General features: G+C 36.5%; 1 protein-coding gene and 1 long non-coding RNA gene across 2 annotated transcripts; both read right to left on the bottom strand.

Annotated features, from left to right (window-relative positions):
* Positions 1-134,956: 134,956 nt before the first annotated feature.
* On the bottom strand, positions 134,957-137,440 carry LOC139039514 (N-acetyllactosaminide beta-1,3-N-acetylglucosaminyltransferase 2-like). The gene has a single exon (XM_070480608.1). It carries the CDS (start codon positions 137,398-137,400, stop codon positions 136,258-136,260), a length of 1,143 nt encoding a protein of 380 aa, XP_070336709.1. The 5' UTR covers positions 137,401-137,440; the 3' UTR covers positions 134,957-136,257.
* Positions 137,441-192,144: 54,704 nt separating this feature from the next.
* Positions 192,145-424,335, bottom strand: LOC139039434 (uncharacterized). Its single transcript, XR_011492698.1, has 4 exons — positions 424,137-424,335; positions 318,215-318,395; positions 229,396-229,613; positions 192,145-192,211 (listed from the first exon to the last, which is right to left on the bottom strand). It is a non-coding gene; the product is annotated as an uncharacterized lncRNA (long non-coding RNA).
* Positions 424,336-576,716: the final 152,381 nt, after the last annotated feature.

The raw sequence follows: 576,716 nt of genomic DNA on the forward strand, positions 1-576,716 counted from the left end.
GCAGCACCCGCAGGTTCAGTGGCTAGGGACCAGGACGGGGAACAGTGGTGACGAGAGCCAGGCATTCACACACCCTGCTGTTGAAGCCAGCTGCATGTCCCTGTTTAGGGGCAGGGCTGGTTGCAGATGCTCACATACGCAATGATGGGGGTCAGGCAGGCAGCAAAAGGCTCGAGTTAACTCTGGGCATACTGGCAGCTGTGCTGTGGGGAGTCTCGGCTGTTGGTTACACTGTCGTGGCTACTGGGTCATCACAAATGCACGGCAGTGGGGTCCAATAATGAGGATGTTGCTGGAGGATGAGGGTGGAATGATGTAGAAGTATAGCCAGAGGGACTAAGCACAGGTGAGTGCAGTGGAACAGGCCAATGACAGAAGGTCGGACTTGATCTCGGCTCACAAGGAGCTGTGGGATCTCTGGCTGGCAGTGAGCTCTCTCATGGCTACACAGGAGGCATGTCCAAGGCCAGGGAAGCGTGTCGGGCTAGTGGCATTCAAGTGCACAGCTGGGGAGGCTAGATTCAAGCATGTACTCAGCACCGGGGGATCAATCATTCAGTTCAGTTCAGTCACTCAGTTGTGTCTGACTCCTCGACCCCATGGACTGAAGCACACCAGGCTTCCCTGTCCTTCACCATCTCCTGGACTTTGCTTGAACTCAAGTCCACTGAGTCGGTGATGCCATCCAACCATCTCATCCTCTGTTGCCCCCTTCTCCCCCTGCCCTCAACCTTTCCCAGAATCAGGGTCTTTCCCGTGAGTCGGCTCTTCGCATCAGGTGGCCAAAGTATTGGAGCTTCAGCTTCAGCATCAGTCCTTCCAGTGAATATTCAGGGTTGATTTCCTCTAGGATTGATTGTGGTCAGCCATGCAGTCAGGTTTGGCATCTGGGGGTGTTCAGCAGCAGAGGCCTAGGCTGACTACAGGAGAGTGCAGAGTTTCTAGTGGATGGTGGGAAGACTCAGGAGGCGGACATCAGCTCAGGCAAATACCTGTGCGGCAAAAGCTCAGAAAATATGCAGGTTCAACTGTTCTCACCTTTGATTTGTTTATTGGTGAAAGCTGTTTATCTGCTTCTGCTGTGTGGCCAACATTGCTTCCTTTTTACCAGCCATTTCTGCTTTGCCTATTTGGCTGAGATGAAACAGAAGCAGGATTTTCTTATGAGGCCTCCAAAGAGTGAGAAGCTGGTTGCCCATCCTGCCCTTCATTTCCCAGCAAGGGGAGCTCTTTCTAGCTGGGAAATTCCCTCTTGGCACTGAGCAATGCCAGCTTGAGGGCTGGAATAATTCAGATAAAATGGAATCGTCTCGCTTCTCATGCAGTTAGTCTCAGGTTTCTTGTTCCACTGGGATGCTGAAGTTTCCTAAGTGTACCGCAGCACAGTCCTACAGCTGTTTTCATTTGTGGATAGTTGTCTGTTGATCTCTTGGGGGGACAGAGACTGGGGTGTCTTACACTGTCATTTCAGTGATGTCCCTCTCCTGTCATTATCTACTTTTAATTTTCATTCTAGTGCCTGTACTGTTACTAGGGAGAGTCAACAAAACTTTGAAAAAGAAATGAGCTATTATAATTGGTGTCTCTTTATCTGTAATACTTTCAAATTTCTTTTCTGTCTTTCTCTTTTTCTCTTCCCCTTCCTCTTTTTCTCCCTCTCTTCATTCTTTTTTTCCTTTCTTCCAGTTCAGTGAGAGCAGAGATCCTGTCTGCCTTCTTCACTGCTCTACTTCAGGCAATCAGCACATAACTAGGTATGTAACAATGTTTGTTAATATAAAAGGTGAATATTGTATGATTTTCTGTATCTTCCATGAGTGCATATCTTTCAAATCTCTACTAACGCTCAAATTCTTAACTCTGTGAGGATTTCTAAATTCATTTCCCTATGTCATCTTTTAGGAATAATATGGTTCAAGATTTAATGTTTATGTCTACAGTGTATCCTTAACATTTATATGGAGGGAGTAGTTAAGGTTCTTTTTTCTCATTTAATATATATATATATATATATATATATATATATATATTTTGTAATAGAGAAATACTTTCCTTTACTCACTGAATTAACTTGTCACCTTAGTTGGAAATCAGTTAAACATGTATGTGTGAGTCTGCATTTGACCACTCATCTATAGACTTATTCTGTTTCTAGACTCATATCACACTGTCTTGATTGCTGTAACTTTATAGTATGTCTTGAAATCAGGTAGTTTAAGTTCTCTTACATTGCTTTTCTTTATCAAGGCTACTTTGGCAACTTTACATTTCTGTATTCCTGTGTAAAGTTTAATGTCAGCTGGTCAATTTCTATAATATATTCTCCTGTGATTTTGACTAGAACTATACTGAATCTAGCATAGATCAATTTGGGGAAAATGGATGTCTTGATAACTTTCAGGGACTTCTCTGGTGGTCCACTGTTTAAGGCTTTGCCTTCCAGTGCAGGAGGTGTAGGTTTGATCTCTGGTCAGGGAGTTAAGCTCCTACATGCCTCCTGGCCAAAAAACCAAAACATAAAACTGAAGTAGTATTGTAACAAATTCAACAAAGGCTTAAAATTTTTTTTTAATCTTCCAGCACATAAACATGGTTGATTTTTAAGTCTTGTTTAATTTCTCTTATCAAGATTTTATAGTAATTTTCATTAGATTCATTCCTAGATATTTGATAACTTTATAAATGATTTTGCTTCTATTTCATTTATACTAGTCTCAGGTAATACATGGAAAAACAATTGAATTTTTGTGTGTTGACCTAATTATTTCTAGCACATTTTTTATAGTTTGAATAGAATTTTCTTTTACATAGTGTCATCTGCAAATAGGTACCATTTCACTTTTTCTTTTTAATCTGTCTTTCATTTAACTATCTTCTATAACGATGCTAAATAGAATTAAGTAACTGATATCCTTGAGTTGATTTTGATCTTTGGGAAAGTGTCTAATATTTCAACATTAAGTGTGCATTAGTTGTTGGAGTTTTGTTGCAACATTTATCAGACTGTAGCGATCCTCTTATATTTGCTGAGAATATTTTCTTTAAAATCATGTACAATGAATTTGTCACATCCTCTTTATGTATCTGTTAAAGGGAGCATATAGGTTTTTTTCCTCTACTCTGTTAATGCCATGAATTATTCTGATTGTTTTTTGAAAATTAAACTATCCTGACCAGTGAGAGGGATGGTGCTAGGAGTGGGAGCGCAGTGAGATTACTCCTTGGCAGCAGACTGATTTTTCACTTGCTCTATTGTAAGTCAAATTTCTAAGATCCTGATGTAAGTCAAATTTCTAGATCTACTCTGAATTCTGTAATCCACCAGAGTCTTTCCCAACCAATTTTGGTTGAGGCTATTCATAATTAGTTTCTTTGCAACCCAAACCCTCTCACCATAGCATGAGGAATGATGCCTTTATCTAACAAAATCATGTACTTATTACACTCCCAAAGATGACTGAGTAAGCAGCTTGTCCCAAAAACATGGGTGTTTTGTTTCTGTTCTAACATTATTCTTAAATTCACACTTTATTTTTGCCTGACAAAGGAGGTACAAATAAGGACTGTATTAGCTAATGGAGAGCTGCTATGTAGCTCTTTATTTTACAAAGAAGTATACAAGTATATCTTTTGTCCAAATTAAAAAAAAAATGGTTGTAGTGGAATTAATTGTCATAGATTTTGAGGGAGGTGGGAGTGAGGTATTTTTCCACTGAAAGAAAATGAAAAATGATGTTGCATTACAACTCTTAGGAATGTGAAAGACCTCAATGAAATTTTACATTGATAGAATGCCTCAGGTGTCAACTTGCAAGGTAAAGTGTAGGGTCAGAAATTGATCCTTAGGGAAGCCAATCTTTAAAGTTTCATAAAGGTCAAAGCATTTCACCTCAAGGTTGTTTCTTAATGGCTATTCTGGATCATTGTATAGTCAATTTGATTGAGTGTGCCATTTGAGACACCTTAAAAAAAAAAAAAAAAAAAACCCTGCCAAAAAGCAGTCAATATGTTGGTTACCCATAAGGACAGTCTAGGAAAAACAAAATGTCCTTTTTTACATTCATAAAAAATTTTGCTTTGTAGTGGAAATTAATTGGGATCTGTAGTCATTATCTAAAAATATTTTAAATATTAACACAGTTAACACATACATATGTAGACATAAGCACATACACACGCAAAATTTGCTTTTTGTCTCTTTAGTGCCTATTTTTGCACATCTACCTTTTTGCCTTAATAACTTGATATTAATAAAAATGGACAGGTTAAGCATATTATTGTCTAACAGCCCATGAAATATTAGGTTTAAGGCAATAATAATAACACAACCTCAAGGTATAATGGGAAAGACTACAGATCTCTTCAAGAAAATTAGAGATACCAAGGGAACATTTCATGCAAAGATAAGCACAATAAAGGACAAAAATGGTATGGACCTAATAGAAGCAGAAGATATTAAGAAGAGGTGGCAAGAATACACAATAGAGCTATACAAGACAGAACTTAATGACCCAGATAACCACGATGGTGTGATCACTCATCTAGAGCCACACATCCTGGAATGTGAAATCAAGTGGACCTTAGGAAGCATCACTAAGAACAAAGCTAGTGGAGGTGATGGAATTCCAGTTGAGCTATTTCAAATCCTGAAAGATGATGGTGTGAAAGCGCTGCACTCAGTATGCCAGCTAATTTGGAAAGCTCAGCAGTGGCCACAGGACTGGAAAAGGTCAGTTTTCATTCCAGTCCCTAAGAAAAGCAATGACAAAGAATGTTCAGACTACTGCACAATTGCACTCATCTCACACACTAGTAAAGTAATGCTCAAAATTCTCTAAGCCAGACTTCAAAAGTATGTGAGCTGTCAACTTCCAGATGTTCAAGATGGATTTAAAGAAGGCAGAGGATCCAGAGACCAAATTGCCAACATCAGCTGGATCATCGTAAAAGTAAGAGAGTTCCAGAAAAACATCTACTTTTGCTTTACTGACTATGCCAAAGCCTTTGACTGTGGATCACAACAAATGGGAAAATTCTGAAAGAGATGGAAATAACAGACCACCTGACCTGTCTCCTGAGAAATCTGTGTGCAGGTCAAGAAGCAAGTTACAACTGGGCTTGGAACAACAGATTGGTTCCAAATTGGGAAAGAAGTATGTCAAGGCTGTATATTGTCACCCTGCTTATTTAACTTACATGCAAAGTACATCATGCAAAATTCCGGACTAGATGAAGCAGAAGCTGGAATCAAGATTGCTGGAAGCAATATCAATAACCTCAGATATGCAGATGACATCACCCTTATGGCAGAAAGCGAAGAAGAACTAAAGAGCTTCTTGATGAAAGGGAAAGAGTAGAGTGAAAAGTTGGCCTAAAAACTCAATATTCAGGAAACTAAGATCATGGCATCTGGTCCCATCGCTTCATGGCAAATACATGGGGAAATAATGCAAACAGTGACAGACTTTATTTTCTTGGGCTCCAAAATCACTGAAGACAGTGACTGTAGCCATGAAATTAAAAGACACTTGCTCCTTGGAAGAAATGCTATGACCGACCTAGACAACATGTTAAAAAGCAGAGACATTACTTTACCAACAAAGGCCCATCTAGTCAAAGCTATGGTTTTTCCTGTAGTCCTGTATGGATGTGAGAGTTGTACTGTAAAGAAAGCTGAGCCCCGAAGAACTGATGCTTTTGAACTGTGATGTTGGAGAAGATTCTTCAGAGTCCCTTGGAAAGCAAGGAGACCCAGCTAGTCCATCCTAAAGGAAATCAGTCCTGAATATTCATTGGAATGACTGATGTTGAAGCTAAAACTCCAATACTTTGGCCACCTGATGCAAAGAGCTGACTCATTTGAAAAAACCCTGATGCTGGGAAAGATTGAAGGTGGGATGAAAAGGGGACAACAGAGGATGAGATGGTTGAATGGCATCACCGACATGATGGGCATGAGTTTGAGTAGGCTCCGGGAGTTGGTGATGAACAGGGAAGTCTGGAGTGCTGCAGTCCATGGGGTCACAAAGAGTCAGACATGACTGAATGACTGAACTGTACTGAACTTGGCTTCCTGGTTTCAGGATGACCTAAAATCAGCGAGTATCCCCTAATTCCTATAAGCTGAAAGACAACACAGTTGCCCCAGTAGCAAACATGCTGATCTGAATGCCAATTAATGGTTGCCTTTTTACTTCAACTTTTATTCCTTACTATTGAAGAAAGTAAATTATATGCTTTCCTATAGCTAACTATTTAGTAAGTATACAAACCTAAACAAATGGGCTGATCTCTCTGAAACTCAGATTCAGTTTAGCTGGTCACTCTGTAAGGGTGGGTTATTTCTATACCATCTAGGAAAGCTGTGAAATTCAATTGGATAACCTCTAAGTAGAGCAGTTAGCATAGTGTCTATCATATAGTGGTGTGAAATGACTGAGTAATAATGGTAAGCCTACTGCAGTCAACAATCCTCTGAACACAGTGAAAAGATTTGTAAGTAAGTCAACACATAGGATTGTATTGTTGAATCAGACACACCAATCAAAGCTCTTACCTAGGTAGAAGAGAAAAGTGCCATTTTTCTTTTGTTTTCCTTTTTTTTTTTTTAATGACCCTGCAGCATGAGGGATCCTAGTTGCCTTACTGAAGATCGAACCCATGCCCCCTGCACGGGAAGCATGGAGTCTTAACCACTGTACCGCCAGGGAGGTCCTGAGAGCCCCATTTTTCAATCAGCTCAGAAAAATCAGGTTTTCCTCCAGTGTTGAAGAACACTGTTTTTATTTCAAAAGCACCAAGTGAAGTGGTTGACTTACATTTAAGGGTCACAGAGTATAAAAAAAAATAGGCACCAAAGATTAAAATCACATTCATAGGAGCTGGCTGTCCACAACAAGACTGACATAAGGACCCTGAGACCCAGTGGAAAGAAAAATGGATCCATATCTCTTATCTGATATTCATTCCAGGCCATGGCTTAGGCAAGGAAATGGCAGGCAGACTTCCTTCCTATTCTTTCACACACTTGTCCCCACTGTCCACCTTTCTTCCTCTTTTCTTTTTCTTTTTTGTTTGGAGGAGGACTAAGTATGCAGAATCAAATGTACGGCACACATGTTAAATACAGGTTTTCTTGTAAGGAGGGAAATCTTTGCCAAAAGAAACAGAAATCCAAAATGAAAATAACTTAAATGAAACATCCTGAGGGTAGATGGAGCTAAAATTAGGGAAAAAAGTAATTGAAATCACCAAGTCTTAGAATTGTCTTTCCATATTTTCCTCTGCTATCTTCAGTGTATTTTCTCCAGCATATTCGGTATATGGCATGAGTGTATCCATACTCTTGAAATGGCATCCTAAATATCATGTCTTCCTGCATCAAAGTTCAGAGACAAGAATGGAAAAAGCATTTTTCAGTGTCTAAGCATGAAGGACCCTAACTTGGAAGCCCTTTAGAAGGTCACCTGGTTTTCTATGCTTCAGTCACTGGGAAAGGAACTGAAAAATTGGCTTAACAAATCAGTATTTATTCAAATCACACTGGAAAGATGTAAATCCAGGAAAATTTAGGATTATACAGCATTTTGTTGTTAAGTTGCTAAGTCATATCCAACTCTTGCAGACCCCATGGACTGTAACACACCAGGCTCCTCTGTCCATGGGATTTCCCAGGCAAGTATACTGGAGCAGCTTGCCATTTGCTTCTCAGGGGTTCTTCCTGATCCAGAAAAAAAACCCACTTCTCCTGCACTGGCAGGCAGATTCTTTACTACTGAGACACCAGTTTATAGCATAAACCTGCATTAGACAGCATAAGTGAAGTTGCTCAGTCGTGTCCAACTCTTTGTGACCCCATGGACTGTAGCCTACCAGACTCCTCCATCCATGGCATTTTCCAGGCAAGAGTACTGGAGTGGGTTGCCATTTCCTTCTCCAGGGGATCTTCCTGACCCAGGGATTGAACCTAGGTCTCCCGCATTACAGGTAGATGCTTTACCATCTGAGCCACCAGGGAAGTTCCCAGAAGGTGTTATAAACACTTGAGGATTAGTATCTGGTTATATTTTCTAGAGCTACACTCATCCACCCATAGAAAGCTACTCTTTGTCAACAAATATAATGAAATTTCTCAATAATTTATCATTAAGTTATAGTTTTCCATGTAGACAGTTCAAGCCACAGTGATTTATGAATTAATATTAATTAATTGGTATAATATATACCTTAATATAAGGTATTTTAATATTCATTTACTAACATGTTAGTGATCTATTTCTAAAATATATCTGCAAATACATAGTTTTCTAAGTTACTATTAAACATTTTTTGAATATTAGGAAACAACGTTATTTTAAACTGTCAGAAACACAAAAATGCATTTCTCTCATTTCTGAATCACTTTCTGTTCTGTTTAGCGAGTATATTCTTCAGATCAAAGTTTCTGTTCTATTACCAATGTTAGAAAAAAAGAATGTGCTTTTTAACTAGGGTATAGTTTCTTAAAATTGAGAAAAAAAGTAATAGAATTAAAAAAGTCCTGGACATTGCATAATAATTTAGTTAAAAAATATAGTTTATTCATTTAAAAAGAACAGTGTATTTTCTTTTGTTATATAATGCATATGCATACACAAACACATAGAGTAGATCACTTTAAAAATAGATCAATCAAAAAGGTTTAATAAAAGTGGGTGCATTAGAGTTTTAGTCCTTAGTGACTGAGATGGATTTCTAATAGTTGTGTATAGGAATTAGCATATTCAAAGTAGAAAGGGCTGCATTAATAAAAATGCATGGAAATGGGAAACAACTTCTAGTGCAATTAGCTAGAAAGACAAATTTGATTATGTGAATAATGAATATGAGTAGTAAAAATTTGTTAGCCAGTAGTAAAAATTCATGGTAAGTCATAGATATCAGGCTGTGGATTTATTCTCTGGTGCACTTTTCTCTGTGTGTGTGTTAGCTGCTCAGTCGTGTCTGACTTCTTGGATCCCATGGATTGTAGCCCACCAGGTTTCTCTGTCCATGGAATTCTCCAGGCAGTATACTGGAGTGGGTTGCTATTCCCTTCTCTAGGGGATCTTCCTGACCCAGGGACTGAACCTGGTCTCCCGCATTGCAGGCAGATTCTTTACTGCTGAGCCACCAGGGAAGCCCTGTCAGTCACTCAGTTCAGTCGCTCAGTCATCTCCGACTCTTTGCGACCCCATGGACTGCAGGACGTCAGGCATGCCTGTCACCAACTCCCGGAGTTTGCTCAAACTCATGTCCACTGAGTCAGTGATGCCATCCAACCATCTCATCCTCTGTCGTCCCCTTCTCCTCCTGCCTTTAATCTTTCCCAGCATCAGGGTCTTTTCAAATGAGTGAGCTCTTCGCATCAGGTGGCCAAAGTATAGGGGTTTCAGCTTCAGCATCAGACCTCCCAATGAATATTCAGGACTCATTTCCTTTAGGATGGACTGGTTAGATCTTCCTGTCCAAGGGACTCTCAAGAGTCTTCTCCAACACCACAGTTCAAAAGCATCAATTCTTTAGTGCTCAACTTTCTTTGTAGTTCAACTCTCACATCCATATGTGATTTCTGGAAAAACCATAGCCTTGACTAGATAGACCTTTGTTTGGCAACATTATGTCTCTGCTTTTTAATATGCTGTCTAGGTTGGTCATAGCTTTCCTTCCAAGGAGTAAGCATCTTTTAATTTCATAGCTGCAGTCACCATCTTCAGTGATTTTGGAGCCCCCAAAATAAAGTCTGCCACTGTTTCCCCATCTATTTGCCATGAAGTGATGGGACCAGATACCATGATCTTTGTTTTCTGAAATGTTGAGCTTTAAGCCAACTTCTTCACTTTCCTCTTTCACTTTCATCAAGAGGCTTTTTAGTTCCTCTTCACTTTCTGCCACAAGGGTGGTGTCATGTGCATTTCTGAGATTATTGATATTTCTCCTGGCAATCTTGATTCCAGCTTGTGCTTCATCCAGCCCAGTGTTTCTCGTGATGTACTCTGCATATAAGTTAAATAAGCAGGGTGACAATATATAGCCTTGACATACTGCTTTTCTTGGTCTTAAGGAAATGTAAGTCTAAAAGTAACATTACAATAGAAAGGTGGAGACATTTTATATCCAATTAGGATCAGAGGCAGCAGTTACAAGAAATAAAGTATGCCATAAATTAGATAGATAATAAACTTCAGCTCTGATATTTACCAACTTTAAAACCACACACGTGTGTCCTGTGACTGATTTATTTCCCTTAGTGTAATGTCCTCCAGGTCCATCCATGTTGTCATAAGTTATGAACCTTTTTATGGTTGAATAATATTCCATTGTATATACATAAACACCACATTTTCTTTATCCATTTATTGGATATTTCCACAGTAGCTGCACCAGTGGTATCAATTACATGAGGAATCTAAACTAGACAAATTCATAAAAACAGAGTGGAGTGGTGATTTCCAGGAGTGGGAGGAAGGAGGAAATGGGAAAATAATAGTCAAAATGTGTAAAGTTTCAGTTATATAAGATGAATAAGTTCTAGAGATCTACTGTACATCGGGGCTTCCCATGTGGCTCCATGGTAAAGAATCCGCCTGCCAGTGAAGGAGGTGCAGGAGGCGTAGGTTTGATCCCTGGGTCAGGATGTTCCCCTGGAGGACAAACTGGCAACCGACTCCAGTATTCTTGCCTGAGAAATCCCGTGGACAGAGGAGCCTGGAGGGCTGAAGTCCAAGGGCAGCAAAGAGTTGGACACGGTTTAGTAACTGAGCCACGTTCTGCACATCATAGTGCCTATAGCTATAGTAATCTACTGTAAACTGAAAAGTTTGAAAGATGGTAGGTCTAATGTTGTGTTCTTATAAAAAATTAGTAATAAATAAGGTGGGAGAATACTTTTGGAAGTGATTGATATGTTTATGACATAGATTATGGTGATGATTTCACAGGTTTATACTTAATCTTCAAACTCACTGAGTTGTGTACATTAAATCTGTAATGCTTTCTGTATGTAAGTCATACGTTAATAACATTAGTTATTAATGTTTATAAAACAAACCAATTATTTAGCCTCTTTGTATGTATGTGTGTTGTATTTTTACACCTAAGTCAAAAGCAATTAGCTAATCCTGTTGAGTTTTTCTACATAAACAATTTTATAATCTGTTGTATATCAAAAATTTCTATCCCTACTGATTTCATTCAGCAGCTTACAATAATTCAGTCTCTAGCTTTCTTTCCAGCCATACATTCCAGCATTTATCTAGCTCCACACACACTGTTTTTATTTGTGGCTACTTAAATTGTCTTTTTACATTTTACAAGCCCTTTGTTTTGAATGACGTTCTTATCTACCTTGCTAACGTTTCCTTTGTCTTTCAAATTTTAACCAAAACTATTTTTTTTTCTATGAATCTCTTCTACTACTCTCTCCAACCTTCGACAAAATTAGATGTCTTGTTCTTTCACTGTTTATGGTATCGGGTGTGCTCCTGTATTGAAGTTCTTCTCATAAGGTATCTAACATTTTATTTCACTGTCTCTTATACTCTTTAATGGAACTTTATGTTTACATAGTTTGACACATAGTAGAATTTCAGTAGATGTTTATTGGATAAAAAGATATTGATTGTTCCAAACACTGAGTTGGGATTATATAATATGGTCCCAACACAAAATAATTTAAAATCATCTTGACATTTGTGTAGCATCAACAGAATTGGATTTGAGTCTTATTTGAGAGCTACAGTGAACCCAGCTTTGAAATTCTGATAATTGATTTTTATGAAAGATTTGAATAAATCAGAAATCATGACCAAAGTACTTAAAGGGCTAACAGCTAGATTCTTATGAGGAAAGATATAATAATTTTTTATAGATCAGTTTAGAGATGAGAAGAATGTTAACCCACTGTGATTATTTGAAGTGTTTTATAAAGGAAATGATTAGTTTTCTTTTCCTTCTCGAGAAGAGACAGAATAATAAAAAGCTTAAATTACAGGAAGAGTTTGCATCGGCATTCAGAAGAGACCATTATTTTTGTTTGGTAGGAAGTTCATTTGTGCCTAACTTCAAAATAAGATGAAAAACCTGGAATTAAGGTAGTTGTCTAGAGAGCTTCAAGGCCTTTCCTGACTCTAAAAATCAGCATAGTACAGAAGATAAGAATTAAAGGATATGTTAATACATGCTGTTTTTTTCCCCTTTTAGTCAATTGTAAGCAGATTATTTTGTACACAAGACTGGAAGCAATAAACAGTGGGAATAGTATGACCATATTGAAGGTACTGTTCTAAATTTAATACTTATCTCATTGATGTTAAACCCAAAGGCTGTTAGCACAGAAGAATATTTAAAAACCAACACTTTTAGAAATCAGAATATAAACCCAGTATAAACCCAATTGTAACATGATGCTTTTAAATTTAATTTCTTTATTGTTTGAGTAAGTGTTACATGCACTGAAAAATAATTGAATGCAGAAATGACAGCAATGAAATTATGTTTTTTCCCACTAATATTTAGTTATCTTTTTCAACCATATACCTGTTGAGTCAAGTACAGCCTCTTTAGGGGAACATATAGGGTTCTTTATATTCCTGTGTCTGGCCAATCTCCCAACTCATACAATTGTAATCGGCATATCTGTTTTCTTTCATAGTATATATACCCACAAACACACAGGCACACAAATATTTTCTGCACCTTGCCTTTTGACATGATAAAATATCTGATATAATTATATATTATTACATATTGGTATGACTCATTTTCTTAAAAAAAAACTTAAGAATAAACACACAGACCAATGGAAGCAAATAAAGTGCACAGAAATAAACCCTTGCATATATGGTCAACTAATACAGACTCTATTTCCACATTTTCTTAAGACTCAATATTCAAAAAACTAATATCATGGCATCCAGTTCTATCACTTCATGGCAAATAGGTGGGGAAATGTGAAAACAGGGTCTGATTTCATTTTATGGGGCTCCAAACTCAATGCAACCACAAAATTAAGGGCACTTGCTCCTTGAAAGAATTGCTGTGACAAACCTAGACAGCATATTAAAAAGCAGAGACATCACTTTGCTGACAAAGGTCTGCCTAGTTAAATTTATGGTTTTTCCGGTAGTCATGTATGGATGTGAGAATTGGACCATAAAGAAGGCTGAGCACAGAAGAACTGATGCTTTTGAACTGTGGTGCTGGAGAAGACTCTTGAGAGTCCCTTGGACTACAAGAAGATCACACTAGTCAATCCTAAAGGAAATCAGTCCTGAATATTCATTGGAAGGATGGATGCTGAAGCTGAAGCTCCAATCCTTTGGCCACCTGATGCAAAGAGCTGACTCATTGGAAAAGACCCCGATGCTGGGAAAAATTGTGGGCAATAGGAGAAGGGGCTGACAGAAGATGAGATGGTTGGATGGCATCACTGACTCAATAGACATGAGTCTAAGAAAACTCAGGGAGATAGTTAAAGAATCTGCCTGCCAATGCAGGAAATGCAAGAGAAGTGAGTTTGATCCCTGGGTTGAGAAGATCCCCTGTAGGAGGGCATAGCAACCCAACTCTAGTATTCTTGCCTGGGGAATCCCATGGACACAGAGTCTAGTGGGCTACAGTCCATAGTATCGCAAAGAGTCAGACACAACTGAGTGACTGAACTGAACTGAGGAGAACAGGGAACCCTTGTACGCTGTTGGTGATAATTAATATAAATTGGTATACCATTGTGGAAAGCAGATGAAAGTGCCTCACAAAATTAAGAATAGCACTACCATATAACCCATCAATCTCACATCGAAAGGAATGGATACATTCCTTTGGATATCCAAAGGATATGAAAACATATCCAAAGGAAATGAAAACAGGATCTCAAAAAAAAAATCTGTACCTCTATGTTCCTTGCAGCATTATTCACAGTCGTTAAGATACATAAACAAACTGTCAATAGATGAATGGACAAATATGTGAGATACATGTATAGAATGGAATATTAATCAATCATAAGAAAGAAATTCTGCCATTTGCAGCAATATGGATCACTCTTGAGGGCATTTTGTTAAATGAAGTGAGTCTAATGAGGAAGATTAACACTATATGATATTATTTATGTGTGGAATCTAAAAAAACCAGAGTCATAGAAATAAAGAGTAAAATGGTGGCTGCTAGGAGACGGGAGGGTGGGGAATTAGAGAGCTGTTGGTTAATGGATATAACTTGCACTAAGAAGATGAATGACTTCTGGAGGTCTAATGTGCAGAATCATGATTATAGTCAGTGTCACTGTCTTATATACTTCAAAGTTGCTAACAGACTAGATTTTAAATGTTTTCACAACGAGAAAAGTAATTATATGGTGTGGTGGCGGTGTTAGCTAATGCTCTAGTGGTATTGTATTGTGATATATAAATGTGTTAAATCAACACAATGTACACTTTAAACTCATAAAACATATGTGCATTCTCAGTTGTGTCTGACTCTTTGCAACCCCATGGCCTGTAGCCTGCCAGGTTCCTCTGTCCATTGGATGGCCCAGGCAAGACTACTGGAGTGGGTTTCCATTTCCTTCTCCAGGGGATCCTTCTGACCCAGGGATTGAACCTGTGTCTCTTGCATTGGAAGGCAGATTCTTTACAATGTTATGTCAATTATCATACATGTAATAAAATTTAAAAAAAAGACTCTATGTTATTCCATTTTATACTTGTTCAAAAATTTATACAACCAGTCATTTCTTAGCTAAGATTTTCCCAGACATTAATACAAATGAAAGGAGACTTTCTATTTATATTAGTATAATCTGGTGAACAAATGGACTTATTAATAAAGTTCATTTGCTTAAGACATGTTGCCAATTCTGAATATTTGTTGTCCAGGAAGGGACACAAGGAGACCATAGAGAGCTCTCAATCAGCGATTGTGTTAGGGCACATACCAGATTATCCTTGAATAATGGATCTCTCTAAGCTGAGTTTAGCCTAAATTCTCCCCTGTGCTATGAAATATTCAGAACCTTCCCAGTGTGGGATCTTCAAGAGAGGCTTAACAAGTAAAGGTATAATAGGATGCTGGGAGGATGCACACTCAGCACCTGTTGGATAGATGGAAGTAGCAGTGGGAGGAGAGAGAAAGTGACCAGAGTTTAGTGTCCTGTCCATCCCCTTCCCCGTGTTAGGATCAGAGAGGGCCAGAAGAAAAGCACTTTCATAAATGGCATCACCTTCCAGGGGTGTCCTTGTGGGTCCATGATTGTGGTCCATTGTCCCTGTCTAGAGCATTAAAGGAGGTTCTCCAACATTGTTAGGTACACCATTCATTCTCTTGGCTCCAAGATCTCTGTTCGTTTAACTTTGTTCATTCTATATTTTGCTTTACTTGTTCTGCAAACTCCACTATAACTGTGTTTGATGAAATTTAACCATTGACTGCAGTTTTAAGAGTCGCAGTCAGTAGTGGCATTGCTAATGACATAAAGTGGGAGGAGGCAGCTAGCTGAGGAGAGGAAGATTGACAGGTGTTTTCCTATGACCTGGTTTCTTGAGATATGTTACTAGAGATGTGTCTGTTGGACTAGGGCTTCTCTCTTCTCCTTCCTGGATCTCTTCTCTAAAACCAATCTTTTATACTCAGTCATATGGCCTCATCAATTATCAACCCACCTCTTCTGCTGTGGGAAGGATATATTTAGCCGGAAAGTCAGTGGAGGTGAGGATACCCGTTGTTTATAAATACCTACCAGCTTTGACCTCAGTAGCAGAGACTGTGAATAAATAATTTCTCAAAACCTAGAATTCCAGAGAAAACACATGGGGAGCATACAGGAGTCTCATGAAGAGAGACAGTTGATATGAACTCTCATGCCTGTATCATGAGGGGTAGTAGCCAGTTTTGTACACAGACAGTCAGGGTACTGGACAATCAGCTCAGTCTGCTGATGGAGAGAGGGTATTTATCCTCGATGTCAGTGTCCCAGGCATAGCACACGTAATGCTCATGGAGAACTTGCCAAAGAACAAAGAATGAATTTTAACTGTAATAAAGGCTCATTTTTCAAGCCGAAAACATTTATGAATGGGCAATGGTTCCTCCCAGAATGTTTAGAATTTACTCATTAGGGAAAGAAATGAAAAGTAATGTATACAGAAGGGAGAGAGACTCATAATAGGTACATCAAAAGTCAGAGAATGACCCCAGAGGACCTCCCTGATGGCCTAGTGGTGAGGATTCTGGGCATTCACTGTCATGGCCCAGGTTCAATCCCTAATCAGGGAAGATCCCAACAAGCTGCAAGTTGTGCCAGAAAAAAAAAAAAAAAAACAAACCAGAGAATGAGCCCAGTGACTATGAAGGAAAGTGAGGCTCTGCCTCACTTTTTAGGCCAATGATTTAGACTTTGGAGATTTAGTAAAGCCAAAAACATCTAGAGTGTAGATGCCACCAGAGAGAGAAACTGGTAACTCTTTTAGCTTGACTGATGATCTAAGAAGTCATTAAGAGAATAATATATTGGATGATGATGTATGTAAAATCTTAGTGTTTGGGGGTGGAGCTAAGTAAGAGGATGCAGTCAAAGGACCTGTATCTCTCTGGCCAGCAGTTTGGACAGGGCCTTGGTTTTTCTGGGGATGAGAAGAAAGAGTATTACCAAAATGAGCAAGACCTGGGTCAGGAGCTCCAAGTCAGTGCAAGAGACACACAAGCGTTCCATTTCCCAGGGCAGACTCGAATCTGTAGGAATACAGATGTCAGATCTGGAATGAAAGGAAGCAGAGCAGAAGTCAGGAAGCACAGCGTGAGATGGATGGAGACAAATGGCTCAGAATAGAGGTCCTTCCTGAGGTCCATAAGGATGATGGAGGTTTCCATACACATTTCACAGACTTGGATTCTGGAATGATCAAACAGACTTTCTCAAATCTCTAAAGTATATAAATTGAGGAATTTGAAGAATATGGAGACTTTAAGTTTCAATATAATTAATATTGATATATGGCTTATAAAATTTTCCTGGTGGCTCAGATAGTAAAGTATCTGCCTGCACTATAGGAGACCTGGGCTTGATCCTTGGGTCAGTAAGATGCCCTGGAGAAGGGAATGCCTAGCCATTCTAGTATTCTTGCCTGGAGAATTCCATGGACAGAGGAACTTGGGGGTCTACAGTCCATGGGGTCACAAAGAGTTGGCCATGACTGAGTGACTAACACACACATACAGTGTGTTCTGCACAATGGGATATTTGACAGGTCTATTATTTGGCTATATTCCAGGTAACTTTTTATGTGAGGTTGCAGGGAGCTGAGAATACTGAGTTTGAATGGATGCTTAAAGTTGAATTTTAAGGTCTGATGGAAGGAAAACAAGTTTGTGAGCTTTTATGAATATGACAAAAATCAGAGACTTGAGAAATATTTAATACAGACTGGAGAGACAATTTTAAGAGGACTCTAAAGATAGGAAGGAATACTTTTGAAAAATCCTAGTTTAGGGGCTGTCTGAAGCTGGCAATGCCATTGAAGATAGTTTAGAGTCCAAGGGAACATGTGTAAGAACTGTGGGATATAATGAATAACAACCCATGAAAAATTTCTATGGTCCAGTCTGAGTTAAGGCTTAGCACATCTGGGTGAATCATGATAGGACGAAGATTTTAAATCACTGAAGGAGGTACCTGTGAAGGAAAATAAAGCTACTAAAAAATAGATCGGAGAATCAACGTGGGATATGCAACATGGACTGTTTTAAGGGAATCCATTTTCAAATTCTGCACTTTCATCACACAATTTTTATAAAACTCTCTTAGAACTTGCTTGCATTCACACTAGCCCTTTTAGCACTTTTAAACTATAAGCGCACACCCCCCACCCACCTCACTTATCTCAAATCATGTAATATTGCCTTGCCTGGGGTGTCAAGTTCTCTTGGTGACAATGAGCTAATGTGAGCAGCAACACAGATTTAGAGGACGTTTCCCTTACCAAGCCACTCTAAACCGTACAGCTTATGGGTTGCGCCTGCTTTTATACTTTTTCTTTAAAGGTGAAGCTTGTATCTTACTGGAATATACTGAATTCTTAACAATAGAAGTTGGAGGGCTGTTGATCCTTGCTCTTTTAAACCAGTAATTCCTAATGGAGAGAAAGGGTGGTTTTATTCCCCTGGGAACTTTTGGCAGTGTCTGGGAATATTTTTTGTTGCCATAAATGTGGATGCGGATGCTGCTGCTGCTGCAAAGTCGCTTCAGTCGTGTCTGACTCTTCGCGACCCCATGGACCACAGCCCACCAGGCTCCTCCGTCCATGGGACTTTCCAGGCAAGAACACTGGAGTGGGTGCTATTGCCTTCTCTGGATGTGGATGCTACTGGAATCTAGTAGGTAGAGGTTAGGGATGCTGCTAAATGTGTTACTGAGGCATGGGCCCCACTTCTACCCCCCAACCCCTACAAACGTCAGCAGTGCAGAATCTGAGTCTTTGTTTCAAATGTAAGTAGAATATGTTTTGTAATACCATTTTTCAAAGTGGAATAGATAAAGTTCTTTAAATAGTAAATTTATTGTTATTCTGGTAATAATCATCTCTCATTATATGTTATAAAATAGTTAATATATTCCACTTTGTATTTCAAGAACAAACTTATTTAGACACGATAAAAAACATTTATCAACTTAAAGATGTGAGGAGAATGAAGTTGTCGGTCTCTCTGCCGGGAATCATACTTTTCCTTAGGTAACCTTATGGTTTTCTCTCTCCTCTGCATCAGCAATTTCTTCAGATGTTTCCTTTTAAATAAGATCTTCACTCAACCTTAGTAGTTAAAATCATAACACTCCTGCATCCATATACTCCCAGCCCCCTTCTGTTTTAATGTTCCATATCATTGGCTGTCATCTAATAGAATGCATATTTTACTTGAGATAAGATAATAAAGTCTCCTCTTACTCCTTGAAATATCAGTTCCTTTAGGATGGGGTTATCCTTCTGATTTGTTAAAGGCTGTTTTCTCTACAACTAAAGAATACTTGGCAGAGCATAGTCACTTAACATTTGTGAAATAAAAATTTACATTGTAGTGGGGAGAGAACTTTGAAAGGTTCTAGAAAACCATGAGAGAGTAGGACACACAATGATAGCAAATGGACACAGGAAGGAAGTGGGCAAAGTTCACGAACGTTCTTCTTCAGGATACCCAGGGAATATAGCTGAAGTTGATAACCAGTTGTTGCCCTTCAGAGAAATTAGAACTGCCTAGGCCTGAATAGTGAGAAACTAATAATCTAGCACAGATGAACATGCCTAGTTCAGTTCAGTCACTCAATCATGTCTGACTCTTTGTGACCCCAAGGACTGCAGCATTCCAGGCTTCCCTGTCCATCACCAACACCCAGCATTCCTAACAGAAAGGCAAAACTCTGAAATGAAGAGAAATATTGAAGATAATATTGGGGAGAGCTTTGGTGAGAATTATTGAGCGGATAAAGTATCTGCCTGCAATGCAGGAGACAACAGGAGATATGGGTTAAATCCCTGAGTCAGGAATACTCCCTGGAGTAGGAAATGGTAACCCACTCCAGTATTCTTGCCTGAGAAATTCCATGGACAGAGGAGCCTGGCAGGCTACAGTCCAAAGTGTTGCAAAGAGTCAGACATGACTGAGTGGATAAGCACACATTAAGCTTTTTATTTTGGCCAGTAGATCAGCAGCTTGAATTAATTCTTAAAATACACACATTCCAGCATGTATCATGGACTATCTGTTATATTAAAAAGGAAATACATATCTTTGCTTGACATGTTTGCGATTAATGGCTCAGAACATACACTAACAAGCTTATCGATAACCAGGCTTCTATTGCAAAAGTGACAGCACTGGCAAGTATTCCAGGATTGACTGACAAGGGGAAGGGTTGCAGGACATGCTGGGTGATGAGGACAGGCCATCAGTAATGAAGTAAGAGCTTTCTAAAATTGGAAGCATTTACCACTTGTGAAGGCCCAGTTGGAATAATCTGCACAGTCTGTTTTCTAGGGGGAAGAAAACCTATTTGTGTACAATGTCCCACTGTGAAATTTTCACATGACCAAGCTGGTTAAGAGAGAATTCTTTGTGATGGAGCCAGTGATGTGACTGGAGAAACTGTTAAGGTCGTTCTTTCTGGGAGATTCTCAATGTTTGATTGATTGTTTGATGGAGCCATTCATTCAACCAACAGACATTAATTGGTAGCCTGCTCTGTGCCTATCAGTAGTATGTCATGCTTAAGAACCCTGGTTTTCAAATCAGACAAGGCTGGCTCCAAATCACAACTCTTAGGTTTAACAAGTCTGACTTGTTTGTTTTTGAAAAACAGTTAATTCCTGCATCTCAGATTCATCATCTAAGAAAGGGAGTGAATCATAGCTTTCACGTATCATGTTAGGATGCTTGGGGACAGATTTATGTCAGTTGAGAAAGGTTTCTGGCACACAGGGAGCTTGGAAAATGGAATGATACTTTTTGTTGCAACTTCATTAAGACAATAGAAATTCTTGGGTGAGCACCAAGGATTACCCTGTGAGTGATGCATAGGTAGGGCTCAAATATTTCCAAGAACTCAATTGCCTCCAGTAAGAATTAAGCTTAAATCTTCAAGTTGAATGTGAAATATTAAGAACCCTGCAAGGTACAGAGAACACATATTCAATACAAGAGAGTAAGTCATGTAGCAGTTACGTAAACATGTGGAAGAAAAGGGGGTTGTTTTAAAAGTCTGTGCAATAAAAGGAATCTTCACTGGATAAGCTTTGTAGCCACCTTGAGCTGAAGCACTTCTCTTGACAGTCACCTGCAAGGAAGAGAGAGGAAGAGATCATTCATTCAAAGTCACTTATTAGCTCATTCCCAGTGAGACTTTTAACAATAAAGCAAGAAATGTATTTCTCTTGCGCCAGATGGCCAATCCCATTCTAGGGCTGTGTATTCTCTGTGGTTCTCTACCGGTCTGTGTTTCTTACTCTTGGTCTTCCTTACTGTTTTTCTCTCCATCACTACTGATTTGGTGGCCTGTTTTATAGTTGGATGAGTTTTTGAAACATTAAATGAATCAAGGAGAAATATTTGGGGGAAAAAAGGATAACTTCTAGATGGAATTCAAGGTATTAGAGGTTAGATTGTCCCTCACACCGAAAACAAAACAAACAAAAACAAAAAAGCATAGTCACAGAGTCCTGCAATCTTGCCGTAGAATGTCTTTAAGGAAATTAATTGAGAGAAATGTCTTTAACTAGCATTTAGATTTCTAACATACCTGTAAGTAATTCCCTTTAGAGAAGTTTCAGAGGAGACATTACCCATCTCAGCTTGATTTGAATATGGTTAGTCTTCCAATCTTCTGTTATGGAGACTTACAGGCCACAGAACTGAGGGAATAGCTTACCTAGGGGCTAACTTTGCTGCACAGGTTTAAAGCAACTTCTATGAAGACAACAAAGAAGAAGGCTGAGATCAACTGTAATAAAATCTATTCTTTAACATGAAATATGTAACAAGTCAGTGACATCTAGGGTGGCTTTTCTGGTAGCTCAGATGGTAAAGAATCTGCCTGCAATAGGGGAGACCCGGGTTCTATCCCTGGGTTGGGAAGATCCCCTGGAGAAGGGAATGGCTACCTATTCCAGTATTTCTGCCTGGAGAATTCCATGATCAGTGGAGCCTGGCAGCCTACAGTCCATGGGGTCACAAAGAGTTGGACACGACTGAGCGACTAACACACTAGGGTGACTTTGAACAGACAAATCAAAAGTCAAAGGTCATAAACCTCATGTTTGTGAATATTCTTGTGTGTGCTCAGTCGTGTCTGACTCTTTGCAACCCTATGGACTGTAGCCTGCCAGGCTCCTCTGTCCATGAGAGTTCCCAAGCAGGAATACTGGAGTGGGTTGCCATTTCCTACTCTAGGGAATATTTCCAGTCCAGGGATCGAACCTGAGCCTTATTGTATGTCATAGAAGATTCTTGATGTCAGAAATTACTTTAGCAAAATTTTTTAAATGTAGCAAATAACAATATTGACTCTAAGGCTATGAAGTTATTCTCTTTCTGTCTCTTTCTACCTGTGTTGATTTCTCTTAAATTTTTGCTTATTCTCTGAAAGTTGCTATTTGTGTGTTTGGAGTGATTTTTAATTCACTTGTCTAGGGCTACTTCCTGGAATTTCTCTACTGGTGAGAGAGAATGTAGCCAAGAGCTAATAGTCATATTTTTAGACTATCCATGTTTGAATGTATGAATATGGATAAGGATGATATTAGAAATTCACTAACCCTAGGACTAACATGTCTATAGATAACTTTTTCCCTCCCATTGTTTTTTTTTTTTTCTTTTTCCTCATGATCTTATGCTCTTTTCCTCTTTATTTTAGCTGCCCATGTGTTTTGCTATATAATGTGGGTTTGTTCAAAAAGGCTAATGCCTTAAATAGGAATAAAGGCAAGTATGGGGTGGCTAGGGAGTTCACAGAATGTCATTTCCAACTTATCTGAGGGCTTACTAGTAATTGAATAATAGTTTCTCTTCAACATAAGACTCTGAGGAACACTGAGGATCATAAAATCTTCAAAGTCAAACCTTGATTTGATCAATACAAGGATGTATTGAACAATGTAGTTTACCCATAAGAAGAACTATTGGTATCTTGGAGAAGAGAGTAGTGTTAAGTAGAGGATCACTGCCAATGCGTGCCAATAATGCTGAATATGATGAGCTGTGCGACATGCCAGAAACAAGCGCAAGGAGCATGATAAAGGATTCAGCTTATATATCCTAACAGTAAAATGCATCTGAATTATTCATGGCAGTATGGAAAAAGCAAAGAATGAGATAGAAAAAAATAGAAGAGAAATATACAGTCAAGTTAAAGTTAGTTAATTCTCAGTTTGGAAATAGTCAACATCCCAGTTGGAATTATTTAAAATATTTTCTCTGTAAAAAAAATCCAAGGAGTGGTATTAGATGATTCAATTAAATGTTCAGAGCAGGACCATTGGCAAGGCAGGAGAAAAAGCCTGGGATATGGAAAAGCCCACAGTGTCCATGGCATTTAGCGTTTGTTCATTAGACTGACAAGAGTTTCATAAACTGAGAATTAACTAACTTTAACTTGACTGTATATTTCTCTTCTATTTTTTTCTATCTCATTCTTTGCTTTTTCCATACTGCCATGAATAATTCAGATGCATTTTACTGTTAGGATATATAAGCTGAATCTGAGTGTGGATGCCACTGGTAAGATTTGACCAGAAAAAGTTTTCACGGAATAAGGGTGAGAGCAGAGAGTTGGTGTCTGTGGGGTGGTTAGGAAGGCCAGTCGTGGCCTTAGTGACTAGAGTGCCATCTTCAACGAACAGCGGGTTGCATGAGTACACTTACCATCCAAATACTCTCACACTAGGACTTTTTATGAAGTCATTTTGCATTTTTCAGGCTGGTATCTTTGTCCTGTGCACAGAACACTTTGACCGTAGAGAAGGAGCAATTCTCTGAAAAACGACATTCCAGAAAGAATATACAAAAAAAAAAATTATCAAAATTGAATTGAAAGAGTATCTGTTAAATTTTAGAGTTTCTAAGAACACCTGAATTGAAATTGAGGGCCTTATTAACTCAAAGGAACACAGGGAAATGGAGATATGCCTGAGACCAATAAGAATATGTAAAATGATATTTTACGTTAATGATTATAAAATTATGAGAAATTCTTTTCAGAGCTTGAAACATTGTCATTAAATCTGTTTATAGTTCAGTTCAGTCGCTCAGTTGTATCCAACTTTTTGCAACCCCGTGGACTGCAGCACACCAGGCCTTCCTATCCGTCACCACCTCCTGAAGTTTACTCAAAGCCATGTCCATCGAGTCGGTGATGCCATTCAACCATCTCATCCTCTGTCATCCCCTTCTCCCGCCTTCAGTCTTTCCCAGCATCTTGATGTAATTCAAATGAGTCAGTTCTTCACATCAGGTGGCCAAAGTATTGGAGCTTCAGCATCAGTCCTTCCAGCGAATATTCAGGACTTATTTCCTTTAGGATGGACTGGTTGGATCTCCTTACAGTCCAAGGGACTCTCAAGAGTCTTCTCCAACACCACAGTTCAAAAGCATCACTTCTTCAGTGCTCAGTTTTCTTTATAGTCCAACTCTCACATCCATACATGACTACTGGAAAAACCTTAGCTTTGACTAGATGGACCTTTGTTGGCAAAGTAATGTCTCTGCTTTTTAATATGCTGTCTAGGTTGGTCATAACTTTCCTTCCAAGGAGCAAGCGTCTTTTAATTTCATGGCTGCAGTCACCAACTGCAGTGATTTTGGAGCCCCAGAAAATAACGTCTGTCACTGTTTCCACTGTTTCCCCATCTATTTGCCATGAAGTGATGGGACTGGATGCCATGATCTTCGTTTTCTGAATGTTGAGCTTTAAGCTAACTTTTTCACTCTCCTCTTTCACTTTCATCAAGAGGCATTTTAGTTCTTCTTCCCTTTCTGCCATAAGGGTGGTGTCATCTGCATCTCTGAGGTTATTGCTATTTCTCCCGGCAATCTTGATTCCGGCTTGTGCTTCTTCCAGCCCAGCGTTTCTCATGATGTACTCTGCTGTATTAATTGTGTGGCAGGTATTTTTTAGCATCAGAAAGCCTTGGTGGTGAAATCAACAAGGAAGCTAAAATCGATGGAATGACTATGGAAGAGTGAGAAATGCTTAAACTAAATTTTGAAAGGATGTAGATAGTGAACTTATGCTTTAGGTTAGGTTGTTAAAGGACTCACAATACTCTCATTTTCTTGGTAAAAGCATGAAAAAAATGGGAAAAAAGGAAGGCTTTTCTTTGGGGCTAATTAAGAACAGTGACTCCAAGGAAGCCTTGATAAACTGCATTCTGGAGAGAAACAAAACCCTTCATAGGACAGCAGAGAGTTGCAGTGGTATCTTTAGAAATGAGCAGAGGAAGAAAGGGCTTACCGCAGAAGGAGAGTATTGAGAGGGGCGAGAGAGTGTTAACTGAGTATGAATGACTTATGATTTTGAAGGATGGTATAAAGCTCCTGAAAAACTCCAAATGCAAAAGTAAATCACTAGATTTACTTTTTAAGTAATTTTAAGGGCCTCTTCACTTCTGACTCTTGTACAGGGAGCAGTAGTAGAGAAGAAACTAGAGCATTGAAAGAAATAATCTATTGTTGAGATTCTCATAGTACTTGGAGTCTGGGGCTGTGCCTGAGTGAAATCTAAGCATAGTCTAAAATTTTATGATATGTCTACCCCATTCCCTCCCTGTTCAAATAATGACAAGATAGCAAAATGCACAGTCACAGGAAATTCTGACTTGGGCTAATCATGGCTGAATTCAGCCTAATTAAACCTGGTCCAAATGTCACACAACTTGATGGAAGGAAGAACCTCAATGGGACATGAGTTTTCCTGTAGTAAAGAATATAACAAAATATTATTATATTTATGTCTCCAGAAATTTACAAACATTTCTAGGATAATCTTAAAAATGTAGATAAGTAAAAAACTGTGACCCCTCAAATTAACAGAAAATGTAATTATTAAGCTACCCAGATTTAATATGTTATTGAACCTTACATACAAGGATATTCAGAACAAACATTTTAACTATGTTAAACATTTCAGGGAAATATTTAAGTAAAAATGAGTAATGTAGAGAAATTAAAACTAAAATATAATTAAGTACAGATTCTATAATGTGATGAAATCTGTTATACATTGGCTGGGTCTAATAATAATTTGGAGACTGAATAAAAAGAATCTTTGAACTTGAGGGCAGATCAATAGAAGTTAGCAAAACTGCAGTAAGAGAGAAATATTTGAAAAATATTCAGTATAGTATCAATGGCTTATGTGATAATAATAAGCAGTCTAGCATACATGCAATAGAAGTATCATAAACAGAGGTGTGAGAGAAAATAAAGCAGCATTTTAAAAAGTATTTTCTTCCTCAGTTTTGAGAAAAATCATGAGCCCACTGTTTCAAGAACTTGACATACACTAATCAGGCTAAATACCCATTATGACCAAAATGTTGAGAACCAAGAGTAAAGAGAAAATATTAAACAACAGCAAAGTAAAAGATGCATTAGATACAGGCGAAGAAGAATAAGAAATACAAATAGTTTATCTTCAGAAACAAGGCAAGACATGAAACAGTGGAAGGGCATCTCAAAATGGTGAAAGAACAAAAACAGTCAACTTAAAACTCTACTGAGTGAAAATGTATTTCAAAAATGAAAGCAATACAGATTACTTTATTTATTTATTTATTTTTACAGATTACTTTAAATAATGAAATCTAAGAATTTGTATCTGGGAGACTTGGAGTATATGAAATGCTAAAATAATTTCTTTAGGCTAAAGCAAAAATTAAACTAGGATCTAATAGTGGGAATGGGAAGAGTCGGTAGGTTGTAAAATTTGTATAAATATAAAGATTTATTTTTAAAAATTCTTTTAAAGGAAAATTAGATGTTAAAAGCCAAAGTAACATATTGTCAAGTTTATAAAACATGTAGAAGAATATGGCAGTAGCATAAAGGACAGCATAGAGATCAATAGCAATATATGGTTATAAGGTTTTATTACATTTATGTAAAGTGGTATAATATTAGTTCTGAATAGACTGTCATAAGTTTGAAAGAAATCTTTTAATTTTTATAGTGACCACTGAATATTTACAGATACAGCTCAAAAGGCAATAAAGGAGACAAAATAAATTTTTTTTCCATTTATTTTTATTAGTTGGAGGCTAATTACTTTACAATATTGTAGTGGTTTTTTGTCATTTTTGTTATTTTAAAACTCTCAGAGCAAAAAAGGCAGGCAAGTAGAGGAAGAGGACCAAAGCACAGCTAATTTAAAAAGAAATCACTTAGGAAGATGGCTGACTTAGATCTCACGCTACTAATAATGTCAATAAACAAAAATGATCTAATCAACTTCTATATTAAAAGGCAGAGATTGTCAGACTAGATACATAGCAAGATGCTACTATGAAATGTATAAACCATGATAATACTACTCATGGTAACTTTGCTGTATTAATATCAGATACAGCAGATTTCAGGTAGCATTCCAGTGTTAGAGAAAAAGACATTCAATAATGATAAAAAGGGTCATTTTATTAAGACAAGGGAATCCTGCTAATAAGAACCTGTGGCATAGGGAACTCTACTCAGTACTCTATAATGGCTATATGGAGAAAAAAATCTATGTAAAAAAGATATATATCCACTTTATATATATCCATATATATATATATATATATATATATGTAAAACTGATTCACTTTGCTGTATACCTGAGGCTAACACGTTGTAAATCAGCTATATTCTAATAAAAATTTAAAAGTAAAAAAGAAGACATAGGAGTCCTAAATATGTATACACCTTATAACAGAAATTCTAAGTACATAACATTTAACAGGTACAAAAGAAGAAATCCATACAACTGCAATAATATTTGGAGGTTTTGCCATTCCTTCCCAATAATTGAAAGAATAAACAAAAATGGTGATAAGAGTATGCGAGGTTTGAATAACACTTTCAATCAACAGGCTCTATTAGACATTTGGGGACTTTATTTATTTTTAATTTATTTTTATTAATTGGAGGCTAATTACTTTACAATATTGTAGTGGTTTTTGCCATACATTGACATGAATCAGCCATGGATTTACATGTGTTCCCCATCCTGATTCTTTGAGGACATTAAACCCAAGGAAGTCAGAATACACAATTCTTCTCAAAGGCATCTTGTATGTTCATTAAGGTAGATGATATGCTGGGCCATAAAATGTCTCAAAATGGCAAAGGATTGAGATCACAGATTCCTGATGATGATGAAATTATTTTAAAAATTAATAACATTCAGGCATTCTGAAAATTCACCAAAAGTTTGGAAAGGAGATAATATATTTGAAATAACAACTATGCTAATGAAATGGTGAGGGAATTTAGAAGGTATTTCAAATGAATGATACATTGTAAAACCATGACATTTGTGGGATGCTGCTAAGGATTCCTTACAGAGAAATGCATGACTTAAAATCTGTGCATTAGAAAAGAAGACAGATTTCACAATCAGTGATGTGTTTCCATCCAAATAATCTAAATAATAAAGAACAAATTTAAAATGTGGAGTGAGGTTGTCACATTAGTAGACAGTTGAGGGAGGTGCCTCCAGTTTTAATTAAATGTGCACAAGCTGAGTAGAGAAGACTTGAGTTGACACTCATCCAACGTGATACCTCTCTTTCTCATCCCTACCCCATCAACTCTTCACACATAGACACATACATTTTTCTCTCTGGGAAAGCCTGATGGGTAAGAGAGCTGGAACATCTTCAATCTGGGTGTGCTTTAACATCATGACATACAGAAAACCTGCCGTATTCAAGCATTTAATCAGTTGCAGTGACTCTGCTATGTGAGACCCACAAATATTAAATATAGTAACCTGGCATAAAACGCAGAAGAGGTAGTGCCTTCTCAACAGGATGCAAAATCGTTATGAATCATGTATAAATGGGTGCGATTTCAGTAACAATAATCTGAGGAGTCTACTACAAAGCCAGAGATCCTGAGGAGGGGCAACAGGAACAATTGTTCTTGAGAGCTACAATACTAATTATTTACTGTTCTCTAGGTTAATCTCTTTATTATTTTCTAAGTATGTTGATTTTGAAACTAGTGAGTTTCCGTGTTGTAGTTCCCTACTTAGACTTTCCATTGCCTAGGAGTCTTGAGGAGTATTCTGAGAAAATACTCCCTGTGTTAGGGTTATGGGAAGGGAGCTGGTATGTGGGGGAGTTAATTGAGTGATGCTTCATGTGCAGGGGCTTCTCCAGGGTGGACAGGTGGCCCCTCCACTATCCTCTTGAGATGTTTACTTCAATCTCATTGTTTCCTGCATTTGACTGTTATACTCGTCTTTCAGTCTTACGCTCTTGTGAATAGGAAGTCTTAACATTAAGAGGTATTTTATTAAGAACTCTTCTTCTAGACAGGGGAAAAACAAACATATTCAACTTTTGGAGAGACAAATTTCTGAGCTTTCAAACTTCAGATTTTCTAAGCAAATATTCATAACAATTTTGAGCTCTATACATTTGAGGGACATCATGGAAAGAAGACAAGTGCCTGCTAAGTATGGAAACCAGGAAATCCATCCACAGTTCATTGTACAGATAGCCAGATCATTTGTTAGAAAGAGGAATGCAGCCTGGCCCTGTTCTCGAGCCATCTGTCTTGGACTTGGCAGATGGCGTTTACTTATAAGCCAGAGAAAGGAGATCACAGAAAGGAATCTATATGTGACTGTTTTTTCCTTTCTTCTTCATTGTTGTTTAGTGATGAAGTTGTGTCTGGCTGTTTGGAGCCCTGTGGACTGTAGCCTGCCAGGCTCCTCTGTCCATGGGATTCTCCAGGCAAGAATACTGGAGTGGGTTGCCATTTCCTTCTTCGGGGGATCTTCCAAACCCAGAGATCAAACCCATGTCTCCTGCGTTGGCAGGCAGGTTCTTTGCCACTGAGCCACCAGGGAAGTGGTGACTCCCTGGAGACTCTTGGTGACTTCATAATGTCACGTTATTTTGAATGATGAGCGTAAGCTTTTCCATTGTGCTATGAAATATTAACAGACTTCCAGTAATGGATCTTCATAATAGACATCCTTTAAGAGCAAACCTACCTAGTAAGGAATGGCAAGATGTTATAGAAAGATCTGAGATGTGTGAAAGCATTATAGAGGAGGGGGTAGGAGTTGTCCATAGGACTATATTTTCTGGTGGTAAACAGAAGGTGATGCAACTGAGCTGTTTCACACCCCCACATATTTTATCCTGCAGGAAAATGGAAGCATACATTTCAGAAATTAGATAGCATTTTTTTTTTCTGTTTAGAACAAGAGCTACTCTCAGTATTTACATCTGTTGTGCATTCTTTCTCTTTTCTTCTTTTACAGTTCGTGTATTTGTGATGACTTTCCTTGTTCAGTTAATAGCAATTATGAGTACCATTGTAGTAACTCAAATTGAATGTGTAATTACAATAAAAAGTAGTTTTGGAGGTGTTATTCTTGGGATTTATCAGCCATGTCAGGGTTTGACATGGAGTTGTTATTCAGTCGTTCAGTCATGTCTGACTCTGTGACCCCATGGACTGCATGCAGCACACCAGGCTTCCCTGTCCTTCACCATCTCCCAGAGCTTGCTCAGACTCATGTCCCTTGAGTTGGTGATGCCATCCAACCACTCCATACTCTGTTATCCCCTTCTCCTCCTGCCCTCAATCTTTCCCAGCATCAGGGCCTTTTCTAAAGTTGGCTCTTTGTATCTGGTGGCCAGAGTATTGGAGCTTCAACTTCAGCATCAGTCCTTCCAATGAATATTCAGGACTGATACCATTTAGGATTGACTAGTTTGATCTCCCTGGAGAAGGCAATGGCACCCCGCTCCAGTCCTCTTGCCTGGAAAATCCCATGGATGGAGGAGTCTCGTGGGCTGCAGTCCATGGGGTCGCTAAGAGTCAGACACGACTGAGCGACTTCACTTTCACTTTTCACTTTCATGCATTGGAGAAGGGAATGGCAACCCACTCTAGTATTCTTGCCTGGAGAATGCCAGGGATGGGAGAGCCTGGTGGGCTGCCATCTATGGGGTCACACAGGGTCAGAAATGACTGAAGCAACTTAGCAGCAGCAGCAGTTTGATCTCCTTGCAGTCCAAGGGACTCTCAAGAATCTTCGCCAGCACCACAGTTCAAAAGCATCAGTTCTTTGGCTCTCAGCGTTCTTTATGGTCCAACTCTTAAATCCATATATGGCTACTAGAAAAAACATGGTTTCAACTATATAGACCTTTGCTGGCAAAGTGATGTCTCTGCTTTTTAATACACTGTCTAGGTTTGTCATAGCTTTTCTTCTGAGGAGCAAGCATCTTTTAATTTCATGGCTGCATTTACCATCTGCAGTGATTTTGGAGCCTAAGAAAATAAAGCCTGTCACTGTTTCCATTGTTTCACCTTCTATTTGCCATGAAGTGATGGGACTGGATGCCATGATCTTAGTTTTCTGAATGTTGAGCTTTAAGCCAACTTTTTCACTCTCCTTTTCACTTTCATCAGGAGGCTCTTAGTTCCTCTTCCCTTTCTGCCATAAGGGTGGTGTCATCTGCAAATCTGAGGTTATTGATATTTCTCCCAGCAGTCTTGATTCCAGCTTGTGCTTCATCCAGCCTAGCATTTCTCTGATGTACTCTGCATGTAAGTTAAATAAGCAGGGTGGCAATACACAGCCTTGATGTACTCCTTTCCCAATTTGGAACCAGTCTGTTGTTCCATGTCTGGTTCTAACTGTTGCTTCTTGACCTGCAGACAGATTTCTCAGGAGACAGGTCAGGTGGTATGGTATTTCCATCTCTTGAAGAATTTTCCACCGTTTGTTGTGATCCACATATAGTCAAAGGCTTTAATGTAGTCAGTGAAGCAGAAGTAGATGTTTTTCTGGAGTTTTCTTGCTTTTTCTATGATCCAAAGGGTGTTGGCAATTTGATATGTGGTTCCTTTGTCTTTTCTACATCTAGCTTGAACATGTGGAATTTCTCAGTTCATGTACGGTTGAAGCCTCGCTTGGAGGATTTTGAGCATTACTTGGCTAGAGTATGAAGTGAGCGGGAGAACGAAAAGAAAAGGCATGGGGAATAGATTACAAATATTCTGTGGCTTGGGTGAGCAGACATGACCCTGTACCGCAAAGGAAGTCTCCTCTTTGTCTCTGACCTGCTCTATTTCTCCATTGGGTAGATGGCCGTGTTTGTTATCTATACCAATAAGTGGTGCTGTGTGTTGTGGGCACTAGTGGTTTTGAGTTTTGAAGACAAGGACATTCATTTAGGGAGCAAGGTTTCAAGTGAAATCCTCAAGGTCTGGGTATGATGAATGTACACATGCATTTTACTATACTTTAGAGTTTCTTAGCTAACATAAGAACAAAGGATATATATTTAAGGTTAGGTGAAATTTTAAAATCTTCTCAATAAAGGAAAGAAAAATTTAGGGAAGTGGCTTTTAGGAGTAAGTCTATATATAAATATAAATGGATAATTAGGTAAAGAATAAACATAGGACACTCTGAAAAGTTATACTTCTTAACCTTTTTTAAAAACCTCTGGGCCTTAATTTTGCAATCCCTAAAATGGAATGACTGTTACTGCTTGGATAAAGTCAGTTTGCAGATTGAATGAGATGATGTTTGTAAACTGACTGCTTAGAGTACCTAGCACTCAACATGGGCTCAATAGATGTAGCTTGGGTCATTTTTTAAAAATAACATTCCATAAAGAGAAGAGAGATTGTAGGGGGATGGGGAGGAATTCTTCATGAGTAATTGAAAAATGAAGCTCATAAAATTTCCAAGAATATAGTCATCTGCATTTGAAAATCAAGTGCTTTTGTCAAAAATAAAATATTTGTGTTTCTTCTTATATCAGGCTGGTTATTTACTGCTCTGGCTTGTCAATTTTATTCATCAATGGCAATGTCTGTTAGTGTCTCTATATGTCCTTTATTTTTTTCTTACCTCTTTCTCTCTCTCCCTCTCCTACTCTCTCCCTTTTTCTCTGATTACTCTTTTCTGTTTTAAAAATACAAGTTTATTAAAAAAAATAAGCTTATGTTTTGGGATCATCCCAGCGGACAACTTGTTTTTTAATGATGAAAATTAAGTTACAGAAGGCAATAAGTTAAGGAGATTGAATAGTCTCCAGAATGCTTAGGGAGAGAAATAGACATACTGGTGACTAAGGAATACTGCAGCTCAGATACCAACTCCTAGTCCTTTTCATGGAATGTACTTGAAAGAAACAAGGGTAATCTGGAATGAGTTGTGTCTCGGGTAAGTAGATGAGACAACCAGCATGGTCTTGCAGGGCATGTTGGAGAATGAATAAAAAGAACACAACCAGTGGTAAAAAATACTTTCTTACTTGGAAATTTCCAGGGGTAGACTGTGGCTTAGTGGGAATTTTAGAATCTCCTCTAAACAAGATTCCAAATACAGCCTGTCAAGATTTCATTAGAAAGAAAGAAGGTTATCAGTCATGGATTAAGTCTAGTAGCTGAAAATTATCCTAAGATTTCTATTGAGTTATAATTTTGGATTAAGGGACTCACATTTCTATTTTACATAAAACTGTGAGCATCACTATTGAACCTATAGCTATAAAGTCTCCTTTTTCATTTTGAGTTATGAATATGAATATTGATATCTTTTTGCTTGTGGAAATTTCAGGCCACTAGTGTTAATATCTGCATTGAATTTTTATGGGGTGCTTATAAGTTCAACTAAAGAAAGCTCCATGAAGTGGGAAGGATGCCAGAGATGCAGTGATTGATGCGTAGCAAGAATGATGCTCCTTTACAGTACTGGAAAGTCTTTTGCCCCAGTTCCTCCTCAAGATTTCTGACTGGCCTATAATATTTAATAGACAAGTTAGGAATCCAGCTCTGATAGAGTAAAAGTGGATTTCTAGATTCCTGAATTCTAATAGTTCTAAATAATCATACAAAAGGGGAACAAATAATCACTTGAGGGAAACCAAAAATATGGAGAACACATTTGAGACCATATGGAATATAAAGGAAATAAGTAATCCTTGGAACCATAAATAGTTGATCTTGATAAGCAGTGAGGTGTAGCTAAGCCTACTGTTTCATCTGTGGTGTGAGAGTTCATCTCTTGAAACAAATATTCCAAACAGCACAGACACAGCAATCCTTCAGAAAATGTTGCTATTGAGAAACAGGACTTAACTCAAAAAACATCTTCTCCACAAAGAAAATAATCCCAAAGCAGTAAGTGGGGCACCCAAAATAACTGGGAATACAAAGTCACTACTTAAGGCACTGAAACTGATGTTTTAACTCATATCCTATGAGTGTCATAAGACAAATGGGTTTAAATTTGAAACTATTTTGTCATTAAATTTTAATGAAATGAAAGGCAAAAAAGATAAACAGAAGGTGATGAACTAATAATCTCTCAAAACTCATTCAAAAAACAGAGAAAGCAATATGTTCATATAGGCAAATATATAAGTTTTCTCCATCTATTTACTGGCTTTAATAGCAGGGTGGCATACTGAGAAAATATAGCTTTAAAGAGAATTCCAATCAACTGCAAGTCAGTTCAGTTCAGTCGCTCAGTCATGTCCGACTTTTTGAGAAACCATGAACTGCAGCATCCCAGGCCTCCCTGTCCATCACCAATTCCTGGAGTTTAATCAAACTCATGTGCATTGTGTCGGTTATGCCATCCAACCATCTCATCCTCTGTTGTCCCCTTCTCCTCCTGCCTTCAATCTTTCCCAGCATCAAGGTCTTTTCAAATGAGTCAGTTCTTTGCATTAGGTGGCCAAAGTATTGGAGCTTCAGCATCAGTCCTTCCAATGGATATTCAGGACTGATTTCCTTTAGGATGGACTAGTTGGATCTCCTTGAAGTCCAAGGGACTCTCAAGAGTCTTCTCCAACACCACAGTTCAAAAGCATCAATTCTTCGGCGCTCAGCTTTCTTAATAGTCCAACTCTCACATCCATACAGGACTACTGGTAAAACCATAGCTTTGATTAGATGGAACTGTGTTGGCAAAGTAATGTCTCTTTTTTTTAATATGCTGTCTAGGTTGGTCATAACTTTTCTTCCAAGGAGTAAGTGTCTTTTAATTTCATGGCTGCAGTTACCATCTGCAGTGATTTTGGAGCCCCCCCCCAAAAAAAAAGTCTGTCACTGTTTCCACAGTTTCCCCATTTTTTGCCATGAGGTGATGGGACCACAGGACATAATCTTAGTTTTTGAATGTTGAGCTTTAAGCTAACTTTTTCACTCTCCTCTTTCACTTTCATAAAAAGGCTCTTTTGTTCTTTTCCACTTTCTGCCATAAGGGTAGTGTCATCTGCATATCTGAGGTTATTGCTATTTCTCCCGGCAATCTTGATTCCAGCTTGTGCTTCATCTAGCCTGGAATTTTGCATGACGTACTTTGCATATGAGTTACATAAGCGGGGTGACAAGATACAGCCTTGACGTACTTCTTTCCCGATTTGGAAGCAGTCTGTTGTTTCATGTCCAGTTCTAACTGTCGCTACCTGACCTGCATACAGATTTCTCAAGAGGCAGATCAGGTGGTCTGGTATTCCCATCTCTTTAAGAATTTTCCACTGTTTGTGGTGATCCACACAGTCAAAGGCTTTGGCATATTCAATAAGGCAGAAATAGATTTTTTCTGGAACTCTTGCTTTTTCGATGATGCAGCAGATGTTGGCAATTTGATCCCTGGTTCCTCTGCTTTTTCTAAGACCAGCTTGAACCTCTGGAAGTTCACAGGACACGTAATGTTGAAGCCTGGCTTGGAGAATTATGAGCATTACTTTACTAGCGTGTGAGATGAGTGCAATTGTGCAGTGGTTTGAGTATTCTTTGGCATTGTCTTTTTGGGGATTGGAATGAAAACTGACCTTTTCCAGTCCTGTGGCCACTACTGAATTTTCCATATTTGCTGGCATATTGAGTGTAGCACTTTCACAGCATCATCTTTCAGGATCTGAAATAGCTCAACTGGAATTCTATCACCTCCCCTAGCTTTGTTTCTAGCGATGCTTCCTAGGCCCACTTAACTTCACATTCCAGGATGTCTGGCTCTAGGTGAGTGATCACACCATTGTGGTTATCTGGGTCGTGAAGATCTTTTTTGTATAATTCTTCTGTGTATTCTTGCCACCTCTTCTTAATATCTTCTTCTTCTGTTAGGTCCATACAATTTCTGTCCTTTATTGAGCCCATCTTTGCATGAAATGTTCCCTTGGTATCTCTAATTTTCTTGAAGAGATCTCTAATCTTTCCCATTCTATTGTTTTCCTCTATTTCTTTGCACTGATCACTGACAAAGGCTTTCTTATCTGTCCTTGCTATTCTTTGGAACTCTGCATTCAAATGGGTATATCTTTCCTTTTCTCCTTTGCCTTTGGCTTCTCTTCAATTACAGCTATTTGTAAGGCTTCCTCAGGCAACCATTTGGCCTTTTTGCATTTCTTTTTCTTGGGGGTGGTTTTGATCCCTGCCTCCTGTAGAATGTCATGAACTTCTGTCCCTACTTCTTCAGGCACTCTGTCTATCAGATCTAATCTCTTGAATCTATTTTTTTACTTTCACTGTATAATCATAAGGGATGTGATTTAGGTCATACCTGTATGGTCTAGTGGTTTTCCCTACTTTCTTCTATTTAAGTATGAATTTGGCAATAAGGAGTTCATGATCTGAGCTACAGTCAGCACCCAGTCTTGTTTTTGCTGACTGTATAGAGCTTCTGTATCTTTGGCTGCAAAGAATATAATCAATCTGATTTCAGTGTTGACGATTTTATCCATGTGTAGAGTCTCCTCTTGTGTTGTTGGAAGAGGGTGTTTGCTATTACAGTGCGTTCTCTTGGCAAAACTCTATTAGCCTTTGCTCTGCTTCTTTCTGTACTCCAAGGCCAAATTTCCCTGTTATTCCAGGTATTTCTTGACCCCTACTTTTGCATTCCAGTTCCCTATAATGAAAAGGACATCTTTTTTGGGTGTTCGGTCTAGGAGGTCTTGCAGGTCTTCTTAGAACCGTTCAACTTTAGCTTCTTCAGCATTACTGGTCAGGGCATAGACTTGGATTACTGTGATATTGAATAATTTGCCTTGGAAACGAGCAGAGATCATTCTGTCATTTTTGAGATTTCATGCAAGTACTGCATTTCGAACTCTTTTGTTGACTGTGATGGCTACTTCATTTCTTCTAAGGGATTCTTGCCCACTGTAGTAGATATAATGGTCATCTGAGTTAGAGTCACTCTGTAAGTAGAATTAAAAGCCAGAGATAATAGGGCTAAAGGTCAACACTATAAAAAGGAGGTGTAGTTTCAGAGAGGGTTAAACCTGGGCTCTGCAGGGGAGAAATTTATCATCACAGAGTATTTCATGAAATGTCCCTTTGCCCTGGAATTGATTTAGGGTACCTTAAACTGATACAAAGAAGTTTCAAACACTCCTCATATTTTAAAGAATTTCCAGGATAATTGGAGTCTGACATCTTTGTAAGGCTTAGTTAGTCATAGTCCAGTAAGTTCTCCTAGTCAACTATCCATTCTTTTCCTCTATTCCATTTACATAGAAACACTACAGAAAAGGTGGCTATTTGAAAGAACTTTGTTGAAGTCCTATATGACGGCCTAGAAGGGAGTGATAGAGCTTGTGCTACCCTTTCCTGTTGAAGAATAGGTGTATGACCCTCATCCACAATCTCAGGGATGTGGTTCAGAGAGGATAATTTGTAGAGAGAAGAGGATCCTGGCATTTCGTTTCCCTTGTGGAAGTGTTCTTATGAAGTGGTTTGCTGATGTGACATCTGTGCCTTTTTTAACAATTTTTTTCCATCACCTAAATTATTTATTTATCTTTGTAATTTTAAACTTTAAACAATTTATTTTGTCTTGGGGGTATAGCTGATCAACAACACTGTGGTAGTTTCTGGTAAATAGCAAAGTGACTCAGCCAACCATATACATGCATCCATTCTCCCCCAAACTTCCCTCCCATCCAGGTGTTGGACATCTGTGCCTTTTTGAATAGAGCAATAAGATAATTGTGGACAGGTGGGAGAAAAATCCTGGGAGGAGAGATGACAGCCATGTAGCAGTCAGCTCCCACCCCTTGTGGTGTAGCAAGAATGTGTGGATTTTTGTGGGTCTGCTGAACATTTGGAAGGGGGTAAGCTTGAGCTGCTCTGTAGGGGCCACACTTAAGAAGGTTATCCTCTGCGTGAATGATTCTACAACAGAGGCTCAAGCTGGGACAGAGAGCAGAAAGAAACTGAAATCAGATATCTCTTATCAGCATGGGCAGGAATTGGGGATATCTCTAACAAAGTCTCTCAAGGAACCCACAAGTACCTAATTCACATTTGCAATGAAGAGAACATTGAGCTATGGTAAATGCCGAGTGGAAGAAAGGCCAACAGCCAAAGGAGCTCCAAATGCAGTCTGAGAACAGAGACACAGTACCTCTCAGACTTCCTTTCCAGAAGTCTGGGAGAAGAGAGAAACATTAAATACTGTTATCAGACCAAAGGGTAAAACAAATCCAAAGAACTTGTACTTAAAAGTGACTGGAATTGGGGAGCCGTCCAAAATGTAGTTGAGTTATTAGCAATACTCCAAGAAATAGATTGGACTTCCTTGGTGGTGTGATGGTAAAGAATCTGCCTGCCTGCAGGAGACTTGGCTTTGATCCTTGGGTCAGGAAGATTCCCCAGAGAAGGAAATGGCAACCCACTCCAGAATATTCCAGTATACTTACCTGGAGAATCACATGGACAGAGGACTCTGGTCCATGAGGTCACAAATAGTTGGATACAAGTTGGCAACTAAACAACAACAAAGATGTAGATATCAAAGTGATTAAACAAGCAAGGATATAAAAAAAATGTTGGAGTATAGTTTATTTATAATCTTGTGTTAGTTTCAGGTATATAGAAAGGTGAGTCAGTTATATCAACCTCCTTTTGTTAAGATTCTTTTCTTATGCACATCATTACAGAGTATTGAGCAGAGTTCCCTGTGCTACACAGTAGGTCCTTATTAGTTATCTGTTTTATGTATAGTAATGTGTATATTTCATCCCACACTCCTGATTGATGCCTTGCCACAAGCAAGGATTTTTATTATGGAAATCAACTGTGAGAGAAAATGGGGAAGAAGCCTGGGCAATCTCGGAGAGCAAGGTGTCAGATGACAAGGTGGCCCTGACTCTGAGTGAAGGGGAAGGTACGGTGGGTGGAAATGTTATAATCAGCTGTGTGGTCTCTGAAAGATTCAGTAGGGTACTTGGGAACTTGTTAGCCAGAGTTGCCTATCAGAGGAATTCCATGTCTTCCAGGAATAGACTCGTTATGTATCCCTGCAGTCCCTGTCATTTGCTGGCAGCATCCCATGAGAAGCATGACCTAGGAATAAAGATAATAAGTTTCAGAGCACATCACCTGGGTTTTCCCTGCTGTTGGAGGTCTACCAAAAAATACTGCCAAGGCCACTTTGGTAGTTTAGAGAAAGGAGAATTTGACTGAGCATGGGTAAAGGAAGTGCTGGGAAAAAAACATGAAGCTTGAACTCCACAAGTTGCAGAATAAAGTGATTATATAAGCTGATGAGTAGCTTGGGAGAAAAACAGAGGCAAATAATTCAGGATTCAGAACATGACTCAGGCAGTTTTGTACTGGCCATCTCGACCAGTGGTAGCTAGAACTTGGACACAGGGAGAAGAGAGAAAATCGGAGCCTTTAAAATGAGATGAAATGCTAGAATCATCAGTGTAAACTAGTTCTCAAAGAAATAATCGTCTTGCTATGGTTTTCTTCATGTACGTATTTACCTTGCCTCAAGTATTATTTTATCTTGCTTTATTTTTTCTGAGGTTACTAATTCTGTAAAAGAGATACTGTTAATCAAATGCATTTGGGATTAAAAACTCTCAAAACTGCTGATTCAAAAAATAAACTTCTATTGTGGACATTACCATGATTTTCAAAAGCAGATAAAATGTGAAAGTGAGCTTGATATATCTCTCACTATCTTCAGCATTTTTTTGTCATCAATGTCCTTTTCCTCTTTCACTCCCCATAGATTATTTTGAGGCTCAACCAAGTCATCATATATAACTTTACTATGGTTAAGCTCTAGTTGCTCTTCTAAAATAATAGGGCTTCTTTAGATCTCTAACTACATGAAAGTTGAGGATTTATGATTTGTTTCATGGTGACTCAGAGCTTACAAAGATAGTACAGATTGTTGGCACTGCTGAAATTTGATTTACTTTTGAATGACTAATTGATTTCAAGGACTTGCATTAATTGGGTGCTTTGTGGGAGGGAATTTTAAATATAGATTAAAAGCTTAAAAGTTAAATGGCTCAGACGGTAAAGAATCTGCCTGCAATGCAGGAGATCTGGGTTCAGTTCCTGGGTCAGGAAGATCCCCTGGAGAAAGAAATGGTAACCCACTCCATAATTCTTGCCTGGAGAATCCCATGGACAGAGGAGACTGGCAGGCTCTAGTCCTTGAGGTCTCAAAATAGCCAGACACAACTATGTGACATCCTAATCTGCCATCTGCTATGCGATTAGTCCAAATTCCATCTATAACACTTTCTACCTAAATATATAAAGCTCTCCACTGACTCCTTATATCTTTATCTGTGTAATAAAATTAATATCATTTACCAATTAAGTTGGTTACAGACATTAAATATACTATGTAAGCAGTGTGTTTTGAATAATAAGTGGCACAATACGTGGTAGCTAATGCTGCTATTTGTACTGCAGTGCAGTGAGGTAACAGCGTGAGACACGGGGAGAGAGGAGGAACTCTTCATGAGAAATTGATTAGGTTGAAATGAGATTTTCCCAGAAAAAAGGAGTGATGCCAGAATTACAGTCTAGCAGACTGGGTGGCAATAATCTTTCTGTGGTGCTCAGAGCTCTCTGCATTTACCTTCCCAAACCTCTTTCCCAAGCAATATTTTCTACTTACTTATAGCTGGTGCCCATCAGCTATCCAGTCTAAGATATTTATGATTTAGCAGGTTATCTCAAGTGTCACAGAGAACATGTTCAGCTATCAAACCCAAGCTGGTTCTTTTGCAGAAATTGACAAGCTGATTCTAAAATTCATTATGGAAATGCAAGTAATATAGAATAGCTAAAACAGTCTTAAAAAAGAACAAAATTGGAGGATTCACACATTCAGACATACTGCAGTTCAATGAAATACTATTTACTGTCCAGAAATAATCCTTTACATTTTGGGCCAATTTACTGTGAACAACAGTGCCAGGATAATTTGATTGGAGAGGAATAATCTTTTTGACAAATGGACCTGGCAAAGACATGCAGTGCAAAAGAATGAATTTGGAATTCATGCCAATACACAGAAATTACTTCAAAGTAAATAAAAATACCTAAATATGAGTTTAAAATATTAAACTCTTAGAAGAAAATATATATGTGAATCTTCATCATCTTGGGCTAGGCATGGTACCTAATGCACAAACAGCCAAAGAAAAAATAGACACCTTGACATTATCAAAATTTACAACTTTTGTACCCTTCAAGGAGGGATACCATCAAGAAAGTGGAAAGATGTCTGTTCTCTATGTCTGCATTCCTGCCCTGAAACTAGGTTCATCTGTATCATTTTTCTAGATTCTAAATACCTGTGTTAATACATGATCTTTGTTTTTCTGACTTACTTCACTCTGTATGACAGACGTTAAGTCTATTTACATCTCTTCAAATGACCCAATTGCATTCCTTTTTGTGGCTGAGTAATATTCCATTGTGCATATGTACCACTTCTTCTTTATCCACTCATCTATCGATGGACACACAGGTTGTTTCCTGGTCCTGGTTATTGTAAATAGTGCTTCAGTGAACACTGGGTACATGTGTCCTTTTGAATTATGGTTTTCTCAGTGTATATGCCCAGTAACGGGATTGCTGCATCATATGGTAGTTCTATTTTTAGTTTTTTAAGAAACCTCCAGATTGATCTCCATAGTAGCCATCTCAATTTACATTCTCACTAACAGTGCCAGAGGGTTCCCTTTTCTCCACACCCTCTCCAGCATCTATTGTTTGTAGGGTTTTTTTTTTTTTTTTTGGAAATAGCCATTCTCACTGGTGTGAGGTGATTCCTCATTGTAGTTTTGATTTTTTTTTTTTGAGACAGAAAGACTTTATTATAAAAAGAAAACTAACAGCCAAACTGATTTAAGCTAAAGAACATTCTGTATTTTAACAATATAGATGATAAAAACTCACTCTCACTTAGCATCAAAATGGAATGCATTTTTAGAATATAAGGGCCCCAAGAGCAGGAAGCGTGATGTCCCAAGGGGATTACAGTCAAGGTGAGAGAATCAGAGGTTGAATGCGAGGATGGTCCTCTTCCATCTCCAGAACCATGCGGCCTGCTCCCTGCTCCTTTCTGAGTATTTGCTACATTCACCTTTCTTTGTAGGTTGTAATTTTGATTTTTAATTCTCTAATAATTAGAGAACAGACATGTGGACATGGTGGGGAAAGGGGAAGGTGGGGAAATTAGGAGAGTAGCATGTGTGTGTGTATGTACAACTATATGTTAAATAAGTAGCTAGTGGGAATCTGCAGTTTAGCCCAGGAAGCTCAACTCGGAGCTCTGTGATGACCTAGATGGGTGGGCTGGAAGGGAGGTGGGAGGGAGGTCCAAGGGGATATATGTGTACATACAGCTCATTCACTTCATGGCACAGCAGAAACGAACACAACATTTTGAAGCAAGTACACGCCATTGAAAAAAGAAAGTGGGAAGACAACTTACTGAATGAGAGAAAATATTTGCAAGTCATGTATCTGGTAATGGGTTTATATCTGTAACAAGAAGAACCCTTGTAACTCCATAATAAAATAAAATAACCCAACTAAAAATAGGCAATTCATTTCAATAGCTATTTCTCCAAAGAAGAAATAAAAATGGTCAATAAGCACAGCAAAAGATACTCAACACCATTAATCATTAGGAATGAAAATCAAAACCTCAAGGAGATGCTGCTTTCACTAAGATGGCTACAGTGAAAAAGACAATTGGTGTTTGTGAGGATGTGAAGAAATTGGAACCTTCCTGCATTGTTGGTGGGAATGTAAAATGGTGTAGAGGCTTTGGAAAACAGGTTGGCAGTTCCTCAAAGTGTTAAATATAATGTTACCATATGGCCTAGCAATTCTCTTTCTGGATATATTCCTTGGAGAATTGAAAATGTATGTTCACATAAAAGTTTGTAAGTGAATGTTCATAACCTCATTATTCATAAGGAGAGACAACATAAATGCCCACCAGCTGAAGAATGGAGTTTAAAGTGTAGAATTCCCTACAATGGAACATTACTCAGCCATACATAAAAAGGAAAGATGTGCAGGTACATGTGACAGCGCAGGTTACTTATGAAAATATTATGCTAAGTGAATAAATTTAGTCATAAAAGACCTCAACTGTGTGATTACATTTAAATAGGAGGTCCAGAATACGCAGTTTAGAGAGACAACCAGTAGATTACTGTTTGCCTTGTGCTTAAGGTGGTGTGAGGTTTGGGAAAGAACTGCTGGTGGGTATAGAGTTTCTTTTTGGGATGATGAGAATGTTGTAAAATTAGATTGCAATTATGCTTTCACAGATCTGGGAATGTGCTAAGCATCATTGAGTTGTTATCTTTAAATGCGTGAATTTTTGGCATGTGAATTGTATCTTAATAAGTCTGTTTAAAAGCATAATATTCAAAGGATTCCATAGAAATCTGAATGAAGACATTAAACTCTAGTATTTCTAAGAGATATGGAATACGAGAAAGACAGAGATCTAAGGGACTTGGGAAATATATAGTAGGTTGATTGAGTTTATGATTTGAGATTCCTTTAATAGGGCTGTCTTAATAGAACATAAATTATCCCTGTTTATGGCTGGTTAGACTCCAGAGATCAAAAAGCACAAGTTAGCTTGGTCTCTGGAGGAATTTACTGAGCAGACAAAACTCTGTTAGCCTGGGCAGTGAGAAGTACCAGGTTGTTTGGAAATCAATTTGATGAGAAAAAGAATTTAACATTCTTCAGAAAGCCCCTTCTCCTTCTCTGACTAAGAAGGAGAAGGGGGCGACAGAGGATGAGGTAACTGGATGGCATCTCTGATTCAGTGGACTTGAACTTGGGCAAATTCCAGGAGATGGTGAGAGACAGGGAGGCTTGGCGTGCTGCCGTCCATGGGGTTGCAGAGTCAGACAGGACTTGGCGACTGAACAACAACAGAAATCCTCTAGCGGGTGAGATCAATTAACTTTTTCTTTAGATAGCTAGATATTAAATGCTTTAGGTTTGTAGACAATATGATCATTGTCAAAACTATCCAGCTGCCTTTTTATATTGAGAAAGCAGATATGGAACATACCTAAGTGGATGAGAGTGGATGTGTTCCATTGAGATTTTATTGGTGAAAGGGTGATGACTGGATTGGGCCTACACACCATAGCTTGCCATTTCTGCTCTAGGGGAAAACTGCTGTTACAGAGGAGATATGGAAGGACAATTGTTTATATCCAATTCCCAGATCTTCTAGGGTGCATAGAAAGAGATGGAAACTTGGATCTTATGGCTAATGTGACAACACATGTGACTCATTATGAAGACATCTAGATCTATGGGGAACTTGGAATTCCCAGGCCAGCCCAACACAGGAGTACAGGGGGGGAAGCAGCTCAGCCTGTTGCTCCACGTACACTCTGATGAAAGGTGCAGTAGTTGCATAAAAGGTGTGTGAGCTAAGTTGCTTCTGTTTTGTCCTACTCTTTGCGACTCCATGGACTGTAGCCTGCCAGGCTTCTCTGTCCATGGAACTCTCCAGGCAAGAATACTGGAGTGGGTAGCCATGCCCTCCTCCATGGGATCTTTCCAGCTCAGGCATGAAAGGTAGTTAATGTATTTATTGTTTTAATGATAATGCTTCAATAGAAGGAAAATATCAGGCCCTGGTAAAAATTAGAGAATTTCCTTAAGATGGACTTGTCTCTTAGCTGACCATAGATATCCCAGTATAACATATGGTTTTATGGAAAGTTAAGCCTAAAGTCTTATGTGGCTTTTGAAACTGTAAAAATCTTATCCTGCAGGATCTTTGCATGTTTTCTGGCAGCAAATGCAAATAATCAAGTAATAGACACATAGAAGACACTGAAATTGTCAGCCAGATAAAAATCTTATGGGAATTTAAAGCAAGAATGGTGTCAACAGAGCTTAGGTTTATTCTCAAGTGTTTCTCTGAAGGGCCTGTGGCAGAAAGAATATTTTGGAATCAGGGATTCTAGAGGACTGTTATTAGAACTGTATACTAGTGGAGATTCATTCTAATGACTCCAGGGAATTAATTCTGCTTTGTCATCTCTCCCTTCCTCCTCGTTCCATTTTCCCCACTGTTTCTCATTTATTCATGATGCTGGTGTGGCAGTTTGATTTGCAAAGTTCCGTACTCAAGGGAACCTATGTCATCAGCGCTCAGTCATGAAAATCTGTCTGTGAGTAGAGGGAGGGCAGGATGAAGGTGTCTGGGGCCACATTTGGGATACCTGATGACCTTGGTGATAGATATCTCTGCCTGTTGATGGGAGACCCTCTTGGTTCCCAGCCCAGACCTGCCTTTAACATCACTAATTTTCATTTAGATAATTAGGTCCCATTACTAACTATCTGAGTCTTAACATTTTTATTGTGTGAGAAATGAGAAGTATAAAACTGAGGTGACACATTTAAAGTGGGTGACTAGCTTTGGAATCAAGCTACTGAGGATAAAAATGTGAATCTGTCCTTTATTACACAGGGACTTTAAGTGAGAAGGGATTGGAGAACGGCTGATGTTGATCCTTCAGTTCCCAACATATACAAATATGCTGCTGACTGCAACATCCTCCGTCCCCCCCTTTATCCCTTTTGCTTTTAATTTTTTTTCAGGATGGCTTGTATCTCTGGGCTGCTAAATTTTTCCCTCCGCCTGTACTTTTTTTGTCTCACATCTGTCCATGACTCTTTTTTTATTTCTTTATCTTCTTTGGTGTTGACCTATAAGCTCCTGGTGGTCTTGAGTGGCCTTTCTAGAATGCCCCAATCAACCTCACAGGGGCTAGTCTTGGTTCGGGAGAGAAGTGGTTTCAGTATTTTGATTTGGGAGGGTGCTCGTAGGATGTTCATAAGCAGTGATACTTATACAATGCCCAGACACATCAGCCATGAGATTTACCACCTCCTATGAGCTGATAAGCTTCCCAGGTTGCTCAGTGGTAAAGAATCCACCTGCCAATGCCACCGGAGACATGGGTTTGATCCCCGGGTTGGGAAGGTCCCCTGGAGAAGGAAATGGCCACCCTCTCCAGTATTCTTCCCTTTAGAATTCCATAGACAGAGGAGCCTGGACAGGCTGCAGTCCATGGGTGTCAAAGAAGTTAGACATGGGTAAACGACTGAACACATACAAATATCAATCCAATGAGAAGTACCTGTGGCTTTGATTAAAAGAAGATTAAACCTCACTAGGCAATCAGTGACATCGTTTCTTTGTTCTGTTAGTGCTTCTGTTGATATGTGTAGTAACAGTCTTCACGTTCAAGGTGAATCAAGAAAGCATGATGACTGGCTTTGCTGGAGAGAACTGCATAGGAAGTAGGTGTGAGAAAAGAAGGGGAGCTTAAGTGAGCAGAGTTTGAGTAATCTTCCGAGTCTTGGGAGGACAGAGACTAGTCTCTAATCCTCCTTGGACACTCTCCCTGTTTTCCTCCTATAATTACTCCAAGATGCTTCCAAGTAATAACTCCAGTCTTAACACTTCATTTCTATTCCCATGAGTCCTTGAACCTGAAAACTTATAGAATTGAGAAAATTCCAGGAATTCTCACTGTGAGTAGGAAATGTGTTGGGGTGAAAATCCTCAAACTCTGGGAAAAGAAAAATTGGAGGAAGATAACTTGTAGACTTGAGAAAGGCTAAAAGTTTCTAGGGTTATAAAGGAAACTGACTGAAAGTTCTAAATTATCCCAGAATTGGAAAGAGCAAAATATAGTTTTGCTTCCTCAGAAATGCTTCCTGTGACCAACCTTTATTAGTAAGTCCCACTCTTCCTTCTGCCTTTGTTACTTTCTATTTCCATTAGCTAATGGTTTCCTTGTAGCACTTACCATAATCAGAAGTCATTTTGTTCATTTTTGTTTTTATTTATCATGTATTTCTGCTTCCAGTTTTAAAGCTCCATGGTGAAAAAAGCTGTCTAGTTTAGATAAACAAACTTGGCAAGTGACATAATATCTCTAAGCTATAGTTTCCTAAAGGATGAAATAGGGATTATAAGACATACCTCAAAGATTTCTTGTAAAAATTAAATGAGATAGTACTGTTGACTCTTGAACAATAAGGGTTTGAACTTTGTGGGTTCACCTAAAAATGGATTAAAAAAAATACTACTCCAATACTGTATTTCATGGGAGGTTGATTGGATCTGCTGATGCAGAACCACAGATAGAGACAGACTCTAAAGTTACATCTGGATTTTCCACTGCATGGGCAGTTGCCATACCTAACCCCTTGTGTCCTTCAAGGGTCAACTATACATGAAAAGCAGTTATCAAAGTGACTGAAATTCAAGAAGCATTTAATGAAAGGAAGATGTTATTTCTTCTGTCATTGTCATCATCCCAGAGCCTGTTCTTTTTCTAACACTATGCTGGCAGATATAAAGAAAACACAGCAACTTGTAGGAGAGAGAGAGGCTGGAGAGGGAGAGAGGAAGAAAGAAAGAGAGAGGAAAATGCTGTCAGTTATTTTTTGATCCGTAATAAAATAATCACTGCAAAACTTAGGCCAGTAAGTCCCATACATACAAATGAGTTCCATTGAGAAAGCAAGTTCGGAAGTCCAATTTGCTTATAAGTCCAACTAAGTTAGTCCAGCACCCAGCTAACACAATTGGCTATATAGTACTATGCTGTAAGAGGTTTATAATAATCTTCACATAATAATTATATTATAATACATAACAAACAAAGACATTTTTAGTCTAACTGTAAAGTAGTTTGAAAAGCACAGTACAACAGCTGTCATTAATGGGCTGGCATCGAGTGAACAGGCGAGAAGAGTTACGGACTGGAGGAGGGAGAAGGTAGGAGGTCATAGAGCTACAGGATTGTCAGCATAGAAAACAGAGATATTGAAGGGATGAGGAAGCTGTGGTACATATACACCATGGAATATTACTCAGCCATTAAAAAGAATTCATTTGAATCAGTTCTAATGAGATGGGTGAAACTGGAGCCCATTATACAGAGTGAAGTAAGCCAGAAAGATAAAGACCATTACAGTATACTAACACACATATATGGAATTTAGAAAGATGGTAACGATAACCCTATATGCAAAAAAAGAAAAAGAGACTCAGATGGATAGAACAGACTTGTGGACTCTGTGGGAGAAGGCGAGGGTGGGATGTTTCAAGAGAACAGCATCGAAACATGTATATCTAGGGTGAAACAGATCACCAGCCCAGGTTGGATGCATGAGACAAGTGCTCGGGCCTGGTGCACTGGGAAGACCCAGAGGGATGGGGTGGAGAGGGAGGTGGGAGGGGGGACCTGGATGGGGAATACATGTAAATCCATGGCTAATTCATTGCCATGTATGACAAAAACCACTGCAATGTTGTAAAGTAATTAGCCTCCAACTAATAAAAATAAATGGAAAAAAAATAAAAAATAAAGATACTTTCACGTAAAAAAAAAAAAATAAAGAGCAACAAGACAACTCAATTAAAAAATGAGCAAAAGTTTCTAATAGACATTTCCCCAAAGAAGATACACAATGGCTAAGAAGCACATGAAAAGATGTTCATCATTAGTCATTAAGAAAATGTAAATTCAAACCACAGAGAGATATTAATGTTTACCTATCAGAATGACAATACTCAAAATAATAAATGTTTGTGAGGATGTGAAACAAGGGTAAAAAAAAAAAAAAAAGCAGAGATATTGCTTAGTCACTAAGTTGAGCCTGTGATTTTCCTCTTCCCTCCTCTCTTTTTGTGGACCACTTGTGGTTTGTTATTTCTCACTCTTTCTAGGTGTATCTTCTTCTATTCTTTTAAAGGGGACTTTTTAGATGGCCCTCCATGTATTCTACTTCCTTGGTGAAACATGTCACAAGAGCATTCATCAGGAAGGCTACTTCATCACTTTGGAGTGAAGGCAGGAGCAGTGTCTTAGAGGCAGCAATTTACTGTAGAGGAATAGAGAGGAACACTTTTGTTCCGTAAACTGGGCAATGTGAAATTATCACTGCTAGTCTTTGGTTGACTGGTTTCCATCTACAGTCATGAGATAGAGCATTGTTAGTGTTTACTGAAATAAGGTATTTTTGGACATAAAGCAAAAACTGGATTGGTAGTTTAACTCAGGCTGCAGATAACTGAAATCTATTAAAAATAACAGAGACACATGAGCAAACTTAGTTGAATGAAATTAAGGCTAAATATATACTTAGCTCATATGTCATATATTATTTTATTTTTTTACTACATAACTAATAATGTGCTGGGTACAAAATGGAAGAGAAAGAGTGATGGTACACATGAGAGAAATCTAGAGGAAAGAAGATTGACTGGAAAAATTAATAATGTAAACATTGAGATCATTTACAATCATGGAAATATAAACCAACTAAATATTCAATAATATGCATATGTACTAAATTACTTCAGTTGTGTCTAACTCTGTGCAACCCTATGGACTGTAGCCTGCCAGGCTCCTCTGTCCATGGAACTCTCCAGGCAAGAATACTGGAGTGGGTTGCCTTGCCCTCCTCCAGGGGATCCCCTAACCTGGGGATCAAAACTGCATCTCTTATGTCTCCTGCATGGCAGGTGAGTTTGTTACCACTAGCGTCATCCCGGAATTCAATAATAAGAAGAAGAATGTTAAAATAAAAGATGTCACACACTTGTATCTGCAACCTTAAAATAACATTAAATGATGTGGAAAATGATCACATTGTTCATTGGAAGATACAAATAAGAGTGTGCAGTATAATTCACATTATACAAAGATATATACCCTGATGAAGATTGTAAAGAAATATTTTTAAGTGTATTAAAATGTTGAGTAGGTATCACTGGTTGGCAGAATACCAGGATATTTTAATGTTCATCTTTCCTCTTTTCCATATATTTCAAAATTCAAAAACATATTCTTTTCTCATTAGTATTTAAGTAAAAGCTACTAGTTATAAATGTGACAATGGTCCTATCTCATTGTAGCACTCTGAAAGAACCATGCTCTGAAATCTCCTTAAAAACAAAACTAGGAATAATGGGAATATTGGGAGAGTGCTTTTTACCCACTCAATTGGCTTACAGATTGAAGGCAAAAGGAGAAGGGGGCAGCAGAGGATGAGATGGTTAGATAGCATCACCGACTCAATGGACATGAATTTGAGCCAATTCCAGGAGATAATGGAGGACAGAAGAGCCTGGCGTGCTACAGTCCATGGGGTCACAGATTCAGACATGATTAGCAACTGAACAACAACATTGCAAAGTTATTTTTAAAAACTGGTGCTCAAATGTTCAAAAATGGGAATGCTTTAGTGATTGATGAATTGTCATTGGACAGGTTTGTGATTATAGTTCCTATAAATAATGCAAGCCTTCAGTTAAGAATTAGGTTAACATAACCTTCCAGCCTTGAGATATCTTGATTTTAAGTAGCTGGCAAGTCTAGTTCTTCCTAGTGTTTGTAATCCAACTGAAAACTTGAAATAAACTTTAAAGTGTATGTAGAGTTTCCAAGTTATTTTTCATTGTATATTTTAAAATGGGATATATTTATGGACTTTTTAAATGTCTCAGAAGATCACTAATAAATCCCAATAAGACCATTGCTGTTGAAGCATTTCCAAGTTAGGTGAGGTTGGGGAATACTGCACATGTCAAAAAAGGAGATGTATTATTTGATTGTCTACATCATTTCCTACTACAGCCAGAATAATCTGAAAATATGCTTTGGACCAGACACATATTTTAAATAATTCAGCAAAACTTGGAATAGGATATAGAAAAGAAGTATTTATTTTCTTGGTTGTTTGTTAATATTTTTAAGGGGTGTTTTTCTACCAGAATAAACTGTAATGCTAATTTGAATTGTAAAGCAGTACTACAGCTTACTACAGCTTGCAAAGAGTCAGATATGACTGAACACACACACAATACAACTTCATTTTAGAACAATAATTTTTATTTTTTGTAATTGTAAAAGTAATTTTTTTAAAGCTTAATGGATGCTGGTACTAAGTCTAGGCATCAATTTAATGCCTAGAGATTAATCAATTTTCTTAATATCCCTAAGAAAATTAAAAGGCTCTGTTCATATTTACTTATGATAAGATTGTTCCTATAAGAAATCCTAAGCATTTTTCAAAAATCAAATTCCTAGAATTAATAAGTGAACTTAGCTAGGCTAAAAAATCCCTGGTTAGTATACGAAAACAAAACAGACAAAACTAAAAAAAAAAACAAAAAAAAACAGACAAAACTAATGAACAAACAAAAATACTTATATATTTTCTTAGCCTACAGAATTTGTTTTATCATTTCTTAGTGCAGTTTACCAAGATAAATGCTTTTACTTTTTGCCTATCTAAAAAGTATTTATTTCACCTTTATAACTTAATACATTTTTACAGTTTTTAGAATACAGTACAATTTATACAAACAAAATTTACCCTATTTATGTATAGTTCTGAGAGTTTTGGCAAGTGCTGACAGTTCTGTAACCGTTACCACGTTCAAGATACAGAACAATTTCTTCACCCCCCAAAATTACCCTGTGCCCTACTGTAATCACCTGTCCTGCCACCCACAGTCGCTGGTAACCACTGATTTATTTTCTATTCTATTGCCTTGCCTTTTAAAAAAATGTCATATAAATTGAATCATGCAGTGTGTGGCTTTTTAAGTCTGGCTTCTCTCACTTAGCATAATGCATTTCAGATATTCATATTGCTATTAATACTCTGTTCCCCTTTATTGCAGAGAAATGCTGTTGTATGCCTGTATCACTGTTTATCCATTACCCAGTTGAGGGGCATACTGGTCGTTTCCAATTTTTATGGGTCTTATTTGTACCCTCAGGGAAACGGGGGTTTGTTTATGTGATTTGATTCTTATTTCCATCCAGGAACTTAAGCCTTTTGTTCTCTGGAGAGAGACAAGAGAGGCAGGCTCAGGTGAAGTTTTGTGCCTCTCCAGCTGTAGTGGAGAGTCCCCTCCAGAATCCTGTACCATAAGGGGGCTTTCTCAGATCTCCCTGTCCTGGCCCTGACCTTTCTCTTGAGCATTGGGTTAGGTCTGTGAAGAAGATCCTGCAAATAATTGAGAATATCCCTTGTGTCTGGTTTTTAGGGTTTACATTTTCTAATCAGCTCACATTCAACCTTTAGCAATTTGGTTAATATTTACTTGAATTTTTAGATGTTTGTATGTCATCTGCCCCAGAGGAGCAACCACTTAGGTCTTGTCTCTTCATAGCTGTACTTGTCATCCTTGGATTTTGGGTGAATGGTTGTCCTGTAATCATAAATCTAATGACTTCAGGAAAAGCTGTGACATTTTAGATTATATAGTGAGTTGAGTGTTGTGGTTGTTGTTATAGATGTGGGAATAATGCTCTTTCCTGCTTTCTAACATCCTAAACAGAAGTCAGAAAGCACCTAACCTTTATATTTAAAAGATGTTTTAACCAAGTAAACATTTTCTTTCAACCATTATTTGGTTATCTTTGGCTTCCATTCTTTTTCAAGAAAAGTAAGATGTTCTTCTTATGATTGTTCACCTACACGTAATGTTTCTTTTTTAAAAATATATATATTTTAATGAAGTATAATTGACTTAACAATATTTCAGGTGCACAGCAGGTGGTTCAGTTATATAAGTACACATAAATTATTTTTGAAATTATTTTCCATCATAGGTTACTACAAGATATTGACTATGGTTCCCTGTGCTACATAATAAACCTTTATTCCTTTGTTGCTTGTTTCTATTTTTTAATTAGAAATCTAGCATTCTATTCATACTAAGTCAAACAAGTGGAATCAAAATGTCATAATTTTTAATTAGGCAAAAATTTGTAAGTTTTCTAAAATATACATATAATGCATATTTATATATGTATACAAACGCTTTTCTACTACACTTGATAAAGGCTTGAGAAAGAACAGTTAAAAAAAAAAGAAGAGATGGAGAAATTGGAGAATGTAAACTAAATGAAATGGGAGCACTGAATTTGAAATAGAAAAGGTGAAAAAAAACTAGATAAAATTAAGAGATTATCATATAGTCCAGTTGTTTTTAAATGTGACTGCTCATTAGAAACTTATCTGGAGCTTTGGAGAAAAAAAGCAATACCTGAGCATTTGTATTTTTCAAAAAATTTCAAGATAATTCTAATGTACATCTGGATTTTAAACAGTGAAAGGATTAATTTCCAAAATATACAAGCAGCTCATACAACTCAATACCAGGAAAACAAACAACCCAATCAAAAAGTGGGAAAAGACCTAAACAGACATTTTTCCGAAGAAGACATACAGATGGCTAACAAACACATGAAAAGATGCTCAACATTGCTCATTATTAGAGAAATGCAAATCAAAACTACAATGAGATATCGCCTCACACTGGTCAGAATGACCATCATCAAAGTCTACAAACAATAAATGCTGGAGAGTGTGTGGAGAAAAGGAAACACTCTTGCACTGTTGATGGGAATGTAAATTGATGCAGCCACTATGGAAGACAGTATGGAGATTTCTTTAAAAACTAGGAATAAAAGCATTCTATGACCCAGCAATCCCACTCCTAGGCATATATCCTGAGGAAACCAAATTGAAAAAGACATATGTACCCCTTTGTTCATGGCAGCACTATTACAATAGCTAGAACATGGAAGCAACCTAGATGTTCATCGACAGATGAATGGATAAAGAAGTTGTGGTACGTACACACGATGGAATATTACTCAGCCATAAAAAGGAACACAGTTCTAATGAATCAGTTCTAATGAGGTGGATGAACCTAGAGACTATTATACAGAGTGAAGTTAAGTCAGAAAGAGAAATATCATATACTAACACATATATACAGAATCTAGAAAAATGGTATTGAATAATTTATTTATAGGGCAACAGTGGAGAAACAGCCATAGAGAATAGATTTATGGACATGTGGAGAGGGGAGGAGAGGGTGAGGTGTATGGAGAGAATAATGTGGAAACTTAGATTAACATTACCATATGTAAAGTAGATAGCCAACTGGAATTTGCTGTTGGTATCAGGAAACTCAAACAGGGACTCTGTATCAACCTAGAGGGGTGGGGTGGGGAGGGAGATGAGACTGAGGTTCAAAAAGGAGGTGCTATATGTATACTTATGGCTGACTGATGTTGAGGTTTGCCAGAAAACAACAAAATTCTGTAAAGCAATTTTCCTTTAATTAAAAAATAAATTAGAAAAAAGTGATTACAGGCTTTTATATTAGATCCTAAGTTTTGATGATAGAGAATTCTATTATTTTTCTGTTGACCAACCATGATATAATGGTATTAAATGAGTAATAATTATATAATCACAATAGTAAAAGATGTTTATCAGTTTTCACAATCACTTGGCAGACAAAAAATAAAAGGTAATTACAACTGCAAGCCTAATGGGACATGATTAACTATATAAAATCATCGCATATAGTTTGGGGAAGAGTCAAGCAGAGTGATGCGGTAAGTGGAAGTGCATACATGCACATGTTTTCATCCACCCAGATGCTGCAGGAAGGGCGACCCCTTCCAGGACCCAAAAGCGGTCTCAAAAGCGGAGACACAGGCACTGACAAAGCAAGAGGTTTCATTGGGATGGGACGGCCAGGCAGAGAGCAGGAGGGTAAGGGAACCCAGGAGAACTGCTCTGCGTGCAGCCTCAGGTTTTATGGTGATGGGGTTGGCTTCTGGGTTGTCCTTGGCCAATCATTCTGACTCAGAGTCCTTCCTGGTGGCACATGCATTGCCCAGCCACGATGGAGGATTCTGGGAGATGGTCGGACACGTGGTGTCTCACTTTGACCTTTTCTGAACCCTTATGATTTGTGGTGGCTTATTAGTTCCGTGTTCCTTACTAGAACCTACTGTCATAAAATAACTCATGCAAATAGTTACTATGGTGCCTGGCCAGGGTGGGCAGTTTCAGGCAGTGTGCTTCCCCTAACACAGCCCGTCTATGTCTTGTGGTTGGTGCATTTAATTCATTTACAGTTAAGGTAATTACTGATCTGTATGATCCTATTACCAATTTCTTAATTGTTTTGGGTTTACTTTCTGTTGGTCTTTTCCTTCTGTGTTTCCTGCCTAGAGAAGTTCCTTTAGCATTTCTTGTAAAGCTGGTTTGGTGGTGCTGAATTCTCTTAACTATTGCTTGTCTGGAAAGCTTTTGATTGCTCCATCAAATCTGAAGGAGAGTCTTGCTGGATGGAGTATTCTTGGTTGTAGGATATTCCCTTTAATCACTGGCCATCTACCAGGCCATTCCCTTCTGGCTTGGAAAGTTTCTGTTGAGAAATCAGCTGATAAACTGATGGGAGTTACCCTATATGTTGTTTTTCATTTTTTTCGTTGTTGCTTTTAATATTTTAACTCTGTCTTTAATTTTTGTCAGCTTGATTACTATGTGTCTTGCTGTGTTCCTCCTTGGGTTTATCCTTCCTGGGACTCTCTCTGCTTTCTGTACTTGATTGACTATTTCCTTTTCCGTGTTTGGGAAGTTTTCAGCTATTATCTCTGAAAATGTTTTGTCAGGTTCTTTCTCTCTCTCTTCTCCTTCTGGGACCCCTATAATGTGAATGTTAGTGAATTTAATGTTGTCCCAGTGATCTCTTAAGCTATCTTCATTTATTTTCATTCTTTTTTCTATATTCTGTCCTGTTGCAGTGATTTCCACCATTCTGTCCTCCAGGTCATTTATCCATGCTTCTGCCTCAGTTATTCTGCTATTGATTCCTTCTGGAGTATTATTCATCTCTGTTAGTTTGTTCTTTAGTTCTTCTAGGTCTTTGGTGAACATTTCTTGCATCTTCTCAATCTTTGCCTCCATTCTTTTCCCTAGATCCTGTATCATCTTTACTATCATTATTCTGAATTTTTTTTTTTTTTTTGGAAGGTTGCCTATCTCCACTTCATTTAGTTGTTTTTCTGGGATTTTATCTTGTCCCTTCATCTGAGACAAAACTTTCTGCTTTTTACTGGTGATTAACATTCTGTAATGTGTTTTTTGTTTTAGCCACTGTGAGACTGTGCTTCTTACTTCTTTTTCTGCCTTCTGATGGATGAGGCTGAGAGGCTTGTCTTAGCTTCTTCATGGGAGGGACTGGTGATGAGAAAAACTGGGTCTTGCTCTGGTGGGCAGGGCCTTGCTCAGTAAAGTTTTAATCCAATTATCTGCTGATTGATGGGGTTGCACTCCCTCCCTGGTAGTTGTTTGGCCTGAGCAGACCCAACCCTGGGGTCTGCAGGCTCTAGGGTTAATGCAAACTGCAAGGGGGTTTACACCAAGGGGGACCTCCCAGTGCCCTCTTCCCTGTGGCAAGCCCCTGCCAACCCACACCTCTACAGGAGGCCCCCCAACACTAACAGGTCATTTTGGTTTAGTCTCCTTTGGCATCACTGCTCCTCTCCTCTGGGTCTTCGTGCACACAACATTTTTTGTGTGTGTTCTCCAAGACTGGAGTCTCTGTTTCCCTCAGTCTTCCAGAAAGCCTATTATAAAATCCCACTGGCCCTCAAGGCCAGATTCCCTGGGGATCCCCAGTCCCTTTGTTAGATCTCCAGGCTGGGAAGCCTGACATGGGGTTCAGAACTTTCACAATAGTGCAAGAACATCTTTGGTATTATTGTTCTCCAGTCTGTGGGTCACCCACCCATTGAGTATGGGATTTGATTGTGATTGCACCCCTCCTACCATCTTGCTATGGCTTCTTCTTTGTCTTTGGACATGGGGTATCGTCTTTGGTGGGTTCCAGCATCCTCCTGTCAATGGTTGTTCAACAGCTGGTTGCAAGTTTTGGTGCTCTCACAGGAGATGAGCGCATGTCCTTCTACTCTGCCATCTTGAACCGGAAGCCCTATATTTAGTGATTCTTATTTCACTAGTTGCCTCTGGGACTTTCTCTTTAATCTTGGGTTTTAGCACTTTGACTAACATGTACCTCGGTATGTTTTTCTTTTTCTTAAATCTGTTTGGATTTCTCTGAACTTCTGGGATATGTGAGTTTCTGTGGCTCTTTAATTTTTTTTTTCTAATTATGGCCAGTACCAGTTCAAATATACTTCTTACCCATCTTTTCCTCTTCATTAGCAATTCAATTGCATGCATATTAGATTGTTTCATTTTGTCCTATATAAAATATTTTTTTCACTATAACAGTGTCGATTTTTTTCACTATTTTTGCTCTCTGTGCTTTAGTTTGGTGAATTTTTATTGCACTGCATTCTGTTTACCTGATCCTTCCCTCAGTTGAGTCTGTTCTTCTAACTCTTCTATTTGAATTATTTATCTCATATTTTTTATTTCTGTTATTTTGGGGGAGCTCTTTTTTATAGGTCAGTTGAAAATCCATTGAAATTCTCCACCTGTTCATCATGTTAATCATATGTAACATCATAACCATGCAAAGTCCCTATTTGATCATTTTAAAGTTCTCATTGAATAATCCTAATACATGTGCCACATCTGAATTTTGCCTGAAGACTATTTCATCTTTGGCAGTGTATGGTGTTTACCTGATGTTTTCTGCACTTTATAATTTTTAATGAATGTCAGACTTTTTTTTTCAACAAAACTCTAGAGACTAAAGTAAATAGTATTTTTATGCCAAGAAATGTGAAATTCTCTTCCAGCTTTCAGGCGTTATTGTAGGGGGTTGAGTCAATCTGATTTGTCATTTGGTGCGTCGTTGCTTTATGTGGCTTTGTTCCATTACAAGATTCAGTTATTTCTTAAGTGCTGTTGTGGTCCTGCCTTGGATTTTGTCGTGCCCTGCACTTCTACTCCACAAAGGGGTTTCCTTCTGTGCTTCTGACTTCTTTCCCAGTGGTAGACTGCTGCTGTTATCACTGTATATTCACCAGGCTCATGTAGGAAGGATTCCTTACTTCTCCTGCCTTGATAAGAGCCAGGTTCTATGTCCCTGATCCTTGGGAGTTGGATTCTCTCAGCATCCCTGCTTTTCTTCCGTCAATCCAGGGTCTGGAATGCAGGCAGGTTTTCTGCTCCTCCCTCAAGTGGCCCTAGCAAGAGTGATTCACTTTGTGCAGAGTCCTGAGCACAAGTGTTCCCTGCTCCTTCAGAGTGATGGCAGAATCTCACCGCTTATCGACAAAGAGCGCAGGATGGGTGGTGGATCTCCTATCCCTCCATCAGCAGTGGATAACTTTTGCTTGCTGTCAGTGAAGGGTCTGAGGCAGATGGATTTCCTGTTACACAGCCATCAATAAACATCTCCCTTGTTCCTGAGAAATGTCCAGGACACAGCCAGTTTGTGTGTCTGTCTTCCAGCAGGAACAAGCTGTGCTTTGTGGTCTTCATGGTCTAAAGTGGAGAAGCTACCTCACCCTTAAGTTTAGGCAAGTCGTGTGCCTGGACCACACAGGGACTGTGACTGAAGGGTGCTTCCCTTCTCAAATATGTCTTACCAATATTGAGTAGAGGCTCAGGGAGAAATGGGATGAGTGGTGCAGACGCTTTTTGTATCTGGGGCTCCCTGGGATTGTAAACTGTCATAGTAGACCATGCAGAGAGATAAGAGACTCCTTTCTCCAGTCTGGATCCCGGGGGAGTTCTTGAGGGTAGAAATCTCTGATTATTCATCCCTCCACCCCATCATCTCCTCATAACTCTTCTTCCCCACCTAAATCTGATGAACTTTGGAACTAATAGATGGTGTATGCATACTGAGTCGCTTAGTCATGTCCAGCTCTTTGGGACCTGACCTCAGGGACTGTGGCCCACAAGGTTCCTCTCTCTATGGAATTTTCCAGGCATTGGCAGGTGGATTTTTTTTTTTTTCCACCAATGAGCCACCTAATAACTGAATAGTAGCTCATGTTTGGCCTTAAAGAATTCATTTTAATTTCACCTGTTTTCTTCTTACCTATCTTTATGGCGATGACATTTTTATCTACTCTTTTATAAAAAGTGAGTTTATATTTTCGTCACTCTTAGGAGAGGATTTCAACTCTTTGGATTTTAGTTTGCTGGGTTACTTTGTAACCTCAACTCTTTGGTAGCCAAAAAATGTTATGACTTTTTTGTCCTCATCATTAAGGTAGAATTGATACATTTCTGAAATTTTATACATCTGAGGAAGAAGTGGAAGTTTAGTTGCATTTCTAAGAAGTTGTAAATAACCGATGGAAAACGAAAATAGAAAACACTATCAATAGTTGTTTTACAACATGATCTATGGGTAGATATATTTAATAATAGCCTGGAGAATCCCATGGACAGAGGAGCCTAGTGGGCTACAGTCCATGGGGTTGCAAAGAATTGAACACAACTGCGTGACTAACATTTTACTTTTCAAGAACTTTACAGTGAAAACAATAAAATATTGCTGAGATAAATTTTAAAATATAGTAAATGGATGGATATATCATCATTATTTTTGGAAAGCTCAATATTTGTAAAATTTCCACTCTCAAAGTGATCTAAATGCAATCCCAATTGAAAACCCAAATACTTTGTTTGTGGTGAGAATTGGAAATATGATTCAAAAATTTATGCAGAATTGCAAAATCTGAAAATCACTAAGGCTTTCTAGAAGAACAAAAGTTGAGGGATTTATAGTACTTGATTTCAAGACTTATTTTAAATCTCTAGTAATCAAGTGATTGTAATGTTGGTGAAAGGATAATCAAACAGAATAGAGTCCATAAAAAGACTAACTTTATTTATTTATCAAATCTCAAGTTCAAGTCACTTTCTCACTAAAATCTGCCTCCTGAAACTCTTAACAGATTCCTCTACTAGACTCTCACTGTTCTTTTTGTCTAATTCATAGTACTTATCAGAGCAATATTAAGTAATTATTTCTGTAATCATTTGTTTTTTGTTAGTGTTCCCCATGAGACCATATATTAATAGTGGGAAGTATGTCTCTTTTTCTCATGGGTATGTTAAGAGTTTTGGTGCATGTTAGGTGTATAATAAACGCAAATGAACGAGAGATTTCGGTGTTACATGCAGGGTGATAGGCAATTTGATATTACACTGGCTTAGAGCAGATGGCCGTGTGCAGACTTTCTCTAAAGTGGACAAAGAGGACGCATCCAGGGCAGCGCTGTTTGCTGCCTTGATGCTGATGGCTGGCTTTCTTCGTTGCTTCTCCTTTTGGTCTCCTCTGGTCTTTAGCTGTTTTCTCTAGATTGCTGGATCAGTTGGTGTTCTTCACTTCAAGCAATCAGAAACAAATGTGCTTCTTTGTTAGTGATAATGTTTAGTAAATTGTCTTTCATTTTAGAGTGAACTCTTTAGAATAAACCATTGAATTCCTCAACTTTTCATAAGATTGCAATCCAACTGTTTTTTTTCTTTTTTCACTTTGTATTGTGAAATCATTTGAGAATTAAGAAGTTGCATATGTTGTACAGTCAATTTCCCTGAACTTTTACCCCAGTTCTCTAAATATTTTCACAATTTATATTACCCCCGCCCCTTCTCTGTTTCTCTGTAAATGTATAGACACACACATGTACCCATTATGAGACCGTATGGGTATGTATTATATGTATATATTTTCTTACAAAGTTTGAAGTAAATTTACAGATACAGGAATTTGAAGTAAATTTACATTTGCTTACACATAGGAATAAATACAGTAAATTTGAAGTAAATTTACATCTAAATACTTCAGGATTAATTGTCTAAAATTTACTTATACAAGTAAGATTATCCAAATTGGGGAATGAATAATTATTAAAACTTCAGACTTTATGTAAAGGTCTCCTGTGGTTCCACTAATCATCCTTTTTTGCAAATAACTTTTTTATTCTTTTCCAGGGTCCCACCCACAGTCACATGATAAATTTATTTCTTTAATTTCTTTGTTTTCCATGACTTTAACATTACGGATGAATTCTGGCTGTTTGTTTTTCTAGACTATTCCTTAATTTGTGTTTGTCTAATTTTCATTACAATAGAACCTACGTGTGCAGTTTTAGTAGGATTCATCATAGAAGGCACTTAACATCAGCCTTTCCCATTGTTTGCGATACTGTTTTGATCGCTTGATTATAGCGTTGTTGGCCAGTCTTCTCTGCTTTATTTCCTATGGTAATCCTTAAGTGTCTTACGAAGATTTTTAAAATATTTTATTTTTCATCATATTTCTGCCTAGTAACTTTATGGCAATTCTTGTCTGAAATAATTAATAAGATGATGCCAAGTGGTAATTTTATAATTTCATCATTTCTTCTGCATGTATTACTTTGGTATCTACTATAAGGAAGTGGTTTTCCTTCTCCACATTTATAGCTATTTGGACTCATGGATTCTTATTTTGTTCTATGGCCTATAAAATATTCTTCTCATTATTTCTTTAGTTGCTCAAATACCTCCTTGATTTTGAAAGTTTTATCTCCCCATTTTCAGTAGACATATGTCTGATCAAGACATCTAGAGTATTTAGCTTTTAGTTCTTTTTTAGCATGAGGTCATCAATCTAGACTAGCATAATGTTCCCTGGATAGTAAGACAATCAAGACCTCTGTAGTTTACAATATGGCACAAAGATAGAGAGCTCACATATCTTAGAAGCAACGATGGTAAATATCTTGTAATTTCGGCTAAGTTAAACAAAACAGCTTCTGGTGTTTTCCATTTATTGGAATACAGAAAAAAAATCCCCGTCATTAGCTACATACCGTATGCTGTCAGTGTCAGATAAGATGGTAGGTAAAAGGAAATGATAAGTAGCATTACAGTACTTTTTTATGTACCTTTCAAGTCTTTGGTGGTGGCATTAATTTCTTAAATTTTCTCTCAGTTATGGTTTAACTTTAATGTGCTAGGGAAGAGTTAGGAAAGAAGAGAGTCAAATATTTCTTTGTGATCGTTCTATCATAATAAACCACTATTCCAAGTACCAGAAACCAATGGGGTGATATCTCAGCTGCTAATGATTACTATGTTAGTATTTATTGAAAAAAATCAATACATGGTGGGTATTTTGAATGTTCCACAGAAGGCAGGGTGAGGTGGATTCATGTCAGGGTTTTGTTGTTCACCTGATCTACTTACATTCCACTACGCTCTGGGAATATATAGGTGCCCAGGTTATAATGTTAACTTTAACAAGCATTCAATAACCTAATGTTTAAGTACCTTAACAGATGGCTGCAGATATCTTTGGTAAATATTGGAATAAAACTGCACAGACTATGGACACTATATGTCCTTATGTATACCAAACTTCTGTTTTGTTCAAGGGGCTATGTTTATTTATATGAGAATTGACTCATGTCTGGGAATTGGAATAAACCCTCATAGCTCAGTCGGTAAAGAATCTGCCTGCAGAGTAGGAGGCCTGGGTTTGATTCCTGGGTTGGGAAGATCCCCTGGAGAAGGAAATGGCAATCCAGTCCAGTATTCTTGCCTGGAAAATCCCATGGACAGAGGAGCCTGGCGGGCTACAGTCCACGGGATTGCAAGAATCGGACACGACTTAGCAACTAAACCCCCACCACCATCAAATGGGATACATATATAGTTAGTCCTGGAGATTGCTTGAACAAGTAATACTGAATAAAGAGGTCATTTCTCATGACTCAAATCACCACCCCAGTTAATGTAGTGTCCCTGCACCCTGTTGTGTTAACCAAGCCTGCCTTATTCTTATTTCTGTATTTTAACAAACATTTCTTGTTTATGCCTGCCACTTACACACTTATCCTGATACTTCATCTGCAGTATCTCCTCTTGGCAACCTGCCTTGCCCTAAAGTGAACAGTCTCAGAAGTACTTTTCAGTACTTCAGTACCTTCAGTACAGAGAGGATTCTCTCTCCCTTTTGCATTTCAGAGACTTGTGAAGGGCAAACAGTCTCAGCTGTCTTGTGGTCTTTAGTCAGAGCCAAGTTTGAATTTCCATCTCTTTAAATGTTTAAAGTATTTATAAATGAATTTTGACACCTCCGTTTCAAAAGGAAGACCCACCAGCAAATCTAGTTTTTAAAAAATTACTATATAAGTGAAAAATTAAAACTGACCTTAGCTGCTCAAGGTAGCACATGTTTTTTGCTAATTATATTTTTGTTATTTTACTTTTTTAAAAAAAATATTTATTTTAATTGGAGGATAATTGCTTTACAATATTATGATGGTTTTTGCCTTATGTCAACAGGAGCCAGCCATAGGGATACATGAGTCACCCTATCCCCAACTCCCCTCCTACCTCCCTCTCCACCCTGCCTCAGCGAAGGTAACACATTATATCTAGTGTATGTGAATACGTACTGATATATTGACTATTGACATATTCATCCTGATGTAAAATTGTTTTCCTTCTTCAAAAAAATTTCTCAGGATCCATAGCCACACATCACAGATTTATGCTTATCATGTTGATATAGTTTTCAAATTTGTGTTTTGTTTTTTTAAAAAATAAGCCTCTCTTCCCAGGCTTTACTTATAATTTACCTGTGGTACAAGGTAGAATTTCTTTAATTTTAATGCTGCTCCTTGGGAGTGAGTATGAAAGAACTGGCTTTATTTTAAAAGGTAGGAACTTCCATGTCCTGGCTATTATAAATATATTATCTATAGTGAAACAGATCACCAGCCCAGGTTGGATGCATGAGACAAGTGCTCGGGCCTGGTGCACTGGGAAGACCCAGAGGGATCGGGTGGAGAGGGAGGTGGGAGGGGGGATCAGGATGGGGATTACATGTAACTCCATGGCTGATTCATGTCAATGTATGACAAAACCCACTACAATATTGTAAAGTAATTAGCCTCCAACTAATAAAAATAAATGAAAAAATAAATAAATAAATAAAAGGTAGGAACTTCATTTGAATGTTCTATGAACCATTAAAGAGAGGGAAACAAATTTAACAGACAGGGACAGAAGAGGCCACATCACAGGGCAGGGGAGACTCAAGGAGGGCAGAGGTTTTGGGGTAACCATGAGTTCTGAAATTCCCCATTTACCTGTATTCCACTTTGTAGCATCCACACTTGTAAGATCGATGCAGCGACTTTCACATAGGGACTTGGAGAGTCAGTGAATTAAACTACCATTGCAATTTGGAAACCTATAGGAAATAATCTTGAGCTAATTATTAGCTACCTTATTACTGCTACTGCTAAAAATACAGATTTTCAAAACTGTTTATTGTCCCTTGTTTCAAGACATGAAATAAATTTTTTTAGGGATTTGACCTTGTCACTCTTTTCCTTTAAATTACTTAGTGCTCTTGGAGAAGCTGCCCTTTGCTGCATTTCTCGAATTACTTTTTGCCCATCATGTGGTTCTATCATAAGACCAGCAAAGATCCCCCAAACTTACTTTCCCTCAGCTCTTTAATCATGGATATCATAGGGAATAATTTAATTTGCTATTACACATGAGTGTCATGGGCAACCAGCTGTCCATCCATTAATGATAATTGGGTTTTCATTGCCCTCAGCAGTGAAAGCAGATAATCAAACACACATTTCCTCCATTTTAATCCAGCTCTCTTCTCTACAGTATTCCAAAGGGTGAAACAGACAAGTTCACAACTGAAATCAGGCCAGAGGAAATTGGGATATCTGGATAATAAGGCTTGAAAAGTGAGCAGAAACCAAAAGTAGATCAAGAAAATAAGCGTCTAGAGTACCACCAACAGCACTATAATGCAAACTAAAATTATTGACGATTTGAACAACACGTCTACCAAGTGTGATGTAAGCAGCACATGTAGAACCTTGCACACAGCTGTGAGAAACACCCATTCATCACAAAGGTGTGCAGCATTTTCTGAGCTGGACCTGCCTCTCCTTTCCACGCAGTCCTTTCTCAGTAAATACACAAAATGGGAATAGCAAATGTCAAAAAAGTCCTTGTACTCCATGGGGATACATATTAGACTTGTAATTATGTAAGTATCAATAGTGTATACTTAGATATAATTGTACTCTGTCACTGTGTATTAGGGTACTTACCTGTGTTTCTTAGGAAAAATGAGGGCATGAGCACTGATCCACTGGTTAGTGAGTTGAAATGATCAGTCTCCAAGATAAATAAATCATGAAAGAAGCAAGTTAAATGTTGTCTCTCTCAAGCTAAGATTTAATTGGAATAAGAATTTTCAAACATGTAATTTTATATAATTTATATAGATCAGTCATTATTGGTAACCTTACTCCTACCCAAATAATTACTACAAAATCAAAGTGATCAGAATATTATATATATACATATATAAAGTTTTGCAGTTTGGATCAAGTTTCATATTTGTCAAACTATGTATTTTCTATATAAAATATTTTGATGTGTCACAATCATAATTATACTCTATGGCATTTCATATTATCACAGGATACAAATTTAAATTTTATGAGGAAGGCCTTTATTCTTTTTTTTTTTTTTTTTTGACATTTCCTCATTTTTTCAAGCATGGCCAATTACCTTGCAATTTTCTTATCCAGAGAATAATTACATTCTACTTAATTTTTTGAACATGAACTAATGTTTAATGAGTAGCCAGTGGCCACATGGCAATGTAATAAGCATTCTTCTTGATAAATGCCTATTTATTCCCGGATTGCAATGTCTTTTTAAGATGCTGAGAATCTTAGCAGTTTCACAATATGCAAAACATAATAGCCCCCTTATGAAGAATTAACACTCCTGAAAATATCCCAGAAACCAAAGAAAAGGAAACATCATGTCTCTGAATATTAATGACTTCCATAGTTATAATTTCTTACAAGAGAAATCTTTATTTCAGATGTTGAATGGCATTCAGAATAGTTCCAATATATTAAGAAGAAAAACCCATCATACATGGAGAAACTGCACCTAATATTGATAAAATTAGGAAGTACTTAAAGGAACTGAATTCTACTTACTTTGTAGCTCAGTTGGTAAAAAATCTGCTTGCAATGTGGGAGACCCCAGTTCAATTCCTGGGGAGGGAAGATCCTGTGGAGATGGGATAGGTGACCCACTCCAGTATTCTTGGGCTTCCCTGGCGGTTCAGCTGGTAACTAATCTGTAATACAGGAGACCTGGATTCAATCCCTGGGTTGGGAAGATCCCCTAGGGAAGGGAAAGGCTACCCACTCCAGTATTCTGGCCTGGAGAATTCCATGGACTGTATAGTCCATGGTGTCATGAAGAGTTGACACGACTGAGTGACTTTTACTACTATGAAACCAATACTGAGGCTTTCTAGAGGAAGTGGTACCAATTGTATAAGTAAATCCATAGACAACAACCAGAAATATAAGTCTTAGCCTAAAACATGTATCTTAAAAGTATTTCTATGATAAAAGGCAGACAAATGCATTAGAGTAAGGGCTTCAAGTTTCTTCCTTATATTGGTGGATAGGTGGAAATGGGTAGGTAGGTATTCAGGCCAGGGACTCCCAGTGAATCTAGGAATTCTCCATACAGTCTGAAGGGCAAGGGCTATGGCCTTATCTAAAGGATTGATACTGGGATAATAAAATATATTGCCTAGCCTTTGTTTATCTAAAAATATGTATTTGAAAATATATGTTAGGCAGTAATGGACCAAAAACTTCCAGAATCTCCCTGTTAGCAGGGAGAGCAGGAGAATATAATCTGCTCCATAACTAGGCAGGACAGCTGAGGGGTGATCGTTAAGAACATCTGGGGTATAGTTGGCTCAGGCAAAGAATCAAAAAAACTTTTAAGATGGCACAGTTGATCCGCTACAATTCTGTTGGCATATCGAGTTGGTGAAGAGACAAGTACTGAGTGGATCCATTTGTTAGGCATCCTGACTGGTTTATATTTATTGAAAGAAATGTACAAGCTTTTAGCATTGGGTGGGAAAAACCTTGTGAAAACCACATGTGTTCCAACAGTGAGTGTGCTATCTGTAAGGCAAGAAGAGATATTTGCCAAGAAAAAATAACCATATTGTGAAAGCTCTCAGTCCTTGGCATCATCGCTTGCCACTGTGAGGAGCAGCATGAGGCACTTTTTTTTTTAACATGATAGGAGTTGTAGCACTGGTCTCTAGAAGGATGGGAACTTCTGTGGTCGCTGATACAGGCTATAAAGAACTACTTTTGAATACTAGGCGAAGTGTGCTAAAAATGCTTAATCTGCTAAAAACAACTTGAGTCAGGTTCATAAAGAGTAGTAGCATATTGAAAAGCAGAGACATTACTTTGTCAACAAAGTCCATCTAGTCAAGGCTATGGTTTTTCCACTGGTCATGTATGGATGTGAGAGTTGGACTATAAAGAAAGCTGAGCGCTGAAGAATTGATGCTTTTGAGAGAAGACTCTTGAGAGTCCCTTGGACTGCAAGGAGATCCAACCAGTCCATCCTAAAGGAAATAAGTCCTGAATATTTATTGGAAGGACTGATGCTGAAGCTGAAACTCCAATACTTTGGCCACCTGATGCGAAGAGCTGACTCATTTGAAAAGACCCTGATGCTGGGAATGATTGAGGACAGGGGGAGAACGGGATGACAGAGGATGAGACGGCTGGATGGCATCACCGACTCAATGGACATGGGTTTGGGTGGACTCCAGGAGCTGGTGATGGACAGGGAGGCCTGGCGTGCTGCGGTTCATGGGGTCGCAAAGAGTCGGACACGACTGAGTGACTGAACTGAACTGAGTCATTAGACATCAGGTAACAGCAAGGGTGTATTTTGTACCTTTCATTAAAAAATGCATTGATTTTTTAATATCTGGCTAATTTAGATATATGCCCTTCTACTTGGAACCAAATACTTACTATTCTCTACTGTGAAATGGATGTGGTTCCATTGTCATAAACCTATGTGTGGGTCTACAAGGACACAATGTGTCCATTTGCCTTAGCTGTATCTGTGATAAAAATAGCTATGATCAACAAGTACTCTTTGTTAGGTAGGCATTTTTTTCTCAGCACTTTATATAATTTACCTCACCTTAGCCTTTTTCAATAACCTTATAAAGAAAGGACAATTATGATCTCCGTTAACACAGATGAAGAATTTAAAGCTCAGGGTGATTATCTTACCCAAATAATCAGTGACGGAGCTGGAACTGTAACCCAGGTCTGGCTCACTACAGATCCTTGCTCTTATTTAGACTATACTGATACCAAGGCAGTTTTATATACTAGTTTTAAGTTATATATTTAAGGGGCTAGAAAAATGTACATTGAGACATTGACCAATTATTTAGGGACAGTTAGGTCAAAGGGCCTGACTTCCTCGGCTCTCCCCGACTCTGGGGATCCCAGAGCCTTTTGTATAAAGTGAAAGTGAAAGTCATTCAGTCATGTCCAACTCTTTGCGACCCCATGGACTGTACAGTCCGTGTAATTCTCCAGGCCAGAATACTGGAGTGGGTAGCTTTTGTATAAAAATAGGTAAAATAGGGAACAAAAAGAAAAAACCTTCTAAACTTTCCCCTAAGATCAAAGCTTGTTGAGTGGATCTTCATGGAAACTAAAGTTAAAGGTATAGCAGTTGGCGGAATTTTGATAAAAGTATATGAATTGGTATATTTAAATGGGCTTTATATAAGATGGCTATAGCTCTCATTTAATTATGAAAGTGAAAGTTGCTTAGTTGTGCCCAACTCTTTGTGACCCCATGGACTATACAGTCCATGGAATTCTTCAGGCCAGAATACTGGAGTGGGTAGCTTTTCCCTTCTCTAGGGAATCTTCCCAACCCAGGAATTGAACCCAGGTCTCCTACATTGCAGGCGGTTTCTTTACCAGCTGAGCCACCAGGAAGCCCTTATTTAATTATATTGTGGGATAAATAGGGCTCCCCTAGTGACTCAGATGGTAAGGAATCTGCCTGCAATGGAGGAGACCCAGGTTTGACCCCTGGGCTGGGAAGATCCCGTGGAGTAGAAAATGGCAACCTGCTCCAGTATTCTTGCCTGGAAAATCCATGGACAAAAGAGCCTGGCAGGCGACAGTCCATGGGGTCACAAAGAATTGTACATGACTGAGCATGCATGCTTCCAAGGCAGTTGGTATCTGACTTTGTTGATGGAGAGAAAGAGGTTCTGTAGAGAAAGGTGCATTGATTTACTTGTGTATATGTTGGTAATTTTTTTTTTTTTTTTTTTTTTGCCTGTGATGAGAACAAGATTTATTGTCTTGGTAACTTTCAAATATAACATTAGAGCAGTGTTAACTCTGGTCATCATGTACATTTCATCTCTAATACTTATAACTAGAAGTTTGTACCTTCTGACCACCATCATCCGATTCCCTCCCCTTCCCTCCATTCCTTTGGTAACCACAACTAGGATTATTTGTTCTATGAGTTTGTTTCTTTTTTAAGATTTTCCATGTGTAAGTGATATCATAGAGTATTTGTCTTTATCTGTTTGGCTTATTTTGCTTAGCATAATGGCCCCAAGGTTTATCCATGTTGTAGCAAAAGGAAATGTTTCCTTCTTTTTTTATGGCTGAATAGTATTCTATTACAAAAAATTGACAAAGAGTAATTTTTCAGGTGGCTTTTTGCCATCTACATACACTCCAGTGTACTTTCTTTTCATGTCTTTGCCCATTTTCTAACTGGCTTATTTCTGTTTTTCTACAGTTGAGCTTTGAAAATCCTTTAAAAATTCTACATACCAAGATGTCTAGTATATTGATTTTGTGTCCTGAAAAGTTGCTGATCTTGTTTGTGTGTACTCATTTCTTAGAATTCTCTATGTCCAAGATCATGTAATTTATCATTAGAGATAATTTTGCTCCTTTATTACCAGTCTAGATGCCTTTTAATTTTCTTGCCAATTTCTTTGACTAGAACCTCCAGGAGAACATTGCAAAGAAGCTGCAATAGCAGACATCTTTGTCTTGCTCTTACTTTTAGGAAAAAGTATTCAGTCTTTTACCACTAAGTATGATGATAGATGTGAGTTTTCATAGATATCTTTTATAAAATTGAAAAAGTTTCTATTCCTTGTTTGTTATATTTTATTTTGAAATCATAAGGTGGTGTTGAATTATCTCAGATGCCTTTTAAAAATCTATTGATATGGTTATGGCTTCTGTTCTTTATTTTATTGCTATTGTGTATTATGTTTATTGAATTTTGGCTGTTCAACCAACCAACCCTTGCATTCCTTGAATAAATCTTTCTTTACCATGTTACATAATTCTTCTTGTATAACTGTATTTCTCCTTTGAATTGCTAGCATTTTGTTACTAGAACTGTCTAGTGACCTTCTAAGGATCAAAACATTTAGTGACTCACTAAGGATCAAACTAAGTCCAGGGACATTTATTTATTGATATCAGTTCAGTTCAGTTGCTCAGTCGTGTCCGACTCTGCGACCCCATGAATCGCAGCACGCCAGGCTTCACTGTCCATCACCAACTCCTGGAGTTTACCCAAACTCATGTCCATCAAGTCAGTGATGCCATCCAGCCATCTCATCTGTCGTTCCCTTCTCCTCCTGCCCCAATCCCTCCCAGCATCAGGGTCTTTTCCAATGAATCAACTCTTCGCATGAGGTGGCCAAAGTACTGGAGTTTCAGCTTCAGCATCAGTCCTTCCAATGAACACCCAGGACTGATCTCCTTCAGGATGGACTGGTTGGATCTCCTTGCAGTCCAAGGGACTCTCAAGAGTCTTCTCCAGCACCACAGTTCAAAAGCATCAATTTTTCGGCGCTCAGCTTTCTTCACAGTCCAACTCTCACATCCATACATGACCACTGGAAAAACCATAGCCTTGACCAGACGGACCTTTGTTGGCAAAGTAATGTCTTTGCTTTTTAATATGCTGTCTAAGTTGGTCATAACTTTCCTTCCAAGGAGTAAGCGTCTTTTAATTTCATGGCTGCAATCGCCATCTGCAGTGATTTTGGAGCCCCCAAAATTAAAGTCTGACACTGTTTCCACTGTCTCCCTATAGCATCTGCTATTATTTTACGTCCTTTTCTAACATTTTTCTTTTTTCTCATGAAACACATGAAAAGCCATCAGTTTTTCATATCCTTCCTCTGGCTTCACCCTGTCCTGGTCTCTCTCTCTCCACATCAATTATAGATAGAACTTATTTTTGTATCTCCTCCTCTAAGATGTGTTCTTCTCAAAGTTAGGGATTTAATTTTCTCACTTGTGATAGTGCCTGATACTTTGAAGACTTCCAAGTTCTTTCTCCTCTCCCTCTTCTTTCTTTTAATTTTCCCTGTGCTCTCCATTTCTCTTCCTTCTCATCCTTTTATTTCCCCTCCTCCTGCCCTTCCTTTCTCTTTTTTTGACTTAATGAGTATATTATAAAAAAAACAACTAATGATTATATCAAAATAGAACACTTCACAAAAAAGGGAAGAATATACTTTCCCATTTAAACTCTGTCTCTAAACTATTAAAATGATCTATTTTTGGAAGACATATCAATTTCACATTTAGAAATTTATGGGTAAAGCAAAGCTAAATGATTCCCTACAAATTCTGATAGAATGCACTATGTTGTTGATGTGAAGTGATAATAATTGCTGGCATTTCTCAATCGTATTTAAGGAAGAGTCACTTGGGAAATACTGCATCAGTTACCTGAGGACTGAGTTTCTCTTTTTGGTGGAGAAAACCAGTTTCCTATTCATTCAGACATGACATATTGGTGCAGAAGTGTAACTCAATATCCTATGTTTTTTAAATATTATCTTTCTGGCCAATTTATTAAGTTTTTGCTCACCTATTATAAAGTTTAGACCATTACTATTTTAGATAAGTATAAATATTTGATGTTTATAGATGATGTCTTATCTGAAACTAGTTCCTCAGCATGGTTTCTTGTTACAAAAAAAAAGAATATGAAACATTTCAAAGCATCAGCATAACAGAAATTCAAAAATAAAAGTCAATTTCAGAGTGAAATCTTAGAGAGAAACTATATATTTATCCCTTCTGTGGTTATGTAGCAAATTTAGCTGGCTAAATATGGGCTTCCCAGGTGGCTCAGTGGTAAAGAATTCTGCTTGCTGATGCAGGAGACACGGGAGACATGGATTCGATCCCTAGGTTGGGAAGATCCCCTGCAGGAGTAAATGACAACCCACTCCAGTATTCTTGCCTGAGAAATCCCATAGACAGAGGCGCCTGGTAGGCTACAGTCCATGGGGTGGCAAAGAGTCAGACCCGACTGAGCGACTGAGCATGCACACAATAGGGAAATATCTAGTGATATGAAACGTATGAAAGTGAAAGTGTTAGTCGCTCAGTCGTGTCTGACTCTTTGCGACTGCATGGATTGTTGCCTTCCAGGCCCCTCTGTCCATGGGATTCTCCAGGCAAGAAAAATCCTACAATGAAGGTAATATTTCTTAAGAAATGTTTTTATTGTTTATGCTTTGATACTACAATAGGAACATTCATTTGATTATTAAATCTGACTTGAAAAAATGTACTTCTAGTTAAAGAATAAAGAATAAAAGATTGACTAAAGATTGCCTTTGTTTTTCCAGAGAAACAGTTGCAATAACTATAAATGTAAGATTTAACACATAGTTTGTGGAAGCAATATAAATTTCATAATGAATCAAATTGAGTTGATAACATAAAATATGAATTATTTGAATACATAAATATTAACCTTTACTCTGTCCATACTAGTTAAGGAAGGTGTTTTTTTGATAAGTTAATTAGTCTGATCAACTGAAAGTTACATGTGAGAAATTTCATCCTTGTAGCCAGTCACTAACATCTTTGCTTTCAACTCTTTACTATATTTTGAATCTTCCTTTTGACTTCACTTCTGCTGACAACCACTTAATTTATGTCCTGTTACTTGAGAAGTCAGTTCTTAGGACGACTTTTTAATTTGACCATCTCCTTTAAATTTCCTTTGACTAATGTTTTTTCATGTCCCTTCTTAAAATTCATTAAGAGCCCTACTATTCATAGTATAAGGTAAAATCCCATTGTAACGGCAAGCATGAACCCGCATGATCTATTCTTGCCCTTGACCTCTTTCAAATTTGGAAATTAGTTTATGTCAAAACTTGTTCCTAAAAGTACCCAATTGCTTTGAACCTCATGTATCCCCAGAATGTCCTCTACTGCTGTTTATATTTGGTTATTTGTAAGCCTCTCTGTGTTTTAACTTTAAAAGTCAGTTATAACAATTTTCTTATTCATAGTGAACAAGTGCCTACTTTGGACTTCAGTCATTCCCTCTGTGTACTGTGACTAAATTTACCTGTAGGGACCTAGCTCATCATATGGAGATTGTCTCTGTCTTATTCTCTCCTAACCAACTTGACTGTAAGACAGTTTTATTCATTTTCACATTTTCATTGCTGGCAAATGCCTAAAATATATTTATTAGGTACTCATTAATTAAGTAGACTATGCTAGCTTTTCCCTAAATCATTTTCTACTTCTTCCTGGGCTAGGTTAACTTTCCCAGTTTTTCAATTTTTCTTAGGTAGGGTCATGTGACAGTGTTCCACTCAATGGAAGGTGAAATGACATTGTCTGCTTCCAGGCCTTTGTACCTTTATTTTCCAAACCAACCATCTTAGAGAACGACAAAGCCATAAGACGAAGGGAAGCTAAGTTCACGGGTATTTCCTTGGTCACTTGCTGGTCATGAATGCTCAGAATTTATCTCTGCAAGAAGTAAACTATTTTGTTAAGCCATGAGACTTGGAAATGTATTTGTTCTCTTAGATACCTTGCATTAAATATGATTTTTACTATAATTGAACATATTTTAACATTTTGAATATGTTTTACCGTATTTGGTTTATCCATTAAATTAGCATATAATATTAGATAAAAGTAAAAAATTAATAATAGAGTGTTCTATGCCAAATATTTTATAGTAATTGTCTGTAATTTATTATTCTATTTTTATAAATGGAAAAGTGAGATTTGGGAAGATAAACAATTGTTCCAGGATATACAACCAGTTGTGAACCCTCCAGTCAATCAATCAACTGAAAGTTCATAATCATGCACCACAGCATTCTGAAATAATTCTAGACTGCTGTGATGATTCAGAAAAACCTTTGAAATCAAGTCTATTGATGTGAGCACTGCTCATCACTTTAGGAGTGAGTCATTATGCATCTATGTTTAGTATACAGATTTTCCAATCAATTATCTTTGATAATAGGGTCTTAATATTAGTTTATGAATCTACCACTGGATCAACTATATATGCCAATATTTTAAATGTTTTGATTTTTCTGACTGTCAAATTTGAATGATAGAGCTTTTATGCACATTACTTACAAATTAAAATATGGGAGGAAGGATAATAAATACCGTATACAATTAACATTTTCAGGAAACATATTTTGGCTGGGTTCTGGTATGAGACAGAAATAATTTAACCATTATTAAAGAATTTGGTTGCTACTTTTTGATTCATAATGACAGCTATAGCTGCCTTGTTTTAATTGGCTGTTGTTCTTTAGTCGCTAAGTAGTATCTGACTTTATTGTGATCCCATGGACTTTAGTCCCCCAGGTTCCTCTGTCCATGGGACTTTCCAGGCAAGAATACTGGAGTGGGTTGCCATTTCCTTTCCAGGGAATCTGCCCAACCCAGGGATCAAACTAAGATCTCCTGCATTCACAGGCAGATTCTTTACTACTGAGCCACCTGGGAAGCACCCTTGTTTTAATTAGCTAATATCTGTCACTGATTTTGTTTGCCTTAGATAAATAGGGTTTCTGTAATGATGTAATCCAAAACACTCATACAGATGGAACATTTCTTTTGTATGGGGTTAAACAATACATTGTTAAAGCTTCATTATCAATGATGCTATAACATTATAAAAAGCATTTTTATAAATTAAACATCAGTCAGTTCATTTCACTTGCTCAGTCGTGTCCAACTCTTTGCGACCATAAGAACTGCAGCATGCCAGGCCTCCCTGTCCATCACCAACTCCCAGAGTTTACCCAAACTCATGTCCATTGAGTCGGTGATGCCATCTAACCATCTCATCCTCTGTTATCCCCTTCTCCTCCTGCCTTTGATCTTTCCCAGCATCAGGGTCTTTTCAAATGAGGCAGCTCTTCTCATCAGGTGGCCAAAGTATTGGAGTTTCAGCTTCAGCATCAGTCCTTCCAATGTACACCCAGGACTGATCTCCTTTAGGATGGACTGGTTGGATCTCCTTGCAGTCCAAGGGACTCTCAAGAGTCTTCTCCAACACCACAGTTCAAAAGAATCCATTCTTCTGCGCTCAGCTTTCTTTATTTAGTCCAACTCTCACATCCATACATGACTACTGGAAAAACCATAGCCTTGACTAGATGGACGTTTGTTGACAAAGTAATGTCTCTGCTTTTTAATATGCTGTCTAGGTTGGTCATAACTTTGCTTCCAAGGAGTAAGCGTCTTTTAATTTCATGGCTGTAATCACCATCTGTGGTGATTTTGGAGACCCCCAAAATAAAGTCAGCCACTGTTTCCCCATCTATTTGCCATGAAATGATGGGACTGGATGCCATGACCTTAGTTTTCTGAATGTTGAGTTTTAAACCAACTTTTTCACTCTCCTCTTTCAGTTTCATCAAGAGGCTCTTTAGTTCTCTTCTTTCTGCCATAAGGGTGGTGTCATCTGCATATCTGAGATTATTGATATTTCTCCCTGCGATCTTGATTCCAGCTTGTGCTTCTTCCAACCCAGCATTTCTCATGATGTACTCTGCATATAAGTTAAATAAGCAGGGTGACAATATACAGCCTTGACAGATTCCTTTTCTTATTTGGAAGCAGTCTGTTGTTCCATGTCCAGTTCTAACTGTTGCTTCTTGACCTGCATACAGGTTTCTCAAGAGGCAGGTCAGGTGGTCTGGTATTCTCATCTCTTTCAGAATTTTCCACAGTTCATTGTGATCCACATAGTCAAAGGCTTTGGCACAGTCAATAAAGCAGAAGTAGATGTTTTTCTGGAACTCTCTTGCTTTTTTGATGATCCAGCAGATGTTGGCAATTTGATCTCTGGTTCCTCTGTCTTTTCAAAACTAGCTTGAACATCTGGCAGTGCACAGTTCACGTATCGCTGAAGCCTGGCTTGGAAAATTTTGAGCATTACTTTAGTAGCGTGTGAGATGAGTACAATTGTGCAGTAGTTTGAGCATTCTTTGGCACTGCCTTTCTTTGGGACTGGAATGAAAACTGACCTTTACTAGTCCTATGATCTCAATTTGTTAAAATAAATTATGCTATTTGATGTTTTTCATAATTTATTATTTTAATTTTGCATCTTGTTCTGAAACTGTAGGGTAACTCTGCTGCACTGTTCCATTGGAAAAGTCCTCTCATATGTATTAATTCTTACCACATCATCTTTTGCCTTTTACCTAAAGGCTGACTATTGCTTTTATGTTATTTTTATAGCATTCATAATATTCATTCTGAGAATATATTCAATTTCTACTCTGACTTTTTCAAGTCTTTGGCTCAAGTACCCACTTACCTAAATGAACCATAGTGTGCCCAGATCCTGATCTGGGAGGGAAAGGGTATCACTGTTGTCCCCAGGCTCTTATATTACCCCCTTCATACCACAATTGTAGCATCTGCATGGTATTTCAGTTATGTTTTTATTATTTAAATAATTGCCTATTTTGTCTCACAAAATAATTGAGATAGTTTTTAGCAGATTCAAAGAAGAGATCCTAAAGTTAAAAATCACTGACATGAAGGAAAAAAACACTGGTATGGAGAAAAATTCACCATGATGATAGTTTTGATGGTCAAGTTTCTGATTGAGCTCATAGTTTTCTCTTGGACAAAGCAAAGAGAAAAATGTAATCACTGAGACAGTATTTTTGTAGCACTTGGTTGTAAAATAAATTTCTCATGTGATATTGTTCAAACTGATAGTATTAGCAGAGTGCCAATAATAGTTTAGAAGCAATTATTTTGAAAAACTATAGTCATTATTTTTGTCTACTTCTTTCTTACAGATTCTGTTCTTAACCCCAAATCATCATCACATCATCAGAGTGTAATTTAACAAACAAGTACACATAGATGTGTATTTAGTTCCAGACCATTTTTTTTTAAGAGAGTTGAAGTATCCACATTAGTGTTATGTTAAAATTCTGCCTTTTGCATTACTGAGAGACAGACTGTATATTAAACTTCGTTATATCCAGTTACAGAAAACAAGTTACAGATACATAGTAAAGGTTGAATGAATGAGTGAAATAGTTTACTCATCTTTGATCAGTACACATAGTAACTAACATTCTTATTTTATACTTTGTGAACATGAAATAAAAATTACAAGCTAGATGTGGAAATAGGTCACTTTTGATTTGCATATATTATTGTGATCTTGTACACATAGACCCGGAGCCTGGTGGGCTGCCGTCTATGGGGTTGCACAGAGTCAGACATGACTGAAGTGACTTAGCAGCAGCAGCATACGCATAGACACACATACACACACACATATATTGAGCTTTACTTTTACTCTCTCCAATAATTGATGCAGTTGGTTAAATTATATGACATTTTCCCTTCTCTTCTGTTAATTCAGTTCTTTTGAAGCGGCATAGTCTATTTGTATGTATTCAGTTCAGTGTGTCCCAGAATAACAGTCTGTCCCCACCTACTTCTATCTTTCTTTAGGTATTCAGTTCTCATTGTTACATTTTGTTTAATTCACTCCATCTTGCAGGTTTTCTCATTTAAATTCTCAGACTTGAGACACTGAAATTTGAAATCTCAACCTTAACCAAAATTTTCCTTTGTTCAGCTCCAATGGAGTTGAGCTTTGGTGAGATGAGGTTAAATATGGGGGTGACTACAACTTTATCTGCTCTTGTACACTTTTCATAGATAAAAAACACACTATGCTATGCTTTTTTAAACCACACAGCTAATGACAGAATATGCAGTGTGCAGTGCTGTTAAAGTTCCAATGCATAATTGGAATCCTAAACACTTTATAACACTTCTAGCCCAAAAGTGTGGAATTAAAAATTTCACTATACCTATTTAAATTCTAGGAGATGTTAGAGAATAATGGAATAAAATAAGGAGTTAAATATTCCTAACTACTTCAATCAGTTAATTATGAAATGAATTATTGAGTTAATGTGGACTTGCATGCAGAACAATTTTCAATTAGTTTTTCCCAGTGATTCCAAAAAATAAATTGAAAAGGGCAGATTTTAATGTTAGCATTTTTACTAATATATTCTATTTTTCAAGCATTGGCTTAATCTAATTGTAGGTAGGGAGGCTTTTCAATCTAAAATATTTCTCAGTCAAAAATACATGTTATATAAAAGTTTTCTTCCTCTGCTCTACTGGTATCCATTGCATTCCCGAACTTCATCATGGTAATGCATTCATTTGCTTCATTTTCTTTTTTTTTGTTTTAAAATTCATTAGCAAAATACTGGAGCACTGAGAGCTTTTATGCATGATGTTTATGTGCTAAAGCTGTATGACCTTTTCAAAATTCTCCAGCTCATTTTGCTGAAAATTCTTTGTCATACAACTGAAATACAGTGGTTTTGACAGAATCAAGTAGCTTCAGGTTTTGAGTTATACAACTATGATTTTTATTAAGGCAGGAGAGAAATTCAAAGAAAATTTTCTAAATTATAAAAATGAAAGTTATTCAAAATAAGGCATAGAAAGAATTCAGGATATAAAAATAAACTAAAACTTACAAATAGAATTCTTGATCTTCATTCTAGACCTTGAGTCTTTGTTATTTCATTCATTCACTCAACCATAAATGTTTTTTCAGGTAGACTCAAGACAAAGATATCTGGGAATGAAATGTGAATTTCACCCACTATAGATTTTCAGAAAGCTATAATCAAATGAATAAAATGAACACATACATTTCTGCTACATTAGATAATGATAGAAAGATTCAGATTTTAGAAAATGAAGAGAGTCCTTCCAACTGGGGAAACACAAAAGCCTTCTAGGGAAGATGGTCCATGAGGTAGGCCTGAAAAGACCAGGAGAATTTGAATAAATGTGGATTATAAGAAGGCATTTTAGACAGAGGGATTTGCTAGAAGTTAAATACAGCTGGAGAGTCACAGTGTTTGTTTTGCTTTACTTTATTTTTCTAAAATTAAAATAAACTATTGTAGTTACCTGCTTCCCAGTGGTAAAGAATCCCCGTGCCAATGCAGGAGATGCAAGAGACACAGAGTCGACCCCTGGGTTAGGAGTATCCCCTGGAGGAGGAAATGGCAATCCTGTCCAGTATTCTTGCCTGGAAGATTCCATGGACAGAGGAACTTGGTGGGCTACTATCCATGGGGTTGCAAAGAGTCGGACTTGGCTGAGCACACACACAATGAATAATTTTGTGACAGATATAAAATCCTTGAATGTATTTTCACACTTTCAAGTGCACCTGGGATATTTCCAAAAATGAACCATAAGCTGAAGCATAATGGAAATCTGAAGCAGTTTCAAAGGTTGGAATCATATTAGTATACCTCTGACTACAGAGCAAAAAACAGGCTGGAAACTAAATTCCAAATACATAAGTAGAAAATGCTTACACGTTTAAAAGTTAGAAAGCAAACTGTTAAGTAACTCCTGGATCAATAAGAGATCACAGTGTAAATTTTAAACTATTTTGGACGGAGTACTAAAATGCCACATATCAAAGCTTGTGAAATAAAGCTAAACTTATGCTTAGAAGAAATGATATACGTTTATGTATTTAAAGAATGACCTGCAAGTTAATAATACAGACATTCAGCCCCAGAAGTTATTTTCCACAAAGGCAAAAATTAAAACTCAAAAGAGTAGAAGGAAGTAAATCATAAAGACTTAACTATAAAAGTTGATAAAATACTGGCAAAATATGCAACATAGAGGATTACTGAGGTAGAAACTTTGCTTTGAAAATACTAATAAAATTGATAAGCCTCTGAGAAAATTTTTATGAAGGAAAAAAGTGCTATCACTGCAGAACCTGAAGGCATTAAAAATCAGAAGTGAATATTATAAAATATACCAGTAAATTCAACATTCAGAATAAATAGGCCCAATTGGCTGTATTTTTAAATATCAGCAATAGTTACAACTTCTTTTTTACAAATACAATTTTAGAAAACCTTAAAACATTTTTAGAAAAGGACTAAACCTAAAAAATAGTGTTTAAGAATCTGTGCAATACAACAAAGGAAACTATAAGCAAGGTGAAAAGACAGCCCTCAGATTGGGAGAAAATAATAGCAAATGAAGCAACAGACAAAGGATTAATCTCAAAAATATACAAGCAACTCCTGCAGCTCAATTCCAGAAAAATAAATGACCCAATAAAAAAAATGGGCCAAAGAACTAAACAGACATTTCTCCAAAGAAGACATACATATGGCTAACAAACACATGAAAAGATGCTTAACATCACTCATCATCAGAGAAATGCAAATCAAAGCCACAACGAGTTACCATTACACGCCAGTCAGGATGGCTGCTATCCAAAAGTCTCCAAGCATTAAATGCTGGAGAGGGTGTGGAGAAAAGGGAACCCTCTTACACTGTTGGTGGGAATGCAAACTAGTACAGCCACTATGGAAAACAGTGTGGAGATTTCTTAAAAGTCTGGAAATAGAACTGCCATATGACCCAGCAATCCCACTCCTGGGCATACACACCAAGGAAACCAGATCTGAAAGAGACATGTACACCCCAATGTTCATCGCAGCACTGTTTATAATAGCCAGGACATGGAAGCAACCTAGATGCCCATCAGCAGACGACTGGATAAGGAAGCTGTGGTACACATACACCATGGAATATTACTCAGCCATTAAAAAAAATTCATTTGAATCAGTTCTAATGAGATGGATGAAACTGGAGCCTATTATACAGACTGAAGTAAGCCAGAAAGATAAAGACCATTACAGTATACTAACACATATATATGGAATTTAGAAAGATGGTAATGATAACCCTATATGCAAAACAGAAAAAGAGACACAGATGTACAGAACAGACTTTTGGACTCTGTGGGAGAAGGCGAGGGTGGGATGTTTCGAGAGAACAGCATCGAAACATGTATATTATCTAGGGTGAAACAGATCATCAGCCCAGGTTGGATGCATGAGACAAGTGCTCAGGGCTGGTGCACTGGGAAGACCCAGAGGGATCAGGTGGAGAGGGAGGTGGGAGGGGGGATTGGGATGGGGAACACATGTAAATCCATGGCTGATTCATGTCAATGTATGACAAAAACCACTACAATAAAAAAAAATAAAGCACATTTCTCATCAATTCCAAAAAAAAAAAAAGAATCTGTGCCATACAAAACACTGTTTGGGAAAGTTTAGAATAACTTAAATAAACTGAAGGGGTAAACCATATTCATGGATTAAAAGATGCAGTATTGTGATAAGATCAATTGGCCTCAAATTGCTTTACAGACTCTAAGCAGTTTCAATGAAAATACTAACAGTTTGTTTCTGGTGAAATCTGAAAATCTGGACAAGAATATCCAAACACTGTTAAAAAAGAAAAACATGGAAATTTCTATACTATCAAACACCATCATGTATTTTAAAGATAAAATAATTAAGAAAATATAATATTGGCATAATGATCAACAAAGAGAACGCCTCAAAAGGGACAGACTCTTGAGAACATTCATCACATATATACAGGTACTTGATTTATGACAAAGATGATACTTCAGAAAATGGATCAATGATATTTTCAGTTGGATACTGAATCAGTTGGATGTCCATATGATAATAGTAGAAAATTGAATCCTTCATTACAATATACATAAAATTCTACAAAATTTGATTACTACTTGTACATAAGACAGAAAAAATGTCTACATGTCTACATGATTTCTGTCCGTTATTGTGCCCATCTTTGCATGAAATGTTCCCTTGGTATCTCTACTTTTCTTGAAGAGATCTCTAGTTTTTCCCATTGTGTTATTTTTCCCATTACACAAACTGGAGTAATGGGTAAATTTGGCCTTGTAGTAGAGAATGAAGCAGGGGACAGGCTAATAGAGTTTTGCCGCGAGAATGCACTGGTCATAGCAGACATCCTCGTCCAAAAACACAAGAGAAGACTATACACATGGACATCACCAGATAGTCAATACCAAAATCAGTTTGACTATATTCTTTGCAGTCAAAGAGGGAGAAGCTCTATACAGTCAACAAAAACAGACCAGGAGCTGAATGTGGCTCAGATCATAAACTCTCTATTGCCAAATTCAGACTTAAATTGAAGAAAGTAGAGAAAACCACTAGACCATTCAGGTATGACCTAAATCATATCCATTGCAACTATACAGTGGAAGTGAGAAATAGATTCAAGGAATTAGATCGGTAGACAGAAGGCCTGAAGAAGTATGGACACAGTTTTGTGACATTGTACAGGAGGCAGGGATCAAGAACATCCCCAAGAAAAAGAAATGACAAAAGGCAAAATGATTGTCTGAGGAGGCCTTACAAACAGCTGTGCAAAGAAGAGAAGTGAAAGGCAAAGGAGAAAAGGAAAGATATACCCATTTGAATGCAGAGTTCTGAAGAAAAGCAAAGAGAGATAAGAAAGCCTTCCTCAGTGATCAATGCAAAAAGATAGAGGGGGGAAAAAAGAATGGGGAAGACTAGAGATCTCTTCAAGAAAATTAGAGATACCAAGAGAACATTTCATGCAGATATGGGCCCAATAAAGGACAGAAATCATATGGACATATCAGAAGCAGAATATATTAAGAAGCAGTGGCAAGAATACACAGAACTGTACAAAAAAGATCTTCATGACCCAGATAACCACAATGGTATGATCACTCACCTAGAGCCAGACATCCAGGAATGCGAAGTCAGGTGGCCTCAGGAAGCATCACTATGAACAAAGCTAGTGGAGGTGATGGAATTTCAGTTGAGCTATTTCAAATCATAAAAGATGATGGTGTGAAAGTGCTGCATTCAATATGCCAGTAAATTTGGAAAACTCAGCAGTGGCCACAGGACTGTAAAAGGTCAGTTTTCATTTCAGTCTCAAAGAAAGGCAATGCCATAGAACGCTCAAACTACCACACAATTGCGCTCATCTCACCTGCTAGTAATGCTCAAAATTCTCCAAGCCAGGCTTCAACAGTATGTGAACTGTGAACTTCCAGATGTTCAAGCTGGGTTTAGAAAAGGCAGAGGAACCAGAGATCAAATTGCCAGCATCTACTGGATTATCGAAAAAGCAGGAGAGTTACAGAAAAACATCTACTTCTGTTTTATTGATTATGCTAAATCCTTGACTGTGTGGATCACAGCAAACTTTTGAAAATTCTTCAAGAAATGGGAATACCAGACCACTTGATCTGCCTCTTGAGAAACCTGTATGCAGGTCAAGAAGCAACAGTTAGAAATGAACATGGAACAACAGTCTGGTTCCAAATAGGGAAAGGAGTACATCAAGGCTGTATATTGTCACCCTTCTTTTTTAACTTATATGCAGAGTACATCCTGAGAAATGCTGGACTGGATGAAACATAAGCTGGAATCAAGATTGCCAGGAGAAATATCAATAACCTCAGATATGCAGATGACACCACCGTTATGGCAGAAAGTGAAGAATTAAAGAGTCTTTTGATGAAATTGAAAGAGGAGAGTGAAAAAATTGGCCTCAAGCTCAACATTCAGTAAACTAAGATCATGGCATCTGGTCCCATCAACTTCATGGCAAATAGATGGGGAAACAGTGAAACAGTGACAGACTTTATTTTCTTGGGGCTCCAAAATCACTGCAGATGGTGACTGCAGCCATGAAATCAAAAGACACTTACTCCTTGTAAGAAAATTTATGACCAACCTAGGCAGAATATTAAAAAGCAGAGACATTACTTGCCAACAAAGGTCCATCTAGGCAAAGCTATGGTTTTCCCAGTAGTCATGTATGGATGTGAGAGTTGGACTATAAAGAAAGCTGAGTGCTGAAGAATTGATGCTTTTGAACTGTGGTGTTGGAGAAGACTCTTGGGAGTCCCTTTCACGTCAAGGAGATCCAGCCAGTCCATCCTAAAGGAAATCAGTCCTGAATATTCATTTTAAGGCCTGATGCTGAAGCTGAAACTCCAATACTTTGTCCACCTGACTCATTTTAAAAGACCCTGATGGTGGGAATGATTTAAGGTGGGAGGAGATGGTTGGATGGCATCATCGACTCAATGGGCATGAGTTTGAGTAAACTCTAGGAGCTGGTGATGGATAGGGTGCCCTGGCATGCTGCAGTCTATGGAATCGCAAAGAATAGGACACGACTGAGGCACTGAACTGAACTGAATACTTGTGTACTCAATGTGACCGAATTTGGGTAACATAAGACGACCATCCACTTAGTTTCCTAAACAAAGAATAATTTGTTTCCTTGGTGCTTCTCTTCAGTCTTTGATATTTAATTTCTCATCCAGGCCTGTTGCTGCTGATTTCTGTTTAATACACCGACGTTTTCACCTTATGTCAGACTCTCATCGTTTCTCACTCTGATTTTGCAGTACTGTGCTTATGGTGTTTCATAGACTAAGCCTAGTGCGTTCTCCTTATCAATGAATGAGCTTTCTACCACACAAATCTGATCATGTTATTTACTACCCTTTCATTTTAAAGTATCTCCTATCACATTCAGAATTTTAAAAAGAAAATTATCTTGGCATAAAAAAAGACTCTTCCCTCTATCTGCAGCCTCCTATCCAACCACGTTAGTGCTTACTTCCTTCCAATAACAATTCCTAGCATGAAATAGCACACATTTTTTTAAAACTCAAAAGGTGTTTTAATGAGGTGTAGTTTAAACACCATAAATTTTCACTAGTGTTGGCTGTCCAAATTTGATAATTTTAGTGATATTGTACCATCATTACCACAATCCAGTTTTTTAATATCTCCATCACTCAAAAAAATTCTCTTGAGCACATTTGTAATTATTTTTTAATCCTATGTCAGCCTCAAGCAATCATGATATACTTCCAGTCTTTATAAATAATACAGTATAAATAATCTGCCTTTTCTGGATATTTCCTATAAGTGGAATCATACAATATGTAACATTTTGTATCTAGCATAATATTTTTCATACTCATACATATTATAGCATATATTACTCAGTGTTTTATACTTTTCATTGTTGGAAGTTGTCCTATTTTATATTATACATTTGGTTTATGCATTCACCAGCTGATAGACATTTGGATTGTTTCCAGATTTGGGCTATCATGGATGCTGCTGCTAAGAATATTTACATAGAAGCCTTTTGTGCACAGATGTTTTCACTTCTCTTGGATAGCATCCTCGGAATGGAATTGCTGGATCATATGGTAGCTTTATGTTTAAATTTTAAAGAAACTGACAAAATATTTTCCAAGTAACTATACATTCTTACATTCTCACCCCCGTCCCTGCAATGTATGAAGTTCTCTGAATGCTTCCTATTCTTGCCAGTGCTTGGTATTGACTGTCTTTTGATTATAAACATTCTATTGGGTATTATTGCATTGTGGTTCAGTTACTGTTTCCCTATTTAAAAATAATATAGAGCACCTTTTTTTTTTTTTGCACTTGTCAACTATTTCTATGTCTTCTTTGGTGAAATGACTGTTCTCATGTCCATTTTCTCTTTTGAGTTTCTCATATTATTGTGCTTTAAATATTTTGGCATATTATTTGCAAGTATGGCCTCCTAGCTTGTGGACTGCTGTTTCATTTTTTAAATACTAAGTTTCCAATTTTAAAGTAACAAATCCTTTTGGAGTTTTATATAAGAATATAAGAATTCTTTGCCTAACTCTATCTACATAATGAAGAGTTTCATGTATTTTTTTTTTATTGTTGTTGTTCAGAGGTTTTATTATTTTAGTTCTTACATTTGTGTTTATGTTTTAATTTTTGTGTATATGAGTAAAGAATGTGAGTTCTTTTTTTGGTTTGTTTGTTTTTTATCTTGTTCAGTTGTCTCAGTAGTAGTGAAATGACTCTCAATTACCTATTTAATGTCTTGGTATTTTTGTTGAAAGCCAATTGACTGAAATATCAGTTCTCTTCCATTTATCTTTATCCCTATCCTGATCACTGCCATATTGTCTTGATCACTCTACCTTTAAAGTAAGTTATAAAATCACACATTTTTAAGTCCTCTAATTTTGTCCTCTTTTTCAGAGTTGGAGAAACTTTATTGGTCGTATTTTGCTGGTGGTTATGTTCAGTCATATAACCATTAGGGCAAATAGTTTGGCATAAAATGTAGCAATTTTTAAACATTTATCCCAGAGAAGTGAAGATTTACCATCAGGCAGAAGCTTATACACACATTTTCAAAGCAATTTTATTTGTAATAGCCTTAAACTGGAATATATGTACCCATCCTTCAGTGCTGAATGGTTAAACCAACTGTTGTGTGCCCCCTATGGGATACTACAGCAGTGCAAGAGTATGAACTGTTATGCATCCAACAACTTGGATGAACATCAAGGAAATAGAGTGAAAAGTGCCAATCTCAAAAGAGCATCTACTGTATGATGCTACTTGTATAACCTTTGTGAAATAACATGAGAATAGAGATGGATATTGATTAATAATTGCCAAGTGATGGAGGCAGGGGAGTTGCATGGTTGTAAAAGGATGACATGAAGAATTTTGGTGATGGTATAGTTGTGTATCTTAGTGGTGGTTGTAGTTATGCAGAGTCACATGTGATAAAATTGCATGGAGGCGCGCACACACACACACACACACACACACACAGATGAGTGTGTATACACACACACACACACACACACACATATATATATATACAGCTGGCAAAATAAATGACCTCTGTTGCTTTGGCTTGTACCAATAACAACTTTCTGGTTTAGATATTGTACTGTAATTCTGAAAGATGTTAATATTGAGAGACCCTGGGAAAATGATTCAGAGAACTATCTCGTGCATTTATTTACAATAGCCTATGAATCTATAATAATTTAAAAATAAGAAGTTGGAAAAAGAACAAAATATAAAATACATATGAAAAAAGAACAGAATTCAGGGTTTCTTAAGAATGTACTTCAGTTCTGAAAAATAATGTTAAAAAAAGTAATAAGTGCTACTAACAACTTTTAAAAAGTAAAGAACATTGTAGAAAACAAAGGAAATAAATGCTGAAAAGATATAGGAAGTCTGATGAATTTTCACATAGAGATAGTTGTAGTTAATATCCTGGTATACATAGTTTTCTTTTTGTGAATGTAATAAATATTGTTTTGCAATATGCTTTTAAAAATAAATTACATTGTGAGAATTTTATCATATAATTAAGTATTATTCCACAATGTCATTAAAAATGTTTATACAAAAGGGAAATACGTGGAAACTGTAACTTGTAGTTACTGAGTTTCCATGTATTTCCCTTTTATATAAAGAAATTATTGGACATTTAATTAGGTTCCTATTTTTACTATGGCAAATGGAGGTGCAATAAACATTTTTTCTCATTTGTTTTTTTTCAGATATACACCTGTATTATTTATATAGAATATATTTCTAGATAGGAATTCTAGGTAAAAATTGGCTACATTTCTAAGATTTTTTTGAAATATCTTGAAAAATTACTCTTGACTAATTATACCAATTTATAGTTCCACTAAGAATAAAAGAATTGTCACACATATTCATAAATTCAGAAACACTGGTGGTCATTATTATTGCTAATATGTATATTTTATTGTAAAATAGTATATTCTATATATTCATTAACTTAGTAGGCAGAATGGATCTCATTACTGTTTCAAAATGTCTTTTTCTCACTTGCCATTTGCATTTTCCTGTACTGGTTTGCCCATTATTTCATTCACTTGATTTCTGTTAGAATACTCAAATTTCTCTAAGCGACTTTTGTTCTAATCAGTTTATAATGATATTCTATACTCAAATTTCAAAGAGATTGACATGACTTTTAACAGATATATCTGTAAAACATACTATGCTTTTTCGCAGTATAGAAGTTTATGAAATTGATCTTTTGCATTTGTCTTTAAGCAGTGTTCAACAAACCAAACACTCTACCATATCTTAACAATTTGGATAGTGCTATGGGCAGCCAATAAAATTCTCTTTCTATTAGAATCAAAATGGTCAATAAGATACTGTCATTTTTCTGTAAAATTTTCAGCTGTCAATATACAGAGATTATTTTAGTATTTATAAAGTAGTTGTTTTATTGCATTTACTTTATGGTCACTAGATATGATACTAACTCTATTCCCCAAGTTCTCTCCCAGGTGTAAAATAATGAAGACCTTAAGTTATTCCATAAAGAAGTGGAAGAAAGGAAAATTCCTTTAGGTTTGTGTGGCTATTTTTCAGAAAGTTAGATATCTAGGGGTTAGTATATAGCCAAATCAGGATTTTTATATTCTGCTTTTGCCAAGTATAAACTTCTTCCAGAAATCTTTTAACATTTCAGTGATGTGGCTTAACCATCTATGAAATATGTATTGTAGAAATACTGGATTAATTGAAGCTTAATGTTTCAAGTCTCTTGAGTTACCAGGGAAGCCCAAAAAAGGAACTAATATTGAAAATTTATGAATTTTAGTTAGATTATTTTATTTCAAATTTATTGAGCATTTTGGATACAGAAACCAAAATTAGATCAAAACCAAAAGTCAATTTTTGGAAACTTGGTTACATTTTCCCTCTACATATAATTGGAGGAAAACATACTAAGCTTTCAAGAAGAGATAAAGGCTAGGTCATTTCTTAGAACAAAGCTTATATCTCTAATACATTTCTAACTTGAAAACAGAATGTTTTATTTATTTTAATTTTTTTAATTGAACTATAATAGCTTTACAGAATTTTCTTGTTTTCTGTCAAACCTCAACCTGAATCAGCCATAGGTATACATATATCCCCTCCCTTTTAAACTTCCCTCCCGTTTCCCTCCCCACCCCACCCATCTAGGTTGATGCATACCTGTTTGAATTTCTTAGCCGTATAGCAAATTACCATTGGCTGTCTGTTTTACATATGGTAATGTAAATTTCATGTTATTCTTTCCTTACATCTCACCCTCTCTTCCCCTCTCCCCATGTCCAAAAGTCTATTCTCCATGTCTGTTTCTCCATTGCTGCCCTGTAAATAAATTCTTCAGTACCATTTTCTAGATTCCGTATATATGTGTTAGAATACGATATTTATCTTTCTCTTTCTGACTCACTTCACTCTGTATAACAGGTTCTAGGTTCATCCACTCCATTAGAACTGACTCAAATGTGTTCCTTTCTATGGCCAAGTAATATTCGCTTGTGTATATGTACCACAACTTCTTTATCCATTCATCTGTTGATGGACATCTAGGTTACTTCCATGTTCTAATAGTACTGCAATGAACAATGGGATACATGTGTCTTTTTCAATTTTGGTTTGTTCAGGGTATATGCCTAGGATTGGGATTGATGGGTCGCATGGTTTTATTCCTAGTTTTTTAAGGAATCTCCATACTGTCTTCCATAGTGACTGTATCAATTTACATTCCCACCAACAGTGCAAGAGCATTTCCTTTTCTCCACACCCTCTCTAGCATTGATTGTTTGTAGACTTTTGATGATGGCCATTCTGACTGATGTGAGGTGATATCTCATTGTAGTTTTGATTTGTATTTTTCTAATAATGAGTGATGCTGATCATCTTTTCATGTGTTTGTTAGCCATCTATAGGTCTTCTTTGGAGAAATGTCTGTTTAGGTATTTTTCCCACTTTTTGATTGGGTTGTTTTCCTGGTATTGAGTTGTATGAGCTTCTTGTATGTTTTGGAACAAATCAAACCTCAGTAAATTTAAGAAAGTTGAAATTGTATCAAGCATCTTCTCAACCACAATGCTATGAGACTAGATATCAATTATAAGAAAAAAACTGTGAGAAACACAGACACATGGAGATTAAACAATACATTACTAAATAACCAACAGGTTACTGAAGAAATCAAAAGGTAAATCAAAAACTTTCTAGAAACAAATGACAATGAAAACACAACTCAAAACCTATGGGATGCAGCTAAAGCAGTTCTAAGAGGGAAGTTTATAGCAACAGAATCCTACCTCAAGAATCAAGAAAAGTATCTAATAGAAAACCTAACTTAAAAACTAACCTAAGTTTAAGTTTAAAAACTTAAAACCTAACCTAGAAAAAAATTTGAAGAAGCACAAAAACACCCTAAAATTAGTAGAAGGAAAGAAATCATAAAAAGCTGAGAAGAAATAAATGAAAAAGAAATGAAAGAAACAATAGTAAAGATTAGTAAAACTAAAAGCTGGTTCTTTGAGAAGATAAAATTGACAAACGTTTGGCCAGACTCATCAAGGAAAAAAGAGAGAAGGATCAAAACAACAAACTAAAAATGAAAAAGGAGAGGTTACAACAGATGATGCAGAAATACAAAGGATTATAAGAGACTATTATGAACAACTATATGGCAATAAAATATATAACCTGGAAGAAATGGACAGATTCTTAGAAAAGTTGAATTTTCCAACACTGAACCAAGAAGAAATAGAAATTATGAACAACCCAATTATAATCACTGAAATGGAAGCTGTGACCAAAAATCTCCCCAAAAACAAAAACCCAGTACCATCTGGCATCACAGAAGAATTGTATCAAGCACTCAGAGAAGAGCTAAGGCCTATCTACCCTTCTAAAACTTTCAAAAAATGGAAGCAACCTAGATGTCCATTGGCAGATAAATGGATAAATAAGCTGTGGTACATATACGTAATGGAATATTACTCAGCTTTTAAAGAGAATGCATTTGAACCAGTACTAATAAGGTGGATGAAACTGGAGCCTATTATACAGAGTGAAGTAAGTCAGAAAGAAAAACACCAATACAGTATAATAATGCATATATATGGAATTTAGAAAGATGGTAACAATGACCCTATATGCAAGACAGCAAAAGAGACACAGATGTAAAGAACAGACTTTTGGACTCTGTGGGAGAAGGCAAGGGTGGATGCCTTGAGAGGATAGCATTGAAACATGTATGTTATCATATGTAAAATAGATCACCAGATCAGGTCTGACACATGAGACAGAGCGCTCAGGGCCAGTGCACTGGGATGACCCTGAGGGATGAGATGGGGAGGGAGGTGGGAGGATTTTTCAGGATGGGGACACATGCACACCCATGGCTGATTCATGTGAATGTATGGCAAAAACCACTACAATATTATAAAGCAATTAGCTTCCAATTAAATACTTTAACTTACAATAAATTAATAAATTCTCTCAGGGGGGAAAAAATGCAGAGGAAGGAAGACTTCCAAACTCATTTTAAGAGACCACCATCACCCTGATACCAAAACCAGACAGAAACAACACACAAAAAGAAAACCACAGGCCAATATCACTGATGAACATAGATGCAAAAATCCTCAGTTCAGTCACTCAGTTGTGTCTGACTCTTTGTGACCCCAAGGAGAGCAGCACACCAGGCTTTCCTGTCCATCACCAACTCCTGGAGCTTGCTCAAACTCAAGTCCATTGAGTTGGTGATGCCATCCAACCATCTCATCCTCTGCCGTCCCCTTCTCCCACCTTCAATCTTCCCCAGCATCAGGGTCTTTTCCAATGAGTCAGCTCTTCGCATCAGGTGGCCAAAGTATTGGAGTTTCAGCTTCAACATTATCCTTCCAATAAACACCCAGGACTGATCTCTTTAGGAAGGACTGGTTAGATCTCCTTGCAGTCCAAGGGACTCTCCAGAGTCTTCTCCAAAACCACAGTTCAAAAGCATCAATCCTTTGGTGCTCAGCCTTCTTCACAGTCCAACTCTCACATCCACACATGACCACTGGAAAAACCATAGCCTTGACTAGATGGACCTTTGTTGGCAAAGCAATGTCTCTGCTTTTTAGTTATCCTGCTGGTTTTCTTTGTCATCATCATGCAAGAAATCACCTTATATACTGACTTTTAGGCTTTGACTTTAGTTTCTTGGGATAGATTTATCAAAAGGTGTTTGTGTGTGAATGTGTGCATGTGTTGGGAGGGAGGAAGGAATGTAGGGGTTCTATGGAGAATGAGTGTGATCTTTTTTTATTGAAGTATCAGAAAAATTCATTAGAGACTTACATGAGGCATCTCCATCACCATTTTACTTTTTGAGCTAAGTTCCCATCAAAACTGTACATGTTTGTTCTTTCACTTTGCTCTCTTTTAAGTCCCTCCAAATGTTTTGTTGTCTCCTAGTTTATGATATTACTCTTGATTGCTGTGCATATACATTGGTCTAATTGGAATACTTGAATATTTTATTAGCTAAGAGACTGATTCTAAAACTAAAGTGCATTCTCCAATCAGAATATCTTGTATCCTTTAGATGAGTGATCTTTTACTTAAAACTATTTTCCACTTTTGACATACTGTGCATCGGTAGGAATCATAATCATTTTCTGTACATTAATAATATTAATTTTGTTGTTGTTCAGTCACTCAGTTGTGTCCGACTCTTTGAGACCCCATGGACTACAGCACACCAGACTTGCCTTGTCTTCCTTCACCATCTCCTGGAGATTGGCCAAACTCATGCTCATTGAGTCGGTGATGCTACCCAACCATCTCATCCTCTTTCATCCCGTTCTCCTCCTACCTTCAATCTTTCCACTAGCTTTGTTTCTAGTGATGCTTCCTAAGGCCCACTTGACTTTACACTCCAGTATGTCTGGCTCTAGGTGAGTGATCACACGATCTTGGTTATCTGGGTCATGAAGAGCTTTTTTGTATAGTTCTGTGTATTCTTGCCACCTCTTCTTAATATCTTCTGCTTCTGTTAGGTCCATACCGTTTCTGTCCTTTATTGTACCCATCTTTGCATGCAGTGTTCCCTTGGTATCATTTTCCTTTAAAGCCATATTGATATTTTAATATTTGATATTTTAATTAATATTTCTCTTTAAATTTGTAAGACTCATGTATGCAGAGTCACTTCAGTCAAGACTGACTCTTTGAGACCCTAATGGACCATAGCCTGCCAGGCTTCTCTGTCCTTGGGATTCTCCAGGCAAGAATACTGGAGTGGGTTGCCATTTCCTTCCCCAGGGTATTTTCCCAACTCAGGGATCCAATTCATGTCTCTTAGGTCTCCTGTATTGGCAGGTGTGTTCTTTACCAGTGGTGCCACCTGGTAAGCCCTTAAATCTCTAAGATATTCCTATATAAATAGTATTTCCTAAATGCACATCTTATTACAACATTCTCTCATGGTGTTCTTCAGTGATCTAGTTCTGTAACAACATCGGAAGTTGATAATGTAGCTAAAATTCTCTCTGATCAGATCACTGTCTGCTTTTGGTCTCTTTTCTCCCCAACTGTCTCAGTTCTAGCTTTGCTAGAGATCCCTCCACCCACTTGTAGTTCTTAGGAAATGACTGTTTTGTTTTGTTTTTTCATTCCAGAGCTTTGTACAGTTTCTCTATCTAAAGACTGTCTCCAATCCAATTTTATCTTCATATGGCTTATGCCATCCAGCTTATAGACTGCCCCAATGGAATGCCATCTTCTAAATGTAGTTTAGTGCATTATATTCTTGTGATAATTCAATGAATTTATAAACACACCAAATTAAGTAATGAATTTATACCCTAGCGCCACATGAGACAGGGAATCAGTCCATTTGGTTCATCATTTTACTCTCATTTTCTTGACAGTGCCTGGCACATAGGAGACCACCAGTAAGTATTTATTGACCTGATTTATGATGTATACTTCAGAAATATAGCAGAGGAAAAGTTTAGAAATACCCAGTGATAATCTAATGCTGGGTGTTGTTTCACCATAAACTATCTTTTACAATATGCTATCTAGCTTCTGTTTGCCCTGTCTTTACAGACAGGTCCTGTTGCCAGCAGCCCATCTTACTTTCCAATTGCACCAGTTATTAAAATCCTAATTCTTTTTCAACCAAAATGTTTTTTCTTTGCAATATTCTTTTTTAAAAGATAATTCATATTAGATTATTAGCACTTGATTATTTAAGTTCTTATGGTCATATATATCCAGGATGATGTGTATGAATGTAATCAAAATTGATAAATTACATATTTAGAGCAATGATCAGTTTGAGATATAACCTGTTATATTTTAATTGGAGTGAGACCTTCTTCCACAGCATCCACTATATAAATTAGTAATAAGGATAGCTTGCCTGGAGAAATAGCAATAACCTCAGATATGCAGACAACACCACCCTTATGGCAGAAAGTGAAGAGAAACTAAAGAGCCTCTTGATAAAAGTGAAAGAGGAGAGTGAAAAAGTTGGCTTAAAACTCAACATTCAGAAAACTAAGATCATGGCATCTGATCCCATCACTTCATGGCACATAGATAGGGAAACAGTGGAAACAGTGTCAGACTTTATTTTGGGGGACTCCAAAATCACTGCAGATGGTGATTGCAGCCATGAAATTAAAAGACTCTTACTCCTTGAAAGGAAAGTTATGACCAAGCTAGACAGCATATTTAAAAGCAGAGACCTTACTTTGCCAACAAAGGTCCATCTAGTCAAGGCTATGGTTTTTCCAGTGGTCATGTATGGATATGAGAGTTGGACTGTAAAGAAAGCTGAGCACCGAAGAATTGATGCTTTAGAACTGTGGTGCTGGAGAAGACTCTTGAGAGTCCCTTGGACTGCAAGGAGATCCAACCAGTCCATCTTAAAGGAGATCAGTCCTGGGTGTTCATTGGAAGGACTGCTGCTGAAGCTGAAACTCCAATACTTTGGCCACCTCATGTGAAGAGTTGACTCATTGCAAATGACCCTGATGCTGGGAGGGATTGGGGCAGGAGGAGAAGGGGACGACAGAGGAAGAGATGGCTGGATGGCATCACCGACTCGATGGGCATGAGTTTGAGTAAACTCCAGGAGTTGGTGATGGACAGGGAGGCCTGGCGTGCTGCGATTCATGGGGTCGCAAAGAGTCCGACACGACTGAGCGACTGAACTGAACTGAACATTTACTGAAAATCTCCCCTCTGTTCTAAGTGTTGTAAATATAGTAACTAATTTATGATAACTCTGCAGGGTACTCTACTATTATTTTACTTTATTTTATAAACAAAATGATTTCCTGTCTGTTAAGCATCTGAGAGTCTTACGTAGTAACTGTCATTATTAATAGTCACAATGAGTATTAGATTAACAGTACTGAAGAAAGTTGAGTTTTTTTGCCAAGGAAGGAATCATTTAGGGCTGAGAGGTGTACCTAGCCAAGGTGTGACTGGGAGCAGTGCTGCTGTGATCAGGGGATTAAATTGCATCTGTAATACAGAGGGGCTTCCATGTGGAGGATGAGGGAAACAGAAGTGAGGGATGGCTGACTAGAGAAAACAAACATCACTTGCTTCATGAGTCTAGAACCATTTCAACTGCCCTGACAGTTTAGTTTTAAGTAGAAAATAAAATTCAAGTCCAATGAGTCAATGATGTGAACTTCAGTAGATCCACAGTCAGCATTCTTCCTGATGCCACAGATCATTCTCATTGTAAGGTGCTATGAGGTTCTCGCAGAGAGAATATTTTGGTTTCTCACTTATCAAAAGAAAACTGGTTTTCCTATTTACTGTGTAAGTTATATAAGGAAGTGTCAACATTAAAAACTCACTGAAAAATTCACCATCTTCCCCAGAACTCATACTGTTTTCAAAACACACAGTTCAATTCAAGGTGCAAATTATAGTGTGTGTTTTGAACTATAACCAAATCATAATGTATTGAGGTTTCCAATAATAGAATAAATGCTATTACTTGTTCACATGATAACAATATTGAAAATAAATTTAATTCTTATTTCTCTGGAGAGGAGATGAAAAATGTTCTTCAATGTAATATTGATGTTAAAATTTTAGTACCTAAATATTGGGAGATGCTTATAGAGATTAGTACACCATTATAAATAATTTAATGCTGGCAAAGTCCCAATATTCATGTTGCTTTCTTTAGCAGGTATTGGATGTTTTGAGAAATAGAGTTTGTGTATTATTTTGTCATGTGGAGCTGTTTTGATTTTTTTCTCAGAAAAACTATGGCCAAGGAACATAGCAACTGAGAACTTTTGAAAGATATTTTTTTGTGAGTGATATCAATTATAAACCTTTCCAGATTATCTTATAATTATTTATATTTTGAGACCAAATTTTGCTTATTTAATAAGCAAAATGAAATATCCAAAATATACTGTAATATGTAGTATAAGTAAAGCCTGCATTTGGTCTTTTTATTCTATCACTCATAAAATATAAGTTTATATAAAATATTATATAGGATTTATGTAAAATATTATATAGGATTTCATAACTTCTAATATACAAATGGGCTCCAAAGGGTTCATGAATACTTAAATTACAAGAAAAATTTTGTGTGAATGTGCTTATAAACATAATTTCTATTATCTTTCTTTTTCTTGAAGAAGGAGTCCTAAAGTTCAACTTAGCCGAGGGCATTCTATAACCAACAATTAAGAATCACTGCTTCTGTCTACAATCACCATTATCTTCTCTCACAGTGTGCTAATAATGAGTTTACACTTATTTGGTACTTAATTTGTACTAAGCTTTGGTTTAAATGCTCTACATATAATAAGTCGTCCCACAGTCTTATAGTATAGGCTCTAATTTTGTTCCCACTTTACACATGAGAGGACTGAGTCACAGAGACTTAAAAATGTGCTCAGGATCAACCAACTAGTAAGTGACAAAGTAAGGAATTGAATCTTTGTCACCACTTTGCAGAACCTGAGCTATAATGCTTAATATTAAGTGAATTTTTATTAAAAATGGACCTGACTAAGTTTTGTGGACCAGGCATTTATGTAATTACCTTATACATCTTATTTCATGTGATCACCACAATAACATTACAGATTAAATGTAGTTTATTGTCTATATTTTATAATAGAGAAAATTGAAGTTTGAATAGTTTAAATAGTATATGAATGGAGTAATTCATATACTCAAGTAATTAATATTCATATATAATTCAAGGGGAGTCTCTGCCCCTTGACATCAAGAGATTGTCCCATTAATGAAAATATCTCATTCTTTCTCTCCCAGAAGGCATTACATGTAAGAGACTTTACATGTAAAAGGTTTGAAAAAAAGTTCTCTTAAGTCTTATGCACCATATAAAAAGTTTATGCAATGAATTTGAAGTGGAGATAAAACTCCAACATTAGCATGTGGAATCAATATGGATAGCAGAAAGGAAATTTTGGATTTATTTGATAATAACTTTCGTTTAGGTACATAAGCAACTATAATTTTCCTCCACATAAACAGATCAGTTTTTGTTTTGCATGCTTTTCTGCAGGCCACCTATGTTCATGGGTCCAAGATTCTTTCAAAATTTTTGATCCTTAGAGCTATTTCTTGAATTTATTGATTTCATTTCATTTTGCACAGAAATGTCAGCTTGGTAGCATTCACTTACTTTTATTTATTTATTTTTTCATTTATTTTTATTAGTTGGAGGCTAATTACTTTACAATATTGTAGTGGTTTTTGCCATACATTGACATGAATCAGCCATGGATTTACATGTGTTCCCCATCCCGATCCCCCCTCCTGCCTTCCTCTCCATCCCATCCCTCTGGGTCTTCCCAGTGCACCAGCCCTGAGCACTTGTCTCATGCATCCAACCTGGACTGGCGATCTGTTTCACACTTGATAATGTACATGTTTCAATGCTATTCTCTCAGATCATCCCACCCTTGCCTTCTCCCACAGAGTCCAAAATTCTTTTCTGTACATCTGTGTCTCTTTTTCTGTCTTGCATATAGGGTTATCATTACCATCTTTTTAAATTCCATATATATGCATTATTATACTGTATTGGTGTCTATCTTTCTGGCTTACTTCACTCTTTATAATGGGCTCCAGCTTCATCCACCTCATTAGAACTGATTCAAATGTATTCTTTTTAATGGCCGAGTAATATTCCATTGTGTATATGTACCATAGCTCTCTTATCCATTCGTCTGCTGATGGGCATCTAGGTTGCTTCCATGTCCTAGCTATTATAAACAGTGCTGCGATGAACATTGGGATGCATGTGTCACTTACTTTTAAAGTTACCTTGGAATACCTGAATAGTTTAGATGTTTGTCAAACTCACAAATCTTAAAATCTGCAGATTGTTAGCTTTATTTGTGCCCATTGTTTGCTTTCTTCTGCTGTCCAGCTCTTTATCTTAAATTAATTCTGACTTTCTCCCAGAGGCCGTATCTGCATAGTGGGCTGGGGGGCATCGTGGGCTGGGGGACTCTCTGTTCTAGGCTTTCAGGTGCTGTTTCTCACGAGAGCCTCACTCATCTGATCCAGTTGTTTCTGTTAGGAGTCCACATCTTCCATTTGTCCATTTTCTCCAATCCTTCTATCTTTCTCCTTTCCAACTTTTTATGCTTTCTCCCCTATATATCTTCAAGCACGATTCATATTTGTTTTCTTCAACTTGTTGCCTTTTTTTACTTTCTGGTTTTATTATCTCTGCTGGCAACCCATGGATGGAAACTGCATTGAACACAATATTCAGTACACATCAGCCACCTACCAAGATCTCTCGCAAACCTGAGAATGGACTATGAAAGGCATCGTAATGTAGTAGAAGGAACACAGGCATTAGAAATAGACCAGGAGGTGTTATTTCCTGGCTGAGCAGTTTTATTCAGTTACTTTGTGCATTATGGTCTCTTGTTACATCTTCTAATAGAAATAATGTCTTTCTCAAAAAGCTATTTTGAGATAGTACATGTGATTTTGTTAACTATAGCTTGCTAGGCAAATGATAAAAGTGACTAAAAGAGAATTCTTAGATCAATGATAGTGGCAAAGGCGAAGATTATGAATATTCCAATTCTATACAGCTGAGGTCCATTGAAAACAATTTAAAAACAACTGTATTGTGGAAGTGTCAATTCTTAGTTCTTGAATTACTTATTCAATAAATTTTGTTGAGTACCTTCTATGTGTTGGACTAAGTATTTACAACTATATTAGGTTCAAAGTTTTATAAGAATAATCCCTATCAGCATTTTGGTCTGCATCCTTATGGTATTTATAATAATCTCTATCTAGATATCTGTAAATGCCATTTTTATGAATATAAACCAAAATATACTTCTTTAAAATTTAAACAAAAATCTGAGCAACCTCAGTCCATTTCTGTCTCTCTTCATGCCTCAGTTTAGCACTAGAACTCACTCACTCATGACACAATGTGCTAAAGGAAATCAACAGACAGGTTAAGCTCATGAAATTTCTGAAGTAGTAGGGGAAATATATATTATCTTTCATTACCATATCTAAAATAGAACTTTCTCTACTACCTTCTCTATCCTCTTAATTTTGATGCCTTTTCATTTATTGCGCTTATTTATTCCCTAACACATATATGTATTGTATGGAATATTCTATGCACAGACCTGTACTGTAATTAACAGGCCTTCTTTGAAAAATAAGAATGACTTTCTCAGCACCCCCAGGTGCAGGGCTGGGAGTAGTAAAAAGTATATCATGGAAAGACATCTTGAAAACAAGATGTTGAAGTACTGATGTGACTGATGGAAAACCATTAGTGACTGCTCCCATAACCAGAGCCTTGAGGGGATTGCTGAGAAAGGGCGTCACTAGCTGAAGGGCTAAACAAAGTCATGAAAGGCCTGAAGGTTTGACCTTGAGGACTCTGCATTGTATATCTTTATCCCAGATCTGAGATTGTAAAGAACAGGTATCTCTAGAGCCTGTACAAGGAGGTAGATGTTAACACTAAAAGGCATGCTAGGATCAGGATCTGGGCTTTTGCCAGCAAATGGCATCAGCCCCCTGACCCCCACTTTATTTCTGAGTCTTCTTTTTCCTTATTCTTCTGCGGCACCACTCCCTCAGGTCGGTTCGTTGTTGGGCTGGGCCTGGCACGTATGTTCATCCTATCCCATTAAAATGTAAGTCCTGTGAGGGTAGATATCCTATCTTGTTCATTACTATCTTGTCTATCTTGTTCATTACTCTGTCCCCAGAATCCATACTTAGTAACTGACACTTAGAAGCTACTCCTTGCCTGCTACAACATAAAAATGGATTTGTGTGATTATTTCATTGTTTGCCAGTCAGGATGTCTCACGTTTTGTGCCTGCCTCTCTCTCTGTTTCAGATTCCATGAGGTCATGGATAGTGTATATTCTGTTTCTCATTGTCCCAGTATGACCTTCAAAATACTTGGTATATTATACATGACCAATAAATATTATGAACAATTATTAAAATAAAGAGGAAATCAGACACAGTCTTTTCATTTCTTTTGAAAAATCTACTACATTAATTTACCTTTCCAGAGTAACTTATATTAGCCTAGTAACCTTATGGCTTTCATCTGATATTTGGCTATATAGTTTTAATGTGCGTATATCTTATTTTCCTGTTTATATTATGCCACTATTATATTCTTTATTAGGGTCAAAGGACTACTACTTATAACAAATATATAATACTAGGCACAATTTTTATTTAATATTAAATAAATTTTATTTTTAATTTGCCTCTCTATTTGACCATGTCCTCCATGGACAATAGATCATTGGCTTATTTTATCTTCCTTGAGACTTTGTATGGCTTTCTTCATGTTATACTTTTACCTGTTTATTTTAGAACATAAGTGTGTATGTTTATGTCTACATTTTTCTTCTAAAAAAGTCTTTATTCTAGCTTATAAGACAAAAAATAACATTTTTAAAAGTAAAGAAAGAAGAGGCAAAGGGAAAAAATGGAAATTGGAGTAAGATCAATATACAAATACATGCTATGAAATACCAAGTATTACCTGCCAGGGTGAGTCATTAATTTGTTTCCAAGTAGAAGTCACCACAAAGAGATTAAAATGTTCTTTCATGGTTTTTACCAACTAATAGGATAGAAATTAATAGTTTTAAGGGGTAATACTAGTGCTCATAATAAGAAGAGGGATTATTTCCTGGTATCCTCAGGAAGAGCATCCAATTTTAATCAATGAATGACTCCCTGGACAACAGTCTTACTGTCGGCAGTTATCCATACCTTGTTCCTGACACCTCAAAGCACAGTTACAAAGGAAATTCCACCAGGGACCAATAAATGGTCCAGACCTATCTCTTTCTGCTGATCTGGCTTAATCTGCGAAATTTTGACTGTATTCCTTTAGGAAACCCTGTGCTTCTGACAGTTAAGTAATAGTTTCCAGATTTACTCCCTTGTCTATACTTGGAGCAATGATACATTCATATAATTGATTTTTCAGGGAAACCATTTCTCTGGGGCAGAGGTATGGCTTCTGCAGACATTCAGTCTGTACTTTGAAATGTACATTTTCATCTCTGGAGGGATCCTTGCAGGAAACCTCAGGATACAGCAAAAAGCTTAAAACTAAAGAAAAAAAATCAATAACCCTAGATTTACAAAGATAGGTGAAATTTGATCAAATGCCCTAGTAGTGGTTGTGTGAGTGAATCTGAATGTGGCCTTAGTCCATTTGGCATGGAGTTCTTATTACTGAGCCATCAGAAAGTATTAATTTCCACTCTTTGAACAAAATTTATGGCTGAGGCAGGAGTCTGCAGAGCATTTTATTTATTGGAATATAATTGCCTTACAGTGTTGTGTTAGTTCCTACCGTACAATGGTGAATCGGCTATATGTATATTTCCTCCCTCTTGGACCTCCCTCCTCCCCCCACCTCATCCCATCAATCTAGGTCATCACAGCACTAAGCTAAACTTCCTGTGTTTTATAATAGGTTTGCACTAGCTATCTATTTTACACATGGGAGTGTCGACTGTAATCTTCTAATTCATCCCACCCTCCCCTTAGGTAGGAGACAAAGCCCAGGAATATGGGACTGAGATTATGAACACTATCGGACATATCCTTTCAGAAAAGTGCAATTTGTCTTGATTGCCTTAGAATTCTTTCTTTAAAGGACAATATTACTCCAGTTTTGATGATTCCCCCTTAAGGAGTGAAATACAGAGTACATATGAATGTTTACATTTCATGAGAATGACAAAAAAAAAAAAAAATTACAGTTTTAAAAAATGACAAAACTACAAGCATCACAAAGTCCAGAAACCTATGTTAAATTAATGAAGCTTTAGAGTTAATATCTTTCTGGAAAACCCCCCGTTCTTCAATATGACAGGACTACAGAGGAACTCAAAGCCACTAACAGAACCCAGATCCATATGGCCATAGAACTCCCTTGACTTTGCCTTACATTGAGTGATGTGATGGTTCTCCTTAGAGGTGTCTCCTGTGAACTGGGGATGAGCAGTGAGAAAGTGATCCCTCCAGACTTGCTTTGTAACAGCTGCCACACTGGCTATCTCAGAAGGCAGTAAATGTGGCATTTTGCAAGCTCAAATGGCATTCATGTGAGGTCTACTCTCACAGATATTCTGGGAGAAGTAGGATTGCATGTTCCAATCATCCCACTCCCCTTCACTGTTTTCCTGCCCAGATCCCTCCCCAGGCATCCTCCTTCCAACACACACCCAACTGCATCCACAATTTTAAGACCATAAACATTCTTAAGTTGAATGGAGCTAGATTAGATTTTCTGTTAATCTAAACATGTGGGGGATTCAAGCATATGGGTCTTATCTATACCCCAAGTCATAAATCTAGACACTGGTGTTGTCAGAGTCACACTGAAAATATGAGTTCACTAAGATCATGTGTATTAGAGCCATCCTCCTGAGGCTTCAAGAAGAGGTGGACAATAAATGTTTTAATTGTTTATTTTCCCCTGGTTCACCAAATGTAATCATACAAAGCATCAATGGAGGAAACAACTCATATTTCCCCCAGTTTTACATATGTGCCTAGACAGAATGTGTTGAGCTGATTGGGAGCCATATTTTCTCTACGTCTTCAATACTTCTTTGTGCCACAAGACCAGCACTGTACACTGCTGCATGCCTAAGGGGGAAGTGAGGACTTAGACAGACTAAAAATCATTTTTCACTTTTGAAAATCAATAAGTCTAGAAGCTTGCTAAGAATTTGTGGAATCCATCTACACTGAATAAATATGATTGTCATTGATTTTATATGAGCTTATTAATAATGATAATACAAACATACAGTTTTGCAGAAAGCTCTGTAATCTAAAATGTGCTTTCATATTTATTCAATGCCTTATTCGTTCATCATAGCTTTTTTTTTTTTTTTATCCATGAGGACAGAAAAGCATCTATTTTTAATTATACACTTTGATGAAATAACATACAAACATTTCCACTTTCAGTTACACAAGGACAGTAGGATCCATTTTTGTTTTCACAGGAGTCCCACTATATTTTCAGTTCTTTGCACATCAGGCTAAATGGCAACTAGCCCTTTATTTAGAGAATCTTCATTTTCAGTTGTTGGCACGGCCATCCTTTCAGCTGCTCTTAGCCTCTAGAGCCTGTACATAATAAATAATACAATCTGCTGGAAGCTTCTAACAGCTTTCAATGTTTCTGCTAATGTGCCTGTGGCATTTTAGACCAGACTTTTAAAACTTCCCTAAAATCTAGGAGTTACAAAACATTTATGGGTTTAAAAGGGCATAAATTTAATGAACTGCTTGATTTTATTTTAGATGAGACGTCCATTTACCATGTCAAGCCCTGAGTTCATATTGCTGGCTGATATCTAGGGTGGCGAATCACCTTTTATGAAGGACCAAACTCGCTATTGTACCTGCATGAAGACTGATCTACTGACTTGTACTATTAGTTTGGGAGCCAGTGTACTAGAGCTGAAAACCTGAAATGGGTCAGCTCTTGTTGAATTCTAGAAAGAGAAAAGCCTTTTGTTGTTTATTCATATCTACAGGGGCTGCCTGCTCACTCTTTCAAATTCTAATCCCTGTGGCAGGTCCCTGATAGGTATTAGGGAAGATGTGAAAGCTTCTGTAGCATTTCAGAGGTGAGATACAGATAAAAAAGAAAATAATAAAGACAAGATGCAGCCTATGTTTTCATCTCAGGTTATTCATGGAGACAGTCCTAATGGGTGGGGTGGGATGTACACTATTAGTGGGGATGAATACTCTTGTAAGATTCCTTTTAAGCCTCCAGAAATAAAGCCAGTTTCGCTCCGAATACTAAAGACCCACTGTTTTGCAAAGGGGATTATTGTATTTGCTATTGGTGTGCCTATGGTGCAAACCTTTCCAGTTCTGAAGTTTTACACATGGATATGTTCAGAAAGCTAGACTTTTGTTCAAAATATTAAAAGCTCTTCCCATGTAGGATATAATTTTTAAAACTAAGTTCAACAATGTAAGAACGGCCTTGTGGATCAGCAGTCTACCTTTCCATACATTATACTTTAGCTATTTCAAACTGAGGATGAACTTGGTCCTTCATAATTTTAAAGTTCCATTAATTCTGCAGTTTGCTATGATTTGAGAAAAGGCTAAAATCATTATTTTTAAGTATGTTGTTAAAGATAATGAACTAACTCAAGAGAACAATTGAACATATAAACGGAAGAGCACCTCAGGTAAGTGAGTTACATTTCACAGTTACAAGAATGGCTGCCGCCGCCACTGATGCTGAGTCGCGTCAGTCGTGTCCGACTCTGTGCGACCCCATAGACGGCAGCCCACCAGGCTCCCCCGTCCCTGGGAATCTCCAGGCAAGAACACTGCAGTGGGCTGCCATTTCCTTCTCCAGTGCATGAAAGGGAAAAGTGAAAGGGAAGTTGCTCAGTGGTGTCCAACTGTTAGCGACCCCATGGACATAGCCCACCAGGCTCCTCCGTCCATGGGATTTTCCAGGCAAGAGGACTGCAGTGGGGTGCCATTGCCTTCTCCGACAAGGATGGCAGCTCAAAGTAATTCTTTTAGTTGGTCTTCGATGAGACCATGCTACCCTGATTCTCCTGGCACTTCTCTATTTTGGTCTCAGTATTTAACATCTATTATGGACCTGAAATGGAGAAGGCAGTGGCAACCCATTCCAGTATTCTTGCCTGGAAAATCCCATAGGCATGGACGGAGGAGCCTGGTGGGCTGCCGTTTATGGGGTCACACAGAGTTGGACACGACTGCCATGACAGCAGCAGCAGCATGGACCTGAAAGGGTTTCCCAGGTGGCACTAGTGGCAAGAAACCCTCCTGCCAGTGCAGGAGACAAGAGTCGCCAGTTCAGTCCCTGTGGCAGGGAGATCCCCCTGAATGAAGGCAGGGCAACCCTATTCCAGTTCTTGCCTGGAGAATCCCAAGGACAGAGGAGGCTGGCGGGCTATTGTCCATAGCGTTTCAAAGAGTGAGACATGACTGAGGCAATTTAGCACACATGGATCTTAAATTGCTATTCTGTTTCCCTGGAAAGCGTGACCCTTCTCACAGGTTTGATAATACATTAATTGATCCAGGAATCTTTATTATCCATAATGGTTTGTCTACCAAGTTCCACCCTACTTATTCAAACTGCCTGTTTGATATTTACTTTCCACTTGCCCACTATATTTATCAAACAAAATATACCTAAAGATGAAGTTTTATTGAAATCTGTCTAATTTATCTAATGACATTTATGTGTAAGAGATTATAATAGATCTAGTCATCAATAATCTTTCCCCTTAGACTGATATGTCACTTGACTTAATATTCATGCTAACTCTTGAATTCATTCAACACTTGCTGAATGTGTATTCTGTATATCAAAGCACTCAGTGATAAATTCCTTGGAATCAATGGTGAACATAATGTTTCATTATAGGATGCTATAAAACAACAAGCTTCTGAGGAAGTTGTCACAAAATTTATTTAAAGTTGAATTTATGAATGTTCAGATGGTTAGAGGAATTTTCCAAGAGACAAAAAAGGAAAAGAGCATAATAAGTAGAAATTGCTAGTTTAAAATTAACATCTGAGATATAAAAAACAAAGAGAAAACTTGGGTTGTCCCAGGTAGAAATATCAATGTTCAAGCAAGAATTAAAAGTTTAAGCATTGTGCCAAGTGTAAGGTAGGAGATTAAACTCGAAAATTCTGAAATTTAGCCAAAAATATTTAAAGGGATAAGTAGGGCCCTTTAGCCCCTAGTGGAGAGCAAAACTAAATTATCTCTGTAGGAACAATCCACAATTTAGACTCAAGATTTCAACATGTTAGAGTCAAGAGACTAGCACAATGAATGAACAAGAAAACAATAAAAAGTAACTAGGAATATTTTACACATAATACAATAGAACTTTTCAAAATAGAGGTTTAGAAACAAGATTTGAAACTTAAAATGAAATGTATATACATCTGGTTTAAACTGAAAAGTTGTAAAACAATGTTGCTCTTGTCCTTATAACAAAGCAAGTCAGATCAACCACATATTTAGAGCTATTATTTTCTATCCATCATAAAAGATACAAAAAACATAAATGAGCTAAATTCCAGAGAATGCAGAGAGGAAAAAGTCATGGATGTTCTCATCTGTGACTGAAACAGAGAGAAAATAAGGTATTTGAAATAGCTTGGGGTAAGAAAAGTCAGGCTAATTTTTAAAAAGGACATAGCAAAATTGTATTACCTTTTAAACTATTTTCTACCAGATACCATAGAATCCTGAAGGTTGTACCATGGTATCAGACACAGGGAAGAAAACTTGAGCGAAACTCTCCAGGGACTATTGACTTTCTACTAAGGAAGTGATAGCAATGAGTTTACCCGTTTCTGGAGGTAAATATAACTCACTTCAGACTCTCTTGGACTTTTATAGAAATGCATGGCACAATATAAAAACCCATGGAAAATCAAGAAATTGTGAAACCTTTGATAAAGGAAATAGTCAATACAAGTAAACACTAAGAGATTTCAGGTATTGGAATTATCAGTCATAGACTGGGAAATTCCATGGACAGAAGAGCTAATGTGATATAGCCCATGTAGTTGCAAAAGAGTCAGAAATGACTTAGTGACTAAACAACAATAAAGACTTTTAAAATACCTATGACAAAATGTTAAGAAATCTAGTGGAATACATAAGCAATGTGGATTAAAAGAGAGAGCATTCTAGAAGGCATGTAGACTAAGAAAAATACTCTAATTATTTGATATAATAGCACAATAGTAATACTAATGGGCTCATTAGAAGACTACAGGTCAGTAGAAAATGATAAAATTGAAGCACAAAAAGAGAAATTAGTTTTAAAAAGAACAGAGCATCAACATTCTTTTGAAGACTCTGAAGTGATTTAACATAATTAAAGTCTCAGGTGAACAGAAAACAAAATTGGACATATAAGATATTTGTTAACATGGTGACAGAGAGATTTCCAACATGGATGAAAGGCATCAACAAAGAGAATAGTAAATAAAAGCAAGTTATATTTTTAGAAATGTAGGTATATTATAGTCAAATAGGTAAAATCACAATAAATAGCAGAATGTAAAAGCAACTAGAGAGCAACAGACAACTTACAGGAGAAAGTGCTAATAGTTTATCAGTAACAAAAAGGTGGGAGAAAAAAATTCTTAAAGAAAAAGCAGGCTGTTCTGCTTCTCAGCTTTTGGACTGTATATCTCAGGAGTCTGTAGCTTCCATAATCATGCTGTTGTTCGTTGCTAATTAACGTCAAACTCTTTGAGACCCCCATCAACTGAAGCGTGCCAGGCTTCCCTGTCCTTAACCGTCTCCCGGAGTTTGCACAAACTCATGTTCGTTGAGTAGGTGATGCCACCGAACTGTGTCATCCCTCTGCCATCTCATCCTCTGTGACCCCCCTCCTCCTTCTGCCCTCAATCTTTCCCAGCACCAGGGTCTTTTCCAATGAATTGGCTCTTCGCATCAGGTTCAATTCAGTTGTCACTCAGTCGTGTCCAACTCTTTGCGACCCCATGGGCTGTAGCACGCCAGGCCTCCCTGTCCATCACTAACTCCTGGAGTCTACCCAAACCCATGTCCATTGAGCTGGTGATGCCATCCAGCCATCTCTGTCGTCCCCTTCTCCTCCTGCCCTCAATCTTTCCCAGCATCAGGGTCTGTTCAAATGAGTCAGCTCTTCACCTGAGGTGGCCAAAGTATTGGAGTTTCAGCTTCAGTGTCAGTTCTTCCAATGAATATTCAGGACTGATTTCCTTTAGGAGGGACTGGTTGGATCTCCTTGCAGTCCAAGGGACTCTCAAGAGTCTTCTCCAACACCACAGTTCTAAAGCATCAATTCTTCGGTGCTCAGCTTTCTTTATAGTCCAACTCTCACATCTATACATGACTACTGGAAAAACCATAGCCTTGACTAGATGGACCTTTGTTGGCAAAGTAAGGTCTCTGCTTTTTAATATGCTATCTAGGTTGGTCATAACTTTCCTTTCAAGGAGTAAGTGTCTTTTGATTTCATGGCTGCAGTCACCATCTGCAGTGATTTTGGAGCTGCAAAAAATGAAGTCAGCCACTGTTTCCACTGTTTCCCCATCTATTTGCCATGAAGTGATGGGACTGGATGCCATGATCTTAGTTTTCTGAATGTTGACCTTTAAGCCAACTTTTTCACTCTCCTCTTTCATGTAGCCAAACGATTGGAGTTTCAGCTTCACCATCAGTCTTTCCAGTGAATATACAGGGTTTATTTCCTTTAGAACTGACTGGTTTGATCTCCTTGCTGTCCAAGAGACTCTCAAGATCTTCTCCAGGGCCACAGCTAGAAAGCATCAATTTTTCAGCTCTCAGCCTTCTTTATGGTCCAACTATTACATAAGTGTATGACTAATGGAAAAGCCATAGCTTTGACTTCATGGATTTTTGTCAGCCAAGTGATGTCTCTGCTTCTTAATATGATGTCTAGATTTGTCATGGGCTTCCCCTGTGGATCAGCTGGTAAAGAATCTGTCTGCAATGCTGGAGACCTGGATTTGATCCGTGGGTTGGAAGATCCCCTGGAGAAGGGAAACACTACCCACTCCAGTATTCTGGCCTAGAATTCCATGGACTGTATAGTCCTTGGGATTGCAGAGTTGGACATGACTGAGTAGCTTTCACTTTCACTTTCAGGTTTGTCATAGCTTTTCTTCCAAAGAGCAGATGTCTTTTAATCCGTGGCTGCAGACACTGTCCACATTGATTTTGGAGCCCAAGAAAATAAAATCTGCACTGTTTCCCCTTTATCCCCATCTATTTGCCATGAAATGATGGGACCAGCTGCCGTGCTCTGCCTTAGTTTTCTGAATATTGAGTTTTAAGCAAGTTTTTTCCACTCTCTTCTTTCACCTTCATCAAAGGGTCTTAGTTCCTCTTCTTTTTCTGCCATTAGAGACATGCGTTTGCATATCTGAGGTTGTTGATATTTCACCCCGCAGTCTTGATTCCAGTTTGTAGTCATGCAGCCCTGCATTTCCCATGATGTGCTCTGCATGTAAGTGAAATAAGCAGGGTGACCACATACAACCTTGAGGCACTCCGTTCCCAATTTTGAACAAGTCCGTTATTCCATGACTGCTTCGAACTTGCTTCTTGACCTGGTTTCTCAGGAGGCAGGTAAGATGGTCTGGTATTCTCACATTTTTAAGAATTTTCCATAGTTTGTTGTGATCCACACCATCAAAAACTTTAGTGAAGGCAATGAAGCAGAGGTAAATGTTTTTCTGGAATTCCCTTGCTTTCTACATGATTCAAAGGATGTTGGTGGTTTGATTTCTGGTTCTTCTGCCTTTTCTAAATGCAGCTTATATATCTGGAAGTTCTCAACTGACATTCTGTTGAAGCCTGGCTCAAAGAATTTTGTGTATTACTTTGATAGCATGTGAAATGAGTGCACTTGTAGAATAGTTTGAGCATTCTTTGGCATTGCCTTCCTTTGGGATTGGAATGAAAACTGATCTTTTCCAGTTCTGTGGCCACTGCTGAGTTTTCCAGCAGTGGCCAATATTTCCAATATTTGCTGGAATATTGAGAGTAGTCTTTTAACAGCATCAACATTTAGGATTTGAAATAGCTCAGCTGGAATTCCATCACCACCACTACCTTTGTTTGTAGTAATGCTTTCTAAGGCCCACTTGACTTCACACTCCAGGAGGTCTGGCTCTAGATGAGTGACAACAACATCATGGTTATCTGGGTTATTAAGACCTTTTTTGTATGTTTTCTTCTTTGTATTCTTGCCAGCTCTTCTTAATCTCTTTTGCTTCTGTTAGGTCCTTGCTGTTTCTGTCCTTTATTGTGCCATCTTTGCATGAAATATTCTCTTTGTATCACCAGTTTTCTTGAAGAGATTGCTAATCTTTCCCATTCTATAGTTTTCTACTATTTCTTTGCATTGTTCTCCTAAGAAGACTTTCTTATCTCTCCTCGCTATTGGTTGGAACTCTGCATTCAGTTGGGTGTAACTTTCCCTTTCTCCTTTGCCTTTGCTTTTCTTCTCTCCTCAGCTATTGGTAAGGCCTCCTCAGACAACCATTTTGCCTTTTTGTATTTCTCTTTCTTTGGGATGGTTTTGGTCACTGCCTCCTATACAGTGTTACAAACCTCCTTCCATAGTTCTTCAAGCATTCTGTCTGATCTAACCCCTTGAATCTATCTATCACCTCCACCATATAATCATAAGTGTTAGTGTAGGTGTTGGCTGCTAAGTCATGTCTGACTCTTTGCAACCCAATGGATTGTAGCCTTCCAGGCTCCTCTGTCCATGGAATTCTCCAGGCAAAAATACTGGAGTGGGTTGCCATGCTTGATTTAGGTCAGCCCTGAATGGTCTCATGTTTTCCCTACTTTCTTCAATTTAGGCGTGAGTTTTGCAACAAGGAGCTCATGATTGGAGCCATGGTCTGCTTCAGGTCTTGTTTTTGCTGACTCTATAGAGCTTCTCCATCTGTGGCTGCAAAGAATATACTCAGTCTGATTTCAGTATTGATTCTCAGGTGATACCGTGTGTAGAATCATCTCTTATGTCGGTGGAAGAGGGTGTTTGCTATGACCATTGTGTTCACTTGGCAAAACTATTAGTCTGCACCTTGCTTCATTTTATACTACAAGGCTAAACTTACCTGTTACTCTAGATATCTCTTGACTTCCTACTTCTGCATTCCAGCCCAGTGATGAAAAGAGCATCTTTGTGTGTGTGTGTGTGTGTGTGTGTGTGTGTGTGTGTGTTAGTTCTCAATAGTCTTGTAGGTCATCACAGAACAATTCAGCTTCAGCTTCTTTGACATTAGTCACTGGGGCATAGACTTGGCCTACTGTGATGTTGAATGTTTTGCCTTGGTAACAGATGGAGATCATCCTGTCATTTTTGACACTGTACCCAAGTACTGCATTTCAGACTCTTTTGTTGACTATGAGGGCTATTCCATTTCTTCCAAGGGATTCTTGCCCACAGTAGTAGATATAATGATTGCCTGGGTAATGATTGCCTGTGTTCTCAATTGTGTCAGCCATGTCTAACTCTTTATAAGTCAATGGACTGTAGCCTGCCAGACTCCTCTGTCCATGGGATTCTTTAGGCAAGAATACTGGTTTGGGTTGCCATGCCCTCCTCCAGGTGATCTTCCCCACCCAGGTATAGAACCTGCTTCTTCTGCATCTCAGGCAGATTCTTTATGATCTGAGCCACAGAGGAGGTACAGATATAATGATTATATTATTTAAATTCATTCTGGTGGGCAGGGCCATGCTCATTAAATCTTTAATTCAATTGTCTGCTGATGGATGTGGCTCTGCTCCCTCCTGTTAGTCACTGGGTTGAGTCCTGGAGTCTACAGGCTAAAGGTGACTTCCAAAGGACTTACACCTACACACACCTCGTAGAACTGTTGACAGTGCTCTTGTCTCTATGGCAGGCCACTGTCAACTCATGCCTCTGCAGGAGACCCTCAAACACTCACAGGCAGGTCTGGCTCAGTTTCTTGTGGGGTCACTGGTCCTTTCCCCTGGGTCCTGGCGTGCACATTTTGTTGTGACCTCCAAAAGTCTCTGTTTCCCCATCCTGTGGAAATTCTGAAATCAAATCCTGCTGTCTTTCAAAGTCAGATTCCCTGGGGATTCCCAATTCCTTTGCTGGATCCCCAGGCTGGGGAGTCTGATATAGGGCCTAGAACCTTCACAAAAGTGTGAGAATTTCTTTGGTATTATTGTTCTCCAGCTTGTGGATTGCTCACCCAGGGGCTATGGGATTTGATTTTATCATGATTGCATTCCTCCTACCATCTTGTTTCAGCTTCTCCTTTGTCCCTGGTTGTGGGGTATCTTTTTTTGTGTGTGGGTTCCATTGTCCTCCTGTTGATGGTTGTTCAGCAGCTAGTTGCAAATCCAGTATTCTCACAGGAAAAGATGAGCGCATATCCTTCTACTCCGCCATCTATACAGTTCCAGAGCAGGAGAAGTGATGGACTACTGAAGTAACATACACAAACAAGGTAAAGATGACACCTGCATCAGCTGATAGGTTCTGTCAAGCACCAAAATTGGTTTCACTGTGAAGCTGAAATAAGGATAGTTTTCCATCTGAGCCCAGTAGGATATACTGGTCTTCCATGTCTATGGAGGGTCCTGAAACCAATCCCCCCCTTGCAGACCCAGGAATGACTGCACTTAGCACTCCTTTATTTTAAACTATATATCTACCCAAAAATGCATGTTAATAGGTGTGTGTTTCTTCCCTGTCACTGGTGGCAGGGCAGGGTGGGATAGTGGCCATCCCTGGTCAACGCTTGATTATCCCTGTCACCACCGCTACCATGACAGTCTCCACCTCCAGTTATTTCCTTATTCAATAGATTAGATAGATAGATAGGTAGATAGATATCCGGACTAGTAGAGATTTTGGTATTGAGAGTGTTTGCAGAGGAATAGAATATTCATGAGCTTTCTGAATTGGTTCTGGGTTTTCTGGAATTGAATCTCTAATCTGATGAAAATACCAATGACTGTTTCTAGAAGTGACAAGAACACTGATAGTTCATGTTGAGATCTGGCAATGGAGATACAGTATATGAGATTCAGGAAATATGTATGAAAATAGATATTAGAGGTATGAGATAATGGTAGAAGGACATAAAGTTGGATTTGGTCAAATTTATTGATATGGCAAAGATTCTGGATTTTATGTCACAGCTTGTGGACTTAGAAAGAGCTTGAATGGGTTGGTTAGTTGGTTGACTGACTGAAACAGGGAACAAAAGGTGGCCATGCAGTGAGCTAATTAGAAATACTGGATCTGCCTTGGTTAATGGAGATTTAGTAGTTCACATGCTTAGTAGAGTGGATTTGCCATATTAGAGGAGCCAGAAGCTGCATCTTTATCCTCTACCGTAAGAAATGAATCTGAGTGTACCCCAGCATTCTTGAGGGACTCTATGATTGTTCTTTTCTGTCAGCTAGACCTTATAGCGGAAACCACAGTCACTAAACTGGAAAACCTAAATGCAATGATAATAATTAATTTTAGGGTGCAGGGGGCCAAGTGGCTGCACTCAACTGCTAAGAGCAGAATTGGCATGGTTACCTTAACAGAGAGCAGAAAGTGAAAGTTGCTCAGTCCATGAAATTCCATGAAAAATTCCATGAAATTCTCCAGGCCAGAATATTGGAGTAGATAACCTATCCCTTCTCCAGAGCATCTTCCCAATCCAGAGATTGAACCCAGGTCTCCCGCACTGCAGGCGAATTCTTTACCAGCTGAGCCGCAAGGGAAGCCCACAGAGAGCAGAGTCAAGCAGCAATTAGAACAGTCTCCATCACACAGACCGAGGATGTTGGCTAGTTAAGCATGGAGTTTCTAGGAGTGAAATAGGTAGGAAGTATCTAAATCTGTTTGAGTGGCCATAATAGGCTACCATAGACTAGGCATTTTAAACAACAAACACTTATTTTTCATACTTCTGGAGGCTAGAAAGTCCAACATCACTGTCTGATGAGATCCCTCTTCTAGTCAGGTATAAAATGTCTAATATTCTTACAAGAAGCACAAGACTATTTTTAGACAATAAAGTATTATTTCAGTTATTAAATTTTGTTAGAAAATTATAGGGATGTGCTAGAGATATTTCACAAATAAGTGGCTGATCTTCAATTTTGCCATCAAATAATTAAATGTGAAATACAAGCCCTTTGTAAAAAGACCTAAAAATGAAAGAATTAAAAATGAAAAAGTGTAAGTACTTTATTTAGCTTTAGATGAACTAGGTGATGCAATAGAAACTGTGGACTTAATACTAATGAGGAAATTAAGCATTAAAGGACTTACAATGAAAAACAGTCATCATTTTACAGTGTAAAGAATTAAATTATCTTTTAATCTTTTACTTCATTTAAAGAATAATTTGAGCTAGATATGACAGGATAAGTTTTATCTTGACAGATGGTTCTCCAGCTGTGTTAGTTCAAAAGTATAAGTAATTATTAAAATGTTAATAAAAAGTATATATATTTTTCTCATGTCTTCATTCCACTGTTTTATGCATAATGAAAATAGTTGTGCTTGGTTTCTGAAGCAGGCTGTTATGATTGTCATGGGTATAGTTGTGAAAATTATTCAGTCTATATGACAGATGCTATGAATCATTAACTGTTTATAAAAATTATAGATGAAATAGGAGACAGTGAATTGAATAATATTTTGTTCTTGTCAATTTACTCTGGTTTAACATAGAAGAGTTTTTTGTTTTGTTCTGTTTGAAGATTTCAGTTCAGTTCAGTTGCTCAGTTGTGTCCAACTCTTTGTGATCCCATGGATTGCAGCACGCCAGGCCTCACTGTCCATCACCAACTCCTGGAGTTTACTCAAACTCATGTCCATTGAGTCGGTGATATCATCCAACATCTAATCCTCTGTCGTCCCCTTCTCCTCTTTCCTTCAATTTTTCCTAGCATCAGGGTCTTTTCCAATGAGTTGGTTCTTTGCATCAGGTGGCCAACATATTGGAGTTTCAGCTTCATCAGTCCTTCTGATGAGTATTCAGGACTGATTTCCTTTAGGATGGACTGGTTGGGGTTGGATCTCCTTGCAGTCCAAGGGACTCTCAAGAGTTTGAAGATTTACTGTACTGTTAATCCCAATTGCAGATTTTCTTGACACCAAAGAATGTCTGCCCAAAATTTGATAATCAAAGACCAAAAATGGCAGTGTGATTTATGTTTTCTCACAGACACCACACTGCATATGAATGAGCTCAATTTGAAGCTAAGGAAAGGAAAAGTTTGTTATCTAAATAGATATGGAATATATATTAGAGTTGAATCCTCAAAATGAGAATAAATTACATCTACATTTTTCTAACATGAATCAACATACTGATGATTTTCATTGCAATTTACAGTGTTATAAACACATGTACATATGGTGCAAAATCTAAAGAAAATTGAAGAATTTTTGGTCATCATAAATTCAATGGAAGCAGTACTCCTCTGAATATGATAATAGTATTGAGTTGACATGAGAATTAACAAATTTACTTGTATAGATATATTAAATTCATGTATTTTTCTTCAAAGTCCAATAAATTCTTATAAAATTAGATAAACTCATTTTGTCTATATGGATGTGAGTGTTAAAGTAAAATACCCTTTTGTATTCAATTATCAGAGAATCTTCACATATGTTTAGAAGAACTTGCTTCTATTCATCTGCATTTCAACTGAAAATTTTATGAAATAGAAATATAGACCATGCATTTCCAATTACATTTCAGCATTCAAATAGAGATATGCTATAAGGGGAAGATTGACACCACATTTCAATGACTTAGAGTGAAAAATATGAAAATCCTATTGATAATTTTATGTGGATTGAAAAGATATTTAAATGACTTGAAAAGATATCTTGTATAATTGAGTCACATAAAATATATTGTTAAAATTAAGTTCACTTCTTTCTTCTGATTTTAATGTGAATACCAGAATGTTAAAAAATATCAGAGTTTTCTATTGAATTCTAATTTTATATCAGATTCTAATTTTCTATCAGAGTTTCACTTAGAGTAATCACTAAAAATATAATTCAGAGAATGTGAGTAAATAAGATAAATTGGACATAAAATTCAGTCATTACACTAGTCAAGTAATACAAAAAAGAAAGAAGAAAGAAAGAACTAATAGAGACTAATAGATGATCAGTCATAGGCTTTCAATAAAAGACTTTCAAAAGCCTGACATTTGGAGGATTTCTGTTTCTGACATAAACACAAAAAGTGACAGGGATTAGATCTATCCTCTCAAGTAGAAGGGAAAAAAAAGAGGGGGGGGAGTGGAACAAAAAGGACAAAATATACACAACAGTTCAGAGGACTCTGGACATCAGAGATGCAAAGACAATGATATCTGGGAGAATGGGAAATGAACAATTTGAGCCCTACTGCTGTCCCAGGTTAGTATCTACTGAGGATTTCCATGGTGTGATACAAGGATATGAAAACCAGAAATTATATAGGTTGAGGACATGAATATTAGAGTCCAGAGAGACCAAGACAGCTAGCGTGTAGAGACATAGTAACAAAGAACAGAGAGCTTCAGAGAGAGAACACTGCAGATCTGCATAGTGTTTCTCTTGAGTGTTACTCAACAGAATACCAATCAGTACTTGTCTGTGAAGAAGCTACTTATGTTTTAAAAAATAACCAGCTAAAAGAATCAAAAGGCACAGTACTGGGAACTCACAGCATGGGATTGTATCCCACTGCCATCAGTCAAACTAGAATACCTCATTGCTCATGAAAAATTGGGAATTGGGTGGCAAACCCACAGTCTTGCATCAGAAGTTGGCAATAATTAGTACTTGACTACACGAGATTTTGGCTTGACCTAACCAACCACATGGAGAAGGAAATGGCAAGCTACTCCAGTGTTCTTGCCTGGAGAATCCCATGGACAGAGGAGCCTGGCAGGCTGCAGTCCTTGGGGTTGCACAGAGTCAGACACGACTGAATTGACTTAGCACAACCAACCATGAAATCTGACAAATCCAAATCAATTCCAAGAAACTTAGCTGCAACACCAGACAAAACTGAAGAATATCTATAGGAATACAAAAATAACTAGAACCCAAGAAAGTAAAATTAACAAGTGGTGGTGGTAGTGCTTTAGTCGCTAAGTCATGTCTGACTCCCTTGCAGACCCCATGGACTGACTGAAGCCTGCCAGGCTCCTCTGTCCATGGGATTCTTCAGGAGAGAATACTGCGGAGTGTTGCTGTTTCCTTCTCCAGGGGAACTTCCCAATCTAGGAGTGGAAATTGGGTCTCCTGCATTGCAGGCAGATTCTTTACCAAGTGAGCTACAAGGGAAGCCCCTAAATTAACAAGTACTGGGATCCATTGAACAAGTTGGGACTCAATGAGAAAGCACTAGGCATGCAAAGAAGCAGGAATATATGGCCATAATTTGGAAAATACCAAATAAATAAAAACTCACCCACCAAGTTTAAAGTATGTCAGAATTATTAAGCAATGATACATGAAGTTATAACTGAATTTCAGAGACACAGAAGATATTATTTTTAAAAAGGAAATTGAAATTCTAGAGGCAAATACCACAATGCCTGAAATTTAAAGTATACTAGATGGGATTAATAACAGTTTAGATAATGTAGAATAGTAAAGGCATAACAATAAAACCTTTCCAAAATGAGACAATATTAAAAAAATCAAACTTGTAACAATTTAAATTGAAGAAGATATTACTGAGGATATATGTTTGTGTGTGTAGAATGGGAGATGCAAAAACCACAGGGGTGGGGAAGGAATATCTGAATTAATATCTGAAATGTTTCAATTAAAATTATAAATCTACAGTTCAAAGATGTCCAGTGAATTTAAAGCAAAGAACTGAGAGACAATCAAGAACCTTAAGTAATGTAAAAGAACATTATAATCAAGTTGCTCAAAAGTAGAGATTAAAAATTGAAAAGAAGGAAGAGAAAAACACATATATACAGAAACAATCTTAGGAATAGTTAAAAAATTTCTTATCAGAAAAGGGCAAGAATGCAATGGAGCAACATCTTATACTTTAAAAAATATAGTTCTGTACCCAGTGAATTCTGTACCTGGTGGAAATAAATTCTGTACTCAGATTTTATTGTAAAGTCAGAATTTTCTCAGACATTCAAAAGCTAAAAGTATTTATCACCAGAAAACCTGTACTACCAAACTATTAAAGAAAGTCTTTCAAGCAGAAGAAAAATGAAACCAGATGGAAAAGTGGATTTATAAAATGAAATAAGAGAAGTGATAGTGGCAACTTTATAGGTAAATATACAAGAGTTCCAGAGAAGGCAATGGCAACCCACTCCAGTACTCTTGCCTGGAAAATCCCATGGACAGAGGAGCCTGGTGGGCTGCAGTCCATGGGGTCGCGAAGAGTTGGACACGACTGAGCGAGTTCACTTTCACTTTTCACTTTCATGCATTGGAGAAGGAAATGGCAACCCACTCCAGTGTTCTTGCTGGAGAATCCCAGGGACGGGGGAGCCTGGTGGGCTGCCGTCTATGGGGTCACACAGAGTCAGACACGACTGAAGTGACTTGGCAGTATACAAGAGTTCTACACATTTAAGTAAATTTTTTAAAGGTAATAGTTTCAACAAAAATAATATAGTGTGTGATTAATAGCATATGTAAACTCAAAATCTTTGACAATACAGGACAAAGTTCAGGAGGAAAGAAATCTAAATGTGATATTTTAGGGTTCTTACAGTCTATGTGGAGTGGCATAATATCACTTGACTGTGACTGTGATAAGCTAAAATTATATATTATAAACAAAATAAAAATGGCAATACATCAAGAGAAGTGATAATGACTGGGTGTATCTCTAATAGATACAGGCCTATTCAGATTGTTTATTTCTTCTTGTGCATGTTTTGGCAGCTTGTATCTTCTAAGGAATTGGTCCGTTTCTCTAGGCTCTCAATTCCTCCAGTATCTAATTGCCACAAGACATGTGAGATGTCGTTTATTAGGGAAGCTCATTAGAAACTAATTGAGCATGGTTTTTACTGGAGGCTAGCCATGTAGGCATCTTCTGCTTAGCATGTACCAGAACTCTAGACTTCTAGAAGGGATGCAAGTACTCAGCACAAGCTATATCATTTGCACAAATCATTTAGGGAGCATTGAGTGCTTTTCCCTGGTGACCCAGCAGGAAGGAATCCACCTGCAATGCAGGAGGTACAACATGAGCCACAGGTTTGATCCTTGGGTTGGGAAGATCCCCTGGAGGAGGAAATGGCTACCCACTTCAGTAGGTATTCTTGCCTGGAAAACCACATGGGCAGAAGAGCCTGGTGGGCTGTAGTCCATAGGGTCACAAAAGAAGTGGATATGACTTAGCAACTAAAAAACAAAAAAGGCACTCTGATTGTTTAGGGAATAGTGGGAATACTCCTGAAATCCCTTCCCAGACAGTAGTCAAGCGTCCATCTTACAAGCATGCCTTACTAAGGATAGCAGTTTCAGGACTGCTATGTTACTTATTGTCTGTACAATGTCCCTTTTGAGTTAATTTTGGTGCATAGTGTGAGGTAGGGTTCTAAATTAATCTTTTTGCATATGGATATCCAACTGTTCCAAAAACATTTGTTGAAAACATGATTCTTCCCTATTGCATTGCCTTGGAACCCTTGACAAACTTAACTGACCATAAATTTAAGTGTTTATTTATGGCTTCCAATTCTGTACCATTAATATATATTTATGCTAATATGAGTATTATATTTTATTCCTGTGTTTGTATAAGTTTTAAAATTGAGTAATGTAATTTTCCAAATTTAATTTTCTTTAACAAGATTGTGTTTACTATTTGGGATACTTTGAAGTTTCATATGAATTTCAGACCAGCTTATTTTTTAAAAATATGCCATTTAGGGTTTTGATAGGGATTATGCTGGATCAATAGACAAATTTATAGAGTTGATGTCTCACCCTAAACATTTCATTTTCCAATCCATGAATGTATTTCTTTATTTAATATTTTACAGTTTCTTTCAGCAATATTTTATAGAATTTAATATTTAACACTTCAGTTCAGTTCAATTCAGTCACTCAGTCGTGTCCGAATCTTTGCAATCCCATGGACTGCAACATGCCAGGCCTCCCTGTCCATCACCAACTCCAGGATTTACTCAAACTCATGTCCATTGAGTCAGTGATGCCATCCAACCATCTCATCCTCTGTCGTCCCCTTCTCCTCCTGCCTCAGTCCTTCCCAGCATCAGGGTCTTTTCCACTGAGTTGGCTCTTCACATCAAGTGGCCAAACTACTGGAGCTTTAGCATCAGTCCTTCCAATAAATATTCAGGGTTTGTTTCTTTTAGGATTGACTGGTTTGATCTTGAGTCTTCTCAGTACCACAATTTAAAAGCATCAATTCTTTCGTGCTCAGCCTTCTGTATGGTCCAACTCTCACATTGTATATGACTGCTGGAAAAAACATAGCTTTGACTAGACGGGCCTTTGTCAGCAAAGTGATGTCTCTGCTTTCTAATAATGCTGTCTAGATTTGTTATAGCTTTTCTTCCAAGGAGCAAGCATCTTTTAATTTTGTGTCTGCAGTCACAATTCACAATGATTTTGGGCCCCCCAAAATAAAATCTGTCACTGTTTCCACTTTTTCTATATCTATTTGCCATGAAGAGATAGGGCCACATGCTATGATCTTTGTTTTTTGAATGTTGAGTTTTAATGCAGCTTTTCTCTCCTCTTTCACTCTCGTCAAGAAACTCTTTAGTTTGTCTTTGATTTCTGCCATTAGAGTAATATCATCTACATATCTGAGGTTGGTGATATTTCTCCCAGCAATCTTGATTCTAGGTTGTGATTCATTCAGCACAGCATTTCACATGATGTACTCTGCATATAAGTTAAATAAATAGGGTGACAATATACAGTCTTGTGTCACTCCTTTCCCAATTGTGAGTCAGTCTATTGTTCTTTGTAAGTTTTTAACTGTTGCTTCTTGACCCACATACAGGTTACTCAGAAGACAGGTAAGGTGGTCTAGTATTCCCAGCTCTTTAAGAATTTTCCAGTTTGTTGTGATCCACACAGTCAAAGGCTTTAGCGTCACAGAAGCAGAAGTAGATGTTTTTCTGAAATTCCTTGCTTAGCTTTTGATCCAACAAATGTTGGCAATTTGATCTATGGTTCCTCTGTCTTTTCTAAACCCAGCTTGTACATCTGGAAATTATTGATTCATGTACTGTTGAAGCCTAGCTTGAAGGAATTTGAGCATAACTTTACTAGCAAGCAAGATGAGCACAATTGTACAGTATTTGAACATTCTTTGGCATTACCCTTCTTTGGGATTGGAATAAAAACTGACTTTTTCCAGTCAGTTGAATTTCCCAAATTTGCTGACATGTAGAGTGCAGCACTTTAACAGCATCATCTTTTAGGATTTGAAATAGCTCAGCTGGAATTCCATTACCTCCACTAAGTTTGTTCATAGTAATGCTTCTTAAGGCCCACTTGAGTTCCCACTCCAGAATGTCTGGATCTAGGTGAGTGACCACACCTTCATGGTTATCTGGATCATTAAGACCTTTTTTTGTATGGTTCTTCCATGTTTTCTTGAACCTCTTCCTATTCTCTTCTGCTTCTGTTAGGTCCATATCATTTCTGTCCCTTACTGTGCCCATCTTTGCATGAAAGTTCCCTTGGTATCTCCAGTTTTCTTGAAGAGATCTCTAGCCTTTCCCATTCTGTCATTCTCCTCTGTTTCTTTGCATTGTTCACTTCAGAAGGCTTTGTTTTCTCCCCTTGGTATTCTTTGGAACTCTGCATTCATTTAGCTGTATCTTTCCCTTCCTCTTTTGCCTTTCACTTCTCTTCTTTCCTCAGCTATGTGTAAGGCCTCCTCAGACAGCCGTTTTGCCTTCTTGCATTTTTTTCCTTTGGGATGCTTTTGGTCACCTCCTCCTGTAAAATGATACAAACCTCTGTCCATAGTTCTTCAGACACTCTCTACCAGATCTAATCCCTTGAATCTATTCATCACCTCCACTGTATAATCATAAAGGATTTGATTTAGGTCATACCTCAATGGTCTCGTGTTTTTCTTTACTTTCTTCAATTAAGCCTGTATTTTGCAATAAGTAGCTCACAATCAGAGCCATAGTCAGCTCCATGTCTTGTTTTTGCTGACTGTATAGAGCTTCTCCATTGCTGCAAAGAGTATAATTAATCTGATTTCGGTATTGACCATCCGGTGATTTTCATGTGTAGTGTCATCTCTTGTGCTTATTCAGGTAATTTACAACTCTGCTTCAGCCTGTAAACTTACTGCTTGTGTTGAAACTAAATTTCAGTTGAAAGGTTATGATCTTTCAGGTCTGAGTATACATTCTACTCTTTGCAAGTTTTTGGCTTTCCAAATTTCCTGGTGTATCCAGGAACTTTTCAGAGCTGTTATTCCACAAAGTAGCTTTCTAATCAGCTTTGCCTCCAAGGTTTTTAGCATGCCTATTGTCTATCCCATCTTTTAGCCTTTGCCCCAGGGGCTTGCACATTTGCCTTTCAATTGTTTTAAGGAAGGAAATCTTTTCCTGATGATAAAACCAATTGTTTTGTTAACAGTCTATCTAAAACAAAATCTCTGCCTTGAAGTCTCAAATGTCCAGTATTTTATTCTTCCATACATCATCTTGAGGAAGTTATTGACAAATAACCTCTTTCTAATGAGAATACTGGATTATTCTTGTATTTCATGGCAAAGAGTTAGGCTACTACTGATTAGAAACAAATACCATTCCTCTATTGAGAGAAAATGACCATGTGCAAGTCTCAGTTGTTGAGTTTGTGTGTGTGTGTGTGTTTTCCATCTCCAAGGTAAATTGGATTAACACTGACATTATCATTTTAGCATAAATACAATTGACCTTCAAGGAGGGTCTACTGATTAGTACCCTGAAGATATAGCTGGAATTTTCTTCAAGGGCTAGTTCAGCCTCACATTTATTGTGTCATGTTATAGACAGAATGGTTTCCCAGGTGGCACTAGTGGTAAAGAACCCGCCGGCCAAAGCAGAAGACATTGGAGACTCAGGTTCGATCCCTGGAGGGGAAATGGCAACCCAGTCTAGTATTCTTGCCTGGAGAATCCCATGGACAGAGAAACCTGAGGAGGTTAAGTCCATGGGGGTGCAAAGAGTTGGACACGACTGAAGCAACTTAGCACACACACTCAGTTGCTTCTCCAGCCTGAAAGAGTCCTCAATGAGGCAAGACAAAGCTAAGCTCCTTGTTCCAATCTTTCAGGGAACCCCTAGACATCCTGCAATGGATGAAGCATCTGGGCTGGATGAAGCACAGCCTGGAATCAAGATTGCTGAGAGAAATATCAATAACCTCAGATACGCAGATGATACCACCCTTGTTTTATGGCAGAAAGCGAAGACCTAAAGAGCCTCTTGAGGAAAGTAAAAGAGGAGAGTGCAAAAGTTGGCTTAAAAAATCAACATTCAGAAAACTAAGTTCATGGCATCTGGTCCCATCACTTCATGGCAAATAGATGGGGAGACAATGGAAACAGTGACAGACTTTATTTTTTTGAGCTCTCAAATCACTGCAGATGGTCACTGCAGCCATGAAATTAAAAGACACTTGCTCCCTGGAAGGAAAGCTATGACCAACCCAGACAGCATATTAAAAAGCAGAAACACTATTACTTTGCCAACAAAGGCCCATCTAGTGAAAGATATGCTTTTTCCAAAAGTCATGTATGGATGTGAAAGTTGGACTATAAAAGAAAGCTGAGCACTGAAGAATTGATGCTTTTGAACTGTGGTGTTGGAGAAAACTCTTGAGAGTCCCTTGGACTGCAAGGAGATCCAACCAGTCAATCCCAAAGGAAATCAATCCTGAATATTCATTGGAAGAACTGATGCTGAAGCTGAAACTCCAATACCTTGGCCACCTGGCATGAACAACTGCCTTATTGGAAAAGACCCTGATGCTGGGAAAGATTGAAGGCAGGTGGTGAAAGGGACAACAGAAGATGAGATGGTTGGATGGCATCACTGACTCTATGGACATGAGGTTGAGCAAGCTCTGGCACCTTGTGATGGACAGGGAAGCCTGGTGTGCTGCAGTCCATGGGGTTGTAGAGTTGGACATGACTGAGCAACTGAACTGAACTAGACATCAAAACAAAATTCCTTTTGCATAAAAAGTACTTTTGCTCCCTCTGGAACCAAGAACACATCTAGAAATCCAGAACACTATCTTCAAGACTGTCACTGCCCCCAGAAGGGGTGTGTAACAAAAGTAAATTAAAACTGCACAAAGCTGTTCAACTGACAGCTTCCTTTCTTCACTATAACTGAAGAGGAAAATTTACAATTTGCAATAACTTCCTGTTCATTCTGCTTCTGTAACTCAACTTGCTCCTTGAAAAGTCTGGATCACATAGGTCATGTAGTCTTGAAAAATGGAGACTTACAACAGTGTTAGGAACTGAAGCTTATCACACTCATGCTTGCCCCACTTTTGCACTTGCCTGGCCCCTGTAATCCTGCTTAACCATGCCTGTCCGTGTAAAGGTCAGGCATTCTCCCCTACCTCCCTGTTTTAACCACTGCTCCTGTGTGCATGAAACCCCTAGTTTAAACCAGCCTATTAACAGTTAGCATCACCCACTATAGTTTGATGTCATACACTGTCTATAAAAACTTTGTAACCCCTTTGTTCGGGGCTCACAGCTTGGAGTGTTAACTTCTCTCGGGCCACCCAGCATGCTCCAACTCTCCTACTGCAGTGCTTGGTTTCTCGACTACCGGTTTCTGCAACAGAACCGTGAAACTAAGCCATTCTTATCTCTTCCCAGAAGATAGCCATATTCTCTTTATAGGTCATCTCTTATGCATATTTGGCTCTGGTCAATGCATTCCCCATTAGAAGATTCTGCAAACTAAAAACTACAAATTAGATTATTTTTTATGCTTAGAACATGTGAGAGTTTCACATAGACACTTAGTCTATAAATTAAAATGAGTCCAATAGATTATAAGACTCTTCATGTTTGTGTTCCTGTATCTTTCAACTTGTTGAAAGAAGGTGGTTACCTTCTTTAGATCTCTACATTCGAAGTGTACTGGTCTCATCTCACTTTCTTGAATCAACCTTACAAACTCCCTATTTTCTCTTCATCTCAGTGGTCTCTTTTTGCTTTTTGTTTCCTTGCCTCTTTTACCTATGAGTTCTCTCTCTGATATTCATCACCTCACTATTCAACTAGTTACTTACTTAGCTTCAGTTCTACTCAATGTTTACTTTAGTAGGAATGACTATTGTTGCACTCTGCATTCTTTATATGTAAAGCATTGTCAGTGGATTGGCAATATCTGCATTTACTGGTAGGCTTGATACAAATGAAATATCTGTACAGAAAGTCAGATATGGGGAAGATAGCTTGGGAGTTTGAAGTTTTGAGGCTGATGAGCAAGAATCAGTGCTTTTTTAACAAGCTCTCTGGACAACTAGTAGATATGATCAAATTTCAGAATTACTGCTCCAGTGTAGTTTTATAACTTTCATAGCTTCTTGTATTTTCTCTTTCGAAATAGTTATCACTTATCTTTCCAGTTTTTTCTACCTCATTATTTTAAAAGCTCCTGAAGAACATGACTATAAACATTTTTTATCACAACATAAATAGGAACTGAAATGTATCTTTTGAAGGAATAAATTAGTTAATTTGATAATTGATTTTAGGACCATGTATTGCAAAGAATGGAATACCTGCTGATGACTTGTGAGGTTTCTCCCTATGATCTGGAATCCAGATCATTATTTCTCACATTGCTAGTGTCCATCGAAATTGCATAGAGGTTTTATTAAAATACAGAAACTAACTCAAGAGATGTAATTGTGAGACCTGAGATTCTGCATTTTTAACAAGGTTCCTGGTTATTGCTACTGCTATAATTTAGAATACAATTTAAAGAGTACAGATAGCATATTCCTTGAGTCTTTTGGTGCATCTAATCTTTGACTAGAAGAACCAAATACACTTTCATTTTTGCTGACCTATCTTTAAGATAACCACTATGTTTCTTCCTGTTATTGGGGTGAAACTTTTTTTAGAAGTATACCTGTGACATATTCCTAAGTATACTATATGGGTCAGGGCTCTTTGGTTTTCTGTGGATGAAAAAATAGATTTAACCGCTGTTTCCTAATAGCCTCGCATGCCTTGAGCTATTCCGCTCTGTTCTTTTTAGTGCAATACACATCTTTTCAAACAATTTGTTGACGTTAAAAAATAGTAAAAGAACTGGCTTGTCAAGAGTGGAGTTGATACTTGTCAATCAAAACAAACCTCTTGGGAAAAACAATCCAGATTCATTTTATTTGACTGTTTCCTGAAAAGCAAGTACCTTTTGAGAAAAGTTTGGGTAATGAAGCAAGGAGAGCTTTAAGCCAGAATTGTCAGGTAAATCTTCAGCAAAGTTATCTTAAATTATATATTTAAATAATACAAAAGGTGAAAGCCACTTTAGGAAAGAATTAAATAATGAAAAGTTCAAAGAGACAGGCCCAGAGACCTTGCTAATAACCATTTTATTAGTTGTGGGTCATTCGCTAAGTCCCTTAATCACTCTAGGCCTCATCATTGAAGTGGAATTGATAATTCCTACTCATCTCGCATTATAGTTTTATGAATCAAATCAGGTAATGCATAATAAAATCCTTTGCAGTAGTGCATGAAAATGTAAACAATTAGAATTAATTCATATTGTCGTCATTCAGTCACTAAGTTGCCTGACTTTTTGTGACCCAATAGACTGCAGCATAATATGCTGCACTCCACTGTCCTCCACTGTCTCCTGGAGTTTGCTCAAATCCATGTTCATTGAGTCAGTGATGCTGTCTAAACATCTCATCCTCTGATGCCCTCTTTTCCTTTGGCCTTCAATCTTTCCCAGAGTCAGGGTCTGTGAGAGTGAGTCAGCTCTTCACATCAGGTGGCCACAGTGTTAGAGCTTTAGTATCAATCCTTCCAATGAATATTCAGGGTTAATTTCATTTAGGGTAGAGTGGTTTGATCTCCTTGCTGTCCAAGGCACTCTCAAGAATCTTCTCTAGCACCACAATTCGAAAACAATAATTCTTCAGCCCTTAGCCTTCTTTATCATCCAGCTTTTACATCTGTACATGATGGCTGGAAAACCCATAGCTTTGACTATTCAGACCTTTGTCAGCAAAGTGATGTCTCAGCTTTTTAATATGCTGTCCAGGTTTGTCATATCTTTCCTTCTGAAGACTAAGTGTCTTAATTTCATGGCTGTGGTCACTGTCCACAGTGATCTGCAGTTTGTAATATGTAGTAAGTGCAGCACTGTCCCCAAGGTCATGTGCATCATCTAGGATCTTTACCATCTCTTTGAGAATAAGTACCTGACTGTCTGTGACTTGTAGAGGCTGTGCTAACATTCTATTAATAGCATGACTTCAAAGGACTAAAAAAACACTTTAAAAATTGAGTATTTTAGAAAATGTGAGCCAAAACGTATCTGATTTTAAACAGCTTTTCTGACCTTAGATTTGGGGAAAGCTTATGAGGATTTCAAGTTAGAACTAAAATTAGACTCTGCATAAGTTTTCTGTTTTAACACAGTGATATTCTAAATTTGTACCTGGAAAGCATCTCTGGTCCTCCCCACCCACCTTAAATTATTAATACATATTAGAGGTGTAGCATTGCCACCAAATAGTTTTGCAAAATGTATAGTTGTATCAAGGCCTCATTTTGTGCCCATGCTATAAGAATCTGGGTAAGAATGGTTTAGTCTGGACACAAACTCATTTGTATGACAAAGTGAGAATCTCCACCCCCACCCCAACCCCACATACACACAAAGGAATGAGGAAAATTAAGTGACGGGAAGTGAACATTTAGAAAAGATGGGTGATTGTGACAATGGCATATGATTCCTATTTCCACCATCATTGAACTCAGAATTGGATATTAGAGTGAGAAGGTGACAATGAAAGGATGAATAAAAGCTAATGAATGCTGCTCTACAATACTCTTGGGGCACCAAGAGCAAGGCACATTGGGATTATTACTAGGGTTATTGGAAAAGGCACTGGCAAATATGGTGCTAAAACTGGCAATGATGGATGCAGCAATTACGGTGTCAGTGGCAAGCATACCAGTTGTGATGCCTCACTAACTTCAATGTTAGGAACTGGCACCAAGGATTAACACTCAGGATCATTGCTACTGAGGTATCAGTGGTACTTTTAGTAGATAGCAACTCTGGTCACATAGCGCCTCCTTTTTGGATGTAGTGTTGACTAGAGACACCCATGAAGCAGCAGCAACATCTGTTATCCAAGACAGTTGGTTAATCCTTGGAACACTCATCAGGCATCCTCTGGTCATTTCTAGGCAATTTTAGGAGAAACACGTGGCAGGACAGATTTTGGTTAGAGATGTTGAGAGAGTGTCAGTGAAATGCTATTTTATTTTTCAGTTGTGATCTGAGAATCATTGGTCACATTTCATATCATTTGGGTAAGCAAAAACATAACAAAAGCAATACTTCATTCTAATGCAAACAACACACATTTAAAACTTACTACAAAAAAAAAAACTTACTACAGTAATATTTATTTTTTCTGGTAACAAGACTAATATGTTGAGGATCTAGTCTATTCTAGCCAATGTGCTTACATCTAATCTTTATAATGAAAGGGCTTCATTCTTTGGTTACTTCAACTCTCTCAAATCAAAAAGCTCCCTTCTTTGCTCACATCACTCTGAATAACAAACTGTAATGCCTTATTTAAACAAGGACATTAATAAAACCTTCCCTCCACTTCCTCCTTCATTTTGATGAAGATGTTCATGTTAAGACCACTGATAACTTCATTCTGTAAGATCCACAGGAGACATTTTGTTTTACCTGAATGACATTCATCAACATCTAACATAACTGCCTGTTTGCTTCTCAGTTTTCCTCCTATCACTTCACCCTACTATGCTTCCCTCTTATTTTTCTGAACACTTGTACTAAGTCTTCATTATCATTCTTCCATTTTTCTCTGACCTCTACATGGTATAGTTGTTTAGGTTTGGGCTTCGATCCCCTTCCTTCTTTCTCTGTATTTTGTCCCTAGGCAAGCTGTCTCCTGTACTTTAATGATGTCAAATAACATTAATATGGATCTTTGTGATTTTTTGTATATGTCAGGAATCTCTCTAATCAGCTCATTTGTATATTCAAGAACCTACTTGAAGTCTTCACTTAAATCTTGCAAACACATAAAACTGAACTTTTAATTTTGTTTCCTCCCATTTTTTCCCTCCTATTCTACATCTACTGTGAATGGTGCCCCCAACTATTCATATCCTTTATGTCTTCCTTCCCTTCTCATACGGACCTCTCAGTCCAACCCATAAACCCTAGATTTTCAGTCCTTATTCTGGCACTGTTTGCTGTAGCCATGTGTTTTTAGTGAGGGCTTCCCAGGTGGCTCACTGGTAAATAATCTGCCTGCCAATGCAGGAGACCTGGGTTTGATTCTTGGGTTGGTAAGATCCCCTGGAGGAGGAAATAACCAACCTACTCCAGTGTTCCCGCCTGGAAAATTCCATGGATAGAGGGGCCTGGTGGGCTACAGCCCATGGGATTGCAAGGAGTTGGACATGACCGAGCACAGCACAACACATGTGTTTTTAGACTCTGGAATTGAAAATAATAAACTGCTCTTGCACATTCCATTCACTCGATCAAAACATATGGACTATATATTTAAAATAAACATAACACCATCCGTCAATTCATTCAACATTAAACTAATGAGAACCTATACAGTTTTTCCATCAAATAATCCACTGCTTTTAAGCAGCTATAGCACTAGATACATATTCATTTGTTGGTTGTATATGTTGTCAGATATTACTTTTGAAACTTGTAAGGGAATTTTAAAAGGAATGTCTCTGTTTCACATAATGGCCCATGGGAAACCTTGTAAATTTAGAAAGAAACAATCACCTGCAAAATAGTAACCATGTTTACTCACTAAACATTTATAGCTGAATTCTCTTTAGAGAAATAAACAAGCTATTCAGCTCCTTCAAATTGATTTTTACCTTTATATACATTATACTTATTTTGGCCACCCCTTTTCTCAAGAGCCACCAAACATAAGAACCTTATAAAGTTATTTGTACCTAAAATAAACTAGAAAGACATTATTACTATTCCTTGCTCTTTTCCCCTAGAGACAATGTGCTTTCTTCACTCTGACTTTTGCTTTAATATTTGTGAAAATTAAAGGATGATGCATCTTAAATAGACAGCTTTGATTTGCATAAAATACAAGTTTGCCCAAGCTCTTGAAAGCACTTCGGAGAGTACTTAAAGGCTGAGAATATTTCCCTGCTCATTATATATGCAACACTCAACTGCATCTGGTGATATATATTTTATTAACAGTGTTTCCAGTCTCCCTGCCCAAATATGTTGATTTACTCATCACACCGACCTTTTCTCTCCCTATTCCTGTTTGGATAGAGTGCCATTTTGTATGGAGGTGGGTGGGGACAGGAGAGAAAAAGGGAAGGAGTTTTGAGTCAAAGCACAGGAAACTGCTCCAAGATGAATAGTATGAGACTTGGTGTGCTTTTTTGAAGAGGCGAGGGAGGAAGGGAGGGGGAAATAGACAAATATAGACAGCCTCTACCACTTGCCAAGAATTTTAATTTGTGTGGATATTTGGACAGTGCTTGGATACTCAAGTAGATTGAGGGGGAAACATCCTTACTTTTGTGAGAACATTAATCCAACTTTTTTTGTTATCATCTTGCTTTTCATCAGTTTACTTCTTTCTTCCTTCTTTTCCGCCTTTCTCTCTGTTTCCTTCCTTCCATCCTTCTTTATTGGCTCACCTTTTTGCTGGCCTAGTATAAACAGTGCATCTTAATTTTCCATTTGAGAAAATAAAAATGTTACCTCATCAGTACAAGGTTTAGCATAGCTCTCAGAAATTGTGATGTGGAAAGTGTGTTCCCCAAGCCAACACAGGTTCTCATTAATGCTTACCTGGACTCTATTGAAAATATTTAACTGGGCTTCTACATTGCAATCTTCCTTTGTTGTATTGATTTTTTGTAATCACCTTATAGTTATTGTACATACACATGTACACACATGTGTATATATATATATATAACACATATATATTTAGATAGAAGATAAACTGAGGCACCTGAAAACTTTGGTCCCATGATACTTATATACTAAATGAATTCCTTTAGATTTCTTTAGAATGCAGATTCTCAAATCCTATCTACAAAATTTGATTTACTTGTTCTTGGAGTGTCTCATGAATCTGCATTTTTAAAAAAAAGATGATTCTGATATTTAAAAGTCTAATCACATTATTCCCTGATAGCTCAGCTGGTAAAGAATCCACCTGCAATGCAGGAGACCTGGTTCGATTCCTGGGTTGGGAAGATCTGCTGGAGAAGGGGTAGGCTACCCGCTCCAGTACTCTTGGACTTCCCTTGTGGCTTAGGTGGTAAAGAATCTGCCTGCAATGTGGGAGACCTGGGTTTGATCCCTGGGTTGGGAAGATCCCCTGGAGAAGGGAAAGGCTACCCACTCCAGCATTCTGGACTGGAGAATTCCATGGACCTTAGTCCATGGGGTTGCAAAGAGTTGGACATGACTGAGCGACTTTCACTTACTTACTTAATTACATTAAACTTCTCAATATACTCATAAATAATACCTACTTCCTTCTCCATGTTTTTAGTAGTTTCTTCTTCTAGAATATTCTGAATTTCTCAAAAAAATCAAGTCAAAAGTCTCCTTTATATCACTGTCTAGACTAAAATAACCCTGTCTCATCAATCCTTCCCAGCACCTCGCCCATGCTCCCAACTGTCTTCTATGATACTGTGTTAAAGTAAGGAAGTCTTGGGACTTCTAAAGTGGCTCAGTGGTAAAAAAAAAATCCACCTTGTAATGTGGTGGATGCGGGTTTAATCCTTGGGTTGAGAAGATCCCCTGGAGAAGGAAATGGCCACCCACTCCAGTATTCTTGCCTGGGAAATCCCATGGAGAGAGGAGCCTGGTGGGCTACAGACCATGGGGTCACAAAGAGTCAGACATGTCTGAGTGACTGAACAATAATAAGTAAGTTTTGTTTCCCTTGACAGTTGTGTTTCTGCAAGCTTTTATTAGTGTTTGCATTTCTTATATTGGTGCAGTGACTGACACATAACTGTGACACAGAAAAACATATTTTAGGAATAAGCATAGAGTTTTCCTTTTCTTTCAGAATATTTGATGTGGAGATATGTATAAAAACACTAGCTATATGTAATTTCCTCATTTGTATTTTCAATTGCAAATTTAATACATATAAAATAAAATTTAAATAAGTTTAATTAAATAAATACAAAGGGTGTCCCTGGCGGTTCAGTGATAAAGAATCCTCCCGCCAATGCAGGAGACTTGGGTTCAATCCCTGGGTGAGGAAGATCCCCTGGAGAAGGGAATGGCAACCCACTCCAGTATTCTGGCCTGGAGAATTCGTTGGACAGAGGAGCCTGGTGAGTCCACGGGGTCACAAAAGAGTCAGACATGACTTAGTGACTAAATGACTGCAACAACAAATAAATACTAAAGGTCTCCACAACCTACCACCCAGAGAAAATGCATTTGCTGACATTTCTTGTAGATCTTTCAATCATCTTATACACAAAATATACTTTTTCTTTCAATAAAAACAGGATGGTTGTGTTTTAAAATTTGCTTTAATTATTTAATCAACAGATTGCATTTCTTAGAGCAGTATTAAGGTTGCAGAAAGGATAGAGAGATGCTCAGCCCTACTCCTCAGGCCACCCCCATCCTTTATCCACCAAGTCTTTCCCTATTACTAACATCTATCATTGGTGTGATACATTTATTAAAATTGATAAACCAATACTGATACATTATTATTAACTAAAGTCCATAGTTACTTTGTTGTTTTTAATTAGAGTACAGTTGCTTTACAATGTTGTGTTAGAGTCTGTTGTACAACATAGTGAATCAGTAAAATTGTACATATATCCCCTCCCTTCTGGACCTCCACCCCCATGCCCCGCCCCTCTGGGTCATCACAGAGCTGCCTCCCTATGCTACACTGGCCATCTGTTTTACACGTGGTAGTGTATACATGTCAATCTCCCATTTTGTCCCACTCTCCCAATCCTCCTCCAGGTCCACAGGTCCTTTCTCTATGTTAGTGTCTATTGCTGCCCTGGAAAAAGGTTCACCTGCATCACTTTTCTAGATTCCATATATATGCATTAAAATATGATATTTGTTTTTATCTTTCTGATTTACTGCATTCTGTATGGAGTTCATTCTCGGTGTTTTACATTTCTATGGGTTTGACAATGTATAATATCATGTATTCACAATTATATTATCATAAAAAATAGTCTAACTGCTTTAAAATTCCCCTGTGCTCCAATCCCTGGGCATCACTGATCCTTTTATTCTCTGTATAGTTTTGCCTGTTTCAGATGTCAGCTAGTTGGAATCATACGGTATGTAACCTTAGCAGATTGACTTCTTTCACTTATCAATATGTATTTAAGGTTTCTCCATTGTCTTTTATGGGTTGATAGCTCATTTCTTTTTATTGCTGAATATTATTACATTACTGGATGAGTCATAGTTTTCATATCCTTTAACTTATTGAGGGACATCTTAATTGCTTCTGTACTCAGTCGCTTAGTCACGTCTGACTCTTTGTGACCCATGGACCATAGCCCACCAGGCTCCTCTGTCCTTGTAATTTTCCAGGCAAGAATACTAGAGCAAATTTCCTTTTCTTCTCCAGGGGATCATCCTGATCCAGGGATCAAACCTGCATCTCTTGAGTCTCTTGAATTGGCAGGGGGATTCTTTACTACTAACACCACCTAGAAAACCCCTTAGTTGTTCTAAGTTTTGGAAGTTATGAATAAAGCTCCTGTAAAGACCCAAGTGCAAGATTTTGCATGTCCATAGTTTTCAGTGTATTTTGGCAAAAGACTAGGACAAAGATTGCTGGATCAAGTGGTTACTCTATGTTTGAGTTTGTAAGAAATTTCCAGTTTCTTCCAAAGTGATTGTACTATTTTGTATTCCCATCAACATGAATGAGAGTTAATCTTACTCCATATCTCACCTGGATGTGGTGGTGTCGGTATTTTGGATTTTAGACATTCTGGAAGATATGTAGTGGTTCTCATTATTGTTTTAAGTTTAAGTCCCTTAATGACATATGATTGCAACCAACCTTTTATATACTTATCTGTATATCTTCTTTGGTATGATGTCACTTTGGATCTTTTGTCCTGCTTTTCTTTTCACTTATTTTGAAATTTCCAAATCAAAAGTTATTTTTTTATTTTTTTTAAAAAGATGTCTATTTTTGACAGTATCTACAAAATAGTCTAACTTAGGAAATTTATGTGTTGATGTGGTCGATTTTCTCCCCTAAATATTCTTATAAATATTTTCTAGTTGAACTAAAGTAATCCCATAAGTTGGGCTAGGTATCATTATAAAGTAGGAATAAATGTCTAAAATTAGTAAGTCTCATTCAAGTAGCAAACATAGACAGGCATTTAGAAGACTTAACTTCTAATGTACAATCATAGAAGATTCCACTCAAGTTGGTTCTTATAATGTAAACTGTGTAGAAAGGAGCTATTAAATAAAAAAGCCTAAGCATGAAATTCTGATAGTCACTTAAATGTATATAATCTCCCTTCAAAAACACATAGGCCCTTATTTAATATAGACATCATTATACATAATTGATTTGATTTAAAATATATACTCTTAAGAGCAAATTATAGTTTTATTACTGATTGTGACAAAATACTACTTTAAAAAATCACTTATGAATCAAATGGATGTAAAAACTAGTTATCATTTTTGCCTAAGGACATTTAAAGTTTCAGGACAAGAGACAGTGTAGTGGGAAGAGTATAATATATATTGTGGGAGAATTTCTTTTTTTTTTTTTTAAATATGGTGACTTTATTTCCATTTCCTTACAGTTCCCACATCTGTAAGAATCTTCATCTCTATAACACAAAAATATCTCAAGAAAGCATGTTACAAGATAGTATATATAAGCAACAGTTTGGCAGAATTCTACTTTCTATTCCCCCAAAAGAGAATAGATTTTAAAATTCAAAAATAATCATTAGTTTTATTTAACATGTTACTTTACTGTTTAAAATACCATGCTCTAGTTAAATAAGTCATCAAGACTGTATACAAATAAAATATTACACAAAATATATTTAAGAAAATGTTTGGTATTTGATCTGAACAATAAATAAAAACACAGGCACTTCTACACTGAAATAGGAAAGCAGTCACTACTTAGGATAATAATTTTGTATAAGTAACATGTTAACCACATGGCAAGAATAGAATCCTGCAGTTTTAAATTGACAAACCAGGTCTACAATTTCAATCTTTTCACTTAAAGTTCAAAAGTTACATATGCTTTCCTGGTCCACAATGAAAAATTATAAATACAATATGGTTGCCAGGGACAATGCAATCTTCAGTTTGAAGATTATGGAATCATACTCATTATTTTCAAATACTAAAAAAGAGAACTATCATGATACCACCCAGGAGACCAAATGCAAGATAGTTAAGGTTTCTCATGATGATCATAAGACCATAACTTAATAAACTGGATAACTGTCACCCAGTGATGCCCACTTTGCAAAACCGATTGATTAGGTTAACACAAGGAAATACTGTTGGGGTGGCAGGGCAATTCTGACAAAAGTCAATTTTTTCTAGATGATTTTAAAACTTCATCTAAATTTCATGAAAACAAATATAATTGAATTTCACTAAAACCACTGAGTCATATAAAACAATGTCTCTGTAGCCAATAGGTTTATGAATACCTAAACTGATAATTTACTCATATAATGGAAAATAGGATTATCATTGTATGAGGGCAAAACAAAAATATGGTCAAATTCTAGAAACATGATTTCAGATGATGAGGGGGACAAGTTAGAAAATAATGACCACTGGCTAATAGGAAGGGTCAGGATCATTCATTTTGCCATATTCTACATAAAAAAATTAGCATCTTCTGCTTTCCCTCTTCAGGAAGTACCACACTGAAGGGTTTAGAGGCCGTCAAATGGGTATGACCTATAAAGGCAATGTTGATGGTTTTACATAGAAATGACCTCTAATGGAAGAGAACACAAATGGGAACTATTTGAGATACATTTCTATGTAAAATGTAGTTTGCACATAAATCAGCATTTTAAATGAGCACTCTGCAACCGAGACCAATATCAATCATCTCTTGAGGTTTTCTACTATGTACCAACATCAAATTTACATAGGAACAAATGTTACCCCTGCTTTTCTCTTCTATATCAAATGTCCTGAAGCCTTTGTGTCTCTCTGGAGCGAGGCCAAGTTTCTGAAGGCACATTCCACTATAAACATCATCGACGGGGTAGAGAAGGACCCGGTCAGTTACATTGCACAGTCTCAGGGCCAGGTGGCCGGAGTAGAGGAATCCACCTCCTCCTGCATAAGGTAGGAAGACGCCAGTGTAAACACCTTCCGGGATGTAGTACCTCCGTTTCTTATCCCGATGAGGTCCAGCATTATGAATCACGTCACCAATAAACAAATCTTTGGCTTTGTTCCCGGATAAGCTATTCAAGTAATTCAGGAGGTGATGGGTGTTCGCAAAAACTTCATCATCGCCCTTGAACACGAACTCGGCATTTGGGCAGGAAGTGCTCACCCACCTGAGAAGGAGTACTTCTTTCAGAGACAAGTTGAAGAATGTATCTCTGTAGTTCCACAAAAGAATGTCTTGGTGCTTCTCACTCTCAAATTTCAGCATATCTGAAAGGTCTGGATGGTTGTCTTCCGCGGGAGTCTGGCCCAGTAAGAAGACTCGCACCACCGTTTGGTTCCCCACATTGGCTTCTTTGCCCCAAGATTCCCGAATCGCTTGCCTTCTATCGAAATGTGAAGTTAGGGACTTAATTGCCAGCAATAAGAAGGGCTTCTTTGCACACTTATCTGGTTGGTCTATAAGCAGTGAATAATTTCGACATCTCAAATACAGCAGAAAATCTTTAAATCTGTCTGGCAAACTGTCAAAACCTGAAACTACTGACATGACCCTCAGGTCAGGTTCACAGTAATTCAGATGGCTTATATTGGAGAATCCGTATGCTTCTCCCGTCTGGTTGGCTAACGTGTTCAAAATGGGATTGAACCTCCTGTTCAGCTTTTCTTGTTCCTTGTTCCAATATGCCCGAGGAGGTTCAGATACCTTCCAGAACCTTTCTTTAGGTATTATTACTTCCCCCTTTCCATCTTTTTCTTGGCTACTGCTTTTGGAGACTTCCACAATCAAATAAATGAAGACATTTACCATCATCAGGATTCCCAGCAACTTTATTCTTCAACGTCCAACACTCATTTCTCATATCTGGGGCGGGGGCGGGAGATCGCGGCTGCACCCACGTCCCGCCCGCTCCGCGCGGCTCCGCCCGGCGTCCACCACCGCTCTCGCCCCATGCGTGGCGCCCGCGATGGGGCAGCCCGGCGGCGGGGCGGCTCCGCCTCGGCTGGGCTTGGCCCCAGCCTCGGCTCAGCTCCCGCCCTTGTCGCCACCTCGGCCGCTGCCAGGCTCCTGTGGTAGAATTTCTGTGTAAGAGATCTAGTGACAAAAAATTTCTGGAGAGGATTTTGACAAACATGTAAAGACTCATATTTTAAAATGCTAATATTTACTCCACACTGCAACCCTGATTCCTTTTTCATACATGGTTATGAATACCCCATTTCCATATTCAGAATTACAGTGCCCTCACCATGAAGACAATTATACTTTATCTACTTCATTAACCCTTGTATGAATGTGCTTCAGCAATATTTATTCTATAGATTTCTGAGAAATTCAAGAGAAAGACTTTGGTGGTATGGGTACAGAATTATATTTAGAACAACAAAGGATAGAGAAGAAATTTAGATAACAGAAACCTACAAAAGATGTGTGGCTTTTGTACAGTTATGTAGCCAAACTGGTTCAGTAAAACAGAGTGAGTGTAGCCAAGTAAATTATGTTCACTCATAGAAACCTCCTGCTATATATATATTTTGTGCATTTTATGCTTTAAGAATATTTTATTTATTTTTTTAAACATGACATCCTAAAGGCACTCAAAAAATTGTGTAACTTGTTTAAAACTGTAGTCATTATAGTCATTTGCTAGACTACTCTAGAAATGCAGTGAATAATTAGAATGAGAGGCATTGGGCATGGTAGTGTATTCTTTTCTGTGATATATGCCAATGGGAAATTAAGGATGTGTCCTGGTTTCTTTCCATATGTATCACATAATCTAATGGTTAAGTACTTCAATAATCAATCACTGTTATCATACATCAAAATAAACAGTTGAAATTCTAGTAGCAATCTCAAAATAGATGTTTACTAATCTTAACTACTATTTCCATTACCCTCCTAACTCTAGCATTCTCCATTTACCAGCTCAGTTAAATATACTTCCAGTCTTCTTGTTGTCAGGCTCTCATACCTGGAGTTATCCTTGATCTTCTCTTTCTCTCACACTCTTCATCCATGTCTCCAGGAAATTATGATTATTTTATTTAGAAGGTATCTTCACAACCTGAATATTCTCTGCTTGTGCTGCTCTCAGCAGATCAGAGATACCATCAACTTTTTTCTAAATTATTGCAATAGCCTCCTGGACTATTTCCTTGTTTTTAAACCTGTCCCTGCTGTTTAACATAACATAGACATTATGTTATGTTATATCTAATGTCTAATCCTTAGCATAGAGCAACCAGGGTGAATATTTTAAGACAACTTAGAAAAAAAAATGACAACTTAGAATATAGCACTCAAATACTTACTAAAATACTATTTTAAATGGCTCTCCATGTCATCCACAATAAAGCTAGAATCCTTATGTAGTCTCAAAGGTAATGGTAAGACCCTCATTACCTCCAGATAGCATCTTCTTTGGCCTACCCTGTATTTACTAAACTCCTTCATGTTTCTCTAACCCAAGTATACCCTTGCCTCAGTGGTATTGCTTCAATATTCTGCCTGCAGTTAATTTTCCCCAAGTACATCCTTGGTTAAGTTTCTAGCTTATTTTTAGCTTTGTTCACATCTCACCTTCTCAGATAGGTTTCCGTTAATGACTCTAATTCATATTGTAACCTGCTCTCTCCACCCTTATTTCACCTCCTCATGTCTGTCATATCTGATCCCTTTCCTATGCTCCATTCTTTTCTGTTTGCTCTACAGTCTTCTTAAGGACTCTCAAGCACAATTCTGTCTCAGTCTCTGTGAGGTCTCTGGGTCCTGGTGAGCACAAGGTATGTTTGAGCTGCAGGGGCAGGAGCTCTGGGTGTAGTAGACCTGGGTATGGCATAAGCCCTCTTGGAGGAGGTCGCCTTTAACCCCACCACAGTAGCAACCAGATCTTACACAGGTCTGGGGAAACAGATTCTTGGAGGGCATAAGCAGAACCTTGTGAGCACCAGAACCCAGGAGAAAGGAGCAGTGACCCCACAAGAGACTGATCCAGACTTGCCTGTGAGTCTCCAGGCATCTCCAGTGGAGGTGTGGGTTGGCAGTGGCCTGCTGCAGGGTCTGGCACTGAATTCAGGGTGTGTACATGGGTCATTTTGAAGGAGGTCACTGTTAACTTCATTACCTCCACCATAGTTTGGCCTCAGGTCAAATAACAGGGAGGGAACACAGCCCTGCCCATGGACAGAATACTGAATTAAAGATTTACTGAGCATGGCCCTGCCCATCAGAACAAGACCCAGTTTCTCCCTCAGTCACTCTCCCCCATCAGGAAGCTTCCATAGGCCTCCTATCCTTCTCCATCAGAGGGAAGACAGAATGAAAACCACAATCACAGAAAACTAACCAATCTGATCACATGGAGCACAGCCTTGTCTAACTCAATATAAATAAGAGCTGTGCAGTGTAGGGCTACCCAAGATGGAAGGTCATGGTGGAAAGTTCTGACAAAATGTGGTCCACTGGAGAAGGGAATGGCAAACCACTTCAGTATTCTTGCCTTGAGAACCCCATGAGCAGTATGAAAAGGCAAAAAGATATGACACTGAAATATGAACTCTTCAGGTCAGTAGGTGCCCAATATGCTACTGGTGATCAGTGGAGAACTAATCCCAGAGAGAATGAAGAGATGAGCTAAAGAAAAACAACACCCAGTGGTAGATGTGACTACTGATGGAATTAAAGTCCGATGCTGTTAAGGACAACATTGCATAGGAACCTGTAATGTTAGGTCCAATTGAAGTGGTCAAACAGGAGATGGCAAAAGTGAACATCGACACTTTAGGAATCAGCGAACTAAAATGGACTGGAATGGGTGAATTTAACTCAGATGACGATTATATCTACTACTGTGGGCAAGATACCTTAGAAGAATTGGAGGAGCCATCATAGTTTAAAAAAAAAAGAAAAGAGTCCAAAATGCAATCTCAAAAATGACAGAGTGATCTCTGTTCATTTCTAAGGCAACCCATCCACTATCACAGTAATCCAAGTCTATGTCCTGACCAGTAATGCTGAAGAAGCTGAAGTTGAATAGTTCTATGAAGACCTACAAGACCTTCTAGAACTAACACCCAAAAAAGACGTCCTTTTCATTATAAGGGACTGGAATGCAAAGTAGGAAGTCAAGAAACACCTGGAGTAACCAGCAAATTTGGCCTTGGAGTACAGAATGAAGCAGGGCAAAGGCTAATAGACTTTTGCCAAGAGAACGCACTGGCCATAGCAAACACCCTCTTCCAACAACACAAGAGAAGACTCTACACATGGACATCACCAGATGGTCAATACTGAAATCAGATTGATTATATGATTTGCAGCCAAAGATGCAGAAGCTCTATAAAGTCATTGAAAACAAGACTGGGAGCTGACTGTGGTTCAGATCATGGACTCATTATTGCCAAATTCAGACTTAAATAGGAGAAAGTAGGGAAAACCACTAGACCATTCAGGTATGACCTAAATCAAATCCCTTATGATTATACAGTGGAAGTAAGAAATAGATTTAAGGGACTAGATCTGATAGATAGAGCTATGGACAGAGGTTTCTGACATTGTACAGGAGGCAGTGATCAAGAACATCCCCAAGAAAAAGAAATACAAAAAGGCAAAATGGTTGTCTGAGTAGGCCTTGCAAATAGCTATGAGAAGAAGAGAAGTGAAAAGCAAAGAAGAAAAGGAAAGATATACCCATTTGAATGCAGACTTCCAAAGAATGGCAAGGAGAGAAAAGAAAGCCTTCCTCAGCGATCAATGCAAAGAATTAGAGGAAAACAATAGAATGAGAAAGACTAGAGATTTCTTTAAGAAAATTAGAGATACCAAGGGAACATTTCATGCAAAGATGGGCTCAATAAAGGACAGAAATTGTATGGACCTAACAAAGGAAGAAGATATTAGGAAGAGGTGGCAAGAATACACAGAACTGTACAAAAAAGATGTTCATGACCCAGATAATCATGACATGATCACTCACCTAGAGCCAGACATCCTGGAATGTGAAATCAAGTGGGCCTTAGGAAGCATCACTATGAACAAAGCTAGTGGATGTGATGGAATTCCAGTTGAGCTATTTCAAATCCTAAAAGATGATGCTGTGAAAGTGCTGCACTCAATATGCCAGCAAATGTGGAAAACTCAGCAGTGGCCACAGAACTGGAAAAAGTCAGTTTTCATTCCAATCCCAAAGAAAGGCAATCCCAAAGAATGCTCAAACTTCCACACAATTGCACTCATCTCACATGCTAGTACAGTAATGCTCAAAATTCTACAAGCCAGGCTTCAACAGTACATGAACCATGAACTTCCAGATATTCAAGCTGGTTTTAGAAAAGGCAGAGGAACAGAGATCAAATTGCAAACATCCCTTGCATCTTTGAAAAAGCAAGAGAGTTCCAGAAATACATCTACTGCTGCTTTAGTGACTGTGCCAAAACCTTTGACTGTGTGGAAAACAATAAACTGTGAAAATTTTTTAAATAGATGGGAATACCAGACCACCTTACCTGCCTCCTGAGAAATCTGTATGCAGGTCAAGAAGCAAAAGAGAACTAGACATGCAACAACAGACTGGTTCCAGATCAGGAAAGGAGTATGTCAAGGCTGCATTTTGTCACCCTGTTTATTTAACTTATATGCAGGGTATGTCATGAGAAACACTGGGCTGGATGAAGCACAAGCTGGAATCAAGATAGCCAGGAGAAATATCAATAACTTCAGATATGCAGATGACACCACCCTTATGGCAGAAAATGAAGAGAAACTAAAAAGCCTCTTGATGAAAATGAAAGAGGACAACGAAAAAGCTGGCTTAAAACTCAACATTCAGAAAACATTCATGGCATCTGGTCCCATCACTTCCTGGCAAATAGATGGGGAAACAATGGAAACAGTGACAAATTTTATTTTCTTGGGCTCCAAAATCACTGCAGATGGTGATTGCAGCCATGAAATTAAAAGACACTTGCTCCTTAGAACAAAAGTTATGAGCAACCTAGACAGCATATTGAAAAGCAGAGACATTACTTTGCCAGCAAAGATCCATCTAGTCAAAGGTATATTTTCTCCAGTAGTCATGTATATGATGTGAGATTTGGACTATAAAGAAAGCTGAGCACTGAAGAATTGATGCTTTTGAACTGTGGTGTTGGAGAAGACTCTTGAGAGTCCCTTGGCCAGCAAGGAGATCCATACCAGTCCATCCTAAAAGAAATCAGTCCTGAATATTCATTAGAAAGACTGATGCTGAAGCTGAAACTCCAATACTTTGTCTGTCTGTTGTGAAGAACTGACTAATTTGAAGAGACCTTGTTGGAGGAAAAGATTGTAGACAGGAGGAGAAGGGGACGACAGAGGATGAAATGGCTGAATGGCATCACCGACTCAATGGATATGAGTGTGAGTAAACTCTGGGAGTTGGTGATGGATAGGGAGGTTTTGCATACTGCAGTCCATGGGATCGCAAAGATTTGGATATGGCAGAACAACTGAACTGACTGAGTCTTCTTAAGGACTAATCAGTTTCTTCTTTAATTTGTCTCTTGTCTCATATGCTATCATAGGCAGCTTAAAGAAGCTGAAATCTCTAACTGGGATCTCTTTAGCCAAAGTAACGAGGTTCATTAATTCCTCCTTATCTCCTAAATAACTCCCTTACAACTGGAGGGAGACCTATCATCACCCACCTTTCTGCCTGGTTAAGGGAAGAACAACTAAAGCAACCATACTAATCCCAGTGAAGTAAAAAAGAGATAGAGAATGTCTAAGGTGGCTGGGACTTGTAGAGCAGAATATTAGCAAGGAGGGAGCTACACAAGAGTTCTAAAAAAATTACAAATAATTACAAAGGAGATATAGCCATAAAGTGAATAAACCTTCTTCTCACCTTCTTCTAGCTCTTATAGAACGGTCTTCCTTCAGAATCAAAATTACTTTGTATTGCATATATCTACCTATGCTTTGCTTACATCTTTTTTTTTTTTTATATTCTATAAGCTTTTTGAAGGCAGGTGGTTCTGCATAAAACCGTGTATTTTTAGCAATGATCAATATTTGTTGAATTTTTTAAAATGTTAAAATAGTAAAGAAAATGTCTAGCTTATCTTCTGTTTTTTTTCTCTAAAATTAAATGGAATTAGTTTGATATTATGAATATATATCCATTTTTAAGTTAACTATAATTTTCAGTAACATAATTGATTGCCATTTTGTCTCTTTAAAAATTCTTCACATATCATAATATATCCTTAAAAGTTATGAACTGGCATTAGGCACGCTCTTCACAGTGCCTGGACACTCTTGGTGCTTAGTCACTCGGCTGTGCACAGCTCTTTGTGACCCTTTGGACTGTAGCCCCCCAGGCTCCACTCTTCGTGGGGTTTTTCAGGCCAGAATACTGGAGTGGGTTGCCATTTTCTTCTCCTGGGGATCTTCCTGACCCAGGAATCAAACCCACATCTCCTGTGTCTCCTGCATTGCAGCTGTATTCTTTATCTGCTGAGCCATCTGGGGAGCCCAGATATTCTTTACACCTAAGTTAAAAACAAAATTTACTTAAGATACTATGTGTGGCTTGTATAAAGAAAAAAAGGCTAGTTGCTGCTTTAAACTTCATAAATGTTTAAGCTTATGGATTTTATCCAATCCTCAATACATGATAGAGAAGAAAATTTTACCAACAAAATGAATTTTTAGTTTTAAACAGAAACTACCCAAATTAGCTAATTTCTAACTGCATTTCCTTTACCACTAACTATAGTATGTGGTGATTATATAGGCAGGCTATAACCCTGACCCATTACCTCCTATTAGTATTCACTAGAAATGGAAAATCATGATTTGAACAAGCCTATAAAATATGATTTATCTTAAAACTCACTAAAGTTTCTTATGAAAATCTTACATCATATTCTAAAACTCTATAGTACTTATGACTTTCTTACTTTTTAAAAATCTAAGATTAATAAACAGGAAGAAAAAAAGAAGAAATATGAAGGAAGTATTTTCCCCGAGGCGAAAATTATAGTCTATTTTTATTAATATTGACTTTCAAAAATATGGATGTGACAGGCTGAATAATGGATCCCCAAGAGCTTGTCATGTCCTAATTCCTGGAACTTGTGAATGTTATTTTATATTGTAAAAGATGGGAGAAGAGAGATAATCTTGATTTATTCAGGTTGACCCTAATTGCAATCACAAATACCTTTATAAAAAGGAGACATGGGGAAATTTGACACAGACAGGGGGAATCAATGTGACCAGGGAAGCTGAGAGTATAGAGGTGTGGCCATAAGCCAAGGAATGCTGGAGGAAGCAGAGAATAAATTCTCCCCTTGGTTTCCAGAGGGAGTATGACTTGGTCAACCTGACTTTGGCCAAGTGAAACTGAATTAGACACCTGGCCTCCCTAAATGTGAGAGAATATATTTATGTTTGTGGTGATTTGTTGCAGAAGCCAGCAGAAGATAATATAGTGTTATTGATAACTATTTAACTATTCTTAAAGCCCAGTCTTTATAGGTTTCCCAGGTGGTACATTTCCCAGATAAAGGATTTACCTGACAATTTAGGAGATACAAGAGACACAGGTTTGATCCCTGGGTCGGAAAGATCCCTTGGAGATGGAAATGGGAACCCACTCCAGTATTTTCATCTGGAAAATTCTATAGACAGAGGATCCTGACAAGCTACAGTCCATGGAGTCGCTAAGAGTTGGACATGAGTGAGTGACTGAGAACAACAGCAGCGTTGAATCTTTAACAGTAGGAAAAAATGAGATTTGCTTAGAATAAGATTGTGGAGCTACTCTGTAACTTTTTCTGTTTAAGAAAATAAAAACAAATATTTGGAGTAAATATTTTTGTTCCCTGTTCTAGCACCTCATTTAATCATTCAGGATTCCCAAGGCATTTCATTCGCACTATTTGAAAACTCAATAGATTTTCCTCCTGAGGAGAATAAATGAATCTGGGCTGTGTTTGCCTCTATTACCCTATCTTCTCTTTCCACAGTCTTTTTACAACTTCTTTTCTTTTGGTTGGGATGCAAAGCTTGAGGAAGGGGAAGAAAAAGGGAACTAAAATTGATCCCATCCAAACTTATATTCTGGTTAAAAATACACAAAAGCTCAAGAATAGCTGCTAGGAAAAGAAGTTTCCCCAAAGAAGAGAAGATTATGGAGGAGTCCTCTCGACATGTCTGTATTTTCTCAGATTTGGGGAAATAGATGTAAACCTGGGACAAATAGAAAAGCACATTCTTGAACTTTGTCCTGCTCGTCCACTCATATGTCAATCCCTACCATCTGAAATCTAGTGATTAGATTTTTCTTAGGCCCTTTCAAGTTGCAAGGAAAGAATGAGTTAGAAAACCAAAGATGAACGCGACTTATTAAGTACATATAAGAAGAAAGGAAATCCAGCTGTCTAAGTGGCTGGACCTGTACTTCAGTAAATATTATTTCCATCTCCACTTAAAGCAGCCAGAATTCAAGAGGACTATGAAGAGCTGTAACTAATGCTGATAAGTCTAACAGGAGAAAAAAATTTCACAGCAATCCATTGGCTTTAAAACAGGTTTGGTATGAAGGAACATTTTCTAGAAATGTTTGATAATCCTACTTTCTTGGATTGTGTCTGCTGTTTCTGGTAGTTCATATTCTAAGCAATTCTATCTTCTTGTTTGCTTGACTTAATTAGTACTCAAGTTGGCAGTAGTTCTGACACTCAAGCAGCAATAGAACTTAATAGACTTTTCCAGTAAACACCACTTTGGGTTTTATAGAATCTATTAGTTTTGGGGGAATCTCTCTTAGGGTCTTCTCCTGTTTGACTTACTCAAACAGCTTCTGCTGTTTCTCCTGCTTGCATTAGTTTCTGATTTGTCTCACATAACATTTCATCAGGTTATCTAATTTAAAAAAAAGTTTGGTGACCACTTTCAGTCAAGCTGGGGCCTTATGTGCTAGATACTTGGCAAGTTCCCATCTGTATTATATGTTAACACAGGTACAGAAAATAAAAGGATGCATTTTCTGTGTAGATATAATAGTGATAGAATTAACTAGAAGTTGATTTACCATTTAAAAAAATAACCATACACTAATAATTCTAAACAGTATTGGTGATAAAACATTCCTCCTTGCTGGGGCACATGGCTGCAACTGCTCCATCTCTCGATATCCCATTTATAAATAGCCTTCATCTTCTCCAAACATTCTTATGAATTACATCTTAGAAGAACTTTTCTATGTGTTTTCCTATTTTTTAAATTTTTTATTTTGTATTTGCGTATAAATGATTAACAATGTTGTGATAGCTTCAAGCGGACAAAAAGGGATTCAGACATACATATACATATATCCATTTTCCCCCCAACTCCCCTCCTATTCAGTCTTCCAGATAATATTGAGCAGAGATCCTTGTGCATACAGTAGGAATATGTTGGAATATTATCTGTTTTAAATATAGCCATGTGTATATGCTGATTGCAAGCTTTCTGACTATTCTGTCCTCCCATCTTGCCCCCTGGCAACCATAAGTTTACTTATTAACTTTATTTTTTTTAATTGAGAAATAATTTACAGGTGGTAAAATGCACAACACTTAAGTATTCAACTTGATGTGTTCAAACAATCAAACCCTTGCAACCACCCATCTTAATAAAAATATAGAACATATCTGTTAACTAGAAATACATCTTTAGTTCACTTCTAGTCAATTCAAAGCCAGCCCCAAACACCTCTTTTCTAATTTTTTCACTGTCAGTTATTTTCATATTCTTTTTTTTTTTTTTTTTTTTAATTTTTATTAGTTGGAGGCTAATTACTTTACATCATTACAGTAGTTTTTGTTATACATTGATATGAATTAGCCATGGATTTACATGTATTCCCCATCCCAGTCCCCCCTCCCACCTCCCTCTCCACCCGATCCCTCTGGGTCTTCCCAGTGCACCAGGCCCGAGCACTTGTCTCATGTACCCAACCTGAGCTGGTTATCCGTTTCACCCTAGATATACATGTTTCAATGCTGTTCTCCTGAAACATCCCACCCTCGCCTTCTCCCAGAGTCCACAAGTCTGCTCCATACATCTGAGTCTCTTTTTCTGTTTTGCATATAGGGTTATCGTTACCATCTTTCTAAAGTCCATATATATGTGTTAGTATACTGTAATGGTCTTTATCTTTCTGGCTTACTTCGCTCTGTATAATGGGCTCCAGTTTCATCTATCTCATTAGAACTGATTCAAATGAATTCTTTTTAATGGCTGAGTAGTATTCCATGGTGTATATGTACCACAGCTTCCTCATCCATTCGTCTGCTGATGGGCATCTGGGTTGCTTCCATGTCCTGGCTATTATAAACAGTGCTGCGATGAACATTGGGGTGCATGTGGCTCTTTCAGATCTGGTTTCCTTGGTGTGTATGCCCAGAAGTGGGATTGCTGGGTCATATGGCAGTTCTATTTCCAGCTTTTTAAGAAATCTCCACACTGTTTTCCATAGTGGCTGTACTAATTTGCATTCCCACCAACAGTGTAAGAGGGTTCCCTTTTCTCCACACCCTCTCCAGCATTTATTGCTTGTAGACTTTTGGATAGCAGCCATCCTGACTGGCGTGTAATGGTACCTCATTGTGGTTTTGATTTGCATTTCTCTGATAATGAGTGATGTTGAGCATCTTTTCATGTGTTTGTTAGCCATCTGTATGTCTTCCTTGGAGAAATGTCTGTTGAGTTCTTTGGCCCATTTTTTGATTGGGTCATTTATTTTTCTGGAGTTGAGCTGGAGGAGTTGTTTGTATATTTTTGAGATTAATCCTTTGTCTGTTGCTTCATTTGCTATTATTTTCTCCCAATCTGAGGGCTGTCTTTTCACCTTGCTTATAGTTTCCTTTGTTGTGCAAAAGCTTTTAAGTTTCATTAGGTCCCATTTGTTTATTTTTGCTTTTATTTCTGAAATTCTGGGATGTGGGTCATAGAGGATCCTGCTGTGATTTATGTCGGAGAGTGTTTTGCCTATGTTCTCCTCTAGGAGTCTTATAGTTTCTGGTCTTACATTTAGATCTTTAATCCATTTTGAGTTTATTTTTGTGTATGGTGTTAGAAAGTGTTCTAGTTTCATTCTTTTACAGGTGGTTGACCAGTTTTCCCAGCACCACTTGTTAAAGAGGTTATCTTTTTTCCATTGTATATCCTTGCCTCCTTTGTCGAAGATAAGGTGACCATAGGTTCGTGGACTTATCTCTGGGCTTTCTATTCTGTTCCATTGATCTATATTTCTGTCTTTGTGCCAGTACCATACTGTCTTGATGACTGTGGCTTTGTAGTAGAGTCTGAAGTCAGGCAGGTTGATTCCTCCAGTTCCATTCTTCTTTCTCAAGGTTACTTTGGCTATTCGAGGTTTTTTGTATTTCCATACAAATTGTGAAATTATTTGTTCTAGTTCTGTGAAAAATACTGTTGGTAGTTTGATAGGGATTGCATTGAATCTATAGATTACTTTGGGTAGTATAGCCATTTTGACAATATTGATTCTTCCAATCCATGAACATGGTATATTTCTCCATCTGCTTGTGTCCTCTTTGATTTCTTTCATCAGTGTTTTATAGTTTTCTATGTATAGGTCTTTTGTTTCTTTAGGTAGATATACTCCTAAGTATTTTATTCTTTTTGTTGCAATGGTGAATGGTATTGTTTCCTTAATTTCTCTTTCTGTTTTCTCATTGTTAGTGTATAGGAATGCAAGAGATTTCTGTGTGTTAATTTTATATCCTGCAACTTGACTGTATTCGTTGATTAGCTCTAGTAATTTTCTGGTAGAGTCTTTAGGGTTTTCTATGTAGAGGATCATGTCATCTGCAAACAGAGAGAGTTTCACTTCTTCTTTTCCTATCTGGATTCCTTTTACTTCTTTTTCTGCCCTGATTGCTGTGGCCAAAACTTCCAAAACTATGTTGAATAGTAGTGGTGAGAGTGGGCACCCTTGTCTTGTTCCTGATTTCAGGGGAAATGCTTTCAATTTTTCACCATTGAGGGTGATGCTTGCTGTGGGTTTGTCATATATAGCTTTTATTATGTTGAGGTATGTTCCTTCTATTCCTGCTTTCTGGAGAGTTTTAATCATAAATGGATGTTGAATTTTGTCAAAGGCTTTTTCTGCATCTATTGAGATAATCATATGGTTTTTATCTTTCAATTTGTTAATGTGGTGTATTACATTGATTGATTTGCGGATATTAAAGAATCCTTGCATTCCTGGGATAAAGCCCACTTGGTCATGATGAATGATTTTTTTAATATGTTGTTGGATTCTGTTTGCTAGAATTTTGTTAAGGATTTTTGCATCTATGTTCATCAGTGATATTGGCCTGTAGCAATAGAAACCCTTCAGGCCAGAAGGGAATGGCAGGACATACTTAAAGTAATGAAAGAGAATAACCTACAACCTAGATTACTCTACCCAGCAAGGATCTCATTCAGATATGAAGGAGAACTCAAAAGCTTTACACACAAGCAAAAGCTGAGAGAATTCACCACCACCAAACCAGCTCTTCAACAAATACTAAAGGATCTTCTCTAGACAGGAAACGCAGAAAGGTGGTATAAAAGTGAACCCCAAACAACAAAATAAATGGCAACGGGACCATACCTATCAATAATTACCTTAAATGTAAATGGGTTGAATGCCCCAACCAAAAGACAAAGGCTGGCTGAATGGATACAAAAGCAAGACCCCTATATATGCTGTCTACAAGAGACCCACCTCAAAGCAAGGGACACATACAGACTAAAAGTGAAGGGCTGGAAAAAAATATTCCACGCAAACGGAGACCAAAAGAAAGCAGGAGTCGCAATACTCATATCAGATAAAATAGACTTTCAAATTAAGTCTGTGAAAAGAGACAAAGATGGACACTACATAATGATCAAAGGATCAATTCAAGAAGAAGATATAACAATTATAAATATATATGCACCCAACATAGGAGCACCGCAATATGTAAGGCAAACGCTAACGAGTATGAAAGAGGAAATTAATAGTAACACAATAATAGTAGGAGACTTTAATACCCCACTCACAACTATGGATAGATCAACTAAACAGAAAATGAACAAGGAAACACAAACTTTAACGGACACAATGGACCAGCTAGACCTAATTGACATCTATAGGACGTTTCACCCCAAAACAATCAACTTCACCTTTTTCTCAAGTGCACACGGAACCTTCTCCAGAATAGATCACATCCTGGGCCATAAATCTAGTCTTGGTAAATTCAAAAAGATTGAAATCATTCCAGTCATCTTTTCTGACCACAGTGCAGTAAGATTAGATCTCAATTACAGGAAAAAAATTATTAAAAATTCAAACATATGGAGGCTAAACAACACGCTTCTGAATAACCAACAAATCATAGAAGAAATCAAAAAAGAAATCAAAATATGCATAGAAATGAATGAAAATGATAACACAACAACCCAAAACCTATGGGACACTGAAAAAGCAGTGCTAAGGGGAAGATTCATAGCATTACAGGCCTACCTCAAGAAACAAGAAAAAAGTCAAATAAATAACCTAACTCTACACCTAAAGCAACTAGAGGAAGAAGAAATGAAGAACCCCAGGGTTAGTAGAAGGAAAGAAATCTTAAAAATTAGGGCAGAAATAAATGCAAAAGAAACTAAAGAGACCATAGCAAAAATTAACAAAGCTAAAAGCTGGTTTTTTGAAAAAATTAACAAAATTGACAAACCATTAGCAAGACTCATTAAGAAACAAAGGGAGAAGAACCAAATTAACAAAATTAGAAATGAAAATGGAGAGATCACAACAGACAACACTGAAATACAAAGGATCATAAGAGACTACTACCAGCAGCTCTATGCCAATAAAATGGACAACTTGGAAGAAATGGACAAGTTCTTAGAGAAGTATAACTTTCCAAAACTGAACCAGGAAGAAATAGAAGATCTTAACAAAATGATCACAAGCAAGGAAATCGAAACTGTAATCAGAAATCTTCCAGCAAACAAAAGCCCAGGACCAGATGGCTTCACAGCTGAATTCTACCAAAAATTTAGAGAAGAGCTAACACCTATCCTACTCAAACTCTTCCAGAAAATTGCAGAAGAAGGTAGACTTCCAAACTCATTCTATGAGGCCACCATCACCCTAATTCCAAAACCAGACAAAGATGCCACAAAAAAAGAAAACTATTTTCATATTCTTGAATGCCATTTCAATGAAATGTGTCCAGCTACATTTTCTTATTGATCTGTGTGTCTGTTTTTGTGCCAGTACCTTATTGCTTTGATGACTGTAGTTTTGTAGTATAAAGTCAGGGAGGGTGATCCCTCCAACTTTGTTCTTTTTTTTTTCCCCTTAAGATTGGTCATTCGGGATCTTTTGTGGTTGCATATAAATTTTAAGATTATTTGTTCTGATTCTGTGAAAAATTCATGGTATTTTTTATAACAGGGACTGCAATAAGTCTATAGATAGTTTTGGGTAGTACAGAGTCTTCCCTGGTGGCTCAGGTAAAGCGTCTGCCTACAATGTGGGAGACTGGGCTTCAGTCCCTGGGTTGGGACGATCTCCTGGAGAAGGAAATGGCACCCCACTCCAGTACTCTTGCCTGGAAAATCCCATGGACGGAGGAGCCTGGTAGACTACAGTTTATGGGGTTGGAAAGAGTCGGACATGACTGAGCAACTTCACTTTCACTTTGGGTAGTATGGACATTTTAACAGTATTCATTCTTCCAACTCATGAGCATGGGATATCTTTCCAATTTTTATCACCTTCAGTTTCCTTCATCAGTGTTTTATTTTTTCTCCTGTATGTTAATGTTGCATCTTGCAACTTTTCTGAATTAATTCATTCTCACAGTTTTGATGGAGACTTTAGGGTTTTCTTTATGTAGTCCTATATTACCTACAAATAGTGACACATTTAATTCTTTCCTTCCAATTGAGATGCCTTTTATTTCTTTTTTCTATTCTTTCTTTAAAAAAATAAAATCTGATTGCTGTGGCTAGGAATTCAAAGAGTGAAAGTGTTAGTCACTCAGTCATGTCTGACTCTTTATGACCCCATGGACTGTAGCCCACCAGGCTCCTCTGTTCATGGGGTTCTCCAAGCAAGAATACTGATGTGGGTTGTCATTTCCTTCTCCAGAGGATTTTCCTGACCCAGGAATTGAACCCCGGGTTCCTGCATTACAGGTAGATTCTTTACCATCTGAGCCACTAGGAATCCAAATAATATAGTAAACAGAAGTGGCAGGAGTGGGCATCCTTGTCTTATACATGATTTGGAAGGAAAAGCTTCAGCCTTTCACCACTGAGTATGATAAATGTTGGTTTGTCATAAATAGCCTTTATCATGTTATGTCCCCTGTATACCCACTTTGATGAAAATTTTTATTATGAATGGATATTAAATTTAATCAAATGCTTTTTATGCATCTATTGAGATGATAAGGTGATTTTTGTCTTTCTTTTTGTTAATGTGGTGTATCACAATGATTATATTGAACCGTCCTTGTGACTCTGCAGTGAATTAAACTTGATCATAGTGTATGATCCTGTTTATGTATTGTTAGATTTAGTTTGCTCATGTTTTGTTGAGGACTTTTGCATTTATGTTCATAAAGGGTATTGATTTGAATCTTTTTGTTTTTCTTTTTTTAGTGGCTTTGTCTGGTTTTTATATCATAGTAGTGGTGGTCTCATAGAAGGAATTAGACAGTGGTTTGTCCTCTTAAATTTTTTGAAATAAATTGAGAAGGATAGGTATAATTTCTTTCATGTTGGGTAGAATTCCCATGTAGCCATCTGGTTCTGAACTTTTGTTTGATGAGAGGATTTTCTTTTCTTTTTACATATTCAGTTCCACTACTAGTGATCAGACTGTTTGGATTTTGTCTTTCTTCCTGATTCAATCTTGCTAAACTGTAGATTTCTAGGAATCTACCCATTTCTTCTAGATTTTCCAGCTTGTTGGTATAGAACTGTTTATAATCTTCTCTTATGGCTTTTTTCATATATCTGTGATATTGGATGTAATTTTCCCATGTCTACTTCTTGTTTATATGAGTTCACTCAGTTTTTGTCATGATAAACCTAAATAAAAGCTTTTCCAAAAACCACCTCTTTGTTTCACAGATCTTTTCTATTGTTTTCTTTCTCTTTGTCTTTTAAAAATTTATGTCCTCACCGATCTTATTTCCTTCCTTTTGCTGAATTTGGGCTCTGCTTCTTCTTCTTTGTATAGAGACACTAGATGGTAGTTTAGGTTATTTATTTGAGATATTTCTTGTTCCCTGAGTTAATACTGTGCCTCTCTAAACTTTCCTCTTAGGACTGCTTTTGTTATGTCCTACAGATTTTTGAGAGTTTTTTTTTTTTTTAATTTTCACTTGTTTTGAAGTATTCTTTTAGATCCTCTTTGATTTCTACTTTGATCTATCGGATTTGGCATGTTGTTTGGTCTCCACACTGTTTTTGCTTTTTCCCATTTTTTCCTCCTATTGATTTCTAGATTCATACTAGAAATCCTGTGGTCAGGAAAAATGGTTGATATAATTTCTTTCCTTTTAAATTTGTTAAAACTTGTTTTGTGGCCCACTTGAAAAGAGTGTATATTCTGCCATTTTTTGAATGGACTGCTCTGTAGGTATTAAGTACAACCAGTCTAATGAGTCATTTAAGATGACTATTTCCTTACTGACTTTCTATCTGAATGATCTGTCCATTGTGTTGGTCCTTTATTGGACCAGAACCTGGTGGTTTGGAGTTGACGATGAGAGAGTGAAAGAAGGAAAGAGGCTAATACTCCCTGGGTTATGCAGCTGGCTTTCGTGCTCCAGGGAATCAGCCAGAAATAGAGAGAGAGAGAGAGAGAGAGAGAGAGAAACAAAGAAAGGCACGGGGACCCAAGCTCTGATGGAGCAAAGGTGTTTTAGTCAACATGGTGTGGGCGTATATACTGTCTTACAAGGAGATAAAGATTAAAATTCAGACTTACAAAACATAAGGCGATCCCTATCAAAGAGAGAGAGTTGTAAACAATCACTTTTTACCATATGGTTCATAAAAAGGAAGAGGGTACTTATCACCATAATGAGAAATTAACAAGGAAATGCCTGGATTCCTCAGCCCCAGGAAAGGCATGCCTCTCCTCTTATTTCCTGAATATTCAGGAATTAGTAAGTACCAGAGGACTCCTGACAGATCTAAAACAGCTCACAGGAAGCCTCCTGTTAAATGCTTCCTGACAATTCCCCCTATTTTATTATATTTGTAAAAAAGGTCCTGACCAAATGAGTTTGGTTAGTACTAACCAACCTTATAGAAAGGCGATGATAAACAACAAATACAATTATCAAGACAATCACCAAAGTTACAGTTCCAGACCCGATGCTGTGGTAATACTTTGAAACCATCTTCATGGGTCTAGCTCGGATAATTTGTTCAGCTAAAGTTTCCAAATTAGTGGAAGAAGGCAGACTTTAGAAAAAGTTTTAAAGATTTTCTTTTGCAGTTACTTTTACAATTACTGAATTGTACATTCAGAGAGTCATTATCATGTAAAGGAAATTTGATTTGTTCGCAGTTGTAGGCACTATGATTAAATTGAACAGGAGTAACACAAAACTGGCAATTAATACAAGTTACAGATTAAATTGTACATTTCTTACGGCTATAACAAAAGGAAGTGGGACACAGGCCTGTATAAAATATGACTGATTATACGAAACAAATAGTTACTATGACCACAACTGGTCCCTGTGAAATGTCCGGTCTAAGTCCCAAGTTCTCTGGTGCTGGCAGCAAGTTTGGCGATGTCCCATTGTTTAGGCCCACTCTGTTTATAGTGGACGATGGAGAAGGAGGAGGGGATGCCATTCCACCCTCAAGCCAGCCAAGGAGTCCTTTGTCATGGTAATGTTTCAATGTAGTGTTAGTAACCTTTTACATATTTTTGTTGTTGTTGTTCTTTCCCTAACTCTTTCCCTAAAGTTTCAGTAGTAAACATGGTTCACAGACAGAGAAAGGGCAGCAGTGTCCGAAAGTCTTCTTTTGGAGGCAGGCTGAAAGCCCAAGGTTGTCGGCCGACGTTTATGCATAATTTTGCTGGGCCCATACACAAAGGAAGGACTTCATAACCTAAAGAAATGTTAATTAGTTTTTCTTTCTCTCCAGGGTGTGAGGGTTCCAGGGAGGGGGCATATGGGTGGAGTCATTGGTTGATACCATAGTTCTTTTCTCCATTTATGACTTGCAAAAAAGGGGGGTTGGGTAAGTAAGCCCAACTGAGCCTGATTAATCAGAGCTCCAATGTGGGGAGGCACAGGCTAGCAAGCCGAGCATTGCCAAGAAAGTGTATTCAGGACTCCGAGGCATTCCCTGTTGAGAGATCAAACCTTCAGCTTTATTAGTAAGGGTTTTTATTTGTCCCCAAGTGGGGAGATCATACGGTTGACGCCACCAAAGGTGGCACTTCCTGGAGATCTTTAGAGCCTCCATGCCCGTATTGGAATTTCTTCCTCTTGGGGTTCTTGTTGTTTCGTCTCCATTTTGAATGTCAGGGGCCCCCTTGGGTTGAATTTTCCGGGGAAAAATTTTGTTGGATCCATTTGGGGAAATACAAGCATATCCCTTTCCCCTTAAGATTAATTTCCCAGATTTCTATTGTTTATTGAAACTGTCTTGGTACCAAATGGGCGGAGGAAGAGAAGTGTCCTTCAATTCCTCTAAATGTCTTTATGCTCTTTTTGCAATATTTCCCTGTGGTAGGTCTAAAAAATTTAAAACAAATAAAGCTGTATTAACAATAGTTATAGGTTTAGAAAATATGTTGGGATCTAGTAAAGTCTGCTTTAGATAAGGAAGACAGTAGTGTACCTGTGTATTCCCCCTCCTTTAATTTTTTTTTATTTGTAACTTTAGTGTGTGATGTATTCGTTCGACTATGTCTTGTGTGTGTGGATGATAAGGAATACCTGTAATATGTTTAATAGAAAAAGATTGTAAAAATTCTTTAAAGTGTCTAGAAATATAGGCAGGGCCATTGTCTGTCTTGATAGAACTAGGAGTTTATAATGGAGGTTTCTATATTTTTTAATACAAAAACTGAATGTATAGAATCAGAGACTATATTAATGGGGTAAGGATGTAGGCAAATAACTTGAATAAGAGCATATAATTAATTTTGTTGAACAGAATGGAATTTAGTGTAAAAGACTTTATATTTTTTAAGAGACCAGAATGAAGCTTTGGCGTTTTTAGTCCCATCTATATAAAAGAAATGCGAGAAATAATAAATTCAGTGATTTTGAAGAAATTCCATAGTTTACCAGAAGGATAATGAAATGAAATTTTTCCAAAATATTTTAGGAAAGCTAATTGGAAATTGGTAGAAGTTTGTAATGTATTCTCAAATTGAGATTTATTTGTAATAAAGTTTTATTAAAGTATAAAGGAGATAGAGAAAGCTTCTGACATAGGCATCAGAAGGGGGCAGAAAGAGTGCCCCCCTGCTAGTCTTTAGCCAGCTGTCATATACGGAACCTGGTGGTCCGGAGTCGACGATGAGAGAGGGAAAGAAGGAAAGAGGCTAATATTCCCTGGGTTACACAGCCAGCGCTCCAGGGAATCAGCCAGAAATAGAGAGAGAGAAAGAAAGAAAGACAGACATGGGGACCCAAGCTCTGATGGAGCAAAGGTGTTGGGAATATATACTGTCTTACAAGGTAGTTATTCTCAGCAAAGATAAAGATTAAAATTTCAGACTTACAAAACATAAGGCGATCCCTATCAAGGAGAGAGAGTTGTAAACAATCACTTTTTACCATATGGTTCATAAAAAGGAAGAGGGTACTTATCACCATCACTGTAATGAGAAACTAATGAAGGAAATGGCTGGATTCCTCAACCCCGGGAAAGGCATGCCTCTCCTCTTAATTCCTGAATATTCAGGAATTAATAAGGACCAGAGGATTCCTGACAGATCCAAAACAGCACACAGGAAGCCTCCTGTTAAATGCTTCCTGACACATTGGTGTATGTGGGGTATAAAGATCACCTACTAATATTATATTATCATCAGTTTCTCCCTTTATGTTTGTTAACATTACTTTATATATTTAGCAGCTCCTATATTGTGTGTATATGTTAACAAATGTTATATCCTCTTCTTGTATTGATCCCTTTATCATTATATAATGCTTGTCTTTATCTTTTGTTGTAAACTTTGTCCTAAATTCTATTTTGTATAAAAGTATTGCTATCCGCACCTTTTTTTATTGTTTTCATCTGCATGAAATATTTTTCTATTTCCTCACTTTCAGTCTTAGTGTATATTTAGCTGTGAAGTGAATTTTTGATAAGCAACATATAGGTGGATCTTGGTTTTTTTTTTTATCCAGTCAGCCACCTCGTATCTTATCTTTAAAATTTATTTTTAATTGGAGGATAATAGTTTTACAATATTGTGTTGGCTTCTTCCATACAGCAATGTGAATCAGCCATAAGGAGACATATGCACCCTCTCTTCTGAAGCTCCCCGCCACCCCCTACTCCATTCTACTCCTCTAGGTTGTCAAAGAGTACCACATTGAGTTCCCTGTGTTATATGGCAATTTCCTATTAGCTATCTGTTTTACATATGGTAATAGATATATTTCAGTCTTTCTCAGTCCATTCTAGCCTCTCCTTCCTCTGTTGTATACCAAGTTTTCTCTATGTCTGTGTCTCTATTCCTGTCCTGAAAATAGGCTCATCAATACCATTTTTCTAGATTCCATAAATATTATTAATATATTTGTTTTTCTCTTTCTGACTTACTTCACTTTGTATAACAGGATCTAGATCCACCCACTTCACTAAACTGACCAAGTGTGTTCTTTTTTGTGGCTGAGTGATATTCTATTATATACATGACATGTACCAAATCTTCTTTATCCATTCATCTGTTGATAGACATCTAGATTGCTTCCATGTCCTACCTATTGTAAATACCTCATATCTTTTGATTGTAGCATTTAGTTCATTGACATATAAAGTAATTATCAAAAGGTATGTACTTATTGACATTTTGTTTAGTATTCTTTTCTGCTTGTTTTCATAGTTCTTATTTTTTAGTTTTTTTTCCCTTATGATTTGATGATTTCCTTTAGTGGTATCTGTTTATTTTTTCTCTCTAGTTTTTATGTATTCATAATAGATTTTTGATCTGCAGTTACAATGGGGTTCTTTTATGTTGATCTGTAACTATACTTGTTTTATATTGGTTGTTATTGTGATTTAAATTCAAATACATTCTTAAATATCTACATTTTCTTACTCAATATTTTTGTTTTTTAATCTCATCTTTTATACCTTTATGTCTAAACAATTAACTGTTTATTGTATTTATAGTTGATTTTACATTTTTTGTCTCAGTCATTAACAACTTATTTAAGTAGTTTATCCACATCCTTTATATATTTGTCTTATCCACTTAGATGATTCTGACTTATAGCCTTTTCTTTTCCACTTAGAATATAATTTTTAATATTTGTTTTAAGGCCATATTAGAATTAGTGAACTCTTAGTTTGTCTGAGAAGCTCATTTTCTCTCCTCCAATTCTAAATGGTAAACTTATTGAGTAGAGTTCCTAGATTGTACATTTTTCCCTTTCATCCTTTAAAATATACTTTCTTCTAATTGGCAGTGTTTTTGCAGAAAAATCAATCAATAGCCTTATGGAGATTGCCTTGTATGTTACTCTTTGTTTTTCTCTTGCTGCATTTTAAAATTATCTCTTTATCTTTAATTTTTTCCCATTTTAATAATGATATGTGTTGATGTGGGGGTCTTTGATTTTAACTCGCCCAGAACGCTCTATACTTTCTATACCTGGATCTGTTTCCTTCTTCATATTCAAAAAATTTTCAGCTATAATTTCATCAATACATGTGTAATGCATTTTTCTCTGTCTCCTCCTTCTGGAACCCTTATAGTGTGATGTTGGTATTTGATGTTATCCTTGTTCTTGTTCAGTTGCTCAGTCGTGTCCCACTATTTGTGACCCTTGGACTGCGGTAAAATTTTTCTAGTATGTTTTTTACTTCAGATTTATATTCTTCAGTTCTGATTGGTACTTTTTATACTTTCTAGTTCCTTATTAAGATTTTCACTGAAAAAAAAAAAAAAAAAGATGTTCACTGGGTTCACTTATTCTTTTCCCTAGTTTAGTTAGTATTCTTATTACTAATGCTTTGAATTGTTTATCTCCTAAATTATTTATATGTTTTATTAGACTTTTTCCCCAAGTTATTTTTTTCTTTCTTGTTCTTTTATTTGAAACAAATTCCTTTGTTTTTTTTTATTTTGCTCTATGAAATTAGGTGAAGTATTTACCTGTCCTAGTTTTGAAGAGGTATCATGATGAGGGGGCATCGTGATACTGTCTGCATGTGCCTGGTGGTATTGGTGGGAGGACTGGATCTGAAGTGAGCACAAGTCACATCTTTCCCCAGGCTGAGTTAGGCATGAGCCAGCGCTCCTCTGCTCAGTGGTCAGCACCCCATGAGTGGAGATGAAGGTGGGTCCCAAGTCGCTGGATCAGAAACCATGAGGTTTGAGTCTGAGCTGGTTCTGTTCACTTTAAATGTGAGCTCCTCTCTGGCACATTTCCCCCAGAGGGAAGCAGTGCTGGAGCAAGAGGGTGCAAAGTGGGCATCGTGCATGTGCCAAGGTGCTGACTGGGACGGTCCCAGGATACCAGTCAGGGTTCTGGGCTGCCCCTGATGGTGCCTCTGTGAGCACCAGTACTGGCTGCCCTCACTGTGTTCAGATGCTGTGCTGGGTCTGGGCCAACCCTGTCCCCCACAGTTGCACACTCTCCTTGGTCATGGCATTCTTCACCCTTGCGTGGAGCTGCACTGGTGAGCGAGAGGGGCCAGAGCGGGTGATCCATTCAATCTGTGGTGGCCATGGGAAACCAGTCAGAGGCCTTGGAGGTGTCAGTCTTCTTCCTCCACCTTTTCTTCAGGAGGAAGCAAGCTTGTGTGAACTCTTTAGGAGCAGGGTCTAGATCTCTTACAGCCTCACTGTCAGTCCCACTGGTTTTCAAACCAGGTAACAGGACTTGTCCTCCTGGTACTGGACTCCCAAAACTAGGAAGCCCAGTGTGTGGTTCAAGCCACTCACCCCCAGGGAGGATTACTGAGTCCATGTATCCCCATTTTCTTCTGCGTCCCCTCCTGGAGGTGCAGGTCCTGACGTGGTTTCTTTATCCTTCCTACTCAACATTCTGTGGCTATTTACTACATCCTCGATTGCATAAGAGTCTTTCTGCCTATTTCTGTGATGATTGTCCTGCATGTGGGTGTGTTTTTAATGTGCTTGTGGGAGGAGGTGAGCTCTGCATCTTCTTACTCTGCCATCTTGATATCTTCTCATTATTCAGATAATTTAGTTCATTAAGTAAATTTTTAATTAGTCCTATTAAAAATGTTTTTAAGATTGATAATTTCAAATATTTTAAATAATGCTAGTTTATTCCTAGTATTTTGCTTTTTGTAACTTTTTCCTATATAAAGAATATTAGAATAAGAAAGTTAAAGTTCTTTATTGACAAACATTAATTGTATAAGAGTCAACAAGTGTAATGTACTGTTTTTAGTTCTACTTCAGCTTTCAGTTTTATTTCTTTCCCATAGCACTTGTAGAGACTGTATATGCTAAATTAAAAATATAAAGAAAAACTCAAATCTAAGATATATTTTATTCTATGTCCACTGCCTTTCTTGTAAAATGAAAAAAAGAAACTACATGTAAGATAATCAATGTATAATCTTTGCTTCATTTATATTAGTTTTTCATTGTTTGCTTTTAATTCTGTCCTTTCATTTGTCTTTTGATTGATTTTTTTACTTTCATCAGTATTATTTATAAAATGCTTCTATCCCAAACTCCAGTATCAAAATTTAAAAAGAACTGTATGGGATAATATCTTTTACAGGTTGATATTTTTGCTATGCATTTGGTTATGTGTGAACCGATCACAAAAAGCTGAAATTTATAGTTTTCACACTCCTTTTAAGTCCTTGTCAGTAAATAAGATTCAAAAATTGTATTTAAATACTTCATGTCTTTAGTAAATTGTTGAGCATTGCTTAAGATTCCCCCCCACCCCCATTTTGTTGTGTTTTTTCAACTGTTCAGTGGTGCCCAACACTTTGTGACTGCATGGACTATAGCACACCAGGCTTCCCTCTCCATCACTGCCTCCCAGAGTTTGTTTAAACTCATGTCCACTGAGTTGATGATGCCATCCAAGCATCTCATCCTCTGTTACCCCTTCTCCTTTTGCTTTCAATCATTCCCGGCATCAGGGTCTTTCCTAGTGAGTCAGTCCCTTGCATCAGGTGGCCAAAGTATTGGAGCTTCATTTTTAGCATCAGTCCTTCCTTCCAATGAACATTCAAGGTTGATTCACTTTAGGATTGACTGGTCTGATCTCCTTGCTGTCCAAGGGACTTTCAAGAGTCTTCTCTAGCACCACAGCTCAAAAGCATCAATTCTTCAGCACTCAGCTTTCTTTATGGTCCAATCCTCACATCTGTACATGATTACTTAAAAACCATAGCTTTGACTAGACAGACTTTTGTCAGTAAAATGATGTCTGTGCATTTTAATACACCTCTAGGTTGGTTATGGCTTTCTTCCAAAGAGCAAACATTTTTAAATTTCATGGCTGCAGTTACCATATGCAGTGATTTTGGAGCCCAGGAAAATAAAGTCTGTCACTGTTTCCACTGTTTCTCCATCTATTTGCCATAAAGTGATGGGGCCAGACGCCATGATCTTAGTTTTTTGAATGTTGAGTTTTAAGCCAGGTTTTTCACTCTCCCCTTTCACCTTCATCAAGAGGCTCTTTAGCTCCTCTTTGCTTTCTGCCATTAGGGTGGTGTCATCTGCCTAGCTGAGGTTAATGATATTTCTCCCAGCAGTCTTGATTCCAGCTTGTGCTTCATCCAGTATGGCATTTCATATGATGTACTCTGCATATACATTAAAATAAGCAGGGTGACAGTATATAGCCTTGGAGTACTCTTTTCCCAGTTTTGAACCAGTCTTGTTCCATGTCCAGTTCTCATTGTTGCTTCTTGACCTGCATACAGGAGATTTCTTAGTAGGCAGGTAAAGTGGTCTGATATTCCCATCCCTTGAAGAATTTCCTGCATTTTGTTGTGATCCACACGGTCAAAGGCTTTTGTGTAGTCAATGAAGCAGAAGTAGACGTTTTTCCGGAATTCCCTTATTTTTTCTATGATCCAATGGATGTTGGTAATTTGATCTCTGGTTCCTCTGCCTTTTCTAAATCCAACTTGTACATATGGAAGTACTCAGTTTATGTACTGTTGAAGACTAGCTTGAAGGACTTATTCATCTTCGGTGGCCAGAGAAAGCCAAGATTGTGACCAGTATTAATTTGGGGGGCTTGTCTGGACCACAGACTCCCTTGTCTGGACCACAGACTCCCTGCAGTAGGGCCACGTTGATCACACATGACCGGCTGACTAGAGTGCAGGACTCGCAAAAACACTGTTGTTGTGAACACTGGGAGAGAGGTTGCTGTTTGCAGCTGATAAGGTCTTTTCCCTTTAGAACAGCTTTTTATTCTCTTGTCTGCGCCAGCCTGAACTTCCACTCTGAGAAATGCAAATATTTGAGGATCAGAAAGAGGGTGTCTGGGATATTGCGACACCCACTAGCATTTTTGGTAAGTCCCCCAAGGTGCATCTTGAGACCTCTTGATGTTTTCCATTTGGGGAACTGATGACATTCCAGTTTTGGGGTTTCTCCTTATGGAAGGGGGGCCCCATTTGTAGCGCCTTGCTTTGGAGAAGCATCACAGGGTTAGTGGAACTTGGAAGTCAATCTTGGGTAGTCTTGTCATTTGGTTTTTGGATTTATGAGCATCTCTTTGCCATTTGCTTTGTTTTTGGTGACTTCCCACTAGCGTGCTTTGGTTTGGTTTGTGCATGCAGACTTCTGACACTAATTGCTTGAACTGGAATGGGACATGCTTCCTCTGAAGTTCCATTTCAGAGTCCCCTAGGGAGAATCCTAAGTGACTGGTCCACCTATAGTTATGATAATAATTTACTTAATTGGAAATTAAAGGTGATCATACACACATAATTTCCACCCCTCCCAGGGCAGTTTTTTTTTTTTTTTTAATTGCCTATATGATTAATGAAGGTGAAAAAAAAAAAAGGAAGCTGGTTTGGTAACTTTAAACAAAGACCTCCTAGGTGAAACTTACATTTCTATGTGTCTTTGAGATGTAAACATTCTGTCTTTTTAGGTTGTTCTATTGTGTGTTCCTTTTAGGCCTATTAAGAGGTATTTTGTATAATTTATTAGTGGTCAAATGATGGTGTTGTGGAATCTGCAGTTACAAAACACACCTCGGAGGACACTCAAGACAGTGGAGTACAGTTTATTAACCAGTGGGTCCAAGCGGAATCAGTCCCCAACAAGGACCCTGATGTTTCCCAAAAGGCCCAGTTTTATACCCTCCACTATGTGACATGTTAGCAGCCTCTTTGTTGTATACGACTGAGTTTTACAACAAATAGGTGCTAGGAGAACAAACAACTAAGGTTGAAGAGGGGGAACAATGATTATACATCAAGGGGGGATGTCTCCATGGTTAATCTAACAGGGGCAGCCTGACCTCAACTACAATCTCCATTTGTCATCTGTAGGGAGGGAAGTCTCCAGGAGACCTGGCTTTCATGAGCAACAGTTTCCTCACTCTTGGGCAAAGTTCATGCCCAGTTCACATCTTGTCTTTACGATGGATGACAGGCTTGAAGATGAAGTCTCTCTTGCTTTTCTCACACTGGCCCCAACAAGGACTCCTTTTAAAATTAGAGAAACTAACAAATTATTAAATCTAGAGCCCTCTCATGTAAACAGCTGTTTTGTTGGTATCTATAAAACCAAAGTCAAATGAACCTGAGGACTAGAAAAACTGGTTTGGGAAGCATCTTTAGGATCTTCCCCTTGATGTCTGTTTTCCTTTTCTGTATTTTAAAATATATTTCCACTACTATTAGTGGTCTCCCAGAAGAAAAAGAAAAACATGTGTCAAGTTTGCCTTATATTGCTAGGATTATTGTTCAGAATTTCCAGAGAAACAAACGGGACGTCTCTTCTCTCTCAGAGAGAAAGGTTTATTATATGGAGTTGGCGTATGTGATCATGGAGATTTACAAAGCCCCAAAGCTGCAGTTGGCAAGCTGCAGACGTGGGAGAGCCAGAGTATTGCTCCAGCTGGGGTGCCTCAAGCTTCCGAGGTGGTGCTGGTGGTAAAGAACCCAGCTGCCGTTGTAGGAGACATAAGACACGTGAGTTGGACCTGGGTCTGGAATATCCCCTGGAGGAGGGCATGGCAACCCCCTCCAGGATTCTTGCCTGCGGAATCCCACGGACAGAGGAGCCTGGCAGGCTACAGCCCATTGGTCGCAGAGTCAGATAGGACTGAAGTGACTTAGCTGGCACTCAAGACCCAGGAGGTTTTGATGTTTCAGTTCAAACCTGAAGGCGGAAAAACAATGATGTCTTTACTCAAAGGCGGTTAGATAGAAGGAACTTCCTCATATTTGCTGGAGTGTCAGTCTTTTGTTTCATACAGGGCTGTAACCAATTGGATGGGGTGCCCTCACATAAATGAAGGGAAATCGTTTTACTTAATTTACCTATTCAAATGTTAACTTCATCCAGAATACCCTTACATATACACCCAGATTAATGTGTGATCAAAGGCCTAATCACCCTGTCCAGTTGAAACATAAAATGAATCATTGCACTAGGTAATAAGAAAGTTGAAGATTTCTCAAGTGTAGAACAGTCTTCAATATACTAATGTACATTGCAAGCTTGCAGAGTATGAATATTTCAAAGTATTTTCATAGTATAGTCCATCTTTTTTTTTAAATTAAAAAGGAACAACAAGATAATGTCTCCAGTAACTGCCACAAAGAGCAGTTTGGAATATACAGCTGACCTGGAACAATGCTAGGAGTCTGGTGCACTGACCCTCAGTCAAAAATCTGTGTATAATTTACAGTTGGCCCTCAGTATCTGCAGTTCTGCATCTGTGGATTTTACCAACACAGATCATGTCATACTGTAGAACATATTTACCTAAAAAATAAATCTATATATAATTGGACCCCCACAGTTTAAACTCACTTTATTCAAGGGTCAACTGTACTTACTTTAATCTCTGAATAATAATCAGATAATGACAAAAAATTCTAGTAGTCACAAATACTCTATTTCTTCCCATTATCAAAATTCCAGAGACTTTACATGTGGAAATTACAAACTTTAATCTCTTTCTTCAACTGCTCTTTGTCATGTTTAGCCAAATATATCAATATATCATCCTAAAGATTCAGGATTATTTATTTATCTAGCAACGAAAATGCAAGTGGCGCTAATACTGGACTAACTTCTGCCCAAATAATGGTTCATATATTTCCAGCTCCTTTTCAGATGGCCTTTTATACACAGTGAATGCTTCTGTATTTTAATGTTTCTTGTTAAACCCAATTATCTGATATTTTATTTACCATCTATGGGCCCCACTGGTTTTCTCTCTCTTCTGTACCAGAAAGTACCAAATGGAAATTCAAAATAATCTAGTAATATTACAGGTACATTTTCTATGAACAAATGGTTCCATTTTTTTCTGATTTCATGAGGGGGCATATTGGAGATGAAATATTAAAGTTTAATATAATTCACTATTTGCTCTATGAAAATTTGTTATCTCCCCCTACGTTCTTAAATAGACAATTGTTACATGAGTTATAACCATTAAATTCTTACTATTTTATTAATTGAGAAAAAAACAATTGTTTTACTCTTTTGGTAGCCTGGTTATATAGGTTTATTGATAGTCATACAAGTGTTCAGTAATTTGATTAGGTCAGTGCATTTAAAACCCTAAATAAACATATTTTGACACTGCAAAATAAATCACAAGCTTTCTTTGGAAGATTTAATGTAATTACCCAGAGTATCTGTGATAATTATCAATATGCTAAACTGACATAAACAAAACAAATAAACTCTTACATCTGAAATTTGAATTGCCAGGCAATTTCCAATTTCCATGTTGATTAAATTACTGAATATCAATATTCTGTGATCAAATGGCTAGTCTTCAGTGAAATATTCTCAGAGTTTAAAATGTTTCTTATGTCTAATTTCATACCTCTTTATCAAACTTAATTGTTTCTAAAAGTGGTCTAGAACTCAAATGTATATTTCTGATTTTCTTTTCATTACTCTTCTAGATACATGCCTCAGCATATTAAAATCGCCTTATAGGTGTTCTCTTCAGAGCCATTATGTTCATTTTAACTGGTGAGTACATTGTGTAGGTTGAGGTATGCAAATGAGAAGTTTGAATGAGACAGTTTATAAGTTCCCTTAGTAAAACCTTGAAAGTGAAATTGCAAGTCACTCAGTAGTGTCTGACTCTTTGTGACCACATGGACTGTACAGTCCATGGAATTCTCCAGGCCAGAAAACTGGAGTGGGTAGCTGTTCCCTTCTCTGGGGGATCTTCCCAACCCAGGGACTGAACCCAGGTCTCCCACATTGCAGGCGGATTCTTTACCAGCTGAGCCACCAGGGAAACCCAAGAATACTGGAGTGGGTAGCCTATGCCTTCTCCAGGGGATCCTCTTGACCCAGGAATCCAGCAGGGGTCTCCTGCACTGCAGGCAGATTCTTTACCAGCTGAATAAAGCCTTGAGGGAGATGAAAGAAAGTACACAAAGAATACTAGAGAGATGGGGAAAGGGTAGAAATCGAGAGAGAGAGAGAGAGAATTTTAGGTGATCACTAGCGTCAGACTTTCCAGTGTGACATAATTGTAGTGACTGTGTTCAGTGTTAATTCTAGTCCCAGGATAATTTCTGAAAGATGTACTTTCATATCTCTTTTGCTTCCACTTCTGTCAGGCTAACCTCTTTTATATTAGTGGGATAATAGGCATACTTTGGAGAGGCTGCAGGTTCAGTTCAGGACCACTGCAATAATGTGAATATCACACGAAAGTGAGACACATGAAATTTTTGGTTTCTTAGTACATATAAAAGTTATGTTATACTATAATTTATTAAGTGTGATAACATTATGTCTAAAATAGTGTACATACCAATTAAAAATACTTTACTGCTAAAAAATGCTAACCATTATCTGAACATTCAGCAAGTTGTAATCTTTCTGCAACAACAACATAAAAAATCACTGATTACAGATCACCATAACAAATAAAATAATAATAAAAAAGCTTGAAATACCATAAGAATTACAAAAATGTGAGGCAGAGACAAGAAGTGAACAAATACTGTTAAAATGGCACTGTTAGACTTGCTTGATGGAGGGTTGCCTGAAACCTTCGATTTGTTAAAAATTGTAGTATCTGCAAAGCACAGTGAAGTGAAGCACAATAAAATGAGGTGTGCTTGTATATATACAAGTTCAAAGCCCAGTATCTTTCCCCAACTCCTGTAGCCAGTAGAACAGTGACAGAACCCAATAATTTGGGCTTCTGTTTAAGAGAGTTTTCTATTACCCCAGAACCTGACTCTCCATTTACTCTTTTCCTTTATGTTTTCCCCACCTTTCTTAGGATATCTTTAAGATATGTGTATTATATCTTCATGGTGAAGAGAGAAGAATAGTTTTGTTAAGTAATGAATTGGGTAAATGAAATCTCTGGGAGATGCACCATTTTATTACTATGAAGACCAGGCTTTGGGGTGTGTTGTGATAACAGTATCTTGAAACAATGTGCTTTCACATAGTCTTGTTTACTAGATAAGTGGTAGTCCCTTTATCTGTAAGGGGTATCATCCGAAATCCCCAGTGGAAGCTTAAAGCTGCTGTTAGTACTGATTCCTATGTGACCACGTCTTTTTATTCAGTATACATATCTGGGCTTCCCTGGTGGCTCAGATGGTAAAGAATCTGCCTGCAATGCAGGAGACCCGGGTTCAATCCCTGGGTGAGGAAGATGGTCTGGAGGAGGGATGGCAATCCACTCCAAGTGTTCCTGCCTGGAGAATTGCATGGACAGAGGAGTGGGCTATATAGTCCATTGGGTCACAAGGAGTCAGACATGACTGAGTGACTAACACTATCTACACTACACTGTGTATATATCTTAGTTTATGAATTAGGCACAGAAAAAGAATATCTAATATCTATCCAGTATTGCTACTCTTGCACTTTGGGGCCATTATTAAGTAAAGTAAGGGTTATTTGAACAGAAGCACTGCAATACCTTGACAATCAATTTGATAACAGAGATAGTTACGCGAAGTGAATAATGAGCGGAATTGGATGGACAAAGCAATGATTCAGGTCCTGAGCAGGATAGAGCAGGACAGCATGAGATTTCACCATGCTACTCAGCACACAATTTAAAACAGAAATTGTTTATTCCTGGACTTTCCCATTTACTATTTTCAGACTGATGTTGATCACAGGTAACTGAAATCACAGAAAGTGAAACCATGGATAAAGGGATACTACTGTAGTTATAAATTGCTAGGGCCAGAAAGGAAAAGAGATTCTATTTCCTTGGCACTTGGAAGGACCACAGTGCAAAAGGCCTTTGTATCTTATTATTGTGCTAATAAAAGAAAAATGCCAGTTCATGTATTCTATCTGCTGTCTTATACTGAGAGCTATAAAACATTTATCTCAGGCTCAGCTTTATATGGATATTTCTTCCCTTAATTTTATTGTACATCAGCAGAAAGAAGACAACTGGTAAATTCCTTGAGTAGCTAAAGATGGAATCTTTCACTTCTCTTACAGATCTGGGGATCACAGGCATCAGAACAATACAAAGTTCTTAGGAAGTACTGTTTTCATGTTTTTAAAAATATTATTCTCATTCAACTTATTTTCTATAATCTTTACAATTGATCAAAACAATATATGACGTGTTTTTCTCTCATTAGAGTATAACATTCAACTATGCCTAAAACAACTTCAATAGCAATAATTAATCATGTATCTTTCTTTTTTATCTATCTGTCTCTCTGTCATCACTCATTTTGCACCATGCACTGCTCTATGATTGAGCACTAGTATTATTTCCTTTAACTGATGAGGAAAGGGAATCACTGACAGGTTAAGTAAATTTTACAGTCAGACAGATAAATTCACTATTATAGGCTAGTCAATTATGTATGAGTTTGCTAAATTTTCCTTCATTTTATCTAACCTACCAGAAAGATAATCATGCATATAATTTATCTTCAGAGACATGATATATGTTTAATTTTGGATACAAACCATTAATTTCACCTGCTTTAATTTTTGACTCACATCTCTATTAAAATACATTATTAGAGTATATTCTATTATAAAGACATTATGTGATTAAATATAATAGAAAAATTTTAAACATAAATGTTCATAAAATTGAATTATGACACATCTATACATAGAGTATTATATAGCCATTAATGCAGTCATTTTCAAGAAATGTTCATATCATATGGCAATAAAGGATATAAAATTGAATGAAATTTTGATATTTAGTTAATATTGAGTAAAATCAGCTTTACATGCAACATGACATTCATTATAAAGGTACATATATGTATATACTGCTACTGCTAAGTCGCTTCAGTCGTGTCCGACTCTGTGTGACCCCATAGATGGCAGCCCACCAGGCTCCCCCGTCCCTGGGATTCTCCAGGCAAGAACACTGGAGTGGGTTGCCATTTCCTTCTCCAATGCATGAAAGTGAAAAGGAAAGTGAAGTCACTCAATTTTGTCCAACTGTTAGCGACCCCATGGACTGCAGCCTACCAGGCTCTTCTGTCCATGGGATTTTCCAGGCAAGAGTACTGGAGTGGGGTGCCATTGCCTTCTCTGACATATATGTATATGCATATAGACAAAAATAATGGAAAGAAATATTCTGAAGAAGCTGTGGGTGGTTATCACTAGAGGGTGGGACCATGGAAAATTGTTGTGTATGTCTTTATACACTATATTTTTCTAATTTTATGCTATGTATATAAACAATAAAATTGGAAACACTTTTTAGTACTTGTCTCAAATGTTCTTTGTAGGTTATTATTTCTGAATAAGTTAAGGTAGTAGTTGCAATAAAGTTTTATAAAAGGTATATTAATCTTACACTTAGGAGACATCTTGTTGATTTCTGTCTCTCATATGAAAATTTGAAGTTGTTTGCAAAATAAATTTAGGATTATTTCTAAACCTACTTAAATAAAATTAACCTATAAAAGTACAATTTTGATCAAAGAAATTATGGAAATTTTATGATATAGAATACTTAAAATATAAAAATTCTATTGGGTATGATTGATTATAAAATTTACATACATTAAAATATTCCTTCTCTTTGGAAAAAAGGAAAGTCATGCAAAAGCATATTACTACATGTGTGTTAGGTATCCTCTAGAGAATAACCTGGAGTTTTTGCTCATTCACTCTTCTTTATTAAACTACCTGAAACTGTTTCTAGAATGAGACCCATGTGGAGAATGAAGCTTCTGAAGAAAGTCACCATACAGAGTTATTCAAGTAATAGGAAGTTTTTAATCATACAGATTTTTACCTCCATGGTTAAATTTCTTCCTAAATATTTTGTTATATTTGATGCTGTTGAGAATTGGATAGCTTTCTATTTCAAATGTTTTATTGTTAGTGGATAGGAACATGATTGATTTGTTGATTTTATATTTTACAACTTTACTGAATTTGTTAATTTATTCTAGCAAGTTATTCATGGAATCATTAGGATTTTCTACAGATAAGGTCATATCATCAGTAAAGACAATCATGAAGTGAAGTCAAGTCGCTCAGTCGGGTCTGACTCTTTGCGACCCTATGGACTGTAGCCTACCAGTCTCCTCCATCTGTGGAATTTTCCAGGCAAGAGTACTGAAGTGGGTTGCAATTTCCTTCTCCAGAGATCTTTTCCACCCAGGGATTGAACCCGGGTCTCCTGCATTGTAGGCAGACACTTAACCATCTGAGCCACGCTTTTTATTTCATTTCCTTGCTTTATCACAGTAGCTGAGACTTCTAGTACTGTGTTAAGTAGGTGCAATAAGAGTAGGCAGCCTTGTCATATTTCAGATCTTAAGGGAGCATGCCCAGCTTGAAATTACTTGGTATTTTGTCAGATGTGTTTTTGTCATCTTTTGATATGATTATATGATTTTTTAAAATTCTGTTAACACATTGACGAGAGACAGATAAATACATCTTCTGTTACCTGAGTGTTATTGACTAGTGATGTTTCAAAATTTACTTACATAATAAATAGCCAGGCACAAGCAATAGTTTGTACAAAAATCCCACAGTCAATAATGTGTTAATATGGTCTATCATATTGCTTGATTTTATATGATGAGCCATCCTTGCATTACAGATATACACCCCACTTGTTTATGGTATGTTGCATTTTTAATATGTTGTTGAATTTGGTATCTAATAGTTTGTTGAGATTTTTTTGCATGTATATCCATCAGGTATCACTGATAATTGGTCTGAAGTTTGAGGTTCCTTATTTGCTTTTGTATGAGGGTAATGTTGGCCTTATGAGTTTGGAAGCATTCTAAGTTTTGCAAGCATTTTAAGAAGGGCTAGCAATAATTCTTAAAGGTTTGATAGAATTCACCAGTGAAGCCATCTTGTCCAGAAGTTTTCTGCACTAGAAGGTTTTTGATTGTTATTTCCTTCCTTCTATTAGTTATGAGTTTAGTTTGTTTATATTTTCCTTGTTGCCTGAGGTATATAGTTGCATTGTTTGAGATTTCTTTTTACTTAAAGTAATTATTTAGCACTGTAAGCTTTTCCCTTGGAACTGTTTTTGCAGCATTCCATAGGTTTTGATATACTGTGCTTCCATTTTTATTTAATATTTTTGATTTCTCCCTTTTGAGCCATTAGTTTTTCAAAACTAGGTTGTTTAATTTTCACATATTTGTAAATTTTCCAGCTTTCTTCCTGTTAATGATTTCTAGGTTTATACCATCATGGTTGGAAATGACTTGGTATGATTTTAGTCTACTCAATTTTTAAACACTTGTTTTGTGACTTATTATATGATCTATTCTAGGGAATGTTCTGTGTGCTCAAGGTATGTGTATTCTGCTGCTGTTAAGTGGAATGTTCTATATTAGTATCAGGTTCATTTGATTCAAAGTATGAATCAAGTTCAATTTTACCTTGTTGATTTCCTGTCTGTTTGCCCTGTTCACTATAGCAAGCAGCGTACCGAATTTTCTACTATTATTTTATTACCTGATTGTTCCTTCAGATCTTTTAGTATTTGTCTAACATTTAGATGCTTCAATACTGGGTGTAAATTTTTCTCATTGCTGTATCTTCTTGATAAATTGACCTCCTTATCAGTATAGGACTTCCCTGGTGGCTTGGATGGTAAAGCATCTGTCTATGATGCTGGAGACCCAGGTTCAATCCCTGGGTTGGGAAGATATCCTGGAGAAGGGAATGGCAACCCACTCCAGTATTCTTGCCACCCCCCCCAAAAAAAAAGGGCCAAATAACCTTTATTTCCTGTTAGCTATTTTAGGCTTAAAGTCCATTTTTTAAAAATGATATAACTACCTCATTTAATTTATTGATTTCCACTTTCCCATATGTGTATTTATTTTATCTCTTTGCTTTGAGCCAACATGTATTCTTAGAAGTAAATCTTGTAGGCAGCATATAGTTTAAGATTTTTTTTAAATCTGTGTAGCCACTCTATATATTTTGATTATAATTCAGTCTATAATTAGATTAATTATAAATTGGCAAGGACTTGCTACTGCCATCTTAACTGTTTTCTGTTTGCAGGTAGTTTACTTGTTCCTTTCATCCTCTCTTGATGTCTTTCTTTCTGAGCTGATGATTTTCTGAAGTGGTATGCTTTGATTGCCTTCTCTTTATCTTGTGTGAATCCACTCCTCTCTTTTATTTCCCTACCCTTTTATATTTCTGGTGTCACAATTTACATATCTTAATATTGTGTATTCCTTAACAGATTATTGTAGCTATCAGTTCAGTTCAGTTGCTCGGTCGTGTCTGACTCTTTGCGACCCCATGAATTGCAGTACACCAGGCCTCCCTGTCCATCACCAACTCCCGGAATTTACTCAAACTCATGTCCATCGAGTCGGTGATGCCATCCAGCCATCTCATCCTCTGTTGTCCCCTTCTCCTCCTGCCCTCAACCCCTCCCAGCATCAGAGTCTTTTCCGATGACTCAACTCTTTGCATGAGGTGGCCAAAGTACTGGAGTTTCAGCTTCAGCATCAGTCCTTCCAAGGAACACCCAGGACTGATCTCCTTTAGGATGGACTGGTTGGATCTCCTTGCAGTCCAAGGGACTCTCAAGAGTCTTCTCCAACACCACAGTTCAAAAGCATCAATTTTTCGGTGCTCAGCTTTCCTCACAGTCCAACTCTCACATCCATACATGACCACTGAAAAAACCATAACCTTGACCAGACAGACCTTTGTTGGCAAAGTAATGTCTCTGCTTTTTAATATGCTATCTAGGTTGGTCATAACTTTTCTTCCAAGGAGTAAGAGTCTTTTAATTTCATGGCTGCAGTCACCATCTGCAGTGATTTTGGAGCCACAAAAAATAAAGTCTGACACTGTCTCCACTGTCTTCTCATCTATTTCCCATGAGGTAATGGGACCAGATGCCATGATCTTAGTTTTCTGAATGTTGAGCTTTAAGCCAACTTTTTCACTCTCCTCTTTCACTTTCATCAAGAGGCTTTTTAGTTACACTTCACTTTCTGCCATAAGGGTGGTGTCATCTGCATATCTGAAGTTATTGGTATTTCTCCTGGCAATCTTGATTCCAGCTTGTGCTTCTTCCAGCCCAGCATTTCTTATCATGTACTCTGCATATAACTTAAATAAGCAGGGTGACAATATACAGCCTTGAAATACTCCTTTTCCTATTTGGAACCAGTCTGTTGGTCCATGTCCAGTTCTAACTGTTGCTTCCTGACCTGCATACAGGTTTCCCAAGAGGCAGGTCAGGTGGTCTGGTATGCCCATCTCTTTCAGAATTTTCCACAGTTTATTGTGATCCACACAGTCAAAGGCTTTGGCATAGTCAATAAAGCAGAAATAGATGTTTTTCTGGAACTCTCTTGATGATCTTTCAATGATCCAGCGGATGCTGGCAATTTGATCTCTGGTTCCTCTGCCTTTTCTAAAACCAGCTTGAACATCTGGAAGTTCTCGATTCACATATTGCTGAAGCCTGGCTTGGAGAATTTTGAGCATTACTTTAGTAGCGTGTGAGATGAGTGCAATTGTGCGGTAGTTTGAGCATTCTTTGGGATTGCCTTTCTTAGGGATTGGAATGAAAACTGACCTTTTCCAGTCCTGTGGCCACTGCTGAGTTTTCCAAATTTGCTGCCATATTAAGTGCAGCACTTTCACAGCATCATCTTTCAGGATTTGAAATAGCTCAACTGGAATTCCATCACATCCACTACTTTTGTTCGTAGTGATGCTTTCTAAGGCCCACTTGACTTCACATTCCAGGATGTCTGGCTCTAGGTGAGTGATCATACCATTGTGATTATCTGGGTTGTGATGATCTTTTTTGTACAGTCCTTCTGATCCAACCAGTCCATCCTAAAGGAGATCAGTCCTGGGTGTTCATTGGACGGACTGATGCTGAAGCTGAAACTCCAATACTTTGGCCACCTCATGCAAAGAGTTGAGTCATTGGAAAAGATCCTGATGCTGGGAGGATTGGGGGCAGGAGCAAAAGGGGACGACAGAGGATGAGATGGCTGGATGGCATCACCGACTCGATGGGCATGAGTTTGAGTAAACTCCAGGAGTTGGTGATGGACAGGGAGGCCTGGCATGCTGCGATTCATGGGGTTGCAAAGAGTCGGACACGACTGAGCGACTGAACTGAACTGAACTGACTCTGTGTATTCTTGCCACCTCTTCTTAATATCTTTTGCTTCTGTTAGGTCCATACCATTTCTGTCCTTTATCGAACCCATCTTTGCATGAAATGTTCCCTTGGTATCTCTAATTTTCTTGAAGAGATCTCTAGTCTTTCCCATTGTGTTGTTTTCCTCTATTTCTTTGCATTGATTGCTGAAGAAGGCTTTCTTATCTCTCCTGGATGTACTTTGGAACTCTGCATTCAAATGGGAATATCTTTCCCTTTCTCCTTTGCTTTTCACTTCTCTTCTTTTCACAGCTATTTGTAAGGCCTTCTCAGACAATCCTTTTGCCTTTTTTTTCTTTTCCATGGGAATGGTCCTGATCCCTGTCTCCTATACAGTGTCATGAACCTCCGTCCATAGTTCATCAGGCACTCTATCAGATCTAGTCCCTTAAATCTATTTCTCACTTCCACTTTATAGTCATAAGGGATTTGATTTAGGTCATACCTGAATGGTCTAGTGGTTTTCCCTACTTTCTTCAGTTTAAATCTGAATTTGGCAATAAGGAATTCATGATCTGAGCCACAGTCAGCTCCCAGTCTTGTTTTTGCTGACTGTATAGAGCTTCTCCATCTTTGGCTGCAAAGAATAGAATCAATCTGATTTCAGTGTTGACTATCTGGTGATGTCCATGTGCAGAGTCTTCTCTTGTGTTGTTGGAAGAGGGTGTTTGCTATGACCAGTGCATTCTCTTTGCAAAAGTCTATTAGCCTTTGCCCTGCTTCATTCTGTACTCCAAGGCCAAATTTGCCTGTTACTCCAGATGTTATCTTGACTTCCTACTTTTGCATTCCACTCCCCTATAATGAGAAGGACATTTTTTGGGGGCGTTAGTTCGGCCATATTTAATACTTTTGCTCTTTAACATTTATGCTAAAGTAGTTAATACAATCCTATAATATAACAGTATTAGTGTATTTTGAATCTGACCATGTGCTTACCTATACTGGTGTGTTATATAGTTTCATGTTTTCACTAATTAGTTTCTATTCACTTCACCTTGAAGACCTCCTTTCAGCTTGTTTTATAAGGGAAGTTTAGTGATAGTGAATTCCTTCAGGTTATGTTTTTAAATAAAGTTTTGTTTACCTTCATTAATGTGGATAACTTTGCTAGATAAAATGTTATTGATTTTTGTTAGGGGATATAGGCTGGGTTCTCCAACATCACCATTTTAATTGAGGTGATATACTATTGATGATCAAGAAATAATTGTTGAGTAAATATCAAGGTTTAAGCATATTTCAATTTATAGAGATTTTTTATTTTATTATAGACTCAAATTGTGATTCTTGAAAATTTGGAACAATGTGAATACACTTACATCAGTGATACCATGAAATATATTTTGGGAAGCTTAGCCTTAGCTCAAGTACCAACAGAGATTTTTTTGGTGATGCTTTTCTTTATAATGTAATCATGTACTTGCTCTCTGAGATCAGAATTATGCCAAATCAGGTGAAATCTAGTGAAGGAAAAATGAAATACTATTGAAGAATATAGAAAATATTGAAAAAAAATTAAAAATTCAAAAAATATAGATAGAAGTACTTTATGTCAATGTAAAGACTATTATATGAACCCAACTATGTAGATTTTATGTTCAATATAATGCTATAATTACATAATGCAACTTCCTAAAAAATAGTAAGAAATAGGTAGTATTTTAAGGTGAATATTAGGAAGAGTAATGTTGAGAAATATGCAGATTAACCAAAAATAGGAATAGTGAGTCAGACTTACATTTAGTTTACTTCTTTACAAAGAAAGCGAAGAATAATGTTAGGGCAGTTATCTCGATAATTTATTTAAAAAAGAAAAAATCTCCCATTGATAAGAATGTAGGTTCAGCTGCTTTATTTTAGAACCAGGTTTATTTTTGATCAGTAGCCTGTGTAATCTGGTTGAACTACAGAGCTGTTCTCTTTTCTAATACACTTCATTATTTATTACAGACAGATTTAAATGATAAATACTAGTGTTTAATTCTGATTTCAGTGTAGTGAAAGAATAAATTAAGTGTATGTACCAATGAGGTCTATAATTGCATTTATTCATCTGACTATGGAAAAATTTTTATTAAATTCAAGATACTTAGCAACATGATTTATTTTTCTGAAACATAAATTACTTCACTGGCTAAATGCTTAATCTGAACTGTGTTGTATGTGGTAGTTATCTCATTGGGGCTACTTGAATTTTCCTTGTGGAGACAATAGAAGTTCAAGTCACAAAATGTAAGAAGGCATAGGAAGAGGAGAGATGGAGAGACTGTAGAAATATAAACTGTAGAAGTGATAAAATAGATGTAAAACTCACCAAGACTGGGCTGGTGCCTAACAGCAGATTGTGGCAGGTCAGTAGTTGTTGGTACTCTTGCAATATGCATAAAAGAATCAGTTGTATCACTACTATATTCTTCTTCATTATTTATGTGGTTGAGAAGATTGCTTACACTCTCTCTTCCTCACTTTTCCTATACTTTATAAATGGCTGTTGATAATTCTCTCACTTCGTTGTCATGTAGAATGAAAACAGATTTTACCAAATGTTTGCTGCCTTTTACTCCTGTAAGAGCTGCAGGATGAAAAAATCTGTGACAGGTTTGAACTCATAAGCTAGTGGTGGCTTTTAATATGATTCATCTGCATGTTTAACTCAGTCACCCTCTATTGAAGCAATTTAGGTTTTTAATATTTGATATTTTAATTAATGTTATTGGAGTATAGTTGATTTACAGTGTTTTGTTAGTTTCTGCTGTACAGAAAAGTGATCAGTTATACATAGATCTACTGTTTTCAAGACTCTATTGCTATATGGGTCATTGCAGAATAGAGTTCCCTGTGCTGTGCGGTAGGTTCTTGTTAGTTATCAGCTCTATATAGAGGAGTGAGTATCTGTCAATCCCTATCTCCCAGTTCACCCCTCAACTCCTCCTTCCCCTATGTTCGTTTTCCTTGTTGTGACTATTTATTTTGTAAATAAGTTCATTTGTAGCATTTTTTTAGGTTCTACATATGAGATGATATTTGTCTTTCTGATTTACTTCACTCAGTATGACAATCTCTAGGTCCATCTGTGTCACTGCAAATAACATTTTCTTCTTTTTATGATTGAATAATATTCCATTGTATATATATATACCACTCATTTTTATTCATTTCTCTATCAATGGACATTTAAGGGGTTTCCATGTTCTGACTATTGTAAATAGTGTGCAATGGACACTGGGGTGCATATATCTTTTCCAATTATGGTTTCCTCTGAATATATTTCTGGTAGTAGGATTGTTCATACAGAGGTCTACAATATTCTACAACCTTGGATAATAGTAAGAATATGTTGATTTACCTTCTTAACTCTTTCCCTTTTAGTGGAGTGATAAATTGAGAGAGATTGATTGAGATTATTAGAGCTCTTCTTCTACATAAACATGTAGCTGTTAGAGAAAAACACAAATGAAATACCTGCCAAACAGCAACAACAAAAACACTGAACAGCAATCTGAATATGTAGGTTAAAAAAGCAATTCTCTAATATTTTATTTTTATCACAGGGCTTGCAAACACTAATTTAAGAGTCTGCAGCTATTTATTTCATGGTCTACATACACCTGTATGATCGATGCACGCTATTCCCTAAAAGTTCTCCTGTAGGTTGCTCATAGGAAGACCTGCTTTATGTTTGACTATGTCTGAAAGCCTTTAGACACCAGCCTCTTTATATACATCCATGATGTGTTCACCACCCATTCCTTATTTTGTCAGGAGCCAAGGGAAAGTATCCCTACTTATATTTTTAGTAAAATACCTCAGAGGCATGTTTGCCACATGGTTCCATTCTATTACCAGTTCTGATAAGCTCTAATTTCATCTTTCATATCACACATCAAGTTATAATACCTTCTTTCAAGACAAGCTGGATAGTTTTTATTTTTCTCTCTTGTACTCTTATTTCAGTTCTGAGATTCTGTTTTGTGCCTTTGGATAAATTATTCTTGCAGATTCAGAAATCTATACTTGGGTTTCAAGCACCTATTTACAAATGATGTTGGGATGTTGTCCTTTCCTGGGAATGATTTTTGGTTGGCCTTTGCTCATTTTCATATTGTGTGTGTTTATACTTGGATTATGGAATGAACACCGGACTGAAACAAGTACACACATTATGATTGGCTATCAATTCTTATAGGAACTAAAACTTAGTTCCCTATTTGTGGTTGAGAATACAGCTGTGTTCATACTTTTTCTTCCTTTCTCTGGACTTATAAACAAAATGGACACAAAAGGCAGCTATCGGTTTGATTTTTGAAATGTGTGGTAAGAGCATAATATCTAGGACAGAGAGATATGAGGCACACCTCCCCTTTTACGTCTTTAGGATCCTTGGCCAGTTGTAACTGACTTTTGTTGTTTTCTGAGTCACTTAAAGTAGACTCCATAACATGTAATGTGTCATAACTACTTTAAAATTATGAGTTCTGGTACCAATAAGCCAACATTATTTTATGTCTGGTGATCCTGGCTAATTGACTGAGATGGAGATTCTTCCTTTGGTTTAATCATGTAACATTTGTCAAGCATTATATAATAGTAAGAAACTGTGGGTGAGTTAAATATTTAACATTTTTGGCATGTGCCCTCCAGGAAGTTTTCTCACTGTGCATCTGATACACACATGTGACAAATTAAATAACAGAATAAAGCAATTATATGCCAAATGTCACAAGGCATTATGTGATTAAGCCTCCAATTAAGGTGCAATTTTGGTTAGGCTTCTTAATTGGTACAAAAGTATATCAACCTCTCGATGTGTTAACTGTCATGACTTTGCCTTTTGTAAGTCCAAGTTTATAAACACTCCAGGCCTTGTCATAGAATGCACATATGACATATTTAGTTTAGAGACATTTCATTTATAGAAAATATATGAAATATGTGTTTATCCATTGTGTTATCTTTTTCTGTGATCTGTACTTTTTCACGACTTAGTGACTAAACCACCTCTACCACACTTTTTCAAGCCAGTCCACTATTATACTTGATCTGCTGAAAGAAGCATGTTTCCTAAACTTCAGGTTAATATTAAAATGTGGCTTTTATCCAAGAGTACTATAAGGGGCAGCTATGTGAATCTCATTACTGCATCAGAATGGCTTTCAGGAATGTTATTCAGGAAACCGTTCATGATATTCTTCAGTTTTTCTTTTATGAAGCCTCAGGAAGGAGAATTGTTTTAGTAAATGGTATCACAAATATCTTTGCTTTCACTAGAAATGCTGAGTTCTCTCTTTCTAACAACGATAAAACCAACCCCATCTTCCTTTATTTGTTGTTGTCAGGAAGTTAAGTGCAAAATTTGAAAGCTATGTTGCTTCAGTAAAGACATTACTTCAAATGTTATCTGAAAAGGAGGGTGGCACAAAGATAAGGAGAGGTAAAAGAAAAAAAGGAAGGAAAAAGATAAAAATGAAAAGGATAGAATTTACTTCACTTATCTCCTTGTAGCAAATTCACATGCAAAATAATTATAAACATCCACTGGGAATAAGTGTTCAAATCCAAAGCAATTTCTACCTAATTAAAATCGGCATCAGTTCAGTTCAGTCACTCAGTCGTGTCCGACTCTGTGACCCCACGGATCGCAGCATGCCAGGCCTCCTTGTCCATCACAAACTCCCGGAGTTTACTCAAACTCATGCCCATCGAGTCAGTGATGCCATCCAGCCATCTCACCCTCTGTCGTCCCCTTCTCCTCCTGCCCCCAATCCCTCCCAGCATCAGGGTCTTTTCCAATGAGTCAACTCTTTGCATGTGGTGGTCAAAGTATTGGAGTTTCAGCTTCAGCATCAGTCCTTCCAATGAACACCCAGGACTGATCTCCTTTAGGATGGACTGGTTGGATCTCCTTGCAGTCCAAGGGACTCTCAAGAGTCTTCTTCAACACCACAGTTCAAAAGCATCAATTTTTCGGCACTCAGCTTTCTTCACAGTCCAACTCTCACATCCATACATGACCACTGGAAAAACCATAGCCTTGACTAGATGGACATTTGTTGGCACAGTAATGTCTCTGCTTTTTAATATGCTGTCTAGGTTGGTCATAACTTTGCTACCAAGGGCTAAGCGTCTTTTAATTTCATGGCTGCAATCACCATCTGCAGTGATTTTGGAGCCCCCCCAAAATAAAGTCTGACACTGTTTCCACTGTCTCCCCATCTATTTCCCGAGGTGATGGGACCAGATGCCATGATCTTAGTTTTCTGAATGTTGAGCTTTAAGCCAACTTTTTCACTCTCCTCTTTCACTTTCATCAAGAGGCTCTTTAGTTCCATCCTCACTTTCTGCCATAAGGGTGGTGTCATCTGCATATCTGAGGTTATTGATATTTCTCCTGGCAATCTTGATTCCAGCTTGTGCTTCTTCCAGCCCAGCGTTTCTCATCATGTTCTCTGCATATAAGTTAAATAAGCAGGGTGACAATATACAGCCTTGATGTACTCTTTTTCCTATTTGGAACCAGTCTGTTGTTCCATGTCCAGTTCTAACTGTTGCTTCCTGACCTGGAAATGTGTAAAGTTGAGCATACAGGTGAATCATTTTAATGACTTTTTCTCAGAATAATCATTATGGCAAATGGTAAATAATCACTGAATTGGTGAAATACAAGATAGTCACTAACTAGTTTCTCTTCTATCTAAGAAATCTCAGTGATTAAATAATATTTCTATACACGAATATTAAAATATGTAAAAATTAAATAATTCTCATTTACAACAGCATCAAAAACAATAAAATACTTATTACTAAGTCTAACCAAGGTGATGAAAGATCTCTACACTGAACCTTGTAAGACACTGATAAAAGAAATTGAAGATGACACAAATAAACGGAAACATATTCATGTTCACAGATGAGAAGAATCAATATCATTAAAATGTCTGTAGTAGCCAAAGCAATCTATTTGTTGTTCAGTCGCTCAGTCATGTCCGACTCTTTGTGACCCCATGGACTGCAACATGCCAGACTTCCCTGTAAAGTCAATAAAACCCCTGTCAAGACTCTAACAGGAATGTTTCCAGAATTTGTTAAAAAAAAAATCTAAAATTTTATGAAGCTGCAGAGGCACCTGGAAAGACCGACTAGCCAAAGTAATCCTAAGAAGAACAGAACTGGAAGCATTATAATTCCTGACTTCAGACTATATTACAAATCTATAGTAATCAAAACAGTATAGTATTAGCATGAAAAACAGACACATAAACTAATGGAAGAGAACAGAGAGCTCAGAAATGAGTCCATGCCATACCAACTAATATTTGACAAGGGGGCCAAGAACACTCAGTAGAGGATAATTTCTTCAATAAATGTTGCTGAGAAAATAGCATATACATATGCTAAGTATTGAAAGTAGAGCCCTGCTTTTACATCCCTCACCAAAATTAACTCCAGATGGATTAAAGAGTTAAACATATTTAAAACATGAAATCATAAAACCCCTAGAAGTAAGCATCGGGAAAAATCACCTTAACACTGGTCTTAACAGTAATCCCCTTGGTATGAGTGACAGCAAAAGCACAAACAGCAAAAGCAACAAATACTTAAATCAAGCTAAATCAAATAAGTTCTACAGAGCAAATAGAACAATTAACAAAAGAAAATGCAGATTATGGAATGGGAAAAAATATTTGCACATCATATATGTGATAAGGGGTTAATATCCAAAGTAAGAACTCAATAGCAAACAACCCACGACAACCTATTAAAAATGGGGAGCTGAACTGAATAGACATGGAAATAGCCAACAGAATTTTCTATATATAAGTTCATATCATCTACAAAGGCAATTTTACTTCTTCTATTCTTTTTATATGTTTTTCTTACTTGATTGCTCTGGCTAGAAGGTAGAGTCATTTGCTAAATAGGAGTCCTATTAGTGGGCACCCTTGTTTTGTCCTGATCTTAGAGGAAAAGCTTTCAGCCTTTCATCACTGAGGGTGTCATATTGGCTTTATTTTGTTGAAGTTGTTTTCCTGTATGTACCTTCTATACTCAATGTGTTGAGCATTTCTTATCATGCAATGATATACTTTTCCAAGTGCTTTTTTGCATCTGAGGTGATCATAAGACATTTTTCATTCTTTTAATGTGGTAAATCACATTTGTTGAGTTGTGTGTGCTCAATCAACCTTGAATCCCAGGGATAAATATAGCTTGATCATGGTGAAGATCCTTTTAATTTGATGTTGAATTCAGGTTGCTAATATTTTGATGAGAAATTTTGTATCTTTATGTGTATGCATCAGGAATATTGTAATTTTCTTATAATATCTTATCAGACATTATTATTAGGGTAATGCAGGCCCTGTAAAATGAGTTTGGGAGTGTTCCCTCTACGATTATTTGAAAGAATTTAAGAATAATTGATATTATTTTCAATTTTAGTAGAATTCACCTGTGAAATCATCTGGTTCTAATTTTTTTCTGTTTTGGGAGCTTTTTGGTTAGCTTATTTAATATATTTAATCAATATAATTCTTTTTACGTTCTTGTCTATTTCTTCACAATTCAGCCTTGGCAGATGATTTGTTTCTGGGAGTTTATCCACTTCTTGTAGGTTATCCAGCTTTTTTTTACATATAATTATTCATGATACTGTCATGATTTTTGTATTTTTGTGGTATTAACTGTAAAGTCTCCATTTCTAATTTTGATTCTTCTCTCCATTTTTCTGAGTTAGTATAATTATATGTCCACTTGGTTTATCTTAAAAAAATAACCCAACTCTTAAGAGTCATTAAATCTTTCCTACTACTGTTCTAGTGTCTATTACATTTATTTCTAATCTGATCTTTTTCATTTCATTTGTTCTGCTAACTTTGGGCTTAGTTTGTTCTTTTCCCAGTTCCCTAAGGTGTAAAGTTAGGTTTTTATATGAGAAATTTCTTGTTTATTAAGGTAGGTATTTATTGTTATACATTCTTTTAATACAGATATGCAGCAGTCAGCAAATTTTGATATGATGTGCTTCCATTTTAATTTGCCTCCAAAAATTTTCCCTGTTTATTTATTTGATTCATTGGTTATTTAGTGACATGTTGATTATTCTCCACATATTTGTGGTTTTTCAAGCTTCCTTCTTGTTATTGATTTCCAGTTTCATACAGTAGTCATCAAAAAGATACTTGGTATGATTTTATCTTCTTAAATCAGTGAAGACTTGTTTTGTAACCTATCATGTGACTTAACCTGGAGAATGTTTCATACACATTTGAGAAGAATGTGCATTCTGCTGTTGCTGGATGGAATGTCTGTATGTATTTATTAAGTCTATCTGATCTAATATATAATTTAAGTCCAACATTTCCATATTGATTTTCTCTCTGGATGATCTATTTAGTTTTGAAAGTGCACTGTTGAAGTCCCCTACTATAATTGTATTGGCTGTGTCTCCTCTCAGGTCTGTTAGTATTTGCTTAATACTTTTAAGTGCCCTGATAATAGGTGCACTTATATTTATGATTTTATATCTTCTTGATGAATTGAACCCCTTATCATTATGTAATGATCATTTCTGTTTCTTGTTACCATTTTTGATTCAAAGTCTGCTTTGTATGCTATAAATATAGGTAGTCATGCTGTCTTTTGATTTCTACTTATATAGACTATCTCTTTCATCCCTTCACTTTGAATCTATTTGTCCTCAGGGGTGAGGTGAGACTTTTGTAGGCAACATAAAGTTAGGTCTTATTGTTTTATCTGTCCACCTACTCTATACCTTTTGGTGAGAAATTTTAACTTATAAACATCTAGAGTAATTATTGATAGGTATGATATTTGACTTCCATCCCCTTTCCTGGTTTACAGATGACAAAACCCTTGGAATTTCCTGTGATAGGAATATGAACATACCTCAATTTATTGTGCTGCTTTTTTTTTTTTTTTAAACAAATTGAAGGTTTTTTTGGAAACCCTATGTCAAACAAGTTTACTCTCACCATTTTTCAACAGTATTTGTTCACTTTTTGTCTCTGTATCACAAATATTCTGGTCACTCTCCCAATACTTAAAATCCTGCACCAGTGAAAATATTATAATTCACTGAACAGTCAGATTTTGGTTAACACTGTTTATCAACAAAGTGTGTTATAATTAAAGTAGGTACATTGGTTTTTAGACATAATGCTATATTGCATACTTAATAGACTACAGTATAGTATAAACTTCACTTTAACATGCACTAAGAAACAAAAAATTTGCGTGGCTGATTTATTGCAATATTTACTTTATTGCAGTGGTCCTTAACTGAACCTGCAGTATCTCTCAGTTATGCTTGTAATGGGAGCATCTTTTGTCATTTTATTTGGTCTTTTCTTTCTGAAATCACTTCAGAACCATAAACGAGAAATGGGTGTCTCGTTATTCATAAGAAACCTGTTCCACCACAACTGGGTTTATGTCAATGAGGTGAGTTCTAGAAAGCACCTAAGGATGTGGACTGATTGCCAGGGCTCAGAGAGTTGGAATTTTCAGCTCCATCCTCTGAATCCTTGTGTAATCTGATGCAGGACACCCAGATAGTGTCCCAAGCAGTGCTTGATGGTATGGGGTTCCACACTCACATTGTAAATGGGTTCAGAACCATATTTAATAAATAAGGCCTTATTAATCCCATCTCACTATTTTCTATTTGATTTGCAGTTCCATTTTTCTTTTCTTCCTTTCTTCTGCCTTACTTTGGAACTAGATAATTTTTTATAGTTATATTCTTTGATTGCTTTCTCTTTAGCTTTGCGTATTTATTGTAGATTTTTGATTTGTGGTTCCAATGAGAGTGACATAAAACATCTTATAGATATAACTGTCTATCATGGTGATAACAATTTAATTCTGAATATAAAATTTTGTCTTTTTACTCTCCCCTTTTGCATTTGTAAAAAAAAGGTATTAAATATTGAAGCTCTAGCCATATTATTTTTTTTAATAATCTTTTTCTTTCATTGCTATTCTAGAGTTAAGTACTTAACATTACTGTGTTGTAGTATTAGGGTATTCTGAATGTTGCTGCAAGCTTACCTCTGCCATCGCCTTACATGTTTTTAATTTGCCCATTAGTGTCTTTTGCTTCAGCTTGAGGAACTCCTGTCAGCCTTTCTTGTAATTCAGGATTAGTGATGGTGCATCTCCTCAGTTTTTGTTCATTATAGAAGGGTTTTATTTCATCTTCAATTCTGATGAACAACTTTTCTGGGTATTCTTTGCTGGCAAATTCTTTATTTTAGCACTTTGAAAATATTATCTCATTCTCTCCTGGTCTAATAGGTATCTCCTGAAAAACCTGCTCAGGGTTTTTTGAAGATTTCCTTACATGAGAACATATTATTTTTATCTTGCTGCTTTAAAAGTTATTTATTATTTTTGGTTTAAATAATCTTCTTGGGAAGAACATTTTGGAGTGAACTTCAAGGTGACCCTATGAGGTTCATGAAATTGTATGTTCAAATTTCTTTCCATATTTGGGAAGTTCTCAGCCATTATTTCTTTAAATAAACTTTCCAATTCTTTCTCCCTCTGGGACTCCAGTAATTCATACATTATTCTTTTTGGTGGTATCTCATTAAGGCTTTCTTCATTACTTTTCTTTCTTTTTGCTCTGTGAATTATATCATTTCAACTGATTTGTCTTTTAGTTCACCAATTCTCTGCTGCTTGTTCAAGTCTGATGCTTAAGCTATTGAATTCTTCAGTTCAGTCATTGCATCCTTCAGATCCAAAATTTCTGTTTAGTTCTTTTCTAATATCTCTTTGTTGAGCTTCCAATTTTGTTCTTAAATTGTTTCCCTAATATCTTTAAATTGTTTTTCTGTGTTCTCACAGCTCTCTTAGCACCTGTCAAGCAATTATTTGTTGGCCGGTTTCTGGATATCCGTTTCTCTGGGGCCACTTTGCAGAGGTTTACTGCATCCCTTCGGTGGAGATATGTTTCCCTCAAACTCTGTGATTCCTATAGCCATCTGTAGGTGTCCATGCGTGTGAAAGCGCAGTCACCTCTTGCAGACATTATGGATGATTTTCTTTTAATGGAAGCCTTTCATTGGTGGTTAGGGAACACAACTGGGTTGTGCCAGGATCATGACTCAAGTGGTACAGGATGCCAAGTGTGGGGCGCACTGTGGCACTGTGTCTGAGGAGGGTTGTGATGGCTCATTTTAGGCCACTGGTCACAGCCTTGATAGGTGCATGCTTCTTGGTGAGTACCAAAGGGGGACTAGAGGGCCTATAAGTGCTGATGGGATCATAACAGAAGTGGTAAGACCAGTAACTAGGGGCCAGGGCAGGCACTGGCAGTGGCTGGAGCCAGTGGTATAAATACAATTAGCTGTGAGGGTAAGCTGCAGGTACCAATGCAATGGCAGTGCTCACATGCAGATAGAATCATGCAACTGGCCCTGGCCCCTACCAATAGGAACAAGGGCTGACTATGCGTTCAGCTGCAAAGAAGACCTGGGTGTTTAGTGTGCTCTCCTATGGATTTATACTCTGTCCCTCTGTAGTCATTTTGCAGTAGGGGTCATGCAGGGCTCTAGCTTAAAGGTCTGACTAAGTTGGCACAGTGTTGCTGGCCATCGACAGAAGGCAGAGTCTGATCCAGACCTATAAGTATCTGTGGGAGCCCAAGATGCCAATGTACTCTTCTGTGACCACACACTCTTTTCCCCGAGTGTACCACAGTGAGGACCAGTTCTGGAAGTTAGGCTGGGAACATCCTGGAGCACTGCTAGAGGGGCTGTCTATAAGTGTACATGGCATTGCCAGCCAGTGACAGAAAGCAGAGATTGATCCCCACACATCAGTAGCAATGGGGTCTCTGTCAGTGTATTCAACCAGGGCTGCATAATATTTTGGCCAAAAAGTTTCCATAACATCTTATGGAAAAACCCATACAGACTTTTTGGATAACGCAATACCTTCCAGGTATGCTGCAGTGGAGGCCAATGATATGCATCAGGCTGGTGGCATGCAGGCGCGGAGCTGGATGGCTAAGCACAGGCACGCTATCAACTGAAAGTGCCTAGGCTGGTGCCTTGCGCTTGTGCAGCTGGAGGCATCTAGGCGGGTGAACGATCCAGGCAGCTTCAGGGAGCTATGATGGCTACCCGTGTGGGTCTGAGCTCCAACCGGGGGTGGGAGCACATGCTCAGGGAGGGTCTGAGGTGTATATTAGAACAGAAATACCTTTGGGGTAGCTGGTGAGATCTGTGCAGCCCGCTGGTGACTTCTTCAGTGGCAGAAGCGGTTGAATGTGTCTTCAGAGCACATCTCTGTGAACTGCCATGGGTCTCACTATGTTCAGTGATAATAGTTTCTGCTTTTCTTCCTTTTTCCTAGGTAGTTACTCAGGCCATTCTAGACTGTTGTTTAGTTGCCAAGTCATGTGTGACTCTTTTGTGACCCCATGGACTGTAGCCCACCAGGCTAAGACATGGATGCAACCTAAGTGTCCCTCAACAGATGAATGGATGAAGATGTAGTATAACTACACAGTGAAACATTACTCAGTCATTACAGAGAATGAAATAATGCCATTTGTAGCAACATGGATGGACCCAGAGATTATCATAAAAAGTAAGGTAAGCCAAAGACAAATATCATATGATATGAATCTAAACATGAATCTAAACATCTAGACATGTGCAGTCTAAAAAAATTATACAAATGAACTTATTTGCAAACAGAATGACAGACATAGAAAGCAAACCTATGGTTACCAAAAGGAAAAGGTTGAGAGGGATAAATTAGGAGTTTAAGATTAACATATGCACACCACTGTATATAGAATAGATAACCAATAAGGACCTACCATATACCACAGGAACTTAATATCTTGTAATAATCTGTAATGGAAGAGAATGTGAAAAAGAATATATTTATATACATATATAATTGAATCACTGTGCTGTACCCCTGAAACCCAAAATTTAAAAACAAAAAACTAAAATTTGTAATAAATAACAGTAGAATTACCCTATGATCTAGAAATCCTACTTTTGTGTGTATGTGTTTATATATCGCCAAAGAGGTAGAAATCATGATCTCTAGAAATATCTATAGTATGTTCATTGCAGCATTACTTACAGGAGACCTGTGACAGGACACAGAAATACTGAGTGTCAGACAGATGAATGAAGAGATTGTGGTACACAAATAGAATGCTATTCAGCCACACTTAAGAAGGCAATATTGCTATTTGTGATAGCACTATGCCCTCAAGGGCTACCTGTGTTAAGTGAAATGAGTTATAGAGAGAAAGATAAATACTACATGATTTCATTAAATGTGGAAACTAAAAAAGTCACTCACTGAAACAGATTAGATTTGTTGTTGGCAGATGTGGTGTTGGGGGTGAAAGAGTTCAGTAAAGATGCCCAAAATTACATTTACAATTTCTAGGAATGTACCTTACATAGATATTACTTCTCTATAGTTAATATTGTATGTGTCTGTAGCTAATATTGTACACTTGAAAGTTGCTAAGAGTAAATCTTAGAAGTTCTCATCACAAGGAAGATTTAAAAATGTAGCTATGTGAGGTGATGGATGTTAACTAATCCTATTGTGGTAATCATTTTGCAATGTATATATACACATATATAAAATGATTATGTGTACATCTTAAACTTAGAGTTATATGTTAAATACTGGGAAGAAAATAAAAAAAATGAAAACTTTTATAGTTTTTCTTAGTAATAAATAACATTTCATTATTTTTAGAATTTAGATCTAAAGAAAGGGAAGAGAACAAATTCTTACTGAGTGACTAATAGTGGTTAATTCCTAGGTACAAATATTTTTGGTTAAAATCTAATGAGGTAGGTAATATATTTAAAAATTTACAGATATAAAATTTTCATCTGATTAAAAATTTATACTCTTTCCTACCTATGTCCTATCTTCTTGTTATTGAACATTTAATGGTATTCTACTTCTTTGTAAAGATTGTTCTTGAAAGAATGAGTCAATGAGTGGAGAGACAAAAATCTTGTCCTTCTAATCACTGATTCATTCATTCTTTCAAGTAAGAATTTTTGGTATCTATTACGTTTTATACCCTGTTCTTCTTTTAGTTGCTTGGAATACAAAATGAACAAGCTTGTTTCATCATGGAGATATTAGTCACAGCAGTTGGTCTAATTCTGACTTGAGTGATTCCATTTTCACATGCTTAAATCTTTCTTCTCAAGAAGGGAGGTGATTAAACATGACAATTTCATTTTCACTTTTTTTCAGCTAGGCTGCTGTTGTGCACACTCTTAGAGATGTTTCTACTTCAGAGAAGATGAACTGATGTAAGCACTTTGTAGGTGTTCAAATATTAAACAATTCATAAGCTACTTCAGGATTTAATACAGAGACTAGGAGCTCCCTTGGGTTCTTAGGACTTTGTTGCTTAAAAAAAGCATTTTGCATACTAAAGCAAAGGTAAAATTCTAAATGCTTTCTACTTCCAGAGTATATCACAGTCGAAATTTATTCATGACTATGTTGCTGATATTTAAGTAAATTCATCAGCCTGTTATATTTAACATTTAGCTGAATCTTTTAGTGCTGTAATAAAAATAGTCCTAGCAAACTATGTAGAAGACATTGTATTCCATGGTTACAAAAAGGCAGCATCAATCATCTCATGAATTCTTGTTGTGGATATCCTCAGAAGTTATATAGGACCTACTGTTATATCTGTAGGTGCATGGTCATAATGCACCAAATTCTGAAAGTTAGAGCTTTAGTACATGGATGTTGCATGAGGCAACACTATTGGATATTCAGTTGACTCTTGAACAACACAGGGAGTCCAGGGTACTGATTCCCTCACAGTTGAAAATCCATGTAGAACTTCTGATTTCCCTGAAATTTAACTTAGTCCTGTTGTTGGCCAGAGGTCTTATAGATCAGTTGATTACACAAATGGTTGAAAAGCACATATTTTATATGTCTTCTATATTATATGGTATATTCTTATAAAGTAGCCTAAAGAATGTTATTAAGAAATTTACAAGGAAGAGAAAATATATTTACTGTACTGTAAGTTTGTTAAGTGTTTAAAAAATGTATCACTTGTTAGTACCTACATAAATATTGCCTTGTGGGTTACAAAACACTACAGATGTTATCTTTATCCATATTACTAACACCAGACATCAAAAATGGAAAAGATGTGAGAAATTCATGTTTATCTACATCTGTAACAATTCATGAATTGATTATAAAGGACCAGTAATATGATTGCTTAATGGAAGCCTAGTTTAATCAATATGATTTCTTCACAGTTACCTAGCTTTTACATTAATGAATGAATCACTGTAAAATTTATATGGAGTACAATAGTACAGTACAGTCATATTCATACTATATAGTATTGCAAACTGTTAATTTTTAAAACACACTGCTTACCTGTCATGATAGGCTGATGGGCAGTTTTTCCAATTGGGAGAGAGAGAGGTGTACAGTATTATAATTCTTTAAAAGCCAAGCTATAAAAGAATAAGAAAATTAGCATATTAATAATTTCATATTAGAAATCATTCACCTTCTACATATTTAAAAACACATTAATCTCTACATAAACATTTTTGCAATATACTTATTGAAAAATATATCTGTCTATAAGTGGACTCATGGAACTCAAACATCAACAGTATCTACTTTGTAGGTCACAAGAAATAAGAAAAACTCCATATTTAAGTTCAGTTGTGATCAATAATGAACCTTTAATAAATAACTCATAAATATTTTTTGTTAAAGTTCTAGGGAAGGAGACAATAATGCAATGGAAGGCTAGGTTTTAGATTTTTAAGAATTCACACATAAAAATCCAGAACTGGGTAGAAAAATTCTGGATAGTAAGTATCCATATAAGCCCCTGGAAACAATTAAGGCATATTAATAATACATGAGTGTTACAGTGGCTGTGTGGAAACTATCAGAGAATACTAAAAAGGACAATTTGAAAGGCCTAAGAAAGGAAGAATACCCAAAATCTGAGTTATTCCTCAGGAATTACAGCAACAAAATACAAGATTTATATGGTAAGGTAAATTAGATTATAATGAGATATTTAAGATAACTATACTCTCCCTTTCCTGGTGGCTCAGATGGTAAAGCGTCTGCCTACAATGCGGGAGACACAGGTTCAATCCCTGGGTTGGGAAGATCCCCTGGAGAAGGCAATGGTACCCCACTCCGGTACTCTTGCCTGGAAAATCCCATGAACAGAGGAGCATAGTAGGCTACAATCCATGGGGAAGCAAAGAGTTGGACACAACTGAGCAACTTCACTTTCGCTCTTTTTTTCTTTCTTTTCTACACTTTATGTAGCAATAAAGTGGACTAACATATTTAGGGTACTCAAAACAAGATTTGAGGAGTTCCTACTAAGCATATCTGATCATCGGCTGAAACCCATATGGTTTTTGCCTGCTGCATTCTTCATTGACTGTTAGAAGCCTAGGTGACACTTAATTGGGCTGGAAAAGCCAAATGTCTGTAAAATCTCAAAACTGACTCATGAGAACATGAACATGGAACATGAACATGAACAGACCATGGAAGGGATCCACGTTGAGGAAAAATTTCTGGGAATGGAATCAAAATAGAATAGGACAGAGACAATAAAGTGAAAATTTTTAGATTAAAATGGAGGAAAAAAATACAGCCTAGAAATCTGAGAAAAAAAAACTGCCATATTTTTAAACAAAGCACACAACAGTATATAGTGCTTTGTGAGGCTATGAAAACCACCTTCAAACATACCTTCTTATAAAAATTTGGGAAACTCAATTCATGTGAAAATACAAAAGTATGAAGGTCAGATACCATATAAATACAAATATAAGAAAATAAAAAATAGACTGAGGAGCAGACTGATAGTCTTTCAGAAAAACATTCATGCCAAAAATGAATGCCTAGAAACCATTAATAATCTAATGTATATTTCAAGATAAGCTAAGTAGGTTAGATATTTATGCAGACATGAAGTTATATCATAAATAAAAATGCAGAAATAAGATGACAGAAGTTAAGCATAAATTTTTTAAAAATCATAAGAATATTGTAAAAGGAGTATGTGAACAAATAAACACAACATAATGCCTCAATAGCAATTGACAATACAAAATGAGGAAATTTTATAAATTAAAAATAAAATATTTGAGAAAAAGTAGCAGTTACTGACAGTAAGCACATGCAAAGAAAATCTAATATACAGATAACTATAGTACCTAAAGGTGAGCATCTCATCAAGGACACGGAACATATAAAAAGTATATTAAAACTATGATTAAAAAACTATAATAAAATGGTTTTGAATGTCCTTTTTGAAAGAGAAAACAGGGCTTCCTTGGTGGTTCAGTGGTTAAGAATTCACTTGCCAGTGCAGGGGACATGGGTTCAATCCTTGGTTCAGGAGGATCTCACATCTAACTAAGTACCACAACTACTGAGCACTCGCTAGAGCCTGCAAGCTGCAACTACTGAGCCCACACACCTAGAGCCTGTGCTCGGAAACAGAAGGAGCCACTGCAGTGAGAAGCCCAAGTATCCCAATGAAAAAGAGCTCCCATTCACCACAACTAGAGACAGCCTGCCCAGCATCAAAGGCCGAGCACAATCAAAAGCAAATAAGCAAAACTTTGCAATTTATAAAATAGAATACAATGCAGAATGGCCAAAACATTTTTATAAAATGATTGAACTTAATAGAAAAAGAAAAAAAAACTTGGGCAACCAAGCAACAAGGTTTATACAACAAAGTGAACCAAGACTGCTACACGGATAACATATTTATGATACTCAAAAAAAAGAAAAAAGAAAATGTGACAAAAAGATTTCCTAATCAGCAAAATTGATCTTCATTCCAATACATTAACTATTAGTAATGTATAGGCATTAATTAGATATTGTTCCCATGAGATTTTTTTCAGTTATCTCATAATGAAAGAGATTTGGGCAATAATAAGAACACTAGCAAAGTAATGCTCAAAATTCTCCAAGCCAGGCTTCAGCAATACGTGAACCGAGAACTTCCAGATATTCAAGTTGGATTTGGAAAAGGCAGAGGAACCAGAGATCAAATTGCCCACATCCGCTGGATCATCAAAAAAGCAAGAGAGTTCCAGAAAAATATCTACTTCTGCTTTATTGACTATGCCGAAGCCTTTGACTGTGTGGATCACAGCAAAATGTGGAAAATTCTTCAAGAGATGGGAATACCAGACCACCTCACCTACCTCTTGAGAAACCTGTATGCAGGTCAGGAAGCAACAGTTAGAACTGGACATGGAACAACAGACTGGTTCCAAATAGGAAAAGGAGTACGTCAAGTCTGCATATTTTCACCCTGCTTATTTAACTTATAAACAGAGTACATCATGTGAATGCTGGGCTGGATGAAGCACAAGCTGGAATCAAGACTGCCGGGAGAAATATCAATAACCTCAGATAGGCAGATGACACCACCCTTTTGGCAGAAAGCAAAGAAGAACTAAAAAGCCTCTTGAAAGTTAAAGAGGAGAGTGAAAAAGTTGGCTTAAAACTCAACATTCAGTAAACTAAGATCATGGCATCTGGTCCCATCACTTCATGGCAAAAAGATGGGGAAACAATGGAAACAGTGACAGGCTTTATTTTTGGGGGCTCCAAAATCACTGCAGATGGTGATTACAGCCATGAAATTAAAAGGCGCTTGCTTCTTGGGAGAAAAGCTATGACCAACTTAGACAGCATATTAAAAAGCAGAGACATTACTTTGCCAACAAAGGTCCATCTGGTCAAGGCTATGGTTTTTCCAGTGGTCATGTATGGATGTGAGAGTTGGACTATAAAGAAAGCTGAGAGCCAAAGAATTGCTTTTGAACTGAGGTTTGGAGAAGAATCTTGAGAGTCCCTTGACTGCAAGGAGATCCAACCAGTCCATCCTAAAGGAAATCAGTCCTGAATATTCATTGGAAGGACTGATGCTGAAGCTGAAACTCCAATACTTTGGCCACCTGATGCAAAAAGAACTGACTCATTGGAAAAGACCCTGATGCTGAGAACGATTGAATGGGGGAGGAAAAGAGGACGTCAAAGGATAAGATGGTTGGATGGCATCACCGATGCAATGGACATGAGTTTGAGTAATCCCTGGGAGTTGGTGATGGACAGGGAAGCCTGGTGTGCTGCAGTCCATGAGGTCACAGAGTAAGACACGACTGAGCAGCTGAACTGAACTGAGAAAGATGTTGTCCTTAGTACTAGTGGTAAGGCTTATATAAATAATTATTTCTAGATCTAAAAATGAAGTCTTAGAAAAAGATTTTATTGTGTGTAATGTCTGTATTATCTGCTATTGTAGACATGGTATAAATATGACAGTTTGGGGAGAATGCAAAGAAATATGCAAAAAAGATATAAACTGTTTTCAGTAACCATCATTAGTATTGACATTATTTGAATCTTATTCCTAAACTGTTCATACATAATATGCTATAAACAAAATGAGTAATAATGGAATATTCTAATTTTACCATCTTCTATATTCTTTAGAACCAAGATCTCTTTGTGGAAGAAAAAGGATATGTACTGATACAATATGAATATAATGTTGAAAAGATGAAGTGAAAACCCTATAATTAGGTATATATTAGAAATGAATTAAGGTGAGATAAGAATGCCTTCTTAAATGAACAATTCAAAGAAATAGAGGAATACATTAGATTGGGAAAGATGAGATCTCTTCAAGTATATTGGAAATATCAAGGGAATATTTCATCAAGAATGGGCATGATAAAGGTCAGAAACTCTATGGACCTAACCGAAGCAGAAGAAATTAAGACGTGGTGGCAAGAATACACAGAACTATACAAAAAAGGTCCTAATGACCCAGATAATCACAATGCTGTGATCACTCCCCTAGAGCCAGACATCCTGGAATATAAAGTCAAGTGGGCCTTAGGAAGCATTACTATGAACAAAGTTAGTGGAGGTGACAGAATTCCAGCTGAACTATTCAATCCTAAAAGATGATGTGATGCTGTGAAAGTGCTGCACTCAATATGTCAGCAAATTTGGAAAACTCAGCAGTGGCCACAGGACTGGATAAAGTCAGTTTTCATTCTAATCCCAAAGATGGGCAATGCCAAAGACTAGTCAAACTATTGTATGATTTCACTCATCACATGATACAGTAAGTTTATATTCAAAATCCTTCAAGCTATGCTTCAGCTTATGTAAACCAAGAATTTCCTGATGTACAAGCTGAGTTTCAAAGAGGTAGAGGAACCAGAGGTCTAATTGCTAACATTCATTAGATCATGGAGAAAACAAGGAAATTCCAGAAAAAACAAATCTACTTCTGCTTAATTGACTATGCTAAAGTCTTTGACTATGTGTATCACAACAAACTGGAAAATTCTTCAAGAGATGGGAATACCAGACCACCTTACCTCCCTCCTGAGAAATCTGTGTACAGGTCAAGAAGCAACAATTAAAACTGGACATGGAACAACAGACTGGTTCTAAACTGGGAAAGGAGTACATCAAAGCTGTATATTGTCACCCTACTTATTTAAATTATATGAAGAGTACATTATGCAAAACATTGGACTGGATGAATCACAAGTTTTAATGAAGACTGCTGGAAAAACATTAACAGCCTCTGATATGCAGATGATACAACTCTAATGGCAGAAAATGAAGAGGAACTAAACAGTTTCTTGATGAAGGTGAAAGAGGAGAGTGAAAAAGCTGGCTTGAAATTCAACATTCAAAAAACTGAGATCATGGCACCCAGTCCCATCACTTCATGGCAAATAGAAGGAGAAAAACCAATACAACGTTGTAAAGTAAAATAAATAAATTAATTAATTTTAAAAAAGTGAAAGCAGTAACAGATTTTACTTTCCTGTGATCCAAAATCACTGAGTAGGTTGCATGCAGCCATGAAATTAAAAGATGCTTGCTCCTTAAGAGGAAAGCTGTGAAAAACCTAGACAGCATATTAAAAAGCAAAGATATCACTTTGCCAACAATGGTGTGTCTAGTCAAAACTATGGGTTTTCTCACAGTTATGTACAGATGTGAGATTTGGATCATAAAGAAGGCTGAGCACCGAAGAACTGATGATTTTGGACTGTGGTACTGGAGAAGACTCCCATTGAGAGTCCCATAGATAGCAAGGAGATCAAATCAGTCAATCTTAAAGGAAATCAACCCTGAATATTCATTGGAAGGACTGTGTTGAGGCCAAAGCTCCAATACATTGGTCACCTGATGCAAGAGTTGACTCACTGGAAAAGACCCTGATGCTGGGAAAGACTGAAGGCAAAAGGAGAAGGGGGTGACAGAGGATAAGATGGTTAGATAGCATAAACAACTCAATAGACATGAATTTGAGGAAACTCTGGGAGAAAGTGAAGGACAGAGGAGCCGGGTGTGCTACAGTCCATGGGTCACAGAGCGCTGGACACAACTTAGTGACTGCACAACAGAACTGAATTAGAATGTATTAACAGCATTATGCATTAGAAATGTATTAGAATGTATTGGTAGTGTATGAACTCCTGAAGTTTTGTTCCTTTTATCTACATGTATACATCTATCTTTTTACAGTCTATTTTTCTCTCTCTAGCCCTCCCTTCCACATACAGGATTCATGTATCATGTTGTCTGATGATTATATATATATGTACACACATACAATGGAATATTAGCCATAAAAACAATGCCATTTCTAGCAATATGGCTGGGCCTGGAGATTATCATACTAATGAAGTCAGAGAAAGACAAATATAGTATTGCTTATATGTGAAATTAAAAAAAAATGTTACGAATGGACAGACTCACTGATTTAGACAATGAATTTATGATTACTGGTGGGGAGGGTGGGAGTGGGATAGATTGGGAGTTTGGGATTGTCATGTATGTACTACTTTATTTAACATAGATAATCAATAAGTACTTAGGTAAAGCACAGGAAACACTGCTCAATATTCTATAATAACCTAAATCAGAAAAAAAAATTTGAAAAAAAAAAAAGATGCATGTATTAACTGAACCACTTTGCTGCACACCTAAAACTCACAACAATGTTAACCAACTATGCTCCAATATAAAATAAACATTTTTCAAACGTCAGTGGACTTTCTCCAATTAAAGAAAGAGTAACTGAATAAAAGAAAAAGGCAAAATCTAACAGTATGCTGCCTATAAGAAACTGAGTTTAACTTTAAAGATACAAAGACTGAAAGTGATAAGATGGAAAATGATCTTTCAAGCAAATGTAACCAAAAAAACCAGGGGTAGCTATATTTATTTCAGACGGAATAGACTTAAAAATGATTTTCAAAAGTGACAGAGAAGGTTTTTATATAATGAAGAAGGGGACTATCCATCAAGAAGTTATAACAATGGTAAATATATGGTCAATATTGAAGCACCTAAATGAATAAAACAGATACTAACAGATGTAACAAGAAAGACATTAACATAACAGTAGTGGGTAATTTAATACTCTGCTCTCAAAAATGGATTGATCATTCAGACAGAGAATATAAAAAAACACACAGATTTGAATAAAACTATAAATCAAATGAACCTATCAAACTTATGCAGAATATTCTACTCAACAGCATTGGGATGGATATACATGCTTTTTAACCCCACATGGAATATTTGCTAGGATAGATCACATGTTAGGCACAAAATGTATCTTTGCAAATTTAAAAAGATTAAAATCTCACCAAGTATCTTCTCTGATCAGAATGGCATGAAAGAAGAAATCAGTAGTAGGGGGAAAACTGAAAAAATCATGAATACATGACTATTAAACACTCTGCTGAACAACAAATAGGCCAGAGAAAAAATTAAGGGGAAACTTTAGAAGTACTTGAGACATGTGTAAATGAAAACACAAGATACCAAAATCTATGAGATGCAGCAAGAACAGTTGTAAGATGTATATTTATAACCACAAACGCAAATATAAAAAAAATAGAAATATTTCAACCAACCTTACTTTAGACTCATGGAATTAGGAAAAAACAAATTATATCAAAGCTGAAAATTATGAGATGCAAAAGTGTTATTCATAAGAGAAGAAAAGAAAATAGAACAGAAAAAACAGAAGAAAAGATTTAAAAAGCTGATTCTTTGAAAAGATAAACAAAATTGATAAATCTTCAGTTGGAACAATAAAGAGAAAAAGGAGAAGACCCAAATCAATAACATTATAAATGAAAGAAGAGATATTACAACCAACATCACAGACATGCAAAGGGTAACAGAGGCTACTATGAACAACTATATACCAACAAACTGGACAACCTAGAAATTCTTAGAAACCTAGAAACTCTTAGAAACTTACAACTTGACAAGACTTAATCAGGATGAAGTAGAAATTCTGAATAGACCAATTGCTAATAAGACCAAATCATGAAACACAAACCTCCAAACACAAAATGCCCAGGAACAGATGGTTCTGCCACCAAACAGGTAAAGAATTAAAGCCAGTCTTTCTCGAACTTTCTAAGGAAATCAAAGAGGAGGTTACACCCTTGAACTCATTTTACATGGGTACCATTACCCTGATACAATGTCAGATAAGACATTACAAGGAAAGAAAACCACAGGTCAAAATTTTTCATAGATATGGCTAGAAAAATTCTCAACAAAATATTAGCATACTGAATTCAGCACATCAAAAGCATCTGTAACATATTAATGTGAGATTCATGCTTGGATTGCAAGAATGATTCAACACAGTCCCATCAATAACTGTGATACACCACATTGAGAGTAGGAAGTATAAAATTTATATGATTTCATTGTATACAGAAAAAAAAAAAACCTTTCAACCAGTAAAATACAGAAGAAACATACCTGAACATAAAGAAAGCCACAGAAAAGAAAGCCCACAGCTAACATAATACTCACCAGTAAAAGTTTGAAGGTCTTCTAAGATCAGAAGCAAAACAAGAATGTCTACTTTTACCAGTCTTACTAAATATAGTACTAGTTAGACTTCAGAATTGGAAGGAAGTAAAATTTTCTCTCTCTGCACATGACATGATTTTATGTACAGAAAAAAAATAAAGATTCCACCACAAAAGTTGCTAGAAGTAGCCAACAAATTTAGTAGTTTCAGCACAAAAAATTGACATACAAAAATGAGTAGCATCCCCATACACTAAAACAAGGTATCTGAATAAGAAGTAAAATGATCTCATTTACAATACCAACAAGAGAATACTTAAAAATACATTAAACCAAGGAGGTAAACACCTCTACATTGAAAGCTATAAGACATTGATAAAAGACATAGAAGAATATACACATAAAATGCAAAGATGTCTTATGTCATGGGTTAGGAGAATTAATATCATCAAAGTGTTTATACTATACATGGTCACCTATTGATAGAGATTATACTGAATCTATTGGAGGTGATGGAATTCCAGGTGAGCTTTTTCAAATCCTAAAAGATGATGCTGGTAAAGTGCTGCACTCAAGGTCAGCAAATTTGGAAAACTCAGCTGTGGCCACAGCACTTGAACAAGTCAGTTTTCATTCCAGTCCCAAAGAAAGGCAATGCCAACAATTGTTCAAATTACTGCACAATTGCACTTATTTCACACGCTGGCAAAGTAATGCTCAAAATTTTCCAGGCTAGGCTTCACCAGTACATGAACCCAGAACTTCCAAATGTTCAAGGTGGATTTAGAAAAGGCAGAGGAGTCAGAGGTCAATTTGCCAACATCTGCTGGATCATAGAAAAATCAAGAGAATTCCAGAAAAACATCTACTTCTGCATCATTGATTATGCCAAAGCCTTTGACTATGTAGATCATAACAAATTAGAAAATTCTTCAAGAGATGGGAATACCAGACTACCTTACCTGCCTCCTGAGAAATCTGTGTACAGGTCAAGAAGCAACAGTTAGAACCAGGCATGGAAAAGTGAACTGGTTCCAAATTGGGAAAGGAGTACATCAAGCTTGTATATTGTCACCCTGCTTATTTGACTTATATGCAGAATATATCATGCAAAATGCTAGGCTAGCCTCTTGATGAGGGTGAAAGAGGAGAGTGAAAAAGTTGGCTTAAAACTGAAAAATTGAAGGCAGGAGAAGTGGATGACAGAGGATGAAATGCTTGGATGACATCACCAACTCAATGCACATGAGTTTGAGCAAGTTCTAGGAGTTGGTGAAGGACAGGAAAGCCTGGTGTGCTGCAGTCCATGGGGTTGCAGTCAGACATGACTGAGTGACTGAACCACAACAAATTCTTTGTGTAGAAAGTAGTCTGCTTTGACATTCATGACAAAGCCAGAAGGCTATTTTTCTCCCTCAAAATGAGTATATTAATTTTTATAAATTAACAGTGAAACTGTTTTGTAACCATGTCAACAACACATCTTGATTTTGTAGGTACATTCGGAGATGTTTCAACTTTATATTAATCAAAATAGATATTTATGTACTTTTGAGTAAGTTTCAAGACCTCCTAAATTTTGTTATGGTGCCTGTTTTTCATCAGTAAATAATCATTCTATTTTGTCCTAGAATCAAAGAATTTTAGCTAAAACAAACATAAATCAGTTCCATACTCAATTTGACGATAGTTTTCTATAGCAAGTTTAACAATTATCTGCTACACATCTCCTATAGTTTGAAGATTTTATAAATACCTGTTTTTGTTTTTATGAAAATATATGTCAATGTCCCATACTCCTAATGTTTCCCTAAAACATTTGCTCAAATTAATTAACATTCTTATCTGATTGATCTGTTTCAGGTGAATAAAAATCCTGCTTGTCACAACACCTCAGTTCTGAAGAATATCATGTATATTTATACTTTTAGCAGTTTTTCAGAAGTTGTATACTGCTTTCTTTTTCTTAATTTCCATAGAACTTCTTTGTAACAGGACAATAAGAGAGGAGGCTGATGTGAAAAGATCTTTGGAGTTTTATATCTTTCACTTACTGGCAGGTGAACCTATTAAATATTGTTTACTATTCACACTATTTTGATTACTGATAACTTCATATAATTTTGACAAACCATTAGTATTTATCCTTCTTAATGGGCTTATTTAAAATCAAAGTAATGGAAAACCCTATGAATGTTAAGAATTTTCATTTTTAATATAAATTATTGAGTCATATCACCAGCCATTTTAAATGTTTGTCATATATCAAATAGATAAAGAGTGACTGTAGTAGTGTGTGTTTTTATCCTGAACTCCTAGTTTATCCCTTTCCCTGATTTCCCCATTGGCAGTCATGTTTGTTTTCTATGTTTGTGAGTCTATTTCTGTTTTGTAAATACACACTACTATATATAAAATGAGTAAACAGCAAGGACTTATAGCACAGGGAACTATACATGATATCATTTAATAACCAATAGTGGAAAAGAATCTATAAAAAATAGATAAGTATGTATCATTTTGTGAATCAAACTGAATCATGTTTCTGTACACTTGAAATTAATACAACATTGTAAATCAACTATATTTGAAAAAAATTTTTAAAAACTAGATAATGAGTGGAAAGAAGGGAAAAAACCCAAGAGAATTTACTCATTATCATGATGCAAGTGTCTTTACTACGGCTTTAACATAACTAAATGTACAACAACAGAATCTTATGCCTTCAACTATCAAGCTAGTTAGTGTTCTTCCATATGTACCATAGTATCTCTAAAGATGCTTGGGAAGAACAAAAACAGCTGAGGTTTGGGAAAGAATGTAAGGGTAACGGTGAAATTAATCTGTGTTTTTAGTTGAAGCAATAAAGTAAAAAAGAAAAAGGGTATGTATAAGCCTACCAGAACTATGTGTTTTTTTCTTTTTTTTGCTTATTTTAAATAAATTCAACAAACACTGACACACACACACACACCTATCCAATTGTTTCTTGACATCAAAATATCATGACAGGAAAGACACTTGAAAAGTATTAAGGCCTAAGAGAAGGAAGATCAAGTTTTGAGGATCTTCAAGGAAAAAACGGAAAAAAAAAACAAAGAAACAGTACAAAAGTTTTAAAAAGAGGTTCAGTTAAGAGTAATCAAGAAAGGTTTGGAATCTAAAAGGTTTCTATTTATCATCAAAGATTTACAGTACTATGTATAAAAATTATTCAAAAGCCAATTGTGCCTTGTTATTTTTGTATCTCTTATATTCCTCTGTAGAAATCAGTAACAAAAAAGACCCTGGTAAAATCCACATGCTCAGTCAGATATGATTACAAAAATCTCAACAGATTAATTGGAAAGAAATTATGTTTTCTACCCAAATATGTAGTCAATAGCAGTGAAAAGGGGCTTTACCATAGACTTGCTTTACTATACACTTCAAAACAATGCACTTAATGACTTTCAGTTAAATATATATATATATATATATATATATATATATAGTGTGCTTTTATATTTAAAATATGTCTCAAGATGAATCATAATATATTACTTATCCCATTCTCCCCTTAATTAGTAAAAAGGATATAAGTTAGAAAATTTCAGGATATGGATATGGGCAGTTATCAAAGAAGCCATGATAAAATCTGGATTAGAAGATCTCACTTTGTTGTCTGTGTAGGGAAACAGTGACATGCTCTGGATGGTTACTTAAATATGTTTCCAAATAGATAGGTGTTCTGCTAGTAAGATTGGACCAATCCCTTGCTTGAATAATTTTATTGTAAGCACTTGTTATCCTGAGAATTTACATGAAATGCAGTATTCTTGACCATTCTAAGTGGTTTTATCCTGTCAATTATAGAGTGTTAAATTACTATGTGTGACTTTTTTGGATGCACACATATACAATACAATTAGGTTTAGGGAAATAATTCTGAAGCCATTCCACATATTAAGATTTCTAGTTTTATACAAAATATCAGTTTTATATGTTCTTAGAGCTGCTTTCTAACCAATGATGTGCAATACTGTGCAATATTCTTTTGCATCTTAAAGTTTATGAAAGCTCATTAAAGTTTTTAGATTGAGTGGAAGAAACCTAGCCAATTATCCTATAAATGAAAGTAACCTATCATATTCTCCCCTCATCATCATAACACAGTGTACCAAGGCATCTTCTGGTAAATTCATAGAAGTGTTACCTTTCCATGCAAATCATTAACGCTCATTGGTTTATAATCAGAGTGAAGAAGGGTGATGAATGCCAACTGAAGTAATGAAAATCAATTTAAAATATGATTTTAAAACTTATCTCAAAAGAATATGCTATTCATTGCTAAATATTCTGTTTTATTGTTAAGTTTAAATAATACAAAAAGCCAGAAAGAAGTTTGTCACCTCAACATACCACCCAGAGAAAATGACTGCTAACAGACATGGTTCCTGTCATTGCAAAAACCTAATTCTATATTTGTTTATTACATGCTATCCATCTAGTAAAGTAATGCTCAAAATTCTCCAAGCCAGACTTCAGGAATAAGTGAACCGTGAACTTCCAGATGTTCAAGCTAGTTTTAGAAAAGGCAGAGGAACCAGAGATCAAATTGCCAACATCCACTGGATCATCAAAAAAAGCAAGAGCGTTCCAGAAAAACATCTATTTCTGCTTTATTGACTATGCAAAGCCTTCAACTGTGTGGATCACAATAAACTGTGGAAAATTCTGAAAGAGATGGGAATACCAGACCACCTGACCTGCCTCTTGAGAAACCTGTGTGCAGGTCAGGAAGCAACAGTTAGAACTGGACATGGAACAACAGACTGGTTCCAAATAGAAAAGAAGTACGTCAAGTCTGCGTATTTTCACCCTGCTTATTTAACTTATAAGCAGAATACATCATGTGAATGCCAGGCTGAATGAAGCACAAGCTGGAATCAAGATTGCCAGGAGAAATATCAATAACCTCAGATATGCAGATGACACCACCCTTATGGAAGAAAGTGAAGAGGAACTAAAAAATCCTCTTGATGAAAGTGAAAGAGGAGAGAGAAAAAGTTGGCTTAAAGCTCAACATTCAGAAAACTAAGATCATGGCATCTGGTCCCATCACTTCATGGCAAATAGATGGGGAAACAGTGGAAACTGTCAGACTTTATTTTTGGGGCTCCAAAATCACTGCGGATGGTGACTGCAGCCATGAAATTAAAAGAAGCTTATTCCTTGGGAGGAAAGTTATGACCAACCTAGACAGCATATTAAAAAGCAGAGACATTGCTTTGCCAACAAAGGTCCATCTAGTCAAGGCTATGGTTTCTCCAGTGGTCATGTATGGATGTGAGTGTTGGGCTATAAAGAAATCTGAGCACCGAAGAATTGATGCTTTTGAACTGAGGTGTTGAAGAAGACTCTTAGAGTCCCTTGGACTGCAAGGAGACCCAACCAGTCCATCCTGAAGGAGATCAGTCCTGGGTGTTCACTGGAAGGACTGATGCTGAAGCTGCAACTCCCATACTTTGGCCACCTCATGTGAAGAACTGACTCATTGGAAAAGACCTTGATGCTGGGAGGGATTGGGGGCAGGAGGAGAAGGGGACAACAGAGGATGAGATGGCTGGATGGCATCACCAACTTGATGGACATGGGTTTGAGTAAACTCCTGGAGTTGGTGATGGAAAGGGAGGCCTGGCATGCTGCAGTCCATGGGGTCCCAAAGAGTCAGACATGACTGAGCGGCTAAAATGAACTGAACTGATCCATCTAGAAATATATATTCATACATATCTTTCACATTAATAAGATCTTCAGTTTTAGCATTATTCCTGGATACTATTACCATGAATGACCTTGAGGCATTGTGCAATGAGGAGGTGAAAGCCAAGAAAGAGTTGTAAACTGCTCATTGTATGTCAAAGAGTGCTCAAATAAATAGAGCTAATTTTAAAAGACTGGGAGATGATTTGGTCCCTGAAACCTAAGACAAATTTTTTTCTGTTCATTAGCTGGTCACTAAGATAAATAAAACAGATACTCCAGAGGTCACAAATGACAAAAATTTAGACTGTAAAATTAGTTCAGGAAAGCCACCAAACAGTAACAATAAACAGTGAAAAAGAGGAAGACAATATGATTACCATAATTTACAAAATATAATGTTCAAAAAGTCCACTTTTCAGCAACAACAGTACTGACAGTCCACTGTTGTATGGTCCACATATGGAAAATAAAGCAATTAAGAGAGACTTTTTCTGAGGGGGCTGAAACATTAGGTTTAATAGTAAAAACTTTAAAATATTTAACTGTCTTCAAAGAATTAATGGAAATCATGTCTAAAGAACTAAAGATTCCAAGAGAATAATGTCCCTTCATATAGAAAATATCAATAAGAATACAGGAATTCTAAAAAGGATGCATATATAAAGTGTGTGTGTGTGTGTGTGTGTGTGTGTATAGATATATATATGTATATATGTGTATATATATATATAGATAGATAGATAGATAGATAGATAGTGAAGTTGCTCAGTCGTGTTTGACTCTGTGTCCCCATGGACTGTAGCCTGCCAGGCTCCTCCATATGTGGTATTTTCCAGGCAAGAATACTGGAGTGGGTTGCCATTTCCTTCTCCCGGAGATCTTCCTGACCCAGACATTGAACCTGGGTCTTCCATACTGCAGGCAGACTCTTTACCATCTGAGCCACCAGGGAAGCCCATATATATATATATATATATATATATATATGCATATGTATGGAAAAGATGCATATATATAAAATAGAGTCACGAAGTACCGTAACTGGAATAAAAAATTCACTCAGAGTGCAACAGAAGATATGAGCGGGCAGAATAAAGATTTAGTGGACTTCAATATAAATTATTTCAAATTATATCTGATCTGAGGAACAGAAAAAGTATGAATGAAAATAAGTGAACACACTCAGACCTGTAGGGCACCATCGAGCACACTAACTAACTTATGAAATGGACAAATTCCTTGAGGCGTGAAAATATCCAAACTGATTCATACCGTAATAATGATATGAATATGTCTATAAAAAGAGACTGAATCATTAATTAAATCAAAGAAAATTAAATCAAAGAAAAGCCCAGGACTGGATGGTGTCACTGGTGAACTCTACAGTCATTTAAAGAAGATTCAGCATCAAACTTTCACTATAAACACAGGAAAAGATGGTCATCATCACTAGTCAGTCAGTTCAGTTCAGTCATTCAGTTATGTCTGATTCTCTGTGACACCACTGGCTGCAGTGCACCAGGATTCCCTGGAGTGATGGACACCATCACCAAATCCTGGAACTTGCTCAAACTCATGTCCGTCGATTCGGTGATGCAATCTAACCATCTCATCTTCTGTTGTCTCCTTCTCCTTCCACCTTCAATCTTTCCCAGCATCAGGGTCTTTCCCAATGAGTCACTTGTTTGCATAAGGTGGCCAAAGTACTGGAGTTTCAGCTTCAGCGTCAGTCCTTCCAATGAATATTCAGGACTGATTTCCTTGAGGATTGACTAGCTTGATCTCCTTGCAGTCCAAGGGACTCTCAAGAGTCTTCTCCAGCATCACAGTTCAAAAGCATCAATTCTCCAGTGCTCAGCTTTCTTTTTGGTCCAACTCTCACATCCACACATGACTACCAGAAAAACCATAGCTTTGACTAGATGGACCTTTGTTGGCAAAGTAATGTCTCTGCTTTTTAATATGCTGTCTAGATTTGTCGTATCTTTTCTTCTAAGAAGCAAGCGTCTTTTAATTTCATGGCTGCAGTCACCATCTGCAGTGACTTTGGAGCCCCAAGAAAATAAAGTCTGTCACTGTTTCAATTGTTTCCCCATCTATTTCCCATGAAGTGATGGGACCAGATGCCATGATCTTAGTTTTTTGAATGTTGAGTTTTAAGCCAACTTTTTCACTCTCCTCTTTCATTTTCATCAAGAGGCTTTTTAGTTCTTTGCTTTCTGCCATAAGGGTGGTGTCATCTGCATATCTGAGGTTATTGATATTTCTCCCACCAATCTTGATTCCAGCTGTGCTTCATCCAGCCTGGCATTTTACATTGATGTATTGTGCATATAAGTTAAATGAGCAGGGTGACAATATACAGCCAATTACAGACAATATACTGCCAATATACAACTCCTTTTCCTATTTGGAACCAGTCTGTTGTTTCATGTCCAGTTCTAACTGTTGCTTGTTGACCTGTATACAGATTTCTCAGGAGGCAGGTCAGGTGGTCTGGTATTCCCATCTATGGAACAATTTTCCACAGTTTGTTGTGATCCACACAGTCAAGGAATTTGGTGTAATCAATAAAGCAGAAGCAGGTGTTTTTCTGGAATTCTCTTAACTCTCTTGCTTTTTCTATGATGCGATGGATGTTGGCAATTTTATCTCTGGTTCCTTTGCCTTTTTTAAATCCAGTTTGAACATCTGGAAGTTCACTGTTCACATACTGTTGAAGCCTGGCTTGGAGAATTTGGAACATTACTTTGCCAGCATGTGAAATGAGTACAGTTGTGCAGTAGTTTGAACATTAGTTGGCATTACCCTTCTTTGGGATTTGAAATTAATCAATAGGAAAATCCAAATCAAATTTGTAAGTAGACATTATTTTACTCTATCCAGGATGAATATAAACATAACAGTTGTTGGTAAGGTTGTAAAGTTAGAACCCTCAAAGATTGCTTGCATGAATGTATTAATAGAATGGTGCAGTGGTGTAGTAAACGATTTGGCATTTCCTCAAAGATAAAAATAGAATTAACATAAGACCCACCAATTCTGCTTCTAGGTTTTTATCCAAGAGAAATGAAATACATGTCCACTCAAATATTTATATGCTGATGTTCATAACAGCATTATTTGTAATAGCTAAAATATATATAGGGAAAAAAATGCCCTTCATGTGATGAACTGATACCATACACTGGAATATTCTTACTATAAAAAGGAGTGAAGTTATGGATACAACATAAATGAATCTATAAAGCATTATACCAAATGAAATAAGCTAGAAATAAAAGGATACATATTGCATGAGTCCATTTGGCTGAAATATTGAGATTATATAAATCCATGGGGATAGAAAATAGATTATTGGTTATTAAAGGGATAGTGGGAAGTGTAGGTTTTCTTTTAGGGGTTATTTAGGTTCTAGGCACAACTCCAATGTGTTATAGGGGTATTCCCTTGCCTCCTAACCATGACCAAGAATTCTTTGATACCAACAAAGTATCCCAAAATTTGAACCAATTCTGACACTATCTGCCTGGAGACAGCATCGGATTCCAGGTTAAGGGGTCAGTGACAAAACCTTCCTTCTTTTCAGATACCAACTGCAAGTTCTAGTTGACCTGTGCTTCTGACCAACAGGTTTTAAGAAACAGGTTCCCATGACTAATTTGTCAGTAAGATTAATTTGTTAGAGAAACTCACAGAACTGAGAAGTAGGTTACTGGAAAAGACAGATGGAATAGATACAAAGGGCAAGGTATGGGAAAAAAGCATGTAGCTTCCACACCCTCTCAAAGTATGCTACTCTCTCTGAATCTCTGTGTTTTCATCAATCCAGAAGGTCTCTGAACCCTGTTATGTTTAAAGGCATGCTTGATTAAATCACTGGTCATTTGGCAGCTGATTCAACCTTTAGCCTTTCTCCTTTCCCTTGAGATGGGTAGAAAGAAAGGTTTGGGGAACTGAAAGTTCCAATTTTGTAACCACATGTTTGACTTCAGAGATAACAGCCTCTTAAGTGCATTCCAAATATAACCTTGCTAAACTAACAAAGATAACTTTATCACTGTCTTCACTTAGAAATCTAGGAGCTCTGTGTCACAGATGAGGACAAAGATCAAATGTACATTTCTTATTATAAATTATGTTATCACAGGGGTCATGAAAATGCTCAGGAGTCAGATAGTGTTGATGAAGATATAGCATGTGAACATACTAAAATGACTGAATTGCACAATTTAATATGGCTAAATGCTGAATTTTTTTGTATATGAATTTAACTTAAAAAGGATAAAATGGATTTTAATAGTGAAAAACACAACAACTAAATGGACAGGCTAAGCAGAAAAAGGGGAAGAACAAAAAAAGTCAATGAATATGCACCTAGAATAGCAGAATTATACAATATGAATAAGAGAGAGAAATTAGAGAAAAATAACAAGAGCTTCAGAGAACAGTGGTACTATAATCTTTATATCTATATCTACATCTATGTCTATCTCAGGTATAGTATATATCAGCTGAATCCCAGAAGAGCAGGCTAAAAAATATTTGAAGAAATAACTGCTGATTTTCCCTTATTTGGCAAAAGACATAAAGCTAAAATTCAAACAGGATAAGTCAAGAGAAATTAGTGGTAAGACATGTCACGGCCCATCTTGTGAAAATTGAAGACAAACAAAATCTCTTGAAAGCAGTTGAAGAGAAACTATTTACTATCAAGATGAAAAAATTAAAATCTGGCCTGATTTCTCAGTAGAAATTATAGATACCAGAACGAGGTCCTCCTGTATAGCATATCAGAAGGAAGAAAACAGCATTTTTATAAGCTCTGAAAGAAAAGAACTATCAACTCAGAATTTTATGCTTAGTAAAATGGCATTTGGGGATGAGTAAAAATCAAGTTATTCTCAGGTGAAGGAAAACATTTTTTTTTTTTAGGTCCACTGACCTACCTTAAAGAATTTCTAAAAGAAGTGCCACAAACACAATGAAAATAATAAAAGATGGGTGACTCTAACATCAGGAAGATAAAATTAGCAATGAAAGTGAAATATATGTATATAGACAATAGAACAGATTTTCATTTTCTTGAGATTTCTAAATCATGTTTCAAGAAAAAACTATACTATCTAACCATATATAGGAAATATTTAAACCTTTTTTTTAATAAATGGAGGGGGCAAGGAGAAAGGTAGATATGTTTTCTATACTTCAGTCAAAATCATAATAGTCAACATTGTATATGTCCTAAATTATTTACATATAACAATACTAGAAGAAGCATTAGAAAGCTATGTAAGTAAATATATTCAAGAATATTGGAGAAAATAAAAATGAAATTCTAAAAAAATTAGTGTGTTAGTTGCTCAGTTGTGTCCAACTGTTTGCGACCTCACAGCCTGTAGCGCACCAGGCTTCTCTGTCCATGGAATTCTGCAGGCAAGTATACTGGAGTGGTTTGCCATTCCCTTCTCCAGTGGGTCTTTCAGACCCAGGGACTGAACCCTGGTCATTTGCATCACAAGGAGATTCTTTACCATTTGAGCTATAGGAAAGTCCTAAAATTTTAAACAAAAATTAATTGACCACAAAAAAGGCAGAAAAGAGAAAACACAGAAACGAAAATAGAGAGATAATACTAAGCAGAAAACAAAGCATAAAACAGAAGAATTAAATCTTAACATAGCAATAACATTAAATGTAAATTGTTTAAATATATTGATTAAAGATAGAGGCCAACGGTGAAAAAAGCACATGACCCAATTATACACTGTATATCAGAAGCTCATTCCAAGGATATCAGTATAAGTAGTTGTGAAAATAAGGGCACAAAAAGTAGTATAAAATCATTAATCAAAAGTAAGCAAGAGTGGCTGTGTTAACATGGGATAACATTTACTTTGTAACAAAGAAAATTGACAAGGATAGGGAGGTCCATTGTACAATGATGAATGGTCAATCTATCAATGAAATCCAGTAATTTAAATGTGTATGCACTGAGCAAAATTTATGAAGCAAAACCAGATAAAATTGAAAGGATAAAGAGATAAACCCAGAATTATATCTGAGACTTCAACACCCCTCTCAGTACTTATCTGAGATAGAGCATGTCCTAATTACAAAACATACCTTAACTAACTTCAGTAAACTGCAATCAGATTGATTCTGTTTTATGACCACAGTGAAATCAAATTAGGGGAAAAAAATAATACAACTACAACAGGAAAGTCTCCAAACACATGAAAAATAAATCACACACTTTAAATAATCTACCAGTCAAAGAACTTGACGGAGGAGACCATAGGGCCTGGACTCCATCCTAGGCCTGTTCAATGCTGGCCACGCTCAGCTGCCTTTTCTGTGAACTCTGAACTCTGTGCTCAGTGCCTATGGAAACGACAAACCAGCAGAAGGATAAGACCCCCTCCGGACAAAGGAACCTTGAGAGTCATATCTAGGTTACTTATCACCTAAGAGAAAACATATACTAATCACCCCTGTCTCTGGACAGGTCATAAATTTTTTTCTATATTTATTAGAGTGTAACCTGGGGCTTATTGATTAATGAGCAGTTGTTTAACTGTTTAAGCACATGACGCATGAGTGATGGGGCTATTGTGATTGTATCTACCTTTCTTTGTTTATGCAAGTTTTAAGGAATTTGGGGAGATGGGTTTGAGCTCGGACACATAAGGTATAAAAGATTTTCGCAGAAGCTGGTCAGGGTCCTTGGCTAAGAGGACCCTCTGCCTTGGTCCCACCGGGGTGATAAACTGCACTTCACTATCTGCATCGTCCTTCTGAGTGAGTTTGTTTCCCAGAACGCGCGGCTGCAACAAACTAGTTGCAAAGTTAAGGACAAAAATACAGAATGGAGTGAAAACAGAAGATATCAAAGTATGCAGAACACAGGAATATCATTTCTAAGAGGGAAATTTATATCACTTAAGACAGAAAAAAAAGGCAATATCTTAAATCAATAATCTAACTTCCTACTTCAAGACATTATAAAAAGAAGAACAAAGCAAGTGCAATGCAGTGATAAGGAAGGAATACAGAAAATAAATCAATGAAATTAAACTTGAAAAAAAGAAAATCAGTGTGTCGAAGCTTTGCTCTTTAGTAAAAATCAACGTAGTTGATAAACCTCTAGAAAGACTGAAAATATGAGTGAAGTAATAAACATCAAATTTAGGAAGGGGCTGGGTATGCAATAACAGATTTTAAGTCATTTCCATTCCTTGAAATTCACAAATCCTCAAAGTTGATTTTTAAAAAAGATATTCTGAATAGACTCATTAACTTTAAAGAAATCAAATTTCTAATTTAAAATCTTCCATATATATATATATACTTCATCTCACACGATTTCACTGGAGAATTCACACATAAGTTTATAGAAGAGTAACTATAAATTTTATAAAATCTTTTCTAGAAAATAAGTTAGTGGGAAACTCTTCCCAGCTCATTTGATAAAACTACTATTATCCTAATTCTATAATCAGACAAAGATAGTGTGAAAAGAATAATAACAGAGTAATATCTCTCAGCAACATAGATGCAAAAATTCTCAAGGCAATATTATCAAATCCAGTAATGTATGAAAATATGTATACATACTGTGAATAACTGATTTTTTCCAGGTATGCAAGGCTTGTTCAATATTTGAAAACTGATCAATGTAATCAACCGTATTAATAGACTATAGAAGAAAAATCGTGTGATCATAATTAACTGACACAAAAATGTCATTTGACAAAACTGACACTAATGTATTATAAAAACCACCAGAAACTAACAATAAAGGAGAATTTCTCAAATTTAATTGGATTATCTACAGTGAACATCATATTTAGTGGTGAAATGCTGAATATTTTCTAAGATTGGAATCATTCTAGGGAATCTATTCTCAACAATACATTCGCCATAATTTTGGAAGTTCCATTTTCTGAATAAGGCAATTAAAAAAAAAGCCTTATATATTACAAAGTAAAAAAAACAAAAAAACTACACATGCAGGTGATATGGTTTTCTCCTTAGAAAATCCCAAGTTATATAAAGGAAATAATCTTCTTAAAAGTAATAAGTAACTTTGGCAAGTTTGCAGGACAATATATCAAAGTGCAAAAAGTTAGTTGCATTTCCAGAGACTAAAAACAGTCTGATAGAAACCAAACTTACATTTGTAGAGTGTATCTACAAAAATAAATTTATATAAATCAAACTTATATCATCTACAGTTCCTTGGACTTCAATTACATGATTATAAATTTATGAAAACATGTATGGCATCTCTACCATGAATACTCCAAAATGTTAATTAAAGAAATCAAAGAAACTCTAAATCAGTGGAGAGAAACACTATCTTCCTGGATTAGAAGATTTAGCAGAGTAACGATCTTAATTATTTCCAAGCTGATCTATTTGTTTAATGCAATGTCTACCAGAATCTTCAACAGTAAGTGAACTGAGAACTTCTAGATGTTCAAGCTGGATTTAGAAAAGGCAGAGGAACCAGGGATCAAATTGCCAACATCTGTTGGATCATAGAAAAATTAAGAAACTTCCAGGAAAACATCTACTTCTGCTTTATTGACTACACCAAAGCTTTTGACTTTGTGGATCACAACAAACTGTGGTACATTCTTCAAGAAATGGGAATACCAGACAACCTGAACTGTTTCCTGAGAAATCTGTATGCAGGTCAAGAAGCAACAATTAGAACTGGACATGGAACAACAGATTGGTTCCAAATTGGGAAAGGAGTACATCAAGGCTATATATTGTCACCCTATTTATTTAACTTATATACAGAGTACATCATGCGAAATGCCAGACTGGATGAATCACAAGCTGGAATCAAGTTACTTGGAGAAATATCAATAAGCTCAGATATGCAGATATCACCACCCTTATGGCATAACGCAAAGATGAACTAAAGAACCTCTTTTTTTTTTAAATTTATTTATTTTAGTTGGAGAATAATTACTTTATAATATTGTAGTGATTTTAACCATACATTGATATGAATCAGCAAAGAGCCTCTTGAAAGTGAAAGAGGAAAGTGAAAAAGCTGGCTTAAAATTCAACATTCAGAAAACTAAGATCATGGCATCTGGTCCCATCACGTCATGGCAAATAGATGGGGAAACAGTGGAAACAGTGACAGATTTTTTATTTTCTTAGGCTCCAAAATCACTGCAGATGGTGACTGCAGCCATGAAATTAAAAGATGCTTGTTCTTGGAAGAAACGCTCTGACAAACTTAGACAGTATATTAAAAAGCAGAGATATTACTTTGCCAACAAAGGCTGTCTAGTCAAGGCTATGGTTTTTCCAGTAGTCATGTATGGATGTGAGAGTTGGACTGTGAAGAAAGCTGAGCACCAAAGAATTGATGCTTTTGAACTGTGGTGTTGGAGAAGACTCTTGAGAGTCCCTTGAACTGCAAGGAGATCCAACCAGTGCATCCTAGATCAGTCCTGGGTGTTCATTGGAAGGACTGATGATGAAGCTGAAACTCCAATACTTTGGCCATCTAATATAAAGAACTGATTCATTGGAAAAAACCATGATGCTAGGAAAGATTGAAGACAGGAGGAGAAGAGGATGACAGAGGATGAGATGCTTGGATGGCATCACTGATTCAACGGATATGAGTTTAAGCAGTCTCCGGTTGTTGGTGATGGAAAGGCAGCCTGGCTTGCTGCAGTCATGGGGTTGTAAAGTGTCGGACATGACCGAGTAACTGAACTGAACTGATCTATTTGTTTAATGCAGTGTCTACTAGAATCTTACTATTTATAACATATTTTTAGATACAGACAAGCTTATTCTAAAACTTGTGTGGAATGTATAGGCCTTAGAATTCTTAAAATAATTTTTGAAAAAGAAAATATAATGAGAGAAATTTCCCTACCCAAAGTCAAGGCCTACTAACAGAGTTGTGGGCTTCCCAGGTGGTGCTAGTGGCAACGATCCTGCCTGCAGGAGGTGTAGGAGGTGCGGGTTCAATGTCTAGGTTGGTCAGATCCCATAGAGGAGGGCATGGCAATCCACTCAAGTTTTTTTGCCTGGAGAATTCCAGGGACAGAGGAGCCTAGTAGTGAGCTACAGTCCATGAATCACAGAGTTGGACATGACTGAAGCGACTTAGCACGCACACACATATACAGAGTTGTAGCTACCAAGACAATGTTACTTCTGGGGGAAAAGATAAAAAGACCAATGGGAAAAACAGAGAAACCAAAAGTTGACCAACATATATTTGTCCAACTGATGTTTTGTATAAAGGTACCAAAGCAATTCAGTAAAGGATGGAGCACCTTCCCAACAAATAATGTTGAAGCAATTATGTGCCTAAAATAGTCTCAACTTAAATTTTATGCTTGTATACATTTTAAATAATTTAACTAAAATGTAGAATGATAAAATGTTTAGATAAAATCTGGAGAAAAATCTTGGGACCTAAGGCCAGGTGAAAAATTCTTAGAATTGAAATTAAAAGCACAATCTATGGTAACCCACTTCAGTATTCTTGCCTGGAAAACGCCATGGACAGAAGAGCCTGGTGGGCTGCCATCTATGGGGTTGCACAGAGTCGGACATGACTGAAGTGATTTAGCAGCAGCAGCAGCTATAAAAGGAAAAGTTGACAAAGCATATCAAAATGAAACAGAGTCAAAAACTTCTGCTGTGTTAAAGACCCTGTGAAGAGACATAGGAATTGCATCTAGAATACATAAGGCTCTCGAAACTTAGTAAAAAAAAAAAAAAAACAGTAAGCAAACAGCAACAAAAAAAAAGGTGAAAAAATCGGTAAAATAAATGAACATTTTCAATGAAGAGACTACATAGATGGAAAATAAGCCCATAAATGTGTTCAGTGTCATTTTCCATAAAGGAAATTCAAGTTAAAACCAAGATGAGTATCAATATCCCCTATTAAAATAACTGAAGTTGAAAAAAAATTGTGGTAACGGCATATGCTGATAAAGATGTGGCAAAAAAAAATTATTTATACAGAAATGTAAAAAAATGGTCCAGCCACTCTAACACAGGTTTCAGTTTCTTAAAAAAATCAGAACATGCACTTCCCATGTGATCTAGCAATTGCACTTTTGGGCATTTATGTATAATAAATGCATCTTATATTCACCCAACATTTTTCAACAAATTTTTATAGCACCTCCATTTGTATGAGCTGCAGGCTGGAATGTTTAATAGATGAATGGTTAAAAAGTGTGGTACATCCTTGAAGCCCCAAAATACTGGAATGGGTGGCCTTCTCAGTGGTTCTCAGGTTCTCACTGAGAACCTTCTCAGTGGTTCTTCCCAACCTAGGAATCAAACTGGGTCTCCTGCGCTGCAGGCAGATTCTTTACCAATTGAGTTATGCAAGAAATCCCTTTAGATACTCTCATGATGCAAGAGACTATTAAACTCATAACACCTTGTATAGATACACTCTAAAAATTAACTTGACTATAGAAAGTCAGTCTTCAAAAGGTTACATGCTCTTTGATTCGGCTTATATAGCATTCTTAAAAGGACAAAGTGATAGAGATGAGAGGGTTGGAGGTGATGGTAGAGATAGGCATCTGTGGATGTGAGACCAACATGTGTGATCCTTGTGAAGAAACTGTTCTGCATTTTGACTTACATGCTGGAAACATACATGTAAATGTAATAAAATAGCATGGCACTAAACACAAATCAATCTTAAGGGAGTTAAGCCTGAATATTCACTGGAAGGACTGGTGCTGAAGCTCCAGTATTGTGGCCATCTGATGCAAACAGATGACTCACTGGACAGGTCTTTCATGCTGGGAAGGATTGAGGGCATAAGTAGAAGAGGGTGTCAGAGGATGGGATGGCTGGATGGCATCGCCGATGCAATCAACGTGAACCTGGGAAAAGTCCAGGAGATAGTGAGGGACAGGGAGGCCTGGCAAGCTGCAGTCCACAGAATTGGAAATAGTCAAACACGAATGGATGAATGAACAACAACAACAACAAACACAAATATGCACAATTAGCACATGCAAGCTGAAATCAAGATTGCCAGGAGAAATGTCAACAACCTCACATATGCAGATGACACCACTCTAATGACAGAGAGCAAAGAGGAACTAAAAAGACTCTTGATGAGGGTAAAAGAAGAGAGTGAAAAATCTGGCTTACAACTCAACATTCAAACAACTAAGATCATGTCATCTGGTCCCATGACTTCATTGCAAATAGAAGGTGAAAAAGTGGAAGCAGTGACAGATTTTATTTTCTTGGGTTCCATAATCACTGCAACAGTGACTGCAGTCACAAAATTGAAAGATACTTACTCCTCAGAAAGAAAGCAATGACCAACCTGGACAATGTTTTAAAAATCAGAGACATCACATTGCTGACAAAGTCCATATAGTCAAATCTATGGTTTTTCCAGAAGTCATGTATGGATGTGAGAGTTGGAAGATAAAGAAGGCTGAGTTCTAAAGAATTGACAATTTTGAACTGTAGTGCTAGAAAGACATTCAGAATTCCTTGAAGAGCAAGAAGATCAAATCATCAGCCCTAAAGGAAATGAATCCTGAATATTCATTGGAAGGACAGATGCTGAAGCTGAAGTTCCAATACTCTGGCCACCTGATGGGAAGAGCCGACTCATTGGAAAAGAGTTTGGGAAAAGATTTCCCTAAGGTTGGGAAAGCTTGAAGGCAAAAGAAGGGGGTGACAGAGGATGAGATGGTTAGATAGCATCACTGACTCAATGAATATGAATTTGAGCAAACTCCAGGAGACAATGGAGGACAGAGGAGTCTGGCATGCTGCAGTCCACGTAGTTGTGAAGATTGGAGATGATTTAGGCACTGAACAACAGAAAACATGTGCAAAACTGGTGGGCTTGAGACTCAATATGCCAATATCCTTATTGTGATTTATAGAATAGGCCTTCTCTGTGTTATTTCTTATAACTCTGTCATTCTACAACTATTCCAAAACAGAGAGCTAAAAAACTTAGTAGAAAACCAACAAACAAAATAAACCCCCAAAACAGTGAAGTAGTCCACTTACTTAGGGATAAAGTTATTGTTTAGGGATAGTAAGAAAATACAAAAAGGGAAATTAGCCCTCTTTTCCTTAGTATTATGAAATTTAGTCTTAAGATACATGCATATACCTACTTAAATGCATGAAAACACATATTAATTGTTTCCATTTATATTAAATACCATTGCGGACTTGAGTGTTACAAGCATTGTTTTGGAAACATCTTTTTTTTTTTTAACAGAAATGAGTATTTATTTAATAAATCAAACTTATTTGCAGAAATTAACCAGTTCACAATTGGGAAAGGAATACATCAAGGCTGCATATTGTCACCCTGCTTACTTAAGTTATATGGAGAGAACATCATATGAAATGCAAGGCTGGAGACGAATGGATGAGGAAGCTGTGGTACATATACACCATGGAATATTACTCAGCCATTAAAAAGAATTCATTTGAATCAGTTCTAATGAGATGGATGAAACTGGAGCCCATTATACAGAGCGAAGTAAGCCAGAAAGATAAAGACCATTACAGTATACTAACACATATATATGGACTTTAGAAAGATGGTAACGATAACCCTATATGCAAAACAGAAAAAGAGACTCAGATGTATAGAACAGACTTGTGGACTCTGGGAGAAGGCGAGGGTGGGATGTTTCAAGAGAACAGCATTGAAACATGTATATTATCTAGGGTGAAACAGATCACCAGCCCAGGTTGGGTACATGAGACAAATGCTCGGGCCTGGTGCACTGGGAAGACCCAGAGGGATCGGGTGGAGAGGGAGGTGGGAGGAGGGACTGGGATGGGGAATACATGTAAATCCATGGCTAATTCATTTCAATGTATAACAAAAACTACTGTAATGATGTAAAGTAATTAGCCTCCAACTAATAAAAATAAAATAAAAAAAAAAAAAGAAATGCAAGGCTGGATGAATCACAAGCTGGAATCAATATTGCTGGGAGAAATATCAATAACCTCATATGGAGAAAATACCACCATTATGGCAGAAAGTAAAGAGGAAATAAAGAGTATCTTGATGAGGGTGAAAGAGGAGAGTGATAAGGCTGGCTTAAAACTCAACATTCAACAAAGATCTTGGCAACCAGTCCCATCACTTCATGGCAAATAGATGGGGAAACAATGGAAACAGTGACAGGCTTTATTTGCTTGGGCTCCAAAATCACTGCAGATGTTGACTGCAGCCATGAAATTAAAAGACGCTTGCTCTTTGGAAGGAAAGCTATACCAAACCTAGACAGCATATTAAAAAGCAGAGACATTACTTTGCCAACAAAGGTCTATCTAGCCAAAGCTATGGTTTTTCTAATAGTCATTTGTGGATGTGAAAGTTGGACGATAATGAAGGCTGAGTGCTGAAGAATTGATGCTTTTGAACTGTGGTGTTGGAGAAGACTCTTGAGAATCTCTTAGACTGCAAGGATATCAAACCAGTCAATCCTAAAGGAAATCTGTACTGAATATCCATTGAAAGGACTGATGTTGAAACTGAAGCTCCAGTAATTTGGCAACCTGATGCGAAGAACTGACTCATTGGAAAAGACCCTGATGCTAGGAAAGATTGAAGACAGGAGGAGAAGGGGACAACAGAGGACAAGATAGTTGGATGACATCACCAACACAATGGACACGACTTTGAGCAAACTCCAGGAGATGGTGAAGGATAGGGAAGCCTGGTGTGCTGCATCACATGGGGTGGCCAAAAGTTAGACATGACTGAGAAACTGAACAACAATTTGCAGGAAATTCTATAGGTGTTCTGTTTGGATTACTATTCCAAAATAACATAATTTTATTATTTCCTAGCATCCTGATTCCTTACCTGATGCAAAATTTCATACCTGATGGAAAAGTAGAAAGTCAAGTGATATCTGGAATAACAGGCAAATTTGGCCTTGGAATACAAAATGAGGCATGGCACACGCTAAAAGAGACTGCCAAGAAAACATACTGGTCATAGCAAACACCCTCTTCCAACAACACAAGAGAATACTCTTCACATGGCCATCAGCAGACGGTCAACACTGAAATCAGACTAACTATATTTGTTGCATCCAAAGACGAAGAAGCTCTATACAGTCAGCAAAAATAAGACCAAGAGCTGATTGTGGCTTAGATCATGACCTCTTTATTGCAAAATTCAGACTTAAATTGAAGAAAGTAGGGAAAACCAGTAGACCATTCAGGTATGACCTAAATCATATCCATTATGATTATACAGTGAAAGTGAAAAATAGATTCAAGGATTTAGATCTGATAGACAGAGTGCCTGAGGAACTGTGGACAGAGGGTCATGACACGGTACAGGAGGCAGTGATAAAGACCTTCCCCAAGAAAATAAAATGCAAAAAGGCAAAATGGTTGTCTGAGGATGCCTTACAAATAGCTGAGAAAAGAAAAGAAGCTAAAGGCAAAGGAGAAAAGGAAAGATATATCCATCTGAATGCAGAGTTCCAAAGAATAGCAAGGAGAGATAAGAAAGCCTTCCTCAGTGATCAATGCAAAGAAATAGAGGAAAACAATAGAGTGGGACGGACTAGAGATCTCTTCAAGAAAATTAGAGATACCAAGGGAAAATTTCATGCAATGATGGGTACAATAAAAGATAGAAATTGTATGGATCTAAAATAAGCAGAAGATATTAAGAAGAGGTGGTAAGAATTCCCAGAATAACTACACCAAAGAGATCTTCACGGCCCAGATAACCACGATGGTATGGCCACTTATCTAGAGCCAGACATCCTGGAATGTGAAGTCAAGTGGGCCTTAGGAAGCATTACTACAAAGCTAGTGGCAGTGATAGAATTCCAGTTGAGCTATTTCAAATCCTAAAAGATGATGCTGTGACAGTGCTGCACTTAAATCTGGAAAACTCAGCAAACCTCGAAATGCCAGCAAATCTGGAAATGCCAGTAAATCTGGAAAACTCAGCAGTGGCCACAGGACTGGAAAAGGTCAGTTTTCATTCCAATCCAAAAGAAAGGCAATGCCAAAGCATGTTCAAACTACTGAACAATTGCGCTCATCTCACACACTAGTAAAGTAATGCTCAACATTTTCCAAGCCAGGCTTCAACAGTATGTGAACCATGAGCTTCCAAATGTTCAAGCTGGATAGAACTGGTCATGAAACAACAGACGGGCTCCAAATTGGGAAAGGAGTACATCATGCTGTATATTGTCACCCTGCTTATTTTACTTATATGCAGAGCACATCATGTGAAATGCCCAGCTGGATGAAGCACAAGCTGGAATCAAGATTGCCAGGAGAAATATCAATAATCTGAGATATGCAGATGACACCATCCTAGGGCAGAAAGGGGAAGAACTAAAGAGCCTCTTGATGACAGTGAAGAGGAGAGTGAAAAAGCTGGCTTAAAACTCAACATTCAGAAAACTAAGATCATGGCATCTGGCCCCATCACTTCATGGCAAATAGATGGGGAAACAGTGGAAACAGTGAAAAGACTTTATTTTTTTGGTCTCTAAAATCACTGCAGACGGTGACTGCAGCCATGAAATTAAAAGACCCTTGCTCCTTGGAAGAAAAGCTTTGACCAACCTAGACAGAATATTAAAAAACAGAGACATTACTTTGCCAACAAATGTCTATCTAGTCCAAGCTGTGGTTTTTTCCAGTAGTCATGTATGGATGTTAGAGTTGGACCATAAAGAAAGCTGAGCACCGAAGAATTGATGCTTTTGAATTGTGGTGATGGAGAAAACTCTTGCAAGTCTTTTGGACTGCAAGGATATCCAACGAGTTAATTCTAAAGGAAATCACTCCTGAGTATTCATTAGAAGGACTGATGCTGAAGCTTAAATTCCAATACTTTGGCTACCTGATGCAAACAATGGACTCATTAGAAAAGTCCCTGATGCTGGAAGAGATTGAAGGCAGGAGGAGAAGGGGATGACAGAGGATGAGATGTTTGGATGGCATCACCAACTCCATGTACATGGGTTTGAGAAAGCTCCAGGAGTTGGTGATGGACAAGGATCCTGGCATGCTGCAGTCCATGGGGTCACACATAGTTGGACACAACTGAGCGACTGAACTGAACCTGAAAGACTTGAAATTTAAAGTTCCATTTAAAATCTTACAATTTGCCATTTTACACTTGAATGAAATAGTTTCTTTTTAAGACATTCTATTTAAGTCATCAACAGGTTTATTGAAATCCCTATCAAGATTCCAGTGGCAATTTTCCAAGAAGTAGAAAAAAAATCCTTCAATTTGTTAAGAACCACAACTGACCCTGGTTAGACAAAGCAATTATTAAGAATATTGAATATAGCTTGAGGTGTTGTAAGTCCTGAAATTTAAACTATATTAGAATGCTATTTTTATCAAAAGAGTGTCGTACTGATATAAAAACAGACATGCAGACAATGGAGCATATTTGAACACTTTGAAATAAATTCCTATATACATGGTCAACTAAAATTTGACAGCTGAGCCAAGGAATACTCATTGGAGAAAAGACAGTCTCTTTAATAACTGATGCTGGAAAAATAAGATATTTACATGTGAAAGAATGACTCTAGACCCTTATCTTTCACCACTTTCAAAAGTTAACTTGAAATGAATTAAAGACTGAAATATTAGACATGAAACTATACAACTTCTGGAAGAAAATTTAGAGAAAACAGTTCTTGACATGGGTCTTGGTAGTAATTTTTTATATGTGACACTCATAGAAAAAGCAACAAAATTAAAACAAACAAATGAGACTACATCAAACTAAAAAGTGTCTGGAAAATGAAACAATCAACAAAATGAAAGGTAGCCTATTGAGTAGGCAAAAATATTTGCAAACCATGTATCTGATAAGGAGTTAATATCCAAATACATAAAGAACCCATACAACCGAATAACAATTAAACAAATTACCATGTTTAAAATTAAGCAAAGAACCTGAATATACATTTTTCCAAAAACACATTCAAATGGCCAATAGTGGATGAAAAAATGCCTAACATCACCAATCATCATCGGAATGCAAATAAAAACTACAATGAGGGGGCTTCCCTAGTGGCTCAGCGGTAAAGAATCTGCCTGCCAATGCAGAAATACAGGTTCTATCGCTGATCTGGGAAGATCCCAACATGCTGCAGGGGAGCTAAGCCCATGTGCCACAACTATTGAGCCTGTGCTCTATAACCTGGGAGTCATAAATACTGAAGCCAAGTGCCATCACTGCCTAAGCCAGCTCGCCCTAGGGCCTGAGCTCTGCAACAAAAGAAGCCCCCGTAATGACAAGCCTGTGAACTGCAAGTAAAGAATAGCCCCCGTCCACCACACCTAGAGAAAAGCCCACTCATCATGAAGATCCAACACAGCCAAAAATAAATACAATTATTAAAATAGAAACCACAATGAGATATCACCTCGTGCCTATTAGAATGGCTATTTTCAAGAAGACAAAAATAACAAATGCTGGTAAGGATACGGAGAAAAAGGAACCTTTATTTACTGTTAGTGTGAATGTTAATTCATAGCCAGCATAGAAAACAGTAGAGAAGTTCCTCAAAAAATTAAAAACATAACTCTCATATGATATAGTAATTCTATTTCTGAGTATTTTTCCAAAGAAAATTTTAAAAAATTGAGAAGATATCTGTACCTTATTTTCTTACAGCATTATTTACAATGGCCACGACAGGGAAACTGCATAAGTTTCCATCATGAGATGGACAGATAAAGTTATTATAGTAATATTCAGTTGACCATTTAACAACAAATGTCTGAAAATGTTGGGTCCACCTATACTCAGATTTTTTTCAATAGTATTCAGTAGTACTACTAGAGTAGCGTATGTTCCAAGTTTGGCTGAACCCACAAATGCAGAGTGCAGATACGAGAGACCGAGGGCAAGGAGGACTGACTATATGTTACAGGTCAACTTCCAACTGTGTGTTTTCACTCTGCGAAGCGTCAGTGTCTCTAACCCCTGAGATGTTTGTCAGTTATAGATATGGTGTAATACTCTTCAGCCATTGAAAAGGACAGGCTGTGACAACATAGGTAGATCTTGAGATCATTATATAAATGAGATAGTTCAGACAGACAAAAACAAATAGTGCATAACCTTAATTTTATATATGGAATCTAAAGAAATATAACTCATAGAAAATAAGAACAGACCTGTCATTTCCAGACTTGAGGAGTGGAGAGGGGGGAAATTGGGTGAAGTTGGTCAAAAACTACAAATTGCTAGTTATAGAATAACTATAAGTACTGAGGATGTAATATACAACATGATGAATGTGGTTAACACTACTGTATGGTATGTTTGAAAGTTGGTAGGAAAATAAGTCCTAAAATCTCTCATCACAGAAAAAAAAATTTTTTTTCTAACTATATGCGGTGATGGATGTTCCCTAAACTTGTTTTAGTAATCATTTTGTAGTATAAGTAAGTCAAGCCATTATGCTGTATACCTTAAACTTATAACAGTGTTGGATGTCAGTTATATTTCAATACAACTGAAAGAAAAAACAAACTATTCAGAGTATGAGGTACTTACCCATCATTAGGTGGCCATATGGTTCGCTTATCTTCTTTTCTCTATATACTGATGAATGTAAAATATATTATGGTATGTCACATTGGTAATCATAAAAACTTGGTTGTCTAACTAAATGCCTGTTTTATCTTGAATACATCTGAGGCCATGACTGCAAAATTTCTTTGCTCTGTGTTTCTACTTTCTACTCAAGTTAGAAACTCTGAAGTATAGTTATTACAATACTTCATCATTTTAATTTTTATTCCAAAGCATGTAAAATTAAGAAATAGTTTTCTCTTGTCCACCCATTTCAGGCAGTAAGAACTCTGGAAGTTTCTTTAGTAGACAAGGTATGAGGCTATACTTCATTGTGTAGCTTATGATAGTCAGTATAGCTTCTTTTAGGGTAACTTATTAGCTTGTTTAGTTGACAAGCACTCTAAATTCTACAACCATAATTTAAATAGATCTGAATTCAACTACTTTGTGTGAAAGAGGAGCTCAACCTCATCTATGTCCTCTTCTAATTATTTTCAATCTGTCAATTTAATTTCAAATCAATGTATATTTCTTGTGTTTTCTACATGTCAGGCATTAGTGAAAAGTGAAAGTGTCAGTCACTCAGTTGTGTCTGACTCTTTGTGACCCCGTGGACTGTAGCCTGCCAGGCTCCTCTTTCCATGGAATTCTCCAGGTGAGAATGCTAGAGTGGGTTGTCATTCCCTTCTCCAGCAGATCTTCCTGGCTCAGGATGGATCCTGGGTCTCCCACATGGCAAGCAGATTCTTTACCCTCTGAGCCACCAGGGAAGTCCTGTCAGGCACTATGCTAGACACAAAAACAAATTCAAAACTCTGCTTCCTAATTTCTAAAATATTTAGAAACTACCCAGGAAAAAAGCATATTGCACAAGTATTTAAAATAAAGTATGGTAAACATTATAAGAGAAAGAAACCTCTTGCTCTTATGTTGATTACTCTTTAGTCTTATGCCAATCCTGGATCCTAAATTCATAGTTTGTACATAATACTAACTATATTGAATCAGTTTGGTAGATAAATTGAAGACAACCCTGTAATAATTGGCATGATATCTTGTGAAATTCTGCTTGAGAAAAACATAGAAAAAAGGAAAACCATGATAACACTTAAAATTTTACCTCAATAATATATCTCTTTTTTGATGCTTCTTTTTCTCATTTTTGCTGAAAATGGAATTCAAGGCCACAGAGAGAGAGAGAGAGTCAATTTCATCTAAAAGGTTAATCATCTCTCTTTCAATCTTCAGTAAAAGAAGAACCTATACTCTTGTTCTTCATTGTATTCTTTAGAATAACTTCTTAGATATTTGGTGGGAGGAACTCCAGGCTCCATTTTTTATTACATATTCATATGTCAATTTCTAACTATGTATTTTTGGATTCTTGGTATTAGGAAGGCAAGTACTGGTGATACAAAGGTCATAATGAAGTAGGAATTTGCTTATATTTATATATTATTTAATCCTAGGTTAGCTTTATTAGCTGTATTGTTTAATCTTCATAACAACCCCGAGTTTTGACATTTCGCATGTTTCTCATTATAAAACTAAGGCTGTATTACTTAAGTTAAAATATAATCTATAAAATAAAATATCAAATAAAATACTAGAGTAAGTCAATAAGAAAAATTTTCCAGCATAAGAAGTCACTTTTTTTTTTTAAACAAACGACAGGCCTGGGATTAAAAACAAAGTTCTGTTTGATGTTGAAATCTTCCTGGTATACTAAATGCATTGACAGCCCTCTGGTCACCTGAAATAAAGATGTATGCTTTGAAATCTAAAGATTCTAAAATATAGCTAATCCATCTTTTCTGGTGAAGTCCTATAATCATTTGGACCTCTGTGTTTGCTTGGATCCAAATGCTTGCTGTAATTTTGTATTAGCTACTTTATGTTCTTCCTTAATACAAGGAAAGCAAAAGAGCAACCCGTGGGGCAGAGTGACTTGTCCAAGGACAGAACCCAGTTGATGTAATCTGATCTAACACATACAACATAATTTAGTAAGAAAAGTGTAATGTGGAAGGAATAGTTTTTCCTTTTTGTTTTTTAAGATGAAGTGATTTTTGGAAATTCTATTAATCCTGGCATCTTCCAAGGCAGGGTTTGAGAGCAGTATATATTTTGGGAGCATTGATCCTTTGCAATTAGGTCAGATATATACAGATATAATTTACTCATTCATTATTTTTTTAGTGTGAAAAACTGTGGTTTTAACACAGTTAAATGTTAACATACTTAATTGTTACATGTTCAGATCACTCAGACCTGAATGTTTACGAATTAGGAAAATAGCCTGATGACATAGTCCAAAATTTCTACCTAACTTTCTTTATGAAACAATTATATTCCAACAACTTCAGAGCTCTGTAACATCTTTGTCTCTGTCAGATAAAAGTCCCAGCAAATCATCCTGAAAACTTAGATATCATGTCACAGTTCATAAGAGTCATTCACTTAACAAATGCTTATTGATCACTTTATATACAATGTGCTGGGGAAGGGTCTGAAGAGGCATTTATACCTCTTGTTTCAATGCTTTATTAGTTTAGTCTTCCTGCTTTGCACAGTTTAATGCCTACACTATAGCACCTTTGACATGATAAATGTACAATTTAATAAATGAAATCTAGATGAATGTACATTTCTTGCTGAGAAAGAGTTAAAACATGAGTGAATTACGGAATTCAGGGCAATGCCTTTTTAATGATTCTCCTTAAACACTAGAGGGCTTCCCAGGTGGCATTAGTGATAAAGAATCCGCCTGCCAATGCCGAGTGATGTAAGCAACGTGGATTCCATCTCTTGGTTGGGAAGATCCCCTGGGGTAGGAAATGGCACCCCACTCTAGTATTCTTGCCTGGAAAATTCCATGGGCAGAGGAGCCTGCTCAGTTACCGTCCATGGGGCCACAAAGATTCAGACACAACTGAATGGCTGAGCACACGTTTTAAACACTAGAAGGGTTATCTGTGATCTTGAAGAAGTGAAGTGAAGTTGCTCAGTCGTGTCCGACTCTTTGCGACCCCTTGGACTGTAGCCGACCAGGCTCCTCTGCCCATGGAATTCTCCAGGCAAGAATACTGGAGTCGGTTGCCATTTCCTTCTCCAGGGGATCTTCCCGACCCTGGGATCGAACCCAGGTCTCCTGCATTGCAGGCAGACGCTTTAACCTCTGAGCCACCAGGGAAGCCCATCTGTGATCTTAGAAGAGTCTAAATCTCCTAAGGCTTCCTGATCCCTTCTGTCTGGGGGAAACTGCCTTCAGTAGTCTTCAGAAAACAAGATAGACCATTTCATATTGACAATTTCAGAATGCCTAAGCATTCAGAGGGATAGCTTCATGTGAATTTTGAAAATTGAAGTGTATCTTACCAGGTGGCCATTGCTCCAGAAGGAATTAGAAGAGGTGTTTTACAGAAGCAGGAACTGATGAATTAGGTTCATCTGAAATCACTTTGGCTGTAAAAGATGCTCCTTTAATAATCAGGATGTTAGCTCTAGTGTCCTGGAGATAATCCAGTTCTGTAATTATTTCTGCCTACCTCCTTTCCTCTCTGAAATTTCAATGGAATTATTTTTCTTTGTCGTTTCTGGAAAGAAAATGAAAAAGCTAATAAGGCCATATCTAATTAAAGCAACACTACTACAATTTAACAGCATTTACTGAACTTTTAAAAATAAAGTTAATTTAAATTCTTTATAAAAGATTTAATTATGTGCTTCAAATAATATATTTACTCATGTAATGGTAATTACAAGCAGACATAGTCCAATAAATATGAAATACATGTGGAAATTTGAAATTTTCTATTTACAGTATCATTTTGAGAAAAAAATCAGCAAACGCTATTTTAACTTCATTTTCTTCAGATAACAATGCTTCATTCTGAATAGTATTAATATGTTTAACTAGCAAGTTATGACTCTGAGTTCTCTGGATTATTTAGATTTACCCATGTCTTTAATAATCTCCTCGATGCTAGTGACAAAGTTACAAAAGTCTATAGGTGAATTAACACATTTTAAGAAGTGTAACATCGTCAATTCATTTTATGTTTCAGTATGTAAAGAATTACAAAGTTTCAAAGACAGCTTTGATATTGCTCTGGCCTATTCTGAGGATCAAAAAAGTTTTAAAAATACTTGCATTTACTAAAGGACAGCAGAAAAAGAGAAGAAAAATTGCTCAGAATTTTTTTTTTTTTTTTTACATTTTGAGTTATCATCAGTTTACAAGGTGTAAACTTATTGTTGTTTACCAATTAAATTTATCATCATATATATTATATAATATTTGTATTAATCCCTTATATGACATCAATGAAAACATAACAAGAATTATATCACAAATCACAATACTTTGTAAAAACAAAGCTTTTCACCATGTTACCAGAAACATAATCTTCTAGAGATGAAAGTGTCATTGTTCTGCTACCATCTTATTCTTACTGAGCTTGCAACTCAGACAAGGTATTTCTTGCTACCAAATTTCTCAATTTCTCAGCCATGTGACAAGTGCATTCTAGAAACCATAACTTGGAGAATAATTTGGGAAGCACTGTCAAAGGACTGCCTGAAGATCATTTGAAGGGGTTGAGGAGGAAAGGCCATAGCTATAGGAGAGTCGCTTTGGATCAGAGACAAGCTTGTCAATGATTGGATTAATGATTACAGATGCTTGAAGGTTGAGGTGAATGTCATTAACCTTCTTCTGCCAATGTTAGTAGTATAGTACAGTATATAGTATGAAGTGGAAGCATTCTTTTTACAATGTGTATTTTCATAGGATGCTTGAAATATTCTCTAAAAATATCAATGATTTTCTATGAAGATTAATAAACACAAAATGAATTCCAGAGTTAAGGCACTGGCCAATGAGAATGAGGCATTCATCTCCAGCACAACTATATTTTAATCAGTGCTATCTCTGGTTGATTTTTTGGTTGCATCCTACATTGGAAATTTTGTTTCTAAAGCTGAAGACTCAACTGCATTATCTTGATCTTGAAACAGGAATTGCAGGTATTTCAGGGATAACTGCTATCCTCACTCACCTTGATAACATCCATTCTTCCACTTGCTCAGGCATTCCTGAATTGTTTCTGAGCTCAAGTGTCTGTGTCTTCAATATGTCTGTTTGTTAACATGCTGATGATTCTACATCCACTGCTTTCAAATATCTAACAAAGAATGCAGAATTTAATATGGGGGCCCTGATATGTAGCTTTATGTATAAAGCTGTCTTTTATTTTTTAGTTGCAGAAATTGAGAGCCTTACTAAAATGATCTGGCCTGATTCACAGAGCTGGAGAGATTCCATCAAGGAACACTGAGCAAATCTGTCAGAATTTTAAGGTAAAATGCGCTTCATTAAGATGATGTGGAAGATAAAGAAATATGCGGCTTATGGCGGAAGATCAAAGCACAATAGAATTCTATTATATATTAACAGTAGGTATATAAATATAGCTAGCTTGCTCCTTGGAATAAAAGCTATGACAAACCTAGACAGCATACTAAAAAGCAGAGACATTACTTTGCCAACAAAAGTCCATTTAGTCAAAACTCTGTTTTATCCAGTAGTCATGAAATGGATGTGGGAATTGGACCATAAAGAATGCTGAGTGCCAAAGAATTGATGCTTTTGAACTGTGGTGCTGGAGAAGACTCTTGGACTGCAAGAACAACCAACCAGTCCATCTAAAGGAAATCAGTCCTGAATATTCATTGGAAGGACTGATACTGAAGCTAAAGCTCCAACACTTTGGCCACCTGATGGGAAGGGTGGGTGGACTCATTGGAAAAGACCCTGATGCTGGGAAAGATAAAAGGCAGGAGAAGAAGGGGACGAAAGAAAGTGAATAGCCAAAATGTTTTCAAAAAGATAAAGTTGGAGGACTAAAGCTAGCTGATGTCAATACTTATTATAATGGGGTGCAATAATCAATGTAGTGAAGAACTGGCATACAGACCAATAAACAGAATCAGTTGAACAAAACTGAATAAAGAATAAAGATTCCAGAATTATTCTTGCATCTATATGGCAGCTGATATTTTACAAAAAAAAAAAAAGGTTAAAAAGTACTTCAGTAGCTGGAACACTTGACAATCATATGCAAAACAAACTAAATAAACCCTTTTGATTCTGATTTCACACCATGCACAAAATTTACTCAAAGTGAATCATGGATCACTTTTAAAACCTTTAACAAGAAAACTTCCTTTAAAATGCATAGAGGAAAGCCTTTCTGACTGTGGGCTATACAAATACATTTTATATTTTAGATATATTACCCAAAATGAAGCCCATAAAAGAACAAATTGATAAATTGGACTTCATTAAAATTAAAAGCATCTGTTCTTTGAAAGGAACTGCAAAAAAATTTAAAAAAAAAAAAAAGCTATAGACTGGTAGAAAACTTACAAATCATATTTCTGATAAAGGACTTACATACCCAGAACTCTCAAAATAACTCAATTTAAAATAAATGGCAAAACATTTCAACAAGTCCGTTACCAAAGAAGACATAAAGTCAGTAAGCATTTGAAAAGATACTCCATATCAATAATCACTAGAAGATGAAAGTTGCAATCACAATGAGATTCCATCTCATATATATCGGGATGGCAAAAATCAAAGAGATTGATTATTCTAAATGTTGGCAAGGATAAGGTAGAACTAAAATTCTCATACACTGATGGCAGGGATGCAAAATACATAGTTATGTAGGGAAGGATTTGGCCATCTCTTTGAAAGTAAACATATACTTTCTGCATGATCTAGACATTCTATGCCTAGGATTTACCCAAGATAAATAGAAATATATGTATATATTAAGACTTTCATGTAAATAATCATAATAGCTTTTATTATAATAGCTGGATATTAGATGCAATTCAAATAAACCAATGAATGAACTAGTAAACAAACTGGTATATCTCCAAAATGTAATATGATTAAAAAATAACAATGAAGAAACTATTAGAACATATCTATAGCAGCATGGATAAATTTAAAACTAAATACTGTAGAATAGATTAAGAGTACAATTTATGATTCTATTTATATAAGATACTAGAATTAGAAAATGCGAATGAATCTATAGAAAGTTTGTAGAAAGTTCATCCATGATTTCTCTGGGGATGGGGGAAAGGAATTGTTCAGAAAGGGGGAGGAGAAAGAGAACATGTGGACATTTTTAAGAATTATAAATATGACTATAAAAATTTTGGTAATGGTTTCTTGAGCATATACACGTCAAAACCTATAAAAGATACTTTAAATGTGTAACTATATCAAAACTGTTGTTTAAAAATGATATATGAGAAAGATTATTCAGACCTAATCACTGAATGCACATTCCTGGCAATATTATTAGTAAAAAATATACACTGGTGAAAAACTAGAGGAAAAGAAACAGCTTTCTATAAAATCCAACACATACATATACATGTGGGCTTCCCGCATAGCTCAATCAGTAAAGCATCTGTGTGCAATCTGGGAGACCTGGGTTTGATTTCTGGATCAGGAAGATATACTGGAGAAGTAACTGGCAAATCACTCCAGTATTCTTGCCTGGAGAATCCCATGGACAGAGAAACCTGGCAGGCTATAGTCCATGAGGTCTCAACAGTCAAACACAACTTAGTGCTATTTTTCTTTTTTTCCTTTCTTTCATACATATATATATAAGGAAGTTAGTAATGCAGAATAATTGAAAAAAAATTTAAATCAAGCTTTAAAGGACAATGTAAATGTAGGGCAAAATGGAGACCAAATGAGCAAGACAGAACCAGTAATAAACATATTTAATTAGCACTATACTTTACTATAAATTTAAAAGGAGCAATTTCATTAACCTCTTATTTGTTTTATTGTAATTTGTCTGGTGAATATTTTAACTACAGACCACACAAGGTCAAGTAATATTGCTTATGGTCTCTAGAGTTCCGGCAGTTTTCATTGCACATTGGAAAACCAATATGTTAATGCTTTGCAGTGTGTGTGGTGTTTAAGGGAACGAAAACATCTGGAGTGTCATAAAATGAGAGATATAACTACAAAAAATTAGTCAGCTGCTATTTTTCATTATTGTAAGACTGAATGACTTTTAAAAGAGCAGGGGATTTGTGTTTATTTGGACATTAACAGTAAAATGTTTTATATATATTACAGAATTACTCTGACCTAACAATTTGCTTTATTAAACAAATATACTATGAAAAACAATACTGGGTAAGAAAGTAAGAATATCCAGGGGCCAGTCTATCAACCCTCATTTCCTTTTGCCAGGAAATATGTTATTGTAATTGGGGCAACTAAGTGGTAAACATAAAAATATTTTACAGGTTATTTTATTATCCTGTATTATGCTATAATATATCATATTAGAATTCTCCCACCTAGAGTATTCTTTTTAAAGCTTTTGTTTCTGGGCATTTATTCCTTTGCCTTCTTTGGCCATTTAAATCCTCTTCTTCAAGACTCAGCATAAGCATGATCTCTTCTAAAATTAGTCTCAAATCTCCAGGCTGATTTTAGTACTCCTTCTATTTATTAAACATGTTATCTCACATTTACCACTTCTATAGAGTTTAGTCAACTACATTACCATTATCTCTTCTATCTCCTCCACTGGGGCAACCTACTTCAGTAACCATGCAACTTTCATTTATAGTCATGTACATGCATAGAAGCTACTAAATACCAGAGCTTCCCAAGTGGTGCTAGTGATAAAACAAAAACAAAACAAAAAAAAACCCACTTGCCAATGCAGGAGACATAAGAGGCACAGGTTCAATCCCTGGTTTGGGAAGATTCTTTGGAGAAGGGCATGGCAACCCACTCCAGTATTCTTGCCTGGAGAATCCCATTGCAGAGGAACCTGGTGGTCTACAGTCCATAGAGTCACAAGGAGTAAGACGTGGCTGAAGTGACTTAGCACAGCACTTAATACCCAACAAATATTTGATTCAAAGGAAAGGATGCAATGCTTTTGTTTCAAACTCTTATTAAAAAGGTATGCTGAAAACCTGAAATTTAAAAGAAATGTATAGCTTGCCAAATAACCAGGGAAGTCAACCATTATTTACATCAAAGAATTATGGAAATTAAAGAGCTCTTTTGTTCAAATCAACAACATATTTCATATAGCCAGAGGAATCAGCAAGCAGAAATAGAAGGGCTAACAAAATAAAGTATATTGATAAAACAAGACAGCCCTGGACCATGCCAGTAGCTAGAGTTTACAGTATAGTGTCTGAAATGGGAACTCACTGGCTGATTCTCTTCCTTCCATACAAAAACAGCTCTACTGTGGTTTGCTTACAGGGTCAGTATACCTAGTGTCAACTAAAACAAAAATGCACAATATGAGAGTTGCAAGTTAAGTTTTATTTGGGGCAATCTGAGGATTGCCGCCCAGGAGACAGCACCTCAGATAGATCTGAGAGACTGTTCCGAAGAGGTAGGGGGAAAGACAGTATATATGTGATTTCGGTGAGGGTGGGGTATATGCACAAGTGCATATTTTTTGTAGACAGTTCCCACTGGTCTCATGAAGCTTCTGCTAGTCATGAGCAACAATCATCACCGTGAAGTATTTTAGTGCTTTCCTAGATATGAAGAGATGTAAGAATTGGGCTCATAAAATCAGCTCCTGAGAATATCTAAAGACCTGTCCTGCCAGTTTCCCGAAGCACAGAGTACCTCATTTTGCTCTCAACCCTGAATATCTTCAGCGGATGCTGGAGGTCACAGCTGCAGTGGCACATGATTTAATCCTTATAGAGTTAGAGAGAAGCAACCACGACAAGGGCCAATTTGTGGTTGACACTAGCAAGACCATCCCTTAAGTCAAAATGAAGAATTTGTGCATGGAGTCCTCTAGAAAGTAGGGTAGGGTTACAAAGAAAAATAAGGTAGTATTTTGGGTCACTTGAGTCTGTTCCAAGTGTTGTATAAAGCTCACAGACTGAAAAACATCTCAGCCACTTATCACAGCCAAGGTTTTTCCGTTTGTAACTGCATTTCTTGCTAGACAAAGAATGATACATTAGTTTCTAATACTGATAATTTATTATGACTAATTATTACCAATCACTATTATTTACATGAATGGACAAAACATTATCGCTAGATATGTGAGGACAAGGAAGAGAGGGTAAACAGAAAATAAGTCACACAAAGAAATCAAAAATATCTAGTTTATATCATCAAAAATTCAAGAAAAGTTCACATTCATAAAACAAAAATAGGCTTCTCTGAATAAAAGAACATTTGTTTTTCCTTTCCATCTGTGTTATCTATGATAGATCTTGAAACTTTTTCTGTGCTTATAACAGTGCTTGGCAATGTATGTACTAAGTTTTTTCTGCCCATCTGCTCTTTTATTGCAATGTACTTTAACGCATTAAGAAATATCAAACTAACTTCTTCAATGGATTAAAAGTGGTAAGATTTAAGCATTTATTATTCAACAAAGGAATCCACTCATTAAATATTTATTAAGCATGAATGTGTGTCAAACACTGTTGCAGTTTCTAAGAATGAATCAGTGGGAGAAAAAAAAGATTACTTATTTTCTTCATGGAACTTACATTTTACTGAGATAAAACTGAAATTATTAGATGTGATAAGTTCAAAGAGGAAAAATAAGGGAGGTAATAGAAAGAGAGAAGATGTGTAGTTTGATTGTGCTCCTGAGGAAGAGTTTTGGACTGAAATCATATTTAGTGTTTACTTGAGAACAAAGAACTTGTGAACGAACCACGAGCAGAAGTAACAGCAGGTGTAAATCCTGTGACAAAGGTCATGTTCTCGTCACTTTCAAATACTAAGTTGAAGTGGTAGTGGGGAGTGAAGTAAGAGCTAAACCATACGGGCCGCTAAGGAACGGTTGTATGAGGCCTCCTAGTTGGTGACTTTGGGAATCCATTTTGATGGGGCAAGGGTGGAGGCAAGGAGAATAGTCATAAAGTCATTGCGATAACAGAGAAGGCAATGGCACCCCACTCCAGTCCTCTTGCCTGGAAAATCCCATGGACGGAGGAGGCTGGTGGGCTGCAGTCCATGGGGCCGCGAAGAGTCAGACACGACTGAGCGACTTCACTTTCACTTTTCACTTTCATGCATTGGAGAAGGAAAGGGCAGCCCACTCCAGTGTTCTTGCCTGGAGAGTCCCAGGGATGGGGGAGCCTGGTGGGCTGCTGTCTGTGGGGTCACACAGAATCAGACATGACTGAAGCGACTTCGCAGCAGCGGCAGCACTGCGATAACCCTTTGATCTCTGACCCTCAGATTCTGGATATATTGTGAAAGGAGAGCTAACAGAATTGAAGTATGGAAAAAAAGTGGGCAAGATTTAATTCTATTTTCCTGTCATTCTCCAAGGAGGCAGGGGAAAGAAAGCAATAAGGATAGCTAACCTTTATTGAACATGCATTGTGTGCTAGCAAACTTCTAAGTGCAGTCTTGTATCATATCATTAAATATTCACAATAATTCTCTGAGATAGATACTATTATTAACTATGGCTTCAGATAAAGAAATATAATCTTAGTGATGACGTATACCGAGTTTTAAGTTAGTATACCTAGTACTGGAGACAGATGATGACATCAAGCTACCTGACTTCCGGTCCAAAATAATAACAGGATGGTGAAGAATCAAGACTTGGAATAAAGTAAAACCCTGTACACTGTTGGTTGGAAAGTAAATTGGTGGAAGCACTAGGGAGAACAGTAGGGAGGTCTCTCAGAGAACTAAAACTAGGACTGCTATATGACTCAGCAGGCCCACTCCTGGATACATACAGGGAAAAAAAGACAAAACCCCACTAATCTGAAAAGATGCATGCATCCCAGAGTTCACTGAAAAATGATTTACAACTGCCAAGATATGGAAGCAATCTAAGTGTCCCTCAACAACAGAGAATGGATAAAGAAGATGAATATAGTAGAGTAGTACTATAAATATATATATACACACATATATATATACAGTATATAAATATATATTTGTAAATCTATATAAATATATAAATATTATGTGTGTGTGTGTGTATATATATATATAATGGAGTAGTACTCAGCCATAAAAAGAAAGCAATTTTGCTATTTTCAGCATCATGGAGGGACTTGGAGGGCATTATGGAATCTAAAAAACAATGAACTAGGGAATATAACAAAAGCAGCAGATTCACAGATGCAGAGAACAAACTATCAGCCACCAGTGAGGAGAGAGGGAGAGGGAGGGGCAGCTTAGGGGCAGCAGGTTAAGAGGTACAAACTATTGATGAAAGTGTTGTGAAGCTGTTTGTTGCTCAGTCATGTCCAACTCTTTTTGACCCCATGGACTGTACCTGCCAGTCTCCTCTGTCCATGGGATTTTTCAGGCAAGAATACTAGAGTGGAGTGCCATTCCCTTCTCCAGGGAGTCTTCCTGACCCAGGGATCAAACCCAGGTCTCACAGTGCAAGCAAATTATTTATCATCTGAGCCACCAGGGAAGCCCACACATTATTGACACTATATATAAAATAAGCTACAAGGATACATTGTAAAAACGTGGGGAATATAGTCAATAATTTCTAATAACTGTACATGGAGTTTAAACTTTAAAAACTATACAATAAACAAATACAATGGATTTTTAAAAAACAACAACAGAAAACAGCCCAACTAGTTTGTCAAAAAAGGCTATCTGCCAGGCACTTTACAAAGGTACTCCTGTTTAATCATCACTATGAGGTAACCATGAGGAAACTGATACTTAGTGAGGATATTAAACTTAGCAAAATATCACAGAGGTTTCAAATATTGATAATTATATTTATAGTTTAAAGTAATAAATTAGAAATATCAAGGGAATATTTCATGCAAAGATGGGCACAATAAAGGACAGAAAAGCTATGGACCTAATAGAAGCAGAGAGGATTAAGAAGAACTGGTAAGAATACACAGAGTAACTGTACAAAAAAGGTCTTAATGACCAAGATAACCATGATGGTGTGATGACTCACCTAATGCCAGAAATCCTGGAGTATGAAGTCAAGTGGGTCTTAGGAAGTATTACTATGTGCAAAGCTAGTGGAGGTAACAGAATTCCAGCTGAGCTATTTGAAATCCTAAAAGATGATGCTGTGAAAGTGCTGCACTCAATATGCCAGCAGATTTGGAAAACTGCAGTGGCCACAGTTTTCCGAAAAGGTCAGATTTCATGCCAATCCCAAAGAAGGGCAATGCCAACGGTTGTTCAAACTCCTGCACAATTGTGCTCATTTCACACGATAACAAGGGAGTGCTCAAAATCCTTCAAGTTAGGCTTCAACAGTACATGAACCCAGAACTTCCATATATACAAGCTGGATTTAGAAAAGGCAGAGGAACCAGAGATCAAATTGCCAACATCTGTTGGATCATAGAAAAAGCAAGTGAATTCCATATAAACAACTACTTCAGAGACTACAGTAAAGCCTTTGACTGTGTGGATCACAACAAACTGGAAAATTCTGAAAGAAATGGGACTACCAGACCACCTTACCTGTCTCCAGAGTAACCTGGATTCAGGTCAAGAAATATCAGTTAGAACTGGACATGGAATAACACACTGATTACAAATTGGGAAAGGAGTACGTCAAGGCTGTATATTGTCACCCTGCTTATTTAACTTATATGCAGTGTACATCAAGGGAAATTCCAGGCTGGATGAAGTACAAGCTGGAATCAAGATTGCCAGGAGGAATATAAGCAACCTCAGATATGCAGATGATACCACCCTTATGTCCGAAAACGAAGAGGAGCTAAAGAGCCTCTTGATGAAGCTGAAGGAGAACAGTGAAAAAGTTGGCTTAAAACTCAAATTCAAAAGACTAAGATAATGGCATCTGGTCCCATCACTGCATGGCAAACAGATGGGCAAACAATGGAAATAGTGACAGACTTTATTTTCTTGCTCTCCAAAATCAATGGGACAGTGACTGCAGCCATGAAATTAAAAGATACTTGCTCCTTGCAAGAAAAGCTCTGACAAAGGCCCATCTAGTCCAAGCTATGGTTTTTCTAGTAGTCATATATGGATGTGAGAGTTGGACCATAAAGAAGGCTGAACACTGAAGAATTGATGCTTTCTAACTGGGGTGCTGGAGAAGGCTCTTGAGAGTCCCTTGGACTACAAGGAGATTAAACCAGTCAATCCTAAAGGAAATCAGGCCTGAATATTCATTGGCAGGACTGATACTGAAGCTGAACCTCCAGTTCTTTGGCTACTTGATGCAAAGAGCCTATTCATTGGAAAATACCTGGATAATGGAAAAGATTGAGGGCAGGAGGAGAAAGGGGAAACAGAGGATGAGATGGTTGGATGGCATTACCAACTCAATGGATATGATTTTCAACAAAATCTGGGAGGGAGATAGTGAGGGACAAGGAAGCCTGGAGTGCTGCTGTTCATGGGGTCACAAACAGTCAGAGATGACCGCAACTGAACAACAACAAATATGATATTAATTGATCTGTTACCAAAAAAAAAGAGGGAGAAGTTATATTCAGATGTTTCAAGAAATGCTAAATTAGTTTGTTCTGTTGACCGCAGTACATGGGTGCTAAGTTGCTTCAGTTGTGTCTGACTCTTTGCAACCCTATGGACTGTAGTCTACCAGAGCCCTCTGTCCATGGGATTCTCCAGCCAAGAATACTGGAGTGGGTTGCCATGCCCTCCTCTAGGGGGTCTTCCTTACCCAGGGATCAAATATGTGTCTATTATGTCTCCTGCATTGGCAGGTGGGTTCTTTACCACTACCACCACCTGGGAAGGTGGGAATTCCTTGGGAATTTTGGCATCATTTGGAAGAGAATTTATAGGATTGTGAAGGGCTTCACAGGGATCCTACTTCAACCACATTATTTTTTCTTGAAAAATATAGAAAATACTCCAAGTTGACAGAGTGGAGAGGGGAAAGAAACTTGCTATAATTCCCACCATCTGCATCCAGGAAAGAACATGACCAAATGTGCCCTATTCACACCCTATATATGTTAAAATATGGGTATATTCACTGACTGATCAATCTTGTTATTCATCAAATGGGTAACTGACTACAAATATTTATCTTCATTATTTGTATGGACTCAAATATTCCTTGAGAACTATCTCAATCCCTGAAAGATGAATAAATTATTGATATAAATTGGGCCACTGATAACTTTAATGGTCATATTGACTCTGTAAGCCACAACACACAAAACATGTTTATAAATTTTTTGGTAGGTATCAGTATCTACATTTCTGAGAAAGGAAGAATTCCACAGGCTGACAAATGAGATCTGAGATAGTTCAGCTGCTAAAACAGACACTGATTTATATCTGAGACTAATTGGTGACAATAATTGTCACCAAATGTACCAGGCTTTGTTACTTATTTACCATGTGACATCAGCCAGGTGAATAATGATAGTACTGACCTTATAGGGTTGTTAGGCAGATGACTGATGATAATGAAGAAGATGAAGAAGAAGTGGAGGAAGAACTACTGTAACTACTACTTAGAATAGACCATGATATATTGCATCTCATATGAGTCCTAGTTATATTTAAAAAATCATTATTTCATGAATATATCATAATAATACTATAGACAAAGGATAAATATTTAAAGTAATTATATTCCAGATATCCTTTTTGAAATCTATAAACCTCTAAAGGGTGAAGCAAATATTAACATGGTACAAACCTCTCACAATTGAGAAAAACATAGTTTATAAAATAACTTTTCTAATAATGGTTTACTGGAAGAAAACACAAGGGGATGCCTTGACTGAAATAGATAACTTGGGATGATAGCTCTACTTGAAACTTGCCCCAACACATAGTCATTAAATATTGAGTTTTTGAAATGGTTGTTGTATAATTTATAAAAACCTCTGCATTTGGAATATTTATACAATTATTGATCTGAATTAGACATTCTTTGAAGCACTAGCCCCTTCTAAGTATGTATACTATTTTAGAAAATTTCTGCTTAAAATAGAATATGGTTTTACAATGGAGGAATGATAATGTTGCTTGTAAGTTACAGTGCTGCTAATCCCTTGAATCTCACAGAAAGAAGCATGAAAGGAGAGAAATGTTACCCTAATTCTGAATCTTACGGCTTGTGGTTTGCTTCTTAAACTAGCAGTGCCTCAGGATTGGAAGAAACACAGGCACTTTCAAAGGATGTAAATCCGGTGGCCCTTTCAGGTATGAGTTAGAAATGAAATCAGCATTTCTGTCATATAATTATGTTATGATGCCTGGCAGCAAGATGAAGGCATGAAAACTGGTTGACTCTGTATCTTGCATGCCTTTATTCCTTATATTTTGAAACAATGGAATGAAACTGCTGTGTTTAGAAACACATAAAATTAATCAATAAACTAGTGGTAAAAATAAATTTGTTTTAATTCACACATACAATTATTTCCTTTTAAATCTGACAAGATAATTTAAAACATAAAAATAAATATATGGTAACAACAGTCTAGTTCAGGAACTGAATTTAAATAAGGCTCTACTTAAAAAATATGTGTCTATTGATTATTTTTTGTTTTTAATATACCATATTCTATTTTGTCTTTTTTTTTTTTTAATTTTTATTAGTTGGAGGCTAATTACTTTACATCATTACAGTAGTTTTTGTTATACATTGATATGAATTAGCCATGGATTTACATGTACTCCCCATCCCAGTCCCCCCTCCCTCTCCACCCGATCCCTCTGGGTCTTCCCAGTGCACCAGGCCCGAGCACTTGTCTCATGTACCCAAATATACCATATTCTAAAATGATTTCATTATTTTCAGAAATTGATTACAATTTTCTCCAGATAGACAGATAAATGGACAGACTTATTTAAAGGTGATGGTCTCTCCTCTTTCCCTGTGTGTTTTTTAAAAGGAATTATAACCTGAATAATACTAAGGTAAATCTAATTCCTTATGTTACACCAGCTTCTCAGTTCAGTTCAGTCACTCAGTCGTGTCCAACTTTGCGACCCCATGGATGGTAGCACGCCAGGCTTCCGTGTCCATCACCAACTCCCCGTGTTTACTCAAACTAATGTCCATTGAGTTGGTGATGCCATCCAACTATCTCATCCTCTGTAATCCCATTCTCCTCTTCCTTCAATCTTTCCAAGCATCAGCGTCTTTTCCAAGAAGTCAATACTTCGCATCAGGTGGCCAAAGTATTGGAGGTTTAGCTTCAGCATCAGTCCTTTCAATGAATATTAAGGACTGATTTCCTTTAGGATTGACAGTTGGATCTCCTTGCAGTCCAAGGGACTCTCAAGAGTCTTCTCCAACACCACAGTTAAAAAGCATCGATTTTTTGGCACACAGGTTTCTTTATAGTCCAACTCTCACATCCATACATGACTACTGGAAAAACCATAGGTTTGACTAGATGGACCTTTGTTGGCAAAGTAATGTCTCTGATTTTTAATATGCTGTCTAGATTGGTCAAAGTTTTTCTTCCAAGAAGCAAGTGCCTTTTAATTTCATGGCTGCAGTCACTATCTGCTGTGATTTTAGAGACCAAAAATATATAAAGTCTGCTACTGTTTCCACCATCTATTTGCCATGAAGTGATGGTACTGGATGCCATGATCTTCATTTTTAGAATGTTGAATTTTTAGTCAGCTTTTTCACTCTCTTTCACTATCATCAAGAGGCTCTTTAGTTCTTTGCTTTCTGCCATAAGGGTGGTGTCATCTGCGTATCTGAGATTACTGATATTTCTCCTGACAATTTTGATTCCAGCGTGTACTTCATCCAGTCCGGTGTTTCACATGATGTACTCTGCATATACGTTAAATAACCAGGGTGACAATATACAGCCTTGACATATTCCTTTCCCAATTTGTAATCAGTGTGTTATTCCATGTCCAGTTCTAACTGATACTTCTTGACCTGCATACAGATTTCTCAGGAGGCAGGTCAGGTGGTCTGATATTCCCATTTCTTGAAGAATTTTCCATAGTTTATTGTGATCCACACAGTCAAAGGATTTAGTGTAGTCAGTAAAGCAAAAGTAGATGTTTTTCTGTAATTCTCTTGCTTTGGCTATGATGCAACAGATGTTGGTAATTTGATCTTTTGTTCCTCTGCCTTTTCTAAATCCAACTTGAACATCTGGAAGTTCATGGTTCATGTACTGTTGAAGCCTGGCTTGGAGGATTGTGAGCATTACTTTGCTAGCATGTGAGATGAGTGCAATTGTTCAGTAGCTTCAACATTCTTCGGCATTGCCTTTCTTTTGGAATGGAATGAAAACTGACCTTTTCCAGTATTATGGCCACTGCTGCATTTTTCCAAATTTGTTGACATATTGAGTGCAGCATTTTCATAGCATCATCTTTAGGATTTGAAATAGCTCAACTGGATTTCCATTACCTCCACTAGCTTTGCTCAAGGAAGTGAAGCTTCCTAAGGCCCACTTGACTTTGCATTCCAGGATGTCTGACTCTAGGTGAGTGATCACATCATTGTGGTTACCTGGGTTATGAAGATCTTTTTTGTATAGTTCTTCCATGTATTCTTGGCACCTCATCTTAATATCTTCTATTTCTGTTAGGTCCATACCATTTCTGTCCTTTATTGTGCCCATCTTTGCATGAAATGATCCCTTGGTACCTGTAATTTTCTTGAAGAGATCTCTAGTCCTTCCCATTCTATTGTTTTCCTCTATTTCTTTGCACTGATCGCTGACGAAGACTTTCTTATCTCTCCTTACTATTCTTTGGAACTCTGCATTTAGATGGATATATCTTTCCTTTCCTCCTTTGCCTTTAACTTCTCTTCTTTTACCAGCTATTTGTAAGGCATCCTCAGACAACTGTTTTTCCCTTTTATATTTATTTTTCTTGGGGATGATCTTGATCACTGTCTCCAGTACAATGTCACGAATCTCCATCTATAGTTCTTCAGGCACTCTATCAGTCTAATCCCCTGTATAGTCATAAGGGATTTGATTTAGGTCATATTTGAATGGTCTAGTGGTTTTCCCTACTCTTATCAATTTCAGTCTGAATTTGGCAATAAGGAGTTCATGATCTGAGCCACAGTCAGCTCCCAGTCTTATTTTTACTGACTGTATAGAGCTTCTCCATATTTGACTGCAAAGAATATAATCAATCTGATTTCAGTATTGACCATCTGTTGATGCCCACATGTAGAGTCTTCTCTAGTGCTGGAAGAGGGTGCTATGACCAGTGCTTTCTCTTGCAAACCAGCTTCTAGTTGGTAACTTTTTAATATGAATCATTACTTTTTAATATGAAACCCTAGGAACCTTACAGCAGTATTTTTCAAACTGTGAACTGACCTGTTGGTGAGTTTTAATGGAGTACTGAGTTATGAGATCAAGTTAGGGGTTAGGCAACAATTTTTTTTTAATAGAATATAATAGGATAGTACAAAACAGTAAAAACTAGAGTTTACAACATATAGTATACATATACATGTATTGACTCATGAACACTTTATTTCCTTTGTGTATATAAGTGTGTTCATGTACATAAAGTTGTTAAAATATTTATACTATGCATAGATATTTAAAGTTTTGATAGCCATTGTGCCTATTTGTGTGTACCTCACCTATGTCACATGCCCTAAAAATAGCCTTAAAAATTCTCTGTTTATGCATATTTTCTGGGGAAAAGTGTTTTGGCATTCATCTGATGTTTATAAATTTTTTTTCTCAAAAAGTTCAAGAGACAAATTTATCCTCAAATTTAATTATTGTCTTTGTAGTTTTAGAACAGGTATAGTTTGAAATATACAAATAATATAACATATTTATATGCCTATTATATAAATAGATGTACTCCCAAATAATTGCTATTTGTTCCCAACTTAATGTTCTAATTAGATTGCCTACAAAATTTATTCATGTTCCTCAAAATTAAAGAACATTTAGATGTATAAAGGTGTGAGTAAAGCATATTATATATTTTATTCTTCTTAAAATAATTTACTTCTTAAAACAACAGCATCTCATGAATTAAATTGATCTAAATATTATATTTATGTGCTAATAATAATAGATATATAACATCATAAGCATATGGACTTCCCTGGTATAGCTCCTGGTACAGCTCAGTCAGTAAAAAATCTATATTCAATTCAGGAGACTGTCTCCAATACAGAAGACTCAGGTTTGATCCGTGGGTCAGGAAGATGCCGTGGAGCAGGAAATGCAACCCACTCCAGTATTCTTGCCTGGAAAATTCCATGTAGCCTGGTGGGCTACAGTCCATGGGTCACGAGAGTTGGACACAGCTTAGCGACTAAACCACCACAAGTATATAATGAGGATGGTGGCCTATGAAAGGATACAGTTAAGAGAAAGAGAGATAAAGGATTATTTCTTAAAGATCTAAAACCGACCTAAGAGAATAAAAGTTCTTTTTTATTGAACAATGATTTTCTTGAAATTATTGTTCATTCTGAACAATAATTTTGTGCCACTCAGGGTGCTTAAGATTATATATCACTATTTTTCATCACAGAGGCAGCACTATGAAGTAGATGGTATTTAAATTTTGCAAATAAGGAAGCTGAGGCTCAGTGTAGTTGAGGCTTCTTTGCCACGAGTCACAAAATTAGTAGGTTGTGCATAGGATAATGAAAGAGGGAGAGAGAATTCTCAATTCTAATTCTCATCCACAGATCACTTAGGAATGTAGAGTACTGGCTTCCCTTTTACCAACATAATCCCATTCTGGGGACTAAACTGGAAGTTGAATTATTGTGGAAAACAATCTGCCCTGTACAAGGAAAATTACATTCTTTAGCTTCATCCTATTTCTTCTAGTACACTGAGGTCTCAAATGAGAAAGGGGTGATTTAGTGGGATTTGTTAAGAGGGGTGATTGAATGGAACTGGAAGGGGTACAAATAAACAAGGAAGCACGTGTTCAATTTTAATGCACATTTTTGGTGACAGCAGTATGTCTTGTCTGAGCAAATACCATCACCAGAGAAACTGATAAGCCACATAGAGTAGCGAAGAACAGATCTAAGAAATCAAAGTCTGGAGTAGTGGATATTGTGACTCATTTCCCAGATTCCTATTCAAGACAGAGGGGCTTATCTCCCCATTTGCTGTAAGTATTGCTGCCTGATGATTCTCAAACGCCAGCCCTCTCTGGAAGTTACCATGGGTTGGGAGACCGCCTTACTTCTCTGTGGGCAGCCTACAATCAATGATTGGTAGCTTCTATAGCATAAAGGTCTGGTTCTTTCTCTGTAGCACAGAATAATATGTCTGTGGGACCCTCAATCTGTGGGTTCATTGGCTTCAGAAACTCCGCCTCTAACATCTTTGGTCACCTGAGGCTTTTGTTAAGACTCCCACCTTGAAGCCTGATCTTTTCCTCTGTGCAACCCTTCTGTTTCTTTCCTTCTTCTCCTACAGTGATGATCTCCAAAACACTCCCTAATCAACTTCCTAGAATGTACGCTCCACCTCACACTCTGGGGAACTGAAGCTTCAAGGAGACCTACTATAATTTGAGTCCGTATCCACTGTCAGCTACCAAAGGATCCATACGGATTGTGCAATCAAGACTAATTGGTCAAATAATTAGACAAATGGTCACATGCGTTGAAAAAACTAAACATGTAGTCATAGGACAGCAATTACTCAAAGAAGAAAAAGGAAAATCCCTGGATAGTGGTCAAGTCTCTTTAGATAAGGCCAAGTAGGGAGAAAAATGTCACCCAAAGTTCTCCACATCATAATCTCCAGAATTTATGAACATGGTACCTTATATGGCATAAGGGACTTTGCCAATATGATTAATGTTAAGGACCATGAAATGGGGAGATAGTACTGGATTTCCAGGGAACCCAATATAATCATAGAGATCCACAGATGCGCAAAGCTTTTCCTAACTGTGATTAGAAAAGGAATTGCGAGAATGATTAGAGGGATACAGTATTACCGGATTTAAGATAAAAGATCAGGCGCAAGAGCCAAGGAATATGGTTAGCCGTTAAAAGCTGGGAAAGTCAAGGGAGCATTCTTCCCAAGAGACGTTACAAAAATAACATGGCTCTGCTGACTTATTTAGCATGATAAGGTTTCTGTTTCAATTCTAACCTACAGAGCTATAAGCTAATAAATCTGCATTATGTAAACAACTTTTTTTGACAATGTGTTACAGCAACAATGATAAGCTAATATATATATTTGGTACCAGGAGTGAGGTGCTGCTGTAACAAATACCTAAAAAGGCAAAAATGTATTTGGAATTGGGCAACAGGGAGAGACTGGAAGGATTTTGTTGAGAATGATAGAAAAAGGCTAGATTTCTTTGAGGACACTGTTGGTAGAACTATAGATGGGAACTATTCTCAATGAGGGCTGAGAAAGCAGTGAGGAGCAGGACTGAGAAAACATAAAGCATCTTACAGAATCCAAAATCGTTGTGAACATTGTTAAAAAGATGGACGTCAAAGGAACAGCTGGTGAAGGCTGAGAAGGAAATGAAGAACGTGTCGTTGGAAACTAGAGTAGAGAACACCGTTGCTGCCAGTGGTGGAATGCTCGGCGGAAGTGTGTCCTTCAGTTACATGGAGAGCAGAACTGGTAAGCGACGGAACTGTTCATTTAACTGAGGGTATCTCTAAGTGACGTGTTGAAGATACAGTTTTATTTCTCCTTGCTGCTTACAGGAAAATATTAGAGGAAGGGGAAGAATTAGGGAAGAACTACTAAAGTAACCAAAAAGAGAAAAAAAAAACATAAAAAGTATCCCAGTATTATAAGATTTTAGAAATTCTAAGCTTATTCAAATTGAAAAAAAAAATTACCAAAAAGATTCACTGCCTGGAAGTCATAATCTATAGCCAAGCCAAGCATGAGTCTATATCATTTTTTTTTTTTTTTTGCTAATACCTCAGAAAAATCAAAAGGTCATAATGTTCATTCATACAAATGTCTCTTTGAGGAGATTAAGCTCTGTTTCAGGGATCACTCTAATCTAACTGGAAAGCATTTACGGCATTATCCTTTAGTCATCCTCCCCAGATAGAAATCTAAACTAGAGGAGACTGGGTTATCTAGAAGCATCTGTGAAGGGACTTCTTCTCTAGTGGAGTAACTCCCGTGACACGTGGGTGAGCCACCAGAGGCTCCAGAACTGGGGGCCGCAGAAGCACTGCTAGCTGGGAATTAAAGAGACACAGCACAGAATTACAGAAGGCTGACACAGCCATACATTTCCACAGACAGGAAATAAGCTGGTAAAACTAGCCAGCTGCAAACATATACTACCATTTATGAAAAATGGAGGATGCCTAGTAGGCAGAGACAAGAGCCCAAATAACGGAGCCACATAGGCTTAATTCCAGGACTTAAAATCTAATGGAGCTTCTTAGCTAGGTTTTGAAATTGCTTGGGACTAGTAACTCTTTTCCCTTTCGATTTTGACTATCTTGAACCAGAATTTCTGTAACTTTTATGCTATGCGTGTCTCGCCATAGTATGTTAGGAACATATACTTTGCTCCTTAAGTTCCATGAGTGGAGAGGAGGCCCCAGTATTATTACCAGGTTATCACTCATATCTAACTTAGGTGACTTAGATAATGAGATTTTAGGCTTTTGGGCTAACAAGGTTTAGATGAGATTTTTGAACTTGATACTGCAATGGTGTGAGCCTTTTTATAATGTTGTGATGGGCTGAATATTTTTTGTATATGGGAAGAATGAAAACCTTCATAGGGGTAGAAAGTGGACTAAGGTAAGTGGAATAATGGGGCCCTAAATATGCCCCACATCATTATCATTGGAACATGTAATCAGTATCTTACAAGGAGAAATGGGTTTTGAATATGTGATTAAGGTTAAGGATCTTGAGATGGGAGATTATCCTGTATTATTTAGAGAGACCCAATCTAATCATATCAGTCTTTAAAAGAACTTTTCCTGGCTGAGATCAGAGTCAGAGGGAGATTTGACTTCAAAAGAATGGCCAGAGAGATGCAATGCTGAGAAAGTGGGCACAAAGCCAGGGAATGTAAGTGTTCATTGGAAACTGGGAAATAGATGAAAATGGATTCTCTGCTAGAACCTCCAGGAAGAAACACAGCCTTCCTCACACATTGATTTTACCACTGATACCTGTGTAGGACTTTTCAGCTACAGAACTATCAGACAGCAAATTTGCATTGTTTTAAACCATGAATTTTGTATAATTTTTATAGCAACAACAGAAATATAATACAACATTTTAAACTATCACACACTATAGTATTTCAGGATCCCAGGTGGAACAGTGGTAAAAAATCTGTCTGCCAAGGCAGGAGGTGCAAGAGACATGGGTTCAATTCCGGGGTTGGGAAGATCTCCTGGAGTAGGAAATGCCAACTCACTCCAGCATTCTTGCCTGGAAAATTCCATGGACAGAGGAGCCTGGTGGGTTACAGTCCATGGGGTTGCCAAGAATTGGACACAACCTAGTGTGCACGTGTGTGAGCACGTGTGTGCACATCCATACACACACACACACACACACACAAATACACACACACACTGTAGTATTTGGGACATCAGTGAGAGGGATTTTAGGCTTAAGTATGGCAGCTGAAAATGTAATGATGAATGCGTCTTAGGAATCAATAAGCTGTCTTCTTCAAAACATCTTCTTTAAAGAAAAAACAGATTAGAAAAAAAATTCAGATTTATGAAAATGTAAATTAATGTTTATGTGTCTCTAATCCTAAATTCAAATCTTATGTATATGTTGCAAATCTCCCTTCTCACTTTCATTCTAAATTATTCCCATGCAATCTGGGGTGCTTCTTTGTACAGATAAAGAATTCATATTCACTTTCAATACAGTTTTCTTTGTATATGGAGTATGAATGGGATTATCTTGTCCTTATCACAATAATAGGTACTTCACTGACTGTAATGATAGATTTTCTTTTATAGAATATTTTTTTATTTTCACTAAATTCAAAAGAAATTGCTTCTCTAGTCTCATCTGATTTGACTGAAACTTATATTGTGAAAATGCTGACAGATACATTCTTCAGAAAGAAAAATGCTGCATTTTGGGTTTGGGGCGTGGGTTGGGAAGAAAGCTTATAGGAAGTGGAGTTTCACTCTTGTGAAATTCGTTGTTCTAACATAACTGAACATAATTAAGAAGTAAATTTGGAGTAGTTATTGAATTTATACATAATCCATGTTGCTGGAAATGTTTCATACAAATACTCTGAGCATAAGATAGTCTTAATCTATCATGTAAACAGAAATGCAGAATGTTTTAAAAGCAGTGTGTTTATATCTGTATAAAAGTAAACATACAGGTTTTGAAGAAAATTTTAAGGTAAAGTGAAATTTTTGTAAATCCTTTCATGATTTATTGATGTCTCAACTATAATTCATATTCAACTATAATTATTTTCTATGATATTTCAAGTTCTTTCCCAGTCTTTCACCATATAATATTTGGTAATTTTTTTAAATATGAAAAATATGGGTAGATTCACTTCACTGAAAACATACATGTGCACATGCTTAAGTACTAAGTCACTTTAATTGTGTCTGACTGTGTGACCCTATGGACTACAGGCTGCCAGGCTCCTCTGTCCATGGGATTTTCTGGGCAAGAGTGCTGGAGTGAATTGCCATGCTCTTCTCCATGGGGTCTTCCTGACTTAGGGATGGAAACCATGTCTCTCACATCTAACCTGCATTGGCTGGTGGGTTCTTTATCTCTAGTGCCACCTGGGATGCCCCTTACATGTGCACACACACATAAAAATGCAGTTTTTGATTGTTATTTTAGCTAGAAAAATTTTAGAACAAATTAATTTTCTCAGAATCTTAAAGAAAATTTAACATTACTTTTTATCTTCATGTGTTATTGATTAGAAGTTATACCAATGACTTGCATTCACTTGTAGATAACCAATTTCATCCTCTTGAAAATAGTATCATAATTACACTCATTTCGCATGCTAGCAAAGTAATGGTCAAAATTCTCCAAGCGAGGCTTCAGTAGTATTTGAACTGAGAACCTCCAGATGCTCTAGCTGGATTTAGAAAAGGCAGAGGAACCAGAGATCAAATTGCCAATATCCACTGCATCAGAGAAAAAGCAAGAGAATTCCACAAAAACATCTACTTGTGCTTCATTGACTATGCTAAAGCCTTTGACTGTGTGGATCACAATAAACTGCAGAAAAGTCTTAAAGAGATGGGAATATCAGACCACCTGACTTGCCCCCTGAAAAACCTGTATGCAGGTCAAGAAGCAACAGTTAGAACTGGACATTGAACAACTGACTGGTTCCAAATTGGGAAAGGAGTACGTCAAGGCTATATGTGGTCACTCTGCTTATTAAACTTATATGCAGAGTACATCATGAGAAACGCTGGGCTGGATGAAGCACAAGTTGCAATCAAGTTGCTGGGAGAAATATCAGTGACCTCAGATATGCAGATGACACCACCCTTATGGCAGAAAGTGAAGAGGAACTAATCTCTTGATGAAAGTGAAAGAGATGAGGGGGAAAAGCTGGCTTAAAACTCAACATTAAAAAAAAAAAAGATCATGGCATATGGACCCATCACTTGCTGGCAAATAGATGGGAAAAGAGTGGAAACAGTGAGAGACTTTAGTTTTGGGGCTGCAAAATCACTGCAGATGGTGACTTCAGCCATGAAATTAAAAGATGCTTGCTCCTTGGAAGAAAAGTTATGACAAACTTAGCATATTAAAAAGCAGGGACATTATTTTGTCAACAAAGGTCCATCTATTCAAAGCTACAATTTTCCCAGTAGTCATGTATGGATGTGAGTTGGACCATAAAGGGGTCTCAGTGCCGAAGAACTGATGCTTTTGGACTGTGGTGTTGGAGAAGACTCTTGAGAGTCCCTTTGACTGCAAGGAGAACAAACCAGTCAATCTTAAAGGAAATCAGTCCTGAATATTGACTGGAAGGGCTGAATCTGAATCTCCAATACTTTGGCCACCTGATGTGAAGAGCTGACTCATTAGAAAAGACCCTGATACTGGGAAAGATTGAAGGCAGGAGGAGAAGGGGATGACAGAGAATGAGATATTTGGATGGCATCACCGATTCGATGGACATGAGTTTGAGCAAGCTCCATGAGATGGTGAAGGACAGGGAAGCCTGGCTTGCTGCAGTCTATGGGGTCACAAAGAGTTGGACATGACTGAGCAACTGAACAACAGGAAACAAAATTTCATCCTCCTGAAAACAGTATCATCATAAATGGAAAAATATATAATTGCATATTATTTATCATTCCTTCTATTTATGACAAAGCATATTGTTTCATTTTGAAAATACAAAATTACTAAGATGTTTCAGCCAAGAAGAATACTCTTCTATCACTGCTTCAAGACCCTCCTATAAAATGTATTAATGCTTCATGGCTTTTAACGTTTTTTTATTTCCCATTGTTTTCTTCTTGTCTTAGATTCTAAGATTTTTCCCCCAGCAAAACGTGTGATAGCTGCATTCATTCTATTGGTATCTACCCATTCTATTTGAGTACTATTTTACAGTTTTATTTGAAATTTCAAGTACATTTTGGTTCTGATTTTTCACTCCTTCTTTCTTAGAGACAATGATTATTCACATCTTTCTGAATATACTGACTAGATTTTTTTTTTATTCTTATTTTATTTCCCCTGAATTGGGTTTTCTCTTTGCTCATCTTACTCTTTTTTAAAAATAAGTGGGTTTTTATGGTTTTTATTTTTCCTGAATTGCCAGGTGATCAGGACTGTTTGTCCCACATTTGAGTGGAAAATCAGGCTAATCGTTAGACACCTGCTATGTAATAACCTCAGATATGCAGATGACACCACCCTTATGGCAGAGAGTGAAGAGGAACTGAAAAGCCTCTTGATGGAAGTGAAAGAGGAGAGTAAAAAAGCTGGCTTAAAGCTTAACATTCAGAAAACTAAGATTATGGCATCTAGTCCCATCATCTCATGGGAAATAGATGGGGAGACAGTAGAAACAGTGTCAGACTTTATTTTTTGGGGCTCCAAAATCACTGCAGATGGTGACTGCAGCCATGAAATTAAAAGATGCTTACTCCTTGGAAGGAAAGTTATGACCAACCTAGATAGCATATTAGAAAGCAGAGACATTACTGTGCCAACAAAGGTCCGTCTAGTCAAGGCTATGGTTTTTCCAGTGGTCATATATGGATGTGAGAGTTGGACTGTGAAGAAAGCTGAATGCTGAAAAATTGATGCTTTTGAACTGTGGTGTTGGAGAAGATTCTTGAGAGTCCCTTGGACCGCAAGGAGATCCAACCAGTCCATCCTAGAGGAGATCAGTCCTGGGTGTTCATTGGAAGGACTGATGCTGAAGCTGAAACTCCAATACTTTGGTCACCTCATGCGAAGAGTTGACTCATTGGAAAAGACCCTAATGCTGGAAGAGATTGGGGGCAGGAGGAGAAGGGGACGACAGAGGAAGAGATGGCTGGATGGCATCACCAACTCAATGGACATGAGTTTGAGTCAACTCCGGGAGTTGGTGATGGACAGGGAGGCCTGGCATGCTGCTGTTCATGGGGTTGCAAAGAGTCAGACATGACTGAGCGACTGAAGTGACTGACTGATGTGTTTTCTCAGCAAGTATGCAGGTCTCTTTTCCCATTAGTTCTCTCCCCTGAGTAAGCATAAATAAATAGCAGATTCTATTAAAGTGTGTTAAGTTTATAAAATGTAAGTGTTAAAGTCTTAGTTGCTCAGTCATGTCTGATTCTTCGTGGTCCCATGGATTATAGCCCACCAGGCTCCTCTGTTCATGGAATTTCCCAGGCTAGAATACTGCAGTGGGTTGCCATTCCGTTCTTCAGGAGATTTTTCTGACCCAGGGATTGAACCTGCGTCTCCTATATTACAGGCAGATTCTTTACTGTCAGATCCACCAGGGAATAATAAATGCCAAAAAATGGGTTTTGCTATAGCATGTTATGTATCAGACAATCTAGGAGCCCATTAGGTTTCAAAACAAGAAGGTAAATTTCTTTTTTGTAAAGACCTCTTTTTTCTTTTTTGACATTTAGAAAGTCCAGCACTGCCTGCTTTTTCTTCAGATCTTAATACCTGCATATGGACCCATCCTTTATATAGAACTTAGACTTGCTTTAGAAAGAAAATGTTCATGGGACACTAAGGTAGATATAGCTTTTAAAAGTAGAATATATTTTATCTAGAACTTGGTATATCTGAAATGTCTTTTTCTTTTGCTAACATTTGTTCCAGCTTCTGTTGTGGTATTGGAGTTATGATGCTTTTGTTTTGCCTTTCATATAATCTCATTCACCTTCTATATTTCAGAAATTCTTTAATTTTCTGGCTCACTAGTGGCATCTCTTTTTCTTATGGAGACATATTCTGTCACAATAGTGGAAGTTCAGGATGTCATGATTTAATTTGCACAGAACTCTGGGAAAATTAAAACAACAACTTTTAGTCAAGAGACTGAAGGTCAGATAAATGTCTGTGTGTCACAGTTTTTGAGTGATTAAGCTGTGTTTTGACCTCAGATTCTCTGTCTCCATATTCTGATCTCTTATCCCTAACCAGAGAAAATCTTGCATCCCACTTCATTTTAATAAATTCCACTGATTTCACCAAAATATTCTGAATATCTATAATGTCACAGTTCTATACAAGTATGGAAAACACAAATTTGGCTAAACAAAGAGCCTATCTTCAATTTATTCACGATTTTGTATGTGGAATTTATTGAAGAAGGAAAATAAGGGAAAATAAAGACTAAATTTACTTACTATGCCATTTTTACCTGAGATTGTCCTGGTATGGATCAAGAATGAAACTAGAACACTTTCTAACACCATACACAAAAAGTAAACTGAAAATGGATTAAAGATCTAAATGTAAGACCAGAAACTATAAAACTCCTAGAGGAGAACATAGGCAAAACACTCTCCTACATAAATCACAGCAGGATCCTCTATGACCCACATCCCAGAAGTTTAGAAACAAAAGCAAAAATAAACAAATGGGACCTAATGAAACTTAAAAGCTTTGGCACAACAAAGGAAACTATAAGCAAGGTGAAAAGACAGCCCTTAGATTGGGAGAAAATAATAGCAAATGAAGCAACAGACAAAGGATTAATCTCAAAAATATACAAGCAACTCCTCCAGCTCAATTCCAGGAAAATAAATGACCCAATCAAAAAATGGGCCAAAGAACTAAATGGACATTTCTCCAAGGAAGACATACGGATGGCAAAAAAACACATGAAAAGATGCTCAACATCACTCATTATCAGAGAAATGCAAATCAAAACCACAATGAGGTACCATTACACGCCAGTCAGGATGGTTGCTATCCAAAAGTCTACAAGCAATAAATGCTGGAGAGGGTGTGGAGAAAAGGGAACTCTCTTACACTGTTGGTGGGAATGCAAATTAGTACAGCCACTATGGAAAACAGTGTGGAGATTCCTTAAAAAGCTGGAAGTAGATTTGCCATATGACCCAGCAATACCACTTCTAGGCATACACATTGAGGAAACCAGATCTGAAAGAGACACGTGCACCCCAATGTTCATCGCAGCACTGTTTATAATAGCCAGAACATGGAAGCAACCTAGATGCCCATCAGCAGATGAATGGATGAGGAAGCTGTGGTACATATACACCATGGAATATTACTCAGCCATTAAAAAGAATTCATTCGAATCAGTTCTAATGAGATGGGTGAAACTGGAGCCCATTATACAGAGTGAAGTAAGCCAGAAAGATAAAGACCATTACAGTATACTAACACATATATATGGAATTTAGAAAGATGGTAACGATAACCCTATATGCAAAAAAAGAAAAAGAGACTCAGATGGATAGAACAGACTTGCGGACTCTGTGGGAGAAGGCGATGGTAGGATGTTTCAAGAGAACAGCATCGAAACATGTATATCTAGGGTGAAACAGATCACCAGCCCAGGTTGGATGCATGAGACAAGTGCTCGGGCCTGGTGCACTGGGAAGACCCAGAGGGATGGGGTGGAGAGGGAGGTGGGAGGGGGGGACCAGGATGGGGAATACATGTAAATCCATGGCTAATTCATTTCAATGTATGACAAAAACCACTGCAATGTTGTAAAGTAATTGGCCTCCAACTAATAAAAATAAATGGAAAAGAAAAAAAATGGAAAAAAAATAAAGGCAAATATAAATTGAAAAAAGCATTCACTATGAATACTCTATATATGTTGGTGAAAATAATGATCATGTTTTTTTATGTCTTGATATAATTTATAAAATAGTGCCTATTTGAAATAATATGCAAATGATAGAAATAAACCTACTCATATACACATTATAAGGATTAATTTCTTTAACTTACTTCCTACTAGTCAGAGTTAATTTGCAGCAAGGAGGCAACTGGAATAACAAATAGTGTATTTCATAAATAAAATGCATAAAAATATATTCAGGAAAGCCAGTGCTGTTTGCTTAACTATCTCATTTATACCTTACCTGTATCTGTTTGAGGTTGTTTTCAAAGTTCCATGAAATGTGAGGGTTTAGAGAGCACTTAGTTGCCTGTCTTTATTTTCAGAGAAACTAAAATGAAAGAAAGACTTGTTCTGAAATACACACAGATGTAGGGGCATCACCACGCATACCCCCACAAGGCACTTCTCCTAATCCCTTGTCTTAATGGAGTGGGAGAATGGGAAATCTTGATCACTTAACTTTCCACATTTTTTCCTGAGGGAAATTTTTCTTCAGTGTTATGGGAATATGATATCCCAGTCTATTATTCTGATTCCCTCGCAAAACAACTTGGGATAAGAAGGGCTAGACAATAATAAAACTAGGAGAACCTGAAGAGATTTTTTTACCTATACATAATCAGATTTGTGTCATTAAAGGCACAAACTGGAGGATATCTAATAAAATCAATGAGGCTTTTTTGGTTGCTGATATCTATCATATTGAAAGGAATACTGCCAATGTTTCCCCATCAGGATTTATGCAGGAAACAGACTTATATCATCTAATTGTGCAGTACAGTCTTATTTTTCACTCATTCTTTTCTAGTTGCAACATAAATTAGGTGGCTAAGAAAAGTCAGACACCATTAATGACTGAAGGTAAATAGCATTTTTCAAGGAATTCAATGCTGATTAAGGGAGAGAGCAATATTACATTTCCTATAAGTACTGAGGATCTGAGGAAGGAATAAAAACAAAACAAAACATGTGTCTTGTGAAATGTATGTGCCCTAGTTACAAAAGATTCAAATTACATTTCAGTAGAATATCAGCACTCAGCAAACACCCCAGACATAATTGCTGTAGACCCGACCCACCAAAGGCAGCAGGTGAATATATGAGAAGAAACAAGATATTATCATAATTTCAAAGCATCTATTCCAGGGCAATTAACTACAAATGGAAAGATGGTAACCCACAAACACCATTTAACCAAGGGATAAAGTTAACATCACCAGTAAAAGGGCATATCGACACCATTTTTGATATCATGTGCCTGGAGAATTCCATGGACAGAGGAGCCTGGAGGGCTATAGTCCGTGGGGTTGCAAAGAGTCAGACATGACTAGCAAATAACACTTTCACTTTTCATTGAGAACTGAGGACACATTGTCATTTCTGTGGTTGTTATGCCTTTATGCCCGTCATACTAGTATAGTCATGAGGAAACGTCAGACAAATGCAAATTGAAGGACATTCTACAAAATAATTAAACAGTAATATTATTCAGAAATGTCAAGACCATAAAACAATAAGGAAAGAGTAAGCAACTGCTGCATATAGAGACTAATGGGGAAAAATACAATTCAGGATCCTATATTGGATCCTGAAACAGAAAGAGGACAGTCGTGGGAAACTGGTGAATTTTGAATGCAATTTGTAGTTAATTAACAGTATTGTAACAATGCTTATTTCTTGGTATTGATCATTTTACTATGATATGTCAAATGTTAACTTTAGCAGAAGCTGATGAGAGATGTATAGGAATCCATTCACAGCTTATATAAGGCTAACATTTTGAAATCAAAAGTCAAAAAAAACTTCATTTTACCATAAGGATTCAGATTTTTGAGGGAATATGCTTTCTTCATCGAACTTGAAATTTCACAAATAGAAAAAGACTAGAGTTAGGGGGCTACTGTTTAGTTCTATCAGGATATACAAATGTTTATGTGAGGAAGGAAATTAGACCTATAGGGAGAGTGGGTGAGGGAAACCCAGAAGTTTTGAAGGCTTTTTCTTGCAAGGGTATGTCTACTTAACCATTATTCTTCACAAATGGAAGGTGGTGTCCTGGAAAAATTACATGGAGCTCCAAGGTACAGAGGCAGCATGAACTAGAGCTTCAAGAAAGCATCATACAGAAAAAGATGGTAAGTTTCAGAAGCAGACCAATCATTTTAAAATCCTGAATCTTCTGCTTGATTACTGTCACCAGTTTGACCGTTAGTTACTACCATCACCATCACTACTACTCTTCCTCCTCCACTTTTATTTTAGATAACAGTACTTTTCTTGCATATTTCACAGATTACTAACATAATGTAAATATTGTATAAGTGAGAACTATTAACCCCATGTCTATTTAAAGCCATGCATTTCTTATTAAACTAATCATTACACAAAGTTAAAAGAAGAGAAAAATCACATACATTTCATCTACCAAAAGGTATGTGCAATCACTTTAAGTTTTAGGGCTACATATTTTAACAAGATTTTGATTTTAGTAGATAATGTTTATCTTGCATTTTCCCCACATTATTTATCCATTTTTTCATGTTTCTACAATATATTTAAATATCTCCCTACAAAAGAGAAGAATTTGATTCTGATTTTTTTTTTAATATTGGAAGCCATGCATGTTACATTTAAAAATGTTTTTTTAACTTGGATTATTCCTTTTATAAAGATATATGCATTAATATTTGTTGTTTAGCCACTAAGTCATGTCCAACTCTTTGTGACCCTATGGACTGTAGCCCATCAGACTCCTCTGTTCATGGGAATTCCCAGGCAAGGATACTGGAGCGGGTTGCCAATTGTACCCTAGGTGATCTTCCCAGATCAGGGATCCAACCCACCTCTCCAGCATTGGCATGCAGATTCTTTACCACTGAGCCACCAGGGAAGTCCTCATTAATATCTGTAGCTTTTGTATATAAGTTAAAATTGACCTTTTTCATAAATGCTTCTTATTTTTACCTCCTGCTTTATCAATATTTGAACACATGAATCTTAAATCACTAAATTTTCCTGATATTATCAGAAGTACTGATTCATCACTGGTAGACAAAGCAAGGTGGATCGGCATGATCTTTGCTTCTAGCATAGAACTACAATGTTGGTGTAGAAACTGTCTAACTGCCACTGTTTAGATATAAGAGGCATGACGAGTGCTATGCAAATTGTTAGTTCTCATTATTAATTATTCATATTGGCATGGTGCTGAAGGGAAAGAGTAACTTTACCAGTTATTCTTACTCTCATTCTGTCAGCCTTCTTTAGTATAGGTTGCCACTGGTGGAGGAGGTAAGAATACAGAGTAAATGTCCTGTAGATGAGGTCCTTCATGTGGGAAAGCCCATCACAACATCCCTCATTTCCCAGGGTTAGCATAGTACAAGTTTTCCATTAGTTCTTTGGATTTTGACCAATGACTGCTTAGCTTGTCCATATTCCTTGATCTTTAGGTTCTGCATATTTCTGGCTTGTGAGTATTCACACAGACCTCCCACTATACTCTGAACTCTGGTTTTATGGTTTTTCTTTTTTTGTTTACTTTTGTGATCTCAGATTCATTGTGATCCCAGTAGGGTCTTTCTTTTGTAGCCTGCTCTCCTGTCTTGTTTCCTTGTTCAGCTCTAATAAACATGTTGCCATTCTTGATCCAGTACAGAAAATTTGGTCTACAGTGCCCCTGATGGTTCAGTGGTAAAGAAAATGCAGGAGGCATGGGTTCATTTCCTGGGTGCCAAAGATCCCCTGGACAAGGAGATGGCAACCCACTTCAGTATTCTTGCCTGGGAAATCACATGGACCAAGGAGTCTGGCGGGCTATAGTCCATGGTGTCACAAGAGTCGGCCATGACCTAGTAACTAAACAACATAATGAAAATTAGATATTTTGAGTGTATTGGAGGACATTATTTGTTTATCAATTTACTAGAGACATAAAAGAGAAAAGGTTAAGAAAATAGAGCAGATGCTATGGCTTTCTTATGAATTTTCTCAAGCTGGGAAGGAAATGTGAAGCATCGCTCCAAGTTAGAACACATGCTGTTAGTTTTTAAATAGAAGTAATAAAACTAATTTTGACTGTGTTATTTTATTATTATCCTGTTAAAATATATATGACTTTACATTTACCATTTACAATATTTTAAGTGTACTATTCAGTAACACTAAATACTTTCATATTGTTGCGCAAATGTCACCATTATCCACCTCCAGGACTATTCGTTTTCCCAAGTTGAAACTCTAAATCCATTTAACAGTAACTCCCCATTACCCCTGTCCCAGCCCTTAGCAACCACCTTGCTAGCTTCCATCTCTGTGACCACTCTAAGTACCTAGAATAATGCAGCACTTGTTCTTTTGTGATTGGATTCATCACTTAGCATCATGTTTTCAGGTTCATCCATTTTGTAGCACGTGTCATAACATCATTTTTAAAGCTGAATAATTTTTCATGGAATGTACACCATTTTGTTTGTCCATCCATTCATATATGGACATTTGTGCTGCTTCCACCTTTAGTTACTGTGAATAATGCTGCTATGAACATGTGTGTACAAATATGAATCCCTACTTTTATTGCTTTTGGATATATAATTTTGCCAATATGCAGCATGTTATTTACTGTTGTTTTAATACTAGCTATTCTTATGGGTGTGAGGTAGTATCTCACTGTGGTTTTGGTTTGCATTTTCCTAGTTATCAGTGATGTTGAGTTTCTTTTCATGTGGTTATTGACCATTTGTTGATCTTCTTTGGAGAAATGTCTGTCCTTTCAAGTTCTTTGCCTGCTTTAACTGGGCTTTTTTCTTGTCCACTCTAGTTTTAATTATAAAGGATTTAAATGTTGAATCAAAATGTGAAGATGGGGAAGGAGCAGGAGAGATGTGATAAAGAACTCTGGTCTCATTCCAATATACTTGGCTTTGTCTATATGTTTTCCATGTGTTAATCGAAAGGATTTTATGAATTGCTGTTATTGCACAGGCAGTACTATATAATAGCTGAAGTAATAGGTTACAAAGACTCCACAGGTTATAGGGAAATTACAATATCTGGGTGCCTCCCACTCCCAAGCAGAGCAGATGGCTGTTTCCCAAGGGTTATAAAAGTAACTACTTTCCTTAAATAAGCCATCTGTCTGAATAATCATTTTCACCAATTAATAAAGAAGGCATTTGAAGGGCTGAGAAATTTGTTAGTTCTAAACACAGGAAGGAGAAAAGAACTATGTTTTGTCCAGCTGTAAAATAATATTGTTTCTAAGAAATAGGATCTACATTTGTTGCCCTTTCTGAAACATTCTGTGGAGTTAGATAAATTGGTAAAAAGCAAATCAATAGTTGAAACTAGTCTGTGATGACAAATTTGACTTGCTTGACAGCAGTGTATATTATTATTGATCACCAAGATCAAATCAGGCAGACCAAGCAAGTCACATGGTCTTATGGTAAAACAAAGCTCCAACTCAGAGCTAATCTGATGGTGAATTTCAGTAAGGCAGATAATTGTATTTTATCTTTATGTTGTTTAACTATGAAAATATTGATTAAACCTCAACCTACCACTCACTGTCCTCCCTTCACGCCGTAAGCTCCAGCCATAAACATACATTTACAGTTCCCCTCCCCAGTTTTTTATACTAACAAGCACATGTAGCTGTCACCTCCAATGACCTCCACTTTGACAAATTGGAAAACCCTTCTCATTCTTCAGATTCTAGCTCAAGCATCTTCTCTGTGAGGAACTGTTTTATCAGCCAAGAAAGCTGATATTTCCACTTTAACCTCCTTGGTGTTTCCAATATGCATCAACAGTACAGAATTTTTCTCACTAAACTTAAGTCACTGTAAAACATTGACTCTCATATTAGAGTGTTATTACATGAGGAAAGAGACCATATCCTGCTTACCTATATATAGTGCTAGTTCCTGAAAATAAAACTTAAAGAAGAAATTGCTAATGCAAAAAATGGTTTAGAAATACTCTTGACAAGGTGACAGCTTGCTTTAAAAAATCATAAATATATGATAATTTTATTAAAACTTTAACTCCTTTTTGCTCACAGTGAAAAACTAAATAAAATTTGTCAATTTTGAAACACACGTCAAAAATAAATATCAATTAAAAATAACTAGAAACAGATATTGAGATTACAAATCTGATTTTGGGGGTTTAGGATTGGTGTTTATTCAACACAGTTTGCTGGAATCAGTAATCCAACTTTGAACCTAGAATTTTATGGGCTCATAAATTTTATTCCTGTGAGTCCCTTTAGCTTTGTGGCTTTGCTGCTGTGCTGTGCTTAGATACTCAGTCCTGTCTGACTCTTTGTGACCCCGTGGACTGTAGCCCACCAGGCTCCTCTGTCCATGGAATTCTTCAGGCAGGAATACTGGAGTGGACTGCCATGCCCTTCTCCAGGGGATCTTCCCAACCAGGGATCAAACTAAGGTCTCCTGCATTGCAGGCTGATTCTTTACCGTCTGAACCACTAGGGAAGCTAGTAGTGGGGAAAATTTTTTTCCTGGTGTTCAAAGTGGGTAATCTAACATCGTACATAGTTTCTTTAGTTATTCTCAATCACACAAAATAGTTAAAAAATCCTTATACTTATCATTCTTGGTCAGTTTACAGTGCAGCTACAGGTTCATAATATTGCTGTCTCTGCCCCACTCAAATTTCCTAGAGTCGGACACATAGGGTGCAACGACATTTTAGAGTAAGGCTTGAGCACCAATGTAAAGTAATAGTGTCTTACAGCAAAATGCACACCTTAGCTTCCAAAACAAAGAAACTAGTTTGTAATGAAATGACCAGTCAGAACTTACAAGTCTAGCTATATTTATAAAAGATGGCTCATTGCAATGTGGAATCAATTTGGTTCTCTCTCTCCCCTTAAATATAATTACAAATACACTTTGATATTTACCTTTGCCAAAACAGTAGAGAGAGGCCTGTTTCTCTCTCTCTTTTTGTTTTTTATCTCAAATGTTTACTCATCAGTCTTTTCCTATTTTCTTCCCCCATTTTTTCCCTCAGTAGTTTTTGGACGAGTGAGCCTTTTGCTTATCGCAGCCCTTAATGATGTTGCTTAAGGGAAGAAGTGCTGGGGATGAATTTTGTGTCTGCTTGCTTTAGCCAAGTAGAAAAGTACTTCGCATTTCTTTACTAGTCCCCTTCATGCTGCAATCTAGCCCAGCTGATGGATTGTTTCATGTCTGCAGTGACTAACCACAGTGTCTTTCAGTCTGGCTGCTTGCACATTAACTCACGCTCTCTCATTGTCCTGTCCTTTTAATTTAAATGCTTTTCTCCTTGCCTCTCAGTCTAATAGCTCATTCCTTCTCCTCCCCTAGTACCCGGCATTGTTTCTCCATCACATCACTTGCAATTTCCAGGATGACATATTTTACTTCAGATCATAGCTCATTTAGTCTTTTCTCCTGCTGGTATGCTAATAACATCTCAAGCTAATCATTAATTTCCACCCTGTGGTTTCAATAATTCCTTCCATGCTAAATCTTGCACAAGAAAATTGTTTTGGGCTTGGCACCTTAACTTAGTCTAAGGGAAAGATGAGCCAGAAGATGCCAAGTCAGTGCAAGTGGCCCCCTCTGGTCAACAGGGGCATTATTGCTCACCTAGCTCAAGGCTTGCTTTTCTTAACAGGTAGAAGAATAAAAGACACAGAAACAACTTTACCTCTGTGACTTCATGTGTGTTTAATTAATGTCTTTTAGAAATAGAAGAATTTGAAAGTATTGTGCAAAATTATTGTTTATGTGAGCCAGTAAAATATATTATTCTGTATACAAAAATATCAAAAGGAGGAAAATTTTAAAATATTAGTGCTGGAAGGATCTTCTGAGATCAAGTACAAGCTCTTCCTTTTTATAAATGAGACAAGTGAGGCCCATGAAGTTTCAAAGATTCACCATGTCTGCCATGAACTGGGCTGACAAGATGTTTGCTCTACATCGTCTATAGCCATGAAGCTAAGTTCCTGACTGAATTTCTGATGCCGCTCACACACACAAAACAAACATCATTATGGTCATGCTTCCCAGAGAAGTCATAAATCTGCTTCATATTTTCTTTGCTTTCAATATTAAATACTAGTGCTTTGGTTTGGTTTAATGTAGATAAAGTACAGAATCTGAACTGTAACGAGACTTGGACAAATAGCTTTTGGTGTTCCGTCCATTAAAGCGCAGTAAGGAACGTTGCAAGGGAATTAGCACGGAGTTGAGTGAGCTTCTATAAAATATCTTCCATGTCTGTGTTTAACTGAAATTCCACTAATGCACACTTTCTATGTATTTACATGTGTATATGTCAGCTCTCCTTGATTGGGGTGATTCTGCCCCTTTGGGGACATTTGACCACACGTTATTTTTGACTCTCATCTGGGGTTTGGTGCTGACATCTAGGGGGCAGAGGCAAAGAATACTGCTAAATATTCTACAATGCACAGTACAGTCTCCAGCGATAAATACCAACAGTGCTGGTTTAGAAACCCTAATATGTGAAAATACATGAAAAATGAGTAATTAATAACTGTAATTATCTTTTGGGAAGAGAGACAAGGACTGGATTTAAGAATGATGATTAAAGGGACTTTAGCCTTTATTTTATTATAGTCTATTGTTTTATTTATTCTCACGAAGAGAATGCGTATCATAGTATAGTTAAAGATTAGTAAAAAATAACAAAACATACTGAACAGGAACCAAATTGGAGGGTAGGAATATTCAAAACAGTAAATTATTCAAAAATATTCAAATAAGTATAGATCTTTAACGGTCCTTTGTTCTTATATATTTCAATTGAAATATTAATTTACATGATCATTTTAGCAATTAATCAAAGTGTCTGCCCTAACTCCTGTTTCTTCCCCATCCTCCACATTTAATCTATCATCAACCCAACCCATTCTAATGGTGAATAAGTTCTCTGAACCATCATTCCCTCTTCATCTCCACTGATCATTTTAATATGTGCTTTTTTGCCCTCAGTCTGGACTACAGCAATCTCATTATTAGCTCTTTACTCCCTGCCTTTAAACTCTCTTTTTCCAAATAATTTCCTACATCATTGACAGTTTCATTCATACATAATACATCATCACTCACAATGTCCCTTACCAAGGATCTCAATTGATTTCTTCTTGGATCAAGGATGATAAAGGCAGCACTTCGTACCAGTCTCATTTCCCAGGTCCAAGACAGCTATCATTCATAGCATTGATTAATCTCTGTAATCTTTCTGTCTGATGTATAATAACTCTGACTTCAGACTCCCTCCTAACAGGAGCCATGTGGCCATTCAAATTGCCTGGAGTCTGTGTGAAGATGAAACCTACCATACATTCTTCTACCAGTGAACTGCTGCATATTTAATACTTTTTTCTTCTTTCAGTGGCTATTTCCATGCTGAAGGATATAAATAATGAGGGGTTACTAGCAACTTAAAGAATGGAATCAGAAACTCAAGAACATCAATTGAGGGTTCCTTTAAGATACTTTACTCTGATTATGAAAATTTAACAACCTTAGTCACAATAATTGACAAGTACTTGACCCTATTTGCTGTTGCTTAGTTTCCAAGAATAGAGTCTGCTGGAAGCTGACATTTAATGGTACCAGATTTGAAAGTACTATTGCTATAAAACCTTAGAATGTTACCTAATTATAAATGGGTATTGTCTAAATGTAAAAGAGAAAACTAAATAAAGATACTTTCAGGATAAAGCAGTTAAGAGAAAAATTAAGGAATAGTCAAAAAGGATAGAAAAGGCAAAAAAAAATGATTCTGGATAAGTTGAAATATATAGGTGTCAAGACAATGTATTGGAAATTACTTCAGAATAAGCAAAACTGCCACATAAAACAAAATGTCATGGGGTAGAAAAATAGATCAAGGATTTACCATGAATATGAAAATGCCATCCTAAAAACATCAGATAAAATGAGCAGTGAGAAAGAACACAAAAATATGAAGGTAAAGAAGTATACGACTGAATCAGTTCTTAAGAGGAATTTAATTTCTAAACACATGAAAAAATAGGAAAGAAATTAGTAAAAAAATATGAAGAGTCAAATGTGCCTAGGAGAAGAATAGTATGAAGAAAATAACATCAGAAATAATAAAAAAGAAAAGATATGAAATTATTTCAAATCTTGCTCAGGATAAAGACTATTTTAAAAAGGATTTGTTTTCAACAACACATTTTAAGTTAATTTTATGTGGCTTTCCTGGTGGCTCAGATGGTAAAGAATCTGCTTGTAATATGGGAGACCCGGGTTTGTTTCTTGGGTAGGGAAGATACCCTGGAAAAGTGAATGACTACCCACTCCAGTATTCTTGCCTGGAGAATTCCATGGATTGAGGGGTCTGGTGGATTACAGTCCAGTGGGTCACAAAGATTTGGATAGGACTGAGCAATAAACACTTCCACAGAAGTGGAGTAAATCATAATTTGGTTTCAATAACATTTTTTTTAGAAAACAAAATTCATACTTTGGTTATTTTTTATCTTACCTTAATATAGGACTAAAAAAGGAACAAAATGTATATTCGACATTCAAACTTAAATGAAGTGCTATTCATCAATGTCACCACCAGGTATCAGCACCCAACACAGCAGTAGTATTTTCTGGATGAAGCTTCCAAGCTGACTTTTTACAATGTTAATAACTCCAGTCTCAAAGGTTTCTTGAGGTGCCCTAGACTTACAATTCATTTAGTTGGTACAATTTTCATGATTTCTTTTAACACCTCATTACAGAATCAGACAGAATAATAGCTGGGAAGAAAAGTTGGATGACCTGAACTTTTCATCTTAGAAATAAAAACTAAGGTGTTTTTATGAAGCTGATGTAACTTTAAACTTTTAGTATTTTTCATACAATCACATAATGATGACACAGAGGAGGAAATGAGAGTAAGCATAAAACCAATAGGGTTACAAAGGTTAGCGCCTACCAATATTGAAATTGATTTTTTACACAGACTGATTAAATTACCATGGTCCCCTTACATACTAAATCTTTGAACTAAAACCATCCACTTTTACTTCAAAAAAAATGCTGAAAGAAATGAGAGAAATTTAAATGAAGAGAAGTCATTATTTTCCCTTAAATACCACCTATATTGATTTTGAGAAAACATGTCCCCTGAGAGATGATAGTCCAAAAGTTAGGGTTTGATTAACTCAATTCATGTTCCATGTTCTTTCCCATGAAGTCAGAGCTAACTGTGTATAAGCAAGTATAGATATATCTATCTATTTTTCCTTCTAACTCTTCATAATATGTATGCAGCTTCCACTTTTATTTCTTTATGTAACATTTCAGAAAGTGATATTAGATAAAAGCAAGACTATTTGCTCAGTTTCTTAATTCCATCATATGACAGGATAGTCTAAAACTTACATTTGTGCTAAATCACAGCAACTTGTAGCATAAACAATCAAATAAAAAGAAACAAGATCGTGACAAAGCAGACTCTGGAGTACTGCTTCTCCCAGGGACATACAGAACTTACAGATACACATGGAACAGTTCTCTCTGAAAAAAAATTCAGAAAGTAGCCGAGAGATTCCTGCACAGTGGGACAATGACAAAAAACCTATATGGAAAAGTGCAGTAGAGAGTGAGACATAATCTTGTCACCAGCTTCATCCTCAACATGATAACACATGCTTAGGGAGGAAGCTCACAGTTCCAGCTTCTCCCTGGAGCAGAAGGTTTGGACGACACATCTGGCATCCTGACTTTTACAACCTCCACCTGAGAGATCCTCCCCACCCCCCTGCCACACACACAACTAGCTCTGAAGGCTGAGACCCACAAGGATATAGCAAACTAAGTTCTTACTGGGCTTGTGAGGACTCTGTGGCTATTCCTCATGCCTGCTTCCAACCCCTAACACCAGGGCCCAGTGCGTAGGCTGCAGACATAAACTTGCCCAGAAGTTCCATGAAAGAGGCCTATTTGCTTATGTTAAAAGCAGTAGCCTGACAGTCAGGTTTCTAAATGAATACACATCTAGGGTCCAACTGCATTCTCTCCAAAATCCAGGCTGGCCAGTACTGTCTTTGTGCTCTCCCTCTTCCCCATCTCAGGTCACTGATATCCCCAAGAAAGGTGTCTGTAGACAAAGCTGGCACCAAGGATGCAGCCCTTGAAAGTCTGCCTCTGTTGCCAGAAAGGCTGTATTCATGGGTTTAATAGATGGTAGTGAACAAAGAAATAGTTCTTCACTGGCAAAGTGCAGAGGACTTTGAAACATCTATTTACCAGTCTTCCCCTGAATGAAGAGTATTTATATACTTTAAAAGCTGCTGCCTGAGAGTCTAGCTTCCAGTAAGCCTCCATCTAGGTGCTAATTGAGATCCTCTTATTTATGACATTGCCTGGTCTTGGCACACACTCAACTATTGGGAACCATTAAGAACAAAGAATGTTGTTTGAACATTCACAGAAGTTTGAGAGACAACCAAGAACTACGGCAGTGTTGCATGACAAGTTTCATCTTCTATCAAAAGCCACTCCTTCAAGACTGGGAGAAGAGGCTATATCATGTGATGTATAGGAAACAAATATATGTATTTTTCTTTCACAAAGAAAGTGAAGAAGTAGAGGAAAATATTTCAAAACAATAAATAAAACCACAGCAAAATACCTTAATGAAAAGGGGATAAGTTATTTATCTGAAAAAATGTTCAAAAAAGGTTGTGAAAATGCTCTCAAAGTCAGGAAAACAATGCACAAAGAGAATTTCAACAAAGAGATACTGTAAAAGAATGTACCAAATGAAAATCACAGAGCCGAATAATACAATAACTAAACTGGAAAATTTAATGAAAGGATTCAACAGAAGAGTTGATGAAGTAAAAGGCTCAGAATCTCCATAATAGGAGAGTGGAATTCATTTGATTTGGATGATCAAAAAGAAAAAAGAATAAAAGAGGGTAAGGATAGCTTTAGGGACTACATAACATAAACACGTGGATCAATACTTCCATTATAGTAATCCCAGAAGGAGAAGAGAGGGAGAAAGAAGTAGAGAGTTTATTGGAGGAAATAATGTTGGAAAACTTCCTTCACTTGGAGAAAGGAACAGATTTCCAGATCTGGGAAACCCCTAGATTCCAAAGAAGATGAAACTAATGAGACCCACACCAAAAAATGCATTATAATTAATGTTGAAAGTAAAGACAAGGAGAAGGGGACTTCCCAGTGGTTAGGACTGTGCTTCCACTGCAGAGGGCATGGGTTCAATCCAGAACTAAGATCTTGTATACCATGTGGCACAGACAAAAATAAAAATTAAAAAAATAAAACAATATATTTTTTGAAAAAGACAAGAAGAGAATCTTAAAAGCAGAAAGACAAAAAACTAATTGTTACATACATGTAAACCCCAGACTATCAGCAGATTTTTCACCAGAAATATTGGAGTCCAGAAGGGAATGACATCATATATTCAAAGTTTTGAAAAAGTAAACCTCCAAACCTTTCCAACTAAGAGTACTCTACCTAGCAAAGCTGTCCTTCAGGATTGAAGGAGACAGAAGAGTTTTGCAGACAGTCTAAAGCTAAAGGACTTCAACATCACTAGAACAGTCATAAGAAAAAATGCTAAATGGACTTCTTTAGCTGAAAAGAAAGGGTGCTAATTAGTAACAGGAAAATATAAAAATACAGATATCAGTGGAAAATATAAATATACAGTTGACCCTTGAGGAACATGGGTTTGATCTCCAAACTGGAGAGACAGAGGTCTGACTGTAAAGTTACATACAGATTTTAAATTCAAGGAGAGTGAGGTCCCTAACTCCCACATTATTCAAATGTCAAGTGTACTTTAAAATGCAGAATAATCTAATGTTGTGATGATTCCTTGCTTATAAATCTAGCATGAAAGTTAAAAGAGAAAAGTAGCAAATAAACAACAATAAAAGGCTTCTTAATGAATACAAAAAGTAAGAAGAAATAAATTGTGAAATAAAAAACATAAAACATGAAAGGGTACTAGAATTGTAGAGCTTTACAATGCACACAAACTTTTTAACAGATTAAAACAGAATGCTACAGTTATTTTATGGAAGCCTCATGGTAATCACAAAGCAAAAATATATAGTAGATATGTTTAAGAGATAAAGAGAAAGGAATAAAAAATACCACTAAAGAAAATGATCAAATGACAATGAAAGAAAGAGAAGATGAAAATAACAAAGGAACTAGAAGAACATCCAGAAGATGATTTTTTTTAAGTGGCATTAAGTCCCTACCTATAAATAAATATTTCAAATTAAAGGGACTAAATTCTCCATCAAAAGACTCAATGGCTGAATAGGTTAAAAAAAAAAATCAAGACCCAAGTATATGCTGCCTATAAGAGATTCACTTCAGTGCTAAGGATGCCCAGAGACTGACAGAAGGGATAGAAAAAGATATTCCAATGCAAATGGAAACCAAAAGAAATCTGGGTTAGCTATACAGAAAAAATAGGGCTAAACCCAAGACTGTAACAACAAAGTTATTATATAAAGATAAAGGGGTCTATCCAACATAAGACTATAATATTTGCTTATATTTAGGCACCCAAGGTAGGAGCAGCTAACTATAAGGCAAATATTAACAGACCTAGGGGAAAATAGACAACAATGTAGTAATGGTGGGGGAATCCAATATCTTTGTTTCATCAATAAGTAGATCATACAGGCAGAAATCAATAAGAAAACATTGGCCTTAAATTACATGCTAGAAAAGATGAACTTAAGAGCTATTTATAGAAGATTCCACCCCAAAGCAGCAGCATACACATTTTTCTCCAGCATACATGTAATGTTTTCTAGGAGAGATCATATATTAGGCCACAAAATTTTTAAATAAACTTAAGAAGATTGAAATCATATCAATCCTCTTTTCCAACCACAGTGGTAAGAAACTAGATATTAATTACAAGAAAAATACGGAAAATTAAAAAAGAATGTGGAGATTCTACAACATGCTACTGAACAATCAGTGTCAAATAAGAATGCAAAAGAGAAATAAAAAATATCTTGAGACAAATGAAAATGGAGACATATAGTATCAAAACTTACAGGATGCAGCAAAAGTAATTCTAGGAAGGAAGTTCATAGTAGTAAAAGCAAACAGTAAGATAAAGAAATATCCTAAACAACCTAACTTTAAACTGCAGGGAACTAGAAAAAAAAAGAACAAACTAAGCTCAGAATCAGTAGATGGAAGCAAATAGCAAAGACTGGAGCAAGAAACAAATGAATTTATTGGAGAAATAAATGAAATAGAGACTAAAAATATAGTTAAAAAATCAATGAAACCAAGAGCTGATGTTTTGGAAAGATAAATAAAACAAAGGTTTTTAGCTAGATCACCAAGAAAAAAAGAGAGGAGTCAAAATTAGAAATGAAAGAGGAGATATTACAACTGATATCATGGATATTAAAACATGATAAAAAAAACTACTATAAAAAGTTGTACACCAAACTGGACAACTAGAATAAATAGATAAGTTACCAGAAAACAAAATAACTTACCAAAACTGAATCATGAAGAAACAGAAAAATATCTAAATAGACTTATGACTATTAGGGAGGTTAAAAGTCCAGGGAAAGATGGGTTTACTGGTGAATTCTATCAAATATTTTAAGAAAATTAGGACCAATCCTCAAATTTCTCCAAAAAACAGAAAGAAAGGCAATGCTTTCAAGTGCATTTTAGAAGGTCAGTATTATCTGATGCCAAAACCAGACAAGGGTGCCACAGGAAAGAAAATTACATGCCATTATCCCTGATGAACACAGACATAAAAATCTTCAACAAAATACTAGCAAACAATTCAACACTATGATCACACAACATAATCAAGTGATATTTATTTCAGGGATGTAAGACATTTCAATATTCTCAAATCAATCTATGAGATGTACAACATTAACCAAATAATTGATATAACTATATGACCTCAATAGATGCAAAAAAAAGCTTCTGATAAAATTTAACATCCATTTATGATTAAAAACTCTCAACAAAGTGGGTTTAGAAGGAATGGACCTCCAGATAATAAAGGCTGTATTTGAAAAGCCTACAGTTAACAGCATACTCAATTGTACAAAACTGAAAGCTTTGCTTCTAAGATCAGGAACAAGATAGGGATGTCCACTATCACCACTTTTATTCAACACCATCTACTGGAAGTCCTCGCTGGAGCAGTTAGGTAAGAAAAATAAATAGAAGGCATCCAAAGTAGAAAGGAAGAAGTAAAACAATCTCTATTTACAGATGGCAAGATATTATGTATAGAAAAACATAAACTGTATTTTAAAAAGTTAGAACAAATAAATAAGTTCATTATAATTGCAGAATATAATCTCAATGTACAAAAATCAGTTGCATTTATATAAACTAATAATGAAATATTAGAGATAGAGAAATTTTTTTAAAATTCCATTTAATTGTATCAAAAAATACTAGAAATACATTTAACCAAGGAGATGAAAGACCTGTACATTGAAAACTGTAAGACATTAAAGAAGGAGACTGAAGATAGCTCAAATAAATGAAAAGAGATTTTGTGTTCATGGATTCAAAGAATTAACATTATTAAAATATCCATACCACTGAAAGCAATCTACAGATTCAATACAATCTCTATCAAAATTCCAAAAGAATACTTCACTAAATAGAACAAACTAATCTAAAATTTGAATGGAGCCACAAGAGACTCTGAATAACCAAAGAATATTGAGAAAGAGGAATGAAGATGAAATATATCACACTCCCTGATATCTAACAGTATTTTAAGCCTATATTTATAAAAATGTATGACATTATCATTGAAACAGAAACTTAGATCAATGGAAAATAATAGAGTGCCCTGAAATAAATGTATGCGTATATGGCCAACTAATTTATGACAAAGAAGCCAGGAATACACAATGGAGAGAGAATTGTCTCTTCAGTAAGTGGTTCTGAAAAATCTGAACAGCCACGTGGAAAAAGAATAAAATGGGATCAGTATCTTATATGAGACACACCAATTAACTCAAAATACATTAAAGGTTTGAGTATAAGATGTGCAACTGTGAAACATCCATAAGAAAACGTAGGGGTTTACTCCTTTACATCAGTAGTGGCAATAATTTTTTTGGATTTGACCAAAATCAACGATAATAAAAGGAAAAATAAACAAGCAGGATTATGTCAAATAAAAAGTTTCTGTATAGCAAAGCAAGCCATCAAAAAAGTGAAAAGGAAACCTAAGTAGTGAGATAAAATATTTACAAACTGTATATCTGATTTGGGCATGAAAAGGTTTTCAATACCACTAATCATCAGGGAAATGCAAGTCAAAACCACAATGAGATATCACCTTATACTAATGGCTATTATCAAAAAAGACAAGACATAACAAGTGTTGTGGAGGAGATGAAGAATTTCCATGGTGGGAATGTAAGTGGTGCACCTACTATGCAAAATAATATGGAGGTTCCTCAAAAACTGAAAAATTTACATAACAATAATATGATTAAGCAATTCCACTTCTGGGTATTTGTCTGAAGGAAACAAAAAGTTTTTCTTAGGAACAGGTATTGGCACCCCTTTGTTCACTGTGGCATTATTTGGAATAACCAAGACATAGAAATCTAGGTGTCCATTAATAGATATGAAAAAATATGCTATATATACATAATATAATTTTAAATTTATTTTTAATCTGAAGATAATGGCTTTACAATGTAGTGCCGGTTTCTGCCATATAACAACTTGAGACAGTAAGCCTCCCTATAATTCTATTTGATTTTAATAGCTAACACAGCCAAAGTAATTTACATGAGAAAATGCAAGTTATCTTTTATAGTATTTTGTATATTTCATCAGGTTGTTCATTATATAATAACAAACACACTGCTTGGATGGCCATAACTTTTTTTTGTTGTTGCAAGTTGGGATGGGGATTTTATTTTCAAATGTCAGTTAGGTTACCTTTAAACCTGCATTTTTATGTAATAAAAATCCCATGTTATCAACCCCCTTAAAGGTAAAATGAACAAAGAAAATTCATGCAATGAACCCACTATAACATGAAAAAACAGGTATTATTTTTCTAGATCAAAATATATTTCACTAATATACAAAATTCACTTCTAGAATGAGTTCTAGTACTGCCTCTCTTATTAGCTGGATCAAATTTAATTCTAAAATAAACATAAAATCTATCAAATTCTCTTCATGTCCATCTTACCCTCATCTACAGTGCCATCATCTCTCTTCTGAAATAACATCACACTAAATATGGTTTGATCGTCAGCCTATTTCTGTGCTTAACATTCTTAAATTTATTCTTCGCACTATTACTAAGGCAAACATTTAAAAAATTATGTAAATAAAAAAAAATCACATCCCTGTTTCTGATTCTTCAGTGATTCCTTACTAAATTTGTATAAAATTCAAAGTCTATATAGCCTAAACTGTCCCACATGATGTAGCACTGTCCATGTTGTCAAAATTATTCTAAGCCACTTCCCACATCCTTTGATCATTACAAAGTGAGCTAATGTCAGTTCTTACTATCCCAAACTTAAAAAAAAAAAAACAAACCTCTGTCATTGTATTTATTGTTTTCTGATCCTAGATCCATCTTTTCACTGTGTATTACTATACTTTTTAAAATCATCCTTTGGGTCTCCAGTTTATTATCGGACTATATGAAGTTTTTCTTCCCACCCCCTTTGGTGTTCTTTGCCACAACAATCTATTTAATTGCACTGACATCAATCTGTAGGCTTTATTATTGTTAAAAAATGTTTTCTCTATGAGAGGTACCTTATTTATTTATTATCTCTACCTTATTTATCCTTATAGACACCCAGGTATGTGATAGTTACATTACTGAAAACAGAGTTGAAGATGAAATCTAAAAAGCAGAAAAAGATATGTATAGGGAGAACATATATTTGAATTTTATGTGTTTGTCATCAGAAATAGTGGAAGACAGAAAACAACAAAAGAGTATCTTTAAAATATGGAGAGAGAAAAAAACTGTGATCTAAAATTTCTATATCTAACAAAAATGCACTTCAACAATACAGTAAAAGAGACATTTTTAGAGCAAAAGAAAATCAAGATAGCTTTTTACCAGCCGACTTCTAATACAGGAAATACTGAAAGAATTTCTCCAGGGTGAAGGCAATCATACTGGATAGAAATTTGTATCTTCAGGAAAAAAATGAAGAAAAGTAAAAATATTGACAGATGAATTGTATGTTAATTGCTCCGTCATGTCAGACTCCGCAACCTCATGGACTGTAGCCTGCCAGGCTCTTCTGTCCATGGAATTCTCCAGACAAGAGTACTGGTGGGTAGTCATTCCCTTCTCCAGGGGATCTTCCCAATCCAGGGACTGAAGCCGATCTCCTGCATTGCAGGCAGATTCTTTGCCTTCTGAGCCACCAGGGATATATATGATAATTTCCTTAATATTTTTCTAATAATTTTGTGGAGTTTACAGTATGTGTAGATGTAGTACAGATGACAACTACAGCATAAAGGAATAAGGTAACAGCAAGTGGACTTTTTTAGAAAAATCTTTACACGTTACATAAATTAATACAATAAAAATTAGACTGTGAAAGGTTAAAGATGTATATTGTAATCGCAAATAAAGAAAAAAGCAAGGATATATAGCAAAGAAGAATAAGTAAATAGAATTATAAAACATATCCAAATAACCCAAAACAGAAAAGTTAAAAAAAAAAAATCAGTGTATCAAAAAACAGATTTAGACAGAAACGTAACGATAAAACAGTGGAGTTAAATCTAATCATATACCAATTTACATTAAAGTTTAATGGACTAAACACTTCAATTAAAAGGCTGAGATTAAAAACATGAGTATTAAGAACATAACCCCCATTTGTGATTTCTCAGTAGGTTCAGTTCAATCGCTCAGTTATGTCCAGCTCTTTGCGACCCCATGGACCGCAGCACGCCAGGCCTCCCTGTCCTTCACCAAGTCCCAGAGTTTATCCAAACTCATGTCCATTGAGTCAGTGATGCCATCCAACCGAAAATGGTATAATTTAAATGTAAAACTACATGGAATTTAGAAAGATGGTAACGATAACCTTATATGCAAAAAAAGAAAAAAGAGACTCAGATGTATAGAACAGACTTGTGAACTCTGTGGGAGAAGGCGAGGGCGGGATGTTTCAAGAGAACAGCATCAAAACATGTATATCTAGGGTGAAACAGATCACCAGCCCAGGTTGGATGCATGAGACAAGTGCTCAGGCCTGGTGCACTGGGAAGACCCAGAGGGATGGGGTGGAGAGGGGGGTGGGAGGGGGGACTGGGATGGGGAATACATGTAAATCCATGGCTAATTCATTTCAATGTATGACAAAAACCACTGCAATGTTGTAAAGTAATTAGCCTCCAACAAATAAAAATAAATGGAAGAAAAAAAAATAAAAAAATAAATAAATAAATAAATGTAAAACTACAGGTGGGTTCATTTTAAATGGAAACAATTATACACATACACTTATATGTAGAGAGATTTTATATATATTTATATATATATAACATGCAAATAAGTATAAAAGTTTAGTGTAGAGATTTATACTAATATAAAAATATGGAATTCAAAGCAAAGAATTCAAGAAAGACAAGCCTTTAAATAATGATAAAGGGTAAATTTATCAAGCAAAGAAAACAATCATAAGTGTATGTGGCCATAAAAGAAATGAAAAATATTTAAGAGGTTTTCAAGTCAGGGCAAAGTGGCATATACTTGTTTTCCCCTGTTCATTGCTCAGTAGAGTCATAAAGACTAGAAAGAATTAAATAGGCAATTAAAGTAGAACTGGGAAAGGAAGAGTGAGAAAAGCAATCTTGTTAGGAACCCAAGACTAGAGAAATGACATAGCAGCTGCAGATTTTATGAATCCTAACAGAGGAGGGTGACCCAAGCCTGGCATTTCCCAATAACCAACCTGCAATAGAAGACTATTAAGGTCGGCCAGATAACCCCATGGACAGAGGGGCCTGGCAGGCTGCAGTTAATGGGGTCTCAAGAGTCAAACACAACTTAGCAACTAAACCACAACCACCACTTTCTTCAACCAAATCGAACCCAAATGCTGACAGAAACTTCAGATGAATATAGCAGCACATGTCACACTAGGATGTGACCCATGAGGCCATGCTGAAATAGCCTTGCATAACTTTTGCAAGGCTATTTCAGCATTTTTATATTAATCAATAGAAGTCACCCTAATGACAGCTAAAGAAGAAGAAAAAAATAACACTATCAATTGATGCAGAAAATATATGTGTCATTCCATAGTTATACATGATTTAAGTGCTTAGCAAATTATTAATAGGATTAGAAGGAAATTATTTCAACATAATAAAAGCATCTCTAAAAGCAGACTGCTAACATCATAATGAATGTGAAAGACTGAAACCTTTCTCTGCAAGATCAAGAACAAGGCAAAGATGTCTTTTCACTTTGGTCTCTGTACTGAAAACTCTAGCCACTGCAGTAAGGAAGTTTAAAGACATAAAAGGCAAAAGTTACATCATTTTCCCTTACCTTTCAAGTTAAGAATTTTTTGGTTTATGGTCTGGTAGGTTATTCTCTAATGTAGCTGGATGTTTTGTCCATTGTATTAATATTAAGTAATTCTTGGAAAAAGTTTGAACTTGTTATGGTAGGACAAGTCCTGCAATTTAGGGAAGGAGAGTGTTTGCAGGGATGGGTATTTCTTGTATTGTGATTCTCATGAGTGCCTTCTAACTTCCTGGTGTTTTTGAGTATTTGCAGCGCTAGAACTTTGGGGATGATGTAGCTTCCCAATCCAGTTGTTTTGGTAGAATCTTTGCTATTGACACCTGGTTTCTTTCAGTGGGAGTAGATAGTCTCAGACCCTCAAGATAAAAAGGCTTCCCAGGCCAAGCCAGTTGCTATGGGTTCAAATATTGTCATTTTTCAGGTTCTGCATCAATCCCCTTTGTTTCTGGGTGATTTAAAATCCCAAGGTCATAGAGCCAAAGGGACTTTGCAGGCTGAGCATTGGATTAGTGTATCTCTTGCTGCTATTCTCCATTTATCCCAATGCTTCCCAGTGAGAAAGGAGCCTCAAATCTACAAGGACAAAGAAACTTTACATATATAACTGTGCTGCAAAGAGTAATATAGTAAGCAAATATCAACTCCCTTTTTATTATTCAGAGTCATGTGTAGTATGACTCCTGTGTTGGAAAAAGGCCCAGGAACACATATCTTTTCTATTACAGTCCACTTTATTACAAGTATTTTTAGCACTCAGAACATTTTTATTTATGGCTTTAGAAATAAAATATGAAGTTTAATTTTCCTGATTACAGAGGTAACATACGAATGTTTAGAAAATGTAAAAATGAGTAAAGAATAAAATTTAAATAGCTTCTCCCCCACCTCCCCCCCACCTCCAAGGGGTCCTTACTATTGTGTTCATAGTGAGTTAATTACTGATAAAGGCAAAGGATTAACAAGGACACATGACTACACTGTATAGATGAGATAATAAGATGAGGGCATGGTGGGTGGTGTTTTTGCTTTACATTGCAGTTAGCATTGTCAAAATGCACTTTAAAAAACTTCTCCATTTAGAGGTGACTCAGTTATTACTTTGTATTCTCATTAATTAGTAAACTTGCTTAGAGTAAAAAGTTGATAGGCAATTTGTCATTTGTTCTGATGCATCCAATGATCACTTTTACCATAAAGTCATATTAATAATCATGTCATTTTCTTATGATTATGATTGGTGAGTCATTCAGTTATTTTTAAATGTTAAATTAATTTTCAAAAATATTTATTTTATGGTTACTAATGTGTTCTATGCTTCTCTATTTTTATAATGATATCAATTACCAACTGCAGCATACAACTCCTATTTCTGAAGCTGAGGAGAGATTAGTTTTGTAAAAATTATTTCTTTGTTGTATTAGGTTTGTTTAGGTACCCTTTTGTTTTTCTGTATTTTTCTGTTATTTTAAAAAATTCATCCCATTTTTCACTTTGCTCTTGATTTTAAGACCATAGCTAGGCAACTTTTATAATACCCAAGAAATGTTTCAAAATTAGTTAAAATGGAAGCTATAAGCCACAGAATCCTAGAAAGTTAAGCAACTTAGAAACGTGAGAATGAATATTCCAAGAATAGTGATTCCAAAATTTCTTAATTATGCAAAAGTTAAAAAGAATAAACAGACTAATATTTTATTGGTATACTTGATATAGCAGATATATTGCCCCAAAACAAGTGCTTAGGTTCTTCTGATACTATTTATGAAGCAATATTATATGTTCACCATGTCCAAGGGTTCACACTTTTTTAAATGTGAAGGTAATGAGATTTGATATTTGGAGGTCAACCTATTCAATTATTGTCAGTGATGGAATACTGATACTCATTACACTCTTTGGGAAAATCTTAACTAACTTTAACAGGTTTATCACTATCAATATCAAAATTATGTTGGTAATTTTAACAAGCTTTCACTATTGATAGTCTATACATATTGCATATTTTTATTTTGGAAACATACTTTTCTAAATTCTGATAAGATTTACATATATTTGCATTTAATTATTATTTTTATTATCTCAGTGAACATTATTTCACAATATCATACTAATATAGAAGCAATATGTTACTCCTTGAGTTTAAAATGATCTCTTTCTGAAATGAGTCCTTCCAACATGTAGATTGGAGTAAAGAGGTAAATAGCATTTATTTGATGTGTTTGGAAAAAGCCAGTTTAATTTTACTGATGAACTTACCTGGGTCAACTTTTAAATTTTATTTACCAATGGACCATTAAAAATAATCAAACAGCCTGGGATTTAGGGAAGCTAAGTCATCACTCTAGACATCACTAAGACATCACTCTCAAATATTTAACTTTTGTATTTCACAAAAAAACATAAAACTGTTCCTCACTACTGTTCTGATACTCTGCACATTTTCTAGTAAACACTTAGGTGCAATGTTATCATCACAATTAAGATGCAAATATAAATATATCTTTGTAAACTCTGAGCATAGTGAACACTCAATTCTATTTGTACTTCTTTTTAATTGCCACAAATGAGTTATTATTTATTAACAATGATAAAATGAACCATCTTTTTAATCTCATTTTTTCTAACTATTACAACAGATGATTTATGATCTCTAAGATAGTGACTTCATAATTTTACTGACATTAACCAGAAGAATCCATGATCAAAGTATAATTACATTAGCAAAATTATAAGATTATATCAGTAAGAATATCATATTATTTAGAGCACTATCCTTTCCACTTAGATTGAAGAATGAGCTAAGTTTCAATACCTTGCTAAGTCTCCCCAACCTGTAGTTTTGCCTTGATCAACAAAGGCAACCACGTGTTTTAAGAGCCAGAAAAATCTGCCACAGCCTCAAAAGTTTGCATGGAGAAAAAGTTTGTTTTGGGGATATAATTTTATTTCTCAAGTTGATAACACAGATTTATCTTATCATATTAAAGAAGAAATGTTATAGGAAACACCATAAAATTCTTAATATTATACAACATCCAAACAAAAGAGTTTTTAATGTTTAGGTAATCAGAAATCATACATTAGCCCTCTTCACTTTTCTATACTAAAGTCTCTAAATGAAATTTCACATTTTATCTGAGATAGTATGATTTTTAGAATTAGAAAATTCTGGACTCCCATTTCTACTATTTACTAGTTTAATGGTATTGGACATATACTTAATCTCTTCAAGCCTCAGTTTTCTCACCTATAACATTTAATTTTATTGGATGTTGTGTATATAAGATAACATAATATATGTTATAGGACAAAGAAAAGTTGAGACTGACTAGCTGCTAATTAATGCATATTTTAAATTTAGGTGTGGGCATGTAATTAGGATTTTGCAGCTATGGGGCATGGGCGTAGGAAATGTACACTCTCCCACTTTCAGTTCATTACACGAAATTTTTCACATAACTCCCCACTTTTCCCCCTTCTCCTGGTACAGGAAAACTTTGTTGAAAATGGCAAATTTCTTGTCAGTTTGGGTATCTGAATGACTAACTTGTGTGCGTGTGTGCCTGCTCAGTCCTGTCTGACTCTCTGCGACCCCTTGGACTGTAGCCCACCAGCCTCCTCTGTCCATGGGGTTTTCCAGGCAAGAGTACTGGAGTGGGGTGCCATTGCCTTCTCCAGCGGATCTTCCCGGCCCAGAGATGGAACCTGCGTCTTCAGCATTGGCAGGCAGACACTTAACTGCTGCACCACCTGGGAAGCCGAAATGACTGCCGTATGCAGAGTCAAAAACGGAGACTTTACTGGGAGAGAAATAAACTCTGACTTCTTTTTAAATTAGTTTCTAAAATTACCTGTTATTTTATCAGCATTAGCTTAACTTACAAGGATCTGAACGTTACTGGTTGCTCTCCAGTAAGAAAGAAGAGGAAAAAATATATATTTTAGATATACAGGGAGTCCATACAAATATATAAACATGGCACTCACTATAAATACCAAGTTATTCACCATGTTGCCTCTTTTTGCACAAATATCATCAAAACATGATCCAGTAGAAAAGACTACCCACTGATTTATATTATATATGCCAAAGCTCAGATCCCATGGGTATTACATTTATATGACATTTTCCCCTGATTAGAGGATCAAAGTCTTGCTGTTAACACTTTAACTTCAAAAGAACTTTTTGGTACCAAAGACCAAAGACTATTTGTAAAGAGCAAAGAATATTTGGCTGCTGAACAGATATGTCAAAAAGAGAGATGTCTGAAACTTAGAATTTTCACATACATGATACTTTACATTTTTAAATAGCCTATAATTTCAGACATTTATTCATTTAACTGCCCAAATTAAATACAATTATGATAAATATTGTTAAGGAAATCATAGGTACCAAACTGAGTATCAGATTGTAACAAGGAAATATGTGTGTATACACAGGTACACACATATATAAATACATAGAACATAAAACTTACTATCTGAATCATTTTTAAATGTGGAGCTCAGTGATGTTAAAGATATTCACTTTGCTGTGTGACTATCATCACCATCATTCTCCAGAAAGATTTTCATTTTGCAAAACAGAAACTCTGAAGGAATAAATAAATCCCCATGACTCTATCCCCTCAACCCTGGAAAACACCATTCTATTTTCTCTCTTCATTAGTACTATTTTTTAATTTCTTTTCCCCTATATCTCAGCCTCTGGTAACCACTATTCTGATCTCTGTTACTATTAAGTTTTATTGTACTTAATTTTTAAAATATTACACATATTAGTATGATTGTACAATCTTTGTTTTTCTATGTCTGGTTTATTTCACTTAGCATAATGTGCTCCAAATTCATCCATGTTGTTGGAAATGTTAGGATTTGCTTCTTTTTAAAGCTTGAATAATAGCTTATATATGTATATGTGTATATATATATATATATATATACACACACACATAAACCCTATATTTTCTTTATCCATTCACCAATGGACACAAGCTTGTTTTTATATTTTGGCTACTGTGAATAAGGCTGTAATGAACATGGAGGTACAGTTATCTTTTCAAGTTAATGTTTTCATTTCCTTTGGATAAATATCTGGAAGTGAAATTGTTGGATCAATTCTGTTTTTAATTTCTTAAGGAACTTCTATACTGTTTTCCACAGTGGTTGTACCAATTTACATTCCTATCAACAGTATGCAAGGATCCTCTTTTCTCCATATCCTTATTAACACTTATTATCTCTTGCTTTTTGAGAACAGCCATGTCAACAGGTATGAAGTGATAACTCATTTTGTTTCTTGTTTGCATTTCCCTGGTAATTAGTGATGTTGAACATGTTTTCATATACCTGTTGGCAATTTTATTTCTTCTCTAAAAAAAAATGACTTTGAAAACAGCCTATTTGTTTTATGTGGTCCTTGTAAGTGAAAGTGTTAGTTGCTCAGTTGTGTCTGACTCTTTGCGACTTCATGGATTGTAGCTTGCCAGGTGTTTCTGTCCATGGGATTCTCCAGGCAAGAATACTGGAGTGGGTGGCCATGTCCTTCTCCAGGGGATCTTCCCAATCCAGGGATTGAACCTGGGTCTCTGAATTGCAGGCAGACTCTTGTGGTCACTGGGGACTCACAAAAGCCAAGCTCCACTGGCCTTCATGCTAGGGGATTTAGGAGACAGTTCCTCAGGTGGCTTATAAAAGTCAGGGGCTAATGTGCCAGGGAGATGCTGAGAGTTAGAAATTCTCCCTTGATTGTCTGGCACTGTCCGAGGGGTGGGATTTATGGCCAGAGTATGTCTAATGTTTGCTTACCTGTTTCAATATGGGTATTTTCTCAGTTGTCCAATGTATAGGAGTCACACAGAAGTTTCTGGACTTAGTTTTTCTCAGATGGTACTGATCTATAAATATATCTGGTGAGTCCATGGAGGAGAGAGCATCAGTAGTAGTCTCCTATTCCACCATTCTGCTGATGTTAATATATATAGAATTTTATAAAAATGTTTTTCTCTCAGTTTGGAAGGAAAATGATAAAACAGTACCAACAGGAAGCCATCCATCAGTGACTCAGGTTGAGTGGTGATACTCTGGTAATGCAAGGTTATTGGTCTAGAATCTCATACCAGACAGAGAGATTCAGTTAGTTGGATCATGTCAGGATTCTTATATTTCATTTTTACGTAAGTTACTTAAAATAGTAACACTCCACCTTTTTTTTCCACTTGATTTATAAGGAAAGTTATTTTTTTCCTTTTTAATTTATTTTTCATTGAAGAATGATGGCTTTACAGAATTTTGTTGCTTTCTGTCAAACCTCAACATGAATCAGCCATAGGTATACATATATCTCCTCCCTTTTGAACCTCCCTCCCACCTCCCTCCCCGTCCCACCCTTCTAGATTGATACAGAGTCCCTGTTTGAGTTTCCTGAGCCATACAGCAAATTCCCCTTGGCAATCTATTTTACATACGGTAATGTAGGTTTCCATGTCACTCTTTCCATACATCTCACCCTCTCCTCCCCTCTCCCCATGTCCACAAGTCTATTCTCTATGTCTGTTTCTCCATTGCTGCCCTGTAAATAAATTCTTCAGTACCATTTTTCTAGATTCTGTATATATGCGTTAGAATACGATATATATCTTTCTCTTTCTGACTCACTTCACACTGTATAATAGGTTCTAGGTTCATCCACCTCATCAGAACAGACTCAAATGTCTTGCTTTTTATAGCTGAGTAATATTCCATTGTGTATATGTACCAAAACTTCTTTATCCATTCATTTGTCGATGGTCATCTCACACCAGTCAGAATGGCCATTATCAATAAGTCTACAAACAATAAATGCTGGAGAGAGCTGTGGAGAAAAGGGAACACTCTTGCACTGTTGGTGGGAATGTAAATTGATTCAGCCACTATGGAAGACAGTATGGAGATTCCTTAAAAAACTAGGAATAAAACCACCATGTGACCTAGCAATCCCACCCTTAGGCATATACCCTGAACAAACCAAAATTGAAAAAAAACACATGCATCCCATTGTTTGTGGCAGCACTATTTACAATAGCTAGAACTTGGAAGCAGCCTAGATTTATAAGGAAAGTTTTTATATATCCTAATTTCCAGAAAAAAAAAACACTACATATCAGAATATTTAAGGAGATTATCAAGATGCTGGTAATGTTTTATGACTTTCATATAATTTTAACTTGATCAAAGTTGACAAATGTTTCTTGAAAATGACAGGAAATTGGCTTTTTATGGGGTTGCTGTACATTATACCTAGAAAGTAAAAATAAAGAGATGAAGGACTTCCTATTCTAGAAAGGAGGCACAGACAACTTTTTTCCTATCCTTCTAAGTATAGCTGAGAAACATAAACATAATATATAAAATGAAGAAAAGATGTCTCTGAAGTACAGAGAAAAGAAATAAATTGACTAGGGTCCCCGTGTCCCCAGGTTTAAAATTCCCCAGGAATAAAAGGAGTCTTTTGGGTTCTGTTTTCACTATATGTAACCTCGACTTGGACCTGAGGAATCTGACAACTTAGAAATACCAACAAATAAATGGACAAATGAGAAATAAACTAACCCACAAGTATAGCTGTAGACTTCATACTTCTCACTCAACAAAAGATAGAGCAACTAGACAGAGAATCAGTAAAAGTATGAAAGAACTCAACATTACCAACTTATCAACCAATGGAACTGAATCAATATTTTTATAACATCCCATCCAGTGACAGCAAAATGCACATTCTTTTCAAGTGTTTACAGAACATATACCAAGATAGACCATATCTTAGACAAGAAAACAAATCTAAACAAATTTACAATAATGAAGTCACATGCCATGTTTTCTCCATGATGTAATCAAACTAGAAATTAGTTACAGAAAGATAAACGGAAAAAACTCCTAACACTTGGAAACTATACATCACACTTCTAAGTAATCCATGCATCAAAGAGGAATTATCAAGAAAAACTTTTAAATATACTGAAATAAATAACAGTTAAAATGCAATACACCAAAATTTGTGTGACACAGCTAAAGCAATACTGCAAGGGAGATTTATAGCCATAAGTGTACAACTCAGAATAAAGTCTTAAATCAATAATCTAAGTTCCCACCTTAAGAACTTAAAAAATAAAGAGCAAGATAACCTCAACCCAGTAGAGGAAAGGAGGTAATAAGAGCACAAGTCAGCAACACTGAAAACAAAAAAAAAGCAATAGAGAGAAATCAATGAAACAACATCAAATAAACAACAGGCCAATGCTTCTAATTAATAAAATATTATCAAATAGAAATCTACATATATACATACAAAAATAAGGTACAATATGACCAAGATAGAATTAATTCCATGGATGCAATTTTCATTCTATACACTAAATTAAAAAAACTGTAATCCACTATATTGACATGCTAAAGAACAAAACTCACATAGTTACATAAAACCATGCAGAAAAAGCATTTGATAAAATTCAACACCAATTTAAGTCATTGCTTTTGTAGGGGTGCAAGGTCTGGAGATAACCTGTTCCACCATCTTACAGACCCTGCTAAGATTCTTTTAAATTTGATTTTCTAGCTATTTACTACTGATATTAAAAACAACGATTTTTTTCAATATGCATTTAGTTTTTGCTATCTTAGTAAACTATATTATCCATTATAAAATGTATTTACTGATTCTATTTTTCTTCATGTCAGCAGATGAATTGCATGATTTACAGATATTGCCACTTCTTCCCTTGTTTTGGATAATAAGTGACAGGCTGTATTTGTGTTTTGTTGATATTTTCCACAGTACTTTTTATGTTTTTGCTTCCAAAAATTAGCTCTTTATTTTATTGAATACGTTCAGCATTTTTCCTCATCTAATTATACCTTTTCTTCCATTTTTCTTTTCATTTATTTGTTGATTTTTATTTTAATGAAATGATTGCTTGCTTTGCAACTTTTTAAATTTTTTACTTCTAACCATCAATATTTAAATTTGTATGGATATTATGCTGCATCCAGCTGTGGCATTGCTTTTATCCCACTGTAGAGTATATGGATTATAATATTTATTATTATATTGAAGGTTTGTGAAATTCTGTATGACCACTCTTGGTAGAATGATACTCACAGCTGAAAACACTACACTACATAGACTACATTATTACTCACATAAATGTGGATGCATGTATTTATAACCAAGGATGTTGGTAAAATTAATACAATCTTATATGTATACTTATTTACTACCTAGCTATAAAATTCTGAGAGAGATGAGTTATTCTTAAGTCTTGAGTAGTCTAAAGAAACAGTCAGTGTAAGAGAGCCACTCTGATCCTTGTCATTGTCTCTTCGAAAGTAAGAAATAAATCTCTCCTGTGAGAGATGCGCACCCATCATCTGGAGCTGGAAGGGCACTCTTATCACCAGAGAGAGGGAATCTGGTGAGGGAAGCCTATATGAACAAATCTTGTTATTCTTTAATTTACTACCCCAAGCCCAAATTCCACTTATATTCTTTGCTAATTGAACATTCAAAATCTAAGCTTCTTCATTCTGTTAATTCCTCACAGATTTCTTGTTTCTTTATCTAAAAAATATAAAACCTGCCTTCTTGGTCAACTTCCTAGGGCCTACTTCTATGAGACCTCCTTGCACACAAAATTTGTTTCTTTCTTTCCTGATGATCTGTCTTGTGTCAGTTTTATTCTTAGTGGACTTCCTTGGTGGTACAATGGATAAGAATCCATCTGCCAGTGCCGGGGACATGGGTTCGATCCCTAGGCCAGGAAGATCCCACGTGGCACAGAGCATCAGGGCCTACGCACCCTAACTACTGAATCTGTGCACTCAAGCCTATTCTAGGCAACAAGAGAAGTCACTGCAATGAGAAACCCTCTCATTGCAATGAAGAGCAGACCTCACTTGCTGCAACTAAAAAAAGTCTGCAACAACAAAGACCCAGTACAGCCAAAAATAAATAAATAAATACATAAATTTATTCTTAGTCCATCTACAAGAACTTCAGAGAGGTAGAGAGGGAAATTCCCCTTGCTAGATAATACTACAACTTGAAAATCATAAACCATGCCATATTACTGATAAATTAATATGAAATAGCTTTATTTAAGCCATATACTGCTCTTTGTTTAATTCTATTGTCTTAAAATAATTTTGTTTACCTAACACTTTTTTGTACCTGACTACTTTAACTTTGATCACTGCTGAAATTTTAACTCTTCCAATATGCAAGGTAATTCTCCAATTTACTTTTATTATGATAACACTCAAGTTTGTACATGTATTTAATTTTATGTTTTGGTTTATAATATTTTACTTTTTTAAAAAAAATTCCCATTGTGTTTTGTATAATTTTGTTCAAATTTCCTTTCTCTCTCCTTTCTTCTCATTATTAGTGAAAACCACATCCCACATTTTGTATCAATATCAATAATAAGGATAAATGGCAACATACTTCTGAAATTCAAAATTGTGAGTTCATCATGGTTTCCCTTACATTATCTCAAAAGTTTTATCCTTAATGTTAATTATATTGTCTCCTGCAATTTCTAAAGTGTTATTGCTTTGAATTTAAAAGGATGTGGCTATTGTACTTGCAGACTGGTAAGTGACTATTTTTTTTTTTTTTTAAAGAGAGTACAAACAAGTCATTGATACCACAAGCAAATGATTTGTCACCACAATGACTAATAAGAATTCTAGATGATTTAAAAAGATGTATAAAGCTGGGCCTAAGTGGATCAGGTGTGGCCTCTGGACTCTTGGAAGGATTAACTAATTCTTGAAGAGTAAAGTTTAAGTGACCTTGTTTCCCAAGTAAGGCAAAAAATGACAAAAGATAAATAAAAGCAAGTTATCTATTTTAGGATGGTACTCTCCTGAGTCTGAGAAATATGGGCCATGTCTCTGACTTCTATTTATAGACACTCAATTTACGGGCTGTTTGGTGATATCAATATGAGTTTTAAAATGGAATAGCATTTGCATTGTTCTTTAAACTTATTTTTATCTGCCTATTGCTTCAGAGGGCAAATAATTCATAGTTTGTATGTTGATAATAATCTTAACTAGAATGTTGGCCAAAGGTAGAACCTATTACTAGTTTTAATAGTATATTAAATTGAGATTATCCATAGATTAAGACAACACTGGGATAATCAACATTTTTGTTTATAATGGTTGTAAATGCTGAGAGAACTTGTTTCAAAATTCTGTAGCTATGCGAGTATGTTTGTGCAAGGAAGAGTTAGAAAAAGCCTGACAGATAAGCCAGAAATTGTATTTGGACTGTGATGTTATCAAAATTCTGTAAAATAAATATCATTATCCTCAGTTCACTGACGAGTACAATAAATGATCTGCCCTCAGACAAAATTAATAAGCAGTGGTTACAATACTCAAACCAAGACTAAGCTTTTTTGCACTTGAACGTGATACCATTCATTCATCCTGTGTGAAGGATTTCCCTTATAAAGATGATCTCCTTCATAAGAATACTTGTTATGCAAATTTTTCCTCAAACTTAAAAGGTATGTGTACAGGTTAAGGCTTTTTATTCCACGTCACCACTAAGTATTGAGCATTTACTATGAGCCAAAATTACTTCTGAGGTTAGAAGTTGAGTAAGACACTGTCCTTGCCCTTCCAACTGTTCACTCGACTCAATAACAACAACAAAAAACACAATTAAAAAATGGGCAGAAGACAGAAATTGACATTTCTCCAAATAAGGCATGCACATGGCCAATAGGCACATGAAAAGATGCACAATGTTGCTAATTATTAGAGAGGTGCAAATCAAACCTACAATGAAGCACTTCTCTGGTGGCTCAGTGATAAGGAGGCTACCTGGCAATACACAGGTTCGACCTCTGGTCCAGGAAGATCTCACATAGCTCAGAGCAACTAAGCCCCTGAATCAAAACTATGGAGCCTGTGTTCTAGAGTCCAGGAGCCTCAACTGCTAAGTCCACATGCCTCAGCCACTGAAGCCTGCATGCCCTAGAGTCCATGCTCTGCACAGGAGAAGCCACCGCGACGAGAAACCTGTGCGCTGCAGCTAGAGAGTAGCTCCGCTCGCCAGCAGCTAGAGGAAAGCCTGTGCAGAAATGAGGACCAAGGACAGCCAAAAATAAAAATACAAAAAATCCTGAAAAACGGCAGTGAAGCATCATCTCACACTGGTCAGAACAGCTAGCTTTAAAAGGTCTACAGATAATAAAGGCCAGAGAGTATGGAGAGAAAGGAACCCACCCTACACTGTTGGGAATTTAACTGTTGCAGCTACTTTGGAGAATAGTACGGGATGTTCCTTTGAAAATTAAAATTAGAATTACCATATGATCCAGCAGTCCCACTCCTGGGCATACATTCAGAGAAAACTCTACCTTGGAAAGATATACACATCCCAAGTCTCCTAGCAGTACTATTTACAAAGCCAGGATATGAAAGCAACCTAATGTCCATACATAGGTGAATGGACACATAGATGTCACACACACACACACACACACACACACACACACACAATACTACTCAGCAAAAATTAAAGCCATTTTCAGCAACATGGATGAACTTAGATTATCAAACCAAGTGAAGTAAGTCAGAGACAAATAATATGATATCACTTATATGTAGAACCTAAAATATGATACAAATGAACTTATTTACAAAACAGAAACAGACTCATAGACAGAAAACAAACATGATTGCCAAATGGGAAAGTAGAGAAGGGATGAATTAAGAATTTGGATTAGCAGATACAAATTACTACATATGAAATAAATAATAAGTTCCTAAAAGGTATAGCATGGGGAGTTACATTCTATAGCTTATAAAAAACTATAGTACAAAAGAATGTGGAAAAAATATATCAAATATACCCAAACCAATTTGCTGTACACCAAAAACTAACACTGTAAATCAACTATACTTCAATTAGAAAAAAAAGAAATTGAGTAAGCCTAACACATAACTCCTTTTAATGAAAATGAGTTACCTACTGTAGAAAACTGGAGAAATTAATGGGTATTACCAAAGACAACATTATGGAGGTGTATAACTATCTCTATATTGCCTTCTTCTCACATAAACCAGACATAGTTCTAAAGTTTTGATGTATCCATATATTAAATGAGCTAAAATATCTTTTAAGTCTTAGTGAGAAATTAGGGCTGTTTTGTAATTCAAAATGCATCATAGCATGAGACACAAATGTCTGGCTGACCATTCATTAGTGATGCATAAATAGGCTATTTTAACGTTCTAACACTTTTATTATATAACTTGTAACTAAAAATCATTTCTATAATTTGTGTAATATTTTGGTATCATACAAATGTGCCTATTTTGCCTTTAAACATGTAACTAAGGCTGTTAACACTACTTGGCAACTTTTGTCTAAGTAAATATATTCAATTGGTGGTATATAAAGATAATATTCTACTGTAAGCAAGAATTTAATTATCCCAAATCTTTTTGTTGGTCTAATTTCCAAAACCGTTATCCTACCCTATATTTTCTTGCAAGAATATATATTTCTAGTACACAGATATCAGTATTTCATAATATTTTAGTTTAATTTTAACTAAGATATTTTCACTTAATCTACTTGATTTTATAATTGCATTTCATTTATACTGAACATATTTATTCATAATATAATTAACATAATTAATTTATTCTCCCTTGTAAGGGAGTTTTAAAATTAAAATATTGATGTTACTACAAACAACCAAAGTACTGAGTGAGGTACAAAATTTCCTTGTGTTCTTTTAATTCCTAGAATTTATTCCACTCATTCAGATCCCAAGGGCAGTATGATAGCAGTGATCAAATCTGAGTGTAGGTAACAAAGGTATGCTTTTTAGAGGATTTTAGATCAATAACATTTACTAACACCTAATCTACTTTTTATTATCATTAGGTGTCAGCAATTTCAATACTGTAAGCAAGAATTTAATTACCTCAAATCTTTTCTTTCTCTAATTTTCTAAAGAGTTACCTTACTGTTGAGATTTAATTGCATACATATAAATATGCTTCCCAATAGCACATATATTACTTATCTTTAATAAATATTTTATCCTTGGAAATTACTTTAGAGAACTCAATTGTATAACTGGCCTGGAAATACGCAGACTCGGCCACATGTAATCCTTTCAAGAGTAAACCTGTGATGTTTCAAAATCTTTCTAGCTATCATCTGACTTCCCTGGTGGCTGAGTTGATAAAGAATCTGCCTGTAATGCGGGAGACCTGGGTTCGAGCCCTGGGCTGGAAAGATCCCCTGAAGGGAATGGCAACTCACTCCAGTATTCTTGCCTAGAGAATTCCATGGACAGAGGAGCCTGGCAGGCTACAGCTCAGAAGTAGCAGAGCTGGATACAACTGAGCAACTAACACTATCTATCATCTGATTCAGTTTGTGTCTCTAATCTTGGTGGTACCACGTGGCCTTTTCTGTAAACAACAAATTTAAATGAACAATGGGTGCAGCAATTGTAAAGCCAAAGATGCAGATCTTGAAATACTCTAATGCAGTTCTGCAGTGTGACCATGTTACAGATTACTGGGGTAAAGTAAAGGACCTCCCTACAAAAGCCAGGGCACTGTGAGCACTGGAAAGAGAAATTCGGCAGAGTTCATCTCAACCTTTGAAGCCCTGTTATCCAAAATCAAATGTGCATACAAAAGAACTGGCTGTTTTTTCTGCTCTCTATATGTGACTTTGCCTTTCTGAGTTATTATGTTTTCCCCTGGGATACAGTTTTATAATACTTTCAAGGGGCCAAATGAGTCTTTTTAAAGTGAGTTATCAAGATTTAAAACTGCTCCTTGAAGAATGAAAAGCAGAAATTAAATAGAAGATCAATAATTTTGAGATGACAACAACATCACAGAGGAAAGTGAGAGTTATAGGTACACAATAAGAATCAAATTTCCAAAGATACCAGAGAAACAATGAAAGAAGTTTGTCTTAAATTTCCAGTCCTAGATACTCATTCTAAAGCAACAAATCATCTCCATGTTTACTGTCATTTAGCCGCTTCCTCTTGCTGTTTTCTTTTCCTCCTGAGAAAGAACAGTTTTGAAAGTTTTTTTAAATCTCCAAGGTATGATAGCATATGTTGGACTATGAAGATATATAAAAGCTAAGGGAAACAATCCAGAAGAAGCAAAGACATCAGAGACCAAGACAGTGCTGCACTACCAATTTCTAGAATTTATTATGAAATGGGAATTGAAGCAATTTCTGCCAAGCTCATTTATATATGATTTTGCTATTCATTTGCATATCAGTTTCTTTCTGCTAAAAAAACGTCCAACAAAAAATTTTTTCAAACTGTTTTTTGAACAACAACTATTAGTGAAGATGGAAAAACATGCAAACTATATTTTCTGAAAACATGAATATTTGAAAATCATTGGACAATTTACAGAAGTTTTGAAAACAGGAATTATATTATTATATTACTGTTAATGACAGATTAACATAGCTCTGTTTCCTTTTTACTTTCTATCAACATATCTTCATTAATGTGTTTTAGAACTAGTTCATTATTTTTAGTATTTTATATTAGTTTTTATTTTACCTACATGATTATACAAACTTCAAAAAATTTTCTGAATCTCTTTTCTGATAATTATGTTATTTATTTTATTACATTATTATTGACTTAAAAGATATTTGTCACATAAACAAAGGGATATTAAAAATTAGTATTCTGGATGTTTGAATTCTTCTCCAGATTCATTTAGTTTTTTGTTATTCTTTCATAGTTCCAATGCATGTATATTTAAATTGAAGCTATGGCTTGTTATTTTTTTCTTTACTTCATTTTGGCCTTTCTTTGGTGATTTATTTTCTTCATGCTGAAAATCTCCAAATTTATTTATCTATTATTTTCTTCTAACAGCTTTTATTATTTTATTTTTGCATCAGTTTCTGCTGTACAACTAAGTATCAATTATACATAATCCACTCTTTTTTAGAGTGTTTTCCCAGATACGTCATTACAGAATATTGAGAAGAGTTCCTTATGCTATACAGTAGGTCCTTATTAGTTATTTTATATATATTAGTGTGTACGTCAATTCCAACCTCCCAATGTGTCCCTCCCTCCTTCCCCCATAAGTTTTCTACATATATGACTCTATTTCTCTTTTTAAAATAAATTAATTTGTACCATTTTCCATTTTTTTCAGCTTGCACATATCAGTGACATCATAAATTTGCCTTTCTCTGACTTCACTCAGTAGGACAATCTCTAGGCCCATCTATGTTGCTGGAAATGGCATTATTTACTTTTAATCTTTAAAGATATCTTTGTATGGTCATGAATGTTTTAAAAACATGTATCCATATTTAAATAATTCGTATTTACATGCTTAGGATTTTCTGGATCCCTTGGAGGAGGAGGGGAGAGATTTAAAGACCTCGAGAACTTTTTCTTTTGCTCACATGATGGGCAGTCTCTTTAACATCACATCCTCTTTTCCATTTTTTTTCTGTACCTTATCATACCTCTTCCCCTTAAGCCATTTTCAAGTACTCCTTTGCTGTCCTACTGTCCTCAGAAATTAAGTCACTTTCTACTGGGGGTGTGAGTCCAACTCGTGGTGTTCTCTGGCACTGGTTTCCTCTAGGTCTGCCTGAGACCTGCATTTCCCCCATGAGATCTGCTACACCATCATAAATATTAGCAATAATTCTGTGAGGTTTGGATCTCTCTCTCTCTCTCTCTGATCACTTACATCTTAACTGGGGATTTTCTGGAAATCTCCACCTCCATCTTACTCATGGTATATATTGTGGGGACTTGTTTTAATTCCCATGGTTGGTATCTATTGCCTTTAGGTGAGGAAGTAGAGAACCGCCCCAAAGCTGCTTTCTTGCTCTTGTGAAATATGGAAACTCTAAGAATATTGTTCAAAACAAAAATTATAGTCAAGAGAGTGACTCAAAAAAGAAGTATTAGAATCATGAAGGAAGAGAAGTGGCTGAGGAACAAGATGGTGAAAGTTAGTTTTTATTAGGGAGAAAATAGTTTATTATTGAAAGTTTAAAATGTTTAGCGACATGGAATGAGGTATCAGGGAAGCAGAAAATCCAAATTGATAAAAGTTAGTTAGCTGCCAGTGGGAAGGGGCTAAAGTAGTAGGGGAATGGTGGCCTACGGGCTTTTAAGTTTTCTTCAGAAGCTATTTACTGCATATGTCAGATAATGTGCTTGTGTTGTTATATTCTCTCCCTCTTTCTTTTTGCCTCTGTCTGTGTTGCTCTCTGTATTCAGGTCGTCTGCCTTTGAAATGGTTTGGAGCATTCTGATCCTGAAATAAGGAAATAGAGAGACTGATCTCATATGTAACTAACTAGGAGATTTTATGGCAGTCCTGACACTCTGCCAGACACCATACAAGCCAAGGTCATGGACAATTACTCATCTGAACTTCAATGACAGACTTTTATTACAAAGACATTATGAATTATTTAAAAGACCTAAATGCCTTTTCCTGTGATATCTAATAATTCAGGTATCATTGAATATTTTCAATTCAGATAACCTTGTGATCAGTTCTGATACATTTCTCTAAACACATTTAATTATCACTGTGTATTCCCAAATCCACGTATATTATATTTGTGGGTATGTGTTTTAAACACTTAGTTGTTGAAAACTCATTGATCTCCTGAGTGGTCTATTACTCTTAAGGCAAATTCATATAGTTTGATGTAGCTGTGTCATTACCATGCCAGGCAGATTTAATTTTTCTTAAATGATATTTGGACTTTGGCCATTTAGGGTTTTTGTGTGTGTGTGAACCTGACCAATCATTTTTAGGCAGTTATTCTGGTCCTGTTTTCTCCCTCACAGTAAAACAATATATCTCAAGATCAAGAGAGATGATAAATTCTATAAAATATCATCTATCAAATTTGGGAATATTTAAAATCTGTGATATTCTGTTTAGTAGGTCTAAGTCCAGTTGAAGACATGTTGGCATTATAAGACATATAATCAAGTCACTTATATTGAATTTTAAAATACTGGATAATTGAAGAGACTTTTGTCTTTCTTACAATAGGAAAACTTAATTTTGCTGACTACCAGAATAAAGTTCTGCTTTAGTCAGAGGCTGGTTGTGAAGGTCATACTAGAATTTCTCTATTTGCAAGAATATAGGGACAATGTGGTTTATTATATTTCCCATCATATTTAAAATTTAATAAATATAGATTTTTCATCAAATTTTTAGTAACTGAGGCATATTTCCAATTCAGTTTTTGGCACTGTCAATTCCCATTTTTATTCTTCCCAATTGTCAACTTTAAGCTGGTGTGGGGGGGCATGCAAGTGACATGTCTTCATCCACCCTCCCATTTCTCTCATGACTGTCCTTAGAATGATTCCTAGCCTGTCACCATCTTCTTTAATTTTACTAATGTTGCCAAATAGTTCTGTGTCTCTCCCTGCGGTTCCTGCAATAGATGATTTTTGGAGTTATAATCTTTTTTTACATTTTCAAGATTCTCTTTTCCTTTCTTGTTCAACTCAATCCTGTGCTCCAAAGGTTTGGTGTTTTCCAAGAGACCAATAAATAAATGCCTTTTTTATTTACAATTTTAGTCAGTGATAGTTGGATTTAATATCTAATCCGTAAGTTAGAAGCATAAATAAACATAGTTCGCAACTAAAAATATTTTACTATTCAAATTTTCCCCCTTTCTATATTCTCTGATTCATTCATGTAAGTCCATCAACACACTGAATCAGGCCATCATCATAAGTCCACCTAAACCAGACCATAACTTTGTCTTCCTGCAGCAAATCTTGTCTCATTGAGTCTATATACATTATGATCTGACCCTGCCTATCTCCTCAGATTCATATTACCTACTTTTATTAATACTTTGTATCCAGTATATCTTTCAGTTTTTCAAATATGCCATGCATCCTCTGGGCTAAGTTTTAACCTTGCATAGAGTCTTATTTCCTCTTCTGTTTCTTACTTCTCACTACATACATATGGCCTGACCAACTCATATCCACCTCTGGTACAATTTTAGCAGAGCTGAATGATTTCCTTAGATCACTACAATAGGTTAGAGTGTAAATAATAAATATATAAATAGTACCCTTGGAACTAAATCTCTACTTGTTTAAAGTCTGTTTTTCCCATTTAATTTTATATAATTATGTATAACTTATCCATAGAAATTCAAGAAAATAACCAAAGTTGCAGATAAAACGAAATTCAGTGTAACCTAAGACTATATACTTTTTCTCACATTCATCCCTGAATCCAAAGATTCTAGACATTATTTAGTGTCTAACATTGTGCCTATTCTCAGTAGCTAAGTTGTGTGCGACTCTTTGAGACCCCATGGACCGCAGCCCACCAGGCTCCTCTGTCCATGGGATTTCCCAGACAAGAATACTAGAGTGGGTTGCCATTTCCTCCTCCGCGGGATCTTCCCTGACCCAGGGATCGAACCCATGTTTCTTGCGTTGGCAGGTGCACTCTTTACCACCTGGGAAGCTCCAATAACAACACATTCATTCTATAAGAAAATGTCTTCTTACAAACCTCCTCATAAAATCCAACTCTTTGCAATTAAAATAGCTCAGATATGTCTGCCGTAGTTTTAAGAAATTCTTCTGACTCAGATCTTAAAAATACTTTTACACTGAAATATTTTTGAAGTATGTAGTTAATTTTGAGTATCTCTGTCCATTATCTGGTGATTAAAAATACATTACTAACAACTATTATTTCAGTTTTATAAAAGCATGTACATCTAATTAAAAGCTGCTGTATCTAGCATTTATTAACTGTAGAGCTCCATGCAGTTGCTCATCTACACATCTGTAGTCAAATAATGGTTAATATTCACAAGGATAATTCAAGACTCAACAAGGTTCTGGGGTAGCTTCTAGTGAATCAAAGATAGGTTTAAATAGTGTTTATCAGAGTTTTAGTGGCCATCATAATAATAATAGCTGCTGTTAAGTGTTCCACAAGCCAGACTCACACAATTTTATCTCATCTTTATGAACACCTTGATATACAGGCAACAGCACACCCCTTTTCTACAGGAAGACAGCTCCAACACCACAGCTGGGAAGTGGCAAGATCGAAAGTCAAACCCAGGCTTGTCTGATTACAAAGTTCTGGCTCCTAAGAACTAAAAAGGCAGAGGCATCAGAATCAGATGAACCAAAGTTGTTAGATAGAGTCTCCCTGGGAATCCATTTCATACTGGGTCCAGGATCTGTGTTTCGGCATTTTAGGATTAGGAAAAATGTTGATCAAGTCGGCTCCCTCAGGGATGATTTGATAAAAAACTCATGAGAGACTTGTTTATAGAACAGAATGACAATTCATTTTTTTACCCTGAGAAATATTACTGTCAAGCTGGCTTCAGTACTCATGTTTGGTTGCCTGTGTATGTTTTTATGACAAACTCTGTGCTAGGCTATAAAGTCTTAATCCTTTGAGAACTGTCTGGTAACTTGAGTGACTAGAAGAAAGTGGCATACAGATACTTGTGTCTTAAGTGCTTTTTTTGGATGATGCTGATAATTGATATCTCCTGAGAAATATTTCTCTTCACTAACATTTTTACATGATTCTCAGCTAATTGTGGGAAACATTGCCTTTATATTACTCCTTTCTTTCCAATAGTCAAATTGAAAAAAAAAAAAAAAAAAGATCTGAATGCTATAATGAAATGAATGTCATTCTGCCTTACAGGCTTAAAAATACAATTGCCTCAGATCTTGAAAGCGATTCTACCCTAAAGGGCCAGATAACTATTAACCAACTCATAGGACTGATCCATCATTCAGAATATCATTCTGTCCTGTATTTTAAAATGCAAACACACCTACAGGTATAGCATACCAGTTGTCTGCATAAACTAGTGCATACTCCCCTGTAAGCAGAATAACAAACAAAGTTGCTGGATGAGCATCTAATGTGAATAAAAGGTTTTAGTGAGATGTATTAAATGATTAGTGGCACCAGAATAAGGTAACCTCTTTTGTCCTACACATCTGGAATGATCTTAATAATGCACCTAAATTTTAAAATTGTCTGAACACCCAGGGTTGGACACTGCTTGCCATCATTTCCTTTATTGAACTCCTTTTTCTTTTTGCCTAGGCAGATTACACACACACACACTCTCTCTCTCTTTTTTGTTCCATTTTTAAAGATTGCCTACATTATCTTCCATTTAAAATTGGAACACTGTATCTGTTTACTGAAAATGTTCCAAACCCTCTTCTTGGCTCACATTGTGATGATTTAAAGTTTAACTCTCAGAATGTCACATATTTATTTTCAAGGTCTTTCTGACCAATTCTATGCAGACTCCATGCATAGATATCTGTAGGCACCATTACCTATATTCACTACACAGATACCACATGAGACTGTCCTGATTCAAATCATTAATATGTCACTTTTTAAAGTAAACTTGGGGTGTTGATATTTCTGTACCTGTGTTTCCCTATCTGTAAAATGGGGGCAGTCTATTATAGTAGCAAGAAACAAAATAGTTAAAGAGACATTAACACAGAAACAATTTATGGAGACATATTTAGAGTTAAAAATAAACAAGGGGTGATGAGGCACAGAAAATCTAACCAAGGAGGAAAGCTGTTATCATCATTGTGATTGATGGAACAAGCAGACAAAGCAGTTGGAGACCACTGGAAGCAGATCTATAAATCTGAGCCACATAGCAGAAGATTATTTCAAGGAAGGATGCATCTAAGTAAGTGACACCATGACTAAGCAGGAACAGAGATGGAAATGAAAACTCTGACTGCTCTTTTCTCACTAAACCAAGTTCTTGCCATTGCCTCCTTCTGGCTTACAGGGCTCAAAGGGAGGCAAAGAATCAATTAGGCAAAGGGGAGAATAGAGATAATCAACATACCCTATAGTCTCAGCAATTTAAGAGATTAGAATGAGAAACAAATGGGTTAATGTATGTGAATTTATTCATAAACTCTTCAGCTAAGGACAGAAGGCAATCACAACGTGTGTGTGGGTGAGGCTGATATAATAGAACTTCGTAACATAGGAGGGAAATTGAATAAGGGGAAACACTGACTCTTAGCAGGCCCTCAATGATTGGGCCTCTGTTCAATCATGGTTCATGTCTCCAATACTAACCCCTCTATAAGTCTCATTTTGCCTCCCAGTTTACTAGACTTTTTTGAGGAATGCAGTGAATTCATGAAAACAATAGTATTTCCATGATAAAAATATCATGATTTCTGTTTTAGTAGAGGACAGTTAAGTTGCTTGTGAATGAGACAGTAAGATCTAAAGGATTAGATAGATATAGATATATATCTCACATACATACTAAAAATGATCCAAGTGAGTATCCCAAGTCTGGATGTCTCTGCTCCCTCAGATCATTTATGCCCTCCAGTTCTTTCTATCCAATTTCTCTGTCAGCCCTTGAGGAACCATATCTGGTGGCATGACTAGAGTTACATCCTTGGCCTCCACATATTAGCTTCTGGGAAAGGCACATGGTGGGAGGAGTGTGTTCACTGTTCGAAAGTGCTGGCATAGAAATGATACTCATCGTTTCTGTTCATACGCCACCACCAAAAACTGTATCACTTCATCTCACTGCCACACCGGATGACAAGGGAGGCTAGGAAGTATGTGGCTGATGAGGCATGTGCCTGTTTTTCTTCAAAATAGTATTTAAGTAAGAAGGAGTATGAACAAATGATGATGTTTGACAGCCATCTCTCTGACATTACTTTTCCTTTTTGATCCTCTTTGAAGGAATAATTAATACTGTCTGAGACATGAGTATACCTACTTCAGTTTACTCAAAGAATGCATTTCAGAAATTTCTGAGATATAGATTATTTGGCTCAAGGTAGTTAAACTAAATGGGCTATAAAGGAGGGGTATGTTGAAAGTATATAGCAGAGTATACTGAATGTATATATACGGATTTTAAAGAACACCTTCCCCAAGCAAAACCCTTCCTTCCTTTCCTCCCTTCCTCTTGATGACAGTCTGCAGTTTTTCTTTTTTTTGTAGTCATATTCATTCTTTTCTCTCTGAAAGTTACTCTATGTGTTCCACTTGAACGTATAGATTCTTGATTGACTCACTTGAATCAATTTTCTATCCCGGTCCTTATCACTTGTGAGGCTAGTGCCATATGCAGTCTACTACCTATTAATTAGTGATCATGGGGAAAAAAATCGTATACGATTGTATGTGAGAGTTGGCCCACGGTCATGTTTCCTATAATAAACTACTTTATTACTTTATACTTAATTGGAGTCACATCTCTAAATGTTAACAATTTATTGAGAGGAAAAACGCATGACTATATCTTTTAAGAGTTAAATGAAGGAATTTAAATCAGAGCTATTACTTTGGAGAACAGAGATACCACTGTAGGTTTCCATGGCTTTGTGAAGGACTATTTACTATGGTGCACTTTTGTGAACAGATTGAGATTTGAACAGGTAGAGAAAGGAGGAGAAGATACTCAACGGTTAGTGAATAGAACATGTATAGACAGAACATAGATGAAAGAGGTCGTATGCATAGAAAAATCAGATCCTACTATAGCAAAACAGTTCATATAGGTAAATAATATATGAATGATAGAAATATTGAATTAAATGTTTAATTCAATTGACATAAATATATTTTGCCTTGTAATATTCTAGTGCTTTCACAAATATTTTCAAATATCATCTTATTTAATTCTTTAAACAGCCCTTTTAGTCTATTTCATATTACTCTTTCTCTTCAAACAATGATAGAACTGTTCAGAGGGGTAAAAATAACTAGCCCAAGTAAAACAGCTAGTGAGTGACAAAATCAGAATTTGAATTCCATTATTTTGACTCATTCAGTGGACAATGGCATTTGCCTAACATCAAAAATGCTGCTTTTCTTCCCTGGCTTAGATTTATTCATCAAATATGCCTAAATGTTCTATAAAATCTAACGAATTTAGAACATGTTACATTACAAAAGACTTCCTCATGGTACATCTTGGTTATGTGGGCTGTGACAAGATATTTCATGACAATATTTGACAAAATACTCAAAGAAGAGATCATCATTATGTTTAATATTATATACATATTTATGGAAATCACTGGCTTTCAAATGAAGCAGTTTTCTATTTTTAATTGTTCATTGTTTTCAATTTTCTATAATATTATTCAGCTTCTTTTGGTAAGAAATTATTTAGATAAGGATATATCTCACCACTTTAAGACTCTATACACAGCAATATAGAAATATTAATAACAAAAATAATACTTTAAAGGCCTGTAAAATTTGAATGTTCACCAAAGTATAGAAAGAATAGAAGGCATTATGTAAACAGACTTAGGATTTTAAAAACAGTATAATTATTTAATGCATCTACTCATCTGTTTGGTTTATTTTTCATATTGGAAAGATAGTAGTATCTGAAAGTTAAAATGTTTTTAAAAATTAAAGGGACAATCCATATTTATAAGAGCATTAAATGAACTGCTCCTTGTACTTTGCTTTTAATGGTTTATTAATAAACACTTCAGAGAGAAGATACAACAAAGCATGAATTACTCTTATTCAGTGCTTACTATTTTAATTCTTTAACATATATTAGGCATGCCCAAGTGTGCAGAGTGCTATATAGAATGAATAAAAATAGAGTGATTATTAGGCTATATTCTGGGGAGAATTTACAGTAGGTGGTTGATAAATGTGATTTGGCCTCCAATTTTTATGCTAATGTTAAAGGGAGGTCAATAATATCTGAGCAGGAATGTGAAAGAAAACTCCAGTTTCATTGTGGAGAAAAGGAATTCTACATTATGATTCACAGATAACATGACATAATCCTCTTCATTATCAAAGCAGTAAAAACAATCTAACAGACTCTAAGTCCACATCCCAAATTCCCTCATAAAACTTTTGATTCTGGTTCCTTTCCTCATATAATCAAGACCCAGCTAGTTCATAAGAAAGATATAGAGCTCCTTCAATAGCTCACAGTGGAAGACCACATTTTCTTGCAACATCAGCTTAAACAATGGGTAGGTGGTGGTAGAATCATCTCTGTAGCTAACCACCTCCCAGCTGTGAACTATATATCTTTGGGTCTCTTATTTAAACTCTGAAGTCAACATTTCCACTTGCATTAAAAAGTGATAATAATTAATTCCTAGAAAGAATGAAAGAATTAAATGAGACAATGTATGGGATAGTATCTCCTAGAATGGCCATTTAGTAAGTGCTTGCTCAGTATTGAAAATAAAATGAAGACTTTAGTCTTCAGAGATAGAAAGTTCTTGAATCACTGACTTTATGTGATCTGCCTCACTCCTGATGTAAAAAAACCATTCTTCTTTACTCTCGTTTAATTTTTCTCCACATGTTTTTATTCAAGGTGTTATATTACTGAACAATACATTCATCTATTTTTCAGTGTACAATGTAATGACTTTTGATAGAGTTTAAACCCATAAAACCATGCTAAGAACTTCACTCACATACATTGCAATTACCCACATACCATAACTCATATTTCATATAAGACTTGATTTCTGTCACTATATTTGGTAATTTTTGTTTGTACAGTTTTATATTAATGAAATCATATACTTGGCTTATTTCTCTTTTATTTAGACTTCTTTGGCCCAATATAATTTTTAGGATTCATCAATTTTGCATGCACCAATAGTTTCTCCCTTTTACTTGCTTAATACTTTCCATTTTAAGAATAATCATAATTTATCATTTCACCTGTAGATGAACATTTGAATCATTTTCAGAGTTTTATTTTTATCAATAAAGCTGCTCTGAACATTTATGTAAAAGTCTTTTGAGGGATACCTGTTTTCCTTTCTTCTGAGTAAATACCTAAGAATGAAGTTTCTGGATCCTATAGTATATATTTAAATTTTAAGAAGCTGCCAAATGCTTTTCCTAAGTGGTACTGATATTACACAATGGTGATGGTAGCAATTCACTAGAGTTCCAGTTGCTATACATTCTTACGCTTGGTATTGTTTAACATTTTAAATGTATGTGAAGTGACATCTTTTAGCTGAGGTTTGCCCATTCATAATGATTAATGATGTTATGCATCTTTTCATATACTTCTTGGGCATTTGAACATCTTAATTAGTGAAAGCTTTTGTTTAAATTATATATCTTATTTTAATGGATTATCTGTTGTTTCTTTATTTAGTTAGAAGAGTTATTTTAATATTCACCAAACAAGTCCCTTGTGGATTGCATTACCAATATGAAAAGTCATTACTAATTATCAGGAAAATGCAAATCAAAATCACAATGGGCTATCACCTCAAATTTGTTAGAATGACTATTACTAAAAATATAAGAAACAACAATTGTTGGTAAGGATGTGGAGCAAAGGGAATCCCCATGTGATGTCAATGGGAGTGTAAATTGGTGCAGATACCAAGGAAAACAGTATGCAGAGTTCCTAAAAATTAGATCAACAATAAACTACCATATGATGCAACAGTTCCACTTCTGATATTTTATTCAAGGGAAACAAAAACTCTAACTCAAAGTGATATCAATATCCCCATTTTCATTGCAGTATTATTCATATTAGCTGAGACATGGAAATAACCTGTGTCCATGTATGAATGGATTAAAAATGTTGTATATATACACAATAGGATAGTACTTATCTTATCTCATTTTCTATTCATTTAATTTCATTCAAAGAAAAAAATCCTTCTATTTGCAACAACATGCATGGGTGTGGAGTGCACTCTCCTGAGATAAGTCAGAGAAATACACACACTGTTTGATCTCACTTATAAGTAGAATCTAAAACACACACACAAACACACACACAATTCATAGATACAGGAACAGATTGAAGTAGGGGGACATAAAATGAGTAAAGGTCAAAAGGTCCAAATTTCCAGATATAAGTAAATCCTGTAAATGTAATGAACAGCATAGAAAGTCTGAAAAATGAATACATAAGTTATCAAAACTTACAGGATTCAACAAAAGCAGTTTAAAATAGAGCAATAAATGTCTACAGGGGGAGAAAAAAACAAAGATCTCAAAGAACAATCTAATTTTACACTTTAAAGAACTAGAAAAAGAATAACAAATTAAGCCCAAATTAGTAAAAGAAAGAAATAAAGAGAGCAGAAATAAAAACTAAAAAGACAATAGAGGGAGTGGGAGGGGACATATGTGTTTATATATAATTGATTCATTTTGTTGTACAGCAGAAACTAGCAACATTGTAAAGCAATTATATACTCCAATATAAAAAGACAGTAGAAAAAAAATAAGAGCTGACAAAAAAAATGCCCTTACCTAAACTAACTAAATAAAACATATTCAAAATTATAAGTGAAAGTGAAGACATTATAATTGATATTACATAAATACAAAAGGATCATAAGATTCTGCTATGAGCAATTATACATGAATATACTGTACAACCTGCAAGAGTTGAATGAATTCCTACAAACTTTCAACCCTAAGAATAAATCATGAGAAGTACAAAATCTGAACATATACATTAGTAATAGGGAAACTGAATCAGTAATCAATAAATTCCCAAAGAAAAGTCCACTCTCAGAAGGCTTCATTGATGAACTCTGCTGAACATTTAAAGAATTTACACCAGTACTTCACAAGCTCTTCAAAAAACTCATGAAGGAAAGAATAGTTCCAAGCTAATTTTAGAAGGCCAACTCCACCCTGGTACCAAAACCAGGCAGTGTCAGTGCATGAAAATTACAGTATAATACCTTTAATGAAATGTAGATGCAAAAATTCTCAAACTATTAGAATAACAATTTCAACTATACATTGAAAGGGCTGCATGTCATAATTAATTAATTATGGGACTTACATCAGTGATGAAAGGATGAATCAACACTCTGAAAATCAATCAATATGATATACCACATTAACAAAATGGAGGGTAAAAGTAATATGATCATCTCAAATGATACAAAAAAGCACCTAACAAATTCAACATCTGTTTATGATTAAACTGCCAATAATGAGGTATGGAAGAAACATTTATGGGTTTGTTTATTTGCTGTCTTGTCAGACTTTTTGTGACCCCAGGATTTAACAGGACCCCAGACTCTGGACCCCAGGCTCCTCTGTCCATGGGATTTTCCAGGAAAGAATACCATAGTGGGTTGCCATTTCCTTCTCCAGGGGATCTTCCCAATCTGGGGACTGAATCCACATCTCCTGTGTTGGCAGGTAGATTCTTTACCATTGAGCCACCAGGGAAACCCCTAGAAGGGCCACACCTCAAATAATAAACAACATTTATAAGAAGCCCACAACTAACAGTATACTTAGTAGTTAAATGTTGAAAAGTTTTCTTCTACGATCAGGTACAGGGCAAGGATGTGTATTCTGACCAATTTTATTCAAAGTGGTACTGGAATTGCTGGCAATTAGGCAAGACAAAGATTGAGAAGGCAATGGCACCCCACTCCAGTACTCCTGCCTGGAGAATCCCATGGACGGAGGAGCCTGGTGGGCTGCAGTCCATGGGGTCGCTAAGAGTCTGACACGACTGAGAGACTTCACTTTCACTTTTCCCTTTCATGCATTGGAGAAGGAAATGGCATCCCACTCCAGTGTGCTTGCCTGGAGAATCCCAGGGACGGGGGAGCCTGGTGGGCTGCCATCTATGGGGTTGCACAGAGTCAGACACGACTGAGCGACTTAGCAGCAGCAGCGGCAGCAGGCAGGACAAAGAAATGGTAAGTGAATCATAAAGGAAGAAGTAAAGCTCTATTTGTGGATGACATGATATTATATATAGAAAACCCTAAAGAGTACACAAAAAAGCTGTTAGAATAAATGAAATCAATAAAGTTGCAAGATACAAAATCAGCTATAAAAGTCAGATGCATCTTTATGCACTAACAAGAAATTTTCAGAAAGAAAAACTTAGGTAATAATCCCCTATACAATTGCACCAAAAATAGTAAAATATTAAGAATGAATTTAATAAATGAGATGAAATATCTATATATAAAGTCTCTAAGACAGTTGATGAGCGAAACTGTAGAAAATACAAATAGAAATATATTCCATGTTCTTAGAGTGGAGGAATTAATACTGTTAAATGTCCATATTGCCCAAAGCTATCTACAGATTCAATGCCATGCCTAATCCAATTCTAGTGGCATTTTTCACAGAATTAGGAGAGAAATCCTAAGATTTGTATGACACCAAAATATAGACAAATAATTCTTAGGAAAATACTTGAAGTTGGAGTCATCACAATTCCTGACTTCAACCAAATAGCAAAACTACAGTAATCAAAACAGGATGGTAGAAACCTAAAACAAATACAGTGATCAAAAGAACAGAACAGAGAGCCCAGAAATAAACACATGCATATCAAACAATTAATTTTAATGAAAAAGCCAAGAAGATAAGACAGAGAAAGCATAGTCTCTTCAAAAACAGTGATGAAGAAGCTGGACAGCCAGTTGCAAGAGAATGAAATTGGTATCCTATCTTAAACCACTCACAAAAATTAACTTGAAAAGAATTAAAAACTCAATCATAAGACATAAAAGATTAAAACTTTTAGAAGAAAATATCAGGAAAAAAACTCCTTGACACTGGTCTTAGAAATGAGGTTTGGGAAAACATACCAAAAACAGAAGCAGAAAGGCAAAAATCTCCAAGTGACACAATGTCAAACTAAGAAGCTCCCATTCAAAAGTAACAAAAAAGCAGCCTACAGAATGGGAGGGGAAAAAAAAAACAAAAACTGCAAATCTTCTAATGAGTTAAAGGTTAATAACTGTATAAAAACTCATATAAATTTTAAAAAATCTGATTTGAAAGTGGCAGAGAAGAACAAGATGGCAAAGGAGTAGGTGGATGTGGAGTACATCTCTCTCCACGGATACATCAGGAATACACCTTCAGACACAGAAATGCATGTAGAACACCAGTTAATAGCAGACAGGAGGACCTGACCAGTGGAAAAGAATATGTAAGCCACACAAAACTCGGTAGGACAAAGGAACTAGGGGGAAAGGCAGGAGTGTTAGTAGGACTCGACCTGCCTTCGGTGGGTGGGGGAACTGAGGCTGGGGTCCAATCCCCACATCAGGGCAACTCTCTGAGTGAGGAGAAGCATTTAAGGCTGAGAGTGAAACAGCTGATCTGTGGCAGTCTAAACGGAATGAGAATCAGACAGTCCTTGCTGCAGCCACACATACCCCGGACGGGAACACTGGTCCCCTGGAAGGCACGGTGGCTGGGAGCTGGAGTTTAGGCATTGGGGAGCAACCCCAGGGCGAGGGCTGCTGTTGACTGCGGAGAGACAGGTTGAGGGGATGTGGGGAGAAGACTGTGGTGCAAAATGCCTGTGGAGGAATGCCTGGCAGCCGTGGAAGCAAGGCAATACTGCTGACTCATGCTGCTGTATCATACTGCTGAGTAGGAGTTGGAGCTATCACCATAGCCTCTCTCTCTCCACATGCCAGCATCGCAGATGAACAATAGAGAGGCTGGCCCATCAAATGCCTGACACAGTGAGCTACAGAGTAGGACCCCAGCCAGGGTGCTCCCTTGTGACCCAGTGCCAATCTAGAGAGTAGGACCCCAGCCAGGGTGCTCCTTTGTGACCCAAGTGCTGATCTACAGAGTAGGACTCCACCCGGGGTGGGGGGGGGCCCTTGTGACCCAAGTGCCAATCTACAGAGTCAGACCCCAGCCAGGGAGGGCCCTTGTGACCCAAGTGCCAATCTACAGAGTAGGACCCCAGCCAGGGGGGCCCTCTATGTGCCTAACGTGTTGAACAACAGAGAAGTACCCCTGGCAAGGGATCCCTCTAAGTGCCTGAATGGGCAGAGCTACGGAGAAAGACTGGCCACAGAGGCCTCCTGATCGCCAGCTACAAGAAGTTCGAAGACAGACTGAAGACAGGGCCACAACTCCTGGGGAGGAGGCAGACCATGTCCCTCCACACTTTGAGCTACCAGGATCCCCGCAAGACAAGCAGCTGCACCACCTTCCTGCTTAACTCTCACTGGGACAGACCTGCCACAGGCAAAAAAAAATTCTTGAGTGTATACGCGCAGGGTCAATTTGGTCTTATCTAACTCTTTGCGACCCTGTAGACTGTGGCTTGCCAGGCTTCTCAGCCGGGGTGGGGTGGGGGGGTAGGGTTCTCCAGGCAAGAATGCTGGAGCATATTGTCCAATACTGGTTGCCATACCCTAGCTCCCAGCTCCCCTGAGTACCTGGTGCTGCCAGAACCCCTGTGACCCAAGCAGCTGCACCAGCTCCACACCTGGCCCTCACAGGGGCAAACCCAAGTCCTCCAGGGCAGCCTCAGGAGCAAACCCTAGGGGCCGACCCACAGGCGGAGGTGGAAATAAAACCACAAGTGAAACCCAGGAGCAGTGTGGCTAAGGAAGAAGACCTAAAACATCCCCACCAGCTGTACAAGCTGCAGATTAAATGCACATGATCAACTAGGCAGACTCTGTGTCTATGGGATATATAAAAGGACATTGAGAGCTCCCACAAAAGAAAACACACTAGTTTTGGTAGCTGTGGACATTGGGGGCAAGAACACACAGGAGCAGGACCAGGTTAGAACCTGAGCTGCTGCCATGACAGGTCCAGAGATCAGCACAGTTTTGGAGGGCATCCCGGGGAGGTGAGGGGGGCAGAGACTCCCAGCGAGGGCAAGGACTCTGACAGCAGTGACTCAAAAAAAATTTATTATTGTCATATTTCCATTTGTCCTGTAGATTCTTTTGGATATTTTTTCTTTTTTTTTTCTCCCCCCCCCCCCCTGTTTAGTTGTCAATTTTATTGGCACTATGAAATCTAATTAAGCTTTTGAGCTTTTTCTTTCCCCTCAGTCACATTTTTTATTGTTGTCAAACTTCTTCCTGTATTTGGGCTTCTGCATTTCTGTAGAGTTTTCCTTTTTATTTCTTTTCTTCTTTCTTTTTTATTTTTTTCCTCTTTTTTATAATTTTAATTTTTTAAACCTATTATATTTTTCTACATTTATTCATTTGTTTACTTATCCTACAGTCTGTTTCCCCTTGCAGTTAGTTATATTTAATGTATATAAGCCTTCTTCATCTACCTCTATTTAACTTTGCATATCTATGTTGCTTTCTTTTCTTTCTTTCCTTTCCTTCCAACATATTTGTTAGTTTTGTTTTCATTGCTTTACTCCCCACTTGGCACCATGTTTTAGTTTTGTTTTCTGGTTTGTGCTTTAGTTAGTTTTGTTCTTAACTGGTAAATATAATTTTTGATATTTTTTTGTTCACTGGATCACTCTACTGTACTGTATTTTTGTTGAACTGTTTTCACTTCGCTCATGGGTGTATATGTATATGTGTATATTCCATTATTTTAATTATTATTTACCTGATTTTGTAACTGCCATTTGTCTGGGGTTCATCTTTGGGTTTTTGTTTTTGGATATTTGTTTTAATCTCACTTAATGCTGTAACAAACCATTTTTGAAACTTCATTCCTGACCAGAGATCAAGCGCTGAACATGTGGAGTGGGTGCACTGACTCCAAGACCCTAGACCACCAGAGAACTAACCTTAGGGAGTATCAAATAGTGAGAACTCACACAAAGGAAACCATCAGAATACAAGACCCAACCACCAATAGCACCCTGTGCAGGACACCTCATCTAAACAACAAACAAAACAAAAATACAAACCCAATCATCAGAAGACAAGATTACCACCTCACACAGCCCTGCCCATCAGAGGAAAAGCAAACAAATAAACAAGAAAATTCAGCACAAATCTTCCATATACAAGCTTACACAAACCACTGGACCAGCCTTAGGAGGAAGAAAGAATTCAACCTTGAAGCCTGGGAAAAGGAGACCTCAAACACAGTAAGATTAAAAACAAAAAATATTAAAAGGCAGAGAAATACTACAAAAATGAAAGAACAATTAGATACACAGAAGTCCAAATAAATGAAGAAGAAATAGGCAAACTACCTGAAAAATGAATCTAGAATAATGATAGTAAAGATGATCAAAAGGCTTGAAAACAAAATGGAGAAAAAAGCAAGAATCAATTAGCAAAGACCTAGAAGAATTAAAGAATAAACATACAGAGACAAACAACACAGTTACTGAAATTAAAAATACTCTAGGAGGAATCAATAGCTCAGTTCTGAAACAGAAAAACAAATTGGTTAGCTGGAAGATAAAATGGTGGAAATAACTTCTGAAGAGCAGAATAAAGTAAAAAGAATTAAAAGAACTGAGATAGTCTCAGAGACCTCTGGGACAATATCAAACACACCAACACTGGAATTATAGGGTTCCCAGAAGAAGAAGAGAAAAAGAAGGGGTATGGCAAAATTTTTGAAGAGATTATAGTTGAAAATTTCACCAACACAGAAAAGGAAATAGCCAATCAAGTCCAAGAGGCACAAAGAGTCCCATACAGGATAAACCTAAGTAGAAACATGCCAAGACAAATACTAATCAAACTAACAAAGACTAAACATGAAGGAATAATATTAAAAGCAGCAAGGGAAAAGCAACAAGTAACATACAAGGAAAACCTAATATGTTTCACAGCTGATCTTTCAGCAGAAACTCTGCAGGCCAGAAGGGAATGGCAGGATATATTTCAAGTACTGAAAGGAAAAATCTACAACCAAGATTACTGTACCTGGCAAGGATCTCAGTCAAAATTGATGGAGAAATAAAAAGCTTTTCAGACAAGCAAAAGTTAAGAGAATTCAGTACCACCAAACCAGCTTTACAAAAAACATTAAAGGGACTTATATAGTCAAGAAATACAAGAGGTGAAAAAAGATCTACAAAATCAACCCAAAGCAATTAAGAAAATGGCACTAGGAACATATATATCAATAATTACTTTAAATGTAAATGGATTAAATGCTCCAATCAAAAGACACAGACTGGCTGAACAGATATGAAAACAAGACCCCTATATATGCTGTTGACAAATGGATAAGGAAGCTGTGGTACATATACACCATGGAATATTACTCAGCCATTAAAAAGATTTCATTTGAATCAGTTCTAATGAGATGGATGAAACTGGAGCCCATTATACAGAGTGAAGTAAGCCAGAAAGATAAAGAACATTACAGCATACTAACACATATATATGGAATTTAGAAAGATGGTAATGATAATCCTATATGCAAAACAGAAAGAGACACAGATGTACAGAACAGACTTTTGGACTCTGTGGGAGAAGGTGAGGGTGGGATGTTTCGAGAGAACAGCATTGAAACATGTATATTATCTATAGTGAAACAGATTACCAGTCTATGTTGGGTGCATGAGACAAGTGCTCGGGCCTGGTGCACTGGGAAGACCCAGAGGGATTGGGTAGAGAGGGAGGTGGGAGGGGGGATAAGGATGGGGAATACATGTAAATCCATGGCTGATTCATGTCAATGTATGACAAGACCCACTGCGGTATTGTAAAGTGATTAGCTTCCAACTGATAAAGATAAATGGAAAAAAAAAAAAAAAAAAGAAACCCACTTCAGACCTAAAGATACATATAAACTGAAAGTAAGCCAATGGAAAAATATATTTCATGCAAGTGGAAAGCAAAAGAAAGCTGGAGTAGCAATCCTCATATCAGACAAAATAGACCTTAAAATGAAGATTATAAGAGATAAGGAAGGACACTACCTAATGATCAAGGAATCAATCAAAGAGGAAGACATAACAATTGTAAATATCTATGCACCCAACATAGGAGCACCTCAATACATAAGACAAACACTAACAGACATAAAATGAGAAATTGACAGTAACAAAATAATAGTAGGAGATTTAACACCCCAGCCACACCAATGGACAGATCATCAAACAGAAAATTAATAAAGAAACACATCTCAAATGATATATTAAATGAGATGGATCTCATTGATATCATCAGGACATTCCATCCAAATGCAGAAGAATACACCTTCTTCTCAAGTGCACATGGAACACTCTCCAGGATACACCACATCTTCGATCACAAATCAAATCTCAGTAAATTTAAGAAAATTGAAATTGTATCAAGCATTTTCTCCAACCTCAATGGTATGAGACTAGATATCAATTACATGAAAAAAAAAAAAACTGTAAGAAACACAAACACATGGAGATTAAACATTTCTAAGTAACCAACAGGTAACTAAAGAAATCAAAAGGAGAATTAAAAAAAAAATCTAGAAACAAACGACAATAAAAACATGACAACTCAAAACCTGTGGGATGCAGCAAAAGCAGTTCTAAGAGTGGAGTTTATAGCAATACAATCCCAGTTCAAGAAACAAGAAAAACATCAAATAGACAACCTAAATTTACACCTAAAACAACTGGAAAAAGAAGAACAAAAAAACCCCCAGAATTAGTAGAAGGAAAGAAATCATAAAGATCCAAGTAGAAATACACGAAAAAGAAATGAAAGAAACAAGAGTAAAGATAATAAAACTAAAAGCTGGTTCTTTGAGAAGATAAACAAACTTAACAAACCTTTAGCCACCATGGCTAATTCATTTCAATGTATAACAAAAACTACTGTAATGATGTAAAGTAATTAGCCTCCAACTAATAAAAAAAAAAAAAAGAAAAAAAAAAAAAAAAACAAACCTTTAGCCAAACTCATCAAGAAAAAAAGAGAGAAGAATCAAACCAACAAAATTAGAAATGAAAAAGGAGAGGTTACAACAGATGATGTAGAAATGCAAAGGATTATAACAGACTATTATGAAAAACTATGGCAATAAAATAGATAACCTGGAAGAAATGGACAGATTCTTAGAAAAGTTTAATCTTCCAAGAGTGAATCAGGAAGAAATAGAAATTATGAACAACTCAAATGCAAGCACTGAAATTGAAGCTGTGATCACAAATCTCCAAAAAAAAACAAAAGCCCAGGACCAGATGGCTTCACAGGAGAATTCTATCAAACATTAGGAGAAGAGCTAATGCCTATCCTTCTAAACTTCTTTCAAAAAATTGCTGAGGAAGTAGCACTTCCAAACTCATTCTGTGAGGCCACCATCACCCTGATACCAATACCAGACAAAGATAAAATAAAAAAAAATAAAACTGCAGGCCAATATCACTGATGAACTTAGATGCAAAAATCCTCAACAAAGTTTTAGCAAACAGAATTCACCAACATATCAAAAAGCTCATACACCATGATCAAGTTGGGCTTACTCCAGGGATGCAAGGATTGTTCAATATACACAAATCAATCAAAGTGATACACCATATTAACAAATTGAAAGGTAAAAACCATATGATAATTTAAATAGATGCAGAAAAATCCTTTGACAAAATTCAGCACACATTTATGATTAAAAATCTTTTAAAAATGGGCATAGAAGAAACCTACCTCAACATAGTAAAGGCCCTATACAATAAGCCTACAGCAAACATTATTCTCAATGGTGAAAAACTGAAATCATTCCCCCTAAGATCAGGAACAAGACAAGGGTGTCCACTTTCACCAATACTATTCAACATAGTTCTGGAAGTCCTAGCTATAACAATCAGAGAAGAAAAATAAATAAAAGAAATCCAGATTGGAAAAGAAGAAGTAAAGATCTTACTGTCTGCAGATGACATGATTCTGTACATAAAAAACCCTAAAGATAGTATTGGAAAATTGCTAGAGTTAATCAGTGAATTTAGCAAAGTTGCAGGATACAAAATCAATACACAGAAATTACTTGCATTTCTATATACTAACAATGAAAAATCAGAAAGACAAATTAAGCAATCAATCCCATTCACCATTGCAACAAAAATAATTAACTATCTAGGAATAAACTTACCTAAGGAAACAAAAGAAGTGTACACAGAAAATTATAAGATACTACTGAAAGAAATCAAAGATGACATAAACAGATGGAGAGATATTCCATGTTCCGGGGTAGGAAGAATCAATATTGTGAAAATGACTATACTACTCAATGCAATCTACAGATTCAGTGTGATCCCTATCAAACTACCAAAGACATTTTTCATATAACTAGAACAAAAAATTTCACAATTCGTATGAAAATACAAAAGACCCTGAATAGCTAAAGCAGTCTTGAGAAAGAAGAATGGAGCTGGAGGAACCAACCTTCCTGACTTCAGATTATACTACAATGCTAGAGTCATCAAGACAGCATAGTATCGGCACAAAAACAGAAATATAGACCAATGGAACAAGATAGAAATCCCAGAAATAAACCCATACACCTCTGGGTACCTTATTTTTGACAAAGGAACCAAGGATATACAAAAGAGTAAAGACAGCTTTTTCAATAAATGGTGCTGGGCAAGCTGGACAGCTACATGAAAAAGAACAAAATTAGAATACTTCCTAACACCATACACAAAGATAAACTCAAAATGGATTAAAGATCTAAATGTAAGACCAGAAACTTATAAAACTCTTAGAGGAAAACACTGGCAGAACACTCAATGACATAAATCAAATCAAGATCCTCCATGACCCACCTCCTAGAGTAATGGAAATAAAAACAAAAGTAAACAAGTGAGACCTGATTAAACTTAAAAGCTTTTGCACAGCAGAGGAAACATTAAGCAAGGTGAAAAGACAACCCTCAGAATGGGAGAAAATAATAGCAAATGAAACAACTGACAAAGGTTTAACTTCCAAAATAAACAAGCAGCCCATACTACTCAATACCAGAAAAACAAACAACCCAATCAAAAAGTGGAAAAATATGTACACAGGCATTTCTCCAAAGAAGACATACAGATGGCTAATAAACACATGAAAAGATACTCAACATCACTCATTATTAGAGAAATGCAAATCAAAACTGCGATGAGATATCACCTCAAAGCAGTCAGAATGGCCATCATTAAAAAGTCTACAAACAATAAATACTGGAGAGGCTATGGAGAAAGGGGAATGCTCTTGCACTGGTTGGAATGTAAACTGATATAGCCACTGTGGAAGACAGTATGAATATTACTTTAAAAACTAGGAATAAAACCACCACGTGACCCAGCAATCCCACTCCTAGGTATATACCCTGAACAAACCAAAATTGTATCCCATTATACAAACCATGTATCCCATTATCCATTGCAGCACTATTTAAATAGCTAGAACATGGAAGCAACCTAGATGTCCATCAACATATAAATGGATAAAGAATTTGTGGTGGTACATAATCACAATGGAATTTAACTCAGCCATAAAAAGGAACACCTCTGAGTCAGTTCTAATGAGGTGGATGAACCTAGAACCTATTATACAGAGTAAAGGAAGTCATAAAGAGAAAGATAAATATTGTATTCTAACACATATATGCTTCCCTTGTGGCTCAGCTGGTAAAGAATTTCCCTGCAATGTGGAAGACCTAGGTTCAATCCCTGGGTTGGGAAGATCCCCTGGAGGAAGGAAAGGCTACCCACTCCAAGAGGATGTCCCTGGTGGCTCAGATAGTAAAAGTGTCTGCCTGCAATGCGGGAGACCCGGGTTTGATCCCTGGGTGGGGAAGATTCACTGGAGAAGGAAATGGCAACACATTTCAGTATTCTTGCCTGGAGAATCTCATGGACAGAGGAGACTGGTGGGCTCCAGTCCATGGGGTCACAGAAAGTCGGGCACAACTGATCTACTTCACTTTCACTTTTTCAACACATATGTACAGAATCTAATAAAATGGTACTGAATAATTTACTTACAGGGCAGCAATGGAGAAACAGATATACAGAACAGACATGTGGACATGGGGAGAGGGAAGGAGAGGGTGAGATGTATGGAAGGAGTAACATGGAAAGTTACATTACCATATGTAAAATAGACAGCCAACAGGAATTTGCTGTATGGCTCAGGAAACTCAAACAGGGTCCCTGTATCAACCTAGAGGGGTGGGATGGGGAGGGAGATAGGAGGGAGGTTCAAAAGGGAGGGTATGTATGTATATCTATGGGTGATTCATGTTGAAGTTTGAGAGAAAACAACAAAATTCTGTAAAGCAATTATACTTCGATAAAAATTTAATTAAATAAAAGAAATAAAGTGGCAGAGAACCTAAATATTTTTCCAAAGACATACAAATGGTCAAGATGTATATGAAAAGATGCCCAATATCACTAATCATTAGAAAAATGCAAATCAAAGATGACAGTGAGATATCACTGCATACCTGTTGTTACTGTTGTTCAGTCACTAAGTTGTGTCTGACTCTCTGCAACCTCATGGACCGCAGCATGCCAGGCCTCCCTGTCCCTCACCATCTTCCGGAGGTTGCTCTAGTTCATGTCCACTGAATCACTGATGCCATCTGACCATCCTATTCTCTGTCACCCTCTTCTCCATTAGAATACCTAATTATCAAGACAAGAGATAACAAGTGTTAGCAAAGGTGTAGTAGAGAAAAAGAAAGCTTTGTGCCCTACTGGTAGGAATGTAAATTGGTTCAGCCACTATGTAAAACAGTACAGAGGTTCCCCCCAAAATTAAAAATAAAACTGCCGTATGATCCAACCATCCTATATCTGGATATATTTTCTATGAAATAAAAACAAGATATCAAAAAGATAATTGAACTCCCATGTTTATTGTGGCATTATTCACAACAGCCAATCTATGTCTGAGAATGGATTAATGAATAAAGAAACTATGCTATATATTTTATACACACACACACAGAGCAATTTTATTCAGTCATCATAAAAGGAAAATCCTACCATTTGCAACAACATGGATGGAGCTTGAGGGTATTGAGTTAAGGGAAATAAGTCAGTGAACAATATGACATATACATGGAATCTAAAAAATAAGAGTATAACTTATATAAACAGATAGTAGAAAAATGGCTATCAGAGACTGGACACAGGGAAAATATGGATGTTCTAAACAGTGCAAACTCCCCCCAGCTTAGTTGACATCTTTATTACTGTGATATTATACTATTTTTGATATTGAATATTGCCATTGTGATATTATCTCCCCATCTCTGATCTAGCAATAGAGGAATACATAAATGATTTGTTGGCAGACTCAAAATCACAGGATAAAAGTTACATAAGAGAAATAACCATCTTCAAAGGGGATTTTAGTCACTTTAAGAATGAAGTATGGAATCTAGCATCGTAGGTAATCTCAATGGGAATGCATCCTCATCATTATGTTCTTACTGTGACAGATTTAAGGAGGGCTTCTCACTGGCCATTGGTATAGAGAAAAATTTAACTCCAGCTGTAGGCTCTCCATAATAAGCAAATAATTCACTCTCTTAATTTCTTCAACCTTGAGACAAGTTTCTAACTTTCAAGTTTATTGTGTTTAGGAAGTGAGAATGCTGGAAAACAAACCACTTGAGAAACCAGCAGTGGCACTGAGAGATACAACATTGGTGTTGGTCTTGTTTTACTGATTTGATTCCAACATATTCTTTTGACTTTAAATACTTTTTTTTTAAAAAAATGAGTAAATGAAGCAAATGCTTATAGAAATCATCTAGGTTTGAGTACTTAAAGCAGAACTATTATTTTAAAGTGGTATTTTCATTGCTATTTATATTTAGCAATTGTGACTGTAGCAAGGATATGACAGAATGCCCTGTCATAGAAGGAATACATACATATCTTAAAAATGTCAAAGTACTTCAAGAACTTCCTAAGTGTTCAGTACTATGCTAAGTGTAGGAAACACGTTAATGAAAGACAGTGAAGAAGACTGATAAGTATTTACAGTGCAGTGTGACACAGTTAGAGGCTGGTAGGTTGAACAACGGCCCCCAAAGATACCCATCTCCTAATCATCAGAACCTGTGAATGCTTCATTAAATGGGAAAAGATTTTACAGATGTGACTAAGGATCTTGAAACAGGGAGATTTTCCTGTATTGTCCATCTGGGTCTGATATAATCACAAGATTTCAGTTGGGAAGAAGAGAATTTTTCCTCTACCCTTCTAAATTCCTCTGGACGGTCTAAATTAAATTAACCTGAATTAAACTGATGTAAGGGCTTCCCTGGTGGCTCAGTGGTAAAGAATCTACCTGCAATGCAAGAGACACAGTTTCGATCCCTGGGTCAGTAAGATCCCCTGGAGGAGGACATGGCTATCCACTCCAGTATTCTCACTGGGAAATCCCAATGGACAGAGGAGCCTGACAGGCTACAACCCATGGGGTCACAAAAGAGTGGGGCAAGACTTAGGGACTAAATACCAACAACAAACCCATGAGAGAGACCCAGGAAAAGTAACCTATCATAATGGCCAAAACCTTCATCTTAAATATCATCTTGAGTAAAACACAAAATAGAATGTTGAAGGTAGTGGTTTGGGACTTCAAATGGGAGGAAGTCAATTCATCAGAAGATGGAAAAGCAAAAGTTGAGCAAACAAGTGTTTGCTGGACCCTACAGAGATAATGGGACACAGAATGGACCCCGAGCTCTAGGTTCTGTTTCCCCCACCACAAGTAGCTTATATTCTTTGCATATATCTCAGGTGATAGCTTTATTCCAGGAACAGGCCCTCTAAGATCTTTTAGGCAGTGAGGGGAAGGAATGAAGGTTCTCTCTGAGTCTTTTGGGCTTTGATTCTTTTCTGTGCAAAATTATCTGCAGGCCAACGAGACGTTCTGAAGCTACAAATTTTTCTCTCCTACAGTGCTAAAGAGAGACAGACACTAGGAGTTTTGGCATGGAAGACCATGTGACTACAGAAGCAAGATGCTCTTTCTCTTGGCTTTCAATACTGGAGAAAGGCAACAGGAACCAAGGACCATGGGGAATATAGTTCTAAAAGCTATACAAGGGCAAGGAAGTTGCCTTTCCCCTAGAGCCCCCAGGAGGAGTCAGACTCTGCACACACCTTGACTTCAACCCAGCAAAACTTCTTTTAAACACTTGACCTCCAAAATTTTATAAACATATGTTGTTTTCAGTCAATTCTGTATTAAATTGTTAGAACAGTCATAGGAAACTAATGCGTAAGACGATAGCATGTTTTAAAACCACTACTCCAAAGCTCTTTCACTGTATTTTTAGGGCTATTTTTATTCTTAAAATAGCTCAGCTGGAATTCCATCACCTCTACCAGCTTTGTTTGTAGTACAATTTCCTAAGGCCCACTTGACTTCACATTCCAAGACATCTGGCTCTAGGTGAGTGCCTTTCAGACAAGTACAGAAGAAGGAAAGTTGCTGGTCATTTGGCTCACCAAGAATTTTGCTTTACAAAGTGCTAACTAAACCACTGTCTCAGTGGACCCTCATAAACATGGAAAAGTGGCATAACCCTGTGGGAAGGGAATTTGGAAACGGGAATATCTACAAACTCTGACTGTTCTATGAAATGACCAACTAACTTTGGTTGCCCTCTGATGCATCTGTAAAATGGAGGCAATACCTTTAATATCTCAGCACATGCTAGACTTTCAATATCTATAGCTATATATAAGGTGGATGGGAAACCTATTACTGACACACTCATTTAATGATTGGGGAGTGTGGAGTCAGAGAGAAATTGTTATATGAGTAGTTGAGAGCAGAGCTCGGACTGGATCTGAGGTCTTCTGATGAGAATTACAGAAAGTTACTTGCCAATAATTATGGGCCAAATTTTTAACTAAACTGAAGTTCAAGAAAAAGAGTCCTCTTCAAGATGAAACTTCTAAAAACAAGTAAACATAAATTATATATTTTATTTTTCAAATGAACTCTGAAACCATTAACAATCAGAGTCCATACTTTAAAAAGGCTCTTGTTTTTAAGGAAAGAGTTCAGATGAAGGAACTTCATGCTAGATCTTCGTTGAAGATGGAATCCACAGAAAGTAGCAACAGAAAGGGCAGTGTTTTTTTCTGATATGATATTTGTAGATATTTATTTATAGCAAGGCACCTAAACGGCTTTACTGAGTGACATATTAATATTGGTAAAGGTAAATCTAACTGTTTAAAGTTATTTCAATTACTCCTTACTGAAGAAAATGCCAAAGAATGCTCAAACTACCGTATAATTGCACTCATCTCACACACTAGCAAAGTAATGCTAAAAATTATTTAAGCTAGGCTTCAACAGTACATGAACTGTGAACTTCCAGATGTTCAAGTTGGATTTAGAAAAGATAGAGGAACCAGAGATCAATTGCCAACATCCACTGGATCTGTTGGATCATTGACAAAGCCAGAGAGTTCCAGAAAAACATGTACTTCTGCTTTATTGACTATGCCAAAGCCTTTGACTGTGGATCACAACAAACTGTGAAAAATTCTTCAAGAGATGGGAATACCAGACCACCTGACCTGCCTTCTGAGAAATCTTTATGCAGGTCAGGGAGCTACAGTTAGAACTGGACATGGAGCAACAGGTTGGTTCTAAATCGAGAAAGGAGTATGTCAAAGCTGTATATTGTCACTCTGCTTTTTTAACTTATATGCAGAGTACATCATGAGAAATTCTGGGCTGGATGAAGCACAAGCTGGAATCAAAATGCCGTGAGAAATATCAATAACCTCAGATATGCAGAGGACACCACACTTTTGGCAGAAAGCAAAGATGAACTCAAGAGCCTCTTCATGAAAGTGAAAGAGGAGAGTAAAAAGTTGGCTTAAAACAACATTCAGAAAACTAAGATCATGGCATCAGTCCCATCACTTCATGTCAAATAGATGGGGAAGCAATGGAAACAGTGACAGACTTTATTTTTTGGGGCTCCAAAATCACTGCAGATGGTGACTGCAACCATGAAATTAAAAGATGCTTGCTCCTTGGAAGAAAAGCTATGACAAAATTAGACAGCATATTAAAAAGCAGGGATATTACTTTGTCAAAAAAGGTCCAAATAGTCAAAGTTATGGTTTTTCCAGTAGTCATGTATGGATGTGAGAGTTGGACCATAAAGAAAGCTGAGTGCTGAAAAATTGATGCTTTTGAACTGCGGTGTTGGAGATGACTCTTGAGAGTCCCTTGGACTGCAAGGAGATCCAACCTGTCCATCCTAAAGAAAATCAGTTCTAAATATTCATTGGAAGGACTGACGCTGAAGCTAAAGCTCCAGTACTCTGGCTAATGTGATGCAAAGAACTGACTCATTGGAAAAGACCCTGATGCTGGGAAAGATTGAAGGCAAAAGGAGGACGGCAGAGGATGAGATGGTTGGATGGCATCACTGACTCAATGGACATGAGTTTGAGTAAGCTCTGGGAGTCGGTGATGGACAGGGAGGCCTGGTGTGCTGCAGTCCATGGGGTCACAAAGAGTTGGACACAACTGAGTGACTTAACTGACTGAGAGGCAGACCAAGTATTCATTTATGGATGAGTGAAGTGAAGTGAAGTGAAAGTCACTCAGGCTTGTCTGACTGTTTGTGATGCCGTGGACTAGTCCATGGATTTCTCTAGGCAAGAATACTGGAGTTTGTACCCTTTCCCTTCTCCAGCGGATCTTCCCAACCGAGGGACTGAACCCAGTTCTCCCGCATTGCAGGTGGATTCTTTACCAGCTGAGCAACAAGGGAAGACACCTGATACCTCAGTTGTTAAAGATCCCGCCTGCAGTGCAGGAGACCCTGGTTCTATTCCTGGGTTGGGAAGATCCTCTGGAGCAGGGATAGGCTATCCATTCCAGTATTCTTGGGCTTCCCTTGTGGCTAACACTTCCCTTGTACCTAACACTACTGAACTGCACACTTCAAAATGATTGAGATGGTAAAGTTTTTGTTATGTGTATTTCACTACAATTTTTTTTTTAAAAAAAAAGAGTGGGTGAAAGAAAAAATGAAATGTAGGTGGGGACCTTCAGTTATTTCTCAAGGCACTATTAGATAAGCTATTCAGCTCTCTGCCTTAGTTTTCTCATATTTAAAAGAATAGCATCTTCCTTGTTGAGAAGATTAATGAGTTTATACAAGTAACATTCAAAACAATTTCTGAACACAATAGCACTATAAAACTGTTCACAGTTACTACTACTATTCAAGCAAAATTACTTTCAGCAGTAGAGGACAGCTGTAGGGAAAATTGCCTATGGATGCAAGAGGAGTGAAAACCACTAAAAGTTGGATCATCATCTCAGTAGTATCAAAAAAGTTACCTCCTAAAATATCTTTATCAATTTATAATAAACTTTTTCTTTTTTTTTTAAAGTAATCTGCCTTAGCTTCCAAAATACTTATCAAAATATGTTGGGCAATACTTCATTCCAAACTTCAAATTTCTCTTTTAAAGCTTACTCTGTATTTCAAAAGAACTTTACATCCGGATTTGATATCTCTTTAATTCCCCATGGATAGAAGTCTCCATGAGTCTGTTTTGTAAGTCAATTTGCCATTGTGAGGGAAAAAAATAGTGCCAATAGTATTTTCAGAGAAGCAAAGTTTGGAAGTGTAACTGTTTGCTATCATAGAAATTCAGTACACGGCAACTGGTCACAGAATCACACAATTCTCCAAGGAAAAGTCCTTGCATAACGTTACAGCAGGGGTAACTATGACCATTTTAAGGTACCCAAATTCCTGGCCATCCAACTAGTGTGCACATGAATGGATGAAGAGCTCCCCAGGTGGTGCTAGTAGTAAAGAAACCTCCTGCCAGGGCAGCACATAAGAGACATGGGTTCAGTCCCTGGGTCAGGAAGATCCCCTGGAGGAGGAAACGGCAGCCCACTCCAGTATTCTTGCCTGGAGAATCCCATGGACAGAGGAGCTTGGCAGGCTACAGTCCATGGGGTCACAAAGAGTCAGACACGACTGCAGCAGCTTAGCACACAACATAATGCACAGGGGGACATAATTTATCGGGGGATACTTCTGTGAGTTTTAACATGGCCAAAATTTCTTACAATTTTGAAAATAGTGTAAGTGAACTAAAGATGTTAACAGGTAAGATGTAAACATGTAAATAGCTTTATATTATTTGTATCACTTTAGGAAAAGGTCACATTAATCCATTTGTAAATGCGATCCCCATTTTCTGAGTGCTGTGCTGTGCTTAGTCGCTCAGTAGTAATCTCAATAATAATCAATGACTTTCTATACCTTCAGAAGCTATAATTAGTACTATTGCTTTTGGGATGAACATAGTGGGCTCTAGCATGTTTTTTTCCTCATAATTTTTTCTTGCAATATAAAAAAAAAATAAGCTGCTCATTACAATTTTAAAAGAAGTAATTTTTGAAAACCACCATTTACTTTTATCCATCCTATAAAATTTAGCATTGCCTTTCATTAAATGTTTTTATGAGTCCATAAAAAAGGACTGAGTTGATTGTTTCATCTTCTTTTATTTCCTGTATTTACCCTTTGACAGAGGTGTTAATGAGCAACAAATTGGTGCTAAAGACAATCCATAGGAGGAAGGAAGCTGGAGTCTGAAGACTGGTTTGAAAAATTTATCAACAGAGTAATCAGCCCCTATATAAAATATGCAATTTATTCCAAAGTAAAGTCAAGAATTTCTGTGTTTCATTTGGAATTATATAAACAGAGAATTAAGTGGCCAGAGTCACATTTTACTTTTTTTTTGGCATTTTTTTGACTTGACCATCATTGACATCATCCCTCAAGAGAAAACAGGCTCTATTATGTAAAAAACAGGGCTATTGTTTCACTCAGGGAGTTCTCAAGGAGGGAGACCAAGATGCCTGCTATTAACATATCCAAAAATGTCTCACAAGTTTGGGCTATTCTATTTTTGCTATATTACAACTAGAATATCTAATGAACATGGAATTAACAGTCAAGCCCGGTTCATCTCTAGGTAAATTTGATCAATAAGTTGTGTCTAGTGCTCACATCTCTCATTTTTATGTTCTGTGCCACTTTACACATTGTTTGGAACACTTTTCTCTTCTTCCAGAGATTTAGAATCTTTGTGCTTTTGTTTGTTTTTTGCTGTACTGCTCAGCTTGTGGAATCTTGGTTCCCTGACCAGGGATCAAACTCAGGCCCCTGGCAGTGAGACCACTGGACCACAAGGGAATTTCCAATCCCTGTGCTTTTTTAAAAATTGTAGCACTTTCCTCTTTGCCTTGTATGTATTTTCAAACCTTGTTCTCCCCAGTGGCCACATATTTATGAATATATATTCAGATTTCCGTGGTTTTCACCAATGTCTAATTGTAACATAAAGCATTCATCTTTATAAAAATATTTACAGTCATAAACATGCAACAGAATTTTTGTACAGATGCTACTGTGAAATACATTGTTTCCTTCTACCATTTAAAGGTGTAGGTTTAAGTCACAACACCCCAGGACCTCAGAATATAATTGTATTTGGACACAGGAGCTTTAAATGTAGTGATCTCATGCGTGTGTGCTCAGTCGCACAGTCGTGTCCTACTCTTTGCAACCCCATGGACTGTAGCCCACTAGGCTCCTCTGTCCATGGGACTCTCGGGCAAGAATACGAAGTGCATTGTCATTTCCTTCTCCAGGGGATCTTCCCGACTCAGGGACTGAACCTGCATTGGCAGATGGATTCTTTACCACTGCACCACCTGGTAAGCCTCACACGAAGTGATTAGGGTGGGACCAAATCTAATATAATTGGTGTCCTGTAGGAAGAGGACAATATGAAGACAGGGAGAAGACAACCATCGATAAGCTAAGGACAAAAGCCTAGCAGAGATCCTTCCCTTGGGGCTATAAGAAGAAACCAAACCTGCTGACAGCTTCATCTTGGACTTTAAGCTTCCAATCAAAGAAAATAAATTTGTTGTTTAAGCTATCTAGTCAGTGGTGCTTTGTTATGTAGCCCCAGCAAAGAAGCAAAACCACCCATTTCAATATTCCTAAAAACACATCATGAAGGGCACTGCCTGATATGTCTATAAGTGCAGACAAAGCTCTTCAGGGAGGCAGGCATTGCAGTCTCCTATTCTTGTGTATATACAACTCCATGGGATAAAATTTAGTAAATATATATTTATTTAGTGTATATCATGTTTAAAACAGAACAATACCATGGAGGATAAATTTCCCTCCTCCCAAGAAACACAAGCCCAAATGAGAATGAAAAATATGCAAATCATTCATTTATTCTTAAACATGTACAATTTTAGAACAATGTTGATAGCAGTAAACTTCCTACAAGGCAGATCAAAGCTACCTAAGAAGAGTAGTTATTGTAAAAGGTTTGGGGGAAAGATTATTTCCAAATATATCAGGCTATGCTTTCTAGAAAGGGTATCTAAATTGAACCTTATGAACAATTTTCCACTTCTTAAGAATTGTGGAATAGATAAAAGGAATGGCCTGTGAGAAACTATAGGTATTAAATTAAGGAAGGCATGTTCAAGAAAACAAAATAAGGATAGTCATTTTGGGAAACAATGAAAAAAATCAATATTTCAGGATACTTAAACTCATTAGGAATAAGACAAAGTGTAAGGGAGTGAGTAACATACTAGAGAGATGAAATACTATTCAGTACTAAGTATTAAACAATATTTTTATCAACAGCATTTTTTAAATCTCATGGAAGTTGTTTACAGAAGCAGCTGTCTACCTTTCACATACAAAATAAAATTCAGGTAAACGCATGTATTTGTGGAGCTTCCCTAGTGGTCCAGTGGTTAAAAATCTGCCTTGCAATGCAGGCAACATGGGTTCAATCCCTAGCTGGGGAACTAAGATCCCTCATTCCCCAGAGCAGCTAAGCCCAGGTGCTCGAGAGAAGCCTGAGCAACTCAAAAAAGATCCTGCATGCCAAAACATGCCTGTGTGATGCAACTAAGACCTAATGAGTCAAATAGATACATAGATTACCTAGGCTACTTTAAAAGTATCTATTTGCTCTGCAATGCTGTATTGTAACCATGTCCCATTTCTGTGACAGATAAATTTTTAGCTTGTTTTATAGAACAGCAGAAAAGGAAGCAGCTTTTGAAACTCCCTCCTCTTGTAAGATCTGGCTGAAACTGGTAGGAACCGGAATAGCTGATTGGAGTCTGCACAGAATAAATGTGCTTATCCAATGGGTGACCTTTTGACGTCTCAGCCTGAATTGCCTCATGTTACATATGAACTCCCACTCCCAATGTGCACATATGATTCCTGAAGAGGCATAAAAAGCAACGGTGCCTGTGCAGGAAACACTTGAAACTCACAAATTCCTTTCTACCAATCATTTCTGAGCCACCTTCTGCCCACCTACTCCCTGCTTCCAAGATAAATATCCCACTCCTGGAGGATCTGAGCTTCCCCCCTGTCCCCTTGCTTGTCTGCCTTTTAATAAATCCTCTTCTCTCTGCAAAAGACTATTATCTTGTCAGGAAGCATTTAACAGGAGGCTTCCTGTGTGCTGTTTTGGATCTGTCAGGAATCCTGTGGTCCTTATTAATTCCTGAATATTCAGGAATTTAGAGGAGAGGCACGCCTTTCCCGGGGCTAAGGAATCCAGGCATGTCCTTCATTAGTTTTTCAATACGGTGATAAGTACCTGCTTCCTTTTTATGAACCATAGGGTAAAAGTGATTGTTTATCGCCTTATGTTTTGTAAGTCTGGAATTTTAATCTTTATCTTTGCTGAGAATAGCTACCTTGTAAGACAGTATATACGCCCACACCATGTGGATTAAAACACCTTTGCTCCATCAGGGCTTGGGTCCCTGTGTCTCTCTCTCTCTCTCTTTCTCTCTATTTCTGGCTGATTCCCTGGAGCGCGAAAGCCGGCTGCGTAACCCAGGGAATATAAACCTCTTTCCTTCTTTCACTCTCTCATCGTCGACTCTGGACCACCAGGTTCCGGTCCGATAAAGGACCAACATTATCTCAGTATCTGGTCTTGCGCAGTGGGCAGTGATTCCCGCTCTGTAACAATAACAAGGCAAGCTTTCTGTACCAAGATTGGAAGCTTCCTATATAGGATTTAATCCTGGTTTTGTTATTACAAAAGAGCATTTGGGAGTAAAATCAGCATATCTAAGTAACGATAATAATGTTTGTAGGAAAGTTTTGTCTTTACTGTCTTTATGTTTATTTTCTTATTGTGGCTTTAATAAGTTTAACAGAGACTGAATCATATTCATACTAAAATTCACATAATAGGGATATACATGATTTTGGTAGAAGCTTTTGTTTCTGTTGTCTAGGTCTCCTTACTATATCTTGGGTCCTTGATATAAAATAAATGCATTCAGATAAGGCAAGGTAATACCCAAGCTGGTTTGGTCACCATATACTAATTGCTGCTGCTGCTGCTGCTGAGTCGCGTCAGTCGTGTCCGACTCTGTGCGGCCCCACAGACGGCAGCCCACCAGGCTCCCCCGTCCCTGGGATTCTCCAGGCAAGAACACTGGAGTGGGTTGCCACTTCCTTCTCCAATGCGTGAAAGTGAGAAGTGAAAGTGAAGTCGCTCAATCGTGTATGATTCTCTGTGACTCCATGGACTGCAGCCCACCAGACTCCTCCATCCATGGGATTTTCCAGGCAAGAGTACTGGAGTGGGGTACCATTGCCTTCTCCGATATACTAATTAGGAACTATTTATTCAGGCTTTGTAACTACTAACCTGACAAATATGTAAATAGGCCTTCTTGTAACTAAACCTTAAAAAAAATTATGTGGCAAGATGTCAACGTCGTGAGAGAAGAAGGCTAAGTCATTCTTCATTGGAAAAAGAGTAAAGGTCGTCCTTGGGACAGTTAGCCAGATGGATTACGAAGGATAGTTGAAAGAATGTTATCGATTTAGCTTGTTGAATTTGAGAGGTTGTACATGGAAATATCCTAACTCTTGGAATTGAAATCCTCATGCAGTCTGTGTAGAAAGAAGTGATATGAGCAATGTACATTCAAATACAAGGGGGTTGGGTTGCTTACATGTCTTGGCTATTGTAAACAGTACTGCAAAGGACAACCAATCAAATGTCCATCAACAAATGAATGGTAAAGAAGATGTGGTGTATATCTATACAAGTAAAGATATGTGTGTGTATATATATATACACACATATATATATACACACACATTTATAGACACATACACACAATGGAATATTACTCAGCCATTAAAAAGAATGAATCAATGTCATTTGCACTGACAAGGATCAACCTGGAGATTATCAAACTAAGTGAAGCAAATCAGACAGAGAAACAAATATATGATCTCACTTATATGTGAGATCTAAAAAATGGTAAAAATGAACTTAAAAATTTACAAAACAGAATTAGACTCCCAGACTTAGAAGACAAGCTTATAGTTACCAAAGTGGAAAGGTTGGGGGAGGGATAATTTAGAAGCTTGGGATTGACATATATGCACTATTATATCTTAAATAGATAACCAGCAGGGACTTAGATGATAGCCCAGGGAATTCTCACTATTCTGTAACAAACTAAATGGGAAAAGAATGAACAAGAATAGATACATATATAAGTATAAGTGAGTCACTTTGCTGCACACCTGAAACTAATACAACATTTTAAATCAACTATACTCCAATATAAAATATTTTTTTTTAAAAAGATAAAAATATATAAGGATGGAGGAGAAGTAGAGAGAAGGGAAGGGGCGAAGAATGTGGCAAAATGTTATAAGTTGATCAATCTGGGTAAAGAGCATCTAGGAGGTCTTTATTATTCTGACAAAAGTGTAGAATTACTTAAAATATCAAAGCATAATCATGATGGCAATATCTACAACCAGACAAAGTGAAAAATGCTTCTCACGGCTTCTTCTTTTATGACTCTGTTCCTTTTCATCCAATCTTGCATGATGTTTTTGACCACTCAAACTTATTGACTGACAGTTTTAAGAACAAAAGCTAATAAAAGAAATGAAAGCTCCAAAGGCTTCTGAGTTATTGCTATGAAAAAGCAAAGCTTTTGCAATTTCTCTATCTTGGTGGATAAGTCCTATTGCTTTTCTCAGACCATCTAAACTTGTCAACTAAAGACTCAGGTTAAAGTTTCAAGAAGGTACAAATGTTTGCTGTTTTGGAAAAATCTATTTGGAATTGCATACCTCATTATTTTTTTAAAAAGCAGTAGAATAACAACAACAAAACAATACAATTACCCTGGACTCTTATGGTGCTTACTTTATGTTTGTTATTTTAAAACACTTGGCATTTGAAGTCATTGAAAATGAGACACTTTTTGAATTGTCTTGCATTTAGGATTCTAACTGAAAACTTGCTGTCATCATAAAACATTTTTATCCTGAAGATTATTCTACGAGTGGGTGCATTGGAGCTGGAGCTCTGCGGGAAAAAAAATAAAAGAGATTATGTGAATTCTGGCATTTTTAGCCTATCTGTAACCCAGACCTCTTTCAACTCTGTTTAAAAAATAGAATTGACTCATTACTGACTTAATGAGCCTGATGCATTTAGTTTCTTTCTGATGATGGAATTATTTCTTAAAAAATAACAGAAGGCAAATGGAATGACTTATCTCCCACTTCATTCAAAAAAGAAAAAAAAAAGATACAAAGCTCAAGTGGTTTATATGATTGGAAAAACTTTACTAAATTTGATTACAGTCACTCCCATATTTTGTCATAATACAAATAATTGTCTTACTAAAGTGTTTCATAGAAATTTAAATGTCAAAAGGAAATGAAGCCATAGTCAAAAAGATAACTGAAAAATGTCTCTCCAGACTGGAAAATGAGCCTTGCATCAGAAAAAAATGCAATATTTTTTTCCAATAAGAATGTGTAATTTCAAGTCTTTCCATCAGCAGGAGACTCAGATTCTCACATAAGCATACTTGGCCTGTGTTTTTAGAATGCTATGACTGTGGAAATGAGGTTCAAAAATTTAAGCTAGAGCAATTTATAACAGGAGAGCATGAGGAGCTGTGTAGATCAACTCCCCATTGAATTGGTGAAAATTTTTAACAAAAGAAAAAATAACTCAACTTCTCTAGAAATGGTTTTAAGTGATACAGAAAATGAAGAGACATCTATTTAAGAAAGTTTGCTTAAATTCATTAAAAAAAAAAAAAAAAAGAAGAGAGTCTGTAGTATTTAAACCAAGACTGCTCCTTTGGGCCACCTCTCAGCAAGATGAAAACTCCAGACTAGTGTATCCAAGAACACAGAGCTTTATTCCTGGGAAGATTAAGACATCAATGTGTCTCAGCCTCTCCTATTACCTACTGGTGAGGCCTAGTTCAGGGTTTGTATGGTTGAAAGAATGGCGCTCTCTCCATTTATAGAAGAGAACCTCTACCTACCCTTAACACCATGAGAACACTGGGCCCCTAAACAACCACTCCCTGGCTTCTAAGACTGGTTCCATGGCTAGTAAAACAAGCCAAGAAGACCTCAGCCTGTTGTCCACACCCCTTCCCCCACCGAATGATTAAACATTAAAGATAGAGTGTCACTCAAAGAAAAGTACGATGTTGTTCCCATTTCCAGCATCTTTGACTTGGCTCTGCGATTTCATCTGGGGTGAGAAACAGGACATACAACCAAGAGAGCCTACTGTACGGCACAGGGCACCCTACTCAGTCAATGTTCGGTGGGACCTAAACTGGAAGGAAATCTGAAAAACGGTAGATATATGTATGTGTGTGAATGTGCACAGTTGTGTCCAACTCTTTGCGACCCTAGGGATTATAGCCTCCCAGGCTCCTCAGTCCATGGAATTTTCCAGGCACAAAGACTGTACTGGGTTGTCATTTCCTCCTCCAGGGGATCTTCCCCACCCAGAGACTGAAACACAGTCTCTTGTGTCTCCTGCATTGGCAGCAGATTCTTTCCAACTGAGCCACCTGGGAAGCCAATATGTGTAGGTATAGCTGATTTCCTGGTGGCTTAGTGGGCAGTAAAGAATCTGCCTGCCAATGCAGGAGACACTGGTTCGATCTGGGCCAGGCAGAATCCCTGGAGAAGGAGATGGCAATCCACACCAGTATTCTTGCTTGGGAATTCCCATGGACAGAGGAGCCTGGTGGGCTACAGTCCATGGGGTCACAAAAGAGTAAGACGTGACTTAGCAACTAAACAAGCAACGATAAGATACAAACAAAAAAATCAGCTGATTCGCTTTGCTGAGCAGCAGAGACTAACACAACACCGTAAAACAACTTTGCTGCATGCTGATGCTCACTCGCTCAGTCGTGTCTGACTCTTTGCAGATATACAACAATAAAAATCAAAAACAAACAAACAACAACAACAAAAACAGCTCCTAATCTCTTTCCAGAGGATCCAATTTAATTTAAAATAGGATGTAAAGAATTTCAAGACTAAGGATACTCAGTAATAACTGAAGGTTGAGGTAAAAGGCAATTGGGAGGAAATTCCCAGATTACTAAAGATACAGGATAAATTGGAGGCTGGCTAATTTGCAAGAGAGAACCACTGAAGACATCTGGGAGGAGCCTTCATTGGGTCTGAAGAAATATCAAACATCTTATGGAAGAATAATTTAATGAACTTAAAGATAGATACATAGATATTATACAATCTGAAGAACAGAGAGAAAGAAGAATGCAGAGAGATAAACGAGATTCAAAGAAATGTGGGACACTGCTGGACAGGAGTTTTTGCAAACTCTGGGAGGTAGTGAAGGACAGGGAGGCCTGGCATCCTGCAGTCCATGGGGTTGCAAAGAGTGGTGCATGACTTAAGGACTGAACAACAGCTGAATGCACCACATATACACAATAAGATTACCAGAGGTCAGGAGACAAAGCGAGCAGCAAAAAATATTTGAAGGAATAAGGCTGAAAACTTTTCAAAACATACTGAGCAAAAAATCTGCATATACGAAAAGCTTAATGAACTCAAAGAAGGTTAAATGCAGAGATCCACAGACGCTTCATCATAAATATACTGAAAGTAAAAGACAAGGAGAAACTCTGGAAATTAGTTGGAGATGAAGGACCCATCACTTACAAGGGAATATGCTAATAAAGATAACAGCTCACTTATTAAAAACAATGTAGATCAGAGGATGTATCATAACCTATTCAAAGAGATTAAAGAAACAAACTGATAGCCAGCAAAGCTATCTTTCAAAAATGAAAGCAAAATTAACACATTTCGGGCAAAAACTGGGAGCATTTGTTGCTAGTTTTATCTAACTTAACAAGCAATATTTAAAGAAGTTCTGTGGGCTAAAAGCAACTGACTCAGATATTAATTTGAATCCATACAAAAATATGAAGAGCATCAGTGAAATAAATCATATATTATAAAATACAGCATAAATGCAAACTCTCTCTACCTAATGTAAAAATCAATTATATAAAATAATATGTATATAATGTCATTGGATCCATGACATGAAGAACAGTAATTTATGCATAAAATATTTGCCAGTAAAAACATGAAAGACATAGGTAGGAGCAAAGCAAAAGAAATGACTACAAATGGTATGGTAATAATTATAAGAATATATTGTTGCATTTGCAATGCTAATAGATATAAATATAACAAAATATCATAGAAGGATGATAAAGTAATAAAGATATATTGGAGTTACATTTCTTCATCCCACTGATATTAAGCTAATATAAAGCTGTTGCCAAAGATATAGACATGAAATGAGACACACATGGTAAGCTCTATGCCAGCCACTAAAAAATGACTAAAAAATAATTAAGGTAAAATGCTTCTTGGGAAAATACTCACAATGTAAACAAAGTAGTAAAGGAGAGAGAGAGGAACCCAACAAAATGCTGGAAAAACAAAACAGATATAAAATGATTTATATTTCCAAATAAAATATAAAAAATGATTAGAGCATTTTCTCACACCATAATTAAAAATAAACTCAAACGGATAACAGATCTAAATATAAAACTGGAAATCTTAAAGCTCCTAGAAGAAAACTTGGTTAGAACATACTTTAAAATAAACTGTACCAATAATTTCTGAGACCTGTCTTCTAAGCCACAAGAAACAAAAGCAAAACCAAACAAATTGGACCTAATTAAACTGAACTCTTCTGCACAGCAAAGAAAATCATCAACAAAACGAAAAAACAACCTAACAAATGGGAGAGGATATTTCCAAATGCTATGAACTATAAGGTGTCAATATTCAAAATATGTAAACGACTCATACAACTCACCATCAAAAAATCAAACAATATTGGCAGAGGTCCTAAACAGACATTTTTCCAAAGAAGACCAATAGGTACATGAAATGATGCTCAACATGGCTAACCAGAGAAATACAAATCAAAACTACAGTGAAGTATCACCCCACACTTGTCAGAATAGTAGTAATAGTGTTAGTCACTCAGTTGTGTCTGACTCTTTGCAACCCCACAGACTGCAGCCCACCCGGCTCCTCTGACCATTGGATTCTCCAGTCAAGAATATTGGAGTGGGTTGCCATTCCCTTCTCCAGGGGGTCTTCCCAACCCAGGGTCTCTTCCCAACCCAGGGTCTCCTGCATTACAAGCAGATTCTTTATCATATGAGCTAGAGAAGTCCCACTTGTCATGATGGTTACCATCAAAAAGCCACATATAACAAATATTGGTGAGGATGTGGAGAAAGGGAACCTTCGTACTCTGTTGATAGAAATGTCAATTGGCATGGCCACTATGGAAAAAGAGAACAGTTTCCTCAAAAAAGAAAAAAAAAGAATAAAACTACCATATTATCTAGCAATTTCACTCTTGGACGTATATTTGAAGAAAACAAAACACTAGTGTGAAATAATATATTCACCACAATGTTCACAGCAGCATTACTTATAATAGCAACCTAACTGTCCATCAATAGATGAATGAATACAAAAGATGGAGTGTGTGTGTGTCTATATATACACACATACACACAGAGTGGAATAGTACTCAGCCATTAAGAATGAGATTCTGACATTAGCAGACATGGGTGGACCTGGAAGACATTATGCTTTGTGAAGTAAGTCAGACAGAGAAGACAAATTGTGTATATTGTCACTTACAAGTGGAAAACAAAAAGTAAAATGAATGAATATAACACAACAGGAATAGCATAACAGATAGAGAAAACAAATTAGTGGTTACCAGTGGGGAGAGGAACACAGGAAAGGGCAGTATAGAGATAGTGGCTTAAGAAGTACAGACTATCATGGATGAAATCAATAAGCTGTAATAAGATTATATTATAGGCATGAGGAAATTGAGCCACTACTTTATTATGGAGTATAAACCATAAAAACATTTAATCACTATACTATACCCCAGAAGCTATAATGTTGTAAATTGACTATAATTATAACAAAAAAAGAAATCAGCAAGAAAGACAAAAAGATTTTGGAAACTCACAGGTATCTGAATATTAAAACAATCTTCTTAGGAATGTTATTAAATTCTTAATGAATCAAATATGATATCAAAAATAAAATCAGAAAATATCTTGAAATGGATGGAAATGAAGGCAAAGCATAATAAAATTTAGTCAAATATAATGCAAGAGGTTTTCACCGAAAAATTCATAACTACAAATGGATACATTAAGACAAACATATTTTTAATCTAGCATAATTCCCTCAAGGTCCATCCAGGTTTTTGCAAATGGTGGGATTTCCTTCTCCCCCTTTTATTTACAGCAGAATAATATTTCATTATATCTCTCTCACATTTTCTTCACCCATTTATTCACCAATAGGCACTTAAGTTGCTTCCGTGTGTTGGGCAGTGAACATGACCATACAGATATCTTTTGAGTTAGTGTTGATTTTCCTTCCTCTGATATTTACTGGTTTGAGCATTATTTCAGATACCTGTTAGCCATTTGTATATCTTCTTTAGGAAAAAAGGAGATTTAGATCCTGTGCTCATTTTTTAAAATCACATTCTATTTTTGCCATTGAGTTGAAAAAAAAAATTTAATCGATAATTAACATTCTACCCAGAGACACTGGGAGAATGAGAAATCTAAAACTAAAACAAACATAAGCAAGGAAATAATAAAAGTGGGCAAAATGATTAAAGAGAGAACAGAGCAATAGAGGAAAATCAGAACCAAAATTTTATTTTTTTGAAGATAACAAAATTAACAAAGAGTTAGTTACATTAACAAGGAAAAAGGGAAAGACTAAAATGACTATTATCAACTATGAAAAAGGCAATACTACTGACAATAAAGAAAACGTTGAGAAGAAATAATATAAACAATCATATACCAAGAAATGAGATAATTTGAATTGAATGGATGTTTTTAATAAAGACACCAACTATCAGAACTTGCTCCAAAAGTCATAAATAGACTTGAAACAAGTGAAGAGATTGAATTATTACTATTGCTACTGCTACTATTATTACTTATACTACTAATAAAACTACCCACAAAGAAAATTCAAATGCAGAAGACTTCACTGCTATAATCTAGTGAATATTTAAGGAATAATTTATACCAATTATTGAAAAATTCTTTCAGAAACCAGAGGAGGAGACAATTCCAACTCTATCTCTAGGTGTTAGCTTGATACCAAAGCCAGAAAAAGGCATTGCAAGAAAGAAAAACTACAAACCATTATCTCTTATGAATAAGAAAAAACCTTTAACAAAATGCTAGCAAACTGAATCCAGTAACCTATAAAAATAATTTTACAAGTAGAATTTATTTTATGAATGCAAGGTTGGTTTAATATCTGAAAAAATAATACGATACAGCATATCAGTAGAATAAAACAAATTCTGTGATCTTCTCAATAGACACAGAGAGACAAACCTAAAAGAAAATGACTAATGAAAGACTCATGATACATTAGTATCCTATTGCTGCTATAACAAACTACAACATATTTATCATCTTAGTGTTCTGGAGGACATGAGCCCCAAATGACTAAAAGTCTAAAATCGAGGTGTCCATTGGATCCTTCGGGAAGCTCTAGAGGATAATTTGTTTTCCTTGCTTTTTTTCAGGTTCTGGAGACTGCCCACATTCTTTGCCTTGCAGTCCCACAGAACTTTGACCTCTGTTTCTACCATCACATCATGTTCTTTCCCTCTGTTTCTATTACCACACTGCCATCTCTCTACCTCCCTCCATCCAATATTACTGTTTCTTCTGGTACTACATTCTCAAGGATATTGTCTGTGTATGTCATAGGACACAGTTCATTTGATAAGAGGCTTCTCCACAGACCTCTTGTGGATATTCTATCCTTATTCCTGGGTTCTGCTTAAATGACCGAGGGGATCCTAGAATGACACTCATAATCTCTATAAAAAGCTCCCTGTGTGAATGGATACTCTATTTCATCCTACCGAAGCACTAAGAAAAGGTTGTTCAGCTGCACCTTCAACTTTCTCTTAAGAGCACACTCACTCTTACACCACTCTTCATTAAATTACTTTTTGTAAGCTTAATAGGTTTGAAGTGAAGTGAAGTGAAGTGTCTAACTCTTTGCGACCCCATGGACTGTAGCCTACCAGGATCCTCCATCCATGGGATTCTCCAGGCAAGAATACTGGAGTGGGTTACCATTTCCTTCTCCAGGAGATCTTCCTGACCCAGGGATTGAACCCAGGTCTCCTGCATTGTAGGCAGACGCTTTACCGTCTGAGTTTCCCTGTTTCTCTAATTATCAAGTTCTAGTTCCATTTTGCTTAACATTTCTTCTCTCATTTTTTTTTCTCTTTCCTGTTGTATTTTACTCTTAGCAGTAAGACTACCCCAGGCCACAGTTTCAATACTTTATTTGGACATTTCCTTAGCTGACTGACTAAGTTCACTGATTACAAGTCTTTATTTCTACATAACTAGGTGATGCGGTGGTAAAGAATCTACATGCCACTGTAGAAGAGGCAGGAGACAGATGTGGGTTTGATCCCTGGGTTGGACAGATCCCCTAGAGTAGGAAATGGCAACCTAGTGCAGTATTCTTGCCTGGAAAATTCCATGGACAGAGGGGCCTGGTGGGCTACAGGCCATGGGCTTGCAAAGAGTTGGGCACGACTGAGCACGCACACACATTAGGGCGCACAACACAATTCAACCAAGGCTTCTATCACTATATAACAAGGATACCCTTTCCTCCAGTTTCAATAGCATGTTACTCATTTCCTTCTGAGCTCTTAGCAGCAGTATCTTTATCATCCGTGTTTAGCAGTTTGTGCAAGGAAATCTGACTTTTTCTACTATGTCCCTCAAAAACCCTTCTGCCTCTGCCAACTGATCAATTTCAAAATGACTTGAACATATTCAGATTTTTGTGGTAGCAGCACTCATTTCCAGGTATTAAAAATCTGATCAGACTTCAACTAGGAAAACAGAACTAATGGTGATATATGGTAAAATATTTATTGTACATAACTGGCATACACAATTGTGGGGCTGCCAAGGCAAGTCTGAAATTCACAGAGCAGGCTGTCATAAAGGGCAGGATGGAACACTCAGGCATAATCTAGCCTACTGTCTTAGTCTGTTTGGGCTGCTATAACAAAATACCACAGGATGGATAGTTTATAAACGACAGGAATTTATTTCTCACAGGTCTGAGAGCTGAGATCAGGTATCAGCATGGTCAGGAAGGATCCTCTTCTGGGATGTAACTTCTTTTACGTTCACATGGTGTACGTGGGTAAGGATGCTTTCTCAGGATTTTTTTTTTTTTTTTTACCATGTGCATGTTCAGTCATGTCTGACTCTTTATGAGCCCCTGGATAGTAAGCCACCAGGCACCTCTATTCTTTTATATGGGCACTAATCCCATTTTTGAGGGTCCTGCCTTCATAACATAATCATCTCCTAAAGATGCTCATATCCTTGGGGTATTAGAATTCTTTCAGCATGTGAATTTTAGGGGAATAAATTCAGAGCTTAGTGTACATCCCCACTTATTCAAACATTTTTTTCTAGATATTGCTGTCAAGTTATTTTATAGATGAAACTGAAGTCCATAATGAGCTGATTTTAAAAAAAGATTATCCAAGATAATCTTGGTGATCATTCAATTAACTGAAAGGCCTTATGAAGCAGAACAGAAGTTTCCAGAAAAATTCTGCCTGTGAAATGAAGGTGCAGCCCCCATCTGAAAAATCTAACTTGTCCTTCCTGGCAGCCTGCCCATATGGATCTCAGGGTTACCGAGCCAGCACCTACAATTTCATAAGTCAATTCCTTGTAGTAAATTTTAAAATACATATCTGCTACTGGCTATTTCTCTAATTGAACCCTTACAGATGGACCTGAATTTAGATCAAAAATTTGTTATCATAAACTAAACTAAAATCAGTTTAAACAGATGACAGATAATCAGCTTCCAATAATCAGTATCTTACTTGAATTTGATTTAGAATACTTGAGTTTTGAAGACATAAAATACCTACATGTAACTGCAAATTCAGAGTTAGTATTATTCTTCAGAATTAATATTAATAAAGTGATATAACCAGCTTCTGAATGGTTTTGTTTTATCATGAAAAGTAATCATTGAAACCCCTATAAATGTCTTTGAATGTTAGTAGAGAGTCTATATTTGTGTCTGACATAGACTTATTTTATTCAAAATGGTACAATGAGTCACAAAAACTCAATGCCATTTTTCAAAATAAGTGATCTAGAGGCCTTTAAATTGATCCTATAAAGATCATCTTGGATGGAGTATTTTCAAGTGAAGAACCATTTAGATCCAATGTTATTTCATGATTTTAATGAGGAAAACTAAACGACCTTTCCCAACTATTAACATTTTTCACTGCCTGAGGCAGTACAGGCTTCTTGATGGCCTGTGACTAAAGCAAAGCAGCAGAAAACAGTTTCTTATTTTTCCTGGAGAAACAATTTAATTTTTTGCAATGAACCAAATTTAGGGAACATTAGAACTCCAAATATAAGCATGGAAACTATGATTCTATCCTTTAAGCTCTATTTTTTATAAGCAGTTAAATAACAAATTTCAAATTTTCAGATAAAATTTGAAAAACAGTAGTAATGGTGTTTAGCCATTTTAGACCAAAAAATAAGCTATTATAGATGGAGGTTATTTGTTGGAGAATTCTGATGATGTCAAGATAGTTTTATGGAACAGGAGACAAAATGTTATTCTATACAACCAGGATATATTGACCATTTTAGATAGAAAAGTATCCGTAAGTCTTCTGCTTTCAGACGAGACACTGATACTATATTTGTTTTTTAGGAAACAAACAACTATAATGCTAGGCAACATATCTGGGGCACTTGCTGCAGGTCATGAACAAGAGGCAACACAGGACTATGATTCTTGCAAAATGAAAAACACAAGAGATAAGCTTCATGTAAATCATATTAGCCTTCTACATGGGATGCTTTTCTGAGATGAGTAAAGGAGAACCTTGACTGAACTGAGCAGGGAGATGTTAGAGTTCCAACTAAAATGACAGGATTCCAAGGAAAGATAAAGTCATGCATGATGCTGCATAGGACTTGAAGGCTGTTTCTCAAGTGCTGGCACAGACTCCAGTATCTTTTATATCTGGGCAGAGAACTTACTGATGGTATCAGAAGTTATGCATCCCTGGGGAATGGATAATGGAGTTCTGAGCTAGTGCAAGTATAGTCTTTGCTAAGTGTCCCATATATTCAGATTAAACCCCCAATAAAGGCACGCCTAATACTATGGAGCACACCCTAGAGTAAAGGCCATTCCCTAGGAATCACCCTCAAATTATTGTATGTTTTCTCTAACAAAGAATATAAATCTATGAGAGGAGCCAAAATATCTTCTAGTAGTTTCATGACCAGTGAAAACACATCTCCACACTCCTCACAACAAGAAGACTTAATCCAGATGCCTTATGGTACATCACTGTATCAAAGCAGTTCATAGAAAGGACCAAAAATTTCCCCAGATGTTCAACTTAGGAGGCATTGAATTCAAGACATGTACTATAATGTCCCCAAGAATATAATGGAAAACTTGATCATAAAGAGTGAACAATGAGGAATTCAAATGGAGAAACATAAATTAAAACGAAATAAAACCAAAATCTAGACCCGAGTTGAACATTTCATTTTACTGGGCTTAACAGCAAGGAAGAAAGTAAAATAAATTTTTAGTGAAATTGAAGCCATACCAACCTAAAGTGTTCAGTCTAAAGATGCTTATACCTCAATGATCGTTGTAGCACTATTTTCAATAGATAGAACATGGAAGCAACCTAAATGTCCAATGACAGAAGAGATAAAGAAAATGTGATACATATATACAATGAAATATAACTCTGCAATAAAAAAGAGATAATGCTGTTTGCAGCAGCATGGAAGAACCTAGAGACTGTCATACTGAATAAAGTCATACAGAGAAAGCCAAATATATATCATTTATATGTGGAATCTAAAAAAAAAAAAAAAAAATGGTACCAATGAGCTTATCTACAAAACAGAAATAGATTTACAGCTGTAGAAAACAAACATGGTTACCAGAGGGTAAGGGGTGTGGTATAAATCGGGAGATTGGGGTTGACATATACATACAGTAGATATCAGATATGGATCTACTGTATAGCACAGAGGCTTCCCTGGAGGCTCAGATGGTAAAAAAATCTGCCTGCAATGCAGGAGACCCAGGTTCTCTCCCTGGGTTGGGAATAGCACTTGGAGAAGGGAATACAGCATACAGAACTCTGCTCAGTACTGTAACCTATGTGAGAAAATAATCTAAAAAAGAGTGGATGCATGTGTAACTGATTCTGATTGCTGTAAACTTGAAACTAACATGACATTGTAAATCAACTAAAGAGTATATAGTCAACTATAAGGAGGATATAAATCAATTAAGGAGGATAGAGTGTAAGGAGATTGAAAAATATGAAGAGTCACAGTGACTCCTGGTATCGTTATCAAGTCAAATATATGGGTAATGATATATGGAAATATATATATATATATATATATATATATATGGAAATGATAGAGAATAGCAAAAAGTTACGGAGAATATATTTATGCAATGCATTTAAAAGTTTACTTTATCTAAAATCTAGGTATTTTGCACTAGAAAGACCAAAAATACCTAATCTTCCATATTGTAACAAGTAGAAGTTCAATATGTTAACTTCTGAATTGATGTTAGTTTGTTGCAATATTTTTTATATCTGTCCATTTCTACCCTTCAGAATATTATAGATGGTATACAGATACAAAAGAATTAGTGCACTTTCCTAACATGCCAATATGGGATAAAGTAGGTGCTTGATGAACCAAATCTCTTTGAGCAGCAAGTGACAGATATTCTAATCTCAGTATTTTTTGCCAATGGAAAATGAGGCCATCAATTGTCATGTTCCACACTGTGCATGTGTTATGTACAATAATGATACTTATGACTCATGGTTAGGGGAAATCTATGTGAATTGCTTTTCCAGTAAGAAGCAAAAGACATTTGGTGATAAAAGCCAAAGAAATTGCTATAAATTTTCAATACTGTTTCAGATCACCTTTCTGTCTTCATCCATGTTATGGACAGTGTGACTCTAGGTGTGCCCCCATTTTTGACACTAGGGTATTATTAAAAATATATTATATAAGACTCAATTCATTTCTATAAAAGTACTTGCAAATAGTTAAAAAATCATTAGGCATTAATTATATTTTGACTCTAGTAATTTTCAAAATGGGTATTTTTTTCTTTCTGTCCACATTACTGTGTGCCTAAGACAGTGAGTCTCAGACTGTGATCCTACCAAGGTTTCTTGATGACATCCTAGGATGTAAAGTATGACTATGCATACGATCCTATTCTCCTTGAGAAGAAAAACACAACTGAGATACTAATCTAAAAAATATCTAATATGTCATGGAATAATATATAAAATTCATCTTCATTTTCTCAAGTAAAATACAGTGTTCAAAGGCATTCTTGCAACAGAAGCTTTAGACTATACCATTGTTTTTCTTTTTATTCAAGATTTTTTGATGTGGACCATTTTTAAAGTCTTTATTGAATTCATTATATTGCTTCTGTCTTGTGTTTTGGATTTTGGCCCCAAGGCACGTGGAATCTTAGCTCCACGACCAGGGATTGAACCAACACTCACTGCACTGCAAGTTTTAACCACTGAACTACCAGGGAAGTCCCATAAACTATACCTTTAAATGCTCAGAGTAGGCATTTACTTTGTTTATATAGATACTTTAAAAGCAACATTTAAAATTCCTTGGTTAAGAGACTATATTCCATTTTGTTATTAAATCTTTATTTAAAAAATATTGTTTTTTTTATAAATATACTGTATAGTATAGTATGACTATGAAACACAGAAATAGTAATTTTTAAAAGATGATATCATTAAAAACAATAAAAATATCAGGGTAAGAACATCTTTCCCTCTGATTTGGACCTGATCATCTCAAACTGAGAACTCTTTTTTTTTTTTTTAAGATTATGTCTCAGTCTGGGTCTTTAAGGATACGTATACAGTATGTAGGCAGAAATGTTCTTCAAAATCCTCACCCAGAAGCAAGTTGAGTAGTTTTTTTGCAAAACATATTAATATTTTTTCTGTTTATGCATTTCCTTTTAGGAAGCTTGAAGGTGATTACTTTTACATAAAAGTGAACATTTACACTAAGTGAAAATAAGAGCCCTTAAGTTAGTTATATATACTTGTTATCCCCTTACAAGAAATCTCTGCTGAGTGATAAAAGAAAGAAGAGCTGATAAACCACATTTTCTTAAGGATCATCAGCTGATGCTCCTTAATTTCGCCCTGAGAATAGGAATTTAGCTGATAGCCAATTATGTGTTTTCTCTGACTTAATGCAGACTCAGGAAGAGACTCATAGATAGTGACCTACACTTACTGGTAGCAAGAAAAATAAAAACAGGAAACAGAATTTGCCATAAGAGGTCAGAAACAACATCCATTATTTTGCCTATTGCCAAAAAGTTAAAATAGATGTTTATTTTATGGACAATATTACATAAAGCCATTCCATATTTTAAAAGCTAAGTCTAAGTAAAAGCAGCACTTTGTGTTGGGATAAAAAAAAAAATCCATATGAATTTTAAAAGGCCCTTTGGTTCTTCAAGTCATAACTTGGTAAGTTTTTCAGGCTTCTTAAAGTTCATTAGTAACCAGCCTTAAAGTTAATTAATAATAGCAGTAGGTTTTGGTAGACATTAACTTTTGCTAACAGCTGATGAGTTACTATCAATGGAGTTAAACCTGAACCTTATTTAACTATATACTTATAGGTAAATACAGAAAAATCCCCCTTTGAATATACTTATCTGTCGCAGATACCAGTGAGAAATATACATATATTTTAAAGAGTGTGTATACAAGAGATGTTACCTGTAGTTTGAAATACTCTATATTCAAATTTAAATATTAAATTGATTCATACTCTTCTTAGTTATGATTTGCTCAAATGTAACAAACCCCCATAATGTTTAGCTTATTCCTGTTGCATAGTAATTTCTTGCTCTAAACCAGTTTCAAGACTCTTCTTACTTTCACTTTGGGCTCAAGAGTATAAAAATGACTCTATAAAGAATATGTCAACCACTGCTAATCTCCTCCTTTGATTTCATGACTTTACACATGGGTATCCATTATGCTCTTCTCAGTAAATTTTATACTTTAGCCTAAGATTGTCACAAATAGCAGTAATCAAAAAGGATTCATGTACTTATCAGTATCAGAAAAAGGGTTGATATAAGCATAACCAGTCTGTGACCAATTCAATTTCAATTTCATAAAGACATAGGTTATTTTTTGTGCATATGTTCATGATGGAGGAGAGAAAGGTAGAAGTAGGAACTTCTAATTCTTTTTTTACTCATGAATTGAAGTGAAATTAACTATTGTATCTATATATCAACATTGTCTCCTCAACTGAAGCTATAATCAGTGTCAGTATAGGGCACAATGTATGCTGATCATTCCTTCCATCACAAGGAATAAATTCCATTTTTTCCGGACCAAAATCTAAGTTGCTAGCAGCAGAGCCACAAAACTTATAATCAGTCAACTCCAACATGTATTTGTCCCTCTGTTATCCTTGAGAAATAAAAATGAATCAAAGTCCTAACTGTTATTTATGCATGCAACTGAAATACATTTTTAAATTTTTGAGGCACACTTAGTTTTTAGTTATTGAATACTTTTGGTTAAGTGAATATCACAACATGCTTACATATAAAATTAGATCATTCTTTCTGAGGAGAACATTGCTGTATAAATGTGGCTAATGATTATTACAAATAACAAACACAGATAAAATTGTTATGAATAGTTTAGAGCAACTGATCAAAAACTACTTGATAAAATAAATATATTGCAAACACAAACAGAAATTAACTGCCTTTGTACAAGAAAATACTACTTCTCAATTTTCAACATTTTCTTCATTTGGTGAACAAGCATTTAGCACAAGAACTTTTTTTTTTTTTTTTTTTTACTTTTTAGTGGAACATATGTATTGGTGTCCCTTACAAACAATAATGCTTGTGATTCAATTTAACTTATGTTACTTTGTATTGACTAAAAGGTTTTTTGGGGTTTTTTTTTTTTTTTTTAGGTTTTTGAACTTGAAAAGCAACATATATAGTGGAAAAATTAAGATGTTCTAGGATCAGGCTAGATATATCTTGCAATGTAGAGATTGTTGCAGTGGAGTTGGTAGGAGGCTAGACTTGAGGCCAATAGTGTGATTTTAACAAATGGCATAAACTTCTAGAAAGTGATACTAGTGTAGTCAAGGACAAAATAAAAATTTGCCTTTGGATAAAAGAAAGGATATACTTTCTCTCCATATTGAATGGAAGCTGGAGAAGTGAAGAAAAATGGGTAAGCTGGGATAATTAGGAAATATAAATCATAACTACTGGTTATTTTATGAGAAACAAGGTCATAATCTGAGGACCAGGGCAGCTCTAGGCATAAAGCTGGGAAAATGTGGTTCATAATTTGATTCTCCCATCAGACCAAGAATCTCAAAACAATGTTTTGTGAGGCCCTGGTCAGAATTACTTAGAGGACAGGCACAGTCCTTTTGGGGAAAGTGATGAGAAGGAGGCCTCCACGGGCTCTCCATTCATGTCCTGTACAATTCTCTCTGATGCAACATTTCATACTCCAGTCAATAAAACAGAAGCCCTAAGGCTACTATTGAAAAAGAACCAAAAATTGGTTATGGTACTTTTTAGATGAATGGTTGTATATCCATTCAATCTAATTAAAGTATTTGTTATTTTTTGCTGTTCATTTCCTAAGTCATGTCCAACTCATAGACATGACTGTAGCCCTCCAGGCTTCTCTGTCCATGGGATTTTCCAGTCAGGAATATTGGAGTGGGTTCCGCTTCCTCCTTCAGGGTATCTTCCCAACTTAGGGATCGAACCTGCATCTTCTGAACTTGCAGGTGGATTCTTTACCAGGGAGCCAACAGGGAGGCCCAGTTAAAGTATACCTCCACTCAACACAAACCTTAATACCAACAGCCACCGCCTGCTGTTGTTCTAATCACTTTCTCCCTTTTGCCATAGCCTGGGAAGACTGGGCCTGCTTACAGTGGGGAGAAATGGAAAGTAACATCCTACATTAAGCAACTCAACTGCTCATGGAAAGAGTTCTGTTTATATTATGGGGTCTTGGGCCCATAATAATGATATAATGAGAGAGTGCCATCCAAAGATATATATGACTTTCTCTGAGACTTACAATGACTCTTCCATTTTTAAAAAAATTCTAGAAACACTTTATGATTCTATGAAGGGTCAAGTGATGCTTTTGCACCTCTTGCCCACTGGTACCTTTGGGAACTGCATGTTTTGTGGTCATTTGCTTTAGCAGAAGTGAAGTACAAGAGATGTTTGACCCACGGTTGGCAATTGGAAAGGCGGTGGTTAGAATGAGTGAGGCCATCTTGCGAACTAACGAACGTACCAGTGATGCATCTTATTGCATGGTTCAGACTGTGTGGATTGAAAAGTAAAATCAGAACGTGGTTGGATTTGTAGGAGAAAATGAAGTAATCAAATGGATAAAATTCTTCGAGTAGGTATAGTGAGACAAAGTAATGAGTGAAAAGCTTAAGCAGTAATTTGTGCCCCTTAATGCGAACTTGTTAGAAATTAAGTAAGAAGCATAATGACCTCTTTTTTAGAGAACTTAGAGCGGATAGGAAGAGAAAATGGGCTGGGATTTGGCAGTTGTATACCCATCAAGTTGGTTATGTACAGGCCGAATTATAGTCCACGGTCTGTCAGTAAGTTGCATCAGAGAAAACAATACATAAGGAAAAAGAACTTTAGCAGAGTGATCTGAAGAGTCACTGAAATTCATGCTCATTAAGCAAAGTTGAGAAAGCAGCTTTTTCCTCCAGCATACTTTAAAGAGTAGCATTGTGTATGATGGCCACCAATATTCCTGTATGGTCCAGATGGAAGTTCTACAGGAACCGCAGGAATTCTATTTAAATCCTGATCCCCAGAAGTCACTGATTTTCTGAAAATGGCAATAATAATTTCCGACATTGCAGTAGCCCATTCATATAATATAAACTCCATTAACAATTTTAGCTCTCCATTTAAGATAAACTTACGCATTTTTTCCCACTGTGTTGGATATTTTTTTAATGAATACTTTGCTTGTTTGTTTGCACTAATTTACTGATGAATTTACTTGAAATGGTCAATCCAGCTGTATAATTATGCAAAGCTAATGGATTTCTTGGACTAGGTCATTAGATAATTATATTAGTTAATGTATTTGGGTTGTAAACAATGAAAGCTGACTCTCTTAGCTCAGACAAGAGGAACCTCAGTGGCAAGACACTGAAATAGTTTATGTCATCAAAGGAGCAGTTGAACAAACAAGACTTAAAAAGGGGTTGAACCAAGACAGCTTTTTTTTTTTAGTGTTTTCTACTTAACTTTTTTTTTTCTTAATTAAAAATACCCATGGTTTTCTCCTCTAGACTATAGTAAGCAATTTTCTCCACAAAGAGCCAGATAGAAACCACATTATGCTTTGTGGACCATGCAGTCTTCGTTATATTACTCATTGCTACCAATGCAGTGAAAGCAGCCAATCGCAATGCACAAATAAATGAGTATCTGTGCACCAATAAAACTATTTATATACACTGAAATACGAATGCCACAGAATTTTCATGTACCATGAAACACCATTCTGTTTTTAATTTTTTTTTCCTTTAAAAAATCCAAAAACCATCCTTGCCTGCTGATCAGACAAAAACAAGCAGCAGGCTGGACTGGCCTGTGCATCTTACTCTGTCCACTTTTTCTCTGGAAGGCTGCATGAATGCTCAACAACTTTCAATCTGTCTCTGTTCAAAGTTTAAAATTCTGGGAAAGATAATCCTATTAACTTTTTTTTGAGTCAGTTTTCTACTCCTTGCTCAAATGTTCTCTGCCAGATGGGAAGGGCTACACAAGGCAGACATGGTCTCTAAAAGTCTGCCAAGGGGAATTAGGTGCAGTTTTTGGAAAAGATTGGGCAGGGATTATTTGTAGCTAAACAGCCCCTCAAAAAAAAAACCTACTACAATAATACTATTTCTTTTTATTTGTCTTCATGTGCTGTGCTGTGCTGAGTCGCTCAGTCATGTCCCAGACTGTAGCCCACCAGGCTCCTCTGTCCACGGGGATTCTCCAGGCAAGGATGCTGGAGTGGGTTGCCATATCCTCCTACAGGGGATCTTCCCAACCTTGGGATTGAATCCAAGTCTCTTACATTGCAGGCAGATTCTTTAACATCTGAGCCACCAAGGAAGCCCAAGAATACTGAAGTGGGTGGCCTATACCTTCTCCAGGGGATCTTCCAGACCCAGGAACTGAACTGAGGTCTCTTGCATTGCAGGCAGATTCTTTACCAGCTGAACTGCCAGGGAAGCCTATTTGTCTTCATACTACTAAGTAAATGTATATATTTAGTATATAGGGACTTTGTTAATCAGTGCATCCACACTTATGCTTTGTTTGGCTCTTTATGTTTTCTTGACTTTGAAGTAAGAAAGAAGTTTCCCAGGTAGGATGATAAGAGCTCCGAACAGTACATAAGTGCAGCCTTTCTTTGAGATATTCCAAGCTCCATGAGATCTTAATTTAAAAATTTCAAAAGTTAAAAACAAATTTCAACTGCTTAAAGATGTTTAAAGCTTCTTCCTACATGAAAACATTGAACTTGTGGAGAATGATATAGAGATTCTTCATCAGTTCAGTTCAGTCACTCAGTTGTTTCCGACTTTGTGATCCCATGGACTGCAGCACGCCAGGCTTCCCTGTCCATCACCAACTCCTGGAACTTGTTCACACTCATGGCCATCAAGTTGATGATGCCATCCTTCGTAATCTGACCTCAACATACACTAGTATTCTGTCACCCAAGGTGTGTCCCACACACCTGCACTGTGTTTGTGCCTAAGTGCTTAGTCGGGTCTGACTTTTTGCAACCCTATGGACTGTAGTCCACCAGGCTCCTCTGTCCATGAGAGTTTCCAGGCAAGAATACTAGAAATTATTCTTGCCAACCCTTCTCCAGGGCAACTTCCTGACCCAGGGATCAAATCCATGTCTCCTGTGTCTCCTTCATTGCAGGCGGATTCTTTAACAGTGATACATCTGTGAAGCTCCCATGTTCATGCCCTACTGTTCTCTAAACAGACTGTACACAGCTTTGTATCATGAAGCAAAATCCATCCAAAATGCATTTTCTCCTTTTTGCCTGAGAACTCCTGCTTGGAATTCCTTAACCCACACAGTTGTTTCCTATCCTCTGTGCTTTTAAAGCAGTTAACCCTTATTATAGATTTATCACACCTTCCCAAATTTCTTTGAAATATTGAAATATATAACTATTGGTTTAAAGTTTTATTATTTGCTTCCCCTTAGATCTTTCCCACCCATATGTATTTTGATTAAGTATAAGATGCTCTTACTTCTACATTGTGCCATTAACACTCTTCCCTCTTAATCTGAGTTGAGTTGAGGTCAGGTCAGTTGCTCAGTCCTGTCCAACTCTTTGTGACCCCATGGACTGCAGCACACCAGGCTTCCTGTCCATCATCAACTCCCAGGGCTTGCTCAAACTCATGTCCACTGAGTCAGTGATGCCATCCCACCATCTCATCCTCTGTCATCTTCTCCTCCCACCTTCAGTCTTTCCCAGCATCAGGGTCTTTTCCAATGAGTCAGTTCTTCATATCAGGTGGCCAAAGTATTGGAGTTTCAGCTTCAGTATCAGTCCTTCCAATGAATATTCAGGACTGATTTACCTTAGGATGGACTGATTGGATCTCCTTGCAGTCCAAGGGACTCTCAAGAGTATTTTCCCACATCACAGTTCAAAAGTATCAATTCTTCTGGTGATCTGAGTTCCATAATAATAAAAATCATTATTGACAATATTTGGAATTATATTTGAACCACCTAAAAATAAGAAATATGTCATTTTTTTCCTGCCTATAGGTTTCAAGTTTAAAATGAATGTGGGTTAATGACCTTATTTTTTTTTCTTTGCATTTCTTTTTTTTCCCCATTTATTTTCATTAGTTGGAGGCTAATTACTTTACAATATTGTAGTGGTTTTTGTCATACATTGACATGAATTAGCCATGGATTTACATGTATTCCCCATCCTGATCCCCCCTCCCACCTTCCTCTCCACCCGATCCCTCTGGGTCTCCCCAGTGCATCAGGCCCGAGAACTTGTTTCCCACATCCAACCTGGGCTGGTGATCTGTTTCACCCTAGATAATTTACATGTTTTGATGCTGTTCTCTCAAAATATCCCACCCTCGCCTTCTCCCACAGAGTCCAAAAGTCTGTTCTGTACATCTGTGTTTCTTTTTCTGTTTTGCATATAGGGCTATCGTTATCATCTATCTAAACTCCATATATATGCATTAGTATACTGTATTGGTCTTTATCTTTCTGGCTTACTTCACTCTGTATAATGGGCTCCAGTTTCATCCATCTCATTAGAACTGATTCAAATGAATTCTTTTTATTGGCTGAGTAATATTCCATTGTGTATATGTACCATAGCTTCCTCATCCATTCGTCTGCTGATGGGCATCTGGGTTGCTTCCATGTCCTGGCTATTATAAACAGTGCTGCTATGAACATTGGGGTGCACGTGTCTCTTTCAGATCTGGTTTCCTCAGTGTGTATGCCCAGGAGTGGGATTGCTGGGTCATATGGCAGTTCTATCTCCAGATTTTTAAGAAATCTCCACACTGTGATCCACAGCGGCTGTACTAGTTTGCATTCCCACCAACAGTGTAAGAGGGTTCCCTTTTCTCCACACCCTCTCCAGCATTTATTGCTTGTAGACTTTTGGATAGCAGCCATCCTGACTGGCGTGTAATGGTACCTTGTTGTGGTTTTGATTTGCATTTCTCTGATAATGAGTGATGTTGAGTATCTTTTCATGTGTTTGTTAGCCATCTGTATGTCTTCTTTGGAGTAATGTCTGTTTAGTTCTTTGGCCCATTTTTTGATTGGGCCATTTATTTTTCTGGAGTTGAGCTGGAGGAGTTGCTTGTATATTTTTGAGATTAACCCTTTGTCTGTTGCTTCGTTTGCTATTATTTTCTCCCATTCTGAGGGCTGTCTTTTCACCTTGCTTATAGTACAACCTTTTAAACAAGTGGTGCTGGGAACACTGGCCAATCACTTGTAAAAGAATGAAACTAGAACACTCTGTAACACCATACACAAAAATAAACTCAAAATGGATTAAAGATCTAAATGTAAGACCAGAGACTATAAAACTCCTAGAGGAGAACAAAGGCAAAACACTCTCCGACATAAATCACAGCAGAATCCTCTATGAACCACCTCCCAGAATATTGGAAATAAAAGCAAAAATAAACAAACGGGACCTAATGAAACTTAAAAGCTTTTGCACAACAAGTGACCTTATTTTTGTATAGCCTATTGCGATAGGCATAATGCTAAAATGGCCTCTGAGATTTCAATCTCCTCATATACACATTACATGCCTTACTACTGGGTTGGCCAAAAAATTTGTTAGGGATTTTTGATACCATATTAGGGAAAATTCCTAACCCACTTCTTGGCCAAACTAATACATCCACTGAAGTGTGAGCTCTACCTGTGAATATCATGTATTATCACTGTTATGATATGTTACCTGAATAAAGAAATTCTGCAGATATACTTAAGATCCTTATTTATGTGACTCTGATCTAATAAAAAAGTGATATTATCCTGGGCAGGCTTGGGTGTGTCCTTTCAAAGGGAGGGATCTCAGAGAAATGCTCTTATGCTGGCCTTGAAACAATGAATGGATAAAGTAAAAGTGTACTGAATGACTAAATGTATTCTTTCAGCAGGAAAAAGATCCAGAAACATAGCCAATTATAATTTTATTATACAATTCTCCTCTATTTTTTCCCCCCCAGTATCTTGGCATCACCACACACACACATACACACACACACACACACACACACACAGAGTAAATGGGATATCATTTAGCCATAAAGAGGAGGGAAATCCTGTCATTTATGACAACATGGATGAAATGGAAGCGCATTATGCTAAGTGAAATAAACCCAGCACAGAAGGACAAATACTGTATATGTGGAAACTGAGGGGGGGAAAAGGCCAAGTTGATAGAAATATATAGTAGAACGGTGGTTATCAGATGCTGGGGGGCGAGCAGGGGAAATGGGAAGATGTGATCAAGGGTACAACCTATCAATTACAAAATAAAGAAGTTCAGGGGATATAATGTATAGTATGGAAATCACAATAATACTGTATTACAGACTTGAAACTTGCTAAAAGAATAGATCTTAAGTCTTTGAGACATATATACACACAAGTAACTATGTGAGGTGATATATGTATTGATTATGCTAATCATTTCACAACATGCATGCATATCAAATCTACATAGAGTACACTTTAATATCTACAGTTTTATTTACCAATATCACTTTAGTAAAGTTGGGGGGGAAAGATGGAAAATGAAGCCATTTTCCATTTTCAATAGGCTCTGCGAATGGGACCAGGTGGACAAAACCGATGGAGAGAAACTGTCTCAGGGAGCTGCACACTAAAGGACTGCATCTAGGAGCTACAGCCGCATCTGATTTATAATTATGTAGATGGTTATGAGATTTGGGTCACTGAATTAGTGATATTTAGCTTTGATCTTGGACTTCGAGTTGAAAATAATGAGATTTAGACTTAGATGACAAGATTTGGGATTTTGAGCCAAATATGTGAGAGAATAAGAGTCAGGAATTTTGATAGATGGTGGAAATATTTTGCATTTGTGAAGTATGTGTATTTTTGGGGGGCAGGGAGGCAGACTGTACTAACCAAGATTCTATAGAACTCCCAAGATTCCCGCCACAAGATGTGTATGTTTTGTATTGTCATCTTCCCTTGAGTGTAGACAAAATGTGTGGATCTGATGAAATATTGCTCTCATGATAAAGTGACATGACAAAGGTGAGGGATTTTCACATGCAATTAAGGTCTTTAATTAGTTGACTTTGACCTTGAAGGAGATTATCCCAGGTGGTGCTAGTGGTAAAGAATCCTCCCGCCAATGCAGGAGACATAAGAGACGAGGGTTTGATCCCTGGGTCAGGAAGATTCCCTGGAGGAGGCCAAGGCAACCCACTCCAGTATTCTTGCCTGAAGAACCCCATGGACAGAGGGGCCTGGTGGCCTACAATCCATAGGGTCACAAAGAGTTGGATGTGAGTAAAGTGATTAGGCACAGCATAGCACATCCTTAGTGGGGCTGACCCAGTCAGGTAAGTTTTTTAAAAGAATAACTCCCATACTGATGGAAAAGAAAAGAAATAACCATGTCATGAACTGCCTATGGAGGGGCCACGTGGCTAATTTCTGAGTGATGATTGGAGCTGAGAGTGGTACTTAGCTGACAGGAGAAAAAAATAAAAAGGAAATATCAGACCTGTAGGTACAAGCTTAGAAGAGAGCTTAGAAGAGAACCCTAAACACCAAAAAGGAATGGAACACCAGCTACCATTTTGATTTAAGCCTAGTGAGAGCTCTGCAGAGGATTCAAGTAAGCAGCACTCAAACTTCTGACCTGCAGAAACTGCAGATAGTGTATGGCGTGTGTGTTCAGTCATGTCCGACTGTTTGCGACTCCATAGACTAGAACCCATGAGGCCCTTCTGTCCATGGAATTCTCCAGGCAAGAATACCAATGTGGGTTTCCATGTCCTTCTCCAGGGGATCTTCCTGACTCAGGGATCAAACCCACATCTCTTGCCTCTCCTGCTCTGGCAGGCAGATTCTTTACCACTGAGCCACCTAGAAAGCCTGAGATAATAAACAGATGTTGTTTGTGGTATCACTTAAGTTTGTGATAATTCGTTGCACAGCAATAGAAAGCTAATACAACTGCATTGCAATTACTAGTCTCAGTTCCCAGATGCCAGCCTGATGCGATTGTTGACAGTATTTTATAATCTATATCTAATTGTAAGTCTTACCAAGAAAATTTAGTACACATTTGCATAATTCCCTCACTAGTAAATTGAATACATCATTACTCTCACTCATTCCTTTATAGGAAAGCTCGGGTCTTTCTCTATTCATTGTCTATTCATTGTTTCTATCTTGGCACTGAAATCAGTATTATTTTTCATTGTTGCCTTTTTTCTTCACAATCTGATAAATGTGTATGTTTGCTTAACTGCTAATCCAAAAAAAAACACAAAAAACCATTATTAGAACTTCCATTTGTATATGAGACTATTTTATGTCCCTGTTGCATAGAACAACTAATTATATTCCCTTAGCAGGAAAAAGATCCAGAAACAGAGTCAATTCTGATTTCATTATATACTTGTCCTCTATTAGTTTTCTACAGTATCTTGAAACCACTAACTGTGCCTGAGTTCATTTCACCAATTATTGCTTCAGCCAAAAAGCAGGAGCTAATATCCTCAAGCTCCTGTATTTTAGGAAATTTTTTACACCAAAACATCTCAAAATTCAAATAAATAAAAGAATGCCTATTACAAAATGAGTCACAAAAATAAACTCATAAAGTAGAATAAATTATATTACAGTTATAAACCATCTTTTCTGAGATTTTAAATAAAGCTATTCTTAAAATATCCATAGAATAAGTATATCTGAAGGACATTTTTTAAAAAAGAATTACACATGATTTTCAAGAGAACATGTACTTTGAATTTCCTTAAGCATTAATAATGGATATTAATATTTGTCATAAAAATGAATGACATATTTTAAGATTGAAAATATTTCTGTAAAAGAAGGAACAGAGCCTGGAATGGTAATTATCATTGTTAGTAAAATCTGGAATTTTCTGTGTTTTCTTAATGTGGCATGGATCGGATCATGAGGAGAACGCACAGTTCCAAACATTTTCTGATATACACATGTGTGAGATTGTTAGGGTGAAGCCAGAAGAAGATTTATTAAGGCCCATAATTCTTCCCATGTCAAGGGGAAGCATAATGGTGAGCTCTATCATTAATGGCAGCCTTGCTATCCCTAAGCCAGTCCAATGACAGCTATCTCATCCTTCTCTTGAGGTACTAGGATTCTGTGTCCAGTTACACGAGGTTTTACTTTGATCTTGCATTCTAAGTCCCATTTTTAATCACAGCATCTTAGATCTGATTGCCTCCTTCCCCTATGCTAAGGAGCACGGTGAAGTGCAGGTCTGACCTAAGATAGCACTAAATGTCGCTTCTGGTCTCACTCCTTGGGTATCAATGACAGCCTGACTGGGTCTCATGTCTGAGTCTGATCTGATCCTGCAGCTGCCTGCTTTCTTGCCCAGGTCTTAGTCCTGGGTCTCTGCTTCCATGTGGCTGACTTCTCTCTGTAACACTCACCTCACATACATTTTCATTCATTGTCTCAGTGTACCACTAACACAACCCAAAAATTCTGATGAAATATATGGGGACTTAGGAGGAATTTTAAATAGTGAAAAAATATTAGAATCAAATTCCAAGCTTCCTAACCTTGCCTTAGGTCAATTTTCCTCACAAGGTTTCTCCCATATGATTTTCCTTTTCTATGTAAGACTTCATATCCTTGATATTTTAAAATACTGAATAGTTACAGTTTTCATTCTCTGTCTTCTGCATCCTGGTCTCAATCCACTTAACTGATTTCACAATGCACTAATGAGTTTGGCTTGCAGTCTGTAGAAAAATTTCCAGATCAAGCCACAAATCCCTCACCTATCATGACAAAAAAAAAAAATCACTGTTTTTTTTTCTTCCCCAAAATATCCAAGTCATCTGCCTCTGAAATGAATCCAGCTTTTATATCTAGAATATAGAATTAGTAGATATATTATTAGAATATTAAAAATATCTTTTCTTTCTTTTAGATTACTTTTATTGTTGGACTTGTTATTGTCATTTCTGCTGCTGCTACTATTATCATGGTCACTACCACAGGGCTTCTCTGGTGGCACAGACGGTAAAGAATCTGCCTGCAATGTGAGTAGCTTCCGCTGCCAACCACAGGCCTGAAGTTCTCAGATCAATGGCCAACAAGAAACCAATTCCTGCTAACAATCCTGTGATTGGGTTTGGATGTGAATCGCCCTCAGCTGAACCCCGAGATGATTATAACCCTAGCTTATACCTTATGTGCAGCCATGGGAGAAATTCTCAGTAAGGGATTCAGCTACATGGCATGTAGATTTCTGACCAATAGAAGCTCTATTGTTTCAATCTACTATGGTTTGGGGGTACTTCATTATGCAGCAGTAGATAACCAATAAAACACTGTACCTAACTGACTTTTTTGTCTCTTTCATGGCTCTGTAACCCCATATATTATCCCATTAATAGTACTATTCAGTTACAATAGTAAATGATATTTATTTCTCCAACTAACCTATAAGACATTAAGCAAAATAGGAACTGCCCTGATCACTCCTGTGATCAGCTCTGTATTCTCTCACTATCCCCTCAGAACTCTACCGAGTATGACTTAGTCAGTTAACAGGTATCCAGTAAATATTACAAAAAGATGAAGTTGTCTAATGTATATCAGCTATAATAACAGTACTTTCTCGACTCAGACACCTGATGCGAGGAACTGACTCATTGGAAAAGACCCTGATGCTGGGAAAGATTGAAGGCAGGAGGAGAAGGGGATAGATAACAGAGGATGAGATGGTTGGATGGCATCACCAACTCGATGAACATGAGTTTGAGCAAGCTCCAGGAGTTGGTGATGGACAGAGAGGCCTGGTGTGCTGCAGTCCATGGAGTTGCAAAGAGTTGGACTCGACTGAGCAACTGGATTGAACTGAATGGCGCAGAAATTGGACAATGTGAAAAGAGGAAGAAATACTATCTTGTTACCTATTTTAGACACACAGGATAAAGAAATAAAGAGAATGTTTTCCCATGTGAGTGACAGAGAAATGTCATCAAATAAAAGTGACAGTGTAGAGTTTAATCTTGAAGTGAAGAAAACTGAATCAGATGGTTCAATTCAACTATTGATAGTTCTCTAATGTTTTTTAAGACCACCACTTTCGTCAGCATTCTGAGATTGAGTTATGTACTTGCTAAGGATCTGGTTTCTTATGTTCCAGATGTCCTGCTAAGGTTATAATTATTCTTTTCTCAGTCTTGTCATTTTAGTCATTCCCATATTAGATTTTAAGAGTGATTCACAATGATACAGAGAAGAAAATGGATATTCATAAGATATGGTTTTCTCAGACTGACACTGCATCTGCTTCTGTTGGAACCCTGTCTAGCAAAGTAGTTGAAGGTCTGTCCGCTTCTCTTTCTAATGAAAATTCCCAGGAATATAATCACCGATGCTACTAAAAGCAGCACCTCCCTGTTGCTTCTTGTGATGAGTTTCATTTCCTTCTCAATTCCTGATCAGTTTCATCTTTCATCACACATTTCAGTATTGCTCTTTAAGCACTATTGAAAAATTGTCCCTATGGCTGACATCGAATATTACCAAACTTCTCTCTTACATATTCTGATTCTGTAGGATATGTATGTGTGACAAATATCAAGGTGAGTCTTACCTGCAGGAAAGTTTCAAAATCACAAGAAGATGGCTTAAAACTAAGAGCAAGCTGAAACTATCTAGAAGTAACAAGGGTGCTATGTAGTTTTCTCAAATAATCTATTTCAAGCCATTTTAAACTTTGAACCCCTTTTAAGTCTACACAATTGAAAAAATCCTAAAAAGTTACATTTTAATAGTCACAAAACTAAAATTCAATGCATTTATTCTACAGGCACTATAGCACTTTAGGATACAGAAGAGCCCTCCTGTCCTTGAGGAGCTCAAACTCTACCAAGACAGTTGAAATCAACATGGAAATGGAGATAAAATCCTTCAGATAAAGGAAACCCAGAAGTATTAAGAATTTCATGCCAGAGTATGTGATCCAAACCATGTGTAAACATGGTAATTATATCTAGATTTCCTAAAATCCAATGCAAAAATAAATAAATAAAATAAGTCGTATACTTTTCATGGAAGGAGGTGGAAACTAAGGTCCTGTGGAACTGATCTTTATCTCACCCTAGACACTACAAGGAGTTAAATTCTTGGCTTGTTTTAAATACAAAGAATATTAAATGACATATGTGGTATGTATAATGAAAGACAAGGTTATTCCTGATGGTTTTGACTCTTATCTAGGAAAAATATGTCAGCCAGGAGGAAGAACAGTGGCTGGAAGGAAGGGGATGGTAAAGAGACAGTTAAATACTGAAGAGTAGGATCTGTTTTAAAAGGTGCTTTCAAGTCATATGTCTGTAATTCAGCCAAGCAAACATACTTATTACATGCTAATAAGCTTGTCAATAACAGAAGTTGATATGAGCAGAAGATCAGAGGCTTTACTTTGCAAGTGTCTAACCCTGAATTCTAAAAAGCGACTCTGACATTAGCTTTAACCGTACATTTTGCCAAGTGACACATAATTATGATCATTATAACATTAGGATGTGTCACTGTCTGTATTTAAAATTTACAGGATATGGATGACTTTTTGAGTAAAATTCTCTGAGCATATCAATAAAATGCCCACTGACTTTGGGGATGTAGTTGTGCCCTTCACATAGTGTCATTACAGACAGACCTTATTTCACAACCAAATGAAGATTCAGTGGTGATTCTCTACCAAGGGTTTATGAAATCTAAATCCTGGATTTGCAGAGGTACAGTATTCCCATAGAGTACTTTGTGCAAAATGGATTGGAATCTGCTATGGTCTTACATCTCTTTGACAGTCAATTTTGTGCCTTATTCGCAAATGTAGCACTTGGTGTGAAGTCGTTCGCCATCAATGTTACAAATCCTAATGAAGTGTTTTACCTCCTGCCAGATTTCAGTGGGGAAGGCTTTCAAATGCATTTCCATTTATACATGCCTGCTTTTTACTCTCAGTGCACAGTGAAATCCTTCTGAATAATGTGCTTTCTTTTCTATTTCCTTTCTTTGGGAATGTGTGTTGAAAGATAGAAAGTAGATTGGTGTTATAAACGCAAAGAGAGAAGCAATTAAGTCATAAAAAAAATGAGTAGGCTCTGCCTAATGTAGATGTATTGTTATAAATCAGAGAGGTGTAGATGTCTGTCAACTTTGGGATTTTGTTCTCCAATGCCACTGGTTGCAGTTTTCTATCAATGTTGAGGAGGCAAGGACTCTATTTTCTTTTTTGGCTAGACTTCAAAAATGATATACACAAGCTTGTGTGCGTGTGTGCTAAGTCATTTCAGATGTGTCTGACTCTTTGCCATCCCATGGAGCCCTCCAGGCTCCTTTGTCCATAGGATCTGCCAGGCAAGACTACTAGAGAGGGTTGCCGTGCCCTCCTCCAGGGGATCTTCCCAACCTGCGTCTCCTACATTGGCAGGCTGGTTCTTCATCACTAGCGCCACCTGGGAAGCCCTATACAAGCCTGCAGTTTCAGTGTTTTAGAGCTCTCATTCTGTATTTTTCATCTTTCAAGCTGAGTTAAGAGCAGTAAAGTTTAGGTACCAAAGGGAAAGTGTTAACTCCAAAGAAAAAGATAAACTGTCTCAAAAATAGTTATAAAAAAATAACAGAAAAAAATTAAATAAAGCCAATTGTTTTGCTTTCAGACTAGTCACAATTTGATATGGTGATAATGAATTTACATCTATTTACATTAGTTTGGTAAACAGACAACCAAGGCTCGACGATTATATTCGTGACTTCTATCTTTCAATATTTTCAAAATAAATTACAAGGAACATTTAAAACCATGCTAATAAATCACAGGTTTTAGCATTTATTCATTTCTATAATTATTACTATCATTTGAAATCTTACTAAGGAAGGCATGTATCTTTGGCCTCTGTTGCTACAAGTATGGTCAAGATGTAATAAAAATTCTGACTGCAGATTTCAAAGCGATTGGTATAATATTATACCCTTGGGTTTCAAAGATAATAATAGTAGCCCTAAACTCTATGCCAGGTGCTGTCCTAATTGCTTCTATGTCGTTTTATTGCACATTCTCAAGGTACCATTATACAGATGAAGAAAGTAAGCCCTAGAGGATGACTTAAGGACTCCAACACATCCAGTAAAAAGACAAAACAAAACAAAACAAAACAACCTGGGATTTAAATCCAGACAGCTTGTCCCCAACATCAAGTTTGTAAGTGCTATCATCTACCATCTCTTCAGTTCTCTCAAATCCTTACCTAATATCCATTACTATAGTTTCTGCAGTCAAGGCAAAAAGGAATAAAAAAACTTATAAGCTGGGATCTACTCAAGCGCACTGTTGGTTAGGCTTATTGGACTGCCTTTGTAGCAATGATGAATAAGTTGAAAAAAAAATAAAGGAATTATTTTTTAAAAAGCACTGGGACAGCAACTCATAATAAGCCCCTACTATCTTCCCCTTAACGTATTTGTGCAAGCACAGAAAAGCTTGAAAACACATAATATTTTTAAAAGATTAGATATATGGGCCATCTACTGCTGTGATCTCTGAGAAATTTTATCAGCCATTGAAAATGCAGCTGAACACACATGGACTTCACATCACAGGAGTGGTGTAGAAAAAGGAGGAAGGGGAATATAGTATTCCCATGGACAATGCGCTGTGGATTCTTATTTAGTCTAGGCTATTCTGGTCATTAGATATTGTCAGCTGTTTATAGGGTCTATAAAATAATTGAAAACAAGGAGAATATCATCCATAAAATACAAAATAAAGAAAATAAAGTGCAAAGTTCAAAAACACACAAGTAAAACATTTGTATAATATTACAGCATATGAATGAGTTAGAATTTAACTGCATTTGTTTTATACATATAAAACAAATACATGAGCTATATTTATGTGGGTAGGAAGAGTAACAGAGTGGCCATGGATTCCTGGAAACAGCCTTGCATTGAGTAAAACTTTGCCAGATTCTCAGCTCCTGATTCTGCCACCCTTAGTTCCTCACACTCAGTCCTGCTGACCTCCTGTCCTACAGGCTCAGTATCACTGTTTCCCAGGTCAAATAGAACTCAAAAACCAGAAAGAAGGGCACTCTCAGCTTCTCTGAAATTTGGCAGCAATTTTAAATTATTCTGGCATGGGGTAGAAGTGGTTTACCATATGTAAAAGAGAGAGCCAGTGGGAGTCTGCCGAATGACTCAGGGAACCCAGAGCTAGGCTCTGTGATAACCTAGAGGGGTGGGATAGTCAAGATGGGAGGGAGGTAGGAGGGGGTTCAAGAGGAGGGGACATTTGTATACCTATGGCCATTTCCTGTTGATGTATGGCAAAAAAAAAAAAAAAAAAAAAAAATCACAATATTGTAAAGCAATTACCCTCTAATTAAAAATGAAATAATAAAAGAAGAAGATAAGACAAAACCGGTTAGAAGCTACTAGGCCCAAGATGGTAGAATATTTGGTTCCCAGTAGACCTTGAGCCTTAGTATAGGTACAGTATAATATGTTTAGCATGTGCTAAACAACCAATAGGTGCCAAGAGAGTTCAGAGGTCCACAAGGAAAGACCAAAAAGTGGGTGTTGCCTCAATTCCTGGAAATCCCAGCCCTCCCCTCAAAATAGTTAGCCTTTGAAATTACTCAACTCATAAAAACGATACCCCCACCCCCCAGGCTCCCTCTCACTGTCTGAGATGAATCCGATTCTGTCTATCGAATGTGTTTCTCAATAATTCTTGAATTCTTTCCTGTGCAAAGCCAAGGGCCCTCAGTTGGCAGCCCATTCTAGGGACTCACTTGAGACTTGATACAGGACCATCCTGTGGTGACCCATTTTTCCTACCAAAATCCTTGGCCACATCTATGTGCCACATCAGAACTAAGCATTGGATTTCAGCTATAGCTGACAATTTAATTTTTTTTTTTCTGACAAGTCCATAGTAACACAGCTTCTCTGAAAAGATTGTGCTAACATACTCTTAACTCTTCCGCTCCAAGTCCCTCACTGTGTCCCAATCTGTTATCAGGACGAAACTTCTTCGGTGATCTCTAAGTATTGTTTGGATGGCCCATCTATTGCCAGAATATCCTCCCTCACTTGACCTTTTACATCCCATAGATTTAGAACATGACCTCTGAGGCTTTGTTACACCTGGGCTAGAGTGATTCACAAATCACTTTAAGGTTCAGCTGCTGCATTTTGGATCTCTGGAGATCTCCATTCATCTAACTTTTTATGATGGGAGAGGATGGTCATCCATGTCCAGATGAATCTTTTTCAGCCAGGCTCAAAGGCATTTGTAGCAGAAGAGCAGATTCCAAGCTTTATCTATTTCTGGACATAATTTACCATAAACAAAAAGCATGAATTCCTGACACTTCCCAAGATTATATGAACTGAACTCTCTTCTATAGACGAAGACGAAGCTACATGTCTTCATTCTCCTTTTACCACATTTTTTGGAAAACATCAGTTATTCTGCTCTATTTAGTGAGAAGTATAGTCTCAAGATTTTTACTAATTTCTTGAGAACAAATTTCAAACAGTGATAGTTATGGTTTCTTTTATTTTTCTTTTTTAATGGGTAACATGGTATTGTATAAGGTAATTTTTAAAAAATGTTTCTTAAAGTTTATCAGGCTTGGAATTTAGAATGACTTCCTAGATCAATGCATCATGATTTTTTTTTTAAAAAGGAGAAGAAAAAGAATATTTTAAAACCCTTGAAGCTTTGAGTTACCACAGTTGTGGAGGGTATAAGGAAGGGTATAAGGGAATACCAATATATACTTCCAATGAATATTCAGGACTGATTTCCTTTAGGATGGACAGGTTGGATCTCCTTGCAATCCAAGAGACTCTCAAGAGTCTTCTCCAACACCACAGTTCAAAAGAGTTACCACAGTTGTGGAGGGTATAAGGGTATATGGTGGTAAAGAAATTTCAAGAGGGAAAATAAGTCATAGCAGGGGTGAAATATGGGCCTTGAATAGGGAAGGTATTTCTTATATACTTTCTTATCTGAATTCCTTGCCCTTTTCCATTTCTTACATGTGGCCATCAGTTCAGTTCTGTTCAGTCACTCAGTCGTGTCCAACTCTTTGCAACCCCATGGACTGCAGCATGCCAGGCCTCCCTGTCCATCACCAGCTCCTGGAGTTTACTCAAACTCACGTCCATTGAGTCGGTGGTGCCATCCAGCCATCTCATCCTGTTGTCCCCTTTTCCTCCTGTCTTCAATCTTTCCAGCATTAGGGTCTTTTCCAATGAGTTAGTTCTTCGCATTAGGTAGCCAAAGTATTGGAGCTTTAGCTTAAGCGTCAGTCCTTCTAATGAATATTCAGGACTGATTTCCTTTAGGATGGACTGGTTGCATCTCCTTGCAGTCCAAGGGACTCTCAAGAGTCGTCTCCAACACCACAGTTCAAAAGCATCAATTCTTCAGCATTCAGCTTTCTTTACAGTTCAACTCTCATAACCATACATGATTGCTGGAAAAACCACATGTGGCCATTATATATCCTTTGTATCATAGTGATTAACTGGTAATTTAAAGGGTTATAGTTAAGGTAGCAAACGGTTATAGTGAAGGGTTAAGTCAAGGTCGCTTAGAGGATTATAGTTTATGGTAGGAAAGATTCAAATGGTCTAAATACACAGAAAAGATGTATCTTTTGGCTTAGGATAGAAATCTAAATAAACAAGCAATAAAATTGGATAGACTATGTACTGCAGAGTGTAGTTAGTTTAGGGTGTAAGTGAAAGTATAGTTATAAGAACATTGACCCCAGGCCCTATTTTCTACCTGCTTGTATTCTTTTCTAGTTTCTTTAAAGTACAAAATATTATCAGTAGATATTGATATGAGGTATGCTGGCCTCTGGTTATTTTATACCTCAGCACAGAGGATACTGCTGAGATGCCCACTGTTGTAACAACTATGTCCTACATAAATGCATCTAGACTTTCTTACACATTTTTTTTATGTTCCCAGAGAACTGGGCCGACCTTAAAAGATTTCTAATCTTGTGTGTGTATGTGTTATATAAACTCCAAGGCCACTGCAAAAATCTGTAACTGTACTTACAATTTTTTCAAGGCAGTATTATTTTCAAAAATAAAAAAAAAAGCCTTCTTATAAATAAATTAACAGCAGAAGTATTTCCCTTGCACAGTTCTGAGAAAAAATTTCAGATGAATTCAGAAGAAGCTGATCAGAAGAGAAATAAGTAAAACAATCAAATAAATAATCATAATAGAATTTTATCTATTCATTAACAGAATGTGGCAATTTAAACATTTCATACAAGAAAAGCTTATATGTTTATCAGCTGTTTGTGATAAATACTTTGAGTTTCTTTCTTTGGGGGGCAAATGCTTTCTTGCAAATGATTTCTTTTTAATCCAATAAAAAATAAAGACTGTAAGAACCAAAAAGATGAAAAAAGGGAAACTATTTCATGTGTATTATAAATTTAGGAGATGCTTTATATATTTATATATATATATATATATATATATATATATATATATTTAAGAGAATTTCTGTAAAATAACTTTGTATGGTTTTGTTTACCATCTATTTTAAATGTCACATAAATTGTTAGCTAATATTGAATGATCTTTAATTTTTGTTATCGGGCCCTTTAATGGGACTCATTTCAACCACAGTATTCTAAGAAGGAACCAATAATGTCTCTTTATGGCATGATAAATTAAATGGGTATTTTATACCTTCCTGCATACCTTGAGTACTGTGAGGGATTGGGTTGCATCAAAGTATGGCTATTATAACATGAATTGAAGAAACATTTGGGGTTGCAAGTGAAATTTAAAAGAATTGTTCCTTGGTGAAAAGCAGAAATGATGAGTCATTATGGACAGTTCTATTTCCAAGTCTTTATATCAAAGTATGTTTCCATAGTTTTTGTTTATTGCCATAAGAAGGTTGAGTCCAAATTATGCTTTGAATTGTTTGATAAATCTTAAGAGTCCCTTTGCTCAACACCTCTATCCAAATCCCAGAATTCTTGGAAATGAACAAGCTCCAAATAACTTTTGAAACACATATTTTAAATATGCCTTTTGATTAATTGTGTATCACTTTAAATTTCATTTGTCATACTTCTAAAACAGTCTTTAAATATTTCTAAGTCTGAAGACAATATATGAGTGTTTATTATTAGCTATATTTTGGAAACAAAGAATTTAATTAAATTTTATACTGAGGATTAAAATTGTGAACAAAATAGATTATTCTAACTTTTCTTCCTTTTAAAAAGTAATCAAATGTCACTCTTCATTTCTTTATAGTTTGCCTTTTTTTCTTTTGACATCTTTTCCATTTTTTTTTTCTTCTGCAAGTTTGGCAGAAAATGTCATGAAGGAAGAGATAAGAGATCTTGAGATCCTTTAGAAACAGTTCAGCAATAATTAATAAAACACACACACTTTTTATAACTGGCTGAAGTTAATAATTAAGCAAAAACTCTCAAAAATTCAAATGGAGTTTTGAAGTCATATACATTCTGAGAGGAGAATGAATTCATTATTTTGGATTTGAAATTCTGAAATATGAAACTTTTTGTTTTCATTCTATTTTGAAGTTTCTACATAAATGCTACTGCTAATATTCAGAATATATTCTCAATTATTTGTTTCTGGCCTAATGTGGGACTCATTTCTTAACCACAGTATGTATTAACTGACAGAACCAGAGCTATGTCTGCTAGTGGATGAATAAAATAAATGATATTTTATACCTGGTCTGCTAACTTGGAGAGACATGGAAGAAGAGGGGAATTGCACTGAAAAGAGAGAAGAGTAATTCATTTAACAATGAATATAAGAAAAGCCAAAACCACTGCAGATGGTGACTTCAACCATGAAATTAAAAGACACTTGCTCCTTGGAAGAAAAGCTATGACAAAACTAGATAGTATATTAAAAAGTAGAGACATTACTTTGCCAACAAAGGTCTATATAGTCAAAGCTATGGTGTTTCCAGTAGTTATGTATGGATATGATAATTGGACCATAAAGAAGGTTGAGTCCGAAGAATTGATGCTTTTGAATTGTGGTGTTGGATAAGACTCTTGAGAGTCCCTTGGACTGCAAGAAGATGCAACCAGTCCATCCTAAAGGGAATCAGTCATGACCATTCATTGGAAGGACTGAAGCTGAAGCTCCAATACTTTGGCTACCTAATGCAAAGAACTGACTCATTGGAAAAGACCCTGATGCTGGCAAAGATTGAAGGCAGGAGGAGAAGGGGACGAAAGAGGATGAGATGGTTGGATGGCATTCCTGACTCAATGGGCATGAGTTTGAGCATACTCTCGGAGATGGTAAAGGCATAGGGAAACCTGATGTTTTGCAGTCCATGGGGTCACAAAGTCGGACATGACTGAGCAACTGAACAACAGAGAAAGAAGTTAGAGGAATTGATGATAAAAAAGAGCAAAAATATGATAAGATACAGGACAAAAACTATTAAGGAAGTGCCATCGTCAGTATAAAGATGGCAGAGATCCTGTTTTGTTCAAAAGTCTATGGAAATTTGGTGGTGTTCTCATCATCCAGGTCTTCTGTAAGATAGTGCAGTTGGCCTCTGAATAACAGGGAGGTTAGGGGCACCTATACGCCACACATTTATACTTGTTATCTTTATAATTTGCTTTCATATCCTTAGAGTCAACTAACGATAAATTCAGGAAACCTCGAATCCTGTAATGCTGTAGAATTTACTGGAAGAAAGAAATGTGTATAAGTAAAGTAAGTGGTGCTTCATAGTTCAGACTCATATTGTTCAAAGGTCAACTGTAACTCTTATTTTGAAAGACACTATGCTATAATATGGGCTTCCCAGGTGGCACAATTGGTAAAGAATCTGCCTGCCAATGCAGGAGATTCAAGAGATTGGGTTCAATCCCTGGGTCAGAAAGATCCCCTGGAAAAGGAAATGGCAACCCACTCCAATATTCTTGCCTGGAAAATTAGATGGACAGAGGAGTCTTGTGGGCTAGCAGATTGCAAAGAGTTGGACACGACTGAGTACACACATGCACGCATGCAATAATTAGTATTAGTCTGTGGAAATTTGGGAAAATATGTGTGTTGTGCATATATGTATGTACTTATGTGTGTGTATGAACATAAAGTTTAATTTTGCTTATCTAAGTATAGAAACATCATTATATAGTGACTGTACCAAAACTTTTGCTAATTTTATTTGTATTACTAAAAAAAAAGAAAAAGAAATAAAGATAACTTTAAGGGAGTAAGTTGCAATTTAAAAGTTAATACATTGTCTATGGCCATACCACCCTGAATGCTCCCGATCGTGTCTAAAAAATATATATACGCTGAAAACCCAGGTGTTTTTTTTTCTGTTGTTGTTGTTTTTGATAACCTAGCTAATTTTATTTACAAATGTATGTCAAATATTTAGAAAGGAATATGGAAGATATCAATAACAACAACAACAACAAAAAATACTTAAGAAAATCCAGTACTATGCAACATTTACAAAGAAGGCAGAGAACTATGTACATTTCTATACAACATGTAAATCTATCATTACTTTAAAAATTTAAAACAGAGGAAATCAGTGTAGATCTACCTTTTTAATGCACAGCTGGGCTTGAAGGTAAGAGAATTCACCAACAATGTCTGCCAAGTTCGGAGTATTTATGATAGATGTTTACACAAGAAGAGTTTAAGCCACGGCATCGGCCATGTAGAGAAGGCTTCAACTGTCACAGAGAAATTGCTGGAAAGCTAGTGAGAAGAAATTCTGTTCATTTAAAAGAAATGCAATTCAATGAGGATTGCTATGTTTATGAGTATTTCTGATAAGTTTTGGAAAACTCATTAAGGGCTGTGATCAAAGTTAGGATGTGAAAACACTAGGAAATTCTCCTTTCAGATGACTAAATAATGATAATTCAAATTAAAATATTTAAATAAATTGTCATGCTATAAAGTAAAGCATCACAGCCTCAACAAAAATTAAGTTTTCCATGGACTCTAAATGCACAGAAGTAAACTAGAGATGGAGTGACAGGGCACTTGGGGAGCAGAAATTGAAAAACGTATATGAGCAGCAGAGGTGTGAAACAAGACTGACTGCTTGAACCAAGGAGGCTGAAAATAAGTGGAAAATGCTGCCTTTGGCTAGAGCTGATATCAATCAGTGTACTTGTGGGTACAGGAGAAATCATCACAGAGTTTGAGTCAAGTTACTCTCTGGTTGAATAGCTAGAGCTGGAATGTCAACAATATTACCGTGAGACAAATTTTAGTCACTGATAGAACACCTGAGTCTGCGTTCGGAGTTATGAGAGTGCCCACAAAATCTATGAAGAGATAATTGTTAAATGAAAGGGGGGAAATAGAGCACAAGAAAATCTTTCCACAGAATTAGACCCAAATTCCCAAACTTCCTGAGAAAACCTATGGAAGGCGCCAACAATATAGAGCAATCATGTTATAATAGACTCATAGAACAACCTCTAAACGTCTTTAAAACCAATCAGCTTTGTAAACTATAGAACGAGAGCTTAATAGTCCTAAGAACAAAATAAAATATTAACAGCAGTTATCTATAAATTAGAATTATATAGACATGGGTTTACAACACTTAGACAAACAAATAGAGACCATATATTGTTTAATGTTATTATCAGGCTTTTACATTTGTAAATAGCCATATAGGTGCTTGTATACTTGATTTTGCCTCTCGGCCTGCTTAGAGAAAAAATTTGCCTACTCTTGGTATACAAAATAGTAAAGCACATGCAACTTTGACCAATCTAGGGGAGGAAATCATCAAATCTCTTGTTAAATTTCCAACATTTCCAACAGAATAATTAATCCAGGAGTTCTAAGTAAGTAGAACCTGTAATTCACCCCCCCAGTGTCTGCACTTTTTGTTACATAAATTAATAAAAAAGTGGATCAGCTCCAAATCTGGATGGTACCAGTAATTTTATTTTAGGCAAGGACTATACAAATGCCTCAAGAAGCAAGGTAAATACCTCTTCTTTCACTTGATACAAAGTTTATATACTTGGCAGGTTCAGGTGATCAGCTGCTAACACAGATGTCATTGATCTTGACTTCAGAGAGCCTACTGATTCTGTTTTAACTCGGCATACTTCAACAGGTCACGATAATCTAGACACTACATTTAGGTGGCCACATAACTGGTTAATTCCCAAAGTATTTTCAGTGTAAGATGTTGGCTAGAAGAATTTAACATGCATTTATTTCTAAAGGAAAAGCCTCAACTTTATTTTAAACATTTCTACCACTGCTACTGCTGCTGCTAAGTCACTTCAGTCGTGTCCGACTCTGTGCGACCCCATCCCTGGGATTCTCCATGCAAGAACACTGGAGTGGGTTGCTATTTCCTTCTCCAATGCATAAAAGTGAAAAGTGAAAGTGAAGTCGCTCAGTCATGTCCAACTCTTTGCGACCCCATGGACTGTAGCCTACCAGGCTCCTCCGTCCATGGGATTTTCCAGGCAAGAGTACTGGAGTGGGGTGCCATTGCCTTCTCTGTTTCTACCACTAAAACCTGGATAAAAATGCAATTTGCTACATCTGCAAATTAAACCAAAGATGAGAAATACACACTGTGGCTAATTAAACTTGAATTTAAAATTAATATAATTTAACAGAATTTAAAATTCAGTCCCTCATTTCTATTAGGCATATTTCAAATGTTCAATAGCTGCATGTGTTAGTGGTTACCATTTTGTATAGCACAGACTTAGAAGATTTCCAGCACTGCAAAAATGTATACTAGACAGGGGAGTTATAGAAGATAAACTAAGATTCAGGCTGAACTTCATCCTATGTAGAACCAGGATGAAGAATCAACTAAATACAAACTTGTTGACTTAGCTGACAAAATACACCTGACTTTGCCTATGAGGTAGTGAGTACAGTTTTGAATATATTTAGAGTAGTTTTGGTAAATACCTATGTGGAGATGACAAATAAGTGGAGAAATAGCATGATGCTCAAATGTCTGATGTCAAAGACAGAAATAAATATTAACTTCTAGGTTTTTGCTGAAATTATGAAATGGTTTTACTGATGACCGAAATAGAGACCTTTAGTTGCTAAATCATGTCCAACCCTTTGCTATCTTCCACTATCCATAGCTTGTGGATAGACCTTTGAGAGACACTGTGTCGGTCACTAATCTCTATTAGTAACAATATAATAGAAAGCACTGTAGCTAGTTAGAGGAGAAAAATATTAAGAAATTAAACTCAAAAAATAATAGGTGACTTCTAGAGATTCAGGCTTAGAGATGATGCAAACGTTTCTTGACTATCTCATGGGAATGAACCAGCAAAAACCCTGACACTGCAATTGGCCTCACTGGCACCAGCCAAGGAGGTGGAGCTCTTTGTCTTGTGCTTGTAGGGTGGATGATTCAGCTTCATTCTCAGCCAGCCTTGTTCCGCACTTCCCAATTAAAGTCCTGTATGGATGTACTTGACCTGGCAGAGCCTAATTTCCATGTCTACTTTGGCCCCTGGAGGCAAAGAGCTAACTCACTGGAAAATACCCTGATGCTGGGAAACACTGCAGGCGAAAGAAGAAGGGTGCAGCAAGAAGGTGAGATGGTTTGACAGCATCACTGACTCAATAGACATGAATTTGAGCAGGCTCCTGGAGATAGTTGAAGATAGAGGGACCTGGTTTGCCATTCATGCCACCCCAGCTCATGGGGTCACAAAGAGTCAGAAACAACTTAGCAAATGGACAACAACAATGCCTTTATAGCTTAAAAACCAAAACAGAGTTTTCCTAAATTCTACCTTAAGGATGCACAATTCATACTGTATGAAATGTATCAAAAAATGGGATGCATTTTTAAAAACAGCCAGAAATCTTGACTGAAGTTCATGATAATATGGATATGTGCATGGATGTCCTCAGCAAAGGAAGAGTACACAGCTAAACTATCTAAAAACTGTCAGAATCAAAAACATTATGGAATAAAGGATTTTTAGAAATGAAGGGTGACCTCCTATGTCAACTGCAATAGGGAGAGAGCTGAAGAAACAACTAATTTTAAATTTAATTTTGTAAAAGATGAACCAGTTGATGTTAAGTCATGAGCTTTGTGTGAGAAAATGACAATGTTATATGAATATTAACTCTGGTAAAAAACTCATTTCACTTGTTTGTCGGGTTACTGGATTAACAAGCCATCTACTCTGTGGTGGTGGCACATTACGTGAATTATCTAATTATATCTCCACTTCAAACCATATTTATTTCCTTTGTATAGATAAAGCAAACTGAACTTCAGAGACATTAAATATTTTGCCCAAGGTAACAAAACTGGTAGGTACTAGAGCTGAGAATCAAAAAAGAATAGAATAACTTCAATGTTCATTATCTTTCCACTGTGTTTTGCTCCCTAATATTATTAGGCTTTGACCTCAGCAGGCTGTAGGACAAGTATAAAAGTATCTGAAAGAACAAAAAAGAAAAAAAAATGTGCTGGATAAGTGAACTGACAGATAAATGAACAACGAATTCCCAGAGAGTACTTAACAAGTTAGATCAATTAATAAGAGATGTCACAAGATAAACTATTTGGTTCTCTGCATATGTTGCTGTGTTTTTACAATAACAAAGTTGAAAATTTGGGAGCTAGCATGTTTAATCCTGTTACTGTTGTTTTTATTTTTATTTTTACATATACTTCTAATTTTGTTATTCTCCTTCATTTTACTTCCTGTTTCTGCTGTGTTGACTTAAATCATAGCTTTGGTTTAATTCCTAGTGTCATCATTCAGTGCAAATTAGTTGACAGTCTATTGATTCAATCAGTGAATGCTTATTTACTACTCACCGTGTGTCAGGTCTTTTTCTAGGTGCTGGGAATATAACTAACGAGCAAGGTAGTTGCAGACTCTGGCTTCATGAAGTCTGGGTTCTGAAGCTAATGTTTCCTTATCTATAAGGTGGAAATTGTACTTCACACTTAAAATTTACTGTGAATGAATAAGCAGATGCATCTAAAAATATTAGCACAGTGGTGACTAGTTCAGTTATTTATTAACTCACTAATTTACCCATTACAACCACTGTTTCTGTATGCTTATGTTTTATCTTGGTAATTTCTTCTAACTTATGATTAAATATTCCTGACAAACTATTGGTCTAGTACTCTGATTATAGTATTCCTGGGCTGCCCTATAAACTAGATTTACTCATGTCTATTGCATATTATTTTTTCCCCTTGATAAACTTCTTTGTAGAACTAGTATGTCTTTCTTTGGCCTAATAGTAAATTCTGATGCCTTTCATCATCATCATCTGCCTTTCATAAATGCCCCATTCTTTTTCCTGCTGGATCTATCCCATAGGTTCACATATCTTTGAGTACACAGGATTCACCTAGGGAACTAATTCAAATGCATTTTTCCACCAATAATTTCAATTGCTAGATACCAATTATTGGAATATATTCTTACTAAAGAACAAGCCTTGAGAGATCCAAGACTTAGATAATTATAGGTTATTATAGGCTGAAATGTGTCCCTCTGAAATTCTTATGTTGAATCCCTAGCCCCAATACTTCTGAATGTAAGTGTATTTGGAGGCAGAGCATTAAAAGAAGTGATCAACTTAAAACAAGGCCATTAGGATGATCCCTAATCCAATCTGATTATGGTCCTTATTAAAAGAGGGGATTTGGACATCAGGATGCACACAGAGGCAAGAGGACATAACAAGAAGGTGGCCATGCCCAAGCCAATGGGAAGGACCTCAGGAAAAACCAAACCTACTGACACCTTCAACTTGGACTACTGGCCTCAACATAAGAAAATAAAAAATCTGTTGTTTAAGCCAGACTATTTCTGAAAGTCTAAGCAAATTAATGCATATGGTAAAATTTATATATGGTAAATAAACAGTGCATGTACTCTGCCCAAGTTCAATGAACTCTAAAAGAAGTAGAAATATGATTCAAACATAAATCATTTAATTTAAGTAAACACTTTTTTACATTATGCCACACTGGCTCACATAAATAGCAGTAATCTCATCAGGTTATTGAAGGCAACTCTTGGCTAACAGTGAGACTTTTAAGGTATTCTCAAGGGAGATCATGGCATTTCCCATATAAAGTTGCACATGTGGCAGTTGAGTAAGGATGAAAGGACTGACAAAATGATCCATCATTCAGAGTTCATCCCTATAATACTAGTCTATGGTTCAATGTTCCCCTCTAATATCTGCTAGTCATACAGACTTCCTCTTTAAATTTTCCAACTGATGGGGTTACTTGTCAGTGAAAAAATAGCTGCACTGATTTTCAACTGTTTTATTTCTTGTCTTGAAATCATCAGAATGAAGAAGGTAAGACCAAAATCTTTTCTGTAATCTGTGCTGTAAATTTCTCCTGCCTGTTTTCAGTCATCACGAACAGTCAGTCCACAGTCTAAGTTGAAAACTGATTACCAACAGACAATTTTTTATTATAACTCATCTAACCTTTACTATTAAGAAAAACTTAACTCTGATCTCACTTGTGTGTGTGTGTGTGATGTGTTTTGTGCTTGTAGAAAAGTCCTTGAGATTTTCCTATTTTTGTGGGTGTCAGTATTTTCAGAGACATGATTCACAGAGGATAGAATAATTTTCAAGGAGTATGAAATTCTGAGTCTGCAGCCTCAATAAGACAAAGGTGAAGAAAAGGAATAAATGAAAATCTCTTGTATCTATAATGAACTTCAAAAGGCGAATTATAAATAACTCAGAATTTTTACCCAGTTATTACATAAGCTTACATTATACTATTCAAGTTCATAATCAAAATAATGAAGGTGAAACCTTCTATTAGAAAATAATACATCCTTCAGATTAAGACACTGCACTGCACCCAGTTGCAAAAATAAAATGTCCTAATAAAGCTAAAGTTGTGAGATTAATTGCTGTCATATAGTCATTTTTAATGAAGAGTAACAATTGACTTGACAGGCTAATTGTTATAACATCCTGGGTCCACAGTATGTAATAAGAGTTATAATGTAGCAGTCAATCAAACTCTTTCACTTCTGTTACTGTGCTTGAAATCCTCAACTTTCTTTGTTTGTCATATTAACTAGATGACATGGAAATTACTAAAGGTGTTACCCTCAAGAGAGAATGGAAGCATGAAATATTCTGCTCATATTTCTACTGCAATTGATGTTGTGAGATGGCTTTGGCTACACTGAGGAAAAACTCTTCCCAATTTTATAATAATTATTATATTACAGTGGGGCATATTGACATGGAAATTTTGATAAGAATCACTAAAGCTTAGAGCATTCCATTGTTAGTATAGGTTCTTGTAGAATGGAGAAAGATTAGAAAAGTCTTAAAATAAACCCACTAATGAAAGGAATGTTAGAAGAGACTATAATATGTAGAAGTTATTGTTGGTGTTGCTAGATTGTTTTAACAAAAATTTTCACTATTCTTTCTCTATATAAAGTGTTAGCCGCAAAGTCATGCCCATCTCTTTGCAACCCCATGGACTGTAGCTCTCCAGGATCCTCTGTCCATGGAATTCTCCAGGCAAGAATACTGGGGTGGATAGTCATTTCTCCAGGGGATCTTCTGGACCCAGGGATTGGGGATCCAGGAAACAGGGTCTCCTGCATTGCAAGCCGAAGAAAGTATATTTTCTGGGGAATTTGATTTTTTAAGAGCTTATGTTTAAAATTTATTACCTGAATGTGTGTGATTCTTCCTTTTAATGCAATTCAACCTTTCTAATGTACCCTCCCGATCATGTTTGTATACTATCCTCACATTTGTACTGAGAGATCCTGCCATCAAAATATACAAAGAAATCTACAGTGAAAGGAGGAATGTGAAGCAACTTGTCCAGAAGTCTAGCACATGAAAGGACAGAAATTGAAAATACTGTTTAGCAATGTAGCGTGGGTGAGAATTCAAAAATGATTTTCAAGATGTCATTGAGATACTACTATGATAAAACAGTGCCAAAGTACTTATACAAGGTGTCTGTGCATCATATCTGATGGGAAGAAATTGAATTTTGTGTATCATCTAATCTAAGATGGTGTCAGTTATAAGAGTACCACTACCAACTTTACTGACTCAACACTTTCTTATCATTTAGATATTTTATAATCATTGGAAAAGCTTTCTACACATATTCTAATAAAGATATTTATCACATACCTCTCAGTTAGATATATATAAGAATTAAAGAAAAAATAACTGATCAAAAGATTCCTAAAATTTATATCCAACTCAAGTTTTCTGAAACATTCTTTGACTTGATGTAAAAGTGTCTATATGGTCTTCACAGTATTGTTCCCTGGGACACCAAGAGAGTTGGTAATGCCGCATTTTTAAGAGTGCTAACTACTGTCTTGGTTTTTCATGTATGTGATCAGTTATGTCTGACTTATTTGCCACCCATGGATTGTAGCCCACCAGGCTGCTCTGTCCATGGAATTTTCCAGGCAAGAAGACTGGACTGGGTTGCCAGTTTTCTACTCCAGAAGATCAGGAATCGAACCCTCATCTCTTTTGTCTCCTGCACTGGCAGGCAGATTATATACCACTGTGTCACTTGGGAAGTCCCACTGTCTGTTATTTTCTCCTAAGTTTCTGGTGATTCTTTATCTGTTGACACAGATACAATTTATATTTTATATATATTCTTCTTTGTTCTTTTCACTAAGAGACGTCAACAGGTTCAGTTAGGTCAGTCACTCACTTATGTCCGACTCCTTGTGACCCAGTGGACTGCAGCACACACCAGTCTTCCCTGTCCATCACCAACTCCTGGAGCTTACTCAAACTCATGTCCATTGAGTCAGTGATGCCGGCCAACCATCTCATCCTCTGCCGTCCCTTTCTCCTCCTGCCTTCAATCTTTCCCAGCATCAGGGTCTTTTGCAAGGAGTTAGTGCTTTGCATCAGGTAGCCTAAGTATTGGAGTTTCAGCTTCAGCATCAGTCCTTCCAATGAATATTCAGGACTGATTTCCTTTAGGATTGAATGGTTTGATCTCCCTGCAGTCCAAGGTACTCAAGAGTTTTCTCCAATACCACAGTTCAAAAGCATCAATTCTTTGGCTCTCAGCTTTCTTTATAGTTCTACTCTCACATCCATACATGAATACTGGAAAAACCATAGTTTTGACTAGATGGAACTTTGTTGGCAAAGTAATGTCTCTACTTTTTAATATGCTGTCTAGGCTGGTCATATCTTTTCTTGCAAGGAGCAAGAGGTCAACAGGTTATCAAATAGCTACCAAAACTCCTATATCTTTCACATTTATATCCAGACTGGAACATGACGGGGTTGTCTTTGTCTACTCAAATAATAGGAATAGTAGCCAAGTTTCTGCATGAACAGAGCATAACTATATCCTAGTGTCACTAGACCAACAGAGACCATATTACATCATCAAAGGATAAGATGCAGCTCAATTTCAGATATTAAAATGTGAAAAACAATGTCACAAAGTTGAAGAACATAATAGGCTTCACCAGGGTTATTCCATTCCTATAAACAATTCTAAAACATATCCTTTTTCTAGAAACAACTAAGAAATACAGTTTCTGTAGCTATTCAATTTTTCTTGCTCAAAATAATGAAATGAAGAAAGATGGGCTCTATCATGGGGTGCCACATAAGATACCATTTACTGTAGATCACAGAGTTCTAGTCATTCTCTCACTGCAAAGAACATGATTAGTCTTCATCAAAATAGGGCTCCTTTAATTGGAAATCCAGATCCAAGACAGTACTTGAAAATGATCAAATCATGTTATTGGATGGTGGTACATGCATATCTGGAGCTTCCCAGGTGGCACAGTGATAAATCTGCCTGCAATACAGGAGACATGGGTTTGACCCCTGGGTCAGAAAGATCCCCAGGAGAAGGAATCCAATCCACTCCAGTATCCTTGCCTGGGAAATCCCAAGGATGGAGGAGCCTGGTGGGCTATAGTCCATGGGGTTGCAGTTGGACACTAATGAGCAACTGAGCACACACATGTGCTTTGTCTACTAAATAATCGAAGCAAACACTTTGAATAAGAACAAGGGTAATGGATTGGTTTGGTTCTGATTAAATATCTCTAATATCTCCTCTTTAGGCTGCTGTTAAAAATACACTAACTATGAATAAATAAATAAATATCTCAGGCTCGCTCTTGGACCTCAGTGTTTTAAAATTTTGCCTATCTTTGATTTTTTTGTATACCTTTCAGGGAATAACAAATACACTCTGCAATATCATGTCTTATTGCAAGGTCTTTGCTACATTAAATATGAAAGCATTGCTTTGCTTCTGCTCTTGGATCAGTTGTTTCTTCTATCTCAGGACTACCTTAACTCTAAATTCCATGTTTCTCTTATAATGTTGCACCCCTTCTCAGTCTTTTTTTTTTCCTAAACTGTACATCTGTCTTCACTATGTATTTCACCTTTGGATACTTTTTCCTGGAGAAACTGGTTCAGTCTTTCTAGTTCTCCAAGTCAATGATTTCCATACAATTCCTAGACTCTACAGTAAAATAACTGTATGTGGAGGTAAAATCTGTGAATGTGTATATGTGTTTAATACTCTACTAATTTTTAATAATTGTTTTTTAGCCCAACTTCTAATAACTGATTAAGTCATTGTTGAACGGAGTCTCCTGCATTATAGGCATATTCTTTACTGTTTGAACTACCAGAGAAGCCCCTTCTTAATATTACTGATAGCATAGTTAGGAATAGGAGGAAAATTGTCAATCCTGCTCTTGTATTACTATTTGCAGAAAGTGAAGAATAACTAAAGAGCCTCTTGATGAAAGTGAAAGAGGAGAGTGAAAAAGTTGGCTTAAAGCTCAACATTCAGAAAACTAAGATCATGGCATCCGGTCCCATCACTTCATGGCAAATAGATGGGGAAACAGTAGAAACAGTGGCTGGCTTTATTTTTCTGGGCTCAAAAATCACTGCAGATGGTGATTGCAGACATGAAATTAAAAGATGCTCATTCCTTGGAAGGAAAGCTATGAGCAACCTACACAGCATATTAAAAAGCAGAGACATTACTTTGTCAACAAAGGTCCATCTAGTCAAGGCTATGGTTTTTCCAGTGGTCATGTATGGATGTGAGAGTTGGACTATGAAGAAAGCTGAGCACCAAAAAATTGATGCTTTTGAACTGTGGTGTTGGAGAAGACTCTTGAGAGTCCCTTGGACTGCAAGGAGATCCAACCAGTCCATCCTAAAGGAGATTAGTCCTGGATGTTCATTGGAAGGACTGATGCTTAAGCTGAAACTCCAGTACTTTGGCCACCTCATGCAAAGAGCTGACTCATTTGAAAAGACCCTGATGCTGGGAAAGATTGGGGGCAGGAGGAGAAGGGGACAGCAGAGAATGAGATGGTTGGATGGCATCACCGATTCAATAGACATGGGTTTGGGTGAACTCCAGGAGTTGGTGATGGATAAGGAGACCTGGTGTGCTGCAGTTCACAGGGTCACAAAGAGTCGGACATGACTGAGTGACTGAACTGAACTGAACTTATATTAGTTTAGTTTTTAATCTGCATGTCTTTAAATGGATATTTTCAAACCATTTTTGTGATGGTAAATGTAGTTAAAATTAAATAATATAGACCTTAAGTCCTCTTAACTTAGGCAACTATAAATTGCAATGTCCAAATAAACTCAAAGAACCAAACAGTAAGTAAAAGCCTCTGAAGCCCCAAATTGTAAATTTCTCTTCCTTTACTTAGATTACCTCCCATGTGTTGACATATCTGACGGAGGGCCACTTGACAACTTAATTGATTCCAGCCTTCCATTAATTATAAATGAAACTTAATTTCTTTATTAGCCATAGATATATAGAAGTTATTACTGTGCTTTCTTTCCTAATTTTAATGGGTCATCTCACATACTCCTTAGCATGCACTGATTCCTCTTGGAGATCACTGATCTGAAATAAACCCCTTGACCTCTTTGTCACAAGGTCATGACCCCACTGCTTCCATCTTTCTTCCCATTCTTCACTCTGCTGACTTCTCTGTCTACACAAGCTTTACTGGCTGGAAAGAAAACCTAGCTTCCTGCAAAAAGCAGACCAAAGAACCATAAAAGAATTCTGTCTCCATATAGCTTTCTTGTCTCTGAAAGAAAACACTCCCACTCAGGTATAGAGCAAGGAAAAAAATGAACATATATCAAAATATGCCAATTTGCTTTGAATTCTTACAGTTCCTGATGAAAAGTCATTCACCTTTAGCTCTTCCTTATCTGCTCTGACTAAATCATATAGGCAAATTTCTCTTTTTTTCCTAGCTTCCTTTCTTACTGGGAGATGAAAAATATCGATGAACAGAGATAAAATCACACCTTTTTCTCTTTTATTGCTTTCTTGTATTGTTTTGCAATTTTTTTTTGAACCTAGGTACTACCACATATTTCCAAAATAAACCTGGCTTTCTTATTTTGATAAGTGGGTCAGTTTTCAATATTTAGTTAACAATGACCACCTACTCTCTGTGAAACATATGTTAAAAACCAGAAATTAAAGATATACTCATAAAGTCTTCAAGGACTCAGGGCCCAGTGAGCAAGACATGCACACTATGCAATTCTAATAAAGTCGTATATGCATATCCGGCATGTAAGAATACAAGTAAGTGAAGTTACTCAGTTGTTGGCTGAATCTTTGCGACCCCATAGACTGTATCCCTCCATCCATGGGATTTTCCAGGAAAGAATACTGGAGTGGTTACAAAAAAAGAATAATTAATTTTGCTTAAAAAGAAGAGAAGAGAGTTTGGTCTTAAATGATGAATGATTGTTTGGAACTTTATAGGGAGCAGCAAAGTTTAAAAAAATGCCTGAAGCATAAAAACAAACAAACAAACAAACAAACAAATCCTTGGCTCCATGTCATGTATAATGAGTAAGAAAGAAAGAGAAAATGACTACACACAAAACTCAGCTTAGTTAAAATTGTTTTGTCCAAAAGGTAAAAATTTCAAGTTCATCCAAACTGAGATGTTTTATTAACAATATTTCATGAGCAAGCCATTTATCTTTATAATTTGGCTGGGGGTATACTACATATATAAGTTAGAGCTCTTTTTCTTTTAAACAGCAGAATAAATATTTTTCGCTAATTCCGTTATATATTTAATGATGGAATTACTATTTGCCTTCAAACAATTTGAAAGCAAATTAAGTAGCTGAGAAATTATAATAAAATCTAAGAAAAGGAAGTGAACAGAGTAGGCTAATGATTTGTATAAAAGAACTCACACATACTTTCTTTATTCTGTTTCCACAGAATAGCTCAGTTTTGAATATTTCATATCATATCTTTCTCATAAAGATTAACTTCTGCAAGAATAACAGTCTAATTCGATTAACTTGAGTCTTGATAGTTGGGAGACAAAGGAGCAACCCACTTAGAATTGGGCAGGGTAGTTTTCTAATAACAGGCACTGTGACTGAAGGAGCATGGAACAAAAGATGTCTTTGCAGAAATAACATTAATCAATTTCACTACTTGGTGTCTTGGCATAAACACATTTTATTTCATACTGCCAATTCAACACACACATAACATCCTTTAGTATCCTTTACTGTGGCTTGGATGGTAAAGAATCTGTCTGCAATGCAGGAGACCTGGCTTCGATTCCTGGGTTGGGAAGATCCCCTGAGAAGGAAATAGCAACCCACTCCAGTATTCTTTCCTGAGAAATCCCATGGACAGAGGAGCCTGGAGGGCTACAGTCCATGGGGTTGCAAAGGGTCAGACAAGACTGAGCAACTAACACTTTCACTTTCATATCATACAAACATATACATTATAAATGCATATGCATTAAATCTATACTATATCTAAATATATAACATATGAAAAAACCTCCTCCTTGTCTCCCCAAAAGAGGGGCAACTCTAACCAAATTAACCATAGCAATTTCATGATCTCTGAATGACTCACATTCTTTTTTTTTCTTGCCCTGATTTTTTCTTTCTAGATATCTTCTAATCTATGCCATGTATGACCATAATCACTATGCCTTTTTTAACAGTATGAGTCAAGAAGAGGAAAACTAAGATTTTTGTTTTTCAGTGTAACCTAACAAGAAAACACTATCATTTTGCTTCTACAATTGTCCATATCTATAACTTTATATTTATGGTGCTCCTCCTTCTATTTCATCTATATTTTACTTAACAACCCAGCTAATTGGAGTATGTGGCTAAAATCTTATTTTAAGAAGATCTGATAAGATACTCTGGAGTAGGAAATGGCAACCCACTCCAGTGTTCATGCCTGGACTATTCCATGACAGAAGAGCCTGGCAGAATAAAATCCATGGGTCACAAAGAGTCAGGAACAACTCAGCAACTGAGTACACTCACACACATACATGCACTGCCTAGATTACACTTCAGTGGTCTTCTTTTAAAAATTACAGTTGTTTAAATAATGCCCCCCCACACACACACACAGAGATCTTATATTCTTCTCATAGACCTTTTTCTAAGAGAAAATCTATTTCTCAATGATTTAAATTATTTTGTTGCTATAGAGCTAACAGAAACAAAAGATATTAAGAAGAGGTGTCAAGAATACATAGAAGAACTATATAAAAAAGATCTTAATGACCTGGATAACCATGACTGAATTCCAGCAGAGCTATTTCAAATCCTAAAAGATGATGTTAATGTAAAGGGCTGCACTCAATATGCCAGCAAATTTGGAAAACTCACCAGGGGCACAGGACTGGAGAAAAGTTAGTTTCATTCCAATCCCAAAGAAGGGCAATGCCAAGGAATATTCAAATTACTCCACAGTTATACTCATTTCACATACTAGCAAGGTAATGATCAAAATCCTAAAAGCTAGGCTTCAACAGTAAGTCAACTGAGAATTTCCAGATGTTCAAGCTGGATTTAGAAAAGGCAGAGGAGCCAGAGGTCAAATTGTCAACATCTGCTGGATCATAGAAAAAGCAAGCAATTCCAGAAAAACATCTACTTCTGCTTCACTGACTATGCTAAAGCCTTTGTGTGGATCACAACAAACTGTGAAAAATTCTGAAAGAGATGGGAATACCAGGCCACCTTACCTGCCTCCTGAGAAACCTGTAAGCAGGTCAAGAAGCAAGAGTTAGAACCAGACATGGAACAACAGACTTATTCATATTGGAAAAGGAGTACATTAAGGCTGTATGTTGTCACTCAGCTTATTTAGTTATATGCAGAGTACCTCATGTGAAATGCCAGGCTGGATGAAGCTCAAGCTGGAATCTCTATTGCTGGGAGAAATATCAATAACCTCAGATACGCAGATGACACCACCCTTTTGGCAGAAAGAGAAGAACTAAAGAGCCTCTTGATGAAGCTGAAAGAGGAGAGTGAAAAAACTGGCTTAAAAGTCAACATTCAAAAAACTAAGATCATAGCATCCAGTCTGATTACTTCATGGCAAACTGATGGGAAAAAATGGAAACAGTGACAGATTTTATTTTCTTGGGCTCCAAAATCACTGCAGATTGTGACTCTAGCCATGAAATTAAAAGATGCTTGCTCCCTGGAAGGAAAGCTATGACAAACCTAGGCAGCATATTAAAAAGCAGAGACATTATTTTTTCGATAAAAGGTCCGTATAGTCAAAGCTATGGTTTTTCCAGTAGTCATGTATGGATGTGAGAGTTGGAACATAAAGAAGGTTGAGTGCCAAAGAATTGATGCTTTTGAACTGTGGTGTTATAGAAGACTCTTGAGAGTCCGGTGGACTGCAAGGAGATCAAACCTGTCAATCCTAAAGGAAATCAGCCCTAAATACTCATTGGAAGGACTGAGGCTGATGCTGAAGCTCTAATAATTTGGCCATCTGTTGTGAATAGCCAACTCACTGGAAACGACCCTGTTGTTGGGATAGATTGAGGACAGGAGGAAAAGAGGGTGACAGAAGGTGAGATGGTTTGATGGCATCATTGACTCAATGGACATGAGTTTGAGCAAACTCTGGGAGGTGGTGAAGGACAGGGAAGCTTGGCGTGATGCAGTCCATGGGGTCACAAAGAGTTGGACACAACTAAGTGACTGAACAACAGCACAGAGCCTTGTCTAAAATTTCTAAAACTGATAAGACATTATCAACTTCCAGTGTAATATAACCATTCTTGTATGCCCTGGTAGATGAACCTAGAATGGCAAAAATGGGAGTAATCTTAGAATGATCCAAGAATTTACTGAGTCACCGCTCCCACATCTGCTTCTTGGTTCCTAAACTTATGTATTCTGGCTCTAAGTGAAACAGCACTATATCAATAAATGGCTTAGAGAATATAGCACACATCCTCCAGTACCCTCAATTAAATGATACTGGTAGCATCTTATGTCACATGGTCACTTGTTAAATTTTTGTCAGAGCCTGGTAGCATGTCAAGAGGTATTTCTTTGAGGCTAGCTACCAAAAAATCATGGCTTTTCTCCTCCACTTTAGGATCCTACTCTCTAATTATGAGAATTATGCTTGCCAAAGGTTCCATCTATTTTGTCACAGTCATCTTGGGAATCATTGCCTTGGCTGCATGTTTAAATTAGTTCAAAGAACCATTAGCAACATAACGTGGTATTTCTATATCTTGCTCTCAAATTCTAAGCAGAAACTTCACAACTTATTTCACCTGGTAAGTAGCTCACAGAGGGGCTTCCCTGGTGGCTCAGCTGGTAAAGAATCTGTCTGTAATGCAGGAGATCTGGGTTTGATCCCTGGGTTTGGAAGATTCCCTGGAGAAGGGACTGTCTACCCAACTCCAGTATTCTTGCCTGGAAAATTCCATGGAAAGAGGAGCCTGGTGGGCTATAGATCATGGGATCACACAGAGTTGGACATGTCTGAGAGACTATCACCCACTGTAGGTCACATAAGGACACTTAAATGTTTTCAAAGTTCCATGTAGCCATCCAAATATTGTTTGTTATTTTCAGTAGTAACAGAACAAAAATGAGCAGCATTTCATTTACTTTAGAGGTAATACCCTAATGTACCTTCAGATTATACAAACTCCAGAAACTTTCCTGAAGTAAAACATGCATCAGTTCAGTTTAGTCGCTCAGTCATATCCAACTCTTTGGGACCCCATGAACTGCAGCACTTCAGGCTTCCCTGTCTATCACCAACTCCCAGAGCCTACTCAAACTCTGGGAGCCTACTCAAACTGGTGTCGGTGATGCCATCCAACCATCTCATCCTCTGTTGTCCCCTTCTTTTGCAGAGGCAGAGAGGCAGGCTTGTGACAGTCAGAGCTGGAAGGCAAGGGGCTGCTACAATCTCAGCCCCAGAGAGGGCATCTTCCCCCAAACTGTGAGCAGGCTCCCAGCTGCTAACCACGTCTTCCTGAGATCCTGGATGGTTGACTTTCACCAGGAGGGTCACAGCCTGAGGTCAGCTCTCCAAAGGAGACATACAGCACACCTGAGACAGTGCTCTCGTGGTGCACCCAGGAAACTGAGCAGTTGGGATCGGGGAGGTGATTAAGATGCATGGTCCTCCTGGGACAGTGCACTCATCAAGCACCTGGTCACCCGAGGTGCTCAGACCTGGGAAGGGCACAAGAAGCATGCCCAATCTGGACAGATTGAGTCAGAACTGTGTTTGAGTGTCTCCTGTGGAGGTATGGGTCAGCAGTGACCTGCCGCAGGGGCTCTGGGTGCAGCAGACCTGGGTATGGCATAAGTCCTCTTGCAGGAAGTTGCCATTCACCTCAGCACAGAACCACCAGAACTTACATAGGACTGGGGAAACAGACTCCTGGAGGGCACAAACAAAACCTGTGTGCACCAGGACCCAGAAGAAAGGAGAAGTGACCCCACATGAAACTGACCGAGACATACTGATGAGCGTCCAGGAGTCTCCAGTGGAGGCGTGGGTTGGTGGTGGCCTGCTTGAGGGTCAGAGGCATTGAGTGCAGCAGTGCTTGCGTGGGACCTTTTGAAGGAGTTCACCATTATCTTCATTACCTCCACCATAGTTTGGCCTCAGGTCAAGCAACAGCAAGGGAACACAGCCCTGCCCATCAATAGAAAATTGGATTAAAGATTTACTGATCATGGCCCCAATCATAAAACAAGACCCAATTTCTGCCTCAGTTAGTCTCTCCTATCAGGAAGCTTCCATAAGCCTCATATCCTTATCCATCAGAGGGCAGACAGAATGCAAACCACAACCACAGAAAACTAGCCAAACTGATCACATGGACCACAGCCTTGTCTAGCTCAATGAAACTATGAGCCATGCTGTGTATAGCCATCCAAGATGGACGGGTCATGGTGGAGAGTTCTGACAAAATATGGCCCACTGAAGAAGGGAATGGCAAATCACTTCAGTATTCTTGAACAGGATGAAAAAAATATATATATAAATATATATATACACATAAGATCTATTTTGCTGTACTCTCTTACTCTGTGATACTCTTATTTAAAAATCTTCACATAGCACGGGCTCTTATTTTTTGGGCATTAACATCACAATACTTTTATTGTCACACAATAATGACTGTGACATTAAGTTAGCCAACAGAATGAATTAAATTGAGACACAAAACAAGAATACAAGAGAGTGGCAGATTGAATAAAGGTCCCCAAATATGTTCCCATTCTAATCCCTAAAACCCATCAGTATATTTCTTTACATGGCAAAAAATCCTTGCATGGGGTGATTAAGAAATTTTCAATGGTAGATTATCCAGGTGGGTCCAATGTAATCATAAGAATTCTTACAAAAAGTATACCAGGAAGGTCAAAATCAAACAAAGAGTTGTGATGAGAGATACAGGGGTTGGAGCAATTTGTGGCCACTAGCTAAGGCATTCAGGCCATCTCTGGAAGGTAGAAAAGGCATGGAAACAGATTCTCTCCAGAGAGGAACATGGTCCTGTTTACACATTGTAGACTTCTGATAACATATTTTTTGCTGTTTTAATCCACTAAAGGGCCAGAAGTTAGTCTGTCACTTTAAGCTACCAAATTTGCAGCAATCTCCCATAGCAGGAGTAGAAAACTAATACAAACAATATAAGGATATTATTGATTTTACTGAGAAAAAAACAAACTACTTTGATAGTTGATACAAACAGTCAGGAGCAGCATTACTTTATCCAAGTAAGGCTATAACATTAAGGAGAGTGTCCAGGGAATGAATCATTTTTAAAAAAACTAAGCTTCCATAATCCTATTACTTTCTGAGTCTCATCAGGAAATTTCACAGATCAAATTAAAGATTTGAACAGGGATAGTATGGAGGTTTCCACCATGATTTTTTTATTTTTAGGTCTTTGATGGTGAACAATATCTTGAATTTCCCAAGGATGTTATTACTTTTATAGGGAGAAGAGTCTCCAATAGTTCCTTCATCATTCATTCAATGATGTTTCTTACAATAGAGTCTGTGGATAATTTTCCATTTTCTGAGAATATCTATTCAGATTATTATTCTCAGTGTATGTGAAGAAAAAAAAAATCAAGTGGCTGAGTTTGAGGTCAGAATTGGGCCTCTTCTATTTTCTGAACCCTCATAAGCCCCCATTCTTTTCAGCAGTTCATAGTAGTACATTTTGTACCCAATGCTTTCCAAAATTTTCAGCTATTTCTCATTACACAGTATTGTTTTGCATATTAATCCAGGTCTCTATGTGTGGCTTCCCTTTTGGGTCTGCAAAGAATCTGTCTGCAATGTAGGAGACCTGGGTTCAATCCCTGGGTCAGGAAGACCCCCTGGAAGGAGGGCATGGCAACCCACTCTAGTACTCTTGCCTGGAGAATTCTATGGACAGAGGAGACTGGCGGGCTACAGCCCATGGGGTTACAAAAAGTTGGGCATGAGTGAGCAACTAACACACAATGAAGGATTTACAGTACATATGATTGTAACATGTGTATACAGTTTCCTCTATCATTAAGATGCCACAGCAATTGTATTTCATTTCTAGTAGCCTTCTGGCTGTTTGTGGTGTATATACGCAAACCATACACCACATGATCTGGTTACCTTTCAATCCATTATGCTCAATATGATAATCACGATCAGTGAACAGATGCACAGGAAAGATACAGTCCAGCTTTGCAACAATCAAAGTCTGTGACAGTACTTCTAGAAAGTTATGGACAGGGGTTTTTAGTCTTTCAATGTCAGTTAGCAAATTGCATTCAGGTTTGCTGCTGCTGCTAAATCGCTTCAGTCATGTCTGACTCTGTGCGACCCCATAGACGGCAGCCCACCAGGCTTCCCCATCCCTGGGATTCTCCAGGCAAGAACACGAGTGGGTTACCATTTCCTTCTCCAGTGTGTGAAAGTGAAGTTGTTCAGTCATGTCCGACTCTTAGCGACCCCATGGACTGCAGTCCACCAGGCTCCTCCGTCCATGGGATTTTCCAGGCGAGAGTACTGGAGTGGGGTGCCATTGCCTTCTCCTGCATTCAGGTTTGCTCTTCCTAAAACAGAGGCAGCAGCTGTCTACTTAAGCTAGCTCAATAAATGTAGAAACTATTGAGCATAACAAGTTTGATAAGTCCAGCCTGATCCAAAACTATGTCCCACTCTCCCATCCTTGGCTAAGCATTCTCAAAATCCAGTCTTACAAATAATTTCCAGGCTTTGACTAGACAAATGAGCAAATTCCTGTAAATCCTCTGGGACTAACTCTTAGCTTAACTATTCTCATTCTGCATTTTAATCTCTGTACATATTCACAATGATGGCCAGTAGGCTCTCAACAAGGCAGACTTCTCTTGCATGAGAAACATAGATTCTTTCCAGAAAAGGATGTTTCACAAGGATTTGAGAAGCCTGGGTTCTCCTGCTGGTCTTATTACCTATAATCTGGGCCCTACTTGTCACAGCTGTTGGGAATGTATTAGTTCTAGAGCTGTGCTTGATCTTCACAAAGGAAAATGGACAAGGTTGTAAATACAACTAACTTATAATTCAGTAATCTACAGAACCAATCTCTAAAGATTATTCTGATGATTTTAGCTTTATGGCTATACAAGGGAAGAGATTCTCCCCGCCCCCCCCCGCCCCCCCAACCAGCACAGTTACAGAAAGGCCCTGAGTTTCAGTCCATGCCTCAGGGTAAGAATTTAAAGATTTGAACTTGTCATTTTTTTTGTTTTTAAAATATTGAAAATTGTCAGAAACAACTGTTTTCCCCCTTGCTTTCAGAATTATTTGACCTTTCTGTGCCATTCTGTGACAGCAGTTAGTCACCCAAAGCCTTGCTCTTGTTGAACACATGGTCCGAGATGACCACAGGGAAATATTTAATTAGCTGTTAGACCACAGATTACCCTGAGGCAGTTATTTTCCAGTTCTGGAATGTTATGGGAATCTCAATGTCATTTCCTGCATTTCAGTGTCATAATCCATTATAAATACCTGATATTTCACTGAGAGTCTATCGTGTGGAATGCATTCTAAATCTTTATTTCAGTTTCTTTGCATACGTACTCTGGACAAATAACTCTGGAAAACCTAACTTCATAATCAAATATAAAACTACACATATAAGCTTCTGAAAGGAGAACTATCAGAAGAGTTTTGGGGGTTAGGTAGACACAACGAATCAGTAGTCCGTTAACCTTACAGAAATTAAGGTGATATAGTTCTAGTAGTTTTCCACCTTTGGGGAATATTCTATCTAGATGTGATTTGCCTAATTTTGGTCACTGTTTGCTAGTGACCACTGTTTGCTAGTTCACTCCACCTTTGCTAGTGTTGGTGGTGGAGGATATCATCTGGATTTGTAATTCTGTCAAGAACACATTGACTGGAAAAAGTAGTGTGCTACGGGAAGGAACAAAGGGGAAAGAGGAAGGAGTGACCTCAGGCAGAAACAACAAATGACCAATAAAGCTTTGAAATATTATTGCAGTCAGCTCTCAAATTCAACACTCAATTTGGATACATCTGTCTCTCTCATTTTATATACAATTTGTATACATAAATGAGAAAATCATTCTTTCAGGGTTTTTAGCTTATATATAACAATCAAATAAAAGCTAACTGAGAAGGCCATCCAATAACTAGCCTATAAACTATAAACATCTTAATTATTTAAATTATATCTTACCACATAAGTATCACATTTACTTATATCATTTTCAAGACTATGTTCATAATCACAGCATATGTATAATAAATGATATAATTTACATGCTCTAATTTAAAGTGAACAAAACCTCAATTCTAGGTGGTTACATTCTAGAAAGTAATATAAATGCAGCAAATTATAAGGAAAGGAGGAAAGAATCTAGAAACTGAAGAGCTGGAATCAGTATCTGGCTGCTTCACTTTTCACACACTTTATAAATCTTTAAAATATATATTTAGGCCTAATTTAAAAACTCTTTCAAAAATGTGAAAATGAAGACTAGCCTCCTACCTACTGGTTAAAGGTTGATGTCAGTGACTTAGTGAGCATGGACTAGACAGTGGTATCAGAAACTATCCTGTCAGAAAACCATTACATATAAAATGTACATATAAAATGTAAAACCATTACATTACATGTGTAAAATGCAGGGGAGTAGAATAGGCCACCTCCAAATATGCCACTTTTGCATGTGGATTATTACAAGCGGAAGACAACCAAGGTCCCATAACCCAGGAAGACTGCTTATATTCCCCTTAACTGTCTAAAAGAATTTAGATAGAGGGCTTGTACCAGGAAGAGACCTAATATCAAAGATGATTTTTTTTTTTTCTGTCAGAAAGACTTATCTGTTTGGAATGACAAACATTTGTTTACCACACATTTTCTCTTCTCATTTCCTGTAATTTGTCTCCCTTCCTTTTAAAGCTGCAAACCTCTACCCACTTCTGCTTAGCTCAGGAGGGCATATCAGCCCCAATCATCTGATTGTCCTTGGGTCTCATGACTTTGGGACTCCCATATATAGGAAATTTGCTTTTCTTTTTTGAATCTGTCTTATGTCAATTTAATTATTAGACTGTTCAAAGAACCTAGAAAAGAAGGGAAAAGTTTTCCACCTCTACAAATGCAGTGATTAAGAGGATGGGATTTTAAGAAAGGCTGAATGGGATCAAAATGTGATCCCACTATTCGTTGGCCCCATGATGTTGGGAGACCTCTTGTCTTGTATGACCTTTCTCAATTTCAGTTTCTTCCTCTGTAAAATGACAGTTATGATACTGAACATCGGAGTTACCAGGATCAAATAAACTAATGCACTTAACACAAAGGGGCTACTCCAAATTAAGTATGTTCAAATGTATGAAGATTTTTATATACATTGGTTTATATTTATAGATACACACACACACACACACACACACACACACACACACACACACACATGTAAATAGAATAGGAAATGGCAACCCACTCCAGTATTCTTGCCTGGAAAATTTCATGGACAGAGGAGCCTGGCAGGCTATAGTTCATGGGGTCACAAAGAGTTGGACATGAATAAGCAGGCATGCAACATACATATATATAAAATGATATGTGTTTTATAGCATTGTTCTAACATATTATTCCATAGTCTAGATACATTTAATCCATAAAATAGCATAATAGGACTAGATAATATGAGAAAAATCAAAATCTCTTTTTAACTTTCTTACAACTTCACAAGTAACTAGAGGTAAAAAGGAGCAGCTATTAAGCTCAGCAATTCTCAGTGGTGTAGGGGATTTTTGAGTAATTTTTTTCCTTTCTTCTTAAGTAGTTTCTCTCTTATTAAACTGTGGAACAGAAGCATACATGGGTATTGAGTCTGATCTCTAAAGCAAAAGCAGAATTTACCATCTACCCTCCAGCATTTTTTTTTTTGTAATGCAGATTAACTGTCGTTCTCTTGTCTTTTTTTCCCAAGGTAAAGAATCAGAGGACCAATAGGAGTTGAGGAAATACACTTTGTTCTTTAAAAATCAGCACAATAGCGACAGAGCACATGGAGAAAAGGTATTCAGATTACCTTTGTTTATCTTTCCATGTACTAGTGACAAGATGACTAGTTTCCACTTCCATCCTGAATTTTCTGGCAAGATAATTTTTAAAAGGCCATTCTTCTGAAAAAAGTATGAAATGATAAAAATCTCAGAATTTGAAAAGAGATGAGGTCTGATTCACTCAGAAGACTAAAATGATATAATTTAGATTCCAACCTGTTTCTAAACTACCAAATACAGGATTAGATATAACTAGATAATGCATGATAGGTTTCTTTAGTAATTCATTTACCAGTTGTGTCACACTGGATGCTTTTAAGTAGTTAGCAATAGAAAACCCAACTAATCAAACAATAAGGGTTTTTATGACTCAAGACATTAGAAGGCAGGCAGTCCAAAGTTTTGTTTGATGACTGGGAAGGTCAGCAGACAACCCAAGATTTTCTGATCCTTTTGCTAAATCCCATTCAGCTTGACAGTGATGTCTCTAAAGGTGGATGCTTTTCAACTGTGGTGTTGGAGAAGACTCTTGAGAGTCCCTTGACTGCAAGGAGATCCAACCAGTCCACCCTAAAGGAGATCAGTCCTGGGTGTACATTGGAAGGACTGATGCTGAAGCTGAAACTCCAATACTTTGGCCACCTCATGCGAAGAGTTGACTCATTGGAAAAGACCCTGATGCTGGGAGGGATTGGGGGCAGGAGGAGAAGGGGACGACAGAGGGTGAGATGGCTGGACGGCATCACCGACTCGATGGGCATGAGTTTGAGTAAGCTCCGGGAGTCTGTGATGGACAGGGAGGCCTGGCGTGCTGCGATTCATGGGGTCACAAAGAGTCGGACACGACTGAGCGACTGAACTGAACTGAACTGATCAACAGGGCAGTATGACAAAGTAGGAAGAAGGATGAGGTTGGGGATAGCAGATGAAGATCTCTCTTCCATCCCTAGGTGCTTTCTCTTTGAATTTCATTGATCATAACTAGGTCATGTACCAGCCCTTAGTTGAGAAAAGAGTGAAAAAGCTAGTGTTTCTTACCTTTTGAATGTCTTAGGAGGCATCACTTAGATTGCATGAAATAACTGGAGTAAGAACAATTAGTTGAATAAGAAATACATTGACATATCACATGCTTCCTTGACAAGAAAAATAGAACCTTAAATTATTTCATTTTCTTCATCATTTACTGGTTTGCTCCTCAGCATTTTATGACCCTGTCAACCTACGGTATATTTAAATCTAAAAATGTATTTGGATACAGCCAGAGAGATTTAAAGTCATTTAAATAGGAGCCCACCTGGTCTCTCATTCACTAACATTGTGTGTACTAAGTTCCTTCAGTCATGTTTGACTCTTTGTGACGCCATGGACAGTAGCACTCTAGATTCCTCTGTCCATGTGATTCTCCAAGCAAGATTACTGGAGTGGTTTGCCATTTCCTTCTCCAGGGGATCTTCCTGACCCAGAGATGGAATCTGCCCCTCTTGCATCTCCTGCATTGGCAGGCAGATTCTGTACCACTAGTGCCACCTGGAAGCCCAACATTACATGACTACACAGCCCATCCATCTCTGTTATCCCAAGTTTTCATTTCAGCATATTTCATCCAACAATGGTAATATTCCAACCAATCAGTCTCTTCATGAGAAAGTAATGGAAAAAAAATCCTGCTTGTGTTCCTGATTGTAAAACTAAAGTCTGATTAAAAGAAAACACTTTTTTCCTTCTTCTTCCACATCTCATTTTTCTAATTCTTTACCAGGTAACATAAGACATGTAACTGGTACAAAAGCAGATACAGTGAACCACAGTGCAGATGCTCTCTATTCCATTGTCCTGTGATCTCAAAGCTCTGGAGTGGAAAAAATACCCCAGAATTGAATTCTTTGCTATATGCCTTCCACCTTCCTGCTCTTATCTTCCTTTCCTTTTGTAACTTTTCCATAAATCAGGAAAGTAGATGTTACAAACAACTGGTCAAGTTTAAAGAGATATTGCTATGGCATTATGGAGGGAAATGTTCTTTTATTTTTCTACTAGAAACCTCTGTAATATAATTTTTGAATTAAAGCCTAGATTCCTGCCATTTGAATTTTAATATGTATTTTTAAGACTGGAAAGCACAGTAATATGATATAGAGATTCTTTCAGTTACACTATTAAAAGCTTACTTTCTCAATCTATCATCTATTACATATGTTGCTACTTGGCAGATACTTGAAGTTTATGACTATAATACATGAAATTCTTAATAGAATTTTGAGTATCCCAGATATCATTTAACTGCACAGCTGAATTTAAGAGGAAATACATGTTTTGTATTTGAGCAAAAGTTTTGTTGCTTAGGATGGTCTTCTGATTTATGTAGGTACCTGCCTTCTGATCCATCTTCCTTTTAATAAAGATTGAGGCCACTGGGTGGCTCACTGAAGGCTATCTTTTGCAGAGAGCCTTGCTTTTGGATTTTGGGTGTGTGACTCTCTCCAACTTGTTAAATCTCCCCCTGAGGGGAAAACATTTCAAGTGTCCCCAAATGTATTATTAAATTCTCTTTCAAAGGGATAGTTGGGGAAACTATAAAGTATTTTATATTTTCTTTTAGCACCTAGGGCTAATGCAATATTTTCTCTTATTCTCCCATAAGATCTCTAGGTTTGTAACTGTTGTTGTGGGTGTGACAAAAAAAAGGCATTAGCATCAAGATTTGCAGTGGTCTGAGTGGGCGAGTGCCTCATTTACTCTGAACTCTGAAACTCTGCCTTAGCTTCAGGGCCTTTCTTCATGGCTTTGATCCATGGGCAAACACAGCGTTGACAGGGGTCAGACCAGACAACTCAGGTGCAGACTACAATGGGATGTAACCATTTTCTTAAAGTTAAGAAAACATTATAGTAAGTCCCCTACATATGAACTAGTTCTGTTCCACGAGCAAGTCTGTAAGTCCAATTTGTTCATATACGTCCAACAATGTTAGCCTAGGTACCCAACTAATACAACTGTCTGTACTATAGTTCTGTGTGGGCTTCCCTGGTAGCTCAGACTGTAAAGAATCCATCTTTAATGCAGGAAACCCAGGTTTGCTCTCTGGGTGGGGAAGATTCCCCTGGAGAAGGGAATGGGTACCCACTCTAGTATTCTTGCCTGGAGAATTCCATGGACAGAGGAGCCTGGCCAGGGCTACAGTCTATGGGTCACAGAGTTGGACATGACTGAACGACTTAAACACACACACACATAGTTCTGGACTGCAATAAATTTATAATTTTCACACAAATAATATGGACCTAATATGCAAAAATAAGAAAGAAAACATTTTTAATCTTACAATACAGTACCTTGAAAAGTACAGTAGTACAGTACCGTAAATGGCATAGAGGGGTTGGCATATACGTTCACATATTTGAAAGTTCACAACCTAAAGGTTTGTATGTAAGAGCCTTCTTGGATTAGAGTACAGACTCCAATCTTGTTAGGGTTTTTAAAACCTCACAGAATGGTGTACAAGAGGTCATAGAAATCCCACTTGTGACTGTCCTTGCTAAACTTCTACACTAGAAGCAAATGCTAGATGGGACAAATTACAGCCTAAAACCAGGCTGTATTTTGTGGAGTTCTCTCCTAGTAGGGATCAGCAATGTGCTTCCTTGGTTTAACTAATGTAGTCTGTGTATCTATGCATCTCTGTGAACACATGGTCCCTAGTGGGTACTCAAACATGGAACCACGCTTCATGAATGAAAAGATGAAAGAATGAAGACTGAAAGCTGACTTACCCTTTCTATCCTGAGTTCTTTACCATGCTTCTAGAATTTTCTTCAGAGGTTTATGTTCTCATTTGTTTGTTTCATCCCAGTAGTCTCAAAGGTATCTTAAAATGAGTATATATCCCCAAGTAAACTGTTTCTTTCTTTTTTTTTTTTTTTTCTATTTTTAAAAACCTCTCACCCTCTGGTTCCTGTCTTGATAAAGCTATGCAATCATTCAAAAAATTTTGAATTGCCTTACTTTTTCAGTTCATTTAGTGTCTAAGTACCTTGATTCTTGCTTGTTGTGTTTTCATATACTCACACGCTTCACCCACCCTATCTGTCACTGCTGTAGTTTAGGGACATACTGCATTTTACTTGGGCAAGTGACACAGTATCCCAAAAATCTGGTTGCTTTGCAGCCCCAGAGCTCTCCCATACTTTCTCTGCAATGTTTAAAGAAAACGAAATAAAATGTGAATAAGACACTATCTCTCTCTAGTTAAAGTCTTAGCTTATCCTCATTACAAAGGAGATAAAATCAAACTTGCTGTTATCATAAATATTTACCTATTTTCCAAAAATATTGTCCAGTTCTATTTTTATTATGAATATATTATTAATATCTATATGTCTGATTCACAAATAAATATGACACTGTTCTGAGAGTAAAATTCTTCCAGAAAATAAGAGGTACTCAATAAATGATTGACAAATAAGTCAATGAAAAAAATATAGATGATATTGAACTGAAATCTATTTCCTGACAACTTATTTTCATTTATCCTAGATAATACCCTTGGACTTAAGACTCTAATATAATCCTTTTGCTTTATTTAATTTTTTGTCCATGACAATTTTCTAATAATTTAAAAATACTCCTTCATAGTTTTGTCAACACTAGCTAAGAATCACCTCTGCTATGCTGATTTTCCTAATTTTTAATTCTCTTCCTACATTATAATGTTTATTTTTGAATAGTTCTATCATTAATAAAATTAAAATATATGCAAAAGAAGAGGAAACAGATTGAGGCCCGAAGAGCTGGCTTTAAGAATGAACAAAGTCAGTAATCAAGATAGTATTGTACCAGCACACAAACAGAAATATAGATTAATGAAGCAGAAGGAAAGCCCAGAGATTAAACCCATGCACCGATCATCTCCTAATCCATGACAAAGGAGCCAAGAGCATACAATGAATAAAAGACAGTCGCTTCAATAAGCGACTGAGAAAACTGGACAGCTATATGTATAAGGATGAAATTAGAACAACCCCTAACATCACACACAAAAATAAACTCAAAATGGATTAAAGACCTATATGTAAGTCCAGACTATAAAACTCTTAGAGGAAAACAGAGGCTTAGCACTTTTTGGCATAAGTCGTGGCAAGATCTTTTTTGACCCACCTCCTAGGTTAATGACAATAAAAACAAAAATAGACAAAGGGTGACTAATTAAACTTAAAAACTTTTGCACAGCAGAGTGAAAGTGAAGACATAGTCGCTCAGTTATGTCCAACTCCTGGCAACTCCATGGCCATGGTATTCTCTATGCAAGTACACTGGAGTGGATTGCCATTCTCTTCTCCAGGGGATCTTCCTAACCCAAGGATTGAACCTGTGTCTCCTGCATTGCAGACAGATTCTTTACCATCTGAGCCACAAGGGAAGCCACAGCAAAGGAAACCATAAATAAGACAAAAATACAGCTCTTGGAATTGGAGAAAATATTTGCAAATGAAGTAACTGACAGGATTAATTTCAAAAATATACAAACACCTCACACAGTTCCATATGAAGAAAACAAACAACCCAATCTAAAAATGGGCATACAACCTAAATAGACATTTCTTCAATTTAAGACATGTAGATAGCCAAGAGACATATGAAAAGATGCTCAACATTACTAATTATTAGAGAAATGCAAGTTAAACTACAATAAAGTATCACTTCACATCTGTCAGAATGGCCATCATCAAAAAATCTACAGACAATAAGTGCTGGAGAGGGTGTGGAGGAAAGGGAACACTCTTACACTGTCGGTAGGAATGTAAATTGATACAACCACTAAGGAGAATTATGGGGGTTCCTTAAAAAACTAAAAACAGAAGTACCATGTGACCCAGCAATCTTTCTTCTGGGTATATACCCAGAGAAAACCATAATTCAAAAAGATACCCACTCTTCAGTGTTCATTGCAACACTATTTAGAACATCCAGAACATGAAACCAACCTAAATGTCCATCAACAGAGTAATGGATAAAGAAGATGTGACACTTACATACAATGGAATATTACTCAGCCATAAAAAGGAATAAAACTGTTCCATGTGCAAAGACATGGGTGGATGTAGAGACTGCCATAGAGAGTAAAGTCAGTCAGAAAGAGAGAAGCAAATACCATTTATTATTACATAAAGAAAAACGGTACAGATGAATCTATCTGCAAAGTAGAACATAGATGTAGACAACAAAGCTATGGCCACCGAATGGGGAAACGGGGAGTGGGATGAATTGGGAGATGGGGACTGATATATATTAACTAGTATGTATAACACAGATAACTAATAAGGACCTACTGCATAGTGAAGGAAGCTCCTCTCAATGCTCTGTGGTGATATAAAAGGGAAGGGAACCCAGAAAAGAGAGGATATATGTTTACTTGTGGCTGATTCATGTTGCTATACAGCAGAAACTAACATAACACTGTAAAGCTCCAAAATACTCCAACGAGAATTATTTCAAAAACAGAATCAACAAAGCACAGGCCAAGCTGTTTCATCAATACTATCACCACCCTATCCAAACAGCTTTAAATTTTATGAAGTGAATTCCAGACACAATATCAGTTTTATCCATAAAAATTTTGGCATGTATTTTCAAAGTGTAAATATCTTACATTAACATGGTTTCATGACCCACTCATTATTCTGGTCAATATCCTCTGAATATGTTTGATTCTCCTTGTATCCCAGCATTACATGTGAATAACTAGAGTGAGACAATCAGCAGAGAAAGAGTATTAGTACTACCCTAATGCCACATACATATTTCTAAATAATTATATTCTTATTTGCCAAATAAAAACTAGTTTCTCCTTTAAAAGCTATTTTTCAACATTTATTCATATTAATTTAAGGGAATGGCAACCCACTCCAGTATTCTTGCCTGAAGAATTCCATGGATGAGAAGGTCTGGTGGGCTACCATCCACGGTGTCTCAAAGAGTTGGACAAGACTGAGTGATTTTAACTTTTTTTTTAACTTTTCACCAAATAGGATACTTCTGACATTTTGTCATGTTCTAGAATAATCTCTGAGCCTGTGCATGTTATAAACTCCAAGTGGCAAAGTTCATCTTTTATTATTCGGTGAGAATTTTTAAGAAAATCAGATAAGAGTGTAAATGACTTTGACATTTTAAACAGCTTAAAAATTGCTCTAACTAGATGGTAAAACAGCCAACTCATTGGAAAATACCCTGATTCTGGGAAAGACTTAAGGCAAAAGGAGAAGAGAGGGGCAGATGGTGAACTGGTTGGATAGCATCACTGATTGAATGGACATGAACTTGGGTGAACTCTGGGAGATAGTAAGGAATATGGAGGCCTAGTGTGCTACAGTCCAAGGGGTCACAAAGAGTTGGACACAACTGAGCAACAACAGAAGATAATAAAATAGGATGACCCCGAAGAAGGAGGATAAACTAAGTGGGGAAAGTTAGTGGAAAGGGAAGAATTAGGACTTTCAAAATTCCTTCAATTTCAACCATTGGTTACATATTATCATTTAACTTTAAATACAATTTCAGTTTTTCGAGAGTAGAACAGAGCCATTCTAAAGGCACTCCTCTGTACAAAAGGACCACACAAGTACTAACCTCCTAGAGTTCCAGTTATCAGTACCTAGCCTCTTGGCTGCAGGCTCTCCTTCCCAAATGGACAGCATCCCTTTAAGCATCTTTTTCACAGTGAGCACGATACTCAGCATTCTTAGGATGGCAAAATACAAGGACGTGGCAGAAGGAAGGATTCCTTTTGTGCAGCAGGCCCGTGTTGTGTGAGAAATCTTGGGAATACTGATTTGTTCACCAAGAACTCTGCCTGGCCTGATGATCACCTTTCCACCACTCTCCAGGCATGGACACCAGCATCCTAAAGCCCCTCCTGCCTACTCCGGCCCTTTCTTTCTCTGGAGGCCTGTGTGGATGGTTCCTCCCAAGCCTTCACTCTCTGCACACCTAAATTACCAGTTCCTGATTGCCTACGCCCCACATGACTTTCCAAGAGCTGCTTTCTGCTTGCCCAGCAACAGCAAGCTCGCTCTAACTGGGGCACACCAGCAAATGTCCCTGCTATCCAAGGGGCTGAGCTACTCCTCTGCCAGGAGGTCTGAACTCCAGCCTTGGGACGAGACCCTTTCAAGTCTGCCCTGCCTTACAGAGTGACTTTGTATCTTATGGCCATTCCCTTATCAGAGCTTACTTGCCCTTTACCAGAGCTTAGTTGTTCTTTATGTTAAACTTCTCCAGCTTAAAAACAAAAAGCAAAGATACTCATCAAAAAATAAATCCTATATATGTGAGACATAACAATACCAGCAACAATTCCTTAAGCTGGAAACTTTATCCCAATCTAACATACAATAAAACTGGGTCTTAGGTTTCTCTGGTGGCTCAGTGGTAAAGAATCTGCCTGCCAGTGCAGGAGACACAGGTTCTGTCTCTGGTCCAGGAAGATTCCACGTGCCACAGAGCAACTAAGCCCGTGTGCCACAGCTATTAAACATATGCTCTAGAGCTCAGGAACTACAACTATTGAGTCCATGCACTGCAACTAGATGAGCCCCTGCTCGCTGCAACTAGAGAAAACCTGCACAGTGACGAAGACCCGGCAGAGCCAAAAAATAAAAATGAAAAACAGTCTCATGGAATTAAATGTGTCTATAGCAGTTCACTCAATTACCTGATGAACCCAGTTTTCAATCCAGGTCATCAAGTGCTCAGGGCTGGTGCACTGGGAAGACCCAGAGGGATGGGATGGGTAGGGAGGTGGGAGGGGGGTTCAGGATGGGGAACACATGTAAATCCATGGCTGATTCATGTCAATGTATGGCAAAAACCACTACAATATTGTAAAGTAATTAGCCTCCAACTAATAAAAATAAATGGAAAAAAAAATCTTTAAAGTCATGCTTTATCTGTCTGAGCTATGGATAATTCCTCTGGTCAAGGCAGATATTTATGATGAAAACACATGTGGTGTATAATATGCTCTTTCTAAACTCTCTCCTCTTCACACTAGCTCTAGAGAGTTAGGGCCTCCTAGGTGGTGCCGTGGTAAAAAATCCACCTGCCAATGGAGGAGATGCAAGAGACTCAGGTTTGATCCCTGGGTCAGGAAGATCCCCTGAAATAGTAAATGGCACCCTACTCCAATATTCCTGCCTGGAAAATTCCATGGACAGAGGAGCCTGGTAGGCTCGCATCTATGGGATCACAAAGAGTCAAATAAGCTTGAGCAAACATACCCTAGAGAAGTTATATATCCACATTTCCTCCTAAGTAGTGGATGAAACTCTCTCAGTGTTGCAGTTTCACAAAATCCAGATTATAATATTAATCTTTTGACTATTCTCTGATAACATATTATGTTTTAATGCCATTAAAATGAATGATCTTCCATATAACAAATTTTTGGTACTCAAATTTTCAGTCAGTACAACCAAGTATTCATCCCAGCCACAGTTTTATTTTTAGTCTTGCTCTTGCAAAATGAAACAAGTCTTTTAATGTTTTTAAATATGAGTGCTATTCAATATACAGAAAGAAATGCTTTAAAAATCACAGAAATTCTTAAACCATTATCAGTTAATATGACTACTGGGGCATCAAGGTTTCTAATACAATTATAGACCAGTGCCTACACTGTGTAGGAAAGGAAAATAAAAGCCGCAGAGGCCAAGGAATAAATTCAAAAAGCTATGAATAATAATCTGAATGGGATATGTGCAATCTATTGAGTGGGTTAATTTAGCAGCAAAACCAGCAGTAAGAAAGAAAAATGACTGAACATATCTAATAGATTTGCTCCAGATTAGTTCGCTTAAGAGGAAAATAGGTGTTTTTACAAAAGGGCATCTCAGGCAGTATCATTAATGGTAAGATAAGAGATAGAAATCCAAAGGATATGCATAGCTTGTCATGTACTAAATTATATAATTAAACTCCTTGGAAAATTGCATTTTCATTTTCATTAGACTCTGGTTGTGTTATACACACACACACACACACACACACACACACACACACACATATATCTCTCAACAGAATAGCTCAAAGATCTTTATTCAGGTCAGGTCTACAAAGTTGATCAGTTTTCCAGTCACAGTTTGATTATTGAAAAATGGGTTACTGTACTTAGAAAACAACATTATCTCATGATAGCAGCCATAAAATCCATATACAATTGGGACTATTAAAAAGAAGAAAGCTAAAATGTCCTATAAAGATTTGGTGTGTGTGTGTGTGTGTGTGTGTGTGTGTGTACTCAGTCGTGTCTGACTCTTTGTGACTCCATGGACTGTAGCCTGACAGGCTCCTCTGTTCGTGGAATTTTCCAGGCAAGAATACTGGAGTGGGTGGCTATTTCCCACTCCAGGGGATATTCCTGACCCAGGGACCAAGCCTGCGTCCCTTGTGTCTCCTGCATTGGCAGGAGGATTTGTTACCGCTGTGCCACCTTGGAAGCCACACACAGTAGTTAGAAATATTTAATTCAAATAATTTATTTTTCTAAGTCAAACATACTATAGAGGCAAGCTTTGGTCAAATAATCTTTATTTTTCCTCCAACCAATTTAGAATCTTTGTGTAGTGTCACTTAGGGTAGCTTTCTTAATTTTTTCTGGGCCTGAAAACTTTATCTCTAAAATAAGTGTTTATTCTGGACTTCTCAAAAATCTTCATTGGTATATATTTTCTGCCAGGCAACCACATAGTGTGTTATGTGGTTGGAAAAACAACAACAACAAAAATTAAAAGATATTGTAGTTTCTCCTATAAGTTTCTGCCTTAAATGGAGTTTTTGGTTAAGTTACTTGACAGATCAATAAGAAAATTTTATACCAACACTATTCATATCAAAACCAAAAAGTCTCATTCTTAGAGATGTTCCTCAAAAACTATTACCCAATAACAGAAAATAATGTCATCCTATGGCAGTTTCAGGGACATACAACTACTGCCAAAATAGGTTCAAATTATATTCATGATGATAATGAAAATATACGGCCACTTGAGGCAAAGAGCTGACTCACTGGAAAAGATCCTGATGCTGGGCAAGATTGAAAGCAGGGGGAGAATGGGACGACGGAGGATGAGATGGTTGAATGGCATCATGGATTCAATGGACGTGAGTTTGAGCAAGCTCTGGGAGATGGTGAAGGACGGGGAAGCCTGGTGTGCTGTAGTCCATGGGGTCACAGAGTTAGACATGACTGGGTGACTGAATAAACAAGCTTGTGTACATATTTTGTGAGACTATGTAATATCGAAAATTCTTTCCCTAAGGTTCTAAAATATTATAATAATGCCTTGAAAAGAAAAACATTATATGGTATAATCATATTGGTTTAAAATTGATAGAGCTATATGACGCATTACCTTGAGAAGACAAACTTATAGATAAACATCACAGGGTTTAATTTATTTGTTAGTACAATGAAGACTGATGACAACTCATTCTTATGTTTCTTGAAACACTTTAGCACTGTAGTAAAACCTGAAACATTTTCCAACTGGTTTCTTATATTTTCTTGCTCTATATGTTTTTCATCTGTAAGACAGTTTGTCTTGAATGCTCATATTTAAAATGAGCTCTTTATTGAAAGCTACAATCTTCTTCATTGAATGATCTAAGACCATGAGATAAGTTCTCATTGATCCTCATTTTTGTCTTTTATCAGCTGAAATATGATTGAACATGATTTACTTAGATGAATTCACTGATTTTGATTCATTCTGTACTGTAATTCTTGAGGCAGTCAGATAAATTCAAAATGAACTACTGGGGACATTCAAAGTTCCAATAAAACACACAGAAAGTAAAGATGTAATCTAAGACAAAGTCCCTACATAAAGAAGGGCCACCAATGCTTCCATTCATTCTTCCTCTGGGGACACTCTAGATGGTACAGCTTAACTTTATTTACTACCTGTGAGAGATTGGCTACCTACCTGAGTTCCTATGTTAGGTGTTGGCATGTTGACTACAAATATCAGGGTATTTTCTTCCTTCCTGATTTGGAACTTTCTTTTTGAACAATATTCAAGAAGAAATCTGCTAGAGATTTTACAAAGAATATCAAACATAAAAAGTATTCATTCTTTGGTATTCGCTTAGTATGACTTAAAAAAATTCGCTGAGAATATAAGTCAGTATATAATTAACAAAAACACAAATATGCTAGTAGTCGATGTTTGAATTTGTTAAGCTGTGTGGTGGTATCACGAAGTGTGTGCATGTGTCCTCAGCTGCTGAGTCCTATTTGACTCATGTGACACCATAGACTCTAGTCAACCAGGCTCCTCTGTCCATGGGATTTCCCAGGCAACAATACTAGAGTGGGTTGCCATTTCCTTCTCCAGGGGATCTTTCCAACCCAGGGATTGAACCTGGGTCTCCTGCATTAGAAGACAGATTCTTTGCCACTGAACCACTTGGGAAACCTGGTATTACCAATTACCAACTATCTTCTTGTCATTATCACCCAAAGTATGCAACCATGAAAACACAGAAACTCTTGAGCCACAGTTCCTTGTGTGAGATTAAAGAGTAAAAATAGAAAAAAGAGAAAATGCATGCAGAATAGGGATGTATGTGAACCACAACTTTCAAATATGTGACAGCTTTGCTACCACTTTTCCTTTCTGTATTTGTTTTGAAATTGATCTTAAACCAAACAGAAGAAGAAGATATTAAGAAGAGGTGGCAAGAATATACAGAACTATACAAAAAAGATCTTCATGACCCAGATAGTCACAATGGTGTGATCACTCACCTAGAGCCAGACATTCAGGAATGTGAAGTCCAGTGGGCCTTAAAAAGCATGACTACGAGCAAAGCTAGTGGCAGTGATGGAATTCCAGTTGAGCTATTTCAAATACTGAAAGATGATGCTGTGAAAGTGCTGCACTCAATATGCCAGCAAATTTGGAAAACTCATCCGTGGCCACAGGACTGGAAAAGATCAGTTTTCATTCCAATCCCAAAGAAAGGTAATGACAAAGAATACTCAAACTACTGCACAATTACACTCATCCACACACTAGAAAACTAATGCTTAAAATTCTCCAAGCCAGGCTTCAGCAATAAGTGAACCATGAACTTCCAGATGTTCAAGCTGGTTTTAGAAAAGGCAGAGGAACCAGAGATCGAATTGCCAACGTCCAATGGATTAACAAAAAAGCAAGAGAGTTCCAGAAAAACATCAATTTTTGCTTTATTGACTATGCCAAAGCCTTTGACTGTGTGGATCACAATAAACTGTGGAAAATTCTGAAAGAGATGGGAATATCAGACCACCTCACCTGCCTTTCAAGAAATTTGTATGCAGATCAGGAAGCGACAGATAGAACTGGACATGGAACAACAGACTGGTTCCAAACAGGAAAAGGAGTATGTCAAGGCTGTATACTGTCACCCTGCTTATTTAACTTATATGCACAGTACATCATGAGAAACACTGGGCTGGAGGAAGCACAAACTGGAATCAAGATTGCTGGGAGAAATATCAATAACCTCAGATATGCAGATGACACCACCATTATGGCAGAAAGTGAAGAAGGACTAAAAAGTCTCTTGATGAAAGTGAAAGAGGAAAGTGAAAAAGTTGGCTTAAAGCTCAACATTCAGAAAACTAAGATCATGGCATTCGGTCCCATCACTTCATGGCAAATAGATGGGGAAACAGTGGCTGACTTTATTTTTCTGGGCTCCAAAATCACTGCAGATGGTGACTGAAGCCATGAAATTAAAAGATGCTCACTCCTTGGAAGGAAAGTTATGACCAATCTAGACAGCATATTAAAAAGCAGAAACATTACTTTGTTAACAAAGGCCTGTCTAGTCAAGGCTATGGTTTTTCCAGTGGTCATGTATGGGTGTGAGAGTTGGACTATAAAGAAAGCTGAGGACTGAAGAATTAATGCTTTTGAACTGTGGTGTTGGAGCAGACTCTTGAGAGTTCCTTGGACTGCAAGGAGATCCAACCAGTCCATCCTAAAGGAGATCAGTCCTGGGTGTTCATTGGAAGGACTGATGCTGAAGCTGAAACTCCAATCCTTTGGCCACCTGATGCGAGGAGCTGACTCATTTGAAAAGATCCTGATGCTGGGAAAGATTGAGGGCAAGAGGTGAAGGGGACGACAGAGGAATAGATGGTTGGATGGCGTCACCAACTTGATGGACATGGGTTTGGGTGAACTCCAGGAGTTGGTGATGGACAGGGAGGCCTGGTGTGCTGTGGTTCATGGGGTCGCAAAGAATCAGACACGACTGAGCCACTGAAATGAATTGTTCATAAATCATTCTTCATTGCTGAGCTTCGAGAAAATTTAGAAGAATTTTAAGACAGTAAACCACATGGGTGCTAACAATCAGTGATAATATCTACTATGAAACTATCTTCCCTTCCCTATCAAAAGAAATCACTGATGCTAAAGCTTCACATAAGTACACTACAATGAAGATTACTTGAATAAAGTGGAAGAGCAGTTTCAGCTACCCAGTGTATACTGATGTTTACATACATTAATAGCAAGTAAGGTAGATGCAAAAAAGTATTTTGTGACGCTAATAACAATGTCAATGATTCTTATCCGGTCCTATCACTTCATGGAAAATAGATGGGAAAACAGTGGAAACAGTGGCTGACTTTACTTTTCTGGCCTCCAAAATCACTGCAGATGGTGATTGCAGTCATGTAATTAAAAGATGCTCACTCCTTGGAAGGAAAGTTATGACCAACCTAGACAGCAAGCAGAGACATTACTTTGTCAACAAAGGTCTGTCTAGTCAAGGATATAGTTTTTCCAATGGTCATCTATGAATGTGAGAGTTAGACTGTGAACAAAGCTGAGTGCTGAAGAATTGACACTTTTGAACTGTGGTGTTGGAGAAGACTCTTGAGAGTCGCTTGGACTGCAAGGAGATCCAACCAGTACATCCTAAAGGAGATTAGTCCTGGGTGTTCATTGGAAGGACTGATGCTGAAGCTGAAACTCCAATCCTTTGGCCACCTGATGCGAGGAGCTAACTCATTTGAAAAGACCCTGATGCTGGGAAAGACTGAAGGGAGGAGGAGAAGGGGACAACAGAGGATGAGATGGCTGGGTGGCATCACCGACTCAATGGACATGGGTTTGGGTGAACTCCAGGAGTTGGTGATGGATAGGGAGGCCTGGTGTGCTGCGGTTCATGTGGTCGCAAAGAGTCGGACACGACTGAGGGACTGAACTGAACTAAACTATCTCATTCAAAGGCTTCAGTCAAGAGTATTTCCAAACTGAAGTGTTAGTCACTCAGTTGTGCCTGACTCTTTGAGATCCCATGGACTGCAGCCCACCATGCTCCTCTGTTCGTGGGACTCTCCAGGCAAGGATACTGGAGTGGTTTGCCATTTCCTTCTCCAGGTTCCAAATTTAAATTGCTATTAAAAAAAGAATTTCCTACCACACTACTTTGGCCACCTCATGTGAAGAGTTGACTCATTGGAAAAGACCCTGATGCTGGGAGGGAATGGGGGCAGGAGGAGAAGGGGACGACAGAGGATGACATGGCTGGATGGCATCTCCGACTCGATGGGCATGAGTTTGAGTAAACTCCGGGAGTTTGTGATGGACAGGGAGGCCTGGCATGTTGCGATTCATGGGGTCGCAATGAGTCGGACACGACTGAGCAACTGAACTGAACTGAACCACACTAGACTCTAATTAATTTTGAAATGATGAATAGATGAGTTTCATGAGGAACCATGATGAGCCTAAATTTTGGCAAAAACTTACAAGATAATTTTAAAGCAGTAGAGCCAAGGAAAGTATCACAAATCAGTTCAATAAATGAGCCTTGAGATTTACAGGATTTATAATAACAAAAGTTCCTTCATTTATAAATTGTGATATCTATTCCTAAAAAATACCATTATTCTTAGTTATTAAGAGAGTTCCTACCTAAACATCAAACTCTAGCTCAAGTGTCATGTCTTCTATTAAGCCTTATCCAGTTTTTCATTTGATGTCAGGTAGATGCGATACATGGGGTTGCAAAGAGTCAGACACAACTGAGTGATTGAACTGAACTGAACTGAACTGAGGCCTCTCTCTCATCAGGACACAGTGCATTGCATTCTTTCCTTGTTTGTTTATCCGAATACATAGAGGCAATAGATTTTAAAATTCTTCTTTACATTTTCTACGCATGATACCTGTTAAATAAAATGTATGTGTGGATGTGTTTGTGTATAAATGAATGTACCTTAAAATATTCTAAATAGATGACAGTTATACAAGATTACAGGCATATCTCAGGTAAGGTGGTCTGGTATCCCCATCTCTCGAAGCATTTTCCACAGTTTGTTGTGATCAACACAGTCAATGGCTTTGGCATAGTCAATAAAGCAGATGCTTTTCTAGAACTCTCTTGCTTTTTCTTTTTCCAGACCACCTTACCTGCCTCCTGAAAAATCTGCATGCAGGTCAAGAAGCAATGGTTAGAAATGGACATGGAACATCAGACTAGTTCCGAATTGGGAAAGGAGTACACCACGGCTGTATATTGTCACCCTGCTTATTTAACTTTTTCCTTTTCTCTGACTTATTTCACTTAATACCTTCTGGTCCATCCGTGTTGCTGCAAATGGTAAGATGACATTTTTTTGGCTAATATTTAATTTTATGTATACATATAAATACATACACGTATACATACATATATATAACATCCTACAGAAAGACTCAAATGACCTTTTTGGCCAATCGAATGCATCAAATTATTATCCTGTTTTGAACAGAATATGATTGTTTAGAACTAAGAAGGATATAGAAATCACGAAGGAATATATTCCCTTGAGTAGCTTCTACACTAGTTTTATAGAAAGAATTGTAAAAATAATTAAAGAGATATACATGCTATATAAAGCAAGTGATGTAAGCAGTATTTTCTCAGGTTGATCAGTGAAGAGAAAGGCTTTTTTGGTCAAATATGTGAGAAGGGCTTATTTAAATCCCTAGGGTAACACGCATCAAGTGTAAAGAAAAAAATTTCCTAGAACTACACTGACTGCTTCTCTGCTTTCATGGAGAGAAACCCTTCATTTGCTTGTGATCCAGGGCAAGTGTTAAAATAAGAGACCCTGCTCCTATGATAAAGCCAAGACTTATGAACTTCTGATCTGAGAGGTTTATGTGACCCTTGCAAGTAGCATGTTATCCATCACAGCTCTAGCTTTTGTTTGTGGGTTGTTGGAGATATTTGGAAGATAGGGCCAGTTTGTCTAGCTGAATTTCAGAGTGTCTGTCTTGTAACACATGCTATCATTCAGTCTAGCACAAAAAATAACAATACAGCACACTTTTCAGTTTCACAACGTCTCAATCTCTTTACCATAATAAACTGGAAGCTTGTATCTAAGCTGTTTTGAAAATCAGAAACCTATTTCAATGCACCATCAATTACATAGGACATTCTGACCTAGAAGAAAAAAAAAAACTATAAATTTCGTATTTACCTAAGTGCATGGATATTCATATTGGCACTGATACTGTGATCTTTGGAAACATATATTTGGTGGCATGTATTTTACTCCAAGTCCTGGGATTTCTCTGATACATTTTGCTGTTGTCACTAGTTTTTGCTTGCTTTTCTCTTATCAGCTCAAAAAACCATCTGCTATATCCTCCCTCAATCATGCAGCCTCATGTTTTATTTTACTTTAAATTTTTAATTAAAAAAAAAAAATTATTTAGGCTAAGTCCTAAAATGAAACAACACGAGGAGCAGAGCCACGGCCTGGAGCAGAAGCACAGCTAATCGGTTGCATACATATGCCAAAACAGATAAATACTTGGCAAGGAAATCGACTCAGATTTCTCTTTGTACTGAAGCAAAAATGACTTAATAGACTGCCTGAGCTATTTGCCAGATAAACATAACTTAAACAGAGAACTGGTAAATTTGTCTTTCTTCATTGTCCTAAATGGGGGAGGGGACGTGAGTACATATTTATTTTCCTTTTTTATGCAATTTTTTCCATAAAGCAACTTTAGAATAAGTCCATCACATTAATCCCCTGGAGAAGGGAATTACAACCCACTCAGTACTCTTGCCTGGGGAATTCCATGGACAGAAGAGCCTGGCAGGCTCTAGTTCATGGGGTCAGCAAGAGTCGGACACGACTGAGCGACTAACACCGTCACTGTTATCACATTAATAAACTCCAGTTGGGACCATAGGAAGTGCTTTTACAGTTATCGGAAGAAACAATAAGCTTGGGTGCCTTAACAGATCTGGAATCTACGCATTTTCTGACTTAGCTGATATTTCAGATATGGTATTACTCAGTTCTCACTTTGCATAGTTTCTTCTTGCTTTGTTGAGATGTCCTCTATTTTCACTTGTTAAAAGCATATTTTGATGTTGAGCACAGTTATAGTAGCTGCATGAAAATCCTTGTCAACTTATTCTAACATCTTGGTTATCGAAGGGTTGGTCTTTACTGATTGTTCTTTTCTCTTGAGAATGGGCCATGTTTTGCTTATTTTTTATCCCCCTGTATGTTGAGGAGCTCTGCATGGTACCTTGGACACTGTGAATAATATATTGTAGAAAATCTAGGTTCTAGTATGGTCTTCCCAATAATATTCACTTTTTAAGCAGGGTGAATTCAGACTACAAAACACATCTCCTTTTTGATAGTGGCAGCTTTTACTGCAATTCTTTTTTCTGGGCTGTTTGACATTAGTCTCACTTATGTGTGGTTCAGGCTGAAATTAGACATTTGAGTAGTGATTGGACTGGTTACCTTCATCCTCTGGCTTTTACATTGTTCTGGAAATTCCCCTAGCTGAGATTTCACCCAGTTTTATTTTTCCCTATAGTTGTAGTTGCTCCAAACTCTCTCCTCTGGTTCTTCAAACCAGCTAGACTGTGGGCTGCCCGTTAGAGTTTTAAGTGCCTTGAATGATGCAGACTTGTGCCTGCTCTCAGAATAACAGCCATAAAAAAGAGAGACTCGGTGCTATTCTCTTCATTCAAAAGTTAACTCTCTTTGGGGGGTGTGTGTGTGTGGTCACTTCATGTCCGATTGTTTGTGACTTAATGGACTGTAGCCCACCCATGGGGCTTCTCTGTTGAGATTCTCCAGGCAAGAATACTAGAATGGGTTGCCAGGCCCTTTCCCAGGGGATCTCCCTGACCCAAGGATTGAACTGGAATCTCTCACATCCCCTGCACTGGCAGACTGGTTCTTTACTACTGGGCCACCTGGGGGTGGAAGCCCAACTCTCTCCTACCCTCTGTTTATTATTCTCTGGTGTCTTCATCGAGGTCTCCTAGCCCCAGATTTTCAGTTGCTATGTTCAGAAAGGTAGTTTTGATAGGAGCTACTCAGCCAAACCAGAAGCAAAATTTTCAGATAATATTTGAAATGCAGATGGAGGTTTGTTATCTACAATTAATATCCATAACTGAACTAAAAGCTTATTTTTAATTATATTGAATATATTGTTCCTCATATTCCAATCCTCTCACACTTTATTGATAGAATTTAGGAGATTATTTTTAAACAAAATATTCTTTATAAACTAATTTCTAGAATATTAATTAAAAGATAAAGTTTGCAGTTGTAATTTAAATGACTTATGATCTGCTTCATGTGTGATCTCAGTATAAAAGATTTAAAACCCTTCAAAGTATTCATTTAATTGAGTAAGGATGGGATTTGAATTCTTTTGAGGTACCTCTTGATATGGCTCATTCTTACAAGGAATTACATTTTCAAATAACTTAAAAGTATTAGTGAATAAAGCTACATATACTAGAAGAAAGTAAAGAGTAAAAAAAAGCACAGCATTTTAAAAGTGATTTTTATCAATTAGTACCAATTAGTATATAGTTACATATATGAGCCTAATATTAGTCTTCACAAAGTACATTTTGATTATTTTATATTAGGTTTTCTGATTTTTCATGGTGAGGGCAACTTTCTATAAGAATAGAAGTTTTATATTTCATTGTTGGTAACAAAAGATTAGAATAGAAGGTTTAATTCTGAACTTAAATTCAGAAGAACATATATACCCTGCTTCTCTTCCAGACTAGTAAAGTCTTTGCATAAACCAAGCATACTCTGTTGAGTCAATATGACAAATTGAATTCATGACCAAACTAATAAATTGTACACATTTACCAACACTGCAGGTACTGTTTCATTTCTCTTGATACATAATCACTATAAATACAAGCTATTTTCAGTACAAAACATCAGTTATCTAGAAAACCATTACTTATTCACACTGTTATCATTTATATGAAAAACATTCTATACAGTTGGAACAGACCGATTTATTCTTATATATAGAAGGGCTCATCATAAATTCTGTTTTTGCTTTCATGTTGAATCTTGTATACCTTGTACTATCCAATTTAAATCAAGTTTCATTAGCAAAAATAATTTTGTGGCATATATCATTATCTTATTTACTATTCTTAGGATGTGAAATAAAACATCATTTTGAGTAAACGAACATCATATGAAACCAACGTAAAAATAATCACGAACAATTCTTTTTCTATTTTGTAATTTCCGTAGTCTTATTTAAGTATATGTATAATCATATGCTAAATTTACAAAAAATATGTTTTACATATTTTATTTGTGTATATATTTTTTAATATGTCTAAGTTTGAAGTCAAACAGGAGACAGCCTATTCTGCTTGAAGCAAGCAATTTTATTCCTATTATTATTAGTAGGTTTTTAAAAGAATTTGTATTTACCTTAAGACACACAGTTGTAGACACATGTGAACTACTACAGTAACACACATTTTTATTTTCTGTTAGCAAATCAAAGAGATGCTCAAAACCAGATGACCATAGTTAGCCAATCATTTTTTTTTACTGTATAATAGGCTTTTGTGAAGAAATGTATCTAAAATAGTTAGATAGAAGATGCAAAAGTTTACATAAGGACTTGAGCTTATATTAGTTATCAACAAACTAGATATATTATAATAACTCAGAAATCAAAGAAAACTCCTTTTATATTTTTCGTAAGGTATGTTGTTGTTAAGTCACAAACTTGTATCCAACTCTTTGGATCAAAGACTGCAGCAGGTCAGGCTCCTCTTGCCTCTACTATCTCTCAGAGTTTTCTCAAATTCATGTCCACTGAGTTGGTGATGCTATCTAACCATCTCATCCTCTGCCACCCGCTTCTTTTGCCTTCAATTTTTCCCAGCATCAGGGTCTTTTCCAATGAGTTTGCTGTTCGCATCAGGTGGCCAAAGTATTGGAGCTTCAGCTTCAGTCCTTTCAATTTATACTCAGGGTTGATTTCCTTTGGTATTGACTGGTTGGATCTTCTTACAGTCCAAGGGACTCTCAAGAGTCTTCTCCAGCACCACAGTTCTGAAGTATCAAATCTTCAGTGCTCAGTCTTCTTTATAGTCCAACTCTCACATCCGTACATGACTATTGGAGAAACCATAGCTTTGGCTATATGGACCTTTGTTGGCAAAGTCTGCTTTTTAATACTCTGTCTAGGTATATCATAGTTTTTCTAGGTTTGTCATAGCTTTTCTTCTAAGCAGCAAGCATCTTTTGATTTGGGGGCTGCAATCACCATCTGCAGTAATCTTGGAGCCCAAGAATATAAAATCTGTCACTGCTTCCACTTTTTCCCCTTCTATTTGCCACAAAGTGATGGGACCAAATGCTATGATCTTAGTTATTTGAATGTTGAGTTTTAAGCCAGCTTTTTCACTCTCCCCTTCACCTTCATCAAAGGGCTCTTTAGTTCCTGTTTACTTTCTGCCCTTAGAGTACTATCATCTACATATGTGAGGGCTTTGAAATTTCTCCTGGCAATCTTGATGCCAGCTTGTGCTTCATCCAGCCCAGCACTTCAGATGATGTACTCTCATAATAAGCAAGGTGACAGCATACAGCCTTGACATACTCCTTCCCCAATTCTGAATCAGTTCCTTTTTACATGTACAGTTCTTGACCTGCATACAGGTTTCTCAAGAGACAAGTAAAGTGGTCTGGTATTCCCATCTCTTTTAAGAATTTTTAGTTTGTTGTGATCTACACAGGCAAAGACTTTAGCATAGTTAAGGAAGCAGAAGTAGATATTTTCTGGAATTCCGTTACTTTCTCCATGATCCAACGAATGTTGGCAATTTCATCACTGGCTCCTCTGTCTTTTTAAAATCCAGCTTGTATATCTGGAAGTTCTTGTTTCACATACTGATGAAGTCTAGCTTGAAGGATTTTGAGTATTATCTTGTTAGTATGTGAAATGAGAGCAGTTGTACAGTAGTTGGAACATTCTTTGCCATTATCTTCTTTGGGATAGGAGTGAAAACTGTCCTTTTCCAGCCTTGTAACCACTGCTTTTTTCCCCCCAAATTTGCTGACATATTGAGTGCAGCTCTTTAACAGCATCATCTTTTAGGATTTTAAAGATCTCAGCTGGAATTCCATCACCTCTAGTAATTCTGTCATGATTCTTGCTAGGCTTACTTAACTTTCCACTGCAGAATGTATGACTCAAGGCATAAGACCACACCATCAGTTATCCGGGTCATTAAAATCATATTGCAGTTTAGCAGTACATCTGTTAAGTATATATAGTATGTGGTTTATACATTTCCACTCTCTCTATTCAGCTTTATCCCCCTGGGATTAATGAGATTTTTTTTTTTTTCAGAACTGCATTTTTATATGACTGTGATCACAGACTTTTAATAATAACTGCAATGAAACAAAAATATATTTATGGTGGGTTGAATCTTATAATTACAAGAGCTTATTGGTTGAAGGCAGCTTTCAGACTACAGCAGAAGGAGGGGATACCCAACAATAAGCCAAAGAGTTGAACACCAAAAGTCAAAATTTGTGGAGGTGAAGAAAGGAAGAAATAGGGGTGTAAAATATTGGACTATGTGGGGTCCTTAGCCTAGTAAGTTGCATCCAGGCTGCTTGTAATTTTCATTCCCTAGGAATGACACTCAACAGCAGCATTAAGGTTTTTAAGAGTCATGTGCATATTCAGTAATGGTTACAGAATGGCTTCCCCCCCCCCTTTTTTTTTTTGGTTTGTTTGAACACAAAACAGACTCATCATTTTGCGAGATACTACGGAAAATGAACTTAGAGCACCCTCTCAACCACCTTTATAAGACTTGAAATTAAATTTCCATTCAGCTTGTTTTGAAGGAAGCTAAGAGCTTTATTTAACTCAAGAAAAATATAGTAAAGAAATGTAACTTCTTCATAAATGATTCTTTTCAAGACAGATATCACAGTTTTTAATTATGAAAACTGCAATTATGAATCCCACACAATAACTGTTAATTGTGAAAACAGGAGATAGGGAATTTAGGAAACTTGGGAGTACGAAAGAAAGAAAAATGAACAATGATGTGGAAGAAATTCCTGACACAGAAAATAAGTAATAGTAAGTAGATAGATTAAAATAGCTGGACTAGGAGGTTAACACAGCAAAAAAAGCAGCAAGTCACTTCAAAAATTAAGTGAAGCCTACGTTATAAGATTAAGGGATGTCCTCTATCATGAGTAGATAGCTTGGGACCACTGATGCTTTTAAATCTAAAGATTGAATAACATCATGAATATAAAATATTAGAAAGATTTGCCTTTGGGAATACAGTGAAAATTATTATGGGGAGAAATTAGAGATGAGGAGTTCAGAGATACCCTCTATCTGCAATTACCAGAGCTCAAGTCAGCATGAAAACATGAAAGACAGAACTGGGAAATAATATTTAGCAAATATGTTGAAAAAACAATTGACAGAAATCAGTGAATTAATTGACTTAAGAGATGAGAAGGGTAGATGATAACATAGTTAGGTGTTCTCAGCCCAGAATATTAAGAAACTGTTAAGGGTCACTAACAAAAGTAAATTAATTACTAGAATTTAACATGGAAGCTATGACTATATGCTAGGCTTTAATCATATCAATATTTCTTAATCACATCATTATTTCTTAATCAAAAATAAACAGATAAACAATACTTTGGAAAAATGTGTTACTGAATCTATTATTTTATTTTTATTATCTTAATATTTCACTATATTGAGAGCATAAATATTTGAAGTATTTTATATATATATATATACACACACACACATATATACATATTGTTATTCAGTTGCTAAGTCCTGTCCAACTCTTTGCCCCATGGACTGCAGCATGATAGGCTTCCCTGTCCTTCACTATTTCCTGGAGTTTGATCAAACTGAAGTCCACTGAGTTGGTGAAGTCATCCAACCATCTCATCCTCTGTCATTCCCTTCTCCTCCTGACCTCAATCTTCCCAGCATCAGGGTCTTTTCCAGTGAGTTGGCTCTTCACATATGAATATATAAAATATCATATATACACATATGTGTATATGTGCACATATACATACATATATATATATATATATGAAACTAAGCAAAAGAGCAAAAGTTTTTTGTTGTTGATGTTATTATATTAAGGCTAGAAAGGGCCTGGATATGTATATTTTGATGAAAGAAAAAAACTAGATGAATATAATAAATAGCAATGTTTCAAGAAATATTTCCTAAATTATCTTACTGTCCTAAAAAGATAAATTAGAAAAAAAGTATAAATAATAATATTGCCACCTGCCTAGAATTTTCTTAAATATACACATATATATATATATATATATATATATTTGATAATAAAGATGAATATCAACTTCTGTGTAGAATCATTAACAGATCACTTATGAATTATCAAATTGATCCTGACACAGAGTCAAAGTAAAACAGTCTATTTGTTGCTTTACAAGACAAGCCAACTCCAGACTAAAGGTAACACATCTTATTGTGACTCTCCCTATTGACTTCATTTTTGAAATAGTGACCTCCAGAGGGCAGATTCATTTGAGACTAGAGATTAGATTATGTAAGGCAGTTAACTATAATAATTAATAATACACTAATATTCTAATAGTTGAATATTCTAGTTTCATATTATATAATATATATGATTCATATGGATCTTGAGAATTACTGAGATACAATTAACCATGGAAAATAAAATTGAACACTGGCATATATGAATTATAAGGAAAACAAAGGATCTGTGATGTTAATAAATTACTGGTGAGAATTTTAATTTTTTTCAGATCAAAGAAATTGTTTTTAAATGAACAATGACAGAAGGTGAGACAAATGGCAGGAAATAAACATGATCACTGCCAAGTACCAAAGAGTAACAGGGACTAAAGAGGCACGAGGAAAGAGAAGGACGCAATTCAGTGTTTTCATGAAAAACAAAAAGCAAAGAAGTTTGATTTTACCAAAATTAAATGAAGTAATGAGAAGAAAAGCAAGAGTTTCTAATGTTTTCCTTGAAATATTAATTGCATATCCTTATATCATCTTTAAAATGGATAAACAATAGCTCTCAGTTATAAAAGTATTTCCAAAGAGATAAATTACTATTCCTTTATATCATTACTTGGAAGTTGGACTTATTCACAATTTTTGTGATTTGCTTATTTTTAATAAATTCACCTTTATTCAATACTTTACAAAATTTCCTATGTGAAAGCATGGATGATGCTTAACAGAAATGTAAAATACCTGTTCAAGAATTCACACACTCTTGAGATAAATCATAAGCAAACTAGAATAAAGTGAGTGCATCATGATAAATCCTGGGCATATGCATCTATAATAAATAAATCTACAGTGAGCAATATAGATGATTTAAAAGAATCTTAGTAATGTTATGGCTACATTTTATACAATTCAGTGCATAAAAGGATATATACAATTCAGGATGATCATCGAATATATGTAATCTCATGCAAGACAGATGAAATATTTCTAAATATCCTGCTGCTGCTGCTGCTAAGTCACTTCAGTCATGTCCGACTCTATGTGACCTCATAGACGGCAGCCCACCAGGCTCCGCTGTCCCTGGGATTCTCCAGGCAAGAACTAGCTATGCTACTCAACTATTAAAGTACTTTTATATTCTAGATTGGCATGGATGTTTAATATAGGGATATTGTTAAATATCTGAGCTGATTTAGTATTTATAAATAACTATAATAATTAGACAGTGGATAGAGTAGTTATGGGTATAACTGATACCTTCTTTATAAAGAATTTGGGGCTTTGGGATACTTCTGGTGTATTCTTAGGGCAAGTGAGTTGCTTCTGATATCATGAAGGTCTAATGTCTTACAAGAAGTTAAGTAGGAACACTGGAGAACCATGAGGTCAAATGAAAGTAGCAATGACAGAGTTCTCTCTCTCATAATAGCCACATCATCTATTATGGTTTTGAACTGCTACACTGATTGAAAAGATGAAAAATTAGCTAGTATTATTTTCACTGTTTATTGAGTCACTTCATTTTCTTTCAAATTGCAAGATGGCAGTGAAAATATGCAGCAATGTAACTATGATAACACGATCAAGAGAAGAAGAACATTCTGTAGGAAACCAATCCTTCATCTTACTGGGAGAGGCACAGAACATAATTTTACAAAATTATTAAGGAGTGATTCTGTATATAAATAAGCAGTTCATCCAAATCATTTAGATTCCAGGAATAGCAAAACAAGTTTGAAATTTTAAAATAATATGTTGTAAGAGAGATGGAGGGGCTTCAAACATGCCCCTATGGTATGGCACATCTTCCTGCCAGATGATGAATCTAAAGAAACCTCACAAATGAATCAATATGTGTGCTCTGTGTTTGGTTAGAAATGTCATTCAAAATCAGTGATGAGATTTATGATCAAGATATATTTGGGGCTGCTTTATCACAATATTCTCTGACCTCACACATGATGGTTCCTTGACCTATATTACAAACATGGGGAATTAGAGATGAAAATGTAATGACTCTGCTACACATGTAGGGTGTCTTTTCAACACAGTGATAGTCAACCTAGAAGTAGCTCCAGGAAAAGAATGGGTTTCTCTTCAAAAAAACAGCCCTGAAAAATATATAACCTCAGTGGGCAAAACTCCTTATTAAATTACACATTATTTTGTCTAGTCCTCTGCTTCCTACATTCCTGATGCTAATCAGAAACATATAAATTATGGTCAAAAGAACACAGATTGAGATCAGTCCACCATTCTTGAAAAAGAGAAGACTTGGCATAAAATTTTTTCTCTAACTTATAACTTATTACAAGTGTGAATATTATTATCTTGTTTTAAATGGAGAAAGGATTTTATTTGAAAGCTTTGGTCTCTTATTATTTCAGTAAGGAAAATATAAACAATTTAGAAAAATCATGGAAAAATTATTATCATTGCTACATTTTATAAAATTTGGTGCACAAACAGATATATGCAATCCAGGGAAATCTTTGAATGTATATGACCTCAGGGAGAGAGACAAAACATTACTAAATAACCTATTCAACTATCAAAGTACTTTTATATTTTAGAATGATTCATATACTCAAACACATAAGAAATAAGTCAATATGCACTCACTCAATAAAAATTAACTTGTCTGTTTTCAGATTTATTTTCTTTAAGCACTTCTATATTAATCTCTTCATGTAAGGTCAAGTTTCTAACAAGTGTGGATAAAATATTTTAAAATTTCAGAACACTTTTATAACAGTTTGGCTACAATTGGGTGACAGAATCCTTCTTATTTTTAGAGTCTTGACATTATGAAACTTTATGATGATGATGTTGCTGTTCAGTTGCTAAGTCATGTCCAACTCTCGCAACTGCATGAACTGTAGCAAGCCAGGCTTTCCTGTCCTTTACTGTCTGCTGGAGTTTGCTCAAACTCATGTTCATTGAGTTGGTGATGCCATCCAGCCATTTTATCCTCTGTCATCCCTTCTCTTTCTGCCCTTAATCTTTCCCAGCATCAGGGTTTCTTTACCAAAAAGCCAGCTCTATGCATCACCTGGCCAATGTATTGGAGCTTCAGCTTCAGCATCAGTCCTTCCAATGACTATTTAGGGTTGATTTCCTTTGGGATTGCCTTATTTTGTCTTTGATCCTTTTAAAAATTTTATCAGTGATACTCTGAACTTCTTTGGGTCTGTTTTCATCAAAAGAGCAGTCCTGGTTTTCTCCTGATTAGACTTTGGTTCAGTTTCTTTCAAGATCCCTCAGTTTTCTAACATTTGAGTGTTTACTAAAACTGAAATCTCTTTTTCTTCTTATATTCTTATGCTCCATGGTTAATTTCATCTTTTTCATTATTTGACTTTCTTTATATTCTTTTGAGTCCTGAGTCCATTATTGCAACAATCTATTAGCCTTTCAAAACAATGTTTTTCCAGCGTTCTCTCCTGATTGGTAAAACTACCAACCATATAGTTTCTCAATCCATAAATATGTACCTATTTGTTATTTTCTTTCACTGAATTTCTACACCTAATAGGTTGGTAATCAGTTAGAAAAAAACATTCATTTACTGCTGCTGTTAAGTCACTTCAGTCATGTCTGACTCTGTGCGACCCCACACATAGACGTCAGCCCACCAGGCTCCCCAGTTCCTGGGACTCTCCAGGCAAGAACACTGGAGTGGGTTGCCATTTCCCTCTCCAATGAGTCAAAGTGAAAAGTGAAAGTGAAGCCACTCAGTCGTGTCCAACTCCTAGCGACCCCGTGGACTGCAGCCCACCAGGCTCCTCCATCCACGGGATTTTCCAGGCAAGAGTACTGGAGTGGGTGCTACAGAATTATTTTCTAGCATCATAAATCATTAGAATCCCAATTCATTAAAAAATGCTAAATCCTATGCCACTCTAGCTAGTTAAATGATAAATGAAGATAACCTATTATTTTATAATAGAAATATAACTGAAGATGAGACAGCATATATATGTATATATAGTAATTTACAACTTATGAATTGAATTAAATTTAAGAAAACACAAATAGCAAAGGGAAGAAATCTTCTTTAAATTACTTCATCAAAAAAATAAATAAATAAATAAATTACTTCATCACACATGTAAAGCCCATTGACTGTTGATACTCCACTTATTGGGAATTCTATATTACTAAAGAGCATTGGACTCAATTGTTTTTACTCACATTGTGATTTACATGTACATTAACTTACATGTCAACTGATAGAATGGTGGTTTTGAAAATGTGAAGCAGTTTAGATATAATTATATCTAAATGGTAAGTAATACACCTTGTTCAGTCCTTTTGTTCTCAGGCTGATCTCTGGGGTCATTTATATAACTTCTTGTTCTGTCTCCCTGCCCCATTTTCCACTCTGGATAAAGTCAGATGGATTTTCTCCATAGAATACAAAAGCCCTTTGCAATAGAGAAGATTTTGCTTGCCCCTACCTTCCACAGCACACAGGATATTTCCTTAATTGCCTTGGTGTGTACACTCTTGTGAATGAATAATAGTAAGTTAGTATGCTATAAGGGAAGAATGACTATGAATAATTATTAAGAAGGATTAGAAAGACACACATAACCAGGTGTTCACAAAGGTCTATATTTTTTTTAACCTTCTGTTTGGTCTTCACCAAACCTTAGTCTCTGATAGCTCAGTTGGTAAAGAATCTGCCTGCAATGCAGGAGACCCCGGTTTGATTCCTGGGTTGGGAAGATCCCCTGGAGAAGGGAGAGGCTACCCACTTCAGCATTCTTGGGCTTTCCTTGTGGTTCATCTGGTAAAGAATCCACCTGCAATCCAGGCACCTAGGTTCTATCCCTGGGTTGAAGGGATCTCCAGATCCCCTGGAGAAGGGAAAGGCTACCCACTCCAATACTCTGGTCTGGAGAATTCCATGGACTGTATACTCCATGAGGTCGCAAAGTGTCGGACACAACTGAATGACTTTCACTTTAAGCCTCAGTCAGGCTTTTCCACTCAACTACAATTTGCTGGACCCTGCCTCCCCCAAAGTCTGGGCAAGCACTAAAAAAGCACAATCTGTACCCTTATCAGCTTATTCTAAGTGCTTAAGCACAGTGAGACACTTTTTCTCTCAGGCCCCACTGGTCATTTTCCTTTGCCTACCCAACTTCACTTTAAATGTTTCTGCTGAAGCATTGCCCACCCCTCTCTCTATATAAAACAAACAAACAAAAACCCTTTCCTGTTTGTTTCTAAGACACTGGCCAATTTCTGATATAGCATTCTCCCTATTGCAAAAGTCTTACTTTTAAATCAAGTCTCTCCTTATCTAGGACTTCTTGGTGTCTCAGACAGTAAGGGATCCACCTGCAATGCAGAAAACTTGGGTTTGACCCCTGGGATGGGAAGATCCCCTGAAGAAGGGAATGACAACCCACTCCTGTATTCCTGCCTGGAGAATTCCAGGGACATAGGAGCCTGGTGGGCTACTGTCCATGGGTCACAGAGTTGGGCACAATTGAAAGACCAACACTTTTACTTTCAACCCTTCTCTAAGTCCAGATTTGCTTTTATTCAACAACATGAAGTTTCAAAAATGGAGTAGAAAGAACAGAATAAAATATATTTAAAATCCAAACAATTTTATAGAACTGGATTGGAACTTTTGCTACAAATAGTGGAAGCCTAGATAATCAAGGATAATTCTGGAAAAAAAAAATCCATAATTACTTCAAATTTTCAGTGGGATAGTGAAGATTATTTCAAGTTAAGAACAGAGAGATATTCCATTTTCATATTCAGAAGACTTAATAATATAAAGTTGTCATTTTTTTGCAAAACTCCCAAAGATCTCAAAATTCTCTGTGCATATAAGTATTCATATGCAAATTCTAAAATTTATATTGAAATGTAAGAGGTCAAAAATGCCCAAGACAATCTTCAAATTGTGAAAAAATAAAAGAAAAAAAAATGGCATTGGTCAAAGTGTTGATAAAATAACCAATGGAATAGAAAATAGTGACCAGAAGCAAAGCAATCCATGTATGACACTTGATCTATCATGAAAGTTTATACGGCATGGATATAAGGATCAGGGTCTTTTCAAGGAATGACTGAACTTGTAATTGTTTTGCATATTAAAAATATCATGACCATGTATCTAACATATATATTTACTTCCATTACTATGCTAATGTATAAAGTAAAACAAAAAATAGTTTTTATGTAAAGATGTACAGGATTATATTCTAGGAACATATATCTTTAGACAAATCACAAAATGCACAAAAGGAAAAATTAACAAATTTAACTACACTGATATTAGAACTTCTGTTCAACTAAAGATAATGTTAAATTTAACCTTCAGTATTGACAAATATGTTTGGAACACACAAAACTTACAAATAATTTACAACCAGAGTATTTGTCATATAAAAATAATCAATATATAAAACCTACAAATCAATTCTTAAAAGATAGAAATCCTAGAAGAAATACGTGAGAAGAAAAAAATTTGAGCAGTGTTCTACAAAAATGAAAGAAGATGCCCAAAGAGACATTAAATCTATGTGAAGGCATAGAATTTCATTAATAAACAGAAAAATATGAGGGGGATCAAGATGGCAGAATAAGACAATATGGAACTCACCTCCCTTGACAAACATATCAAAGATACATCTACACATGGAATGATTCTCCTGGAAAACCAACTGGAAACCGGCAGAATTTCCATGCAACCAAGGTTGCAAGAAAGACTGCCGTGTAGCTGGGTAGGATAGGGAAAAAGCAAAAGTTCAGGACCTGTGCCTTTGGGAGGGGATCTGCAGCAAAAAGAAGATTGCACAGGATGGACACTCACCCTGGAGAGTAAGCGGATGAAGCCACAGCTTGGATGTCCCTGTTCTGGGGTCCTACACAGGGGGGAGAAGCCTCCCAGGCTACCGGGAGAACTATTGGAACAACAGGGGGCTGGTGCTGAAAAGCTGAGGCTCGGCTCAGGAAGTGCGCAAGTGCTGGCCTGCCAACAGACAGGACAGAAAGCTCTGCATTAGATGCTGTCCTTCCACCGCATTCCCCAGTCCAAGCCCGGCCCCACTCATGTCACGACACAGTGCGGTGTGGGATCTAGGACAGTCACAGCCCGGAAAAGACTAAATCTGGCAAAGCTGAGATGGTCCAGGTGTGTGGGGGGCGGTCTTGGTGGGGCAGCGTGGCCAATGCTGGTGATCACTCACCGAGGAGCACAGAAGCAGCCCAGGCTGCTCGCAGCAGAGCCGTCCTCCCGCTCCTGCAAACACTCCCACTTGAGCAAACACTTCGACTCTGCCCACCCCGTGCCACAGCCGTGCACTGGATCCGGGGTGATCACAGCAGGGAAAAGGAAAGCTCATGCTACTTTGGGCTCTGTCTGAGCGCAGCCACAGACACGTTCCCAGGCAGCACATCAGCCGTCAGTGAGCACACAGTCCTCACTTCAGCACTCCCCTCATTTGGGACCAAGTGTGGAAGGAAGTTTCCACACTTAAAGGCAACAGACTCTGCTCAAGCCCAACACACAAGGATTACACTCTAGTAACTGGGAAAGAGACCCTGCCCCCCCAGAAGGGCAGGAATAGTCGTGGAAAAGACGGGAAGTTGAGTGTCACACTGTTCACGCGTTAGCAGCTCCAGCACCAACTACACTTCCTATCGGGGTGTTAGCGGCCAACACACAATGAGAAAGGATGTGGCTGGCATCCCCGCCAGAGACAGTGGGCACACACAGTCCACGTAGGGATGTTCCCACATGCAAATGCCCTTCAAGATCATAAGAGGTAACTGTTTCACCTAAATTCACAGAGACGGAAAATAAAATGAAAAGGTAGAGAAAATACTCTCAAAATACCAGGAGAAAACCCATGAAAAATATAAATTAATGAAACAGAGAGAGTCTGCCAGACTCTAAATTTTAAGAGTAGGTAATAAAAACATTATCTAGATAAGAAAGATTAGCAATATAAACAGAGATCATTTTAACAAGGAACTAGAAACTATGAAGATGATTGAATCAAAAATTGATAATTCCATTTCTGAGATAAGAAATAATCTAAATGCAATTAAAAGTTGATAAAATGACAGAGAAGGGTGCATAAGTGATCTAGAAGAGAGATTAATGAAAATCACCAAAACAGAACCATAGACAGAAAAGCTAAAAGGAAAGAAAGCAAAAAATTATATGTATAGCCTGCTATAAAACAAGCCAATAAACATAATAGAGGGTTCCAGAAGGGGAAGAGAGAGAAGAGGATAGAAAACATATTTGAAGACATCATGGCTGAAAACTTCCCAAATGTAAAGAAGGAAATAGATACCCACACAGAGGAAACACAGAGGGTCCCAAACAATATGAACACAAAATAACAAACACCAAGACATATCATAATTAAAATGGCAAAAGTTAAAGAGATTTATAAAGCCAGCAAGAGAAAAACAGACTCATATACAAGGAAACCCCCATTAAGACTATCAGCTGATTTCTCTGCAGAAATCAGAAGAGTGTTACGATATAGCCAAAGTCCTAAAAGTGAAAAACCTGCAACCCAGAATACTCTACACAGCAAGACTATCATTTAGAAAAGAAGGAGAAAGATTCTCTCAACAAGAAAAAAATAAAATAAATTATCAATATTAAACTTATTAAAGAAATGTTGAAAGGTTGTTGCTAAACGGAAAATAAGCAAGAATCTATAGGAAAGGGAAAATATCAATAGCAAATGCAAATATATAGTAAGAATCAAAGTTTACTTAAATACAGTACATGGTACATAGTACACAGCCAGTACATAGATTAAACAACAACAACAAAAAGTTGAAAAAGTGAATATAACTGCAATAAACAGTAAGAGATAAGCATGAAGATGTAAAATATGACTTTAAAAACACAAAATGTGGAGGAGGAAAGTAAAAAATGATTTTTAGAATGCAACTGAAGTGAAATATTTATCTACATTTATATATATATATATACACACACATACATACACTATGGTTATACATATAATTATGGGTCAGTTCAGTTCAGCTACTCAGCTGTGTCCAACTCTTTGCAACCCATGGACTACAGGCCTCCCTGTCCATCACCAATTCCCAGAACTTGCTCAAACTCATGTCCATTGAGTCGTGACATCATGTCCATGATGCCATCCAACCATCTCATCCTCTCTCATCCCCTTCTCCTCCTGCCTTCAGTCTTTCCTAGCATCAGGGTCTTTTCAAATGAGTCAGCTCTTCGCATCAGGTGGACAAAGTATTGGAGTTTCAGCATCAGCATCAGTCCTTCCAATGAATATTCAGGACTGATTTCCTTTAGGAAAGACTGGTTCGATCTCCTTGCAGTCCAAGGGACTCTCAAGAGTCTTCTCCAACACCACAGTTCAAAAGCATCAATTCTTCAGCACTCAGCTTTATAGTCCAACTCTCACATCCATACATGACCACTGGAAAAACCATAGTCTTGATTAGATTGACCTTTGTTGGCAAAGTAATGTCTCTGCTTTTTAATATACTATCTAGATTGTTTATAACTTTCCTTCCAAAGAATAAGCATATTTTAATTTCATGGCTGCAATCACCATCTGCAGTGATTTTGGAGCCCCCCAAAATAAAATTGGTTACTGTTTCCACTGTTTCCCCATCTATTTGCTGACGTGATGTGACCGGATGCCATGATCTTCGTTTTCTGAATATTGAGCTTTAAGCCAACTTTTTCACTCTCCTCTTTCACTTTCATCAAGAGGCTCTTTAGTTCATCCTCACTTTCTGCCATAAGGATGGTGTCATCTGCATATCTGAGGTTATTGATATTTCTCCTGGCAATCCTGATTCCAGCTTGTGCTTCATCCAGCCCAGAATTTCTCATGATGTACTCTGTATAGAAGTTAAATAAGCACAGTGACAATATACAGCCTTGACGTACTCCTTTCCAATTTGGAAACAGTCTGTTCTTCCATGTCCAGTTCTAACTGTTGCTTCCTGACCTGCATACAGATTTCTCGAGAGGCAGGTGAGGTGGCCTGGTATTCCCATCTCTTTTAGAATTTTCCACAGTTTACTGTGATCCACACAGTCAAAGGCTTTGGCATAGTCAATAAAGCAGAAATAGATGTTTTTCTGGAACTCTGTTCCTTTTTCTATGATCTAGCGGATGCTGGCAATTTGATCTCTTGTCAACATACATTAATTCCAATGTAAACACAAATAAAAAACCTGCAATAAATACAAAATGAAGGGAACTACAAAAGAAAATCACCAAATCACAACAGGGACAGGTGAAAAAGAAGAAATATAGAAAGAATAACTTTGTACAAAACAATCTGAGAATAAGAAATAAGAAGGTAATAAGTACATATCGATCAATAATAACTAAATATCAATGAAAGTAATCCTCTAATCAAAAGACATACATGGCTGATTAGATTAAAAACCAAGAACCTTCAATATGCTGCCTATAAGAGACTCACTTCAGGGCAAAAAACAGCAAAACTAAAAGTGGGGATATAAAAAAAATTTCATGCAACAGAAAAGGACAAAAAAGGGGGTAGCAATACTCATATCAAATAGATTGTAAAGCAAGTCAATAACAAAAGATAAAGATGGGCATTATTATAATGATAAATGGGTTAATACAAGAAGATATTGCATTTATTAACACATCATTGATTGGAGACATATCAATATGCTTTTAGAGAGTGATACAATTAACATCACAGTGTGAAGTTGTTAGAGCTTAAAATTGATCAAATGTTCATAATACAACTTATGATTGTTGTTATCATTCACATTTTGCTCCATTAGGTTTCTCTTCCAACATTCTGTATATTATAAACACAAGTTTATTAACGTAAAATTTTTTTAAAAGATGCGTTGTGAAATGTCTTGTTTGTAAAAGAACCCCCTCCAAAGATCCACTTTGTCAACTATGAGATAGAATAAAAGAACATATTCTAGAGGAAATAATACCCATGGGACTAAAAAAAAATGCCAACACACCGGGAAGTATAGAGTCCGCTCTTTCAGAGGAAAGCACAGTGAAGCAGTATATTTGTAATGATGTTCTTTTCTCCTGCATAGAGGTGCCTGCCATACTGCCTATCACACTCTAATGAAATATTCGGATGCTTTAGAAAGACATGTACAAAATTTCAAATAAATACATTAAGTCAACAATAATTTTAGGATATTTCCTCAGCTGTTAAACAAATATAGGCAAACAGTTTTTCACATAAATCACAGCAATATTTTCTAGGATCAGTATCCCAAGGCCAAAAATATAAAGCAAAAATAAACAAGCGGGACCTAACTAAATTTAAAAGCTTTGGCACAAGGAAACCATCTACAAAATGAAAAGACAACCTACAGGATAGAAGAAATATTTGCAAATAATGCAAGAGACAAGAGATTAATATTCAAAGTAGATAAATAGCTCACACAACTCAATACCATAAAAACTGAGAATACAATAAAATAGGGACAAGAGGTTTGAACAGACATTTTTCCAAAAAAGACACACAGATGGCTAAAAGGCACATGAAAGGATGTTCATTGTTGTTAATTATTAGTGAAAAAGAAATCAGTACCACAACGAAATGTTACCTCACACTTGTCTGTATGACTATCATCAAAAAGCCTACAAATAAAAAATATTGAAGAAGATGTGGATAATAGGCAACCATTTGCAAATTGTTGGTGGAATATAAATTGGTTCATCCACTATACAAAAAATTATTGAGGCTCCTTAAAAACTAAAAATAGAACAACCATATGATTTAGCAATCACACTCCTTGGTTTATATCTGGAAAAATGAAAATGGTAATTTTAAAAGATACGTACACCCCTAACATGTACCCCATGTAGATAGCAGCACTATTTACAATAGCTAAGACACAGAAACTACCCAAGTGACCATCAATTAGCTTAAGAATATATGTACATACACACACACACACACACACACACACATACACACACATACAATGAAATGTTAGGCATAAAAAAGAATGAAATATTGCTATTTGGAGCAACATGGGACGTAGAGAATATTATGCTTTCCGGAGTAAATCAGACACTAGAGAAAGATACTATATGATATCATTAATAGTTGGAATCTAAATAATAATACAAATGCATTTAATCAAAACAGAAACAGATTCACAAACATAGAAAACAAACTTGTTGTTACCAAGGACAAGAGGGGAGGGGAGTCGAAGGGGCAAATGAGGTATATGTGATTAACAGATGTAAACTACTACATATAAAAGAGGTAAGCAACAAGGATTTACTGTATAGCACAGGGAAATATACATGCTAGCTTGAGTTAACCTATAAAGGAATAAAGTCTGCAAAAACACTGATATATTCTGCTGTACACCTGAAATTAACACAATACTGTGAATCAACTATCCTTCAATTAAAAAAAAAAACAATGGAATCAACCATCATAAAAAATGTAAAACTCTGAGTAATGAGGACAAATGAACAAAACCTGAAGAGCACACAAGTGGAGGTGGAGAAAAGACTGGAGATGAAGACAGACAAGACAGTGAAGACTCAGCTTCCCTGAATCTGCTTCTTCATCTACAGAATGGGGGTAATTATTGTAAAGTCCTGAATTTAGGTGTAAAATGTCACCTGCGCAAATATAGAGAGGAGAATTTCTGATGAGAAACGAGTTTTAGCTGTGTGTGTGTGTGTGTGTGTATATACTCAGTTGCATCAACCATATCCAAATTTTTGCAACTCTATGGACTGTAGACTTCCAGGCTCCTCTCTCAGTGGGATTCTCCAGGCAAGAATACGGTAGTGGGTTGTCATGCCCTCCTCCAGGGAATCTTCCCAACCCAGGGATCAAACCTGTGTCTCCCGCATCTTCTGCATTGCAGGCAGATTCTTTACCCCCATGAGCCACCTGAGAAACCCTTTAGCTGACTACAAGATCAATATGACCCATAGTATGATATATGCAATTAAAAAAAAAAAAAGTTTCCTGCTGTGTGAATAGAAGTAAAACTATTTGCAATAAGGCAAGAACAACAAAAAAAACTAATTAATTAAAACCACAACTGATACCACTGGACTTTTGATGGGAATGTCTTTATTATTCATGAACCCCTTGGATCATATCTGAGTTTATGATAAATCAGTGGAATTTTAAGAAAATAAAAATAAGAAGCAATAAAAAAAAGCAATAACAGGTTTTGTTTATGAAGGGATAAGGACTCATAAAAAGCTTGTGAGAGAGTGGCTTGGTCAATTTCTTTCAATAATAATTTGAATCTATGTACAAGTGTTAAATAATAAAAAAAAAAAATACAAACTTTGGTCTTTGTTCTGAGTTCCTGGTGTAGCTTCTAAAATCCTGGACCTTTCCCAGTTGATGGGAATGTCTTTATTATTCATGAACCCCTTGGACCATATCTGAGTTTATGATAATCAGCCAATTTAAGATGGGCTTGTGACCAGAAAGACTAACTATATGGCTAGAGGGTTGGGGCTTTGAGCCAACTCAACTTTCAGGAAGGGGAGGAGAGGAGGGGGCCTTAGTTTCAGTCATGTGGCCAATGATTTAATCAATGATGCCTATAGAACAAAGCTGACAAAATAAAATCTCTGAACACTGAGGTTTAGTGGAATTTCCTGCCTGGTAACCACATCAGTGTGCTGAGAGGGTGAGGCAATCTGATTCTATGGTGAGAAGGCAGAGAAGCTCTACTTTTGGGAAACTCCTATTCCTTGTCCTGTATACCCCTTCTTTTGATACCGATTTGTATCCATCACTATAAAACTACAACTGTAATATAGAACTTTCCTGAGTTCTTTGAGTTGTATCAGTGTATTTTCAAACTTGATTGAGATTGTGCAAACTTTTCTGGACTTCTAGCCAGTTGGTCAGAAATATGGGAGGCTTTGGGAACTTGCATGCCATTAACAAACAGGTATACAATAACTTACAGTTTGTTGGAATCAAAACCATTCCCATGCAGTAGGCATATGCCATGATCTTGCAATTATACTCCTAAGTGTATTCCCTAGAGAAATTAATCCATGCATGCACCAGAAGACATGTATTGTTAGCAGCATTATTCATAAAGTAAAAATCTGCATAAGCCATAAACCCAACTGCCTATTGGCAGTACAAACTATAAGATGTTTTATATTCAAAAAGAAATACAGGCAATGAAAATTAATGAAGTACAATTACATACAAAAACATGATTGAGTCTTAAAAGCACAACTTTGAGTGATAGAAGCTTATCACAAAATACATGTCATATTGCAATTTTTTTTATGGGCAATAAACACAGTCTGTAGAAAAGAGAAACCTTAATTAAAGTTGGGGGGCCAGAAAGGGGAGCTCTCACACCCTCTGGCCATAGCAGAGCACGATAACAGGAAGAAAGACCCTTCTTTCCAGGCAAGGACTCAGTCAATGAAAATCCGTGGATTCTTTACCACAGCCCTTCCAAATTCCTTTTCCCCTCGATAAACGAGTTCTCCCTTCGTTTCCACGTGGGACTTGGACATGGCTCACCATGATTGCAGAACCCAAATTGCAATTCTCTGCTGATTCCAAAGAAATCCATCTTTGCTGGAAACACATCCGACAGTCTGTTTTTGGACAACATTTTGGTGGCCCACATGAGGACCAGAGAAGACCCAAGGCTCTAGGTGTGGTGAACAAACAGGTAGAATATCTACAAATTGAACCTATTGAGCTCACTGATTTTTCTTGCTAACACTGAAGTTTGAAGGTATGTCTCTTTCTTGATCTGAGTGTGTGTCCTTTTAGCATTTGAATCTCCCTAGGCTTTATTCAGGGACTATTTTAAGGTTTTATTCTTTCCATATGTGAGTACTTGTTAGAGACTTGGATCTGATTTTCAAGATTACACTATTTCAACTGAAAATGACTGAGAAGCTGCTGGCCCATTCCTTCAGGGACAGCGGCTGATTCATGGAAACCATGCCAGGTTCTCGGTCATTGGCCCATTCCTTTGGAGTAGGGGCTAGAAAGTGGCTGAAAAGCCTTTGACTTGGTTCCTCTGAGACCAGGCTGCATCCTTATAACTGGATGGTATTAGCTTGCAAGCAGTTTAAACTGAGCTGTTTGAGTTGTAAGTTGTTTAAGCTGTTATTTTACTCTATAGCAATAAACCTCTAAGAAATAGGATCCCAGTGATTTAAATACTTTTAGGGCACCCTACCTTCAGGGACTTTAGTCTACAATAATTCTTCCTCATATGCATTTCTAACTTAAATGAAATGACCTGCCCAAAGGCAATTTTGAATATCAATGACTATTATGGGGGGCTTTTAAAATCCCCAAACTTAATTTCATGAAAATTGAATTGGACTGAAATAGCTCAAAATTTTCCAGTAATGAGTGGAATTCTTATTTTTATTGGTATTTTGAGGTTTCCCAACATTATTAGAAGTCTAAAATTGCCTCTACACAAAATAATATTTTAAGATTAACTGAGGCAAACAAATGATTAAAGAAAGATAAAACGGCTCCCAAATCCTCAGCTTCCTCTTTTTTATTCATTCTCCGGCCCTGCCGCTGCTGCCATCTGTTTCACCACTCGACTCCTCCAGCACCATGTTCCTCTTCCCCTTCCACACTGCCTATGCCTCCTCTATGCCCTCAGTTCCCTCACACTAATTCTACAGCAGAATTTTCCCTATTCTCTGAAACTGTCCCCAGTACCTTTTCATTTGAACTTACCAGAGCCTGTCTCCTTAAAATTAAGTCTTCTGAGGATCCGTAGGTTAAACTCTTAATTTCTTATATTGTCTGGACTAAAGCTGAACTGTGAACCACATCAAAGATTTTCCAAAAGTAGTTGAATATCCTCAAAGACTTGAAGAGGAATTTAATAAAGTCATTCAAACTTATCAACCTGGTTTCTCTTGACTTATATCAGCTATTTCATATGCTGGTTGGTGAAGTTCGGGCTCAGCATTGAATGAAAATTACAAATCGGGAAAATCTCGAAAGGTCTCTAGTATTACACCAGGAGACCAACCTGATATCTTACTACATGATGAAGCTTGCACAATCAGTAGGTAATTCATTGAGTAATTTCCAGGACTTTTCCAAAGTCTGTTGGTTGGAACAAAATTTAGGTTTAGGTTTGCACATAAAAATCTGATGAACCTATACACAATTACTATGATTGATTTCAGATCAATTTTAAATAACATTCTGGTTTATCTCCAGATATTGATTCCACCAAGGTAGCTCTTACCTCTATGTTTATTAATGGGCTGAACTGGGACTTTTCCTTTCTTGTAAAAAGGAGCAAGATGGAATGGGACATTATGTTCATTCCAGATTTAGTTAATCTGGCAAACCAGCTCTCGCACGCTTTAGATGAGTGGCCTCAAAGGAAGACTAATACAACTTCAGCAATTGAAGCCTCCTAAACAAAATCAAAACCCTTTGAGTTTCTGCTTTTAGTGCAAAGATTCAGAACATAACAAAAGAATTTACCCAGAGGAGTTTTTCTTACCCATGAGAGTACATATTTGCTGGAGAAATATCTAGCAGCCTATTTATTCTTAGGTCAACAAGTCAAAAGTAATCCATATTGTTTCATGAAACATCTATAGGTTGTTAAAATATATATTAAAATAAGGTAGTGGTTACCATAGATTTCAGAATACTGATTATCTTTAGAGAGAAATGCTATTACCAGTTTGGGGCAATTGTAGAAATAAAGCTGCCTACAAATGTTCCATTTATTGTCTGAAGTGGTGATTGCATGCATGTGTGCATGCTAAGTCATTTCAATCATGTCCAACTTTTTTTGACCCCATGGACGGTAGCCTACCAGCTCTTCTGTCCACAGGATTCTCTAGACAAGAGTACTAGAATATGTTGCCATGCTTTCTCCAGGGCATCTTCCCAACCCAGGGATGGAACCCACATCTCTTATATCTCCTGCAGGCAGGTTCTTTACCACTAGCACAACCTACATGAGTGTTTTGTGAAACAATTCTGCTGTTTGTTTTATGAACACTTTTATATGTAGGTTACACTGCACTAAACAAAAAAAAAAAGAAGGATTTCATAGAAATGAAAACTTATGACAAAGTTTTACCAACTTCCTTTGATTTGCTTTGGTCAATATTGACAATGAATGCATTGTGTTTATTACATAAATGTTTGTTTCTAAACCCATTGAAGCCAGTTATTATCTAAGGGAGATTTTGTTTCATGATTTTATTTTCATGATATACTTGATAAGGACATTAGTAATTCATTAGCAAAGCTGAATGGAGCTCTGGCCAAGCCCCAGAGAAAATGTAAATAAAACAATAGAATCAAGGGAACCCAAATAAGATTTTAGAAATGCATTTTTTTTCTATTTTCAAAAGGTTGTGTGATCGTGTCACTTAAGCCAGGGTCCAGTAAATTAATTTTATAGAAATCAAACTTGAAACTTCCAAGTTAATGCACAGTGTTGTAAAAGTCTATGACATTTGAAATCAGAGCAAATCAATGTTTTGCCAAAAACAATCAAATAATATAATAAAGAAAAAAACCTTAGCATTATTTTGAGTCAGAAATATATGAGCACTCATTCTTTAATACTTATCAAAATGTTTGAATGAACTCTCTGAAACATTCTAGTCAGTAAGTTATGAGGTTCACTTGTTTTCATTCATCCCAACCTCTCCAAAATTTACTTCAAAAATGCACTATATTTTTCATAATATGACAATAATATATCATGACAGAAATGTTTATTGTTTTGCATCTATTTTATAATCCTGTTCTTCAAATTGTTGTGAAATAAATGCATCAAAATTTTTTTTGCATTTTTGAAAATGTTAGTGAGTCATAGTCTAGAGCAGTTTTTCAAAAGTCTGCTTGTTACAGAGCCCCTGTTTGAGTTCCCTGAATCATGTAACAACCTAGAGGGGAGGGAGATGGGAAGAAGAATCAAGAGGGAGGGCACATTTGTATACTTATGGTTGATTTATGTTGATATTTGGCAGAAAGCAACAAAATTTTGTAAAGCAATTGTCCTTCAATTAAAAAATAATTTTTTTTTAAAAAGTGTGCTTGTACACAAATTTTATTTGTAAATAAGATTTCTAATTCAGTAGATTTGTGGAGTGGTCCAAGAACTAAAGAGCCTCTTGATGAAAGAGGAAAGTGAAAAAGTTGGCTTGAAACTCAACATTCACAAAACTAAGATCATGGCATCTGGTCCCATCACTTCATGGCACATAGGTGGGGAAACAAAGAAAACAGTGACTGACTTTATTTTGGGGGGCTCCAAATTCACTGCAGATGGTGACTGCAACCATGAAATTAAATGATGCTTGCTCCTTGGAATAAAAGCTATGATCAACCTAGACAGCATATTAAAAAGCAGAGATATTACTTTGCCAGCAAGGATCCATCTAGTCAAAGCTGTGGTTTTTCCAGTAGTCATGTATGGATGTGAGAGTTGGACTATAAAGAAAATCGAGCACTGAAGAATTGATGCTTTTGAACTGTGGTGTTGGATAAGATTCTTGAGAGTCGCTTGGACTGCAAGGAGATCCAACCACTCAATCTTCAAGGAAATCAGTCCTGAATATTCACTGGAAGGACTCATGCTGAAGCTGAAACTCCCAATACTTTGGCCACGTGATGTGAAGAACTGACTCCCATTCCAAAGTCGCTCATTGGAAAAGACCCTGATGCTGGGAAAGACTGAAGGCTGGAGGAGAAGGGGATGACAGAGGATGAGTTGGTTGGATAGGATCACTGACTTGGTGGACATGAGTTTGAGTAAGGTCCGGGAGTTAGTGATGGACAGGGAAGCTGGCATGGTGCAGTCCATGGGGTCGCAAAGATTCAGACACGACTGAGAATCTGAACTGAACTGAACCAAGTACCTGCGTTTTGGAAAGCTCTATGAAAAAATTCCATATTCAGTGCAGTTTGGGAATAAATAAACTTTATATAAATTCCTATTATCATAATTCCTTCCATCCATAGGTGTTTGAGACTATTTCCTGGATGAAATAGTTCAATTTGTATTATACATAATTTCCTCTTGCTTCCTAATTTTTAGGATCATTGTAACTTTTATAGAATACAGAAATTAGGATATGCAGTTTTCTTTTTTATTGAAGGGTAATGATTAACACAAATTATATCTCTCCTTTTCCATACTCTACTTCTTTGGAACCAATTGAAAGTTATGGCTTGGCTTCCTAAGATATTTCTACATTTTTATAAAACATTGACTACCATTTGAACGTAAGCATTCCCAAGAGATTTTCAAGCTGACCTTCTGAACAATTTAAATCAGTTACCCCACACATTATACACAAGCATAGGATAAAATTTTACATTCATGAGCCTCAGTTTCAATACCACTGTCTAAGAAAGGGTGCTGTGTGCTGCACTTAGTCATTCAGTTGTGTTCGACTCTTTTCGAACCCATGGACTAGTCCACAGGCTCCTCTGTCCATGGGGATTCTCCAGGCAAGAATACTGGAGTGGGTTGCCATGCCCTCCTCCAGGGGATCTTCCCAACCCAGGGAGTGAATCCAGGTCTCCCACATTGCAGGTGGATTCTTTACCATCTGAACCACCAAGGAAGCCCAAGGCTTTAAGAAATGAGATATTTGGAACATAACATGCCTATCCCAGTACACTGGTTTGCCTGACAATAAAGTTAACCCCATTCCTCAACCTTTCTGTTTTCAATAGGGTTAGAATAATAGAGTCCTTTGTACTCATGTATTGACAGAGTTGGCAAAGCACAAATTTCAAGTCAAATAGGCCCACATTCAAACTTACAAGTATGCTTGCACTCTCTGAGCCTCATTTTTCTCATCCTTAAATAGGAATAATTGTGCCTTTTGTGTGGAAAGTATTGACCACAGGAAGAATCTATTGTAAAAGAGCAAGGGAAAAGGCATCAAGTGTAGACAGAAGAAAAAGAGTAGGCTAACTTAATAAATTTAGGAGAGACTGGAGGACATTAAGGGAAGAGAAGAAATATTGATTTTTTGAAAAGATAATATTTTTTAAAAAGACCAAAAACCCAGGAAAAACCATGGAATGGTTCTTATTTCCTTAACCAAAGTAATAAGGAAAGCCAAGAACACAGCAGGGATCTAACTAGTAGATGCTAAGACTACTGTCAAAATAGCCCTGTAAATTCTTAATTTCAGGTGCCCATGGTATATTTGTCTTATAATAACTTATATTTACACAAAAATATTTAAATACAGTAACAGTTTTTAGATTGAAGGGGTAACAAATGTCTATCTAACGCCATCCTGGGAGCCACCTGGGGAGAATTTTGGTTAATGTCTGGTCTACAATGAGAACTGTTTATATTGTAACACCTAATATTCATTGAACACTTATTCTATGACAGTTGCCGTTCTAAGTAATTTACACATGTGGACATTTAATTCTCATGAAAGCCTTATGAGATTATTGTAAGTATAATCATAACTTCTTTTTGCATTTGAGGAATCTGAGACAAAGAGAGCTTAAGTAAATTGTTCAAGGTCATGCAGCCTGCATGCAGATATACATAAGTAATATTAGCAACTATAGGATATGAAAGAAATCTTTTTGCACTGTAAGTTTTCCTATAATGTCTTAGTCATTTTTTGTTTGATTCCCTAGAAAAAAATAATATTGCCAAAGATTACCTCTGTATGCAACTGGAGCTTTTTAAAAAAAATTATCTTCGAATATTGAATTTTAAGAGTTCTATACAGAGATAAACTCCTCATGCATTGACAGAAAATAGGTTTTTCAATCCACTTAATAAAAGTGACATAAATCGGCAGAAAATATTTAAAGCCAATAGTATCATTTACCATATAAATAGAGTTTTGCAATTGATATTTTCTCCATGTAGAAGACACTTTGAGTTTTTTGACCCTAACTATTTTGAAGTATCTGACTTTTTCTCTTCCCTCTCTTCCTTCTTTTATCATCTTAACTTCACAGACAAAGCTATGATAGGGATCATGGTAAACATTTTGATACTACTCTCAGAGAAGACCCCAGACCTTAAGGTGAATAGACACCCTTTACCTTTTCCCATATAGCTGAGATTTTTAAGACTTTCAACTTGCTAAAAATGGGTGAAAGGGGAACAAATTTACAGAGCTTTCTATTTATAGTTTTGATGCATCAGCACATTACAGAACATCACTTCACAGATATATAGACACCCTGCAGATGGGGTTCCATCTGTTCAGCCTGATTTTGCTATGTGCTTAAGAACAAAGCCCAATCTTCGACCTTTTAAATTGCTACTGCCTTAAACACTCACTACATTTCTATACAATACACTCGGAATGCTTTTCTGCCTTGACTATTGTTTTCTTTTTCCTACAAAATAGTTGTTTTGCTGGAAGTTTTACCTCCACAGACAGTGTGTTACTTTAGGCAGGTATTGCCAGTTTCATGTTTTATATGAATTTTAAATGTAAATTTATTCATTAAAATGCCTCTTGTTTGCACTAAAATTTAAAAAATAGTATGCTTTGAGTCGACACAATGAATGCATAAATGCTGTCTTAATAATTCTTTTGTTACTTTAATTAAAACTATTTTTTTCTACTGGTGTCTTTCAGTACTGAGTAAAAGGACAAGGCATTGCATTAAAACTGCAAAGGCAAAAGAGTAGCTTAAATCTCCAGGACACCTCAGCGTAAACATATGTCAGGCACACCGCATTGCCCTCTACTGTTCTGAGATAAGCAGCTAGGGTCAGGATGAATGATTTCTTGCCTCCCTCGGCAATCTCCTCCATCTTCTTTTCTAAGTGACTTAAAACGACAAATACAAAACAAAACAAAAATGACACGTGAAAATACGAAATCTCTGCTAGCTCTTCCTCTACTTGAAGACCTAGAATTTGGGCAGTGGGTGGGGAATTTCTATCTTCAGAAATGAAGGCATCTAATTGCCTACATCCCTCGTCAGTAGTAAATTTATGGCAATACAGAACTTTTTTGTGCAATAAAATGTGTTAGACTGGAGACAAGTTTTAGAACATATATGAATAGGCAACAGTTTTATATAGAATAAATAGTGTTAAGTGTTTCTAGATCAATAGTTTCTTGCTTTATGACTAATAATGCTACAGATCCACTTCTTCCCATCTGAGAATAGTCTGTTCATTGTACTCTTTACCTGGACAGTGGAGAATTGTACTTTCATTCAAAGCTGCACTCCCTCTTTCTGCCTCCTTCTCTTTTAAACTAGACTGGTTCTCCTGAGAGTTCATAGATTCCTTTGCGTCCCCTTACTCCACCAATGAATAAATAAAAACAGCTTTTCTGATAATCCTCAGTATGCAAAGAATATCACTTCCCATCACACACACACACACACACACACACACACACACACAGTCTCTTTGAACTTTTTGAGCTACCACCTGGCAGTGATTTCAGTGTGATTAAATTCCCTACTTTTTCTCCTGCCAAGTGTACTTAGCAATGCAGTAGGAATTTAAGGGGTTTTGGCTTAAAACCATCCGGTCTCATCACTTCATGGCAAATAGATGGGGAAACAATGGAAACGGCGAGACTTTATTTTTTGGGGCTCCAAAACCATTGCACTTGGTGACTGCAGCCATGAAATTAAAAGATGCTTACTCCTTGGAAGAAAAGCTATGACCAACCTAGGCAGCATGTTAAAAAGCAGAGACATTACTTTGCCAACAAAGATCCACTTAGTCAAAGGTATAGTTTTTCCAGTAGTCATGTGTGAATGTGAGAGTTGGACCATAAAGAAAGCTGAACAGCAAAGAAATGATGTTTTTGAACTGTGGTATTGGAGAAGACTCTTGAGAGTCCCTAGGACTGCAAGGAGATCCAACCAGTCTATCCTAAGGAAATCAGTCCTGAATATTCAGAAGGACTGATGCTGAAGCTGAAACTTCAATACTTTGGCCACCTGATGCGAAGAACTGACTCATTAGAAACGACCTTGATGATTGGAAAAATTGAAGGCAGGAGGAGAAGGGGACGACAGAAGATGAGATGGTTGGATGATATCATTGACTCGGTGGACATGAGTTTGAGTCAGCTCTGGGAGTCGGTGATGGACAGGGAAGCCTGGCATGGACCAGTCCGTGGGGTTGCCAAGATTTGGACATGACTGAGCAACTGAACTGAACTGAGGAACTTAAAGGCTGCAGTCAGGGAAGATGTGATTCGAGTGAGATAACTGAAGTTCTGTGAGAGGTGGAACCAGTGATCTTGTAGTGGTGGACTTCAGTTCCCAAACCTTCTGAGTGGATCTGGTCACTGCACTAGGCAGGTACAATCAAAGAGCAGGCCACTTCACAGTTTGTACCAAACAATGGAAACAATCAAGTTTGAAACCACAGAAACCTGTTTTGAATACTGGTTTGCCAAGTATTTGCTTTGTATTCATAGCTTTCTTCTTATACATGTAAATCCCAATTTTGCTCACATGAATACTGGCTTTTCCTAACATCTGCTACACACTTCCTATTGACCTGGCACCTTTATTTTTAGTTCTAGAACTCTTACTCTCAATGGGTTTAGCATACTTATAGTATATGCACAAACACATGAGATTTTAAACAAATACAAAATTATGATCTTGCCACATGTAGTGAATGTTTAATCTTTTCTCTCCCATATTTTTTTTCCTTTTCTTACCACGCTTGGCTCTCACATTCATGGTTCCAATTTGGGAGGTTTTTTTGAGTCAGCCTATAAGCTAAACACTTAACATTTTCTTAAAAAATTCCATGGACAAGTTTGTGATATCTTAATTTCTGATATGTAGTGATATTATTTCTAAAGTCTCTATTATGTTTTGCTGATATATGCTATTCTTTTATCAATAATAATATGATCCATTTTGAAACACCACACAGTTTAATGAGGGATAACAAATACCATTTAATATCAAACATTTCATCTCGTTTAACACTGAAATGTTTATTTTATTGTTTTATAGTAATAGAGGTCACAGGCACAACTAAAGTGACTTAGCACAAACACATGCAAGTATATTTTTATCATTTATAATTGCATCAAATAAAGAAAATCACTGGTAAATATTAAGAGACTTAAAGGAATTACTGTGCAAAGCTAACGGGCCTACAAAGTGAAAATGAATGTCACTCAGTTGTGTCTGACTCTTTGCAACCCCATGGACCATACATTCTCCAGGCCAGACTACTGGAGTGGATAGCCATTCCCTTCTCCAGGAGATCTTTCCAAGCCAGGGATCGAACTCAGGTCTCCCACATTGCAGGTAGATTCTTTACCAGCTGAGCCGCCAGGGAAGCCCAAGAATACTGGAGTGGGTAGCCTATCCCTTCTCCAGCGGATCTTCAGGACCCAGGATGTGAACCAGGGTCTCCTGCACTGCAGGCGGATTCCTTACCAGCTGAGGGCCTACAAAAATCTTTGACAGACCAAACGGACACTGACATATAAAGATGCTTCTGCTTTCAAAGTAGTAAGTTGCAATGGAATTTCTCTTATACTGTAGTAAGAACAAAGCAGATAATATCTAAAATTAGACTTACTTAACTATAAAAGCTCCAAAAATCTAACCAAACTGTAATGAATTAAAAATCCAAAAATGATCATCTTCCTTGAGAAAAGAGACCCATTGCTGCTTTGTCCTCTGCAAAACAGTGGGAAAAAGGAACCTGCCATCATTAGGAATTAGGAGAATGTTTTACAATTGTTTAAAGTTGAAAGTAGACTGGCCTGAGTATTTAGATTCTAGAAGAGTCTGAAGCTCAGAAGAGTTTGTACTCACCTATCACCAGTTTCCCACAGGCCTTCATCAAGGGCTCACTCTGAACATAGGGGTTTAGAAAGGTGTACAGAAAAGACCCATGTGAGCATTCCAGATCCTGAAATAGTAGAGAGAGTTCACCTATGCCCAGGAGAGAAACCTATCATGTATATCATTTATATGAATCAATCAACCTACCTACCTACCTACCTGTGTGTACATGTGTAGAAAATGAGAAAGTAAAATTGATTCTAATCCCAGGGAATCCAATCATCTACCACAAAGTCTTAAGGGAGTTAACAAAAAGTGTTTTAATTCTAGTAGTATTGGTTAGTAGTGCTCTAGTAGTAGAATGAGCAAGAAATTAAGCAGCAAATTACAAAGTCAATAACTAAAGTCAAGGGCATTTCTATATATTGGTAACAAACAAATTGAGAATGACATTTGTAAAATACCAATTATGCATGTTATGTCATATATTCATTAGCTTCAAGGCCTTTAGAAAAAGAGTGACCTCCTGGAGGGAGGGATTTCAGCCATTAGATGGCCTTTAGATTTCAGCTTCAATAGCAACTGTTTCCTGCCAGCCTACCCTGTGGGTTTTGGACTTTCCAGCCTTCAATATCACATGAGCAAATTCCTTAATATTTATTTTTAGATTTATCTCACACCCTCCTGTTTCTCTAGAGAACAGTGACTACTAGAGCCACGTATGCCTACTCTCATTTAGCAAATTTATAAACTGTAAAATTCCTTTCAATGTATTTCATAAATAAATGCTATTCATCATTCCACTGAAGTGTCCATTTATGCATAGGTCCTAAATCCAAGATGATACGCCTCTTAGGAAATGATGTAGAAGTAGGATTAAATAATTATGTATTAACTTTATAACATCATCACTCATCAAAGTTTATCATTCTGATTCTAAACAATGGGTATTTCAACAAGTGATTGTGTTTAGAAATTCATATGATTTGGGCAACAATTTCTCTCTCACCATGAAAGAGAAAGCAGCGGCACATTTTAAGGAGGCTTTTCTTTTTTTAAAGATAAAGTGACTCTGACCGAAGCCTTTGAATAAATGTCTTAGATGAATGAGCACAAACTATATTGTGCTCTCTAAGCATCTAGTCAATATTTCTATGATATCATTTGACTCATCACAGTTGGTCAGGAATCCAAACGTGGGTAAACACTCACTTGGCTAATTATTCTAACTCACGAGATAAGGTTTTGAAAAAGAAAGAATAACCATAGTCAGTTGGGAGTCTCTATGTCCCAAATTATTTGAATTTTGAATCCAACATTTTCTCCCCACTCCCACCACCTGCCTAAGGAAAGGATGAGTTCTTTTTTTAGCAAAGTTTAAAAATCTGGTGACTTAATTTTGTGACCAAAATAGTAATTCTTGATTTATCCACTCATGAGAGGGAAACTTCTCAATTTTTCCATCCCCAAATATTGTTTCATTTTAAAGTTTAATAATTCAGAAAGAATACTACTTTACTATTTAAAAATAAAGGTAGAAAGGTGAAATGCTGAAAATGACAAAAGCTGTGATTTTTTAAGTGATTCACACTTAACAGGACACTTCAAAATTAATTTTCAGTAGAGAAATAGTAACAACAAAATTTTTCTCCTACTCATGAAGTTATGAGAACATCATCTTCTCTGAAATCCTTTCTGACTTGGTTCAGAAAGTCATGGAAGGTAGATCTCTTTAGTGTACTACTAAGTGGGGAGTCCCCTCATCTCACTCTCTCTTCTAGATTTGTATATATTAACCCTTACAATTCCCTCAAAGCATGCTCTTCTGTGGTATTTTTTTATATTCCCAATAATGGGTGACATCTCCATGTTGGTACTTTGATATTTCTCATTAATCCAAAGTAGGCTGCATTGTTCAAGACCCCAAATAATCTTCAGTGCCCTATATTGACCATTTATTAATATACTTGCTTCTTACTGCATATATAAACCAAACATATTCTTATCTCCTCGTTTAATACTCAGGTTCCATGTTCTTAAGTTGGAATGTCAGCATACAAGAATACTCTCCTTCCATTCCCTAAATTATTGTTATTTCTATTTAATTGAACTCTATAAATTAGGAGAAATGAATATTTGAATTATATACCATGAGGCACTCAAAGTAATCCTTTCATATTTTCTGACACTTTGTCTCCGAGTCAGGGAAGATTTCCTTCTCTTGAAGATATCCAAAGCAGTAAAACAAATAAAAATGAACACATATGAATCACCACATACAATGAATTTGTTCTGGCAGGCCAGTGTAGACTAAGTTTCTATTTATAATGAGTACACAGCTTTACAGATTCAATGCCTCAATTATTTTCCAGTTCCCCCACTACACAAACAAGTGAGTAGGTAAGGATTGGTTTCCTTAAAGCCAGTAGCCAAATTTTAGAAAACGGAAGTGATGTTATTCTTTCCAATAAGGAAAGAATATATCTCAAGGGGAGAAGGAAAAAAGCTAGTGTACCTCACTAAAAACACCTATTCAGTATTAGAGTATTCTTTAACTTAGATACTGTATGACATCACTCTTACCAATTCAACATTTGGATGGAGACAGAGTTCTATAAATTTGAGTTTTTAAAACTACTCCAAGGAAAGAAACTCTAGGTAGCCGTATTCTGTGTTCCAATAAAATAGCTATAATTCAGGTGGTATAGGGTCCATCCCCAAGTCAGAAAACTATAGGAAGTTATTATTTTATGAGCATTATGCTAGGCTTATAGTATATACATTATCCCTAAATATTCAAAATCTATAAGATTTCACATCATTTACTTTCTGCCAGGTATTAGGATAGGTAGTACTATTATCTCGAGTTTAAAGATGAGGAAACTGACGTATAGAAAGTGAAGTAATTTATTAGGCAGTGTCTTAGCTATATAGCAAAGGCTAAAGTTAAAAGAGAATTTTTGGCAGCAATGCTAACATATTTTAAACCAAAAACATCATATGCTTAATAAATATTGAACTAAACTGAGCTGAATTTCTCTATGTTTGCAATTTTAAAATGTGGTTTTGACCAAGTTACATATATTTAAGTTTGAAACAAAGAGAAAAATGAATTGGCAATAAAAATGCCATTATCTAGCTGTCTTTCAAGCTTAAATCTCTCAGGATCAAAATTAAAAGCCTTTCTGAGAATTCAGGAATCAAAAATAAAACAACACACACACACACACACACACATACACACAACTCTTAAGGCTAATGAGACATATTCAATTACTTTAAAATATATTACAGCATGAGCTAGGAATTTGCTTTTTTAAGAAAGTAGCTTTCCACACACCTAGTAATTTATCATAATTCATTGCTTTTTTCATGTAGTATTTTATTCACTACTTAAAATATAAAAGCACATAGTCCCCTTCATCTAAAATCTAACATTTAAGTAACTCATGATGTCTGGTTCGAATACTGAGAGTGGTGACATCACACATCCTCTCAGGAGGGTATAGAATGAATCTTTTTCATATGCTTATTTTCAAATTGTATTTATTTTTTGTTTTCTCCAGTTTTTTCCTACTGGTGGCATTTTCAATTAATTCATATGGTCTCTTTATATATGAAAACTTTGCCTTTTCTGTTGAAAATATTTTTCTCATTCTCGTTTGTTTTCTGACTTTGCACTAACCACAGAGAAATGACTAGAGTTTATGTAGTCAAATCTATCTTTAACTCATACATAGCCCTATCTCCCCACGCTTATATTTCTAACTGCCTAATATCTACAATTGAACATTACATAAATGCCTTTCGTGTTTCATTTCATGTCATGTCATCCTCTTACCTGTATACAGTGCGTGCTTAGTCGCTTCAGTCATGTCCAACTCTGCAACCCCATGGACCATGGCCTGCCAGGCTCCGCTGTCTATGGAATTCTCCAGGCAAGAATACTGAAGAGCCTTGGCTGACTGTCTTGCCTCGGTTACGGAATAAATTTAATCTTAATTCAGCCACTGGCTGAGGCAACAGACTGTACTCGGAAAAACTAGATAGCACTCTGGCATTTGCCTTTTGGGATATGCTTTGTTTTCCATCTTGAGCTCCCTACTGACACTAAAGTATAAACCAGCGTGGTTGTAGTGCCTCTAAACATGAACTGTGAACATGCAGAACATTTACTGTCCTCAATGTGATGGGAGGCAGGGTTTTGGTGGATAAATTCCTTACCTTTCCTCCTCCTCCTGGACTTCCTGTCTCTCGTGTTTCATTATATATGACCTGTTGGAAATTCTGTACAACTGAGCTATTGCTTATGCTTGATCCAGTAGGTGGCCAACTCGCTTATGCACCTGATACATGTTGCTCCTTCCTACCTCTCTCTCCCTCATATTTGCTTCTCAATCACTGTATTCCCTAACAACATATGAACATGCAAATACCAGCTTCAGGCTCTGATCTCTGGACATCCCATACTAAGGCAGATGTGTAAGAGAGAACTAGTTAAATATGGCAAAAGAGGGCTTCCCAAGTGGCACAGTGGGAAAGAATCCAGCTGCCACTGCAGAAAACGTGAGTTCAATCCCTAGGTCGGGAAAATGCCCTGGAGGAGGAAATGGCAACCCACTCCAGTGTCCTTGCCTGAAAAATCCCATGGACAGAGGAGCCTGGCAGGCGACAGTTCATGGGGTCACAAAGAGTCAGACATGACTGAGCGCTGCAGGGGATTACAGAAAGACTAATATGTCAAAAAAGTGAGCAACTGTTTCCTTAAACCTGTTGTTCACATTGTTTTCCCCATCTTAGTAAATGAAAACTCCATTTTTAAAGGCCTCCAGCCCACAACTTTGATACAATTCCCTTCTTTTTTTCTCATACTTCACATCTAATCCATTAGCATGTCTTGTTGTATATACCTTGAAAATACATCTAAAAATTATCCTTTCTCTCCACCTACACCAACCAAACTTATTCACGTCCAAGGTACCATCAACATTCATTAAGATTTTTTCAGCATTTTTCCAAGTGATACCCAGGTTTCTACATTTGACCCCTACAATCTATTCTTCACATATCAGAGGATAAATTCTTTTATAAATGTATATCATATCATGTCCCTTCTCTTCATACAACCTTTCACAGATTTTACAGTTACTCAGATTGAAGTAAACACCTTACAATGCCCTATAAAACCTACTTGTTTTAAATACTTGGTTTTTCTGTAACTTTATTTCCCAGGTATACATCCATTCTTTTCTCCTAATCACAGATCTCCTTACTAGATATCAAACATACCAAACATGCTCCTTTGTTATCACTCTTTCTACTTGCTACATACTATTAGCTTGTCAAAAGGATTTAAAGATATATCAAGCCACTTTGGAGCCCAGTGCCTGATGCATAGTAGGATCATAATAATTATCAGTTGTTATGACATTTTCAAATAGAAACTGCTATTACTTTTAGTGTCTCAGTCTTACTAGTAAAATGAGTACAATGATTATATCACCAGTGATAAAAATGAGAACATTTCCTTCTGAGTTCATGTGAGGAAATATGACAGGGTAGCATGAGGCAGTGGTCCATGCCCTGGAAAGCATTATGCAAATGCCGGTAATTATTTAATATTTAATGTGTTCATTGCACATTATTATTATTAATTATTATTAATTATTAATTATTATTTATTTTTATTATTATTATTTTTTCACGTTTCTAAATACTTATCATGTCTTTGGACGACTGTGTCATGGTTACAGATTTTATAACAGATTATGTTAATATGTCACCACGTTCTTCCCTTCTCCTCTCCTTCCATCCCCTTCCTTTTATCTAGTTGACATACATATTTCTGGTCCTGTTTCATCCTCCTTTCTAGCAATTATTCTACTGAGTTTTTTTAAAGTCCCTCTCACCATTCTTTTCCAGACTCATTTTTCTCTTTCCTAGACCTTCTTCCATTTTCTCTTTTCTTTTTCTAATAGAACTTTGGGATTTCTAAGCCAGTGTTTGATGTCAGGGTTTGGAGTTGTTGGTTGCCATGGATACCGTTTTAGCTACTTGCCCACAGGAGGGCGCCCTCTACCTGTTAAAAGGTAGGTTAGCAGCAGCATTTTGTTTTGTTTTGGAAGAGGACAGTGGAAAAGGAATCAATTAGCAACAGAGGCATAGGATGATTTATTTTCTCATAGTGTGTGACTCTTACTGGGTACAAGTACGGCATTCGACTTACTCTCTAGACAGAAGTTAGAAGCACTGTAGACGATTACTTATATAACACAATAAGAAAGACATCTAACCTCTCACTGAAAAAATATTTCTTCTCATTTGCTTTTACTAGCATTGAAACTCTTTGCATTGAAACTGAACATGAAATACCTATCAAGAATCTCATGCAACTAGACCTCAGTTCTTATAGAAGAGAGAAAAATCAAAACGACTGGTTCTGAAAGAACGCAAGGTCTAAATGGGTCAAAGCAATGGAGCTCCCCAGATAATTGTGGTGGTTTGTAAGATTTGCTTAGAGTGCAGAGTCCTTGAAACAAGGGGATTTCAAAACAACCTCTTCACTTTCACAATGCACTTTTGGGACAACTATGCCAAGGCAAAGATAATTTCATTCGGGGCTAAAGAGTGTTTTCTAACCCAGGAACCTTGAAAATATCTGTTCATAGCTCCAGCACTAACAGCTCCACAAGACACACCACGCCTAGGACCTTGAGATTCCTGAAGATAGACGAGATCCTATGGCCTTCTCAGGCAGTAATTTCTGCCCATTCATCCAACCTTGATTAGTATGACCGGACTTATTGTCAGTTTCTGGCTTAGAATCTTTTTCCTAGGCTATCCACTTTCAAGTCCTAGCTGTTTAGAATTTATATTAGTAGAAAACACCAAGTTAGAGTTAAACCTAAAATAGCCACCATGCAGATGCTATTTCCTATTGGCAAAAATAAAAGAAACATGCTAAAACTCTTAAAGATGATGTTTTAAGTCAAATATGAAGAAGAGAGCATTGAGTAGTCAAAGCTGGTGGACCAAGGGCACGGTACTTTCAAAAATATGAATTCTAATATTCTATATTTCTTAAGGAAAAGAAATCTATATGTCCAAATTAATGTGGAATAAAGTTGACATGAAAAGGGAGCAGCAGTTGAAATTACTTACTTGTGTGAAGTTTTCAGCTTATATATCAAATGCTCATTTATTATAAAGAATATTAATTAAAATTCAAAGATTAGACTACACTCACATAAATAAAATCTAAGCTTTATTACTGAAAAAGATACTATAGCTTTTTTGGAGGATAAAGATCCAACTTCAAAATGCTTCACTTTTGTCAATGTTTATGATGGAAATCTTTTATTTGAGGTTCTAAAAGTAATTTAAGAGCAGAAATTTGCTCAGTTGTGTCCGACTCTTTGTGAGCCCATGGACAACCCATGGAATTCTCCAGGCCAGAATACTGGAGTGGGTAGCCATCCCCTCCTCCAGGGGATCTTCCCAACTCAGGGATCAAACCCAGGTCTCCTGCATTGTAGGTGGATTCTTTATCAGCTGAGCCACAAGGGAAGCCAGGGAATACTGCAGCAGGTAGCCTATCCCTTCTCCAGCAGATCTTCCCGACCCAGGAATCAAACCCTTGTCTTCTTTAATGCAGGTGTATTCTTTGCCAACTGAGCCATAAGGGAACCCCATCTATTAGACAAGTTGGGACTAAAGACAAACTGATTCTTTTTAGATCTCATTTAACATTGCAAGTCAGAGTAAAGCTGAGAACTTAAAAATAATTATAATTGGAGCATAAATTTAAGTAACAAAATTAATTTTGTTTTATACAAAAGCAATACAACAAAAGAATTAAATTCCTAAGATCTGCAAAGAGTTATCAAAAGAAGGTACTATTTATAGCTAAGATTTTTTGGAGGAGGGTCAAGGCATAAGGGGTTCATTAAAATCTCCTCATAATTAAAAACAAACAAACAAACAAACATGCTAACCACAGAGTGCATTGACCCTAAAATGCTTCCATTCTAAAGGCTGTGAAAAGTGAAAGTGAAAGTTGTTCTGTCCTGTCTGACACTTGGCAACTCCATGGAATGTAGCCTGCCATGCTCCTCTGTCCATGGAATTCTACAGGGCAGAATACTGGAGTGGGTAGCTGTTCCCTTTTCCAGGGGATCTTCCCAACCTAGGGATCAAACCCAAGTCTCCTGCATTATGGGTGGATTCTTTACCATCTGAGCCACCAGGGGAAGCAAAATGCTATATGCAAGTCAAAGAAGGAAAACAAAAATAAACACAAAAAAGCAAATTATCTAAAGGAAATTAGCCACTAAATAACTCACCAATATGGAAAAGGAAATGGAAGCCTACTACAGTATTCTTGCCTAGAGAATCCCGTGGACAGAGGAGCCTGGTGGGCTACAGACCATGGGGTCGCAAAGAGCCAGATGTGGTTTAGTGCCTAGACAATAACTCAAATGTATCTCTGTGGAAAAGAAAAAATGTGCCCCAGCACCAAAACAACAAAAACTAGTAACATTTGGAGCTTCAATGAGGAAAGCTGTTTCAAAATTTTCACTGAAGTGTTGCAGTTTTACCTGAGCAAACCATTAAATCACTACTAAGAGGACTGAGCTGATGGCATCTCTACACATAACACCTGTGAACCTAGCCTTGTTTTGAAAACATATTTACATACATATATGTATGCATGCATACATGTATTATCTATCCTTTATTTAATCTGTAGCTATTTAATCTTACTTTTATTAGAACCTACTTGTTTAGACTTTCTCTGTGACTAAATTACTTAATACAGACTTGGATCTACTTGTTGAACATTAGAGTAAAAGACAATTCTAATAAAAATTTATGTGTGATTGTTGATCCAAACTGTCAAGAGTATTTTTAAGCATGCAAAAAAAAAGAGAAAAGAAAAAAAAGACAGTCATTTACAAAGTCTGGGCTTTGGACAGTGAGTTATTGACTCAATCTTTTGTCCTTTCCTACATGAATCATCAATTACACATATGGCTTTTGAAAACTAAGGCGGAGATATAAATTACTACAGGTTTTCTCACTGACCTCTCTCACTTTGCTCTCAGGCTTTGCAAAGATAATTATCATTTACATCAAAATCCTTTTGCTAGATGATTTGAAAAACAAGATGTTTACCTCTCTTTACAAGGGGAAATGATCCAGATTTGTTGGCCTAATACATAAAAATGCTAAATGAAAGAAGTCTTTGCAATCTCTCTATATTCTTCCCAACTTATCTGTGATGATGCAAAAAGCTGACCTAAATAAAGGAGCACAGCATAAAGATTAATTTCACTGTTAAGGCAGCCAAAAGTTAAGATTTATTTAAAAGCAGTATCTTGGATTTTTCTTCCTCAGAGGCATGACTGTTGCACATTTATTCATAGGAGATTTATGGTGGCAATAATTTTCTATACCATGTTTGTTGCCTATCCACACTTGTACTTTTTGTCTACTTTAGTAATATTTCAAGGGGTATGTGTGTGGGACGTGGGGCGATGTCCATGCTCTGAACCTTGTTACTTGTCCTTAGTTTTTGAACCTTCCCTTTGATGTTCCTTCTTTCTTACTCCCTTTGCTTTGTGATAAGGTGTAAGTTTCTGCATCCCTCTTTCTTCTTGACAGTCCTTATGTGAATCTCGGCATCAAGTCCTCTTTCTGCATGCTCCACCCATTCCCATGCTCTCGCCTGAATTTAAGGTTACAATCTCAGCATGATCCCAACTCCATCCCCTTGTAAAACCTTGAAGTTGTACAATAAGAACACTGTCATTTACATGCACAACTATGATTCAGCAGGTTTCTATTTGTAGCCCACTTAATTTCTTGTGGATGATGTGTCATTTATTCTGAAAAGCTATTTTAGAAGGAAAGAACCCTCCTTGATGGACCTACTGAACCCTTTGTGTATATCAATCATAGTTGCTATTTCATAGATTTGTTTACATTTTATTTCTTGGTGCTCTGGACTATATACTCTTTGAGATCTACATTTACTTGTTTTTATATGCCCATTAGCTAGAACTATACTAGGCATATAATAGACTCCTAATAAATATTTATAGAATGAATAAATCCCCACAACAAGCCAGTAATGTAGATATCATTAGCACATTTTAAATTAAGAAACTCATGAATGGGAGATGTTCAATAACTTGTCCCAGTTCTCAGCGTAGATAAATAGTAAAACAGAGATTTAAACTTCAGGTAAGTCTGACCCTGTGGCTTGCTCTTTATAGCATCTTGTTATACCCTATATGAACTCAGATTCTTTTTACATTATTCACAGAATTACATTTATATTGACACTGTTTTCACTGTTGCTGTTACTTTTATTTTTATCCCGTGTGAAAATTCAAAACTGAAAATAATGATCTTTAAATAAAATTTTATCTAAATGAAAATTAATTTGCTTTGGATTTTCTGAATAAGGGAGATTTTTATTTGGATGACATCAAATTAAGACTAGTGATAGTAAATACTGAGAATAATAAATTAGAAATGAGAGTGCAATGCTGTATTTAAAATCAGAGATCATGATCATAATCACACTAGAAGAGATGTTGAAATTAGCCTAGTAGCCAGCATAATTTTATCCAGGAGCAATATTCCTAAAGCATTTACTGGGACTCTGAATCTGTTGTTTTGCTTTGCTATGATTATAGTTCTTTTCCCCAACACTTCAAAATGTGGCTACAGGGAAATGTTATTGCAACTTATTTAGTTTAGCTGGGCTTCATTAAAGGCTAATCGGCTCTTGTAATCTATTTTCCTTGTTTCTGTACCATTTGCTGAAATGTATCTTCTCAAAATAACATTTTAATATCTTTATAAATAATAACCACAAGTAAACTCGGGAACTTAATAAAAACATTCAATGTTCATGTCCCCAGGCATTCATGAAAATAAGAGAAAATAACTTCCCAGGGAATACAGTATAGAGAGGGGTTCTGTCTGTAATTTGTGGGTAGCAAAATTCTGTATAAAATTCTGTTTGTATTTTGTCTGTATTCTGTCTTATTTTATAGTAAGAGGTGGCAAGCCATTCTGAAAGGAAATGAATAGGATGTTGATACAGGACATGTATTTTTTAAAATGGTTTTCACTTTAAGTCTTCTTTTAATAAGTACATATAGTTTCCTTCTCAGGATATTTATATCCGTAATTTTGCTTTACATGGACCCAGTATCATAGAGAATAGTTACACTGAAAACAATACTCCAAAAGTCTTAGTGGTAAAGACAGTAAGAGAAAAGTGAACTTTTGACTCTAATCACAGAAAAGCCTGTAGAAATATACTCATAGCTTCCTTAGCTATGGGTTATACTGGAGGTCTATTTAGCACTAAATGTTGCTTTCCTAATATTTGGCAAAAATTTGATGCTACACAATTTTCCCTTTGGAAGTGTTTCTTTCCCAGATATATTAAAAATATTTATCTCTATTTTCTAATATTTTAATAGACTTTTACCTTATAATAAATATGAAACTGTTCAGCTGCATTCTCATTAAACTTTTAATTGTTGAGGGACAGTCTCACTTTTATAATTTAAAAAACAAGACCTATGTATTGAGATAAAAGAGAATGTTGAGGTTCCTTTCACTTAGCTATAGAGTGATGTTTCCTTCCATGGAAAGTTTAGAGTATGCCAATAGACACTTTGTTATTTCCCCTGCATCCACCATTATTGACTAACTATGGAGCTAGGTTGGTGTACTCAGATTCTGATCATTTTCATCATTCTTTTTCCTCTGTTCTTCAGGCTGCATAACTTATATCCATTAGTTTTAATACAATTATTGCTTTCTTCTGTCAGGTCAAAAACTATTACTGAGATCCTCTAATGAGTTTTCCATTTCAGTTATCGCACTTGTCAACTCCATAGTTTCCATTTGGCTCTGTTTCGTAAAGTCTATCTTTTTCTGGATAGTCTTAGACATGAGACATTATCATCACACCTTCCTTACTCCCTTGAGTTTGGTTCCATTTAGTACTTTGAAATGTATTTGTAGTAGCTCCTTTGGAGTCTTTGCCTATTAAATCTGACATCTGCACCCTCTCACTGGCAGTTCCTGCTGCCTGCTACTTTTCCTGGGTGTGTATCACACTTCCCTTTCTTGTAGCAAGTTTCACAATTTTAATCCATTTGGATAGAGCTTACTCTCATTCTTTATTTATGACAGGCTGGGCTATTTTTACTAAAAATATCTACCACCACCCTGGGCACAGCCTTTGCCGTGCACACTGTCACCTGGGACTGGGATGACAGTGGTTTTAGCAAAACTCTCTTTGACCATCTCACTTCCTGATCATACTCAGTGTTAGGTTCCACCAACCACCAGCTGATTGCTCCAATCATTACCTGACATAAATTGCTCCACAGTCTGATTCACTTAAATCTGGTCTCCTTTGCATGTAAAGTTTTTGTGCACAATGTTGTAGCATGTTCTGAAACCAGGACAGTTCTTAGCTATTTATATCCCTGGTGCTCTCTTTTAAACTAATGGGCTGATGGTTTACTTTCTGCATTCTCATGAACCTCCCCTTAACTCTTTCCGAATAAGCCCTCTTCCCGTCTTTGTGTTTTGTTTTTTGAGAGTATCTACAGGTTTGAACTTCCCTAAGACTTTGCTTCAAATACTATCAGTTCCTTTAAAGTAAACCCAAGAGCTTAAGGCTTATATTCTACTCTGGAGAAAAAAGTCTCTGAGACATGGCTCTGGAGCTAGAGGTAAGCAAAGTGGCTTATTTCCCTAAATGTCACCCACACTTTAGACAGAGAGAGAGAGACAGGTCCAGTGGTATTGTCTCTTATGATTTTTATTAAGTTGAAGTAGATTTCCTTGAGTAAATGCTTCATCTGTTATAAGCTCATAAGAAAATTTTCAGAGAAATTTTATTTTTTTCAATACTTTCACCAGCTATACTTGTTTTGCTTCAGGGTGATCTACAGAGAGCCTCATGCTGATTTTCAGAAGCAGAACTTTAGTGGTCATATAATTTGTGTTCAAAAGAAAAAGTATCCTCTAAAGCAAAGGTCTCTGATCTCCAGGATCTAATACCTGATGATCAGAGGTGGAGCCAATGTAATAATAACAGAAATAAAGTGAACAATAAATGTAGTGCACTTGATTTACACTGAAACCTTCACCCACCCCCGGTCTGTGGGAAAAAAACTGTCTTCCATGCAAAACTGGTCCTTGGTGTCAAAAAGGTTGGGGACTGCTGCTCTAATTATTTAATCATTGTAACTTTTTAAAAACAGAACAGATAACCAAGGAAGATTAGTAATTTTCTAAACTAAAAACTAGTGAAAGAACAAGAAATTAATCCAAGTTTTCAATCCTCTAATGTTTTCACTTCACTATATGCTGTTTTAAACTTAAAAATGTACAAAATAGAAAATCATTCCATTTTAAAACTATACTTTTCAAGGAAGATTTTACTATTATTAACTACAATAAAGAGTATTCATTTAGAGATTGACAGATATAACAGTTATAACCAATATAAACTAAGTATTCTAAAGATTTATAGACATATAATTTGATTAATGAGTGCAGTAATCCTCTATGTAATATTCTTTCTTGATCACATTACTATTTTATAATTGCCGATATTGGTTTTTCAGTATTGTTTTTAATAAGAGAATGATTCTAAGCTTGTTATTCCAGACAGAAGTCTAATTAGTTCTTTCTGAAAATATAGTAATTTATGAAGTGGATTATCACACAGGATTGCTATCCTAATTTGTTTTCTTCAAAATCTCCAAGGATGTCTCCAAATAGAATGAACAAAAATTACTGAAAGATGATAAATTTATTATGAAGACTGAAAGGTAATACCAGCAATAGCAAAAATCATAACAGTTGTGAACTTTGGCTATAGAAATGGACTATACCCATGGTAGATAGATAGATATATTGATGCAAATATATCTATGGATCAGTGCTTCTCAATTAAGGATGATTTTGTCTCCTAGGAGACAAAATTTAGTAATTAGGTAGAAATCAGAAGTGCTGCCATATACCCTACAATGCACAGAACATCCCCTCACAACAAAATAATCTGTAGCCCCGATGTCAATTGTAACATGGTTGAGAAATCTTGTTACAGATAATTTTAATTCAAACAGAGGCTCCATTCCAATATTTCATAAATGTATTCAACTCCTATTTCTTGTGTATATCATGGATCAAGCACTGTCCAAGGCTTTTGGGAATTCAGTGATAAATAAGATATGGTTAGTCTCATCATGAAATTCACAATTTCATAAAGAAAACTTTGCAGAAAAATACCTGTAGGGAATCTAAGAAGCTGAGAGAGCAGAATAAGGATTGTAAAGATCTAAAATGACTTTTCTTTTTTTTTTAACTGGGATTTTTATTCAGTTTTATGATCACTTAGGTTAAGAACCGTGAGCTTAAATTTCAGTCTTTCATGACACAAGATATTAAAAAAGAAAAACAGGTCTCACTTCGAGCCTAAGGTTTTTCACCCTGAGTAATGCAAAACTTTGGATCTATCTAGATGATTAGAGGATCAAGCACAATGGATTAAATTTTTCATTTAATAAGTCATTTTACTTTCACAATTAACAAATAAGCATACTGAAGTGATTTAAGAGGGGAGAGGTAATAGTGAACAGATTTTGGTTTAGCAAAAATGTGCCAGAAGAAAGTGCAATTCTAACATAGCATGAGGTTATCAATTTCCCTTAGACCTCTCATGTCATCCTTATGGACTTATGTAGGAACACAGCAAGGGGAATGAAAGCAGAATTAGCAAGAACAATACTAACTCTATCTCTGTAAAACTTGAGGACAACTTGGTGGTAGTGTTAGAAGTCTTAGAAATTGCTCTAAGAACATTCCACTGTGGTGTGGGTAACAGCAGCAATATCACTCAGGTCTAAACTGTGACAATAGTTAGCACAGTTCTAAAGTTTTACACCTACAACTGATAGGAATATACATGCAGTAGGTTAGAGAAGGTGATGAGAAAGCCACCAGGCAGCCTGCAGTATATAAGGAATTATGTAATGACTTCAAGATTCTGAGGAGAAACATAATTTCTAAGAAAAAAACTGGAGTAAACAACTGAGCCACTCTTCTGAAACTATTACTGTCATCTTGCTTTACTTTCTGGTTCATGCAGTATAAGAAACATTTGCTTAAAATACTTTTTATCTTCCTCCAGTATATCGTCTTCCAATTTACCAAACTCACAACTAGAAAAAAAAAAGAAAATTGAGCTAATATTTGTTGTATGATTAAATCAGCAATAAAATTTTTCTCATGTGTAGAAAACTAAAGTCCATTGGCCCATATATCAAACCTATCATAACAACAAAGAATAACGCAGATTAAATGTAAAAATATGCCATTTGATTGCCTGGAAATCATATTCTGAAGACTCACAAAGATACTGCACTTTATTAGAGTTCTTTGCTCTTCAATCTTGTTAATGTAGGATTGATGTTTTCATTTAAATTTACAAAGCTTCCTCCCACATGCACATCAAAAGCAAGATTCAATATGGTTATCGTGGATTCCATCACTGTGGACTGTCATTGTGTATTCTCTGGCATGAAAGACACGTAAACATAGGATCAGTCGATAAAAGACAGTCTGACAGATCATGTTGCTTTAGATTTTATATTTTCCCCAAGAATCTAATAAACAGAAGATGAATAAGAGAAATTACTAAATTGTTAGCAGAAAAAAATTGTGCTAGTATATCTCCATCATTTTATCCAATGATTTCAGAAAAGGACTTATAAGAGACCATCTAAAATCTAGATTTGAAATTATCCCCAGTCTCTCATTTTATTGCAATAATGTACAAATCAGAATGAAGTAAGGGAACATGCTTGCTGATTTATTAAAAAAAAAATGGAAATTCAATGAGGGAGGTCTAAATTTATTATATCCTTAGATAAATCAAGTTTCCTAAACAAATGTGAGAGAAAAACACTCAGTCACTCTTTGAATCTTACATATTACTAATGCAATGAAGAAATAAAATTGAGCACATTTGTGTTTTTATCCTGTTTTCCCATAATTATTCAATGTAGCATTTTAAAAAATCATTAAAAGAAACAGTTTTGCACTATGAGTATAATACATTTAAATTGAACATTTATTCTAAATAAATTTACCACTACGAATATTTACTCCTGGGTTATCTGGTAGTAAAAAGAAAAAGAAAAAAGTCTACTTGAAAAAGTCATCCATGAACCAGTTAGTTGAGTTCAGTCGCTCAATCATGTCTGACTCTTTGTGACCCCATGGACTGCAGCACGCCAGGCCTTCCTGCCCATCGCCAACTCCCTGAGTTTACACAAACTCATGTCCATTGCATTGGTGATGCCATCCAGCCATCTCATCCTCTGTCATCCCTTTCTCCTTCAGCCTTCAGTCTTTCCCAGCATAAGGGTCTTTCCAAATGAGTCAGTTCTTCAGATCAGGCGGCCAAAGTATTGGAGTTTCAACTTCAGCACCAGTCCTTCTGAATATTCAGAACTGGTTTCCTTTATTATTGAAATTGGTTTTTTGTTTTGTTTTGTTTTGTTTCATTTATTTTTATTAGTTGGAGGCTAATTACTTTTTGTAGTGGTTTTTGTCATACATTGACATGAATCAGCCATGGATTTACATGTGATTTCCTCTAGGATGGACTGGTTGGATCTCTTTGCAGGCCAAGGGACTCTCAAGAGGTTTCTCCAACACCACAGTTCAAAAGCATAAATTCTTTGGCACTCAGCTATCTTTATAATCCAACTCTCTCATCCATACATGACTACTGGAAAAACCATTGCCTTGACTAGACAGACCTTAGTTGGAAAAGTAATGTCTTTGCTTTTTAGTATGCTGTCTAGGTTGGTCATAATTTTTCTTCCAAGGAGTTAGCGTCTTTTAATTTCATGGCTGCAGTCACCATCTGCAGTGATTCTGGAGCCCCTCAAAATAAAGTCTGCCGTTGTTTCCACTGTCTCTCCATCTATTTGCCATGAAGTGATGCAACCAGATGCCATGATCTTAGTTTTCTGAATGTTGAGCTTTAAGCCAACATTTTCACCTCCTCTTTCGCTTTAAGAGGCTCTTTAGTTCTTCTTTGCTTTCTGCTATAAGCATGGTATCATCTGCATATCTGAGGTTATTGATATTTCTCCTGGAAATCTTGATCCCAGCTTATGCTTCATCCACCCCAGCGTTTCTCATTATGTACCCTGCATATACGTTAAATAAGTAGGGTGACAATATGCAGCCTTGTCATACTCCTTTCCCAATTTAGAACCAGTCTGTTGTTCCATGTCCAGTTCTAACTGTTGCTTCCTGACTTGCATACAGATTTCTCAAGAGGCAGGTGAGGTGGTCTGGTACTCCCATCTCTTTAAGAATTTTCCAGAGTTTGTTGTGGTCCACACAGTCAAAGGCTTTGACATAGCCAATAAAGCAGAAATAGATGTTTTTCTGGAACTCTCTTGCTTTTTCAATGATCCAACGGATGCTGGCAGTTTGATCTCTGGTTCCTCTGCCTTTTATAAATCTTATGCAAAGTTGCTTATCAGTTTATGAATATAGTTTGTCAAATTTTTATTCACACTAAATTCTTTGCTCATTTATTTTGTAGTAATTCATGTGAGGATTAAGGTATGATATGGAAGATAATATCTTTTAAAGCAGTTTTATAGCAGATGAAGACTGCGCTATTTATTTTCTAATTTTTTGATGAATCTCAAAGATAAAGCCAGTTTGTCAATTCATGGTTTATGGAAGCTATTTCTCAGACATACAAAAACGTATGTGAGGCATGTACTTTCTGGCTCTCTATTTTCAGGGTAAATGGAGAATGAATTCATGGTAATTAATGAATTGGACATTATAAAATTTAAGATACTTAGGACTGTAAAACATTAGTATGCTTTTTCAGGACTAAATATTCTTTATATTAACTGACAATATTTTGAAGTTGACACGTTTGCTAATGGCCTGAAATAGAGATTCCTTATTAATTGATTGAAAAAAGATTCACATGTTTTAGGCACAGGGGTTATCACTGATATTTTGTTTGAAGAATTTAAATGTTTGGCTCCAATTTTACAGGGGATGCCAAGAGTTTTCTAAATGAACAACTTTAGTTCTATTTCAAAATGTACACAAGTTGAGTTAACCAAATTGTGAACTACATAGTAGTGCTGAGATCAATTTTTTTGCAAAGACTTTAAGAGATGCAGCTTCTGAATAATCCTTAGCATTGCCCCTAAATGATTGGTTTATATTGTATTGCATGACTAGAGTGATTATCTTTGTTTGGATTCCCTTTCAATGTCCCTGAAACTAAGACTCAGGTGTAGTTGTAAGAAAACAGGACATGTGAAAGTAGGAAGAGAGAGAGAAAAAAAAAACCCAGCCCTAAGGATGGTGTATTAACATAGTCACTATTGTAGGTTTTGACTCCAAGTTCCCTCTGAACACGTGAAAAGTCACACCACCTCTCAGAATGGTCCATTCAACAGAGGAGAAGCTGGAGTTCTTAACCAAAAGCTTCAGTCACCCATTGTTTGAGGACGGCCTCAAAGGGGCATCAGCCCTGTGTTTCTGGGCTGCTCCTTTGACCAAATCAAGCCAGTTTCTGCTAGGATAGGTTGTTGGAAGAGGCAATTTGCTTAAATCTGGACAGCAGCAACCTACGGTGAATCTGAATTACATGAAATTTTCCACCACAGCTGATGCTGGATAAAAAGATGGGCAAAGACAATGTGATATAGAAAACAGAGGCAAGTTTCACAGTGAGTTTTGAGGGGAAAAAATACATAAGCTGACATTTTTTTATCATCCCAACTGAATGCCAATTAGTGCCTGCTAAAAAGTAAGTACTGAAGCTTCTAAAAACTGCAGTTGTTTTTGAAGCTAATCCAAGGAATATGACACTAAGATGAAGTCACCAGCCATATTATCATATTATTAGATAGTATGTCTGTTATTCCCAAAAGATTTGCCCTTGGAAAACAAAATGAAGCAGGGCAAAGGCTAACAGATTTTTGCCAAGGGAAAGCACTGGTTATAGCAAACATGCTCTTTCAACAATATAACTCTAAATATAGACATCACCAAATGGTCAACATCAAAGTAAGATTGATTATAGTCTTTGCAGCCCAAGATGGAGAAGCTCTATACAGTCAGCAAAAACAGGACCAGGAGTTGACTATGGCTCAGATCATGAATTTCTTAATGAATCATTCAGACTTAAATTAAAGAAAGTAGGGAAGACCACTAGGCCATTCAGGTATGACCTAAATCAAATCCCTTACGATTATACAGTGAAAGTGACAAACAGATATAAGGGATTAGATCTGATAGAGTTCCTGAAGAACCATGGATGAAGGTTCCTAACATTGTACAGGAGGCTGTGATCAAAACCATCTCCAGGAAAAAGAAGTGCAAAAATGTGAAATGGTTGACTGAGAACTTACAAATGGCTGAAAATCGAGCAGAACTGAAAGGCAAGGGACAAAAGAAAAGATACACCCATCTGAATGCAGAATTCCAAAAATAGCAAGGAGAGATAAGAAAGCCTTTTTAAGTGAACAATGCAAAAAAAAAAAAATAGAGGAAAACAACAGAATAAGAAAGACTAGAGATCTCTTCAAGAAGATTAGAGATACCAAGGGAACATTTCATGCAAAGATCAGCGCAATAAAGGACAAAAATGGTATGGACTTAACAGAAGCAGAAGATATTAAGAAGAGGTGGCAAGAATACACAGAACTGTACAAAAAAGATCTTCATGACCCAGATAATCACTATGATGTGATCACTCACCTAGAGCCAGACATCTTGGAGCATGAAGTTAAGTAAGCCTTAGGAAGCATCACTACAAACAAAGTTAGTGGAAGTGATGGATTCCAGCTGAGATATTTAAAATCCTAAAATATGATGCTGTGAAACTGCTACACTAAGTATGTCAGCAAATATGAAAAATTAAGCAGTGGCCACAGGACAGGAAAAGATCAGTTTTCATTCTAATCCCCAAAAAAGGTAATGTCAAAGAATGTCAAACTACCACAAAATTGCACTCATCTCACATAGTAGCAAGGTAATGTTCAAAATCTTTCAAGCTAGGCTTCAAAAATAAATGAATTGAGAACTTCCAGATGTTCAAGCTGGATTTAGAAAAGGCAGAGGAACCAGACATCAAATTGCCAACATCTCAGTGATCATAGAACATCCTCAATGATCATAGAAAAATAGTTCCAGAAAAACATCTGCTTCTGCTTCATTAACTACATTAAAGTCTTTGACTGTGTGGATCACAATGAACTATATTTTCTTAGAGAAGGGAATACCAGATTACTTTACCTTTCCACTGAGAAATCTAAATTCAGGTCAAGAAGCAACAGTTAAAACTGGACATGGAACAAAGGACTCGTTCCAAATCGGGAAAGAAGTATGACAAGGCTGTATTTTGTCACCCTGCTTATTTAACTTCTCTGCAGAGTACGTCACGGGAAATGCCAGGATGGATGAAGCACAAGCTGGAATCAAGATTGCCAGGAGAAATATCAATAACCTCAGATATGCAGATGACACCACCCTTGTGGCAGAAAGCAAAGAGGAACTAAAGATCCTCTTGATGAAGGTGATAGAAGAGAGTGAAAAAACTGTCTTAAAACTCAGCATTATAAAAACTAAGATCAAGGTATCTGGTCCCATCACTTCATGGCAAATAGATGAGGGAAAGATGGAAACAGTGAAAGACTTTATTTTCTTGGGCTCTAAAATCACTGTGGATGGTGACTGCAGCCATGAGATTAAAAGACACTTGCTCTTTGGAAGAAAAGTTACGATAAACCTAGACAGTATATTAAAAAGCAAGACATCACTTTGTGGACAAAGGTCCATCTAGTCCAAGCTATGGTTTTCCCAGTAGTCATGTACAAATGTGAAGTTCAACCATAAAGAAGACTGAGCACTGACAAACTGATGCTTTCAAACAGTGGTGTTGGAGAAGACTATTGAGAGTCCCTTGGACAGCAAGGAAATCAAACTAGTCAGTCTTAAAGGAAAGCAACCCTGAATATTCATTGGAAGGACAGATGCTAAAACTGAAGCTCCAATACTTGGCCACATGATACGAAGAGCTGACTCACTGGAAAAGACCCCAATGCAGGGAAAGATTGAGGGCAGGTAGAAAGGGGGACAACAGAGGATGAGTTGTTTGATGGTATCATCAACTCAATGGACACGTGTTTAAGCAAACTCCAGGAGATAGTGAAAAGCGGGGAAGCCTGGAGTGCTGTAGTCCATATGGTTGCAAACTGTTGGACATGACTGACTGACTGAACAACAACAAATTCCGGAAAGATTGGTCAGATGTTGATTCATAAATAAAAAGGAATTTATTGAGTCATGGACCAGTTTCACATCATTAAGTATGACAACCTGCTCTAAAAAGAGCAAAGACTTTGCTATGCTGAATTCTGGAGTACACAGTCATAAGGAAGCTATTTCTACATTAGGTAAAACAGTAGAGAAAACTTAGCTGAAATGTACCAACTAGTTGTTCAAGATATTCAGTTGAGATACCAAAATCTGGAGCTTTGAAATCAAAACACAACAACAAAATATAGAGTTTTAATGGGGTAGCTAAGTTGATTTTAAATTAAAAATCAACTAAGGAGAATTTCAGAAAGTGAATAATAAAACAAAACTAAGCATCTAAGTCTGAGGTTATTGCTAAAAGAATTTTTGATAACAAAGGGGACATTCTTTTATTCATATTTTTAACAAGTATATATTTACTATTTATACTACTCTTATCACCTCTTTTTAAAAATAAAATTAGCACCCGCATATTTTGCATCAGAGAAGGCTTATCATGAGCAAAAATATAAAGACCAGAATATCTATATCCACTTTTTTCAGATACTTATATAAACATACACACACACACAAACAAAAAAACTATTCTCACAGTAATATTTATATATGCCATCCCAGTATCTATATACAGGTTACTGGTATGAAGTTATAAAATTAATCTAAGTCTTCTAGATTTAGCCATGGGTCACAATATCACACAAATAGTTCCTGTGGCATAGGCAGCTCCCGCCATAAATTCAAAGCCTAAAAATGTCAGTAATTTTGCCTCCTAGTTTAACAGATATTAAACTAATTAGCTGAAGAGAAGACAAAGTCGCCATGGTCACTCACTAGGGCAGTAGGCCAGAAAAATAATTCAGAGAGCAGAGATGGAGCAGAACAAGAGTACTGTTTTGCTGCCTGGGTTCCACTGACAGCTAAGTGAACTGTCAGGGCAGTTCTCAGCCCTTGGAGTTTTCTGCTGGAAACGGACTCTCAAACATATTCTGTTCTCTGTAAAGCAGGCACTTGCTGGTCTCTTTCCACAATGCAACTTTTCAATTTATCTTGGCTCTAGGCCAAGCAGTCAACTAAAATTCATTAATTTAACTTTCAGAGAATCATCTAATGCTGAAATTGGAAGGAACTTTAGAGGTCAGCTAATCTAATCTTTTTATGATGCATGATTCACCATCTATTGACTGTTTGCCTGCAAGGTGGTATATTGGGAACATTTCTCTGGCCTTCCTTCTGGGATCTGAGAAGCAGATTCCAATCTGAGTGTCACTGTAAGATTGTGTGAAAAGAAAAATGTGATGGTCAGACTGCTGATGTTTAAATCCTGTCTCTGCCCGGACTTCTGTGTCATTTTGGATAAGTTCATTGCTATATGCTTCAGTGTTTATATCTATAAAATGAGATGTCAATAATTCTCAACTCATAGAGAGGTAAAGTTTTTAAGAATATTTCTTGGCACTCAGTAATGCCTAATGAGTTTTAATTACCATTTGCACTGAACTCTGCTGACTTAATATTTCCACTTTCTCACAGCTATCTCTTCTAACAAAACTTTAGTACTCATTTACACCATTTCACCATGAAAAGAGGTTAATAAACCCTTTCTCTCTTTTGCCTACTGTTTAGGAAAAACATAAAGGATATCTTATCAGTTAAGTTTAGCTTGCTGGAAGTTGTATTCAATGATGGAGCAATGATATCTATGAATCCCAGACATCAATATATTTTTAAGCACAAAATATTTCAAAGGCATTCTAGTTATGTTATCACTAACATGTTCAAACATTTTATAATCACTTCCAATTTTTGTATGTTCTGCCATGTCAAAAATTTGTGAAATGGTGAAATTGTAACTTAAAAATAATAAACCTGAGATTATAAAATTGCATGTTACTTTAATGCAACTGGAGGCTACTGATTTTTAGTTAAAATAGGAAGACAGTGGGAACAGGGACCACTTGTATTTCATTTATTGCTATATTTATAGTTGATACCTACATATAGTAAGTTCTGAATAAATGCTGCTGAATGAGTGACCTAATTAGTGATTAAGCTATAAATTTAGTAATTAAATATTAATAGAATCAGTAAACATGTATTTTACTGAAACAAGAGATCTGGCACTAGCATGAGTAATTGCTATTGTCATCAGAATGTAGATATTAAAAAGTTAATGCATAAAAAAATATTAAAGTTTTAGCAGGAAAACCATACATAGTATTTATACTTAAATGTACATATTTGTTTGCTAAATAATGTGCATATTTTAATTTGCAACTAGTTTATTTTTGCTCACTGAGCATCTACATGGTCTCTATGTACTATATAAACTATACATTTTTAACAATGGATATATGAATGTAAACTATATCTTCAGCTAACAGCAAATGAAATATTATTTCAATATTCTCATCTTGATAGATTCTAGTATAAATACTTACTTGAGGCTTAACCAGTGACAGATTCCATTTGTCTATCCCCCAAACTGAGCAAATTCTTTTAACTTTCTCAAACTTCACAATTTTCTCCTCAATGTCTCAAACTCAAAAATGTCTGTACTAGAAATTTTTACTCTGAGTTCCTTATAGAGACACATGCTACTTATATTTTCTATAAATGATTACCTGAAAGAGTAATTTCATATCCATGCTTCTTTTAACACTTTCCCTTTTACCCTTCATGTTTTTATACTGTAGTATACTTCTATGCTTCAGAATCTCACCATAATATTAGAGACTATAAGTCAGAATTAAACACCTTTATGCTGTGTTCATAAATAAATAATTTTTAGTTATTTTCACATTAATATATTTATACATTTGCTATCCTATTTGATTACAATAAACATTTTACTGTGAAAGTTGTTTAGTTGCTAAGTTTTGTCCAACTCCTTTGCAACCCAATGGACTGTAGCTCCCCAGGCTTCTCTGTCCATAGGATTCCCTAGGCAAGAATACTGGAGTGGGTTGCCATTTCCTTCTCCAGGAGAATCTTCCTGACCCAGGGATTGAACCTGCGTCTCCTGTATTGCAGACAAATTCTTTACCTTTGAGTCAGTGAAAGATACATAGACACATATTTAGCATGTACAAATATATACATACAAAGCCACAGATGCAATTTCTTTCATATGACCAAAGAAGACAACAGTGTTTACAAACACTTTCAATTCTATTTGTTTTACCATAAACTTGAGTTGTTATTGCTTTCTCTTATTCTACTATTTTCAAGGTGTTTTTTACTCCTCTGGTTAATTTTGACCTAATAACTACTCTATGAGTTCACATCAGTCTGCCATCTCATGTGATCTATATCCACAAGGATATAATTATCATATTCTTACTCTGTTCTTTTATATCTTAATTACTCTTCATATTTCTTTGAGCTCTAATTTGAATATTCAAACTTTCATTACTTGGAGGAATAAAATATATTATACTTATATATTCTATAATTTATACTGTTTTTTAAGAACAGGTTTTTTCAGACTTTTTACTTAGCCTTGTCATCATATCAGATAAATGCAGTAACTTCAACATACATGGTACAGAAATTCTATTTGAGACCCTATTGGCATCCATATAAAATTCTATTGGAAATATTATTACCTTTTAAAAATATGTTTCTATTTTTGTTTTTGAATGATGGAAATGATACATACCATTTTTATAACATCTATTGCATTTTAACATAAAACATATATATATATATATATATACTGCATATATACATATATATACGCATATATATAGTAGAAAGTAAAAGTCATCCATGGTCCCTTCAAGCTCCCTATTTCTACAGACAATTAAGTTTAAAATTGTTCCATTTTTCCCCACCTAAAATAATGTTATAGAGAAATTTGCCTTACAGAGTGTGTGTGCATCTGTATGGGCTGGGGTGAAGTATTCTTGGGAGATTCGTTTAGCTATCTTCCCCTTCATGCATTAAGAACTGGATTATGGCTACTAGGCTCTCACTACCTCCTAGAGCCTGAACCTGGCTGACATTTACATACAAAAGGCTGGTGGGGAAGAAGCTTAGTTGCTGGCATATGTTGAACACATATGAGGAGTGTTAGACTATCAAAGTCTCAATAAATATAGGTAATAGGACACTGGCATGTTCTAAATCATGCAAAAAGAGAGTATTCATATTTCTCTTTGGGTATTTTAGTTTCTCAAAAAGTAAAAGTACAATTATCAGTTAAAAATAAGAGTTTCCCATCCTGAAAGAAAATCTAATTGTCCTTATATGTAAACTATTACTAGTATTTTATTTGTCACACACACATATATACATACACACACACACACACACACACACATTTCATTTTCTTTCCCTATTGAGACCTTTCCAGGAAGGTCTTGATTTTAACATAATAACAGCAGCAGTGCATACATTGAATACCATGTAGATTTTTAAATATACTGCTCTTATTTCAAAATTAATTACTGATTTTATTAATTTCAGTTAATTAGACTGCAACTATGCCAATCATTTAAAAAGTCTTTATAGCTTAAACACTAGAAATCATTAATTACTTCATACACACTAACTGTCCAATTTATGCCATTTACATGCATATTTGACTAGTATTATTGACATACTGAAGTTTATTTTTGAATATATTAATAAAATTGAAAAAAGGACATTAAAATTTTTTTTAAAGTCTTTAACATTTTCAAGAAATGCTTATATAATATTCTGGTTGTAAATAATTAAAAGGAAGAAAAGTGTTTATATTAATTTTTCATGGTAAATAATTTAAAATGTGAAATTGACTGTATACAAGATGTGCTCTGAATATGTGCTGAAATATATATTTTGTACTTCAGTCTCTCTGATATTATTTGTGCTTTTACTTGGGCTATTCTGTTGCATACTGTTTATATCCTAGTATATGATAGATATCACAAAGAAGTCTTTGAAGTAACAAATCATAATTTTTCCAGTATCATTTTGGGTCTGCTATATACTATTTCCTAAATTAGGAGTTAAAATTTAAAAAGTTTTTAAATTTATATAATGACAAAGTAATATACATCTTTAAATTTCATTAAGAAGTCATATATTTAAACTCTTTACTTCAGATACGTTCTTAAACCAGTAACTAAAAAGAGTTGATCTTGCAACATCTAAGATCTAGTATTTCTCGGTTATTCTCAAAACCTATTCATGGAGTTTCTAGCATCTAAGGGTTATCAACATTTTCTCCTGCAATCTTTGCATATCCCAGTCTCTCTAAGTATCCCTACCTAGCCATATCTAATAAGACAGTGATAAGATCCTGCACCATCTACCCAGATTGAGATCTGCTTCATTCAGGAAGTTCCACTGACTTATCACTCATGGGATACTCAGCTTCAATGAGTTCCTACAAAGGGTCTTCTTTGGAAATAAGTATCAAGAGTCATACTTACTAGCATTATTTCAGAAGAATAAAATACAAAGTGAAACATTTGTCAAACACTTGATCTATACTGACTTATCCTTACTATGACGATTAAGGTCACAATGTAGATTAAGTATTAGCTCCATTTTATAGAAGAGAAAAAAAAAATACTCCTGAATCTAACAGATATAAATGACTTATTCAAAATCACATGATTCCTTAAAGCAGATAATAGTTTAAATCCTAGTTCTATCTTATTATATAGCTTGTCTTTTTTAAGAAAAAAATATATATATTTTTTCAAAAATAGGCTAATGCATGTTTTACAGATGACCACATTTTTTATGTTTGACTGTTGATTTCTTTTTAACTCTCAACATTTCCCCCCTTTGGCCCCACTCTGGACAGGCTGATAAAAGAGTCTGTGCATACCTCCTTCTTTGGAGCACATGAGAATTTTAAATTTCACAAGTCTCCTGCCAAGGTGTGAGAACTTTCCCCTAGTTATATCCCTTAACAACTATAAACCCACTCCCTCTGCTTTGCCCAAGCCACTTCCTACCTGTTTCCACAAACTGATTTCCTCGAGTCCCTTGCGTGAAGATTTCCTGTGAACTCTCTTGGCGTGTGAGGTGTCTTCAGTGTCAACATATGAAGTTTGGGGTGAGTGTCCATCCTGCAAAAGAACGAAATATTTATAACTCTACAAAGGAGTTTCCAGGTCAGTTTTCAAGCAAGTTAATGATATTACCAAGAGATTCCAAGGAAAATACCCAAAACATAACTTGCTTGTTACAAGTAGTTGAGATATATCAATATTCTCCATAGGTACAAATTTGTAAACTAAAAAGTTGATCCTCAATTCATTTTCCTCTCATACTTTCATTGGACATTGCTGTGAACATGATAACATGCAGGATATAAATGCTGTTCATTTTTAAATATTCTTTGTGTCTAATATACAACAAAGTGTTATTAACTCAGATGTGTCTGACTCTTTGCAATGCCATGGACTGTAGCCCAGCAGGCTCCTCTGTCCATAGAATTCTCCAGGCAAGAATACTGGAGTAGGTTGCCATTTCCTCCTCTAGGGAATCTTCCCGACCCAGACGGCTCAAATGGTAAAGAATCTCCCTGCAAACTGGGTCCCCTGCCCTCAGGCAGATTCTTTATTATCTGAGCCATTATGGAAGCTCAAAATATAACAAGCACCCAATAAAACTGTTTGAATAATAAATTAACAAACATTACTGATTATTCTACTTACATTCATTCTTAATAAAAGTGATACATTGTAGAGGTCTACTCGAGAATCAAAAAGTCAGATTGACCATGTTTATACTATTTTAGATTTTTGACAGTACTAAAAAGTACCATTTTCTGAAGATAAGTAAAAGAAATGGTATATATATTCACAAGCCCAAAATACACTTCCATGCGGAATTATCATCTAAAATGTGGGCAAGATTCAACAAAGATTGTCAGAGGTTAGGCCAAGAGAAGCTTGATAGTGACTTTAATACTCAAAAATCAACATGGAAATATAACTGTGTTATTAATAGGCTAAATCAGGCTATGGTCTGACTGATTAAAGTAATTAGATGTCTTAATTTAGTTATGCTATTAATGAACTCTGATCCTTCCTTCAGAAATTAATTGAAAATAATACCATTACATTTATATTCTAACTCTAAAACAAACACATAAAGAATTGATCATCTCTCAGTTTTTCTTGCTTTTCCACACAATGAAAGTGAAAAAAAAAAGTTATAAGGAAGCTTATACATGGATCTTTGGAGTTTCATGCGCTTGCACAGAATTCTTTTCCTCAGGCAATATTGCTTTTTTAAAACTCTCTCTGCTGTAAATGGTGCAGATATTAATTGGTATAATGCCCCTGTTAAATCACTCTGCAAAATAATACACTAACATTCAATGAGATAATTAAAATTCTTTAAAATCATAATTTTTCTGGTTATTTTCCTAGCTCTGTTGAAGATGCATATAATCTGTATGAAGAAATGGAGAGGATCTCTCCTGTAATATATCTAGTATAATTCTTACAGTGGTAATATAAAAAGTGGCGTTCTCATGCAATAAATATTTTAGACATAGATGGAGTTCCAAAAATTATGTATTACTTCCTGACATACTTATTTAATACCAAAACAGCAAGGAAGAGACTTTCTACTTTGAAAGTGAATTTGCAAAAGCTGAAGAAGTGAAACTAATCAAAGGCCATTAACTCAAACCTATTTGAATGTTGCAATATGAAAACAACTCACAATAAATGGAATTTGAAATTAATAGAGAAAAGGGGAAAGAAATTAGGGGGGAAAGGGAAATTAGGTGTTTTTAAGGTGTAGCAATCATTGGCTCCTGACACGTGGAAGTTGCTGGTTTTAGAATCATGCTACTTAAGTCAATATTCTTGAGAATCTTTATTATTGGGATGCCTTGTCAGCACTGAACTCTTGGAAATGCAAAACATAATTTTTTTTTAACTAAGAGATATGAACTCAAGGGTCAATTATTTTTAACTAGAATCATGAATCTAAGTGTTAATTCCACAGATTTTCAGTGCAAATGTTTGTATTAACAGAATCTATGAGGATCCTTCTAGTAAGATTAAAAAGGAGCCTTAAGTAATAGTTATTTTCAGTTCTTGGCTAAAGGTCACACAAGGAGTCCATATTTATCCTTTTGAACTTATTAGTAATAAATTTGGTTGTATGGGTGTATGGATGCTCAGTCGTCGTGTCCAACTCCTTTGTGACACTATGCACCATAGCCTGCAAGGCTCTTCAGTACTGGAGTGGGTTGCCATTTCCTTCTCCAGGGGATCTCCTGACCCAGGGATGGAATCTTTGTCTCCTGTGTTTCCTGTATTCACAGGCAGTTTCCTTACCATACAGTGCTTTAAAACTTTATAATATTACATTAGATAATTGTGAAAGCTTTTAAGTATCTTTTATTCTCCCAATTTTTATTGTTGATTATAGTGATAAACACAAAGGTGTTTGTAGATGATGAGTAGCATTGGATAAAATGCTAATACTTAGACTATTTATATTATTCTGAAATCAAACACAAAAGTTTCAGAGTAAAATCAGAATATTATTAATGATGGTAAATAACCACATCAATTTCCTGTACCTGACCCTCAGAAGTATGTGATGAGAGGCAAATGGTTATCCACACATGTACAAAAAGTGATTTTCTTTAATATAGGAGGGGAAACTGAAATTATGAGTTTTTATGAGGACTGGTATACAGTTACATTCTTCTCTGCTTGAGAAAGAGAGAAACCTTGCCTCCCTAAAGAAAACAAATCTCAGAGGCAAAAAGAGGAAGGGCCCTAATTTAGAACCATTTCTATTGTGAACATTAAAAAAAAAAGGCTCAGGGATTCATCTCGCTGTGAAATCTGAAGCATACCTCTGTTTATAGTATATATATTATATATATATAATATATATATATTAAGTGTTCTACACTTAAAGTGTAGAACAAATGCTTCCAGAGAACAAAAGGAGACCGTCTCTATATTTAGTCTGCTAATTTTCATTACTCAGGCCAGAACTCTGAAGAGACCCTGAGAAATTTAGGAAGGACTACATTCCTGGTGTCTTGCAAAGCTGTTTTTAAAATGTAAAAATAGAACATGAGTGTCTTTGGTATTGAATATTTAAGTTAGAAAAGCCAAGGTGTAAACAGTCTTAATGTTTTGAGGTTTTCAGGTTACACTGAAATAGCTGTCTTTTGATTGAGTAAACTTTCTAGGCATCCAGAAAGCAAACCAACAATTACAATGCATTCATGTTCAGGTGAATCATACAACTGTATAAAACCCCCATTTGCTAGCATTCTAACAGTTATGTCCCACTTTCATATATCTTTGCCAAAATTCTGAGGTTGGCAGGTGGGACATGTACCAGGGAGAAAGCCTTAAGAATTTTGAGTGAAAATGTCTAACAGATAAGTTGCTCACTGCAGCCTTATCCCCAGGTCAACCCTCTGTGTGGCCCTTCGTGACAGCCTTCACTTACTCAAGTCTTTAACCTACCTTCTATTCATCATCAAAAGAATCTTTAAATTTTATAAAACAGATGGTACAATCCTTATTTTAGGAATGACATTCAACTAATTTCTAAGAATGTAGTCGTTAATTATTCTTAAATAAAAACCTAAATAAAGAACACTGAAAAGGCTTTTGAATCAAATTAAAATCAATCAAATCATATAGCATATATCACAAGCTGATATATCACCAAATGTCACTTTCTATTTATACCTGAGTAACAAGTATAATATATCTGAAAACAAGAATTAATTGGTAAATATTATCTAGTCTTTGGATTTCAGTATGAACATTTTTGTTTTCACATGAGAAGATTACTTATGCATATAAATTATGACAATGGAACTGTTTTGGAAACAATTCTGAAAATAGCTTTGTGTTTAATAAAATTTGGAGAATATCAAAGCTTACTTTCTTTTATTAATCATTTTAATCTCTTTATAAAAAGACAGAAAAAAATCTGTTAAGTGGCCATTTCAAGAAAGTTCATATTCATATCATTCTTGTTTTATAAAGGATGTAATCTCAATTATTTATATTAATTATCATCTTAACCAAAGTAACCAATTTTGTTCCCTATAGACACAAACATATTGACAACTAAATTACAAATCCATAAACTCTTCATCTTTATGAGCAGATATTTCCTATAACCTTCAACAAATCTATTGTAGCAAAAATAAATAAATAAATAAAGGTGATAACATTTTGCAAAGGTATTTTCACATTCTATATGGTAAAAGTAAACAAGGTAAATTATGCTTAATGACCAAAACTTCTATTTTTTCTTGCCCTCAAATTATCCAAGAAATGAAATATTATTTATTAAAAAAATTTAATGTTAGTCTAAGGTTTTAAATTTAATTAAGAATTTTGAAATTTTAATTAAAGTCAATACATTATTCTCTTTTAATTCCCAGTATTACTAGAATTTATGGAATTTAACACTTTAAGAGATATCTGATTATTACAAGCTAATTTCTTTCTACACCATTTAATAATTTGAAAGCTTAAACTACTATGAGAACAATGATAGCTTCTTTAACTCAAAACAAATGTTGGAACTTTCCAAAAATTTATACCATGAGAAGTTTAGACATACTCTTGTATGAATTGGAAATTCTGTTGCTATTAAGTTATGTACTAAAACATGGAAGAAGACATGTCCATTACTTGGCTTGTGTTATTCACTTAACAGCAATATTACATGTACTTATTTTTAAGACAATTTATAAGCTTATGTGTTTAGAAAACTAAATTTTAAAGAGTTTTAAAGCATACTTAAGCTTTCTTCTTCATTTTGTGGAACTAGAGACCATCTTTTCTCTAAGATTTTGAGCAAGGCCACTGCTCTACTTTTCCAAGTTGTAGGGCTTTTAAACAAACTCACATATTTTAAGCAAAATAATTTCAGTTTAGTAATTTTTCTTTACCTTCGTTTGTTCCTTTTTTGAAGACAATATATGTCAAGACTGGATATTTTTAGAGCGAATACATAACAATTTTTGATTAACTGATCTCCAAAAATTCCCAAAAGAGAGGATAGGAAAAGGAACAAAATAAAAAGAATAAAAAGCGGAAGTTTTGAAGAAGCCAATTTCAGACAAATGTGAAATTATTCTTCTCAAGGGAAAGAAAGATTAGATGCAAGAATCCTTTTTTGAATACACATACACATGCATGCACACACACACACATACATGCACGCACACACATGAGTCATTATAGTTCATTTAAGTAAGTGAACTCTCATATATATTCTCTTTAGCAAATAAATATACAGTCTGTTTTCTCTTTTTTGAGCTAAGTTGTCTAAAATGAAAAATCTTGTTTGTCAAAAATTTCTCCAAGTGTCCATTGTAATTCTAGATTTTTCTTTATGAAATTCTTTCAAAATAAAATTTGTGTGCTATTGGCATCTATACAAATAGGCAGATGGGAACTGGTTTAGTGGCAAGCTTATTAAATGATGGCTGTCCTTTTATCCTTTTTTGATGAAAAACAAATATTATTACTAAGAGTCCTCTGAAAATCAAAACCAACACTGCACTCTTATCTATTGCATAAAAGCTCTTAGAAGTGATAAAACCAAAAAAAAAAAAAAGAGAGAGAGAGAGAGAAATTGTAGTTAATTACTCTCTGATAATGCTGCATTTACAACTATAAAGAAATTGAAAATGTAGCAATTAAAAAAGACACCTGGATATGTGGGAAATTATTCAATTATTTCTTAAAAAATTCTTGGATAAAAGAGGTAATCAAATTTTAATTTTCAAATAGTGACTACTGTATTTTAAACTATGAAATTGATGACAATTTTACTGAGAGGAATTAACCATCATACAAACCCATCATTACTCACAAAAGGAAAGAATGAAAACAGTAAAAGACATATTTGATAACATAAGAAAAAATACTAAAAAATATAAGGGTTATACTTCAAGAAAGCAAGCAGAGGGACTTCTGTGCTCAGAGGTTGAGAAACTGTCTGCCAGTACGGGGGACACGGGTTTAATCCCTGGTCCAGGAACTAAGAACTCAAGCTGGAGGGCAGCTAAGTCTCTGTGACACTGAGGCTGAAGGCGCACCTAGAGATCGGGCTCCACAGGAGAAGCCACTGCAACCAGAGGCCTGAGCACAGGGACTGAAGAGCAGCCCCTGCTTGCTGCACTTACAGAAAGCCAGGGCATGAGTGAAGACTCTGCACAGTCAAAAAATGAATAAATTAAAAAACAAAAACAACTCCCCAGGTGATTCTGATAAAATAAAAATAGCAGAAATTTTGAAATGGAAAGAGAAGTGCAACAGAACTAAGAAGTGATTCCTGAAAAAGTATAAATTAATATTGTTATTGTTTAGTCGCTCAGTCTGACTCTTTGCAGCCCCAGGGCCTGCAGTGACGCCAGGCTTCCCTGTCCTTCACTATCTCCTAGAGATTGCTCAAACTCATGTCCACTAAGTCAATGATGCCATCCAATCATCTCATCCTCAAACTAATAGTGGTATATAAAAATGAGAAATATGAAAAAGATGCTGTCTAAAGTGAAAATTGTACTGGCCATACATGAAAAGCCTAGGGTGAGTTCAAGAGCCTGTTCAAACAAGGAAGAGAACTGGATTCTCAACTCAATTCTGCTGTAACAAGGAGGTTTTGAGATGAAGTGAGGGAGGTTTTATGCCACCTTTGCTAACTGGTCTTACTAGAAAAACTAAATTTTCTCCTGTCTTCATGGCCGGAGGAAGTTTTGTAACTTGGAGGTAGGCTCTTACCCTTCCACTGGGACTGGGAGATTAGGGTGCTCTTAAGCCTGATGATTCTGTTTCACTGGGATGGCTCTAGGGCCTTGAGAAAGATATCCCTGGGTTGTAAAACTGCCAAGAGACTTTTAAATGATTTATAGCTCATGGAGCAGAGTCAGAATTTGCAATTATAAATTTTCTCAACTAAATGTTCCAAGGAAAGGGAGGCAGATAGCTTCAGTTGCCTACCCTATCTCAAGGGTAGGCAAGCTAAAGGGAATATTAAGGCCCTGTTGGTCGATACTCCAAGATGACATGGTCCCACAAGTCATTACATTCAAATTTTAATATAATGTATACTGCCCCTGAAGAAGGGATAGGTTACCCATTCCAGTATTCTTGGTGGCTCAGACAGTAAACAATCTGTCTGCAATGCAGGAGACCTGGGTTTGATCCCTGGGTTGGGAAGATCCCCTGGAGGAAGGCATACAACTCACTCCAGTATTCTTGCCTGAAGAATCCCCATGGACAGAGGAGCCTGGCAGGCTACAGTCCATGAGATTGTAAAGAGTCGGACACTACTGAGCGACTAAACACAGCAAAGCATATACTAAATAATGTATACTAAAAATGTTATCACATGATAACTAACTTGTTTTATAGCACAGAAAAGGAAAAAACATGTCCAACTTTATAACCACAGCATAACCCTTATGCCTAAGCATTACAAAGTACCAAATGTAAATTACCAGTCAACCTAATTTCTGAGTATTTACTGAAACAAAGCATCACCAAAACTAAATTTAACATTAATAGACTAATTTCAGCTGATATTAAAAAAAATAACCCACGGAAAAAACCGGGTTGTGTGTCAGCTGGGGTTCTACCACGAGAGATGATATACTTACGATGGGTTAATTGAAAAGAGATCAATGAAGGGTCTATTTGCAAAGGTTTGAGCAGATTTAAGAGATCAACATGGATTCTGAAACTGCAAGGCATGAATTCTGAAATGGTGGGCAAAGGCATAGGTGCTAACAGTCAGAGACAATGAAATACATTACATCTAATCCTGAAGGGAAAAAAGAGGTAAACAGCATTCCCGGAGTCCAGTGAAAACTTGAGCCATGGATCACTAGACAAACCTTCTGTTGTTGCTGTTCCGTTGCTAAATCCTTTCCGAATCTTTGCGACCCTGTGGACTGCAGCATGCCAGGCTGCCCTATTTCCCCGAGTTTGCTCAGATTCACGTCCACTGAGACAAACCTTAGGGCCATAAAGAAATACAGCCTTTGCCAGATCTGTAGCAAAGTAAAAAATAGGAGGTGTGGGAATAACCATCTCCCTTCCTCTCCTCCACCCACTCTAAGACCTTCTGAGTATTGTTTGTACTGGTCAAATACAACATGAAGGCAGAGGGCAAAGAAGCCTTCCAGGCCCGGCAGACAGTGTGGGTACACAGATGTGGGGTGGGGAGGACAGTGGGGGTCTATGTTAATCGCCAATGAGCACCAAGATCAGCAGAAGTGCTACATTTTCCTGAACTGAAGCCTAGGTTGGTTAGAAGATGTCATTTTATGTGTTACTAAGAAATAAAAAATGCTGGCAATTAAGTTATAACAATATTTTTATATGATATGTAAAAATATTTTTACTAATTTAAAATTATTTTAGATTTAGACAAAAAAAGTTACTATTTATCACTGTACGCCTACATAAAGACAAAAATATGTGCAAAAACCAGCTGAGAAATTCTTTAAGTGTCACTATTTACTCTGATTGTTCAAAATCACTTTGACTCAGATTTGCTATACTCTACCACCTGTACCATTAAGAACGTTAATGAGGTGATGTTTTTAAAGAATGCCTTAACATCATTTTCAGGAATTTCTTCCAAGACGCAGACACTTGTTTTTAAGTTTTGATGCTGTTATTGGCTCTACTATATCAAAAGTTATCAATGGAAAGTTTCTAGACAGCTCTTCAGATTAATGTTCCTTCCTCAAATGATCCATGAATGGATTATGAGAGAAAAGAAATAAAAATCTTCTCTCTTTGTGAAATCAATAATATCTTGAGTCACTGTTATACATAGATGAACCTTTATTACACTACACTAAGATGCCATGTTAAGATGGATCACAATTTAAAGGATTATACAAGACTCCTAGGAAGAAACTTGTGTTTTTAAATGTACTAAGGGATATATGAAAGCGAAAACTGTTAGTTGCTCGTGTCTGACTCTTTGTGACCCTATGGACTGTAGCCTACCAGGCTCCTCTGTTCATGGAATTCTCCAGGCAAGAATCCTGGAGTGGGTTGCCATTCCCTTCTCCAGGGCATCTTCCTGACCCAGCGATCAAATCTGGGTCTCCGGCATTACAGGCAGATTCTTTACTGTCAGGGAGCTGCCAGGGAAGCTAAAGGAATATATAGAAACTAGCAAAAAATTAAGACAGATAACTTTTATTCCTTCAACAAGTAAACATTAAGAAAATCACTGTGTATATTTTTAATCCATGTTTCTTTCTGTTTCCAGTGAGTTGTACAGTCTACAGTTTATGGGGCAGAATTATGATCCTTGATTATTACATCCAAGAAATCTGCAGAGGTTACCAAAAAGACAATTATGCTGAGAATTTCTACAGATCTGAGAGTGAAGAAAGTGAAGGTAGTAGGCAGAAGAGTTGTGCAATTTTCTGCCAAGTGGGAAAAATAAGGCAGAACTGCAGCATGTCGCTGGGACACAAATTCTCGGTTTTTCCTTTTTTTTCTCTCCCAGAGGGAATGCTGAGAGTTAACTAGCATTAAAATACTCTCCAATAGCTTCTCCTTAGTAGGTTATAAATATGAAATTAAAGGTCTGTATTCTAGAAGAAGGAGATACTGAACAAAAGCAACCTGCCAGGGTACTGGAAACAATAGGGCTCTTGATATCAGGAGGAGTATTTGAATCTAGGATCAAATACTCCCTTTGAGGGCCTATGCTTCTAGCAGACTGTGCTGGCCAAATTTAACATCTGTTTCCTACTTAAGCACAGGGCAGATGACAACATGTGTTTGCCTACCTAAATTAACCATATAGAAGACCTCCCCCCACCCCACCCTGATTGATATCAGTTAAAGTTAACAAAGAAATACTAAAGTGAAACTGGTGATATTTACTTCCATTTCTTGTTCTGCACTATAGTGTCTTTTAAAATATGAAAAATTAATGTTAGGCAATGCTTCAAGACTGAACTTTTATCAAGGAATGCTGTTTCTATGGGAGTAAAAGAAAAACATAAATCCATGGGTTTTTGAAAATTTTACAGATATGAGAGTTGGACCATAAAGAAGGTTGAGTGCAGAAGAATTGGTCCTGTTGAATTGTGCTGGAGAAGACTCTTGAAAGTCTCTTGGACTGCAAGGAGATAAAACCAGTCAATCCTAAAGGAAATCAGTCCTGAATATGCATTGGAAGGACTGATGCTGAAACTGAAGTTCCAATACTTTGGCCACCTGATGTGAAGAGCCAACTCATTGGAAAAAGACTGATGCTGGGAAAGATTGAGGGCAGGAGGAGAAGCAGGCAGCAGAGGATGAGATGGTACGATAACATCACTGACTCAATGGACATGAAATTGAGCAAACTCTGGCAGATAGTGAAAGACAGGGAAGCTTGGAGTGCTGCAGTCCATGGGGTCACAAAGAGTTGAACATAACTGAGTGACTGAACAACAACAAAATTAACTCATCCTTCGAGTTCCCAGCTGCTTTAGTTTAAAACACACACACACACACACACACACACAAAATGCTTGTGTATAAACAAAGAGATGCAGATACTTAACTTTGTATTTAATTCATCCCATGCAAGATCCTACTTGATAACGGTATAAAAGCCATAAAATGCAATCTTTACCCTCATACAATCATACCATAGTGGCATCCATTAAAACAAATAGCAGGCATAATGAAAATGAGCAGGAGGACCCTAGGGGGCCCTTTCATGTACAAAAGTCCCTCAGTGTCCTCAATTTCCTATATGAAAACAAAGGCTTTAGTCTCCTAGCCATTCTTTGAGTTTCAAAGAACAGATCAATGCAGTTACTAATTAGGGAAGTGAGGAAACATAGAAACAAAGGGAAAGCAATCAAATACACGCTGACTTTAAAAAATGCACAAAGTAAGAGTTGCAAGTTAAGTTTCATTTGAGACAAAATGAGGACTGCAGCCTGGGAGATAGCCCTCAGACAGCTCTGAGAAACAGCTACAAAGAGGCAGGCAGGGGAAGGTCACTATATAAGTGATTTCAGTGAAGAGGGAGTTCATGCAGTCAAGCACACGTTTTGCAGAAGTTTTTGCTAGTCACTTGAAGCAAATGTCACCATGAAGGAATTTAGTGCTTCTAGATATGAGGAGATGAAAGAACTGGGCTCATAAAATCAGTGCCTGAAAATATCTGTCTGAAAACCTGTTCTGCCACTTTTTGAGAGCACAGAGAGCCTCATATCTGATCTCCACCTTGAACTCACTTTAGGACATGTTGAAAGTCACAGTTTCAGCAGCACATGATTTAATCCTTACAGAGGTGGATGGCAAGTGCCAATTTGTAACTGACACAAGTGAAGTAATGGCAATAGTTCATTAATAAAACAGAATCCTAGTTCCTCTTCAACCGATATATACATAGCCATCTGATACATAGTGAGTTGTTCTTCAGGATCTAAGACCCTCCCACCCACTAACAGGATAGTTACTGCATGCTGACCACATACTGGACCTGACTGGAACCCGAATGCCAGTAATTGACATTAGTGAAACACCACCCTGTTACCTCACCAGCAACCAATCAGAAGAAAGTTATGTACCCCCTGGAGCCCCATCCCCAAGTGCTGTCTTTAAAAAGTCTTCCCTGAAAGCCATCAGGGAGTTGGGTCTTTTGCACATGTGCTACCCATACTCCTTGCTTGGTATCTTGCAAATAAAAGCTGTACTTTCCTTCACCACAATCTGGTGTCAGTAAATTGGCTTTGCTGTGAGTTAGTGAGTACACCCAAGTTCCTTCAGGTAACAACAGTAAGAAAGCAACATCTCCCTGAATGGCAAGATTTTTGAGTAGTGAGCGAAGTGAAATACAAAGAATGGGAAATATGAATCTAAATTATAATCTCCCCTATATCTCCCTTCTACTTTTGGCTTGTTTCTAAGACAACAAAAAAGGGGCCAGGGTACCACTTTTAACGGAATGACATAACCTTTGAGGGTACAACATAAACTGGTTAGAAATGACTAGGTCCAGGATGGCAGAAAATTCGACTTCTGATAGACCTTGAGCCTCATGATACGTCCATTGTAATACATGAGCATATGCTAAACAACACACCTACAGGCACCATGTCAATTCTAAGTCAATAGATAAAAGGCCAAAATGGGCAGTAACCCAATTCCTGGAAGTCTTCACTCCCTCTCCAAAACTGAGTGATCTTCCTACTCGGTTTATGAAATTACACAATCCATAAAAACTAACCACCCACCCCCACACTCGGGCCCCTTGCCTTCTGAGACAGCCTACTCTCTATCTATGTGTATCTCCCTGATTAAATCTGCTTCCCCTTTGGGCTCCCTCTTGAATTCTTTCCTGCATCAGGCCAAGGAACATCACTTGGCGGTCTGTCCCAGGGGCTCTCCAAAGACCTAGGACAAGACCATCCTCTTGCATCCCATTTTCCTGCAACAATTGCGCTCACACTAATATATTTCCAAATGACCATTTTATATTTAGACTTTCTATTGTTTTTACTAGGAGGATTAGTTTGATATGAGTTAACTCTATCAGAAATGGAAACTTCATATTTTTGATCTCCCCAGGTGATTTTAATGAGTTCTGAGAATTTTGATTTAGCCAAATGCTGACCTATCAGCTTAAAATTGCAAAGATTTTGTTAACTGGATTATGAATTGAGTTTTCATATTTATCATTAGTATAATAGATTACATCTTTAACATTTGTTCAAAATTTCTACCAACTGATAGGTTTTAAGAAACAAGATATAGTTTAAGTATATATTATTATATATACATATATATATATATATATATATATATATATATAATAAGAAGTATCTTAGTGTCTTATTTTTGTCCTGTAAACAACTGCAGTTCTCATAATTTGGAGCAGCTTGTGAACTTTAGACAGTTTTATTCCTGGGGACTTATTCATCTTTGTGTCTTTTGTAAAGGATTTAGTATATTGTGGTATGTCAACATATCATCTTCAACAGGCTGAAATCACTTCTGAGATTTTAACCTGTAATCTTTGTTCACAAAAGCAGGTATAAATTCTCAATACACATCTGAAGAACTAGCAGCAGGCATTATGTATCCCTAAACATTTAAAATAAAATGGTATACATCTCTAACTTGATTAAACATATTATTCTAACAACCCTCTTACTTCAAGATTGATTTCTATAGAACTACACAAATTACAGATTATGTAACCTGACTTTTCTCATATAATTCATCACTGATATTCTTATATAACAGGCCAAGTGTTTAAGAAGAAGGGCTTCAGAATATTCTTTTTTTAAAATTTTTTCTTTTCTTTAAACTTGGACTTGATCTCTATTTAGGGCTGTATTTGTTTCTTTAAATGTAATCGTCTGAAATCTTTCTTTGCTAGTTGAAAGAATATCAGTACTGGTGGTTAACTGGTACTTTGTTGATGAAATTAGAATAGTTGAAGAGCAGCAGTTCATATGCAAACAACATACCTCCCCATTTCTTAGGCAATTACTTTTAAAATTCAAAACCATGTCTCAAAGACTATACTGTAGAGAGCAGAGCTCTCCATCCTTGTTGTTGTCAGTCCCCAAGTCACGTCCCACCCTTTGTGACCCCATGGACTGCAGCATGCCAGGCCTCCCTGCCCTTCACTATCTCCTGCAGTTTGTCCAAATTCGAGTTCACCCTTAGCAAAAAAGAAACTTATAATACAAACTCTCTTTAAAGCATATCAAAGAGCCTTTAATGAGAAAAATTATATTGCAATCTCTAAAAGGACCAGTTTAGTAGCAAAATGAATTTCTAATGTGTGGGTCCTATCATTTTGCTATTTGATGATAATTTAGCTTCTTAGTGGAGCACGTTAACTCTTTCAGCCTTTGAGGAAAATTTATAAACCTTACTGCCAACAGCACTACAGCTGGTGGGCACCGAGTATTTAGAGTCTATCACACTAACCATGTTCCGAAATGTCTTATGTGGGAATGATGAAATACTCCCTGCAGGACAAAGCGCTGCACTGTCCCATACTTCTGAAAGCTCAAGCAATTTGGTTCAGAAAGGGTAATGTGTTTGTGTTTCTAAGGTAGCAAAATTTTGAGTTAAAGTTCTACATTTCTACATATTTCTTCACATATCCAATCCTCAAAAGAACATGAACAGAAATAAAGCTGTGATGAACTATTAGGTTGTGCTGAGCATTTGGCCCTAAAGAGCTTATTTTAGACATTTTAGTAGCATTTAAATATCATTTTTTAGATGAAATAAGAAGTCCAAGGTCAAATTCACGCCTCTGTTCAAAATACAGTTTGGTCAATCTTTATATAGAAACACAGTGATGTTTCCAAACAATCTTATTTGTGAAAGAATAAAATTGGATGTGTCTCTTTTTTATTATATCTAAGGTTCACAAGGTCAACTTTTTGAGAATGTACTTTCTTCTGTGTTTATTTTGCTCAGCCTCTACTTAATACATGTAACAAACATCTAGCAGTACATTATAATTGTATCTTGTCAAGCAGCTGCTTGAAAAGCACAACAGCAAAATATTTGCTGTTTGGAGCAAATATGACATGATGGTGATTAAGTCACTGGAAACTGAACTTTACTAATAACCACAGAAGAGGCTGAGAAGAGGTAATGCGTGGACTGCAATGTGTATCTGATGAAGTGAATTAGCTTATATTTATCTGATTGAAGGAAAAAAAAAAAAGAACAGAATGTTTTCCAAGCTACTAAGACAAAACAAATCCTAGATATGCTTTATTTCTACAGAAAATAAAAAATGCTGCTTTTCCTTTCAGTAAAGGAAAAATGTTGCCCACCATCAAGCCATCAACCAATGCAGCCATCACCAACTATGTGCTGTGATGGATAGTGAAAAAGTATGAGGATAGAGATAGTTAAAATGCATATTTAAGGAATAATTTCAATGATTTCAGACTCTTACATTTTCCCACATGTGCAAAAGCACTAAAGTTAAATTGAGATGCCTTTTGCTGTGGTTAGCAGTAATTCTTTGATGTTCAACTACATTTTTTTTTTCTTTTTTGGCATTTTAGCAAAAACTCAGGTATATCCCAGGCTATAGTTCTCAGTAAGCCCTCAAATAAAACATAGCTTGCAACTTTCAGGTTGTACATTTTTCTTCAGTCAACACTTCCCTCATTTCTCATGCTAATTCTGGACATTATGTTGTATACAAGTTTGGAGCTATTTTTCTATTCCTCATACCTCTTTTAAAGTGTCATTTATTTATTATCAACTACTATGATGACTGAAAATAATTTTTATCAACATGTCTGGTAGATTAATCAACATCCAATCAATTAGAGACCTATTATATACTCAAGGTTATTAGATGCCACATGAAATGAAGCAGCAGAGGAAAATTCTGTTGCCTTTATAAAATTTACAATTTAGTTGACAAACACAATGATGACATTAAAATAAATAACATGCCATTTTTCTGTCCATTTGACTGTCATCAATTAAAATACTAATAGTTGGAGATGATGCAGATCAGTAAAATATTTTAATATTTTTATAGATTTTAGAAGGTGGGAAATTGCCCTGGAAAAGTGGTACTATTTTATAAATTAAAATTTTATTAAATGGAGAAACACTATCCTCTCTGTATTACCAAAAGAATTTCTTATGATGTATACTGGAAAACAAGATAATAGTAGTCCAGTATACAAAAAAAGGATTCCTAGGTGACTCAGCAGTAAAGAATCTGCCTGCCAATGCAGGAGACACAGGAGACATGGATTGGAACTAAGGATCAGGAAGATCCCCTGGAGGAGGAAATGGCAACCCGCTCCAGTATTCCTGCCTGGAAAATTCCATGGACATAGGGGCCTGGTGGACTACAGACCATGGGGTCGGAAAAAGCTGGACGCAGCTGAATGACTGAGCATGCACACATACAAAAACAAAACTCAGAAAAAACTGAATGCCCATCCACAAGAGAATAGATCATACACTTTGAAATAATAAAAAAATGGAAGTATTTAACATAAAAGGACATAAATAAGCTAAAACTATATTCAACAAAAGGGATGAATATTAACAATATGATTGAAACTTTAACAAGTTATAGGAGATTATATTTTATGATACCATTTTTTAATTAAGCACAATTTAAAAAAATTATTTTCAGGAATTTTTATTGAATGAACACAAACAAAAATATCTGCAAGGAAATAACACACAGAACTGTAGGTGACTTTTTGTTTGTTTGGTTTGGTTTTTCAGTTTGAAGGTGGTAGGTATCTGGATGGCATAGGACCACACTGGATGATGGAGGTCTTTGTTAGTATCCTAGATTTTGTAGTGGGTAGTGGGCTTATAGATGCTTATTTAATTATTTAAAACAAATAGATGATAGACATATAGATCAAGGAATAGACTGATCAGCAGAGGGATGACAGACTATCAGAGTCTGTCATAACAATCAAAGTGAAATAGGCTGGGATCTGGGATACTTTACTGCAATGTGTGCATCTGGACAAATGTCTCCTAGAGCAACAGGACACCAAAGACGATAAGGGACTGAAAATAACTGGGTGCACACCTATGCATACATGCTCAGTCACTCGGTGTCTGACTCATTGCTACCTTATGAACTTTAGCTCGCCAGGCTACTCTGTCCACGAGATTTGCCAGGCAAGAATACTAGAGGGGGTTGCCATCTCCTTCTCTAGGCAATCTTTCTGACCCAGGGACAGAACCCCCATTTTTGGCTTAGCAGGAAGATTCTTTGCCACTGAGCCACCAGGGGAGCCCTGTGTACATGCCACTTCTGAGCAAGAGCAGGTGTTAGGAGCAAGAGCAGGTGTTAGGAGCAAGAGCAGGTGTTAGGAGCAAGAGCAGGTGCTGCACATGATTCCTGCACACAGCACCACCAAGGATGAAGACAGAGCACCTAAGCCAGCACTCCGGTGGTCCACCCATGGATCTATCTCACCCTCATCCCATCTGAGGGGCCAGATTAACCACCCAACCCCACTCCCACCTACTGAGTGAGTAAGGTAACCTGTTACTTCTCACCCACTAATGCTATATCAGGAGTCCCAAGGAAGCCTGGTCTGAATTTCTCATCTGTCTTCATCAATTTCTATTGATTAAAGAGTTCAAGAACCCAGGTTGGTAACAACAACAAAAAGCATGGCTCTAAGTTTGTGTTCCTTTGTCCATAAAAAGAAATTAAGAAATAAAGAAATCAAAGATAGTCCTCAAATAAGTTAAAAAAAAAAAAAAAACCTACTTCTAATTAGAACTTGTAATTTGGAATACCAATCAGGAAATTTTATTGAAGGGAAAATGTGTTTCTTGATTTGACCCTTCTTTATTGCCTTCACAAAAAGAAATAGGGGAAAACAATAGAATGAGGAAAGACTAAAAATCCATTGAAGGCAACTGGAGATATCAAGAGGATATTTCTTGCAAATATGGGCATGATAAAGGACAGAAATAGTAAGGACCTAACAGAAGCAGATGAGATTAAGAGGTGGCAAGAATACACAGAAGAACTATACAAAAAAGGTCTTAATCACCTAGATAACCACGATGGTGTGGTCACTCACCTAGAGCCAGACATCTTGGACTGTGAAGTCAAATGGGCCTTGATGGAATTCTAGCTGATCTATTTAAAATCCTAAAAGATGCTGCTGCTAATGTGCTGCACTCAATATATAAGCAAATTTGGAAAACTCAGCAGTGGCCATGGGACTGGAAAAGATCAGGCTTCATTCCAATTCCAAAGAAAGGCAATGCCAAAGAATGTTCAACTACTGTACAATTTTGTTCATTTCATATGCTGGCAAGGTGATGCTCAAAATCCTTCAAACTAGGCTTCAACAGTACATGAACCAATAACTTCCAGATGTAAAAGTTGGATTTATAAAAGGCAGAGGAACCAGGGATCAAACCACCAACATCCACTGGATCATAGAAAAAGCAAGGAAATTCCAGAAAAAAACAAAACAAAACAAAACAAAACATCTGTTTCATTGACTATGCTAAAGCCTTTGACTGTGTGGATCACAACAAACTGTGGAACATTCTTAAAGAGATGGGAATACCAGACCACCTTACCTGTTTCCTGAGAAACCTATATGCAGGTCTTGGGCAGGTCAAGAAGAGTTAGAACTGGACATGGAACAATGGATTGGTTCAAAATTGGGAAAGTAAGATATCAAGGCTATATATTGTCACCTTGCTCATTATCTTATTTGCAGAGTACATCATGCAAAATGCCAGGCTGGATGAAGCACAAGCTGGAATAGAGATTACCAGGAGAAATATCAATACCTCAGATATGCAGATGATACCACCATTATGGCAGAAAGCAAAGGAGAACTAAAACAGTCTCTTGATGAAGGTAAAAGAGGAAAGTGAAAAAGGTGGCTTAAAACTCAACATTCAAAAAACTAAGATCATGGAATCCAATCCCATCATTTCATAGCAAATAGAAGGGGGGAAGTGGAAAAAGTGACAGATTTTATTTTCTTGGGCTTTAAAATCAGTGCAGATGGTGACTACAGCCATGAAATTAAAAGAGGCTTGCTCCTCGGAAGGAAAGCGACAATAAACCTAAAAAGGGTATTAAAAAGGAGACTAAACAACAATAGCAAGACGGAGTTCTTCAAATAGCAATGCACTTGATCTTTATGCCACTATAATTTAAAAATATATTTTTTGAATGTCAATCTCATTTGTTTCTTCACAAGCCCAAAATATAATAGTAGCATTAGCATTCTATGCAGACATTAACCTGCCATCTAACAAAACAGTTTAGTCTTTCCTCTTTTAACTTAATTATTTGGCTTTCATTCTGATAATATACTTGGCGTTCACTTATCCTTTACCTGTTGCTTGTAGAGTTTAACTCCATGAGTGACAGATTGTAAAGAAGCTCCAGTTTAGAGTAGGGACAACTTGTATATAGATGTTAATAAAGGAAAATTAGAAGGTTAATAAAGGAAAATTAGAAGGTGTTATAGAATGGTTCCATGATCTTGCTTAGGTTTTAGTTTTCTGACATATTAAAAATATTAAAAAAAAAACAAAGCATACAGCATAGCTTATAGTATATCTCTATTAGAAAAATAGTGTTTTTATAGTATTTTCTATATTTTTATAGTATTTTATATAGTATTTCTCTAATAGAAAAATCCTATTTATAAGACTCATTCAATTTAAGAATTTTTGAGTAGAAACAATAAAAATTGTAGAATGTTTCTTTTTTTGGCACTACATTTTTTAAATTGTTAATTATGTTATATTCTTTCATAATCCAAATGGTAGTCTTTGTCTTTCACACTACTATTTCCAAACTCCAAAAATTTCAAATTTATTGCTGATGAAAATGTTTTTTTATTTTTCTAAGAATCTTATATAATAATGTTTTCAAAAAGTAACATTTTTTTTTTAGTATTGTTAAACTGAAATATATTGGTTAATATAGTTTTCTGTATTTTGTGTTTTCCTATTTTACTTCTCTTTCATATATTGGGTTGGCCAAAATTTCTTAAGATTCCATAACATCTTACAAACATCTAAATGAACTTTTGGTCAATCCAATATTCACTAGTGAATTTAATTATTTAAGCATACATTTATTAATATATATTAATATTATAAACCAACTACATTTTCAAGGTTCCAGTCATGAAAATTAAGAATTTTGGCCTTTGTCTTTGGTGAAACAGAGCCTAAGAATTTTGAATGTAATTGATACAAATTCTGCTCTACAAAGGCTTTTATAATGAGAACATCCACTTAAAATATATGTTTACAATACTTGCTAAGGCCTATCAGTGCTTTCCTGTGTCTTAGGTAGCTCTCACAACACACCTGTGAATCCTAGCTTCATTCTTTGTAAGTTGAGGATTAAATATCCCTCATGTCTGTTATCATTAAAATATATTTACATCGTAACTTACTGGCAAGAAATTACTGCTACCTACTTTTCTCTGTTCAAAGATGCATTATTCATGTTCTAATAAGTTCACATATTATAAGCAATTGAGCAAAAATTATCTAGTTGAATTCTAACTTTTAATTGGCTATTCAGCATTGCTGATGGTAAAGTCAGACTTAGGTCTAATGTTAAATGATGAGATTATACCAAAAATATTCAAGAGAAGCCTCTCTACTGTCATAAATGTTCACATCAAATAATCTGACACCGTAAGTATTGGACGAAAATATACCCAGCTGTGTCAGTGGCATTGTGGAAGTAATACAAGCTGAAGGCAGGAAACTTGAATTCAGATTTAGAAAGTTTACTAGTTATACACTGTCAGACTTCCCTGATGGTTCAGATAGTAAAGAATCCACCTGCAGTCTCTCCAGTGGGAGACCTGGATTCGATCCCTGGGTGGGGAAAATCCCCTGGAGGAGGGCATGGCAACTCACTCCAGTATTCTGGCCTGGGGAATCCCCATGGACAGAGGAGCCTGGCAGGTTACAGTCCATGGGGTCTCAAAGAGTTGGACATGACTGAGTGACTAAGCACAAGGACAAGTTACATGGTGTCAGGCAAGCAACCTAACTTCTCTGAACTGTATTCATTCATTTGCTAATGTTCAAAAATCATGCATGGAGCTATTGTACTAACTGGTTCCACTTTCTTCATTTTACAATATAGGTAATGACGAAGTCCTTTTATACAATTCATGAGGTTCTCATGGCAAGTATACTGGGTGGGGTGGGGGTTGGTTGCCATCCCCTCCTCCAGAGGATCATGTTTTGTCAGAACTCTCTGCTATGACCCATTCATCTTGGGTGGCCCTGTGTTATAGGACTCATAGCTTCATTGAGTTACCAAGTCCTTTTGCCACAACAAAGCAGTGATCCATCAAGGGTGAAGGTGAAAGAGGAGAGTGAAAGAGCTGATTTAAGACTACATATTATAAAACTAAGATCATGGCATCCGGCCCCAATATTGCATGGCAAATAGAAGAGGAAAATGTGGAAGTAGTGACAGATTTCTTCTTCTTGGGCTCCAAAATTACTGTGGACAGTGACTGCAGCCATGAAATCAGAAGACAATTGCTTTTTGGCAGGAAAACAATGACAAACCTAGACAGTGTGTTGAAAGGCAGAGACATCACTGTTGGCAAAGGTTGGGACAGTCAAAGCAATGGTCTTCCCTGTGGTCACATATGGTTGTGAGAACTGGACTGTAAAGAAGGCAGAACACCAAAAAAATGATTCCTTCGAAATGTGGTGCTGGAGAAGACTCCTGAAAGTTCCTTGGACAGCAAGGAGATCAAACCAGTCAATCTTAAGGGAGGTCAACCCTGAATATTCACTGGAAAGATTAATGCTGAAGCTGAAGCTCCAGTATTTTAGACATTAGTCAAATGATGTTACTGCATCTATTGAGACAATCATATTTTTATTTTTCCGTTTGTTAATGTGCAACAGCTCATTGATAGATCTGCATATGTTTAACCTTTCTTGTGCCTCTACAATAAATCCAACTTGATCATGGTGTATGATCCTTTTTCTACATTGTTGGGTTTGGCTTGCTAGTATTTGATAAGTTTTATCTGCATCTAGTCACTCAGTCATGTCTGACTCTTTGTGGCCCCATGGACTGTAGCCTACCAGGCTTCTACATCCATGGGATTTTCCAGGCAAGAGTACTGGAGTGGGTTGCCATTTCCTTCTCCAGGGGATCTGACCCAGGGATTGAATTCAGGTCTCCTGCATTTCAGACAGACGCTTTACCATCTGAGCCACCAGGGAAGCCTTCATCATCAAAGTTACTGGCCTATAATTTTTTTTTTTTTTGTAGTGGCACTGTCTGACTTGATATCAGGGTGATGGTGGCCTCACAGAATTAACTTGAGAGTATTCTGTCTTTACTCTTTTTGAAATAGTTTGAGAAGGATAACTGTTAGTTCATTATATGTTTGGTAGAATTCCCCTGTGAAGTCATCTGGCCCAGAACTTTTGAATGTTGGGAGATTTTTTTTTAGATTAAAAATCTAACTTCACTACTAATGATTGGTCTGTTCAGTTTGTCTATTTCTTCTTGATTCAATCTTGGCAGGTCATATGTTTCTATAAATTTGTCCATTTCTTCTGTTGTCCAATTTGTTGGCATGCAACTGTTTGAAGTACTCTTATTAGGATTTTTAGTATCATTAGAATTTTTTTGTGTCTCTGTAATATCAACTTTCATTTCTCTTCTTTCATTTTTTAATTTGTTTATTTGGGTCTTTGTTCTTCTTGGTGAATCTGGCTGAAAGGATATCAATTTTACTTATTTTTTTGAAACAGCAGGTCTTGGTTTTGGAGATCTTTTCCATTGCTTTTTTAAAATTTCTATTTTGTTTATTTCCTCTCTGCTTTTTATTCTTTCTTTCTTTCTACTGACTTTAGACTTTGCTCTCTAATTCTTTCAGCTGGTAGATTAGGTTATTTGAGATTTTTCTTGTTTCTTGAGGAAGGCCTAAACAACAAAAACTGCCCCATTAGAACTGCTTATCCTTTCTTCCATAAGTTGTGGTGCTGTGTTTTCATTTTCATTTATCTAGAAGTATTTTCTGGTTTCATGTGAAATGCTGGGCTGGATGAATCATAAGCTAAAATCAAGACTGCCTGGACAAATATCAACAATCTTATATATGCAGATGATACCGCTCTAAGGGCTGGTTTCTCCAGGCTTTTTATCTGTCCCAACAGTCCATCAGCTACCCAACAGGTAGGATCCCACGACTGTGATTCCCATCTACGGCTCAAATGACCCACTCCCCAGAGCAAGCTTCTGCCAGTGTTCTCTTTCTTTCCCTGAGTTCTTTCCCAAGGCCACAGGTCCTGACCTGACTGCTTTTGCACTCTTCCTGCCTGATTACATGTATATATTTCATACAGCCTTGGTTATACAGGAGTTCCGTCAACTTTCAGTTAGTTTCAGATAGAAGTGTTCCATACATACATGTATTTTTGATGTACACTGGAGGAACTGAGCTCCACTTTCCTGTGCACCATCTTTATCTCCTCTTCCATTTGTGTATTCTCAAGAGGAAAAAAAAATTGTGGCTTTTTTCAGCTAATAAATTTTGAGTGCATTCTGAAGATGCCACTATATGCATTTTATACAGATGAGGTCAAAAACTGTGCTAGAGGACATTAAATGTTATCCTTTTCCTCTCGATTGTTGTGTCTTTCTTTATAAAGTGTTTCTTTCTTCCATTGTCCAATTATGAGAAAAAGGTAATTTGAGAATAGTATCTTCTTTGTTTGAACCCTTTTTACACCAGATAATACAAATTCACAGTTTCACTATAAGGTTCCCAAATAGGTGTGAGGTAGGTGTAGGATGATGGATTCTTGAGGACAGTATGGCTATGCATGATGGTCACTCTTTAACTGCACAAATTATCCTATAATGGGGTAAATGAGTTCAGACCTGGTGGATATTAAACTTAAGAACAAATTTACCATCCTACCATCACTATTTCATTAGACTCAAGAAGGCTTGAAACTTACTGGTTGAAAACAATTAATATGGATAAAGTATAGCAATCACAAAATAAATAGACTGCCTACAAGGTTTTAGAGACACACATATATGTGTCTATGATTTAAGAGGACATCAAAAGTGGCATTTTTATAAACTAAAAGCAGTCTCTGATGCAATCAATTTTTTAAAAATTTTAAAATTATTTCATCTTTGCAAAATATACGTATATAAAATATAGCAGTTTAAGTTGTACAAGTCAACGGCATGGAGTAAATTCATAATATCCTGGAACTGCCCCATCTAATTCTGAACATTTTCATCACCCCGGAAGAAATTCCTATACCAGTCAGTCTCCTCTCATCTACGTCTTCTACCAGTCCCCAGCAGTGATCAGTTTACTTCCTAACTTTACATGCTTACTTTTTATGGATATGTAGTATAAACGGATGGAGAAGGCAATGGCAGCCCACTCCAGTACTCTTGCCTGGAAAATCCCATGGGCAGAGGAGCCTGGTAGGCTGTGGTCCATGGGGTCAAGAAGAGTCAGACATGACTGAGCGACTTCCCTTTCACTTTTCACTTTCATGCCTTGGAGAAGGAAATGGCAACTCACTCCAGTGTTGTTGCCTGGAGAATCCCAGGGACGGGGGAGCCTGGTGGGCTGTGGTCCATGGGGTTGTGAAGAGTCGGACATGACTGAGCGACTTCACTTTCACTTTTCACTTTCATGCCTTGGAGAAGGAAATGGCAACCCACTCCAGTGTTCTTGCCTGGAGAATCCCAGGGACGGGGGAGCCTGGTGGGCTGTGGTCCATGGGGTTGTGAAGAGTCGGACATGACTGAGCGACTTCACTTTCACTTTTCACTTTCATGCCTTGGAGAAGGAAATGGCAACCCACTCCAGTGTTCTTGCCTGGAGAATCCCAGGGACGGGGGAGCCTGGTGGGCTGTCGTCTAAGGGGTCGCACAGAGTCGGACACGACTGAGGCGACTTAGCAGCAGCAGCAGTATAAACAGAATCAATTTTTAACTATAGCACTTCATGTTTTTTGAGTTTTATATACTTTTTGACACTTGTACATCTTAGAGGACAGCAATACTCTTTCTGTGCATCATAATATGCTATTACTAATGTCATTGCAGCAGATGTAGTGAGAACTTGTCTCGCGTTTACACAGTTACTTTGGTTTTAATTGCCCCCATGTTCTAGTTAATAATCCTTAATGATCCTAGTCATAGTAAAATTCAACTTCATCTGTGATGGATCTACATGACTGCCAAGTAAACAATTCTTATAACAACACAGGGTGATGTCTTGAGCTTCAACAAAATTCTTTTGAAATAATATTTCTCTTAGTATTTCATTAGGGATGTGCATATGTGTGTGTGTTGAGATGATACTACTTTATAAGATATATAATCAGTTCAGTTTAGTTCAGTCACTCAGTTGTGTCCGACTCTTTGAGACTCCATGGACTACAGCACACCAGGCTTTCCGGTCTATCACCAGCTCCTGGAGTTTGCTCAAATTCATGTCCATTGAGCCAGTGATGCCATCCAGCCATCTCATCCTCTATTGTCCCCTTCTCTTCCTGCCTTCAATCTTTCCCAGCATCAGGGTCTTTTCCAATGAGTCAGGTCTTCACATCAGGTGGCCAGAATATTGGATTTTCAGCTTTAGCGTCAGTTCTTCCAATGAATATTCAGGACTGATCTTCTTTAGGATGCACTGGTTGGATCTCCTTGTAGTCCAAGGGACTCTCAAGAGTCTTCTCCAACATCACAGTTCAAAACCATCAATTCTTCAGCACTCAATTTTCTTTATGGTCCAACTCTCTCATCCATACATGAATACTGGAAAAATCATAGCTTTGACTAGACAGACCTTTGTTAGCAAAGTAATGTCTCTGCTTTTTTTTTTCCATTTATTTTTATTAGTTGGAGGCTAATTACTTTACAATATTGTAGTGGTTTTTGCCATACATTGACATGAATCAGCCATGTATTTACATGTGCTCCCCATCCCTATCCCCACTCCTGCCTCCCTCTCCATCCCATCCCTCTGGGTCTTCCCAGTGCACCAGCCCTGAGCACATGTCTCATGCATCCAACCTGGGCTGGTAATCTGTTTCACCCTTGATAGTATACTTGTTTCAATGCTATTCTCTCAGAACATCCCACCCTCGCCTTCTACCACAGAGTCCAAAAGTCTCTTCTGTCCATCTGTGTCTCTTTTTCTGTTTTGCATATAGGGTTATTGTTACCATCTTTTTAAATTCCATATATATGCATTAGTATTCTGTATTGGTGTTTATCTTTCTGGCTTACTTCACTCGGTATAATGGGCTCCAGTTTCATCCACCTCATTAGAACTGATTCAAATGAATTCTTTTTAATGGCTGAGTAATATTCCATTGTGTATATGTACCATAGCTTCCTTATCCATTTGTCTGCTGATGGGCATCTAGGTTGCTTTCATGTCCTGGCTATTATAAATAGTGTTGCAATGAACACTGGGGTACATGTGTCTCTCTCAGATCTGGTTTCCTCGGTGTGTATGCCCAGGAGTGGGATTGCTGGGTCATATGGCAATTATATGTCCAGTTTTTCAAGGAATCTCCATACTGTTCTCCATCACGGCTGTACTAGTTTGCATTCCCACCAACAGTGTAAGAGGGTTCCCTTTTCTCCACACCCTCTCCAGCATTTATTGCTTGTAGACTTTTGGATAGCAGCCATCCTGACTGGCGTATAATGGTACCTCATTGTGGTTTTGATTTGCATTTCTCTGATAATGAGTGATGTTGAGCATTTTTTCATGTGTTTGTTAGCCATCTGTATGTCTTCTTTGGAGAAATGTCTGTTTATATCTTTGGCCCATTTTTTGATTGGGTCATTTATCTCTGCTTTTAATATGCTATCTAGGTTGGTCATAGCTTTTATTTGAAGGAGCAAGTGTCTTTTAATTTCATGGATGCAGTCACTGTCTACAGTGATTTTGGAGCCCCCAAAGATAAAGTCTGTCACTGTTTCTACTATTTCCCCATCTATTTTCCATGAAGTGATGCAACCAGATGCCATGATCTTAGTTTTCTGAATGTTGAGTTTTAAGCCAACTTTTTCACTCTCCTCTTTCACTTTCACCAAGAGGCTCTTTAGTTCTTCTTTGCTTTCTGCCATAAGGGTGGTGTCATCTGCATATCTAAGGTTATTGATATTTCCCCTAGCAATCTTGATTCCAGCTTGTGCTTCATCTAGTCCAGTATTTCTCATGATGTACTCTGCATATAAGTTAAATGAGCATGGTGACAATATACAGCCTTGACATACTCCCAAAAAATGTACATTAAGATAGTTACTTATACTCCAATTCAGTGGACTTCAAAGGTATACTCTTATAGTTCCAAGGACTCCTAGAAATAGTGTAATATTGGCTTGAATTATACTATATTTCCAAGTTTCCTACACACTTCTATAACCATCTGTGCTTTTCCCCCCTACATTCTAAGTGTCTGGCTGAGTAATTTGACCCAGGGTGTGATAATAATAGGTGGAAATAAAGAAAGAAATAAAACACATTTCATTTTCATGGCTCACCTGAACCTAAATATGAGTTTGTGAATTTTCTTTCCCATGGATCAACAAAAGGGAATAAGATATTATGCTTTGTATGTTGACTTGTAGATAAATAGAAGAGTGAAATGTGGCTTTTAGATCTTTAGCTCCAAGTTATTGATCTCTGCCTTTGAGGTATGAGATACTTGCATGGTTGCTCATGTTAGCCTTTTTAATCCAAATTTGTTGCTTGCTTTGTGTAATATCCTTCAGAGAAAATTAGCAATGTCTAATAACTACTATTAAACAACTGGCATTTGTTTTCACTGAATAAAAGAGTGAATATATAAGCACCGATTCTTAGCTTATATCATCTAAGCAGTTATCTGTTTACTGGTCTACCTCTCCTGACTTCACTAGGATACTAAGGACAGGTAAACTGCCTTTAATATATTCAACTCCATTGTTAAGTACAGCACCGGGTATGAAGTACAGACATAATCACCTGATAAATAAAAAATGTAAAGATAATATTTAAAACATGCATTTGTTGTACAACTTAATGTACAACACTTTTTGTTCTGAATAGGGAAACACAAACATTCTAGGAAAGCAAATATATATATTATACACACACATACACATCATACAAAATGTCTAATTTCCAACTAGCTTTACATTCCAGGTCAAGAAGCAGTGATAGCAGTGATATCAGCAAAAATGATAGAGAGCCTTAATGACTTATCTCACCCAAGAAATATCAAAAGCCTGACAACAATCAGAACCAACCTTATAGTAACTATAGAAAATAGTTAAAATTTACAGCACATGAGCAAATGCCTAAAAAAGAAGAAGAAATAAAAAGATGAAACAACAGAAATGATTTGCAGCATTTTAACTTAGCTCTGTCTACCTCCCCTCCTCCAGACCTGAGATGGCTATAAAGATGGCAGCATTCCCATCGTGGGTCCCTGGCTCTTTAGAGACCACAGCAGACCTTGTTTCCAAAGAACTGGGTTTGTCTGTTTTGTTCTGTGTGTGAGTTCCCTGAAGCACAAGGGACCTGCCTTTGCACTGCCTAACTCAGAAGTCTCTCAGGGAGGAAAAGCCACAATATGGATAGTGTCTCTTGAAACCATTAAAAAAAGAAAAAAAAGAGGCCACTATCCTGAGGCAAAATGTTAACAAGGCAAACAGTAGATACAACTAAAGCCAGGGAAGAACCGGAGAGTGAGCAAGTTTGGGGAATAAGGGCGTTGAAAAGATCCTGCATGTATAGAGAAATCTACAGTGTCATGGACATCCCCTAGACAGGATGCATCCTCACTCTGCCTGATTTTTATGCTCAGCATAATCAGGAAGTGAAAGCTAAGGTAAAGTTGGGGAAAAAACCAGCATGGCTAGGCAGCGAAGGAATTTCCCAACATACACTCAACATGCAAAGACCTGGAAAGTACTCGTGATAACTTTAAACAAAACAGTGCAAGGCTTGTACACTGAAAACTATGAAAATTGCCAAATTAAAGAAGACCAAAATAAATATAAAGACATTTTGTGTTTATGAATTGGAAGACTTAATATTGTTAAGACAGCGATACTACCCAAACTGATCTACAAATTTGAAGCAATTCCTATTAAATCCCAGTGGTCTTTTCTTTTCAGAAATAGAAAAGCCAATTCAGAAGTCCATAGTGAATTTAAAGGACGCTAAATAGACAAACAGTCCCGAAAATGAAGCACAAATTAGGGGGATGAGCATTCTCAAATGTGATCTCAGAACGTACTACAAGTCTATAAGAATAAAAACTGCAATATTAAAATAAGAGAGTCATACAGACCAATCAGGTAGAACTGACTTTCCATAAACACTCACATTTAAGGACAATTTATTTTTTACAAAGGAGGAAAGAAAATTCAATGGGAAATAAAAGTGTTTTCAACAAAAAGTGCTGAGTCAACTTGTCAACACCTGCATTCATGTGTGCGCTCATACATCTTGCATACAATTTGACTCTTAACATAAAAATGAACACAAAATAGATCAAAGACATGAAAGTAAGAGCAAAAACTATAGAACTATTAAAATAAAATATGGTAAAAGCTAACAATCCTGAACCCCGTAATGGTTTCTTAAATATGATATAAGAAACAACTCTTAAAGGCAACAAAGAAAACTACTAACAATAGACTTTATTCAACTTAAAAACTTTTGTTTCTTAAAGGACACTGTCAGTAGAATGAAAGAACAACTCATGGAAAGGAAGAAAATTTTTTTTTCAAACCACATTTACAATAAGTATCTAATATCCGCACAATATAAAGAGTACTAAAAACTCCACAAAGAAAAATCAAGTGACTCCACTTGAAAAAAAAAGTGGGCAAAAGATCTGAATAACCATATCTCAGAGTAGATATACTAGCGTCTGATAAGCACATGAACAGATGGTCAAAGCCATTAGTCATCAGAGAAATGTAAGTGAAAATCACAATGATATACTATTTCACAATCAGTAGAATAGCATAATCAAAACCAGATAAAAACAAGTGTTGATGAGAATGTGGAAAAATAGAAACCCTAATAATATTGAAATGGTACAGTAACTTCAAAAAACAGTTTGGAAGTTCATCAGTAAGTCAAATACTGAATTACCATTTGACCCAGCAGATCCATTTCTATGCATATATCCCAAAGGATTGAAAAGAGACATCCATCTAAATATTTATATCTGAATATTTATAGGAGCACACTTTACAATAACCAAAAGGTGAAAAGAATGGATAAATAAAATGTTATAGCTGTATAATATAAAATTATTCGGTCACTAAGAGAAATGAAGTACTATGATATATATGAACTTTGAAAATATTATAAGATAAAGAGACCAGGCACAAAAGGGCACATATAATTTCATTTGTATGAACTATCTAGAACAGAAAAATTAAGGGAGACAGAAAAGAGATTTGTGTTTGCTAGGGATTAGGGGGAGAGCAACTGATTACTGGGCACTGGGTTACCTTTCAAGTGGAAGAAAAAGTTCTGGAACTATGCAGTGATGATAGTTGCTCAATCTTATGAATGTACTTAATGCTACTGAATTGTACACTTAAGACAAATGCTAAATTTCATCTCACATATTTTAACACAATTAAAACAATATAAAAAGAAAACAACCTATTTTTCTCACTTCTATCTAAAAAAACTAATTATATAAGAAAGCCTAGTATAATTAATCTCTGCCATTAACTTAAAAGATGATCTCTATCTAAAAGTAAATAGATAAATTCTAAGATTCAAATGGTGATGTATTTTGGGAACTAATGAATAGACAAATTTGAACAGCTACTCAGAATTTTTCAAAATGATTCCAGTGTAACCACATAGCACTCCTAAGAGAAAGTCAGTGTTGTCTTATTTAAAATTTTTTTCCAAGTCATTTGTACAAAAAGAACATTTTTTAGTAAATAAAATAGCATCTGTGATTTATGAAATAAAGAGAGGGATAATTATGTTGTTAGGATTAATTGCCCTATAATCTCAGTTCAGTAACTTAAATGTTATTTATGTCTTCTAAAACAATGAGAACATCCATAGTTGAAACCCCTGGGAAAAATTCTGAAAGTATTTCAGCAAAAATGTTTGATTCACAGTAGCTTCTAGCATTTATATTTGGTGTGGCGTCTCCCAACTTATGCTACCTCATAATAAACTGCCCCTGCAATAAATAATGTACTTACCTTCAACATGACATTTCAAGTGCTAAACACTTTATAAATTCCAGAATTCCAAGAAAAGCGAAATGAAATACATGATAGAATATTTGAATTAGAAGAACCCTTAGTGATTTAATCATTTTATCATTGTGATTTAATCATTTTATAAAACTGATTCCTAGAGATTTTAAGTGTATTATTTTTCACATAAAGTCACCCAGCTAATTGGCAGTCAAGGGGCATTAGGCATCCAACTCAGTGGGATTTTTTTCCCCTTGTATTTCTCTCATTACTTCTATTGCTGCTCACTAATAATCCTTTCCTTTTAGCATAAAAAAATCTCTTTAATAAAATGTGTTAGGTACTTTTTATGAATGGTTTTACCTAGGGTCATCAAAAAAGGCCTCTCTGAAGACATGATATTTGAGTTTGGCTCTGAATTATGAGAAACAGATAACTATGCAAATATTTGAGAGACAGTCCAAATGAGGAGGAAGAATAAGTAACCTTGGAGGGAGTGACCTTTAAATATCTCTGATTGAAAGTCACTGCACCTAGAGTCTGGAGAAAGTGGGAGAAACATGACAAAGATGAGGTGGGAAAGGTAGGTGGTAGCCATGGCAAAGATTTTACTTTTATTTTCAATAAGAAGACATGATGGATTTTAATAAAGGATATTACATCTCAGAATAAAATTAAAGAAATGAATACACAGATGTCTGTTCTATGGCTTTCAGAGCACCTTTGAACAGGATTATAGCATGGTGATACATGGAGATAAAATGTTCCAGGGTACAATCTGCAGCTACCAAAGACCAAAATCCTAGCTGCAAATTTTAAAAGAGAGAAGTAAATTACAACTCCTTTGCTGCAGCTGCTAAGTCACTTCAGTCGTGTCCGACTCTGTGCGACCCCGTAGACAGCAGCCCAACAGGCTCCCCATCCCTGGGATTCTCCAGGCAAGAACACTGGAGTGGGTTGCCATTACCTTCTCCAAGGCATGAAAGTGAAAAGGGAAAGTGAAGTCGCTCAGTAGTGTCTGGCTCTTTGCGACCCCATGGACTGCAGCCCACCAGGCTCCTCTGTCCATGGAATTTCCCAGGCAAGAGTACTGGAGTGGGGTGCCATTGCCTTCTCTGATATATAGTAGCCAAAAAAACAAAGAAAAAAACAAAAGCCCAGGTAAATGTTGTTGACATTAACAGATTTCGAGAAGGAATGTATAATTGATAGCTTCAATTTCATATGGCCAAAATATAACAATTGATTCCATTTCTCAAATCAGTGAGAAGTGTGAGAAGATATAAATACAGAAGCCAGAAAAGGAAAAGTAATAGAATTCCCATTCTGTTCAGTTCAGTTGCTCAGTCATGTATGACTCTTTGCGACCCCATGAATTGCAGCTCGCCAGGCCCCCTGTCCATCACCAACTCCCGGAGTTTACTCAAACTCATGTCTATCGAGTCAGTGATGCCGTCCAGCCGTCTCATCCTCTGTCGTTCCCTTCTCCTCCTGCCCCCAATCCCTCCCAGCATCAGGGTCTTTTCCAGTGAGTCAACTTTTCACATGAGGTGGTCAAAGCATTGGAGTTTCAGCTTCAACATCAGTCCTTCCAATGAACACCCAGGACTGATCTCCTTTAGGATGGACTGGTTGGATCTCCCTGCCGTCCAAGGGGCTCTCAATAGTCTTCTCCAACACCACAGTTCAAAAGCATGGAAAACTCCTTCTGTTTCAAAGAAGGAAGCAGGGAGCTGTGTCAAAAGTGCTCAGAAGTCATGGAAGATGAAGATGGAGAAGGAACCAGTGTGTTTGTCAAAAAAGTAGATTATAAAGGCTTTTAAAGTGGAGTGGTAGGGTTAAAAGCCCAAAACTAGATAAATTAAGTATGTATATCAGATAAGAAGGAAGAGGTATTAAAAAAAAAAGTTTAGTTGTGCACGGGCCAGGAAAATGGAGCAAACTCTAGAGTCAGAAGCATGTGAATAAAGACATATGAAGGCGTGCAATTTATTGGCATGGATGATTCCTCAAAAAAATTTTCAAAGTATAGATATTTTTTCTTAAAGTTTGCAAATGAAGAATCTGTGGCCCAGGGACTTTACTGCAGCCCTACTGACTATTAGAGGGGCTTTATTTCTGAAACTTGAATTCTAAACATCATTTCTCCCCAGATTACTTGGTATATGATCTTAAGTAATCAGCTTTTAAAGGGTGCTTTTTTCAACCTGAATGTCCATCAACAGAGGAATGGATAAAGAAGATGTGGTATGTATACAACATCTTTCACACATATATATATATATGTAATGAAATACTATTCAACTGTGAAAAACAATGGCATACTAACATTTGCAGAAAAAAATCACAGACCTAGAGATTATCAGACTAAGTGAAATAAATCAAAGACAAATATTATGTGTTACCACTTATATGTGGAATCTAAAAAAGTAATACAGATGAATTTATTTATAAAAGAGAAACAGACTCACACACTTTGAAAACAAATTTATAGTTACCAAAGATGAAAGGGGGGAGATAAATTTTAGGTATAGGATAAACAGATATACCTATTATGTATAAAATAGATAAACAATAGGGATTTCCTGTATAACACAGGGAACTATATTCAATATCTTGTGATAACCTATAATGAAAGGAACCTGAAAAAAGTCTGAACCCCTTCACTGTACATCTGAAACTAATACAGCATTGTAATCAACTATACTTCAATTAAAAAGGTGCTTGTTACTTGATTTTTGAGAGTCCCAAATTCTATATCTGTGAGTGTGTGTTCCTCATAAGATGAGAAAACTGGACACAGACTTTGATGTCTTTGTTTGCTTAACCTGCCAATGAAGGACTAGAGATAAGTGTACTTTAGTGTATGCTGAGTGGTTGAAATGACTGATTGCTTGTATACAGCTATTTCTATGAAAGAGATGACCAGATGCCCATCAGAATTTTGTAAATTCCTACCAGAGTATAGGCATGCTTAGAGCATTCTGGTCTCAATTCCACCTTCTCCTGTATCTAAGTAATATCATGTAAATAATCCTTACTAGTGCATTTTGGGGCTTCCCTGGTAGCTCAGCTGGTAAAGAATTCACCTGCAATGTGGGTGACCTGGGATGGATCCCTGGGTTGAGAAGATCCCCTGGAGGGGGGCATGACAACCACTCCAGTATTCTTGCCTGGATAATCCCCATGGAGAAAAGAGCCTGGAGGACTACAGTCCATGGGATCACAAAGAGTAAGACATGATTCAGCAAATAAGTGCATAGCACAGTGCATTTTGAACGGAGATGTTCATCAGTTCCCACTGCAAAGTGATTAAGGAACAAACATATATAGACTTATGGTTTTCCATTTCCCATATAACTGATACACATGGAGATATCTGACATGCTAGAAATGGACATTCCTTTCTCAGAGAAAAAGTCTAGATCCCTGAAATATCCCTGTAGAAAGCCACCTCAGAGAAAAAGTCTAGATCCCTGAAATATCCCTGTAGAAAGCCACTTACACATAAGGATCACTAGTATTCAACTTTATATGAATAGGAAGCAAGCATCTTCTCTAATAAGCCAGGAATTTAGAGATTTAGGCATTATAGCACTTACAGTTACCTTAACTAATACACTCAGCTTATGTTGAATCACTGTAACAAATACTTTAGAATTCAAGAATCATAAATAGTTCAAGATATTTGGACATGCTAGTAATGGTGCTATGTTCAATAAACAACAACAACAACAAAAAACAAAGAAACCCTGTTGCTGAGTAATGGAAGCTTTTATACATTCTTCATGTGATGTTGCCAATTTCCGGGTGTCATAGAGCAGAACTATCAGAGTACTGTTAAGAAACTGAAAATTCAACTACTCTACCTAGCAACTACACTGTTCCCAGTAGATGTCAGGCAATTTTTCTTACTGACTTTGAAAGAACAAGTTAAATGAAGAAAATGTTCCTCTAAAACTAGAAATTTAGAAAACTAATTTGCTTTCTGAATATCTCTTTATCCTGTGACTAACATCATTTTTGCATATTTATCTTGACCAACTGGAAATAAGCAGAGTATATACTGTCCTTTTTCTCCCTGGGAATAAACACATTGTATTTTACAACCATAGCACTGTTATCAAAACCAGGGCATTTAAATTAGATGCAAATAATAATCCATAGTTCCTTTTCTGATTTTATCATTTGTCCTAATAGTCTTCTTTATAGGTTTCCTTACATTTTCACTTTCTTCATTTTATTTATTTTTAATGAAGAATAATTGCTTTATGGTATTGTGTTTGTTTCTGTCAAACACCATTATGATCAGCCATACAGTGTATGTGTGTGTGTGTGTGTGTATATCCCCTCCCTCTTAAACCTCCCATATTATTTGGATATATATATATATATATATATCCCCTCCCTCTTAAACCTCCCATATTATTTAGGCTGGTGCAAATGTAATTGCAGTTTTGGACCATGAATTTTAAATTATTATAATTATGCTCAAACACATCTTTATTAATCAAAACAGGAAACATTACAATCAACACATTTTTGCCAATGAGAAATAAATTTGTTTATTCCTGTAGCGTAAAAATCCATGTTTAAGAATTCAAGGAACTCTTAAATGCATTTTCTATTTTCTGCCTTCTGCTGGCTATGGAAGCATTTTCCCTGAAAAAAGTTGTCAAGATACTTGAAGAAGTGGTAGTTGGTTGGCAAGAGAGCAAGTGAATATAGCAGATGAGGCAAAACTTTGTAGCCCAATTCATTCAACTTTTGAAGCTTTTGTGCGACATGCATTCAGGCATGCATTGCTGTGGATAAGAACTGGGCCCTTTATGTTGACCAGTGCTGGCTGCAGGTATTGCAGTTTTCAGTGTATCAGTGTGCTGAGCTTACTTCCAGATATAATAGTTTTGCCAGGATTCAGAAAGCTGTAGTGGATCAGATGGGCAGGAGACCACCAAACACTGACCATGACCTTTTTATGGTGCAAGTTTGGCTTTGGGAAGTTCTTTGGAGCTTCTTTTCAGTCTAGCCACTGAGCTGGTCATTGCCATTTATCATATGCAATCTACTTTTCATCATACATCACAATCTGATTGAAAAATGGTGCGCTGTTGTATAGAATAAGAGATGACACTTCAAAATGATGTTTTTATGATTTTCAGTCAGTTCAGTTTATGAGGCAACCACTTATCTAGCTTTTTCAACTTTCCCATTTGCTTCACATGCCCAAAGACCGTAGAATGATTGACACTGAGTTCTTTGGCAACTTCTCATGTAGCTATAAGAGAATCAGCTTTCATGATGGCTCTCAATTGGTCACTGTCACCTTCTGATGGCTGTTCATTATGTTCCTCATCTTCAAGGTTTCCATCTCCTTTGCAAAACTTCTTGAACCACCACTGCACTGTACATTCATTAGTAGTTCCTGGTCAAATTCTTTATTGATGTTGCAAATTGTCTCTTTCTGACAATTGGTGATCCATTTTTAACTCGAATAAGAAAATGCTTGAATTTGCATTTTGCCTAACATCATTCAGTTCAGTTTAGTTCAGTCGCTCAGTCGTGTCCGACTCTTTGCGGCCCCATGAATCACAGCACGCCAGGCCTCCCTGTCCATCACCAACTCCCGGAGCTTACTCAAACTCATGTCCGTTGAGTCAGTGATGCCATCCAACCATCTCATCCTCTGTCTTCCCCTTCTCCTCCTGCCCTCAATCCCTCCCAGCAACAGGGTCTTTTCCAGTGAGTCAGCTCTTTGCATGAGGTGGCCAAAATATTGGAGCTTCAGCTTCAGCATCAGTACTTCCAATGAATATTCAGAACTGATCTCCTTTAGGATGCAGTGGTTGGATCTCCTCACAGTCCAAGGGACTCTCAAGAGTCTTCTCCAATACCACGTTCAAAAGCATCAATTTTTTGGCGCTCAGCTTTCTTCACAGTCCAACTCTCACATCAATACATAACCACTGGAAAAACCATAGCCTTGACTAGACGGACCTTTGTTGGCAAAGTAATGTCTCTGCTTTTTAATATGGTATCAAGGTTGGTCATAACTTTCCTTTCAAGGACCATTGTCTAAATACGTATGAAGTAAATAGCAAGTACTAAGTCATTAGCAAAAAAATAAAGTGAGAAATGCACATTAAAAAAGATGTATAACATGACCACATTTATATATGAATGCATTCCAATATCAAATGGCAAAGTTCAACAATGCAAAACCACCATTACTTTTACACCAACCTAAAAAGAAAAAATACAGAAATGGTAGAGTTTTTCAAGGATTAAGAGATATAGCAACACTATATGTGTGTGTGTTTACAAAGATAGCTATGCATATATGTGTGTATGTAACTGTTGTAGGTTGTGGTCTCAGGAAGACAATTCTTTGATATCAGGGATTATTCCCTTGTTTCAGATATGTAAGTTCCTTTGTAAAAGAAAAGGAAAGGAGACAGATGTATCCCTCTCCTCTACTGTGCTTTCTGTATTTTCATATAAAAGCCATACTTTAAATCCTAGATTTTAACTGTCTGTCATAAGTAAGGGGACTTATACGAAGTGATATATTTCACAGGTAAATTTTTCTAATCTTGCTATACAATTTAGGGAGTGAATTATTTGAAAGTACCAGTTCAAGTACCATGCACTTTATTAATTTGACTTAAGGAGTCCTAAACAGAGAAACATTTAGTAAATCCTACAGTTAATTACAAAGTAAAAGCATTATTTTCCTTCACTTTTTAGATAAAATCATTGAGTATAGAGGCAGTCATGAAATGGGCCGGATAGTATTTCTTCAAATATTGATTTAAAACATCAAAAAATAATTCCATTAGTGGTCAAATTGCAATATACTCTTCTGTTTCCAGTGCCCTGGAATAGAGATATCATTTGGTATTAGAGGGAGATTGATTCTAGGACTTCTTGTAGACACCAAATTCTAAGGATAGTCAAGTTCCTTATGTAAAATAATGCAATATCTGCATACAACCTACATATTCTCACATATACTTTAAATCATCTCTGTGCTACTATTAATAACAGCAACAGTGACCCTTAAACAAAACAGATATGAATTGTGTGGGTGCACTTATAGGGGCATATTTTTTTCAATAAATACTTACATAGTACTATACAATCTGCAGTTCATTGAATTCTTGGACATGGAAATACAGACATGAGGATTGACTACAAAGTTTTAGTTGGATTTTTGATTTCATAGAAATTGCTGCCCCTAATTCCTTTGTCGTTCAAGAGTTGAAACGTACAACACAAATGGAATGTAAATACCAGCATGTGCCAAATTCAGGTTGTATTTTTTGGAACTTTCTGGAACTTTTTTGGAATATTTTAAATTAGTGGTTGGATGAATCTGGAGATTAAGAACCACGGATAAAGAGGACCAACAGAACTACCATATTTCTCTCAAATAAAGCAAGCATATTCTTTCTTCTTTGGTACACACACACACACACACACACACACACACACACACACAGTGTGTTAGCTGCTCAGCCATATTAGACTCTTTGCAACTCCATGGACTGTAGCCTGCCAGGCTTCCCTGTCCATGGAATTCTCCAGGCAAGAATACGGGAGTGGGTTGTCATGCCCTTCTCATATATGTGTGTGTGTGTGTGTGTGTGTGTGTACACACATAATAACATAAAGTGTCCATGAAGAGAACCACAAATTAATCTTATATCTGAGTGTGTGCTAAATTGCTTCATTCGTGTCCAACTCTAAGTGACCCTTGGGACTGTGGCCTGCCAGGCTCCTCTGTGCATGGGATTCTCCAGGCCAGAATAATGGAGTAGGTTGCCATGCCTTCCTCCAGAATCTTATATATATTATCAATTAATTGTAAATATTTAGCAAATTATTTACAATAAACCTCATATACTTTATCTGATAGGCAAATTGAGGATTTTGCTAAAGTGATTCTGGAATCCATCAGCCACAATGTTTAGTAATTCTATAGTAAATTTAATTTCATCCTTTGTGGTTTATAAGCCATTTTACCATCATTTCCTTCTTACTCTTATCCAAGTTTTAACTAGATAAATAAAAACATTCATTTTACTGGTGAAAATAAACCAAATCTGGGAAACTATAATTGCTTAAGATGAATAACCTCCTAGTTATTTAGGGAGAGTTCTAACCCAAAAGTTTTAAATTCAGAATTCTTTTTATTACATGATACCATATTTCTGAACACATAAGGTTCCTACAACAAAAGGAATGTATCTTTTTCAGAGCCCACTAGATTACTGAATGTTATCCAAAAAGTATCATTATGGTAGTGAGAGTTCAATTTTGAGAATGTTTGCAATGATAATTCCTTTGTATTTCATTCCATTCAAAACTGTTAGCAAGCTTCAAGTCAGTATTCACTAAATGAGTACAGGTCATGTGAACAGAGAAAAAGAAAAACAAATATAATTTATTAATTTGAAAATTATTTTCTTTGCCTAGCAATCTGAATAACAAATTTTACTGAATCATCAATTGAATAGAGCAAATAACTTATACATTTAAAGCCAGAAGAGCATGTAACTGAAGGCATTACTTGTGTCATTTGCTTCTCTAGGCCTACCTTGCTTTAATTGACAAATGAGGTCAATATTAAGAACTAATTATACAACTTTTACTATGTATGTGCCTTGTATTATCTTCAGCTCAAAAAGACTGATTCACTTTAAGGCAACAACTCTAAAAATTCTGATTTTACAAATGAAGGAATGAAGATAAGGGTGCATTAAGTAATTTGGTCAAGGTCCTGTAGTTGGGACATGTCAGAGCCAGGATTCAAATTCAGATAGTCTAACTCTAAATCCCATGTCTTAACAATGATTCTGTAAGTATTTCATATAGTATGAAGATTTGATGGAAAAAGACCATGAAAAGAATTTACAGTGCCAAAGAATAACCCCCAGTTAATATTAACTTTCATTAATATTATCAACCTGTAACGCTTATGCTTAACTACTATTATAGTGAAATGCAATAGTATGCAAATAATAAATCATCAATATAATAACTAATATCCTAAAAGAAAGCACATAAATTAGGGTGTATTGTATAAAACTCTGGTTTAAATTTAACTAAGCATAAAAACTGATGGGGTTCAGTTTGCCCCATAATGTATCACAAGGCCCAACAGACAAGAATAGTTTTTAACCTCCACCTTAACTGTCTAAAATAATTTAGATAGGGAGCCAAAAGCAGGAAGAGAGCTATTATTAAAGATAATTTAACACAAGAAAGGCTTATCCATGTGGTGTTACAAAGGTTTGTCTTCCAAGTATTTGCCCTTTGCTCCATCTTTCTGAGAACTGTCTTTCCACCCTTTGATGTTCCAGCTGTTTACCCCCTTTCTCCTTAGCTCAGAATGGCATATAAGCTCTAGTTGCCAGTCACTGAGCTTTTCAAGTCTTTGGGGATTCCATCTTTACATAATTAACTTTGCTCTTTTCCTGTTAATTTGTCTTCCATTAATTTAATTATCAGGGAAGCCACAAAATCTAGAAGGAAAACGATGAAAATTTTCCCCCTCTGCAAAACAGACAACAAATATTTATCATGAAAATCATTAATGTGAAAATAAAAATTAAGTAGAATAAAACATAAACAGACACTGAATAAAAAAGGCTATATAAACCTATACTGTCCCCTGATATTTAAAATATTAATACTTTCTATTTAGAATAAGTGCTTTTGTCAAGATTTAAATTGTGGGCAGGTTATTTGTTTTCTTCTTGTGACTCATTACTTTCTCTGCAAACTTCCTTCTACTCTTATCTGTGCTTCTATGTGATAAGCAGATGATTTGTTTTCTCAAAATATCAAAATATTGATTATATCTATATATCAAGGTGGATAAATATTTTAAATAATGGATTGTTGTTGTTTAGATGATATGCCATATAAAACTCTTTTGCAGCCTCATGGGCTATGGCAAAATGATTGTCTGAGGAGGCCTTACAAATAGTGAGTAAAGAAGAGAAGCTAAAGGCAAAGGAGAAAAGGAAATATATATCTATCTGAATGCAGAGTTCCAAAGGATAGCAAAAAGAGGTAAGAAAGCCTTCCTAGGTGATTAATGCAAAGAAATAGAGGAAAACAATAGAATAGGAAAGATTATTCAAGAAAATCAGAGATAACAAGGGAACAAAGATGGGCACAATAAGGGACAGAAATGGTATGGAGCTAACAGAAGCAGAAGATATTAACAAGAGGTGACAAAATATACAGAAGAACTGTACAAAAAATCTTAATGATCCACGTAACCACGATGGTGTGATCACTCATCTAGAGCCAGACATCCTGAAGTGCAAAGTCAAGTAGGCCTTTGGAAGCATTACAATGAACAAAGCTAGTGGAGGTGAAGGAATTTCAGCTGAGCTATTTCAGATCCTAAAAGATGATGCTGTTAAAGTGCTGTACTCAATATGCCAGCAAATTTGAAAAACTCAGCAGTGGCCACAGGACTGGAAAAAGTAAGTTTTCACTTTAATCCCAAAGAAAAGCAATGCCAAAGAATGTTCAAACTATTGCACAATTGCTCTCATTGTACATGCTAGCAAAGTAATGCTCAAAATCACCCAAGCCAGGCTTCAACAGTACATGAACCATGAACTTCCAGATGTTCAAGCTGGATTTAGAAAAGGCAGAGGAACCAGAGATCAACTTGCCAGCATCAGTTGGATCACAGAAAGGGCAAGAGAATTCCAGAAAAATCATCTACTTCTGCTTTATTGACTACATCAAAGCCTTTGTGTGGATCACAACAAAATGTGGAAAATTATTAAAGAGATGGAAATACCAGACCACCTTGCCTGCCTCCTGAGAAATCTATATGCAGGTGAAGAAGCAACAGTTAGAATTGGACCTGGAACAATGGACTGTTTCCAAACTGGGGAAGGAGTAAGTCAAGGCTGTATATGGTCACCTTTGCTTATTTAATTTATGTGCAGAGTACACGTCTGAAATACCAGGCTAGATGAAGCACAAGCTGCAAGATTGCTGGGAGAAACATCAATAACCTCACACATGCAAAGGACACCACTCTTATGGCAGAAAGTGAAGAGGAACTAAAGGGACTCTTGATGAAAGTTGAAAGAGGAGAGTGAAAAGTTGGCTTAAAACTCAACTTTCAAAAAACTAAGATCATGAAATTCAGTCCCATCACTTCATGGCAAATAGATGGGGAAATGGGAATAGTGAGAGACTTTATTTTCTTGGGCTCCCTAATCACTGCAGATGGTGACTGCAGCCTGAAATTAAAAGACACTTGTTCTTGGAAGAAAAGGTATGACCAACCTAAACAGCATATTAAAAAGCAGAGACATTACCAACAAAGTCTGTAGAGTCAAAGCTCTGATTTCTCCAGTAGTCACATAAGATGTGAGAGTTGGACCATAAAGAAAGCTGAGCGCTGAAGAATTTATGCTTTTGAACTGTGGTGTTGGAGAAGACCCTTGAGAGTCTCTTAGAATGCAAGGAGATCAAACTAGTCAATCCTAAAGGAAATCAGTCCTGAATATTCATTGGTAGAACCGAAGCTAAAGCTCCAATAATTTGTCCACCAAATGTGTAGAACCGATTCACTGGAAAAGACCTTGATGCTGGTAAAGAGTGAAGGCAGGAGGAGAAGGTCATGACAGAGGATGAGATGGTTGGATGGCATCAGTGACTCAATGGACATGAAGTTTGAGAAAACTCCAGGAGTTGGTAATGGACAGGGAAGCCTGGTGCTGCAGTCTATGGGTTCGCAAAAAGTCAGATACTACTGAGTGACTGAACTGAACTGGGATATAGCCCACCAGGTTCCTCTGTTCATAGTATTTCCCAGGCAAGAATACTGGAGTGGGCAGCCATTTCCTCCTCCAGGGGATCTTCCCGACCCAGGGATCAAACTTGCATCTCCTGCATTGGCAGGCATATTCTTTACCACTGAGCCACCAGGGAAGGCCAAATAAGGTATTACATCAACAAAAAACTGTGTGTTAGACATTCTTGTCTTCAGAAGCCCTTTACTCAAATCAACAGGCACTTTCCAAATTTTGAAATAACTGGCAAGCACTTGCCCAGTTATTAACATACTGAACCATCCAAGCTCAGCTCATCTTACCTTACATTCTTTCCCTATCTTTATTCACCTAAATTTGCATGCTTAATTCTCTCCAACTGAAGATTTACCAATTGAAGATTTACCAATTTAGGGTTTACTTTAGTGTAAAATCTCAGGAGGTGCTAGTGGTGAAGAATCTGCCTGCCAATCCGGGAGACATAAGAGACACAGGTTTGATCCCTAGGTCAGGAAGATACCCTGGAGAAGGGCATGGCAACCCACTCCAGTATTGTTGCCTGGAGAATCCCATGGCTGGAGGAGTCTGGTGGGTTACAGTCCATAGGGTCACAAAGATTTGGACAGGACTGAAGCGACTGAGTACGCATGCACGGGCTTAAAAAGGCCATCTTCTGTGAATTTCCCTTTAGTGTGCCATACAACGTCCAAATCTTAGTAATTTCAGAGACTATTTTTCTTCCTCTTCCATTAATTGAAAGTCTGCAATCCAGAGATTTATTCTCTCCCTGATGTAAATAATGATAACCCTTTGAAAAAGCAGAAACATTTTTGGTCGGTTTTTATCTTTCTTACGTCTCTAAGGCAAAGCTTGCTATATAACTTGGGGCTACTGCAAGATAAAATGTGAGCTTTCTTGTTCAAGAAGCAGAGGAAAAAAACAGACACAAAAGGCCATGTGCTATATGATTCCATTTAAATGAAATAAACAGAATAGGCAAAATCTAGGCAGAAGAAAGATGAGTGGCTGCCAGGGATAATTGGCAGAAGACGATGGAGCATAAATGTTTGAGTCAGGAGATGATGAGTGTAAATGTTTGAATCAATTTCTGATCCCCAGGTGTCCTCTGCCGACATTTAACGAAGTTTCTGGTCATTTACAGTTAAATTTCAAGGAACAAATGCTTGTGGTAGAGAGAAGCTACTTAATTAATAAATTAACTTAATGTACTCTTCTGAAGTTACACATTTATTTTTTCTTTTCTCCTTACGGCCTAATCGAAAAGTTTCCACATTCCCTGTGTATTTATTTTTAGGCTTTATTTCCCTTAATCCTCAATTGTACTTATTGTTCTATGATGAGATTGTTTCAATACCCTCCTAATTTGTCTCTTTGCTTCTATTAAATTCAACATATAATTCACACTGTTTCAAATGGGATTATGTTCCAAATACATACATATATATACGTAGATATATATATATATATATGTAGATATATATATATATATATGTAGATATATATATATATGTAGATATATATATATATAATTTCTGACACTTTCCTACTTCAAAATTTGATATAGACTCATTGCCTGGTGCATAAATTCAGCTCCAACTAGGATAATTTACCTAGTGTATTAAACACCAGTGGAAAGTCAGGATTGGTCAAAGGGAGATTCAACATGATTCAATCTCTACAGCATCTCCTCAGACTTTAACTCCATAGGAAGTCAAGGAGTTAACTGGTAGTCACTTCATTGATTTCAATTAGAAAGCCAGGAGAAATAGCTATAACTGAAAAGAAATTGTGGAAGAAGATATAGGACAGAAAACAAAACAAAACAAAAGGATAGAGTATAAAATACTTGTATTCTTGCCACCATAAATGTCAGGATCACCAAAGATGAAAAGTTTAACTAAGAAGGTAAAAGGAGTCAATAAAGATGGCAAGCGTGTATTTTCTCTTTCAGTTGTGCTAGCTATAGAAATTCTTCTCTAAAGTGTCCCCTGCTTAGGATTAGGGTGAAAAATCACAAAGGGATTAGGCAAATCACAATAATAATCAAAGCTAAATATGATCCACTTAGCATTGCTTGGGGTAGGATCTGTGCGGAATTTTGAAAGCGAACTATGCCTCAAGTAAGTGATATAAAAAAATAAATATTCAGCTTCCTATGAAAACCTTAATTTGAATTTTACATCTCACAATATTTGCAGACTACCAAGACCCATATTTCTCCTGCTGAATTTAGTTAAGTCCATGTAGGAAATATATTGTGCAGATGCAAACTCATGTTAAACCACCGGTTCCAATTATCAGCACTGTTGCCTCGAGGGAAACTCAGGAAATCCAAGGACTGATACTAAGCAGAAGTTTATTCTCCAAGATGTATTGTCATTTGGGATGAGACTGGAGTATCTGCACTTACCAGCTGCATACCTTAAACTCCTTGCTCTGCAACCTTCCGAAAATGTTGAACCTCCTCAGGGCATGACAAGGACAAAAGAGTAAGCCAAAACAAACCAGAATTCTAACAATTTTAAGAGACTTTCCTCACCTATGGAACATTCTTACCATCACTTTCTATTTCTCATTTTCTGGATAGTTCCATTTCATCCTTTAAGATCAATACGAGATCATTTCCACTGTTAATTCTTATTGAAATCTCATCAGAAGTAACCATTTCCTTTACTGCTCTATGATATTCTACATGCACTGATGAAAGAAAATTATTCTGAAGGCAATATGAGAAAATTCGTGATTTCACTTGCTGCCCCTCCCCTGTAGTGTGCACTGTATATCTGAGTAACACATTAACTAGCTTCCCTTAGACAGGAATTCTTACTCACCAAAAAAGACAATTTCAACAGGTTTAGGAAAATGACTTCTTAGGATGTAAGAGTCCTTTTCAATCCTGTAAAGGGTTACAATGACCCACTACTCATCTGTTGGATTATATAAACTGTCAATATATTACTCCAATGTGTAACAATTTGTCTCAAAAACTTAGATGACTGTGCTTTGATTTCCAGTGGGTGGGAAGGCCCTCAAAGCTTTCTGAAAGACTATCTCCCAGGTTATAATCCTCAGGTTGGCTGCAGTAAAATTTTCCATGTCATTCTTCAACTGACTATTAATGTTTTGGTTAACAGCAACATATTTCTATTATCACACTGAAGCTATTTTTTAATATCTGATTGTCTGTTAAGTTGCTTCAGTCATGCCCAACTCTTTGCAACCCTATGGACTGTAGCCCACCAGGCTGCTCTGTCCATGGGATTCTCCAGGCAAGAATACTGGAGTGTTGCCATTTCCTCTCCAGGCAATTTTCCGACCCAGGTATTGAACCGCATCTCTAATGTCTCCTGCATTGGGAGGCAGGTTCTTTACCACTAGTGCCACCATTTATTTGTTTCTAATGGCTTTACTCTGGATAAAACTCAAAGTCCTTACCTTTGATGTAAAGGTTCTGCATGACCTGGCTCCACGCTATCCTCCTGATCTAATTTCTTTCCATTTTCCTCATGTGGGCTTTTGCAGGCAAACTGGCTTTTTTCTGCTACTCCAGGATCTTTGAGTTACTGACCGTTATATCTGAATACTTTTTTAACCTTTAGTTATATGATGGGAGAAGGAAATGGAGACCCACTCCAGTATTCTTGCCTGGAGAATCCCATGGGCAGAGGATCCTGGGAGAGTACAGTCCATGGGGTCACAAGAGTCAGACATGACTTAGCGACTAAACCACCAGATACATGACTGATTTATTCTTTCTTTATCTCCTTAACTTGCCTTATCAGTGAGGTCTTGAATGATGATTTCAGCTAAAATAGATCTATTTCTAACTGCATCAATCAAGTTCTTTTTGTTTACCATCTTCTGTTTTCTTCACAGCACTTCTCTCTTGATTTTTGAAACATACTGATTTTTTGGTGCTGTTGTCTACCCACCAAACAATACAACATATACTTTATGAGAGAAGGGAATTTTTTTGTTTACTGAAAGCATTCACTATCTAGGACACTTTCTGGAGCACAATAAGTACTTGATAAATAGTTGCTGAACATATAAATAAGGTTCAGTCTTGTCTTACAAACTATAGATTCTGTGAAGGCAAGGACCACATCACATTTCCGCAATTTTTGGGCCACTGTCATCCATAGTCATGAAAATATAATGAGTTCTTCCTAAGAAGAATTTTTTTCACACAATTTTGAAGGTCATTTTCCATTTACAGTTATTACAAAGTATTGGGTGTATTCTATGCATTGTACAGTACATCCTTGAGCCTATCTTACACCCAGCAGCTCATATTTCCCATTTCCCCTCCCCATACTGCCTCCATAAGAATCTATTGAAAAAACTAAGACATTTTGTCTTAGACCATGAAACAATTACTCCTGTGTACTATTATGAATTTAAAAGACTCAAATTAATGAGAATAAAGAATGAACTGGTTGTGTTTTCAGTTTTTGATGCTTCTCTTTCCTTCTGGATCTCATCTTCTTAAGCCTCCAAGAACACAGTAGGTGAAAATTTCAATTCTTTCTTTCCAATTCATATGAAATTACAAAGCAAAACAAAACTAAACTATAAGTGTCTCTATCTCTTCATAGTCATCCTCTGTAGCTTTTATGTATCTAATCCTGCAACACAAGAAAGCAGCGAATTCACTGGCAGGCAATGTAACAGATGGAATGTTGACCATACTTCAACGAATAGTTCTTTTTTCTGACATTGTGACTCAGAAGATTCCTGCTACCTGCATTCAGATTTGTTTTTGTGTATATACACATTTCACCTATGTTTTCCAGTTATCTTCAGTAAGATCATTCATTGGTGCAAGCTGTTTCTTCATAACAAGAAATAAAAACACATATTATTTTAATACTTCAATCAAGCAAACTAAATTATAGGCATGAGATTTTTTTTATGGCTTTTTTAAGGATGGAGTATTTTCCATATTGTCACAAATAAAACATTAAAAGAACAACATGGTCGATGACACTACAAGATTATGCAGTTTAAAAAAATGAAATTTTATGCATTTGTAACACAATCACCTTTCTGTCTTGTAAGTTTTCAGGTCATAAATAAGGACCAGTGAATGCATTAGTAGAGAATTAGAAATCTTCATGCAAACAATTTAAAAACACTAAGTACTAAATGTACTGGAATGTGCAAAAACAAGCACCTAACAAACCCTGGCTATCAAACTAGAACTGCAGTCACACTGACCTACCTCCCAATTCTTCAGTCAGGGTCATTACACTATTCAAAAAAGAATCATAACATAATGGAAACGGTTGATACAGTTGTTCCAAGTAGACACTGCAAAACACTTAGTACGACATTAGACTAGAAATGAGTAAGAAACACAGTTAAGGAAGTAAACTAAAAAAATGGAAATCATATATTCACACACACACACAAAGTATGAATTGGCATCACTTAAGTTGTGAGAAGTCAATAAAATTTAAGCTTCAGCATTTTTACAGAAGCTTCACTCATGCATTCATTCATTCAGTCAATATTTGTTGAACTATGGCAGTCATTCAGGTAATGGGGATTCAACAGAAAACAACTGCTTCTGCAGAAGCTAAACATCTACTAGAGAAAACTCAAATTAATTGAACAATCACACAAATGCATTTATAACTCTAAATTATGAGATCTATTGGAAGGAGAGAAATATGGCATAACAGGAAAAAAGAAAATACTATTGTTGCCTATCCAAGAGCCACCATCCCTTCTTCCTGTTTAACAGAATCACACTTTCAACATGCTAAAGTTTTTTGCCACAGCCCACTTCCTTCCTGCTGGGATGTTCTTGAGAAGGAGTGTGAAACTTGGCACTTCAACATGTACCTTACCAAGGTGACCAAGCCGAGATACTAAGGATGGCAAGTAAGAGGCTCTATTTCTTTAATTTTTTTTTTTTTTTCTTGGCTGCACTGTACTGCAGGATGTATCTTCATTCCCCAACCAGGGATCAAACCCATGTCTGCTGCAGTGGAAGCACAGTCTTAACCACTGGACTGCCAGGGAAATTGTGCTTGTGCTGTGCTTAGATGCTTTAGTCGTGTCTGACTCTTTGTGACCCTATGGACTGGAGCCCACCAGACTCCTCTGTCCATGAAATTCTCCAGGCAAGAATATTGGAATGGTTGCCATGCCCTCCTCCAGGGGATATTCCTGATGCAGGGATCAAATCCATGTCTCCTGTGGTCCCTGCATTCAGGCAGATTCTTTACCATTGAGCCATTGACTATTTATATTTTGTCAGAATCCCATATATTATTTATAATCTTTATAAAATTGGAAGAGATAGATACTATCCATTTTTTTCCATATAAGAAAACTGATAGTCAATTAAGTAAGACTTTTACAGTTTATAAAGTTATTGAAAGATAGAGTCAGAATTCTAACCCTTGTCTCAATGAATTTAAAGCCCAAGAATTTCACAATAAATAATGGTAAATATCTCATCATTCTGATATTTACCTTATTAAAATATTAATTTTTTATTAGGAAAAGAGAAAACTATAAGATTAATTAATTTTAGCCATAGAATTAATTAGTAGAAAATCTCAGGTTGAATATTTACAGAGATACTTATAATTGTCATGTTGGTTTAAAATTAATACACTATCAAATAAAGGATAAATCCAGAGGTTAAATCTAGATACAATTGATGAGCAAATCTTATTAAATCAGAAGTAGTGTAATAATAATTTCAAATATACAATGCAATTTAGGTTGCTTTTCTGTTCCTGACTAGAATTCACTATAAAGTCATATCTTTTCTAAGAAGCTAAGAAAGTATGAGATAATAAAATACATGCATTTAGATCTCAAAAGTTCTAATCACAAGAAAAAATTTTTAAAACTGCCATCATTTATGTATAAATGTATTCCTATACACATAAACCCAAATACAGTCATTATAGCTATTAATTACCTCCTATGATTGTTCCCATTTAAGAATATCACATTATCTAATTATTTGAAGTGGCTATTTCACTTAAAGAGTTAGGTGTTTATTAGAAAGAAGAATTTAAGATTTAAGGTTGTCTCTTGTAGATCAAAGGAAATTTTACTCTTTAGTCATTTCTATTATCATTCATAGAAATTTAGGCTATTGCATTTTGAAGGTTTTAAAACAATTTCAAATGGAATTCTGATTTCTCTCCCTCACTAGTACACCTGTTAAAGCCAATAAAGCTTTTTAGAACTGTTTAGGAGTAAGTGACCTCAAGGGAATGATATTTTCCAGAGAAATGATAATGGGATACAAAGCCTTTCACTTCTGGGTCACTGGTTAGAAAGTAGTTCCGGTTGCAATTGATGGAAAGTCATTACCGTTCAACAGTCTATGTGAAATTAGTTTGTTTCAGTCCAGTTCCTAGTGAATAGGTGTTCACATCCCAATTGGCATTAATTGAAAAGCATGTTGATGATTTTATTATGAAGACCAATGATTTAAGCATTGAAAATCTGGTCTTGGAGCACATAACAAATAATAGCATGGCTGGGGAAAAGTATGTTTCTAAAAACATAACCATGGAAAGAGTTTGAAATTTGTTTTTCTTTAGGGGCCTCTTTGGATAGTTTCTTTGGTACTCAGAATTCTTAGATGACAGTGCACATTTGCCAAGTTGCTTAAGTCCTGTTCGACTCTTTGCAACCGTATGGACTGTAGCCCACCAGGCTGCTCTGCCCATGGGATTCTCCAGCAAGAATACTGGAGTGGATTGCCATGTCCTTCTCCAGGGGAGCTTCCCAACCCAAGGACTGAACCTGAGTCTCTTGTGGCTCCTGCGTTGCAGGAAGAGTTTTTACCACTGAGTCACTTGGGAAGCCTTTAAGTGACAGAGATGCATCTATTACATGGCACAGTGTATCTCTAACACTGCTCAACATTCTCAGAATGATTTTTTAAAAATCTTTAATTGCTGCAAACATCTATCAGCAAAACCAATAATTATTACTTAGACTATTAAAATTAGTTCTTAATTTTCTAGGACCAATGAAGTAATAATCTGGCTAGATCCAATAACCAATATAATTTGTTTTTCTAGATGATGCTGAACATAGACAAACAACTTTCGAAGTGGAATGTACCTTATAAAGGATCAGCAAATTTATTTGACTCAAACAGTACTAAAAAAGATTTTTTAAATGTAGAAAAGTTTAAAGTTATCTGTATCTGATATTTCCTAACTACTTGACAGGTATATCACTAGAGCTGAAAAACCAATTTTATCAGAATCTCAGATAGTCCATCAAACAAATATGTAATGAAAAAAAGAAGATGCTTACTAAATGTTATATATGGTAAAAGTTGAATAGAAATATCTATAAGACAATTCGTTAATGGGTATATCTATCTATGTCTGTCTCTCTCTCTCACACACACACAGACACATGTGCACCTATGTGCATGCATGCACACCAATTTAAAAACAAGTCATGTGACATTTATTGAGTACCTGTTACTCCATTGTTTTCTAGGAACTTCAGGCTTCTTCAAAGTAATAGCTCATTTAACACTGAGACAGTATGTGAGGGTTGTCATTATTTCAACTTCATTACTGAGGAAAGAGTCTTACAGAAATAAGAGTTCATCCAATTTCCACTTGACTTCAAAATCCATGTGCATGCCCCTACATTAACATAGGAACCTATGTCAATTTACACTTGAGGAGCCTATAAGCCAGTCATTTCTGCTCTTTCAGATATATTATATATGGTAGTGGATATGACTAAAGTAAAAGTGAAGTCACTCAATCATGTCCGACTCTTTGCGACCCTATGGACTGTAGCCTCCCAGACTCCTCCATCCATGGAATTTCCCAGGCAAGAGTACTAGAGCAGGTTGCCCTTTCCTTCTCCAGGGGATCTTCCTGACCCAGGGATTGAACTCAGGTCTCCCGCATTGCAGGCAGACACTTTACCATCTGAGCCACCTGGGAAGTCCATTCAGATATATTTCTCATATGCAACTAAGAGAGTTGAACTAGATGCATTCCCAAATTTCTGTTAACTCAACTATCGTAAGATTCTGAATGTGTTTTAGGCGGATGATGCAGACAATGATTGGAATCATTAAAGAAATTGTTCTAAGGCACATCTTAACAGTAAGTCCTACACAGATTGCAAAGGGAAAATAGAATTACTTATTTACATAGTAAGAAGCTAAGATTAGTGACTACTGAGGAAAAAAAAAAAATTTTATGTGAGGAATATATCAAGAATGAAACTGGACAGATATTCATTGCTAGGAGAAGAAACTAGTTAGCAAAACTTAGGCAAATAAAAAAAAATTAAATCAATTATCGAAAGAAGGAAGACAAACATAAGTGAGAATACAAGTTTCACCATATATGAAGTTTAGAATCATTCCTGGTTGGAATCTGCTGCTACTACTTCCCACTGAAAGGCTCTGGGCTAGAAATCTCAAGATTCCATGTACTTTTTTCTTCTCTTGTCACATTAAGAAAGACTACACTGTCAAATTTCCATTTAAGACAGTATCATGATTCTGGCAGAAACTGAGTTGGGTCTCAAATCATAACAGGAGCCACCAAAGAAATATGAAATAGTTTCTTAGAGTATTTCTAGACTTGTCACTTTGGTCTCAGAATTATTGATTCCTGGTTAAAAATGTCTTTATTTGTTTATTAAATTGGACAGTATATAAACCATTGCTAGGAAATAGAATAAAATGTTAAAATCAGCTACACAGAATACATACAAAATTTTCACATGACTAGTATTGATTATATGAATAAAGGCAGTTTACAACACAAGACGTATGATGCAAATTTTTCTTAAGCATACGAAAAATTAAGACACTTGATTCTGTCCAGTTCAATTCATTCACTTGTAAGTAAATATCAAAACAATTTTGAATTTGACCCAAAACTTTTAAACTCCTTTGTGAAAATTTCCTACAGAGTCCACTGAACATTTCTTTAAAAATAATATAACTGACAGAAAAAATTTATCATTTGATGATAGGTTTCATTTGGGGAAACAGTAAGACACAGTTTAACACTAAGCATGATAAATTAAGTAAAAAGATTCCAGGAGGAAAATACTGTTTTGATCAAATTGAAGTGTGACTAAAAGATAATACAAGTTATTTGTGTGTCTGTGACTTATAAAATATCACTGATGGCACTTCTAAAGGAAGAAGACCTAAAAAATTTAAGCACTGTTAGAATACTGAACAGTGTCTAAAATCCTTTTGAAATAGATATTTTGAAAGAAAAGAATTTCTCTTTCAGTTTTTGTATGTTTGCATTTTCATATGTTTCAAAGGTTTTTTTTTATACCAGTCATATTATGTATTACAGAAGCAAAGATAACAAATGTAAATTAGACATAGTAAAATCCACATAATCATCTGCAACAAATCAGGATTATCTATAAAAAAAAAATTCGTGATTGAGAAACCAAAATTAGGAACAGAGAAAATAAATCCACTAGACTCTGTAATCAAACCCTGATTGTTTTCCTTACTCAGAACCTTAAACAAGATGATATCATTTTTAATACTTCTAACTAATATCTTTAATTTTTATAACAGTGATACATAATTGACATTAAATTTGAGGCTTATTTTGAGGTTAAATACTATATGGGAAATTGTTCTGTCAAATGAATAATGCTATATAAAAATTAGTATGTAGTTTTCCTCTCATTTTTATTTTTGGTTCTGTATCAGGTAGCATTGGTTTATTCAACCAATTATAGTGATCCATTTCAAAGAAGCTTAAACAGTAAATAAATTTTCATGTCATATAAGATCAGATCCAACTATTCAACTCTAAGAATGATGACACTAGCGACTCAAAGAGGTCACCATAAATCCATCATCCACCTTTTATCACCTTGCCATCCTTTGGAGGCCCAACTATGCTTTGAAGATGGCTACCATATTCCCAAGCATGACATCCAAACATAGCAATGGTCATAGAGATAAAAAATACTCTTCCCCTATTAAAGTATAAAGCTCTGTGTTTTTATTTACCTTAGAGCACAAGTTACTAGACATACCTTGGCTAACATGGCAAGACCAAAATAGAAACTGATGAAAGAAATAGGTTCATCATGGGACCTTAGACTAAGGATTTTCTCAAAACTGGGAGAAGTTCAAATTTAGATGACTATCTAAACAAAATTATGGCATTTTTGTAAAGGTTATCAACAATACCTGTTGGTAAACAATAATGTCTATTGGTTCAGGGGTTTTGTAGTTATTACTGGAAGGCATTAATTTATCCTTAGTACCCTGAGCATTAGTGACCCAATAATTGTGTAACAGTATAAAGTTCATATCTGTTACTCATAAAAATATTCCTACATCTTTACAGACACAAGGGTTCCTTCTTTTCCTACCCCAATAACAACCAAAGAGCTGTTGTTAGACCTGCATATTATTGATACAGGCCCAGACTACGCTCAGTATCTGGTTGACCAAGCCAATTGGAACTCTTTCTCATAAACTCTTAGAATAAATGTTAAGTGCAAAATATGTTACATTTTAACAAATATCAATTCAGTAACTACCAATCACTATCATGTAATCATGATATGAAACATTTTCATTTCTCTAAAATGTTCCTTCATGTTCCCTTTGATTCAGTCCCCTCTCCCTCTTCAAACCTTTGACAACCACTGATGAACTCTGCCATTTTAGTGATATCTTCTTTAGAATTACATAGATCTCTTTTATATCTGACTTCTTTCATTTTCTATAATATTTATGTGATTCATTCATAAAACATCTGTCCATTTTATAAAGGCTGTTTTCTCATTATTGAGTTGTAACTGTTTTTTAAATTTAAAGGAAACAAGTCTTTCATTAGATGAATGTATTTTGAATATTTTCTCATAGACTGTGTGTGCCTTTGTGTTTTTTAAATTAATGGTCTACACAGTATAAAAGTTGTCTTTTTTTCTTTTATGATTCATGGTTTTCACCATCTGAAAAAAAAAACTACCTATCAACTGTCAAGAAATATTTTTTCTTATGATATATACTAGGAGTTGTACAGTTTCAGCTCATATTCATGACTATGATAGATTTCAAATTAACACTGGTTTATAGAGTAAGAATGCAATTTTTAGGTATGGATGTCCAATTTTTTCAGGTCTTCCCAGGTGGTGCTAGTGGTAAAGAACCCACCTGCCAATTCAGGGGATGTAAGAGATGTGGGTTCAATCCCTGGCTTGGGAAGACCCCTGGGAGAGGAAATGATGACATCCTTGCCTGGAGAATCCCATGGACAGAGGAGCCTGGAGGGCTATAGTCCGTAGGGTTGCTAAAAGTTGGACATGACTGAAGCAAGTTAGCACATACCCACATGTCCAATTTTTTTAGCACCATATATTACAAATAGTATCCTTTTTTCTATTGAATTCTCTTCACATTTTTGTTCAAAATCAACTGTCTATATATGTGGGAGGCTATTTCTGGATTCTATTCTTTTATATCCTTTTACACATAGCACACTGTCTTTGTGAACATAGATCTATTGTAAATCTTGGGGTTGAAGAGCATATCTTCCAGTTTGTCTTTTTTTTTTTTTAAATCTGTCTAGGCCATTTGCATTTCTATATAAATTTCAGAATCATCTTGTCAATTTTAACGAAGATGCCAGCTAAGGCTTGATGAGGATAGTAACTGAGTCAACAGGTTAACTTACGGAACTAACATCTGAACAACATTAAATATTCTGATTCATGAATATATGTCCTTATTTAAGTCATTTTAAATGTCTGTCAGCATTGTATTGTAATTTTCAGTGTACAAATCTTGCACATATGCTGTTAAGTAATTTCCTAAATATTTCATGTATTTGATGCTATTATAAATTCCCACTTTTTCATCATTACTTAAAACAAAAAGGACATTTTTAAAAAAATTAGTCTATGTCCTGAAACCTTATTATTTTGAAGTCCTCAGGGTTGTCTTTATAAATAAGAACACCACCTACCAAAAACAACTTCCTTATTTCCAATCTCTAGGCTTTTCAAATTATTTCCTTGCCTCAATGAAACGTAGAACACCTAGTACAATGTTGAATAAAATAGTGAAAGTGGAAATCCTGGCTTTTATAAGAGTATATTAAAATTTTCAGTATCCCACAAATAAGTATCATATTAGTGGTAGGTACTTTGTAGCTAGCTCTTATCTGCTTATACCATCCTTCTTATCCCCAGTGTGCTGAAAGTGTTCAATGATGTAACCAAAACCACTTCGGTCTCAGTCATGTCTGACTTTTTTGTGACCTTATGGACTCTAGCCCACCAGGCTCCTCTGTCCATGGGACTTTCCAGGCAAGAATACTGGATTGGGTTGCCATTTCCTTCTCCAGAGGATCTTCATGACCCAGGGATCAAATCTGTGTCTCCGACATCTTATGTATGGGCAGGAGGATTCTTCAGCACTGAGCCACATGGGAATCTTCTCAATGATGTAAGAAGACTGAATTTTGTCAATAATCTTTTTCTTTGTATGTTGAGATACTATTATAGTTATTTTATTTTTGTAGAATGAAGATATAGTTAACAAAATTAATTTTTATATGTTAACCTTGTATCCCTGGGATGAATCCAACTTGGTCACAAAGTTTTTGACTTTTTATATATTGTTAGATTTAATTTGCTAAAACTTTATTAAGGGTATTTTGCTTGAGTACATATGGGATATTGACCTGTATGACTTCTTAATTTTTCCCCAATATTTTTGTTAAAAATTCTATGTGTGAAGCTAACAACTGAGCTTCAAAAGAAATGATGCAAAAACTGAAAATCTAAGGCAGAAATGGGAAATCAGTAATTATAAAGTTATATTTTAATAAGACTCTACTAGTAAAAGAGAGAACAAGTAGAAATAAATAGTACAGGAGACTTGAACAACCTTATTAACAATCTTGATCTGACATTTTAAAACACTCTACCAAGAAATAACAGAATATACATTATTTTCAAGTGCTTATGGAACTCTAGCAAGATCAATTTCAATACACTTAAAAAATTGAAACTATACATGTCATTTGACTATGTGAAATTAAATTGGCACTATTAATAACAAAGGTATCTGAAAATTCCTGAATATTTGGCAATTGAACAACAAAATTCTTATTAAAATAATGATCAAAGAAAAAAACATTCAAAGAATTCCAAGTTAAATATATGAGAACTTATATTTAACTTAATAGAATGAAAACACAACATATCCATATTTATGGAACGGGCCTTAAACAGTGATCAAAAGGAAATTTATCTCATTAAATACTTCTATTAGGCAGTAAGTCTCAAATCAATAATATAAGCTGCTGCTTGAGGAAAGTAAAATGATCAAAAACACAAAAATTAAATTAGAATCACCACTGGTAGAAAGAGAGAAATAAAGGCAAGATAAGAAATAAATTGAAAACAGAATCACAGTAAGGAAAATAAAGGAAATCAACAAGTAGTATTTCAAAAAATATCAAGAAAATAGTATTTAAAAATGTAGATAGAGAAGACCAAATTACTAGCATCCAGAATAAAGGAAGGGACATTGCAACAGTTTTCATACATATTAAAAGCATACTAAGGTATTATTGGGATGTACTCTGCCTGTATGTTCTAAAACTTAGATGAAATGGACAGATTCTTTGAAAGACAGCAATTGTAAAACTCATTCAAGGAGAAATAATTAGCCTGAATAACCCCACATCCAAGAAATTCAGTTAAAAATTTCTTACAAAAAGCTTCCAAAATATTTGCGTATTTCAAAATAAATGTTTGTTGCCATCACTATTATTACTGACTTTCCACTGAATTATCCTATAGATATTCATGTAGCATACTTTAATTCAGGGACAACTTGACTCTAGCTAACTAGTCAATATCTTTTTAAGGCCATCATGACTTGAACAAATATCTTCTCTAATTTTGTTGGCTCAGGGGTAATCTTTGTATTCTTATTCATTTAATATACTTTTGATACTCTTTATTTCAATAACTGGTGATATTAGAGCTCTTTTTTTTACATCATATTGTTATCACCTCATAATTCTAAATACTGGTCTTACTTTTATTATTTTTTCAGTGACAGAATTTTTATCTCATTTAACATACTATACCATTGAGCAAAACAATGCACCTTCTCCATAAATAGATATATCTACACATGCCAATCGGTATATCTTTTAGTTCCCAGAATTATTTCCATTTCATTATTTAGCATCGTTTAAAATTATGTTAATAAATTATTTCCACTGCTAGAGATTGAGTCTGGAATACAAACTTGACAAATGCATGGGGACTTCTTCAAAATATGGCTATAATGCTATAGGCATATTAGGTGGTGTAAGGCAATAACAAATCTGGAAAAGGCACGTTTAAATGTTGCTAAGTAGTGTTTTTGAAAGGAAACAAATCTGCCTTTAAATTTGATTGAAAATGCTTAACTATTCAATTTCTTCAAGTAGCTTTGTTTGCATATAATTTAGTTTCATTGCTTTGTGACTGTATATTTGCATTTAAATAGATTCATCTTCAAATACTACACAACATACAATACAAATGTGAGAATGTGAGGCCACTTAGTAGAAGACATTTTTACTGACCCTATAGTCCAAAATGCTTTAAAGCTCTCTTTGAAATAATAAAAATTGCACAATGAATTTTATCACATCTATAACTCATGATGAAATTACAATTTGGAATGATTTCTCAGTGTATCTTGAATCTGACTCCGTCCCCCATTCGTCACCTCATTCTAAAGCAGATTTATGAAACTGAGTGTCTCAGTCATTTCTCTAACCTCAAATCCAGGTAGAGGACTATGCTATTTGAGATAAGGCAAATGACATTATCTTCTTTTATTGATTTTTCATTTTGAGTAACAGTCTCTACATGACTTCTAATACTGGTAAGTAAAATTCTTCCATACTATATATGAGGAAGATGTTTAAGCTACACCCAATAAAGTCTTAACAATATTGCAGAATTGAAACACAGATAACAATGCAATCATTGAATATATACTTATATCTAAAGTTTTACTACATTTTTATATGTATGTGTCATAAAGTAGGAACCACATGAATGTAATTATTATATTTGATGTAGCTGAATTCATTCATTTGAAAACCACCTCTTTCTAAAAGGTCTTCTTAGAAACTCTTTTATATTGTAGTACAGATGATTAATAATGTCATGATAGTTTCAGGTTTACAGTTGAGCAAATCAGCCAAGCATATTTATGTGTCCACTCTTCCCCAAATTCCCCTTCTATTAGAAAGTCTACCTTTTGATGGAAGTTCATCCCAGGGACGGGGGAGCCTTGTGGACTGCCCTCTTATTAGGGTGGCACAGAGTCGGACACGACTGAACCGACTTAGCAGCAGCAGCATCTCTCCTATACCAGGAGGTAGGCAAGAGGACTCAGCCATAATCTAATCAGTGAAATCTTAACCTCCTGGCCAGAGCAATTAATTCAATAATACATACTTGAATTAAATATATTTAAATTTGAGTGAAGCTCAAGAAATAATTCCCATAGACATTCTCCCTCTCCTCTTGAAATAAATTAACATAAACTGTTGATAATCACCTTCAGATGAAAAGGAGACAGCCTACTGATAAAAGAGCTAAATCTAAAAAGCCAAAAAAGGAAATGAACACCCTGGTCATATAAAATGAATGCTGCATTAAGTTGTATTTGACAATGGGCTCTGGAAAAGCATTTTAACATGCTGCAAGAAAACTGCATTTTGCTTAAGCAATATGTGGCTTGAATTGCCCTTCACATGCTAGTAATTTAATATGAATTTTCCCAAATGAGAGTATATATGGTATGCTGATATATATGTAATAGTCAGATATACAAAATAATGTTTTGATTTATATACCTGACTATATACAAATAGTATAAAGTACAGCATCGTTGAACATGGCATTAGAAAGACTGCCACAATTACCTGTAAATAAAAAAGCAGTGTGAATCACTCTACCCCAACAATGAGGCTAAGTTGTAACTGTGTCATGGACAATCTCCTTAATTTTAAAAAGTGAGTAGGGAATTTTTGTCTGGGTTATGACAAAATTTGAGAAAGTAATTGAAATATAATTTTAAGGGCCTTGCCTCCTGTGCTTCATTGTTTGCATGTTACTATTTGAATTGTGGGAGTAAAGAGCAAATCATTATTAATAATATATGTGCAGTATAATATGGATGAAATGTAGAGCATGGATTAGAAAAGGAGAGGTAAAATTTCCAAAATAAACAAATATAGAGTTTAATAACAAACAAAAAAACCCCCTAAATTACCCAATCAAAATATGAATAGAAGACCTATATAGATATTTCTGTAAAGAAGACATACAGATGACCAACAGGCACATGAAAAGGGCATCCTTGCTAATTATTTAAAAATGAAAATCAAAACTACGGTGAGGTACCCCCTTACATCAGTCAGAACAGCCATCATTAAAAAGTCTACAGATAAATGCTGGAGAGGGTGTGGAGAAAAAGGAACTCTCCTACACTATTGGTGGGAAAGTAAATCGGTTACAGCCACTGTGGAAAACAATATGGGGCTTTCTTTACAATCTAAAAATAGGGCTACAATATGATCCTTCAATCCACTCCTGGGCATGTATCTGGAGCAAATCATAATTCAAAAAGATAGATGCACTCCAACATTCATAGCAGCACTATTTTAAACAGTCAACACATGGAAACAACTTAAATATGCATTGATGAATGGGTAAAGAAGATATGGTATGAATATATAATATATATACACAATGGAATATTACTCAGCCATAAAAAATGAAATAATGCCATTTGCAGTGATTTGGATGAATACAGATATTATATCATGCTATATGAAGAAACATGCTACAAAAAAAACAAATACTGTGTGATGTCACGGATATATTAAATCTATTATAAGATATACATGAACTTATCAACAAAACAGACTCAAAGATATCGAGGACAGACTTGTGGTTATTAAGGGGAAAGGGTATGGGGGAGGGATGGATTGGGAGTTTGGGATTAGCAGACATAAAATATGATATATAGAATGGATAAGCAATAAGGTCCTACTGTATAGCACAGGGAACTATATTCAACATCCTATAGTATAAAGTGGAAAAGAACATGAAAGTACACATATTAAAATATATATATACATCTATGTAACTGAATCACTTTGCTATACAACATAAATTAATACAATTTTGTAAACCAACTACACTGGAATAAAATAAACTTTAAAAAAAGGAAAGGAGAGGCAGAGGCAGATATATGATGAAGCAAAGTAAGTGCCTGGATTTTTATTTACACAAGTCTTTTCCTATACCAGGTGTATGGCACATGCATGCAGAGGATCATATGCTTTTATAAAATTACCAATGCTAAAATATTTAGCCAGTGTCATTTGAGAATACGATCTTGTGCAACTTCAATTTTCCTATACTTTCTGTAATGGAGGATGCCCTGAAAGGCCGCAGCTGTTTTGCGGTACAGCTGATACCCAAGTAGACTGGGCTGAGAGACATTAGGTAAGGATTTAGGAGGGTGGTTGGTGTGGCTATGTAAGAGTCAGTAGCACATCAATGTTTCTTGAAGTCATGAATGAGCCTGACAACTCCCCAAATATTTGCAAATTAAAAGAAAGTGGCTCCAATTAAAATTGGAAATAGCATCATTGAAGCAGTATGGAGCAGGTAGTCAGGGGAAATAAAATAGAAATTGGCAGTGGTGTGGAAGTTACTGGAGGTCAGTTTCAAGTGGAGACTTGAGAGAATGATCTCAAAATAAAAAACAAAAAATGAGAGGCAATTAGATCTGACCAATAAGAAATTAATTTAAAATAATTATTTCAACAGAGTTCTAGAAGAAATCAGGTGACAGTGAGACAAGGAAGTGACAGTAAGAGCTGTGACAAGAAAAGTGGGCAACTTTATAAATGCTTTGTTGAAATGCAGATATAGGAATAGGAAACTTCTTGATGTGCACCGTTTTTTAAAATTTTATTGCATTGGTTACAATACTGCTTCTGTTTCGTGTTCTGGTTTTTTGGCCATGAGGCATGTGAGATCTTATCTCCCCAAACAGAGATCGAACCTGAACACCCTGCATTCAAAGGCAAGCCACTAGACCCCAGGAAGGTCCTTGCAAAGACAATCGACATAAACCCCCATGGTCTACTTGCTCTACAAACAATTTTTATTTCAAAACTTCATTTAACACACCAAAAAGAATTACAAGTTGCATATTTACTAGTATCTATTTCCCCATCACAATCTAAATAAAAATATAATCCCTTTTCAAAAAGGTTTTCCTTTCAAATTTCTCTACTTCTGAAAAAAAGATACATTTTTGTCACGTTTACAAAATACAGAATAGAAGACTGTTTTGAAGTTGTGACATTTTCTTCATAGAAGATGTGACAAGAAACAGTTTTATTCCGCCTTATCTTCCACTGGTACAGTGCCAGCACATTTGGAAATGGCGCATTTATTATTATTTCCATTACAGCTACTGTCAGTTTGGAAAACATTACTTTTGTCTAAATACACAGCTTGCAGATTTTGAATCATCATTTATGGAAATAAAACACATGGTACTATGCTTAATGCTATGTTGCATATTATCTGAGCACTCTACCAACTGAATTGCCTTGGTTCTAAGATTTTTGGAGTGTGGTTAATTCATTTTCTGCTTTGTAAGCTAAATGCTTCAAGACTTTCACAGGCAGAGATACACTAGACAGTACTATTGTAAAACTGAGGCAAGGAGAGACCACAGGAATCATTACTAATATGGGAGAAATTTATCCTCAAGGGGATTAAATAGAAATCAAAAAGATAAGCAATTGTGATAACACCATGACCTGGGAGCTGTGTGGGCCGTAGAATCAAAGAAAGCTTGATGAGATTGAATCACTCTCTCCTTTCACTGGCTACTGGCAAATTACATAACTTCTCTAAAGCAAAGATGGCATTATAATGCTGCTTTTGTAGTATTTTCTGACTTCTGTGATGATTAAATAGTAATTACAAACAAAATATTTTGTATTTTACCAGACCCATTATTAACAATAAATATCAACTATTTTTATCATCTATAGTAAACCTTCAATGAAGATAAATGAATTCTGAGACCAGGGCAAGAAGGGAAAAAGGTCTATCGAGTACTTAAAATATTCTATACTCAACTGTGTGATCTCTAGAAATTTGGGAAGACCTAATAGGGAGTACACTTAACACCCATTCATAAACTTGGATAAAGTCTTAGTCACTGTTGTGGTAAATGAATGGTTACACTAAATTATCCCTAGGATTCCCAAGGATTACTTTTAGCTTATCCACTGAATGATGGATATACTAACGGTATATTTTTCTTTTTCATTTACTTACATGGTCTTTAGTCAAAAGTTTTTGTTAAGATTTAAGGTTGCCAATGCACTCATTTCATAGGCTAGCAAGGTCATGCTTAACCAGAAGGACAAGCTGGATTTAGGAAAGACTGAGGAACCACAGGTCAAGTTGCCAACATCCACTGGATCATAGAAAAAGCAAGAGAATTAAAAAAAAAAAAATCTACTTCTGCTTCACTGACTACACTAAAGCCACTGGCTGTGCGGATCACAGCAAGCTTGGAAATTTGACTGTGTGGATCACAAAAACTTGTGGAAAATTCTTAAAGAGATGGGAACAACAGACCACGTCACCTGCCTCCTGAAAAACCTGTATGCACGTCAAAAAGAAACAGAACTGGAGGCGGAACTATGGACCGGTTCAAAATTGGGAAAAGAGTATGTCAAGGCTGTATATGAGGATGAGATGGTTGGAAGGCATTACTGACTCGATGGACATAGGTTTGGGTGGACTCCGGGAGTTGGTTTTGGACAGGGAGGCCTGGTGTGCTGCGGTTTATGGGGTTGCAGAGTCTGATACGACTGAACTGAACCGAACTGAAGGCTGTATGTTGTCACCCTGCTTATGTGCAGAGTACATCAGGTGAAATGCTGGGCTGAATGAAACACAAGTTGGAATCAAGATTTCCAGGAGAAGTATCATTAACCTCAGATATGATATGATACCACCATATGATACCACTGTAATAGCAGAAAGTGAAGAAGAACTAAACAGCATCTTGATAAGGGTGAAAGAGGAGAGTGAAAATGCTGGCTTGAAAGTCAGCGTTAAAAAAACTAAGATCATGGCATCCAGTTCCATCACTTCATGGTAAACAGATGGAGAAAAAGTCAAAATAGTGACAGATTTTGTTTTCTTGGGCTCCAAAATCACAGTAGATGGTTACTGCAGCCATGAAATTAAAAGACACTTGTTCTTTGGAAGAAGAGCTATGACAAACTTAGACAGCATATTAAAAAGCAGAGACATCACTTTGCTGACAAAGGTCAACCTAGTCAAAGCTATTGTTTTTCCAGTAGTCATATACAGATGTTAGAGTTGGATCATAAAGAAGGCTGAGTGCCAAAGAATTAATGCTTTCAAATTATGGTGCTGAAGAAGATTCTTAAGAGTTCCTTGGACTTCAAGAAGATCAAACCAGTTAATCCATGAGATGGTTGGATGGCATCACCAACTTAATGGACACGAGTCTGAATAAACTCTAGGAGATAGTGAGGAACAGGAAAATCAGACATGCTGCATTCCATGGGGTTGCAAAGAGTCATACATGACTTAGAGACTGAACAACAATAAAGGATGACAAATAATTGAGTGAAATATATGTGATGTGTTCTAGATACTAATGATAATATTTATAATCATCTGCTGATAAAAGACCTCAGGACCTGTACATAATTCTCTAAAAATCATAATTACAGACTATTTTCCATCTAAGAAATAGATAATCAATCTCAAAATATTCTCTCAATACTTAAAAATTAAGGTCTCATTGTGTATAGTTTTGCATTTTTCTATATTGAGAAAAGTGTAGCTGAATATGGCAATTTAGGCCTGTCAATTCATTTAAGAGAAACAATCTTTCCAAAGTCAATTTAATTGCTGAAATTTTTATTATTTATAAGTTCATTTAATTTTCTCATCTCCAATATGGTATAGGTCAATAGCAAATACTTACAAAACTGTTGTGAGAAATGAAGAGCAGATATCAGTGTCTGAAAGTAATTTAAGTAAATCTGAGTTATTCCTACTGGTGGAGGTACCGGAGTAAATATTAAGTTGTGACATCCTAAAAATTATATCTATAAAAGTAGATATAGACCAGTTCTATAAGTGCTTCAGTAAAGAAAAAAACGAGGGTCTGACAAGAGAAACAGGGTATAAATATATCTGAATAAATACTTTTGAATCTTAGTTCCATGATTAGGTAGAGATAACTAGAACATTTAGCTCTTTAAATTTTAAACTACTATGGATTTCATAATGAATTTGTAATGTGGGGGATTATTTGCCTAAACTATGAAAAATATCCAAAATATCATTTAAGTTATAGTATTTGAACATCAAATGCAGTTGAATTTGAACTCAATGTACTAGGCAAATCACATAAAGACCTTCCTTTCATATATCATTACTGACTAAATCTAATAGCTTGAACCTCATGAATCCTCACCCTTATATAAACTGTCAGCATCCTCATACAAAATTTCTGGTTTCAGTAGTGTCATTCCAAACTAACAAAAGCATATGATTTACTCTCATTTCTTTCCAGTTAAGAGAATTTTGCTGTGAACAAGATAAAATATTTAAGAAAACTCTAAAGCAGAAGCAAAATATTACAAATGATTTCTTTCTTTCTCTAGCTCCAGCATCCCCATCTGACTTTCTTAACTCTTGTTTAAATGTCTGCACATGCTTTCCCTGAAATACTATAATGAAGCCTTGATCAATTCCCATCTTAAATTTAGAAAAGTTCTCTTTATTTACCTTGATTCTTTCTACAAGTTAAAAAATTATTATTTATCTCAATATCAGCTATATTTTTCTCTTCTTTTTTTCAATAATCTCCACCTTTCATAAAAACACAAATTTACCTACTTACTGTATAGATAAAATTTTTGCCAATTTGTTAGCCCCAAAGATGAACATTTTCCAAGTGAAAGTGAACAATCCTGTGTTCCTCAACTCCTTAAAAGATGGACTGTGTATCTTTTATGTAGGAGGTAATATTAAATAGGTGATATCTGCCCTAGGCAGCCTTGCTTTCTTCTTGAATTTCATGACTTTACTTCATTTTGACAACTCCTCAGTAACCAGCTTTTGGCTGTTTTCTAAATTCTTAAGTCTATATGTAATAGTTCATCCCTCTCAATGTTACTTGCAGACACACAAAGAATACTTATGTTCTCTGTTGAATCAAGAACTAAAGTATCTAACCTCGGAATTTCAGAAAGTGTAAACTAAAGTAGGGAAGGTCTTTGGAAGCCTTATAATAGATACAACATCCATCTCCTTTTCATGACCAAAAATCTCAACCATAAAGAGTACAGATCTCAGCTATAACAATAGAATGTATAGCCATATAAACTCATCTCAGTTATTATAAAAGATCTGGGTTCAATTCCCAGTTAATTCACTGAACTGGGTAGCCTTAAGAATGGTATCCTATTATCTAGATCTCAGTTTCCTTTTTCATAAAATTGATTGAAGATTCAATGAGATAATGTATAACACATGCTTAGGATTGTGATATGAGAATAAAGGATCAATAAACAACCACTTCAAAGATAATGATAATATAAATAATAATGTGATCATAATTATGATGTAAATTTTTTGATCACTATTATCCTACATTTGTATTTACCTATAATTAGTATGTTATTTGCATATTAACTTTCTTGTATTTCTTATCCACTGTTTCATCTAAATCACTCAGATTCTACTTTTACTTTCTTGTTTCACTGTGTTGTATATATTCATGGGGAGTGGGTTGCCATTTCCTTCTCCAGGGGATCTTCCCAACTCAGCGATTGAATCCAGGTCTCCTGCATTGCAGGCAGATGCTTTAACCTCTGAAAATCATGTGGAGGCCCATATATTCATGGAGGCTCCATCAAATCTTTGGAAGAATGAGACAGTACACTCAAGGGAATGTTTATATGACTATATTTGTAAAATGGAAAGTGAAAGTCACTCAGTCATGTCTGACTCTTTGTGACCCCATGGAATCGTCTATGGAATTTTCCAGGCCACAGTACTGGAGTGGGTAGCCACTCCATTCTCCAGTGGATCTTCCCAACCCAGGCCTCCCACACTGTAAAATGGAATTATATATAAAGTAAAATAACACGACCTTAGGGTCACTTACACCTTTATGCATAGGTACAATAGATATTTCCCTAATCTATTCAACACATTTCTTTTTCTAAATGTGTTACTGAGTAGTGTATAATTACTAAGTATTTGTTTGTTTTGAAAGTGCAAATCACAGAAATCCTATATGAAAGCTTCTTTTGTCTTCTGTTCCAAAAACCTAAATTTTGAAATAGGTTACTATAAAAATATAGGGTATATCATGGACTTTTATACAACATTATGGCTGGAAATAGAATGACTACTGTTCTCTGCAAAACAAGAACTTTCTCTAGAAATTTACCATCATTGATATGTCCAGGCTTGCCTCAAAGATTACAGAAGTTTATTACCTCCAGAACCAGTTCACAAATTTACTGCTCTGATAACTGAAAAATACTTCCTCTCAATAAGTGTAAAATCTGCTTCCCTGTACCTACCAATGTGAGGTATTAGTTCTGCTCTCTAGAGTTCTACAATACAAGTCTAATCCATCTTCCACATGACAGCCCTTCACGTATCTGAAGACAGCTTGCACTGCTCCTGTAAATCCTTAATCTATATATTCCTGTGGTTCAACTGTATTTTTGTCAATTCTAGTTTTTCCTTCTTGACACCCCATGTGGTTATTTTCTGTTGCACTTTAGCTTCAGTTTGTCAATTATTAACTTCAAGACACTCTTCTCTTGGAATAATCCTTCACTGAATGTGTATAATATCAAATAGGGATGGTTAAAATGTTGAAAAAAATTTTTAAAAATAAATTGTAACTTTCCAGTGCTTTACTATCTGTTGCTATGTTACCAATGGTTCCAAACTTTGTAGCTTAACACCAAGCTCATTTTACTAAGTTTCTGAATTCTTGCAAGAAACTTAGACAGGGCACGATAGAGTGGATTACCTCTGTTCCATAATGCCAAAGCCTCAGCTGGAAGAACTATAACTAGGGTGACAGAAATGAATGGGGCCTGACACAATATGGAGGCTTCTTAACCAACATATATCTGTGCTGAGGCTGGGATAACTCAGACCTCAGTTCCCATATGGTCTCTCCATGTGGCTTGAATTCCTTCTAGAAGTTGAGTTCTTAAGGGAAATTGTAAAGAGCACTCAGAAAAAAAACAAAAAAACAAAAAAAAACAAGGCAGGGCTCCCCTGATGATGAAGAACCTGTCTGCCAATGCAGGAGACATGGGTTCCATCTCTGGTCCAGGAAGACCCAACATGCCATGGAGCAGCTAAGCCTGTGGGCCACAACCATTGAGCCTGCCTATAGAGTCCAGGAACCACGACCGCTGAACCCACAAGCCCTAGACCCCAGGCTCCACAACAAGAGAAGCCACTGCACTGAGACACACGCACATTGAAACCAGAGAGTAGCCCTCACTCCTTATAACTAGGGAAAAGCTCTTGTAGCAACAAACACCTTGCACAGCCAAAATAAATAAAATTTAAAACAATTTTATAAAAAAAGAAATGAAAACAAGGCAGAAGCTTAAAGATGTCTTCTGACTGTCAAAATATGTGCAGATGACTTTGAGGTGACCCAGGTTGGAAATATAATAGACACTACCATAGAAAGAGGGCAAGAAAAGGTACACCAAAGTCATGACTCCAGAGCAACTCTGGAGTCTCACTGGACATATATGTTCCCAGTTCTAACGACCTCCACCATTCCTACAGCCTTCAGCACTTAGGGCAAGCTGATAAAAAGGCTTTTAACAAATTCAGGATATCTTATGTGTCAACTTATTAATCCACTTCATTACAAGAAAACCAGATTCACAAATCTCATTCTAATAACTTTTCTCAGTCTTGGGTTTCTTATGAGACAGTTGTGGGACAACACCCTTAAGAATTAACAGAAGACCCAGAGGGATGGGGTGGAGAGGGAGATGGGAGGGGGGACCGGGATGGGGAATACATGTAAATCCATGGCTAACTCATTTCAATGTATGACAAAAACCACTGCAATGTAGTAAAGTAATTAGCCTCCAACTAATAAAAATAAATGAAAAAAAAAAAAAGAATTAACAGAAGACTATTTTTAACAGAGAGTGTGTCAGAGGCACATATAAAAGAAACAAACTTTCTGCCTTCTGAAAGAGCCTACAAAGTATCACTTTAAATTTTTTGGAGAGTTAAACAAAGAAATTTTCAATCACACCCTGGCTTCATTTTTAGGCTGATGCCATATTTTCCTGACAACATTGCAGATTTGATACTTTCCCTGAAGTCCTTTATAATTTTGACATCTTTGGCATTCTGAAGAGGCTGTGAATGAAAAGGTTTTTTTCCCCAAAACTTCACCATGCATTGTCTCAATACTTTTTTCTCAAGTTTGCCCTAAACTGAACAACAAACACCTTTTTAGCTGATTTCTACCTATTTTACAGATCTGTGCTTTTTTATTACAATTGTTTTTACTTTTCAAAACAATATTTGTGTATGGACATGGTTGAGACATTTCACGCCATGTCTAAAATTCTGCAAATATTCCCAAAGGCAGCTTTATTAATATTATTAAACATTTCCTTAATAAAATATTGTATACAATTTATACAATTTATAACAAACAACTTTAAAAGGCAAGATTAATCAGCACAAATATTTGTCATAGGTACAAAAAGAAATAATTTTTAAGTCTTTTCTTCATGTTCACTTATTTACTTATATTGGAATATACCTATATTGTTTTGTTACTTTCTGCTATGGAGCAAAGTGAATCAGCTGCATGCATACATGTATTTTCTCTTTTTTGGCTTTCCTTCCCATTTAGTTCACCACAGAGCGCCGAGTAGAGTCCCCTGTGCTATACAGTAGGTTCTCATACATTATCTATTTTATACACAGTAGTGTATATATATATTCCCTGGAGGAGGGCATGGCAACCCACTCCAGTATCCTTGCCTGGAGCATCCCCATGGACAGAGAAGCCTGTTGGGCTATAGTCCATGGGGTCACAAAGAGTCAGACATGGCAGAGTGACTAAGCACAGCACAGTGTATATATTGGCATATATGTCAATCCCAATCTTCCAGCTCATCCCGCCCCCTTCCCTCTTGGTAACCATACTTATGTTCTCCACATCTGTGTCTCTATTTCTGCTTTGCAAATAAGCTCATCTCCACTATTTTTCCTAGATTCTGCATGCATCCATTAATATACTATTCTGTTCTTCACTTTTTAACTTACTTCACTCTGTGTGACAGTCTCCAGGTTCATCTGCATCTCTGCAAATGACAATTTCTTTCCTTTTCACAGGTGAGTAATATTCCAATGTATATATTGATCCATTCTTCTGTTGATGGACAGGTTGCTTCCATGGCAATTTTAAATAATGCTGAGTTTACAATTTGTATGGAAATACAAAAGACCTTAAATAGACAAAACAATCTTGAGTAATAAAAATAGAGCTGGAGGAATCAGGCAACCTGACTTCAGAATATACTACAAAGCTACAGTAATCAGGACAGAAAGGCACTGGCACAAAAACAGAAATATAGGTCAATGAAACATAATAGGTCAGGAAGCAACAGTTAGAACTGGACATGGAACAACAGATTGGTTCCAAATAGGAAAAGGAGTACGTCAAGGCTGTATATTGTCACCCTGCTTGTTTAACTTATATGCAGAGTACATCATGAGAAACACTGGACTGGAAGAAGCACAAGCTGGAATCAAGATCGCCAGGAGAAATATCAATAACCTCAGATATGCAGATGGTACCACCCTTATGGCAGAGAGTGAAAAGGAACTAAAAAGCCTCTTGATGAAAGTGAAAGAGGAGAGTGAAAAAGTTGGCTTAAAGCTTAACATTCAGAAAACTAAGATCATGGCATCTGGTTCCATCACCTCACGGGAAATAGATGGGGAGACAGTGGAAACAGTGTCAGACTTTATTTTTGGGGGCTCCAAAATCACTGCAGATGGTGACTGCAGCCATGAAATTAAAAGACGTTTACTCCTTGGAAGGAAAGTTATGATGAACCTAGATAGCATATTAAAAAGCAGAGATATTACTTTGCCAACAAAGGTCCATCTGGTCAAGGCTATGGTTTTTCCAGTGGTCATGTATGGATGTGAGAGTTGGACTGTGAAGAAAGCTGAGTGCCGAAAAATTGATGCTTTTGAACTGTGCTGTTGGAGAAGATTCTTGAGAGTCCCTTGGACTGTAAGGAGATCCAACCAGTCCATCCTGAAGGAGATCAGGCCTAGGCGTTCATTGGAAGGAATGATGCTGAAGCTGAAACTCCAGTACTTTGGGCCACCTCTAGAAAAATGGTACTGAAAAATTTGCTTACAGGGCATCAGTGGAGAAGGAGACATAGAGAATAGACCCATGGACATGGGGAGGGGAGGAGAGGATGAGATGTATGGAAAGAGTAACATGGAAACTTACATTGCCATATGTAAAATAAGTAGCTATTTTCAAAAACAGTGAATTTGTTGTAGGGCTCAGGAAACTCAAACAGGGGCTTTGTATCAACCTAGAGGGGTGGGATGGGGAGGTAGATGGGAGCAAAGTTCAAAAGGGAGCAGATATATGTATACCTCTGGCTGATTCATGTGGAGATTTGACAGAAAACAACAAAATTCTGTAAAGCAATTATCCTCCAATAAAAAAATTAATAAATTAAAAAAAATCAGACAAAGGAGTAAAAGAAAAAAAATAAGGAAGGAGTGAATATTCACATATCTATTTTCAAATTTTTTTAGTTAAAACTTCACCAGTTTGGCAACTTGTCACAATAAAGTTCAGATTCTGCCTAAGTTTGTATACCAAATTAGGCAAAAAACTTTCTTTCTACAAATTTGAAACTTTAAAAGTTGGTGTCTAATCTATAAATGTTTGGAAGAGGAATATTTGTCACTTATTTCAGAAAAACTTGTTTGTCCAAAGTTTTCAACTATGTTTGGCACAGAAGGTTGGTTTTCCTAATAATAACAATTGTCCCTTGAGTATGATTTGCCTGGTCTACATGCAGAGTCATTTCTAAGTATGTTATGATAATATATAATTATAATTTTCCTTGCCCAAAAATATAGTTTGAATTAAAAACAATAAATTTAACAGCTATCTTGTTAATCTATTTCTTGAAATATCTGTTGACTGAAAAAACAGCACAATCTAAAAGTTGAGAATTATGTTTTATTTGGTGGACAAAACTGAGAACTTATGTCCAGAAGACAGCCTCTCCGAAAGCTCTGAGAAACTGTCTAAAGAGGTAAGAGAGGAGGCAGAACAGAGCTGAGTTGTTGTAACAAAGACCAAACAGTCAGCACTTCAAAACATTACTGCTATTTAAAGAAAATCATGAGATGCAGGTTAGATCACTGGGGTTAGACGCAGGTTAGATCTTCCGTAGGCAATATCCCCTGGGGAAGGACATGACAACCCACTCCAGTATTCTTGCCTGGATAATCCCATGGACAGAGGAGCCTGCTGGGCTGCAGTCCATAGTGTCACAAAGTCAGACACAACTGCAGTGACTTAGCTTGTACACAAAGAAAATCGGGTATCTCAAGTTACCTAACTTAGCACTTTCTAGTATTGGAAGATACGAGAGTCTGGGCTCATTGAAATATTACTTTGACATGCACCTTAGATATCAAGGGCCAGTACCTGTTCTTTCTTATCCTGAGTTTCCTGGAGTATACCATTGGGAGTGGCTATAGTGGCTTGTTGGCAGCAACATCTTTTGTTCACTGATAGAGCAGGCAACATTTTTGATTCACATATTATTTCAGTTCTGAAATCACTATATTTTATAGGATGTCAAGTTTTTTTGTTTTAATGTGTTTAGGTTTATATAGCATACCAATGTATTTCATCCCAACCTCAGTATCCTGAACCTTGAGAAGATTAAAGATACACTTAAATGTAGTGAGTTCACACATACAGCAATTTCACCCACTCCTACCTGTCTGCCTTCAAACTGCTATGTTGAACTGTTAGTCCCTCTTCTTATATAAAACACTGAGGAAATTCCAAAGCTTTCATTTTCACATTCTAGTATTTGCAAGTACTTTATGGTCTAATGACAAAACACTCTCATCTGAAGCAAAGCCCTTCCATTTTCAGGCAGCTTTGACCTGAAACTCTCAAGTAAGCTTTCATATATTCTACATTCATCTTCCTTTTCCTGTTTCCTTTACCTCCTCATCTACATTCTAATTGATGTTTGTATTTATTCTCAGACTTAGGGAATGGGTAACGATTTCTAGGAAACAAGCATAATGTTATGTGGTTGGGATAATTGTAATTTAACATCAGGACTACCTTTATGTCAAATGTTGAAGTAATAATAAAGGATATTTTCAGATTTCCTTTAAAATACTCATGATTAGAGATCACTTTTCCTGTACTTCCTTGATGAAGATAGGGCTTCTTCCCATTAGACTTTTAAGACTTGGCCCTAGCAGAGTCTAGCTTCTGGCTACCTGATGTACACACTCACTCTTGCTCCCTTCCACAAGGTCCAACTCTGGCCTATATGAAACCGCTTTGTGGAATTTAAGTTCTATCCACTTCTCATAAAGTCTTCTTCACTCTGCTGCCACAGGACATTCCTACCTACAGATTTTTCAGGCTTAGATTAAAAGTTACTTCTGACATTTTAGTTTGCATTTCTAGTGCCAATTAACATTGTTGTGATAGTGTCAGATAGACAGCAAAGGGACTCAGCCATACATATATATACGTGTATTCATTCTCTCCTGAACTCCCCTCCCCTCTCGGCTGCCACATAACCCTGAGCAGAGTTCCCTGTGCGCTACAGTAGGACATTGTTGGTTACCCATTTTAAAAATAGCAGTGTGTACATTTTGATCCTAAGCTCCCTAACTATCTCCTCCACTCATTGTTCGCCCTGGCAACCATAAGTTCATTCTCTAAGTCTGGGAGCCTGCTTTGTAAATAAGTCCATTTGTATCATTTCTTTTTAGATTTCACATATAAGGAATGTCATACAACACTTCACCTCTGATATACTTCACTCAGTATGAAAATCCCTAAGTTCATCTACTTTGCTGCAAATGGCATTATTTCACTCTTTTCAATGACTAATATTCATTGCATATATGTACCACATCTTCTTTATTCATTCCTCTGTCAAGAAAATATTTCTTGTAACCTTAAAAATCCCCCTCCCAAAAAACACACACCTAAATCTCTAAGTGATTTTCTGATTTTCTCTTCACATGAAGTGGTGGCAGGAAGAGAAATTAGCAACTTTCTTTTCAAATAAGTTCTCAATTTGTAGGTTTTTTTTTTAATACTATCAGTATCTTCTCCCTTTATTTAGGCTAGAGTTGATAAATGGCTAGTTTTACAGTATCTTATCATATTCTGCTTACTACTTAGCACTTAATGAGTCTTCTGGCTCACTGGAGCCACTTCCCAAGGAATAGAAACTCCAAGACCATAGGAAAAGTCACATTTGACATTGTTTCCAAGAAACAACTCTTACAGAGGCACTAAGACTTTTAATTTTAATTCAGTACCCCCAAAGAGGTTATGGAAAAACTAAAGAAAACATAGCTAAGATTAACATACAATTTTAGTTACTTCAATGGTAATATTTATACATTTTATATTTGGTGAAGTACTTTTAATGAAACATGTCTACAAATACAACAATACACTAAAAAGATCAGTTCAGTTCAGTCGCTCAGTCATGTCCGATTAGTTGCGACCCCATGGACTGCAGCACGACAGGTCTCCCTGTCCATCACCAAGTCCTGGAGTTTACTCAAACTCATGCCCATCGAGTTGGTGATGCCAGCCAACCATCTCATCCTCTGTTGTCCCCTTCTCCTCCTGCCTTCAATCTTTCCCAGCATCAGGATCTTTTCAAATGAGTCAGTTCTTCACATCACATGGCCAAAGTATTGGAGCTTCAGCCTCAACACCAGTCCTTCCAATGAATATTCAAGACTGATTTCCTTTAGGATGCACTATTTGGATCTCCTTGAAGTCCAAGGGACTCTCAAGAGACTTCTCCAACACCACAGCTCAAAAGTATCAATTCTTCAGCACTCAGCTTTCTTTATAATCCAACTCTCACATCCATACATTACCACTGGAAAAACCATAGCCTTGACCAGGTGGACCTTTGTTGGCAAAGTAATGTCTCTGCTTTTTAGTATGCTGTCTAGGTTGGTCATAACTTTTCTTCCAAGGAGTAAGCATCTTTTAATTTCATGGCTGCAATCACCATCTGCAGTGCTTTTGGAGCCCCCCAAAATAAAGTCAGCCACTGTTTCCACTGTTTCCCCATCTATTTGCCATGAAGTGATGGGACCAGGTGCCATGATCTTCGTTTTCTGAATGTTGAGCTTTAAGCCAAATTTTTCACTCTCCTCTTTCACTTTCATCAAGAAGCTTCTTAGTTCTTCTTCACTTTCTGCCATAAGGGTGGTGTCATCTGCATATCTGAGGTTATTGATATTTCTCCTGGTGATCTTGATTCCAGTTTGTGCTTCTTCCAGCCCAGCATTTCTCATGATGTACTTTGCATATAAGTTAAACAAGCAGGGTGACAATGTACAGCCTTGGCATACTCCTTTTCCTATTTGGAACCAGTCTGTTGTTCCATGTCCAATTCTATCTGTTGGTTCCTGACCTGCATACAGGCTTCTCAGGAGGGAGGTCAGGTGGTCTGTTATTCCCATCTCTTTCATAACTTTCCACAGTTTATTGAGATCAATACAATCAAAGGCTTTGGCATAGTCAATGAACCAGAAATAGATTTTCTTCTGGAACTCTCTCGATGATCCAGGGGATGTTGGCTATTTGATCTCTGGTTCCTCTGCCTTTTCTAAAACCAGTTTGAACATCTGGAAGTTCACTATTCTCATATTGTTGAAGCCTGGCTTGGAGAATTTTGCACATTACTTGACTAGCATATGAGATGACTGCAATTGTGTGGTAGTTTGAGCATTCTTTGGCATTGCCTTTCTTTGGGATGGGAATGAAAACTGACCTTTTCCAGTCCTGTGGCCATGCTGAGTTTTCCAAATTTGCTGGCATATTGGGTGCAGCACTTTCACAGCATCATCTTTTAGGATTTGAAATAGCTCAACTGAAATTCCATCACCTCCACTAGCTTTGTTCGTAGTGTTGCTTCCTAAGGCCCATCTGACTTCACATTCCAGGAAGTCTGGCTCTAGGAGAGTGATCACACCATTGGGGTTATCTGGGTTGTGAAGATCTTTTTTGTACAGTTCTTCTGTGTATTCTTGCCACCTCTTCTTAATATCTTCTGCTTCTCTTAGGTCCATACAATTTCTGTCCTTTATTGAGGCCATCTTCGCATGAAATGTTCCCTTGGTATCTCTAATTTTCTTGAAGAGATCTCTAGTCTTTCCCATTCTATTGTTTTCCTCTCTTTCTTTGCACTGATCACTGAGAAAGGCTTTCTTATCTTCCCTTGCTAGTTTTTGGAACTCTGCATTCAAATGGGCATATCTTTCCTTTTCTTCTTTGCTTTTCACTTCCCATCTTTTTGCAGCTATTAGTAAGGCCTCCTCAGACAGCCATTTTGCTTTTTTTTCATTTCTTTTTCTTGGGGATGTTCCTGCTCCCTGTCTCCTGTACAATGTCACGAACCTCCGTCCATAGTTCATCAGGTACTCTGTCTATCAGACCTAGTCCCTTAAATCTATTTCTCACTTCCACTGTATATTCATAAGGGATTTGATTTAGATCATACCTGAATGGTCTAGTGGTTTTCCCTGCTTTCTTCCTTTTACGTCTGAATTTGGCAATAAGGAGTTCATGATCTGAGCCACAGTCAGCTCCTGGTCTTGTTTTTGCTGACTATATAGAGCTTTTCCGTCTTTGGCTGAAAAGAATAGAATTTGGCTGCAAAGAATATAATTTAAAAGATCATGTCTAAATGATTGTTATCAAGATTATGCATCATTTGGAAAGGAAACTGGATTTATTTATACTTATGCTTTGTACAAGTTTAAAACTGTTAAAATGGGTTCATTTAAAGCCACCAAAATAGGTAAAGTTCAGATTTATAGTCCTCAACTGTTTAAAAGAACTACTAATTAGAAAAGTCACCTGCAGTGTAAATATCACAATGGATTATATCTTTCTAAAAACACCCAGTAATTCCCTTCTGTTTATGACATTAAACTCCCTAGTTCAATGTAACAGGTGCTCTTTTTTGTATTCTTCCTACTTTCTTTAACAAACTTAGCTTTACACTACTTCCACACTTAGTTCTTCCACTTAACCATGTATTCTTCTTGACATAAGATATTCATCACACAATTCCCCCATATATCTTCCCTCTGAATCCCTACAGCTAATTTTACTCTTCTATTTCCAATCAAGATCTATGCCACTATATGTACTCACTTGTATAGAATTTGCTAGACTAATTTCAAATATGTATCTGCAGGTTTATCTCAACTACATTTTAAATTACTTACACTTGTTTTCCCTCAGGCTTTAGTGCCTAGAAGAGGACTCTGTATGCACAGAGTAGACTGGCAGCACATTATATTGGTGATAATTTATTATGCAACCAAACATAAACCACCACCAACTTAGTGGAGCTCTTAAATCTTACCAATGGAAGAGAGTGATATGACTTGTTGATCTAAGTTATGCAGTAGCACGCCATGCCTTGATTTATTTCTCTGTTTACACATATATTTATTTGATTTCTGATACATATACAGAGATGCTTTTCTGTTGCCCTGAAAGGGCACTTATTAATATGTAAGTAATAACTCATGTATGTTTGTAAATAAATACATGCATATGTGTGTGTATATATATATACACACACACATACTTAAATATAGTGGAATAAATTGATTTGCATATGATATTTGAAATATATATGTGTTCATACATGTGTGTATACATACAGAATGTGTTAGATTGCAGGCACAATGTTTTGCTTCTTCTCAAGAATTTGAGTCTCTCTGATGACTTGGATCTGGGCCATTGCTTAGGGCAAAAGAATAGTAGTAGCAAGCAAGATGCAAGCCAAGTTATAAAAAGTAGTTTCACTAAGATTCCTTGATTTGCTGAAATTCTTTCCACCGTCACATAAAGCAGCCTGAGTTGGGCTACTGCAGGATGAGACCACATGGAACAAAATCAAGTCAACCACCTGAGACTTCAGAGACCAACCAGAACAGAAGGGCTTCCAAGTTAACTCCTAAAATTGTAACTAAATAAACAGCAATTTGTCAGATCCTCCTCTTTGTGCTTTAAGTGTTTGTGCATGGGCTTGGTTAAGCCATGTCCAACTCTTTGCTACCTCATAGACTGTAGCCCACCAGGCTTCTCTGTCCATGAAATTTCCCCAGGCAAAATTACTGGAGTGGGTTGCCACTATGTCCTCCAGGGGATCTTCCCAACCCAGTGATCAAAACCACACCTCTTGTGTCTTCTGTATTGGCATGCTGATTCTTTAACACTGAGCTATCTGGGAAGCCCTATGGGCTTAAAGTATATAGCATCAACTCTTGAAGCTTCACACCTACCCAAAGAAGCAGGCATTGATATTATGCATCATAAAACTGAGACAAAGAAAGGTCTCATGATCTCTAGATAGTAAGTGGTTAAAAAAAAAATAGGGACTCAAACTCTGGCAATCTATTCTCTTCATGTGGATACCTAACATCTTCTTCCCTGCATGATGGACTGAGTTGCAAATTATTTATGAAGGATCAAATAGCTTGCAAGCTCAAGCCCTAACTACTTGATTTCTTAAATTGAGAGTTAAAAGCAATAAAGTCTGATACAGGTTTAAGTCTTCCATTTTAACCTTTTAGTATCTGAATAAAGCTAGCCAAAAAGATATATACCAAAAGTTAGATATTCCTCTGAATATTCCTAATTTTCAGGTTTTAAAGGCAGTAGGTAGTGGCCAAAACATGTCACACATCTATAGTATGATTGTTACCCCAATAATTTTGTGAGAAAAGCCTGGATGTCCCCAGAGGAGATCAAGGCTTTAAGGGGATAAACCATTTGTTATGTGCACCTGTTGGTAGGTAGATTTTTTTGCCGTCCTTCTCTTACATCATATGTCTATCATCTGAGCGTGCGTGTGTGCTTAGTCACTTAGTCATGTCAGACTCTGTGATCCCATGGACTGAAGCCTGATAGGCTCCTCTGTTAATGGAATTTTCCAGGCAAGAATCCTGGAGCAGGTTGCCATTTCCTACTCCAGGGGGTCTTCCCAATCCAGGTATCAAACCCGTAACTCCTGCATGTCCTGCATTGGAAGACAGATCTTTTTTTTTTTTTTTTTTTTTACCACTGAGCCATCTGGGAAGCCTCGTCTGAGCATAGGAACCAATGAAAACACTCCTTTAATGTTGGAACACCCAGCAAGTCCCAACCCCTGACCCACTTCTCTCTTCTATTTGTTAAGTTTAGAGGCACAGATATCTGACTCATATGTTCATGATTATCTGTAACCTCAGGGAAAAACACAAAGTATGACATTCATCTGGAATATTGGTAAGTAAATTCATGTCGATTTAAATTTCTCTTCTTCCTTCATAGATTAAGCTACTTGACTCCAAGCAATACGGCTTCTAATTATATTAATAAGCCATCAAATTAAATTCATAGATATTAGCACTGGAAATTGACTTTTCTTGTTGGCAATCAGTGAAATATATATAACTTATTTGGCACTAATTCTCCAGAGTTTCTTGAAAATGATCTCTAGCTCTTAGTGTAAATTAATTTTATAAAATGCTTTTACACTCAAAGAACAGGATTGAGACCTTTGGGTCAAGGATAAAAGAACCTTAAACTTTTAACATTTCAAATTTTCTTTTCTTTCTGTGGTTATTTGAACTTATAAATGAATGGATTTTTGTGAGTAAAATAGATATTGTATTTTGTTTTTAATATAATTAACTAAAGGCAGTTTAAGTAGGGAACATAAAAGAAACCTATTAAGGATAAATTAAAGTAGGTTTCAAGTGATGAAGCCTAGTGGCATTTTATTTTGAAATAGCAGTAGTTGTAGTTTAATGTGCATGAGGCTACAATTTAATCAACAGATTTAATGAGAACACACTTAAAAATACATAGGAAACAACTATAGCATAAGGTAGTATCTGAAAAGTGTTAAGTAAGAAATAAAGCAAGTGAAACAGGAAAGACATACAAAGTGAGTGAAACAGGATGACAGAGATCCGAGGGACGTGAGAATTGAAGAATTCAAGGAAGAAGGTGAGTTGTAGAGTGGATTGCATGGCACGAAAAGAAAAAGTAATTTGGATAAAAGAAAGAGCATCAATATGGCACAAAGTTCTTGGTAAAGTAAGACAGTGTTTATTGTGGGTGTACCTGGAGGTTTCCAAATATTTCCTTCAAGTATCTGTTAGATCTAGGAACTGGAATGGCTACAGTGTGTGTGTGTGTGTGTGTGTGTGTGTGTGTGTGTGTGTGTGTGTGTGTGTGTGTGTGTGTGTGTGTGTGTGTGTGTAAATATGTAGGTATGTGTACCTTGCACAGAAATCATGCCTGATCCATTAAAAAAATATCTAAAGACAGTAAACAGCAGTACTGCTTTCTCCTGTGGATAAATTTGGGACTGTGTGGGAGTTACACTTCTTTTATGCTGATTATGAACATTTTAACCCCTGACACTGAGCAGATGAGAATTTTTTTTGTTAATTAATATAATTTGAGTAAGGTCTAAGAGGAACTGAAGTCTACCCTTAAACCAATTTTAAAGATGAATGCTAAAGAAACACCAGAAACACAGGGTCAGTGAGGCTATGCTTAAATTATCTTACAGGAAATTTCCTACAACCATTTAGTCAAAAGGCTAATGTGGTAATTGCCAGCAAATTTATCCATTCATTAAACTGTCACCTCTAATGACTTAAACTGGTAAACACCTCATATGCCAAAGTTACAAATATGTTTTTAATTTTAAAATTTTATGACTCAAATAATAAATGTCTTTATTTTGCTTTTCTCACATTTAGTTTGAATAATGGGAAGTACTTAATGTAGTCTACTTTATCATTGTTGTGACAGCAGATTCTTTTTGGAATAGTGGTAGAGGAAAATAACTTTTTTCTCTTTTCTATTTTAATGACGCTGTCATTTAATAGTAATGCTTACAGGATAAAACAATTTATAATACTTATTGTATTAATGCTATATATGACAATTACAATTGCAAACTAGTGCATAAGAGAGACTTATTTTAACATTACCTTTATAACTAGGTTACCACAATGCCACACATGAACTGTAGTAGTAAGAATAGTTGACACTTTTTTTGAAAATTTACTATGTACAAATCCTATGTTAAGCACATTCAGTTCAGTTCAGTCGCTCAGTCATGTCCAACTCTTTGCGACCCCATGAACCGCAGCAAGCCAGGCTTCCCTGTCTGTCACCAACTCTCAGGTTTTACCCAAACTCATGTCCATTGAGTTGGTGATGTCATCCAACCATCTCATCCTCTGTTGTCCCTTTCTCCTCCTTTCCCAGCATCAGGGTCTTTTCAAATGAGTCAACTCTTCGCATCAGGTGGCCAGATATTGGAGTTTCAGCTTCATCAGTCCTTCCATGAACATTCAGGACTGATCTCCTTTAGGATTGACTGACTGGATCTCCTTAAAATCCAAGGTACTCTCAAGAGTCTTCTTCAATACCAATTCAAAAGCATCAATTCTTCTGTCTAAGTTTATACCCTTAGGTAAGGGCTAGGAGTTGTACCCTGCTTAGATCACTTTTCAATAAGCAAAACTCTATGAGATGTTACCTCTATAATCCTCAGCCCTGTTTACTGTGCAGAATTACTTGCTACTGCCACTGTTTGTAAATTTTAATTATTCTCTTACACTTGTAAAAAACCATTATTCATCAAAGGATAAATTAAACATAGTAAAATATACAATTATTGCCAGTACATCTAAAACCCAACAAACACGTGCCCACACTTCTGTCAAGATAGACTATTTCCATAATCCAAGAAATATTTTTCTTGCCACTGTCCAGACAATTCCTTCTTATCCTCCACTACCAAGTCCACGAGTCAACCACTGTTTTCTCTACAGATAACTGTTTACTGTTTTAGAATTTGATTCAAATGAGATTAAAAAGTATCTACTATCTTTTAACTAGTTACTCTTGCTTAAAGCTGTTTTTGAGATTAATCCTTATTGTTTGTATCTACAGAATATTTTCCTTAATGAATAGTATTCCAATGTATGAATAAATCACAATGTTTTAATCCATGTTGCTGTCAATAGACATTTTGTTTCCAGTGCATTTTATAGACTTAATTTTAGTATCTCTTGGGCAATACAAAAAAGCAATATTACTGCCTCATAAGACAGGTATGTTCTTAACTCTTATTAGTTGTAAAATCTCTGATGTTATTTTACCACTTTATACACCCAGAAGTATATGTAGACTGTTCTGTGTCTGTCAATATTTGATATTATCAGTTTTCTTTCATTTTACCTACTCTATTAGGTATAGCAGTATCTCATAGTGATTTCAGCTTTAATTTCCTTAGAGTAATAATACATAATCATAAAATTATTAGCATGTGTGTATTTTCCTGTGGGAATTCATATTCATTTATTCTGCCCATTTTACTGTGTAATTTGTCCCCTTAATATTAATTTTGAGTTGTTTATATAATATGAATAAAATTTTTTCACCAGACATATGTATTACATTATCCCATTCATTACTTGTGTTTTCATTTTAATTAATGTATATTTTTCAATAGACTTTTAAAGAGAATTTTAGGGCAGAAAATTGCTCAGAATGTATAGCAAGTTTCCATATATCCACATGTCCCCTATTATTAATATCCTCCACTAGTGTGGTACATGTAATATAATTGATGACATGATTCTGATAATTATTATGAGTAAGGGTCATAGTTTCCATTTGGGATCACTCTTCATGTGGTACAGGTATATGGGTTTCAACAAATGCTTAATGTCATATATCCATTATACTATAATATAGACCCACTTCACAATCCAAAAAAATGCCCTGTGTGCCACCTATTTATCTCCCCTTCTCCCATCAAACAACTGGCAATCACTGATATTTTAGGAATGACTCTAGAGCTTTATGTTTAGAATCAGTTTGTTGATCTCCACAAAGAGCTTTGTCAGGATTCTGATTGAGATTGGGTGTGATATAGATCAAGTTGCCAAGAACTGACATCATATTAATAACAATATTGACCCCTTATGTCCTTGAGCATGGATCCTCTTTCCATTTATTTATATTTGCTTTGATTTCTTTCATTAGAGTTTTATAGTTTTCCTCATATAGGTTTTAGACATATTTTATTGACTTTATATCTAAAGTATTTAATTTTTTCTTGGTGGTAACACAAATGATGATATGTCTCAAGCCCCTCACTCAAGGCCAGAGTAATTATGGCAAACTCTTTCTCTATAAAGCTGAAATGTCTAAAATAACTACATTTAGAAGACATTTTAAAATAATATATTAGAAAAGCTAAAAATGTAAAATCCAAAAATTTACTGTCTATAGCATCATTGCTGAAAAGAGAATTTCTTGAATTCCATACCATGAAAATTCAAATTTCAATATATTCAAGCCATAGAAAGATTGCTCTGTTTTGAAAGTAACACACACAAATAGGCTATTTAAGTCCTTTCCTTTATAGTTTCTTTTTTGAATTTTATTAGTCAAATCTTCATCAAAAGCATCCATAACAGAAATAAGACAACAGTTGATAAAATAGTAAATTATATGAGTAAGCACAAGTGGAAGTTAAATGAGATGTTTAATTTCCAAGACTTTAAATTGCACTGAGATGTAAATATTGAAAAAAAAAAAAAAAAAGACCAATTCTTGGGTTTTCTGAGGCTATTTATGACAGTTACAGTCCTGTCTTGGAATAGCTACAGGGACAATATCAGAGTGGCCCCTATGATCCAACGTGGACAACAGCAGAGATGAGAAGAACATGAACATTTTCCTCTGGTTTTCAGGGTGTCATATTATGATAAAGTTGTCGTTGCCCTTATTTTACCCTTATTTAAAATCTGTCATTTCTTACTTTACTTTAAGCTTTACCATGTTCTCCTTGGCATTCTCCCTTCTATGCACATTGATCACTATACTTAGGCACTAGCAGTTTTGCATTATTGAGCTTAACAAAAGAGACAGGCAACGCCCTTACTCAAAAGTAGTTTTGGTTAAAATTTGAGGTAAGTGTTATAATAGCAGCTTGCACAAGGTGTAAAGCGAACAAGAGGAGGTAGAGCTAACAGACAAGGCATCATCTTTCAAAGCAGCATCCTTTGAAGGAAGTGAGGGAGAAAGAAGGCCGGCAATATTACACCATTAAGGAATGAAAATACAGGCACAGAAACACAGGCACTGGAAACAGCAAGCAGCTTGGTGCACTAGAGGATTTGGAGTAGTTGAGAAAGAAAAATTTATAGATAACCTAGAAAGCCCTCTGCTAGGAAGATTTCAGTTCACTGTAAAACCTTTTGAACACAAGGTTGACAGACAGTGGATTATCCTAATGAAACTGGTGTAAGTTTAGGGTATTAAATTTGGAAGTCAGCAAGAGAGACATGTAGAGAAAAAGAAAAGCAAAAGACCAATTAGGAAAGTATGATTGTATCTGGGCAGGAAGAGAAACTAAGGTTCTACCTTCTCAAATGCACTAATTTATTTCAGATGTTGTTATGTTGATTATTTACTATAATGATAAATTCAGATTTCTTTATATGAGATTTCAATCTAATAATAGATTTATATCTAACAATGTAAGTGCAAATCCTCTGGTATATTTTGGAAAAACAAAGCAATTAGGACATGGTTCCTGACCTAGTATACTTCATGGTATCATGGAACATAAATTGGAAACATGATAGCTATTATACAAAACCTGGGATTTTAACAAAGATAAAGGTCAATTAAAAGGGATATATCATTGTGCCGGATTAAACACTTACAGAGACTCTTCAAGAAACAACTGAAATTTTGAAGTCTACTTTTGAAATATAATTTGTTTCACCCTCAGACTATCATTTTGTCTAATTTTGAATACCACTCCTTTTTGCTTCAACAAATTTAATGGCATTGATCCTAATATAATCTATATTAAGTAATTGTGCAAAATAATGGATATGTATTAGACTGCATATAATCAATGGAAATACTGTTTGTTTTGAAGTCTTTGGAAACAATATATCTGTATTTCTAATCATTTGTTTTCTTATTTTAATACACATCATCTCAGCTTTTCTTGAGAGAGGTTAAAAAATATATACATACACATATATTTAACATTATTATAGCAATATGAAATTATAAAATCCAAAGAGAGTATAGATAGTATCAGAGGATAAATAGAAATTGCCGAGAGAACAAGGAGTATAACAGAGTCCACTGCTGTGTCCTGCTCATGACCGATGCTTAGTTAATGATAAAGACTAAAAACAGATTGTGTTCCACAAAACTTATTTTATGAGGCCTCCATCACCCTGATACTAAAACCAAAGATATCATACAAAAAAGAAAGTTACACACCAATATCACTGATGAACACAACAATTCAGCTCAGTTCAGTCCCTCAGTCATGCCCAACTCTTTGCAACCCCACTGACAGCAGCACACCAGCCTTCCCTGTCCATCACCATTTCTCAGCGCTTGATCAAACTCGCGTCCATCCAACCATCTCATGGTGATGCCGTACAACCATCTCATCCCCTGCTGTCCCTTTCTCCTCCCACCTTCAGTTCTTCCAGCATCAGGGTCTTTTCCAATGAGTCAGTTTTTCCTATCAGATGGCCAAAGTATTGGAGTTTTAGCTTCAGCATCAGTCCATCCAACGAATACTCAGGACTGATCTCCTTTAGGATGGACTGGTTGGATCTCTGTGCAGTCCAAGGGACTTTCAAGAGTCTTCTCCAACACCACATTTCAAAAGCATCAGTTCTTCAGTGCTCAGCTTTCTTTATAGTCCAACACTCACATCCATACATGGCTGCTGGAAAACCATGGTTTTTGACTAGATGGACCTTTGTTGGCAAAGTAATGTCTCTGCTTTTTAATATGTTATCTAGGTTGGTCATAACTTTTCTTCCAAGGAGCAAGAATCTTTTAATTTCATGGCTGCAGTCACCATCTGCAGTGATTTTGGTGCCCCCCAAAATAAGGTCTCTCACTGTTTCCATTGTTTGATGAACACAACATAATACTATCAAACTGAATCTATCAACATATTAAAAGCATCATTCACCATGATCAAGTGAGATTTACTGCAGGGATGCAAAGATTCTTCATTATATGCAAGTCAATCATGATACACCATATTAAGAAGTTGAAGAGTAAAAACTACATGATCATCTCAATAGATGCAGAAAAAGCTTTCAGCAAATTTCAACACCGATTTATATTAATAATAAAAATTCTCCAGAAACTGGGCATAGAGGGGACCTACCTCAACACAATAAAGGCCATATATAAAAAACCCAAGCAAATATTATTCTCAGTGTTGAAAAGCTAAAAGCATTTCTTCTAAGGTCAGGAATAAAACAAGGGTATCCACTCTCATCACTTTTGTTCAACATACTCTAGGAAGTTCTAGCCACTGCAATCAGAGAAGAAAAAGAAATAAAAGGAATCCAAATTGGAAATGAAGAAGTAAAACTATCAGTGTTCGCAAATGACATGATACTATACATAGAAAATCCTAAAGATGCCACCAGAAAATTGCTACAATCAATGAATGCAATACTGTCAAAGGATATAAAATTAATACACAGAAATCTCTTGCAATCCTATACACTAAAAACAAGAGATCAGAAACAAAGATTGACTTGGTCTTTTAAAGTAATATTTCAAATTATTTAATCTCTTTATGTTTAAAATTATAATGATATTTTAATTTACTTTAAAACTTCAATTTTCAGTTTAATATTTATTCTTAATTTTTTTCATGAATCATCTCCTCCTCAAAAAGTTTTTTGCTTTCCAAATTCAATTATAACTATAAAAAAGTAAACAAATGTAAGATGAAGAGCTAAATATGTAAATTGAAATATTTTTCAGATTTTTTCCAAATCAGCATTCAATGGAATTTTCAAATGAAGTAGTATTTGTTTGAAGAATGAGTGATTAATTTAATGAGGACACAATTTGATTTTTTAATTTACTATTTTTATTTCTTAGTTAACATTGTAACCTAACGCGCTTAGAAAATTTACCATTAGGTTACAACGTTAAAACTAACTGTAACTATTAGTTGATCAATATCATCCAAATTGAAATTTATTTAGGCTAAAATTATTTGCAATATCTTATTTATATCCTTGTAAAACTACTATGAGTTGGTGATGGACAAGGAGGCCTGGAATGCTACGATTCATGGGGTCGCAAAGAGTCGGACCCGACTGAGTCACTGAACTGAACTGAAAACTATTATTTATTACAATATATCCAGGTTACATATCCAGCTGGAGAATCTTTGCCTTATTCACAGGTAATTCTTCAGCCTAATTCCAAGCAGATGAACCCAAGCAGATAGATCTGAAGATACCTAAAATTCTTCACTTTGAGAAAATGTAACTCACTAAGATCAATATGAGAACCAATACAATCTCAGATATTCCACAATTATTTCCTCTGCTATCTTATTCATGAAAATGCATTTCTTCAGCATATTTGAGGGAAAGAAAAAACAAGTAAACTTTCTATTCAGATAGTGTTAGGCTATTTATCATTAACCAAGTTGATTAGAATGCTGCAAATATAATTATTCTAGCCATTTACAGAAAACATTTCCTGACAAGGAGCAATTTTATTTAAATTGATGCTCACTTCATCAATAAGTGTGCAACTTATGACCACTTAAGGAGTAAATCTTTCTCAGGTATCTGTAGCATGGAGATTTGCATTAAACTGAATATTTTTGTTTTTTAAATTGTGAACTCTGCAAATAAAGTAACAGACAACATAGTGTTTTTCTCTTGGCTTTGCCTTAATCATACTCACAATATTGAATTCCACCTTCTATCATTTGGATAGGATAAAAAGGCATGCATTTATGTTAAAAAAAATCTTTCTGAATTTTTCTGGTTAGTTTGTTGTGTAACTTTTCATTTCCTTTTAAGTGCTGATTTTATTATTTAACATTTTACTTTTTGTTCATATTTTGGAAAGCTGTTTCAAATAAACTGCCCTCTAACTCCAGGTTTAACTTTGTGTATCAAAGTATATACATTAAGTGGCTAACATTTTTAAAATTACACTGATAGTGTCTGGTAAAATATATTTTATCATAAGATTTACACAATTTATTGTCCTATTTCAGTGATCTCTTACAAAAACAAGTTAAACATCGGAGGAGATTTGATCAGCTTGACAAAATATCTCCTGAAATTTAACTTTACCTTAAGTTTCCATACTTCGAGTCTTAGTATACTACCTTTTTATTCACAGCTTTAAAATGCAGCCCAAATATACAGTTAAATCATTCTTTTGGAGTTCACTGCAAACCTGTGATCAATAGTGTTCAAAAGTACATTCAATCTCAAGCCTCATTAAATGGATACTCTGCATCACGATGACAGTACAATATGATAGCACTCTGTTAATGTATTTATACACAAAATATACATCAACTGTCAAGTGCAGCTACTGGTATGGGGAACTTTATTCAATAACAGCCCAATATAAATTCTAAGGAGTTAAGCTATTAATTTCCCCCCAACTTTATGGGAGAGTCAATGACAAAATGTCTTAAAGGAAAAAGCTAATACTGATACTATATTGCTCTGTTTAATCTAAGTGGTTCTGCTTTAACCAATGTTCGTCAATATGAACCTGACAAATACTGAAAAGCAAAAAAATAATACATGAAGAAAAACTTCAAAATTTGACAAAAAGTAAAATAATAATATTAATAATCTAACTTTTTTGATAGACCTAAGGTTTTGAGCCTTGAGCCATTTCTTTCAATTGTTAAACAGAGGCATCATGTTCAGGATTAATAAAAAAGAATATGAGATGGTTTTACTTTAAAAAAATGGTAGTGTAAAAAAAAAAATCTTTTGCAGTAATGCCAGAAGTCAAAGAGTTATGCTTTGAAATGTTAGTAAATATATGCCTTATGAAAAATAAAACCAGTCTTAGTCTGTAGGCATAAAACAGTATAGCAAAGTTGTATCTGGCAATTAAGTTGAATACCTTGGAAAAATCAAACTCAATATCACATAAACTATTTTAAAAGAGAGAGGCATTCTATTTCCATTATCTTCTCTGCATGCTGCATAATTTATAGTTTCACCTTTATGTTTGTAGTCAATATGATCTGTTTAAAGGACTGGAAGGTCTAATATTCTATGTATCAGCTACACAGTTTTGTAAAAAATCAATGCCACTAGCATTCAGGTCAAGTTGGAGCCCAGGGTTCACACTTTGATCACCCTCTCTGTTCTAAACATACAGTAATGAATGATGAAATATTAAAGAAGAAAACCTAAAAGGCACTGTTGGACTCAAATACAATCTCTGTGTCCAGAAATAGAATAAAAACATGCAGTAACAAGCCAGGCTGAAGCTGCAGGCTTTTTGAGCTCTAGGTACAAAAAGAATGGAATGTGGGCAGGAGTTAAGCTCCTCCAGGAAATTGCTTCTTGTAAAATGGTAAGTTGAAACCATATTGACTACATACAACCAGGGAATGAAATCTGGTCCTTCTACCAAAAACTTTGTAAATGGAGACAAAAAAGTAAATTTTTACAAAGAATAAAGTAAAATGATATCAATCATTCTTGGCCTAGAAATCCTGGAACATTTCAAACATAACCTCTGAAACAAGAGTTGAGCCAAATCATTAGCTGTGTTTAGTCTGTATCTGCTAAACAGAACCATAGGATGGAGAATCATAAACTTTGTGGAAGATTCAGTTCTTTATTGTGGGCCTGTAAGATTGAATGAACTGAACTGAAGATTCAATGGAGGCAACTGAAATAGCACTACAAAGCAAGATGTGATACAAGAATGGTGAGAAGGGAGAGTCAAAATCCTCAAAGATCCTAACTACCCACACAAGATAATAAAATACCTGAAAATAATGCATTGATAGACAAAAAATAAAAAAGAAAAATTCCTTTCCATTGGGATGTAAAAACTTTACACTTGAAATGAATTTTGTAACTGATTCTTATAAAAACTTTAAGTATATGGAAATATTTAAAGAGAAATATGAGTAATAATCTTCCCTGGTGGTTCCACGGTAAAGAATCTCCCATCAAAGTAGGAGACATGGTTCAATTCCTGGATCGAGAAGGTCCCCCAGAGTAGGACATGGCAACCCGCTCCAGTATTCTTGCCAGGGGGAGCCCATGAAGAGAAGAGCCTGCCAGGCTCCAGTCCACGGAGTCTCATGGACACAGCTTAGAGACTATTACAGCAACAAAATCAGTGATAAATCCTAGTTTGAAAAAAGAAGTACTTTTTAAAGAAAAGCAAACAAATGAAAGCAAAGCAAATATGAAATAGGAGATTTTGAATAGAAAATTACTGAAATGAAAGTCTAACATAAGACTGCCAGAGGGAGAAGAGAGAGAAAAAGAAGGGGAAGGAGATAGAAAAAGCACAGAAAAAAATACTGGAGAGAAGGGCTGCAATTTTGTAAAACAAATATCCCAAATCACAGATTCTTAAAAGAATAGATTGAAAAAATATTCATACCAAGACTTTGCAGAGATAAACTAAAGAAAACCAAGGGTAAAAAGAACTGCTAAAACAGGACAGGAGGGACAAATTATCCTTATAGAAATGACAATCACATCACACAGATCTCTCCATACAAGATGCAAGGCAGAAAACAACAGGAGGTATATCTTAACTCTGATAAAAGAAAACGACTGCTTTATACAAGTCTAAACTCAGCCAAAAATATATTTTAAGAATGAAGGCAAAATTCAGGTGAACAAAAGTCAATCAGATGCTACTGACTGATGCACAGTAAGGAAAATCTGAAGAATGAACTTTAGTCAAAAAGAAAAATTCCCTAATGGAAAATTACAGAAGGAATGAATGACTTTTATGTGTATAAATAAAATATTAAAAATAATATACAAATTGATAAGTTGAAAATGAAATCAATTGTCTGTTGAGAAGACCAGATATTTACTAATTTTATCTAATTTAATGATGCAAGTTTTAATTTGGAAGGGAAGCCATCACAGTTACCACAACAACAAACTGTGTATGTTCTGAGTTGGTTAAGGCAAACAGTGATTAACAAAAAAATATAACGTATAACTAAAAGAAGAAAAGAAATGAGGAAAAACATAGAACAGAGAGGTTATATAGAAAGTACATAAGATATTAGATTTAAACTCAAATGCATTAGTGCTAAAACAAGTTTAAAACAATTAATTGCTCTAGAGTAGTTTTTATCTAAAAGTGTATGCACACAAAAATAATGAAAAATAATAAATGGAAATAAGACATGCAAAACTAACCAAAATAAATTTTGTGCAATTACTCAAACATAAGGCAAAGAGAAATTAAAAACAAGAAACAAAACAGGATTTCTAGATATGGAAAGATCTTTCACTGTCATAAAAACTTTCAAGTTACCAAGAGGTATAATAAATCTAAATTTATATAAATGTAATTATACAGCAGTGCTGTCCAATAGGACATTCTGGGATGATAGAAATGTTCTGTATCTTCACTAGCCAACATAAGAGCCACTGCCAAATATGTAACTATTGGGCATTTGCAGTGTGGCTATTGTGAGCAGGGAACTAGGTTTTAATTTAATTTTAATTAATTTAAATGTACATAGAAACATGAGACAGCAGCTAGTCTACTGTACAGAACAGTTATACGTCATCTAAATCCATAAATAAAATATCTGGAAAGGTCGAAGAAGAAGTAGGGAAATCTGAATTAGAGTTGAAGATTTTAATAAACTTCTATATTTCACACACAAGTGGAAAAATAAAATAATAAAGATAAGATTTTAACACCATTAAGAACAAATTCAACAAATTGATATGCACAGACTACTATATCCCCCATTTGGAGAACAAACATTATTTTCTAGTGCAATTTTTTGTAAAAAAGATGACAAAAATAGGCCAAGCTGGGCCATAAGCAAATCTCAGCAAATGTAAGATAAAGTAAAAAATATGTATGCAAAACTACAGCCCTTCACAGATATAAGGTAGCAGAAACAGTCAGATAATTAGAAAATACTATATTTTGGAAATTAAACACTTAAATAACACACAGGTCCAATACAAAATAATAGGCTTTAGCAACAGATATATAGTATAATAAAGTAAAATATTAAATGTGTTGTAGCTAAAGTTTATTTACAGGGAAAATTTTAGTCATAATGCACATACTAGGAAATAAAGAAAGGCTAAAACTCCAGAAGGCAAAGTTTTTTAAAATAAATTTTGAAGCAGTATGCCTATTAGCTCCTCAAAAATCAGAGAAGAATAGCAAATGGAGCAATCAAACTCAGTGAAAAAGAAGATAAATCTACAATAAAGAAAAAGGACAAGTGAAAATTAGGTCTCTGAAAAGACTAACATAATAGCAATAGTATGTACAGACTTCTTAAAGTAGAAAATTGAAAAAAAAAAAGCAAATAAAACATTTCAGGAATATAAAGGGAATATAGCATTATATACCTCAATGTAATTCAAAACAATATGAGAATATTATGAGCAACTTTATACCTATAACACAGAAAACTCAAAAAGAACAAATTACTAGAAAAATGTAAATTATCTAAACACAAGAAACTGACCTCTAAATGTCCTAAGTATTTATTTAAAAAGTGAAATCTATAGACAAACATTCCGAGAAAATAATAATAGACCTAGATATATTCATGAATGTATTCAAGTAACATTTAAGAATTAACATCAATCATCCACAAAAGCCTCCAGAGAGTATATAAAAAGGAAACATTGTCCAACTTGTTTTCCGAAGTCAATATAAATTTGATACCAAAACCAGTAAAAAGGAACTTATAGGCCTATATTACTCATAAACACAGATGCAAAAATTCACAACAAAATATTAGAAAATCTAATGTAGCAACATACGAAAACATCATGAATGAGTTGAGTATATCAGGGACGCAAGGCTGCTTTGTAAATTTCCAAACTGCATATTAAAACATTGCTTTTAAGGATAAATAGTGGGAGGAATTTCCATGCATGGTAATGAAAAATAAAAATAATATAAACTACATAATTTTAAGCTAATTATAGCAACCACCTACCAACATGGATATATCTCATAGTATAATGGCAATCATAATTGCAATTGTGACATGTATCAAAATTTTAAATAGCAGAGAACAATTTTCATTTAATATTTAAAGGAACATAAACAAATAGTAAATATGCATGGAAACATATGCTACTAGGAGAAAAAAAAAATGAAACTGGGCTTATGTGTTTTTTTTTTTTCTTTACACATTCTTTTCCCTCAGCTTTAAAGTGTCAAAAGTCATGGCTTAATATTAAGATACTTATAACACTGAGATATACATATATATATGAAAAATCTCACAAAATATTAAATAACTTAATTCAGTAATATATAAAACATACATATTTGTTTTATATATACATGTGTATATATGTATGTCTATTATCTATTCTTGTGTGTACATCTGAAAATTTCTACATGTGACATAAATAAAGAGGTAAAGATGCCAAAATTTATAGGAGACTTTACAATTATCACAATGTTCCATCATATATCAATTCAAGACATTTATTCAGGCTAATTCTTATATTTGCTGATATGAAACTTTATGTGAAAAAGGTAGTTAAACATGTTAATAATTTTAGCTGTATTTTATATTCATTAAATTTTTGAGAGCTTTCATTCTTCTCTAAAACAATTGATGCAATCATTCTTCCTCCAGCTATCCAGAAAGAATCCATGTCTGGTTCTGACAGGCCTTGATACTGTATAATTTTAATTAAAACCAATTGGCTATTTTTGTTCTAGGAATGGAAGCCCATTATCATTATTTTGAAGAAGAAATTTATGAGGAAAACAATTCAAATTGATAAATATGTAATTGTTTTTGCTTCCAATATACTAGAAGCATTGCCAGTAGGGGGGAAAAAGAAATAAATTACTTCAGTACTCTTATTTGTACACAGAACTATCAGCTTTTCAGAAATCAAGAGCTATTGCCGAAGCCAATGAACCAATTTTATTCCATATTTTGCTGGATCTTTGTTGGTATGGAGGACAGTAGCTACAAAAAAGTAAAAACTGGTATTTATCACATTATCAAATATAAGTGAATTAGCGACTTTGTTTTTATTAAGGTATGATGTACATACTGGGGTAGCACAGTCACTTGATATTCATCAATTTACTCACAATAGAACAATTATGGGTTCATGATGCAACTGACTTCATCTTTGTGTTTCATTACCTCTATGGGAAGGGAAATGCTAATCATGCAAAGACACTTTGGGTTGAGGTGAATCAATCTGTAATACAAATAAGTTTGAATTCAAGTCTAGTGACTTGTTTAGTTGCTAAGTCAAGTCTGACTCTTCTGTGACACCAGAGATTGCAGCCCACCAGGCTCCTCTGTCTATGGAATTTTCCAGGCAAGAAGACTAGTGCCATTTCCTTCTCCAGGGGATCTTCCAGACCCAGGGATTGAACCCACATCTCCTGCATTGGCAGGTGGATTCTTTATCACTGAGTTACCAGGGAAGCTCAATCTAATGACTATTAACAAGATAAAAATCTCAGTATGTAGGAAAATGGTGGGGTGGGGGGGAGGGTAATGATACTTTTGCATTTCTTGAGGTATTCTTAAATGGTGGGGAAGCTAAGCAGTTTTTAGGTAGTAAGAATTGAGGGTTCAATCCTGACCACCCACCCTTTCATAAACTTATATTGCATTGATCTATATAATGGACCTTCAATTACACCTCTTGAAAATCAGTTGTGTCTGGATGAATCTACTGATACTTTACTGGTGGCTCAGATGTTAAAGAATCCGACTGCAATGCAGGAGACCTGGGTTTGATCTCTGGGTTGGGAAGATTCCCTAGAGAAGGGAATGGCTATTCCAGTATTCTTGCCTGGAGAATTTCATGAACAGAGGAGCCTGGAAGGCTACAATGGGCTCACAGAGAGTCAGACACGACTGAACTGCTAGCATACACACACACTCACACACACACACACACACACACACACACACACACACACACACACACACAGATGTTTTACCTAGTAAGAATATGAGAAGGAATTAGTACTATTCTTTTTTCCCCCATTAGATTTGCCAAGTTAAGATTGTGCATTTTATGCCCCTCGAAAGTGAAAGGAAGTGCCATCATCACTTTTCTCAGATTTACTGAATTTTGACTCATCAAACTGCTCATTGCTACTAGGACGCAGAAGAGTAATGTCTGAGTATATAACAGTCAAAGAGGTAGTGTATATTCTAACTATTCACATGACTAAGATCAAAGTTTCCTAGGGTTAAAGTAGCTCTCAACGGTAAAACTGTCTTCTAGGTACTTAACCCTAAAAGGCCAGGCTTTGGGACATCAGGCCCCATGAACAAAATCTCTGTGATGAACTTTTTTTGACTAAGGCTGTAGGAGAAAATAAGGTTGAGATTGAATCAACCTCCACCAGAGCCTGTGTGGTTAGATGTTCCTTTAAAACTGTGCTTTCAGGAAAGATACAAGAGGATCTCAGTGCAGATTTCCAGCATCATTTTTTTTTTCTGCAGATCTCTTTCCTTCCTGCAATTCTACTACACAATACCTAGTCCCCTCAGACTTTCTGAGCTCTTCGGCATTTGTTTCCACAACTCAGCAAGACTGCTCTGGGATCCTGGCCCCTGTTCTATGGCTGGAATATGCCTCCAGACAGCAAATCTGTGACTTTAGGTCTTTGTCTTACAGATTGCTGTCTAGTTCTGCCTCCTGTCAAATATGTGAAAATGACTGCTCCATACATTTTTCATTTATCTAGCTATTTTATCTGAGTGACTAAATCCAGTTACTACTACCATATGTGTGTGTGTGCGCTCAGTTGCTCAGTCGTGTTGTGACCCCATGAACTGTAGCCCTCCAGACTTCTTTGTCCCTGAAATTTCCCAGGCAAGCATACTGGAGTGGGTTGCCATTTCCTTCTCCAGGGGATCTTCCTGACCCAGGGATTGAATCCATGTCTCCTGTGTCTCCTGCATTGTAGGCAGATTCCTTACCACTAAGCCATCTGAGAAGCCCCTACTATTATGTAATAGATAAAAGTCAACGTAGCCTCCATATTCCACTAGTAATAAATAATTTTATATTGGTAAGCTTTTTACTGAGTTATTTAAAAAGTGTTTTAAAAATGTTTTTGTTTTGTACAGTGATTTTTACATTACTTTATTAGGTGTAATAATAAATTGTACTATATCATGTATTAAATGCTCAAAATTCTCCAAGCCAGGCTTCAGCAATACATGAACTGTGAACTTCCAGATGTTCAAGCTGGTTTTAGAAAAGGCAGAGGAACCAGACATCAAATGGCCAACATCCGCTGGATCATTGAAAAAGCAAGAGAGATCCAGAAAAATATATATTTCTGTTTTATTGACTATGCCAAAGCCTTTGACTGTATAGATCACAATAAACTGTGGAAAATTCTGAAAGAGATTGGAATCCCAGGCCACCTGACCTGCCTCTTGAGAAACCTATATGCAGGTCAGGAAGCAACAGTTAGAACTGGACATGGAACAACAGACTGGTTCCAAATAGGAAAAGGATTACGTCAAGGCTGTATATTGTCACCCTGCTTATTTAACTTATATGCAAAGTACATCATTAGAAACACTGGTCTGGATGAAGCACAAGCTGGAATCAAGATAGCCGGGAGAAATATCAATAACCTCAGATATGTAGATGACACCACCCTTATGGCACAAAGAACTAAAGCAAAAAAAGAACTAAAGCACAAAGAACTAAAGAGCCTCTTGATGACAGTAAAAGAGGAGAATGAAAACATTGGCTTAAAGCTCAACATTCAGAAAACTAAGATCATGGCATCCAGTCCCATCACTTCATGGCAAATAGATGGGGAAACAGTGGCTGACTTTATTTTGGGGGGCTTCAAAATCACTGCAGAAGGTGGTTGCAGCCTTGAAATTACTCCTTGGAAATTGGGCTTACTCCTTGGAAGGACTTCCCTGGTGGCTCAGACGGTAAAGTGTCTGTCTACAATGTGGGAGACCTGGGTTCAATCCCTGGGTTGGGAAGATTCCCTGGAGAAGGAAATGGCAACCCACTCCAGTATTCTTGCCTAGAAAACCCCCTGGATGGAGAAGCTTGGTGCAGGCTACTGTCCATGGGGTCGCAAAGAGTCAGGCATGACTGAGTGACTTCCCTTTCCCTTTACTCCTTGGAAGGAAAGTCATGACCAGCCAAGACAGCATATTGAAAAGCAAAGACATTACTTTGCCAACAAAGGTCCATCTAGTCAAGACTATGGTTTTCCCAGTTAGTCACATATGGATGTGAGAGTTGGACTATAAAGAAAACTGAGTGCAGAAGAATCAATACTTTTGAACTGTGGGGTTGGAGAAGACTCTTGAGAGTCCCTTGGACTGCAAGGAGATCCAACCAGTCCATCCTAAAGGAGATCAGTCCTGGGTGTTTATTGGAAGGATTGATGCTGAAGCTGAAACTCTGATACTTTGGCCACCTGGCATGAAGGGCTGACTCATTTGAAAAGACATAATGCTGGGAAAGATTGAGGGCAGAAGGAGAAGGGGACAACAGAGGATGGCATCACCGACTCAATGGACATGAGTTTGGGTAAACTTCGGGAGTTGGTGATGGAGAGGGAGGCCTGGCATGTTGCAGTCCATGAGGTCACAAAGAATTGGATACAACTGAGCAACTGAACTGAAATGAATGTATTAAAGCTAAATGGGATTAAGAAACATAAATTTTGAGTGTTTTTATTTTTTAGAAGCAGTTATTAAATTTAAAATAACATTGGATTTATCATTTTGCATTGAATTATATATTTAAGGAAAATATTTTTAGTAAACAAAAATACATTAAAAATATTGACATATTTTCAATAATAATAAATTACTGGGAACAAAGTATTTTCTTAAAAATTTATAGACATGAAAAATGCAAATGGCTTTCTAAAATAAAAAAGTATTTAAGGTTTTATGGCTCCAAAGGATAATTTTGATGAGCTCTAAGTATAATTTTTGGGATAATGGTGCAGATTTTGATGCTTAGTCTTATAGCCTTTTTGCTTTCATATTGAATACTTTTGTTGCTATTGGTGAAACTAAGAACATAGAACCAAAGTTGAAGATTTGATCAAGAGAAACTTTAAGAAAAAGTCTGTAATAAAATGTGAAACATGACAAAAACCCAAATAATTATTTGGAAATAGCCACATTGTTGCCAGTGAAGTAAATAAGGGAAGATAATACTAGTAGCAATATTGAAACCAATAAACCTAGTCATAGATTCACTTGCATTTCTTAATATTTATGTAAATTCATGTTGATAGAACTTTAAAGGCTATAATAAGTAAGAAATTTATATTTCCTCTGAGAAAAGTTGTAGAGGTTCATTAGATTTAAGGTTTTTATGACTTTTAAAAAGAAAGTAATTTCTTTTTATCTAAACAAATATAAAAATGTAATACATGGCTGATAAAACTGTCACAGTTCTCTAACCAAGTAATTTGGTTCATTTTCTTTTTATTGCTCTTATTTTATATATTTTCAGAGAATGAAAAAAGATATTTTTTTATTCAATGATGTGTATGGCAAACCATCATTTAAAAAGGCTTAACTCCTAAGTGTTAATATTCCTTTCACTGAGTATATCCTCTGTCAGTTTTTAGGAAGAGATATTTCCTTGTAAGAACTAGATTTCTTATATGTCAGGTTTGCTTTGTAGAATCTTAGCTAAGACTGCTTTTCTTCATTGCTGACTTCAGTTAAGAGATTTCTCATATGCTCTCTCGGGACTTCTAACGTCCTCAGGCCCTGAGGAGGGGCTTATTTTCAGTTAAACCTTCTCTTCAGCTTAGCATGATCTGGTGTGTGCTAGGGTAGGGGTCACCAACTTCTGGGATCGAATGCCTGATGATCTAAGTTGAAGCTGATGTAATAATAAAAGAAATGGAGTTCACAATAAATATAATGCACTTGAATCACATCTAAATCATCCCGCTTACCTGGGCCCGTGGAAAAATTATATTCCACAAAACCAGTCCCAGGTCCCAAAAGGGCTGGTGACTGCTGCTCTAGGGGATAGCTCTGCTTTGCCAGCACTGTGTAGGGAGGCTCTGCCCTAGTCCTTCTTTGTCTGGACTAGGCATTTCAGTCAACCTGATGCAGGGGTTCACCTAGCAGCTTCAGTGGCTCTCATGATAAATGTATCTTCTACCCTTGCCTTTTTCTGTAGTCCAGGTAATGTGTTAACCATCATCACATCATCATCATCAGTGCATGCAGAATTAGGTTGGAGTTTAAAAAAAAACAAACTATTAAATGAAGTCCACTTTAAAGAGTTCAATGTGAATAATGGTTAAAAATATGGAAAAATCAGGCCATGTAGGTATCTGTTTAAATCCTGTCTTCATGTGTAAGGTGTTGCATTATCTTAGGCAAGGCATTTTCTCTGAACTTCAGTTTTCTTATTTTCGTATGAGATCAAGCTCTATTGTTTACTATAAGGATTTAGTGAATTACTATTTTGTACGTATACTTATTTTTAAGTACATGCATACTCAGTTGCCTCAGTTATGCCTTTTTGTGACCCTATGGACTGTAGCCCACCTGGCTCCTCTCTCCATGGGAGTCTTCAGGCAGCAATACTGGAGTGGGTTGCCAGGTTCTTCTCCAGTTATAAAGTTAATTTTAAGTATAACCATATAAAAATATATAACAATATATAATACTCTAACACTAGTGTACAAATAAGTGATCTATTTTATACAGACATGAGATATTTAACAGAAATTATGTAACAGATATTTAAGGTTATTGTATTTATATGACAGATACAGAAGGCAGAAAACTTTAGTGTAATAATTTATATATAAATGAGTCTCAGAATATTAAATATTAATCACTAGAAGGAATAATGGGGGGAAAGCTTTTTTTTTAATACTACAAGCCTTACATTTTTGTGCAACATATTCCACAAATATTCCAGTTGTCAGTATAGAACAAAATAAATAAGCAAACAGAGAATGTAGAGCATGATTCTCTTTTTATTCATAACACCATTTTCTCTTAGTGTTCCTTAGACTTACCAATCTATGTTTTCCTTTTTTTCTCATTTTTAGCAGTCAGCACTTATATTACAACTTCTTATCTATTTGGTACCATGCTATTAATATTCTGTTCACTGTAGTATAATCATTAGCTATGAATATTGGGTTATTTGATATAATGAATAATCTATGTCACTTTTCATTTATCCAAAGTGAGATGGAACTTCAATGTATAGGTGATGCTGAGAAACTTGTCATCTTTTTTAAAGAAAATTAAAGGGCTAGGGGAAATGTATCCTCTCCCAATTTCAGAAGTTAGTGAAAAAAGAGGAGATTTAATCTAGCTGCCACTGCAGCAGGAGAAATTAAGATGAAACTCAAGACAGTTTAGAATCAAAGGTCCACCTTAAAGAGAGGAATTCAGTAGCGCTGCTCATATTAACAGATGACAAATAAAATAATGATTAATATTTCATGATTCACAGAATGGTTCCTTGAATATCATGAGACTGTGGACAAGTCTCTAGTGAGTAGCAAATTAACATTTGTTGCCTCTTATCTACATATTTTTTGATCCATTGAGGCCATACATTTCCTGAAGCCTATTCGTCTGAGGGAAACAAATGCAATGATTGGAAATTACCATCTTCAAGTTCTTCCTCATTCTCTACCCAATTAACAAATTCAGTTTTTTCTCTGTGCTTAGCTTGTATCATACACAGTTCAGTGGTATGATTTTAACAAGAAAAAGACACTAATTTATGGTTAGAGATGTTACAAAGGTACAACTTAACATAGATGAGTTAAATACCTTATAAAATAAGATATCCTACAAAGCATGTAGGTTTCTCAGGTAACTCTATGCAATAAGGAACTCTCTGATCATCAAAATAAAATACAATTAAATGATACATGAGTCCAAAACACTAAAAAAACTAAAACAGAAAAAAATCATAAAAATATTAACAGTCAAATTGTGCTTCTCAAATAATAGACTAAATGATAAATGAAACTCATACTTGGAATAGTTTTAAAGATGATGAAGATATGTCTCAAATATACTTTTGAATATGGTACTTTAGTTTTAAAATATGAAATTCTCTAAATTAAAAAGGGAAACCTAGAATATCTAATTTGAAACTTGGCTATTCCATATGTATATTTTATTAACACACAAATATGGCATGGTTCCTACTTACTTGAATCATAAATGAAGTGTTTAATTTATATACAAGCATATATGTACACATGTGTTTATATACAAATGTCTGTTCATGTGTAATAGGAATTATATAAATGCATTTGTATATGTATACACACAAAAATCGACACAGAAATGCTATGTCTATATATCTTACATCTAATAAGGATATGATCAAAAAATATAAGGAGATATATACACACATATATATATATACATATGTATGTGTGTGTGTATATATGTTAACACACATGTGCACACACACACAGAAAGAAAAATGTGATTAGGGGAAATTATCCTATGAACCTTCCTCTGCTTTAGTCATTTTTGTCATTTTACAGTAGTTAATCTATTCCAAATTATATCTGTCTTTTTGTAAATATGAGACAGAGATCTAATTACAAGAAATCCTTTCTTATTAGGGTAAACAACAGATAATTGTGATATGGTGCTAATTCAATATGACACAGGCATGTAATGAAATAAGACTTTCAAATCACATTAGTGTAGGATACTATGCTCCATGAACCTTTTCGATGGTGTTGTAGTTAGTGCTTAACGACATGCACGTCCTGGAGAGACAGCATATTTTGTTCGACCAGGTAGGTTAAGAACTGTCAAAACAGTGCAATTGTGAGACTGTTTATTGTTGAGAACATTGCTGTTACTTGCTGGTCATTTACGGAGAACGGCACTGATTTCTTAAAAGATGCTGATTGGAAATGAGTGAGTTCTCCGAGTTTATCGACTTCAGCAGCAGCATAATTATCCTTGTCTTCACAATGCCAGTGGGTGGTAGTGTAGGGGTGGAATTTTACGGAGTCATTTCATAATCACAGTCAAAGACATGAAGTTGTGACGGTGTCTCATGTTAAAAGTAGGAACAGGTTGTTAGGAATCTGCATAATACCTGCAAGTCAGTGTTTCCTTTTCTTTTTTATAAATGATAGCTGTTATTCAATGAAAAGTGGAATTAGGAATCTGGGTATTTAAAAACACATGAGATACTCTGGTGTAAAAGGTTTAGAGGGTCAGCATTTTCAGCAGCATTCACTCATGATTCCTGAGTGAGAAATACTTCCCAAGTAAACCCAGGACTCCATGAAGCAGCTGAAAATGTGCACTTCTGAAAACTTTACGTTTAGCAGCTTAAATACTACATCCATGCCAATTACAGATTTAACCACACTTATTTTTTTGAGTGTGAATTTTCCACATTACCTCAGAATTTTTAAAATTGACTTTTTATCTTTTACTCTGTGTATCTTTGTGTGTGTGCAGTTCTTTGAAGCGTACTCAGCTTTTAAAAAGAGCATACACAGTTTGTGTGAGAAATGAAAAGATTTCAGTTCTAAGCTGCATTTTTGTTTTATGTTGGGTTTCCCTTGTGGCTCAGCTGGTAAAACATCTGCCTGTAGTGGAGGGGACCTGGGTTTGATCTCTGGGTTGGGAAGATTCCCTGGAGAAGGGAAAGACTACTACTACCCACTCCAGTATTCTGGTCTGGAGAATGCCATGGACTATACAGTCCTTGGGGTTGCAAAGAGTCAGACAGAACTAAGTGACTTTCACTTTCTTTTTAAAGTAGGCATCAGTGTCTATATGTACTTCTCAAACTGTATGTAGATTGTGTATACATCATATTTCTGAAAATGGTTTCTAAAGCTCTCACGAGGCTACTAAGTAGGTTTTTGATCCCCAAATATAAACAACCTTAAATTTAGAGTCATCTTTCCTTTTCACAGAGTGATAGATCAATTTTGATAGTGAAGTATCTGTAATTTGAGATGTGCTTGTTTACTGGGTATATAACTTGAGTCTCTTGAATGACAGCAATGTCAACATTCTGATAGCTATTCATCTATAACTCCATTTATGTTCAATTTCAATTTCACTTTAAGTTTATACCTTTTTGTTTCTTCACTGCACTTTCATCAGTGTTGACCAATTTCCCTTCCTAAGTATCTATCTTTGTAAAATGTCAGAAGGTCATCACCAAGGCACAAGAAGGTGACGCACCTCGCTCCCTGCACTTGAGTAACGATGTGCATTGATCAGTCCCTGAACGACTTTGGAAGAAATGACGCGATTGATTGCTAATCCTAATAGGCATTTCTTACTTATCCAAAGATTTGTGCATTGAAGAGAGAGCAGCAAAATTTGTACTCACCCCTAATACACAGTGATAACTGAAATGTGGGGGATTGGTATTATTTAACTGCAGTAAACAAAACTCATATGTATCAGAATCATATACAGTGAGGATTACTTTCATACAATAGCCAATGAAAATATTATTTAAATATAAAGGCACAAATGCTTCTCCAGATTGGATAAAGACCAATAGAACTTGTAACCACCATAACTGAATCATTAGAAATATGGAGGAACTTCTTCAGGCTGATGGGAAATGATAGCAGGCTAAGTGATAGGGAACGTGAATCTGTATGAAAGAAAAAACCACCACCAGAAGGAAGATCTCCTTGAGTAACTTTAAAGAACATATTTTTTTTTTCTTTTTATCTCTCTCAAAGTCAGTTGACAGCTTAAATTCAGAAAATCACCTATTGTGAGTTGTAAAACATATGAAAATATTACCAAGAATGTGATAGTGTAAAGAGAAGTGACATGTGCAAAGTTCTCATATTTTACATGATATCACTGGTATGTAGATTCTGATGAGAGAGTATTGCAATTCCCTAAAATATATAGATATAACTGATGATACCAATAAAATAGTTAAAGCACTAAACATTTTTTTTAATCCAGAAGTGACAGTTCAAAAGAGAATAATAAACAATGGGAGCTTCAAGCCCAATCAGATATGTAACTCCACTAAATATAAATTCACTAGTCCCATTGAAAGTAGACAACAAACTGGATAAAATAGCCAATGCCAACTACATACTGTCCGAAAGAGGTTAATTTGAAATATAAAGGCATGTTAGGTTTGATAAAGAAATGAAAAAATGAAACTGTTCAGAAGGTTGTTTTGTACAGATTCATATCAATGTGGATCTCTAGAGAGTAAGTCTTAGAAGAAATACAGGGCAACTCATGAAAAGGTAAATTCATCCGAAATATATAAATCTTAAATGTGTGTGGGTGCCTGAAAAGAGAGCTTCAAAGTTATATGAAACTGAAAAATAGAGAAATAGGCAAATCTATGAGTACAGCTGGAGATTATAACACATATTGCACTGTAATTTTAATGAAGTTACTTTGTCTCTTAAAGCCAGTCTCCTGGTATGTTAAATATGTACATTTCATGTCTTAACATATGAAGCTTAACTGTGATAATATATATGAAGAATTCAGCACAGTTCTATATGACACATAAAAAGGTTTCTGTGAAGAGCTGATACCAATATTTCTTTAAAATACCCAACTATAAAGAAGAATAGTCCACTTTAAACCTCAAAATTGGTTATAATGCCTTCTCATTTCAAAAGTAACTTGCTTGAACATTGCTATATATTCCTTTGATTGCTAAAATTTTTCACTTTTTTCAATAACCTTTCTACTATCTTAGTACTTTGGATTCTGGCCCTTCCATTCTACAGAAATTGATCCCTCAAAGGTTGTGTCATTCTCTTCTGAAAAATTGATTATATCTTCTTAAGCCCCATGATCTTTGATGTACTGTTCCCAGTTATAGAGACTGAACAACCTCTCCTCTTTTGAAATGCTGTCCTCAATCTGCTTCTGTATCATGCAACTCTTTGAAATACTCTCCTGTGTGTGATTTATTCTTCTCTCTACCATTTTACTATACCTTTTTCTTCTTCTTTCTTTGAGATGATGACTCTCAAGGGTCTGATTAATCATATGTGCCCTCTGTTTCAAGATATACACTTCTGGGATTTATTTTTATTATCTAAATGATGATTATAATTTAAATTTTCAGCATCCAAATAGCATTTTGTTCATTCACCTTATATTTAAAATATTGAGTTAATGGCATTATGATTCATTATATGCAAGAAGTTCTTCTTTCTCTTTGCTCATATTAAACAAATTTGAATGTCAACCTTTTTTTTTTTTTGTATAATTTCAGATTGAGATTTGTCAGCACTGACTCCCTTATGGCCATGTTCATTGCCATAATTATATAAGAATAATTCCTACACTGAACTCCAAACCATTGTCCTCCTCTTCTATCCAGTTATACTAAAACCTGTAATCACCAGGCCTTCCTTAAGCGAGAGTGTCTGCCTCACAGTTCTAGTCTGTCCTAAAGCATTAATGACTGCATAGTAATTGTTTATGCAAATCACTACCTGATGTTCTCAGGTTCTTCTTCATGATTTGCTGTCCTAGCTCATACAAAATTTCTTACCTCACCCTGGGAAACTCCTGCCCATTCTTTCATCTTCAGTTCAAGGTTCTCTCTTTTTAAAAATTTTTTGCTCATTTCATCATCTTTCACTTCCTTACATTTACCTACTGTGCCAGCTGATGAGCTATTTCTCAGATTAAAACTCACTCTCCTGGGCTCACCGAGGACTCTGTAAACTGTATTTCAGCTCTGCTGCTTGGATCCCTATTAGCTTCTGCCACTGGGAGAATTAGAGGGATATTAGAAAGTCAGAGGAGGAAGAAAGGTTTTAGTCCTTTGTGTTTTGCCTCCAGTTTCTGACTTGCTCTTTGTCTAGCCACCATCACCGCAGTAGTGAATCTTGATTTTGATGGTGAAAATTCACTTAACAATAGCATTTGGTTTCAGAGTCCAGTTTTCAACACTTTCCTTAAAGTGAAAGTCGCTCAGTCGTGTCCAAGTCTTTGTGACACTGGGGACCATACAGTCCATGGAATTCTCCAGGCCAGAATACTAGAGTGGGTAGCCTTTCCCTTCTCCAAGTTATCTTCCCAACCCAGGGATCAGACCCAGGTCACCCACGCTGCAGGCGAATTCTTTAGTAGCTGAGCCACAAGGGAAGCCCAAGATACTGGAGTGGGCAGCCTATCCCTTCTCCAGCAGATCTTCCAGACTCAGGAATCGAACCAGGGTCTCCTGCATTGCAGGCGGATTCTTTACCAACTGATCTATCAGGGAGGCCTCAACACTTTCATAACTACTCTCATTGTAACCCCTTGGAGATACCAAACATCCTCTAGTAGTTCTCCTTCAAGGTCTGAGTCCCTGCTCCTTCCTCTGTGCTCCTGGGATGTCTATCTCATGCGTGTAGTGCCTCCTCCTTAAAAGTCATAGTTCCAGCTCCACAAAGCCCCTCCTCTGGGCTTTTGAACTTTTATCATTTCAACATCCTCTCTTTTCGTTCAGTCCAAGAGGTAATTACAGGTACTACCACTGTAAGAGGGCTTCCTAGGTAGTGTTAGTAGTTAAGAGCTATAGGCTGTCATTCTGCCAAAGCAGGCGATGTAAGAGATGCTAGTTAGATCCCTGGTTCAATGCCTGGGTCGGGAAGATCCCCTGAAGGAGGGCCTGGCAACCCACTCCATTATTCTTGCCTGGAGAATCCCATGGACAGAGGAACCTGGCGGGCTAAGTCCATAGGGTCACAAAGAGTTGGACATGACTGAATGCAGCCCTGTAACAGAATGTTTCTCTATCATAACAGTCTCTAACAAAACTAACAATTGCTAAGTTGTAACTGTCTCCTGACTGGACTTTGTTTAGTAGAGCTGCCTATAAGCCATCTCTCCTTCCTTTGTTTCACGCTTCATGATGACAACGTGTCAATTTGAGGTACTTATTTTCCATTTGCCTTATTCCAGAATAGACCCTGCTTCTTGAATGCAGGACAATTTTCTTTCCTATCTTCACTCTTGGAACCCAGCACCATATATACTTGTT

This window comes from Odocoileus virginianus, chromosome 18 (assembly GCF_023699985.2).
Source record: "Odocoileus virginianus isolate 20LAN1187 ecotype Illinois chromosome 18, Ovbor_1.2, whole genome shotgun sequence".
NCBI classification, from domain to species: Eukaryota; Metazoa; Chordata; class Mammalia; order Artiodactyla; family Cervidae; genus Odocoileus; species Odocoileus virginianus.

Excerpts from the sequence above, each read along its gene's own strand:
- LOC139039514 (XM_070480608.1), bottom strand. The coding sequence starts at position 137,400 with ATGATGGTAAATGTCTTCATTTATTTGATTGTGGAAGTCTCCAAAAGC.